Genomic DNA, 550,169 nt, shown 5'->3' with positions numbered 1-550,169 from the left:
CTCAGTTTGAAATGAGACATGTGCACTGTTGAGAGGACGGAAAAAAAAGCTCTGACGTCAATGAAGCACGACATGTGCCAAAAGCAAAAAAAAAACTCTTAGCAGTAACCTGGTAACAAGCATCACACACCGGAGCAGAGACATAATAAAACAATGAGATGTAATACATGATGGATTTAAAATGCACAGAGAACTAGTTCTGGATAATGGAGTCGAGCAATTCAGCAATTCAAAGGGAAACTGTAGAAAAGCCCTAAAGCAGAAAACCCCCTATAAAGAGAGGAGTGGCTTACTGCTGGTTATGGTCAGGTTAATCAAACTATATTTGAATAGTTGGAAAGTCCAACGCCATTACTCTGCTGCCAAGTAATAATTAATGAGTACTGTATCTGTTCCATACGTTCCACAGCAGAGATATATTACAGGAATAATCTGCCCTATACTCGCATGAACATTAGCACATCTGTTTCATTACACTCAGAGAACTACAAAAGAGGACCGGTGACCCTTTTTCACTAAAAGCCCAGAGGAGAAGGAGTCCTTGTCCTATAAAAAGAGCCACTTTGAAACGCAGCATGTTGCTCGCAACAGAACCATTAATAGAGCTTCAGTCACTATGGCAAGACGAGACAACTCTCCGCAGACTGCTGCTGAACAGATGATGTGATGGTGTACATCAAGAGGAGGGGAAGGACTGCATAAGTGAACAGGACTATTTACACTGTCATAACTTTATAAGAGGCTCTAATAAAGAAATACCACATCATTAACAAGATGTTAAATAAGGCCACAGTGAATATTTCTAATTAAATCAAGGATCTGAATGCATCATTGAAAACATCTAAGAAGCAACAAACAACCTATAAAAATATATTAGGTCTTGATTTAGTTATTTATTGACTTTGTTAACACAGACAGCTATTTTCCATTATTAACTCGATTCAGAAGATAATCTGAATAACTCTGCCATGCAGATATAATTTTCTGATTCCCTTAACCTCAATAAGGTCACAGTCAGAAGAAGCAATAATCAAAGTGGAATGTCACTCAGCAGAGCGAATACATGCGCCAAGGTCCGACAGTGATTTAAATCCTATCATACAGCACCAAATCTCATACACTCATAGATCAGTCTCCTTGTTTTTTAGCATCCACATCCGTGAATTAGATCCTTGAGAAATCAGTAAAAAGGCTGAAAAACATCCGCATGCAATGCCTAGGTTCTAGGTTTGATTTATTTATTTATAGACTTTATTCATATAAACAGCTATATTCAAAACATTTCTCGTTTATTTTTATCTTGTCCTACTGCACTAGTCTGAAAATAGATGCTGGTGCTGCATGAAGAGCCGGCGTGTTTGTTTTGACGAGCGAGTTCACTCTGGAGCTGACCTGGCCCCAAACATGGGTCAAAGGTCAAGTGCCAGCTCTCTGGTGTACAAAACACTCTCCGCACACAGGAAACCAGAAGTAGCTAATCCTTACAACAAGGTGTGTTTGTGTGCGTGCCAAATTAAGAGGCGATAATAGGATGTCAGGAACATAAGTTAATATTGCACATGTTGCAGAATCTGCCTTTCCAGAAACAACACATTACCCGACGCACGGAGAATAAACACGGCCCTCGTTAGAAAGCAATATCTCAGATAATGAAAAACCACTGATTAAAATAAATAGAGTTCTGAAGAACAAGATCATCGTACTCGTGGTAATCCGCAGTCTTGTGCGTGACCTACAGTGGAAATGAAAATATAGAAAATCATTTTAATATCACTCCAATAAATCACAGAAGCCCCAAATGTGCGCATACTTTAAAAAAAATGTAATATTAAAAATGGCCTGGCAGAAAATTTCACATATATTGAAAAGCAGTGGAAAATCAACATCAAGCCAATAAGTCTATGTCAATAGCAATGACATTTGGTTTAGCTTAAAAAGGATTTCTCATCCTGGTGAGATACCAAAAAAGGAGAATAGTAATATGATGACGGTACATACAGTCGTGGGGGAAGATAGAATTAGAAAGATACTGGAGTTATGATGACTTCAGTGGAGTCATATTAAAATCTGATTAATTAAGACTTTTAAATGGGCTTGATCCGTTGATGATATTAGAAAAAAATACCAATATCTTGTCTGTTTTGCCACATTTCACCGCGTTGATCATTTATCCACTGTAGCTGCACCGGAGCTCTGGAACAATCCAGCGTTTACCACGAAGTGCTCGACTGAAGACTTTCATCTTCACCTGTTCTTTTGAGTGTCCTCAAGTGGTTTTCATCCACATCATAGTATATTATTTGATTTGATTTGATTTGATCTCATACTGGCCTTATTTTATTATTTTCTTGTCATTTGCTTCGTGTCCTCTTTTATTGTTTAGCACTTTGGTCAACTGCAGCTGTATTTAAAAATAAAAAAAATTTAAACTTGACTTGACTGATACAAACTATCTGTAAATATTACACTTGTTCAATCAGATATTTGAAATAATAAAGAATCTGCTCTGACTTCAGATTTTGTTTAGGCTCATCCTCTCTCTTTCCAATCCACTATAAATAGTCCACCAAATTATAGATGTACATAATTATTGACATAGACAAAGAAGATGGACAATCAGACATTAAGAATTTATAGATATTTCCAACTAGAATAATGACTTGTCACACATGTTATATTCGTTATAAATAGAAAATGTTTAATTAAATTGTTATTCTACATTTCTCAAAATACCAGCTGACTAGTTTTTACAAATCAAAGCAGCGAACACAGCTAGGATTCTCAGAACTTGCACTAAAAAGAAAGAGATCGACTCGAGTGTATCTGACTGTTAACGTGTTCTAGTGTAAATGGTTTCTTTTTCTGTGAAATAGATAAATGCTCATTTTTGAAACCTCATGGACTTAAACATGTGCAGCCCCCTCTTATGTAATATGTGGATAATGAAGATGATACCCAGACCCAGTGGAGAGCCGCGCAACGCAGCAGATTTACATCCACGGGTCAAACGTCAAGACGGAAGAAGGAAAACTCAGGAATACAGTTATTTTATTTTTCTGTCAACATATGGACACATAGACTGAGCTGCAGCTATGTTTAGAAGTCAAGGTAGTGAGAAAAGAGAGAAAATGCTGCGCTGCAAAGGAATTGATGTCATTCATGTTTGTAGCGCCAAGAACGACTTCCTCAGAATAAACAGATGTCAGAAAATAGCCTTAGAAGCGTGCAACAGCTACAGAGACATCGAAAACAACCATACTCTGCTCACATGCACGCAGGACAAAAGATCCTCAGAGATACGACAGATCTGAAAATGGCTCAAGGTTATTTGTAATAAAACGCTGCTGAACGTGAAAAGTGAGCACTGCACCACCGAAAGAATTACATACCATGATATGTGTGAAATGTAATATGCGTGTGTGCCAGCCAGAGCCTCATTTGACCTGTTTCTGTGTCACGTTTGTCCAAGAAACAGGCCCAGGACGATCTGCTTTTGGTGCTCTGAGTGTAGTCTCACCATCCAGTGTGCTTTGATTGTCAACGCTACTTTTAAAACCAACACAAACAAACTGCACAACACAATATCCTCAGCAGGATTCAGAGTTGAAGGCGCATTGATAGTAAATATTTGCGCGGCTGAGGCTGGTTCGTCTCCCTGAGGGATATCTGATCAGAATTCTGCTGATGGAGAATCAGACTGGGTTTGAAAAATAATGCTGATTCTCTTTTTGTTCATGCAATGTTGTGTATTTTGCACACAACAGTTTGAAAGATAAACCTCTGATTGTAAACTGAATACTTGTGTTTATCACCTTGTGAAAAGTGAGAGGCCTCTTTCCTCTGGTCTAATCAAATAAAGAATCTCATTTACTGAGCGAAGGTTAGAGTTTGCTGTTCGGTTCCCCCCCCCCCGTACTCTTTCATCTCCTCTTCCTACCCCCCAACTCCCAACCCCATTCCCCGATGCAGCCTCCATTTCCAGTGCGCCACCAGCAGCAGGATAATTGATCAATCATGCTAATTGAAGAGTCTGGACAGCTAGCCCACCATAGCAGATGTGCCAATTTGCATTCATTAAGAAAGAAATGAGTCTTAATCACTACTCAGCCTTTGATTGACAACATAAACACCCCCTGTCTGAAACTCCTTCAGCCCAGAGCTTTTTATTAAGTGGTTTATTCCATAACTGGAAAGAAAATATTATTTCTTTAAGCTGCGAGTCCCTGGAAATGCCCTTTTAGAAGCGGTAAAATAATAACACAAATAATGATAATAATGATAATAATGATATTAATAATAATAATGCGATGCCTTGTGCCGATTGTGCGTGTACCTTTTGTCAGTCTCCAATCTGCAAAGGGCAGAAAAAATATCACAAACAAAAAGGGCTAAATGTGGGATTCAGATGAAAACACAGGGCTTGACATTCAGTAATGGTCAAAATTTACATATCTTATTGAACGATTAACACGGCCCCATTCATCACAAAGCCTACCTGAGATTACCTGACTCTTTAATGCTAATTTCTGATACTGCGTGGGTCTCGTGAAAAGGCGAATGCTTCTTCATAAATGTTTTGGCCACTCGTATATAGCACGGGGAAGAAAAGCAGAATTTCCCTATGAATGATCTCTGATTGTTGATTCTCACAAACCTCCGGCGGAAAAGACATGAAAGGAGCAGCGAAAAGTCAATTCTCTGCATATGATGCAGTCAAGTTATTGACAATTAGGGAAGCATCGGTATTTGACTAAAATTGCATTCCCAAATTGGGTTAGAGCCTATTCACAACCCGGATTTTATCCGATTACAGTTAAGTGTTGGCTTAATGTTGATTCCATGTGCCTGCAAACTTGATTTTTTCCTAATCCATATTATACACCTGAATTGCTAAAAGCGGGACACGTGGGTGACAAATGATGTCTGTGAAGTGACGGACGGCTTTCAAGGTTCCTGCCGGGGACAAAGCGGTTCTTTCTGTGCGCGGGGGGAACGGTGTGAGGTTTGTTGTGGAGCGTAGGCGAAATCTGATTAGCTCCACAAGCGGAGAGGGGAGGAAGAGTAAATATTATTAGATTAATGTAATGACTAACAGCAGAGTTTTCATTTGTGGAATAAACAGAATTTGATAGAACGCACAATCTAAGCGACGCCGTAAAAAACTGCATCTGTTATGTACACTCCTCACTGCTGCACAACCCCCTTTGTGCACTGCATTTATGTCCGATGCAAAATGACTACATGGTGATGATGAGTATGATATTAAGACGAAGGCATCATTTGCGTGTGTTGATCAGGTAATGTGTTTTGCTCTGATTGGCAGGAGTGTAGTCTCTTTCAGCAGGAATTGCAGATGTTACTGCTTTAACAGACCAGTAAAACTAAAGTGAGCACTGTGATTCGAAAAATGTCGCTTTGATATATTTTCAGTGAGTAAATACAAACCATATATAGGTAAAATAATCAAATAAAACTTATTATTGTTTAGAAAATTAAGGAACATTTGCGTTGCAGGTGAATGCGTTAAAGGACAGATTTCATGCAGCAGTTCACCTGTCGCCTGGAGTGCTAGCAACAATGATACCAAAACACGTCACACAAACATACACACACACACACATAAAAGAACAATCTGAGCCCACTGCTCTGCTTTGGACTGGGAGCCAAGTTTGAGACAAAGTCCACAGCCCTCCACTGGGTTATCACACTGTGGCCCAGGCATGCATCCATCTGTGGAAAACATGGAGCCTGCTCTCCCACACTGCACAGCTCAGCCTTTATCTACAGATGGTACTACCGAGCGGCACCGTGACCTCTGATTTAGTTTCTCACACTGAACCAGCTTCCCAGCAAAAAAACAGTGGGAGAGGGTTTTTCTGGCCCTCACCAACCGGCCAAACGAGCACATGATTGTTTGCATGGCCAAAGATTGGTTTAACGCAATTTAAAAATTTAGATAAGTGTCCAGTGTAAGTGTCCTCATGTGAGCCGCCTTTCGCTAGATAAACGGGGGGAGGGGCGGATTCTTCCCATCATTACAGATGCATCGCCTCCTCTGTGTTGCGTACGAGGATCGGTGCAGCTGGAGAGGAGCACACCTCCGCAAATCAGAACGGGAGATTCCCTATTCCTCTTAATGTATGAGCAAATCACACTTGCAACATATTATCAACCACCTCCACCATAAGCTCTCCGGCCGAATGAATAGTGGGGTAATGTGGCGATGCCGTGAAGTGGACCGGGTTGGTTACTTCTGCTCTGCTTCCTCACAGGCAGAAGGGATGGGGGGGGGGCTGGGGGGTCTGTGCATATCTGCAAAGATGCTGGACGAGTGAACGTGGACAACGGTGGCTTGTTCTCGCCTTTTGTGCAGCCGGGGCGGCTTCCTTGAGAGTAGCCAGGAGGGCTAAGTGGGGAATCAGCATGGGACCCTTGGAGCAACATAACGCACAATGTACACTGCAATTACGCCGCCGCTATCAACAGAGACACACGGCAGTTGACTGGAGATGTATGTGATAGAAGAGTGCGAGGGGAGGGACCCGGCTGACAGGGGCCGGAATGCGTTTGCAGCGAAAGTCTTGTTTAAAGTAAGACAGCTCCCAGTCACGGCAAACACACATTTGTGGTCACTCTTATGTAAGTAAGGAATGTATCCATGTATTTTTTATGCAGGTGAGCCCCTGCTCAGCTCCGAGGGCCCCTGATGGTGGAGTGACTGCACGAGTCTGCTGGATGCCAAAGCACTCTTCTGCAGCTCTGCCAAGCAGGTAATTCACAGGCAGCAGCAGCAGCAGCATGAATAAAAGATAATGGGCCACAGCTGACTCCTTTATGCTGCATGTAATTTCACTAATTCCTCCAAGTGAAAGTCTGTTCCAAAGCTGGGGTTCTTGAAAATGTTCATTCTCACCCACCATCTTAGCGTCTCTCTTCCTAGAGAAGCTATAATAAAAAAGGCTGTATGTTGTAGTGGACAGGTGGCTGTGACAAAACCAGCGTGTTGCAATGCAGCAGTCTTTGTGCAGAAAACATTATTCAAATAATAGCTATAATAAATGAAGGGGAAACTTGTAATCAATAGGCATTAACATACATTGTACATGCTTTTATCTCGTCAGTTTAGATACCTGCCTCCTACATGCCACACATGTTCCAATAAAAGATGTTTGGAACATGAAGTATCTCTAATCACTCTCATTTACTTTGGCTTTTACACTTTTGGCTGACAATTTTATAAGCTGGCATAACAAGTGGATTACTCTTCTGCTAGTCGGCGGGCAGGCAGAAGCTGCCAGGAAAACGCAGAAATGTTTGTTGAGTTTTATGGAGCAGCGTGGAATGTACTAAACACTGTATTTTCACTGTAATGAGGATTAACGAGAGAACTGAGCCCTACAGGTACAATATCTATGGGAAACAGGGTCTTAATGGCGGTCAGCAGCTACTGCGTGCATGCATGAGCAGAGATAGCTTCTTCACGTCCGTTGATGGGCATGAGAGATGCTGAGCTTATCAGAGAGTGCAGACCTCCTGTGTGCCTATCTGCAGGGGGACGAGGAGGAAACTGTTACTTGCTCCTCACCATTGTCTGTTGCCCCTTCAACAATCATCAAAGCCCTTATGGTTAAAGATATTTTACAGTGGGACTCCAGCCCTAAAATGTATTATAAGGTCTTTAGCTTTTTGCCTGAAGTTGAATATCAGTTGGGTGAGAAGAGAAAATACTTGACGGCAGTGAGAGTAATAGGGGCATGGCGTGAAGGAAGTTTTGTCTTCGTTAAGTAGGAGAGCGACACTCACCTCTACAATGTCAGAGTTGGTTCTGCTCTCATGGGGCTCGTTGTACTCTGTGTATTTCAGCAGCACTTTGTCCATGTCTGTGCTGGCGTACTGGAACAGTTTGTTAGAGCTGTTGAAGATGATGAGGGCTATCTCGCAGTCACACAGTACGCTCAGCTCGTAGGCCTTCTTCATCAGGCCAAACTTCCTCTTCGTGAAGGTAACCTGAGGAACACACACAGAAAGCAAGGGAAAACATCCGTTAAAGAGGAAAACTGCTTCGCTAAAGTGACGTGAACAATGTGAACATAAAAGGTAACATCGTATTTAGTAGTTTGTTTCTCCAACTCCTTGTTTGTTGTGTAACGTAAGCAGTGGTGGAAGAAGTAAAAAGAGTAAAACCACAGTGTAAAAAGTCAAAGTATACAACTATAAGTCCTCCATTCTGATGTACAGGAATAAAAGTAAAAGATATAGTGTCAGCAAAAAATCAAGTAAAATACTCTTTATTGTGATTATGTGTTACATGTAAAAATCTTAAGTGTCATGATACTTAGTATCAAAGTTTTTCGGATAAATGTAAAAGAAATTTCGTAGAGCTGCTCATTTTTACAATTTATTTATTAAAAATAAAAATAAAATGTATTAAATCTGAGTACAGTAAAGAGTCCCACCAAATCCTAAGAGTTCTGAAACTGAAAACCCCATACTGTCATCTGCAGCGGGTTAGCCAGGAAAATATGACTATTAATGCTCTCATTATATTACAACAATGTTTCTGTAACCAAGGTGACAGTTAACAAGATTGCCCCTCCTTTAGGAATGATAGCAGTAACATACAGTGCGTGTCTGAAATGTGTAGTTATCAGGCCAGAGGTCGAGCTGAGACGCAGGAGTCAGCGAGCTGAGTCAGAGGTTTGGAAACAACAGGGGTCTATACATTACTTTAGCCCCTGACTCCATATATGGGAAGCTATCTCTGTGGCGCAGCATAAGCTCTCGTAACATGAGCCCTCAGATGGGACTTGGGGTCATACATCACTGCGATGGTAACGCAAACCCTCCCTGCGAAGTGACTCTATGTCCTGCACCTCTGAAGCTCGGTCTCTGTGGTCGCCCATACACACGTGTCATTATGTTACTCATCTATTTACAGTATGCGACAGGGTGTAGGGTGGATAGAAAAGGCAGCTGTTCTCTCTGTTGGTTTTTTGAAATGGCTGATTGCAGGATGTCGGTTTTTTTTTTATTCGTGCGTTTGAAACCAGGGCTCCGGGTTTGTGTTTATCTCAAATGCCTCTTGTCAAATGTGTATTCTGTTGTGTCCATCGTGAGTGTGCTGGTAAAAGCTCTGAGCCACAGAGGAGTGCATGTGTCTGTATTCTCCATCAGTCTCACTGACCTACTAAGAGAGGAGTTGAGCAGATGAGCAGGCTTTTTTCAACTTTAATTGGTCACAGCTTGCGGCTGTACCCTTATTTTAACAGTTATAATGCAGCATAATCCTATGTGTTGCATGGAGCCCGTGTAACCGCTCAGGCAGCCGGGTCACTCCAGCTGAGATAAATGAATTTCAAATCTTCCTCACTACAGGTAATTACACAGGACCATTATTCCAGCTCGAGACACGGAGGAACCGCTCCTCGTGTCATTTTCTATCCTGTTTACTGATGTTAGCCGAGCTTACATTACAAATAAAATTCTGAAATTTCATTTATTAAAATGAGGAGGTTTAAAAACGGGAGAAGTCGAATCCAATGACATCGTCCCTTGCAAATCGCAGACAGATAGAGTGAAGCTTGGTTGAAAAGAGAAATCATAGTGTGGTTTAGCAGATGTCGCTCCAGTGGGTTTCTCGAGGTGGATTTCTGCACAGAATCCGAAGAGGAGATAACACATGTGACCAGTTTAATGTCTGTTTCTATCCGGCTACTGCACCTGTTGTTCTAACCAGCTGATGCTAGTCTCCTCTGATAGAGCATTGCCCACTCACCCATTCGCCTGCTTGCGTATTTACTCGCTTGCCAAACCAATTGGAAAGCAGGGACACACTGTCGAGTGGGAAAACGATTAGCAAATTGTATGCTCTTTAGCAGATGAATGTGGCCGCTAAGCCACGGAGAAGTCACCTTTCAGCAGGAAGCCCAGGATGAGACGCTGAGTGAGGACTTTGTTCCACCTGGATGGATGGCAGAGTGCTGAGTGCAGGGCTGCTGACCCAGGCACGGTTCATTTCAACCTCAGCAGCAGCAGCAGCAGCAGCAGCAGCAGCTCTGAGACTTGGTCCTGGCCCCAGTTACAGACACAGAACCTCGACTAAAGCCAGCTGGCCTTGAAAGTGATAACCATTTAACTTGCAGTTACCTTTAATCACGATTTCTGGAGGTTTCAACGAGTCCAAGTCAGGACCTATATGTAAAGTACGACAGCTATGAAGGAATATCAGAGTCCCAGTCTCACACGACAGGAAGAGACTGTAGGAATCCACGGTCGTTCCCACACCCAAGCCAAGAGTAGTGAGACACCTGGCGTGCTAATATCTTTATCATTGAGAACAACAACACTGAATATTCTCTCAAAAAAATGTATACTTATAGAACAACAGAGGCCGTGTTAAAGCACATTAACATAATTAAGATCTATCAAAGGCCAAGAAAATTATATTTTTATTTTTTGAAAGAGTTTTCAAGGCCAAAAATTCAGATTAATGAACATTAGACTTTTCAAGACCCCACGGAAACCCTGTTTAATTGGCATGGAAGTTGGCTATTTAGCCCCATAGGACATTTAATATGTGTAGATATGACACAAAACAGCCCTGAGCATAAAGAGCAGCACACACTAACACAACCTTCATCCACCCCCGTCTTCTCTGGGGTGACTGGTGAGACAGTGGAAAACCACAGACATCCTTGAGGTCAGGTGGGAGGTTCACTGGCAGAGTGTTCCTACAGTTCAACCAAGTCGAAGACACCCACAAAGAGACTCGGTGCGGTTTCAAAAAAGTTTGAGCTGCTCCTATGGTCAGATGTGGAACACATGTAGTCGAGCTCCCTGACTAATTCATGTAATTCGCAGTGACAGGATTAGCGCCAACGTTGTACAACACACTGTACCGCTCGGTTTCACAGCTGTTCCCAGGCATCAAATGTCTCAGCGAAAAGGGATGATCGGCCACCTTTGGACTTCCAATGATCTGGACGGATTCGAACGTTCTCCGTCTCTGATAAGGTCATCATGGCGGCTCACACAATACCAGGCACACCGCTAACTACACTAGCATTTCATTTGGACTGTGGCACGCTGAGACTTCTGACCTTTTACACCAGTCTCTAAATGTCCAGTTGAGGTGGTAATTCTGCTCTCAATTCACACTTTCCACACTTCCGACTTCTTCCCAGGTGCCCCACTATCCAATGTTTTTCCTGAGCTTTAATTGAGCTCGGTAATTCAGGTCTTATGTGCATATCTTTTATACTTTAGTATGAGCTTTGCAGGCTAACAAGGCTCTAAACAGGTATTTTAAGCAACACTACAATACCCAAGATGTTTCTGTAAAACCACGGCCATCGCATCAGTCAATATCAGAGTGGTGCTGCAGCAGAGAAAATCCTGCTTCATTTCATAGCAACAGCATAGATTCACCTTATTTATCCCAATATAAGTGGTCACTGGTGGGAATCTTCCTTCACCGGAAATCACAAAATGAAACTCGAGGGGAAACGATTAAAAAGCAACAAGCCAATTGGGCTCAGCAGTTATAGTCGTCTCTTGGATATAAATTAAACCAGCTAGGTTGGTAGAGTACGAGGCAAAGTTCTCTGGCTGTGCTTAATGCAACTCTTGTATGTGTAAAATTGAACATTAGATCCTGAGCTATATACATTTTAAATATATAGCAAGCCATAGCATGCTTTTACTGCTATAGACAAGTTTTGTTTTAAAATTTTCATCCTCCACCAGACTGTATGGGATATAATAACATAACCAACACACACATTCACGGGGAGTGGATGTGTCAATCACAGGGTCTATCAATGTCTGTCCTCGGGCCGACGTGCCAAGATGACAAACAAGACATCTGCGACCGAGAGTACAGCTGTGACTGTGGCTCAGGCATCTCCTGCCTGAGCCACTAACACCTTCGGAGGGGTGACGAGCTAGCGGCCTTATTAGAACCTCATGCCACCTCTGACGGCCCCCGTGGCAGATATGAGAGCCAGCTCGAGAGACATGGAGGTCTGGCACCAGCTGGCAGAGTGACCCGGGCCCTGTGGCTGCTGCCCTGGCTACGCAGTGCCAGAGTGTGCTGGCCTGGGAGACAGGCCAGGTCCACCACAACTGTCCGCCTCTATCAGCTCTTGCTGGGAGAGAGGACAGCCCCAGGTTCTGCATGTGGACAATGGAGGGCGTGAAGGCCTCGTCCACTGGGTGGGATTGACCTTGAAACCTACTGTAGCCGTGACGGATCCTGTTTTGTGGAGAGGATCACACTCTCGTTAATAAAACATAAGTTAAATAGAGACTCAACTAATCAAAAACAAGAAAGATCCGGTTTAGGGGCCATAGAGAGGTTTGAGAGTGATGGGTTTATAAGATCGAATCATTTCAGGCTCTCTGAATTGTTTGACGGTGTGAAAGTGGGCATGGATTGGCTCTGGCTCCCCTGTGACCCTTAAAGGACAAGTGGTATAGTTGGATGGATGGTTGGATGGATGGATGGATGGATAATTCTACAGGGTACGACGTCTACGTTGACACCACCCACTTCATGTTTTACTGCTTCAGTGTAGTTTTGTGGAAATGACACATACACATAAGCTCTTTACCTGTCAAAATATAATGGTGACCAATAGGCCCTTCAGTAATGGGTGAAGACTTTTAAACAATGGGAGGTTTGCACTGTGCTACTCCCTGGAGAGAAAGTGAGAGAAAAGTGCTCTGTGCCCAGGGGCATTTGATGTGCCAGAGCAAATTCCAAAATGAGCCGCAGCAAGGGCAGGCAAACCCTCCACCCAGCAGCAAAATCATCAAACTTTTAATGACTTGGGCAATTACCCCCAGTGAGCCTGCTTAATGGCATCCAGAGGACGTCACCAAACACAGCTCGCTAGACTACACCGGCCTTTCCCCTACACCAACTTACAAGACTGATGTGCACGATGCCTTCCTCACCATCACTCCTTTCACACACACACACACACACACACACACACACACACACACACACACACACACACACACACACACACACACACACACACACACACACACACACACACACACACACACACACACACACACACACACACACACACACACACACACACACACACACACACACACACAGACACACTATAAACTGTATATATATATATACACTCCTGATCAAAATCTTAAGACCAGTTAAAAAATTGCATGAATTTGCATTTTGCACTGTTGAATCTTAGGAATGTTCTAAGTAGAGTTTGAAAATGCAAAAAGAAGAAATGGGAACAAGAGCCCAAAAGTTGTGAGCAGGCAATTTATTGAAAACAACAATTTAACTGAAGTAGGCTGTTCATCAGCTGATCAAAAGTTTAAGACCACAGCTAAAAAAAACAAAAAAAACTCCTAAAACAGAAATTAAAGTGTCAAAAACTGACTCTGTAATGAGTAGCTCCACCATTATTGTTGATCACTTAAAAAATTCATTTTGGCATGCTTGATGCAAGTGTTTCCAAAAGGCTAGTGCGAAGGTTGCGCCAAGTGGTGAAGATGGCTTCACGAAGGGCATCCACTGTCTGGAACTGAAGTACATTTTTGTAAACTTCCCTTGCCATCCATCCCCAAATGTTCTCGATTGGATTAAGATCAGGGGAACACGCAGGATGGTCCAAAAGAGTGATGTTATTTTGTTGTTTTCAATAAATTGCCTGCTCACAACTTTTGGTCTCTTCTTTTTGCATTTTGAAGCTCTAGTTAGAACCTTCCTAAGATCCAACAGTGCAAAATGCAAATTCATGCAATTTTTTAACTGGTCTTAAGATTTTGATCAGGAGTGTATATATATATGACAGCTGTTCCGAGAAGCAGGTACCACAGACTCTTCTCTAACCTTGTTATTTTCTGTGGTTCATGAGCTCCAAACTGTTAAGATAAACAGAACAGATGTGCCTCTCGTTTTTGAAATTTTACTGGTTTTATTTTCTTGTTTTTGTGACCCAGACAATCTCCTGCTGCATTCTTAAATGTGTAAAAAAAAATTATAACAATTTCGAGACATTTTCCAGAGTTCATGTGTGAAGAGGCTTGAAAGTCATAATTGCTGTCGATAATATAAGTGAGGAGAATATACCAGGGCGCTGCTGCTGTCTGCTTGTTATCCGGCTTTTATTTGCAATCAGCATGTCAGTCCGGCCGATGACTCTGCTGCTGTGCTGCAGGATCATCACTTATGCAGGCCTTGGATCAGGAGCTAAAGTATCCTATGGTTTAGCCGTTATCAGACGTGACCTGCGGTTAAAATCCAGAAAATTGGGTCTGGACTTTAACAGAGTGTCGTCTACCTGTGTGTCACTACTTCTTCACCGGAGATTAGTTTTGCTTTTCTATTTTTGCGTTTGTCGCGTTTTTGAAACATCATCAACCCCCCCACTCCCTGGATTCACCGAATTCCCCTGATTTTCTAGAAGTCAAAAGAAACTGAGGCTCTCAATCGCATATTTGCATTCACACATGCACCTCCTCTGGAGAAAATACGGAGGATCTGCAGGGTTCAGTGCTTGTCTGAAAGCAGCTTAAGTATGACAGGACCTCTGCTGCCTTCATGTCTCATTTAACTCACACAAACTATTGTGTGAACATAACGTTGTAAATTAAGGTTGTATTTTAACATAATATACTAGGCAACAACTACACAGAGTTTTATTCATCATTGTTTGTAAGTGTCATTTTTGAGACAATCGACTTCGCTGCTCTGAATTATAAATATTGCTTGTCAGAATTCACTGTTTGTAATGACTTGAAGCCAAATAAAAAACGCCTGTGTCACCTCTGCACTCACAATTCCTGATAGATTGCGCAATTACAGACCTTCTCAGCCTGTGCCACACTCCATCTTATAAATCTTGAAAGGTTAACAGCCCTCCTAAAACACTTGAGGTGATAATGCAAGGGAGCCCCCACTGTCCCCACACAGCATCCTGTATAGCAATGCTATCTAATTAGCCCACTTAAGGACTCCTTTCATTTTAACGCCGAGCGTATGGATAGCTGGTATCAGAGCGGCGCAGATAAAGATTCAAATTGGCTCCTGACAATGGGGACCATATGCTAATGGTTATTTCCCCTTGCTTCGGAGCATGCCCCGGGGAGATGGCACTGTGTGCTTCGTGGCCCACAGGAAAAAAAAAAGACAGAAAGACACACATGCATACATCACTTTATACCAAAGCTTTATTTCAGCACAGTGGCCTATTGTCATAGCAGCTTCTCTGCTGAGCCAGCTAAAATCAACTAAACGCAAGATGGAACGCCTGCATTCTGCTGATAAACTTTCTATAAAATTGTACAGTGAGAAATTTTAAATCTGATGCAAAGACCAGACTTTGGGAGACGCATCAGTAATAAGAAATGTCTCGCCTTTTGCAGCTCCACTTTTCTGTTACACAATAGAGCTAAACATCTTCCTTCACTCTCTCCATACATTAGGTTTCTGTTAAGAGTGGGTTATTTGATGGGTTACCTTAAGGCCCTTTTTCCACAGGTAAAAAAACCCCACTAACATCTGGCTGAAATGGGAATGGACACAGTCAGCATTCACTCCAGGGTGAAATGACTCTGCAGTAGACACAGGTTTTTGATGGAAACATAACACCCAAGTGTGGAGAGTGACTTTGTCGTTGGCGCTGCACCCTGTCCGGCACAACGCTACTACGAGCATTGACCTTTCTGGGTAAAATTGCCATGAACGTTTGAGTACCTTTTCTTTTAATTTACCCAGGTTTGAAGAACCTGCATATACCTGCTAAATTTGATGTTAACTGGGTATATCCACCATTTCATGTATTTCCCCTGTTTCCCTTTTCCTCCAAATGTCACAGGTCATTGCATGGACTGCAGCCACCACCAATGGACCAAGAGTGATTTCTCTCCTGCGCTTCTTTTTGGATCCCACCCAGAGCCAGGTGTACTGATAATTGGCCCACAGTGAAGATTTTTATTTCACACTTGGCTGAGCTGTTATGGCCTCACAGTAGCAGATAGAGGCCAAGTGAGAGAAAGGTTTGGATAGTATGGTCTCATGTTAATACCCAGAGGAAAGGAAGCACTACCGTTTACTATATTTCTGTGTTCCCAGCGAAAAGTTCCACCTGTTAAGGAATGCTAATTATACATAGAGAAGGAGATAACACAACGTGTTCTACAGAGAAAACCCTTTTGGTATAATTCATCAAAATCTGCAGCATGGATTTTTTTTAATCAGAGGGAGCAAATTTATAAAAGAAGTGGACCTGGTCTTCCTGCTATAGATATCGAGGCCTGTTATTCTTGTTTCAAAAAGACTCAGGCTGTTTTCGACAGTGTTTTGCTGTTTAGGAGTTTAAATTTAACATGAGCAGACAGAGAGAATTCCAGTTCTCTCCCCGTCTGTGGCTAGCCAGGACCAGTGTAGCCGAGGCAGAGAAGGGTGCTGTGTGTCCTGCTGACCCACCCTGCAAATGAGAGGGTGCTGTGGTGCGGTGGCTGCTCCTAATTACAACCAAACAGCTGCAAACACATAGAGTTACAGCGAAAGGGGCTAGGCCATACTGCCAGGCCAGGGGACAAGCCCTACAGTGTGGCGAGGCCACAGTCGTCTCGCTGTGTTCCTCACTACCCTCAGCTCACTCCCACGCCATGAGGCCCCCGCTGCAGCCCAGCGCTCCTGCTGCCTCATCAACTTCTCAGGCTGAAATTGCAGGGTGGCAGGGGAATCATGTCTGTAAATATGACCGCACTGACAAAGAAATGTCACAGTCCCTGTTCTGCTCGCTGGGACATTGGGGGGGAGGTATGTCTGTTTAGATCCATGCACACTGTGACAGCTCCTGAACTCTGGTCCAAGGCAACAAGGAAAAATGGAGCAAGTGTGTAACCTCTAGACAGGTACAGTACAAACTGTAGTTTTATATTTTTTAAGATACCTGGTGAATTCAGTAGCGTTTTGTAAAATACGATCAGAGAATATGAGCCTGATGATCCCAAATTATATAGGAATGCATTTATAGGACATATGCATACCCTTTACAGTATCTAAATAGTGGATGGATGGAGGGATGTTAGATAGCTAGGGCTAAGGAGGTAGAGAATGGTGTGCACTAACCATGGTGGTTCAATCCCTTGCTCCTCAAATTTCTAATTCAAAAGTGTCCAAAGATACTGATCCCCAAATGGCCCCTGATGGCTGATGAACGGTGTGATGAAAAAGCACTGCTATACGGGTGGTGAATGTGTGAATGTGGCTTGTACTGTAAAGAGCTTTTAGGGGCCCATAGGACTAGAACAGTGCTATATACAGTCCACTTAACATAGATTCTGTGTGTCCAATGAGAAATCAAAATGATGACACTCACCTGCCTGTTCCTCTCATCCATGATCCTGGTGATCTGTATCTTCTTCCGCCCCATGGCTGCGTTCCTTTCCGGTCTCTCTGACACCTCAACAATATCAGAAAAACAACACTCTTTCTTCCTCCGCTCTCCTAGCACATTGTGCAAAAGTCTTTCTTCTTATATACGCTCTTTCACTCTTCTCGGTACCCTCTCTGCACTCTGTCAAGACCAAGCCGCAATCCGCAGGACGACCTGTAGAGAAACAAGGAGAGAGAGACAGAGAGAGGGACATAAAGTTAACTTGACACGCAACAATGTCTCCTCAGGCACTTCAAAGCACCGGAGGGCTCTGCGTTCTGTTCTCGAGCACATTCAGAAAGCATGAGAGCCACATGGCATGTCCGTATCTCCTCAGCTGCTGCACTTGAGCCACAGTCAATGAAAGATGGCTTCAGTCTTTAAAGGGCAGCAGCTACACAAGAGTCAAAGGCAAGTTGTGTTGAACAGAACATATAACATATTTGCCAACCCAAATTACTGAAATACATTATTACCTACTGAACTGAACCCTAATTTGATCATTGTAGAGGCGACGCTAGATTCTACATTTACATAAAGATGACACAAGATGTTAATTAGTACGATTTACGGGAGCTGGTGGGAGGATTTGGTGTCTACACATAGATCTGCGATTTTCCCTCTTTTTCGATCTTATGTTCTGTTTTCCGGCATGTCCTATAAATTGGGCCATGACATTTTCCAAGATTTTCTTCCGATTGTTGGCATCTCTTTTTCACACTGAAATATTTTTATTATACCAGTTTTGCGTCACCCCACTGAATTTTCCTCAAATTTTCCTGCTTTATTCTCACTCTGACATTTTCAAGGCATTTTACAAGGGGGTTTGCAGGAAAAGTTCTGGAAAATGTCAAAAGCAAATGACTCAGACATTTACATTCTCGCTTACAGCCCATCCAATAAAATTCCGGAAAATGTTTGGACATCCTTGCATGTTCGAAAGCGACTTCAGTCTTTGTGCTAAGCTAAGCTAACCAGCTACTTGCCGCCAGTCTTTTCATTTACTTTCACCTGCTGGGCGAGACAGTACAGCGAGGTTTCATGCTCTCCCTGAGCTGACCCACCCTCATGCAGTTTTTGCTCTTAAGATGATTAAGAGAGCACCCAGTCTGGGGTTGACAGTAGCTGAAATCTCCTGGGCTGCCGGAGAAGCCACAGGGGATGTTGAGGGAGGGGGTGTATTCCCACATTTGTGTTTCTAACCTGTCTAGTGGTTCAGACCATACTGTTCCCCGGAGAACATCTAACTCTGTCCTGTCTCTACTTCTCTGCAAGAAGAAATATAGCCCCCTCCCTAATGGTACATCCATCACTTACGCCCAGCAAATACAAAATGTCTAAACAACTCTATTTCCCCTATGAGAACAAATGTAGAGAGGTTAACAACTCAGGCCATTCGATGCAGTCAGCAGTTGCGAGGCAAGGAAGCCAAGGGCCGAATTGGCAGTGAAAATGTAAAATGACCAGTTCCAGTGGCACACAGTCATTATCGGTTACAGATGGACTGGCATTATGGTGTCTGGCTGTCTGAATCGGGGCTCCGCCGTAGGCAACCTTGACTGAGATCACCTCACTAACTACCCACGCGTGGCTGTCGGAGCCAGGAAAGTGACAGCCTGATCTCTGATGAAGAATTTCCCCCTGAACCCCATCACAACAGGTCAGGGAGAACGATGGTGCTCTTGTTCATTCACCATTTCACACAAACTGAAAAAGCATTGTTAGGATAAGAGGTCAGGGATGGGTTCAGCTCCCCAAAATACATATTTGACCATGAACACAGCAGTTGTGAGTGTTACAAAAAGTGTTCAAATTAAGTGAATTGTGTTTATGTAATATTAAAAACCTTCAGTGCATTTACTGGAATTGGAGGTTTGCTGTTGAATTCACCATTAGTTCATGAAGTAAATTAAATAAAAGACCTTGATTGTGGGTTCGGGGGTCTCAACAGTAAATGTCTACCGTGGTAAATTGTATCCACATACAGATAAGGAGACTTTTCTCACTGTGATCGGTGTTGGTTAAGAGACATTCTCACATATACGGATGCATGTGTCCACTCTGTCCTGCCTTTATGCAAAGGAGCTGCCACAGCAGGACAGTTCAGGTCTACAGGCATGACACACAGTCATGACTTTTATTCTCACAAAGACAGATACACAATGACAAGTCGAGAGGGGCTAACTAATTGTCCACATTCGTCTAAAATGCACCTAAAAAGTTAAACAAATTATGCTGACAAAATATAATTTGCAAGATGTTCAATATAAACATTATAATCGAATAGTGTTGTTAATCATGACGCAACATAATTCACTGTAGATTGAATATTGAAATTTCTGTGTTACAAAGAAGAACAATGTCTGTACTGTGAGCAGTTACATGTTTTGGTGTGATGTTCTGAATTCTAAGCACAAGAATGGGACAGACTATCTGTTTATGGCCTTAATCATGTGCTCCTTCTGTGTGCTCTTTCTGTGTGTGTGTGTGTGTGTGTGTGTGTGTGTGTGTGTGTGTGTGTGTGTGTGTGTGTTTCTGTGTGTTGTTTGTGTTGCGAGTAAGAAACAGGGAGACAAGGAAATAGAAAAAAGAGAAGGAAAGCGAGCACGTGGTTAATATCTGTAGACTACGTGTGAACAGAAACCCCCTAACTACTGCAGAATCCCACCTTCAAAACTCATACATAGCGCTCTACAGACAACAGGACGTACTTGAAGAGGAGAGCACATACTTCCGCTAAGGTTGACAGATGTTTTTCACCATATTGCTTGTTAAGATGAGATATATATACCATGTGCACAGAAAGGTTCTGAAAAAAAGGAAAGATATTGATTCTCTAATACAGTTGAAATGAGAGTTTGTTATTGCACAGTAACTGCGTAAAAATCACCTCCATCATAAAAAATATCTATTTTGATTCACTCAATCCAGATCCACACCATTTTCAGCTGTCGACAAATTTTTCTCATAAAGATCAGCGTATTATCTCTTGAAAAAAATAAGAAACAAATGCTACATCTCACAATGATAAACAAAGTGACACAAATTCCTGCTGGATCCCCCCTGACCCATACTGCATCTTTCCACCAAGTTTCGTGGCAATCTGAACAGTAGCTTTGCATAATCCTGCTAGTAACTGACAATCACATAAAAACTCAGATGAAAACATAACCTCCTTAGTGGAGTTTTAAAGGTTAAGAACCGTGTATGCATCATAGGGCTGCATGAATCAGAGGATTGGTACATGTTTGCACAAACAGAGATGGACAGTGTTTAACGGCCTTAATTCCGTCCTCTTTAAGAAGACATTTACATGACTCGACACATGGTCCACTTCGATGTGCACTACTCCAGCCCTTCTGAACGATGCTTACCAAACCTTGCCACACATGAATCAATGTGTGGAGAATATGTCGCCATAGGAACGAGCACATGAGCTTGGCACAGAAAGTCAATATGACGTGTCTATGCCTAAGTGTCGAACACGAGCTCACAGTTCTGGAATATGCTGTATACCTATGGAACATGCATGAGGGTGATTTCTGACCAGACCTGGGCTGATCCTCCATGACGAGGTGCGAGACCGGTCCATTGACGGGTTGCGTTCTCCTCCCTAAAGGAGGCTCATGGAGACAATGGAGGACTTGGTGACAGCCCTGGTCCTTTCACAATCAATAAAACATGCTCAATCCCCTGTGTAATTACCGGATCCAGCATGTCCTCCTCCTCCTCTCCCTCCGCTTCCAAGCCTGTGTTCACTCGGCACAAAGTTGAGGCATTACTCCCTCAACTGTTGTCCTATATAAAAGGTAATATAAATCTACACAGTACATTCATGTTGCGGTTACCTAATGAACAGAAAATGAGGCCAGTGTTACTCTATATGTTTGCGGTATAATAAAACTGCATCAAATCTACACCTCTAGGATCTTTTCTAGTCTCACATTTGCAAATAAAACCTGACATATTGAAGGTACTCGAACATTCGCCCTGTTTGACTTATGCTTCAGAAGCACCCAATACGTGAGGCGAGCATGCCTACACTTCTTTGAAGGTGGTGGACAGCAGCCAAAGTCTTGAGCATAGCCGTGACAGTTGTGTTTCCTGTGCGAGGCAGCGTCAGCCTCAGTATCCTACCGCAGGCCGTGGGCAGACAAGACTCAACTTCCTGCCCCTCCACTTCCTGTTATTCAGGACCCTTCTGCGTGCCCTCCGCGGGGGAGTCAAAGGGAGGCCAGGGAGAGATGGAGAGGCGGACGAAAGGGAGGAACCCACCTTGGGGACACCCTTCCCCTCTGATCCTTCCCCTTATTACTGTCCCGACTGTAAGTCCGAGACTAAACAACAACAGAGGCGCATCTCCTCTGGCCTCGCTCTGTGTGCTTATTATGTTTACTGGAAGGATCATTACACAGGCTGGACAATGTGCACATGCTGCTTTCAGCCGCTCACTTTGCAATTAGTAGGCAGAGACCTTTCCTTGTTGTTCAAACACTCCACCGGGTTACATAAGAATGAATCACAGCTCTCACAACAGGAGTTAACATACATGGAAACAACGTGATTATGACAGAAGTACATTTTCCGATGGGATGCAACAGCCTCACGCAGTAATCTGATGAACAGAGATATGTGGATTCTGTGAAATAATCCGGCGTTCTTAAGTGTATCGAAACCAGTGTCAACACTCTCGCTCTGATGTGATTCGCCTCCGGCAGCCGGCAGACAAAGAGCTAAAGCAGCCTAAATCCACAGTTTTACCGATGTGTTTCAATGGAGCTTTGACACCAGCGCAGCAGGAAATGAACATTCACCCCCTTTGTTCTTGCTTTCATCAGGAGGTGCTGTACCTGTAAATGGGGTTGTTGGCCTGAGGGGAGTGGAGGCAAGCCAACCCTCTCATGCTCTCTCCCTCTTCCCTTTGTGCGAGCACGCTTATCTCCTTCTCCAGCAGTGAAAGGCAGGATTGTGGCCCCGGCAGCAGCATCACTAGTGTTAATGTCTCCTGATGCTAATCTGACACACGGCTGATCTCTCAACAGCCACTTTTTCCATCGCCTCTTTTCAGAACCTCTTTCTTTCTTGGCTTTTTCTCGTGATTTCTTTCTGTTCGTTCCGTCTTTCTTTCTTTGAACCCATGTTATACGTTCTTTCACCTCAGTTTCCAAGGCAACTAATGAGATATAATTAATAAGAGCTATCGCAAGGGCATGCAGACAAAAAAGAAGGGAAAAGGGAGGCTTTGAGAAATGTGGAAAGAGGTGGGGCTGTCTTCAACTCATGGACTTTCTGCAGCTCTTCCCCTTTCTCTGTAAAGAATTTCTGTGGCGGACATTTTTCATATACAGAGGGGTGATTTAGAGGCTAACATAATTTTGATATGATGACCTTAAAAGTTTTGAAGGAAAAACCAAATACAATTAGCTCAAAAGAGAAACCTCCAGGCCAAAATCTTGAGATTTGTAAATTAAGATATATCTCCAATAGATTACTTACTAATTTAAATGTGGGTCGTAACAGTACATTAAGTAATGTTTTGCTGTGAGGGCTCTCAATCAAAAAAAAAAATAATAATAATACCTCGTTTGATGACGCCGTGAAGCAGCGTGGGATCATGGGAGTTGTTGGTAGATTTCTCTGGGTTTGAACATTGTTGGAAACATGTTGGATAATGTAAGTACACCAGTCAAAAAAATATAAAAAGTATGTCTGGTAATTTCTAGGCACGTTAATGAAGAATTGTTACTTCTCTTAATCTCTAAAGGTCATTGAGATTCTATCAAGACTAATTTCATTAGGAAAAAAACTCATCGCTCCAGAGGAGGCAGAAACCTGCACAGTCGGGACAGTCACAAAGCCAGAAGTGAGAGTCTGCACTAAAATGGCAGCCAGGCAGACAGCGAGTGGTTAATCTGCCCTGATGACTGGTGGCTGAGTCCAACCCTCCGATGACCCAGCTGTAATCCCACATTGGATCAATGCAAGTTCAAACAATCCTCCACGCTGCTAGCACCTTGCCTGCGCTGGTGGGATTGTGCTGTTAGACAGGGACCAGGAGACAGAAAGCTACTTATCACCTCCAAAATGACATCAAAAGGAAGAAAGCCCCACAGGATGAACCTGCTCGCACTGAGAGCATGTTTCAATGTTACACAGCCGCCTGGATGGAAACCATGTGGATATTCAGAATAAATACTGGACAAGTGTCCAATCTACAACATCTGAATGACGACGAGTGGAAGTACAGGAACGACCAATAACCAAAGGACGTCATTCGCTGACAGCATTACCAGACAGACATCCTCCATCTCACTCTCACATTGCTGTCAGGGGATGAGAGGACTATGCAAGGTGACTTTGACTCAGTGCCTTGGGGTTTCATGAGAAAGATGCCATTGACATTACATTAATTTCATGTCTCTTTTTTAACTGATTTAGTGCCAGGGAGTCCCGGATAGCATGAAAAAAAAAGAAAAAGGAAAAGGAACAATTTTGCTGTAGCTTCAAGGCGCAAGAGGCCAAGGAAGACAACAGTGACAAATAGGTGACATGATCGGCCACCAACTTTTTTCCTCCATTCAACGGAGGGACGAGACATTCGCAGGCTGAATGCTAGTCGGAAACTTTGCGCTGCGCTTCACGTGTGTTTGGGTGCGACAGCAGGTGTGTGCGACACGGAGGCTGAACAAAAACAAGAGAGGAAGGGAAGGGAAAGTCAGACGGAGCGAAAAGACAGTAAGGGTGTGTTAACTATGTGGAAAAGATGTAAAGGAAATAAGACTCAAAGAAGCACCCGGCGCCCATCCCATCCCACCTCTGTGGTAGTGAGCGGCAGCGGCGTTGTAACATAATTACTGCTGGGACACTTCTATTCCCAATGATCCATTTGCGTCAGTCAGGTTTTCAAGCCCAGCCAATGAATGGATTCTCAGTTTCTCAAGGATAAAGAGATGACCCTCTCCGAGCAGTTATATCCATTTCATGTAGAGAAGCTACTCTCCTCCTCAAGGTAAATCCCTTGATGCAGATTGGAGTAAAACTTTTATGAACAAAGAAAACGATGTTAACTTCCTTGATGCAAGGGTAGGTTGAGGAATTATGTCTCATTAAAACTGAAGGTGCTTGACAACTGAGAATTCATAGACACACAATACAGTTTCTATAGTGGCCTACTAGATTGTTTTAAATAATAATTTACAGGTGATCTTGAAAAAATCCAAAGCGATCCAATAACATTTAACACACTTTTGAAGATTTTCCCACAATTCTAACATCTAGATATGACAGTATGTCGGTATGTCACTTTTACAAGTCAGTTTCTTGACATTACACAACATCAGAATCTAGGACTCTTTATGGATGAGCCCTTTAACTAATAAAGATACATGTTACAAATTTGAGTGAGTTTTAGCATCCGTTTTCACAATTTGATTGTTTTGTTTTATTGATTTTTGTTGTAAGATGAGTATTTCTCTCTATGAGTAACTCTCTTTTACACACAAACACATGCACACAAAAACACAAATGCATGCATGGTCCTAGAGGTTTATACATTTGCATAGCATTACAGTGCGGTGCTGTCGTCTCATATCCTACAATGGCATGTGTCCATTTGCATGGTTGTCTATCATTAGATGGACCCCTCACCAGGGAATTATAATAATGCCAACACCAGTGGGAGCAACAGACCCCCTTCTCACCCACCATCCCATCCACCACCCCCACCCTCCCAGGATCCCTGCGAGTTGTGTTAAGTGCCATGGCAGCCTTTCGATGTTGCACAGGCCGCAACGCAGAAATGGTAAACAGCGAAGATGAACCAAGATCTTCCTCCGGGGGGAATCTGCAGTGTAAGGGTATTAGGGACGTCACGCATAATGTCTCTCAGCAGTCGAGCATTTAAGCAATCTCGACGCATCTTTGGAAACACTGAGGATCCGGATTAGATACTGAGATCCTAGATATTCAATTCAATTCTCTCCCAGTGTTTGATGATCAGCGGGCATATTTCATTAAATAAATAGTGAGCGAAGAAAACAAAAAGAGTTTCTTTGCTGCAAATACTGTACATGCAGTTTAGGATTACAGCCTGCCTTCAGAGAATGTCGGCTTTCAATGGAAAAAAAATTAAAAAGCTCAGAATAAATATTTGATTTTCTCTTCCCATTTTTATCTTCCACTCGATGCCTCTTTCCCACAGTGTTCCATTACATAAAAGGTTTATGCAATATGAGCAGTGAGGATGGCCATGAGTCATAACAACAGTGAAAGGGGCTAGCTAAAGTAGCATTGATTTTTTTTCCTCTCTTTCTTATAATTTAATGTTGTAGAATTTGTCTTTTAATGATCCCTTACAGCCTCTGGGATTCACGCTTTTATATTTTTTTCCAAGTAAACATTTCAAACGAAGCAGCTGCTCACTGTATTTCTGAAAATACATTATGACACATGGAGGATGGAAGTGGCAGGAAAATACATAAAATCTGGATCTGTGCGATGTTTGTCATGGAGTTTTATGTTGTTTGATGTCTGCAACACAATAGGAGACAGTTTTCAGTTAGAGTGCATGCTCTGAATCTGCTCTGTGAATGATGCGTCTTAACAGAAAACAGCAGTTTTACCAGCAGACAATCCCCTAATGCTCTGTTCTCAGAGGGCAGATGTGACCGAAAAAAGTGTGAGGCGGATCATTTCTTTATAACCAATAAAAGCAGATAAACTGACTTGAACATGAAAGACGAGGGGAACATTTTTCTCTCTCTCTCCCTCCGGCTTGAATATCTATTGATATCAATGAAGGGCATTCACTGAGCAAATAATCTAAGGGGCATTTAGGCAGTTAGCCCACAGTATGTCCCAAATCAGATGATGTGTGCTAGCTGTCACATGAACACTGTGTGCAAACACTGTGATAGAGAGAGAGAGAGAGAGAGAGAGAGAGAGAGAGAGAGAGAGAGACAGAGAGAGAGACAGAGAGACAGAGAGAGAGAGAAAAGATAGACCCCCACAGGCCCCCACAACTGCTGCTCACCTCTCCAGGAATCTTTTCAGTCAAACTGTTTGCTGATAGCCTCTGGTCCCGAGTCCCAGGGCCAACGGCTGATGATGGATGCCACCCCCCGTCCCCCCCTACACACCACCCCAACCCCTCTCCCCAGCCCCCTTATATGTTCTGAACACCCCTGGCAGTTGGAACGGCGACAGAGGTGGAGGGGAGGAGGGAAACAGAATCAAGAACAACACGGTCTGACATGAATATAACTGCCAACAACTCACATGTGAAAAAAAAGGGAAAAACGACACAATTTTCACCTAGATCTGCAGCCCACAGGACACAGATGGGAACTGGACTGGGAGAGGGTGGAGAGGACAGGCAGGCAGACGCACAAACAGCGGGCGGACCCGACACCTCAATCTCAATCCCAGTCACACTATAGAGAGCTGGGATCCAGGGACTAAAGATGTGATGACAATACTTTATAGATGGAATTTACTTAAAAGAGTAAAAAAAAAAAGCTTTATTGACAACGAGAACCTCCAGAGGGGGCTGTACGTGAGAACGCAAATGTCTGAGTCAGTTGCTAAGGACATTCTCCGGAGTTTCTCCTGCCCCGCCCACTGGTAAAAACTAATGATAATGTCTAAGTGAGATCATGAGAGGACCAGATTATCTAGAGCTTTCATTCCCGGCAATTTCTAACATGCAAAACTAAAAGAAATATATATCATGCATCTGCTGAAGACGTCACCTGGGAAAGACAACAAGATCCAAGAGCTTTCGGTGATAAGTGAAATTGTGTCCACTTAAAGAGTAGAGAGGAGTAATGTTGATGTTTTAGAAAACTAAGTGAACTGGAAACGTCTGAAGATGATATCTAGGCTTGTAAAAATCGTACTTGACCAAGCTTATACACTTCCCCCAAAGTGAGCAAGGTCATAAACATATTCGGAACCCGCACACACAACATAAACACAATAAACTCTAACTCACTGTAACGTACAATGTTTGGAATCTCATGCTCTTTAACCAAAAAAGAACATGCGTGTGGCGTTGCAGTGTACATGCTGCTGGTTCATGGCCCTAACAGCGGTGAGGAAGACAACTTTGAACTGCAAGTCAGAGCACTGCAGTGAACCAGGGCCGCGTCCACAGAGTAGAAGGGGCTGGGTCACTTCCCTTCCCTGTTCGTATGGCCCCATATGTGCTACAAAATAATGGGAGGAATCGGACAACCAGCAGCGCGGTCGCCACCGCCCCCTCAGCTGTTCTGGTTCACAGGCCTTTCTGAGACAGACAGAAAAACAAGGATATCGCAGGCCAGGCCTCCTTCCTCCTGCTCGAGGGAGGCGTGACGGAGTCTGTCCAGCTGCAGGAGAGTCCAGTCCAGTAGCTTCCTTCCAGTGGCTACTGGACTTTTAGTCAGTGCTGCAAAGCTGTTACACCCAGGCCTCAAAAACACCAGCCAATGATAAACCCATATCTGTGGACTCTACGTCTTTACTATTATGGGAAACATGATGGGAGTCAAGATGAAATGGCGATAAAGGTTGTAAGCGATGTTTCAAATCACTTATTTTGGCACCGGATAACGGCGTAGTAAACAGCTCCATTACACAGAGCTTACTAGACTTTGAAGAAAGTTCACTTAGCACACACTTCAATTGTTTGTCTGCTTGTGATGCTTCTACTTAAATTATCTCTTCACAAAGCAGGAGAATTTAAATCTCCAGCGGGCGAGAAAAGATCTACAATACAGCATCAGGAATTCAATACAGTGGGGTATATTAGCAATCATGGGAGATCTTTTGATCTAGTAAATTAGATTATAATGTATTCCTTTGATTTATGTATGTCTCATTGAGATTCAGTTAAAACGCAACTCAGCAAAGAGATGTCTTTCTTAACTTAATTTTCAACTTCATCAGTTTTGCTTTTACACATGATTCAACTTAATAATATCACTACGATATTGTGCAGCAACATAATCACTTAATATAGCCGCTTTTCTACCATCCATCACTGTTAACCCTTCTCCGATGGTCAAACAGACCCACTAACATGATCATGGTCAAATGACTGCACGATAGAAAGAGGTTTTTAACGTCTTCTGCTCCGATTGGCACTGACGGAAACATGACTTCTGGGTGAATAGCCTAATTTCCTCTTTATTTTTGGCAGGCTAGATACCGACACTACACCTTTTCTACAACTTCTGGCTTTGGCGCGTAAATAGCCATGAATGTTTGTGTACTGTTGCGTATTGGGAATGTTTCGGAAAGATCGTGCAAGATGCAAGTGAGGTTTTCGAACTAACTCACCAGGGGAAATAAAGCAAAGGAAAGACAAACTCCTCTACTTACAATAGAAAAAAGGAGTCAATTACTTTTTTCAGCAGGTTTACAAAAAAACACAGATTTTGGTGTAAAAGAGGCATATTAGGAAATGTCTGTAGCAACATTGAGAAAGCAAGCAAAAAAATGATAATGACCGACTAAACCACAGGACACACATATTTGGGTTATACGTCTTGTTAGTGTAGCCCACTCACTTGTGAGAAAATGCACAGTGTGACTCTGTGGTTTCTTTTGCACTCCAGAAAGCCAAAGAGGGAGGAGGTGACATCTCAGAAAAGTGTGAAATGACTTGACTTCTCAAAGTCATCCCCTTTGCTCCACCACATGCTTCCACCGTCTAAAGCTCCCAAACCACACACTGTGTATGTGCAAGTGCTAACCTCATTAGATTGAATTAAAGGTGACATACCCAACAACTGAGGGTAAATCAAATATTGTATGGTGCTTTATAGAAAAGAAAAAATTGCAACAAGTACTACAAACTGAACGACCATTTAAAGGTACAATATATAACTCGGCCACTAGGGGTCATTCAATCAAAACAATAACACAATACATAGTTTGATGATGTGATGAAGCTGTGTGATCATGTGAGTTGTTGTCTTCACCACCATAGCTGATGAAACTGTCCCTGACGTGACTCCAGCGCAAATCATTTTGATGAGGTAATGTATAAAGGTTTTAATCACAATACGCAGCAAACAGTCATGAATAATCGCGATCCTTTGCGAGTGCCAATAACGAAAACTGAAAAAAAACGCTGACTGGCTAGTAGTGCGCTTTTCCTTCTTCATACGTCGTTTGCCCCGTAAATTACGGCAGAGACTGTTTAAGCAGATATGACACAGTTAAAAGGCGACAAAAAAAACATCAAGTACTTAACAAATAAATAAATTGAGAATGTCTCTGGGTTTGTACATTTTAGAAACATTTTGTACCATGTAAGTACACATGTCAAACACTATTCAACACAGCCCATTTTAATGAATAATTTTTACATATAATATATTTCACTCTTATCTCACTTCCCTTAAGACCCTGGAATAGTGCCCATATCAGAACTGGCATACAGGACCTTTATTGCAGTGAAGCTTATTTTACCGACACAGTATGGTTAGGTTTAACATAAAAACTACTTGGACAGGTTTAGGAAAAGGTGGTGGACTTCCTGGACCTTTGTTGTCACGCAGTTAAGGCAGAGACAATGATGACTATTGGTTTCAAATGGTAAAAGAACTGTGGTCTCCTAATTCATATGTCCTGTCGACCCATCTATCATCCCAATCCGTCTCCTAACGTGAACTTTAGGGCTCTGCACACTATGTCAGCTGACTTCCTGCTTTACTACCATCATAATTAATATTGTCACTAGAAGTCAGCTGACAAACATGTAACTATTGGTCACAGTATACTGCTTGCACGGATACCCTTAGGGGTCATTTCTTAGAGGCGGAGAGTCCCTATTTTATCCTGGATGCACCTCTGTGGCAACAGTGGACACCATGGATTTGTTGTTTGTATTCAGAGTCACAGTCGGCGAACAGTATGGATGTGTAGTGAGACGCGGCCCATGCAGGATCATAGTGTTGAAAGCAGATTAACAGCAGATTTAGAGTGCGGCTCCGGCCGAGGAATCCTCCTGCTGATTCTCCTGTGTGGTCCAGGTGTAAGAGGTGAATAGACCTCCAGTCAGTCCTTGTTCGGAGGAGCAGGGGAGGCAGGAAAAGACAGTACGGCCTTAAGCTGCTCTGCCCCGCTCAGCAGCACATGTGCTGAGTGAGCCGAACGCGGTGGCTTACCACCAGAGGTCTCAGGCAAGGGCAGGACAGTTGAAAGGTCACTGGTAGCTGTCTTGCTATACAAACCTTGCCTCAGCGACATTTACCCTCTGAGCTTACATCAAGCTGTTAAAGGGCCGTCATAATACTGGAGCGTCTGACATACACTCAAATGTACAACAACAATACCATTTTCTGATATTGTTCATTATAAATATGGGTAAAGTTTGTTAAGATAAATAACCAAAGCATTCTTTGACATTTGAAAATTAAGTTCGAATGTCCTTGCTGTGGTTGAAGGTTTGAAAGGAGACCACATAACGTTAAACAATGAATACATGTTTGTCTGAGACCCAGTTCTTGACCACAATGGCTCACAATCACACCATATGAACATCCTGTCTAATATGAGACGCACAAGTATGAAAATGTGACGCATAGTGAACCAAGGATCTATACACCGGGACGCCCCCATACTCCGGATATTTGCTGGTATGATGACCTAATAACCATTAATCAGATACAGAAGGGAACAATATTTTTTATAAATCATGTAACTTGACTTGAAAGTACTCTAAATAAAAGTTTTCTGCTCAAAGTTTATAGTTTAAGGTCTCGTTATGGGGTTTGTGCACAGCAAAGGAAAAATTCAAACAGTATATTCGCATTAATGTGAAGTTTTCTTTAGCAAAAAAAAGAGAAAAACAACACAAGACTTGGCTCTTTGGTCTCCACAGGACAGTCTTCAGTGAACTGCGGTCTAAAACATTATCTGCCAGGCTCAAGATTCTGCATCCAACCTCCAGGTCTCACAGGAGAACGCTGGAATCTCCATATTGATGCTCCAATAAACAATGAATCATGTTACTAAGGGTCAAAGACAAAGTTGAGTTTACATAAAACCCAATTTCAAGCATTAAATTCTCTCAAGATACAGAGTTAAAACAAACTATAAAAGGCAAAAAGGATAAGACAGTAACTTATTTTATAAAATTCAATTTCTAATGTTTCAGCAGCTAATAATAATTACAACCAAACCACCCTAACAATCCGTATTTAATCCGTCCTAAAGCAACTGAACTTCAATCTCACCTGCCAAATGTTCAGGAGTAATAAAACCAACAGCCCTTTACAGATGCGGCTTCACTGCTGCGCACTAAACAATATCAAATAATGCAAAACCCGTAAAAAAAATAGATTTATAATCATGTGGAAAAATTCAAAATGCACAAACCTATTCTGAAACAATTGTAATATCCATAATTGCTGTGATGTTAAAGCTGAATTTGCAATATAAAAGAACATCTCGGCTTACCGAACAATCAAAGAAACACTATCCTCTTTATTGGCCCGAGAATGTTCAGCTTCTATCTCTTATTTTTCATTCAATACATCCTTGGATTTCAGCTTTCTGGTGTTTTGTCCTCCTTGGAGAAAGAAAAAAAACGTCCTGGGAGGAGGAGAGTGGAGGAGAAAAGACTTGCACTCAGTGATTCAGAGGCATCGTGTGAACGCCAGCATTCTCCCTCTGACAACCAGCCTTAATTGCGGATCCAACTCGCCCACACACTCCACATTTCTCCTGGAAGGAGAAGCTGAGACACTGATACTGAAGTGGGATGAGGAGTGCAGTAAAAGATGCTGCAGCTGCCCATTCCTCGCAACGTCGCCACCTCTCATTTCTCCCTTTCCCACCGAGAACTTGTGCTGAGACGCTGACAACACGCACTTCGGCAACATTTACAGGGACATGCAAACATAACATGTAACAAGGCTAAAACCTTTAATAAACACTCGCAGTCATCGAGGAAATATCAGCCATCTATCGCGCATTAGTGCGTCTTCCTGTCCTTGATTAAATGATAGAGGGCAAAATCTCATGATTATCAGGTTATCAAACCTCCTCCAGTGTGTTTGTGTAATGGAAAAGGCAAAGGTTAGAGCGACAGTTCAACCGCATCGGAAAGAAAGACATTCAAGACGGCTCGATCCGCGCCTTCACATTCTTGCTCAGAACTAATACACATCATAAATTGTTGAGATGATATTCATTTCAGCAGCGTAGAAAGAATCCCTCATCCACACATTAGACATAAGAGCTCACGTGATGTGGATCATGAGCAACAAGGCCCCATTACTGACGAGGCCTGGGGCAGCGCAGAAGCTAATGACTGCAGATTGGAGGGTGCTTTATGCTTTGCTTTAGAAATCACTGGCAGCCAGCTGGTAAGGTAATGTGCATGCCATCGGAACAGCGGCAACAGCAAATGGGCTTTGAAAAAGCTACAAGCGTGCAGAAACAACTCGTGTCCCAGAGGACTGACTTTAATAGGAACATTTTGTTATCGGTTCAGTTCATACAGCAAGTTGTAAAATATTGATTACTGAGATCAACGCAAAGAGATCATTTCTAAATGGGTGACTGTAAATAACTCGAGGAAGACGCAGCCTTTAAGGACTACGTGTATTGGCTGGATCCGTTCGATAACACAAACCACACTTTACAAGTTGCAACACATCAGGCAAGCATAAAGAAAGAAAAAACTCCCGACGTCAAAATTCATACCAATGTTACATTTTGCTATTCTCTGCAGAAACCAGCTCCTTATGAACAATATTAATGAGACAAGTAAGGTTGTAGGCGTACACCAGAAACATTTGAGAAGGTCAGGTTACCGCTGGCCGCTGCTCGCTGTGGCCAGAGGTTAAGGTCACACACCGAGAGAAAAGAGACAGAGAGATTCAAAGAAGCACCTCGCAGTAGAGATCCACTAACAGGCTCCATGAACCAAACCTGACTGTGCAACTTATCCGACATGTACCGTGCAACTGACTGCCACTTAAAAAAAGAAATAAAAAAAAATGCGATGGTGAGGTGAGTTTGTGCTGTGACAAGACTGTCAAGATTAAAGATTACCTCTTAAATATTTCAGCGGAGGTTTTTTAAGCCTATTAAATTTTAAATAAAGCCACAACCGGGTTGTTTACTATATATTCAGGAAACACGTAGTCACTTACAGGCATCTGAATCAGTGTATGACATGTTCAAATGCCAAAACAAGGTTTGATTTCCTGTTTAATAGATTTTTTAAGTTGGTTGCAGACATAAGAGAACACTGAGAGCAGCGTGCATGGCTTCAAGCGAGTGTAGAGACAGGCTGAACAGTACCATCTACATCTCAACACCACTAACTTCAAGCCAGGAGCCAAACTGGCACCAGGCTCTAGCACTCGTGTCTAAATTACCAATATTAGTAAGTGGAATTAGATGTGTAGACTTAAAACAAATGGAAAGTGGTCACATGCGTTTAAAGAAAATAATGTGCTCAACTTTCTATCACCATGACACACTCAGCGTGTGTGCGTGTGTGTGTGAAGTGACGGCTCCACTGTGTTATTACACACACTGATTACTATTTTCCCCAAGCGATGCGCCTGTTTGACAAAGTACACTCAGGTTCACACTTTCCACTACAAGGACTTTTACAGACACAGATCACCGAGTGGGAGTTTTTTCTCTTTTCCCTCTTATTTCTAGGGAAGGAGCGTGTTACCGGATGAATCCTGGAAAAGTTTCTCGTTATTATTCGGATTGTTATGAACACCCAGAACAGAAGCAGAGGATCACAGCTCGAACCGAGGAGTCTGCCCACGAGGACATGTTGATGTTGTCTTCTGTCGGATGAACAGATAGATAGATAAGATGAGGAGTCTCCCCCGGCTCCTCAATCCCACTCTACATCTCCCTCTTGCGCTCTCTCTCGCTCTCACTCTCTCCCTCTCTGTCTCTCTCTGTGTCGCTGCTGCCACACTCAACACTGCCACATTGTTTCTATTTCCGTGTACTCACCTTCGCTCCCGCTGGATATAGACACTCTATATCGGTGGCTCCGCTGGATAAACGTAATTTCAGTGCGCATTTACACGCTGACTGCTATTTTAGGGGAGGGGGGGACGCTGACAAACTCAGAGAAGCCAGTCTTCCTCTTGTCACCGAGACTCCTCCCCTCATCTGACGAGCTGCCTCCCTATCCCTCCCTCTCTATCCCTCCCTCTCTCTCTCTCTCTCTCTCTCTCTCTCTCTCTCTCTCTCTCTCTCTCTCTCTCTCTCTCTCTCTCTCTCCCACACACACACACACGGAGTCAAAACATTGGAACAACTTGGAAAAGTCCCTGATTAGAACCAAGAGGTAAACAAGGCAATAGAGAATCTCAGATCTGTTTTGCAGAATATTGTTATTAAAATAAAATACTCTGCTGTGGTTTGACTCCTGTCACATTCTTCATAACAACAACTGTGTCCCATGGGAGCAGAGTAAATCAAAACTTGTGGAAACTTTGACAGAACTTTAACTGAATTAACTAATAATAATAATAAAAACAAGTATTTAATTGCGTTAAAGCACAGTCTGTTTCTTGGGAATCTGACTTTGATTCTTTTTTTAGGGGGGGGGGGGGGGCGACAACTTTCAGCCTCATCACATTAGACACGTTTGACGTCATATCTCTAAGACAACAGCGATGGAATTCGGGGGTGGGAAGGACGCGCCCACAAGCCAATGGGAACCCGCAGCGTCTCTTTGGGAGCCAATGGGATGAGGAGGAGGGCGGGAGCTGGTTGACGTGCGCATGAGCGTGTCACGTGTGGACATGTGCAGGATCAGAGGAGGTGTGGTGGTCAGCTCAGACTGTGCGCTGGCATGTAGGAGGAGGCAGGTGCGAGTGAAAGAGCAGTCTACTGGATTATGTATGAAATATGGTGGGGAAGAACATGTAGTCAAGTTTGGACAGGGGACTGGAGAAGCACATGGACAGTGGAGAAATGCAGCAGGTTCAACCAGGAGCACTTCAAGTCTCCAAACTGATCTCGGGTTGAACTACATAGTCATTTGAAACTATGCTTTTTTTTCATAGATAAACACCTTAAAAATTGATGTGCATTCGTAAGTAATCAGTTTGTTCAAGGTTCTCCCGTCTTCACTGATTTTATAATATCTTCAGAACTTCCATTCTCCGGGTTTAATGTAGCCCCAAAATTTAACTTTTCCAAGAAAATATTTTCCTGCCAATTTTCTTAGTGTTTTTGTGGCTCTCCAATCATAAATCCTTTATCATAAGTATTCGTAAAGTCATGTCCCATAATGGCATGGTCCATTTAGTTTCAGCAGAGCCGGTTTGCATCTGAGTGTGGAACATACGTAGACTTGACAAAAAGTGAAGACAAACCATTATGCTGCCCCCTTGTGGTTGGCTGCAGTAAAGGTCATAAATCCTACCTCCTCCATGTTAAGGCCGATTCGTGCTTCTGCGTCGAAGCTACACTGTGTGTAAGCACGTAGTCTACGCACAGGGCAGAGTTTCTATGCTGTTGTTGAGTGTCTTCCGGTTTCTGGTCAGGCGTCTCTCGGATCAAATCAATCGCGAGTTTTACTGAGTTGATCGTGTTGGAGTTGGAGCTAATAGATGTTGAAGTGCAATTACTTTAGAACTGCAACGAAGAAAAGAAAGACTTCGTCCGTGTTCTTTCATTGAACTCAATAAAAAAATGGCAGCAAGTCTGCCAGAGATGCGATGCCACCAAGCGGACCAATCAAAGCTCTTGCTGTCTGGGCAAGCTAGTGAGTGCCCTCTAGGTGAATTGCAGCATATTTCAATACAACAGGACTAACAGGAAGTGGGCAGGCTTTATGTACAGGGCCTCTGACCGTTTCCGTTTAAAAAAATGTTTTGAGATGAACATGTCCTTTTATCATGTTAATGGTGCAACCCAAACAGCGTGGATAAGTTCTCAAGTACATATAGTTTACTCAAGCATTTTCCATTAGCTGCTACTTAGTCCAACATTTCAGAGGGAAATATTTTATTCCAGTCCATTTATTTTACAGCTGTAGTTACAGCAGATTAAGATTTTATCTACAAAATTTAAGATGAGCTCATAAATATGATTAATCAGTAACTTAATGGCAACATTTCAGTGGCTGAATAGTAAAACAAAGCATGATTATTTGGGCTTCCGCTCCTATAATGACATCCAGTGTCATTATGCTGTATGCGCACTAATGAAGGAGAAGGGTTTTCACAAAGTATTGCTGCCGCTGTCTCCAACTCATTTGTATTAGTCTAGTATAGTATGGTCCCTGGTGTATTGAGCTACCTTTTTCACCACTTAGTCCCAGTCCCACAGGAAAAGGTTGTGTCTCGCCTTCCTCATCCCTCCTGATTGCTCAGGGCTCTAGGCCAGGAATTCACAACTGTCCTTAATGACTTTTAATGCCTATACAAAACACTCGCCGCATTAATACCCACACTGCACTATACGTTTGTTAAAGTCTCCATAGGTATGTCATAATCTGCAGGAACAATCCACGATAATGGGGGACTCTAAAAGACCATTGCTTGAAGTCATCCAGATTTAGTGTCTGTATTGTCCTGCTCTTGGCTCCTGGCCATGCACTGGTTCAGGTTAAATGAGGTCCTTCTTTATGGCAACATGAGGTGATGTGTTGGTTGGCTCTTCCTGCAGTTTGCCTGAGCCTTGGTCCTCTTTTGCTTTACTGTGCAAAGGAACAATATTAAAGGAGCCAGACACTTCACCTGCTGGCTTTTAAAAGGCCAGCCGAGATAATGTATGATTATCATTTTGTCCATTGTTGTAAATGGCAGCTGCAGCAAACTTCAAATGACATGAAAATAGTGTGTACCTACTCAAAGAAGAAGAAGAAGAGTGGATGCTCAACCAGAGGGCAGTGCTACTGTTCTCATGGTAGTGACACAGATGCTCCCATCTGCTTCAGTCCTCATTTTGCACCACAAAGCACTATACGTGTATTTGTTAGTTGCGGAGGTTTTAAATGTCCTCAGTTGTATTTTTTTAAATGAAGTCATTAGTACAAAATGAGAGTTTGGGCAAGTTTTCACTCAAAAAGGCATATTTTCAATCATATCCGTAATTTTTATAGTTATTACACTATTATGCCAAATTAATTTCCTTTCTGTGGGGGTGGCTCAGATTGTATTCCATGGCACCCAGAGGGGCTTTTATTTTAGAGATGTTGCACTGAACAACAACAAACGAGTGATTTCCCAGTCCTTCAGCTTGATAGAACTGGCTTTCTGAAAACTGATGACTTTCTGAAATCACTTTTCCATGATTCCTACAGGTCGAGACATGCTGCTGCAGCATCGCGAGAGTAATATTACAAAGACTTAGCAAACATTTTTATTTTCTCTACAGTTTTCAAAAAATGATCCACATTAAAACCATAGACTCAATATAAGGATGACATGACTGCTCTCCAAAAGTGAAGCCCAAGCGTCCCAGTGGCCACCTGGTGGCTGGCTTCACTGTGGTCAAACCCTGTCTTCTCCATGTTAGCAGGTAGGACATGGACACAATTAATAAACTCAAGTACATATTTAGCAAAGTTCTGAGAGATGGTTTATGTCGCTTTAGTTAGTTGTCAACAATGTGTACAATTTTACATTCGTCCCTCTGCAGACTGTGTCTCAAATGAGCAAGATGCTAGCATTCGTAACTTGGATATTTTGGCTTCATTTCTGGGTAGAGGGAGGAAGTGGAGACACTTTGTCCATCTTTGTATACAGTCTATGTTTAAAACCATATTAACAACATTCCTTTCAATAAAAGAAGCATAGCACGACATTATATTTTAATAAAAACAGATAAATCAACAATCCTCTTGAACATGAATGTTTTTTGGCTCTTTCTTGGGCATCACACAGTGTGTAACAATAGTCGTGACACAAAACAATACAGCCTCCAGCTGTTTCCTTGGAGTGTTTTCAATCAGTAAACTTTCTGCCGTGTAGTGGTTCTTTGTGAGTTCAGACTGATGCCAGCTGACAACAGTTCAGATCCAAGCTGCTCTCAGCATCTCCTTTAGCACCTCCTTTGCCCACCCCACACTCCACATCTTCCCAAAGTGATGGCAACAATAAAATAAAAAAACTGTGATGCTGGCAAAAACACAACCAGCCCAATGGCAGTGGTTTACATTAGCTCATTAGGTTTAACTAGAACGTGATGCAGTGGACTAAAGTATGATACAGTATGTGTTGTAAGATCATTTTTCAAATCCACATAATCGCAGATGTATCAAACCTGACGTGACATTAGCTCTAATTGGCATCACATTTCCGTCACGTGGAAGCAGTCGAGACCCTCGGTGACGCCTGAGTCTCACCTGTTTGTTGTTCTTGCGGCTGCTGCACAGACACCTTCACAGAACCTGCTGTTCCGACCTTCTCCTGAGCGTATTAACTTTCTTTGTCTCTCCTTTGCGTTCTACCTGCAAGACGTCCTCTTCTTTCTGCTGCTTTTGTTTCACTCTGCCCATCGATTTACATCAAAGCCAGACCAGCTGGCTTTGGATGCTTTTCCCTCCGAAGCCCTGAGAGGCCCGTCTTCACACCCTGTTCCTCCTCTTGTCCCTCTGTCTCTCTGCCGGCAGAGAGCAACGAGGGGGCTTGTGGTTTGAAGAGTGGACCCCCAGATGGACATGGACATGTCGGGTATGCGTTATGTGATGGGGCTTGGCTCAGGGCTCTCTGCACCAGCCACAGCTGTCAGTCATAACTCCAGAAGGTGTTGAGGATTTTTCTTTCCTCGCTCAGGAGGATAGACAGAATACAAAACTGTCCTTTTCTGCAAACAGGGTAAATTTCAGAGTTAATCATTTTAAGTTTATGTCTAAATTAGCATTAAAAGGGCATTTTTTTCACGTTGATTACAAAGGCAAGTTTCTTTAAACTTTAATCATCAAATGTCCATGTGAATCAGTCTGCCTTTTTAAATTAAGGGGAAAATTGACTATAAGACAAAGTAAGCGATGTATTTCAACAAGTTGCAGGGAGATGCCAAATAACGGTTTGTTCTAGCAGGGCTTTGATGCGCGACAGCTGGCATTTCCAACATTACTCCAGACCACAAATAGACCCAGACACTGTTTCTCTCCAATTAAAAAAAGGGCCTAAAAACACACGTCTCATGCAGCCAGCTTTATTAGGCTGTACGAGTCAAGTTTGATCTATAATACGAATGTGGGGGGAAAGAAATAGATGTTTATTTTGTAAATGAGAAAAGCACGAGCAGATCACTGAGTCACACAATTTTCTGAGGCGGCAATCTCGCCACCGCGATCTTCTGAAATAACATTTCATTATCTGAGGCTCATTAAAAGAGCCTCTCTGAAAAGCCCTCAACGGCCCTCACCCATCCCGTGGTCCTCCGCTCGCCACACACACGCCACACGTTCAGTCACGAGACCAATTCTGCCAACAAATGTCACACCGCGGCTACAGTGAGATAACGACTCGGATATATTAATGTCCTCATTACATACGCTGCTGGAGTTTCTGGCTAAAACACGCAAATGGGTTTGTGAAGTTTAAAACATACAAGACAATAAGATCCGGAAAATGATGGTTTCAAAGTGCGGGAAACTCTCCATCCACAGTGATTATATCATATTTACAGTGGGAAAAAAATATCCCAACAAAGTCTTGTCTGTGCAGCGGCGTGTTGGATAATCAAGATCAAGATCTAAAAATACCCTGTGTCTCAGAGTCTGGATCTCGTCTCTTATTACCCACTGTAATTAAAAGTAACCACGGCCTGTCGGCTGCAAACAGCGTAGAATAGCACGCAAATGTTAATGCAGAGGAATGCCACTTGAAATGAACCCCCCCCCCGCCCATGATATCAGTGAGCTGGGTAAAGTGGAGCACATAACGCAGAGCTCCGGTGACTGTGGGTGAGTAGGAAGGTGACCAGTTTGCTGCAAGGGTCATCAGCCGTCAGAGGAGCCTCTGCGACTCAGGGCGGTTTCCGTGTGTCTGTCAGATAGGTTTTTAACGACAGGAGTGACTTCTCTGGTGTTGTCTGATGTATTTCCTCTTGTTTTTCTCATCTCACTTCTGTGCATCTCTGACACTCCGCCGTGTTTTTTTTTTTTTGTTGAGCGCCTGTGCTTTTCCCGAGGCAGAGAACGACAGCACCACAAAGGTCCCTGTGATGAGCTGCATGATCTCTCTGGAGATTAACCCATCTCCCGGGTCTCTTGATGTATTCTCCTCTGTTTATCACAGCGCTGAATGCTTGTGACCTGCGAGGCGGAGTCGTCCAAGTGTCCATCTTGTCTTGTTTGTTTTATGGGTGTACGGAAATCCATGCAGGTAATAACACACACTCTTTAATTATCCCCAATATTCAAAGGAGCCTATAGCTCCATTTATAAAATCTAGTCTCCATCATCTGTGAGCTCATTAAATATTGAACAAGGTCAGGAATGAAACTGCTCTTACCATTATTCATTTTGTCCCTAATTTCAAGTATTATTCAATTAATCACCTCAAATGATTCACAGTGTCAGAGGTTGCTGGGTAAGATGAGCCAATCTTGCAAGCATAAAAATTGCATGGAATAACAGGAACAACAAACTTTCTCTAAATTTCTTCCCTCTGTTTTTTGTTTTTTTTTAATTAAGAGAGAGCTGTAATTTCCTGTGGTTGCATTTACATTTAAAAAAAAGAAAACGTTCATGATGCCTTAATGCCTCTTCTGGCTTTTAGGAGGATAAAACTTTTATGTTCTATGAGGCGTAACGATCATTTTGTACTAGGGCATTTCACTGTCGGCTAATTTCACAGATTTTCTTACTTGATGATTGCATCATAAGCAAAATCCCCGTTGTGTGTGTGTGTGTGTGTGTGCGTGTGTGTACGTGTGATTTCCTGACATTGCCAGAGCCAGTCAGCAGGTGCCATCACTTCTCATTCCCACCATTTACAGTGTAAAGACATGTCGAGGACAAGCACGATCGAGGGAGTCTGCCAGAGGGAATGTGTGGGAGAGACCACTCCTTGGCATTTTAGCGACGACTCCACATCAAGCTAATGCTACCGTAATTCACTCTGTCAGACTGTATGGCAAGGAGGCTAAAGATATCTGGATCCACTGTCACTGTTCATCTGTAGTCAGTATTTTAGAGGAGACGGTTTTCTCCACTCCGCTCCAAATCCTTTTCAGACATTTTTTAAACTGATAATAACCACATGAAAAACACCATGTATACACTTTAAAAAACAAGTTGCCTCTCACACCAACTTTTGCTTGTTACACTGCTGCCTTTGCACGCTAAGCAAAATTTTACATGCATATTCCCTGACAATGCCCCGGTACAGCACACTTGATTTCTAAAAAACCCACCCTCATGCAATTGAAGGTAGGTGCCCAGGTCTCGCTGAGCATTATGACTCATAGCATGCGTAGAGCAGCCATATAACTCTAATCCACAAGAGATAATTTGGTATTCATGTTTTACAAATGTGCTTGAGAAAAAAAATCCCTAAATCTTTTTGGCAAGTGCAGTCGAGGAAGTCGCAGCAAGCATGTCATCCGCCGTGAAAAGGCGGCGGCGTGTTTGGGTAGCGCCACGCTTTGTCTCCTGAATCCAGCCTGAGAGACACTGCCATCATCAGCCCCCCTTTTGTTACAGACTTTGTCTCTTCCAGTATTTTACTGGTTTCTCAAAGGTAAATAGAGGCTTGACTCAGAGGGGCACATGCAGTTTTCCTACAACAGGTAATAAATTTGCGTGTCAGGCCTGCGCGTCACAGATTAAACATGCTTTGTTTAGGATGATTTATGGGCGCGATGTCGTGCTGGGTGCACTTGGCTGCGAGGAGCTGAGGGTTTGATGGCGGTGAGGGGGTAGCAGGTGGGGCGGTGGGTTGTTGAGTGTCAGATTTGTCTTACAGGAAGACTGATCTGTAGCTGCTCCGAGGGTGCCCACTGCAACACACACCCCTGTCATTAATCACACACTGCCTCGGAGTACAGAGTGCTTTGTCTTCTCCTCTCTCACCAGTTCTGCGAGCTGTCACCGCGCTGAGGGAAAAAAAGCTCACTTCAGAACAAGTATCAAGAAGTAGAAGCTGCCGGTGCCGTGCCTTTTGAAACCGTGGGGTTCGTACGGTGTGTATTCTCACAGAGAAAATATATTAACGTGCAAGGGGGTCCTGTTCTAAAGAACAGGACCCCCTTCCTCGTTCTCCGCACAGTGTGGCAGCTGTTGCGTTCATGCCGGTACAAAATCAATGACCCTAACCCCGTGTAGGAGCAGTCCTATGCTGCCGTCTTTGTCTAGACATGGCCCGACTACAACGTCTGCACTTTTCTTGTATTCATCCTCCTTCAGAAAAGGTTACCTGGATATACAGGATTAAGATCATTCATAATGTGGCAGAAACAGCTGATTCAGCAGACAGCACAGCTAAAAGCATGTTGACTTATAATCCAAATACAGCTGACCGCTGATGCCCTACTTTTCTACGGATCTCACACACTCACTCCCTCATTCTGATGTTGGGTTTCAGTAATGATGCGGAGCAGGGGGGAAATAAGAGCTCTTCCCTGACTGACTTAAAGGTGAACACGTTGTTGACCTTACATGACTTTACACACATTTGATCCAGTCAACTTTCTTGAGGACATTGAAGAGTCATCGTAAAGGAGCGAATGCATCCTTTCCAAAAACTAGTTCTAATTAAGTGCAAGTGGGATGTAATATATAACATGATATTCTTTTTGATAGATTTCCTACTCAGTTTGAAATCTTCAGCTAAACGTCTATCAACCCTTCGTCCTCCCATATGTAGGTTATTCAATGTGTTTGGTGGGTGGCTATGGCTTAGGAGGGGATGCAGGTTGTCCAATTACCAGAGAATCAGCGGTTCGATTCCATTGTCCCAATACCTAATGCCGAAGTGTCTTTGGGCAAAATAGTGAACCCTAAATATCCCTTGACTGCTGTGGGTGCAGTGTATCAGTGATATATGATAGAGAAAGTGCTGCTCAGTATAGATGTACTGTATGACCGGGTTGTTATGGATATAATCTATCGACTGATTCCAGAAATCTGTCTGTATGTTGTTCACATATCTCAAAAATCATCGGATTGGCTTCACCCCTGTCATGTGTTTTGTTGATAGCCCGGGAAGTGCGATTAATCTAGTTTGGTTCGATTTGGACACACGATAAGTTACATTTTAATAAACTTTAAATAAACAGGTCATCAATGTAAGTCATATTATCGATAACGACAGCAGAACATTCCAGGTAAAAGGTGCGTTTCTCTAGTTCGTGATTCTGCATGGTGAGCCAAGCTTCAGTGAACTTGAATAGGTGATCAGCTTTTACTGCAGAAGCGGTGGCGCAATTTCATGGCTCTTTAGTTTCAGAAAGAAAGCGCCAACTAGAATCTCCACAGGCCAAACAAACATCAGATTCCAAACAGGTTTTGAGGTTTAGGCAGGTTTAGAACAGGCACAGCACTAGTAGGAATAAAAGGCAATACTGTGGCCAGGAGAAAAGAGCTTTTCTAAAATCCAGAGAGGTGGGGGAAAAAATCCCCGACACGGATGAGATAAAACGGCTGAACGTATAATAGCAAAGGGGCCTAAACCGTTTGCCATTCTCCCCTTTATACAGGGAAGCCAAGGAAAGTAAAAGAGCACAAGTCCTAGAAACAGGACAAAAGGCATTAGGTGAAGTCCATTCAAAACGAATCAAGAAAACTCAGAAAAGAGGAAACCAGATCATGTATTCTCTGCTCCCTGAAACTGAGAAATGTTCATGTAAAAACCTAGATTTTTCCTCACACTGGAATACGGCATAAAAAAAATATCCCATCCACCCAAGGCATCTCATAAACAGTTCATTTCTGAATGTAAGCCTAGGTGGTCAGGAAGGGGGAATAACGATCTGTCAAAATAGAGCTCATATGTGCACAAAGTGCGCTTTCAGCGTGCAGGGTTAGATATGTGAAGTGCATAATTGCATGCACTGTTTAACATTTATTACATTCAGTACACCATTGCGGTTTGTTTATCATAACACACCAGGCAAACAGAGTTAATGTGTGCCTAAGCAAATATTTGCAGCGCTATATCAAATTCAGCGACCAAATTAAGGATATCACAGAGGCCAAATAGGGTCGCGTGTGAAATAACAGAGTTGTTAGGCCATCCGCTGTTCCGTACACAGATTGCCCTATCACACGAGTGGTTGAAGTGTTTGCACATAGAGCTTTGCCGCCTGCGGGCTTATATATCACACTGTGCCTTATTAAGAGCTTTAACAAAATCTGGCTTTCACTACCTCTGAGGGCAGCAGTCTCCAGGACCTCTGTTTGTGCACGGCAGCGACTAAAAGCCTGGTCCCCCTGAAACAGATCGGGGCAGTGTACATGTGCATGAAGTGATATGCTTCTTCCTGGAAGAGATGGAACAGATCAGACGCACTCAGATTTATTGGTCATGACATGGATGAGCTTTTTTTTTTCTACCTCCAACGTATTTAGATGCACAACACAAAATCTTTTTACGTTATTGCATTAAAATTCAGAAAGGGATTTTTTTTCTAGGCGGCCCGGTGGAGTGGTGGTTACAGATGGAAGGTTCGAGATCCAGCGCGGCCGAGACTTTCCTACCCTAACCCTAACCCTAACCTAACCCTAACCCTAACCCCGTGTCTGCGTGGGTTTTCTCCGTTACTCCGACTTCTCTAAAGACATGCAGAAAGCGGTAAGGTTGACTGAAGACTCTATATCGATGGTGGGTGTGAATGCGAGTGTGACTGGTTGTTTGGCCCTTCAATACGCTGGCGACCTGTCCAGGTTGTGGCCCAATGTCAGCTGGGATTTGTCTCCAGCTCCCCCCTGAGACTCTCACACGATAAGCAGGGGATGGATGGATGGCTTTATCATTCATAATCATATTTTACAGTAACATGTTCTGATAACCAGATAGAGCATGCTGGGAATGGTCCCATGACACAAGTTCAGCTGTCAAGACAGACAAGCTATTTACTTTCAGGCAAAACTAATGAGCAGTGCTTCAAGAGGAGTGAACCACTGACCCACAAATTGATTATCTCCAGCTGCAACCTGACCCGTAGAAATGACTTCACTGTAATCCCTGAAAGTTATGATGTATTCTGGGTGTAGCCTGACTCTGTCCTATTTGTTCAGTCACCAAAATAGAGGAATCCATTTTATTACAACATGCTGGGAATTCCCCTCCATTTCCTCACGCTCTTGACCTCCCACCCTCTATTGTGTGCACGAGGAGAGGATCTGAGGGGCCGGAGCGGCCCGCGCTGCTCTGCCCGGCTGACGGATCTGCTCGTCTTGCCCTCTGCTGCTCCGTCTGCACTGCGGCTCCATTGTTCTGCTCTCTCAGGCCATGTCGCGGGGCAACTCCTCACCATTGTGTCTGACAGACCTGCAACCTGATACCATGGCAGCAGGCGCCTGCCTCCATCCCAGAGGAACACCGATGCAGCGTGTACATGTGCACATGTGGGTGTGTGAGCATATACATTAAGTTTTCAATAAATCTACAACTCTACACACAAAGGGACTTGTTTTTTCTATTTATTTATTAAATTTTCTTTAGAAAAGTGAGATTAATTGTTGTAAATTTGTGAATTAATAATGAAGGGCTTTTAGCAACCAGAGCCATGTATCTCACTATCAGGAGAAATGAACCTGATACAGGCTCCATAGGCAGAGGACCAAACTCTGCACTATACACTGAAGTGGGATGAGTATCTACAAAGGCCCATTGCTCCTATTTAGTTGCAAACTCTACACTCACAGTCACATCTTCACTGCTACAAGAGGAAGACTGACATCTTATCGCACCTCCACAGAGGAATGGAAAAAAACGGAGCCTCAAGAAGCCTATAGTGCAGACACAACACAACAGCCTACACACATCAAAGCAAGCCCCGACCAAGCTGAGCATGCCGTTGTATGTCACTGAGGAATAGTCCTCTTTTTATGTAACACACAGATGATTAAAGAGTTCAACACAGCAAGCAGACTAATGACTCCACTGGGTTGCAGGGGAACTCAGGAGAGAAGAAGGCAGGGCCTCTGGAGAATACTTGCTGGAACTGGGATAGGTTCTAAAATATACAAATTTATTCATCAGAAAACAGTCTTTTTATGTCATCGATGTGTGTGCCTATGTGAGTGTGTGCAGGTGGCACAGAGAGAATGTGAGCGAGGAAGGCGGAGAGGGGGGGAGAGAGAGATGAGAGAGGAATAGACGTATATCAGATAGCATCAGCCTTGTGTGAGCTAAAGAACATCAAGCGATCGGCAACAACCACCAACCAACTCCGCCATAATGTTAGCTTCCCTTCTTTTGTTTGCTCTGACAGTGTAAGGAACAATTTAGATATCTTTAATAAGTTGTATTGCAACGATCTCAACTACCACTTTTCTTTCATTTGCTTTCTCTCAGTTTAGGAGGCTACATCATGGAGGCAATATTATATACGGAACAGAGCCACTGTTTTCCTTTGGATAAATGGACATCGGTGGGTCCCTGGCGAGGGGTGACAGAGTGATGAATGGTTGAGGCGTCTCCTGGACAAAGTGCAGGAATTATTGTCAGTCACTATATGAGGAGGGATTAATGACCACAACCAAGTGGCAAAGGGTAATCGTGCCAGATTAAGAAAAAAACGCAATTCTCAGACATAGTTAGTGCAAAGTTTGACCCTGTAATCAGGTGTGCAAGGATAAAACGTGCACATCAGCAGCCATTCTGCTGGGGCTTATGTCTCGACAACACTCAGAAACTCTACATGTACGTTTTCATAACATTGCATATTCATTTTGAAGGTTGCGTAAACGGCTTTTAGAAAGACTCATTTTCCAAAAGTGTTCTTAATAGGCTTTTCATCATCAAGAAATATCGATTGTATAAAAATCCACATGGAAAATCATATTTATACATAGTGTTAACACAATATTGTATTAGTTTATACTTTTGTGTTCATAGATTATATGACATTGATGAACTGCATGTTGTGAGTAAGTGCTGGGGCTATTTGTCTACTGGCAATAGCGCTTTCTACTGTCTGAATACATTTTTTTTACGACTGTTGGTTGTTTTTGACAAATTGGAAAATATTATTACAATCTCCAATCAATACATGAATATACCAATAAATTAATTTGATTTTTTTCTCTCCATTGATTCTTAACCTCAATCCTCTCTATACCCTCATCTCCAGTCACATATCAGTCCAGATTTCAACCAACCTTTAAATACTTGCTAAATAATAGCAAGATATTTGTTTTTAGTGTGGCAAACAGTATTGCATTAATTATTAGATTTTTTGACAGTCATAGCTATGACAGTACTGGTTAAATGAAGTACTGGTTGATATCAGAGCTTATCAAAATCTAGAAATAAATGTAAATTTGTTTAATGTGAGTATAAAGGCTCCATAACGCACTGACTGCATTTTACATATTTAAGTCTCAAATCTGGTTTAATCAGAGATGTATTGGTTCTCATCCCCAGCACAACAAGCCAATGTGAGAGATAAATGAAAAGAAACTGTTTGGATTTGTAAGCTGAATTTAATTTTCCACCCTTTTCTCAGTATCCTGCTCAAGGTCACAGGAGTGAGACTGGAGCTTATCCCAGAACACGTACTGCAAAAAGTTGAGCATTCACTGGGCGGATAGTCTGTGAGTGCGCTAACTTGATACGTTGTCTTTTTGTGTTACTTTCTTGTAGCCTTCGGTAGGATATTTCTGTATTTCCCACGGCCTCCTCATGTAGTGATGTGACTATTTCTGAAGAACAACCAAGTAATACACATTGACTTTTGGGGGGATTCCACTTGGTCTGTTGTTGACATAACACCGAGCCGGTTCCACTGAAAGGAAACATGTTGCGTGTTTAGACTGAGGTGCTATTTTTACAATAAAAGCAGATAGAGAACAGACTTGTAAAGAGATATCTTATATAAGTCTTTACTAGACACAATTGTAAAACTCTTGGGAAAATAGCACAGATTATAAGAAAGTCCACAGTATTGTATATTATTATATTAAAACATGTTTATATAACGACAGTTTATAGAAGAAACATGTCACCTTGTTATACAGAATAAATTAAATCTAATACAGATGGACATGTGTTAAACATACTTTCAATTTTGTCAATTAGCATAACCAAGAATCACAGAGAATTAGACATAATCTGTTTAATATCTGTTTGTTTTTTCACACCGTTTGATTCTGTTTAAATTCTCATTCGAGAGGTTGTTCAAATTCATATTTTTCTATCACCAATCGTGCTACTACCCCTTCTCTTCAGGTCAAGACCTCTTTCCCGAAATAGAACATAATACCCAGAACATACATCATTTTAGTGGAAGCGCTCGTCATCCTGAGAAATTCCATTTGAAAAAGTGAATCCAAATCCACTGACACGGTTCCTCCTCGTGAGAACGATCCAGCAGAGATGACAACATAAACAATAGTGCTGATAGTTGTTCAAACCAGCTGCATAGAAGCTATTGTGGGGATTAGCATGGTAATCTCAGGGCTGGAACAGCTCACTGCGGAGACACCTGATCAGCCAGGGTGGATAAGTATTTGTCCCTCTTTCATTTTACAAACAGCATTCCTCAATATTACATTTTCCTATTGTTCCTTTCATCCAATGTCTTCTGGACGTATTTTGTCACTTCATGTATTTTGCTGCAGCTTCCCTGTTTTCTTTTGAAGCACTAACCAAATGAAAAGGCTCCTTTGCATGATTACGTTAAATTTAATTTGATTTCCTCTCAGACAAACATTCATTTTGCATGAAGCTAAGCTAGGAGAACATAATATAAGAGTAGCATATGCAAGACGGAGATGATGAGAGACACAATGTAGAAGAGGACTACAACCGGGCAAAGAAACAGAGGAAGGGAAATGTAAAAGAAAAGAAAGCAAAATGTGAGCTTGTGTGTGTGTGTGTGTGTGTAAATGGGCAGAAGGCCTGCAGAGCTTGGCAGGGCTCCTGTGTCTGACAGCAGCTGCGGCCTCGGTTTTATATCTTAAGGTGGTGCCTTGACTCTTCACCAGCTCTTCTATCTCCAGCTCTCATGTTTTCAATCAGAAGGGACCATAAATTATTGTCAGCAGTAATCACAGCTGTCCACCGTGGGCCTGCTGAGGGGTCCCAGCCTGTCCTGGTGAATCAAGTCACTCTGGATGGTGGCACCTCTGATATGGGCGGTGGAAAGGGCCTGCGAGCAGGCGAGCACAGCGGAGGAGGTGCTTTTTATCTGAGAACCTGAGGCAAGTGAAAATGATCTGCTGGAATGAGACAATCAAACTCAGCGTTAAAAGCATTTTCACCTAAAAAAGTTACGAGTGATCAGTATCAGTTTCTACAGATACAGGATCAGAGTTTTGCCATCTGTCTTCATAGTTTCCAGCTGTATGCACTTCGTCAATAAATCTAGTAACTCAGTAGAGAACATATCACCACCAAGGCCCATCAATCCCCTTAGATTTCAAGCTGCAGCAAATTGCACACACTTTCAGATATTACTCCCCTAAATTTATGCCAGAATTTTTTCATCGAGTTCCAAGCAGTATTACCTGGTAAAACTTGCAATGTTAAAAAAGTCTTACCTAGAATTCCCGAATCTGCTTCTATATGACTGATGTGTGTCAGAATAGGCCTCAAAGAAAGTGGGTTATGCCAGCAAGGGGATTCAGCCAGGGCCTTTCTTTGTGGAGTTTGCATGTTCTCCTTGAACCTGCATGCATATGGGTTCTGTCCATGTATTCTGGACTCCAGCTTCCTCACTCTGTATTTTTGCAGGTGACTCTTGCCAGTCACCAGTAAACCTACAGCAGTCGTGTGTCAGCCCCATGATGCGCTGGCAATCTGTCCAGGACATTGGCCGTTATCCATATAGCTAATGGATGGATATTTCCCCCCATTCAAAATGATTTGTTTTCATGGACGTCCTCAGTAGTTCACAAGGTTCAGATGAAACATCATGAATGTTTATTTTTTTGAACAAAATTCATACAGAAGAAAAAAAGAATTTCAAAGGTTGTATACTAGATGTCGCACTGCGGCACCAACATCTCACAGCCGATGATCTTCAGGCCACATACACCTCAGCAAGGTGTTGCGAAACCGGTGAGATTGGCCTCTAAACGCACTAGAAGAATCATATTTGATAAAAGTAACACTGTGAATACCTGAGAGCTAACAACTACAATCAATCCACATCCATTAGCCAATGCTAGCATTGCCATGACACGCTCCACGGCAATGCTAGCAGTAAGTCAGGAAGTTCAAAACTATCCGTCAATGGTGTCATGGCCATTGACGCTGGCCATCAATTTTTGATATCTGTGTTATTTATGTTATGAGGTTTTTCATGCTCTGATTTTTTTCTACACTGTATGTTTTTTATGTATATACATTTAATGCAAGCATCATTTTAGCTGTGTTTTTGTAACCCCTTCAAAATTTGCACTTTATTATTTTCATTTCTATGATTGAGCCATATTACATTTACAGACGTGCTTAATCGCCATCTGTCTTACAGGATTATTTTCTTTGATGACATTTGGTACCAACTGAACGAGACAAATAAAACAAAAAAAACATGATTCTTTATTCAGCCTTTTATGCTCACTTTAGTAATTTAACTTGCTTTAATGCTTACTCTATACTGGTCACCACTGAAAACAGACAAAACATTATGAAAGTAACAAGTTCTTTCAAATCATGGCTAAGAAAAGTCAGTGAAGTCGGAGGCTTTTCGCAGCTCTTACAGCTCCACAGCTCCAAAAAGCCAGAAAAATATTGATCTGATCTTATGTCTCTTTTTGTTGGAGGCCTTGTTAGCTGAAGAACTCGTTCTGGAATGTCTCTTTCACCTGAACGTTTCACAATAACTACACTCGCCATCTCGCTTCAAAAAGCTTGCAATTCACATGCACAAATACGCACATGCACTACGATGAACATGCACCAGGGCCAGCTACCAAAACACAGATCTGAGAAGATTGGGTTACAGCACTCAAAGAAGGAGTGAGACTCAGGACGTAATTGTTTCATGTGGGAAAGTGTTTAAACTCTTGTATTTATTACCTTTAAAGTTTAGGGGAATAAATGCTTTTTTTCCCTGAAGCATTGCAAAGCAACACAAAATGACAGACTGTTCATCTGTCATCAAACGAGATCATTAATTGTCGCAGTCGTTAAAAAAAGATGTGGTTTCATTTAGTTCTAACCCTAAATGAAATGGAGAATGCCTGTTTGATTTGCACTAAATGCTGGCACAGCGATCCTCCCAAAAGTCAAAAAGCAGACTACGTAGGTTCCCATTCTTTCTTCTGTCCGCAGAATTCATCTGTCTCCTTTGGCAAGCTGCCTGGGTAATCGTGGCACGGCCTGTGTTTTTCACGACAGCACTGTTATTTTCCTGTGAAAACTCTCAGCATGGGGTGGCACACCCACCTCTAGCAAGACACTGCTGTCAGAGCTGATCAGCAGAAAGCAGCCTTCCCTTTCAATTAGCCTTGTCTGTCTAAGAACAGGGCCGGGAGCGCCAGCACAGAGCCACACGAGCGCCCAATGAAGCAACAGCGAGGAGAGCAGGTGGGAGGAGAGGGGAGAGCTGGAGAAGTAAGCCCCAAAACTCCAGACAGGGACTGAAATACCCTCCACTGCTGTGCACTAAGTCCCCTCTGTACCAGAAAGGGCCCTGCCATGGCACGTCACAGTAAACACAGGCAGGCACCATGGAAACACGGCCATTTGGCACAAAAGGACCGGATGAGATATGGCACCGATGAGAAAAATAATTCCCTGAATAACTATATCTTCCCCCTCATGTGCTATCACAGCGATGGAGAGAAAGTGTGCATGTGTGTGTGTAAGAGAGACAAAAAAAAGAGCATGAAGAGCAGCCGTGCACACGCTACCTATTGGACAAACATGTCTCAGTTTACATGGCAATGATCAAGGCACATATTAGAGGTTGATTTGGGAGTGTAGAACAGTGTTGAAGGGGCTTGAGGAGGAGCGCTGGGAGTTTAAAGAGAAAGGGTGGCAGCCATGCCCCTAGGTTGTTTACTACAAATGCCACATCCAGGTGGGATTTGCAGAGTTGCACCCTAGCCAGCATCTTTTTCTCAGTGGAAAGAGCCTGAGGTGGAAGAAGGTAAACATGGGCAGCTGTAACACAAGCACAAATGTCCCTGTGGGCTCGACTGAGGATTTTCAATGGAGAAACTGCAGGGAGGAAATACTGTATCGATAACCTTATCAAACCTGTGGACGTTCAAATATACTGCTCAAAGATTCACTTCTGCAAAGGTCACAGCGGACTGACCAGATGGAGAACCTACTTCAGAGAATCATCTCAACAAGAAGTCACAGAGAAGAGGAGAAGACTTTATCGGTAACTCTGCACGCTGCAGTTTTCCAAACTTCCATTTTCCCCGAGCAGTTGAAATGATGCTCTTCTATAATGAGTATCATGTGTTTGAAGCCATTGAAGAGGGCCATTGCAGCCATAAAACCAGCAACTCTGTCACCAGTAGAATGGAACCTGGAAAACCCATCACTGACTGGAGCTTATAAAACTTAAGGGTGAGTACACTAAAGTATGGCGGTTATTTTGTCAACAGCTGTTAAAAACGTAATAATGTACTTTGAGGCTGCTTTGTTTGCGAGGGGCCCCAGTGGGCCCTAAGTAGGAGGTTAATTCAGTCTCTTCATGCGCTGCAGCGAAGCCAAGGTAAAGACATCTGTTTCAGTGTAAACATGTTATTCTGGATGCTCGTGCTAATGCACACGTTTTTTGCATTTTGTATTTTGTGTCAGAGCCATCACAGGGAACAAGACAGGCTATTGTTGCCTTGTGCATCGATGGGGATGTGAGATACTAGCGAGCGTAATGCTATTAGCAGTGGACAGGTAATTCTGTAAGTAATGCAGTGCATTACCACGGAGCAAATCTAATGAGGCAGCTATTACCCATGTCACAGCACGAGTACAGTGTTATTAACTGTCCTCAGTAAACTACCAATTGATTTATCTTTACTTTTAAGAGTCAGGAGTATGGTGAACGACACTCGCTCACAAGTTCATTAGGTCATTTATTTATCTAGTAATTCCAGAGTCTCAAGTTTGTCTGTATGAAGCTCATAAACCTCGAGAGCCTTTCATCTTACCGGCTTCAAACTTTGCATATGTATTGTTAAGAGCCCAAGGAAATCCACTATTACATTTTGAGCAATTTGGACACGGGGTACGCTCAATAGTTACAAGCTTTCAATAAACAGGTGACCAGAAGTCTGTAGCAGCGACGGTTGCCACTAATCAACGTATGTGACAGCACGGCCACAACAACAGTACTGTCACGATAACAACAGCTTTCATGAAAATAGGAAGACAGCTGATTCTCCAGTTGGCAGTTCTGCGTGCTGAGTTGAGCTTCGCTGAACTTCATACAAACAGGTGAACAGCTCTATGTGCAGCAGCTTCAGGGTTCTGTGGACTGAGATCTGCAGTCAGTCCTGACCCACTGACTCATTCCAAACAGGCAGGTTTACAACGGGGACTGAATTCACTGCATTCACCTCTTATGCTCCTTACAGGGGGAGAAAGCTTTGAGGCATAAATTGGACAAATTTAAGCTTAAGACTTCGTTAAGAGATGTTTTGATAACTGTTCTTGTTTTTTCTTGAATAAGATTGTATATAAAAAAATATATGTATAATAATTTTTTCTCTAAAGTTGGATGACCCAGTGTCTCAGCACACTTTCAAGCAATGCCAAAGAAAAAATCCAGCTGTTCTGTCATATCTCTGGCTCCATACGCATCCTGTTCAATCCATATTTAACTTAGGATGTGACTGTAACTCTTTGTTCTTCTGCCATACAAAAAACAGTAACATTTCTAATAACATCTGTTCGATACTTTATTTGATCTTTTTTGAAGTAACGACTTGTGCTGATGTGGTTTGACTTTGCTGAACACCAGCAGAATAGAAACAAAATCGAATCTATTTATTTATGTATCAATAGAGCAGAGTTACACAGAACATTCAACCATCTGTTTCTCATATGCAACATTATGTCATGTGACAGAACACATTTGTTGGTTTGATATGTTCTACATTTTCTATTGAGTGTTGAATAAATACTTTCAAATCCACAAAACATCCATTTATGTTTAAGTTAGCAGCTGCCGGTTCAATGGACATATTGTCACACTATCAGGGAATACAAGGAGAGAAGACACACTCTGAGGAGTAAATATAAGGAGGAACAGTATGACTCTTAATACAGAGGGAAGGACAACATCCCCTCTCGCCTTTCCAGCTGATGTGTGGTACGGGGGCCCCTTTGGTGAGTGTTGTTGTCAGCCGAGACAAACTGCAGCTCCTGGGAGTGCCCCAGATCTGACAGAAACCTCCCCCTCCATCAGTCACGTCATCTGAGTCAGTGAAGGAGTCTGCGCCCCGGCTCGCGGTCACACTAACCAGGAGACACAAGCTGTTCCTCTCCAGGTGCTCATTAATGCACTTGTCCTTGATACCTCCGCCATACAAAAACACAAAGACAAACACGTGCCTGTCGTGTTCTAATTACACTTGTGTGCACAGACTTACAGGGACGGGCATTGTGCGTTTCACTGAGAGACTTGTAAATGTCAAACTAAAGCCAGACGCCCCTTCGCTTCCCCCTTCTATTGTTGCTGCTGTTGCTGTTTTTGTTTATATACAGTATATATATATTTTTATATATCATTTTTTAGGCGCACTGATGGGGACATAGGAAGCTCTGAACGCAGTGAGATGGTTCAAGTCTTTGAAGTGGGGGACGTTGGGGAAAGCTGATTGGAGAACCAGTCGTGAAGTGGCGAGCCGGGCTGAAGGAATTCATCAGGCTACCGTGGCAATTAGCATATGAGCCTAATTATCATATGAAACCAATCCTCCATAACCAGCCTCTGCCTCCAATATGGCTCCCCATCCTTCTATATTATCGCCCATCCCACTGAAAAATGGTGAGCATCAATGACCCTGGTATTGTCTTATACCTCTCCTCTCCAAGGCCTGCTTGAATAACTACCACACCTCCAATGGTCTTTTTTTCCATTATGCAGTTAAGCCAGACAGTTAATTATCCCGGAGCAGGGAGGCCGGGTCTCTTTGCTGGCTGTGATAACGATATGGTTTGCTGGGCAGAGAATGAAGAGGGCCAGCCCACAGGGAGCCCTGCTGATGTCAGGCAATCTTTCAAAAAAGGGCCCAGGCAATTAGATGCACCAGCGCTACCAGGGATGACTAGTGTTATTGAGGATACTGGCTAGCTTCTCTAATGGGGGTATTTAGGGCAATTATGATAAAGATGTCAGGGCGACCTCCCTGCGACTTCTGCTTTTACAAGGGGTGCCTCTAAGTGCAAGATCACAGAGCAGAAATAAGGAGTGACTAAAGATGTGGCCGGTCCCGCGTGGAAGTCTCGCCACCAGCAGAACTGCACTTAAGACTTGTCTCATGTGGTAAATACTGTCTGGAGATGCTAAATGGGCTAATCTGCCTTCAGAGGTGGGTTTTTATGGGAATTTTGAAGTCTATTATGACATTCTCAAGAAAGTAAACACCCCAGTGCTTACTTAAAGAGTAAAGCCGGGCTGATTTGTTTCCATTTAGCATCTTAAGGCTTCGGCCCATCTGGCCCGGGGAGAGATCGGAGCACTGTTGTTGTTTAATGGACGAAGGAAGCTGACCATCTGTAAGGTAGCAGGGGCCCCACATGGAGGCTTTAGTGTGGCTACCGTTGTACACTGCATGCATCTCAAGGGGGTCCACACCCACATTTACCTCGGCCGCCACCTTTCCTCTGGGATCCATCACCTCACATCAAGGTTTCAGATCAGGGATATAACAAGAAGCTACTGGTCACCACACACCTATAACAAGCCGGCCCAACTGCACTGTTAGCATATGCCATCCACATGGCTGGCATGACACTAAACACACACTGACTAATGTTTGAAGTAGGTTCAAAGAGGCAAAAGCAGAGGAAAAGTGCAATGTGGAGGCAGCATGTATCCTCTTTCCTCCTTTAAAACAGCCAAACAGCTGGTGATGCTCTAGCAAAGTGCTTAGTACATTTCCATCATTGTTTTTTGAGCATGTCTGTGGATAATGCACCATGATATTCCTCTCTTTGTAACAGCCTCTCTGGATAGGTATTAGAAAGTCAGGAAACAGCCATTCCACTATTCAGATGAAGAAAGGCTCTTCTTTGAAGCACATTCCAAACCTAAGTGTTTCTTTCTGTTGTAGTTCATGGAGCACAGCCACACACTCAGGAGAGACAGAGGAGATTAGATATGAGGTTTAATGCAATAAAATCTGAGAAGAACACCGAGCCTCTCGTTATAATGCTGTAATGAACGAGTTCGCATACAAAAAATTAAACGGAAAATTAAATTGTGAAGTCTTGGTTTTAGCAATGCTTATAACCTCTATATGAGAGATACGTCACACATCTTTATGTACTTCAGTACGGCCATATAGTAAACATGTGCTCAGTATTTTGGTTTATGACTAAGTTCCTGGAAAAATAGGGGAATTCCCCATCATTGGTGTTTAGTGCAAATTTACAGACATCAGCATGCTAACATGATAGACTAAAACTGTGAATAAGGTACACATTAAACATTTTGCATATCGTGCATTTGCCCACGTTAGCATGCTAGCATTACCATTTTCGCATTAATGTGTCTAACTACAGTCTCACAGGCCACTAGCATGTTTTCATATGTGTGGATATAGTATTTTTAAATGTCTGCAACTCTTCCTTATATAGATGCTTTATATTATAGTTCTGTTTGCGAGCGTATCATTCAGTTACCATATGTGAGTTACGCTCCCGATATCAAACTAACAAAAAAATATTGAATTTACTCATGAAGCATCTTTTCCTTATAATGAAAGACATTCAACATAAGGGAGCTTTTAGGAGCTATACAGCAGATACAATGTATAAATAATATAAACACCATGATGATCTCCTTGTATGACCTCATTCTCTTTTTTACCTCATTCCCCCTCAGTAATCTTTCATCTAACATGAGCCTCTTTTTTGTTATGCTACCAAAGAATTACAGCATCATAATCAAATGGGCACGGGGGCCTCTCTGATATACTCGACAATCAATCAGGCAGTGTTTGCCCTTCTGGAGCAACAAGCCACCATCCTGCCCAGCCATCAGTCATGTCCCACCTCTGGTTGTCCTCTTACCTATTTTCACACCATCTCTTTCACTCCGCTGCAAGCACGATGACTTATTATGTTTTCCAACTTGATTCCCCTTGATGTTTGCTCTCTAACTCTCTCGCTGCCAGCGAGTTGCGATCCTTTCTGCCTATTTTCCGTCATGATAGCCGGAGAATCAGCTCCAAATGTTTGGCAGAGCGTCAAAAGCAAGCAGGAGGGGGACGTGTGGAGAAAAGAGAGCTTTGCATTTTTGTATTTGTTCCATTCACTTTTATCAATAATATGTACTATTAAAAAGAATATCTGCTTGGTTTGGATATTTGCAAAGAGGCTCGGGAAGATCTTCTACAGCCTCTAAATTATCTGAACTTGGCAAGTTAAAAGTTTCCGTGCACTCTTCTGCACAAGGTCAGTTGAAAAAGAGAGGATGTTTAAAAGCTTTCCATGACGAATTGCCACTTGAGCAAATAAAATGTATAATGCCAGGACTGTGTGGAGGTGTGTTGTCTTCTTCTGAGTACAGCTTCACCCCAGTGTAATAACAAAGAAAAAATAGTTCCACAAGGTTGCAACACATGCCGGTACCGTGTGGGTCACCTTTAAGGCTGCTGCGCTCCAGTCTGCAGCTAAGAGCAACATTGAAAACCTCAGCGAGGCATCAACTCAGTGATTACACAATTGTTTGTGTGAGTTTGCAATAAGCTTCTCCTCTCTATAAATTCATCACAGATGTAGAGAGATGAGTTCGGGGAATTCATTTTGCCGTAATAAGCCAAAGTTCTGAGCAAGTCATCCAGAAAATTGCTGAAAAACCTAATAAATCAAAGGCTTCCAGACTTCCACCCCATCCAGCAAAGCATGACCTTACAAATTGCGGCCTTCTGAGTCATTTAGTTCTATTAGAAAGAGGTGTTTCTCTTAATGCAGATGGATAATTAGGAGCTCTGCATCAGGTCTGGATTGAGGACCAGCCTGGCCTGCTGTGTGTACACAAACCACAGCTGTAGTAATGGATGGCAACCCGGACAGAGTGTTGCTTTGCGATGCAGAGAAAGAAAGATCCCACTGAGACTCCCCTCCACCATCACGCACACAAACCTCTCAAAACCCCACATGTATCATTGTCTTCAGATGCTGAAGTGAGGGTGTGAAACAAAAGGAATTGTTTGAGAGAGTGGGTGTAAGGTAAAGATGTGTATGTGTGTGTGTGTGTGTGTGTGTGTGTGTGTGTGCGTGTGTGTGCGTGTGTGTGCAATTGCATAATCAGGAACACCAGCTCACTTTTCTGATTACATCAGAGACCTATTCCGGCTCGACTCCTTTGCCGTTTTCTCATCCGTCTCTGGTCCAGCGGAGGATAACAAAGAGAAAAAGCAGAGAAAGAGAGTGAGAACCAGACCCGTCATACTTCCAGGAAAGGACCCTGAAGGGTTTTGGGTCCTGAAAAATAAGGCTAATTTGAAGGTCATTTAAAGAGCGAGAGGCGCTGCAGCTCGGGAGGGGGGCCTCGGAACAAGTGCAGGGGGAGCGGCTTGGGTTGCACCGCTGTGAGGTAGGCGGCTCCGACGCTCTCCCTGGTGCTCTTCATCAATCTCTCGCATCCACAGAGAGCCTCCTCTGACCCACATAGCAACCAGAGGGAGGGGGTGGGGGGGGGGGGTGGGGGGTTGCCTTTCTTCCATTATTGATACCACTGCATCACACAACCTGCACTCACCTGAACCAAGTCAGCAGAGGAACCACAAAGGTCAGAGAACCACAGGCAGACATTTAGCCTTTCATTCAGATTCACAGCCAAAGGTAAGCGAACTCCTCTGACATCCCTATTGTATGATCCACTCATTGTTTTATTCACAGGTGTTCAGGTTTAATATGCTTTTCTCTTCTGTTTTTATCATGCAGAATAACTTTCCTTCTTTATAAAAAAAGTTACCCTATGTTACCTTTGGAAACATATTCTTGGCAGTGGTTTGAAGTGGTTAAAGTGCGGTTTGGTCAAGTCTTAAGTACAAGCACTCCTTTTCAGCTTTAAGGAGAATCGATCAGTTTTCTCTTGCAGGCAGCAGCGTGCTGCTTTAAGTGCACTCACTCTACAAAACAGCCAAAGTTTTCTCATTATGACGAGAGAAAAAAATCCTCTGAGACGTCACTGACTGACTTCGAAACATTAAATATGCAACTAGACCATATGTTTGGGTGGAAAGAGAAGTTCTTTGTTTGTTTGTTTTTCTCCTCCACATTTAACACAAGAAACAAAACTAGAATTGTGATCAGTAGAGCCTTAATCTACACCAAAGCCAAACAGTATTCTCAAAGATATCAGGTCCCTAAATGAGCCTGATTATTTACATCTAGATCCATCAATTATTCTGGGAAAACAGGAACAATTTTGAAAAATGCTGGATCCAGATTTGCACCAAAATCAAATGGGTTCTACCCCGACCCATAACACATCCTTCCACCAAGTTTCGTGGAAATCTATCCTATTGTTTTTTGGGTAATCTTGTTTACAAACAAACAAATCGATAAACAACCGAGACACGGGGGAACACAGAACCTATAGGCAGATATGATACGTTAATTTGACTGTGGACTGCTGCACTCTGACTTGCAGTTTTCTCTCTGGTTGAGACTAAGATGACAGGGGTGCACGGCTGGACACCAGAGAGCCAAGGAGGAGGAGCGGCACCATCCTTCAATCAGTACGGACACATGTCCGTGGAAGTGCTATCTTTGTATGTGTGAGCGTTTGGATTTGGAGGCCGAAGAGATGCAGACAAACCCTCTCTGTGTAATTTTGGAAATGTCTGGTGAACAGTTGCTGATCCGTGTTTTAGCAGCTAAAGCTTGATCGCGGAGCCATTGACGGAAAAGATGAAACTTCCCCCATACACATATCTCCCTCTCGCAATGCCGCTAAAACAGCAGCTATGAAAGAATGCACATGCTGGCGACGCACAAAATGCAGTTGTTGGTTTAGTGCGCCATTGTGTAAACTGAGAAAAGGCAATATCACCTCCAAAGCTCCCTATAATCTTTTGATTTTGACATTGAATAGAAAGAAGAGAAGAAGCTTTAGTGGTGAAACAATAGTAGATTTGTTTGCTGCATATGCCTCAAATTAGGCCAAGGTTTGGGGAAGGATAAACACAAGTTTAAGCCATCCTAAGTCTTCGCCATAGCAGGGAACAATTCACATTTGAATTTGAAACTATTGTCTAACAAAGCACCGGGATGGATTGAAGCCGCTGGATGGAAAGACAGCTTATCTTATCGCGCTGTAACTATCGTGTCTCTGCTGCGGACAGCTTCAGTCGGTTCAGAGGAAGGGGCGCCTGGCTTAAAGTGCTCGGCTTTGTTTCTTCCTCTTAACAGCGGCATTACCTCGCACAAATACTTTGATTACAGTACTGAAACCCATTTCTCATTCTGTGTGCAAATAACACGCTTTATCTGAAGTGCAGCAGCTGTGAGGACATTAGCATTTTTGCCATGAGTCAAAATAGAAAGCCTTTGTTCGAGTGGCGAAAACCACTCATTCAGTTTAGCAGCAACAGAATTGAGCCTTTTTTACTCAAATTTAGGGGAAATTGTGCGTAAAGAATAAATGTATGATTGCAGTAAGATAAATCAAGGATATCAGACAGGTAGGGTTGTATTTTATTGAATCGAGAACTTTTAAATGCCTGGGAGAGGGAATTATTTTGTTAAATTTTTTTTTTAATTGTCTAAGATTCAGTATATGTCACGTAAATAAAATCCACTCGATCCACCCCTGCTTTAAACACTATCTACTCCAACAGGGGCTTGAGTTCACTGCTGAGGGGCGGGGGTGTGCGGGTTAACTAACACAGGAAGTGGGGACAGCTGTTTAAAAGCTAGGTGCTAGTTTGTGGTTTTAACAAATAACTGTGACATCTCTGACAAGTATGAGCATCATTTTGACTTATGACTGATCCCGGCTGTAATAAGAGCTGAGTTTGTTGGGCCTTCATGTGACTGTGAGTTGTGCCCATAAATTGTTTTGCTGTTTGTTATGCAAGACTGTTCACATATTCCTGTGTTGACAGTTAAAGCTGGGTAGTTGTGAGATGATAATGTATCTCGGTTTCCTTGTTGGCCGACTGCTGAATGTAACAATCACACAACAAATGATCTCTTTATGAAACTGTTGTTATAGTTCCAAAGAGGTTATTTTGCAAGTGACATTTTCGATTATTCTATCCAGCAAAACACTCACATCGAACTAAAACAATATGCTTTAAGACTTTGAAGTGCGAATGATGCATGACAAGTAAATAAATTATTTTGTTTTATTGTGTTTTTTTTCCCATGAGAATAATCATCCTCCAGTTATATAATTCATGCAGCATGACAGTAACCCTGTTCCTGCACAGGCTGGCAACAGTGGGGTTTGTTGACCTGATCTGTCTGTGACCACACAGTTGTGTGGCAAAAGTTAAATTTGAGCTATTTGACCAAATCTCTTTATGCCGATGGAAACCTTGAGTTTCATATAATCATAAGACTTTTTTCTTTAAATGAATCGATGTCAATCTGCTTTTTGATTAAGTCGAGCAGCTGATATCCACCCAAGTGTTTTCTGCTGCTGTCACCTGCCAACAGACAAGGCTTTTTCCCCCTGTTTTCATCCAAGCTTCGGCTTTACAAGTCATTTTGACAAGGTTGTCATGAGCCTCCCAAACTGTGAACAGGAAGGACAAGTGCTAAAGTGTTGGAGGGCAAATTTTCGTGTCCAGATGGATGAAAATTTAATTATTATAGGCACAGAGCCTATGTCAGGCAGTGGATGATTTGAGCTCGAAAACAATATTGTAAGTTCCTCATATTGCATTGGTCTAGTAATGCCAAAGGGCAAGCACTATTAATCCATTATCTATACCAGTTATCCTTTGAGGGTCGGGGGGGGGGAACAGAGCGAGAAGTGGGTTTTACCCTGGACAGGTCTTCAGTGTATCGCAGGGTCAACATATAGAGATTTAACATTTTAACCGAGAACCTTTTTTGCTGCAGGGCAACAGTACAAATCACTGGACCACTGTGCCCAAGAGGGGAATCAAAGCCATTGTATTACTGAAAGAAAGCTTCTCATGTGTCTTTTACTAAAATAGCCTAAATAAACGTATTCACCATTAATGCTTGTTGGAACAGGTCCATGGAAAATGTCTGAGGTGTTTAGGGCAAACATACATTAACTGACGTGTTTTTCTTCCGCTGCCCCAGCAGTGTGAAACCAAACCTATGTACAGTGGTGAAACCAGGAACTATCTGTATCTCACATTTAAAGGACACCCTGTAGACCCAGATGTGGACACATTTCACCTCAAACCACAGGCATAAAACTCAAAATGGGTGTCAAAGTTTTTACTTGGATTACTCTGGATTAGTCCGGATTCTCTGCAGCTCTGTTATAGAAGGTATGCATCGTTCATTGGAGGGACCATCCCGATGAAAGAAAGAAAGAAAAAAACACAAGGAAGGATAAAACACTTTATAAAAAAGATTTGTTAAAGTTTGGTCACTGAGCAATGTTCGATCATGTTTGCATCTGCTTATTCTACACAACATAAAAAGTATATCACAGCCCATTGATCCATATATTCATCTAACAAATTGCATGTTGCAGAAATGATTTTTTTTTTTTTATTAAAGTATGTTTAACTGGAAAACCGCACCAGAAGATTTTTGAAAACTGATACTGCATCATTAGATGGCAACTTCAAATTAAAGTCTAACTCTTTCAATAATTTGTCCACTTGCACGTTCACCACACGTTTTACTAAGCAGCCTCAGAGTGTGATTGCGAGGAAAAAACAGAAGAATGATTAGATGTGTTTGAATGGAGTTTGGCAAGGGTGAGAAATTTTAAGTGCTCACCCTCCACCGCTCGTCATCCGCCCCCACACCCATGAGTGTCTACACAAGCACATGCGCACACACACACACACACACACACACACACACACACACACACACAGATGTCAGAGAGGTCTGAGTGACTCTACCCCTGTCACTGGGCGCCTGTTGTGAAAACAGCACCCCACCCCGCCTCCTTCCCTCTCCTCTCCTCACCGCCTCCTCCCCTCTCTCCCTCTTCTCTGGACTCCAGCCTGACATACCAGACCTTGTTCGTTAGCACATATTTTTACCCACCGTTACTAAATTAGGAAGCCAGAGGGAGCAAACGGAGTGTGGCTGCCAAGGCAGAAGAAGAAGAGTCTGATCAGGCCTGGGTTTGCTGAGGGCCTATGCCAACCCTACCAGCTTCATTAGGAGCCACTTGGGTTTCAGAAATAGAAGCCCAACAGGGACCGGGGCCAAGCAGAGCCCTGAACGGCCAGCCAAAAACTCACGGGACAAACAAACAAATAAACGGGCCGTCTCATGGCGTGCCAGAATCAACCGGCAGCCGCCATCCCAAGGAGCCACGAGAAGTTATCTTCGGCAGAATTGCACACAAAATGTGCCCTGCCCCGAGTTTAAAAGTGGTGACAGTGCACACACTGCCAGCCCGACACAGAATAAATTAACCTAGAAAGCTGCCTCCAGAGAGCAATTTCTCAAAGCAGCCACAGAGACGTTACTTCGTATTTATTTGGCATCCTAGGCACTGATGTAAGAAAGAATATTTGTACAAGGAAATCTACATTTCCTCTTTTTACTACTGGCATGAAGCATTTATGTCTATGAAAGTACAGAATAATAATAACAATAATAATAATAGCAAAGGTCTTCCTTATCTATCTATCTATTTATCTATCTAACTATCTATCTATCTATCTATCTATCTATCTATCGATCTATCTATCGATCTATCTATCTATCTATCTATCTATCTATCTATCTATCTATCTGATATAATTCAAGTTCATTGTTTGTCTCGTCTGAGTGACACCTCTCCACTTGTGCACTACATTGATTTCAGTCCATTTAACACCCACCCATTAAAACTAATGAGCTATTAGCAGTTGACTTTCAGCAACTCTAAGGTCAGTGTTGTCACTCCCGTACACCAGCTTGTATTAACCAATAAGGAAATAGAGAGTGTGTGGCCCTGCTGTCTGTATAGGATGTGTTTTTACTCTATCGATGTTGATGCTCTCCATTATATGGCCCACTCTGGTCCCTGTCATCATAAATAAAACTTTGATGGCATTGTGACATGTTTTTATCTTTTGTTAGCCTGTTGCCATGTGTGACCAAATAATGGTTTGATTTACGAGTGACATCATAAGAGGTCAGAGAAAGCATGAAATATAAATGCTCTGATAAACGCTGACGTTGCAGTTATTTACAGTTTCAGGGTAATACTGAAAAAAGAAAGGTTGTGTTATATATTGCTAAATGTAACATTGAGAAGTGTGACTGCTGTCAGATGAGAACATCGCTTCCTAAAAGAGCACAGCATTAACCTAACTCTCCTCCACTAAGTCCACAGCATGTGTGGGGGACTCACTGTTGTGCTAATATACTGACATCTTGTGGAGATATTTGACTATTACAATCAAATGTTCACAACACAGTCAACATGTTCTCACATAAATTATGCACCACCCTTATTTTGATAAAGTTAAGGTAATATATGTTTATCCTGCTCATACAAGAGAGCTGTGCTGAAGCTGCTTGTATCAATCACCAGCCAGATTTACAACTGGGATTTGATCCAGAACTTTGTGGAATTTCTGAATCCTGAATCTTGAACATGCATTTACCAAAGCAAAAGGCACCAACATTTCACTAGAAAGACAGATTTAAACTTATATTATCTTCTGAAATCTATTAGCAATTGGATCATAAGGTATTTTAATTTTTCTTATACAGCAACAGTTACCACTGGTAGGGTTGTTGTTGTTTTTGTTGTTCAACCTCAAGGTTCTCGAGGCCTCATAATTTTGGATTAATTTAATTTAATTTAACTTAAAAATATATTTTTTTCAACATTACATTGTTGTATTACATATTTTTGTATTTAATGTTGGATGGTTTATGTTAAGTTTTATTTTCCTTGTGCTAACAGAAAAATCTTCATTATGAATGTTTTTTTTAAACCTGTGACAGAATATTTGGTCAAGATAACAGGAATGTTTGTTTCTGTTTGAATTCAATTGAATAGAAAAACAAATGGAGAGACTGGAGAGTCTGTGGTGTTGTGTAATCACCGTGCTGTTCGTGAACGCAGCACAGCCCCTTTCCTCTGTGTAACAGGAAACACTTTGAACAGCGCCGCAGCCTTTACTCAGCGCGGACAGGTGACGTTTGACTTCAGGTACTTTAACAAGACAATAAGATCACACTTAGAATATGTTAAACCCATCCTGAACAAACGTAAGCATCGGTTAGCTTCGTTAAGTTAGCGGTTAGCTCAGTTAGCAGTTAGCTTAGTTAGCTTAGCTCGCTGGCACGGTAACCAGGGAGACACAGGCAGCGTTCAGGGACAGTCTGTTGCTGATGGCTCCGTCTCTTACGTCTTTGAACAGTGTCATCACTCTGAAACGGTGAACTCACAAACCCGTCACCCTCACCGGTGGTTTTCACACAATGGCCAAGACTCCACCATGTTCCTCCGACTCTCCTGCTGAGTAAGTGATTCATCTTCTCTACACAACATGGAAGATACGATTCAACTGTTGATTCACTTGTTACAGCAGAATTTCATTATGAAGTTTGTGCACTTTGGTATGTAGATGTTGAAGTATACATAACAATATATAAGCATATTAAACTGTTTGTATGGATTAAGGTCAGTGTGGTATAAAATGCTATGTATGTGAATATTTAACTGTGTGTATAATCACCATAGTTTACTAAATTGCAGTATATATATCTTATAAAAAAGGTGTAACACAATATTTATCATTATCGTAATATAATTTCATCTCTAACAATAACATAAAGGTTTAGTATATATGCTTATATAAGCCCAATGGGGAGATATAACATACAACTGGTCGACCTCAGCTTTAGTGTTTGTCTCATAAAGAATAGTTTTATAAGTAATCTACTATAAAACCTAATTTATGTTCAGTAATAAACAAGTCTCTAAAGTTGGTTCAGATTCAGAATCTCCCATTTCACTTACTAAAAGTGTTTTCCTCCATATGTCCACTTTTTCAAAACCCCATTGTTTGCCCAAACCTTCTGCACATCCAGATGCTCTGAGAGCGTGGTGAGCAGCAGCAGGAGCGTGGACGATCCTCCTCCTTGTGGTTCAAAATCAGGTTTCACTCAGAGGGAGTTCATGATGGTGCCTCCAGAGGAGAAGCTCAAACACTTCAACAGCCGAGCTCAAGCCCATGAAGACAACCAGGAGGTGGGTTCAGTCAGTGCATATCTTTCTGCCTCTGGTCTTGTTTATAAATGCATGAATAATCTGCACAAACAAATAAATAATAAAGAAATGTATGACCTTTTCATCTGATTCTTTACTGACTTTTCATGCATGGTACAGTTTTCTATCAGGAGATGTGATGCTGACAGATAATGAATATATGTTCCCAGTTTGATGCCTGCATCCAGGACCTGGTGCGTTGTGTGGCTCTGACCAGGCTGGTTTATGGGGAGGGACATCTGAAAGTGGCACAGGCCCATGCCAGACTGGCTAAAGCATATTTCCAGTTAAAAGGTAATTTCAGAAAGACAATACTTTAACTACACTTACGATACAGTTCAATTCACATGACAGTCTCTGAGGTGTCTACCTACAATTCACATTTTTACCCCATAACCAATTCCTCCTGTATAAAAGACTGAGTTTGTTCCCTCAGGCTGGGGACTGCAGGCCCTAGAGCACTCGGCCTTGGCCAGAGAGCTGCTGCCCGTCTGCTCCTCCATCTCCTCCTGCAGAGGTGAAAAGCTCCGATGTGTCCTGAGCATTCACCTCACACAGGGAGGTGCTGCGCTGCTCACAACCAAATATCCTTACCGTGACATGTTTGTCAATAATAAATTAGATCATAAGGAAAAGAAAAAAAAATCAGAAATGTCCTTGACTCTTCTCCACTCTTGAGGAGGCAGAATCCTCTTTTCTGAGGGCAGAAGAAGTGCTTAAGGATCTTCATCAACACAGTGCCATCGACGAGGAAGACGAGATGAAGACTGCGCTGGAAATCTCCACCAGTCTATGCAGGTAGAGTTGTTAAAGAAATTACCACTATTTATTTCCTGAGACTCTTGGAGTATCATGCTCAGGCTGATCTGAATGACCTGGAATCATTTCCACTTAAAATGAGACAAGACAGGTATCTCCAGTGGGGGAGAAGAGCATATAGCGTTTTATATTATCATTTCTCTTTTAATTATTTTAAATAAAAACATTTTTTTGTCAAAGATTCAAACCCACTGTCAAAAACAATACATTTAAGTTTAGCCACAAGATGGCGATAGACTCATGCAAACATAGTTTTCTCAGTGTAGGGGTTTTGTAGTCATAGTTATGTCAGAGAACGCGGTATTATTACTCGTTCTCCTGGGAACAACAACAAAACAAATGCTGATTTCCCCTCCCTGACACTGTTCAGTCCACTCAGCATTCTGTGTGGGTGTTTAGTGATAATGTTACAGTCCTGGTGGGTGGAGTTTCTGCTTGTTCCCTCAGTCACTGCTCAAGCAGAGGTACAGATGAGAGGGAAACATTTCTCCCCTTCTCCCTTTTCTCTGAGGTTCTGGTTTCCTCCATGTTCTAAAATAAACCTCAGCTGCTTTTTTCACTTACATATATAGTATCATTTTAGAGTAAACATTGGTAACTTATGTAATATACTGTATCATAACAGGTACAAAGAATCATACTGCATGCCTTTAGAAATATTATGAATTAGTGATTACTAGGCGGAGGCAGCAATCACAGACATGAAGTGCAGCAGAGACCCTTTGGTAAACTGAATGCTCTGGTCACATAGAAATGGCAGCTTCTTGTTCCTATCTTAGATTACAGTTTGAAAAATTAGAAGCACAGACAGGAAATAAAGTCTAGAATCTCAGTTGAGTTACGGTCACCCTGCTAATGTCTCTATTTATTTTACTATCACAGATAGGGCATTTTCCACACACCAACATAAAAAAAAAACCTCAACAGAAATAACCAACACTTAAAGTGTGGCATGACATGTCACCAAAACAGCTCCCATGGGATTCTTGTGCTATAATGGATTTGTTTACTGCAATTTGAGGTCTAGTTACACTTGCATTGAACTTTAAGCAGCTATCAATTCACAGAGGTCAACACATTCGCTCCACACCAGTCGGACATCCTCATTATCGTTTAAAAAACGTACTGCTTGTGGAATAGTGGAAAACTCTGACAAGTGTGAGATGCTGCAGGACAGCCACAGATAAGCACCTCCCCGCTCTCATTCCTATGAAAGTAATAGATCCTTGTATATGAAAAGACTACTTGGTTTATTATGTGTATTCCGACTCAATACATTTGTCAGTGTTGGCATTGTGAAATGCACGATCTCTACAAGAGCCTTTATAATCCAGGCACCAAGTTTATGGAATTGCAAAGCCATTAAAATAAAAAATTTGAATATGTCTCCATCAAAACGTTTGACCAACTCGCAATGTCTTTAAAGCCTTGTAAATAAGTTCTTTAAAATAGTTTGTATTCGTTTTAGAAAGGGAAATAAACATTGTGCATCACTATGAAAGCGTTTCAACAACAGGAACCCACATTTCAAGAATCGTGTTGCGGGGTAACCACTGGAAACATTTAGTGTAAATAGACCTTATCAGCAACAGAGCTGAGCTCCTCTCACAGGAATGTGTAAATGATGCCTTCTTGGTCTGTTTCAGAGAGTCAGAGTTTGTTGACATGATGTGTGTAATTGAATAAATGTGCAGACTCTGGCTTGTGTGTAAGCTCGCTAAATCTCTTTTGTTAGGTGATGACTAAGAATTTGGCATGCCTCTAAAGCTCTGTCAGTCAACAGTGTTGTGGTGCAGGGGAATGTTCCCACCAAACCCTGAAACAATAAAGTTAGCTCGGCTCTCTAACAGATCCTGCTCCAAATACTCTGCTGCCCGATTTCGGATTCACTCAATGTGCATGTGCGCTTAGGTGTATCTCTGTCAGGGGGCAACATTTATTTGGTTTAAATTTACTATATGCATAAGATTGTATGATATGATGATGACCATGGCTGCGAAAAATATATATTCGTGTATCTATAGCTGCTGTTAAATTTCTACATTCTGGTTACCTCCACGAAGGAGGTTATGTTTTCACCCCTGTATGTTTGTTGCTTTGTAGTTTTACACAAAATTACACAAAAGCAACTGAACTGATTTCCATAAATACTGGTTTAAGGATGGGTCAGGGAACAACCACTTTAGTTTTGGTGTGGATCCAGATCAGGGGCAGATACAGGAGTTCATTTCAACACTTTGCCAGGGAATTATTCATGGATCTTGATTTTAAAAAAAAGTGTGTGAAATTGAATGCAGCTTCATTGAGTTTAATTGGACTGTTTGTTGACATTCTAGTTGACATTTTATTTAATTACATTTTGAGCATGCGCTTCATAAAGTATTTCTATTTGAATAATAAACTTGCATAAATTCTACCATATTTTCTGCTAAATTAACCTCATTTTCATGTGTATGCAAATTCATCTGAATGCCTAGTCTGTTTGACAACGTTGTGCAGAGTTTGTGGTGGGTCGTCGCAGTATCAGTGGTGCTGTTGTATAAATACAGAGGAAAAAAAGAAAATTGATTTAAATCATCTTATTCCAGATGTCAGAGGATGAAATAAAACAGTCTGAGAAAACTCATCCGACAGAACTTTGTCAGTTTAAAGCACCACACAGATTTACTGGAGCATGCTGTTGTGTCCTTCTATTTCCACTCCTCTTTGGCCTTGTTGTTGTATCATTTTCCGAGTGAGGGCCCAGAGCAAACTTACGTCAACCATGTTGTGGAAGCGTTTACAAAAGAGGGCTGTGTGGCTTGCTTGGCAATACATCTACAAATCCTTGATTATATAAAGTCCCTCACATGCTGAATCTTAGCAGATTTGGGTGGGATGTGGCATATAACCAGGAAGTGTGTAAGGATGCGGAGTGAATGAGAGGATAGAGAAGCATTGTCTCTGTCTGACCACGCAGGCTAAAAGGCAGGACTCAAGCCACGGTGCAGGAATGTACTGTGCTGTGGCCACCGCTGCTGGCCTAAAAAGGACCTGAGAGTCTGCCTCATGGACCCTTGTGGGCAGGGCTCGCCCACTGTCCATCATGGCTTATTAGGATAATCTTGGACTCATGGGAAATTTCAAAAAAAGGAGCATAGACAACCTGTGCTTTTGACATTTAACAACTGGAACAGAAATACCCAAATCCATGCTGCTGCAGGGATGAGAGCAGACGTCCGGTACACACAGGCTTTTTATACTCATGATACTGGAAGGCAGCTTAGATTAAACCTTAAATCAAAAGCTGTGCTCTTATACAATTACTTGGTGTACAGTCTGTAGATAAATGTTCAGTTAGTGTGGATGTGGGAAGAGAACTTTGTGAAATGGAGTTTCCTATATCCCCGTATGACAGCAGGGTAGCTAGTGGTGAGCGTTGTGTGCTCTGAGAAAGGCCACCACCCCCTTGAAAGGAAAGATGAATTCAATTTAGAGTCCATTAAATGGTTTGGAGCTTTTAGTGGAGTCGACTGATGGACCCAGGGTGCTTGCAGTGGTTAGTGCAGCTATCATCACATCCTCTCTCTGCACTTGCCCAGTCCCAAGTCGATGCAGCATCACAGGACGTGTCAGAGTTTCAAAACAGAAAAACACTCTGTTGTAGGTGTCGGCAAAACATGTGAAGCTTATAACCTTGTTAGCAGCAGTTCATATACAGACGGGTGACTCGGCTTCTCTTACAAAAATCCATTCTTCGATCTTCAGCTTTGCCTCTGTGGTTTCCTGACACTACAAGGGCATTCCCTAATTTAGCTGCCCAGTAATGATAAATAACACACTGCAGGAGTTATTCGTCTGAGGCTGTTAAAGTGGTGGGGGGGTTAGCGGTGGTGTAGCTGTCAGAGGAGAAAGTTATAGACTTGTGAAAGGGTGCAACAAAAGCAGTTAAAATGGCAACGAGCAAGCTTTCCCTATTATAGTCTGCACTACTCCAAGATTTAGCTGCAGCCATTAGCCAAAAGCTTTCACATCTCTGCAGGACCTGGGTTTGGCTGCAGACCAAGCAGTTACTTCAGTAATTTAGAACAGGCCCATTTTAATGAAGCAATAGGCGTATGGGTGAACACTAAATTTGGTTAGAATATATTAAAATGTTGTCATTTCGCAATCATTCCAAAATCCGAATTGGGCTCGTCTTTAACCTCTTTTCTACTGACCTCAAGAAAACCTTCAATAAATCTCCCCCAGCAGGCTGTTGGTGTCCATTCCAAATGATTTAATGTCCAAAAATACTCACCCTAGGGATGAGTGAGTCTTAACCTTTAGGGACAGGGCGTTGAACTTAACAGAAGCAATATTCTCTACACATTTCTGCATAAATTCTGTGCACCACTTTAGCAGTACTTCAAAATAAAGCTCACAGATAGTCCAAACAAAGTAATTGTAGCTAGAATACTGAAGGTATATGCCGTCTTGTTTTCTGGGCATGCCCTACGTTATGTAACCTAAAGTGTCCTGGAATAACTTCTTGACAGACACTATTTTTGTGTGTTCAATTGCTCTGCCCTCAGTGGTCACACCAGTTTAGTCCTAATGAAAAAAACACTTGTTGTTCTCCCCTGAGCCTCAATTGATAGAAGATCAGTTTAATCATTTTAGGGACGCGGATCTCATCCAGAGTAGAGATTTGGGATTTGCTCAGTGGTTCTCCTATGAATCCGCAAGTTCTTGTATGACAGGTGCACTTTGACAGGATGCAGGGAAACCTACACACACATTATCACACTAAATGAAGACTATAAATTGTCTGTAGATGTGAATGTCAGCCTGAGTGGTTGTTTATCTGTGTGTCAGTTCTGCGGATTTGCATCTGATTGTACCCCGCCTCTACACCTTATCAATACCTATCAATCATCCATACTATATAACCAGTATAGATGATGGATGGATTATTATTCAATTTTTTGACAACGCAGTGGTAATTTGAGTGTTGTTCTGCTAAATTATGTTTGTATGTACAACAATCCCTGCCTGTGTTACCATGTGTATAAAGATTTTCATATGAAAAGTAAAAAATGTATTTCTAGATAACCCTGGAGGGTTTTTAAAGAGCAGAACTGATTACGTAATGGTTTTGGTGCATTTCTATACCCTGCTCCCTTGTGTGGCAGACTCTACTGTCTTCTTGTTTGTCTTCCTGTTTCTGACAGTCTGCCCATTTGTGTCCTTTCCGCTCTATAGGGTCTATAAGAGACAGAACCGACCAGATGAGGCTTTAAACCAGTGTGAGAAGTCTCTGCAACTGTTGAAGGACGGCGATAAGCCAGATAAAACCTGCTCTGTCTACAGAGACATGGCCGCCATTGAACAGGACAAAGGTCATATGGACCAAACCATAGAGCATCTTTCAAAGGCAACTCAATTATACCTATCTCTTAAGTGCAACATATATAAACACAGGAGGGCCTTTTGACAATGTGCCAAGTTGCGATGTTATGTAATATTTCTGCTCGTCTTACTTGCTGATCTGTAATCTGTCTCTTTCATGTGGGTGTCTTCCTCTAGGCTCATGCCATCGCTATGAGACACAGCCCAGGGGCGTTAGAGGAGGCTCAGATCTCCCACAGCCTGGCCCTCATCCACTCTGCTGCAGCAGAGCCCCATCACAATGGTGGGTCTATTCACAGACAGGCCTGAGCAAAGGGCTTAATTAGGACTTGAATCTCCCATTGTTTTCCTATATGTCAAATTCTTTAAGATGGTGTTATGGAAACCAGACGTATAATAGCCACTTTCAAGACATGTTTAAGTTCGGCCACATCAGAATGATTCACTCATGTCAACGTATGATCTACGGTATCTATGAGGCATAACATCTAAAAATTTGAAAGACCTGTTTTTGGAAAATGAAACTACTGCCAATTGCCAGTTGTTGCTATGATTTAAGTAGCCAACTTGCATTATTGTGTATTTCTTCCTCCTGCTGGTGTAGAATCTGCAGGTCAATACTTTGAGCAGAGTCTAAGTGCCTACAAGAACTCTGTAGGTCCACAGGATCCAGCCTTCCTCACTGCCCAGGATCACTTCTGTCGTTTCCTCCTCCTCAATGACCAGCAAGAGGTTTTACACATGCGCGCGCACACACACACACACACACACACACACACACACAGACACACAAACACACACACGTCTGTAATATGATTCAGATATGTCTCCACTAAGATTCCCTTCAGGCAAATCTCATATTTCTGTTTGTGCAATTTTGGGATCCAGGGCAGACTGTCACCTTCTGCAAATATATTGTATAGACAGCAGCACCATGGAAACCCTCCCTCAGAGCTTGTTATTGTGCAGGAGCTGATTCCCTCTGCTGAACAGGATGTGGCTCTCTCTGGCTTACCTATTTTTGAATATGCCATTGCAGAGATGTGTGGAGATCCAACGAACCTCTCTCACTCCGAAGAGGTTTGCGTTCGGGGACCTGAGTGCTGAGGTTGCAGACACCCTTCAGCTAATAGGAAGTGTGGAGATGAGTGAGGGCAGGATGACGCAGGCCCACAGGACGATGAAGAAGGTAGTCGCAGATTACAGAATGGAAACGGCACAATGTTGTGTTTAGCACCTGTAAACATATATTAGAGTCGTAGTTACTGTCATCAAACATGACCTTATTCCTGACAAACCATTTTGGTGTGCGCCAGTGAGAGGCTTGTTGAAAATACACAAGGGTCCTGTCAAATTGCGATGAGCTATTCCCGCCATCCTTTTTAAGATCAGTGCTATCAGAGCTGCATGCTAATCTTGGAAGGGTGCTGCGGGAAGAGCCGCCCTCCCTGGTGTAAAATATCACACAGAGTGACTTTGTGTTTCCTCCGTCTGGATGGAGCCTGGGCAGCTTTGGTAAAGGAATGGTAGGTTGTCAAGCGCCGTCCCTGTGTCACTATAGCAGTTTTCAGACAAGAAGTCTATGTGTGTGTGTGTGTGTGTGTTCTTTGAGCTTTTACTATGTCAGTTTTGCTTTTATTAAATCAGAAACATCATCAACACACCCACTCGCTTGTGGGGAATCCCCCTGACAATCTCCTGCTGTGTTCTCACATTGGGTCTTTCGGATATTACCAACAGCTTTTACAGGAGGGTTCGGAGAAACCCTGGAGAATGTCCGGAGCCTCTTAATTGGACATTTGCATTCTCACATACATCCCCTCGGGAGAATGTCAGGAGATAATCCAGAGCTCACTGCATCTGTGAAAGTAGCTTAATTCACAAAAGTTGACTTCTTATGCACTAAATTAACAGCAGCCTTGTAGCTCTGTGCTTTTCCTCTGTGACTGTTTTTCATTATTTCTTACATAAGGAGTGTTTTTACTTTTCATGTACACTATGACTTCACATGTTTCCCCTATGAGCTCACTTCTGCCGCCCTTCCAACATACTAAAATACACTAGTAGAGGAGGATCGCTTCATACTAGTAATAACATGCCTGTAAGCTAAGGAGGCTGGTTGCTATGTTGCTTCGTTGTGACATCTAAGTTCAGGGGTCTTGGTTTGACAGGGAATATCAGAGCTCACTCTTCCAACACCCCATCCAGGTGACCTTTCATAAGAGCCCTGACACAGAGCAGATACGTGAGCACAGATTTTCCCCTTCAAACACGCTCTTGAGTAAATTAAGTTTTTCCAGAGGAAAGCTGGCTCTTACAGTAGATACAGTACACAACCCTCAGAACAAGAGAACAATGGTGCACATACACAGTGACACACACTTCACATTCCCCCCCCCTTTCCTCTGTGTGTTGCTGAAAAAACAGCCTTCCATTACATCAACCTTAGCAACGGTGAAAACAGCCATGAGAACAGATGGATCTGTTCCAGATTACCCCGAGTTTTTCTTTCCCTGGTGAAGAAAGAAGCTTCACGCTCCGTCTTTTCACAATTTAAAGTTAGGCAGGGTTTTATTGACATGTAATGCATCACTATGTGAACCGTGGAATATTTTAAACATGTCTTTGTACTTAAAAGTTGAGTATTTTCTGGATTTTGTTAAATTAGAAAACATTATCTGATCCCATTCAACGAAGCAGTGATTGCTTATTCATCTCCAAGTGGAAAATGACTCAGGCTGTTTCTCAAATATATTTGCTGGATTGGAACCCCTGTAATAAATCTAGCAGAATCCCCCTTGTTGACCTGTCACTCCGAGTGCTCAGCGCAGGTGTTATCTAAACCTTGGGACTGCTACCGGGGTTATTTTAGGATGTTTAGTGTGTTCACATGTTGCTTGGTAGTGTTTATTCCCCTCCTAGTATGACTTTCACCTCTCACCTTCCACTGGCGACTAATTCTGCTGTCATTAATGCTTTTTTTATTTTTAATGTCAGTGCCTGGAGATCCAGAATTGGATGTGTGGGCCTCAGCACAAGAAGACAAAAGCTACACAAAAAGCCGTGGACATGCTGGCCCGGTAAATCTGTAGAACTTTTTTTTGTCTGCAAATAAATTAGATTTTTAGTAAACTCATGTGATTTTCCAGATGATACAATGCCAATTGGTTGATATCATTAAATAGTAAAATACAATTGATAAAAAGTTTATTTAAAAAAAAACAGATATACCTTGAGAAAAGACAAATGTACCAACTTAAAATACTCTGGTAACACACCAGTTATTTAGGTTTCTAACTTAATGTTAATAAGTTCTATTAACACAATTTCTTTCTTCAATGTGATAGAAAAGTATTTATTTGTGTGTTACCAATAGAACTATTTATTTGATTTTCTGAGCCCATGCATGTTTCAGTGTGTAACCAAATACCTCTGTCTTGCAGGGCACCAGAAGTGGCTGACAGACTACAGAAGCAAAGTAGAAGAAAAACATAACTTTCCAATTGTACCATCTGACAATGATGGACACTCACTATTTGACCCTTGAATGTGTATTTTTTTATTTTGTCGTTACAATAACTTTGAGGATTTGTGTTACATTATACAAGTATCACTGCTGAAAATTTGTTTGAAATTTCTCTATTTGTGTGGATTCAGTGTCATTCACACAGTGTAGTACCATGGAAGAAAACATTACACTCACAAAAAGTACCCACAATAGCTTTTAATCGTGTTAAGAAATGAATCAATTACAAAGTTATGGCTGGAACCAATTTTAAACAAAGCAATGATAGTTTCAGAAGAAATCATCACTGTATGTCAATAACAGCAACGATGCTGGGGTATCCATGGTGAACGTCCTCAATCAACACTGACTCAAACATTCTTAACACGTTTGTAAAGGTTTGTTTACGCTCTGACATGGCACATGGTGTTCAGATTACAATGTGTATAGACATACAGTATACACTTACACAAATTCCTTGTTAATATTTTAAGTGTAACAATGTAATATCTAAATTACCGCGGTTAGCAGATGATCAAATGTTTGGAGATCAACTGTATCTGGGCACTTTAATGCAACAAATTTGAAATAGAAGCTCTTTTTTGTAAAGATGTTTATAAAAGCATGGCATTCACACATACGTTTTATTTCTGCAGGTTATTTTAAAGTAGCAGTGCCAAAAATCCAATATGTGAAGACATTGCTCAGTGGTTGCAAGGTTTAAATTAGGACAGCCGTGAGGACGACATGTGTAAAACATTTAAACAGGCTATAAACAGACGTTTCTGCCTCTGCAACAAGAACACAACACAACAGACCCCAGAGAACGCCCGGTGCCACTAAGCTGTCGATCCCAAAATAGTGAGCGTCATGAACACACTGCTATGTCAGAGTAAAGGTGAATCCCTCAAGCCAACATTGTGATAACAAACGCAAGTGGACAAGCAAACGGTGTCGAGACACCAAATTAAAATTAGACATGACATTAAAACTCAATGTGATCATATTTTCTTTCACAACACTTGCTGCATCCTTGAATCACTAAGCTCTGCCGCTTCCTTTTGGTCTTTCACCTTACTCTTTGCTGACTGTCATTGGTGTGATCCACCATTTCTATTTACCGACTCACAAATCACAATATTGGAGCTAAATATTCACGTTACAGATTACATTGTTTACATTGATTATGTAACCTGCATTTCGTTATTAGGTAATGAAATGTCCAGTTATTTGTTTTAATGTGTAATGTGCTAATATTCTAGTTCAATCATCTGACCATACCTTACTTTGTGAGTTACTTAAACAACACTTCTAAGCTCCACATTACTTGAACTACACCTTTACCTCAGAATTCAAATTTGTCTCAATATATCGTGAGACAAATCACCATCTATGTCTTCACTCCCCTTACACCACCAGCCACGAGTTTAACTATAAATCTGTTCACACTCCTGACAACTTAAAATAAACCATTGTGTTCCAGGATGCAATACACACCAACATCATTCCATTAGCAGTGCCAGAGAAAAATAAAAAGGGCCTGCGTAGGGTGCCCAGCACCTCACAACTATCACATCATGGCTGAAAGGACCACGATATGACAATTGGGTTGATGACGTGCTGTGAACTGTCTGTTGAAGCTGTGCAGTACAGGTTAGTAGAAAAATAAAGAAATCTAGAGAGAATAAACAAAACAGTTTGAAAATAAACTGCAAGCTATAAAAAGAATAAAACACGCTAGCGCAACCCCCCCCCCCCCCCCCCCAGTATAACCAACCCGAAACATTGCTACAATGTTACTATCCCAACTTAAGCTAGCATAATTTTTATTATACTTCTGCGAAAACATATACCATAAAAATATGTTATAATCTGGTCATTTTAAAGAAGATATGTTTTTCTCTTTCCTCTATTGTTGTCTAGTAGAGTTTGTGTGTGTGTAAAAGTTCTGCAAAGCTAAAAAGCCAAAAGTCCACATTAGAGGGAGCTCCTCTCCCAAACAGAAAACACTCCTGAAGCTATTAAAACACCTCCTCTGTAGTTCGGCCAATACTTCCACACCATCATGATGTCACATGACATCATAATAGCCCACATTTGCATAATGTACGCCTAGCGTCTAGTCTGGCACGCGCCCAGATGTAACCAGATACAGCAAGATTGGAGAACAACATATCCTAAACATGCTGGAAGCGGTTGACCAATCACAACAGATTGGGTCAGCTGGGCTCGTCATGTTAAGAGACAGGAGCTAAAACCAAGCGTTTCAGGCAGAGGCTGATAAGAGGATGTGTTTTTGAGCATGCGAAACTTTTCAAATACCCTCAATTAAAACTATAAACGTATATATAACCATAATGTGTCTATGTATGCAGTTAAGTTTTAGGTAAAACACTCCTTTAAGTTGGCACAGTAAAAGAGTGTACCAAAATGAATTAGATATAAAATGTTTTACTGCATAGTATCATAACAATGTCTGCTATCAGCATATATGCCTTTTGATCTCTCTGTATCTGCACTTCGACACTTGATACGACTGGCAGGTATTGAATTTAAAATATTTCTGACCAAAGTCTGTTTTAATCATCTTGGCTTTCAAGGTATATTGTTGCAACTCTTTTCTCTTGAGAAATCTTTAGTGGTTTCTCTGTGGTTTGAGACTCTGAAGATGCCTCAGAGGATTTCTCTGACGGCTCTAGTTTGATGCGTTTCTCAGTGATTTCAGACCCAGATTCTTCTTGGTTTGCAAAGACTTCAAACTCGTCGTCATAAGCAACATCCTCTTCTTTGGAAATTCTGAAGCTGTACCCTCCTCCAGCACCACCGTCAAACCCAAGGTTGGACGATCTGAATGCTGCCATGATCTGCTCCTCAGACAGATCATCTCCTTCCTCCAGCAGCCCAGAGTCTTCCAGAGATTGAGAGACATTTAGCTCGGCAACTATTGTCATGGTTCCATTGTCACTTGACTGCTGCACTTTTTTGACAGACACATTTTGTGTGCTGTCTTTACTCAACTTGGTGAGGAAAGCCAACTCCTCCCTCAGAGGACCAGAAACGGAGCTTTGTAGCTTCTCTAGAGCTCCCTCCAGCTGCTCCTTGGGCTCCAAGGAGTCCTCTCTTAGGAATTCCAGCACTGACTCCTGCACCACAGGGGAAACACAAACCTCTTCTTCAATGATGGACTCTGGGAAACTCTCTTTGACAAAGTCGTTGTCGTCTGACATGAACTTGTATTCATCCCCTTCCTCTACAATCACTCTTTTCCGTGAAAGACTTTCATCTTGGTAGTACCTCTCATCTGACAGGTCATCAACAATGCCATAGTGGCCACAAGAGGACATGCCACCACCGTCCTCGGTTTCAGAAAGGTTATCATCTGGTGTGGAGACAAAATACTCATGAGGCTCTTGGCCGTGGGAGAAGTATGAAGATTCACTATGTCTAGAGACCTGTTGAACATGAACAGATCCGCCCTTGGACTGATCTGTGTCTGACCTGGAGGATTTCATGGCATCATCATCATCATCAATCCCCCGTCCTGGTGCATCATCAGGGACGTTTTCTAGCTCCTCAATTTGGAAATATGTTGAAGAGGGGCCATAAAAAGTGGATCTGGACTTCTCTTCAACCTCCTGCTCTTCATCACTGTAAGAGTCCACCGGTTCCTCAATGATTTCCACATTGACAGACTTATTTCGCAGGTTCTCTGCTCCCTGCAGGCCACTTAAAATATTCTTGATCATGCTTCCTGTTTCCGTGTCCTCGATGTCCTCCAGTGACACCTTCTTCACGCCTTGGCTCATAAGTTCCTCCAGGGCAGAGTCTTCCGAAAAATCCAGCTCTTCCTCCACTTTGGACTCCAGCACAATCTGTGTTTTAAACGTGCCGTCCTCCTGCTCGGTTTTCTCAACATGATATCTGATCTTGGATTCTCCCGATGAGCAAACCTTAGCATCCAAACCAGCTGGTTTAATCACCTTCTCAATGATCTCCTCTACCGACACAGAGTCTAATATCTTCTTCTCACTTGGGCTCATCGTATACCCTCTTCTCCCTTTGTCTTCGAACTCGCTGTCATATACAGAATCCATCTCCTCTTCATCCAAGAGTTGCTTTTGGTTTTCTTGTTCAGTTTTCATGCTCAGCATCATCATCGACGGGGCCACGACTCTCACAGATTTGGTCTCAGGAGTAGAAGACTTGATGGCACTGCTTTGGTTTTCCGTTGAAGAGACTTGTTTGATTTTCACAGTTTCCCCCTCTGCTGTTGGTTTTTGCACACTGTGACTCATGGGGTTTTCACTCCTTCTTGTTTGTTCATCTTTGGCAGCCGCGGTGGTGGCAGTGGCAGAAGCGGCAGCCCGAGCTTTGTTGAATGAGATCATGTCCCTTCTGGATTCGGGACTTTGATAACGATCTCTGCTTGCAACTGAAATAGGAATGACTCTAGAGGGACTTATGGACCCAGAGGGACGCATGGGGGATCTACTCAGGCTTGACGTCTGTGGCCTGTACCTGATGTCCGTGTGTGGCCTGGTTGTTAGGATGGAAGCCCTTGGTTTGTAGGGTTGAGCAGGCATCTTGATATCTATGGCAGAGGAGTAATTCACATAAGAAATTCATGTTTTGACATTTTCTGTTTAGTCTTGACACTTAAAACTGACTGTTTATTTATATTATATATTCATACATATTTTCATTTATTGAGAGGTACTACAAGTCTTAAAAGGTTCGCTTGTGATCAATAGCATTAATGAAGTCGATAGAGGTCAACATACCTATTATTCTCTCTCTCTGATGCTGATTCACCCTCGGATGAGCATCTTGAAGACCCACTCTTTCACCCTCCAGGAGAGCCCTGAGCAGAGGAAACAAGAAAAAATGCTTAAACACATATAATTATACATGCATAATTATTTTCATATACATGCAATAATAAAAAATCCAAGAGAAATACCTCACAAGATGGAGGACATCATTCTGCTCTGCCATCTCGACCCTCTCAAACTAAACGCAACAGGCTTACAATGCGGTATGGACACAGGACCTGGCCATGTAGGGTAGTAATCACCAAAAATACACAACAAGCCACTGTCATGTAACAAAGACTTTGTGGCAACTTGATCAAAACACCTCACCTTTCCTTGGCCATGATTCAACAAACATGCAAGAGCAAAGTAGGTCCATCAGAAAAGGGAACAACCTCTCCCAATAGTGTCTCCCGAAAGACTGACCTAAAAATAGCGGCTCCAATGCAGAGCACTTCCCGAGGAATCCCAAAGCAAAAGCTAACTCGTGACACCTTCAGGAACACATGCCACCACCGCGTCTCCCAGCAAACATTCTGTCTATTCCAGACATTCAACACACACCAGATGTGCCAGTGGAGGACTGGCCATGTAGCGGCGCCCTGGAGCAGAAGTAGATGACCTTCTAAAAGAACTTGGCTGCATACTGTAAAAAGATGTTGGTATGCCTCACATCTATCGTGAAGTCTGAAAATCCTGTCAAATGAGGTTATAGTTAATAATGTGCTGTTCTAAATAATACGTGGAAAAAACTGCTTGATATAACTTCTGAACCCTAAAAATGGAATGTGTTTATCAACTGCTTTAAAGATAACTTAACTGTTTGTGCTTGACCGTGTCTGTGATCCGGCTAAGTTAATAACATAAAACCACACATTCCAGGCTATTGCAGGATATGATGATATGCTGGTTAAAATGTTACTTGCTTCACACAGGGAACAGGCCCCAGTGAAAGTTTAAACAACTCTGTTAAAAATGTTACAGTTACTGTGATATTTATAGGATAGTGAATGTGATGCATTACTTTTCAATTTATTTTATTGAAGGAAAAGTCTTCAGACCACTACACTCAGTGCCAAGACCAACAGGAATTTAATCATCAGATTTGTTCTAATGCTTTTGATGAAATAACTAATTAAGCTAAAAGTAGTTGAGGCAGCAAGGGGCAGGTTTAGAAGTTAAGCTCCGGTTTTCATCATGTAAATGTCACTGGAATAATGAAGCTGTAGTTGACCTTTCAGACTTGTGTCTTACCAAATATGACAAATCAAATTGTCTGTTGTGAATAGTGAGGATTCTACCCCATGAGAATGTTTTCACTTCTCTCTTGACTGAGAGCAGCTCATCACCTGTAGGCAGCCACCTCCTTGCCCAGATCCATCTTCACCTGGAGAAGGTGCTGATGTTCTCGCATCTTTGCTTCTATGGTGTCGGCCATCGCGTTTCTCTCGTGCTCCAGCTGCTCTATAATCATCTAGAGGAGGAAAAAAGAAAAAAGAGATTTTCACTTTGCACAAAGTTAAATTTTACAAGCCTGTGGTCTGTCGTATATATTTTTTAATGACAATACTAAAATCATTCAGCTCCCTTGTTAACAAAAGTGTGTAACCACATTTTAAGCAGTGTTGTTAACTAGATAAATGTTTGTTTACATCTTATGCAAAAACTACACTTTTCCCCCTCTCCAAAAATCTAAATCAAGGTCATTCTTTGTTCACACTTCTTTTACCTTGAGTTTTAGATTCTCCAACAACATTTAACATCCTACAACACATATCTTGCTCTATTTCTAAAGATGTCCCCATGCTTTAACTGTGAGGAATGTGTCCTTGTTGACCGCACCAGTGTCTGTCCATGTGTAGTATTTGTGTCCGTCTGACCTGCCTGGGACTCCATCTTTAGGAGACTAATAGGGATTTGTCAGTCTGACAGCTAATTGGTTTAAGTAGCTGGTGTAATCTAGCAGCTATGAAACACATGGAGGGACATGGAGTGTCCTTTAGCTACTCAACCTATTCAATCCTTCTGGGGGTCAAATGTTGCACGCACGCTCCGTGATTCCAACAGTTCTGGGAACACAAACGTGTCAGGCACCGCTTAATGTTGGTAATGGCATTATGCACTGAGGGAGGGTTACATTCATTTTAAAGCCAACATCCACTAATTGTATAGGACAGGGTTCAACCAGGGTGAGGTTGGTTACTGGTCACACATCATATATTATTCCAGTTGTAAATTTCAGCCTTGGTTTAGAATCATGCTTAATAATGAGATGCACCCTTTTATAGATCCTCAGCCACTGCAGCAGCTGCGTTAGTGGGTGTGGCAGACAACAGGGAGTGGCCGCTCCCTTGGCCCAGTGGGATAAATGGAATATTATGTGTTTTCTTTTTGTAAAATGTGTATTCAGGGGCTTCATAGTATATATAAACCTTAAAACATATCCTACAGTCAGGTCTCTTTTGAATACTTATGGATGTTATGTGTTCTACTCTCTCGTCGTGTTCTCACCTGATATTGACCCGAGTCCACATGGATTTTTTCCTGCATGTGCATCAGTTGCTCTTCCAGACGCATCTGAGCGTTGCCCCGTTTCTCCGCCTCCGTGCGTAATTTGTCCATCTCTGACGCGTACAGCATCTTCTCCCTCTGCAGGTCACCCAGCTTCGCCTGGTCCGCTCTGATCGACTGCTCCATCTCCTCCACCTTCTGCTGGTACATGTCAAACGTCTCCATCCAGCCCTCGGACAGACCCCGCGCGTACTCCTGCACCTCCTCCACGGAGGCCACCGGAGGCCCGCGGTAAGTTTGCGTCATGATGGGCACCATCCGGGAGTCCACCTGACGCCGGAGACGCTCCTTCTCCTGCCTGTGCGCTTCCTCCATGCTTTTATATTGGCTCTCGAGCTGGAAGAGCCGCTGCTGGAGGCCACTGTTGGTCTGGTGGGCGAGGTGGAGCTCCTTCTCGCAGCCCTGCAGCTCCCCGCTGATGTCCCGGCACACCCCTGTCTGCTCGCTGCACAGACCCTGGACCAGCTGCAGCTCCCTCCACAGCTTCTCCCGCTCCATCTCCGCCTGGGACTTCTCCATCGACAGCTGCCCCAGCATCTCCCTCAGGTCCCGCATCTCGGCCTTGTACCTCGGCTCCCATCCCGCAGTCTTCGCCTGCCTGAGTTTATGGATCTCGCTCACCAGATGCGCGTTGTCCTGCTCCAGCTGCTTGGTCCTGCACAGATACTGAGCCAGTCTGCTGTTGAGCTTCTGCAGCTGCTGCTTCTCGCCCTCAAAAGTTCTCTTGAAAGGCAACATGGTGGCGTCCGGTGACGAGGAGAGAGTTCACAAAGTGTCCCGCCTGTGCGCTTTGGTTTGAGGAGCCAGGTTCCCCCGGTGTGATCAGAGTCTGCGGCCACAACTGTGATGTAATGTGCGATCAGTGGCCTTTGACAAGTGCAGGAGGAGGAGGAGGAGGAGGAGGAGGAAGAGGAGGAGGAGGGCGGGTCCTGTCCTTCCTCACTGGGTCGTCCGAGCAGGTCCTGGCAGATGTTATGCTGCGTTTAAAGGTTACCTGAAATATCAACATCACACCATCCTTGGTGGGATCTGGGGAGGGAAAGATGTTGTAAAACGCCATTATTAGACAGTGAATTAAAAGATGAACCAAGTTTTGGAGAAACAACTAGTCAAATATAACGTTTAATAAACTAACAATATCCTAACCTAACCCTAACTCATGATTTACTCTCTTAACTGTGCAACATCCATTATGTCTGTTCAATACAATGGTTCATATGCAATCCATCCACTGTACATTCTCACATATGTATTATTGTTGTTACACTGTGTATATTAGTTTTTGTTCCATTCATATGTTTCTATTTCAATTTTGTATCGCCACACTTAAGTATTGGATGTTACTTATTATTACTTACTCTATTTTTGCCTCTTGCTGGGATTAATAAAGGATCATTTTACCTTTTGATAGATTTATGGACATGACACACTACTCCATGACACTGTTGTACTCCATTACACAGGCAGAACAAATTCATCACTTACTGTCAGTGGGGTATACTTCTCTAACTAGGCTACGTTTTCCATCACTATAAATAGACGTAGGGATTTGTCACCCACAGTACGATTTTTTCTCATACACTGTTGTTTTTTTAAATGAAATTTAAATAACACTGGTAAATATAAATAAATAGTAAAAAACGAAATGAGAAATGACATACAAATCTACTCTAGGCCCTGAATGCATCACTTCCACACTGACCATCACCATTTATTTGGCTGGGAAGAGCGCCCTCAAGCGGATAAAATGTGAGCTGCAGGAGCTCAGATGTTTGTTTTTTTTATTGTGCGGACATGAAATGCACAACTGTTTGTGTTTACAACAACGAACACGTGGAGCATGACCGGAAGAGAAACGGTGGTGGTTACAGGTGAGCCCACAAAGGTTTGTTCATGAATAATCTGTTTTTATTCTAACGGGACATTTGTTATCCGCCTTCAAGGGTTTGGACCTTTCACACAGTTCCTGGTGAAACCGAGCTGGAGATCAGCTCAGGTGAAGTGTGTGGGATCGTCATCGAACTTTTACGCATTTCGTTTTTTACCCAAACGTCACAGTCATCTGTTTCTATAAATGATTTTATACAGTCATTTAGCTACAGGGTTTGGAGTCGGTTGGCCTGGAAGAGCAGCTGGATGTTTCCATCAAGGAGCTTCCAGTGAGTTATGTGAAGACTCAGCAAATCATCGTTGAGATTGGGAAAACTCTTAAACCAGAGGTAAAGAAACTTTTGTTATTTACTCTACATGTTCTATTGATTTTATATTGTAATAAATCTCCAATACAGAGGGTAACAGAATGTGTATCATTTAAATGTATAATCACACAAGCAGCGACCTGGAAGTCAGCGATTTACCCCATCGACCGATCCCACAGTGACAGTCACACCTAACCTTCATTAACTATCAATCCAATGCCCAGTTCACATCACAGTATTCAGAGTATTCTCCCAAAACACTTAGTCTCAGTGTATTGAGTTAGAAACCAAAAGAGCCAAAGCACAAATATCAACAACATCATTTGCAAAACCAAGTTTCTCCCAAATTGCTAGAAAAACTTCAACGTTTCAAAGAATATTGACCTTTAAGTCCTCAGTGGTTCCTTCAGCCCTGGTCCAGATACTTATGGTCCCATAAATCATCTCTGATGTTGGTTTGAATATCTGAATATTCAAACCAACAGAACATAAAACCACTTTTAAACTCACTAGATTCAGGTTTTTATTTGGATCTGCACCAAATTGTACACACTCATAAAAACCAGCCCCCAAAACATACCTGATCTTATTTATCAAGATCCAAATCAACCATAATGTTCACAAACGCCTTATCCCTCATTGTTCAAGAAGTTGAAAAGATTCCTTGATGAAAAGTCCTGGATCCACAACTAAATTTAACATATTCTTCCGTGACTCCGCCACCAAGTTTCAAGGAAATCTGTAATTTGTTTCGTAATCTAGCTTGAAAACACAAACGGACATAATGGACATCGGTAACCTCCCTGGTGGAGGAGATTGAGCAGGACAAGCACCCATCGTTCTCATTCATTTATTTATTCAAAAATTCAGAGAGAAAAAAAGAAAATACAAGAAGTTGTCAGATACACATTTGGAGACGGCACGTCAGAAAAATGTACCATCTCAGCTATAGGTGTGAAAAAACTGTTTGAGGCCTCAGATACAGAGTTTGAAAGAAGACAGAAGAGTCGAGAGAAGGTATTTTTTTTGTTTTGTTGATTATTTCCTTCTCCAATCAGGTCATGAACACACAGATTTTTCTTTTTGTGAAAAGTTATTCTAATAAAATGATATTAGTGAAACCAAGGCCCCCTCAGAAGGAATGCAAATCATACCAAGAGAGGCATGATAGTGTTAAACCTCTAGCTCATTATTGCCGTTTGTTTCAATGCACCGACGCATTCCTCCATAAACCTGAGGTTTGCATGAAGAACATTCTGAAGATTTGAAATGACAGATGTTTTCTAGCTAGCGACGGTTTATATTTACACTGGATGTCCAGCTGTTGCATGTTTCTTTTACTTTCTACTCGTGTTGTTTACCATGTTTACCCGTAATCTATGCAAAACATCCCCGTCCTACTCTTCTTCCACGTGTTCTATTTAAACGCTGTGTAGTATGTGACAGGTTTGTGATCTAGCAGTTTTCCACCTAACAACAGGTTGATGTAATGTCTACTTTCAGAATTTGAAAAGATGAAATATAAAAAGTATTCATATTTGACCCACTGCTTACTGTACACCCAAACCAGAAAAAACAGGAACTAAATAAACGCACATATGTTCAGTTACTACACAAGATGTTTGCTTGTCTGGTGATATTTTGCTTTTTGTACCACTGTCGTGTAAAGCAGCTGTTTTTCAACCCGAGGATTGTTCACTTTCTGTTCATTCTTTCTTAAAATCATGCACAGATTCATCCCTCAAGAAGAACTCAGATTCAGCACCTCAATTTCACATTAAGTATCATTTGTTTTTGCTGCTTTTTGGTTTTTAATTTCCAAATTATTCCGTCTCCTTGCACGGAGACAGCGTTCCAACATCGATCCATCATCTTCAAAAAGTAGAACTGAGTTTTTTTTTCTACGTGAAGCTTCGAGATGTTAAAGCTCGGTATAAGATCCACTGAGGTGACTGTTTGAACCAGCAGCATTAACTGGAAGTGAGTAGCAGTACAACAGGCCAGGAACAAAGCTGTGCTAAGGTAGGTATAGAAAAGTCATGATATTCAGCAGGTAGACTTGGAAAAGGGAAGATGAAGAAATAAACCAAAATTAGTTTTAAAAAATAATCTTAGCAAGGAAATCAAAGTTTCTTCTGCCGTTTTGATTCCAACAACAACTGACTGAAAGTAGAAACATGTGGGAGGGGGCGTGGCTCCCGTCTCTGTGAACTGTTTGTCTATTGAAATATTTTTTGTCACATTCACACTTCAGATCCAAACGCACGACTGAATCTTATTTTTTGAGAGCCCGATCTGGATGTTTGGACTAAACTTGGTTGAAATTGATGAAATGTGGTCGCAGGGTGCAGGTGCACAGCAAACACTTTTTCCATTTGTTACATATTCCTCACGTTGACTGGTCGGACTTCTACATGAGCTGATTTATATTATTAATATAAGTTTATGTTTCTTTTGAAGATTGGAGGTTGTGACGATGATAATGGAGATGGAATGTTTGTGCTCAGCCTCTTACGTGAAAACGACTCGCAATTTAGAGCGCATTTTGACGTAGAATATATAATATAATAATAATATAATTATTAATCATATCATATTTTCTGGTGATCGTTGAGCTGAACTTCCAGCGCATGAATTCCATCTCTCGTCCTGAATCGGCTTCGTGAGGTTTATCTAGGATCCCTGTGGGTTTCAAATAGGGGAGGAAGTTTTTTTATAGACTAATGAAACAGAGTGAGATGTACCTGCTTCTTTTTCTTTCCATACATACATTTAAAAGAGTGAGGTAGGTGGATATTAATATATATATATGAATCTATATATATACTTGAAGGAAAAACGTTTTTTTTAAGTCCCCCAGTCATGACACAAAATAAAATACATACAAAAAAACTTTATACTGAATCATGGGGCATTTATACAGTGATTCAAACTGATATCACAAAAAAATAAAGGAAAAAGGAAAAAAAACAATAAATAACACTCCTACAGGAAGAGAAAAATAAAAACTTCGAAAACAAAGAGGGGGAGAGAGAAAACTCACCAGGCAACATTTTCAACAATGAGGAGAAAATCCTTCAAAAAAAACACTCTTGACCTTTTCAGCCTCCGATTTTAAGACCTTGTTTCCGTTCATGACGTTGAAATGTGTTCCCTTCCCTGGACTTTAACCCACATTCTTTTATTTGGCTTTCAGGAGCAGTGATTCTTTATGAAGACAAACAAAATAAGACCTGTTCTCGCTTTGAAGACAGAAGTGGCGTCGTCGTATTGCGCTTGTTTGGAGTGACGATGATCAAAATTTTAAAAAAAGGGAGGGAGAAGAAAATGGATTTTGTGAATGGTTGAGAGATGGTCGGCGTAATTAAGGCAAACAAGACAACCCAAATTAGCCCTATAGGTTTTTGAGAAGAGGCAAGAATATGGATGGGTTAAAAAACACCAGCTCTAGTACAAAGTTCTCATCCTGACTTCAGAAGGAGGCACCGAAAGGGGGGGGGGGGGGGCAGGTACAGTTTGTTGTAGAGGTCACTGAGGGGCCAGAGGGAAGGAGAGGGGGCGCTATTGGACTCGGCACAACAACAAGATGACCAGGGGGGCGGGTAAGGGGGGACGGGGGGGGGAGACATGTAGAGGACGATCATGAGAATGTGTGGAGAAAGCAAAGCCTTTACTTGACCTGAGATTGAGACGCACCTAGAGGGCGACGCTAGGCGCAGTGCTAGACAACAAAGTACAAAAAAGTGTGCAGAAAGTACACGCTCACACATCGAGCTAAGGTGTCCATTCCAAAATAATAATAATATTAATAATAATATTAATAATAATAATAATAATATTGACATCCACAAAACAAATACAGAAGAAACATTTCATAAAAAATTAAAGGCAATGAACATAATGTAGTGTTACGGGAAGAAAACAACTTTGGGGGAAACAGGAGCGACACTTTTTATTTTCTTTGTTTATGTCTAAATCATTTTATTTTTGTAGTTTTACTTTTATTATTTTTTAAAGATATAAGAAATGGACTGTAGTGGAGACCATAAAATACCAAACCTGAAGGATTCCTTTATATAGAACATCCAAAAAGAAGAAATAAAGAATAAAATAGCAGCTTTTGTTCTGTACAACAACAGAGGCAAAACATTTTGAATTGTAAAAAGTTTTTTCTTAAAAGTGACAAAAAACCAATGATGTGTATAAAAACGATCCTGCAGTCTAAAATGCAACTGTGAGACCTTTCATATGTGTTTTGAAATGTAGAGAAACGAAGGACTCTTCCAAAAGAGACCTGCTGTGGTTTTAAAAGTCGTCTCTAGGCTACATCACCGATCCAACACCTTCTCATTTTATTCGACTCCGTGGTGCCGTTTCATCCGAGTAGCGGTTTCACCCTCCAGGGGAAACGCACAATTAAAAAACGTCAGATAGGTTTTTGAGTAAATGGTGGAGTCTGGTTTTTTTTTTGCAGTGCGGGACTTTTGATGCTTTGATAGAACAAAGACAGAGAGAGGCTGTGATTCAGAGTTGACTGACTGGAGTCACATGTTTCTTCCCTCAGATGCTCACAACATGAAAGTGATGACGGGATCAAGTTTCTTCTCTGATCTAAATGGATTTGGGTAGAAGACTTAGGTGAATCCATCATCTGGTGAATCCATCATTTGCAACAGTATGCTAAATGTAATGATATAAAAATAATATGTTGGTGCAAAGAGAATTATTATCATTATCAATTAGTCCATCGATTCTTTGGATTTGGTTTGGAGACAGGCGACGGTGATATCGTAAAACTCAGGAAAAGCTGGAACCAATAAAATCTTGTCATTTAGTTTAAAAAATGAAATTATCCCTCCATAGATTAGTTTGTCTATGGATCCTGTTGACAAGTTTTATTCTATTTAAAGATGCCTGTGCTTACATTCTGAAATCCTGAATGAAACTAATATAGTCTTGCTTTCAAACAGGTTTCTCTGCAATTTACTTATTTACTGATTCTTTCCACAAACCTTTTCTAGGTCTATTCCACCCCCAGTGCAAATGCTGCATTCTGAGACACACACATACACACATACCAATTTTGGTAACATTTCCGCAAAAATGCAAATCTCAACTCTGAATCACAGCCTTATAACCAGAAGGGAGGACTGTTTGAAATAGGAGAGGAAAAAGCTGGATTTTGGCAACAGTTTGGCAGATACACAACAGGCCCCTCCTCTTCCATTGTGACTCACTCCTGACGGGATCCACACCCACAGAAATATCAACAGGAAAACAAAACATTATCTTAGTCCAAACTTTCTGATTGAGGCATCTCCACATGATACGAGCCGCTCTGCTCACGGCCACAAAGTCATTTTTAGATGGAAAGTCACTTTTAGAACATATTATAAAGAGAATCACGTGTTTGTATAAATACACACTCAGATATCCACAACATCCTCTCTGATATCATCAGGGGGAAAAGTGCTCTTCTGTTGGATTTGCTGGCAGATATGTTAAAAACAGAAGTCTGTCTATCAGGACACGTGCCTGTGTTTGTTCTCCTTCTTGAAGGACTCGATGACGGAAGCACAGGCGGCACAGGAAGGAGATCCCCAGTGTCCAGTCTGAGCCGCCCAACTACAAATGCTTTAGCAGGTTTCTGTCATTCTGCAGTTTTTACACTTCTGAGTTTGACCTCAGAGGAGTGGAGAGACCATCTACTGGCACTCAGTAGAAAAGCAAGTCATTCCTTACCTCAGCCATCCCTCCTTAAGAGATGGAGGAGAGGTTTGTGTTACCCTGTGTAAGAGGACAATGAGGGACTGGTCTGATATCAGCAGGCCGACGACTGGGGCAGTGGTAATGCCCGTTCGTTCTTTCTGCCCCCGTTCATGTGTGCGTAAGGTTGCATCTCATCAAAGTTGGGCCGCAGCATCACCACAGGCCCGTTGGCCGAGACATGTCCTGAGTGCTTGTCCAAAGCTTGGCCCGGAGACGCCAAGGCTGAGGCAGCCGGGCCCGGGGAGGAGGGAGACACAGGTCCCAGTAAAGGAGTACTCGGGCCTTGCATGGGGGATAACTGCTGTGCAGAGGGCGGCGGCGTTCCTCCCGTGCAACCCGACGAGGGGGGCGGCGGCAGCACACGGCTGCCTGGAGGATACAGGGTCCAGTGGAATGTTCTCCATGTTTTCTACCTCCATGTCCAGCTCCTCGGTGTCCGGCGGCTTGTTCTCATCACTGTAGAAGAAACTCATTTCCCTGAAGGGAGAATCCATGTCCTCCTTGATGCTGCTGATGATCTCCAGGAAGGACGGACGCATCTTGGGGTTATACTGCCAGCACATCCTCATCAGCTCAAACCTGCGAGTGACAAAGAAAACAGGAGTTAGTATCAGTTAGTATCATACAGTAGACAATGCAGTTAGGTCTTTTTTTAAGAAGGTAGGTTTTCTTATATAAATGTACACAGATATAATTATAAGAGTATACTTCCATCTATAATGATATATTATTTACGGTTCTGTTTTTGTCTGCGTTTGTTTGAGAATTCTTCTTGGATCTTGATGCGTTAGGTATTTGAGCAATTTAGTGCAAATAGAAATCTGGACTGGACGTAGTGAATTTAAAATGTGGTTTCATGAGGGGACTGTTGGTCATTCCAGTTCATACTTTGACTTCAGGGGGTTTCTTCAAAGATCATCACTTTGGATTTAACTGTTGAAGCCTCATATTACTTGAGGCTGAACACAATGCAAACTGTGGATTGTGATTCCCCATCTCTTTCATTACAGCTGTGCTATGACAGGATCACTCCAGTCAGTACAGACAGGAGGAGCATTGAAAGCAGTGTTTAATAAGTGTGAGAACACTTATTGGGAAAGTTGGGTCAGACTATTGGATCACACTGTAGGTTCATGTTTCCCACCAGCAGGTGGCAGAAGACACTGAAGTTTAGGTCCATTTCATTACTCTAAGGCAGGAACACTATATACAGTACTGATGTCTCTCTATGTAGAAAGTATTTATACGGTACATTGATGCAATGCAGTAATTTAGACTGATTTATCACAACTTACAAGATTATTTATGTTAACTACAGTAGATTTTTTATAGTTATTCTGAGCCTTTCAGAACAAGTACACTAAGTGTTACAGCCCATATACTGTGTATTCAGATGGAGTGCTGTTCAGAAATGAAGTTTAAATATTCCAGATACACACACGGCCGTCCTGCAGATCTGGAGCCAGTGGAGTCTGTGCAGTAGCGATCGAGGGATGAAGGAAGGTCTCAGCTGTCAATTGTGTTGTTTCACTTTGTTTTTATAAAATCAGATAACTAATCAAATCCAAACTTACTGGGGAACCGAGCCCTCAGACATACATCAGTGATAAAAACTACAAATAAATGGCAAACTTGTATTTGACATTGACTTCTTAATTAGGAAGGGGTATTTATAACCTATACTGGAGGTCACAATACGTTTGGGGGGGGGGGCTGTCATGTCATCTTTATTTACAGTGTGTTAAAACCACATAAACAGACTCAAACATTCACATTTTGTGAAATATTCATATGTCGGTCTAGGTGAATGCTTCAGGTCTGATGGCAGCAGCTACAGACGTGTAAACTTATAACTTATTCATGGTTGAGCAGGTAAATTTAATAAAAAAATTTTGTGAGGTAACATAAAGTAAGTGAAATTTGACACCACCTCACTACAAACACATTCATGCAGATGTATTGTACACTTGCCGTCAGCCACAACAATGACTCAAAAACTATTTTTCTTACTGCATTTAAAGGGAGACGTCTGAAACGTGGAAATGATTTATTTACTGTTACACGACTACACATACAGTGAGGCCCGTGATGTAGCATGTACTCAGCAGCGCAGTAAATCATGCGTCAGGTCGCTGTGTCAGGCCGGCAGCCGAGCTTTGGGAATGTCAAAACAACATCATAAAACGGCAGCAATATTACAGTTTTGTGTGGTGCTACACCGCACACCACAACTTCAATTACACACAAACAAGCTAAGAATACTCTGAAAGACCCGCTGACATAAACACCTTGGTCAATTCTCCTCTGCTCTTACGGTTCCCTCACTCTTGTTTGCTCTCTCCCCCTCAATCGCCTCTCTGCAGCCTCTGCAGCTGGGGGCCAGTTCCTCTCCGCGCAGAGGAATTATGGGTAGAGCTTTTACTTAAACACACGCCTCACTTCATACTCTGAAGCAGCAGGGTGTGTGTGTGGGGGGGGGGGGGGACTCTGACTTGTTTTTCAGCAGTGCAGCAAGTGTCTCAAAGCTGATGTTCAGATGTCCAAATCCAGGCACCGAGGATCTCCCATGAAAAGATGCGTAACGCTTGGAGCCGGGCCGACGCTCCGGAGTACCCTAACATGGAACTGTATAAAAAAACACTGGCCCCAATCTTCAGCTGCTATGACGCTCCTCAAGGTTTAACTCCATCCTCTGTTAAAGTATCTTTTAATGCACCAAATGATCGGTTTGAATAAAGCTTAACGGGCTGAAGTTTACCTTTACCCTCAGTTTGGTTGTCTCTCGTCCATTTTTCAACAACCCCGCCAAGATGGTTATGCAAACATGCAAGGATTCTTTTATCTTTATCTTGTATTTTCACCCCTGTCCATTTGGTTGGTTTGTTTGTCAGCAGGATTACGCAAGAAGCTTTTTCAGAGGAACATCGAGGAGTGGTGGAACACGGGCTAAAGAAGAATCCATTAAATGATGGTGTGGATTCGAACAAAGGGGCAGATCCAGGACTTCTCTTTTCTCTTTCTTTTAAATGGCGAGATGGAGCATTAACCTTGGTGGAGGTATGCCCTCTCTAAGTGCCTTTTAAGCTTGATATCTTTGATAAGTTGCACGTCGGTCCCTGTATCCTCCTTCGCCATGCTCTGTATATAGTGAGGGTTGCTATGAACTGGAATAAACTCCCAGAGTGAACATACTTTTCCATCACATCAATATTTACTGAGTGTTTTTAGCAAATGTTTAATAGCGATTGTGTTAAAATGATAAGTTCAAGATGAGATTTGGAGGCAGTCAGGCTTTTTGTTAAAGAATTGCAGAGACAAGGCCAAAATGTATCAAAAGAGATGGACAAAGAGTCCTTGAAACACTCGAGACAAAATCAGAAACAGACACACTTCGAGGCCAAGTGTGAGTTCAGAGCAGCCTTCAACCATCCACAGTCCATGTTGATAAACCTGAACAGGAATCTCTTGAGAACCGAACTGCAAAACATCGCACATGCAGTGTCCCCAGTGTGGTGAGACATTAATTCACAATAGCACTGGCAGTGATAGCGAACATTCCACGATAAAATCACGATGTTTAATGTGATCACGGAGTCTGCCTTTCATTTTCGCCCAAACCCGGCAAGACAGAACGCACTTTTGTCCGAGGGAAACTGGAGACAGAGACTTGGGAAATCCAATCAGTGACCCGCAGCTACCTGACCATGGGAAACACACACAGCACAAGGAGGACACATTCATAGTCCTCCAAATGTGACTCATCCCTCTGTCTATTATTCTGCCAACTTCCTCTTCTTGTTTCTTTCTATTCACCCTTTGTCAAGGACTTCTGGCCTCGCTGCACTCCAGCAATCTTCTGGAAATCTCCATTAAGTCACCGCAGCAGAGGCGACCGGTCTGACTTCCCCGTGCTCAGCCCAGAGACCCAGAGGCTACCCCACCACCTCCGTAACACAATCCACACACTCCTGTAATCGGGACAAAACAGCCGTGCTGCCATGGGAACCAGAAGTTTGTGTCTGCACAACACTCGGCCCCCTTTCTCTTTTTTTTCCTTCTTTACGCTCGCACTCTCTTTCTAAGGTGAGGTCAGCCGTGGAGAGAGGGAGGGAGCAGCATGCCTTCTTATTGAGGTCAGAGAGGGAGTGGAGAAATGCATAGATGCAGCGCTGCACGCCCACCAGCAGCCTCCGCCGGGCTCTCTCTCCTCTCGCAGCCGGGGCGATCATTAATGAATTATAAACACTTTGATCAATTCTTTCATTCGCCCCTCACTCCCTTTGCTGCCGCCGGACACGGTCGGTCCACGGCGACAGGAATGACGGGCGTTTTTCACACGGGTCATGGCATCCCTTGTATGGGCCGGCGATGACGGGTGAGGAGGGGGGAACGGGATTCTTGCTGCCAGCTGACCACTGCAGCCATGTTGTCAGCGGACCGCATTTAACCTGTGACGTTAATGTCAGGCCTGGTCTTGGCTCTGCCTGAGCATGCACACCACATGATATCCTACACACTTGGAAGCACGACTCAAAATAAACGCGGGGTGAAATATTGGGGGGGGGGGGGGGGGGGGGGGGGAGAGACGAACCAATACATCCTTCAGTGGTGTTACAACCTAAACCTGGAAGGTCAGGAGTGGGTGCTAATACAGAGGTATTGATCACAGGGAGAGAGAGACTCACAGCATGTCAGGGCAGTTGTCAGGCTTGTCCAGGAGTCCTCCCTCCATGACGAAGCGCAGCACTTGCTCGTTGGTCAAGCCCTGGTACGGCTGCTCCGCTAAGGTGGCGACCTCCCACAGCACCACACCAAACGACCTGTGACAAGAGAGGAGAGGTTCAGATAAACATAAGGTCGTCTTATCGATGCTCGTCCAGGTTCAGGGGCTCTGCAGATTTCAACAAGGTACATTTTAGACTTTTTAAGAACATGATTAAGTAGATGACAGAAAGAAAATGAAAAATCTTTAACATTTCCCAATAAGTGAAGATAAGGTGAAGTGGACTTGTAGAGTAGAACCTTCATAACGCCACAAGGATGAGGAACAGATCAGTGAAGAACCCATTAACCTTTGGTGCAGATCCTGATCAGGAGGAAGCTCCAGAAATTTAACTTTTTTCACTTTCTTCCACATTACGTTTGTCACTATTTACTGATGGGAAAAAAATTATGGATCTTCATTTTTTGAGTGTGTGAAATCTGGTGCTGTTGGAGCATTAGTGGATCTCACACTCTCCTCAGTGCTTTTCTAGTTGCTGCCTGCATTGAGTGTAACATAGGACAACAGTTTTCTAAAAGCCACGGGTATAAATTCTTAAATACAATAGTTCAACTTTGTCGTTAAAAAATGAACAAACTAGCGGGTTGGACATTTTCTCACCTCAAGTTTGTTTGACTGCAACAAATTTACTTTGAAGACACAAAAGACTCCCACAGCACCTCCATCGCCTACAGTCAACTTTAACGGCCTGAACAAGTGTAACCTGACAGCGTTTTCTTTGCCGGGCTGAGAGAAGCTCCACTTTGTATTGGCTTCTTCTAATGTTATCGCCATCACACTAATCCTAAAAACCTGTCGGCCTAATGAGCAAGAATAACGTAATCTGTGCACCATGTGTGCCAGTCAGTGGATCACAATGATGTCATTAACACGGGACGAGCCAACGCTTTAAAGTGTTTACAGTAAAGTGCAGTGTGACCTCAAGCTGCCTCGCACTGAGATAACCGTGTAGCTATTCATGAGGAAAATGTTCAAACCCAACTAAAAAGAGACCACAATAATTGCTCACTCTCGCAAGTCATATTTTTTCACCACTGGCACGAGTTCTGAGAAAACACTCGCAGTCTTTAGAGCAGCCTTGTTACAACACACTACACATGACCAAAGGGGGGTTGTTTAGTGCTGACAGACGAAGCCGCGTTCGGGCAGCTTTTCTTCATCCACAAAATTAGAAGTCACCTCCTCGTGGACGGGTTCATTTTACACTGAAACTTCACGTGTGCAGCTTTGAAGGAGAAAGATAGAGGGCGTGAATGTGGAGGTGGGTTTGAAGCCTCTCATTTGACGACATCTGGAGCAGTTTAAGCTCGACTCTCAGGGACCGGCCCCCTGGGACACTTGGAGTTGGGAAACAAAAACTTTCATGGGAGCTAGTAAACACTTGTATTTCCCCGAGAACAAAATCGTCCCTGAGAGAAACAATGTGGCGGAACAGTGAGCACGGATTTCACCGAAACACTCGGCTTGTTCTCTCGTGTTCTGTCTGGACGGCGCTCTGAGGAATTTCCGGAGAACCAGCTGGAGGAAAAAAGGATTTCTGTGGTTTTGGAAGCGCCACCTGTCGTGACGTTAAAAATGTCTGTGAAGGGATCTTTGACTCCAAAGCACGACGTGTTTTAGGGAAAGCTTTGAAAACACAATATAGACAGACATTTTTGAGATTCTTTTCTTAAGGTTTGTACATATATAAATCAGCCCGCAATATATAAATCTAATTTGTTTGTCTTTTATAGAAATCCGATTTTTGTATGTATCTGTTCACATAATATTTTTTAAATGTGGCCTGGATCAGCCAATGTGAGTTGGTCATGGCCTACATGCTCAAGAGAACAACAGGATGTCACACGCAGCCCCAGGGTGTACAGAGGTTAACAAGGAGGAGAGGCCGGTAATAAACATGGAGGCACAGATGTGAGTGTTTATGGTTTCATTTTTCATTTTGATGTGCTTTCAAACACAGGCTGGTAACAATGCGACCCCTTAAGTTTTGCCTAGACAGATGTGTATGAGGTCTAAAACCTCTCTGTCACATGGCTGTTCAGGCTGAGGTCGCATTTAAAGAAAATCTGATCTGGCCGATTTAGAACCACATATGAACCCGGCCCAAATCTGAATCTGCAAAGCACAGATTCCCTGTGATTTATGCTGTCATTAAGCAATCCAAGAAATCAAGAAATCAGATTCTGAACCCAGTGTGAACGCAGTCTAAGTGTGCTGTGTGATGTGTTCTCATACCAGACATCAGACATCGTAGTGAACACGCCATCCTTAAGTGACTCTGGGGACATCCAGCGGACAGGCAGCAAGCCCTTCCCTCCTTTTCTGTAGTAATCCGTCTCGTAAATATCTCTCGTCATGCCAAAATCTGAAGGGAAAAAATGAACACAGAGTTGGGGGAAGCCACTGAGAGTCACTCACTTCTGCGTGGGAGAGGAAGCTCTTGAGAGCCTCATCCATTCCCCACATCTCCTCCCTCCCTCTGTCCATCTACATAAAGACGCCGCAGCCTCCAGCACTCCCTGAAATCCAAAACACTTTGGCGCCGAGCGGCCACAGCCGGCTGCGGGCGCTGTATTAACTCAACTCACCTCCGATCTTCACGGTGAAGTCCTCGGCCACCATGCAGTTCCTGGCAGCCAGGTCTCTGTGGACGAATTTGTTGGCGTTTAGGTACGACATGCCGTCAGCGATTTCCCCGGTCATCTGGATCATTTTCTTGAGCGGGGGTAGGACCTGAGTGGTGGAGTTCTGCAGCAGAGTGAGAGGAGATGAGGTGAGGGGGGGGGGGGGGGGGGGGGGGGGGGGGGGGAGAGCACAGTGAAAACCCTGTTCGGTCTGAATTCATTTCAGGACTCTGTTTTCCTCAGTTTTGCATTACAAAGTGAGGGATGGATACTGTGTGTGGACATGCAGGGACAGGACGTGTGTGTGATCGCACATTAGTGTGTGCATCTGTACGAATAGAGATACAGTGTGTGTGCGTGTGTGTGTGTGTGTGTAGGTGTGTGTGTGTGTGTGTGTGTGTGTGTGTGGATAGGAAAAATATGTGTGTATGAGGAAAAGCGTCTTACTTCTTTGCGCAGCGAGCGCAGGTGGCTCTTGAGATCTCCGCGTGTCATCAGCTCCATAATCACCAGGGTTGGCTGCCCCTGTGAGACCACACCCAGCAGCCGCACCTAGACCAATCACAGCACAGCATAGGTCAGGAGGGAGGAGTCAACGTTTCCTTCCCAAATTAATACTTTGACCTAATTTTAAGTGTTTTGAGAGGAGGTCCCCTCGGACAGAGTACTAGGAGGATTAGAATAAATATAAACAGTATGATGCTCAGCTGTTTTGCTAATACAGATCTGAAATAGGATATACAGAGTTTCTCTAAAGCATACTTTGATAATTCAGTGTTTGTTTTTTGGCAGCCACACTTGATAAAAAGGTTTGAGCAGCTGCTTTCCACAGGGAGAATGGTGAAAGCATCCGTTTAACGTAGTTAATGAGGCTGTGATCACACTGATGAGAGAATGTGGACGATCTCCAGGAGACTAAACTCTGCCTCAGGCTGCAGCTGCCTGGGTAGAGACAGCCACAGCGCTCCTGACCCGCTGACCTCTTTCTGTCTACCTCTACGCAGATCAATTAGGAAATGATTAGAAACGAGAAGCAACTGGGTTCAACACTGTGTTGGATTATTTCTAGCCTGACTGTGATGATCTATTTCCATCTTTTCTTCCTCGTGTGTGCGACGAGTGAATATTTGAGGACGCGTCCTTCTTACCACATGGTGACAGTTGAACTCCTTCATGACGGAGGCCTCGTTCAAAAACTCGATGCGCTCCCTCATGCTCGCCGTCTCGTTGACCGTCTTGATGGCCACTCGCGTCTCTGGCTCGTCCTTGACCACACCCTTGGCTAAACCTTCATACACCATGCCGAAGGAGCCCTGGCCCAGCTCCTTGAGCATGGTGATCTTCTCCCTCGCTACCTCCCACTCATCGGGGACGTACACTGGCAGAAAAAAACAACGGGCGGCAGGTCAACCCCACGTCCGTGCGACAAAACACAAACAGCAAATACTTGAGACAATATTGAATAATCTTACTCTCAGCAGCACTGAAGTATTCTGGATTGACAGATGCATAAAGGACTCCATTTCCCAGTCTGTCGCTGTTCCTGTTAACATGAACACAGCCCGGTTAGCCGGCACACAGCTCAGATACAGGAAGCCGACTCTTAACCACAGTGCAATGTTAAAACAACATCTAATCATCTCTAGTTAACATTACAACAGTAAGTAATGTTACATAATCAAGCACCACCAATCAGGCGATGTGTGGAGCCTAGTGATAAAGACACTTACCTCTTTTTGTTCACATAGAAGAGAATTGTGGTGAGGCTGGCAATGACGAGCGTCGCTATGATGGGGATAATGATCACCAAATAAAAGGCAACACCATCGTCTCCTGTCCGGGGAAAGAAATATGATGGTGACTTCACGAAGAGACCTTATTTACTTTAAGCTAGACAAGGAATAAACTTCAGGACTGGATGAGCGGGAGGTGTTGCATTACGTTTGGGTGGAGGCACGTAGAAGGACACGCTCTCCGTCCAGGAGCCGTTCCCTGCTAGAGAGGTGGCGCGCACACGGGCAGAGTAGTTTCCTGAACCCAGGTTGGTCAGACGAGCTCCTCTGTGGTCGCGGTAGTGATGCCGCGACACACACACGTGTTTCTCGGGCTAAAAGAAAAGAGAAGAGTAAGATGTGTGACACACCACTTATAGGGACTTACACTCCAAATGACCTTTTGCTTCTTGTTGTTGGATGTTTGACCCTCACTGTGCTGAATGATGTGTGTGTAGCCACAATAGGTTTGAATATGTCTGTGTGTTAAAATTCACTTAAAATAAAGTTGACCATGATCCTCAATTTTTTTTCCTGACATATCTGACATTTAGCTTTTTTTAATTAACAGATAAATAAAAGATGCTAAAATGTATCAATTTTCTATGTGGGACAAAAAAAAGTAAGACGGACTTTTATTTGATCCCGATCAGTTATGTACTGTTTATAATTTGAATTGTCTTTGTTTGTCTAAGGAGATCTTCAGTTTCATCCAGTCTGGCTCACCTCAGTCCCCAGACGGAACTTGATCTCATACATCAGGATGACTCCGTTGGGCATGGCGGGCTGCTGCCAGTGCAGCAGCACACAACCCTCCACCTTGTCACTCCGCTCATAGATCACCTTACCAGGAATGTCGTCTGCTTTGTCTGGGAAACGCACAAAAAACACACATGCAGGAAGTTATTAAAAGAATGTGTTTACATTTGTTAGATGCTTCCGTCATAGATCGTAGCCAGGTCCGTTTCTCACCTGCAGGTTTGGTCCTGGAGAAGACGAATGCTCCGGCGCTGCAGCGGCCCACCTCCTCGTTGCAGGCGTGGATGTCGAGGCGGTAGACTGTGAAGGGCTGCAGGTTGGGGATGTCTAAATATTCTGCTGCGCTCTTGTCCTCTGAGAACGGATACTCTCTAATGGGAGGAGCGCCATCCGTACTGTTGCCCGGCCCGAGGGTGGTGTTCCCCCTCCCGGCGCTGTCGTTGAACAGCGTGTCGTTGGCCGAGCCGCTCACATCTCTGCGTCGACGGTCCAGAGGTCTGAAAAGATTTTGGTGTAAGGGATCTATTGAAATTGAATATGAAACAATCCACATGATGTTTTCAATTGTGCGTTTCATCTAAATTGTATGAATTGTTGTTTTCTTTACCCTAGAATTGGCCCTTTAGATTTACATGGGTAGCCGGTGCTCTCTACGGAGGCGGCCATGTTTTTACAGTAGCCCAGACTGGACAATCTAAACACCTTTTGAGTTTTTAATGACCACTGAAGGCTGCCACAGGTTTTCTGTTTGTTATGTTTGGAAAGGAGGGTGAGGTGAGGAGTATCCAGCTGCAACAAGCAACTTCACCACTAGATGTCACTAAATTCTACACTCCAAACCTAAAGGACAGTGAATTATATTATGCCAAAAAAAAGGCAAAAGAGGTAAACTGTAAATTCCATTACAACAAATATTTGTAGGTTAATTACTCCCACAGGCATTTTAAACAAAGGTTAAGCATCTTGTTGGACCAGGTGGAGTGAATGTGTGTTATGTGGTGTGTGTGAGTATGAGTGTGTGTATGCATGCGCAGCATGTGTCCAGATGCTGCAAACTACTCCCTGTGGAGCTGTGTAGAAGAAGGATGAGGTCAGATGGATCATAGCAAGGTGCACAGAGAGAGAGAAAAAGGAGATTTGAACTAAGGCTGCAGTCCAGTTTATCCTAAACAAAAATAAGCTAAGGTAAAAGCTGAAAGTTATAAAGTGTGAGAAAATATTACTCTTTTTTTCTATTCTCTCTGTTTCTCGACCGACTTTCTGAACAAACATGTCCAGTTTTCAGCAGCTACATTAAGGCCACCGAGGTGAACAGACACCTCGTCTCATAACCTGTGGAATCTCCTGGAGCTGGACGTCGTCTTTACTGAGGGTCGGCAGCTGCTGACAGCTGTGAATGTAGCAGCAGCATCAGAAACACACAACACTGAGTCTAAAGCCCCCTCTCACCGTTACTTGTGAAAACTGTCGGGTCCTTAGGGGACACAAGTGGACAAATAAGAGAGTCCTGGTTCTGACAGAGTGAGAACATGAAAGGCAGCAGCAGGTAACAACAGAATGTTGAGCCTTTTAAAGAGCTTCTGCAACTGAGATATATCTTTTTAGGATTTTCTTTGGACCGTTTGAGGACAACAGGAACTAGAAGCTGGAAATCTCTACCTACAAAGCTCAGCTCAGACTGAAGTAAATCAGGCTAAAACTAACCATTATTTTCATTATTTGTAAGTGTACTGACAATGGTAAATCCACATAACTACGTTTTAATTTGAAAACACATGAACTCTACTACATCCACACTACTCCAGTGTTTTAGAGCCGCTACAACTGAGAGGTTTTGGAATGCTGCTGGGCCCATTTTACTCTAAAAACCTCGGGACGGTCCCTGATCAACTTAATCCCAATATGCATGTCTTTGTACTGCGGGAGGAAGCTGGAGTACCCAGAGAAAACTCACACAAATGCATGGAGTACACGGTGCAAAGTCAACGCAAAGAGTGCTGGTCAAACCGAGATTCCAGCCAACAAGAACCTTCTTTCTGTCTTGTTGTGCTAACCACTGCACCAGAATGTTATATTTCTGTGAAGAAAGCTGCTTCCTTTCAGCTGGAGCGGGAGAATTAAAATCTCAAACCAAGAGATCTAACTGAGCAAAGCTGAAGTCAAGCATCTTCCTGCGTCGGAGCAGACATCCACCTACAGGAGGACGGTGCAGGCACACACAGATCCGTGGGAAACACCAGTCGCACTGACATGTTAACATTCCTCTCGGACTGTCATAAATGGAGCGGCTCTTAAAAACAGATCGGTGACCTCTGACGGTAAGTTGACTATATGACAACCGAGTGGAAAGCAGAGACACAGATGCTGCTGGTCTGATTCGAACGGGCGAGCGAACCTTTCGAGCTGCCTTGTATCAAAGCAACAGAAGAAGAGCGACGAAGGAAAGAAAAACCTGAGGATCTAATTTTTCCTAACGAGCATTAAGAGGGTTAAGCACAGCGGCTCTAACACTGTGAGAATGCTCTGCAGCTGATTTAAGCATGACCTTATAACCAGAGAGCCACCACAGTCCGTGTCCTGACCTCGCCTGCTAAAAAAAGATCTACCTTTACGCAACGGAATCCGGTCAAGAAGGCCGTGACTACACTTTCAGTCTTCGGCCTGTAGAGCACATTATCAGAGCCCGCAGAGGAAGAAGAGGTAACCACATGTATCCATCGTGAGTTTATCAGCTGGCGGGTGACACAGTAAATGAGTTGTCCAGAAAGCTGATAACGGGTTCAGGATCACACCACAAGGTCGTCTGTTCAGATACCGACAGACATCCGCTTTGTGCATCTCCAGCAGTCAATCCGTCTGCCCTCCTTCACTTGTCTGTTTGTATTCTGCTGCTGATGGGGCTCTTCCCTCATTCATTTAAATTCCACCACGGATTCACTGTACATTTCCTGGCAGCTGTCTCGCTCCAGAAAGAAAGAAAAAAACAAAACGAGTCTCAGACAAAGAGAGCATGCGAAGAGGAGGCGGAGGAGGAGAGTGGAGAGCGACAGAATGGAAAACATTTCCTCTTCTTTTCTGTTTCTGTTTGCAGCCGCCCTCTCTCCTCCTCACCCCCTGGTCCAAACCCTAAACCTTTTGAAAAGCCTCCCCCCTCGATCTCATGGGGCCTTTCTTTGGAGTGGTTCGTAATAATGGCCGGCTCTGTTACAGTGGAGAGCCTGCGCGTATACACATGATAAGCCCCTCGCAGCAGGCCTGGGACCTGCCACCCGTCTGTTTCCTTGACAGCTAAACTATAGCAAATCACCACAGCCAGATAGGGAGGAGGGAGGAAGATATGAGTTCAATTACAACAGAAAGCTGTGTTTTATCACTCTTCCTCCGCAGATATATCGATCCAAGTCCACCAGAGCATTGTTAAGAAGAAAAGGGCAGCGTAACACTGTTAAATGGATGAACTTTGCCGTAACCATTTACAAGATATGGATCTATAAAGGTACCTGCTGAGTGCAAAGCAATAAGTGTATCAAAAGGTTTCCATATTTCACCAGCGAGTGCTACGGCACCGGTTCACTGAGGCTTAACGTGTGAACACAGGCGAGAGGGAGAGGAAAGAAAGCCGGAGCCTTGGAACAGTTAAACGTCTGCAGCCACGAGCAAGTTCAATGCTAACACAACACAAGAGTCAGTCCCCATCGTGGCGCACAAAAGCCTAAGCAGCGACACGCGTGCAGCTCTTCAGACTCCTTAATCATATCTCTCTCCTGAGTTTGTTTGTGTTGCCTAAATTGCTGCCTGCTAGTTCCCCAACTCCCCCCCCCCCCGCCGCCATGGCAACAGAAAGCCACAAGAGCGCTTAGAAGGCTTTGGATCCCACTCAGCGTGTCTCCTCATCCATGCTTCCTGGCAAAAAAGGCCGAGCCCAGCAGGCCGGCCCAGCCCCCGTCCGGTCTGTCAATGCCCCCGTGTTTGGATCCTGTCAGCTCCAACCGAGGAGCCCTCACCGGGTGTGAGGGCTCCTCGGTTGGATCCTGTCAGCTCCAACCGAGGAGCCCTCACACCCGGCGCCGCCGCCTCATTCTTCATTTCGACCCATTAAGGCAAAACGCGCTGCGGGAGGCTCTTTGACCGCCTTTCCTCGCAGGCGTGAAAAGGAGGTACAGAGCAGGAGCTGTAAACAGGAGGTGACTGATATTACAGCGCCCATACGTGGCTCACTGTACCTCTGCCAGAAGACGGCATTGTGGAGGTGGTTCTCGAACTTCTTCAGCAAGACGCGGTCGTCCTTCTCCCGGTCCTTCTCCTCGGGCGTTTTCTGGCAGGCGCAGCACGGGCCCTTCTCCCCCCCCGCCAGGTCGGACTTGGTGGGCTTGGTGTTGTCGTCCATGTCCGTGAGCCCTGCCGCTGAGAACCGGATCGGGATCTTCAGGTCTGTAGGGGATAAACAAAAGAGTTCAGTGATCCTGCATTATTAAAACCAACATTTCCCTCATTATAATTGAAGACAAATGACATTACACTTAAAGACAAGAAGACGTTTACAGTTGTGCATGGGTGTGTGTGCTAGATGGTGGGGGGTGGGGGTGAGGTGTCTGTTTGGTGGATGAGTATAAAAAAAAAATCTAAATCTAAAAATAACAACACTTCTTGCACAGATTATGTTTTAAGGTTTAAAGACTAATTTAACACTTTGGGAAATATATGAGTTCATATTTTACATACAGACTGAGCAGTGTTCATCTTCTCAACTAACTCTCATCAAGAGAGGAAACCATTTCCTCAAAAGTCTTGAACTCTTCCTTTAAACGCTCGGAAGGCCCGATCAGTGGGAAAAGAGTTCAAAAGAAGATGCTTTAGTAGAGCGGGGCCGACCTTTGGAGCAGTAGTTGTGTTCGTAGAGCTCCCTGTCCTCAGGCTGCTGCTGCCAGCGGACCAGGTAGTAGGTCAGGTTGCCGTTGGGAAACATGGGGGGCGACCACTTCACCACCAGCTTGGTTGAGGAGTTGGCGAACGCGCGGGCGTCTTTAGGCACAGAAGGAGCTGCAACAGGGACAAAGTCATGGTACGTCATGTTTAAATGTTGCAGCACTTATGATAACGCACTGTATAGTTATGGTGTCGGCAGACTGATGCGGAAACCTACGCGCTGGGCGTGTGCGGATGTAGATGATGTCACTCTTTGCCCCAGTGATGTGCTTGCCCACCACCTGCAGAGTGATGGCCTTCACGAAGACGGCGTACTGGGTCCAGGGCTTCAGGTGCTGAAGACTGACGTTTGGTTCGCTGTTTGCGTCCTGAGGAAGATCCACGTCCAGCATCAGCCAGCTGTTCGAGCCGCAGCCGTCCTGTCCGTCGAACTCGGTGATGTTCTGGAACGGCCTGGTGGAGAAAACAAGACACGGCTGCACATTTAGAAAAAAAAGAATTTGAGTTGAAACATGAAATCTCCAACATTTACAAAAAAAACATTTCAAACTCATCAGAACTGTTTTATTCCAGGTTATGTTTGAGGATATGATTCATCTCAACAACTCTTGCCATTGTTTTGCATCTTTTTGCCCGTTTTTCTTTATACATTTTACGCTTTAAATTACTACTGACCATTTCGCTCTCGTTGACAGTAAAAGCCTGAAATAGTGAGAAACAAAGAGGGAAGACTCTGGGCTGTAACAGATAGAGTTTAATTACCAACATCTGAGGTAGGACTTTGCTTTACTGTGTTCGAATTCAAGAAGAAAGCTGTAAACTCCGACACTAAGCGGATATTTGGTTGGTTGTTTTGCGAATGAAAAATATCTTCTCTCTACAGCTATATTAAATCAAAGTACCTCAACCAATGTGTTTTGGACATTAACTGTGGGTAAGATGAGGTACACACAGATACAGCAGTAATGACTTGTGTGAACAATCCCAAATCAGAAAGCTTCAATAATCTAAAGTGTTTTTCTCCATAAATCTCGATATTGAGTTGAATACTGTGTCTAAAACATTATATTTTAAATCTAAAGTCATATCTCTAACTTAGAGTGGTTTTTTTTTTGTATGAAGAAAAATCAATATCCACTCTTCCTCAGTGTGGAGTTAATTGTATAACGTGTGTTCGAGGGGATAAGGAGTTGTTTGTCTGGTGGATACTCACGACTCCTTGTAGTAGACGATGAAGCTGATGAGGTCTCCGGCGTCTGGCGGCTGGTAGCGCTCCCACATCAGTTTGATCGCGTGACTCGTTGTTTCGTTAGACTTGAACGTGAGGATGTGACTTTCACCTGACGTGACAGAGCAGGAGCCTCAGTGAGACGCACATATCGTGTATACAGTCATAGCACTCGGAGAATGAGAAGAGGAGCCCAGGGAACCCACTGTGAAAGTTCCTGTAGAAATACTCACAGCTGGCTCTTTCGCCGTTGTTACGAAAGTCCCCCTCCTCTGGCTTCACGCTGATCCCCGTCTTCTCCCACATGGTGTGGATCTCAGACATGCAGAGTTTGGGGTTCTGGCGGAAGAAGAGGCGTCCGGCTTGAATGGTCAGGTTGTGCTGACTCCAGTCCCACAGGTACTGCAAGTGCTGGTTGTTGACGGCGTGGAAGGAATACATGCTGGAAATGGAAAATAGAAATAAAGAGTGAGGTTTCAAACCATCTAAAATGTGATTTTACAGGATTTGTTTTGCCACCTGGTGGCAGCATCAGGCACTATCGCAGGTGGCCATCACTGAGCTCTGGGTCGTGAGGCTGGGTTTGTACAGAGGAGGAGTGAAAGAGAAACAGCATGGTGCTAACACCCTGAGCTCTAACCGTCCATGTAATGCAGCAGAGCGAAGGGAATGTCTGCCATCCTCGACAGCATTCCTCTGACTGAAACTTTATCCTGGGAGAGACAACAACGAGAAGGCCAACAGACTTTCCCGTGACCCCTTTGGCCGGCACCAAAAAAACTTTCCCTCGTATCTCAGACTGCTGCTGATACCACAGTAAATACAGGGGCCGGTGAACATGAGACTCTCTGTTAGGAATAGTAGCCACGCTCACTTATCTGGCCTGTCTGAATCACTTTCAAATAGAATAGAATATTAATCTAATATATAATGTTATCATGTTATGATCTATCCATGTCACACGATGCTAAAAGAGATTTTAATTCCATTTATCATTTTGTGTGAACGTGCGCATCCACCATCGAGGGCAGACACTCCATCAACAATAAGTCCCTCTGACATTTATGCAACTTCAATGATATGTTGGTGACAGCCTCCCTGCTAGGCTGAGGTTTTGCTCACGTCCTCTAATTCCCTGAGTCACCGCACACACGCACACGCAAACACACACACACACACACACACACACACACACACACACACACACACACACACACACACACACACACACACACACACACACACACACACACACACACACACACACACACACACACACACACACACACACACACACAGGCCATACTTGTCGATGAGCTCCTGCCCATTGATGAAACGCAGGCTCTTGAGAAAGGACAGCGAGCCAAGTGCGTGGGAGTGTCGAATCTTCACATAGCCCGTCACTGTCTTGATCAATCCCATGAAGCTCTCCAGCTCAGACGCTATGTTATCTGGGGACAGGAGGATAAACATAAACACCCAAAGCATAGGTAATAAAATCACATGAAAGCCTCATTTAAAAAACACACAGGGACCTCTCCTGCTACTGTTCTGGCTCTTAAAGAAAATATCCCACCGAGCACTGAATTGTATTATCTTTATCAAACGTGGAGATTAGCTCATGAACCATCCTGTCAACTTGGCAATAAATAAACAGCATTATAGTATAATGTGACAGTTGGGTTAAAGTGCAAGAAGCAGATGTACTGCAGCACAGATAGTATACTGTAGTAAGTAAAGAATCATTACTGGATACTGTACGGCAGGTTGTAGACAAGCTAAATACTCTGTTGGCGGATATTTCAAAGCGGGGAACCATTAGTGTGTTTAATCTGCTTAGTCTGTTTAGTCCACTAAAATGGTGCTGCAGCCTGGTGTGGTCTACGGAGTTAATTCACAATTTAAAAAAAAGGTTCCGGCAGGCTTCTGCTCAGATGCACTCACTTCCACGGCGAATGTTGATGTCCAGGTTGCCCTCGATGACGGTGCAGTCCTTCAGCGACTGAGCAGCATCCACAGAGTCGATGACGAGGGTGGGGCAGGCCTTGTCGCACAGTCCGTTGCAGGCGCTGCAAAACATTCTGTGTACGGGCAGAAGGAGAGGCGAGAAGAAGAAAGACTGAGAAAAAACAACAACAACCTCCCTATCTCACCCTGAAATCATTTGTTCACTCCCCGAGCTCCCGAGCATTCCAAGGGATTCAGGCAAATAAATTCACTGCGCGATACAGGGTCACCCCTCACACGGAGAGTGTAATCTGTTACGGGCCCTCATCTGAACCCTCTCCCTCTCTCTTTCGTGAGAGAGTGATTCACCGTATTGACCTCAGAGACTAAACAGCAGCGGTGTGGCCAAAAAAATACACGGCAGCGTGAAGAGTTTGGGGAATTGACGAGACCAAACAGGGAGGGAAGCGTTTTCCTGCGTCAAACAAAGGAAACATGTCCAGTGAATGAAGTGTTTGACAGTTACGAGTCTCGTCCTAAAACCTTTGACTGTTAATCTGTCAAATCTACTGGCTCATTGTTTCTGGGAAGTCAAGACGTGAATCATTTATAGTGCAACATGCTCTTAATCTTCACACACTGAGAAGCTCTTCCAGCTCTGAGACCGACTTGAAGAAAGGAACCCGTGAGTGAGGGGCGGGTTCAGGTGAAGTTCACCTCAAGGACACTTTATACAGAAGTATTCATTACGCACAAGTGCACGGTGCGCACATGAGCTGCTTCAGAGTGTGTGTGTGTGTGTGTGTGAATATGAAAGAGAAGTGGCATGTCTATTTACAGAACAACATGCAAGGAAATGTGAAATACTAAGACCTGTTTTCTCGCTTTATGAGAAAGATCAGGTGATGATCGCCAATAAATCTAAATACAGAAGATTAAAGAAAACTTAAGCCTTGAGAAATTTTGACAAGACATACGGTAAAATATCTAACACATTTTTAAGAGAGCTCCTCCTAATGTACTGTAAATTCGCTGTCACCCGGCACAGCATTTCCAGATCACACCGAAAGTGGAAGTGAAGGGCACGTCTTTACCGATTAGTCTCGTTGCGTGTGAAGCCGGAGGGGCAGTCGGCCATACATTCTCCCCCGTGGATGACAAAGTGAGAGTCGCCAGGCAGGTGCACTTGAGAGCACAGGTCCATGGTGATGCAGCGCCAGCCCTCGAACTTGTAAGTGCCCGCGGGGCAGTCTGGCACGCAGCGGTCCTCGTGGAAGTAGTGGAGGCAGGCGGAACAGGCCATGTCGTTGTTGGGTTCAGTGCAGCTGCCCAGGCACTGGCTGTGGCAACACTCCCCCTTGTCGGTACAGGTGTGCTTGCAGTGTTCTGGGCAAACTGAGGAGGAGGCAGAGAAAGATGGAGGAAGAGGTCAGTTTTGGGCAGTGCAAAAAAAAAATGACAACACTGCTGGACACAATTATGACAAAATAGAGAATGATAAAAATTAAAGGATTGGAGAAATGAACAGAATTTTGATTTAAATGTCTGTATAAATCTGTAATAGCTTCAGAACAGGGTCAATAATGAAAATCAGGATGTAATAATGATATTATCTGGTTACTAACAGGCCTGAAAGAAAAAGACAATGCAATTCTCCAGTAAGGCCCATCAGTCCCCTCTAATTCAATCAAGCTGCACCAAATTTCACACACTCATCGATATCAGTTCCCTAAATGTGCTCGATTTGTTTTCATCACGATCCATGAATTATTCTCTGGGAAAACAGAAAGATTTTGAATAACGCCCTATCTCACAATGTTACATAAGGTGACTGCCAGGACAGAAAAGACTCAAAAAGACACAAAATGATCAGCTGTGTTTGCACCGATTGTGTTTTAAAAGTATAAATGTATAATAGCTTCAGATTTAGGTGATGGATGAAAACCAGGATATATTAATGATATTATCTGCCAGACAGAAAATGGGTTAAAGTGCAGTGAGGAAGAAATCCACCACAACATCTGTGCCACATGTTCTTTTAATGTTCAGTTTTTCTTTCAGAAATCTGTAAATGCAGTTTCTGTTTATTATTGAGGTCATAGTTAGAGATTGTGTTGTCCTGGACTGAATTATACTGCAATGTGTTTCTAATAGTCATCCTCCCTTTGTGTAAATATGGGGACCAAAAAATTTGAAACGTCTGTAAATATAATCCATTCCAGTTCCACACGACTGTAGACTACAACCTCAATAATAAACATATAGCTAATTTAATACACTACTAAAAGCTGACCATTATTATCTGTGTAAAAGGGGAATTACCCTGAGCTGTTGCAATGGATTGCATTAAACGTTACTTATGTACCTAATAAAGTGGTACATGAACGGGAAGATCTGACAGGAGACAGAATGAACGTGTGGACACAAATGTTAATCTGTGACATTTTCAAATACTTAAAAGTCAGGTTTTAGGTTAAGAAAGGTGCAAAGCTAGAATCAGCCCGCGGAGGCTGGGGAGTTAAAAGGGAACTGGAGTTTCAGCGCAGGGGGGGGGGGGGGTTACAAATCTGTAGTTGTTGTTTTAGTGAAATGCAGAGATGGCATCACTTAATCATCACCTCTAATGTCATCACACAGACAGTGGCATATATTCTCTGACAGTAATTTGGTTCCTGATGGCAGGTTTATGCTAATTTCTTGTTTTAAAACCACATTTTCAACCAAAGAGCAGCTAAATCACATAGAAACCAAATCAGTGTGTTAAGACATTAAGGACAAATTGTGTGTCCTGACAGATATAGTATCAACCTCAAACTTCTGGGAGAGAAAAAGTTGCCATGAAGTTCCATTCAGGATGTAAATCACAAGAACATCCCATCAGTGCTCCCTTCGGAAACAATAGGTTTACACGCTCATCAGTGACACAGATGTAAATAGCACACGGTATTCATAGCCTTTTATTTCCACTGTAGCCTATTTATAGAGAAGCACTCCAGGAAACACAGATTTAAAGAGACGAAAGCAGATTCCCACTGCTAAGTAATCTTGAAACACGGCAAGCAGGGGCGTCCTACTTTCAGACGAGTCCACAAAAGAGCACCTGGAGAGTGTGTGTGTGTGTGTGTGTGTGTGTATAACAAGCTGTCTTCTGCTAATGAGTGTTTGAAGAGTCTCTGTCTAGAATAGATAAAGAGCCGGCCTAGGAAAGAGTAAATCAAGAGTTAAGGTTTCTTTGGTGGAAAACATGTGACAAAAGTCATTTGTTTTAAAATCTCTGAATATTACAAACTCTGCATGTGGCAACCCCCCCCCACACACACACAGACACACTCATATTGTTTGTTTATTAGGGGCTTTTAGTGATAACTGTTTATTGTTAGGGCCTTTGTTATTGTTGCAAGACAAATTTCCCCACAGGGGCTGAAAATCTGAACTGAACTGAAATAAGAGGCACATCTCGCCTGGTTCCTTAGCAACTGCCTCCTGGTGCAAAGCAAGAGCTGGAAGGAAATGTGCAGACATATGTGCTGACACGCAATCGTACAAACCCAGACAAAAGTGCACTCAAACACACATTTCAACACTTTCCTTATAATTGTCAAACCTGAGACTTCATTCTTTTAGCTATCTTCATCGTGCACATAAGAGTGTAATTGATGAACATTGAGCGCATGAGTGACATGTGCACACACACTGGCATGTGCAGATGTGTGTGTCGAGGGGGAAGAGGAGAAGGGGAGCTCTGCTTGTTTAGTCACTTTCTAATGAAATGCGGGTGTCAGCGCATCACTGGTCCAAACTGACGCTTGAGCTAATCTCTCAATGAATGTTTCATGATGCTTTGCAAAAATATTTGTGTAGGTTAAGAAAGTGACAGTGCACCAAAGAAATGCTGCAGAACCCCCCCCCCACAACTACTCCCGTTTCGCTTCACATGGGAAAGGGTGGGAGGGGAATGATCATTCTCACTCCTGACAGTTTCTCAAATACTTGTCATTCTTTCTCACATTAAGTCAAATCCAACTGTGCAAATTATTTATGACAAAAGAAAAAAACAAAACGTCTATAGCTCTGTCGTCAAAAATGTAAACAGATCTCTCTCTATACAATCCTTTTTTTTCTATACACTGCAGCACCTCAGGAAGTTTAGATAAACGTCTCCTGATAAGATGGATCTTGAAGTAACTGCACCTTCAACACTTTCCTTACAGCACAAGCAATAAAGTTTGGCCACAAGGCCTTTACTGTGTTATGTATAGCTTCACACATCGTATATGTTCTCCCAGTCTTGCATTACTGCATCTTTTCTGGATCTGGTCCAAAGCAAGCTCTTTTCTAAAGCTACAACATCAAATACCAACACACACACACACACACTTCCACATAACAGCTGTGATTTGATGGTAAATATGATGCTGACATTAGTGTGTTAAAAGCAGTTAAATTAGTGAAACATCAGCCAGGCTTCATTTTCTTGGAATCCTACCAAAAGGGGGCAGCCAAGGCAAACTCTAATGAGCCTCATTGGAGGAGGTTCCTTTCCCCTCTGCATCATTTTAACAGATTCCTCAATGAAGAGAAATTCCAAACATGCATTCCTTCTGCCAGAAGAAAGCTGGAGGGAGGACGCATTGCTGCCTCGAATCCATATAAGTCAACCGGGTTTCAGTGTGTGACCAAACAACCCGCGGTATCAAGGATACAATCCTCTATTTATAGATGCTCCTAATGCAACCCTATTTCCACGCCGCAGCTCTCCACACATCGCTATGCAGGGCATTGTGGGTTTCCACTACTTCAAAGCAAAGGGACTACCTAACAAGGGGCTCCTCTCAAGATAAGTCGTCATCGTTCCTGTCGTCCCCCGAGTGGGCATTTGATACGAGCAGGAATAAATGAGAAGCATCAGCCGGTTGGTATTTGACCCTATTAAAGTGCATACCAGATTATATAAAGCAATTAATGAGGAACTGGACTGCAGACTGTGGAAAGAGACCCTTTAGATACATTAACACAACTACATTTTCTTTGGAAATGTACCAACTTTGCTACGGCTAAAGTTTGTAAAAAGCTGCTGGCTCCGTTTTAGTTTGAAAACTCCAGGGCTGCATTTTAGTCTGGACGGGCCGATCAGAGATGTTGGAAAAGATGATATAGACACTTTGTGATTGAGTCTTTTCGAGTAGACTTTGCTGATTCATCAGGCTCCTATCACATGACTCCGTTACAGAAGGAAACAACCTGCATTGGCCTCAACTCCCTCGGTAGAAGGAAACACAGGTAATAAGTTACAAGTGTTGCTGACCCTGTTGTCTTTGCTAACAAATAATTTCTGCTGATTTAATAACTGCTTACATGCAAAGAAAACAAGCTATTTTTCTAACAACCTGTGACAATTCAACCAAATGTTTCCTGTTTACAACAGAACACGCGAGTCACATATATGCAAATGTAGCAGTAGAGAACCTTCACCTCCCATTCACCTTCAATCTGTGCGAGCAAGGAGGCAAATCAAAAATTCACTTCCTGAAGCGAGGCAAATCACAGCTTTGCTTGGCCTGGACTTCTACTTTAGTGAACTTTCACCTGCGATGTTCGATTTGTTAGAATGACTGTGCCCTTGTGTGTCCACTTGTGTGGGAAGATTGTTTAGTTTGAAAACGCCATTTTAAAACGAAAGCCTGGTAGTATAGATGTAGCCCTTGTCTGCAGAATCAAGTAATTTAAAGTGCAAACAGTGAAGGATGGGGAGGTTTATGATCTTGTACGTATCATACACTACTTCAGTTGTAACGGCCTATAACCCTCCTGTTAACCCGGGCACTGAGACATGAGCAACATCAAAGTCCGGTCATCAATAGAAAACAAGACAAGAATCAGCACTGAGGATTCTGCCTCCGAGCAGCCGGTGCATCCCTACGCCTGCCGTTGAATAAAGCAGCTGAAAGGAGGAGGAGGAGGAGGAGGAGAAGGAGGAGGATGCATCTCTAATAGGCCCGAGAGACAGACAAGTGCTGTTCACTGTTTTTTTTTGTTTATTTTGTGTGTGTTCTAAAGGTATCCTCCAGTCGCTGGACTATGTGAGGAATCCGCAGAATGTCCCGGACAGCAGAGGATTCAAGGGGGCGGGGGGAGAGAGAGAAGGCTAATCCCTCGTTCTGCTGCAACTACGCAACAACAACTTGAGGAATTGCTGAGGAAACCTGAGAGGAGTAAGCTATTTGAGCTGCAAACATGATCAGGGGAGAGAATGTGAGATCAGAAAAAGAAGGACGTTGATGTGCTGGATTCCAGTTTTCCACAAAAACATACAAAACATGGTATGAGCAAAAAAAGGATGCAATTACTAAGATTATTCCTCCATCAGGAAAAGCGGGAGTCAGGGTCATGCGACTCATATCCCCCGACTTCGCCTCACCCCTTCCCCTTCAACACAGTCTGAATCGACCCCAAAAAGTACCTTTTGCCTGATAACAACAGGGATGGATTTCTACACAGTCTACTTGGAGAGGGTGTGTGTGCGTGTGTGCGTGTGTGTGTGTGTGTTAGACAAGACGATGGCTTCTCACTCCCTTGTTTCCCTTGTTGAGGAAAAGGAGCGCAGCGTGGCGAGGCATCCCATCTAAATGCAAGTCATGCTCAGTTTGCAGGAGAGCATGCTGCGTAAGGAGACTACTATGCTGTTTACATACGGAGGCTGGTGACTCGTTTACTGCCAGAGGGGAAATTTGGTCAAACTGATATCATTTTCCAATGATCCATCATCCGCTCTCAACCGTAGAGAAACGTAGAAAAAATAACTCGCCTCATGAAGGATGAAATGTGTCATTCTTCATTACATATCAAAGCATGCTGTTTTTTTTTTTCCCTGTGTCATCGGCGATAGTATAGGAAGCGTGACAGACAGTTGGGAAGTCATTCATTATTCGCAGCGGGGCTGGGGGGGAGGCAGGGAGGAGGAGGTTGTCGGGGGAGGACGAGTGTGGGAGGGGGGGGGGGGGGGTGTGAAATGCGGAGCCATCTGCCGGACCAATGGCAGGCGGGCAGGGGCGGTTCTAACTCCGATGACTGACATGTTATTGAGTCTGGAGCGGAGATGGTAAACAAGTCCTCTCTTGAGCAGGCGCTGGGGGGTGGGGTGGGGGTGGGTGGTTGTAACCATAGTGATTAAGTGCAGCTTTTCCACAGATTCGGAGGAAACCGTGAGTTGTGGAAAAACCTGGACACACGCAGTTTGCAAAACAACGAGCCTTAGTAACGTTCTTCCTGTAAATAGTGCCGACCCTGAACTGGGACATCAGCAAAATAAGAAAACATGACTGGTTTGTACAGGAGCATGGCCGAATTTCAAATCAAAGTATTTGTCAGGAAGTAAAACGGATATTTTTAAACTTGTATAACAAAATATAACCTTTATAAAATAAATACATACTGTACATACTGTATTTCATAAGTTTTGCTCAGGAAAATAAGAGCATAACACTATGATTGTGATTTTGAAGGAGTTTATTGCAGAGTCAATCACACCGACTTTCTGTGCTCCACTGTATAAACGGGGCCATAGCTCAATTAGGACATGATTACATTTATCTCTATATCAGCTCCATTTACCAACGTATTCACTCTGCTGCACACTGCAATAATCCAGTGCACTGTGGGGATGCAAAGCCTTTCTACTGTGTGCAGAGTCGGTGCAGGTGGGCTCAGGTTACTGGAGCTGAGAGCAGTAGCAAACAGTAAGGTAGCTGAACAGGAGTACAGTAGGAGCCAGCAGGCCTGTCGTGGGCCGCCGCAGCCTGGATCGCTGCTCCCCCCACTCTCCCTCCAGCTCCCTGAGCTGCACCAGGCCACATCCTCATCCGGCAACCCGATCCTCCCTGGGAGCCCCCAGTGGATCACTCTAGACACTTGTTTAAACCACATCAGCCCAGACAGCCAGAGAGAGGATGCTTCCTCCACTCACCGCCACAGGCAAACCACATCAGGGATTCCAGTGCTGTCTTACAGCTACAGTGATAGAGATGTGATGTTGAGTCTCAACACGGACTGATCTAATCTGGAGTGGTGTTTTTCACCTTTTCAGGGAGAGAGAGAGTGTCTGTCTGCGCATGTTCGGCAAGATCGAGCGTTGTGCTGATCAGAGGGGTTTTTAGAGAGAGGGGGGAACACAGCACAGCGTCATGATGTGATTTTCTCACACAGACAGCTGGCTCAGGAGAGCTTGGCTAAATCTCTCTTCAGCCCTGTGCACAAAGGTGAGTGTGAGCCCACTCCTCCCTGTCCCAGTGTTTCTGGGTCTCTTCCACTCCCGTGCCCACTAAAGACCAGCAATGTGTTTTTCACACAACTATGTGCTGGTCTGTGTGTTCAGGCATGCGTGGCATTTCCCCTCACTTGCGTTCAGTCACAACAACACACAGATACACACGCACACCCCTTCCTTTCACCCTCGGGCCTCGTCCCTCTCTGCAGCTGCTGCTGCTGATGTTGTTGTTGCTGCTTTGTTGTTTACTGCCCTCTAACAGGACACAGGTATGTGGCACAGTCACATGTGAGAACACTTAGTGTTTTTAATCACAGAGGAGGAAGAGGATGGCCTGAAAGCTATTAAAGACATGTTAAAACAGCGGAAAAAGCCAGAGAGACCTTATTTAACTGGCATTTTACCAATATAATGCTGAACACAATGTCCCTGAATGCTCTGCTACCTTTTTCTTTACGAGAACTTTTCATCCCCGTCTGACTGTCAGGCCCAAACTGCTGAACCGATTTTCTTGAGGTGGGGCGTGGGACAAGGAAGAACCTGTTCACTTTCAGAGCTGATTCAATCAAAGGGCAGGTCCAGGATTGATTCCCCACTTTCTTTAACATTGCAAATAGGGCATTTTTCAACATTCAGATATACTTAGAGGCCTGATATCTATGAGTGGGCAATTTGGTGCTGCCTGATTAAATTTGAGGAGACTGTCGGGCCTTTGCGGAAGTTAGTGCTCAACTGAGTGCATTTCTGCTTTGTAATTGCCATCATAAACCCGAATTAGAGCCCTTAATATGAAACATAAACCTATATCAACTGATACTTTCATGCCCGACGTCTAGTTAGCCAGCAGCCCCCCCCCCCCCCCCCCCCCCCCGAGTCGCACTGTGTCTGCAGCATGAAGACCGTCTGAAGCCACTGTCTTCCTCATTAAACCAGACAACTCATCAGCTTACTCCGAGGACTCGCGTCAAAAAACAGGTCCGCCACCCTATCAGACAAATTCACGTTAGAGTATCATTACAGACACATCTAAATCAAGAACAAGGTCGTGCTCTGTGACTTCTGTTAACCAATGGGGGGTGAGTAAGTGCGTCCCCCTTGCTGCATTATGAAAATAATAAGTGTGACAGTCAATCTATTCAGCAAGGGCAGAAATACTGCCAGCTTTTAAATGCTTTTGTTTGTTTTCAGCCCTTTGGTTAAGCTCGTTAACGACACTCGCAGAAATGATCATGTCATTTCCAGGCAGCGACAGTGACAAGCTAAGTGAGATGTTTGAGGCAGGAGGCAGTGTGGGGAAAAAAGCAACTTCGGGAGTACTCAGGCAATGTTTTCCTTTTCTTTTCTTTTTTTCCTCTTTACAGATTCTGAGATTTTTCCTCTCACTAAACGTGGCTTCTAAAAATACCTGACTTCCCAGATCTGCTTCATTAAATACAGTGTGTTTCCTGGCAGCGCTGTGCTGTGCCGCCTGACTGTTTTTTGCACGCTGGGCGACTGGTGGGGGTTAGTGAGAGCAGCATGTCCTCACGTCTCTTCAGACTCTATACAATATATAATAATCCATACAATAATCTCTCTGGTGATATAGAGGAGAAAGACATGAACAAAAAAACACTAAAGACTTATGTTTGTATAAAGTGTAAAGGATATCCATGAAATGCTGGCTTCACTTTGCAACACTGTACAAAGTGTTCACATAAAATGAACAAGTTCGTCCTTCATTTGCTCAGGTGCTGCATGTTTGCGGGCTCAGACTAACACCTGGATGTGAACCCACCTGTCTGTAGGCCGTTAGCAGCCCAGAGAGAACAACAGCCATGTGCACTAATGTTGATTCTACACATTCAACCTCAATTTTAAAGATGTTTTTTTAATGGACCTGTGAAATGTTGCAAGCAACCACATGTATCACTTTATGTAACATTTTTACTCTGTGCCCAAACTTGGTTCAGCCCATCATCACCAGAACGTCAGAATAGTAGTGGTTCAGATGCCAAGGTCTATTTCGGTAGATGACCATCTGCAGGCTCTGTGGCGCGCGGTGCCCAGACATCATACTGGCACGCCGTCCGGCATACATTCTCTCTGCTGGCATGAGGTCTCGGTCCAAAATGACACATCTTCACTTCACGTCGACTGCAAGGAGGGCCCTAATCCTGACTAAGCATGGCAAGATTTGCCTTGAGCTAAAAAGCTGACGGGAATAAGTTTGTGTTCAGGCGAGCATTCCAACCAGGTTAAAATGGAGTGCTCAGCAAACACAGAGCAGGCCATTAGTTGATTATGGAGCTGATAGTCAGTGGACTGTAAATCCTGAAATCACATTTCAGTTTGGTTACGTTTTATATGTGTATGTTGGGATTGATGTCTGTTTGCATGTGCATGCGCACGTCCGGGGTCATATATAGGAGCATGTAACCGGGCTGGATGTCATATACGTCTCTTATATTGCAGTCTCTGCCCGGCTGTAGTTTTCTCTTCTGTCAGATGACGCCGGCTGCTTGCTGGCACCTGCACACAGACTGTGGTGAAACGCCACTCGCTCAGCCTGTTTCTCAAGTGCATCTCCCACTTACGCCTCAATGTGTGCCACCTCAATGGAGCCTGCCTCTCTGTACAGTCCTATTAGCCACATCAAAAATGACATCTAGATTTAGGGTTTCCCTTTTCTTCCATTTTATTTATTTTTCACAGTGAGCTCCTTGAGACGCACAGTTTACTGTTTTTGAGGCGGCCCCTCCATCTTTTAAAACAAGGACAAGCTACGGCAGTGGGGACAGTTGTGGAGTAGACATCTGCTGTGATAGGAACCTGGGACTATTCTCCGGGACTATTCTCCAAGACTATCCTCTCTATTCTTGCCTGCGCTGAGACTTGAGTCTAGTCGGATAAGATAGCAAAGTCCCAGACGGTATTGCAGTGAAACATCACTTTATTGATCTAGTATCTGTTGTACACAAAGAATCATTTCAAATGAAAGAGGCCGGAAGGCGGTTTACCATTTTCTAGTGCTTGTTTTACTAGTTTCCTGTCTGCTGAGGGAGATCAAAGCAGCATGCAGGACAGGTACAGCACCGAGGAATAAAGGCACATACTCCTGACTTTTATTGTGTTTGCACACTGATAAGGCCGACGATAGGAGATGTTTGGCAGCCTCCAACAATGCACTATATTGTTCATTTGATCCCTTTCACATCATACAGTGTGCCTGAGCACCAAAATTAGAGGCTACATTACCTTAAACGTCTCCTTTATTTCGAGTGGTTAAAGGTGACAATCAAACAGCCCGTGTGGGTTACCATTTTAAACGCAGAGGCACCAATTACACTAAAAAGCCATTACGCTGCAGTAAACAGTGAACTCATAATAGCTTGTCCTCATTGGTAATTGAGTAACAACACCACAGAATATGGCCGTTGCACAAAACCTGTGCAGCCGAGTGTGAAAAAATCACACTGTTTACAAGTCTCTGAGCAAATTGGGAGTTACGTCACTTTCGGTAAGTTTCACTCGCGGGCTCAGCGCAGACACAGCTCCCCAGTTTCAACCCAAAGTTTCAGTGTTAATCAGATTTGACCATGACGCAGGTCTCCCATTCACTCCTGCACCTCAAACACAATCAACACAGTCATGACACAGAGAGCAGGGAAACATAGAGGTAACAGACGGCAGGCTCCTATCTAATCTCTGCCATATTTAGTCTGGGGACAGAGTTTCAGTGGGAAAACAACTTCAGTGGGCAGGGCTCAACCATAGGGCCCAACACAGTGATATGATATACATGGCCCATGACACTTGGAGAAGGGGCTCGGGACAGGCCCCAGGGGGTCAAAGGTGTCAAAGGCCATACGTCCAAGACGGGGCAGGGTATGGATATGGTGATGTCTGGCCATAGTGTGCCAACAGGAGAAGAGGAGGAGCCAATGTAGATAGAGCTAGACAGCTGATGGGCCTTAAACAGTCCCCCAGCCCACATTTCCCATTGGCTACTGGTGACATCATGGTTCTCTCCCCATTTTTCAACCCCTCTTTTCAGAGTGGGCAGAGAGTGTTACTCTTTCTCCTCCTCTCTCTCTGTCTCCATATCTCTCTCACACACACACACACACACACACACACACACACACACACACACACACACACACACACACACACACACACACACACACACACACACACACACACACACACACACACACACACACACACACACACACACACACACACACACACACAGACACACAGACCTCGGCTACCTCCGTAGTTCATGAGGATGAAGGGGTAAGAGAAGAAAGTTGCAACAAAAGAAGAAAGTGAGAGCTGTGAAGGAATAAAACCTACGATGCCTTTGATGGAGCTCCTCAGTCAGTGTGGACATTACTTGATGCTTGTGTGTGACACTCACAGCAGGTGGCACGCACACAGGGCCACAGAGTGTACCCTTCATAGTGTCTCCCCCCTGCCACATCATACTTAGTCACTATTCATTTCCAGCATGTGTTCTCAGATAGGTCAGCATGTGGTCCAGTAGCCCAAGATACACACAAACACACACTGCAAATATGCTGTCTGTTTTCCCGGGCAAGCAACCTTCCTTAATTAACACAAGCCAAGCAAGGAGTTCAGGTCTGACATTTTCACATGCAGACAGCTCACTAAATTACAATCCAAGCTTCACTGTGATGTGCCTCCAGTAACGAAACAAAGAGATTTTCAAAGGCAAAGGGAGAAAGAGATCCCTGTGCTGTGCAGGTGTTCCATGTCTGAAGGCAGAGGACGGAGCAGGGAGGCAACAAAAGTGAATGTAAGTCAGACAGTCAGCTGACCTGCCGCTGCCCTGCGACAATCAGATGCAGTGTTCAGTCCGGGATCACATCCCTCCATTAGAGATTAGCTTTTAGTCGGATTAAAGAGGCCTCTCGCACCTCAGAGAGGTGAAACGTCATTATGGAATCAAGGGGGCTGCAGAGGGCGAGAGGGGACAGGGCAGAGGGGTTGGTTGGGACTGAGGGGGATGGAGAATGGTGCGCCTGACCTATATGGACTCCAGACAGATTAGATACCAGCAGGGCACAGCACAAAAGTGCTTAATTAAGTTTTAAGTACCTAGAACTGAGAAGTTTTTTAACACTGCTGGTGCCGTTGTCGTTAGAAAACATCAGGGCTGTGTCGGAGGCAAGAGAGGAGACGTGCCAGGAGAGAGGCCGAGGAAACGGGCATAGAGAACAAGCCTGCCTCCGAACACAGGAAGTGCTAAGCCCCCACCATGTCAAACACAAGACTTCCAGAAATGATTGAAACAAAATACCCACGCTTTCTTTCTCGAACAAACAATGACCTCCATTGTGAGATGCAGTGGCACACTCACAGTCAGGGGAGACATAAAGACACAGTTTGAAAACAGTGGGCTGTTACCCCCCTCTCTCTTTTCTCTCCTCTCCAGGCCACAGACAAACTTTCTCCTTCAGCAGGGACGGAGACAGGGGGGCACACAATGCTGTGGCCCACTTTGGACCTACAAAAAATAACCCTTTGTTTTTGTGTCGTTGCAGACCTCACACGACTCAACGGACAGGGCTGCAACGGTATTAGAGGACCAACAGGGGGCCTAAGCCGGGAGGGAGAGAGGCATGCTTGACTGCAGACATGTCACACTCTTTCACAAGGATTGTAAACACAAGTCTGGAGAGTCGTTGGTTTCCTTGTTATGGCCCAAAATCGACAGCGTCCCATAAATAATTGAGGAATAATCAATAATATTGTGAGCAATGTCTTACATAGCGATAAATATATTGACAAACATTAGTGGTGCACATACAAAACCCATCTAAAATACAGCATATGTTCCTCACAGCACAATAAACAATCTTTACCTAACCGAAAACTCTTGCTCACAACAACATTTCAGACTTCCTGCAGCTCAGATTCCTTCAGCCTGAGGATTTCTCCCATCAGATCGCATCACATCAGTTTGATGCCATTCTCCAGAGATCCTCCTGCTCCTCTCCTGTACGTGTGGGAGTCTGCAGAAAGAGGACACTGCACCAACTGCACACGCCGCGTGCACCGGAGGAGCTGATCCTACATTTTACTTTGGGTCTGCTGTAGCCTTGCTTTCCCCAGATGCAGTGATTTGTAGTTATTTCATAAATGTCTTGTAAACTATTATTAGTCCAAAAGCTGCCAAATTGCACATCATAAAGTGTAACCGTATAGCTCGAGGCTATATTTACTGGTCTATAGTAGCACTGCTAAAGCTCTGGAACTGGTTCAGAAAAAAAAAAGGGGGGGGGGGGGGGGGGGGGTGTCACTACACCTTGTAGTGATTCCAGTATTTAAATAAACCAAAAGCATAGCAATGCAAAGACCTTGAGTGACATTTATAGTCCTCATATTAGTTCAAGCAACACTATGACGTTTTCTAACTTAAAATAATTATAATTCATTAAATAAATCATTTGATGAGACGAGTAAGACATAACTTTTGCTTGTTAACCATTCCGTGTGCTGTTCTGCTTCCTTGACGTTGGGTTGTGTAAGTGAAATTGCTACTTTATCATCAGAAGCAGGAAAAATCTAATTGGATGGAGGTTTAACTGTCAAGTAAGACAAATAATCAAATGCCATTTGATACATATTATACTGGGACATCGATAACAGCGTCTGCCACTTGCTTGATGGGTTAGCCTGTTAGCTTGTATGCTACTGCTCTACTGTGTCAGCATTAGTTCAGGAGATGTTTTCAAGACTTAAGTTGAAAAATGCTATGTCACCTCCGCTCCTGAGGCTGCCGGTGTCTTCCCCCTCAGCTTCTCAATGAATGCATGTGTGGAGAGATGTGTGTGCACTGGGAGGCTCAGAGACGGCAACGCCTATTTGCGACAGTGAATGACGCATCCCACCTGTAGGGGTAGCCTGAATTTTGCCGTGAGTGAATCTCGCATTAAGTCGCTTTAACTGAGAGATGTGAACTGGTGTTGAACAGTAGACATGTGGTTGCTCAGGGTTCCAAAGGATCTAGTCCTCACTTCTGAGCAGTGAAACCACAACAAGAAACCAGAGAGGAGCACGATTCACACCTGCTAGGATTGGCAATCTCCTCCAGAATGCACTTAGACAAACATGAATGTGCACACACACTCACATAGTTTTGGAACAGCCGGTGCTGACTGGCTACAGACAGCCACGGGACAGATAGCTGGCTGAGAGAGGAAATGGGAGCACGCTGCTCAATCAATGAGCCATCCATCACACACACACACACACACACACATACACACACACAGCGAGACGGCGCAAACACAGGAAACAGGAGACCATATCCTTTAACTACCACTCAAAAGAAAGCCATCAAAGTGCTGGCTCTGACTCCAGGCCCTTTTCCACGGCCAAATTTCCAAGCAATGCTTTGTCTTGTGGTTGTTTGGTAAGAGCTAATATTACCCTGCCCTGACCCCTCTGAGAGGAGTTGTGTGCATGTGTGTGTCCTATACAGTCTGCTGTCCTAACCAGTACAATGTTGTAGGGCGTCACAGTACTTTCATCTGCAAAAAACTATTTTTATCTTAAAATCCTGACACAAAATAATTTATGGATGAACAAAAAGCTGCATGTTAAAGTTGAATTGTGCCTTTATTTTCAAACAGGGGATTTTATGCTGAAGGGCCCCACTGCACACTTTATTTGACACTTTTGTTTTTTGGTGGGGAAAAGCCTCTATGATGATAAATATGTAAAGAAAACTGAGACAGAGGTGAAACCTTCAGGAGAGAGAAAAGTTTCTAATGATAAATTAACGATTGATTTTTTTAAATGGAGCAACTGTTCTTAAGTGTTTTATATATTTTTCCCCCAGAATTTATATCCTGCCAAAAATATAAAATGAGCATCACAATGCTCCGAGAAGCGAGGACACATTGTTTTACAATTCCTGGTTTTGTTTTGACACACAGTCCAAATATAATCAATTTGAAATCATCTCGATGACTGGAACAAGAGAATGTTTGGCAATTTTGACTCATGACTTCAATGATTGATGGCCTATGAAAATTTACAATGATTAACGCATCAGAGACATTCCACTGTTTCTCCCCGGCTCCGCTCTGCCTGCAGGAGCACATTCCTGCTGTGAGGAAGCACACCTGAAGCGCGTTACTGCTGCGTCGTCTGACCTCCAGGGGGAAAAAACACAAGTTCGAAAAGTTGCCTCGGAGAGCAAATGAGCTCACCCAGGTCTTACGACATGCTCCCAGTGTGTCTTGGACGCACGACTAACGCGTAAACAGAGTTTTGGGTGATCTCCAGGTTGAGCTGCTGCTCTTCTGTAGCCTCAGGGGGCAGAGATGGGGAGCAGAAGAAGAGGCAGCAGCAGCAGGAAAAGGCGGCCATCGGTGCAGGCAGGATCAGTGAAGAGTAAACAACACCAGAGGACGTCCTTGTGTCCCTGAGCATGTGACAGCATGTCCCCCTGTCTGCTCCGTCATTCTGTGTCGGCTCTCATTACCTACAGCATTACAGGGCCAGCCCTGACGGACTGACTGACGGACTGGCTGGCTAATGGCACCTGCCACCTACTGCTATATGTGTGAGAATAGGGGGCTGAGATCCCCATGACAACACAGACTGACCTGTCCCTGACCTCGTTCGCAAAGACTAATACTCATAAATATTAGCCATCAATTATTAATTGATACTACATATGAAACAAATTTTAGACGTGTGTTTTAATGAGTTAAATATTTATAACCTATAGGGAAAGTAGAGGGTCTGCCACCAAACAAAAAATGTGACTATGGCCGTTTTCACATCTGAGAATCTGAACCAAGCTTCACATCTTTGTTACATTGTTCACAATGGTTAGTTTTGGTTTCACATTGCCATTCAGAGAGAGGACCAAATAATTGTTTGGTACATGTACGATCTGTCGTCATCACCAACGTGATATCTGCATTTTCTCAATTTGGCTACTGTATTCCCTAACTTTCCGTTGTGCATAGAAAATAAGTAGTCATTTGTTTTTGATTGAGAAAATGAATGATGCTGCCACTGTAAGATCATTGTTGTGTTTACTACCTGCAAAATTAACTTCCTGGTCTTTCAAACAGATCTTTGGGGTGTAGACGGCAGCCAATCCTGTGAGCAGCTTCTGCTTCTTTTCTTCTTCTATTGTTTAATGCTGTCTCAACTTCATGCAATATCCCTGATGACTGAGCATTTTTCACACTCCCAACAGTCCAACAAATGAAATGGCAGATCAGGCGTGAACATTCAACCCCTCTCCCTCGGACCCACTGCGCATCAAACAAAGCTGCACGCCCCCCTCAACTCCAGACTGAGAACTGATGAACGGCCATTGTGTCGGGCGGGTAAAGGGGAGACGCATGTCAGCCATGTGACAGGATCAATACATCTTGGCAGCTCAACGCCCCATGTCATGAGCACCCATGTAATATACAGCCTCAGAGCCAAGGAGAGCAGAGGAAACACTCTCTGTGAACTCATAGACAACCAAAGACAAATGTAATGAGCGTTTCATTCTGAGGAAACTGATCCACTAAAGGTTTCATCGTTATATTATTAACTATTAATTACTGCAACGGAAACAATGTCTGAGGAAAGGAATATATCTTGTTTTTAAGTATAAAGACAAATAATAGTGCAAATAAACTATTGTTGTCTTCTCTGTTTAGCCCCTGGGACTCTCTCTACAGCTTGGATTTCATTGTGATGTTTACAGACGACTCACACCTCACAGACACACAAATGCGGCTCAAAAAAAGAATATCTCTCGTCAGCGAAGCTGATGAGTGCTTCACAAAAAGTAAAGTTGTGCCTGTTACTCTTCGTCGTGACGACTGATCTGCCGTGGTGGCTCCTGAAGCGAGCAGCCCAAATTGGGCCTTTTGTTTCAGACGGCACAGTGTCTCCGCAGAGGCAGGAACAAAACACAGACACACACAAAGCCTGTGAAGAGGCAAGAGTGCATGTGTGTGGGCCTACCCCAGGCTCCTCCTCAGTCACTCACCACGCACACAAACACACATGCACTCACACACACGCACACACACTAGCAATCACAGGCACACATTCACACACACATGCATACATACACATAACCAACCCCACCACAAGCGCCTCTGAGCCGCGTCTCACCCACCCACACACATACACAACACACAACCTGACCCGCCTCCTCTCCCGCTCCCTCTCTCTCTCTCCCTCCTTCCTTATTTCTCATCTCTCATTCTCTCCTTCCCACCCTCATTCATAAAATGGCCGCTTCACAACTCCAGCTGCTGGCATGGAATTTATGGATGAGGGGTCAGGGGCAGCAACGGGCCAGGAGAGACTTGTTTGTTCTATTTCTTTCCTTTTTTTTTAACCCCCTCCTCCCTTCCCATCTCTTCATGGCCGTATACTCTCGTCCGTCTGGCAATTTCCATGCCCGCACCAGACAGCAAAGAGTTGTCCCCCCCTTCACATACACTAGCCTTCCTCATCTCTGTCCCCTTCCTTCTCCTCCTCCTCCTCCTCCCCTCCAAAACAAACCTGATACCCTCATGGCCCGGGAAGGAAACTGAAGCTATGCGTCTGGCCGAGGAAGGCAGGAGCAGAGCGGGGGCAGGAGCGAGCTCCGGTGGCTCCTCCTCAAGAGGCCAGCGAGAGGGGAACGAGGACATTCTCAAGTTCCATCCTTGGAACACAACCTCCATGTTTCTGTAGTTTTACCACATCACACACACACACACACACAAGCAGACTCTCGAGGCATGCTTTCAAAGCAACATGAGATTCATTGCTACAACCTTAGCCTTTTTTTTCTCCTCCAACTCTTTGTAGTCCAGATATAAAGAGGTTTTTTATAACCAAACATTTTGCAAGGTGGTATTTGCAGGACGGACGATCTCTTGTGGCAGGAGTGACAAAATAAGGCAGGGCAGGCAGCTTTCTTTTGAGCTGCCAACCACTGTGCTTTAAAAGCTGATCAATCAGACAGGATCAGGGGAGAAAACAAAGACTAAAGTGCCAGAACCATTCAGACGACACCACAGGGTGCAATAATAAGTGTCGCCGCGTGTGCATTTGTACGTGTGGAGGAGGTGTGTGTATCTAGTCTGAGGTGAATGAGTGCATGAGCGCTAATGCATCTGTTCCTCGCTACACACACACACATACTACACCACTCTGCGGCGTCTTCTGCTGTAAGCACACAAATTAAAACTCACTCAAGCAAACACTTTGGCTGCAACTCACACACACCCCCCGTTCAAAAACAGAAAACTCATCCCTCTCTTTTCTGCTCCTCTGCAGCTACAGCCCCAAGGAGACAAGGGGACAAGGTGGGAGGGAAGGAAGGATCGAGGGGCCGCAGCAAAGCAAAGCCGAACAGACCAACCTCTTGCTGGAATTAGTTTTAATTTGGGAGGGTTGGGATGGGCCTGGCTTCTGGGACATGCACATGTGCCACACAAAAGGGGTATGTGTTTAGTCTGGGGCATGCACATGCACTCACACACACACACACACACAAAAACACACACAGTAGACAAAGTGACATGGGTCAACCTTGGGATAAAAAACTAAAATTCAACACTGTGGTTTACTCATGAATAACTCTCCTGCTTTGACATCAAGTGAGGACACTAGACTCCACTGAATAGATTTGTAAAATCAAAAGGTACGCTCTGGTTACATAGTGTCTGTAGTAATGGAACTGTTACTGTGCTTTGCATTTCATAAAAGCAGCGCATTTGGTTGTTCAGCTATAACCAGGATATTGCATTTCCCCTCCTCAGCCCACAGGCTTCAGCCCACGCAGGCCACCGCCAGCCCACCCACCGCCCACCCTTTGCCTGCCTGTGCTTCGATCCGAGCCCCACTTCACTTTAACTCTCCACAGATGGGCACAGAGCTATGTGGACTGCGTTGAGCATTCAGCATGCGTCAGTCACACCACAGCCCCAGGATCAGGAGGATCAGAGGTGGCACTGAGGAACACACAGAGGTGGGGTATAGTGCCGGGAAAGGGGGTGGCGACATAAGACCCCTTATCTGAGCTGGCGGAGCAAAAAGAGGGTCAGCAGCAAACAAATGAACTAACATCCAGGCTGTGCTACATAGTGTGGTTATGGCTTCCTGGCTATTTATATGTGTCCCTGCTTCAGAGGAGGAAGCCGCTCCTATTGGATCCAGATGTGAGAGGAAGGACAGACAGCAGCCTGACTGAAAGGTGGCAGCCTGGGCCCAGAGGACAGCTACTGTGCTGTCATTTCGGAGAAAGCTGCTTTAGTCCAACGCGACAAGGACAAAGACGAGGTTACATCCGCCTCTGGAGTCACACAACAGGACAAATTTGCTGGATGTCTGGTTGTTGTGGTAAAATGCATTCACGCAAATTAAGCTTTTGGTGAAAAACACAGATCACATCTAAGTAAACAATATTAGAAAGAATTCAACTATAACTGGACATAAATACTTCATTTACTCCGCTCATGCAGCACAGGTGCGTCACGGGAGGATGTAGTTGAGATAGAAAGCGTTCTTCTGACATGTTAAGGTCACAGCCCCATCACAGGCTTCAAATGATTAAATCCCGATGCTCTCACTCAGCCAACTAAAATAACTTAACACTGCTCTCCTCCTCCCACTGCCTGACCATGGCACTTGAATGGAAATGAGTGCTTGTGAGACAAGGCTAAATGTGTTGTGACCCCTGATGATGGATTGCCAGTAGCTGGCCCCCAGTGGGCCACAAGCCCATTGATCCACTTGAGGATCCAATGACACATCATCAATCCCTGGACTAAGCTCCCTGTAGGGGTGGAGACTAGTTGAGAGGAGATAGGGGAGAAGGCCATTGATATTTTCCACCAGAATACATTTGAATGATGGCGGTCATCAGTCAGTCGGACCATCAGTCCACAGTCCCTTCTTTTACTTGTTTCTTGCCGTCTAAAGTGTGGCTCTCTTAGCAACTGGACATGACGCCGCAGAAAATAAGAAGTGCACAGCTGCAAATCTAGTCACATCTGGATCAGCCTACACTTACACCTCGTCCATGGTGAAGGGATACAGACAGAGAGGAGTGTTTTCCGAAATGGCAAACTGATCCCTTGATCCGCTGTTGCATCAGATATGTCTGGCATGAGAAAGTTGACGCAAGCACAGACACATGCACGTACACACACGCACACACACACAAGTGCTGTTTGCGGTTGTGGGACGTGAGGTCTGAACAGGAGCCATTGTGGACTGTGCTACCGGGCAGCCACACTGACTGGGGCCCACTCGCCCCTCTGATATGGCTTGAGTCTGAACACTGACGTCAGCCCACAAGCAGCCCCTGTGACGTCAGCACATGTGTGCTTTGACCAGGCGCCTGAATGAGATGGTTTCACACGGAGGGAGGGGGAGCGGACGGGACGGGACCTGAATGAGCACAATCCGCATGACAGAGTTGTTGGCGGTGCCCCCCCCCCTAAAACAGAAATTGTGATCAGCTTTGATTAGAGCGAGCAAGATAATACACCAGTATGTCAAGTGTGCATCGTTGTCAGTGTAATGGTATAATTATGTGTCTGCTCTCAAATAACTCTGAGGCATTCCTGTTGCCCACAGTAGGGCTAGTGTTCAAATAAAATAGCACTGTCTGGTTGACCAGAGGTTGCTGGCTTGTACTTTAAGAGAAGTGATACGCATGGCAAACAGGAGAGAAATACAAGTAAATCATTTCACCCGTGAGGGGTACATCGGTGTCATGCCAGATTGGATAAACAGGTTTCTTGGAGTAAAATCAGACCTTTGCGTAAGTCAATATTCTCCTCTGTTCCTCGTGCTTCTTTTGTAATACAATATTCTGTTTTTTTCCCGTCCAGTGCAGGGTAACAAAGACAGCCAGGGCTGGTGTTGTGTTGCATAAACTAATAAATGACATCCTGATACAGAGATAACCCTTTTGTCTGTTGGCTGGATGTAAGCTGCCGGGAGGTATCTCTCCAAATGCAAAAAAAATTGTTTTTCCACCTTCAACTACACATTTCACTTTCCATTTCACAAACACAGACTTAATATAACCGACTCGAGAGCACATTCCATCGATCCCTGTGTCGCCCCTGCACCCTCCTGGTAACCAAACTGCTGCCTCACCCTCCCAGGCCACCCGCCACGAGGTAGGCGGGAAGACGGTCCGGTATTCCACCAGCCTACGTGCTACTCAACACAACTGCAAAACAGCAAACTCCCCCACACAGAAGGGCAAGGTAAGGGTGCCCCTAGCCTCACAGCACACCCTGTCACTCTCAATCGCAACACAGACAGACTTGAAAACACTTTGGCACAGGTCAGAACAGGTAAAACTTAAATGATTTTTTTGGTGTATCTGTTGCCTTCAGTCCGTTTGGTCAAAATTATCACAAAGTTCCACCTGCTCCACCCAGCCACAACACTATCAAAACAATTTTGAACTTGAGGGTGTTGACCAATGAGGAGTAAAGAGGGCACAATGGACTTAAGTCATGGCCCAGACTGCCCACTGCTCTCCTAAGCCTGTTTGACCAGCTGTCTGTCTGCCTAAAGACGGACTCGAGAGCTCCTCACGCACACGCAGCCGTCCACTTGAGGGAGGGAGCACCGAACACACCCCAACCTTTGCTCACCCCTCCCATCTGCTGACACCAACCAACCAACCGCCAAAATCAAATCACAATAGCAACAAACGTTTGCTTGGCTTCCTTCATTACAACCTCATTAAAACCAAATCTATGTTGTTAAGATAAATGCCACTTGAGTGAGAAAGTTTCCTGAATCATCAATTAAAATTATTGTTAGTGTTATATTTTGATATGGATCAATGGTTTAATTAATGTTTAGTATTACTGTTTTGTTCTGTCTTGTTTTTAAAGTCTCAGGACAATTAAAGACGCAAAAAAGATCTGTTTCGAATGATGTAACGGTCGTCGGTCACTGCCCATATACTGTCATGTAATCTTTACACTGGCATGGTTATACATTCACCAGAGGGTATAGTGCAGAGTCTAGACTTCCTTACAACAAATGTCAAAAGGATGGCGGGGGGTTGTGTTAATGTACACTAGAGAGAGGAGATGTGTACCTTTCCACGGGCGAAGTAGCACCTTTAGATTCCAGCAGTGTCTTACCAACTCTTACAAAGTCTCTCCTCAAAAAGTTCCACCAATGATGCAATTTCTATTCTCGTCCCATATGGTCATCTCTCTTGAAATATTGGCTACACTGCCCCCAACCACTTCCAATGTTACTGCTCTGTATCATTTATATTGTTCATATTCCTAAGCTTTTAGAAGACAGACAGAAGGCTCCACACTTGTACTAATCTAGCAGTGAGCATAAATGAGCCTTTATGCAAACAATAGGTGCATTGACTAAACTTTAATACAGTGACTAAATATGAAATAGAACTTACAAAGTGTTTTACTACACTGCAGTTTTGAATTGTGACAGACAGGATTGCAATGAATGGTGGGAGAAAGAGCATCCTGCATCAGCGCTACATGTTCCTCCACATTCTTGTCATTTTGCGAAGAGCAGCTTTACTGGGAGGGATGGAGTTTGTTACACTGTTATAAGTGTACAAGCTACCCTCCCCTGCTCTCCCTCCACTCCCCAGTCAACATTTCCTCTGGTGTTAACCAGATAGTGCTGTGAGATGAACGATTGCATTAATGGTCTTTGATAGCTCTTGGGATCTGCTTTGAGCACAGGCGAGAACAGCGTGTACGTGCACTGGATAGGGGCATTTTGTGCAATTTTGTAAGTGCACGTGGCTTTGTGTGAACGTGCTTGCGTGCACGTTTAAGGAAACAACTAAAAACTGCCCCGTTTGGACCACGCTAGATGGGCAATTCATGCCTGTGCACCCACTGTCTCCGGCTCTAAATGAAGCCCATAATGGAACATGGCAGCAAGCTCTTAACCACACTTTGTCAGATGGACACATGACTGTGTCTGCTCTTGGGACCTCCCATCTCCTCATAAGGTAAATCCTCTGTTAAATGCAACATTACCTCTGACTCTCACATCGCTGCAGCAGTCAGGGAGAAGACTCTGGCCTCTTTCCTCACTGAAGACATACTCCTTTCTCACTCTCTCCGATGCAAACACACATTATTTTCGTCCATCTTCCTCTCCCCTTGGGGGGCAGGCTGTGAAATGGTCACGCTATGAGACATGTACACACAGCAGGAGAGCATTGTAATGAACACCTGTGACTGCTTTGACAGATGTGATACATTACCTTACCCACACATCTGTGAGATCTTAGGATTCTCTACTGCCCAAACACCAGCCTGCAGACTGTTCAGCTGAGCCATGCATTCAGGGTTCGCCTGCATCTGTTGTTGTGCAGCAGTGCAGTATCATTATGGCACCTTTCTCGAGAGGGTACCTCTAATCTAGTTACAGCTTTAAACAAGGGAAATGGTTCCAAGGCATCCATCCCACTTATCCGTGGATCACAAGGAGAGCAGAAAAGCTTCTCGTCAACCCTGCTGGGACTTCAAAGGGGTCGACACTCTAAACAGTTCCTGAAACCTGTGGAATTCACCATACTTAATTGCACCTGACCCGCAAGTGGACTTCAATTCTAGCCCATTAATCAAATCCAGTGTGAAACCGTCACAAATTCTTAAACTGGGAATGTGAGGCATGTGAGGGGAATAGGGAAATCAACGTCTATTCATTCTTATTTAAGCCGGAGGAAATGGAAGAAAGGCTGGCTGCCTGGCACCAGCTACAAGAGACAGCGAGCAGTCTCGTAGTAGATGCTGTAGTGGCATGACATCCAAAGTACATGATCGTATATCTCTGGAGTTAGGGAAGAATGTAGGTGACCAAGCCAAGAGCAACAACAGCAACACGGCTGAGCTATTCCCACAGCAGGACTTCATATAGAAACCATCAGCAGGCCAACAAGCTCCAGGAGAAGCCTGCATGCATGTGCACACAGACACACACTGACACACACAGCCTGATGTTCAGTATGGGAATCAGTCAAACGTGTGACAAGGCGAAAACAACAGTGACTAGATGAAAAAACATTTTATTTAACAAAGGAATAGCAACACCACCTTGCCTGGCTTTTCACAATACACGCAGCTCAATAACACCACCCAAGTGGAGAAAAATATTAGAAGTGTCGTCACTGGCTAATCACTGTTAAGAGGGAGTGGAATTTTCTAAAAATACCCTGATTTGTTGGGGTATTAGAGGCTAAACACTGCATTCTGGAGGAGCTAAGCTGAGCACGAGTGACGTATCAGCAGATCACTTACTGTCATGCATTCTTAATTTGACCTGTGTCCTTCTTGATTGCCTTAGGTAGCCTCGCGAACACATGCTACGGAATATGAGCGTAAACAGGTCTCCAAGGGAGGACTACAGTATATGATACTGGATGTGACCAACAGCTGTTGTATTTGACACTCTCTTGCTGGTCTGGTGCATGCCACAAATGCCAATTGCCAAACATCACGAAGCTACGGCATCTACAAAGAAAACTTGATATGATTGCCGTCAAGGACTCATCTATATTTTCGACTTGACTGTATAGCGAAGAAAAAACACAAGTAAAAAGTAATGAGTCACACAGTAAGAATGCTGGCTTTCATTGTTTAGCCGCGCTGATCTGGTGGATGGGGGTTATAGAGTAAGCTGGGATGTTCAGAGGCCACAGGGCAGAGCAAGCTCAGAGGTGGTGGAATAAGGAATGACGTTTTTAGGGGACAGGGGTTATGTCCTCTTTCTGTCTGTGACATTACATAAAGGCACCGGTGTTATCCTTTTGTAACAGTGGAAATGAACTATACTGACAGCAAAGACAGTAGTCTTTTATGTAATCCCTGTCCAGACCAAGGCATTTTTTTATCCTGGGTAAACAGGCCAACACTGCCCAGAGGCTGAATGGTCTTCCAGCTTGGCAGCTGTTCCGGTGAGGATCAGCAAGAGGATGAGGAAGAGGCCAGAAGAGGAGGACATCAGATGAGGAAGAAAAGAGTATGGGAATGCAGCTTGGTGACAACAGAGGGAGGAGAAGTTGGTAATTGGATGGTGAAGGCTTTTTTTGCGAATAGACTTGGTCTGGAGTTTATCAGACAAAGCAAGTGATGACGATAACAATAGGCATTCTTCCAGTCCTCCCTGTGAGGGTCAGAACAAAACCCCCACATGCTGTGCCCTACAAAAGCATTTAAAGTAAAGCACTGTTGTGTGTTACACAAGCTTTAACTAATGCGTACACCGAGCATTCAGACCAACAGACAATTTCATGAAGCAGACGTGACATCATCAAGGGAATAATACCAACGCTGTGACAATATGTGAGACGCAGTAAGCCTGAGTCAATACCAATTGGCTCCGTTTAACAGAATCTACCCATTGGCTGCCCTCATTGGCCTCGTCCATTACTCTCCTTATCTCTCTCACAGACAGAGGAATCTTCAGTATGCACTGAGAATGCCAGCAGGGAGAGCAGCAGCAACACTGCGGTTTAGTAACCCTGGCTCTGAAGGGTAAAGTACCAAAGTATAGTCAAAATAAAAGCTGTTTTCAGACATGAACTGGGTCTGGACATATTCCAAGATTGGCTTTCACACGTGAAGAACGCAGCAGGAGATAGTCCGGGTCAGACGGGTTCACAACAACAGGAACAGGTGAGGGGAGGTGTCTAGGTAGAGCAGGCAGGAGGCAGGAGATGACTCTTCTGATGTGGAATTCACGTGTTTTTGTTTTCACCAAAAGCTCTCGAATGACGTCATCTTCTGTCTGGATCGTATAAGCGACCATTTTTTCATCCTGCGGTATTTGTATTCTTTCAGTTTTTTCACTTTTGCTTCAGTCATGTGTTCATCATCAGCGCTTGCTCAATTTCTGTACATTTTACTGAAGAAAATTTCTCGAGCAACAGAGACCAATTACATTTTCACTTAGAGAGAACATCCACTGGATTTTAGCATTTGCCGGAATGCACTGCCTCAGGCACAATTAATGACGAGTCAACCCTCTGGTTATTTGTCTAGACAAGAATACATTCCGTGTGAAATCAAGAGACTTTCTTTTCAATAACAACTGCATGGTCTTGTTTATTCCTGTTTGAAGCATATTTTTTTCCATTAGCTTAATAGTGTGTCACAATTTTAATAAGCAGATTTATGACCCTTCAGCCTTTAGCCACAGGCAAATAGGGCAAGAGAATTTTGAAAAAGGCAGTTAATGGTGAATAAAAGCAGCTGGATAAGCAATGAAAAGCTCTGGATTCAATAACACAGGGCCCATGCACCTATTACCTCTAAGGGATCAATTTAGAAGCGACAACAGCAAAGTTAACCGATATTCAGATTGAGTAAATACACTACTGTGCCGATATTCTAACACAGAAGCTTAATTTCTTACTTAATATAACCTAAATTTCATAGTCAATTAGAAAACAATGACAACAAGGAGCTACGTTTATCTAAAAAAAGTGTGTCCAATAGAAACGGCAAGTGCAACGACTCTTGAGCTGCTGCATTGCATAATAGAGTCAAATCTTTAACCGACTTGGATAAAGAGAACAGACTAAACCGATAAACTAATGGACATTTTTGAGAGGCTATTGAAACAAAAAGGCTAATTCTTTTCTGCTGAGTAGAGAAGCTTGTGTAGAACAATGACACTGGGCATCGATGAGCGGATGAGGCCCCACTTGAACTCGCTTGTGATTCACTAAAGACGCGAGGGCAGAGGAACAGAGGGATGAGGAGGAGAGAAAACGGAAGAATCTTGAAACAATAAAGCAAATGTTTCTCTGCTGCTTGAGATCAGAGACTGTAGAGAGGTACCAGCACCAGTCATGCCACTGCAATTCCGATCAGAGAGCCTTTTTTCTCCCTGAGGATGCCCAAGACAGACCTAAGATGGGGAAGGATGCCAAGCAATTAACTGGAGAACTCACTGGTTCAACAGTCATGGTCTGGAAGCGTTTTAATAAGCTGGAAACTATTTCCAAAATGGTTGATGGTTCCGATGCCGACCAAAGACAAAGGCCTGCATTGTAAAGGCAGAGTGTGTATTTTTCTTCGCTGATCAAGTTTACTGCCAAGAGGCAGTGAACAGGCGACAGACCCAAGAGCAGTCGCCGTTGTTTCTTTAGGCCCCACCTCCCCCACCCCCTACTCCACCTCCCAACACACACATACACACACACACAAGCAAAGCCTTCTCCACCACAAAGGCAGAAATGTGAGACCTCCTCCATTGAGCTATGTCAGAAAAATGCCACGCTACAGATCATCCCCACAGTGGCCTGTCGCCAATATCCTGAATCAATGTACAGTATGATAACCCTAATTCAAGCCATTCAGAGGGTAAGTATTTACGCAAGAAAATTAAAGTCAGTTAAAACCACTATAGATTCCTGGAATGGGTGTGTCGGCGAGTTGACAGAAACAATGTAAGGAGAGCCAAAGAAGTAATGTGACAAATACACTTCCCAGAGTTATCTCACAGACCCACGGCAGAGATGCTTTTCATTGGTGTCTATAGGTGTCACCCTCGAACAACACAACAGCCCTATTCCACAGTTCAGTCAAACACGAACATACACACAAATACATACACAAAAAAACTATTGAAAGAGAGATTTTACCACTTTCTATTTGAAAGTTATCAGTCTCTTCTCTTCACACCTGGCGTCCACACTTGTCTAGGTTTCAGAGCCAGATAAGTTCAAATGGATAAGTATTGAAACTTCGTTGGTTTAAAAAAACAACACGGCTGCATTTTAGTCTGGACGGTCAAAAACAGATATTTAAAAAAAAAATGTTACGTCAACCCTCACAACAACTTACTGACTGGGTTGTTTGGTCAACACGTAGACTTGGCTGAGTTGTCAGGCTCCTATCACATGAACCCATTCCGGAAGAAATAACCAGCATTAGCCTCAACTACCTGAGTAGAAGGCAATATGGATCATAAAGTGTTGTTAACCCTGTTGTCTCTGCAGCTGACAGTTCAATTCTGCATTTTACAATGATACATCTGCTTACATGCAAAGGAGACAATCTCTTATTCGAGCAGACTGCACCAATTCAACTAAATGCCTCCAGTGAACACCGCCACACGCATGTCCAGGATATGTGAGTGGTCACATGATATGCATTTTCAGGTGTGTTAGTATGGATGGGGATTAAAAATTGGTCCCAAGCCAAAACGCTTGTATGGACAGAGATCGCTTTAGTTTGAAAACAATGTTAAAAGAAAAATGTAGTAGTATGACTGTAGTGTGAGGCTAATGGCTGATAAAGTTGAGGGAAAGCTTTCAAACGTGGTCTCGTGATAGATCAGAGCTGTGTGGGGAGGGAGGTTTCTGGGACTAAGGGGGTGACAGACCTGATTGATCTTGACTTTGTCTCACACGGATGCCGAACTGACCTCACTGGTGGGTGGGGAAATGAGAAGTTCTCCGCCTGCTCTTTTTGTCTCGATCCTTTTTACACTGTTGACATTTTCCCCTCACCCTCTTCTTCTCCAGTAGCCGTCTTCTCTGGCAGGATATGACCCGCCCAGCTCATAGTCACTTCATAAATCAGCAGCCGGGTCTCTGTCGCTGCACTTTAAAAGAAGCCCGGGCCCTGCCTCTTTCTTCCTTTGCTGTGCCCCGTGAGGCTGACTTCCTCCCACTGCACCAAGAGCCGAGAGTTTAAACATATGCTCATGTGCAGCATTTTCTGACACCTGCACAAAGTGACTTGCCCAAGGGATAGGTGTCTGTCTCCATGGTAGCACCAAAGAGCATGTTGGACAGAGCATGTACTCGCATGTTAGGAAATGGCAAATCCCTTTTGATATTCACACACCGCCCGATGCAAAGTCATAAAAGGCTACTGTGTGGTGCCATGTGGTCTGAACAGAAACAGTTACTGTGGTTGTTTTTGACATCACTGAGTTTGTCAAGAGGATACACCAAATGAAATGCTGGTGTTTAAGGTGGGGTTTGTTAGCTGAAAAACGTTTTGTCTGATTTATTGAAATCTGTTAATGAAAGACGATGTCTGAAAAAGTTTGGTCTGTCTGTGGCCAACGCAGGAATGTAATAGACACAACCTATCATTTCATTTAATTTGGACATTTGCCCATTTGTCACTAACCCACCAGTCTGCCTGCGCCGACCTGCCTGTGCTACCACTATGCATGACCATGGTCTTCAGTTGGAGAGACGTATTTTGGGGAAGTAGCTTCGGGTGCCGATATGGTGGGATGAATCGGTTGAATCAGTTGAATGTGTGGTCTGCTCTTGTTTGCTTTTCCATCATAACAACACTAGCTTTAACAGAGGTTTAAGTGCAGATTAGCAAAAACTAAAAAAAAAAAAAAAAAAAGAGAGGAAATCACTCAGAATACGACCTCCAAAAGAAATTCCCTATTTAAACAAAAACAGTTAAATCCAAATCCCTGGTGGTCTGAAATATTTCTCCTACTTAGGCCGACATGTTTGTGTATTTACACCAGCCACTTTTGCGGTTTTACTTAATTAAAACACTAGCCAGTGTACCACAAGATGTAAAAACTTCAAGAGCATTCCACTCTTGTGATTCTGTACGGTACCTGGGTCCCTCACCGGGCCAAAGGGGGCAGCTGGTTGGTTTTTATGACCATGAGGCTTCCAGAGACACAGGATGCTAATAATACCACGGCTGCAGTAGTGTAGGCCAGAGTCCAGCGTATCTGACTGTTCTTTAATGTGCGAGTCATGGCACCGGTGCCAGCCCAGTTAATTTACGTCTGATTCATCTGCACTGCCTGCACACACAGGTCCTCAAGCACATGCAGAGGAGACAGAGCCTGAATCTGCCGGCTACAGTTCACATTGTCAGGTCATAATCCATAATGATCCAAAGAAGTGCTCTGATTGAACCGACCGCTCTCATCACCGTACTTCACCATGAGTTATGGATACTTCAGTTGTAATGCCTCAATTCACAGACCTTTCCACACCTCAGTGATAAAACAAAGTCTGTGTAACAGCCTCTTCACTTCCCACGCTCGCACTCTTTCTATTGCTCACTTACACATACAAAGTCAGAGTGCGTCAGACAAACAGGCTACGGCCAGCTGAGGGACAGTCGATAGCGTAAACGTGGCAGCGTGCTTCAAATGAGACCATATTCGGCATGTTGAGACAAAAGTTGAGACCATGAGGTGATATTTGGCCTAATTCATTACAGCGTTCACAGAACACACTGGTCAGCAAAGTCATGTGAGTCATTTAGTGTGGTAGCAGTTCATGATTATGGTCATACAGTGTTTAAATATGGACAACGCGTCTCCACTTCCTCCCACTTTCCAGAAATGAACCTTAAATCTCCCAGATTGGGGGGGGGGGGGGGGAGCGGTAGCAAGGTCCCTTTAATACAAACAAGTGCAATTCTGTTTCAGCTGTCAATCATGATAGTTCACCCTTTTTTTATAGCATCAGTACTTACTCGAAAAAAAGAAGCTCTCTCTTTGAGAATAATTTATTGGATGAGAAGTTTGACTTTGTTGTCCGTGTCCCATCAATTAACATGGACAAGGCAGAAATTATGATGCTCATGCTGCAGCCAGCCACCAGGTGGCGAGCAAAATGATTTGTCTTCACTTTTAGGGAGCTGTGATGCCATCTTTTTATGCAGTCAATGACTACGTCAGATATGTCAATGTTAATTTTAATCTCTCAATTTTAATTTGTGCCAGTTCCCAGAAAGACTGCAGGTGAATGCATGAATAAGACTGAATGAGCACACCTGTAGGTGCAGTAAGGTGTAAGAAAGTGGGAGAGAATACATACTGTCATAACCAGTTACATGATATCATTCCTTATAGTCAAATAAGAAATGGCTCTGCAGAACAGGGCAAGTGGAAACAAGTTTAGAGCAATAAAGAGCGTTTTACATTATTACCTTGGCCCGATTCTTAGTTTAATTTGCGTTTGCGTAAAATGTGTATATAGATCTGTGAATGTGTAGATGTTACATACAAAGTTACTAATGACTGAACAGTAATTTTGCTGGAAAACACAGAAAACTCATCTGTTCTAGCTCACACAGCTCTGTCATTTGTCTGTCTTTTTACTTGCCTTTACTGAACTTCTGTGGTGGCAGAGATCTGCGGACTTGTGTGGCAATTTGCAAACGTCTCTGAGCCCCAGCAGCTATACAGCCTACATATAACGGTGGTGGCACCCGGTGTTTTTAACAGCGGTCACGCTGCTGTTCGCTTCTCCGTGGTCAAAACCAGCCGCCCCTAAATTTGGAGCATTTCTGACCTTTATGGTAAATGCAGGGAAACGGCCCAGAGCGAGCTGGTATCGTTCTGTCGCACTCTCCAAAGACAAGAGTTGCAGTCTATAAGTCTTACCTGAAGAGAGGCTTTAAAATCATATTTTTATACAAGCAACATTTATCGGACTTGGTGAAAATACTAAGAGGTGAAAAACTTCCAGGTTGCAAAATAAGTTGTTGCAGTTAGGAGCAAAAAAGTAACAAACAAGATATTGTATTTTGTTAACTTAAATATTTCTCAAATCTACAGACATATGTCGACATATGGTTGACCAACAGCAAGGATCAATAAAATAGAATATATGTAAGATGGTCAGATGTGACAGACATGTTTGTATATCTCTTAAAAACCATGATCTTCATCCTACATTCAATAGACTTCTATTGTCCCTGTGAGACGCTTTTGAAAAAGCAAATACTTGAGTAGCTCATAATGAGTGAACATGAGCTCAACATAAATAATCAAATGGACGAAAATCAGGAGTTTGTTGCATGAATAATCCGACGATAACCATTTGTCACTGTTGATTATTTGTCACTGTTGACCATTTGTGTGGCGCAATGCAGATGTTCTTCAGGCTTGGACCAGCGCCTTGCTGGCAGAGCTAATTATACTCCTTTAATTGCTCTGAAGTAAACAGAATTAGCCACTCATCTGAAGAAAAAAAATCACCATGGAGCAGAAGAAGAAAGGAGGAAATTCTCATCTACAATTCTCCTCTGAATGTGAGCCTGAGGAAACTGTAGTCTGCAGTGCGGATGAATGGCTCTCATACGCAACGCAACAACACTGGCATCACAATTTAACAGCTCCTTGAACAAAGCTACTTTGTGTCCGAGCACGCCACAGGCGCACAGGCATGTACGTACAGTACAGTGACACACACACACACATACACCTCTGGTTCCTGATTCAATGTCAGGACATGCAAATGGAGTTGACTTTTGACATACGCTAAATTCGTTTACTTCAGAAATTTTGCAATGCCATCGTGATGACAACTGGTCTTTTGTGTAACGTTTTTCGACCTTCAAAACAGATTTGGACAAAGCTTTAATATTTCAAACAACCGTTCAGACTCAAATGTCTTTTCCCTGAACAGGACGTTCTGCATTGACAAGGAGACAAAGAGGAAAAAATCTAAGACTTGCACAACACCCTGTCCAGTAAATAAAGCATACAGCGGGTAAAAGGCGACAGTAACAAAAGAGAAGGAATAAAAGACTCTGGTTCTTTTGACTATAATGAAGAAAACAGGGGCTTTCACTAATGCAGCATTTGGATATATGAAAACAAATGCGTCTCTCTTCTTTACATGGAGCCACGCTAATTTATTTAAAATGGGCCATGCATCCTTTTTTCCATGTTTCTCTCTCACAATGACGTTCAGGAATCATTCCTGGCCACAGAAAATTATTATTTTCAATGTGCGTCCATACTGTAGCTACGAGCGTAAACAGCAGAAAAACAGAAAAGTTTGCGGTCACCTCTATTACTGCCTGAGAAGACAACAGAGAAAGCGTGATGACGTTCCAGGGACTTTCCGAAACAGGAGCATCGGTGTCATTACCCCACACACAGGCAGAGGAAGGGAGAAGGGGAAAGAGAAGGGTTGGAAGATAATACCATATATTATGCAGGGAGGTAGGTGGAATGCAAAAACAAGCTTTTTTTACAAGCAAGTACATGTCTGGTCTGGGAAAGTGTGAGCAACAGTACATATGGGATGGACCCATGTCTCTGAGACACAGCGAAACACAACAAGAGCGTTGAGAGCAAAAGTTAGTCATCAACAGCAAGTCACAGCAATGTTCAAACCACATCACAGCTGAAAGAGAGACGCATAAAGGGAACAATCGCTGAAAGGAAGCTTAGGGCCACGGCGTGGGTCCGCTGACGAAAAGGCTACTCTGAGTAAATGAGTGTGAGTAATAAAATATGAATGAGAATGGGGGGTGTTTACATTCAGGCTGTGGGGCTCATGTCCTGACAAACACACTCGAGTGCAAACAAGCCCAGAAAGCCTAGTCTCCGTAATTGATGCACTTATGGGAATGGGTGGTGTTGGGAGGTGGATGGTGGTGGGTGTTGGCTTTGGACTGAAGTGGGAGAAGTCCAGACCGGGACTTCAAAAGACCTGCTGGACACTTATTACCAAATGTGCTCTGGTCACACAGAGGAGCAGTGAACAGATGAAAGAAGTGCTAATGCACCTCCAGCCTGTTAGCAGCAGACCCGAGGAGCCCGGCTGCTGGAGGAGGACACACATTTTCAAAACACACACACAAACAAAAACACAGACAAACAGTCTGGGTCAGTGAGTCCCTAAAGTCAGTAAACACTCTCATGAGAGCGGATCTTTCACCAGAGAAGGTCACGTATATTCAGGAGGCTTAAATGAAGCCAGAGCAATGATTCAATATTATTATTTATAGTTCTTCATAGCAACTGTAATGTGACAGTATGATGATGCCAAGTTAACACTTTACAGAATTCAGTTTGACAAATATCAAATCGCACCAAATTTAATATAATTTAATTTAATTTGATTTTGATCTTGTTTTATTGCCTTGCGATACCCCGGTGAGTTGTCCTGGGTGTATCCCACCTCTTGCCCAATGTCAGCTGCGATTAGCCCCAGCTCCCCCCACGACACTCAAAGGATAAGCGGATAAACAATAGATTGATGGCAATTTTCATACTGATTTGGTCACATAAGATATCCATGGAACTGCAATTTCAATGAAGGGAGATATGAGCCAACAAAGTTTTAGGTCACAAAGTGATCATAACACTGAAATTGAATTGCAAAAAATGATTTTGTCAAATTTTCCACAAAGTTAGTTATAATATCATCAAGCCCTGCAGAATCACATCACTAATTCATCACAATGTTGTTGAACAAAGTTAGTGGTCAGTGCATGGACAGGAAGATGCACAATACCAATATGTTACTTTGACGATGGGCCCCTATAGGCCACTGGATGAGTGTGGTCAAAAATATACGAAATGGTAGAATGACGCGACTGTGATGATTTGACATTAAGTTAAAATTCATTTGACAAAACATTCCAGACTAAACATTCACTTGCTTTGACTGTAGTGGGCATTACATTTATTCTCCAATAAACTGATCAAAGACCGTCCACAATGAGATAGTTCAGTGAAAAAAAGTTCAGTGAAAAAAACTAATGGAAAAACAAAAAAAGAATCTCATGAAAGCAATTACTATTTAAAACATATACCAAAATAATAGCCTAACAAAGTAGACTTACATGTCCTTCTGGAAGGCCCTTTCTGGGACTCTCTGCGACCACCTTGGGAACATTTTATTATAGTAAAGTACAAGGTCAAGGCTACTTAACCGTCATTCATATATATATATATATATATATATATATGCATATACATATACAGTGTGTTTTCTCAGGACCAGGGGAGTTAAAATAATACTTAAAATAATTTTACCCACAGTGCCCAGCCCTGGACCTGATGACAAATCCCACTGATGATCTCATTACAGGTCAGCGCTGTGCTGTGGGCTTATGGGAAAACTGTGGTCACGATGTGATGTCAACATATCTTACCGGATCTACCATGAAAGAGTTACAACAATGTTTAATCTCTGTGAGTCTAAAGTAAATTTAGCGAGGATGAATCAGGAGAGTGGCAGCTCCCAAGTGACGCAGCCTTTCCCTCCCTCCCTCCGAGCAGCGGGCGGAGATAGGGCTGCAGCAGGGAGCTCCAGAGACCTCTATATTTATCTGACACAGTAACAAGCCGCTGTCTGACTGGTGCTGTACAGTTTATCTTCAACCCCCCCCCCCCCCCCCCCCCCCGCCCTCCATATCCCTTCCGCCTCCACTGTGGCCAGTGATGAGGGAAGCAGGGATGACCCAGCAATATGTCATCACTTCTGTGAGTCCTCACGAATAAAGTGACGGCTTGTTTCCAGGAGGAAGAAATGCACAGAAGTCTTTCACTGAATAGCTCATCAGCATTGCTGAATTTCTCTACAGGAAAAGACATATTTCAAAGTTGAGAGCTATATTTCAACCCAGGCCACCCCGGTGCTAACAAAGCCCCATCTGGTGATTGCTGTGTTGGAGTGGCCCATTGAAGAGGCCGGCCAAGGAGCTGCCAGTTTGCCAAGCGTGCCGTGCCAAGAAGGCCAGAGAATGCAGAGGAGCCCCAGCCACCTGTGCCCATTAGGCTGCGTGCTGACAACTGCACTGGACCCCGGGGACACCACCGAAACAAGTCGAGGAGAGAGGGAGGAAGGGGAGACTCCAGATAGGGTCAAGGTCATTGTTCAGCCATTGACAGAAAGCAGACTAATGACATTAGACAAGCCAGGCGGCTTTATGGATTGTTGACACTGAAAGTTATATGGGGGAAGATTTGCAAAGAGCTGACATGATAAAAACTTTGTTTGGAGATGATAAAACACGAGTACTCATGCTGGCGCAAGGTGAAATGGAGGAAACGGTTTGAGGGGAAGTGTGTGTGGTTGTCAAAAGGCGTGTTATTCATTAGATCTTCTTTGTAATTCTATGAAGTCACTCCATCTCCTCATTGTGCATGAAAAGAACGAGAACGTCGGCAAAACACTGCTGGCACGCTGAGGCCTGCTTGATATCTCTTATGTATAAAGTGCACACAAAAACCACACACAACAACACACACACCCATGAGATCAATGACTCATCCTGAGCACGGCTGCTGCAGGATACAATAAATGTCCTTTAGTTATTGTACAATAACTGATGATGTATGATGTGTCCCTATTCAAACGGTGTGTGTACCTGCCAGCTTAGTTAGTACAAAAGCCACTCGGTCACAAAGATGTAAAACAAAGTATGTCCCACGTCTACACACAGACACACACAAGCCCTTGGGAAGTGGATCCGTCTTCCAACAAACACACATTTCAGCCATGTGTGGAGGGAAAGGTAGAGAGAGCTGATCGTATCCACCCCTCGCCTCCATACCACACACACAACAGGGGAAGAAAAAGAGGAGCAGTGTTTCTGTGACCTCAGTGAACCTGACTAACTATTCTGGCAAAGCAGAATACTCTCTCCGCTGCACGCCAGCGTACATCCTCAGCTCTGCAGGAGAGATTTGTCAGCAGGAGATTTCTTTTTTTCCGCTGCAGAATTAACCCATGCTCTCAGAGCTTACATGCAGGCATGGCACATTATCTCCCAGGAAGAACTACCAAGCTGGCCTAGCAGTGAGTAAATGACTGCTCTGGCTAGCGCTATATGGAGGGATAGAGCTGGGGCGGGCGGGTAAGCAGACAGGGGCACAGCCGGGAGCCAAGGGCAGGCAAAGGCAGCAGGCAAGGGTATTTGTGTCTCTCACTTCTCTTAGAGGCGTCACTGAGAGGCGGAGATGGCCCCCATCCTTCCTGCCATTTAGCACTGGATTTGGGGGGGGAACCTACCGCACAGCCGGGAGGCCCCAAGGCTCTGTGAGAGGAAGTTATAGTATTCACGCAGATTTATGAATGGGTGTTGAGAGTAAAGGATGAGTCACGGCTTCTGAGCTGCACAGAAGGCAGCAGGCGGCCTATCACCAGAGGCACTGGGTGGCTCAAACAGGCATCAAGCAGGATGGAAACACACTACACCCTGCACTTAAACACATACACACACACACACACACACATCGACAAACACAGCAGCCAAAGTGGGCACACACAACCTGGGCGCGAGGTCAGGAAAATAAGTAAACGAAAAGAGATGGCACGTGAGGGGATGGAGTGTGTGCATGAGGGCCTGTGTGTTTGAACGTGAGTGCAAGTGTGTCAGTCAGTCTTTTTGGAGGAGAGCAGCATGACACACAGGTCCTATTTTGGTCAATCAAGTCTATGAGAGTAACCATACAAAAATCTGTCAGTGCTTTGAGAGGAGTCCTTTGTAGGCCAATGAGGACAGGAGTCGGATAAACTCACAGTGCCGGCCATCAATGGACAATAAGCCCTGCTGTTCACACACAATAAAACACTGTATAACTATGTCATCATGAATGAAGTTTGCGAACTTGAAATAAAATTGAAAATTATGCCGAGAAAGACGCCGTTGTCGATATTCATCCGTAAGCGACGTCAGCCGACACGTGGCTGTGGCTTTTTGTGAGTTTCCCCACACTTTGCTAAAGCAATGAGGCAAATATAATGATACAATTTTGCATTGGGGAAGAACTCAAAACAAATTCAAACGTGAGGCAAAGAGAATTCCACTCTGACCAATCACGCTGCAGTTTCAGGTTTCCCAAAGTCCAAAGGCAACTAATAAAACCAATTGAGCAGAAAAACTATTTGTAACCAAACTGAGTTTTTCCCCTTCCTTTAAGAGGGCTCAGGTTCTGGGTACTCAGTGAAGAGGGTCTCTGTTTTAGTTGAGTGTACTAACATTGACTGCTAACAGCTCCCCAAGAATGACATTTACGAACGTGACCTAGATGGAGGGAAATGTGGCAAAGGCCAAGAGAGAGAGGAAAGGAGAGGGAGAGTGAGGGAGGGCGAAGGGACGTAGATGGAATGTACTAAGTCATAAACACACACACACACACACACACACACACACACACACACACACACACACACACACACACACACACACACACACACACACACACACACACACACACACACACACACACACACACACACACACACACACACACACACACACACACACACGTTTCTAATCATTTCTGTTCACATTACAATTGACTGACAAATTAATGGGAATCATATGCTATTTGATGTTAGATCTAATAAAGACACAGAGATGGACATTGATAAGCATTTACAGCTGTAGATTATAGATGGATGAACTCTGTGGGGCTGTCAATTTGTAAAAAAATTAAAATAAAACCGATACATTAATCTGGATGTGTAATGTCCTGTGCAAATTCTAAATATAATTTACAGTGTAGAAGTGCATCAGACCTTGTTAAATAGTTTACCATGTGAACTTCTACTGCATGCCCTCTTGATCAATCAGTAAATAAGAAAATAATGTGGTGTTACTTTGCTCCGAAAATGGAGGGCACTTGAAGATTATTGAATCTAGAGACACTGAGTTTTTTATCTAGAGGCAGCAGTAAAGGAATGGTGAGAGAGTTTGTGGTGTATTGCCGCGTTCCATTACGAATAACCTGAGTTGACAATATTCCAAGAACAATATTTATGTTAGCCAGCTAGCTCTTCTGCTTGTTAGCAAAAACAATTCAAAATAATTCGTCCACAGATAGTGATGGGACAGTACTTTGTGTACGACAAATTTAATGACAGAAGTGCTGATAATCAGTCAAAACTACAGCCCTCACCACTGTTGATATACAAATGGGCAATCTTGAATATCGAAGTCAGGGGTGGTGAGGTTCATCTGACCTTCCGAGTAAAAATTCCTAGCTCCGGGGGGTCATGGCACGCGGCATAAGCCCTCTCCCTACACCCACCACACACCAGTCTATTAAAGGTGGGTCACAAAGTGAGGACCGGCCAACAGATCCTCACTTTCCCAAAATGTCCTCAAGGTTGTTGGCTCAAACTGGTCCTCACAAAGAGAGCTGTACAAGATCACAAACACACGTCTGTACGTCTACCTTAGTGAGGGCACTCATTGACATAATGCATTCCCTAGTCCCTTACCTAAACCTAGTCTGAACCCTAAAACCAAGTCTTCACCATCAAATAGCCAATTAATGTGTGTCAGAAAGTGAGAACTGGCCAAAATGTCCTCACTTTCCCAAAATGTCCTCACTTCGTATAGGCTCAGAATGGTCCTCACGAGGATATCTATACAAGTGCTTACACACACACACACGGAACCCTATTTAAATCCTGTTGCCACTTCTCTTGTCCTTGGACGACTGTTTATAAAGGCAAAAGCATATGAGAACACAAAGAGAGCAATCGGCTGCTGTGAAGGGAGCTTTGTTTGCTTTCTCTAATGTAGTTATTTCAATGACACTATGGAGTTGTAACTGTGAATCAATAGTCCCCAGTACTTTACGGAAATAACAGAGACAAGGGCACACACAAAGATGCATACACCCACACACACGCAAACACACACTACTGTGCCAGCAGGGGGAAGAGTTAAGGGCCAGCACAGGTCAAAAAAATCTGAGACTGGTAGTGGAGAAGATGAGGTCTGATTATTCCATCTTTAGCCTGACAGGAAGGCAGGGATGAATGAGCCTGATCGACATGAATGCCATCACTTTGGCACTAACAATGGCACGCTGCCTGAGCTTTGTACAAAATGGAGCAGAGCGCAGGCGAGCAGTTCATGCCTCGTGGAAACAGCGGATGTACGGGCACTGAGTCATGTTGCTGAGCGTGCCCCCAGGAAAGCACCGGACTCTCAAGACTTGGAATCTGAGCCCTTTGCTGCTTCCCGTCCTTGTGACCACAAGAGTTTGATAAGCTTCAGAAAAGCTAATAAATATCTAAAAGCTTCCTTGTGTCTGCTGATGGATGTTGGTTAAATAAAAAAAGGACTGACAGATGGATAATGTGAACTCGGCCCACTTGGCTTACAACGACCTCGCGTTAACACAAAATAGACGACACCCACATTAATATCATCGCCGCCTTCAATTTAACTCCTCCTCACTTCCAACAAATACTTTCTGTATGGCTCTGCACGTACAGCCTGTGCTGCGTGTTTCCCCCTCTTTATCCCCTCACAACTGTGATGACTAAGCCAGCAGGAATTTCTACCTTATACATTTAAAGGGGCAGTCTCAGTACACCCGCCCTAACATACATGCCTTGTACTTAAAGTGTCAATATGTCTAGCTCTTAGCCGGCACTAAGGAACCACAGTTGGATCTCCCTACTAATAAATTTGACCCAAAACAATGTATGAGCTATGTGGTAGCTGCGGAAATCTTTTCACAAAACTATCTGAGAGAAACGGATAATGGTCAATCTGTTTTCTCTCTCACTACTTTTAATTTCTTCTGTCAATAACTTTGTGCTTGAATACATTTGCGTAGAGAGCCAGAAGAACAACCAACAGGGAAAATGGAAACAAAGCAAAATATCTTAGCTGGCATGTAACTGTGCTTAAGCCTTGGGATATTCCATACAGTATTTTCCATGTAAAGACAAAACCAACTAGGACTTGATCCGATTAACAAGTAGAGTCTGTGTGCAGAACCTTCTGTGGGGTCAAACAATGACCACACCATTTAACATGATGGTGAACATGGGGATTGAACTCATTTTGAGCTACACATCATTCTAGTGCCATGAAAAAAATACTTATTTTAAAGTAAGGTTAAAAAAGAATTACTTTGCCTTGTTTTAATGACATTATTTATCTATGACCCAGGTTAATGTCTTGCACAGAAGTCAGAAAATTAGATAAGGGAAAATGTTTGTTTTAGTGTTTTATTTTTATTGAAGAAACAAACTGATGACGCCAGCCTTCCTTTAAACTCTATCCCAAAAAGATCACTGTAGCTCTTATATAGCTACAGTGTACGATTCTCTCTGCCCGTCAGCTGCATCTTGTAAAATAAAGTGCTCTCGCTCGCAGTGGAGTGGGCTTCGGTCAGCACACTAAGACCAGAGATATCAAGTGGGTCTCTGGCAGGAAGGGAGTAAACATATTATCAAATGCAAAAGTCTTGCAGGCCAGTGGCAAAGAGCTCTCCTGAATGCTTTCGCTCTGCTGAGTTTCTTCTGGGTTCAGGACAAGGGCACACAGAGCAGAAACTGTCTGTGGCAAAACAAGACAGCAGGCCTCCTTACGTCAAATTGACCTTACATCACTATGGCTCAGACGCTACAATGCAATCTGACAACTCACCACTTTCAGACCAGTTACACCTCAGTTCGTAAGAGAGTTTCAGTTTGTGGACATTTTGAATCATTAAACATTCACAAGCAGACTTGGCCTCTCACATTTGTCTGTCAATATCAAAATACAACATTGGGGGACATGATGTTCCCTAGAATCAGAGAGCAACACAAGGTATGGCTTGAAATACTAGAACGGAATGCCTGCAAGGCTGAGCATACCATAAATGTATACTCTATGGGACGTATAGCGAGTGTGTGTGAGTGTGTGTGTGTATGTGTGTGACTCCCTGTGGTACTATGAAGACTAACCAGCCCTGAAGCAAGGCCTGAAAACCGCAGCTTGCTTCCCTGTTTGTCTGTCTAATTGTAGAAGCCTCTTGTCTACCTGGCTTTGCCTGAGCTCCAGATGCAGAAGGCAGGACTGTCTGCAGCAAACACACAGACCTGAGCAGGCCAGACACTATTTAGTCATAGGATTCCCAAAAACTCAAAGCAAACAGTGCATCAAGGAATCCAGGGCCTGGCCAAGCTAGCTGGTGGTCTACGACCGCTGCAGTGTTGACAGAATGCCTCCGACAAGTAAACAGTGGGGAGATATCTGACAGCCGGAGATGTTAACAGCCCCTGATAAGCCCTGCAGAATAGAGTGAGGTGAAAATAGAGGAGGAAACACCAGCAGAACAGCTGACAGGGAAAATCTGAGATGAGTTCCAGGTTGAGGATAAGTGAAGTAGAGAACGCTGGTGAAGAAGAAGAAACAAACAGACAGCGTTTACAAAGAGGGGGGAGTGCAGCGCCAGGAGAGCCGGGGAGAATTTACGAGGAAGAGGGAGAAGGTGGGATGAAAAACAAGGGGAGGGACGGGATTTTTTTCACCACTCCGAGCAGCGCGCTTATTAGGGACGAGCTTGCCTTTGAGCTTGTATACTTGACATTTGTCTGACATTTCCCCTCAGTGCCCCTCCTCCTGCTTCCATCCTGCCACAAGCACAGCATTAACAGGGCTCCCTCGTATTCGTACTCACATCCGAAGGGGCTCAAGGAATACACCCCAAACTGTTGTGGGGGAGCAGTCTCTGATGAGTGGACAAACATATGGAAAGAGGGTTTTTGTTGTCGCTCCATGAAGCACAAGAAGGCCCAGAGGCTACGGTAGTGTGCTAGGCAGACAGCGCTCCCTCCTCATGTAGTGTAATTAAAGAGGAGAGTGGGCCGTATTGACTAGAAAACCACTGCATGCCCTTGAAGGAACATCTGTACTGGAGAAAAACAAGGCAATTATGCAGAGGGGTGGAGGGAGGAGAGAGGAATCTTAAGCCAGAAGGGGAGAGGTAGACACATCAAGCCTTTAAAAGAGAAACTCTATCTGCACACAAAGCCTGGGATTCTAACACATATCACGGCCCCGCTCTAGCTTCATTGTGTCCTATTATTGTTTCAGTAACTCCTCCTTTTTCCCCACTGTGTCTCACCCTGAAGCCTTTATCTGAAGCCTTGAGACCTCAAGGCTCTCTAGATCAATGCATTTACCCTGACCTCGGCCTGGGCCTCCGAGAGCAGTGAATCGCCTCAAACAATGCTCCTGCCCTGCCTCGCAAGTCTGACATGTGAGAACAACACTGCTAAACACTACAAAGTATCTGCTGTGGGACCTGACTTAAAGGTCATTGCAAATGCTTTAATGTGCGTCTTTAACAAAGAAATATTCTTGTAAAACCCAAACAAACGTTTTAATTCACTTTGGCAATTGTGTATGGATCGCACATGCATGGGTTTCCAGCGGGTCAGAATAAACAGAGGCACAATGATAAACATTGTATCTTTGCAGACACATGCAGTCACTAGGGAAATGATGCAAGTTAGATTTCCACTGTTTGTTCTAACGGGTTCCCGAGGGTGAAGGAGGGTGGTGATTGAGACTCTCGACTGACCATGGGAGCTGCACACAGCAGGACCCCTATAGAGACAAGGGTGAAGAACATTTTCCCACCATTATTTCACACAGATGAGAGAATAGAAAACAATGGTTCAGAGCCTGAACAAGCTCTCAATGCCAAATCAAGAGTTGACCTCAATCCTATTCACGAAGAAAAACACATTCATCATTTTATCTTTTATTTACTTATTTGAGTTGCAGCACAGACTTCATATTCAGACTCAAGAAAGAGAAATATACGAGAGCCAGTCTCTACTCAAGTACTAGTTTGTTTATGGTCTATGCAAAATAAACAAATACAGGGAAATGGTACACAACGCCTGTGCTGCAACACTGACATCACCATTTTGCCTGTGGATAAACTACATTAGCATCTGCTAACTATCAAAGCAAAGCAGTGAGAAGACGCGAGGCAATGTGTTGCTCTATTGCATCCTGTTGTCAGCTTTTAAATGGCCTTTAAGGGACAGTTTTCACACAAACACCATCAAAAACAGTTATGGCCATCAGGACAGATCCAGGTTGGCCACAGCTTCTGTGGGCCATTGGACCATCCAAAATAATCAGTCAAAATCCAAAATGTTTTTACTGGTCCAGTCTGTCTCTTTTTACTGGAACTCTCCCTATGCCATTCATTCAGGGTGTGTATGACAATATCCTTCATGTACGTTCCAGAAAAAAAGGAAGCAGGCATTACAGGCACAAGCTTCCAAATGTAAAGAAAAAAATTAAAGTCAACATACTGTTTGGGCCTCAGCTTCCACAAGTGGCCACCAAGGCTATTTTTGAGGAGCAGACTGAAGTAGTAAATTACAGGCTGGGCTCCATGTTCAGTTAAAACTGCTGTAACTTGCGGTTACAAAACGACCCCACTGGTGGGCTACTTGTGACTATTTAAGCCTTGCTGATGGTGTGTTACAATATAAGTCTGTGCCTTCTGAATTATGTCCTGGAATAGACACATGCCACTTACAATTGCAAAAGCCTTTGAATTCATCCAGAGTCGTCTGTCAACAATAGAAAAGTGACAAGGGTGCTAAATCTACTGGGCTACGGCCTTTAAGAGACTGTAAACCTATGTATTCAAAGAACGAATAAATAAATGAAAATAATCCATAGTTCAGGACAAGTTTTTATGTTCAGGATCCGGTTGGGGCGATTGTGTCCCCAGTGGAGGAGAGCAAAGAGAGATGTGAAGACAAATAGGGGGCAGGGAAGACAAGAGAGAGGGCATACCAAGAGGAGAGGAGAGGGGGCACGAGAGAGATGGTGAAAGGAGAAAATAGCAAGCATGTGGGTACAGTTTCAAGAAGAGGAGAAAAAGAGAGGATATTAGACACATGAGGAGGAAGAACACAAGATGAAAGCAGGAGAGGAAAAAACTGAGGCACCAATCGATTAACACATTTGTTTCAATCCTTAAGGGCCTTTGGTTGTTTTTGGCGTGCCACTCTAAGCGCGATGCAAATAACACAGCAGTGCAGAAAGACTTGTGGTCCAAGGTTGGCCCAAATAAAAGATGGCTAACCTTCTGCCAAGAATGCCACACATTGCATTGCTCTCTCTGTATGGCATTTGCTAGGTCTGCTGATAGCTTACCATTCGTAAGTGGCAGGGTAGACAGGAACTGGATTCTCAGAGGAACATGAATGGAGCACTGGCTCAATGAATATGTTTTCAGGCCTACTTTTTGAAGGCCCCCCCAAAGTCTGATATTAAAAGCTTGTGAGTAGTTGTCTAAAGGGAGTAGAAGTCAGGTCATATAGTGAAATGGATTAGCAAAGAAACCTTGGATATAATCGGTCAAGGCTTGATGCTGCACAAATACTTGAAGACATCAGCGTCAATCATGGCAACCTCTTGGAGGTCATACTTCCATCAAAGGGGCCAAAATGTGTCTATTTACAGGTTTGTAATTTTTATTTGAGGGTCTACTGAAATGTTCAAATAAACATTACCCGTCTCATACCGTACATTGCTGCAAAGCCTCGTTTCACCCTCTCTCTGAAAGACTCCTGAGACCTCTTGCCATGACCTCCAAAAGAGCCCAGACAGCTCTGGACCCTTCTAGTCCAACACTTAAGAGCGTTTGTCAAAAAAAAGCCACACTTTACTGAATTTCTGTGATTACTGTTCTGATTGTTGACATGAAATATTGACTGTTAAGTGTGGTATATGAAGGAATTTGAACTTTTTATAAAAACAAAAAAAATCTGTGGATATTGTATTAGAAGAAAAATAAAAATAAATGTGACCCTGCTGGCAAAAACAAAGACCCTGCAGAGGAACATTTCTCATGTACAGGCTGTGGAAGTATACAACAAAAGGCTAGTACTCCTACAGTATTCTTAAAGCGCATTGAGATGGCTGATCTGTTTGTACCAGTTTCTAATCAAAAAGCACAAGCTGTCCCTCACTCTGAAATCTGCAAGAAAAAGAGCAGCTCAGATATGTTAATTTGCGGCAAGCTGCTCCTTCAGTGCTCTGGTTGTGTATCAGACAAACCGAACACCGAGACCTTACTAAACCAATTCAAACCTGCATACTGAGAGGACTTTAAAATTTAATGCACATTAAGACGTATAAATGATATGACCCTCCTCTGAACTGCTTTAAAATAAGCGTGACCCAGCCGCGGGGCCGAAGTTAAACGAGGATGACCCTCCCCCAGATTCTTCAATATGCCCCTTTTCATGAATTGCAAAAAGTCCCTAAGGTAAATATTTAACTGACAAGGTCCAGACAGGTAGACTAGCTCATTTCTTGGCAGAGCGACTTTAACCTCAACTGAGCATGCCTTTCTAATACCTGGTGCTCTATATTGCAGTCATCCTTCACTCCACAAATAGCCTGATCTAAAGACAAGGTCTCCATAATGAACAGAGAGGAAATGTTTGCACTGGCCCGTGGACAATCCTACAGCCTGACGGAAATGAAGGAAACACACTGCACAGATTCATGGGACTTGTTCACTAGGGAAGAAACGCACAATTTAAGAATGTTTGTGAGACTGGAAACCACCTACCTCGATCAAAGTCACATCTGCATTTACTGTACTCGCAATGCACAATCACTGCCGCTATTAAAATGAATTCTGCAAAAATCCCATTTAGAACATTGTCTGCTTCTTTCTTTCTGCAAATTCTTTGCTATGATAGAGAACTAAATAAATCATGGGTTTCAAGTTACCTTTCTGGCACTCGTAAGAGGTCCAGCAGCGGTAGTCGTAGTTGTCATTGAACGACGTCCTCTGACAAAGTGGGTTATCCTCCATGATTCCTGGACAGACATTGTCGCATTCCTTAGCCTTCTTATTTCCATTGATAATGTTGTTGAACTCCGAATACATAATGAGAGACCAGTCCACCGAGTCAAGGTAGCAGAGCTCCGGGTTCTTCTCAATCCTCAAGGCTCCCCGGGTGATGTTCCTCAGGTTGTAAAGGCCAATGTCCTTCAGGCTGGTCATCTCATAGATCACGAGGGCGTAGTTGTAAAAGAGCTGGCGCCCACGGATGACGCTCAGATTTGGGAAGAGCATGCTGAGGCTCTCCAGGCCAGAGACTCGAAACAGCAGCAGGTAGTCCGTGATGACGGTCAGCTTGGGGAAGCTGAGGGAGCTGAAACCCTCTTGATTGATGTTGTTGGTCTTGTCGTTGATGAGGAGGATATGCAGGTAGCCCTCCACCACCGTGCAGTTCTCCAGCCGCTTGAACTCACTGATGTCATTTCGGATGTCGATACTCGGACCACAAACTGTCGGACACAGAGAGATGACAGACGATTAAGAAACATGTAATCCCCAAAAAAGCATTTACAATAGAGAGCATTACTGATTTTGTTTTGTATCATGGAGGATTGTAATATGAAAGTGGGGAATCCAACAATGGTTTGTATAGTTTAGCACCTGGATTACTTTTTTCCAAAAGATATTAATTATAATTATCTTCTTGAAGCATATAATCCTGTTAGTCAAGATAGTAAGGGTGCGACATAGCCTGCAACATGTCATGCATACAAATATACTACAGAGCTTGTAAAAAGAACGTTTCAACATTCTAGAACAGAAGTTAATGTTTGTTCTGAGTGTTCTCTCTGGTTAGGTATTAATATTGTAAAAAGGGAGAGACATTATCATCAAGGTCGGCTGAGGTAAACACGTTCTTAATAAAGAGGTGAGTGGGTAAATTGTTATTTGGTTTCAGGTATCCATCACATCAGAGGCGAGCTCCGCATTTCTCAATAAAATGTTTTGTGCGTCACCTCAGATAACCCGGCTGTTTGAACAAGCAATTTCTCTGTGCTTGGAAAACAACACTTGAAACCCCAGTGCCTAGAGAGCCTCCAATAACACACACACACGCACGCACACTCACAGAACATTTACAATAAAGACACCATTTATTATTGATGACAATCAACTCCGCTTTAATTGTGGCTCTCAATTACCACACCAGGGAATTAATGGTAAACAACCCTTTCATAATGTTATTGTACTCTAATGCAGCCGGTGGTTTCATAACCTCTTTCATTGAAATTCATCAGATCTTTAACAACCTAATTAAAATATCTATATATATATTTTTTTACAATTGAACAATATTACAGTCAGTTTTGTCACGTTCATATTTGTAATGTTCAGAGTGGCAGTTACTATAACTTAAGAGTTGTCAACCATTTATCCATTACTTTTAATAATAATAATACTTTTAATTATGTCTCTATTACTACTTGATAGCTATTGTTTTTAGATTTACTTACATTTATTGGATTTTGCAGATTTAACACAACAAAAACACTTTCAGAGATCAAACACATTAAACAACAAACTAAACTTGAAATTGACTGAAAACCTAACAACTGTATCCATTTATAAATTACATCTTTTAAAATTAATCTGACACTTAAAGATTCCTATATATCTAAATTGATAGTGTTTACATCACCCATAACATTAGCCTTTTAACACTATTTATGTTAGCTATCCATTGGAACAATTTGCTCATAAATTTGAGAGAAATGGTTTAATCATTTATCCAGAAAGCACCTTAGTCTTCCTACCTTGCTCTCTTACAGGTTTTCACACACTCTCAATCACTGTTTTTTTTTTTTTTTTAAACAAATAAATAAAAAAAATAAAATTAAGCTACTTGAGGTCTGGAAAATATTTTCACATGTCTCTAAGCAGACATTGCAGAAGTAGCAACTACATAGCACTGTCTGGGAATCACTGCTTTCATCTAACAGCCAAGGTGTTAAGTTCTTCTGTACCAAGGTATCTGTTAACAAGTCCCACATTGTTTTGAACTGTCTAAAAGAAGGTTCAACAGTCAGTACAGGAAATGCCTAGACATATAAGCTCCTTGGGTAAACCTGTTATGTTCTTACAGAGGCTTAGGACGCCATAGCACTGAGCGACACTGTCATACTGCCTGTCCAATGAGACAAACAGGCATGTTTTCAATAAGAGACTTTGATCCTCATCAAAACACCATCTAACCACCACAGCTCTGGGATAAAGAGCTAAACTGTTTCTGGTCCCAAAATAAACACTGCCACCAGATTTTTCTTTCTAAAAAAGGAACAGAAAACATAGAAAATGTATACAAAATAACAAATATGATCAATCCTTGCATATTCAACCAGAGGATGTGCTGTCAAAATGTCCCTGTGAGTGAATTGACCCTTGAGACCAAAAAAAGGGGCCATGTTTCATGTTCTTTGTTTAAACTAGACTTGCCACAGTGTTCAGGGGGATGAATGGGCTAAATTTGCTTCCGTTTCACTTCTCCAAATTTAGAACAGAAACGATTACTTCAGTAGAGAATAGTATTTGCTTTCTCCAATCAACACCAATGCCCCTGGGATCCACTTGTGAGCCATCGAGCTGCATGTCTTCTTTGTTTCATTGAGAATTTTCTTCCAGCCCCTCCAGCAGCCTGAGAGAGGGAGGAGGGGTGGAGCCACTCCAATACAAAGACTAATTTGTTTGTTAGTAAAGAGAAACACTAGGCTCCACTTCCTGATGAGGGCATTAATAAAATCAGAGGGTGTCTGGCCAGAGAATGGAGGGGGAGGGGGCATAGACATTCTGTGGTGAGGGAGAGATAAGGTTTTTGCCAGCATAGCTAAGAAGCTGGAATAAAACCAAACAGAAAACACTACATGTATGCAAATATGTTTATTGACCGAAGGAAGACATTCAACTGTCTCTACATGAGATGGATTGTTAGTCAAATAATGTTGGTAGAGAAGGAAGAACAGGGACAAAGGATTTAAGAATGAAAGAAAAACCTCTACTTTGTGATTCCCTTGTTCTCCTCATTAGGTATGTTAAGTACCAGGAATTCCAAACATTTCCTTGGACAAGACCTGAGTAGGATATTGCCTCTAACTAAGCCCCCAGGCATTTGTGATTCTTACCAGTCAATCCATTTGTTGTGAAGAAAACAGTGCCTAAATAAGTTTGAAAAACCTTCATTCACCATTACATAAACAAAAAGAAAAGTGCTGACAATAATGACCAAGGAAAGTTGTGGATAATATTATCGTCAGTGTCCACAGAGAAGGATGAGCATGCATGCGTTTGCCAGTATCTCCCCCCGTCTGTATTTGCTCTTCACACTGCTGAGCAAACACGCATATCTCCACAGCGTAACGGGATCCATCGGCTCATGTTTATGATTGATAAACCTTGCCCTAGTGCTCTGTGGAAATGTCATCCCACAAACACAATCGCACACCTGTGTACCTAAGTACACACACATTCAAACATGACCCGGTGTAAGTTAGTCAAATTAAGCCAAGGCTAATGGACACCATTTATCTTGACTCCACGTTAATGTAGATTAAGTCAACCTACAAAGGAGACGGGAGTCTGGGATCTCTGGAAGCCAAAATGGAGGAAAAGCTCTACAAATTGTAGGCTGTGTGACAAAGTCAACAAGCAACCCTGGGCAACCTAAGAGGGTAACAGGGAAATGAGCCGGAATTAAATGTTAACGAAGTCACAAGCCAGAGCGAGTTTCATACGACATCCTGTCCAGCTCCACCTCTCTCTGTTGTTGGTACAGCAACGTGGAAAAATGCCCCTCTCCAGATTCTCTAAACTCCAACCTTCAGCACATTCTGTCCAGCTGTAAGACTGTGTTGGCTAAAGGTGGCTACTGACAGTGACATGACCAGGTGGTGTGGAAAATGGCAGAAATCGTAGAGGCCTTTTGACTGGAGTCAAATAGTTCCTCAAAATTTTATTCAGATTGTCCCCCTCATTAACCCAAGAGACAGAGGGCCGAGCATCCTGCGGGGGCACCGGTCCGGACCCCTAGCAGCAACTGGAGCCTGAAAGTAGACCTGGACAGGAAGCTAACCACCACAACGGAAGCAATAGGAATCTCTCCAGCCAGACATGTCTGCAAAGACAAAGACTACCATGCTGTTGGAGCTGGGAGGGTTCAAGGCTGCAAACGATAGTAAGATAAAGTAGGCCGACCCGAAGGCGAAATGCGTAGAGGCAGGATGGAGGGCTTCCATATTCCCTGTGGAAGCGCTTCAACTAAAGTGGGAATATGGTTCTGTCATCTGCTGAGAAGTGTAGGAGTATCAGAGGCCTAGCTAAAGAAGACACTTAAACGGTTGGTGAAGATGCAATAAAAAGGAAGGTTCTGGCTCTGTTTGATAAGACACCCCAACAGGGAGGAAATTATCCTATAGGGACAGCTACAGCAGGTGGTAGGTAGAAGTCCCCAATACTGCTCCCCCCTTGGTGATGCAATGGGGCGAAACATCACTGACAGGTGGCTCACAGCTGAGGACCATGTCATTGGCCCTTTGGTCCCACTGGAGGTGCAAAAGCCAAAATGCTTTGCATGTGGTTCATAACTGTGCAGCTACTCATATCCTATATAAATATATTGTATATCAGAGTTTCGATCACATATGCACATGAAACCAGATGAGTGAGAAATGTTCATTATGCTGCTCTTTACCAACACTGTACAACCACAAGTGTTTCAGGAGTTCCAGGAACAGATCGAGACATCGATATTTAATTAATATCAGTAATTATCTACTTATAAACTTTATTTTTTATAACCTTCAGTATTTATAACAAGCTCATCAAAAATAAGGTGCACATGATTAACTCCTCCTCAGCTGTGTTAAATAAATATGTCAGATACACTGGATGTTTTATCAACATAACATCAATATAAGTATAGAATATTATACCCAATAAAAAAGACAAACAACTTGAAACAGAAATACTTAAAAACTTAGAAACATATCTAATAACGTCTATTCACGAGAAGCCCTTCTGCTTGTAAACGTCCCGGTGTATCCCTTTATTGAAGAAAATCACATTATTTTCAATTTTCAATGTGCCACTACATTTTTTGAGTTAGGAGCATATGTGCTCTTTGGGAAAGAAAATAAGAGTCAAGCCCTGAATCTGAGTTTTGGCAAACATAAACATAGGACTGAAATCATTCATCTGTAAACTTCAGGGAGGTTATTGAGAAGATAACCTTAAGGACAGAGTATCTGATCTGGGAAAACCAAACAATGAGTGAGCCAAGCAGAGCTGCAAATAATAAACACAAATAATCCACTGGTGGCTTTAGAAACAAATATGATAATTTTACAATTATTATTCCCACCATTTGAAATTGCTCAAAGAAGAAAGAATTAAATAAATACATTTAATATGTTTAAAACAGGTATAAACATTCACGCATATTAACCAGTGTGAGTGTTCAATGTTTTCCACTGAAGTCCAGCTCTCTGCTGAGAGCAGCCAGTCGTCACTGAGCGGGCATATCTCCTCACACCTGCCACATCAACTGGCCCTAATCCCCAACATACTGGAAGTCATCTGACCGGCGGTCTGGTGGGCCACTTCCCCTCAGTGGACCTAACTTCAAACACTTGGGCTCGGATATCACCCAAACCCCAAACAGTAACACTACACCCCCATCATAACAACTCTCACACAAAGACTCCCCTGCTCCCAAAACAAGGGGAGAGGGCAGGAGTTAACGGAGTCTGTGTTTAGCTGGACACTACCACGAGATCTCCTATAATAACAAATATTTAATTTACTGTACGGTGTGCAGCTGCCTGATTTTTTATCAAATAATTGTTTTTTAACGTCTGGAATAATGTGAACAAGAAGTTTACAAGATATCCAAGGACAAAAATGTAATCAAGCATGAATTGAAATTGAATAAAAGTCTGTTAATCTGTAGCTGTGAACAAACTGTCCTGCTGCTTGCTGCTATATATTGTGCACCGTCCTCTGTGTATACAACTTAGAGACTGACACCAGTCCATTAAAAAAAAAATATATACAGGTTAAACCCTTTGGAAAACAAATACATACAAAGAATTAATGTCATTGAACTTATTTAATTATCTAGTTTGACAGTCATAACTGAAAAAGAAGACAAATAAATCAATTTAGGAATACGCAATAATGAACTCGACAAGTTTGCCAGTTATCCTTGTTGCTTTGAGGCTGTCTTTGTCGAAATCATTGCGCATGTCAATAATCCGATGCCGATACTTTCCCTTTATGGAATGGGAAAGTCTCTACTTGCACCTTTTAGAGCTTAAAGCAACCCTCAGATACTTTTATTCTTTCTTACAACCAACGACTAGAAAGTGCCTGATTATAGAATATGAAGGATTTCTCGATAGGATTCTCGGAACACCTCGTTGAATCCTCTTTGACCGATGAATTCTCTCTTCAGCGCCGATTCCCATTCACTCCTTGATGAACAGCTTTCCTCTGATAACACCGAGTGCCCTCCATTCGACGAGCTCACATTAACAATTATCTCACAAATTGTACGATACTCCACGGGCCATTAAACCGCGCAGCCAGTGATGATGTATGTGCGGCTGGCCAGAGAGACTGCATCTGAGCAAATCCAACGACGGGCCCACTTGAAATAAAGTGTTTAATTAAGCATTGTAAACCTCAGCTGGCAGCCTGGAGGAGCTGTAGGACAGCGTTTGACTGCACTCTCACAAACTAGCCCAGTGACACACTTTCACATCCTTACACGGGGGCACGCCACTGACTCAGGCTGTCACGCTGAGTCCCGCTGCACTACAACACACACAGAGCTGCACAATAAACTCCCATGCACGCACACAAACACTCTCGTACACACACCATAGGGGCCAATGAACGCTCGCTACACTTCCCTCGCAGGGGGTGAGGCAAGGCATCCCTACGTCCTGCTATAAGGCAGGAGTGGGGGAAGTGGGAAGCGTGGTGAAGGGGCCAGGAGACGGGGGTTATGTATGCAACCATGTAGCCCCAGTCACTAGATGCAGCGGGGCACTTTAGACTGGAGTGACAGCGGTCGTATCTGAGCCGCATGCCCCCGTCAGGGCAAGGAGAGCTGCACTGCAACATGCCATACCCCAGAGGGTAAGGTAGACAGGGGTGCCTGTCAAACACAATGCTCACTGACTTTTGGTTATTTATGCCGCCATTCAGGTTTTCCAGAGCAACGTGTCCTTTCATATATAACTGAACGGGAGCACTGGTGTGCCCTCATGAAACAGGACAGAGGGGGCCTGTACTCACACAACCCGTGCACCAGTTATGTTGGTGACACATCTATTTATAACTCTTGATAGTAATGGTGCCAAGTGATGAAGTTAAGCGCGTCGCTCTATAAAAGAGGCCGCTCCGTGCGAACAGTGAAAAAGCCAATAGAGCAGTAAACAAACTCTCTCCTCTACCAATCAACAAAACCAAGTCTGTTGCTCTTGCATGTGTATTTTTGCACCTTCTATTTCCAAACACCTATCTCCCTCACACACTCTCTCTCTCTCTCTCTCTCCCTCTCTCTCTCCCTCTCTCTCTCCCTCTCTCCCTCTCTGTCTCCCTCCCTCTCTCGCTCCCTCTCTTTTTAGAGGCTTGTTTGCTGCATACTTGGAAGCCGTGGAAAGTTTACTGTGGTGAGAGTTAAAAGGGAGGCTTAATTACGTTTTATTGGTGTGGACAGATTATCAAAATGAACAGAGCAGAGAAGTTTTCAAACGCCTGATGGAGCTTCGGGACATCTGTGATTTTCCACTGATAGAAAGCCAGAGATTCCGACCCCCACGCGCCACCCAGGGAAGTACACATCATCATCCGCAAGTGATAAACTGGTGAAGCTCTAGATATTCACTGCAGCCATTGTCTCTGAGCCCTTTGTTGTGGACGGCCTGATGTACTATACACCACAGAGAGTCAAGAACTGAGACCCACCACTCTCCCAGCCCCCGGCTGCGTTCATGGGTGTCACTGAGCTGGCTGCACAGAAACACACATCGGCCGTGCTCGAATCACTGGTCAATAGGACTGAATTAAGTTCTTCCATTTGAATGCTAATGGGGATCAGTCTACATGTCTCCTTCCCATGTCTAGTTGTTTCCAGGATCCCATGTATCCCCTCTGGAAACAAATTAGTATAACAGAAGAGACGTAAGTGGCAGACACACACACACACGCACACACAAACAAATCAAGCCATGCCACCCACGTTGGTCAGACACACAGTCCCAGACCCTGAGCTCACACATCCACCTGGATGCGATTTTTAAGTTTACTCACCAGCAAGTAAATGAACAACTTCCTACTTGACATATTAACACATCAAATGTCTCCTACTTCCAAAAGGATCATGACTTTGACATAGTGGAAGTCCGAGTCAAATCTAATGACTAAAGTATCTATTTTGTCTAAAAAAAATTTTGTTATCTTGTTATGTTCACATTTGCACTAGTAATCTTAACGCAAATTATCACTTTTTTTTCAACAATGTATGATCAATTTGTAAGAAACAAATGTTTCATACAAATTGTTAAATCATCTCTGGGGTATTTCGAGTTTGCACTGACTAGTTTGAAACATCATAAACAGGGAGTTACTGAAAAACAGTCATGATAGCTCTAATATAACAGAGGAAATCCCCAATGATTCCCTTTAGATAAGATGAGAAAACTTGCGAAAATGTGCTCATCAAAGCATTGATCTGCCCTTTCTAAATGTCAAACCATGAAATAAGATGATAAACTAAACACTTTTAAGAATTTTCGGGGGAATTTCCAGGGAAATTATTACTTCAAGCCTCTGTCTATTATTTCAGTGTGAAAACGTTCACAACCTGACAATCATTAGGTCAGGATACAACTTTATAAAACGATCAAACAAGCACCCTCAGCTTCTCACAACAGGTTTATTGATTTATTTGAAATTGTTTGCAACGAAACTAAAATGTTAACCTTATAATTAGTATTCATGTATTTGATTTAAAGTGTTGAGTCAATGAAAAGGAGCTTGATACTATGATAAGAACACTGAATCTCTGTTTCACATGTATTTCTATTCTTGCCTTAACTAACACCGCACTAGATTTAATTGCTACAGAAACGGGGAGCAGAAGTAAAACATTTTCCACTCTATAGTGTATTTCCCTCCGTGTTTATAGCCTAATCTATAGAAACAATCGACTCACTGTTTATGTTTATTTATGGCGGCATCATGGTGTGTGAGGAAGCAAAGGTTTTAATCTGATTTGGCTTGTTCATGCGCAGCGACGCCACACTACGAGATGCAAAATGGCCACATGGTAGTAACCTTCAGCTCTGGATTCATCCTCTGCTTTCTGCATGACTACTGGGGAAACCATGGCGACATGCGCAATGTTGTTGTTGTTTCCCTTTCTTTCATTTTATTTTATTTTTTCTTCTAAATATACAGCACTGATCATCAAATACTGGGATAGTGTCTGTGGTGATCTGGATTCTGGGTGTACTGAGTTCACCTCCTGACGACAGCAGCACCACATGGTCTCGGCTCATGTACGTCCACAGTCTACAGGCTCGCTATGTTTGTTATGATACATCATTTAAGTCCTAAACATAACACATATCCACATTAAATCGGATAAATCAAAAGCTGTTTTTTATTTAATTCCCCACTATTCAGCATAAGGACAGAATAACAAGAGGGCTGCAAAACCACTTGATCTAGCACATTGGGACTTAATCCATATATCGAATAAACCTAAATATAAAAAAATAATAGAATAAGTACTCACTCTCTCCATACGTGGGCCATATGCAGACAGTGGAGACAGACAGCATCAGACTCCAAAACAAGGTCGTGCTACCCATCGGTGAGTCAGATCTCATGGTCCTCAACATTATTCTCCTCTTAGAAATACAAAATAAGGCAAAAGGGACCAAAGAGAAAATTTAAAAAAAAATTAAAATCCTCTGGGAAAAATAGAGCTTTAATATTGAGAAAGATAAACGTCTGTGTGTGTGTAGCCCAGGTGGCTTCTCTATGGTAGCAGGCAAAAGCGTGGTCGCTTGTCTACCAGGATTTGATCTGGAATATATATATTTTTTTTAATTGAAACGAATGTGTAGGAATTGTTATAGAGCTCCCATGGAGAGCAACAAAAAAAAGCAAAAACTATAAATATATTAAAAGAGCCTCCTGTTTTTGCCAATCACAGGGTACTGGGATGCTGGTGTGGCACACATGCCAGTGATTTGACTGGATAAATGATGGTAATCCCCATCTTCAGTCTCCATCTCTTGAAAACAGCGACTGCGCGTTACACGGTGCGATCCGGGCCTGGTGGTAACAAACCCAATGAGTAGATGTGTCCAAGATAATGTGAAGGGTTTATTTGGATCACCAGCAGCCTCCACGGAACATGGTGAGTTAGCCCAGGGAGAATGGCGAGGAAGGGTGGGGAGAGAGAGAGGTTAGGGTGGCGGCAGCAAATAACGTCCAGATCCAGAGGGGTGGTGGCTGCGAGGCTGGGGGGGTGGGGGGAAATGAATGAAAAACCCCTTTTATTTCTATTTGATTTGTTGTTATTGTATCCTATGCCATTCAGCCAGCGCGGGATCTCGATCCACAACCAGGCCAGTCCTGAAAACAAAACCCCTCGGACCTCGCCGCGCCGTCAGTCAGGGATTTGCAGCTGACAGAAAAACACCAGACTTGTGCCACGCAGGAGGAGAATGGGTCTCCTGCTCGCTCCTGCTAGACGACCTCGGCTCGGAGTGCGAGGGAGTATATGTCCCGAGGAGTTGCCTTTTAAAAAGCTCCAGCCCTTTATCCTCCAACAGGGTGAAAATTTGAGAAGAAGCCGAAAAAGGTCCCGTTGCGCGTAAATCCAGCGAGTGAAGTCCTACGGTGAACGCAGGCTGCGGGTCTCCGCTCCTCCGTGGAATCTCTGCTGTAAACAAGAGTCGGCTTCTCTCACGCAGGAACACATAGTGGTAAGGATAAGGTGGCCGGCGGGAGGGCGCGAAAACCCGGACTGGATCCACACCCGAGACTGGGTGGGGGGAAAAAACAAAACAAAAACAAGATGCCTCGAACGAGACGCGCTAAAGGAGCGCATGCACCCCCTGCTGGAGGCCTCTGAGTATGACAAGGTTTAAAACACGATTGGAATCTATTGAAGGTATAAAGTGTCTGTAAACTGTCTGTCTATCTGTCTGTAAACTGTCTGTCTGTCTGTCTGTCTGTCCATCCGTCTATCTTTCTGTCTGTCTATCTATCTATCTATCTATCTATCTATCTATCTATATATCTATCTATCTATCTTTCTCTCTGTCTGTCTGTCTCTCTGTCTCTCTGTCTGTCTGTCTGTCTGTCTGTCTGTCTGTCTGTCTGTCTGGCTGTCTGTTTATCTGTCTATCGTCTGTATATCTGTTTTTATCAACTACCAAATTATTGAATTTTAACACATACCCAGACATAGTAAAACAAGAGGAACTGGTCATTTTCCAGGGTTGTAAATAGGTCCATCACTTATTGTCAATATACCTTCATGAAAGGCAACTTCATCTTAACCTAGCTGAGGATCCCTGTATAGATTTCATCTTGGAGCAGAACCTATGTGTCAGTTTTCCTTTAGATCAAAATTAATTCCTCAGTATTTTGTGTTGGAGAGAAGAGGTGGCTGCTAAGTTCATCACAATTGTTCCTGTATCTCCTCACTTGTTTCACGTCAATGTGAGCTTCAGCGTGTAGGTTGTAGTGACATCTAGCGGTGAGGTTACACGTTACAACTAAATGTATACAGCTATGGTGGCCAGCAGGTGAGGTAAAAACCCTAACAGAATATATTTTCTTTTCTTTGTTTCCTGTGTGTTCTGGGCTACAGTTATAACATTGTAGTACACTCCATGGAGGAAGAATAAACCCAAGATATGTCAGGGTTGTTCTAAGATAGCGATTCTTTGTTTCGGGTGAACAAACACTGATGAAAACATAATTAGGATTATTTTATTCAATGTCTGCCAATAGAGGCCTCACCAACCCAACATACCTGACCTTTCAAATTTGAGCTCTCAAAGGCACCGTGTTGTCTGCGAGGTAGTAACTGAAATGGGCGGGTTCAGTGAGATCCTGTAGCAATGACCTGTTTTAAAATGTTGTCTAGCATCATTATTATCTCAGTCCATATCACATGGATCATATGCTTGGTGCTCAAATATGTAGCCAGGTCTGCGTTCAGCAACCCTGTGAATTACTGGTTTTATGGTATGCGCTGCGGCCACACACACAAGCACATAATCTCCTGTGGGGTGGCAGCTACAGGCTTTGCGTAGGTCAAGTCACCTGTGAAGACCGGCATCATTTAACCCTGAACCAGCGCGGAGAAATGATGATGATGAAAAATGATATATAAAAAAATGAAATATAAAATGAAATATATATATTTTTTAAATTAAATTAAATTAAATTAAATGGGGGGGGGGAAAAAGAACTGTGCGCACATCCTGCGCAGAAGCCTACTGTGCACATCCTGCGCAGAAGCCCATTGCGCACATCCTGCGAAGAAGCCCATGCGCGCAGTTTTTTTACATTTTTTATATTAAATAATTTGTTTTCCTGTTTTTTTGTTTAACTAATTCAAATTAACATAGTGTGAGAGATTTAGCAATTAGTAGGAGACATACGGCCAATTTTAAGAGTTCAGTATATTGCCAGCTTGAAAATGGGAAGGAGTGGGATTTGAACCTGGGTCTTATGAAACCGAACACTTTACCGACTAGGCCACATCGCCAGATATTTGACAGAAGGAACTAAGCCTATTAAGAAGATGGACAAATTATCGTGTGTGTGTCCGTGTCATTTTATGCTGCTTTTGATGAACACTTCAGTGAAAATATTTTCTACTTTACTAAATATATTTGACAGCCTTACTCAAAGTTACTTTTATATTTTTCGCTTTTAGATACTGGATGATTTAACATACATTAAATCCTATTGTTAGAGAATAACCCAGTACTTTTCAACCTTATCTTCGGAGGCCTTACAAGAATCACAGTCTGCTGTGATGTCCTGAAGCTGCCCCCTGCTGGTTGCTGGGTTCCTCTGCTGTTCTACCTTGATTTGTGCAGCTTGTGATTAACTAAAGTTGTCCATAAAAGAAAATCTTTAATATCCTTCAAGGGCAATTGATGTACAACCAGCAATGTATACAATGTAAATAAAACACAAAATAAAAACCCTATAGACTAAGTAGCAGGGGAAAATTAACTTTTAATAAATGAATTGATAAGTCCACCGACAGACAATTACCTGTCAACTATTTAGACATTCTTGAAACATTTCATTCTACTTTTAATTTCCTGTTCTGTTTCTAATAGTTATTAATGTTGGTGACATTTCCTTGATAAATGGGTGGAGGTTTTATTACCTCTGCTAAGGAGGTTATGTTTTCATCTCTGATTTGTAATTCAACAGGTTTATGTAGGAAACTACTGGACCAATAACCACACAACTTGGTAGAAGGAAGCTGCATGGATCAGAGATGAAGTCTAGTGAATGAATCTGGAATCTTCTCTTAAAAAAACATTTCCCCCCCATAAGGTTTGTAGTGTGAAGCTAATGAGGTGTTTTATAAAGATGTGATCGAAAACGTCAGACCAAGTGAATACACTTTATTTCAGCATGAACAGAAAAAAAAGAAGGGAGTTTCATTTCACCTCACAACAGTTCCTCATAGCAGCATGATGCATACAAAGAGATGTTTAAAAACCTACTCATTTTGGCAGCATAGCAGGGACATTTGCTGATGTCACCACCCGTGGCTCCGTGGACAGGCAAGCCAGCATCTAAAACATCCTCCTGGATGGCTCCCTGTGTGAACAGTCAGGCGGCAGCTCGCACAGAATTTATGCTTCCGCCTCAGGTGTGTCCCTGATGTACACGCTGCGGTGATAGACTTCGGTTAGAGTCAAAGATGAATCAAAAGAAGATTAAATTATCAGGTGCACAAGTCAGAAAGCACCGCAAAGTAGAGGAGAAGGAGAAGAAAGAACAATATAGAGGTAAGAATCACCCCGATTGTGGTCATCATTAATGTTTATTTGAGTGACATGACATGATATGCTCAGTACGGGACTCTTTTGATATTTTTTATTATATATTTGTATTGTTTTTTATAGCTTACAAATTTATCTTCCTGTGCGTGCATCTGTTTACAGTCCAAAAGTTCTTGGGGATGCATGACAGTTTGCGTGTTTATGTTGGGGGGCGCCCAGGGCCGGCCCTGACCAGTGAGCTGAGCTCCCAACTACAGTTCGGAGCCGAGACACTGGCCAGAGAAGAAATCACTTTGAATACGTTGCTTGTTTGGTCTGCATATGTGTGCCATGAACACGTTCTTTTGCGTTCGTTCATGCACAACACTGTCCCCAGTCTTCTGAAATGTTCAAACCTTTTAACATTGACAGGGGACGATGAGAAGCTGCCCCCGATCTTGTTGTTTAAAGTAAGTTGAACAATTTGAAATCCATGAACTCGAACAAGACCATGTTATGCACAATTTATGTTGTCGAAGGCCGATTGAGGGGGGGTGGTTAGGCCGTTTCAGTGTTTATCTGTCGCCCTATGCTGCTGCAAATGCTGCACTGCAAATGCAATGTAGATGAGTATGTTAAACAGCATTGGAGTATGACGTTTGATGACTGCTCTAGAGACACCAATGGAGAACACTTTAAGGTCATGTAATTAAATGCTGTATGTGTGTCTTTTAGGTAAAGCAGCTGAAGTTGTGGTCTTCTACTTTAGACAGTGATTTAAATTGACACCGTGTAGCTTTGTACTCAGGCACCCTTTTTTGTATTTTTCTTTCTTTCACGCACAAACACACAGATTCAAAGATCAGACACATTTATCTTTTATAATGAACACTGGTGAGTACAAAACCTTTTAAAAAAGCAATTGCATTAAAACAAAAATTTATAGTGAACACTTCTTCCAAAAGGCACCTCCTGCTGGACTGTTTGTTTCTGAGTAACACTTATGTCTTGTCTCCTTGTATTAAATCAAGCTAGACCTAGACCCTTATAGATGTCAGTTCCCTCAATGTTCCCTGATTTCTTTCTTCAAGTTCCATGAATTATTCCCTGGAACAAAGCCAAGATGAAAATATTGAAAGATGCTTCTCATCTTGCAACGTCAAAGAAATTGTAGAAATTCTTAGATCCATCTGCTGATCCAGATCCTAACCCTAACCCAATTTTAATGTGTTCTTTGCTGACTAATACCTCATCCTTCCACAAAGTTCCATGGAAATCCTTGGAGGAGGTCATGATATATGGTTGATAGAAAAATGGCAATTGCATCTGTTTGAAATTTGCAAGTACACTTACATTTTGTATGGCATTTCTTTGAGATAATACTGTATATATATTAAATATAGCAGTATCAAAAATAGGGGTATGCATGGGTGGTAGGTATTTCTATAAAAAGAGGTTTGTGGGTACTTTGGCTGAAGTTGTACTGAAGTGAAGCTTACAATTTTGTATTAAGAGTTTTGTTCTTTTCCTCCAGAGGAAGAGGCTCTTCCTGCACTTCTCCTTCTCCCTCGTTCTCCTTAAAAAAGCCCAGAAAATCCCAGGACCGAGGAATGACCTGGCGAGAGAAGCCGAGCTCCAGCAGCCAGGACACGCTAACAACACTTATCAAAGAAGAAAGCATTGCCAGGGTTCTGAAGGGAAAGTGCTGTTTTATAACTCCATCTTCCTCCGTCCAGCCGGGATACAGGAGAACAGGAGGGATCCCGAGTACTGGTTCTCCACCCACCACACGCAGCAGCATCCCAACTACGTAGCCGGTGATAGCGCCGTAGGTATTAGCGTGGCGGAAGTGCAGCACGCAGGCGAGCTGTGGAAAGACGATGCAGTAGAGCAAGTCTCCGCTCAACAGCCAGAGGGCAAACACGCTGTCATCTCCAAAGGCCAGGCCTGTTCCTGCCAGGCCCACCAGCACCACGCTACCACGGATCACCCACAGCAGCTCCCGCTCCGACGCCTGCAGAGAGGGGAGGGGAAGCGACGGTAAAAACTTACTTAGTTACTTTGCCTTAGAACTGTATCAGACACATACACACACTCACAGACACATGCACACACCTGCTTTCTTAAAGTCGTCCTGTAAATGTTTTGTGTAAACATTGATGCTGAGGACAGCAGCACAGAGTCCATTGAGGACATGACTGCTGCAGCCACAGCACCAATGCCTAACACTGATACCCAGTTGGGTGTGAGATATTGCAGGGCCAGTGGCAAGATCTTCACCGCCTCCCCTCGTTCGTAAGGAGGGGGTAGACCATACGCTGTCTGGTTCCAGTCTTAGAGAAAAGGAAAGGGGGAGAAGTAGTTTTTGGTGCAAAAAAAATTTAAATTAAAAACTGGGGATAAAGAAGCAAAATTTCACACACATACACACAAATACAAAAGCAGTCATTTATACTAGTAGTGGTACCTAACTGTTAGAACAAGGTGTCTAACTGAACATGTATGAATTTACTGTGCATGCTGTTGACGTCCGTGTGTACCTGCAGAGGCCGCCACTGCTCCTATGATCACCGAGGGAATTCCCATCATAAAAACTGTCCCAGCAGCAGCGAAGCAGGTGATCTGAGCCTGAGCAGAGGAGGCTGCAGAGAGGACCCTCTGGTAGAGACATTGATAGGCCAGTCCGCCCAAGGTCTTTTGTATATAGAGCAACAGAAGACAATGTTGCTGCATGTAAATAAAAGATTACATGTTGTTTCTCGGCACGATTTTGATGCAAATTTTTTCCAGTGTGTTCCATGAGTGTGTGACTCAAAGTTCAGTTGGGAGAAGGTGATTAGAAGAAAGATGATGCCTCACTCTGTTGTAATTTTGGGAACTGTGGACAGTCTTCAATGCACTTGTGGTTGTACAGTAACGATACAGAGTGGTGGTTCTTCTTCCACAAGCTATCTTTGCCAAGTAGTGACGAAGACGCGCAGAAACCACAAAACATGACATTTATTTAATAACAGCTGATAGGATGCACCGCTGATGTTTGTTATTTTAACCAATAGAGGCGGCGTTCAGAAAAGAGAATAGGAAAAAGACAATCCTATTGTCATAAAAGTTAGCCCTCCTTAGTTAACAGTCTGCTAAGTTAATTTTGGACCCAGACGAGGTCACTGGTCCTGCAGCGTTTGTAAGCAAGTCGTCTGACACGCAAGAAAAAGTTCTCACCACTAATAGAAACTCATCCATCCATATTCCTGCGTCCGCCAGCTCCATCTCTCCCAGCCATGGGATCTCACTCGTTTGGTTGATGTGGGGTCTTTGTGCGAGGTCAGTAATAGCAGGACTGAGGAGCATAAAAGGAACACAGAGCCACTGAAAGAGAAATAGAAACAGTCGTTAATCGAACAAGCCATAAACTGACCGACTTGAATTTCTTAAATGTTGTCGTCCCGCCCTGATTTCGGTCAATCACTACTTCTCACCAGGCTGACAAAGATGAAGCAAAACTGGATGACATCAGTATATGCAACAGAGTACAGACCCCCTAATACTGTATAGATGATGGAGACAGCGGCCGAGATAACAATAGAGAGGGCTGACGGCAACTCGAGAATCATGCTCATCGTTCCTCCTGGATATCACACAGAAAATAAACCAGAGGTGAACACACGTGTACTGTGACGGACTGATGACCACTGTTTTCATCTGAAGGCACAAAGACGTACGTATATAAAGATGGACCTACCCAGACCAGAAAGGATGCAGGCCACCCACAGAATATCGCTGATCAGAGCCGGAACTAGCAGCATTGCGGTGAACATGTTGCCATAGCGATACTGGAACGGGTCCAACATAGTCACGTAACATTTTGACCTCATAGGTTTGGCAAAGAAGAGTCCCGCTTAAGATGTACACAAAGGAAACAAAACAACAGTTGTGTCATTGATCAGCTGATTTTAAATTAAAGGGGAAATAAGTGTTTTATTAATTATTCTAGAAATCTATACGGCAAACATCTTTTCAAGAACAGCAATAATTCAATGTTTCTAGATTCACTTATGTGACTATTTTCTGTTTTCTTAAATCTTCTTTATGACAAATTGAATCTCTTTGGGATTTAAGCAGTTGGTTGGACAAAGTCATCTGAAGACATCAGCACAGCATCCGGGAACTTTCACCTTCCGGCTCACATCGTACACACAACATTGTATTAATTTAGAAAATAACAAGTAGGATATCTTTAATGAATGTATTAAAGTAAGGTTAGACGTAGGGATTTTATACAAAAGGTGTAGGTGTGTCGTTAAACAAGTGAGTGTCTGTAGGCCAGGAATGGACTGGTCAACAACCTAGGAACTGGGAATCCGAGAGGGGACAATTCCAAATATGCAGAGTTCACCTATTAAACATAGTTGTATATAAGATGGTCACAGGCATACGTTTATATCTAATACCCCACAAGAATATTATTTCTCTGTTTGCCAATATTTAAACTGGATGTACAGTCTATGCCTTGTAGTGTTTGAGTCTCATATTGGCTGGAAGGAAATGATAAAAAGCCCTGTCAGTAAGTATATAGCCATGATTATAGGATTTACTGCCTTGTAGATTATGCAACTGATGCTTCTGTCTTTTACATGATGACTACAGATGACATAACTTAGTAGAAAATTAATTCAGTAAGGAGAAAACCCTTTGGCCCTTTACACCTGTGGATTAACCTTTAGTCTTGTAAATTAGCATTCAGTTTCATCCTGTATTTGGTTGCAACGGCAAAATAATCTAAAGTAGTCCTGTTGCTAAGAAGACATGGAAAACAGTGTGCTTGAATTGAACTGACTAAAAATTGGTCAACTATCACTGAAGGTACCCTACATCTTGCCTAGTACATGCTGGGATATGTGAAAGCAACACAACACCATTAGGGAAAAGCAAGCAGGTAGATTTTTTAGAAAAAATAAAATCCTGTTCTTTGCTTTAGATGCACTTCAGCTGAAGTTACAGAGGCTGATGTATCTCTGTAAGAATAACTAAACCTGATCTGCATCATTTGCTGTTGTTTCAACGGAAAACTTAAATTTCAGTTTTGAACACAGCCTTCGGTTCTCTGTACATTTTCAGACACAATTTCAGTCCAATGTCAACATATCACTGCACTCGCTGTTAAGATTCTATCGACTGTACAAACATTAATTTATAAGAATTTATGCACTTTAAACCGTCCCTGCATGGCTTCTGGTGTCTTCATTACTAAACTATTGTTGAAGAGTATCAGCAGAGCACATGTGAGGGATCTCCCACTGTGAGGCTGCAAACACAACACCAGGCCATTTCAGCTACTCACCCAAAAGAAAACCCAAAAGATGTGCAGGTGGCCCCAGAGCCCAAATGAGACCACGGGTGGGAACATAAACAGCCTCAGTGGTTCCCATAATATAACCTCCACCAACCCATGTCGCTGAAAGCAAAGAAAGCACAGAAAGTCAGGCCGGACTGGAGGAGCAGAACACCAAGAGAGGAGCATAGAGCACACACAAAGACGGGAAAACTAATCTAGTACTGTTATTTGATGACGGACATGAAAAGAAGGCTTCAACCTGTCATGGTGAAAATCCCAACAAAGACATTGATGTTGCGGCCACCGACGATGGTGACCTCGCTCTTGCTCCCAGTACATGTCTTCTCCTCTTTCTTGGATTTTCGAGATGCCCAGATCCCAATGACCAGGATGACCACGTAAAAAATCAACACAGCCACCAGTCCCGGGACATTCAACGCCATGATTGTCTGAAAACACAATGTGCAGCCCTTCAACAACACTAACTTATCTTGGCAAACATTACAAGTATTAAAGGAGAAATATTTCACTTTATTTCTCTTCTGTTGATATTTTCTTAACACACCAAGATCAAGTTCCCTCTTCATCCACAGGACACTGAGGTCTGTGCTGAGACATAGTTTTACATGAATTTCCCAGGAAGCTGACCTGCCAGAAGAATTTTCTTACATCTATCTTCAATTTAACTGACCTCTGCTGATGCAGAAAGAGATGACCAAACCGGTCAGTGACAGATAGAAGTGCTTAGTGTGGTAAATCACCCTGTCCAGGACTTTTTAAGATGTATTCACCTTTTGTTCTCATGCAGACCCTTTGTTAAGGTAAATCCACAGACAGTTGTTTTAGATTTGCCCTAATTTACAATGCTAAGAGGACCTTAGTATTGTAAATTAGCCTGTCCAGGACATCTTAATTTGTATCCACCATCTGTTCTCATGCGGACCCTTTGTTTGGCTTTCAAACAGCTCACTGTTTTAGATTTGCATTTATGTAATACTATAAAACTTCCTTCTGAATGTTGACCATCCTTGCTGTGATGCTGTCTCAACTGCCCAGTGAATAAAACTCATCTTTATCAGCCACTGAAGCTGGACCTGAAGGAAGTCCAAAAAGTATTTTAAGCTGTTGCTGATTTATCGCATCTCTTTAAACCTTTAGACTGCGTATGACGAATATCAAGCCTGGCCTAAGGTTTGCCGAACAAGTGGATGATGTGAGAGATCTGAAGGAGCTGAAATGTTATAGAATAGGATTTGAATTTGTTGTATGAGGAGGTGCCATCCTGACCTTGGCATTTGGATAAGATGCGTGTCCACTCTGAAGGAGAAAATAAACAACCCTGACATGACTTGTAGGGTCCTTGACTTATTATCTGCTCCCCCTCCTGTTTGTAAAATACTGAAATGCTTCGATCGTGCTTCAAGGTTTTTAAGTGTAACTGTTTGTGAGCTATACTGAGATATTTTATGACAGATATTGAATATTCGAGTAGAGGAGAGGGATCCCCTCACATGTGGCTCTCTGAGGTTTCTACATCCCCCCCCTGTTTATAGTTATTCTTTCGTAGTTTTCCCTCAATCTTGTTGAGGGTTAAAGGAAGAGGATGTTGCACTATGAGACAAATTGTGAATTGTGAATATAGAGGCTATACAAATAAAATTTGATTGATTGATTAAAGTAGACTCATCATGTAGAGAAGTGTTTTTACATCAATAATGATACTAATCGAAGGTACAGCCATTCTTCATCACTAGTCTAAAATTCGGGCTGTGCTAAAAGGCCTAATGAGAGTTGGTTCTATTGCCAGGAAGCACCCCTGTATAATGCGATAGGCCCTTTTCAGCCAGTCTCAAGTGGCTTTGAATTAAAGACGGTTTTACAGACCAATCCGTACATTAGGTTTCCATTTGAACTCAAAATAACTCACATAACTCCATTGCTCATGGAGAAAGTCACTATTTACCTGGGAAACCCATTATTATGGGGAAGTGGTATGTGACCAATGTTACAGTAGCTCACCTCATGCGATGGCACATGAAACTGACACAGAGCTACAGCATTACCTGACAACACTTAACTTCTGGGACTAAACACTGACTGTACACCACTGTTTATAAGACTTTTATGCCAGGGCTGTAACCTATTAAAGAGTAACTCAAAGCAATAATCTCTGTCTGAAACCCACAAAAGGCAAATAAATGATTAATTACCCAGGGATGCTCCACAAAAGATCGCTACGCTAGGAAATTTGTGCAGTTGATCGTACTTAAATATATGAAACCAATTGACAATAAAAAGGTGAGGATATATAACTATTGGACTCAAATTCTGTTATATTCTACCTTCATGTTTTTGTCAATTTTTTCCAAACCTAAACATGGAAAGTGCAATTGTTGTTCTTGCGCCTTGAAGGTCCAGCGTGTTATATTTAGGTGAAAGGGATCTATTGACAGATATTTAATATAAAATAATCTGAGTATTTTATTTAAATTATACAAATTGTTGTTTTCTTTACCCTAGAATGGGCTCTTTATATTGAAATACTTTATATTTACATCAGGGGGGTCCTCTCTATGGAGGTCGCCATGTTTCTTGTAGTAGCCCAGACTGGACAAACTAAACTCCCTTTGAGTTTTTATGGAAACTGAAGGCTATCACGGGTTCTCTTTCAGGTTAGGAAGGGGAGGATGAGGTGAGGGGAATTCAGCGGCAAAATGCAACTTCACCACCTGATGCAACTCAATTCGACACACTGCAACTTTAAATTTAAGTAAAATAAGTTTAATTTACATGCACAGTTGTGTTTACATGGTTTCAAACAATATAACAATATTCAGACCACACAAACGGCTTGAGCATGGCTTTCATTGTCGTCCATGGTGACATTAACTTCCAGTATAATACTTTGATTTTCTGGGATTAACAAGAAAAGATATCAGGCAGAGAGAGTAGCTTGCTGAGAACAGCTCAATAGTGATAGAAGCCTTGAATCCCCACAGACTGTATATAAAGATAGACAACACGTATCTACTCCCCGCCCACTACCCAGGATTGAAGCCAATGCATCCTGGAACACTGCCAACATGCACATTTTGATGTAGTAGCGATCAGATGAAGTGATGAAATCGCCGTAGTGGGAATCCCGCCTTTAAATGAGCTCAACCACGCGTTGGTCTGTCACAGCTGTCAATCATGTTTCATTTCATTATAGCATCAAATAACTAATTGTTACCAGAGTTACTGGAAATGTTTGTTCTTGAACATACAACACGTCATCTTTCAGACGTAATGATTAGATGCATCTTTATTTACAGTCTATGGATCAGAGTAGGCTTGTGAAAGGATTTCATCATAAAGCATGATACCATTATCTTCCAAAGTGATATAGTAATAGTATTACCTTTTACACAATTCTTTATGACCTCTTTTTCCTTTTTCCTTACCTTCACTCCTCGTATCTAAATGCATCTTTTACCACAGCAACTGAAACTGACCGTTAATATCTATAAAGCCTTAGCGCACAACCTACACAACCTAAATTTAGTTTACCTATCCCAACCCCCAACACACTACAATACCCACACTGGATGGATCTGTCCTGCTGTACAGCGCATGATGCAGTCCAGCAACATCTAATTTACTCAAGTGAACACAGTTTTAAGGCAAAGTCTTTAGTACAATACTCACATTACATGAGTTGGATCAACTAGATCAGGGGTGTCCAAACTTTTCATCCCGAGGGCCACATACAGAAAAAAATGTGAAGGTCTGGGCCACTCACGCCGCCACGCCCCTCTGCCCTGGAGCGGACTGTTGACAGTGCACCTCAATCGCGTCGCTTAGGGCGGGGGGGGCGTGGCGGCGTTCTGAGGGTACAGCTGGCAGATCAGGGGTGTGTTGGGTGCCACTTAGTATCAAACTGAGAAGTACAATACAGTGGGCCATAGTCCATTACACTACAATTAATTTAGCTGACGCTTTTATCCAAAGCGATTTGCAATCAGTGCATTCAAGGGAAGGGGAGAGCGGGGTAATGTGAGACACCCCCTGTATCTAGGCAACATAACACATTTGTGGTCATGTGATCATTATGTTTTCAAGCCCCTCCCATTCCACCCTTGCCATGAAGGAGAAGTTGGTGCTGGTGCTGTGGTTAGAATGTTTTTTTCACAAAGTAAATTTTCTTGCTTTGAACTTAATCAACTGTTGTGTACAAAAAAATTGTTCCAGGTAGAAAAACTTTTATCATATATGTTGATGAACTTCGAACATATAAAACCATGTGATTGATCATTTCTGAAGATTAGCCTGAATAGCTAAGAGATGTTGTTTTTTCTAAAATGATGGCTGTGGGGTAAAGTGAGACAAATGCTCTGGGATAAAGTGAGACATGTAGCACAAGTTAAGTTTAGTCTTAAACACATTCTAGTGTTATATTACATTACATATGTTTTATTTTTAATGCCATAAACATTGTAGAAAAGCCATCATGCCAAGAAACTACACCAGGCAGACAACCTGGGGCCAAACACCCCTCCCAGAGATGGAGAGTGCAGCCGCTGAGGTCATGCAAGGAAAGAAGTCCTTAAGAAAAGATGGAAGGGATAGAAATATTGACAAGACAACCCTCAAAAGATTCATAAAGAAAAAAGAGAAAGGGAAAGTAAAATCAGTAGCCTGGGGTGCAGTAGCTGAGGTAAAGAGAATATTCACAGATGAGATGGGGGAGGAGCTTGCCAAACACTTGAAACAACTAGCTGACCAGTTCCATGGCCTTGCTCCAGTGAACTGGCATTTGAATACGCAGAGAAAAACAATATCCCTGTCCCTGCCAATTGGACAGAGAAACAATGTGCAGGTAAGCTAGGGTGTGCAAGAGATCACATGTATTAAAATAATCATAAATGTGCTTAATTTATGTGTTGTTATGGTAGTTTTAAAGTGGAAAAAGTAAGTGGATCACTTTACCCCCTTGATTTCTCTGGTCTGTCTCACTTTACCCCGTAGCTGGGGTAAAGTGAGAAACAAGACCACTTTTTAAAAAACAATCATATTTTAACTGCCCTTTGTCCTGAAGACATTCTGATCATTTCCATTGCTAAGAAACATCCTGAATTAATGGGAAATGTGTACATTTTACTGATATATAATTTTAGCTCGCCTAGAGGGGAGCAAATGTAAAAAATGTCTCACATTACCCCGCTCTCCCCTACTCGAGGGTACAAACCCAGAACAACAAGAATCAAGAAAGTACAATTTCTTCAAAAATAGAGCAAAACTACAAAGTGCTATAAGTAAGTGCTATTTAAGTGCTACCAAATTGTTAGTTTAAAATTTTTTAAATAGGCCGGCCAATTTAAAATGGATGGCGGGCCGTAGTTTGGACACCCCTGAACTAGATAGTGACAACTGAGTAAAGAACACTAATGTAACATAAGTAAGCACAGGTATTAGATACATTTTTGTTCTTTTCTTGGAACATACTGAGAACATTTCTCCTAAATTCAACAGAAATTTGAGTAATGATAGATAGACACGAAGATGGATGAATGGATGGATGGCTGGATGTATAGATAGAAAGATGGATGGATGGTTGGATAGACAGACAGACAGACAGACAGACAGACAGACAGACAGACAGACAGACAGACAGACAGACAGACAGACAAACAGACAGATGGATGGTTGGATTTATAGATAAAGATTATGATATGATAAAAGGTAGATAGATAGATAAGGATAGGATAGATAGATAGATAGATAGATAGATGGATAGATGGATAGATAGATAGATAGATAGATAGATAGATAGATAGATAGATAGCATACTACGGTGTATTTCAAAAGAATTTGATTAAATATAAGATCATGTTTCTGATATGATAAAGGTTGGATCATTCCACCACAGCTTAAAATAAATAAAATCACCTTCTACTGTGGATGCCCGTTTGTCACGTGGTCGCGTGACAATAGGATGCGTGAATCTGATGACATTTATTCAAATTAAACATTGGACAGTGTGTTTCTCATTTAAAAAAAAGAAAGGACATAAAGACTAAACGGGAGAGTATAAATTGTATTCCCATTGTATTCTCCATTGTATTCCCGGCTGAGGTCACGTACCTTTCAGTAGGTTCCCCTCCTCTGCACATCCGCAAATCTGCCGCTGGTCTCCTCTTTTGCGTGTTCATATCCCCCCGACGCGTGACGCCCAGGGGTTGTGTTCAGCGCCGGCAGAACGTTCAGCGGTGTTTTTACCGAAGGCGGCGTGTTTATTCTCAGCGAACAAGTGTCGCCGACGGGCTGTATAGAAGCCCCGGTGGCTGCTGCGGCCGTGCTGCCCTCAGACGAGCTTCTGGACCGGAGACATCCGCATGTGACGCTGACGATGCTTGCGAGAGATGTTACCAAGTGTTGAGAAAACGTTGCAAACGTGAACGCACCCTTAACATGCGGAATAATTACTGACGGCGTTTCAATGACAGAGAATAAAGATCTAACTGATTAAAAAAAAAAGACAACATTATGCAATAAATGGAGAAAAAAAAAACAGCCCAACTAAATTTAGACTTTTCAACTAGACCATGACTATAATTATATAACAATGTAGAAGGTTTACACAATAGACTGATGCAATTCAGATCATAGAGTATTCACGTATTATTACCACCACTAATATAATTTGCTGACATGATACATAATTAGCACATAAAGTGTCCATATTATTTGATAAAACCTGCACATTGGCACCTTAACCTGCCCTGATTATGGTCTAAACACAAAGAGAGGGGTACCTGGCCCAGGATCACGTTTCCTGTCATATGACATGAAGAGTCATGGTTAAAAGAACATGCAAGTGTTATATATAAACTCACCATTGTTACGTTTGAAACCTTATCTTATTTATGATTTGGCCACCACTGCTGACCCACCAACTGGAGAGTGTCGTGGTTAAGGGTCAACACACCGAATGAAGGTAGGGTACCACCCCATGACGTCAGGTCCAGGTGGAAGGATATGGTTTACCTTAGTCTTATCTCATTAATATCTTCCATAAAACATTGTGTCAGAGGAAATTTCTAATTCAGGGGCGACTGGCCCAATCTGGTATCATGAGTCTTCTGTATTGACTTTATGAAGATGAGTAAATTATATCAATATTACAAGAAATGTTATACACACATGTTCTGGTGAAGTGATGATGACAGAATAGAACGGTTGTTAAATTTTAATAATTATAAGTTGGCTACTTTTGAAATCTTTAATCAAAATGTTAGGACAGTTTATTTGTTTAGTATCTTTCTTGATGCTGCTGCTGTGGTTTCTGGCTTTTATTCACTTCTCTGTTTTGTACTTATTTCTAAACAATGGTGACTGTAAGCGTGTTTCAAGCTGGGCACATAATATGCATGACACAATAATAATAATCAATCAATCAAGAAGAAGCGTAAAAAATGCTTCTTTCAAAAAAGTTTCCTTTTGGTTTTGTCAGATTCCGTCTGTGTTCCCCTGCGTGGGCTCCTTGTTGTCATCCGCTGACTCTGGGTGGTCCAGAGGCACAAGCCCCGCTCCTGCAGGGTCGGGGTTGCACAGTATCCAGTGGTTTTTGTCCTCCTCAACTTTGTGGGAGTCCAAGAAGGTGTGAGCTGTCACCTCGTACTCTTTGCCATATGTGGTCCTGCAAGGAAACAACTGTCAACCCAGAGAACGACAGCAGGCGTGCACGTGTTGTTACATTTCTTCTGGCTGCCATTTTGTTATAAGTCCTCAGCTTTGGACAACAACTGGCAGAGAAGAGGTGGCTGCAGTTTGATGCTGTGAATGGAGGCGGGACTACAAGGCGAGTCTCACCCTTTGTGGGATTATCAGGTCACTGTGACCCATGTCACTTCGGTAACAGTGACCTGATATTCCTTTTTTTGTATTTTACATAGGTAGGTATCATATGTGCCAATTTCTGGGGTTTCTGATCTGACATCTGACACATTTTGGTCAAATGAAAGCTGCACATATCAAAAAACGTGATATAGTATTTTACTATGTTTTCTTTTTTTGTGTGGTTCTTATGAAAACTTTAAACATACCTAAGGATGTGATCACCCATAACTGCAAGAGCCTGGTTGGTCTTGCAGTGTATGATCACCACCTTCACATCAGCCTGTCACAAAGAAAACAAAAAGTCTTCTGTATTATTGCACAAAAGGCTGACGCTGCAGCAGTTAATCATGAATCTCCAGTTAAGACTTACAGGGACAGGCTGACCCTCGTATTCAAGCCTCTCCTGTGGATCAAAGTGCACTATCTTCCACCATGACAGAAAGGAACCCTCGTCCACCAAGGTAACCTCTTGCAGACGGGAAATCTGTGCACACTGTAATATGAGATAGACTTTAGTTTGTAAGATTTATGCTTTTCCACTTTCTTAAAAATGCTCTGAGATGACACTCTTAAACAAATAATCAAAATTAAACCATGATCTACCTTTCCGAAACTTTTTATATCACTTGTCAAGTAAAGCTGAGGAAAGAAGAGAATATAAAACATGTTAAGTGACACACTAAGGAAACGATTCATGTGTTGTCTTTCTTCTGAAGTATTCATAAATATAACAAAAAGATAACAATTGATGTTGAAATATCAATTCATAGAAAAACTGTTCTAGTTTATCCATGAATTATCTTATTGTCTTCATTAGATATTAAACTCATTGTAAAAAAATGAACAATTTCCTCTTGTACAATTCCATTGAAGTTCACTTACTCCTCTGGCAAAGCCACTTGTAGTTGTCAAGGCAAAACTTTGCTCATAGAGCAGAGTTGATCCTTCAGGGCTGCCGTCTACACTGCAATCACACAAGCAGCGTTACAAATTCACATCTGAGACTTTTGACGTTGACAAGTATGTTGATGTAGTTGTAGGTGTGTTGGTGTTAACCTGGTGATGATGAAGGCCGTGCGCCTACAGGGCAGGATCCCTCTTCCTGCACTGACTCCACAGGGGCTCTGAATGCCAGGCGAAGGAATCCTTATCAAATTGTTAACGTCAGCGTTAATGCTGACTGCGCTGCACTCCCTGTTTTCTCCTCCCATGTTCACCAACATAACAACGTCCCCAAAGTGCAACCGTCCATCAGTTGTCATTGAGAGATTCACCTGCACACATGGACAAGCACCATCAACCTGATCATCAGCCATCGCCATCATCATTGGGATATTATGGCTGTTGTTAATGGTGTTCTTAATTAGGTTAAACTCAATTTACCGGTCCGAGAATGTTCTGTTTGAGGAAGTCTATTTTTTGAGCAACTAGCTCGCCTCTTTCCCTTTTGTCCAGATAAGCTTTCTTTGACTCCTGGAAAACATTTACAACGAGTGTTATTATATATGTTCTCACAACCTCACTGCTGCTGGTCAAACAAAAACATGTTGAAGTTCTAAACTAAACCGAAGGGATCATTTAAATATTGTCTTTGTTGTTCTGAACCCATTTATTGATATAATGTGTGGAGGTAGCTTGGACAGCACCTTCGACTGGACCAAAGGATCATTCAGCGCGGGTGAGAGCTGTTAGCTGACTGATCCTCTGGTACAAAAGGCAGCAGCAGAGCTGCTATTTAAAGATTTTTTTAAAAGACGTAAAGATCAATTAAAACTAATTGATAAAACAGGTTAAGAAGGGACTATTACTTTTCAATTTGCAACAATGAGTATGATATTTAAATGTAGGAATAACTATGTTAAACATGTCAGAAATAGAAGGGTCGGTTTAAGAAGCAGTACACTAAATAAATCAACAGATACATTTAAACAGCGGCTATTGAACAATAAGATAATACCCACCAACATTCATGCAAGAAATATTTAGTCTACCTCTCAGGCCATCTTCACATGTTTTCTTGTTCCATTCCTAAGTTTTGTTCCAGGTTCAGTATTGGAGTTTGTGGCCTTACATGCCTGTGTCATGTCAAGTCTATGTTCTGGTCACCTTTTTTGGATTCCTCTCTCCTCGTCCACTAAGTCCAGCTCCACTTTAAAAACCATCCTGGCCTGGACACCTTATACGCCTCAAGTCCCTGACCTGAACCCCTAGACCTGACCCACTCCACCAGCTTCACCTACTCTCCTCATTCCTCTGAGGTCTCAGGTGATAAATTCAATTTTGAATTCCCTTGCAGTCAAAATGTGCTTTATAAATCCACTTGCCTATTTGTGCATTTAATCATTTCAGAAATTTAAATCTCAAGACTGTGTCCCGATCTTGTGTCCAAACTTGGTCTCAACAGAAATACTCAAAAGAAAGTACAGAACTTGTACTTAAGATTCTATGTGTATGGTTTAGTGGCATCTAGTGGTGAGTTTGCTTATTGACTTACCCCCACACATTCAAGTTTGTGTGGAGAAGCTTCAGGTAACATAAAAACACAGAAGATTTTGAGGAAGTGTTTGGTTTGTCTTTTCTGAGCTGCAGTAGAAACAGTAAGGTGGCCTCCATGAAAGATTTAAAGGGCTCATTCTTAGGCAACAAAAAACACAACTATGATTAGATGATCAGGTGATTATACACCAATTTAAACAGAATTATGAATATCACCAACAGATTCCACTAAATCTTACACACTGAGTACAGTAATGTACTTAGTTTCCACCACTGCTTCTCATTTTCTTGATGCAAGAAACCCTGGACTTACCGTGGGCCTTTCATTCGTTTGAAACCTTATCTTAATAATATCTCAGCTCTGGGCCTGGAGGAGAGGAGCAAAAAAGATGACAGGACTGGGAGGAAACTGAACCAGCTGGATATGGACCATAAGAGAGGAGGAAAGCTGGAAGCCTGGAGCAGATAGGAAGTGATTTGGCCACCACTGTGACCCACCAACTGGAGAGTGTCGTGGTTAAGGGTCAACACACCGAATGAAGGTCCCCATGACGTCAGGTCCAGGTGGAAGGATATGGTTTACCTTAGTCTTATCTCATTAATATCTTCCATAAAACATAATGTCAGAGCAAATTTCTAAATCAGGGGCAGCTGGCCTTATCCCCGAACTGTCTGGTATCATGAGTCTTCTGTATTGACCTAATGATGATGAGTAAAATATTTAAATACTACATTAAATGTTATACACACATGTCCTGGTGAAGTGATGATGACAATAGAACGGTTGTTAAATTTTAATAATTATAAGTTGGCTACTTTTGAAATCTTTGATCAAAATGTCAGGATGGTTTATTTGTTTAGTATCGTTCTTGATGCTGCTGCTGTGGTTTCTGGCTTTTATTCACTTCTCTGTTTTGTACTTATTTCTAAACAACGGTGACTGTAAGAGCGTTTCAAGCTGGGCACATAATGTGCATGACAGAATAATAATAATCAATCAATCAAAAGAAGAAGCGTAAAAAATGCTTCTTTCAAAAAAGTTTCCTTTTGGTTTTGTCAGATTCCGTCTGTGTTCCCCTGCGTGGGCTCCTTGTTGTCATCCGCTGACTCTGGGTGGTCCAGAGGCACAAGCCCCGCTCCTGCAGGGTCGGGGTTGCACAGTATCCAGTGGTTTTTGTCCTCCTCAACTTTGTGGGAGTCCAAGAAGGTGTGAGCTGTCACCTCGTACTCTTTGCCATATGTGGTCCTGCAAGGAAACAACTGTCAACCCAGAGAACGACAGCAGGCGTGCACGTGTTGTTACATTTCTTCTGGCTGCCATTTTGTTATAAGTCCTCAGCTTTGGACAACAACTGGCAGAGAAGAGGTGGCTGCCGTTTGACGCTGTCAATGGAAGCGAGACTACAAGGTGAGCCTCACCTTTTGGTTGTTTTTTTGGGGCCTCTGATCTGACATCTGACATGTTATGGTCAAATGAAAGCTACAAATGTCAAAAACCGTAATATTGTATTTTAACATGTTTTTTTTGTGTGGATTTCTTTTGAAAACTTTAAACATACCAACGGATGTGATCACCCATAACAGCAAGAGCCTGGTTGGTCTTGCAGTGTATGATCACCACCTTCACATCAGCCTGTCACAAAGAAAACAAGAAGTCTTCTGTATTATTGCACAAAAGGCTGACACTGCAGCAGTTAATCATGAATCTCCAGTTAAGACTTACAGGGACAGGCTGACCCTCGTATTCAAGCCTCTCCTGTGGATCAAAGTGCACTATCTTCCACCATGACAGAAAGGAACCCTCCTCCACCAAGGTAACCTCTTGCAGACGGGAAATCTGTGCACACTGTAATATGAGATAGACTTTAGTTTGTAAGATTTATGCTTTTCCACTTTCTTAAAAATGCTCTGAGATGACACTCTTAAATAAATAATAAAAATTAAACCATGATCTACCTTTCCGAAACTTTTAATATCACTTGTCAAGTACAGCTGAGGAAAGAAGAGAATATAAAACATAAAGTGACACACTAAGGAAACGATTCATGTGTTGTCTTTCTTCTGAAGTATTCATAAATATAACACAAAGATAACAATTGATGTTGAAATATCAATTCATAGAAAAACTGTTCTAGTTTATCCATGAATTATCTTATTGTCTTCATTAGATATTAAACTTATTGTAATAAAATAAACAATTTCCTCTTGTACAACTCCATTGAAGTTCACTTACTCCTCTGGCAAAGCCACTTGTAGTTGTCAAGGCAAAACTTTGCTCATAGAGCAGAGTTGATCCTTCAGGGCTGCGGTCTACACTGCAATCACACAAACAGCGTTACAAATTCACATCTGAGACTTTTGACGTTGACAAGTATGTTGATGTAGTTGTAGGTGTGTTGGTGTTAACCTGGTGATGATGAAGGCTGTGCGCCTACAGGGCAGGATCCCTCTTCCTGCACTGACTCCACAGGGGCTCTGAATGCCAGGCGAAGGAATCCTTATCAAATTGTTAACGTCAGCGTTAATGCTGACTGCGCTGCACTCCCTGTTTTCTCCTCCCATGTTCACCAACATAACAACGTCCCCAAAGTGCAACCGTCCATCAGTTGTTATTGAGAGATTCACCTGCACACATGGACAAGCACCATCAACCTGATCATCAGCCATCGCCATCATCATTGTGATATTATGGCTGCTGTTAATGGTGTTCTTAATCAGGTTAAACTCAATTTACCGGTCCGAGCATGTTCTGTTTGAGGAAGTCTATTTTTTGAGTAACAAGCTGGCCTCTTTCCTTTTTGTCCAGATACGCTTTCTTTGACTCCTGGAAAACATTTACAACAGGTGTTATTATATATGTTCTCACAACCTCACTGCTGCTGGTCAAACAAAAACATGTTGAAGTTCTAAACTAAACCGAAGGGATCATTTAAATATTGTCTTTGTTGTTCTGAACCCATTTATTGATATATTATGTGGAGGTAGCTTGGACAGCACCTTCGACTGGACCAAAGGATCATTCAGCGCGGGTGAGAGCTGTTAGCTGACTGATCCTCTGGTACAAAAGGCAGCAGCAGAGCTGGAATACAACTTTATAACAATGGGTAGAATTTCAGATCCATTTTGAGTCATTATCCAGCTGTAAACACGTGTAAACAACGTGCTAATGTTTTACATCAGTGCAGTAATTTAAGTTGTGATGCTAACAGGTGGGTTTTAAGCAAATTTCTCTCTTAAATTTGTTTTCATCTTTAAAACAAACCTCTTGCCGTAGCAGCTCCTCGTTCCAGTTTCCTACTTTCACATTACTGCTAAACACTGTCCTCTGAGCCATCCTGGCTGTAATACTGTGCTATAATACTGTACTGTTATACTATGACTAATGTAAATTAACTATTTGATACACAAGCTATGCAAACCTTCTAATGCACAACATGGGTCAATAATTTGCTGTATTAATTTCATGCTGTGTTGTTTTTTGCTATTTTCTTTTATGGCTTATTCTTCCCTTTGACGGGCTTCCATACCATCAAAGGAGCCTTCTGTCAAATGACGACAGAAGAATAAGCCTGATGAAATAAACCAGCATGAAATAAAGGGAGCTATCGAAGGAGCCTTCTGGATTTATGAGAACTGGATTCCAGCACACATCCACAACTCCAGCCTGATCCTGTGGAACATAGTAGCTCATCATCAGCATCAGAGATTTCAGACTCAGAATCATGACCGGGTTTTAGTTTGTTGCACTAGCTATGGTTAGCTAGCTAGAAAAGAAGCTAGCTAGCTCTTCCCACCAGTAATGGATTATAAAATAAGACTTACATGCATCAGATGTGCAAAAGCAGCTGTGAGAAATGAATGGCAGGTGTTCAGTGGTGAATACATACTGTACAGGACATTTTTGACCCATGTGTGTAAAAGTGATGTAGAAATACAAAATGTATGTTTGTTTATAAAGTAAGAAAGGAAAAATGGAAGATATTTAATGAATACTTAGAATAGTAAACAATATAATACATTTTGAGATAACGTGAAGCTGCGTACGTTCCAACCTTTCAGTTCTCTGACAGGGCGCACGAGTACAACATTAAACTGAGGTCATGTTTCTGTTGTGGTCTCAAAAATTTCACTTTAGGAGTTATTGATTAATTTCATTGTGTTTATGTACATATTAAATGAACGTCGATGGTAAATCTCATTGTCTTTTAGCTGATGATGTATTATTTAGGAGACTTAAGTTCTTATTAGCTCATATAGTTAGTTCTCTTTAATTAAAACATACATTTAAATATATACTGTATATGAAAAAATTGTTGAGAACACACAGTGCATTTAAGACACACAAAAAAAACACAGGTGATATTATTAAAAAAGGTTTATAACCAATAGGAAAGTAGACATACATGCAAATGTTTCTGGCTATTTTATGGACATTTTAATCTCAAGACGGTGTCCTGCATATTATGTTTATGTCCAAAACAAATTGTACTTTGAGTATGTGTGTAGGATTTACTGGCATCTAGTAGTGAGTTTGCTTCTTGACTTATTGGGCTGTAGTAGAAACAGTAAGGTGGCCTCCATGGAAGAGAACCGCTCCCAATGTAGATTTAAAGGGCTCATTCTAAGGCAACAACAAAAACAACTATGATTAGATGATCAGGTGATTATACATTCATTTAAACAGATTTATGAATATTACCAGCACATTCCCCTAAATCCTACAGACTGAGTACAGTAATGTACTTAGTTTCCAGCACTGCTTCTCATTATCATGATGCAAGAAACTGTGGACTCACAGACTGTGAACATACATGAACATAACCACACATGACTTGAGGTTTGAAGGGAGAGAATTCAGAAAACATGCGGTGTCCAGTGAGTTTATGTATAATCCTTCACAGGTCCTCAAAATACAATATTCTGTGCTCAAAAACATTTACTGTTTTTTAAATATGCAATCAGGTTCTAAGAGCTGCATCCAGACTGATTATGTCCATGAGTCTGCTATTGACTTCCCTGTCTGTCTGTTTGTATAGTCAGTGGCCACTGGCTCTGTCTCTGGCTCCAGCGCCATTAATGTGACTCAGTTTGGGGTTGATCTCCCTCTGCGAGTCACTGTCATACTCCTCTTCGTCACTCCTGTCGTCGCCCTCTAGCTGCAGAAGAAGACGTGGACAAAAGTGTAAAAGGCCGTGCAACTCGATAGACATTTGCCACCGTTTCATCAGGAATACCATTAAGCCCACCTTGGCGAAGATAAACTTATAAACCATTCGTGAAATGAGAAAAGCCCAGTAGAGGTGCAGCATCTGAAGAACCACCAGCATGACGTTGAAGAAGTAGTAGCCAAAGAAGGGAGGGAACTGCTCCATAGGGTACACCCATGTGCAGTGGATTAGCCTGGAGAAAACATGCACATGTATCATCTTCAAACTGAACACCAGAATCACAATCCTGTCCCACGCCGTGTCTGTTTATCTCACACACTTACCAGAAAGGAAAAATGACAAGTCTTGTCGCCATGAAGAGAACAGTAAAGACTACAAACATGGCGTCCGCAGTCTGGTGCCACTTGGCATAGTTGAATACCTTTGCCCCCTGTGACACAAATACATGGAATAGAATATAGTTCAGTTTTTTTGTTTTGAAAGAAGCCAGTCAATAAGTTACAGCAGGTAATGTATCTGTTTCTATTTTGTTTGCATATAGTGATAACCCTCATATAATGTGGACATTTGAGTATGTACATAGATTACACAACTCTTCAATTGAATCAATGCAAATCAAATGCAATGACAACAGCCCAGCTTTCTATGCCTCCTGCTGGTTGAAAGGGGGAATGATCCTGGACTCTTCTGTCTTCTTCCCTCAGGTGTGTCATGTATGTCCAAACCAATAAAGAGGGGACGGGAAATTGACCCTTTCCTGTATCCGTCTTTGCTGCAGCAGTTGTGTGTTTTGTGCAAACTTGTGATTTAGGGTTACGGGATGTTGCTTCTTTCGTTTTCTTTTTTGATGGGTCCAGAAGTTATACATTTGCAGCTTAGGTTCAGATCGGATGTTGGGTTAGGTCAGAGGGAGGACATCAGATTTGACAACCTCTCGTCCGTGTGGCATCCCTTCTGTTGTTGATCTTGATGGGCCCGTTGTTTTTTTACACGTCTTTAATAATAGACATGAATTATGAATAGTGGCATAAGCCCTCATATTTCCTGTTCCATGCCAAATTTAAGAGTTCAATCAATCATTTAAACCAATAAATATCATCATCTGTTCCTCACGTTACTTTTTCAAGCAATCAGGTTCTACCCTATTCATGTCAGCTCTATGCTGTGTTGCTGACATCGAGCAGCGGTCATATGGGAATCCTCCTTATGTTTACTGATGTGAAAATGTTCAGTCTCAACTCCCAGTTCACGTTGAAGGGAGGGACTGGTCAGAGGGAGGATTTATTCATTTCATATTTGTCATCAAACCTGTTTTAAAGCTGCCTCCAGTGACTTTTACAGACTTTTTTTTTGCTTTCAACTGCAGATACACCTCTAGACTTAAGGTTATATTCTGTATGAACTTTTAAAATATGAAATAAAATCATATGTAACTTAATTTCAGCCTTTTCATTAAACAACTAACTTGATCGAAGCTACATCTTCATCTTCAAAGTTACTTTACTTTTTTGAAAACAGCTTTGCTCTGTGTGGGTAAAAATGATTCTGTGAGAATTCTAAATCTCATTTATCAACTCACACAACACAAGCCAACAGTCATTAACCAGATTATCTTGCACTTGCTCCGACGTAAGAACAGCACTGACCTCCAGCAGAATGTCGGCAGAGTCGTGAACTGCCATCACCAGGGTCCCGATACGGATGTAGTTGGAAATCCAGGAGAAACTCAGAAGAGTCAGCGTGGCTATATGATGAATCACCTGCTCTCTGAAGTCCTGCACACATGACCGAGTCACTTTGTGAATACTGAACAAAAATAAAAATATTAAAAAGATGTATAATTAAAATGATAAAATCAGTAATAACATTTAATAAAAAACACTACAACTGTTGAATCAGTGTATTCATAGATTTTATAGATACATGTGTGTGTACTATAGATTCTCAGTCATCCAAGTTAAAGGTCTTCTTGGATTAATGCGTATTAATCCAAGACAAATTAAATCGAGCACAACTGGACGTACAGTGGATAGAAGAAAATAGAAATACATTTAATGGCAGGTGAGATCAGTAGTCTTCACTTCACTGGCTTATTAAATGAGAGGTGAAACATTTTTCAAGTATCTCCAGTCCAGTTGACCTGGATTCGACTTTTCTAGACGTGCTCACTTACTTTCCGCTTCACATCAAATGTGAGGCTGAGGAGCAGAGACAGGTAGAAGCCCATTTCCAGGAGGTAATACCAGTACTGAGACGGCAGCATGGACTGCATGGACACATGAAGCACACACATTTAAATGTTGAGTACTGTAATATTATCTAAGACATCCTAATAGTACTGGCAGAAATACTTACCTGTTTGGGGAAGCCTGCCCAAACCTCCTTCAGATTGTAAAGCCAAGGTTTCTACAGAGAACACAAACAGAGGGAGAGGAGTGTGAGGTTGGAGCAGTGGTGTAGTAACAGAGCGTGAGAAAAAACCCCTCATGAAAGCAGTGGTGCACCAATACATGGAGGCAAAGGTGAAAAGTAAAGAGATGAAGACAAAAAAGAGAAATGTCCCCTAGCAGCAAATCAAAAAGTTCATGAAATAGAAAAAATGTATAACACAAGAAATAAACTCTCTCGTTAACAATCGAACTACTTACATCGTACAGAGCGAGAACTCCGCTGACAAATGCAAAAAAATAAAATGAACATCTCCAGCTGTTGACAGAAGAGAACAATGTCACATACAGTGCCTTGCATAAGTATTCACCCCCTTTGGACTTTTCTACATTTTGTCATGGTATAACCACAGATTAAAATTTATTTCATCGTAAGTTTATGTAATGGACCAACACAAAATAGTGCATCATTTGGAAGTGGGGGGAAATATTACATGGATTTCACAATCATTTACAAATACAAATCTGAAAAGTGTTGAGTGCATATGTATTCACCCCCTTTACTGTGAAACCCCTAACAAAGATCTGGTGCGACCAATTGCATTCACAAGTCACATTTGCAAGTCACATAATTAGTAAATAGGGTCCACCTGTCTGCAATTTAATCTCAGTATAAATACACCTGTTCTGTGACGGACTCAGAGTTTGTTGGAGATCATTACTGAACAAACAGCATCATGAAGACCAAGGAGCTCACCAAACAGCTCAGGGATAAAGTTGTGGAGAAATATGAAGCAGGGTTAGTTTATAAAAAAATATCCAGAGCTTTGAACATCTCTCTGAGCACCATAAAATCCATCATAAGAAAATGGAAAGAATATGGCACAACCGCAAACCTACCAAGAGGAGGCCGTCCACCCAAACTGAAGAGTCGGACAAGGAGAAAATTAATCAGAGAAGCAACCAGGAGGCCCAAGGTTACTCTGGAGGAGTTGCAGAGATCCACAGCTGAGGTGGGAGAATCTGTCCACAGGACAACTATTAGTCGTCTACTCCACAAATCTGGCCTTTATGGAAGAGTGGCAAGAAGAAAGCCATTGTTGAAAGGGATCCATAAAAAATCCCGTTTGGAGTTTGCCAGAAGCCATGTGGGAGACACAGCAAACATGTGGAAGAAGGTGCTCTGGTCAGATGAGAACAAAATTGAACTTTTTGGCCTCAATGCAAAACGCTATGTGTGGCGAAAACCCAACACTGCCCATCACCCTGAGCACACCATCCCAACAGTGAAACATGGTGGTGGTAGCATCATGCTGTGGGGATGCTTCTCTTCAGCAGGTACAGGGAAACTGGTCAGAATAGAGGGAAAGACGGATGGAGCCAAATACAGGGAAATCCTTGAAGAAAATCTGATGCAGTCTGCAATAGACTTGAGACTGGGGCGGAGGTTCATCTTCCAGCAGGACAATGACCCTAAACATACAGCCAGAGCTACAAAGGAATGGTTTGGATTAAAGAATGTTAATGTCTTAAAATGGCCCAGTCAAAGCCCAGACCTCAATCCAATAGAGAATCTATGGCAAGACTTGAAGATTGCGGTTCACAGACGGTCTCCATCCAATCTGACTGAGCTTCATCTTTTTTGCCAAGAAGAATGGACAAACCTTTCCATCTCTAGATGTGCAAAGCTGGTAGAGACATACCCCAAAAGACTTGCAGCTGTAATTGCAGCGAAAGGGGGTTCTACCAAGTATTGACACAGGGGGGTGAATACTTATGCACCCAACAGATGTCAACTTTTTTGTTCTCATTATTGTTTGTGTCACAATAAAATTTATTTTGCACCTCCAAAGTACTATGCATGTTTTGTTGATCAAACGGGAAAAAGTTTATTTAAGTCTATTTGAATTCCAGTTAGTAACAGTACATAATGGGAAAAAGTCCAAAGGGGGTGAATACTTATGCAAGGCACTGTATTTTCACACACACACCCACACAGTCACACACAAAGACTTATATCATTGTACAATCACACATAACAACACACATACACACACCTGGCCTCACAGAACCTCTTCCGAAGTCCCGGTCGCTCCTGGTTCCTCCTCCTCCTGAACCAGACCTGAATGCTTCTCTCTGACCAACTCGTCTTTTTACACAGTGACCTCACATCGGCCTGAAACACAAGGGAAGACACTTTGATACACACACACACCGTTGTCCTCAAATCCAGATGCATCAGACCAGGTTGGGCTTTTCAGGTCTTCCACCAGTGAGGCTGTGCCCGTGCACTGCAGCAGATCTTGTCTCCTACTATTGTATTCTGTCCACCTCAAAGTTTTACATGTTTTTTTCTAAGATGCTCATCTGTTCACATGTTTTAAAGGGGGGGTGCATTCGTTTTGCTACTGCTACAGCCAGTCAGGTCGAGTTCTAAGTGGGTATTTCTTTTATATTTTGGCTCCATTCTGAGAAAACTCTGTGAAGATTAGAAATCCTGGATCAGCGCTTTCAGAAATACTCAAACCAGAACACAAAGACTGTTTGTAATGAACCATTATCTGAAGCTCCGGACATCTGCATGATTCTATGTGTTTGTTACACTGCTGCAGGTGTTAGTACATTAGTAATACACATGGGCTGATTGACAGCGCATATGAACAAGACACAACTTTTGGTTTTACATTGAAAAGGCCCTTTATCAAACCTGTGATGGAAGCCGTGCTTGGTGGCAGAAGTAGTTTTCTAAGGTGGTGTTTGGTTCTGCTGTCTGACGTATTCTGTCCCTGATCCCCCAAACATCAGCCAGTGGTGTGGCCAGATACCTGTGATGCACACACACACACACACACACACACACACACACACACACATAACATTACAGTATATCTGGCATAACACAGCTTTGTGTCCTCCTTCTAAACACAACAGACGTGTTTCTTTAGGCAACCAACATTGCTACAAACGGCTTGTGCAACTTAAATCCCAGTGTTTTGAAACCAGCTTGCACACAGAGCACAGAATGATCTCACCTTTCAAACACATATCTGACGAGAAGCAGGCAGAGGGCACAGGGCAGAGCTGCGTAGAGTTGAGAGGCCTTAGCGTAGACACGACCTTCACTGTCCTCCAGATCCGACCAGGAGACGTTTGCCGGCAGCCACAGACGCTCCCACCACAGCCACTCACCGACTGTCTGCAACATGCTGCTGGCAGACATGAAACACACCCATGGAAATGTATCAAGTTTTACAATTTGTTTCTTACTCAGGATTTAGGAAATAAATATTTGAATGATTATAATTGTTTTCATAAATCAATAAAAATACGTATTTCTTATTGTTATTTTATATCATATTATTATTTATTGTGTATAACATATTATTTATTTCACAATTTAAATTCAATATAATTGCTGAAAATTCACAAGTGAACCTTATATAAAAATAGTTTTTTTTTCCTTTATGAAAAGTCAAATCTTCTCTTAAATAAGATTGAGACTAAAATTCCCAATCACTGCAAAAACCAGTATCTGCTTGTCAAAGTTATTGTGAACCTGTAGCAGTCAACCCCCCTTTAAAGAAAAGTATCATTCACATTGGAAACAGGCCATTATGATGCAGCAGCTAGAGCTGTGTCCCATGAGCATTTACAGCCAACTGGGCACCACTTGAATGTGCAGTGCCAATTCAGCAGCTGTGGCCACCATGACCTCCAGCCTCCCAGTGCGACTGCTATCTGCTCATGTGGTCAAGAAGAAAGTGAATAGTCTGGAGATGGAGAGCTACAGTCGATAGCAATGCTGGAAAGATAAAGACAAGTGAGGATCAATTCAAGGGGACGGAGATTAGAGAGAAGATAGAGTCCTTCTTCCCGTGGACTCTGCCCATAACAGCACATAGATAAAAATATATGTTATCTGAGCAGTTAGGAAACTCCTTTCCAGCAGTTAGGAAATTCCTTTTAAGATAAACATGAATTATTAAGAGATATTTACTTCCGTTCTTTAATTCGCTCAGTGAGATCCGTAAGTCATACTAGTGTGTGTCTGCACCTCGATAAGTCAGCATGGGAAAAAGGAGCACTCATACCTGCAGGCAGTGTTGACTGAAGTTTCAACAGAAGAGAGGGACGCTGAGACACAAGAAAAGACGGAGTTTGACAAACTCCACCCGAGGCTGAAGTAAAATCTGGTGTGAAACCAAAGCAGGTCTCTCTCTTTTTCATTCTGACTCCAGGTTCCTGATTACATCCCTCTCTCTAAAGCCATTCAGAGCATATACTGTATCAGGGAGAGTAAATGTGTGCACATGCCATGTATACAGACACACTCACCTTCAGTATATCCACAGTGCGTTTTCCAGGGTCCTTTGCAGCCAGTGTGTTACTCATACACTATATACACTACACTTATCCATAAGAGATAACCACCCTGTTAGATCCTGTAAATCCACTGTTACCGCTTTTGTTGAGTCGTTTTCCAAAAAGGACTGACAATAGTTTGAAGATTAAAAATAAAGGCAAATATTTACTCATGAGCTAATGCTTTCTCACACACAGGCTCCATTGAGTGTGTTGATTCTGGAGCTTTTGTGTGTGTGCTCACCTATTTCGGAGAGAATAGGATCCTGCCCTCCCACTCTGTCTGCTCCGCTGATCCCACCCTTGCAGTCGCATGCACGTCCTCAAAGGTAAGGTTATGTCTGAGCACTTGCAAATCCTGACTGCTCTCACAGTCCTTTTGCATTTGGAGTTGTAAATGCTAAGCTGCGTCAGTCTTGTGGGGATTGTTTGCATACCCTCACCTGCAAGAATTCCCTTGGAATGCTGGGAAGCCCCCAACAAAGGCCCCATTCACTGGTGGGGCATGAGGGGGCAGAGGAGGGGCCAGTTATGGATACGGCAGAAAAAGGGAGCTTTGCACACAAATATAGTAAATTATCATTTTGCATAAATGACAACAAATATATAAATACATGCAGACCATCACCCTGCTCAGTTTGTAGGGAAAGAGAATTTTTGTTTCTGATATAAATAGTTTTCTCTTTCCTTCTTAGTAATTTTGTAGCAAAAATGTGGATACAAGTATGGATACAAACGTAAACAGCACATCAATGATCTAAATGTTTAAATACATAACACTCAATACCGTGTGATGGTTTACCAAAAACCAGAGGGGGGCAAAACCAGAGACAACACAACAGGCTGTCAAATCTCCCAGTGAAGGATTTACTACAGACACGTTATGAATGTTGTGATATTGTTGTTGTGTTTCTCATTGTTGTGTGACTTTGTCCCCACATATGATATGGATGATTTCTTAACTTCTGTAAATTCTTCTTACAGTTTTTCTACTTTTCTGTCCACAAGATGCAGGTGTAGCACTCATTTAGGTTTGAGAGTTCAAATGAAAACCAGATATCAAAAATATGTTCTTCTTTTATTATCATTTTTCACATTTTTTTATATATCAAAACCTCTAAAAATAAACAGTCGATCTACAAGCATTATTTGTTGAGACTAACTGTGCCGTATACAAATCCGTCGTCCTCTGATCTACACGGCAGCACTGCTGCATGTATAGGACTGAAAATAACAGAGGAGCTGTGGCTAGTGAGAATGTGAGCTGTGGGAAATAACAAATCAACCAAAAATCAAGAAAAGAGTAAAAATAGTTAATGTTGAGAAGGTGTTTTCTTTGGGCACAGCAAGGGGAGTTTCAGAGCAGTCTTTCTCTGAATTGTCCAGCACCTCCCTTGTCAGGATCAGCCCTAAACCACTGAGCGGTAGGAACATCTCTGTGAACATTAAGAGGATAGAAAGGAGGTCCATTGATCCGGATGGTCTCTCTTCAGGAGTGAGGCTCCAGGCACAGACAGGAGAGGATAATCTGCATAGCCCTCCCCCTCCCTCTGTCACCCTCTGTCCCTTCAAGCTCTCCTCATTTCAGCGTGTTGCGCTTCAGTTCACTTGGGGAGGGGGGGATGCGGCCTTCCAGCTTCGTGAAGCTGGTGGAGTGGCTAGGCTTGGTGGAGTGCTCCTCGGGACTGGGGGCTCTTTGTCGCGGCGGCAGGGTGGAGCACCGGGCTTTGCCTCTGGAGCGTGTCTTTTGGGGTGGAGGGCCCTTCAGCGCAAACAGTTCGCTGGGGGCTTTGGGCTGTGGGGACTCAGAGTTGTCTGATGGGGACTGTGTGGGTGAAGGTGACACTGGAGTGCAGGGGGGAGAGTACCGGCTGGACGAGGCAGACAGCGACAACTCCTGCAGGGGAATCATAGGAGCGAGTGAGGCTGGCGGCTGGAGCCTGGTGAGGCTGGTGGAGTGGCTGGGCCTCGGCAGGCTGCAACAGGCCTCGGCCCCTCTGTGAAGGGAAGGCAGGGTGGAGCAACGAGCCTTCGCCCGTGAGCCTGGCTCTCTGGTAGGAGGAGCGATCAGTGAGAAGAGCGATGTGTTTGTATCTGGTGTTGTCACATCAGCACTGGAGGCCCTCACGCTATCACAGGAGCCTCTTTGAGATGTCGGATGTGACGGAGGCTCCTGCACCCTCTGGTATTCCTGTGTGGAGCCTGAAGGAGGAAACCCTGTGTCCACAGCTTTGCTCGTCGATGGCTCCTCATCTACATGATAAGAAAAGAAGAAGAATTAGACTCAAGATAAAATAAGACAGCTCAGTTTACTCTAACTAACAAAATGTAGAACAAATGTAATGGACATCCTCTCACCTAGCAGGCCCAGCTCGCTCATGATGGTGTCCAGATCAACGCTAAAATTCATCTCATCTGCCTCGTTCTCTTCTTCTTTTTTTTGTCCACCTTCCTCTTTGGTCTCCACCTCCTCTTGCTCATCCTCTCCCTTTCCACAATCCTCATTTTGTTCTCCATCTTCAACCTTTGCTCCCCCATCCATCTCTCCCCCGTCGTCCCCTGCTTCACCTTCGCTCTCTATTCGTCTATTTTCTTCAACTTCTCTGAATGTCTTTCCAAACTCGGGATCACTGTCGCTCCTCTCTCTTGATTGCTCAACATTGACCTCAATCGCCTCTTCCTCCTTCTTCTCCTCCTCCTCCTCCTCTTCCTCTTGCTCTTCTAGAGGCGCCTCTACCACAATGTCTATGTTGGGGGGGAAGCAGGGGATGGAGCGTTTAGTTATAGGGGATTTGGCACGTGCTTCCTGGTCCTGATTCAGCAGAAACTCCATCAGCATCATGTTCTCTTTCTTCAGCTGTTCCCTCAGTGAGCGGGGCACGTCTGGGATCATCCAGGCGACCAACATGCTGAGGAACATGGCGAGGTTCTGTAGGGAAATAAAGAAGAGGTTTGTTAAACTCAGGACAAAACACTTTTAAATTCAGGGCTTCCATTAACAGATATACTTTCATAGTCATGGTTGCCATCAGACACTGTTTTTAGCTAATTTTCTTACCTGGAAGAATATTACAAAGGCTAGTTTTGCTGCCAGGACGGACCAGTACTGTTTTGAGAAGGTGTAGGCGTCTGATGCCCACGGTGGGTCTCTGTAGTCCTTATACCTGAAAAACACAAACAGTCTGGGTTTAGTGAGGAGGCAAACAAAGGATAACATGAACTAAGGTGATTACAGATCAGAAAAAATGCTTGGAAAGGCGTGGAAACCCCAGACAAGTTTGGGATTTAGGTAAAGTAAGAGTTAAACTGCTGCTCTCAAGGGTTTACAGGAAGCTCCAGGTAGGTCAAGGTCAATAGAGTCACTCTGACCTGCACATGGCGACTCCTGAGATGAGGGTGGTGGTGGGTGCGGTGCCCACTGGGAAGTTGCTGACATTAAAGTAGGACAGCGAGTGCTCGGTGTAGCCGTTCATGGTGCCGTTCACACTGTACATGTACTGGTAAACCATTCGTGGAACGAACTCTGACGTGAAGGAGATGACAAACGCCTGTGTAGACAAACAAAGGATGGGATTAACAGCACTGTAGTACCACATATATAACACATAACCATGTAGTCATAGCATTAGAGCTCATTAACAGCTAAAGCACCATTCATTTAGGCAAATAATGTAATGTCAATAACAACATCTAATACAAATATAATACTTTTACCAAACATCACATGATGTCTCTCCATGTCTCTTGTGATACTGCTGTACCCCTGATATCAAAGCAAAATTAAAGGATGGATTTTAGTTTGGTGTCATATAATTTACACTGATACTATTCATATTTGTTACCCATCCTTCAGGGGCTTAGGAATTATTTTGTATATCCCAGAGACCACATCTTATCGTGATAAGTCTTGGTGCCTAACATCCTGAGTGCTCTGACACAAAGGCTATATAAGATGTATTTGATAAGGTACAAAAAAAAACAATGAATGCATTTATTAACATTTATTATGTGGATAGTGTAAATGGGTTGTATTTACGTGTTTCACACACATTCATGCACAACTACACATTCATACACAGCGCTTTTTTCTTCATACACCATTCACACAGACATTTGGTATGTTGTAGGAATTAAACCACCGGCTTTCATATTGGTACCCATCCAACCCGCTCTACCTCCTGAGGCAATCTCTTGTCAATACACACACAAACACACACACACACACACACACACAAACACACACAAACACACACAAACACACACTCAAACACACACACACACACACACACATACACACACATACACACACACACACACACACACACACTTACATTGGTAATGACAGAGAACTTGCTGATTCCACAGAGAATGTTGTACCAAATCCCTGGAGGAAGCGTGTGCATTATAAGAGAGAAAGAGGGAAAGGAAAGTGTGTGTGTCCATGTGTGTGAGTGTGGTGTGTGACAGGCAGGAAGACAGACAAGCAGACGGACGAACAGACAGACAGACAGACAAAGAGACAAAAAAAGGGGCAGAGAGGAGTAAAGAAAAAGAAAGTGATTAAAAGTCACAGGACAGCTTATTTCAGATTCACACAGAGACTGACAGAGAAGACGTGATGTCCCAGGTGTGATCCGTACCTATGTCTTTACACCTCACACCATCGGGCCGCCGGATCTCAGTGACGAATTTTGCAGCATCGAGACGAATCTCGATGACGTTGTTGAGCAGAGCAAACGCTGGTGCCAGCGGGAAGGAGGCCACGAACAGAGACACAAACCCGTACTGGATTACTGCAAAATACAAACACGTACACACAGAGAGGGTTGAAGATACATTGTGTGACTCCAGGAGCAGTTGAGTGAGTGAATAAAAGACTGAGCAGAGAGACCTAGAGAGACTCACTCATCTCCATGTACTCGGGGGTGACACCTTCAAACGGTTCAAGAGTGAAATCTTTGTCAAACTGTTGTTTTGGTCTCCTCTCTTCGGCTTCATTCTCCTCATCTTCAGCAGCTCTTTTCTTTCCCTTTTCCTCCTGCATTGTTCTGTACATCTTTTTCAGCTTACTGTAAAACAAAAAGTAAAGACACATTAACGATAGAGTCCCAGCTAAGACATCATAGGTTAAAAACTAGGTGAATAAAGAAATACTTACGGTATGAGGACCTCAAAGACGTTATTTTGAATCAGCTGCTTCCCAAGCATGATCATGCTGAGCTGGATGCAAAGCTCAATGAGGCAGCCTGGAGGAGCACACTGTGGAGCATAAAACACACATTAACTACAAGACTCTGCGCCAATATACACAATGAATAACGTGTGTATGTGAACCCACTTCCTCCATTCGATAGTGTCCAAAGACGTAAACATAATCACCAGGCCGCCCAGCAAACCTGTGGGAGGAGAAGACCGAGTCACGTGATGAGAAATCAAAAGACAAAAGATGATTAGTGAAGACGAATGAAAGACAGAGACACGCACCTGCCCTTGAAGAAGGCCACATAGAAAATAGGTGCAAAGGCGTTCATGGATTTGAGAAAGAAAGACTTGAAGATCAGCCGCTCTTCAAATTCTTCCTTCGTCTTCGGGAGTTCTGTCGGAACAACGAGTATAAGATCATCATCCTCATCCTCATCATCCTCACCCTCATTATCATAAACATCATCATCATCATCATCGTCATATGAAACACTCCTTTTTTTTATGGATGTTTCACTCACAATGAACCTTCTTAATCAGTTAATATGGCCTTTGACATTGAAAAAATCTGGGTTGTAGAGTTTAAAGTTAATTTCATCACATCTGTGTTCTGAATACGCCTAAAATATAATATATAATACACATAAAAAGCATATATTAAATAACAAAAAATTTAAAGATTAGATTTTATCAGATTCCCATGTCGAGCTACAGCTAATGAACCACACACAACCATTACACCGGATAAGAATCATAAAGACAAACAACTATGATACTAAAATGCGAAAAGTATCACTGACTTTTCGGGTGAAATATTAGCCTACTGTATCTTCCAATACACCATACACATGTAGATTATGTATGCACACATACTATATTCTTGTTGGTTAACTTCCTATTCTTATTCAGGAATGATCCAACATATACTATTTTATACTCATACATTTTTGCTTGCTAACATGTACAAAATACAATACCCAGTTCAGTGAGCCACACAGCGATTGCTCCATAAACCTCCTCCAGCACCAGAACGACCAGCATGTTGAGGATGATGCCCGTGGTCGTGACGGTCATCCTCACGCTGGCCTTGGCCTCAGGATCGGGGTTCATGGACCACACGCTCAACATGCAGATGCGGTAAACCGCCACCCCAAACACGGCCGAGAAGGTCACGAAGATCTGAGTACACAGGAAAGACACAGTTACACACCTCACAAAGGTTCGATATTCCTATCTAGAGGAATATCTGTGTTTTTTTTAATATTCATTTTCAGCATTCTGTTAAATTCAATTGGACTGAGTAATAAATTAGGATCACTCCTTTGTGAAATTAATAGATATAAGAACTGTGAGGAAATCATGTAGATAAATAACATATGTCTATAAACTTTATAGTGCGAAATGATATCTGCATAAAAATGACAATAATCATGAAAGATTGTGTGAAGTGAAAACATTATAATAATAATAATTACAATTAATTAATGGAGGGGTACAAATATATAAAATAAATATAAAATGATATATGTATATGTATAATATACAGTACCAGTAGCAGTAATGTGGACACATTGATGAAGAAACCTGACAGGTGATCCTCAATGTCCAGAGACTCAGGCTCTTGCTGTGAGGAAGAACGTGAAATTAATTTGGTACACAGTAACAAACATATTGGTATATGCAGTTGTGTGGGTACAGTGTGTAGTGCACAGGGCTACACTCAGGGGGGTCGGGGGGATGCTGATCACATGTTTTGCACACAGACGTTATGTTTTCTCTCTGCCAGGCCCATGTTTGCCATCTGAAAGGACAGAAATCCCCTCTCCTTCCTCCTCTCCCTCCTCCCTCTCCTCTCTCCATCAGTAATCTGGGCTTATCCCAGCCAGGTAAGCAGCTTTGGACTCAACCACCCGCAGCAGGTGAAGGGGGTTTCCTCTCCATACGCAGACATGAGCTCATACAGTCGCAGTCTGACTGCAACTTTTATTGTAGACGCATGCGATGGGCTGCCAAATCTGCTCGGTCAGCAATATTCTTGTTTACCATCTCAGAGAGTCGTCTAATTAAGGATGTTAGATCTGTGTTAGTGTAATAAATGAGGAACAAGTTTAAATAACCCCAGCTCTGCCCTTTCACCCTCCTCCTCCCACCAGCAACTCCCAGCGAGTGGTGCAGTGATACCTGAGAGGCCAGCATCTGCTCTGTCTCTCTGTCTGCACCCTCTCCAGCCTGATTCAACTGCACCAGAGAACACAAAGGAAAGAACGTGTCGGTAAAAACAGTGAGAGAAGTTTGTGTCACAAGTCATGAAGATGCATCTGAAATACACTGGGATAAAATACCTTCTTCTTCGACTGTGATTTCATCTTTGCTTTTTTCTCCTGCAGAGCTTCTTCATATTCAGGCCTCAGCTCCTCCTGCAGCCAACCAACAAACACACGTTAAAACATTTGCAGAAATACAATCACCATCATACAACACTTCTTTTCCACTATTCTCTGACAGTTTTGATGGTTTTAGGGATTCCCAACACAAGTAGTGTTTAGTGACCTTATATCTGTACACGGTCTATGGTTAGCAATGTTTTCATTCCAAAATAACTTCATACAAATTTTGAATAGTTTTTCTCTTCAAACACATTTCCTTATAAGAAGACCCAATTTAACTTCTTTTAGATTTCACAAGGTTCTCCAGTTTATAAAAAGAAAAATCGAATAAATACCAATACATCTTTTGATCTAACCCTAATAATAAATATCGATAACGACACAGCTTGATAAACCACGTCCTAATATGCTTGCAATTTGAATTTAATATATGTGCAATACGGAGTGCATATCACTTTTTATTTAGTTTCATTTGTTCATATTGTATTTTGTTTCACATTTGCATTACTCATAGTGGGACTATTTTATCTTACTTCTTGAGTGCAGGATATTAAATGGGTACAGAAACTTGCCCACCTGGACTCTCTCCTTCAGGCAGCATGAAGAAAGACAGAAGGAAAGAGAGCAAGAGAGAGACAGAGAGAGACAGAGAGAGAGAAAGTGTTGCATTAGGGTCAGAGGGTCTGTGTTGCGACCCTGCTGCGTCACCTTATCCAGCAACCGTACTGTTTTAAGAACAGACCAATCCCATTACAGCTCTTCACAGGGTAAGAGGTGCTGTTACTGCATGTATGTGTATATGTGCATGTGTGTGAGTGTGTGTGTGTGTGTGTGTGTGTGTGTGTGTGTGTGTTTGTGTGTGTGTGTGTGTGTGTGTGTGTGTGTGTTAGAGGGGAGGGCTCTGTTTTGACATGAATGATAATCTGCAAACTAAACCACAACTGATCTCTGTCGTCACCATTGACCTGGGACATGAGCTAATGTTCTCACCTTGCCTGACCTGGCTCATTAGCAAACACAGCTAATACCAGAATAGAAGGTGAAAAAGAAAGAGTCAGCTAAAATGTATATTATATCATGTGACAAAGAAAAACCCCCTGCAAAGACTGCCTTTACTCTCAAATAAACATACTAACGTGTCTCTGTGTGTGTGTGTGTGTGTGTGTGTGTGTGTGTGTGTGTGTGTGTGTGTGTGTTTGTGTGTGTTTATTGAACAGTATGTGTAACTACAGTATTCTTCTATCTATCTTAAATCTATTTCTGTACCTCCTCATCCTCCAAGCTGGTCAGGTCCCAGGTATGTTTCAGACACATTTGCCGCCTTTTCCAGTGCTCCAGGAAACAGGCAGCTACAAGAGGATACACAAAAGGAGGGATAAAGAAAATCACCAATATGAAAAAGACCCGCACTTTTATAACAATTTCTAAACACTACAATAAAGGTTTACAAATAGTGTAATGATGTGATAAACATGACCTAATTTGTATTCAGCTCTGTTTCTAGTGCAAATGCTTATTGCTGTCGATATATATGTATACATGTAATATTTATGTATAAAATGTACTTTATTGCATTTAGGGCAGGTGGAATTGGCTTATATTCCCTGTTGCCCCTGGGCCCTCTGGCTTCTTCCCACACTCCACACTGATTGGTTCATTACGAGGAAAGCATATTACCCCAAAGAGACATGAAAATAGCGAAGAGGACAGTGACTCCATTGTCAAACAGGTATGAGGTTCGGGCCAGTGAGCACACGGTGCTGAGAAGCCAGTAGTCACACACTCCGTCACACAGGGGACACATGGTGATGTTCAGGTTGTCGTCACACGTCTCCTGACTGAAATAAAATGAGGACGAGGAAAATATCATAGCATGTACAATGATAATCACATGTGCTTTTGATGAGAATCCATGTGTCTGCCTACCTCGGTACATTGGTGTCCACAGTGAAAATGCCGTACAGGAAGACAATGATGCCCAGGACAGAGGGCGGGATGAGGAGCTGAGTATAAACACCCAGCCAGGCAAAGTACAAGCCAATCTGCTCTCCAAAGTATTTCCTGTTTAAATAGAGGTATGTGTAAGCTACAGCTGCATGGGTTTTTAGCTTTTTGGTAATTCATGGTTCTCTGGGAATAATGAAAACAGGCATTAAAAAACAATTTAATAGCCGATTGCTATTCAAGTACTCTAGATCCTCAGAGTACACATACAGTACTTTCCATTTTAGACAATGTAGATTCCATCTTGAAAAAATCTTATGTCAAATTTAATCATAATGAATTAATCATCTACCATGAAGGACTTGCTTGAAAACTACTCAACACACTGAGCTAAACCTGAACCCGAGAGAATAATTACAAGTATGTTAATAATCCTATCACCTTTTTCTAGCACCATCATCTTAGCTCCACTTTTGAAAAGCAAGATCATGGTCCCTCTAACAGTTTTATAGTAGTTGCCAACATTGAAAAAATGCAATCACAAGCTGTGGCTGGACATAAGTGTGAAGTAATTACCTAATCAGGTCCACGGGCTGGTATTTATGCATTACTCCATAGTTAGCCCATTCTTCATGCAGGAGCTGAAGGAAACACAAGCACACCATCATAGTACAAGGATACAAGTTTACCTTAATATATTATAGGGAAAACGATGAACAATCAACTGCTATTAAGAGGTAATAACAGTTCAATCATTAAAAATTCGGGGGAGAGGAATCAGAGACAGAATCAATTAACACTAATGGATTTGCTCTATAAATGAATAACAAATGATCAAAAGTCGAATATTTGTATTTGCTGGACGCTCAGAAAGAGACTCTCAGCTACCGGGTTGTTTTGTTTAGTTGTTTGTTTGACCTTGTCATCTTAACAAATCTGCTAGCTGATATTATGAAAGACTTAAGACCCCACTTTTAAATTACAAAAAAATAATATTTATTTATATTTTTGAAAGTCATTTTCAATTTTGTGCAGTTTCTGAGAGGCCTGAAAATCAACTGTGACGCCTGAGATTTGAATCCTAACAAAACCACATCACTTGTCCAGGACAAATCTGGATTCTAACAGTGTCGTCTGTTCCTCTCTCGAGAAGCATGAATATCATCGTCTCCAGTAAATCCTCTAAATGCAGTAGGTTGAATATGAACAATTCGTCAATCACATATGTCAAAGCCACTCAACTCACCTGTCTGTCATTTCGCTGATCTCTCCGTCCTCTCCTTGTGAACGACCCCTGAAGAAAAGAGGTGTCAGGTGCTGTGAATGATGTCGATTTCTACACAGTATTTCATGTTTGATACATCGACATGGATGCACGTTCGATTTTTTGGGGTATTTTCCAATATATATATTTTTAAATACCCCTGTTTTTCACAATTATCTCCATAAAAAAGCTAATATGTTGACTTCATGAAACCATAAAAAGCCTTTTTTGAACAGAACATGATACATAAAAAAAAACAATCTAATAGATACAAAAGCGCTTATGAAGAAAAGCAACAACAGCAACATCACAGTGACCAGGGACGTTGTTATTTGTGTTGCACTCACATCATGCAGAGGGAAAGCCGAGTCGTAGACACCCCGAGCCAATAACGAGTTGATGCCTAGTGACACAAAGGATTGAGTGTATCACAGTGGACATGGACACAGTCAGTTGTGTGACTGTCGGCATATGGAGCGCATTAACCCCGACTGACGGGAAGCACATCAACATTATGAAGAGGAAAATCACAGCGAGAAATAGGCCTCACCAGTGGTTTGGATAGTTTGTCTGCAGGTAATGCGGGAAATAATCTCAGCCACCTGGAAAGCATGATATAAATCACGTGAGCTCACATGAGATTGCAAAACAGACAAAAATAAAATTGGAGGAAGTGTTTCTGGACTCACTATTCTGCTGCGCGTGTTGTTATCAAATAATGTTTCTGTTGCTTGGATGTCATACCTGCAGGAAATGGCAGGAGGCAGTTAGCAGCAGAACCTGCTCATCATGTGGACATCAAATGGTTTCTTTTGTTTCTCTGTCCCAGCACCATATGTATATATAATACAATTATGTGAGAGCTGCACGTTTAGATATGATGGGGTTATCTGAAGCCGAGAGGACGACTCAGAGCATGTACTCACAGGTGAAGCTTGTCTCTGATGAAAGGGTGCTTCAGGGTTTTGAGGTGAGTGCGTGTCTCCGAGTCCCTGAGGACGTCGAACTCTGGGACGCTAGGTTGAAACGGCGTGCTGACTTTGCTCACGATGGAGTCCCAGATCCCAGCGATGCCCGTCCGTTTCCGCAGCTCACACTTCTGCTCGATTCAAAACACACACACACGTTTTTTGGGGGGATCCAAATCCACTCAGTCAGGTTTGTTGCTCCTCATGTCTCATTCTACAGCATTTTGATTAACAACTCGATTGTGATGTAAAACCAAATCATATTATATTAAACGACAATATCTATAACTTAAACTTCTGACCTTTTTCACAGCAACTTTAATCTTCTGTAGTTCTGCTTCTCGACTGAGTATCGGCCACGGGATGTGCAGCCGGCTAAAGCTGATGAATCCATTTGGCCTCTGCACATAAATAATTACACACACAGGTAGGAAACATATACATGAATAACACATATAACATGTGAAACACTCTGTACATTATATTGAATCATTAAAATTGATTGTTTATGACCTTTTCCCTTGTATTACTGTATATATATATATATATATGCATATTTATTTCATTCTTATTTTTTATTTTTTTATTTCAATGTATTAACTCTTCATTGTACCCTCGGCACCATTGTAAATAAGGGTCTTATTCCTCAATGTGTTTTCCGAGGCTTAAATACAGAATCAATCAATTACTTCATCACCTGTACCAGTGCATACAATATACAATATTTGTTTCAGTGTTATGATTGCAGCATATATGGATAGAGTATCTGAGTCTTTTTTACTCTTCATCTTTGCATTAAACTCCTGCTGCTACTTGCCCTTGAGTAGCCAGATGAGCCTTCTCTAAACCTGTAAGTACACGACTTTGTGAAACATTGAGGCCTTTCTGAAGAAAATCCCATTATTTCAAGCCTGGAAAATCCTTGAACATGCATATTATTAAAAAAAAAAGCATAATAATGTGTAACCCATCGGGATCTGTACCTGATAATCTTCCGATTTTAACCAATTTTCAGTTTTCATGGGAAAATCAGTTGCAGAGGCTGAAATCACTGGATTACAACCTGTCCATGAAATTAGAGTAATGACCTCAGCACAGATCATGTACAACTGCACCGGCTCAACCAGCAGCTGCTACACCTCTGATATTGTGTTTCATGATTTACAGGCGCTTTTTCAGTTGCAGCATGAGATTGGTAAATGAAAGCTGAAACACATACGGTTTGCAAAGATCTTCACAAACTTTTGCCTCGGATTCATTATTTCAAACACACACGTGCACACAGCAGTGGTGGCAGAGCTGCAAAACAAGGGAGAGCAACCTGGGGTTCAGTGTCTTGCCCAAGGACACTTCAGCACAGACATCCCACTTTACCACCTGTCGTGTTGCTGATCAGAAATATGAATATTACAATTAAGCAAGGTATAATTACAATGAAATCATCGCAAGATTATTTAAAGGTGAATTGATGAAAACATGCTCTGACATTTGACCTCAACATTTGGCTGCAAAACGAAACCATGCAACATTTTCTGCCCCTTTATTCTCATGAATCCTCCACTGTCCACTCCTCTAAACGATGGCCTGTTCATATCTGGCCACGGACAGACTGTAACAGATCCACACACACACACCGATACAGTGACCACAGAGCACGTCCTTCCACCCATTCAATCAAAATGAAACCCACTAATCACACCCCACTATCCTCCCCCCACCAGCCATGCCCGCCCATGTGCCAGCACACATACTTCCGAGTAGTGGATCACTCTCTAATAAGGTCCTATAATCTGGCCTTTGGCTTCACACTTACGGTCAGCGGTCTTAATCCTCAACCAAAACAGCAGTTGATTTAACATGCAAGCGTTTCACAATGCACACAGACACAAACATTCATGCGCACACATATACACACGCACACACAAAAAACACACATGCGCCCAATGGAACACACTGTTGAGCACGTGGCAAAGTGAAATGCAACACATTTCTGGTTGTTATTATTATTTTTATTGATGTTATTGTTATACTATCATATTGTCCTGTGAGATTAATAGGGAATTCTTAAATCTTTAATGAGGGACGAGGCGTGAGCTGAGACAACAGACCCAGTCTGATCCTCCACCTGTTTGGCAGCCGTCCAGTCAGAGGATTTGAGGTCGCTCAAGGACTGACCCATAAATTTCCATGCAGCAGATGGAAAAATAATCATGATGAAAGTGCTGTAATAAAAAAAACAAATACACACCTCTTTATCGCGCTCTATCTGTAGTCCCGCCTCCAGCAGCCCCGCCTCAAACTCCTCCCTCATTAAAACCTTCTCCTCCTCGGACAGCTTCGACTCCTCCACATCTCCTGATGGTGCCTCTGCCTCCGTATCCCATTGGCCCGGGATCACAATTGGTACACTCCCATTGGACACAATGGAGAGGCGCGCCTTGGAGGATCGCCTTTTCTTGTATTTGTAGCAAAGGACGTAGTCAACTTTCCTCTTGCCATCAGAGAAAAAAAGCCCAGGGCCTAGTTCAATGCCAGAATCCTGACACACACACACACACACACACACACACACAGGCAAACACACAGGTGATTAATGAAGATGTAAGTGAGACAGACATGCAACGCTCCAAGTTGGGTTTGGTCAGAGAGCAGGATGTCACAGGATGTCACAGGATGAGTGTTTACAGTGAGAGGGGGCCGTACCGGGTGGGGGGGGTCCTGGACGTCAGGTGGGACGATGGCGCCTCCATTGGCGGCGTCGCGCCCGAGCCCGGACAGGGAGCGGGCCAACGAGAGAAGCTTCGCAGAATGAACTGACGACGACTCACTCATTTCTGTAGTGACAGGTATACGCTCTTTTCCGTTTCATCACTCTGTCAACAGATGGAGGGAAGAACAGGAGGTCAATATCTAGAAGCTGGGCAAAAAACATGTTTCTGATAAAGGCAGAACCATTGATCCCAGCAAGATTTTATTATGCCATCACAGGGGTCCCCAAACCTTCTGATCTGTGACCCCTTCGACGCAATCTGTCAGTTTTTTAAGAATAAATTCTGTTCTGTTCTGTAATGTAATGTAAAAAAACAACTGTGGAGCAAACTCTATATTAAATGTTTCCTTACCAGTTACAGTTTTTTTTAAAGTTCTATCACTTATTAAATCTGACTGTACTATGCTTTTCCTAATGAAAGGAATTCAACTTCATGAGTTAATTTTACTACATTACAACATGCAATTATGTATTTTTCCTGAACATATCAATTAATATATATTAGAAATTCACTCATAATTTCACTGATGATATTCAAATCATGAGAAAAGAACTGTTGCAGAAATGTGTTTGCATTAGTTCAACATCTGCAGAGCCCTCAGGATTTCAAACCTCAGATTAAGAGACACTTATAAAATACAGATAATAAATAAAATGAGGACTTATTATTCAGATATATGATGAGCCAGAGATATGTAGATCCGAAGGTTTCAGGTTGATTTCATTGTCGAACACCATGTGTGATAAATCAGAGTAATGTGTGTTTTAGACCGACAGATCAAATCGTAGCCAAAGTTAAGCTGTTTCGTCTCTTTTTGACCCAATGGAAGCTGTGGGCTCGGATTAAGCTCCCGCTGCAATCCAAGCGGCAGACATTACAATCTGTTGGGGTAATTTGGCGACTTGACTCATTCTTTTAGAGAAGAAACGTTACCGAGTGGTTAAATCTCACACTGCGTATCCCTCCAGACTCACACACATAAAATGTGGAGCTTTTTTTATTTCATTTTTTTAAATCACAAAACGACACAGATAATCTTCTTATTTTTTGCAATACAAACTCTCAACTGTTTGTCGAACTCAGAAACTACAAAGTAGATAATGACACTGGTGATATGATAGATTCAAGTTAGTTTAGGTTAGTTACATCGTCATTTGATTCTGAAGAACACTGATATTTTTGATTAATCCCCTACAGCCAAAAAAACTTCAATGCAAATGTGTCTCCTAAAGATAAGATAAAGATCCTAGAGATATTTGATTCATTTGTTGCAGTGATCTCATGTTTGTTAGAGGTTGATCATGGCTCTATCTACAAGACTCACATTTTTATTTACTAATTCTTCACATTTTTGTGCCAATGCTTATATTTTCATATGCAGTACATTTATGTCTTTATTTATGCTATAAATATTTAGCATCTAGCAGCTGAGAGAAATGCGAGTTTCTCATCTGTGAATCATTATATAATTATACATAATCATTTAACAATATTTCACACATTTTTAAAAAATTTTTTTTGTTTTTTTATGACATTTTAAAAAACGTTTTTAAATGTCTTTCATTTAAAAATTACCTTACAGTATATATACTTAACTCCATTTAAATTTCACAGATGCAGTTCTACATGTCGAAAAAGGAAGCGTACATTTTCTAAAGCCTCTCTGTTCCGAGTGGATAAATACTAAACAGATTCACTCGTCTCAATGTGTCACTGAGTGAGGAGGATCGCGTGGAACAGTGGGGTGACATGTTGTAGTGGCCTCAGACCGCGGGGGAGCTGTGAGACATGTAAATACGCCGACAACAGACGACCAAACACTGTACACACAACACATAGAGGCCTTCAGCAGTCAATCCCCTTACACATGTCCACACACATCCACTGTAATCCCTGTTTACCATGTGTTAGCAAACACACAGCCAAAATGGAAACAGGGAATATGCCACTTAAGCTTCAGTCCAGCATGGACTTTATATACATTCTGAATCCAAAAGAACAGAGTGACATTTTGATATGTGTTTGTCGAGGGTTTTCATGTTATCGTCTTAAAGAGCGATGTCCAGCTCTTGTTTATGACACCTCGTGGTGAGCCATTCAGACAAATCAGGACAGGATTTAAATGATTTTTTAGGAGGATGCTAGCATCAGTTATTTTACAAAATACAAGATAATTTTGAAAAAAACAGGAGATCATTTGAGTCCCAAAGCAACAGAGATGGTGGAAACATTGAGGTTTGTTTATCCCATGAGACGTTAAAGCCTCAAGTTCAATGTGTGGTCCGTAAGCTAATTACTGAGCTCCAAGAATGTCAAACATCATTATCAATATCAATGTGCAGTTTGCAGACACAAAACTTTAACTTCCACCTGAACATGAGTGATAAACGACCGTGCCTTGCACATTTTCATTCTTTTAATCTTATTCTCACTCTCTTACTGAACAACCAGTGCATTTCTATAAATATATAGAGCGAAACTGAAGATGCAAATCCTATATTGTGATATCAGTTTAAACAATCTGACTCTTAATTTATTGATGTTTTTAGTAATTCATACTTCTGGTCTTGCTTGTGCTTCTTATCTGGATATTGTCTATATTCTTTGCAGCATGTTCACAGACTGTTCATGATGCTTCTCCATTGTTTCTATGATGCTCTCTTGGCCAGATATCTATTGATTCTTCTTTTAGATCTGAAAACGACTTCTACCTCCTTAAATAATGGACTTAATATTTGAAAAACCAAATCAGCAACTCACTTTCCCATTGTTTGCCATTCTCTTTTATATGGACAAGGAAAATAATCTAAGTGCACCAAACTTCTCGCCATAGCAGATCCTTCAATGCAGTCAGTACATAATACACCGACTATTTCACTACATTAGTTTGCATCTTCCATTTGTAGTTCTCATGTATTTCTGCTTAATGCACATAGTCTAGGAGTACTGGAAGAAAGAGACCCATCAGAGTTCCACTATATGATCACACACACCACATAGTGTCTCATGGTTTGGGTTCTTTGTGTTTGTCCCCCTTGCCTGTTCCTCCTTGCACAAGTGGAGCGCGCAAATGAGTCCAAGTGTGCGTCTCAGCGCGGGGCTTAAAAGTCTGTAAGCTTGCTGACAGCTCAGCACCAGAGGTTGGAGGGTCAGCTGAACCCAAACGAACACAGGGGAGAGGTATACGACTGTCTCTCCTGGAGAACAGCACATTATTCATTGCCCCCTTTCTAATATTACATCAGGAGCACACAACTCTTAACAACGCACACACAAACACTTTCAATTTGTCAAATCAGTACTATTTGGACTCACACCAAACTTTCACTTGGTCAGAATTTTCATTTTTGGGGACAAACCCATCCACAGCACCGACTTCATCACACGGATTCATTTCCATTCGGGCTAATTAATCTCCAGTCAGTTGTCAAGTGATGCAGTTTTCGACAAGTGTGTTTAATTAAACCCTCCTGTGCGTAAAAGTCGTGTGCGCACAGATGGCAGGTTGGGAGAAAGGGCTCCAGCAGCCTGACACAAAGCGCTGCAGCCACCAGAGGATTCAGAAGTGGATGGAGAAGTGGACACACGAGCAGCTTACTCCAAATATGTGAGTGCGTAATTCCAAAAAGAGAAGAGTCCTCAAAATAGGCCAACGACAGCGGTGAAGATGATGAAGAGCGCAGTTTTTATCCTTATTGTCGTTTTACTTTATAATACGAGTGATCAAAAAGGTGGACTCACCAGTGCTCGTGGAGGATCAGTTCTTGGAAATGGAAACGGATGATAAGACGCGCGAGGTGCGCAGCCTGGCAAAGGGGCTTGGATGGTAGATCATCCGCGCGCGCTCCCGGAAACCCCTGGCTTAACGCGTGCGCGCACAGGGCGGCTAATTCCCTGATCGTTCCACAAGGCAGGAGAGGAAGGTGTGATGTGTGTGTGTGTGTGTGTGTGTGTGTGTGTGTGTTTGTGTGTGTGTGTGTGTGTGTGTGTGTGTGTGTGTGTGTGTGTGTGTGTGTGTGTGTGTGTGTACGCGCACAATAGCTTATCTGAAACTGAACCATGCCTACCCACTTATTATCTCAATTAGTCAAATGCAACAATATCCCGTCATAAACACAAGTTAAAATCCCTGCGTTGAAAAAATCTCTTAAATTGAAGCACATACTAACAACAAAATATATGACAAGAATAAAAAGTGAAAGTACTCAAAATGCTCAAAAACACACGATCATATCTCCCATATTTCAGCTTCACTTGATTGGCTGCCTGTGTACTTCAGTATTGATTTATAAATATTGCTGCTGATAGACTTAAGGCTGCATGATTTGCCATAAAGCACAGTGATGCTCACATTCACACCTACGGACTATTAAATGAACCCTAGTCTGCATGTCTCTGGACTGTGGGAGGAAGCTGGAGTACCTGGGGAAACCCCACTGAGATGGATGGAAAACATACAAACTACACACAGCAGAATACCTCAGCTTAACTGGGATTCAAACCTAGAACCATGTATTGTGAGACAACCACTGCATAAAGTGCCATCCCTGGTGCTATATAAATAAGGTCATATTATTATTATTATTATTATTATTAGTAATAGTAGTAGTAGTATAAACACTGATCTTTGTTACATAGCTAATCTCAGAAAACTGGAAAAACTGTCATCACTCTTAAATAACTCAAACATCTAAACAACAAACATTTCAATGGGAACATTCACATGACAACAACGCACGGACAAACAAAGTGGTGCTCACAGAAAGTGTCAGGTTTGTTTTATTGTGACTTGTGTTCCTGTTTTATACGGGTACATTTAACTCGGATACACACATACCACCTGCATGTCTAAGCTCTCTCGGTTTAGGTGCAGTGTTTGGACAGACAGTCGCATGCGGTGACTGACAGGACAGTGTGGTGGCTCCTAGTGTTGTTGGCACACAGGACGGGTACTCTGAGGGGCTCTGTCTCCACGGCAGCACAGCACACACACTCCTGCTCCACAGCGGCCCTCTCCAGGGAGTACATGGCCTTGCTCCGGCATTTGCCCTGAGGGACGGACAGATGGACAGCACCACAGGGAGAGAGAAACGGCGGGACGGTGAGGGACAATGTTAGGATTTCACTGAGCTTTGCAGGCTAATCCTCGAGGGAAAAACCCATTAATCATCTATAAAAAAATATGTGTGTGCATGACTGTGTGTTTACTTGGTCGCTTAAATGAGCCTTTAGTCTTCAGGGAATGAATACGTCTAAATAAAGTCCCCGAGGTGAGAACATGTGTGCGTGTGCGGTCTCTCACCTCACAGTAGTGCAATTCTATCTGCTGCTCTGATTGGCAGTCATCCACTTTGATGAAGTTAAGAGTTCCCACTGTCCTCCTACACTCTGGCTCCGTACCTTTGCATAATCACACACTCGAGTTAGAATCAGAGCATCTAGACGTCACACAGTAGTCTGGTGCTGCAGAGGCCACAGCTCAACTTACACATCTCACAGCAGGTCGTTCCAATCTGGCTGACTTTCCCCTGAAAACAAACAGAGCAGCACAGAGTCTTTGTTAGTATTTGTGGCAGACACTCAGGTGGGGGGAAGAGGGAACACTGTAAGATGGACGGAGGGTTGGTGTGCTCCTCGTACCCCCTCATCCAGACAGGCTTGGCGGTTAAACGAAGGACAGGTGGTCACTCTGGTCTGCTGGACGAGATCTCCTTTACTGTTTACACCACAGGTATGAACGCTGCAACCGTCCTCCTTGGTGGTGTTCACCTGGAGGTACAGATAATTGTATAGCATGGTATATTATAGTACAGTACAGTAAACCATGATGTACTGGTTACAGTACATTTTTACATTTACATTTCATTTAGCTGACGCTTTTGTCCAAAGTGACTTACAATAAGTGTATTTAACCACGAGGGTACAAACTCAGAACAACAAGAATCAAGAAAGTACCATTTTCTTATAGTCCCTGACAGTACTGGATTTGTCTATAGTATACTGAACTGTACTATTCTACACTGTACTGCATTATAGTACATTATACTGTACAATACTACTCTATTCTATACTGTATTGTACTATACTATATTATACCGTACTATACCATACAATACAAGAGTATACAGTACTATACTTTAGTGCACTATACTATACTGTGCTATACTATACTATAACATAATGCACTATAAAGTACTGTACTATGCTATACTATATAGCACTATACTATACTAAACTACTGTATATTGCACTGTACTGTCCAATACTACACTAAACATTTAGTTTAGTTAAATGCAGCACACACCAATCAGCCACAACATTCAAACAGTTAATTGTTTGTATGTTTTGAATGAAAGTATATCATGACATGGCACAGTATTTGTTATAGTAAACTGTATTATAGAAGAGTATATTATGATGCATGAGCCAGTCTGGATTAAATGATAAGAAGATATTTTTTCCTGCAACAGTAACTGAGTGTGACATGATTTTTGGAGGCACCGACCACAAAGCACATACCTCCACAACGATCATTTTTCCATCGGGCCTCTGCAGGAAGCAGGCGGTGGGAACACAGCGGCCACAGCAAGAATTCTCCTCCTTCTGCAGAGTGTATCCCTGAAAGGGTTGCGGATTGATACCACATGTTATTTCATATATCAAGACACCAGAATGACATTACTGTAAATAGAAATATATAAATGGTTATAAATAATCAACTATTTACCTCTGTGAATAGAGTGACTCAGAAAATGATGAGGTCAAAATTTAAGGATGAAGAGGGAGGAGATTGGATGAGAGGATTAGAAAATATTTGATGAGAAGGATGGACATGAAAATGTATTGGTTAGTTATGATGATGATAAACAATATGGGGATAATAAAAAAATAATAACGAAGGAACGATGGTTACCATGGGGCAAGTGGGACATCTGAACCGTCTGCAGGATAGACTGTATTTATTGATAGCCCCACGCTCTATTGTACACTCACAGTGTGTACATACATCCACCATCAGGCTCTCCCCTGCCTGCACAAACACACACAGATCAAGATGGATGACTGAAAGTACTATTCAAATTGTTTCAATATGAGGGCGTTGCTTTCTGCATGACTTACTCCTATCACAGTGTTGTTGAGGACACAGGCGTCCATGGGAGCTGTAGAAAGAATAGCACAAATACTTTATTGCCATTTATTAAAAAAGGAAAATAAACCCAATCCTTTATTAGTTTGGATTCAGGGTAATAGACAAAACAAGGTGAGAGAGCCTCCAGCTGGACGGATACTGTAACTGCAACTCCTGACTCATAAAGCCAGCTTGCTGTACCAGATTCTATGGCTGCATCTGTGTTTTCCTACCCTGTGTTAGTGTGTGTGTGTGTGTATGTGTGTGTGCGATTTTCATATGTATGTGTGTTTACCACAGTGGCAGCGGGGGCAACAGTCCTGGGTGTCGCAGCGTAACTCGGTTCCCAGCGGGCAGGACGGAGTGTCCATGACGGAGCAGCTGACGTTGGTGACGGAAACAAACACGTCGTCTTTCCTTTTCACACACTGATTTAACACACATTTATCATGTGGGGACTGCCACACCTCACCCACCTATAAAAAGACACAGGTGAGATTACAATCAACAATAAAATCAATACATGCTTATAATCTTCATCCAAAGCAATTATGAGTGAGGTGCACATGAAAACAACTCTACTAATATGCCACAACTTGTATAAAGTATTATTTTAATGAGTTTAGCCATGTAGGGTACTAAAATAACTACCTTTAACTCCAACAGAAAATTTATATTGATATGCATTTATTATTTGTATAAGGAGGATTCATCTGTAAACATACACTTCTGAGTCTTCCCCCGATTAGTGTGTCTCCTCGCATCGTTCCCCCTGACTCCACACAGCTGGTTGCTGAGCACTTCCCACAGCACGCTCCTTGTGATGAAGTGTATGTTGAGCCCTTTAATGTACAACAAATATGTCATGATTAATGGTAGCTAGAAATATAATGCATGCCTGGTTTGGTGTGTGTGTGTGTCTTACCCGAGGGCATGTCCGATCGCAGACAGGCGGAGTACACTGAGCGATGTGCAGGGATGTCTGTTTGTCCTGCAGCTGGGTGCAACTGCACTTCTCACATCCCTCCTCCCATCCACCGCCCACCGGGTGAATCACCCCACCGACCACACACACCTGCAGAGACACACAACAAGAAAACAGGACAGTGTTAAACAGTCACGGTACAGAAATGGAAACGAATGCACTGAAAGCTAAACACACACACACATACACACACACACACACACACATAAACACCGAACACACACACACACACACGCACTCACCTCATCGGGCAGGCAGCTGGTCTCTGTGCAGCCACAGTCGTTGGTTGAGGAGGATGTGATGAACCCGGGGGGGCAGGTGTGTGTGGAGTTGTGGCAGCTGCACGCACATTCAAACACATCACAGCACGTTGTCTTTTTCACTGAGAGCTGGCGATGTGATGGACAAGTCGGGGGGGCTCGGAGAGGGCACTCTTCCTTTTTGCAGACTGAGACAGAAAAAATAGTTTTGAAGCCTCATATCTAAGAGAGTTAACATGGATGAGTTCTCTCTTTTACAGAGTCTGTATATTGGAGGGTGAGTTGTCAGCCTACCACATTTATGTATGGGCTGACAGTCCCCCGGGTTTATCAGAACCACAGTCTGCCCATCTTCACAGCGCGGCACTTCAGGCGGGTCACACTTCTCTCGATCACACACTGAAAAGTCAGAGTGATAAGGTCTTTTGTGGATGTGCATGATGAAAACAGAGCATATAACAGCTTATACATTATCGAGCTGATATATTTCCTTCACTATCGAGGTAGCACAGTTTTTTTTACTACAAGTTAATTTGTCTATTGCAAATAAATGATCTCTGAGTCTAAGTTTGTAGCATCACAGCTGTGATGTTTCAGCTCCACCCTCTCTTCTGGGATTGACGTAGTTTCACAAACGCACTTTTTATCTGGAGGAATTAAACCTCAGAAAGACCAGCAATGACTTGTTCAACAGAAACCGCCAACACAATGGGGCTGATGTTAGATGTGCAAATAGAAGCTTTGCAATAACTATAATAATAATTGTTATAATAGTATACTATATAGTGTTATTTACTTACCACACTCATACTCTGGGCAGCACTTCGAACCTCTCTTCTCCTTCAGGACCTCACAGGCTCCACACACTGGATCTACACACAGACACACACAGGGACAACTCATTTGAAAGGTTTGTTTAAATCCGAAAAGCAAATAATTCAGGCTTTGCAAAACCACAAAAAAAGGCACTATGAGAAAAAACAATAACAAGAGGACGGATAATTACTTCTGACGTCATTGCAGGGCCGGGCAGTACAGTTGATGTGTTGCTGGTCCAAACACATGCAAATCAAACAGGGGTTCTCATCTGGTACCCAACTCTGCATATGCTGTAAAAAAAAAAGAAAACCATATTCATTTTTTATTGGTTACATTAAACACCAGGGGGCGCTCACAGCACACTTTAATAGTGCACACTTCTTTTGCTTTGTTATGTGTTTTTCTGTCGTTAAGACGTTTGCATTATTCCCTCTCACATTCAGTCCTATTGTTCTCAATGTCATGTGTCTCACCGTATACGTGCGTCCTCCTTGGTCGACACACTGGCTGCAGGCCTCTGGTGACACACACTGTCCGTGATGCAGAACCATCCCTCCAGTGCAGAAACAGCCTTCAGTGGGCGTGTCCATGCAGGCTGTCGCGTTAGCCCTGGCAACTGACCAGTCACCACGCAATGTCTGTATGTTGTCACATGTTTGCACGCAACCTGTCATGCATGCGTAATAGTCCGTGGATCTGGGGCACGGGTATGCTACAACGTAAAACAGGGAAAAGTTTAGGTACACATTCATATTTGACATGTGTTTGTTGTTGTGTATGAACTGAAACATTAAATACTCAGTGCATAAAAAAAAAGAGACTCACGGCAGAGGTGAGGTCTCCTCCAGTCCACACACACGCCCCTCTGTCTGCAGAGGCGTGCATAGTGCGTAATGAGCTCACACACATCTGACTCCATACATGCCTGCTCCTCACAGTTGGCGAGGAACACCTGAACGGGAACGAGATCGTGGCACGACTGAAACACCTCCGAGCGCAGGGCCTGACATCCCATAGCTGCAGCAGGCGCACACCTTTGGAGTCCCTGCCTCGGCAGACACACACTGCCATCGGCAGCCACGGTCCAGTCTGAGGTAAAGGCTAACAGGTCGGCGGTTGAGCTGCCGTTACGTAAAGAGAGGACGCTCGCCTTATCCTCCCCACAGGCACCTGTAGGAAAGAGAAGTGTTGCACTTGTGATGGAAGCAAATAAGAGAAAGAGAAACAGGGGGAACGTATAATCGGTGTTGTTTCTGTTACCGCAGAGTCCAGCAGTGTGGCTGGTGGTGGAGGAACTCCGCAGCGTGATGGTGAACTCGTTGTTCTGAGGTGTGAAAGCCACGACATAACCGTGGTCTGATTTCAGCTCCAGCATCACTCCGCCGTAACGCACCACTTCCAGACCACCAAACTGCCATGGCAGGGCAAGCTCTTCCTGGTCAATCACTGCCTACTCCAAATAAAACACACACACACACACACACACTTGTATAGTATATTTCAGTATCAGTCCAGGTATCTAAACCACCAAAACTCACACACACACATACCGTCATATCATCCTTCAGCAGCAGCTTATGTGCTCCGTGAATCACTTCCACTGCTTTCATGCAGACCTGATTGTAATTCTCTGCATTCTGACAAGGTCCGCTGTGGAGTTTGACCTCTGACCCCTCGCCGAGGCTTCTGCTGACAGTGAGAAGTGTGTAGGAGCAAGAGCCCTCCCCGTGCAGCCTGAGTGCCACGCCGTCAAACCTCACCACATGATTGGTGGAGCTGCCCATACACGTGCCTGTCAACACACACGAGGCAGGAGCAAGAGAGAGTGTTTTTGCACAGTAGTCAGGACAATGTGTGATCCTCCAGCATTCAGACCTATCAGCTTAAGTGGCTAACGTGCAATTGAAATACAGTAGATGAGTTAAATGTGATTGCTATAAACTTTGATTTAAATCTGATTTTGATGATGCACATACAGGGACACTCCCAGTGGCAGCCGCAGGCCTCCTGGACTTTGACGGGTGTTATGTTGTTTCTGCAGGCCGGTGGCTCCAGTCGGTCACAGCTGACTTTGTGATTCTGCACGGTCACCACCCCACTGGGACGGCACAGAAGAGAGTGGCAGCCGTCCTCCAGCAGCCACGACTCACCAGGCTGTAGCACACGAACACAGATCCAGTTGCTCTGAGGACCGTTGAAGGTTGCTGCATCGATGTAAGTGGTTTTCAAACTTAACACACATTACTCACCTTTCTCTGAATTCCATTATCATCCACACACACTCCTGGTGGACCAGCTGGGAAACAAAGCACAGAACATCTCTACTCAAGCCACCAACCGAGGTTATGGTTTCAACCCTGTTTGTTTGTTTGTTAGCAGGAAGATTCCAACCCTAACCCTCTTGCTAGATTTTCCAGGATTACCAGCTTTAAGGGTGACTTTGGGCCTTACCTGAGGTATGAGCTTAACTGATTTCCATTCTAGTTAAAAATATAATATCCATGTTAAAACTATAACAGAAGAGACAGAAGAATTTCTTGCCTTTGAATAGTTATGCCAAAACAATCTAAGTGTATGTTTCTGTGTAAGCACCTCTGCAGATCCTCTCAGTGTAGCCATGGTCCAGGGTCAGCAGCATCAGTAACTGATCCATGCTTCTCAGTTGCAGGGTGTTGTCTTGGTTTCCATGGCGCCCCAGTATGCCGAGCTCACTGCTGTCATAGCTTGATCCCACCCCGACGGGGAACACCGACACACCTGAGGGATGACACTCTTATCTGTGAACTCTGACAGAGGGGAGTGAAGGACTGAATTCTGAACTGAGGCATCCAAAGTGCATTTCTTAATTGCTCCCTTACCTGCCACCAGTGCTTCATTAGCTGCTTCTTTGACATCATCGCTCGATTTGTCAGTCACCAGCATCACCACGGTCTTGGGGACGCCCACTCTTCCACCAGTGCTCGGTGAGATGGACATCCGCACGGCGAACTGCAGCGCGGACCCTGCAGAGAGTCGGACTGAGCAGTTAAACTACGTGTGAATCGGTGTCTGGTTTAATGTGCGTTTGTGTGAATGCAGTACCGAGTGCCGGGGCAGCGCCGGTCCTGCTTGGGATGCTCTCAACCAGGTTCAGGAGCTGGGATTTGCTCTGTTCTTCCTTCCAGGTGAGCTCTGCCGTGTTGGTGTCTCCATACTGAACCACACTCACCTGAGTGCCATTCAGACCTGCACTCACAAACAAGGTAATAAACCAGGGGATCAATGCAGGGGAGGAAGATTGTAGTAGTGTATACTGTATGTACATTATGGATTGAACAGAGCATTGGGGCCATAATAAAAAACTGGAGACAGGTGGAACTAATAACAATACTTCACAACAGCTCACATAATGACGTACAGTAAATGTTTTCGTACTTTAGGTTCTGGGTGGAGCCTACCTATATCAGCATCCTTGATGAAAGCTTTCACAAATGTCTTCATGTCCTCAAACTGGTTTCCGGCCTTCAGCAGGAACATCACATCCACAGGCTTCTTACACGGCACTGTGCAAAAACACATTCACAAATAAACAGCAGCTAAGGATCCCGTGTCGACTGAATGATTAACTCGTCTGTCTTCCATACCTGAGGGTGGCAGAGTGGAGAGTGTTGGGGGGACCAGTGGTGGCAGTGTAGGGGACTTGGCCACCACTGTGGTGTGTATGATGTTGACTACGCGGTGAATCAGCGACGTCAGATTGTTCAGGTCAGTAACCATAATCGGACGATCAGGGTAGCTGAACTTCATTAAGTCAATCTCTTGCAATTTTGGTCCAACTCCAATAGGATACACTTTTGTGTTGTCCCTGAAGGATGGAGGACGTGTCACCGTGTCAGTGGGGGGGGTTTCTGTCACAAGGAATACGAGCTGAGAAGGGGTGTGGCCACGTGGCGGCTTGGTGCTCGCAATGTCTTGGAAGACGCTGGAGATGGCTGCGCCTGTGTTCGTCTTGCTTCCACCCCTCCAACGAATCTGCCTCAGTCGTTGCAGCAGCTGGGTCTTCTGCCGCCGCACTTCCCACCTACTGATCTCCACTGTGACTGTGACTGAGTATTGGATCACAGTGATGCGAACAAACTCCTCCTTTTCTGTCAGCTGCGAAATAACTTCCATCAGGAAGAGGAGCGACTTGTTAAAGTTGGCCTCACCAACCGAATCAGAGCCCTCCACTATAAACGTGACGTCATGGATAGGGGAAATGGGAGATGCCGATGTGGTGGATGGAGAGGTGTTGTGGAGGTGTCGTGTGGGGTTTGGCTGCAGACCAGGAGTCAGGGTAGTGGTGGTCGTGAGCTGGCGAGCTTTACCCGTAGGGGACTTTGGCGCAGGAGGTTTCGGCTCCTCAGGGTCCAACCCCAAGGTGCAGAGGTAGTCTGACAGCTCAAACAGACGATCAGGCAGCTCAGCTGTGCTGCTCAGCACGTAGGCCCTGTTTTCTGGGTTGGCCTTCGTGATGTCATTGATCTGACCCATGTCTACCCCAGGACCCAGCGCCACTGTCAGGGTTGTGATGGCTTTTCGACGGAGCATCTTGACAGTGCTGCGCATGGACCGAGGGTTGGCACTGGCAGTCAAGATGATGGCAATACGGCCAGCATGCTCACGCTTGTTCTTATCATAGATGTTGATTACCAGATACTTGATAGCCTCATCCAAGAAAGCTGCATCTCCCCCCGTGTAACGCAGGTCATGCACAGTCTTCTTAAAGAGCCATTTCTGAACCTGCAGGCAAACGTGACGGCAAGAGAATCAGGATGATGAGGAAACCGTGTTTGGATCATCACTGTTTTATTTTTGAGCCAGCGAAAAGGTTATTTCTGAGCTACAGGCACCAATACCAGTATTCTACCCTTTTATGTCGACGTGTAAACAAATTTTACTCCTTATTTTGTGTACAATATCCAGTATCTACCTGCAGGTCATAGGTCTTCACTCCAGAGTGGTAAAGCAGCACTGTGGCTCGAGTGTGAGCCGAGCCCATGCGAAACCGTTCCACCGATCTCAGTATGAAGTCCTTGGCTGCCTGAAACTCCTCTTCGGTAAGAGCTTCCGAACCATCCAACAGGAATGCCAGATCCATGGCGCGGTCGCACGTGCCCTCGGGCATTGGGGTGGTGAAGGGCAGGGTCGTGAAGGCGCTGTAGGTTGGTGTTGGTGTGGGAGTGGTGTACGTGGTGAGGGAGGTGCAATCTTCACAGCTGAGGGTGTTGTTGTCACAGTGACTGAAAGAAGAGAAACGTCAAACACCCGGAAACGTGCAACAAATCGATTGCTGCAAAACGCTGAGTGATGTGATTCAACGTCACCATATTCTGCAGTGGTCTGGATCCTCATGGTTCAGAATGACCTTATTGCCGTGGGAGATTCTCTGACCCTCATGGACACACACCTGACACTGAGAGGGATCCACACAGCGCATGGCCACCTCGTCCAGTAGTTGCCCTGAGAAAAACGTTTGTATTTCAACGTGTTCAAATACACCAATACTGTGAGTGTTTAGTAGTTGTCGTACCTGAGGGGCAGACAGCATGGCAGCCTTCCACACATGAGAGCGAACAGTGGAGGGGATCTGGGTGCTGGCAGGTGATTGGGCAGGCAGCCCCACAAGTGTTATACCTCCACTGGCATGACTCCTCCCCTACGCCTGGGCTCCTGGGGTTCAGCTCCTCACAGCTCATGGCTAAGGAAACAAAGGGTTCAAATTAAAGCAGAATTATGGCAAATAAATGATACTTATAAAATCTTTAGGGATCTGTCCAGTAGATCCCCTCCACTGGCAACTTTGACAGTTCACGAAATGTCCACTAAAAATATTTTGTTGTTATTCTGGATAAGAGTCTGGCAACATTACACAACAATAAGTCTCAAAATGTGTCAAGTCAGTGGACTGGCACTGTTGCCCCATAAGATTTCCTTAGAGCCACTGCTGCCGTGTCAAGACTTCTTGCAAAGAGATGTGTCGGTCCGATTCCAAAAAAAAGGACAATCATTCACAAACACTAACATTTGTAAACATAGGGCCCAGATAGAAACAGCCTCTATTAATTCTATTAAGCCTCTGACTAAATTGGACCTAACGAAATATGACTCTCTCTTAGTAGCAAAAACAAGTAAATTTTCTCCAATTAACAACTTCTACCACTAAAGAAGAGTTACAGAACATCGCATCACATCTTACATGATTAAATTGATAACACAGACAGAAATATAAAAAAAAATTTAAACCTAATCCTGCAAGTAAACAATTTAAACAAAGAGAACATAGACAAAATAGGGCAACTTCCGGTTCAGTGAGCAGAACAACAAACGTGTTAAATAACAAAATGGAGAAGTTCTTCACACTCACGGCACAGATCATTCGACCTCCAGCTGATAGCCACACCCCTCTCGGAACAAGCTTGAGCGTAGGCCGCGATGACGTCGCAGAAACACGCGCAGTCGCCCACTGACGGACAGGAGCACGCTGCCTCCACGCACATGTCCACATACGGCTCTGCATCCACCTGGAGACACACAGGAAACGGTCAAGAAAAGACCAAGAGTATGAGGAATGCACATGGTATCATGGTTATATCTGGTGGGTCTGTAATAACACTCACCTGGCTGTTGCATTCTCTAAAGGGGGGAGCTGTGATCACACGACAGGACTGCTCCACTGATACTAGCTTGACAATGTTGTCGCTGCATGGAATCGGTATCTACACACACACACACACACACACACACACACACATGAACATGAACATATATACACACACCCTTCCATTGTATTATGATGACAGCACAGATATTAAAAGTGAAACAGGGCTGGAGAGAACATATGATATTTCCCAATTTTGAAAAATAGCTTCTTCCCTAAAGCTGTACTTTTCCTCCACTGTGCAATTTCGTAAAATGTATCGTGTGACATTTTTATTTATTCTATTCATCACGTCACCTTAAAACACTATGCAATAACTATCATATTAATCATACCTTAAATAATTGTGCATTATTCATCCTGTTTATGTTCTATATCATAATTATCTATAACAGCAACTTTCCTGCTGTTGTATGTTCTTTACACAGGTCGACCCGTGTTTACTACATTTGATTGAAGAACATTATTAATCTTTTTGCTTTGATATTTGTATATTTGCCTGTTAAATCTTAATAGGTACAACTGATATGAGAATGGTACTTTTATAATTTTGTCATCCTTGCACAATAACAACAACAACAAGCTCTTGAATCTTGTTTCTCAGTTCCCTAAATGTCTGAGACTTTACCTGAGTGACGTCGGCACAACTGGGAACCACCTTCCAGGAATTTCCAAAGTGTGAGAAGTCGACCTCGAGCTGATTGTTACTGCTCATCAGGTCGTTGTTGACGTTTCCATCAAAGTTACCACACAAACCGCACACCCGGCCCTACACACGATGACAAGTATGGAACAAAAAGGTGAATAAAAACGTTTCAACCAGAACAAACGAAAAGTGTTTTCATACCCATGTACCCTGTACGTGGCTGAGATGTGGACCAGGAGACGGGTTCCCTTGTCCCAGCTGAGGGAAATGTGCTTCCCCAGCAGCAGAGTGTAAAACTGACCAGATCTCACAATCTCCACCTGTGAGCCGGGCAGCACCGGCTTCTTCATCTTCACCTGAATGAGAGAAAAACAGAGTGATGTCCCAGTCCCACTCACATGTATGCAATGTACTGCACCACCACATCCATGTGCCTCTGAGTTTGTTACCTCTCCGTGCTGCATTAAAATCAATCCTCCATTGTAAAAGACTGTGACAGATTTTGCACAGCGATGTCCCACAATTCCACAGGCCTCATTCTCCACCAGCACTCTGAATGAACCCTCTTCTCCATGACACATATCCTGATAATTGATAGATTAAGAGATTAATTATGTATATTTGACAGCTATATTAACAACTGCCTTTTTCTGGATCTGTTACCTGGACCAGGACATACTGGCAGAGGCCAGGAAACGAGAACTTGTGACCATCAAAGGTGATGTAATGCCCCTCCCCCACCGTGCGGCACACGCCATCACACACCTTCTCTGTGCAGCGCCACTTCCTGTTCTCACACACACTGCAAAACCAAAAGTCTGTTGAGCCAGCACAGTGCAGGTATCACCCATCATAGACCCACACATGCAAGCCATTCGATTTACCAAGTGTTGCAGTCTACAGAGATGGCCTGTCCCGATGTATAGGGTCGGTTGTTATGGTAACAAGGACACTGCTCCGGTGCAATGCAGTCTCTGCGGTGACGCACCTGAAATCAATCCACTCCATCTTAGATGTTTGGTGCTTTATCTACAACACACACACACACACACACACACACACACACACACACACACACACACACACACACACACAACTACCACACCACTCACTGTGCCGGGAGGACAGAGGCAGCCGGGGATGCAGGCGAGGCTGACGCAGGGCAGGTCCAGGTTCTGGCAGGTCCTGGCACATTCAAGGCCTTGTTGTCCAGCATCACACTGAGCACGAAATAACGGAGGAGGGCACTGGGTGGACCGCCGCTCTGCATCAAGAAACACCACATGTCGTAGTTGAATTAGTTTAAGTTAGCGATCAATTTCTTCAATGGAAAACGTATTTGGGGCCCACGAGAAATTATTACCACCAGGAAGAAGCTTATGTTTTTGCCCCTTTCTATTTAAAGCATCAGACCAAAACTACAAAATGGATTTCCAGGAACATGGGCCAGGACAGATTGTAATGTTTTATGTGTGGATCTGGACAATCTTTTTCTTTCATATTGCGTTTTCGACTTTTTCACCTTCTTCCTAGAGAATAGTTCATGGATCTCGATGAAGAAAGTCAAGGGTATTTAGGGGAACACTATATCTATGACTGTGGGAAATTTGGTGCAGCTTGAATGTGATTAAAGGGAGTGATGGGCCTTGTGAGTGGGAGCGAATAATGTAACTTTTTCAGACTAAAGACAGACCCAGTTGTTCACTGTGTAAAAGGGTAAATCTAAAGTTAAATACAGTTAATCAAATGAAAGATGTAACAACACAAGTATTTCAACTTTTATTCAAAGGTCATAGGTCAAGTCTAATTTTACCTCTGGATGGTGCCAGGTCATCATCGTAGAAGAGGTCAGACAGCAGAGTGCTCGTTTCAGGGGAGCTACAGCGCATGGAGCCGTTCTCACAGTAGCTACACACCCATACAAAAAAAGTAAATCAATATAATATAATAAGATTCGTTTCTGAAGATACACGCGCACAGTCACTGACCAGATACTGTTGTGATCCGCGTAGACGTCATTCGGCTGGTAGAGCTGTCCGTCATGCAGGCAGGTGCACTGGTCAGCTGTCACACATTCCCCAGTGTCGCTCAGATAGGTTCCACTGGGACAGAAACAGCCCTCTTCACAGACCCTCTCCCCCTCGCATCCGGCCTCAGCCCCAGAGAGAGCACTGCACGTCCGGTCACACACACTCCCACAGGCCTCATACACTCGGCCTTCAGGGCACTCCAGCTCTGACAAAACCAAACCAGGCCCGCCCCCGATTACTCATCTGATCTCAGTCCAGTTTGTAACTGTATAAACATGTGTAAACATCTTTTTGACACAAACAAGCTTTGAACCATCCTTGAAATTATGATACGAACAGATTTTAATGTGGATTTGGCGTGCGGATCTTTACAGACTCAAAGTTAAACCTTACCGAGAATATCTGTCTTTTAACTTGTTCCAAAAAGCTCTATTCTGTCTAAAACTGCAGTGAAACAGTCTTACAGTTACCAGTGTGTGTGCATAGGAATGTTGGGAGTGAGAGTTACCACAGAGCGAAGGAGACCTCCAGCTGAGCAGCACTCCTTTGGCAGCGCAGGCAGCCGCGTAGGCAGACAGAGAGGAGCAGAGACACTCCTCGCCGTCCTCACACGCGCACACGTCGTAACGACAGAATCGCTGGAACTCAGCCGGGTTCACCAGAAAGTGGCACGGACTGAACACGTCGGACATTATCACCGCACACGCCTCCTCTGCAAAACGTACTGAGAGGGGCAGGAGGGTTAGAAGAGTTGGGTTATTTGTATTGGATGACATGTGTCTGTGTAATAATAATAATAATAATCATAATAATGATGATAATAATAACAATAACAATAATACACATAATCATAAAACGATATCTCTGTTGCCTAGAATCATAAAATCAATATAAAAATGGATCTGCAGCCAATGAAGGAAGGTTAGAATAGGAGAGACACTGAGGATTGACGAGTACATCTTAGTGAGGATACCTCTTTTGGGGTTCGTGGCACATGGGTCGATCTGATGTTTGTGCGAGGATTCACAGTCTCCATTGATCCTCCAGGACTGGCCGAATGCCTGAGGAGCTGCCTCCACCAGTCCAGAACCAGACAAGAAGTCGTCACCTTGGTTACCGTTGAAGTTACCACAGAGACCACATGTCTGCCCCGCCCATCCTGGTCCCAGCTGGGGTGGTAAAAACAATTCAAGACATTTGTTTGATTCTCTCTTTTTTACACATGTTATCACCGAAAAAGATTTTTTTAATCTTTTAAACACAGTGCACCTTTAAGAGCACCCGGCCGCGCCCATCCCAGTCTAGACGTAGGTCATCTCCGAACTTGACGCGTACAGAGGACTGGACAGATCTCTGGATAAGTAGACGGCCTGTGGAATTGCACAAGACAAGGTAATGAATCGTTGAATTCAACACATGTGGAATGTAACTCTAATCCACTCATCTACCAACAAGGCGTACCATGATGCATTGGGGTCTGGATGTCCATGCTGTTGACAGAGACAACTCCGCCGTGCTTCAGCTTCACTGTCATGTCCTCCAGAGCGGGCAGGCTGAGCGTCACCGAGCGTGTGCACACGGCGTCCTGATCATCTGCACACTGAAACAATGACAGGTTAAAGAAAAGGCTAGTGGCAGCAAAGTGTCTGTTAAAGACAGGAAGAAGTGATTACCTGCACATTCTCAATGATGACAGAAAAGCTGTTCTCTGTGCAGTCTCTAGCCAGCAGATACTGACAGTGGCCAGTGAAAGTGAAGAACTTGTTGTCGAAGGTCTTGAAGTGCGACTGTCCCACCACCAAGCACTCACCTACACACAGACAGAACAGACAGAACAGACACATATTAGAAACACAGCAAATTTATTAACCAATGGGATAAAGAACAAATAGACTCATGACTTGGATCTCTCTCACCAGGGCAGCCTTCATTGGTGCATTCCCAAGAACCGTGACGACACACGCTGCAGGAAAGAGACACACTTTAGAAACATTGTGAAAGTACCTCCTCCGTGAGGTGCATGCACGGTGGACTCCTCACCAGGTGTTGCAGTCCTGGGAGATGGTGGACCCTGGAGGGAAATGTCGTCCCATGTGCACACAGGAACACTGAGATACCTCCACACAGCGATCGCCGTCCAGGACCTTGCCAACTGAAACACAGACATACACACCACATCACGACGGCTGCCAGAGAGACAGAGAGAGAGAGAGGAGGTGCAGCGAGAGGGAGGTTACCAGGGCATGTACAGCCGTCCACACACTCCTCCTTGCAGACCTCCTGGATGTTGAGACTGTGGCAGTTGGTGGAGCAGGACTTGGTGCATTCACTGTACTGCATCCCAATAGGACACTTGGGGACTGTTCGTGAGAAAAACATATATTGTTATTACTGATGGGACTTTTTAGGTTTCAATGACCTTTTGTTGACGGACACACTTACAGCACTGGCTCGCCTCCTGCCAGCCTCGCAGCAGGACTCCATGGGCGTGGCACGTGCGGGCGTACTCCAGCAGGATTGGACAGTAGCAGTCTTCGCCCTCCTTCTGGTCACAGTGACACGCCTCCTCCTGACACAGTACCAGGAAGGCCTCGGGAGAGACCAGGTGGGCGCAGTGCAGGAAAACACTGGAGGTCTGCAACACACTGCAGCTGGACAAAATCTATACATACACATGCAAACACACACAGACACACACACACACCCACACACAGAGGTATTGAGCTACATAGAGGGAAATTTCATAATGGAAAATGCTCTTCATAAATACTGTCCTGCTTGATTGAAATATTAAACCTAAAAAAAAAGACCTTTGATTGTTGTTCACTGAATAAACCTTTGATCTCGGCCCTGTCTCGTCCCTGTCATATCTTGTCAGCTTAAAAAAAATTGCAGTGGATCAGCAGTATGGCATTCAGTGAGTAGGTTTAAAGATGGAAAACATAAAAAAATAAATATTCACCAGTGGAGTCTCTCTGGTGTTGTTACAGGACCTGCTGAGCTTTGAGACACGTCGACAGGACTGCTCGGCTCCCTTCACTGCCCACGAGTTTGCAAAATCATAACTGTCCTCTGTTAGGAATCCTGAAAATACACACACACACACACAGACACGCACACACACAAATGAGTTGACAGATTTCTCCTTAATCTCATCCTACCACCACTGTTTCTCTTACCTTGTTATCTTTTCCTGTTCTAAATTGCTTCTCTTCCTGTTGCTGACCGGTGGTAACCCAAATCATTTCCTAAATTCCAGTAATAATGGAGCCTTCCTACAGTTTATTCACATAACCCTTACAGGCCCAGTTAAAGACTTTTGACATGAACCCATTTCCCCACGTGTACCCACCCTCTTGAGCGGTGTATTCATCAGCCGGTACGGAGTTGAAGTTTCCACAGAGGCCGCAGGTGCGGTTGGCGTGGTGCTTGGTCAGTGCCAGAGCGATGTTGGCTGCGTTATCGATGGTGACAGTGAAGCCAAACTCCTCACTCCAGAGCTTATAGAAGCCCAGCTCAGAGCCCACAAACACAGCGTGAGACGCATAGGGCAGAGAGAGTCTGCAGAGAAGATAGATAGATAGATAGATGGAGACTTTATTAATCCCGAGGGAAATTCAGCATACGGAGAGCATATTTATAGATACAGGAATGGAATGCAATGATGTGATTGTGTCAGTGTCCAGTAGGAAAGTGTTCTTGTGCTGCTGGAGTGGAAAGTACAACAAAATATAAACTGTATATATATTATAAAAACAGCAGAATATTTTTTTTATATAAATATATAGGAATATCAATCATTCAATCAATTAATCAAATTTTACTTGTATAGCCCATATACAAGAAAGGAGACACACATCAATCTCGGTGGATTTCTTTTGCAAAAGTCGTAAGTGAACTTAAACATAACTGATGATTGTTGCACGACAACTTAAATATTGTATAACTCCACCTTGTGTCGCCTTGTGTGAGTCTGCCATTTACAGACAGGTGCAACTCAAAGGCGTCTCCCAGATACAGAGTGACTCCTGTTCTTCTGCCATTGACAAAATCACCTGCAGAAACACAAAATGTTGCATTTTACTACAAGAGCCTGAAACAAACAAGACTGTACTTTGAGACTGCAAAACTTTAACAATGAAGGTAAATAAGATTTGAAACTATTATAATTGGTCTAAGGTACAGACACTATTTTATATCAGAGTGAGTATCAAACTCCCGCACGATGCACAGTATGAGCCACCGTTAGAATTCAAATGTGCTTTGTTCTTTTATTGAATCGCCTGATTATGACTCACCCAGTAGTATGAAGGAGCGATGGTTGCAGTCTCCAGCCAGTAGGTAGCTGCAGTCTCCAGGAAACTCGTACAAAACTCCATCAAACGTGTGAACGTGGTGTCGCCCGAACAGACTACATCTCCCTGTCAGACCTGCAACACAAGCTGGAAACACAACACAAACAAAGACATATGAAACAGCTCAGATTTGTGTGCAAACCTCAGAGAGAATGTGGACACCCTCTGATGTGACACTCACCTGCCAGATGCAGGAGAATCCAAATCCCTGGCAAACAACTCCTCATGCACACCTGAAACACACACATCTCCATTATCACCTACACCCACATCAACACCATCTTCTGATGTCTAAATATCAGCTCCTTCTCCAGCTCTCCAAGCTCCAGTCAGCCCTACCTCCATGGCTCCAGATGCAGGTGATTCACAGAATTGCAAAGAAAAAGCACACAATCCGCATGATGATATAATGTGATGCTCTTTGTCGAACAGGCAAAACGGAGAAGACGGTGAAACACTGTTACATGCAACCCCAATGGAAACTCTATTTTATAGCAAAGAAGGTATCCACCCACAGCTATTGTTGACTTTCGTTATAAAGGTCCCTCCCCTCGCCAGGTTATGTCAAGTGGGACTGAATATCATTCTGTCCGCAACTCGGTGCACTCAGACTGACTCCATCAAACAGCTTCAGCAGGACAATACCAGGATATGCCCACTGATCGCCTGGCCGAGTAATTAGTCTACACATGCATATCTTTGTCGGCGCCAACCCAAACAATTCTGGTGGAAAGCACACTTGCCGGAGCTATCTCACGCAATAACACTGCTTTGCTGGTGCCACATGGAATAACACATGACTCAGATGTGCCAAAAGGACACACACACACACATTAACACACACGCACACTGGGAACGTGTAAGGATCAACAATCTCAGGTGCAAACTGCGTCGATGAGCTAAAACAGAAAGAACAGAGGAGGAGAGAATAACATCTCCTCTTCTGTTCTTTCAAACACGTTGACTCATTCACACAGTGACACAATAGATCAAATATTAACTTGTATATCTTTAACATCTGAAACCTCTGAATTTGTGAGTCCGAATAAAAGCATTTAATGATTTTAAATCTTTGCTTATTCTCACAGAGGTCATTCTGGTTAATTGGAACTCTCCTCTGAGTAATGCTGAGCAAAGTTATGTTGTCAATCAATCAATCATCAATCAATCAATCAATCACTCAGACTTTATTAATATAGACATTTCCATAGTAACAAAATGTAACAAATTGCCTGCACACACACACACAAACACACAGCAAAATAGAAAAGTGAAGTGAAAAGAACAGAAATAGATTGAAAGATTGAGGGAAGAAGATAAAATGATAAAATCCAAGAAGAAATGATGAATTAAAATGAGCAAAATCCTAAAATAAAATAACCTGAAGAAAAATCTATTTAAAAGGATATCAAATAGCAAGGGTCTCAAACATAAATGAATAATTATAAACTCCACTTAACTACTGACTATGACGTGGGTAGAAATTCGAGAAGTGTTCATGAGGAAGGATGTCGACCAAGTGGTGTGGTAAAAGGTCTAATCAGCCATGCAAGGAGAAAAAAATGTGTGTGTGTGCGCGTGTGTGTGTGTGTGTGTGTGTGTGAAAAACGGAATTAATTACTTTGCCAAAAGAACATAGGGAGGATAAAAAAAATGTCATCAACAAGGCATCAGTTCCATCTAATATCACTGAACCAGCGACCAGTAAACCAGTACAAACACCAGACCACTGAAACAAGCTGGATTTTCACATTATTAAAGGACTTATTTCACCCCTTCATTTCCTGCTGTGACACGTCAAAATGTTTACCCATGAGAACAAAACGTTTTCCGGCACCACCCTGTAACAATGTGTTGTTAAAAATGTTTCTTAAGACTGTGTGGGTGTGCACAGTCAAGGCTGTGGCTGAAAGCACTTTCATTTTTGAAATAACACACAATGCAGGTATTAGCCATGATGAGAGCTGGTCTAAATCTCGAAATTCTAAGGAAAGGTGCACCATTGCTTCCATTCTTATTTGCTTTCGCTATGTGTTCACCAGACCAATAGTTTATGAAATGAAAAGAGATAATTTCATCTCAGAATTCCTTGCAGCTCCAATATTTAAAACGATGAACCTGTCCACGTTAATAACATCCACAACCGCATGACGACTGGTCCATACATGCAGATGGGTTCTATGAGAACCGCAGGTTACTTACAAATTCTACTTCACGTCTTTCTTAGGTCTCGTGACATTTGTATTGGGGTCGAGGTTAAAGTGATTAAAGGATCGTGATCAATTGACTTGACAGACTGTCGTGCTTGATTTGTTTTTGCTTATCTGTAAGGACGGAACAAATTTCATTCAGCTGCAATATGCAGCTTCACCACTAGATGTCACTACATTCTACACATTGAACCTTTAATTATATTACTATAAATTAAATAAAACACAAATACAAACAGATATGCATAATTTGCACTTATATAGGGCAAGCAAAACATGTGTTGGGTTCTATAGCCATCAGTAAAACCTTTTTATTTCAACAAAGACATTGATCAAATAAATCAGGCATTAAAGATTTTTGTCCAGATGCTCTGCAAACATTCCCAATGAGATACTTGGCCATTCTACTGGGTTGAGTTTTTATAAATGAATACAACAATGATTTTGTTAATTTATCCACTATCATAAAATAGTTACATCCAAATTGACTAATTTACTACTTATTGACACCATGTGCTGTCACGTGATCGAGAGGGCATGCCCGTGCACCGTATTCATTCATGCACACTGGACCATCGCTATATACAACCCGTGAACGCGCTTTTCTTATTCTAGGAGAATTACGTCATCCCACTGGCCATGGAGCTGCTGCAGAAAGTTGCAACCAAGAAGCTGCACAGCAGGAAACCCACGTAGAATACAGGACGTGGATTAAACACTTAGAGGATGCAATATGAAAGAGAATAATAATCTTAGGCCTCTTTAAAGACTAGGGAAATTTAACAAAGAATATGAGTCCAATACATAATTTATAACGTATTTTACAAAAATAGTAAATATTTACAGTTTTTTTTTTTTTTAATGAATAAAGAAAGACTGAAAGAAAGAAAAAGAAAGAAAGAACTACAGGAGGCTGTGCGGGCCGTTATATTCGAGGGGGCGGACCAGGCGAGGCGCGCACAGCACGACGCGCGAGCCGTCGGCGCGTCGGCAAATAACCTCATTGTGCATTCACACAGTAATTCTGCTTCTCTTCTCTTCCACCGTCCGTCGGAGCCGCTGAGAATCTGAAGCCGCAGCTCGTGTTCCACCATGGCTGCGCTGTCGGGAGGAGAGATGTGCGTCAAGTACCTGATGTTCGCCTTCAACCTGGTGTTCTGGGTGAGTTCGAAGCGAGTATAAAGCGCGTTGTTCTCTCTAAAGAACAGCCCGTGTTGCGTGTGTGAGCTGGACGTGCACGCGCATCCGTGTGTGAGCAGGTTTACTACACTGTGAATGAAATGATCCGGGGGTCTCGGATGTATGGGATCGTGCCTGAGCCCTCGCGGAAAAGCCCCGGGTTAATTATCCCAGTTTATTCGGTGTGTGCGCCCTCGGATGGTTTGTGGCTCTGGACGCCGGTGAACACAAAGTGTCCCAGTGCCTGTGGAGGCTGATGGAAGAATAATCCCCAGTGGCCAAGTGACCCAGTTCCACAGCAAAGACCACACTCGGGAGTCTGCGCGCACGGCAATTGAACAATTCCAGTGTGGGGGGGAGGAGATACTCTTCTTTATTGTGGTGGTGATAATAATAATTAAGACTTCTGCTCCGTCACGTGATGTGAAGTGCTGCGCATGTCAGGGAGCCAGTCAGTGTATGTGCATGTGTGTGTGTGTCTGTGTGTGTGTATGTATATGTATGTGGTGTGTGTGTGTGTGTGTGTGTGTGTGTGTGTGTGTGTGTGTGTGTGTGTGTGTGTGTGTGTGTGTGTGTGTGTGTGTGTGTGTGTGTGTGTGCGTGTGTGTGTGTAAATGAATGCTGGGATCACATATTGGCTATTTGAGTCACACTGAGCCTGCAGGGTGTGTCCTGGCTGCTGTGTGCGTTTGTTTGTGTGTGGTATCAGATGGATGTGTTTCCTTTTAGGGACGTTTGTAGTTTGTGCAGCTAAACATAGAGCCCAGCAGAAGCATTCATAGCAGGGCAGACAGGGGTTTCCAACCGCTTCAATGTTTGTGTGCGGGTGTGTGTGAGTTTGTGTGTGTGTGAGAGAAAGAAATGACACAAAGCCCAATCGCTTTGGGATATTCAATACTTGGCAAGTCCCAAATAACCCTCCTATTTGTTAGAACAGCAACAAATTCACCTAAAGTCGTTTAAACGCGCAAGATTATTATTTTTTTTAATCAAGATGCAGGGATTATTCCCTGGAAATGTAAAAAACTAACTGTATTTTAATATTAAAGAAAGTGATAGAAGAAATCCAGCCACTGATCCTGATCTGCACCAGAACCTATTGGGTTCTTCCCTGACCAATAATACTGCACCCTTCTACTGAGTTTTGTGGAAATCGATCCATAGTTTTTGTATAGTCTTGCTTATAAACAAGCCAACCATGCAACAAACAGACTGCAGGTGGGAAAACATTAGGGAGGTAAATTCAAAATTACACAGAAAGTGCCGTGGTTCAACACTTCAAGAAAGGAAAAAGGTGACTATACATTTTAACTCCCAATCAACACTTTCTAGTTCATTTAGTTTTAACACAGCCTGTTACAATCTCTCAGATGCTCTCCTTTTTTAGGTTTGTTTAGCATGAGGTGAAGACACTCTTGTCATATCTGGTACATGCAGCCACAAATCACAAATCACACACACCTCTGATTTCAGCTCAATGTGGACACGACAAGAGAGCACGTGTTTCAACATTTTCAGTGTTTGGTCAGTGAATCAAACTTGCACACAAAACTACTAATAACGGCTTTTGGAAGTGTATACACAATATACAGTTAATAATCTATTCCCATGTCTATGGGAATGGGAAGTAGTCATATTTAAGGGCAGCTGATTACACAGTTCAGACAGCAGAGCAGTAAATATGCTGCCGAGCAGGTATTTTACTAAATGTTGTGAACATGTCTGAACGTGCAGAGCCCTCCCTGCTGCTCCCACTCCGTGCTGCTCCCTCCCACATCCAACAAACTCTGCATGCCCACATTATTTGCACACATGCACCAGTTATAGACGCACAAACAATGCATACAAAATGAAACAAAGGACAGGAAGCAACACCAGGCAGGAATTGATACCAAGTACACAAGTACGGAAAGATTATCATGTAACACCACCACTCCTGCTCTTCCTGTGTGATCAGGTGATCATGTGAAGGTGTGGTAGTGAAAACGTATTTCCTTTCCACTAACTGACACCATTCTGTTTTCACTTCCTCATTGAAAGGAACTCTTGTCGGTACACAGTGTGTGCGTGTGTGTGTTTTTGTGCGTTTCTGCGTGTGTCGTCTGAATCAACATGGCTGTCGCTGGGGGAATCAAGTGTGTGAAACTTCTCATGTTTGTCTTCAACTTCATCTTCTGGGTACGTGTGTTTTTTATTGTGTCCTACTCTGCTGCGGAGTGTTGTATGCCTGTAACTGTATCCTCGTGAGGACCTGCTTAAGTTACAGAGTAACAGACTGAAGCCATTTTGAGGATGTGAGGACATAGTTAGGTTAAGGTTCAGGTTAGGGTAAGGTGCTACGAGGGGGGAGAGAGACCAATAGAGTGGGGGGAGTGTGAGAGTGTGTGTGTGTGAGAGAGAGAGAGAGAGAGAGAGAGAGAGAGAGAGAGAGAGAGAGAGAGAGAGAGAGAGAGAGAGAGAGAGAGAGGTGGACAAGATTCCTCAGCAGTCGGGTTATACAGCTTTACCCATTTCCGATTGCTCTGAAATGCAATTTATCTCAAACAATGGATCATAAATCATACAACAGGAAGTAAAGAGGGTGAAAACTGCTATACAATAGAATACAAAAAGACCACACACACCATTCGCATAAAGGAAATTCCCTGGGCTGACCTGTCTGTGCTTACAAGGCTTTTAAGTAAGTGCCTGTCTATGCACGTTACACAGTTGCTCCAACAGACGAGTATGACAGGATTTAAGAAGATGCACTCATAACATCACGACGTCTCACACAAGCGCATTGACAAAGGAACTAATAAATGCAAAAGCCACAACACAACACAACTGGAAGAGCTACACAAAGGAGACACAAGCACAACAGAAGTGAGCGAAATCAGATTTGGACCAGTAAACATGTGACGTTTTGCAGAATGCTTCGAGGGATGTAACTGTTGAACTGTGTGTGAGAATATGCTCTTGTCTCCAGCTTGCAGGCACCGCTGTCTTTGCTATAGGCCTTTGGCTGAGATTTGACCCAAAGACCAAAGGCCTGTTTGACGGACCAGACTCTCCATATGTGTTCTACACGGGTAAGACACTCTCAGTCTTACAATAAAGATTATTGGTACTCTGCAATACATAAACTATATATATTTAATTAAATAATATGTGTGCAGGTGTATACATCCTGATAGCAGCTGGAGCACTAATGATGCTGGTGGGCTTTCTGGGATGTTGCGGGGCCATCCAGGAGTCCCCTGCCATGCTGGGACTGGTTCGTACCACTCTTCTCTTTTCATCTGCATTTCTTTGACTGTTGCCGTTTGTTTGTCTGATTACACACAAACTACAGAACCAATTTGAATGAAATGAGGAGTGGGGCATGACTCAAGAACTTTTGCAATTTTGGAGTGGATCCCAATAAACGGGCGGATCCACTTTTTTTAAAAACATGGTGAGATAGGGCGTTGACCTTGCCAGAGGTATGCGCTCTCCATTTACCCTTCTAGTTCCTCATGGCCTCTCCCTTCTTGTTCTATTCACTTTAATTCACTCACAGTAATTTGTAAAATAGAAACTAAAAGCAAGGCTTTTCTTCACAAGTGTTTCTCTAGTGCTCTCAGTCAGCAGCACTCACACTTGACCTAGCATGTGAGGATTGCAGACAGACCTTGGGTGCAGTAAGAAATATAAGAGTCTGCCTTCGCCGTTGTTTACTGAACAGCATCAAGGCCGGAGAAGAGTCTCTGTACTTGTCCAATCCTTCCCTGCCTCCCTCCCTCCATGTCTGGCCCTAATCTTCCTGGACTAAATCTCTCAGGAGGTGGAGCCTATGCAAATTAGTTTCAGCTACACTCAGATGACCTTATGTGTTCATACATGCACACAAAGGACATGCGCACAAGCCTGCATGGAGGCAAAGCATTCACGCAGCTTTGTGTTTCCTTTGCACAGTTCTTCGGCTTCCTGCTCATCATATTTGCCATAGAGGTGGCAGCTGGGATCTGGGGATTTTCCAATCAAAGCAAGGTAACGTAAATCTTTATAAGTACGTTCAACTGATTTAATTTGACAAAGTTCAATGGAGTTTACGTAGCAAACTAATGGCCGACAGCAACAAAGTGAGGGAAATAGTGCTGCTTAATTTAACATGAAAATACTGCTGTAAGGATTTTACAAGGCAGCATGAAGAAATGGTGTCTGCTTGAATGATCCATGTTAATAAATCCCCCTTGCTGCCGTGCTGCAGGTGGTGGGCGACATCACAGCGTTCTACTTGCAGACCTACGACAACTACAAGACGACGGGAGATGAGCGCCTGGGACAGACACTGCGATTGATTCAAACAGGGGTGAGTCGTTTCCACTCCGCTCTGATTCAGACCCTAATTGGACAAGACTCAGATCTTATCGAAGGAATTTGGAACAAATTGTTTTTTCAAGTGCATGCAATGTTTTCCCATGGGAACTTTGCAAGACATCTCCACAGTAAAAAGGATCCATAATGTTTTTGATGACTAGAAAATGTGAATTCAGCAAATTAACTTAAAAAAAGCAGCATGTTGGTATATAAGAGTATATAAAGTAGAGAGTTGTATAAGGAGATCGATACCACTCATGTCTTTGCGGTAACAGTGGAGCTAAAGCTGGGAGGTGCTTAATGCTGCTTAGTTTTCACACTTGAAGCAGATGGAGACATCTCATTTCCAAAGGTCACACACTTACCAATACATTTCATGTTGTCTGCTCGTTTGACTTATTCACTTTGTGCACAAACAATAATGTAAAAATCATTCATCTTTTAGGGCGAGTTGTGCTTTAACTATGTCTTGATGACCAGTAGCTCATGTACAGTGCCTTGCATAAGTATTCACCCCCCTTGGACTTTTTCCCATTATGTACTGTTACTAACTGGAATTCAAATAGACTTAAATAAACTTTTTCCCGTTTGATCAACAAAACATGCATAGTACTTTGGAGGTGCAAAATAAATTTTATTGTGACACAAACAATAATGAGAACAAAAAAGTTGACATCTGTTGGGTGCATAAGTATTCACCCCCCTGTGTCAATACTTGGTAGAACCCCCTTTCGCTGCAATTACAGCTGCAAGTCTTTTGGGGTATGTCTCTACCAGCTTTGCACATCTAGAGATGGAAAGGTTTGTCCATTCTTCTTGGCAAAAAACATGAAGCTCAGTCAGATTGGATGGAGACCGTCTGTGAACCGCAATCTTCAAGTCTTGCCATAGATTCTCTATTGGATTGAGGTCTGGGCTTTGACTGGGCCATTTTAAGACATTAACATTCTTTAATCCAAACCATTCCTTTGTAGCTCTGGCTGTATGTTTAGGGTCATTGTCCTGCTGGAAGATGAACCTCCGCCCCAGTCTCAAGTCTTTTGCAGACTGCATCAGATTTTCTTCAAGGATTTCCCTGTATTTGGCTCCATCCATCTTACCCTCTATTCTGACCAGTTTCCCTGTACCTGCTGAAGAGAAGCATCCCCACAGCATGATGCTACCACCACCATGTTTGACTGTTGGGATGGTGTGCTCAGGGTGATGGGCAGTGTTGGGTTTTCGCCACACATAGCGTTTTGCATTGAGGCCAAAAAGTTCCATTTTGGTCTCATCTGACCAGAGCACCTTCTTCCACATGTTTGCTGTGTCTCCCACATGGCTTCTGGCAAACTCCAAACGGGATTTTTTATGGATCCCTTTCAACAATGGCTTTCTTCTTGCCACTCTTCCATAAAGGCCAGATTTGTGGAGTAGACGACTAATAGTTGTCCTGTGGACAGATTCTCCCACCTCAGCTGTGGATCTCTGCAACTCCTCCAGAGTAACCATGGGCCTCCTGGTTGCTTCTCTGATTAATTTTCTCCTTGTCCGACTCTTCAGTTTGGGTGGACGGCCTCCTCTTGGTAGGTTTGCGGTTGTGCCATATTCTTTCCATTTTCTTATGATGGATTTTATGGTGCTCAGAGAGATGTTCAAAGCTCTGGATATTTTTTTATAACCTAACCCTGCTTCATATTTCTCCACAACTTTATCCCTGACCTGTTTGGTGAGCTCCTTGGTCTTCATGATGCTGTTTGTTCAGTAATGATCTCCAACAAACTCTGAGTCCGTCACAGAACAGGTGTATTTATACTGAGATTAAATTGCAGACAGGTGGACCCTATTTACTAATTATGTGACTTGCAAATGTGACTTGTGAATGCAATTGGTCGCACCAGATCTTTGTTAGGGGTTTCACAGTAAAGGGGGTGAATACATATGCACTCAACACTTTTCAGATTTTTATTTGTAAATAATTGTGAAATCCATGTAATATTTCCCCCCACTTCCAAATGATGCACTATTTTGTGTTGGTCCATTACATAAACTCACGATGAAATAAATTTTAATCTGTGGTTATACCATGACAAAATGTAGAAAAGTCCAAAGGGGGTGAATACTTATGCAAGGCACTGTATACATCCAGGACATATATGTGGCATTTCCACTGGTTGCCTAGCAACCTCACTGTGACTAGAATACCTTGTTTTAACAAGAAAATTATGGCTTATCCGAAATAACTCATTATATATATTGCCCTCATGCTGAATGACAGAAAAACAGCCAACACACAAGAGGAGAGAGAGATGTATGAAGGCAGGGTGAGTTTATTTGTATAGGACATTACAACAAGAAGACAAGTGCTCTACCTCAAATACAAAAAGCATTATGACAAATTGTAAAAGCAAAATAAGACAATTAAAATAAAAAGCACTGAAACATGACTAGAAAAAATTACAATGAGAATTAGATTCCTAAAATCTAAATAAAAAATAAATAGAATAAGACGTAAATTAAGGGGGGAAGGAGCTGAGGCGGACCTGCAGTAGCTGCGGAGCTGCTTCTCCATGTTTTGTTTTCAAGAGTAAGAAGTCGTTTTTTGAAAAACAAAATTGTGCCATGTCTGAGTAAAAAGCTTAAATAGCCACGATTGAAAAAGATTTGAGAGTTGTGCTTTCTATACATTTCTATACATTTAAGTAGGAAAATAGGCTTAATATGACATGTACATAATGATGCTGATAAGGTGTGTGTGACAATAGTGCAGAGAAAATGACCCAAGTACTGAAAGTGAGTAGAGAGGATCGAGGCATTACCTAAAATTGGAATCAATGTGTTGAACAATTCCTTTAATAGGAACACATTTGTAAGACATATGTTTTCTCTCTGCAAGTCTCCTTGTTCACTGACATCATGATTTTGTGTGTGAACAGCTGAACTGCTGTGGACCAACTGGTGTTGCAGAAGACGCTGCCAAAGACACCTGTCCCAAAGGGGACCTGCTTGAGGAGCTCATTACTAAGGTACAACCATCCTGAATGTGTGTGTATAGATCAAACGCTAACACAGCTCGGTTCTCCAGTCACGAGGCGGACAGAGAATACTTTTGTCGAGATGGGAGACGAGTCATTAAAGAGCTCAGACCCACCTAAGCTCTGTGAGCGCTGATACTGTGCGTCAAAATCATAATGATGGTCTGACATGTGTCATTATTTCATCAAGTCTTTTCCCTTTGCAGACTAATTTCCTCAGCCTCTTTGCAGTGTTACTATGGCAACACTGGTGTACTGAAGCCAGTGTGCTCCCAGTCTGTCAGTTACATGCACCATACCCTAAAGCATAGCTATATGAGGACATTCCGCTGCATTGAATCCTGCTTGTGTGTTGCAGAGCTGTCCCGACGCCATCGATGACGTTTTCGATTCCAAACTACACATCATAGGAGGAGTGGGCGTCACCATCGGGGTTATCATGGTGAGTTTGTGATTGTGTTTCACTTGAATTCACAAAATTTCAATGTCTGCTGACCTGGAGGATAAACACGGTGCGGATCCACAGTAACGTGTCCTCCCTCTCTCCTGCAGATGTTCGGAATGATCTTTAGCATGCTCCTGTGCTGCGCCATCAGGAAATCCCGGGAGGTGGTGTGACACCCGCCACGCACTCCACATGTCGTTCGTTAATGTTGCATGATGTCATTCCTAGGGTCCCAGACTCTCCACTTCAGATAGAAACACTGCTTGTTCAAAGGGGATAACATAAGTATAGACTGGGTGCTGATATTTCTGTTGTTTGTGAGATTATTGGTCAGTTCTTGATGTACTCTCAACACGCTGTACACTCCTGACCTTCCTGGACTAGATCAGTGCGATGTGGTGTCTAGGCCCAACTATAGAACGAGTGTCATCTGTGCTTAAGTAGCAAAGTAGTAAAGAAATGTGTTATCTGTGGTCACTTGATTGAAATTAGTGTTTTGTGAACCGCTAATTATCGAAACAAAGAATTGTATTATTATCTACTGATCACATTTCTACTGCCACCACTCGAGGTCACTCACAAGAAGAGTCATATTGGTCCAGGGCCACAGAAAAAGGCCACCAGCACCACTTTAGCACCAAACAGAAGCAGCCAATGAAATTCTAAGATTGCTGTCTTCTTACAACACTGACGTCAGACCATGGTGATGAGCAGCCAGTTCAATGCTGAGCTGTGAATTGCCGTGGCAGGTTTTTTTTTCTTTCCGCTTATTGACGGGTATTTGTGTAGCATCTCAGTTTCTGTGGTGTAAGGAATCTTTGTTCATTCCTTTCCTTACTTCCCCCATCTCCTCGTTCGCAGTTATTTAAAACAGCCTTCATTATTTTTGGTCACATTTTGTAAATGTTGCTTTTGTTTTTTTTATCTGCAAAACATTTGTAATCTTCGATGTTTAAACGGTATGTGTGGTTCGATTGTGTATTTTATAATGTCCATTTCATTTTACAGAGACTTGTTTGATTTATATTGTTTCACTATGTTGATTGAGAACCAAATAAACAAAATGTACTAAGTCAAGACTGAGGATTTTATATTATTCAATTCAATACATTTAAATAATCGTATTAATCTGTTAGCTTTATTTGTATAAAAGCAATATTGTGCATCATCCACAAATAACGCAATTACATACAACAGGCAGCATACCACATTCATATCACATTTAAGAGCAGCAGTGGTACCCACAGCTTATAACTGTAATAGTAATCATTAAAGATTTAATAGTGTGAATGAGTCCGATGGATGTCGGCGCAAAGCTTGACACGGCTCTTAGTCCTGAGTGTGAGTGATCTGTAGCTCCGACCAGAGGCTGAGTGTGTTTATAAACTGTAATGTGTGTGTCCTGTCAGAGACTATTTGCATTGTCAATGCTGATTAACGCTTCCTGCTCCAGTCCAATTCTGTCGCTGCTCATTCTTATGATTTTGTTTTGTGGGCTGCGTTGGGTCAAAGGTTATGACAGCTTCACTAAAAGCCAATCAGGAATTATTGGAGGACTTGATGTTTGCAATATATCTGTAATCCATCCTGGCAAGCAATCAGTGCAGTCAAATTAACAAAAAATATGATCAGGCCTCTTCTCTGAAGGGCACTAAGATTCACTAAAGGCAAAGTTTTCAATAATGCGTTGACTCTGCTTGGCGTGTTGCATTAAGTTGTTTATGTCATGGTCCCGCAGGGGTTCGGAGGGTGTTGGTACTGTGACAAAGCTGAAAACACTCTGTTGTTTTCCATGTGCGCAATGGAAAACCACAAACGGAAAACTCCCCCAGGTTCCCACCTCTTTGATATTCAAGACCAAAACAGAAAGACAGCCAAGAAGTGTCTTTGTTCGACTTGACCCCATCACAATTAATTTCTGGAGAATTTATAATCAAAATGAGTTGCACACATAGACTACAGTAAACAGTTTACTTTTGTGTCTGGCTATGATTAAAGTTAATCTTTCATGACTCACCAGTTCCCCAAAAAGAGGTCACAGCAGCATTCCTCTGATAACAGCACGGGGAAGTGCACTTTGATTTGGTTGTTGACAGCCTTGTGTTGCTGTTCAGATGCCCCACCCCTATTATGGAGATAACACTGATTATATAAAGGGGTGTGCGTTAATATGTGAGTCGACGAGACGTTGTTGTTGAGCGTGTGTAACTTTTCTAAAGCTGAATGTTTACTGGCAAACGGAAGAGGGCAGAAAAACTGAGATAAGGATGAAAAAAAGAGAACATAATGGGAAGCAACAAAGAGATGAGCCAACATCAACACCTACAAAACACTTTAACTTAAAATTAACGAAATGTATTTTATACAACTGGACACTGTGTACTTTACAGGGAATAAAACTTTAACATTTTCTGTTTAATGCTATTGCCAAACCTGAGTGCTACAGGACCATGTTCACATTTTTTTGGCCTATAAATTGCACAACACAACTGTAGTGCCATAATTGAAAATAACTTTCTGTGTAGTAATGGATTACAAATATATTGCAGTTGGACAACCAGAAAATAATGTGGCTATAACATTTCTTTAAAATGTAGCAGCCAAGTGCAAATAATAACTTCTGAATGACACCAGAGTGCCAAGAAAAAATATGTTTATAGTTTTTAACACGGGACACAATACAATCTCAATCTTCAGCCTCATCCTCTGAGCCCTCCGAGGAAACGTCTGTGGGTCTGCGTGACTGTGCGTGCAAGGCAGAGTGTGTGTGCAGCACCATGTCCACCCGGAGGACACTCCTGACACACTGCAGTACGGCCAGAAGCAGCTGGTATTTGCAAGAGACAGATTCAAGGCCCGAGTCCAACATAAAAGCTTTGGATAAAACGTCAGTCTTTCTCCAACAATGCATGCTCAGTTTACAACCCGCTGCAGGAAATTCACTAGTACAACAAGCCTGTACGATACTTGTGCTGGGTTGTGGTTTAGAAAGGAGGCTGAACGTGTGGGAATCTTTTGGAAGAAAACCGAGGATCCTGGTTTGAATCTGTAGGAAGTGTCGCCCACTGTGGGAGTAAATCTGTTGTGGTACACTCAGGAGAGCACTTGCCAAGAGCTGGGAAACAGCAGGGGTACTCATGTTTGTACCATTAAAAACACAGCGACAGCGGGCATGTTGTAAGAGGGCATGATTTAAGAGAAACTCGAATGTTCCGCCGGCAGGTATAACACAGCCTGGTTCCAACACACACTGCTGAGAGAGAGTTGCATTGGAGGATGTGTGGGTGGTTCTATCAGAATGATCAGATGCAGGTGAGGATGTGCTATCAGGAAACTGGTATGTCCTTTTTGATGCTGTAGTTGAGTGTCCAATTGGCTGGAAAGTTACAAGTAGCATGCGGATGGCATCTTGAAATGCACATGCGACCTGGTCTGTCTGGCCTTCCCCTGCGCCACAAATGACCAGACTCATGGGTTCCACTGTGAGAGTCTTCTCTAAATCCTGGAAAGCCACGTGAACGTATCTGTGGAAGAGAAAAATAGAAACCAGATGAAGAAATCACTGAAATTCAAAAACTATTGATGTGTATTTCCTTTAATACTGTATATATATATATATCTGGGACAACAGGTTAATGTATACAAGAAACAAGTGACATGTAATCATACCTATGTGCTCCCAGTAGTATTGGCCGGCAAAAGGTCAGAGTAGAAACATTCCGTGATTCAATCGTCCAGCACTCGGACACTGGTGTGGCTCCACTCAGTTTGGCAAAGAGGGCCAGCTCATCTTTGCTGATGCACTCCACAACACACATCTGTGCCTGGGCAGCTAAAGCCAGAACAGCCGCGGACTGTTTCACTGCAGAGAGAAGCACAGAGACACCCAAACGCTGCAGGTTTGCAATGACGCACTGTAGTGACCGTTCTGACCAGGCACTAAACTCCACAAAACTTTTCTCATCAGTCACTTGGCCTCCACATCCCACCTTAAGCACATCTCCAGCACTGAGTATTTTTGGCTGCAGGTACCCGCTGAATACTACAGCTCTAACTGGCTGGTCTTCAGTCCGAGGGCAGGGCACAGCAAAGTCCCTGTGAATGACCTGCCCCTCAATCAAACGTGAGCAGCTCATAGGGAAGCCTGACACAGCCGTATGCAGGGCAGGGAAGTTGTCATTTACAAAGTGAAGTGCCGAGGAAGGTAGGTCATTTACAAACATCCAGTGCCTGAGAACTTCACAGGTGAGGTTGCTAATGAAGTCACAGTGGGTGTGGCCGAGACGGGTGTGAAAGAATGATGCCAGCAGCTTTTGAACGCAGTGAGGTTCTGAGTGAGCAGCTGGTGGATGTGATTTTGCAGAGAGATCCTCCCACGACACACAGAATCCATACGGGGCCACTCCTACAGCGATGAGATCCTCCAATTCTTCCAATGCAAATGCGAGCAGTTGATCGGCAAAGCGCCTGGCAGTGGCAGCTTCTGCCGCCTCCCTAGAGTTATAAGTGTGAGACACGTTAGGCTCCTTGCAAGCTTTCGTATGAATCATTCGCAGTAATGATGCCAGCAGCAATATAAAGGTCTTGGATCCATCTCCAGTTGAACTGCTATGCTTCCAGACACACTCCACCACCATCCTACAATGAAGAACAAACAAATATAATGTAAATACAAATTACACTTGATATATAGTATTGTAAAAGAAAAAAAGTAAATGTCTGTGTGTTACCTAGCGAGTGGAGATTCAAGCCGCAGTGCTTTGAGGATGCGTGTCCCACTGCGGGTCAACATGGCCTGTCCTGTGTCTCGGGTGAACAGCACCTGTCCTCCCTCTGGACCAAAGCTGCGGAGGACAGTTGCCTCCAGTGCACCAACTGTCTGCAGGACATGTTTGAGGTGGAGACGATCCACTGGTAGCATCTCTGTAACCTGGAACACACACAGGATCAGAGGTTCAAACTGTTCACTACTAAAAAAAATGTTGCCCCCTTATTTAAAACTGGATTTATTAAATTTAAAAACAAAAGTCATCTCAGAGAACTCCTTATTGGATTCAGCATCATATACAGTGTTCAAATATAAGATTTAGGCTCATCATGTGAGGACAGAATTTGATTTAATCACCATTAATGCTCAACAGGTGTCTATTTAGGACAATCGCTTACATTTAAGAACCATATCTTCAGTTTTAGATTCATACAACTACATCAATTCCTCATTTATACAGAAATATCTGTTCAAATAATATGAAATCATCTGTACAGTACCTTGGCAATTATATATCATCTTTATCATACTGTAATATTTTATTATTAGTATACATGCTGTAGACACACTTTATGTATGCTAGATAATGTACTGCATGTACTGCATTCATGTCCTGTCCGTGTACTTATACTGTTACACATCAGTGAAGTTTACATGACACGCAAAGTTAGCAAACTCGCTGCTGAAAACACTAGTATCGTTAGCATCTCCTAGCTAGGTAACCAAACTAAACCAACCTACTCGTCGCGGTTACTGGGAGTTTAATTTATTACAAACATTTACTATATAGACATGACTTAAACGCATCGTCTCATAAAAAGTATATTAAGTGTAAAACACGATTTAAATCTGACAGAACTCACCGTTAGTCCAACAGGAGGACGCTTTCTTCCTCTGTATCCTGGAGACCAGTCTTCTTCTGGGGTTTGTTGGGATGTATCGGATTATACTGCCACCCAGCGAGCAGAATTATGAGTTGTTTTTCTATCTCCAAATACCAACCACATATTTATACTGTATATGTGGTTATATAGGTGACTTATTTTTTTTCTTCACATATTATATTATATTATTATATATATATATGTATATAAATATATATATATATACATATTTATATATAAATAAATCACATTTTAACGATTACCTGATGACTATTAATAAATATATATGTAATAAGGATAACATGTTTTTTTGTATATGAGCCATTCTGGATGTTTGATATCAAATAAACTGTAAAAAAGCGATCAGGTGTGTGATGGCTGCTTTTTCTGTTTAACAATCCTGTTGTGATGCTGAGTGTGCACATTGTTCACGTGTTTCCTGTGCATTAGGCACCACATCTGCCGATTTACACTGTAAATTTGTGTGTATTGATCCCAGCACATATGAAGAGAATCGATTACTCATTGTGCATTTTTTATTTGTTATGATCTGTTATGTCAAGCCACCTATCTTTATTAACCACAGCAAATAATATATCTTACATGAAAGCTTAATGTCACAACTACTATTAAAGTAGAAGAGGCTGTGTTTAAAAATAATGAATATTCATGACACAAATCAGTTGTACTACAAATAATTGAAGGGCTCTAAATTCTAAATGATGTTCAAAGATGAGACAATTTTTTCTCTTAACCGCAGGGAGACTTTCTCAAGAACTCTTAGTGTTTGAACCACATCTTCGAATAATTCACACATAGTTAATAATGCTAATACACTGCTAATAATACGACAGGACATTAGATGATGATACAGAGATGCATATATTTGTCTGTTAGTGAGCAGGATTATTCAAAAACTGCTAAGCCAATTACATTTCGGGAGTTGATCAACGATTTCCTTTTGCACTTTCTTTAACACGAAGTGATTGGCATTCGATTTGCGCTCTCTAAGCACCCTTCTTCTCATTAAATGGGAATTATATTAATACAAAAAGCTCAATTTACTACAGGCATAAAACTGCTTAGGCCTAAAAGTGGGTTATCTATACTGTCAACTAAATACTTCATTACAGCTTTAAATCAACTGGCCTCCACGCTGCACCTCTTCAAGGAGTGACACTCACAGCTGAAACTGTCTGTGATATTTCTTTCTGTGACAGACAGAGGTTATGTCGATCTCCCTGTTTCCCTGCCCATCCTCCCAGCGTCTCTCGTCCTCTCTTTCTGTTCGGCGTCTCTGTGCATCTCTGGTTCCTCAAGGTGAACGGGGCGGGGCTGGAACTTGATCTCTGTGTTGCTGCAGAAACCACATCCTAAGTTTCTAAATCAGGCAACGTCATCTATACATAGACGATATGAGACAGTTGTGCAGCCATACGGCCAGATGTACAGATGCCCTCACACACAGAGCCGTCCACGCTAAATGTAAATGTCCTCTAATGCTGAACTGTCAGTATGCTAATGAGACTTAAAAAAGCCATGTCACTACGCTTATGAATATGCATCGGTGGCCCGCTGACCTGTCGGGGTGGGACAGAGGTCACAAAAGGTGGGACATCAGAAAGAAGGAACAGCGGTCCCACGAGACCTGAATGGACAGAAAAGTACACATTTTTCCTCTCCCGCTTACACACATACACACACACACACACACACAAACATATGGAAGCAACACAAGATGACCAAGCTACCGATCTCACCCTCAACTCCATCTTGTCCTACCCTCTCACTTTCTCTCTTTCTCTCGATGCAGCTTCACACACTTGCACTGTTCGTGTTGATGTCTCAGAACTGGAGACACAACAACAAAGGGGCTGACACTTGCCTCACTGCTCTCCTCCATCTCTCTGCTTTATCATTTTTCCTCCTCCGCCTCTTTTCACCTCTGTGAAGACAAGGAATACCTGAGAGGCTGAACGCTGCTGCTGAGACCACTGAATACAGGTATGCCTCAAATTTGATTTTTTTTTTAATCAATCAAAACTTCGATTTCTTTCTCTGTTGAATATGCTGACTGAATATTAACTGGGTGTCAACAATGTGCACAAAAGATATCTAATAATAGTAGTTATCAGGTCGATGCAGGTCATTCTATTGTTTACTGGATACAGTCAATATGAGTAATGTCTAACTCCAGCTTCAATTATTTTCTTTCACTTTCACTGATAATTTACACGGTGCTCTGATGTAAACCATGAGTAAAACGGTTTTTATCTGAAAGTGTCTTAAAATTGACATTTTGCTAATTCAGATGGTAAATTGTTTTTACTGTCAAATGTGTAAACTTGTTGGATTAGCTGTTAAAAGACTTTTAGCTGCATTAACAACTGACGTCAGGTCCATATGGTGTGACCGTCTTCACTATAGCCTCAGCAGTAAAAATTTGACTGATAATTTATACATTTACTAATATTCATAAATCATTGTTAAATAATTACTATATTAGCAAGTTGGGAGTCATGTAATTTTTGTTTCATATTGGCACACATTGCTAAACACATCAGAATCTGAAATATTGTTCAAAATTCATGATCTGTAACTGTAACATGTGAGACATGCAGTTATTATCCTTTTTGATGTATACTAAATGTTTCTGCTTGCTCCTGTAGCTGTTCATATATGAACGGCAGCTTCTGCAATAGTATTAAAATAAAAGTATCCTGAAAAAGCAGAAAAAGTCAGAGATCACGTCTGCTGATTCAGCCCCTCATACTTACTCTGACTAATGCAGAGTAGAAAATAACATATCGCAATATTATTTCAGAGTCCACGCTTGGCTTCGATCCTTTGTTAATGTGCACAGAGCGTGACCTTGGTACCTCATCACCTCTGGCTGCTCACAGAGGAACAGCAGAGGTCCACGCGTGACGCTTCTACTCTGCGTCTCCCTCACAGCCTCCTCCTCTCGAGTCCTGCCCTCTCCCCTTCATGTCAGCAGATTTGGCAGAGACAGCAGTTTGTATATCCTGTGTTCAAGTTTGTGCCAGACGAGCAGAAACAGGAGAAGTCATTTGACTCCGATGTTCATACCGTGTCCATAAGCACATTATTGCTTCAAATATATCCATCGATAGCGTTTTGGAAAATCTGCTCTAATGTGTATTTGTGTCTCGTTTAGATGGTTCCCATTTGACTGTTGCACATATGGAGGCATGTAATGCCTGTTTCTGTTTTATTGAAATATAATGTATGTTGCACATGTTGTGATTGAACAGTCTTCTCCGGTATCTCCGTTTCTCTGGCCAGTTAATTCAGGATCTCCTGTCAATCATCAAACAATGACCGGGACCCGTCGAGCTGCCCCGGCTGCACCGGGCACCCCGGCTACACCAACGCGTTTGACGAATGCAACGACAACCACAGGCCGAACACAATCCGGAGGCCACAATCCAAAGAAGTTCATGAGTGAACTACACAACGGCCACAGTGAGTTGGGACACCAAGATAAATAAGAAACATATCTAAACACCAGAGCCAGAGGATAATTGAGAAATAATCTAAAGGGACAGTTTCATGGACACTTGGGCAAATATCACAGCTGCAGCAGCTCTTACAATATCAACAGAGATTTGAATTAAACTATTCTCTATGATAGCATATCATATTCTCTATTTTAGTTCAGACCAACATGTCCAACTTAAACTGGTTTGTCAAGCTGTCTGCATTCATGTTAGAAAGTCAAACTTAAAAGTCATACAAAATTGTATCTTGGATTTGAATATGTCGCTTGATATCCGAGTGATACATCCAGAAATATACACGGACAAATGAATCCCTTACAGTAATACAGTACAACACCACAACAATATATGGCCTAAAAATTACCACAGATCTGAGTCAGCATCTCTTTGACAATAGTATTTATTACAGGAGTACTGGATTGGATTAACTTTGTCAGTGTGGATGATAGTCTGTTCACATGTGATGTTTTGAGATGGAAAGATTAGGGTTTAAGTGGTTAACAAGGATTCCATGTATTTTTATTCTGAGTAATCTGTATGCGTGTGTGTTGTATGGCTTTTCAGTGCCGTCTTGGGCAATTGCCGCCCTTTGCATCGTGAGTTTGTGCCTGGCGTTGTCCTGTGCCGTGTGCGTCTGGAAGAAGTGCTTGAAAAAGAAGGACAAGGACAAAGAGAAGGACAAGAAGAAGGGAAAAGAGAAAAGCAAAGGAGACTTTGACACTGAAATGGATGGAGGTTGCAGCGAGGTAGGCCACGCACACACACACACACACACGCACAAACACAAACACACACACACACACACACCGCTGCAGATGTATTGTCCTTCCAATGTTTCACAGTTCTGACACTGGGGTCGACCCAGACTAGTAAAACTGTCTGTGTGTGTTACGACTAATGGATGTGTTGCACATCGCACAGTTCATGGTGTAGGTTGAGGACTGAGGTAACTTATTTTTAAGCATCTTCAAGGATACAAGTTCTATTAAACTCACTGATGGTGTAACATAATCTTTGTTTGATGCCTCTGACGGTGTAACGCTAGGAACACAGCACAAATAACTCCTTCACACATTGTTAGACGTGGTTTTCATTGATCACCTGTATCGCTGCATTTTTACATGTGATGTGTTTGTGTGTCTTTGTGTTTGTGCAGCCACCGAAAGTTGAAGGCAACAAAGAAACAAAGCTGTCAGATAAAGAGCCCAAAGAAGAAGAGAAGCTGGGGAGACTAAATTTCACACTAGACTACAACTTCACAGATAACACAGTAAGATGCACACCACCTGTCAATTCTTAAATGTCACATTTGAGTTTCCTCAGCTCCTCATTTCTTCCTGTGCTCTCAAATTCTAGCTGGTAGTGGGCATCCTGCAGGCTGCAGAGCTTCCTGCCATGGATGTGGGAGGAAGCTCTGACCCTTACGTTAAACTCTATCTGCTCCCGGACAAAAAGAAAAAGTTTGAAACTAAAATTCACAGGAAGACGCTTGAACCGAACTTCAATGAGACTTTCACATTTAAGGTAAATTAAGGAAAAATATTTTAAAAACACTTATTTTTCCAAAGCACGTTACCTATCAGCACCTTGATGTTTGTTCCGTACTACAGGTACTGTACACTGAGCTGGGCGGGAAGACACTGGTGATGACGGTGTACGACTTTGATCGTTTCTCAAAGCACGATGCCATAGGAGATGTGAAAATACCGATGAGCAGCGTGGACTTCAGCCAGTCTCTGCAGGAGTGGAGGGACCTGCAGAAGGCAGAGAAGGAGGAGGTGGGGGCCAACTGTTAGATGGGGACGAAAATAAATCTTGCTTTTCCAAAACCGTTAAAATATCCTTTTTTAAATTTGTTTCCTTTTATTTGACGCAGTGTTTTTTATTAGGGGACAAGGTTATTGATGCTCAGTTTTCCTCTGGTGTAATTAAAATCAAATTTTCCTTTTGAAGTTACTTCAAAACCAGACGACTGCAGCCTTGCGTAATATTTCAGCTTCTCCATTTAATGATGAAGCCCTGACAACATACTCACTTCTTTTATTCTTCCTCTTCCCTGTGTCAGAGCGAGCGGCTTGGAGACATATGTTTGTCCTTGAGGTTTGTGCCCACTGCGGGGAAGTTAACGATGGTGATTCTAGAGGCCAAAAACCTCAAGAAAATGGATGTGGGAGGATTATCAGGTGAGTCAAGCAAGTTACTTTCACTGTAGAGCTGGAGATCTTTCAGTATAGAATAGAATTAAAAAATGCACTGTGTTGATCTTCTTAAGTACAAGACTTAAACCACTTTGTATAATCTGACTTGGTGCACACTACTCAGCCCAGATTTATCAGCTCTGGCCTTATAAATCACCCTTTTAAGTGCTGTGTCCACTTTCAAGCACTTTCTAGTTAGGGGAAACCACCAGGAGCTACTACAATAGATGTGGTGTTTCACTGATGGAGTCGCTGCACCGGTGCCAGGCATTTGGTCGCTCTGACACGAAACCTCTCTGTTCTCACTCTCAGACCCTTATGTGAAGATCCACTTAATGCAGAACGGGAAACGACTCAAGAAAAAGAAAACAACGATAAAGAAGAACACTTTGAACCCGTACTACAACGAGTCTTTCAGCTTTGAGGTGACATGTGAACAGATAGAGGTAAACAGATTTATACACACACACGCACACACACATATGTATGCACACAAATACAACCCAGCAGAAATTCACTTTTTGTTCATGTTATTGTAATCTACAGAAGGTGCAGATAGCAGTGACTGTGCTGGACTATGATAAGATCGGGAAGAACGACGCTATCGGGAAGGTGCTGCTGGGTGCTAACAGCACTGGGACCGAGCAATGCCATTGGTCAGACATGCTGGCTAACCCCCGGCGGCCAATAGCTCAGTGGCACGGCCTCAAGCCAGAGGACGAAATCAACCCACTAATATCCAACAAGAAATGAAACTGTGAACCCAGTGAGCTATGAAATCCTACAGCATTTACCTCAGTTACTTCCAATTTATGTTTTTACATTTGCCTCAAGTCCCATTAAAAATATTTAACCTACTCAACTCAGTAAATGTACCAATAATACTCTGTTTTAATCTAGATACTGTCCGAGACACTATTATGGACTCAAAGCCTTCATTAACTGCCAACTGCTTCTGTCATAAAGACTTCTGTCATAAAAACGTAATTAAAGATTTATCACCAGCTACAAATGCTATTAAATAAGCTGAGATTTTTTCACAACCTTTCTGATGTTTGTCCACAGTTGTTCAAATTAATTCACAATGCACATAACACAGACCTGCAGAGGGAGACAATCAAAAAGGGACAATGAAATTACAGATCCCCATGACTGCTACGTGCTATTATGTTTGTACTTTCAGAATATTCACTATTTCATTATGGTGGTTAAATAATATATATTATAAATTCTAATGCAAGTTGTTTATTTCCATTTGATCCCATAGGACCATCTTCCATTAGAATGTGTGCTTGTACAAGCTGAGGAAGTTCACTGATGATGATGTTGGAGTACAGCCTAGAATGAGAGGAACGCTAACATCAGCGTTTTGGCCTCATCATTTATTGACAGGTTTCTCTGCAGCATCACGACCAAAACGGCAAAAGGGGCCAGAATCACAACAAGAATACAACTGACTTCAGGTCATTTTTTATCCTCACATATTAATGTGTTACTTCATTTCAAAGACACACTCTATAACAGTTTCTTCCACTTCTTCATCAAAGCAAAAATGAAAAGTAAAGCCATGCAGTGAGAAGTTTAGAGAAATGACTTGAATCGAGTCATTCCAAAGTTTATTGTGTGTCCTCCCTTATATCAGTCCACCCCTGCACACAGGATGGACAATTCAGTGAGCATCATGAGCTTATCAACCATAGTATAATTGGGCTGCAAGGTATGTGACTGTTGTATATATTATTGTATCATCACGCTATGTCAGGTTCATTTTCTTTTACCAGGCACATGCAGTGTTTCTCTGCTGCTGGTCTTTGTGCAGTTCATTCACTCATATAGAACATTATCCACCTTTGTTATCTCATTATCTGTGACGTTTGCACCTCATGTTTGTCAAACAGCTGTTGTTCAGATGATGTGTGATGTTTGACATAAGCTGTTCTACATGCTCATCATGATCCAAGACAACATACTCTTACACGATATTTTTGTAAAAAGCACAGGTGTAAATTTAAAGTATTTACTGGGGCTCTTGAAAAGAACCAATGACAGAGACTTCTTTATGTGACCAGGAACACCTGGGACCTCTCTACTGTGACAAGTCAAAATTTCTGCTGTGGAAGGGGACTATTTAATCGTTAAATATAAGTGAGGAGCAGCACAGCACATCACATCTATGGAGAGTTTGAGGCACGTCTATTTAACATGCACCCACGTAAATTATGCAAATCTAAAAACCTTCACTTGAACTCAGAAAGGTTACTATTAAAATTTCCCCTTAACAATCTTTTAAGTAAAAAGTATCACCCAAAGCCATTTGTACACTATCTGAAACATCACATACATATGGTGTTACCAAAATAAGAATTTATACACAAAGAGACGGGACATGGTTAGTTCCCTGTTATTGTAACATTTTGTATAAGTTTTCATAATGTCACTGTACCAGGCAGACGTGGTTGAGTCACTACAACCCCCAGCAGCTTGCAGAACTCAACAGATCAAGCTTGAGTTGTTGTGCCCCTGACAATTAAACATACTGCAACTCAGTGTTGTGCATGAACGAACGCAAAAGAACGCGCTCATTGAACACGTTCACTTTTATGAGAACGATGAACTGAACGCAACTCAATGACAAATAATGAATATGACCGGTGAACACGTTCATATTGTAGCGTCCTCGCGTATAGACGACAGGAAACTTCTCTCTTTATGTGTAACTTTATTAAAGTCCAGCGAACACAACACGCTTCTCGTTCGTAACTCAGACACTCCTCTCATCCACCACTATATTCTTCACTCCCCTTCCTCATTCACCCTTGATTCACCAACTCATCAGCCAATGAGAGCCTGGCATCCCACAAAACCCTACAGCCATTGGCCTAGAACTGTCACGTGCCCCACCCCTACCTGTTCACTGACCCTCGGAACATTTCAATGGTCCTCCATATGTGATTCTTGTAAGGTGTCAGAAGACGAAGAAGGTTGGAAACTACTGGGTTAATCTCTAGCAATAGGTTTTTAAAGCATGTTAAATCATCCAGTATCTAAAATCCCAAACTATAAAAAGTAACTTCTAAGTAAGGCTGTCAAATATAGACACACACACACGATAATATTTCCATCTTCCTTGTGTGCCTAGTTCCTCGAATAATTCAGCAGGCGATGTGGCCTAGTCGGTAGAGTGACGGTCCTCAAACACTAGGGTTCGAGTCCCACTCCTTCCCATCTTCTTGCCGGCAATAAAATGAGCTCTTAAAATTGGCAGGATTTGATGTAATAAATTAAATTAATAAAATATAAAAAACAGGAAAAAAAAGGGAAATTAATAATTATAATTAATAATTAATAAAAAAAAATAAAAACTGCGCGCGCAATTCCTGCGCACTAGGCTTCTGCGCACATGTGCGCAATGGTCTTCTGCGCACATGTGCGCAGTGGTCTTCTGCGCAAGATGTGCAGAAGACCATTGAAAACACACAGTGGAAACACAGAGTTTCTCTGGTCACATCTGCTCAGAGATCAGCGGCTTCATGATCAGAGCAGAAGCTGCAGGTGGTTTGTACCGAGCTGGAGTTTCTGTTTCCTCCTTCTCCTCTCGGCTCGCTCCTTGTGCTCAGTAGAACACGTGACGCCCACAGTCAGGACTACTGACAGCTAAATCATCCCAATAAAAAATAACCTTAACTAACCTCTAAACTTGAACTAGTTCATTTTAAGTGTGAACTGGCTCAACGCTGCAAACAGCTACTGGACACCAGCATTGAGAGGCAGAAGTAGTAGGGATGGATCATTACACTCCTGTGACCAATCCTGCATGACACTGCGGTTATGCCCGCCTTTCTCATTAGCATAAGGACACTGCAAATGAAAAGGAAATGTATCAGGGAATAAATAAATGTGCAAATATATTTAAGACATTTATTTAGACATTTCTGTTGTTATTAAGGTATTTTTTTTAATTATTTCTGTATTAATTAATTTATTTCCTTTTTTATTTATTTATTTATTTATTTATTTATTTATTTATTTATTTATTTATTTATTTATGTATTTATTTATACATTTATTTATTTTTACTTAAGTCATGTATGGTCCTAGCCTGACGTTGTCAGACTCACAATTCTAGTCAGAATGTGAGTCTGAGACCGCTCCATTGGGCTGTGATTATGGGGCGTGTTTCAACTGACCAGGAAGTAAAATTCCTCTTCGCTCAATTGGATAGACCTACAACCAATCAGAGCAACGTAGTATGTGACGTATGCTAAGCAACGCACCGGACACTTCAGCGCAGCGCCAAGCCTTAAATAACAGCTGGCTCCCATCCACTCCCATGTTAAAACTTTGTGCCGGTCACACCGGAGGCTGAAGCACCGCGAGGCAGCCTTGGCGCAGCGCGGTGCTTCAGCCTCCGGTGTGACTGGCACAAAGCCGTGTAGCGATCTACTGGATCAACGGTGATATTATTAGCGCTGCCCGGCGGTTCAGCGTCGCTTCAGTGTCCGTTGTGAACAGCCAAGCGCCGGGGCGATAGGGATTAGCGCGGTGCTTTGGCGTCGCCTCCACGTTCTGTGTTCCTCTTTCAAAATGAATGCGCTGTCGATGTCTTCTAAAACAGACTAAATGGCAGCATCTACACATCTCAGCTCGCCAGCGGCAGACATGTTTGTTGAATTCAACCCAAGGGCACTTTGATGACGTGGTTGATTACGTTACCGTTGATCATCTGTCAATCATCGTATAAAGCCCGCCCTGACAATCTGATTGGCCCGGTCGGGCATAATTTTTCCTCAACGGAGCGACTCCAGACCGAACTGCCCGACCAAAAATGTTGTGGGCGGGGCTAAGTTCGTCAGGCATCCAGGCTAGTATGGTCCTCCATATTCACCGTGAAACAGCCGGTCAGTGACTTTGTAGAACAGTGGAAACACAGAGCTTCTCTGGTCACATCTGCTCAGAGATCAGCGGCTTCATGATCAGAGCAGAAGCTGCAGGTGGTTTGTACCGAGCTGGAGTTTCTGTTTCCTCCTTCTCCTCTCGGCTCGCTCCTTGTGCTCAGTACAACACCAGAATTGACGCTCACAGTCAGGACTACTGACACCTAAATCATCCCAATAAAAAATAACCTTAACTAACCTGTGAACTTGAACTAGTTCATTTTAAGTGTGAACTGGCTCAACGCTGCAAACAGCTACTGGACACCAGCATTGAGAGGCAGAAGTAGTAGGGATGGATCATTACACTCCTGTGACCAATCCTGCATGAGACTGCGGTTAGGCCCGCCTTTCTCATTAGCATAAGGACACTGCAAATGAAAAGGAAATGTATCAGGGAATAAATAAATGTGCAAATATATTTAAGACATTTATTTTGACATTTATTTTGGTATTAACATATTTATTTATTTATTTCTGTATTAATTAATTAATTTCCTTTTTTATTTATTTCTGTATTTATTTATACATTTATTTATTTATTTATTTTTACTTAAGTCATATATGGTCCTCCATAGCCACCCCCCCCCCCCCACAGGAGATTATGTGCTTGTGTGTGTGGCTGCGGCGCTTCCTGGTTCTTCCCGGCACTACCCTGCCGGTGCGAACAGCCAAAGTATTTAACATGGGCGAGGAAAGGAGGCGGAGCACTTTTCACAGCGCTTCTACGTCCGGTGCGTCCCGGGGTTAGAGGACGATGGTGTGACGTTAATGTATTGTTTTACATTGCATGTGTCACTTCATGATAAATCAGTCTCCTATGTCTCCTGTACCAGGAGCCGCCCCTGTCACTGGTTATCTTGGCTCGCTGTCTGGTCGGTAACCAGCCGTCCGGAGCGCTCCGTGAAGAAGGAGGAGGAGATGTTTCTTTACTTGGAATGCGGCCACTCTATTTCTCGGATATACAGCAGGAGCAACACTCGCATCACCTCTAGGTGGTCCGTCACTTCTCGTTATAAACACACTTTTAGCGTATTTTCCCACAATACCCTGCTGCACTACGTCACACACTACAAACTTTCCTTAAAAGGGCAGGCCATACCTGCAACACAACAGCTCTCGGTCTCATATACAGATGGCAAGAGAAAGCAGAGACGCAGACTCAGCAACTACATCCGAGATCCGATGCACCTTATTATTATCTGAGGGATTTTTACACACTGTCTGATAAAGATTCTGACAGTAAAGGCAATGGGTAGTGATGGATAAGGTTTTCTTTAACAAGTTAAGTCTTTCATTCTCACTTTCCACCTTAAAACTATGAAATGAACTGAAATATGAACTAGTTCAGAATTGAAATGGTGAATTATGAACGTGAACTATTCATGTTTACTTGTATGAACTGAACCTTGAACTTGTTCATGAGAGTAGCGAACTTGCACAACACTGCTGCAACTTAAGAAAACCAATGCGAATAGTCAGAACACAAGCAATCCATTTTAACAGCTTTATCCTGCGTTACGAATCTCTGCCCTTTCATTGGCCCAGTGCCACCACCGCTTACCACAGCTCGTAGCTCATACGTCAACAATTCTCCCACCCGGGAAACGCGATCAGCCGGAAATGTGCCGGTACCGTTACAGGTGGACACGATCATGTGAAGCGAGAGGTGACCTACCGGAGGTCCCCCCTCCTATGGGTGCTCAGCGCCGGGTTACCTGCCCACTCAGGTGTGGGCTCCTCGTCACCGGCTCACGTGGCCCGTCGCCTCCTCCACCAGGTGAGTTCTCCAAGAGACGAGCAGGCATCCATCGTCCGGTGCTGCCGAGCCAAGCCGAACCGTTTCCTCCCGGGACCAGTGAGATGCACCGTTAACGTGTCGGCGGGACTTGCTTTCGGACTCTGAGATGAACTTGAAGTGGACAGTGAAACGATTTCTTCTGGTGACGTTTTCAGTCTCCCACTTGCTGTCACTTGAGGGTGAGTCTCACAGTTTCAAAACGATGTAGTTACTTTTAGTAAAGTTGTCTGCGGAGATTTGGATTTGAATCTACCCATGAAGTATTACATTATTGTATAATATATTAATCTATATCTATCTATCTATCTATTTGTATATCTATCTGTCTATCTGTCTGTCTGTCTATTTCTTTTATAAATATCATAAAACATATACAAAACTCATCTCCCTTAATGTGCCTTAATTGTATGTTTTAATAAGTAATAACAGACATTAATTACTTTAATATTTATGTCCGGGCACCTCTGGATCTACCTCTTACTCTTGTATCCTCTAATGTTTCTACTATTTTATTACATTTTTTTTTTTTATTGCGCACTTTTACATTTATTTAAATTTACTTTTCTACTGTCTACGGTATTTCCCTTGTTGCTGAGCTGAGCTGACCTGTCCTTCTCGTCCAGCACTTTTCATTGCACCGTTGACTCTGTGTCAACTACCAAATAAACTGGAAACTGGAAAATGTTTATAATAGATGACTGATTTTTATTTTCACAACTCACCGATCCCTATCTTTGCATTCAGGAGCTCCGAGCCGACTTTCTGTGAGAGAGGAAAGACTACAGAGGTAAATCAATAGAAGAGGAAATTTAAATAATAATGATATGTCATTAATATATTGTGTTATTGTAATATTATGTTATTTTTCCTCATCGAGTCATTGTTACGTTTACAGGTTGACATTTGCACCTTCTTTTTTTGTCACTAGAGTGTGTGACAGAGGCAGCATATGAGAGTGTGTGTTTGTGTGTGTGTGTGTGTGTTTGTGCATGTGTGAGGGTTCAGTCTAGAGTACTGTGGAGTCTGGATTCAAGTGGTGTAAAGTGCACTTTAAGTCTCCCCTCTGACTGTTTCTTCCCACTAATGTGCGTGTTTGTGTGTGTGCAGGAGGGCTAATGCACTTCGGAGGAAACGGGATCTCCTCGGGGAGGAGGTGGGTATACACCTAAGAGAACCAGAGGAGGTCAGGGCACCCACATGCGCACAGCACCAAAAAAAAAAATGGTCACAAAGCTGTCTTTGTACAGAAACACTCTACACTAACACACACACCTTCACCCCACTCAGTCGGACGCAACTTTTGACTTACAGCAGCAGGTTCACCAAGCGCACAGAACTGTCACTGATGCTGTTAAAGCTTCAGATTAATTGTTTATTGTTCTCCAAGACATACAGGCCGCTGCTGTCGGAGGGTACACTGTCACGCAGCATTTTACACAACTACACAGCCAGAGATGCCTCTTCGGGTAAATACACCATGTATCACATGAACGCAAATGCAGTCATAAAGGATTCAAACTGTCTGACCGGGGAAAGTGAACTTGAGTCCGTTCATGTCTCCCAGAATATTGCGGCTGCCTCAATGGGGGCTGGTGTCAGGAGGGCAGTGTGTGTGACTGCGCTCAGTTCCAGGCACTGGGAGACCGCTGCCAGATCAGTGAGTAACACACACATTGTACACTAGTTACTTCTTGCCTAACCTTAAACTAAAACTAATCCTTAAACATGTCATTCACTTTCAAATGTAATGATTTATATTATGGGGACTTGCTTTTTGACCCCATAAGGAAGATAATTCCAAATAAGGTAACTGTGTAAACACTATTGGTAGTTGATAACCTAAATTGTGCATAAGACCTTCAAATGCACAAGGAATATTCAACATCTCATCCTATATTAACGTGCGTGAGTGCATGCGTGCGTATCCTACTCTCCAATCATTCAGCCAATATTAATTACCTGCACAAACTCCCTATACACACACTTAACCGCCTAAAGGAGCAGCTATAAAAATCACTTGAACTGAACTAAGGTAATAGAGTAAGAGCTGAGTGATGGAGTTTCTGGTTTCTATATTCTGAACAGGCTCCCTACACAGTTTGTCAAGAGATCTGAGGTCACGGATATTGTCAAGACTTCATTTCAACAAACTAATTTAGTGCTGACATACATAACTCCTGAGGGACCTACAACTGATTTTAGGATTGAATTTAAATCCTTTGATTGACTACTAGAGGATGGAGAACATGTATTTTTTTTATTAAAATCAAATAAACAAAGATGGCGTATAATTGGCCATGACAGAACATGTCAACATGTAGAGTATTCCTTACAAAATCAATCACCCTCCACCCCCTCAGTTTGTGGGAAATCTTAGGCAGCTTCTTGGCACAGCCAGCTACTGGGATTTCCTGTAACAAGGGGAAAATCCAGGTATCCGTTTTCCACCGATAACTTCAATGAAATACAAGACGGGGAAAGATAAAAAGATGTTAAAAGAGCATTTGCAGTTCGCTCAGTTAAAGTTTATGTCACCACATGAGACTGAACCACTTAATGACTGTTGTCCGAGTGAGTTGTCCATTTCCCTCTCAGTACCTAACCAGGGCCAGGATAGAGACGGCATCTGCAGGTCATGGGGTCAGCACCACTATGAGACATTTGATGGAACATACTTCTACTTCCCTGGAACCTGCTCCTACATTCTGGCCCAGGACTGCCACTCAGCTACACCACAGTACACGGTGTGGGTAAGAACATATACATCAGAATAACACTGCAATATTTAACCTTTATGTATTCACAGTATTGTAACTGAAAATGCATGTACTTGTTTCAATAATATGCACACGCATCATGCAAAGAGGATATCTGATTTTGCCCATTGTAAACAAAACATCTAGTGACAGCATGATAAAGAGGATATTGAGCACGATATTTAAAAATACATCTGTGAGCTGCGTTGTTGCACCAGGTGAGATGTGTCATCACCACTATGAACACGGGCACTGCAGATCATTTTGAGCAGATAAACTGTCACCATTTTGCTGCAGTAAATACACAGCACTGCAGCAAATCCACAGAAGGGAAATTGTCCTCAAGAAATACCGAATTTTTGTCGTAGTAAATCATAGATCCTTTTGAATATGAAGCATCTAATGAAGATTTGTCCTTGTAGAAGAAAAATGGCTGTGGGCTAAGAGACATTGACAGTCTGTGGAGATACGAATTATTGGACTTTATCCTTCTATCATCCTGATCGTTAAATCTGATGAATAATACAAATTAACAACATTGCAACTTTTCTTGTTGTTAAATTACATCAAAATTAAAGGTTCTGAAGTTTTTCTAACTCTGTCTTTTTCTCGGATCTTCTATCATGGATTTTTTGATAATCATAGCCTAATAAGTGCAGCAATTCAATTTTTTGTGGTTTGTTAGATCGATAGCTAGTAATCGATAGCTGAAGGTTAATGATTGTGGTAACCGACCTTTTGACCCTTCCTTTGATTTTCTACCATCATCTTTCTTGTCTTCTCAGGTCCACAACAGCAGAGTGTGTGATGGGAGTGTGTATTCATGCCCAAGAGCTCTCACTCTGTTCTTCCCAAACGAGGAGGAGATCCATATCTCTGGATATCAGGTCCACCAGGGAGGTCGCAGGTGTGTGAGCATGTAGAGGAAAAGACAGAGATTTTTTAAATAATAATAGACACAATTAAACAAAATTATAAGAACAGTAAGGAAAAGTTGGTTAATGACCACCTCATCCACACACCCTGGGAAATCACAGCCGAGCATTGTCATGATTTTCTCTGTGGTCACTGTCACTGTTGTCTCTTAATGCATCTGTCTCTGTAAACTGTCAGGCTAAGTCTACCTCAGACTGTAGGCGGTGTGTTTATTGAGCGACTGGCTGATTACCTGCTAGTGAAGAGTGTGTTTGGCTTCTCGCTGGCCTGGGACGGAGGCTCAGGGGTCTACCTGAAGATGAGCGAGGAGCACCAGGGTGCTCCCTGTGGCCTGTGCGGGAACTTCAATCACCTCGCTGGCGATGACCTTACCAGCGCTCGGGGTAAGACCAGCCGGACTGGCCCCTCATCCTCTTTTCCCTTCTCTCAGCACCCTCTCTCCTCAATTACTATTATTGTAGAGTCCACGGTAATTAGAACCAATTATTTTAGTAGTGGGGCCTGGAGACACAGCGGAAGCACAGAAGAGAGATGATAGTTTGGGTTTGAATGGCTGGAGGGAGGAATCCTTCCTCAGATGACTGAAATATGATCTGTGGTCTCCTGCCTTTGTGAGCAGAGAGCTGTCCAGTTGAGTGGATGAGCTCAGAGGAAAAAAGCTCTAGTTTTCATACTGCATTTACAAATACACTGTTTAACTTTTATTAACTTTAACTCTATTTTGTAGGTGATTTATGTTTGTTGACAGTATAGAAATGCATGTGTGCATGTCTGTAAGGTATAACTGTATCTTCAGCCTGTGCATGGGGTTAAGTTTAGTCAGGTTTATTCATAAATCATGTTAAAATCCACCAGTCGACTGAAGTCTTGCTCAATTAAAACATAAAGAGAAGTAGAACCATGAAATGAAATAAAATAAAAAGCATAAGAAGTGAATAAAACAAACTTAGGACACAAAAGCATGAGTAGACATCTCTTTAATTTAATCTTAAATATGTTTATGTGCTAGCTGTACATTCATACTGTATGTGTGTGTTTTGACGGTGTGTTTTAGGAATCCGCACTGATGAACCTGCAATGTTCGCTAACAGCTGGTCAGTGGATTTGCCTCATGAGAGAGCCTGTCCCTCTGTAGACATCGACTTCAATGGGCCCTGCCAGTCTGAGTCCGACATGGATGTAAGAACCACAGAGACACTCATTCTACTCAGTATTACTACACTATACTCCAGCTGAACAAAGGATGGAATGTGATAAGGCAAATTTGGCCCAGAATATTATTCAATTTAAACACATTTAGTTTTAGCTCTGAAAGAACTAAAATGGTCCCTGTATGTTAGAGGAGTGGAGCAGTGTCTGTCATTGATAATGTGCTGTACTTTTCAAATACTGTATTTGTGCAGGACGCCATAGAGAAATGCAGTGCGCTTCTCTTCCTACCGTTTCTGTCATGTCATGAAAACATTGACCCAAATCCCTTTGTGGCCAGCTGTGTGTCCGACCTCTGTGTGTAAGTTAACACATTTCATCTTATTATTGTTTTTAATTTTCCATTTTTCTTCACCCTCTTCTTTGTCTTGAAGGTTAACGGCCAAAGCACTTTTGATGCTGGTTTTTCGTTCTTTTTTCAGATCTGATGATGAGGAAACATTTTGTCGAGCCTTGGTGGAGTATACCCGAGCCTGCTCTCATGTGGGATATCCAGTGAGGGAGTGGAGGGACAGCTTCCCTTCTTGTAGTAAGCTTCCATTACAGCTCTTGACATAGTTGGAAGAGATGTGTTGTTTTGTATTTTGTGTATTTTTAAACCATAAGCTTTATTCTTGCAAAAACATTTACAAATGATGAAAATCTGAATACATTTCAGAGCCTTTAGCCCGGACACACATCTGCTCTCTCAGTGAGAACAGAAGTTATTCCACACTATATTCTGTGTATTTATTTATTTGATATTCTGAAATCAGTTCTGTAATCTCTGTGAAGCTCAGGTGTCTGTGTTTGTATACAGATGATGGCTGTGAGGAGAGTTTTGTCTATAGAGACTGCATCAGTTGCTGTCCACCTACCTGCACATTCGAGAAAGAGTGTCTGGGAACCAACCTGCATTGTCTGGACGGCTGCTACTGTCCTGATGGTTTCTGAACATAAACGATATTCTAATTTCTGCTCTGTTAATTGATCTTGATCGTAATTTAGTTTTCCAATCCTCTGTCCCACAGGTCTTATCCTACAGAATGGAACATGTATCGCAGTTTCTCAGTGTCCATGTGTTTATCATGGAGCATCATATATACAAGGACATGTGCTTCAACAGGGCTGCAGTGTTTGGTTAGTGTCTATGTGTATTCCCCAGTGAGCAGATAGATTGGCTGATGTGATGCTAACCCACAGTGCTGCTCTTTCTCTAGTGTCTGCATGGGAGGAGTGTGGAACTGCACCGAGAACAACTGCACAGGTAAGATTACCTTAACGATCACTTAAGAGCATCCAGATAGAAAAGATGAAGCCCCTGACTTGCTGCTCTCTGTCTCTTGTCAGCGGAGTGTTCGGTGGTGGGGGACGTGTTCGTGACTACGTTTGATGGGAGGATGTTCCTCCAGCCGGGGGCGTGTCAGTACGTCCTGGCGAAGAGCCGCAGCGGCAGCAGATTCACCGTCACGCTGCAATACACAACCTGTGCAGAGGTATTGTGAACAAAGGCCCAAACACCAAACCAGCAGTATCCTTTCTACTTAGGATACTAACCCTCCCTCCTGTATGTGTGTCTACAGCAGCAGGTGTGTATTCAGTCAGTGACAGTGGTGCTGGATGAAGATGTGAGTCATCAGATCACTTTGACCAGAGAGGCAGAGGTGATAATAGGTGTCAACCCGGCGCCTGCCCTGCCGTATATTGATGGTAAGAATCACAAAATCATTACAGGTTCATATGTGTCCGAGCTCAAAAGAAAAAGATGAATTTGTATTGATTTGTAGTAAAGCCATGTGATCTCATGGGTTTAGTTTCCTCTTTGTTTTGGGTATCTAGATATGGTGGAGGTCCGGAGGCTGACCTCAGTGTTTACACAGCTGAAAGTAGGGATCGGTCTGAGGCTACATTATGATGGTAGAGGGGGGCAGGTCTACCTGCAGCTGGACAGCCAATGGCGTGGACAGACATTGGGCCTCTGTGGAACCTTCAATGGAAATCTACGAGATGACTTTCTGTGAGCAGCTACCTTCTACTTATAAATCAGTGTTGAGAAGTTTCCTTTTCCCTGACTCTCTATGTGTGTTTGTGTGTCTGTAGTTCTCCCGCAGGCATGATAGAGGGCACTCCCCAGCTTCATGCCAATGTTTGGAAGGTGTCATCTGCTTGTGTTGCGCCCGTTAACCTGCCAATTATAGATCCCTGTGAGATGAACCAGCACAATGGTAACGATGCTCTCATTTTCTTTTGGTTTTATCTGTTTTTAGCTTTAATCCTTTATTTGACCGGACAGAGCTAAGCATGAACGGGGGATGGAGAGTGGGGAAGACATGCATTTAGATTTGTTTTATTGTACAGTTTAATACAGTGAAATGGAAGGAGTGAAGTTGTGGTTCAGATTATGCAGGTTTTGTCTGTAAGTCATCTCAGTTTACACGAACTAAAAATATATCAAAATGTTTTTTTAATATATTTTGTTGCATGTTCTAGTTTTCTATGCAGCCCAGTGTGAGGAGCTCTTGGGGAGTGTATTTGCTCCGTGTCATGGTTACATCAGTCCAAACGTCTACCAGCAGCAGTGCCGCTACCAGGCCTGTCGCTGTGGGAGCAGCTGTCTGTGCACGGCGCTGGCTCACTACGCTTACCTCTGCTCCAAACATGGAGTCAACCTAAACTTCAGATCACATGTCTCTGAATGTGGTGAGTGGGTCATCTTGTAGGTAGCTTTTAGTCATGCTGTTTACATGTTTACTCTAATATACCCTAATAATTAATGTTCTACATAATGTTTGTTTCAGAATCAATGGGTTTTACAGTATAACAATCTATGTATTACTTACCTTGCAGGGGTGGTGTGCCTCGGCGGCATGCAGTACCATTCCTGTGCGTCGTCCTGTGGGCGGTCGTGTCGGGCTCTGTCGAGCACAGAGACATGTCACCCTGACGACTGCGCCGAGGGGTGCGGCTGTCCAGACGGCAGCTTTTATGACGATGTGCGCCAGCGCTGTGTGCAACTGTAGGACTCCATCTCCTCATTTATCATCCTAATCACCCCGAACGCACACACACAGAGAAGTAAAGTAATTAATATTGCTTTCCCCTCAGGTCTCAGTGTCATTGTTACTCAATGGGCGGGGTGTCACAGCCAGGAGAGGTGACCTTCAGCGCCTCGGGCCCCTGGTAAGTTGCAACTGTTAAGTGAAAACTCACGTTGGCCCATCTCCCACCTGCACTAACTGTAACATCCTCACGCACATTTGGGAAAGCGATTAAAGCTTGAATGATTGTCGCTTAAATGGACTTTGTGTTTGATAACATCGCTCTCTACTCAAAACACTGATTCCTTTTTCTCCACCATCCTGTGCCTCCATTAGCCAGTGCAGAAATGGGAAGATGGAGTGTGTGCCAGAGGAAAAAGGTAACCTCACACACACACACACACACACACACACCCCTCCCTTCAGATCCTGCTCTCGTCCGTTCCAACAACAAAGTGTTATTTCAGGCTGTGTCCCTCATGCTGAAATCAAGAGCCTTATGCCTGTAGTTGTAGCTCGTTTCCCATGACTGGCTGTTGCGGTTGTTGCTTAAGGTGACCGGGGCATTGGTTTTCTTTCTGTGTGTGTATGTGCATATGTGCACATTGTAGAGCCTGATAGTGTGGAGGTCGGCGATTGTCCAGAAGGGAAAGTGTACCACAGCTGCACCGAGCAGAGAGGGGGCGTGGCCTGTGCACCGACCTGCCGTAACCTGATGTTGAACCTCACATGCCCTCCCAACACACCATGCATCCCTGGCTGTGTCTGTCCTCCTGGGTAAAATGAGAACCTGGTGCCTTCAAGTGTAACAATGTATTTATGTTTTATTAGTACACACAGGGAGTGATTTTTTTTTTTTGGTAAAGTTTCAGAATGAGAATACATTTTTAGATGTAGAAAAATATAGATTCTTCCTTTACCTGGTTTTTCTATTAAAATATATGCTTTATCCAGCTGAGAATTAAAAGTCTTCATCGAGGGCTTGTTTACTTCACATACCTCCAAGTGTATTGAAAATATTCATTCAATGTTACAAATGAAAATGTTTAACTTGGAGAACTGGGAAATGTGGAGGAATGTGAGTTTTAAATCAGGTGTTTGCATATTCTGTACCTCCTCTGTAAATTGTGCTTTGTCCAAGGCTGGTGCTGCACCATGGGGGGTGTTACTATCCAGAGAACTGCCCCTGTGCCTGGCTGGGCCTTGAGTACCTGCCTGGAGAGACTGTGGAAACACCATGTTACAAATGGTATACAGCTTTACCATAGCTAACCTGTAGCCAGATAAACATTATTATAGGATTATAATATTTTGAAATGTTTTGTAACTGCATTTTTCCACATATGATGAGTATTTCTAAAAAACCTAATCTTCAAACTTAAAATAATATAATTCACAGTACAGTGAAGTTGCATGTGGGGCATCAAATAGCACTTCCTTCCTCTTTTCTTCTCATGCACGTCTACCTGTCCATCTCCTCAGTGTGTGTCACCGCGGCTATTTCAACTGCAGCTACTCCCCATGTCCAGCTGTGTGTACAGTCTACAGCGACAGACACTACCACACCTTCGATGGCCTTGAGTACGACTACTACTCGGACTGTCAGGTCTATCTGCTTAAAGTGAGTGGTGTCTGTGCATCTCTGTAAAGGGTGTAAGGCGTTAACCTATGTAAATATGATGTAATTGACCTCTAGGGAAAGACATTTTTGTAAGAGATAGAGTCTGTGTATGTGTGTGTGTGTGTGTGTGTGTGTCTTTTAAGGCATAGTAGGTCCACCTTTTCCCTTTCTTGGCAATTTCCAGGCCCGTTGGATCTGGGAAAGAAAATCCAAGCCTATTTCTAAACTTTGAAAAGCGAGTGTTTTTTAATTAGAGTAGATTAAGGTGTGTATGTGTGTGTGCCAGTGGCTTTGCACCATGGTAATGCTAGCAGGTGTTGTGCAAAGCTGAAGCGACACAAAGAAACCAGTGTTCACTGTTCACAAACCCCAGGGCTCCTGCGCTCCCAGGGATATACAATTAGAATGAACAGAACAGGAATTCCAATTCCGATCCAATAGGCCGCCGGCCACCCTGCAGACCTGCAGATAATGGGGAAGCAGGTCAGGGCTGTGTCTTATTAGAATAGAGCAGCATCCTCTTCTTGACACTGCTCATGTATGCACAATCTCAGAGCCTCCGGAACATTTAGAATCCAATTTCAGGTTAGAATCTGTCATGTGAAGATTTTGCATGCAACTGCTGTTGTCAGGGAGAAAATTGCAAAACCAATAATTAAAATATTGTGTTGTCCTTATTCTCTCCTGAGAGTAACATTCTCTCTTCTCCCCCTGATCAGAGTGCAGGAGAAACCGAGGTGTCCATAGTTGCCCAAAACAAGGACTGCTATGAGAGCGGCATTGTGTGCATGAAAATACTGGTCATTCACGTGGGACTTACCAAAATCTACTTCACTGACAACTCCGGCAACCCTGTACGAGATATACACACACATTCCTGCTCTCTATTTACCTGATAATCAAATCTATTCTTCAAGTTTCTTATACTCTCAAATATACATCTGTTAACTATATCAACATCCTGCTAATGCCTTCTAACAATGCTTTGTTTTGTTTTAGAGTCCGTCCACTGTTGTGGGCCGAGGGTCAGAGTTTGAGTTGTTGAAAGTCGGCTACTACACCGTGGTGCAGTTTTCCAACCAGGACTTGACCATCCTCTGGGACCGCAAGACGACTGTGCACATCAGAGCTGGACCTCAGTGGAAGGTCTGAACACGGAGTAGAACATTTTGCTCTTCAAAATCCGAACACATGACTCAGCCTCTTGCTTTTTAACCCCAGGGGCTCCTCAGCGGACTGTGTGGAAATTTTGACAGCGTGACAGTGAACGATATGACCACCTCCAGCCACATGGAAGTCAATAATGCGCAGACCTTTGGAGACAGCTGGGCCCTGGGACAGGTATGACTCAGCTGAACTTCTCTCTTCCATTGATTTTCCTTTAACCTTCTTTCCTCTTACACTCCTCCGCTCCTTAGTCACTCTGTCTCTGTGTTGCTGTACTGTGTGTGTGCGCACTGTGATATTTACAAGTAATCAGACTCTCGATCTCTTCCCGTTTGTGTGTGTGTGTACCTTGTGCGTTGTAGTGTGAAAGTGACCATGTAGTTGAGCGACCGTGTGAAGGGGACTTGGGGAGACAGCCATACGCCAAGAGGGAGTGTGCTCTCCTCTACAGCGATGTCTTTGCACCCTGTCACAACGTGGTAAGTGGCACTGGACAAGCACACAAATGTGGGTACAGAGTGAATGCAGCTGTATAAAGGTTATCATGTGTGCAGCAGGGGAATAGAGGTTGCTGAGAGGTTATGGGAACAACTCTTAACTGATCTCAGTGCACTGTTCTCTAGGAGAGAGAACCAAATGCCACACCAGATGCTCGGCTGCCGCACACACCCACAGACACACAATCCTCAATACTCTATTACAGTGTAGTCTTTCTAAATGTGGCCAGCAGAGGGAGCTCTGTATATATGCACGGGGCCATTAACCAGTATATGACAATGACTTTATTAGTCATATGCATAAATATATATATATATATATATTAAGAGAGGGCGAGAGATAAATATTCTAGAACTAATGAACAATGCATATTTTGGTTTAACAGTTGTTAAAGTTAATAATTGATAATACATTTTTGCCTCTTCCAAGGAAGTTATGTTTTCACATCTGTTAGTTTGTTGGTGGATTTGTATGTTTGATTATAAACAAGATCACACAAAAACGTCTGAACAGATTTCCATGAAACATGGTGGAAGGATGAGGTACTGTATGAGTCAGGGAAGAACACAATACATGTTTGTGGGGATCCGGATCAAGGGCAGATACTTTTCATTTTAATTTACTGTGTGGAAATGCAAGATGGGGCATTTTCCAACATCATCACTATTGACCCAGGGAATAATTCATGGATCTTTTGAATAAATAAATCAGGCATGTTTAAGGAGTTCAATCTCTGACTGTGTGGAATTTAGTGCAGTCTAGTCTTTAGTGTTGTCTGGTAGTGCTTCCCCACTTAAACGTATTGTAAAAGCACCAATATATCCAGATATATTAACTCTTATCCTTTGTTGCTAGTGAGTTCCTCTTTCAGCATTCTTTTTATCACTCCCCTTATATGGCTTTTGCGACTCATATAGACATGTCCTTATTTGGCACTGTAACTATAGCATTAAATTGCAGTACAGTACATTTGTCTAAATTTAAAAAAAATCCTCCTTCTTGTGCTTCACTTCTCTTTCTAAGTGGGCAAAGGGTCGACGTCACTGCAGTTTTCCTGGCAGGGTTTGTTTATCTGCTTGGATCAATATGTAAAAGATGTCTCCACACCAATAAATAAACGCAGAGGTCTTCAAAGCTTTAATCTCTAAGGTCAATTATAGATTAAAGCTTGGATCTGAAGACTAGTACGAAGCTTTGCTAGGGGGGATATAAAAGATATAAAACAACACTGGAGTGAGGCAAGTTTCTGCTGCATCCTATTTATTTCTAAAGAGAAACCCCTTCACTCAATAGTAATACAATCACATTTAACATTCACCATTTTTGTTAGAAACCAAATTAAAAAAGAAAGTTGTATTGATTAGTTTCATTTAACTTGTCTATTATTGCCCACATTTCACAGATTGTTGTAAATTGTTCATAATCAATATAAAATGAATAGAACGTCTGCATCACCCTTTTTTAGCAGCATGACTTTCATATGGAAATGAGAGTCTGCAGCTCCAGCCTGGATACAGCACAGTGTCTGATCAATATCTGGGCCTGTCACATCATCGCAGAAGAAACATTTTACATTTAGAATTTTACTGTGTATGTGCACTACAGCAGCCAGTGTCAGGAACACAGAGGTCCAGCTAATCTTGCCTTGGGACGGACCCACGCGTCGCTGATGCATTTTGTCTTGTCTGTCATCCGAGTTCATCCAATCCCCTCTGCTCCAGAGGTTGACCCACATTCCTTTGTCCTCGTGGCTCATCACTCCTTCCCTGTCTGAATTATTGAGAAGTCCTCACCCCCTAAACAAGACCTCCCCCAGTTTCCCCGAGGGATATTTGGCCTGGTTTGCTTTATGATTGTTAGTGTGTGTGTATATGTGAGTTTGTATACGTGTGTGACCGTGTGTACATGCTTTGTATCCTCCTCAGGTGGATGTGGCCTGGTTCTATAGGAACTGCCTGACAGACACTTGCAATTGTAACCGCGGGGGGGATTGTGAGTGTCTCTGTACATCCATCGCTGCGTACGCTCACAAATGCTGTCAACAAGGCGTCACAATACACTGGCGATCTCCTTCTGTTTGTCGTGAGTACACACACATACACACACGCTCATAGTACAGTGGTCAGATATGTGAATATGACCCCTTCTTACCACTTTCACCACTTCCTCTCTGCATCAGCCAATATTCTGCTTTATAACGGTTTGCCTGTGTTGTTCTCTTTCAGCCTATGATTGTGAATATTATAATCAAGGTATGTATAAGTAAGGTTGGTATTTATAGATTAAAATTGATTTCTGTTTCCAAACATCACACTCAGTTTTAGCTGTGTCGCTTCCCCCCCCCACAATTATTCCCTCTCTGGCTCTCACACTTCCTCACAGAACTCGGCAATGGTCCATTTTCTTTGGTGAGTGCCGTCTATAACGACACCATGTTTGGAGTGAATCGCACCAGCAGCTCTGTGTTTCCTCTGGTAATAGAGAGATTGGGGCGGTTGCCTGCCCCAGGCCTACTGTTCAACTTCATGATCACAGCAGGCCTGCAGAAGGAGAGAACATCACGTGAGCATCAGCGTTCGCACGATTACACACCACTGTTATTTGTTTGTAGGGAACATTACCCCCATTTGCTTCTTTTCCCAGGGGTCCCTGTGGTGTCACTTGAGTCTGCAGAGAGACCCAACTATTTCCTGGCTGTGTCCGGGCGCAGCCGTCTTCAGCTGGAGCACTGGAGTCGAGGGGAAGAGTTTAGTCGCCGGGCAACCTTCATCCAGCACCAGGGGCTGTTTCTGCCAGGTCACACCTCTTTCGAGCTTGTCGGCCAACCAGGAATCTTTCTGACGCTGACACGCACTTCTGCACGAGCCCAGAGATATGACACCTCAGAGGGCTTCAAATCTGGAAGCAGCTTCACGCTGGAGGGTCAGAAACACATTCGCATGCCCATAGCAAATGTGCATATACATACACACAAACACTAACTAGTGTGGTGCGTCTCCTCCTCTCTGGCAGAGAGCAGTTTGGTGATACCTTACCGGATGATGTGCGAGTGGCGTTACCAGGCCTGTGCGAGCCCCTGTGTCCACACGTGCAGTGACCCCGATGCCACACGCTGCCAGTTCCTGCCTCCGTAAGAGGCTTGTCTCAATAAATGCACTTATTAACACAATCTAAGCTGAGCTGAAGTGCTGTAATAGGTTTTGTGTGTTTCAGTGTGGAGGGCTGCTTCCCACGTTGTCCGAAGAACATGGTGCTTGATGAAGTAACAAGAAGATGTGTCTACACAGAAGACTGTGAGTCCAACGGATTGTTGTCTTTGAAAAGATGTGAATTTTATCATGCAATTCACAGATTGATTGTTTCTTATTGTCTTCTCTAGGTGTGTCCTTACCTCCGACTCCCACACCCTTTGCATTTGTGACGCAGTCCAACAAAACTACTACACCTGCAACTCCATCCACAACCACCACAACTACCACAACCACAAGGCCAACAACTATCACAACCACAACTCCCCCTACCACCACCTCAACAACAACCACCACCACCACCACTACAGCCACCAGAGCAACAACTACCTCCTCCACTACTGTCAGGCCCATGACATCCACAATCACCACCACTACTCCCAGTACAACATCATCCACCGAGCGTGTCACCACTCCATCTGCACCTCCTCCTGCTCCTCCCATCACTCTTACTCCCTCATCACCTCCAGAGACAACCACTCTCATCATGACTGAAGTGACCCCTCCTCAAACCACAGCGACCACTCCTATGATCACCACGGCAACGCCCACCACTGTACCCACTGAGGCCACCACAATCTCTGTGACTTCTTCTCCTCCGCCCCCTACTACCATCGCTTCAACCACCTCCAGTCCTACTACCATTAGTACACCAGCATTAACCCCTCCCATAACCTCCACCCGACCTCCTCTAACCTCACCCACCACAGCTGTCACAACGGCCCCCACCTCCACCATTTCAGTCCTCGAAACCACCAGTGAAACTGTGACCACTCCCCAAACTACACCAACAGACTCAACCATCATCACAGAGACCCCAACCCCAGCAGAAACCACCACAGTAGCCGTGACGACCACAGTAACTCTCCCTACACCTGTAGAGCCCACTTCTGAGCAGGTGACCACAGAAATAGTGACAAGTCCTAGGACCTCTCCTGTGACAGAAGAAGGATCGACCAGACCTCCATTCGTTTTCCCCACAGCCCCCTGCACAGTAAGAGCTGCTGCAGTTAATGCACAATCCTACAAACACCTAGATAATACATCTGTGTGTGAAAAGACGTGTTGCATTCTTAGAAATGTACAAATTATGGAATACACATCTCATTTTAAAATATGAATATACACACTTTCTCTATATATAGAATATTCCATTATCAAGAGGAATGGCATATACTGCTGGACACTAATGATTGGTTGATATAGATGGAAACTAGAATGATTTTCTTTCAATAATTCTCGCAGATGTCTACGAGGGCCACTACATGTGATATGTAGTAATGCTTAGTAAAACAAAGGTTGTTTGACTTATCTCCACAGCCGCCATACTCCTACCGCATTGACGAGTGTGCAGAGCTGATCTGTTTCAATGGAGAGCTGCTGCTTCACAACTCGTCTCTCCATTGTCGCTACAACACCACCCAGCCCCAGTGCAGCCTGCTGGGCCTGCCCATCCTCACCAACACGGACCCCTGCTGCCCACTGTGGCAGTGTCCCTGTAGGTTTGGTTGTTCGTGTTAAATATCAGGATTCCCTACTGGTCCAGTCCTGTTTGATTTTACTGATACGATTCGTTTTTGTCAGGTCGCTGCACGGTGATGTCAGACCTGCGTGTGATCACCTTCGACGGCAACAATGTTGCCTTGTATGACAATGGCTCCTACATCCTTGTCAAACTGCCCATGGAGACCATTATTGGAACTGTGGAGAAATGTCCGACCAGCCAGGTGACGTACAAAGAATTCAATATCAACAACATCCTAAGACTATATCTGAAAACTGATTTTGTTTGTTTTGTTTTCTTTGTAGAGTGTGAACTCCATCAGACGAATTGTATGTACAGTCTCATCCCCATCATTCACTACATTAGTGTTTATATCAAGGTCAAAGTTACTCATTTAATAAATTATATTTTGGTGATGATATTCTCCAATCTCTCTCTGCTGCAGAGTTCAACAGGTGGAACATCTGGTCTTTGTTTCAAGAAGCTGAACATCACAACCTCCTCCCACAGGATCATTATCAACCGACTGGAACGCAAAGTGACCCTCTTTACTTCATCTCCTGCCAATTTACTGCCAAGAAAATCAACTTATCCCTCAAAAATGATATATGATTCTTGATAGACCCTTTCAAAATTATCGGTTTGTCAGTAAAAATCAGCCAATAATGTGTGACCATTAGCCCCCTTGGTTTAATGGGCGCCCCCTGTATGGAGGCTTCAGTCGTCCTGCAGGTTCAGTTCAGACCCGGCCCTCGACTGCAATTCTCCCCTGATCACTTATCCTTTCACACTTAAGATGTAATATCCAGTATGAGCCTCTATTTTTATTGATATGGGATGATGTGAAAAAAAATCTTGTAACCGTAACGTTACTAATGTTTACCTGTTATTTAAAAAAATAAGTTCAATTCTAAAATTTGGTATTTGTACTTTCTTCAATATCTATTGTTATTTATCATAAAGTATATGATTGAACTGTAAATTATCAAGCCCCAGTGCATTTCTTTGTCACAAGGGTTTCATAATGACAACTTATAATATCTATCGATATCTGACATTTTATTCCTCAAAATACCCCCAATCCATCAGGCTCTAATTCTGGTTCTCCTGTGTGTCCATCTGTCTCCAGGTGACCGTGAACTACAGACCTGTCAAACTCCCGTTTTCCCGTCACTCCCTGTATGTGGAAGACACAGGCAGCATGTATCTGATCCATTCACCTGGTGGGGTCAGCATACAGTGGTATCACAGCACTGGGATCATGGTGCTGCAGTACAGTACCCCTTATAATGCATCTATGCCAACTCGAGGCCTGTGCGGTGAGTCCACACACACACACACACACACACACACATGCACACACCAGCTTTGACTACACTAGCAGCAGCCTAATTTATCTAAGTGCCAGCTTTCAGTGCCTAAAGGCTTAACGTCTAAACTGCAGCATCAATGTGACGTGTCATGATAGGATTTTACAATTTGAGATGTTCAGAGCCATTCGATTTAATTAGGCAGGTTCATACACAGTTTATCTCACACAACAGATACACGACTCACTGTAAAAGCCGTGGTATAACTCAATTACACACAGACACCAAACATCTGTCCGCCTCCTATGCCAGGTTGTTGTGATGGGAACCCTGAAGACGACTTGAAGCTGCCCAACGGCACCGTGGTCCGAGAGGTGGGAGACATGATGCTCTTCCTGCAGGGATGGAGAGTGCAAACCACCGATGAAACCGAACACGCACGCAGGGTCGGAGACAACTGCACCACCGGGGATTGCTCCACCTGTCTCTCCATGCTGCGTCAGAGAGCCTTCATGCCATGCCACAACAAGGTAGCTACAGGCTTGATTGTATGTGCATGTGTTTAGTTACTTTGTCATTGTTGTCATTTATAATGTCAGTGTTTGTGTGTATTTTATACCATAATGTGTGTTGAAAATCTTTGGGTTTTCAAAGCTATTTGATGATGTCACCATGGCCTTTGCCATGACATATGGTAGAATCATATGTCATGTGATTAATTAACAGGTCAATTGATAATGGAATTAATAACTAACTGTCCGACATGACCTGGGCTTGTTTTTGTGTGTGTGCAGGTGCCTCCGGAGCAGTTCTGTGACATCATGTGGGCAGGAGACCTGCACTACAAAGATCACCAGTGTGACTTTCTGGCGGCGTACGTGGCCGTCTGCTACACACATCAAGTCTGCATCAGCTGGAGACGACACAATTTCTGCCGTAAGGAGACACAGGCAAAGAGGTGACACATATGCAGACGTGCTCACTCGTTTGCTCATGCATTGCTAAGTGCCTGTCATCCTGCAGCGCTGCGATGTCCTCCTGGTAAGGAGTATCAGCCGTGTGTGAGCACCTGCACCAGCCGCACCTGTGTGAACAGAGACTACTACGAGGAGACCACCTGCTCCTTTGTCAGAGAGGAGTGTGTTTGTCGCAGTGGAACCATCCTGCACCGTGCTGACTCCCCGTACTGTGTAACTGAGGATCGCTGTGGTGAGTGAAAGACTAATTACTTGCCATTGTGTTGAGAGCTGCACCATCTGAGAGTCAGAATGAGTTTTGACTCGGATACAGCTCTATTATCAGTGTATTTATCTGACTCTGTTGGGTCTAGTGTGCACAGATAATGAGGGCAACCCCCGGTCCCCGGGCGAGGTGTGGAACGGCTCTGCTCGCGGCTGCTGTCTGTACACATGTGTGGAGAATGGCTCTGTGGTGGCTGTTGAACCAGACTGTAACACTGTCCTGACACCACTGTGTGAGAGGGAGGGAGAGTATGTGCTGGATGTACTGGAGGAAGGAGCCTGCTGTCCCAAGAAGATCTGCGGTGAGTTTACAAGTTGACAAACATATCGTGTGGTTGTAATAAAGGGATCAGTAAAGTATATATTGCTGATTATGTTCTGTAAGGATGGATCATTAGTTTATCCTTCCTTAACCTTTCTGTTTCACTTCCTTCACTACCTGTCAGAGTGCAACATGACCATCTGTGACAGTGAAGCTCCACCCTGTGATAACGGGAACAGGCTCGTGATTGGTTACAGCGCTCTGTCCTGCTGCCCCGAGTACAGATGTGGTGCGAACACACTTTCAGAGTTTTGAGACATCTTTTTTAAACCTTCGGTTAAAAAACGATATCGGGCTGACATTAACTTTTACATTCACTGAATATTTTGTATCGTCCTCCTCAGAGTGTGACCCCATGGCGTGCCCCCCCGTCTCGCCCCCCAACTGCAGAGAAGATCAGTTCCTCGTGGAGGTCAGGGGGCAGAACTCCTGCTGCTACTCTTTCCTGTGTGGTCAGTTTTGATTGTGTTTCACTGCTCAGTCTTTATTGTGAGGTTAGAGTGAGGTTGGCCATGTGTCTCTGTCTTTGACATTTTCATTCAATTATGGCAGCAGCACTCACTTTGTTGTTTGTGTTTTTCTGTCCGAGCAGTGTGTGAGTCGTGTATTGAACCCATTCCAACTTGCTCAAACGGGGAAATTCTGGCTGTGGATCTAAACACCACCAACAGCTGCTGTCCACACTACCACTGTGGTATGGATGCGTGTTTGCGTGTGTACTTTTTTGTCTGTGTCTATTCAAAGTCAGGTTTATAGATCCTCCCGTGTGTTGCAGTGTGTGACGTCAACCTGTGTCCTGAATCATCCATGAGCTGTGCACCTGGTCTCTCTCTGGTTCAAACTACTCTCTCCGGGCTTTGCTGTCCACAGCATCACTGCGGTACACACACACACACACATGCACACACACACACACGCCCCCACACCCTGTTTATCACTGCTGTCCCTTCACTGCTGTGTTCATGCTGAGTTCATGATGGGAATAATCCCAGAAGTTATTTCGGCTGCCACCCACTTTTATAAACTCCACACCGGCTCTCCTTTTAACTTCCTCTCCGTCATTCACAGAATGCCAATGTGAGGACAGCTCTCTCCCCATCTGTCAGGTGGTAAGTCAGCAAGACGCCGCATCACAAGTCACTATCTAATCACGTCTTTGCCGGAAGGTGTATATATAAAGTGAAACAAATTGAGTTAAGTCAGCGCTCGTGTTTCCTGTCAGGGAGAGGTGCTGGTTGATGTTCCAGAAGGCAACTCTAACTGCGGCTGTCCTCAACACATATGCCGTATGTATAATACCTGCACGAAAGCACAACACCTGTCATGAGTGTGACAGGCTGGAGACATTGTTTATCCACTGATTCGATTTCCAGGCTCCCTGGCAGCTTCGTAGTTACTCATCCTGTGTGTGTGTTTGTGTGTGTAGAGAAGGCAGAAGTGTGTCTTTTCCAAGGGTTGACAGTGTTGAGCCCAGGCCAGTCTCTGGTTCAGTACTTTGAGGGCGAGCTGTGTTACACCATCCACTGCCTGCGTCACAGAGATCCGGACTCAGGCTTCTACGCTATGGAAATCACCTCAGTCAACTGTTCCCAGAAATGTGGTCCAGTATGCATCCGACACTTTCACTGTAGCTCCATAGATCATTGGTCACAGGTCATTGTTCTCCCTGTCCTTCATTACAGCATTTGCTTGTGTTTTCAGCACCAGGTGTACGCCCCGTCCTCAGATCCTCAGGTGTGCTGCGGCTCCTGCAAAAATGTCTCCTGCACTTTCGCCAATGAAAACGGCACAACAGAGCTTTTCGCTGTAAGAACAATTACGTCAACACCTTAGTCCGCCCTGTGCTCCCTATTTGTCGGGGCATTGCTGATTCTGGCTCTGTGTGCAGGCAGGGAGTACCTGGGTGGAGAACTGTACACGTTACGACTGCATGGAGACTGCAGTGGGAGCAGTGACCCTGGGCTCTGGGGTGGTCTGTCCGCCATTCAATGACACAGAATGTATTCAGGTCAGGACCTCAACAGTATATCTGAAACGTCAACATCTCTCTTCTGCTCTAAAACAGTTTTTTGAGTGAACAGTTGATATTTTTGTAGCATCTCATTTGACTTATCAATCACTGGCCCCGTATTATCTATAAAAATGTGCATAGACTGTGTTCTTCATGAACTCTCTTCTTGTTCTCCTCCTGCAGAATGGCGGTATGGTACAGAGCTACGTGGACGGCTGCTGCAGGATATGTGAGTCTCCATATTTCTTTGGTGCTTCTGGTCTGGTGCTTGGAGCTGTCAATCAGAGGGGTGAGCGCCTTGTTGCCTGGCAGTGGATGATGGGCTTAATGGCTGAGTGGTTGGGGGTGAGGCCTGTTGTAGAGGGTGGAGATGAGGCCTGTTTTTGGCCAAGTACTACATTACCCACAATCCCTGGCTTTCGCAGTTTGTCTGCTGACATATTTGCAAACTTAAATAGAAGGAAAAACTGAAGCAAAAAAATTACAAAAATGAATATAATTGTAACATTTGACTTCACTCACAATTATTTATTCATTACTAAGCCAATGCATAACATCCTGAACTTGTGCTTTGAAGATGCTGATCTGTGTTTGTCGTGTTTCCTTTGCAAATGATAATGGGACATTTGGATGTGATGTGGAAGAAACCTGCACTGGTGACATTTTCTCTCTCTGTGGATTCGGCATCGCCGCTTCTCCCGCTTTAGCAGTGACCTTGCAGCCTGGGCCAATCAGGGCGCGCCATGGTGAGCGTTTAACCAGTGAGGAAGCGAGTTGGTGCAGGGGTTAGGGTTTGCCCGGCGGAGCTGCCCTTTGTGTAATACATCAAATGAATCCATTCCTTGGCTGGCTGCCTGGAGTGGCCTAAAATTAACAAATAAAAAATAATTAAAATCCATGTGCTTGCCAGCTGCACTGATTCCATTCTCTGTGTGTTTGTGCGTGACATTAACTGTGTTTTCTGAACCAAACGTAACCCCATGTGTGTGTGTGTGTTCTCCTGCCGTTCTTTGAACCTGACGGCTGCGTTCCTGACGATGCTCCCAGGTTCTGGAGTCGGTCTTTTGCCATTTACAGATAATCCACTAACTCCCACTGGTAGTACTAACTGTGACACAGGTACCACCACCTTGTTCTGCTTCCATTTGCACAATGACATCCCTGACCGTGACTCATTCACTGGCACTTTCAGACTTTGGTTGAATGTGATGCGTGTCTATTTTTGTGGTTGCGTGTCTGTTTATTCATCTTCTTTTTCTCACTGTCAAAATTTAGCCATTCATAAAGTGTTAACGTCAACACTGTGATCCACTGAGACCAAGCTCAAGATCATCTACTCTTATTTCATAGATTTCAGCCTTACACCCAATCCATTTGTCCAGCTTTGATTGGCTTAAAAACAAGGTTAAGATCAGTAGCCGGTAGGCAAGCCAGGTCTCTGCTGTGAGAACTGTGCCCCCCGTCACCCCCCCCCCGTCACCCAACTGTCAATCAAAGCAAGATCATACTGCTAGGCAACAAAGGGCCCTCATCAAAAGGCCTTTCAGGGTGTGTGACTGACAGGTCTCTGATGTGAAATGATCAAGAGTGTGTTTGTGTGTGAGCACATGTTTTCCCGTGTGTGTGTGTGTGTTGTTGTAGCTCTGAGGTTACTATGTGTCAAGAGTTATATCTGAGCATTGATGCGTGTGCATGTGTAGGTAAAGAGGATGGTAAGACGTGCAAACGCGTGGCCATCCGGACGACCATTAGAAAAGACGACTGCAGGAGCAATACACCGGTGAGAAAGAAAAGAGGAGTGGAAGCATTAAATGAGATGTTATCTGAGAGAGAGGGGGGGGGGGGGGGGGTAACTGACACCTTCTATTGTTTTGAATCCTCCTTTTCCATCATCTTCCTCCCCCTCTCACAGGTCACAGTGTATTCCTGCGACGGGAAATGTCCGTCCGCCACCATATTCAACTTTAACATCAACAGCCACGCCAGGTTCTGTAAGTGCTGCCGCGAGAGTGGACTACAGACGCGTTCCGTCTCGCTCTACTGCTCTCGCAACGCCACGCTCGTGGAGTACCACTTCCAGGAGCCTGTGGACTGTTCCTGCCAATGGCACTGAAGGAAGAATCCAGAAGAGAATGTCTGAAAGAAGTGGTTTGAGGCATCAGTATGAAAACCAGCCATGTTTTATTGTGTGTATCACTGTAGTCCTTTACAACACTGACAATGAGTCGTAGTCGTAATTTAAAGATGATTAAATCCCTGATGTACGTGGGAGATTGTTTTTAATTAGTTAGTCTGCACACATGTTTTTATTTTCCTTGAAACAGTCCAGTCAGCTTTTTAGTTCTTACAAGTGATGCTACAAAGTCATTAAGCCTATTATCTTTCTGTATAAGAACAGTTGCGATTGTATACACACAAAGATTGTATTTTTTATTGTACCAGCTGGTGGGTTTAAACCCTGTTTGTGCATTTTGATTCGTCTTAGAAACAAATGTAGCCTTTGTACAAATGGAAGTGATACAGGATGCTTTGTTTTCTTAGAAGTGTATTAATTTTCTAAAATATCTTTGTAGTTAAATGAATTGAAAGTAATTTCGTTGAATAAATGATTGAACAGTATCTCTGTCTGAATGTTCAGTGATTTGCAGTGTGTCCTTTTCGCTCACCCTTCTAATTTGCCCTCCTCAAACACTTCCTCCACACACATTCTCATCCTGATTCAGCATGTGCGGTGCTGACCTGTGTTTGTGTTCCACCTCTGGAAGCTTATTGCTGTGGGGGAGTCGCCTCCTTCATAACAGAACCCCTCAGTCGGACTCCGCTCTGTTGTCTGTCCATCACATTTCTCCCTTTTCACATTCCTGCCATTCCACATGGACCAGTGCTCCCACCACACCCCGTCTCCGAGCCAAACCATCCTCACCACTGAAATGTCATGAACAATTCGGAGCACATGCGCTTATTTTAGAGGTTTTTCATGAACTCATGGAAATGAAGTAAAAACACTTGGGACATGTGTCTGCTGTGACTGCAGCAGCTGACTGACTGACTTTCTGCTGGGGCACATCTCAATTCCCCGTAAAACCTCAGCACCACATCGCTCTCCCCTTTTCCCCTCAGTATGCCCCCCCACCACATCCCACTTCTCCAGCCTCCCCACCTCTCGTCTCCTCAGGAGCCCGGCTCTGGCCATGTGCCCGTGGTTACCATGGAGAGCTGCACTTATTCCAACAAAGAGGCAAAACAAGTTGGGTTGAACTCATACACACATACACATACATACACAATCTCTCTCTCTCTCTCTCTCTCTCTCTCTCTCTCTCTCTCTCTCCTCCCATTCACACAGGAGGTGTCGCTCCTCTTAAAAAGTCGTTGCTTCTAAGGATAGAGAGCCATTGAGAGCAGACTGAGTGCGCGCTAAATTCAAAGTCCAAGCTTTGCGTCAAACTAAAACAAATATTTCATCATGATTTAAGACAGATGGGCGTGTGCCTCTTGCTTTCAAACCCTTGAAAGTCTGAGAGAACATTTTCTAATAGTTTTACACTGGTCACTTTTTTTTTTTTTTTTACGCTTTGCTGTGCGTCACCGACACAAATAGTTTTTGGGAATTTCCGCAGCCGATGTTTACGCACAGCTGCCTCTGGTTTACGCATGAAACCACCAGGGGCTGAAGGCGCAGGCAGAGGTGGTTGTGTGTCCATGTGGATCAGGGACTGAAGACATGTGCCCCGGCTGAGATGGAGTGACATTTCCAATGGGTGGAACAGAGCGGCTGTGGCTGATTGCAAGTCTGTGTCAGGTAAGATTGAGGCCTCCACTGATGAAATCGTTGTGAAGCAGATTTATCTCTTTCTTTGATGCTTCAGTATCTTTCCAGGACCAGGAGCATTAAACCATTACACAGCTTGGTTCTTAAAAAGGGATTTGACATTATCAATGACCCAAAACATCCTTTGAGATAGGGCAGCTAATCAGGTCTTTAATAGATTTGTCAGTATTTACTCATTTATTTGTGTGTGGATTCATTTCCTGTGAACTTTCTGCTCGCTCCTGCTCACCTTGAACTGCAAGAATTGCACAATAAATCAATTTGAATTCATTTGAATTGAACATATAAGCATTTTGACCCACTATTCTAAGCAAATAAATGAATTCTTCATCCCTCTGTTCTTCAGGTGGCTTTGCTGACCTGTGAACAACATTCAAATCCTGTTGAGGTTGAAGTTGAGTTTCAGTCTTTCTCTTTCAATCAAGATCCAGACTCTTACACAGTCACCTGCAGGACTGCAAGTAACCATCTGGTAAGAACAAGCGCAAAGCTAGATTATGGCAGAGATTTGTCTTTCTATAAAGCTTGAGTTTAGCTTGAGGAATTCTCTCTGCAGGTGTATGTGAAGCCCATTGATCCATCAGCATGTTCTCCTGGTTGCAAGACGTCCCTTCTACTGGTTGAGGACCGAAGAGGATATAACATCACACTGAGCTCTGGCAGGAATGACACCACACTCGAGGCAAAGACCTTTCACCTAAGTGAGTGTGTGAACTCGACGTGCACCAGGAACCACGATGAATGAAGTTTTGATGTTGATTAAGGATCCGTCTTCTTTTCTCTACCCCAGTTCCAGTGTCCCTGGCTTCCTTTCGTGTTCACACCACAACGACCTCCGCTCTCCTGACATGGAAACTCCACAGACAGCAAAACCTCTCCACCCTGAGTCTATACAACACTCACACACAATCTGTCCCAGACACATTTAAAGTGAGACCGTCCGAAGTAGAAAAGTCCCAGTACGTGGTGACAGGTCTCCGGCCTGGTACACGCTTCAAGGTCAGAGTTGTGGTGACCACATCGCTCGGACAACTCAATGTGATCTTGAAGCAGAGCCTCGGCTTTGGCGTGGAAACAGGTACGGTGCAAAATCATCATCAACCTAAAAACTGAGTGCAGGCTGTTTGGTGTAAGTCGATGATCATTATCTGTCTGCAGCCCAGTGCCCCCCCGGGTGGCTGGCCAGTGGACGGAGCTGCTACACTGTGAGAAGAAGAGCTTTGACATGGAGCGATGCCCTGAACAGCTGTAAACATCTGGCAGCTGGAAGTAACCTGGCTTATCTCAAGAGTCTCGATGATTTTACTTTTGTATCTACTCACCTGCTGAGCCACAACAACCTGCTGCTCCTCTGGACTGGACTCAGTGACCAGCAGGTGACTTTATTTCTTATACATAGGCACAGAGGCACTGGATATTATATCAGTTATGGTCATAATATTTACTCTGATACAGATTTGAGAATTTTCCAATTTGTTTTATTGACAATTAACAGTTTATACTTTTCCACAGTCAATCAATCAATCAATCAAATTTTATTTGTATAGCCCATATTCACAATAATGAATAAATAAGCATTTAGTGATTTTAAGATTATTTTAGTCCATTATATTTCACTGAGTAGAAATTAAATGGTAAATAGGATGTATTTATATAACGTTTCCCACATCAACCACTCAAAGCACATAGCATTTTAGTGCCAATTTTATCCAAGGACACTTCAGCATCCAGACTAGAGGAGCCAGTCGAACTACCAACCCTTTTGGTTTGTGGACGACCTGCTCAACCACCAGCCTCCCTGAAGCTCAAACAGAATTTGATTCTGTTTGATATGCGGGGCTATTTGGAAAGTGAACTGCATGGCAGTAGCTTTGAAAATAATTGTTAATTATTAAAAGTGTTCACATAATTCCTACAGGAAATGTTGAACATATTTGAATACCCCAGTAAATGGGTATCTGGTGTATGACTGAGACCAAAATTAATGTAAAGGAACCTATACACTGGATATGATAATATATAGAATTAAGAATATGCTATGTTTTAAGAAAATAGCCAAAATAGGTATGAATATCTTGTGCATGTTAATAACAAATGAGGTATAAAAAAGGTAAAAACATTTTGTGGTTGAATAAAATGATTGTGGTACATGTCCTATGTCACAGAATGAAAGACGATGATAGTTTTTAAACTTGATTTTAACCAATGCCTAAGTAATATTGTGCAAACCATCAAAATTTGTTTACTTTGAAAACTGAGAAAGTGTGTTGGACGCAGTAGCTCCTGGCAGAGGAGGTTTGTTTGTGACAGTCAGGAATGTGTGTGTAAGCAAGACATAATCTCTCTGGTGTGTCGCCTCACAGGAAGAGGGCCGACCGCTCTGGACTGACGGCTCGTCATACAACCTGACCGACACGATGATGACGTTACTGCCGGCCAATCAGACGGACTGTTACGCCCTCCAGAGGAATGCCACAGGACCAGGATACTTCCTCACTCCATTCTTCTGTGACATCAATTTACCCTTCATCTGTCAGTACCAGGGTAAGTTAACTTCACATCTTCACAAAGGAATCACTTAATGTCACAATTATGAACAGTGGTCCTGGAAAAAATATCATTTTGAAATGATCTATACTCCCAACTTTCTCATTTTAAATTGTCACCATACTGAATCCATGATCGCTCAATCTCAGGATAAATAACTAATGGATAATTCAACTTGCTCTATGTAATTTGTTTCCTTCCCTTATTTTCTCCTCAGCCCCTCAAGTCCCTTCCTCCTTCTCCTTTGACCTGATTCAGGTGACGGAGCATCAGGTGGAGCTTCGCTGGAGTGACTTTTCCCCCCTGAGCTCACTTGATCATTCATCCTTTGAGATATTCCTCCAGTACCAGAAGGAGGCAAATGAAGAGTTGGGGCAAGGTGAAGAAAGTAGAAGCAGAACCTCAGAGGACAAAACACAAAAAATGGTCAAAGTCCCCATCTCCCTGTCATCCAGAGGGGTAACCGTGGCAGGTTTGTCTCCAGGGAGCGTCTACTCTTTCACCCTTAGAGCCTCTCACCCTGCAGGATCCAGCTGGAGCTTGGGACAGACACAGACTGCGTACACCAGTGAGTCTGCAGACACACAACAAGAGCAACACAAAAAGCTGTGTTATCTGCTCACAAATGTAATTTCAACTGCAACCTCTCTTTCTTACAGGGCCGCTTCCTCCACAGAACATCACTGTGGGTTTTATAACAGTCAGTCAGATGAGTGTCCACTGGATGCTGCCAGATGTGCAGCACCTTGCTGGAGGGACATTTGTTGTTCACTATGAGGACATGTCCTCGAGACACGAGAGGTTAGTTGGAATGAGCAACATCTCCTGCTCATCAGAGACTGGTGGGTTGCAGTCGTGCAAGGCTGTGATTGGAGGGCTGGAGACTCACAGGAAGTACATGGTTGAAGTTTACGCGGTCACGCAGCACGGGATCGAGAGCTGTGGACAGACGCCTGTGACTGGACAGACCGGTAAGCATGTAACACGGCAGGGCCGGGTCTAGGCAGGGGCAAGAGGGGGCCTGGCCCCCTCAAATAAATGTTGTGCCCCCTCAAACTAAATAGGGTTAGGGTTAGGGTTAGGCACAATGCCCCCTCAAGATTTGTGGCTGCCCCCTCATACATGCCTGTCTAGACCCGGCCCTGTAACACGCCCTTTTCTGTGGATCAGGAGGGTGAGCGGGTCATCCACTCACCAGAGGGTTGGTGGTTCGATCCCCACTGAGTGTGACTGTGCTGTAAGTGCTGTATAAATGGATGAATGGGACCTGTAGTGTAAAGTACTTGAATGGTATTAAAACTAGAAAAAGCTTGATATAAATACAACCCATTTAAATGATGACTCTTCTTTTCAAATTCGTCATGGCAGTTTGACCTTGAACCACAACATCAGAACCCCGACTCTGGGCAATACTATTTATACGATTTGTTTTTATCTCTTGAAAAAACTAGAAAGGTATAGTTTGACATCTGAAGGGCCTTTTGCTGTTGAGTTGATTTCATTCATTTTGTTCATTCAGTGTAATTCCAAAGATGACTTTTACAGAAGAAAACAATTCACTCATACACATTCCATGAACAAAATAGGAGCAGGAAAAGGAAAATCGTAATCTGTGAATTTGAAGAAATTTGATTCGTAACTGTAAGAAGTCAAATCAATGATTAACTTTGCAGATGCTGTTTGAATGTCAGTTGAAAACTTAACCTTCTGCTGTTGTGCTTCTCAGCGGTGAGGGCCCCTAGTGGCCTGGTGGTGTTGAGTTCCAGTGTAAATCTGACAGTCTGCTGGACCCGTCCACATGGCGACCCACCGGATGCTTATTACATCACAGCCCACCCACTCAGTAGCCCCAGTGCTTCTTCACAGTGGATAAACCAATCCAGTCCTGGTGGAAACTGTGTTGATCTGGGCCCATTTACTCCAGGTCAGACTTATGAAGTAGGAATCATTGCGGTGATTGGAAAAGACAGGAGCAAGAAGACAAGCATCACTCACACCACAGGTAAGAGAAACAAGAATTCAGCCTTCGACAATATGAATGTGTTTTAACCTCTCTAGTCATTTAGTAAACTCTGCCTCCCTCTTAATGTGCAGATCCGTTACCTGTTCCGGTCACGGTGCCTCTGTCAGTCGGCTCAACCTCTGCACAGCTGTACATTCAGCATCCACAGCTGGGTCTGATAGATGGGGTGAAAGTGTGTGTGTGTCTGGGAGTTTGTGACACTGTGTGTGAGGGATCGTGTGGGTATTCCTGCGACTGGTACTCTCTCCCTGCTGGCGTTCACACTGTGACACTCAGGAACCTCAGTCCAGGAGCTGAGTACCAGCTGCGGGTTCTCAGCACCAGCCGGGAGCAGACGGGACCTCCGTGCTACACCCGTCCCTTTAGAACCAGTGAGTTGTCTCTGTTACTTCTAGTTCGTACAATTTTTTTTTTTTTTATATCATCTTTCCTGTAGTCCGTACGTCAGACTGTCTCACTCTTGATAACTCACTACTACCGTGACCAAGATGAAGTGATATTGGTGGTTAAATGTAACATGTTAAGGTCACTGTGACCTTCTGCCAGTGAGTGTGGTTTGTTAGGGATGCTGTGAGGGAACATCTGGGATGAACATAACTGATGATGATCTGATTATAATTTGTTGGTCAAAGGTCAAAGGTCATTGTATTGTCATAAATTGAAATAAGAAGGATTATGCTTATTATTACAAAACACAGTCAATACAGTAAAGTCTGGACAGACATGGATGTAAAATGTTGTCAGAGGATGGCTGACTTTTATTCTGGGTTATTTGCCTAAATTAAAATCACATAAAAGAATAAATGTCATCTTTATACAGAATTTAAAACAAATGTATAAAGTCTCATATGTGGTTTCCTTGTTTTATGTCTAATTTATTTTAACGTTTTGCCTTAATTCTAAAACACTCATTAACTAATTAATATTATGATTACTGTGATGATTCTGTGATTAATTAGGCATAATAACATTATACCCATTTTTTGGGGGGGATAATGAATGTTCTCAGTTTGTTAGAGGAATAATTTCTGAGTGCATTGTGGTGATTCTAGGTCTGGTCCCCCCCAGCAGAGTGAGGGAGGGCCTGGTGACAGTCTCATCCATTGAGCTGCTTTGGGATCCCGCACGTGGACGAGCTCTCAGCTTCGAGGTCGTCTGCCTGAACTGTGACCGTCCACTCAAGGTAAACAACTTTTAGAAAGCATTTTGAATCTTAACACCCAGACTTTTCATGGTTAGGAAGAGTTTGAAATCTGAAGCTGATTTCTGAGATTCTGCAAAAGTCTGGATAGATAATTAAATGAGAGGATTCTAATCGAATTAAATTTTTGTGGTGACCTGTTGTCAACATGTTTCTGTGTAACTTCTCCTCTGTTTAATACTGTTACTGTACACATTATGATAAAGCTCCTATTACTACAGGTGCAGAAGGTGTTCAACCAGAGCACAGTGTTCTCCAGTCTAACTCCGGGCAGACTTTATCACTTTACAGTACGGACGGAGAAGGAGTCCTTCACTGACAGCTCCCCTGTCACCATCAACATCACAGCAGGTAAAGGTCCACGCACAACCACACACACACACACACACACACACACATGCACACACATGTAAACACGCTGCTCAGGCGTCTTTTACACAAGTCTTGTTTTCTGTATGTGCCTGTAGCTCCCAGCCCAGTGGAGCTGTCTCTTGTCAATAAAACCACATCATCCATTTGCATCAGCTGGAGTCCGGGGAGGGGAGAGATGAGCGCACTCATCCTGTCAATCAAAAACACCACATCCCGTCAAGAGCTGATCATTTCTGATGTGGCGCTCAGGTCAGTCTAACTCATGTCAGCCAACACGCACATTTCTATATTTTTATCAGACTGGAAATTTATTCAGCTGATCCAAACTTTTCTTTTACGACAAAGACAACAAGGGACTTTGATAATTGAAAATAATTGACTGTTGTTCTATGTGTGTTAATAGATTATACAGCTTTACAGGCCTTGCTCCTGGAAGCCAATACACAATTGACGTGATTTGTACCAGCAGGGAAAGGAAAAGTAAACCGGCTTCTATAAACATCAATACTTGTAAGTTTAAGAGTTCAAGACACAGAATGCTTTGGGTGTGTATGTGTCCACATTTGCATGGTTTGGGATTATAGAATTAATGAAGAAGGAAATAAATAGGGAGAGCAGAGCAGAAATGTATCAGTTAGTAGATTAAGAATATATTATTCATTAAGAAAACACACATGCACTCACAAAAGTGAAGGTAAACAATGGGAGACAGGATATGATTTATAATAGTATTATCTATAGTTAGTTTGAGGATTTGAATATCTGTATTTTGTTTTAACTTCATGTCTCTAACAACATGTGTCAGAATAAGACTAGAGAAGCACTCAGTAGAGTTTATACCTTCCCCCACGGCACAACCATACCCTGAAATCCAATCTGCACCAAATTGCACAAACACTTCGTTCCCTAAATGTACCAGATTTGATTTCATCAAGATCCATGAATTATTCCCCCAAAAATGAGTGAAATGTCAAAAGACTGCAGAGTTATAAATAAGTGATAAAAAATGAATGAATTCGCCTCCTGATTTGGATCCAAACCAAAAGTTTGACTCAAAAAAGAACATAATAGAGTTTGACCCATACCACATCCTTCCACCAAGCTCTGTGGGCATTTGTCCTTAGTCGAGGTTATTATAACAAAACTGCCATGATTATACTTTTATATAGTAAAACAAGAAAGTATGTTTAAACCTCAGGACTCGTTTAGTGCCAGTATCAACCCCTGCTGTTTATAAAAAAGAATGTAAAACTCTGACTATAATGTGTCTGTATATAATGTCACGACCTTGTCTCAAGTCCCTGAGGTGCCGCAGGAAGTGGCTCTGTCAGCGCACATAGTGACATCAGCGTTTGTCACCTGGAGACCCCCGCCTGGTCAGGTGCAGGAGTACAAGGTAAGACTGTGCAGAGGTAGAGACAAGCATCACTGAAGTTTACACCCTATCAACTGTTAGACAAGTGTGTGTGTAACAATGTGCGTCTTAAGTCGTTTGCCTCAAGACATCCATTACTCCAAATGTTAAAGTCTTTCCAGGACGGTTAAGGCCACTTTCCTCAGGTTCCGCACTCACCTGCTGGTTACTTGGCAACCGGGGTTGGACTCGGCGCACACCAGATTGAGTTTCGGCTTCTTTAAAGATGTATGGCCTCCGTCGAGCCATGGCCAGGAGGAATGACAGAGCACATCCCTGCTTATCCACACGATGCAAAACACACTCACTAACCGAAATAAGTTCCACACTTGTACACTCACAGGGTTGCTCGATAAAAAACATGTTATCGCCGTAAGTAGCTGAAAAATGTGAATTGATTTGTCTTTTTCTCAGCTTGGCTTTGGCCTGCTGTCCACGGAGGAGACATCGTGGATTGATGTGCTTCTCCCGGGCACCAGTTATGAGATCAGGGGGTTGATCCCAGGGTCAGACTACGGTGTGAACATTCAGAGTGTGTTGGGCTCCGACACCAGTCAGCCGGTCCACAGAGAGTTCAGCACACGTGAGAGACGCACAAACACATGTAGTTACCACTCTGACCTGTAAGAATATAACAAACTGTTTCAGTGGGAGGATAATGCTCTCATAACACATATGAGAAAATAATTAAATTGCCCTCTAAATTATGAAAACTGCAGTTGTAAAAATTGCAAGTCATTGTTTTCCAGGCCCTGCAGGGCTGTGCAGCCTCTACCTGGGCTACGTGAACTCTTCCTCCGTGTCAGTGAGCTGGGACAGTGCAGTCGGGCGGTTCGACTTTCACCGAGTCACGGTGTCCGGCACGTCGGACACACGCACGCTCACCGTGCCCAGGCAGCAGCAGGTTGCCCTGGTTACGGGGCTGCTGGATGGCTGCAGCTACAACGTGAGCGCCGAGAGAGTGAGAGGAGTGACAGCAGGGAGCCCCGCCCACCTGACCGTTACCACAGGTAGACGATGCACATTATTATTATTATAATTATTATTATTATTATTATAATGAGTAGAATCAGAATCAGAAAGTATTTATTGCCAAGTAGGTTTACAACTACCTGGAATTTTCTTTGGTATATAGGTGCATACAATGAACATAAAACATAAAAACACAATGAGTACTTCACATAAGAGAAAATAAAATAAAAATAAAATAATAATAACTATATATAAAACAAAACAAAAATATATATAAGATATAAAAAGTTAATACAAAGTAAAATGCAAAATGCAAAACAGGAGAGAAATGTGGATGTGCAATATGTACTGTTATGGGTGTTAATGTAACAATGTGTTATTATTATTATTATAATTATTATTATTATTATAATGAGTAGTATCAGAATCAGAAAGTATTTATTGCCAAGTAGGTTTACACCTACCTGGAATTTTCTTTGGTATATAGGTGCATACAATGAACATAAAACATAAAAACACAATGAGTACTTCACATAAGAGAAAATAAAATAAAAATAAAATAATAATAACTATATATAAAACAAAACAAAAATATGTATAAGATATAAAAAGTTAATAAAAAGTAAAATGCAAAATTCAAAACAGGAGAGAAATGTGGATGTGCAATATGTACTGTTATGGGTGTTAATGTAACAATGTGTTATTATTATTATAATTATTATTATTATTATTATTATTATTATAATGAGTAGAATCAGAATCAGAAAGTATTTATTGCCAAGTAGGTTTACACCTACCTGGAATTTTCTTTGGTATATAGGTGCATACAATGAACATAAAACATAAAAACACAATGAGTACTTCACATAAGAGAAAATAACGAAACAAAAATATATATAAGATATAAAAAGTTAAATAAAAAGTAAAATGCAAAATGCAAAACAGGAGAGAAATGTGGATGGGCAATATGTACTGTTATGGGTGTTAATGTAACAATGTGTTAATGTAGTAATATTATTATTGTTATTATCATCACACATCCTGAACACTCTCTCTGACGCTCTGACTCGTTCTCTCCCTCTCCCTCTGCTTCATAAGTTCCAGCCCGTGTACGAGGAGTGCGTGTTTTCAACGTGTCTGCACGAGCGTTCTCTCTGCGCTGGGAGCCGGCGGTGGGATGTGTGGATCATTACCTAGTGAGCCTGCATCCTATCCAGGGAAAAGTCACAGTGCACCCTGGGCATGATGGGTACATTCAGGTACTTTTACACAGCACACTAACAAGGGCCTTTCTCAACCCAGTGGATAACATGATACAACAGTTCCAGCTGAATAACACCAATGCCGTGTTGTCAGGAGCAGTAAAAGGGGGGGCAGCTGTGGCTCAAGGGGTTAGAGTGGGTGGTCCACAAACCAGACGATGCCACATTCCAGGTGCTGAAGTTTCCTTGGGCAAGATACTGAAACCCCAAATTGCCCCTCATGGTTGTGTCGGCTTGCTTGAGTTATGTAGAGAAAGTGCTGCACATAGATGAACTGTATGAATGTGTGTATTAATGGGTGAAAAACTGTACAGTAAAGCGTGTTGGTTTCATATACACAAAAATTCATACATTATCTCTCCTCCCATTCAACCAAGTACCGCCCAATACTGGCTTCCCGGGTGCCAGGTGTCAGATACCCCCTAAAATGTAACCGTACACACGCACACATACACACACACACAGCACACAGAACACAGAGTTGAGTAATAGATCTCATTATTTATTAAGTTGGTTTCATGAGCTCAACCCTGAATCATTCATTTGCTTAAGCAGCTCTCTCCAGAGAGTGAGGGAGACCAAAGGAAGAGCGATAGCTTTGTGCTATTGAAAAGAACCCGCTGCCCTTTCCTGCCAATAACCACTAACCACCTTTTTGGAATACTTCAAGATCCATTACCATCCAAATGCCTGGACAACTAACCCGGTGACCTTTTTGTATTCATGCCACTAACCAGCCTCTAGAGTCGGGAGTAGCGTCTGCTCGTCTCGGTGGATTCACCTGTAGGTCGCTGCTAACTTTCCTGCACTAACACTGGATGCAGCTCTCCCGGCGAGGCCTCTAACCTGCTGTGACTAAACTAAAGCTAACTCCTGCTTCCCAGCATGACCTTACTCTCACTTATCCTGCTGCTCACACTCTGCATGGGAAAGGTGCACTCGCAGGTAAGGATTTAACACCCAATGCCTGACATTGCATGTGCACACAGATCTTAACACACGGATAGAAGAGAAGAGAAGAGAAAATGATCCCTTATTATTCCAACTATGGGGACATTTTCCGTCTTGCAGCAGCAAAGAGAATCAATACAAACACAAGGAAATCTAAAAAATACATATAACATGAACAAAGTAAACAGCATATCGAGTGTAACAGGATTGCACATGTATGATATTGGAATTGCACAGATAGAACGCACAAAAGGTAAATACACACATGAAATAAATATGCAAGAATTGACATATACAATATAAACCACATACAGTTTGTGGCAAATTACAATCGAACACCCATTAGAGAGCCTACCTCCACATGGACCCAAATGTCCCTTATGAAACCACATTTAAATTCATTAGATCCAGATTTTTATGTTAATCTGCACCAAATTGCAAACCCTCAGAAATATCAGTCCCCTAAACATGCAAGATTTTTTTTCGCTTTAAGATCCATTTATCTTTCTTTGAGAAATAAACTTAATGTCCCAAAACACAATGTCACAAGTGAAAAAAAAAGGCTGGATCCTCCATCAACATATCCTTCCACCAAGTTGCATGTAAATCTGTCCAGTAGTTGCTGTTTTTTGCGTAATCCAGTAACTGAAAGACAAACAAACACAACTTCCCTGGTGGAGGTAAAAATGCTTGGTCATATTTGTGGGTGTTAACTTAAGGTGTTCCTGTGTCAGCCAACAGGCTAAGGGCAACGAACACAAAGCTAAAAGACTGCAACACATAGACAACTCAGTTCATGTGTGTCACACACTTAAACAAACATACCAAGACAATTATTAACGAAGATATTAAGACCCCCCCCAACACACCCTCATCCAACATTAACAAACGGCTTTTTATTACTCTGCCTCATACAGTAAAACAACAGAGGGTTGGCTGACTTTGTGTGTTTACATTGTATTGTTTATTGTTGTCGTTTTTCGCAGGCTGATGTGGTCGATGTCAGTCCAGGGAAACAGTTCTCTGTGACGGTCTCAGCGGCCTCGTCCTCCAACATCAGCCCCGGAATCAGCCGCATGATCAGCACCAATGAGAGCGGTGAGACGGGCACACACACACATGCACACGTTTCTTATTTTTGTTTTGGGGTGTTTAAGTGGCATCAGGTTCTCTTCTGCCCTCTGCTGTTAGATTAAGGTCCTGTATGCCACCGTACAGGACTGAGGTAGAGGGACGAGTACAGTAGGTGTGTGTGTGTGTGTGTGTGTGTGTAAGCGCATGTGTGTGTGCATGTGGGTGTGTGTCAGTATCCGACCTTCCATGTTTAATTCCTTTTAGGTAACTTAAGCCCGAGCTTTTGAACCGCAGGATGAATGGGTTGGTAGTGAATGTCAGTGAAATGCCACTGCTGTGTGAGGCCTTATTCATCGGCCCATAACACACTCATGCAGACTCACACAGACCGACACACACGTACACACAGCCCGTTTTACACAACAGCACTATTCTTCAAATCACTGCTGCTGTGTCCTGTTGGGCTCCGATATGCAGAAGTAGTTATTAATCAAATGACTTTTACACATTTCTGCTTATTGAAGCTATTTCACACAGCTTGACTCTTGCACGCTTATATTGAAATTGATTTTTGAGTACCTGGGTTTTAGTCACTGACTCTCCTCTCCTCCTCTCCTCCTCTCCTCCTCTCCTCCTCTCCTCTCGTCTCTTGATCTCTCCTCTCTTCCTCTCCTCTGCTCCCCTCTCTTGTTCTCTCCTCTCTTCCTCCCCTCTCCACTCCTCTCCTCCTCTCCTCCTCTCCTCCTCTCCTCCTCTCCTCTCTTGCTCTCTCCTCTCCTCCTCTCTTCTCTTGTCCTCCCCTCTCCTCTACACTTGCAGTTCCTGGTCCCCCTTTGAGCCTTGAAGGAGAGGCTGTCGGGTCTAACGGTATTCTGCTCTCCTGGACCATGCCATCTGATGCCAACAATATCGATGAATATGTCATCAGGTATTTATTTTTATTTTATTTTGATTCATGGACCAACATAAACAATAAAAAAAAACTATTTTACAGGACATAGAGTGGAAGCTTAACCTCTTCTGTAAATTTCACACAAAAGTACAGCGCACATGATGACTGATAGAATTAATAAATTATAGATACAAAAGAAAAATTTAAGTAGAAGATACCCCATCAGGTAGTTTTCTTTTGTTAGGATTCAGGATAAATTTTCATTAAGGGTTGTGTATTAAATTCAACATTTCAAGGAGCATTAATTTCATAGTCTTAAAAAAACATAAACAAATACATTTTAACCCTCATGATGTAAAGTAGGTCCAATAAGAAATGATACATGTCATGAATTTAGTGAAAAGTTCTCTATGAACCTGTTTGAAAGTACATAAATGTTTCTGTCAGTTAACAATACACAAGATTTTTAAAAGAACAATAATCTGCCAAATATGCAAAATAAATATTACCTATAACGGTCAGATAAATGTAATGTAAAGCAGTTCAGTTAAACTTTTGTAGAAAAAGGTGGAGTAGAGGGATAAAGTTGCATAAAATGGAAAAATGGATGATGATCTTACTTTGTTTTTCCCAAAGGTACAAGGAAGTGTGTCCCTATCCTGATCCCACCTTCACACAGGTGACCAAGAACCTGGAAGTACCAGAGACGCTGATCACTGACTTCACCTCAGGGTCTACATACCACATTCAGGTGAATTTCACCCCCCCCCCCCCCCCCATTTATTTTCTTTGTAATAGAAACTTTCGTATGCAATCTCTCCAGGGTTCTGATACGTGGTGGTGCTGATCTGCCAAAATATTAAGTATAAAATTATTTGACTTTTTTCTTGTAAGTTTTCGACGTTATTCTCAGAATCTCAGATTTCTTTTCCCCCTTTAAATGGACCCAATATGCTGTCTACTTAAATGGTACAATATATAACTAGAAGGGCTCTAAGACATTTCCTCCCTCCCCCTCCGCAATTTAGTGGAAATGGGTTCAGTAGTTCTTGAGTAACTCTGCTGACAGTGATTAAAACATAACCTCCTTAGCGGAGCTAATTAGAAAACGTTATCCTACAGGGAAACTACACATACATACATATTTCATACACACTTTTCATGGATATTACAGTTGGACATGAGTGTCTGTATATTTCATTAAGTAATCACTTTTAGAAGCTGGAGCTTTTTTTCTCATAACGAACGTATTCCTTTACAATCGCCCTCCTGTGTCGTCATGCATCAGCATGTGACTCGCCCATGATCCCCCAGCAGCAGGCCATTCTCTTGATCTGGCTGAATAGCAGTAATTGATCCCGATTGCATTATTAATCAGGTAAACAGATCTATGGATCAGCCGCAGCTCTTTCCACTGCCTGTTGTCAGCGAGCTTGAATGTGATCATGCTTATTACTTTTCAGAATTCATTAACCCACAACGACCTTCATACAAATGGACTCTGAGAGGCTGACAAAGCTATAATACCTGCACATACTGTATTTGTGTGTGTTGGATGGTGTGTGTGTTTGTGTGTGTGTGAGTGTGTGTGTGAGTGTGTATCACATTACTTAAGCTCACCTGTGAGAGCTGAACTCATGAACATCTTCAGCCTACTTCCTCTCTACCATGAACAGACAAAGGTTTTCTTATGCCAAGGTGCTCGGGCTAGAGGCAGGATTTGAACACGATATCTCAAGAACACCTTGACAGAATGTTTTCAAATTTGGTGCAAACGTTCACCCTGACAGATTGAACTGAGCTAACTGAAACTGCACTGGTTGACAGAATAAAGCAGGGTGTTAATTCTAGTCTCTGCAGCCAAAAAACACATACTGACACATACACTGCGACAAATATCAACATTAATCAGTGTGAATGATTCTGCCAAGGTGAACAAATGTTTTTAATCTACTTGTTTTCGAGAGCACTCCATAATCATGGAGAAATAAATTCCTTCAAACCTCTTAACATTATTTTTAGTGATTTTCAGAGGAAGGACAAAATATTACACTTGTACATTCTAATCCATTATTATAACCCTCAGAGAACAATTATATGTGAAGCAGTAGAGGCACAACCCAGAGAGGCATTTATTAAACTCTATGGTAATGTTTATGCTCTGCTGTCTGTAGTTATTACATAGAAATATTATATATACAAATTGTACCCACCGCTTTGCTCCCTATGATATACATGCTCCTCTATAATCTGACATTTTCTTCAATTAGTTGCACAATAAAATCCTTGGTGGGGAAGCTAAAAGAGCAGTTTGTCTTCTTTCTCGATAAGATTACTTTAGTATCCAGTATTTCATTTTTAATCATTGTGTCCCAATATTTTAAATAAATTGATGAATTTACAGTCACGTTACAGTCCATCAGTTCCCAATCAGCTTAATGAAGCAACGAATTTTTAATTTTCAACTCATTATAAATACATTTTTTATTCACTTTAATTTATTCTGTTTGATTATCTGAAAATTCAGAGGCTTATTAACCACCTGTTTATACTGTGAGCATACCAGTTGTTACCAGTGCCTTACATTAGCACTTAATCATGTTTGTGAATGAATTGTTATACTCTCTCTCTCCATCTCTCCGTCTCTCTGTCTGTCTCTCCCTATATCGGTCTTTCTCTCTCTCTATCTCGCTCTCACGCTATCTCTCTCTCTCTCTCTCTCTCTCTGTCTGTCTGTCTGTCTGTCTGTCTCTCCCATATCTGTCTATATTTCTCCCTCTGTCTATTTTTCTCCCTCTCCCTGTCCCTGTCTCTCCCTCTCCTTCTCTCTCTCTCTCTCTCTCTCTCTCTCTCTCTCTCTCTCTCTCTCTCTCTCTCTCTCTCTCTCTCTCTCTCTCTCTCTCTCTCTCTCTCTCTATCTCTGTAGGTAGCAGCCATATCTCCAACTGGAATTGGAGCACTGAGCAAATCTATCTACATAAAGACTGCTGAGTCACGTGGGTATCCATGCACAGGCACACACTCGTACAAAATAAGGGTGTTTATAATGCTATATAAGTGTGTGTACATTGATCTGTGTGTGTGTGTCCTGCAGCCCCTGGCTTGGTCACCAACCTCACAGCATATGCCCAGAACCACACCTCCGTCATGGTTACCTGGTACCTGCCGCACCGCATCAACGGCCTCATTAACAAGTTTGCAGTCAAGGCAAAGCACGCTCGCACGGGGCAGACGGTCCGCACGCTGGAGGTCAACGCAGAGGACATCATGACTGTAGCGCTGCCTCACTGCAATGTACAGTACTGCATTATACTGTCACCTCTGTCTGCCGTCCCCTCTGTGCCGTCAATGTGAAATGTTCTGTCTCTGTTCTCCGTCACTGTCAGGAATATGAATGCCTGACATCTAACCCTGTGTGTGTGTCCCCCTGTGTCTAGGATGCTGCTGATATTCTGTCTCGTGCAACTCCGAGTCCCCCGGAGATAACGGCCTCCTCCCCACCCATCACCCTCTCCGCCGTGCCCCCGGCGGCCTCCTGGAGCGTGCCCATATCAGTGGGAGTTGATCAGCTGCGTCCGTACACTGCCTATCTCTTCGAAGTGTCTGCCTTCACGTCTGATGGAGAGGGACAGATAGCCTCCACCATGGTCCGCATGCCAGAGTCAGGTGTGGTAGAGATAAAAAGCTCACAAGGATGCAGTTCTGTGATTTATTTGGCTTATTTTGTTCTTATGCGCGTATTCCCGTGTGATTGGTAACGGCAGCTCCGGAAGACGCACCGCAAAACTTCGCTGTCCTGAACATGACATCAAGATCAATCTCTGTGTCCTGGAGTCCCCCCAAAATCACCACAGGGAAGTTCAGCTACATGCTCTACCTGTATGGACCCACAGGTTGCTCATTATTCTCTCGGATAAACACTTTGTAGACATGTACACAAAAACAGGCCGTAAAATCTGTATTCATATTTTCTATTTCCTCTTCATGTCAGGATTTCTGTATGAGAACAGCACCGGGGACATGCGGTTTGCTTTTAGCGGTTTGATCCCATACACAAGGTACATGGTGGCCGTCCGAGCCAAAGCAGCTGGTGAAGTGGGTCCAGCGGCGCAAGAAGAAGTAGTTACACCTGCTGAAGGTGAGAACACCCATACGATAATGTGATAACACTTAAAAAAACTTTAAACCCACTTTACATCACTTGCTTGGTTCTTCTTAATTTGACAAGATGAGAAGGAGTGCATGGAATTGCACACAGATACAGAGACGTCCAGGATAACTCAGTCATGTCCAGTGATGAGCACTGAGGTGGGTTTTCTTTAACTATGTCTGTCGGCCTCTGTGTGAGTAGCACCCAGTGCAGTGCAGAGCCTGGAGGCAGTCGCTGAGGATTCAGTTTCAATCCGTGTGAGTTGGAAAATTCCGGCTCAACCTAACGGCCCCATCACCCAGTACAGACTGCAGGTCCTGGTGGACGACACTCTGCTGCAGGACATCACCCTCACTGCAGAGACGGTACGTCCCCATAATTTTGTTATGCCAAATAGAAATCCTTTTCCTATCCATTTGACTTTTCTAGTCGATATATGATATTATTATGATATTATTTGAATCATAACACAACTGCAACAACACAAATTATCTTAGAATGTTACACAACAGCACTTTCTCAGCAACTGAGAATTGCATTTGGTGCATCAGTGTCATTCTATGTCCTTGTGAAGCACTTTGTAACCTTGTTTAGATAATTGCTATACAAATAAAGTTATTATTATTTATAATGCATGAATTGCTTTCAATTCAATTCCTGTACATACTCCTGTACAAGCAACTGTCAGCATCTACTGATTCAAGTAGATAAGATAATTCTATATGTATATTTTTTCCTACAGAATGGAACCGATTTGTACGAAGAGGGGACACTTTCTCCCGATGTCCATAACAACTCACGCCGACGAAGGAGAAATGCTGAGCTCGGTCTGATCACGTCTCCGCCGTCTTTCACAGCCAGTGTTGCTGAGCGCACGCTGCGCACTGACATGACTTCCTCCACCGTCGATCACTCTGGACTTAGCAGCCCGACTGACATCACGAGCACTGATGTTCAACCCACAGCTGATCCCATGGTCGCTGAGAAGCCCAGCACCAATGTCACCTCTGCTTCACACTCTAACAGCACTAATGTTCACTCTTCGGACTCTTCGGTCCCTGGAACCACTGCTTTTTTTCTCACCTCCGCACTTCCTGCTACGCTCCCACCTTGGCTGACAAAGCAATCACAAGCTGGCGATATGACTTCAGACTCCTCCCCTATGTCCGTGACCCCAAACCCGCTGCGCTTGTCCACACGTGATGCATCAATTACGGGACACTTCTCAACACGCAGTGCAGCAACTTCTGGTATTACGGGAGCTTCTGGTACTACAGGTGGGAGAGCATGAACTCTGAACACTGCTTCTTCTAAATTCCTGCAGCCCTTGATACACATGGGCTTTTTTTCATATCTATATTCAAGAGCGTGGTCTTTTGGTTTGAGAGCAGGAGTTTCACATTCAAATTTTGTAACGTTCTCACTCAGAATCCTCAAATACACCCTGCTCGAGCTTGGATTTGCACGAGCCTCAGCTTGTTGCACAAAAATAAATCCAAGAGCAGAGGAGAAGTCAGGGAGGAGACGTTTCCCTCAATCACAGAAGCAGCGTGAGCGCGAGAAGAGCTTAAGCGCAGGAAATCTGTCCAAGCAACAAAACATCTGAGTGCAAGTGCACAGTTTGAGCACAAGCAGAGAAAATCTTAGCACAAAAGGGGCTATTACAGTGCAAGTGCAAGGATTCGATTGAGAGCATTAGAAAATATCTCATCGTGAAATCAATAAGTCCTGCTCTCAAACTGAAAGCCCACACTCTTGAATAAAGATCGGGGAAAGAACATGCATCCAAAGATTTGTATGTGTTCCAGAGATTGTGAAACCTGTGTGCACATGTGGTCGTGCTTATCCATCTGTGTCTGCATGCTTACCGCAGGGGTTACAGTGAGAGAGGAGGTGATGGACGTCTTGTCTGAGGATTTGTCGTACCTGGTGTTAGATCTGAATCCCTTCACTGACTACACGTTCAGGGTCACTGCTTCCACCACTGTGGGGGAGGGCCCTTCCACGAACATCTCTGAGAAGACCAGGGAGCAGGGTGGGTGGTCACATATGTCACATACACTTACAACACCTTCAGTCTGCCTATTAATACCTTGCACTGTGTGTTCCTTTAGTCCCGAGCTCCGTTCTTGAAGTGTCTTATCAAAACATCAGCTCCACCTCCATACAAGTGAGCTGGGTCCCGCCAATAAACCCTAATGGACGGATCACACACTACACCGTCTACGGCCGGCAACTGTACAGCACACAGGTGCTGATGTGGAGTAGCAACACCACCAGCATATTGATAACAGGTGGGGTGCTCCTCTGTCTTTCATTGAAAACATCCTAATCTGGGTCTGTAGCTCATTTTCTTTCCTCTCTGGCTTCATGTCTAGATCTGGACAAGTATACTGGTTATACGCTGCGTGTGGCTGCATCCACAGCTGTGGGAGAGAGCTCTCTGACTGAGGAAGATGACATCTTTGTTTACACCTTGGAGGACGGTATGTGCTAAACCATAGACTGTATATAAATATGGACGACGCATGCCCACTTCCTCCCAATATTTAGAAATAAAGCCAATGCATCCCGGACGTAATTTGGGTCGTAGCAATTGTTGGGATGAAGCTGCGGTAGTGAGTTCCCGCCGATACACACGCTCACACAATCACAAGTCAGTCTCAACTGTCAATCATGATGTTTCAGCATGTTTTTATAGCATCAAATAACTAATTAAAACCAGACTTACTGGAAAAATAGCAGTTGAACTTTCACAAATCTGATCAAAACTACTTGAAGTGACCATCATTGAGATTTTGAGATTGAGATTGAGATTTTATAAACTTTTGGTCCATGTCCAATTCGCTAACATGGAGGAGGCTGGATTCAATGCCAATACTCCAGCCAGCCACAAGGGGGCGATCAATACATTTTGATTTAACTTTTGGGGAGCTGTCATGTCGTCCATCTTTATAAACAGTCTATGTGCCGAAACACAAATATTTAAAAAACTGACGAGATATATGATTTGTTTGGTTTGACTGTATCTCAGTTCACCTCACATTCCATTGAATGAAAGAGCATCCTGGGATTTTTTTCTTCACCTGCAGAGCCTGACTCCCCCCCTGTGAACCTCACTGTGGTGGACACCAGCCCCTCTACCGTGACACTGGCCTGGTCTCCACCTGAGAGAGCCAACGGGCTGATCCAACGTTACGAGGTCCTGTACGAGAACGAGTCCTACTCTGCTTTGATGAACACCTCCTCAAACAGAGTGACCCTGACCAGCGTGAAGCCGTTCTCATACTACAACGTGTCTGTGAGGGCGTACACGAGTTTCGGCCATGGCAACCAGACGTCAGACACTTTACACCTCCTGTCTGGAGAAGATGGTGCGTTGAATAAATACACCATTTTCCGAAATATCAGATAATCGGATCTTAGTTAACGTGCATCTCCATGTTCTCTCTCCAGTCCCGGGCAGTCCTCCGTACGGCCTCTCCTACGAGTCAGTCAGCCCGAGCGAGGTGAATGTGACCTGGCAGCCGCCTCTGCTTCCTAACGGCCTCATCACCCACTACAGCCTGCAGCTTTGGAATTCCACTCACTACCTGAACCTCACCACCCCGACCAGCCACATCCACATCACGCACCTGCGGAAGTACGCGCAATACCGCCTCATGGTGCAGGCGCACACAAGTGTCGGGCCGGGGAACCACAGCAGTGAGCCGCTCAACGTCACCACACTGGAGGATGGTGAGAGGGATGGGTGGGGGACGGGAGGAATGGGGCAGGGTTTGTTTGCACTTCCAGCGAGCCGCACGGTTACATGACTGGCTGACGGGTTCAAAGGGCATCTGATTAAATCTGACTCTTCCTCTCTCATCTTCTCCTTCTCCGTTACATCCCTCTGCTTCTGCTCACACTAATGTCATTACCTCACAGGTATTCGAGGCTGGTGTTTTCCATCTGGAACGAGAGGAGTCATTAAAACTAACCAGTTTCCATTTCAGGGCAATATTTGGTTTCTCTCCGGCACATTCCTGGACGCCTCTCTCCACTCCCTGATTTGCCGGTGCAAATATATCTTCAAATAATTACTCCTCTATTCAGTTTCTGCTTTGATGGGCCCACACTCCTGCTTCTTATCTTAACTGGAAAGTCATTCTCCTGCATCTCAGCTCCAGACACACCTCCTCAGTTCCTCCTTGCCAGAAAGCTGTCAGACTACGAGGTGGAGTTGTCATGGCAACCACCACTTGAAGCAAATTCAGACATACTCTACTACATTGTCAAAGTTTGGTGAGTTTGTAAATCTACACAACAATCCCTGTAAGGAATTAGTTCATGGGGGAAAAAGAGGAAACGGGTGTTCTCTCGGTCAGGAATGAAACGAGTGAGCTGTGGCAGAATGTGACAGACACGTCAGTGGTTATTAACGTGGACTCAGAGAGTCGCTACAATGCGTCTGTCTCCAGCTGGACCAGACTGGGAGATGGAGGCGTGTTGATCTTGATCAGCTTCACCACCACAGATGCAGGTGCGGGATAAAACCAAAAATTTGACATTTTATCGTTCAAACCTTATTCAAAATATTTATTTACTTTTTAAATTTTGTTCTCACCCAAAACTTCTCTTTGTGGCTTTCAGAGCCGTTTGACCCTCCACAGAATGTGACTGTTGCAAATGTGACGGCCTCCTCCATCACCCTGCTGTGGAACCCACCCACTGAACCAAATGGAATCATTGTGCACTTCACTATTTACTACTCTGATAACAGCACTGTGACTGTGCAGGTAAGACACATATGCTGCATGAAGACTGTACAAGGTACCAAAATAAAGCTGTGCTTATTAATACTTTTGCATATAAAATGTGTTTAATGGGGCATTTAGGGTCGCTTGTATTGTCATACCTACAGATAATTGTACTCAGCTCTGCAAACAATTTTGGGGACTTTTAGTCTGTTGTTTTAGGTTTGATTTTATAGCGTTTGTTAAAATTAGACTTATTCACTATACCGTGAAAGGTTGAGCGATAAGATTTCTCTTAACTAATGCCTTATCTGCACAGCTGCAGATATTTGTCGGACCGATATTTTCCTCCAGTTTAAAAAAGTAACCATCCACACGACCTTTGTTTTACAAAACATCTCCATCCAGGCTAGAATAAAATAAAGTCTACATCAAATGTCCATCAAATACCATATCAGTAGGATGATTCCCTTGTCTACCTGTTTACATCACAATTGTTCATGCAGAGCTTAAAAATATCCTCATTAGTGTGGACAGGGCGTTAGTCAAACATCTTTAATACTAGTTCGTGCCAGTGCGTTGGCCCAAGCACATCATTACACTTTTCTGTTTCACTGCTCTCATTAACCTTGTTTCCATCCGACATCTGTTGAACCCTCATTAGTCAAGTGGACACAAATGTGACTCCAAATGAGTTATAGTGCTGCTGTTCCCAACAGGTTCATATGTTAGTGTTCTATTCATAGCTGAGTCTAGAAACATAATAAACACAGATGCTAATGCTGGACCAATACTTTGTTGAGTTACATTTGTCACTCATCTGTATATGCAGAAGAAATTCCACTCTTGTTCAATGTCCATCTCAGTGTATCCAGTTACCCATCCATCCATCCATCCATCCATCCATCCATCCATCCATCCATCCATCCATCCATCCATCCATCCATTCCTCCATTATCTACACGGCTTTTGAGGATTAAAGGGATTGGGCTGGAATTAATCCCAGTTTGCAATGGGTGAGAAGAGGGATACAACCTGAATAGGTCTCCAGAGCAACGCAGGGCCAACAAATACAGACAAACAACCATTTAAGCTCATATACACACAAGTCTCCAATCATAACCTTACCTCGATCTTCATGTCTTCCAAATGTGAGAAGAAGACGGAGAAAGCCCACACGGATATGGGAGAATATGCAAACACATATGGGCTGAACCAGGGTTCGAACAGAGAACCTGTGTTAACCACTGCACCACAATGGAAGTAAACCTGAGCCCCTCTTCTCTTCTCCACAGAGAGTTCCCATCTCAGACTTACCCGCCCCTGCCTCTCCTGACTCCCCCCTCTCCTTCACTCTGACTGGGCTGACCGGGGGCACTAATTACACCATGTGGATGACCTCCAGCACCATGCAGGGGGACGGCGGGGTCCAGAGCGAGACACTGACACTGCTCCTGCCAGAGGACGGTCAGTCAGACACTCACAGGCTCACACAGACACACACACACATAAGCATCCAGAGACCAAAAGAAATAAGTTCAAGTGAGCAGACATACACATAAAATGCAGCTAAACGATTCCCTGAGTCAGAGTATCACTGTGAGGTTCAGTCTGCACACTTTTTCCATGACGCTTCAACTTCAAAAATCACATAAAAACTCTGCGATTGAAGACGTAACTTTCAGCCTGCCAGTTAAAGGAGATAACTGTCAGTCTCGCAAACTGGCTCTATTTTTGTCCGCCTGTGACACTGTGCGTCGGAGACAGCCAGTTTGTATTTCCTTTTACTGAGCGTGACGAAGGTCGTGAGGGACGAGAACCAAAGCGAGAGACAGAAAGAGCAGAAAGCGTTTACGACTTAATGACAGAGAAAAAAAATCATACTCTAATTGCACAAGTTGCCAGGGAAACTAAAATGAGCATATGCCGATATACATAGCCTCTGGTCATACTTTGATTTCCTCATTGGAAAGGTCTTTGTCTTTATGTGATTTTGGGAAAAATGGTGCAGACAGCTGCCTCAGACTTTGTCACATACAGTCACATATTTTTCTATGCAGTGATTTGTTTGATTCTCTGTCTCTGATTAATCGCTGCTCGTACTGACTCTGTATCTCTGCCTGTGCTCCAGCTGCTCCGCTCTCAGCCAAGCACCGGACCTCCAGGGCAGCCTTGTCTCTCTCTCCGCCCTGCCTAGCCCAGCGGGGGGAGGGATGCTCACTCCCCTGCGTGTGTTCAACCCCCCCCCCCCCCCCCCCCCACACACACACACACACACCTGGCCCCTTACCCCCACTCATTCATCTCACACAGCTCCCAAGTTTTATCTCCCCTTCATCTCCACCGACTTTTCCTTCCTCCTCACTCTGTCTACCATGAGCTGTTTCCGGAGACGATGAACACGATGAGTATTTTCTGCTCAAACCTTTTCAATCCCAAGGTTTTTCATGGCGTGAGTTTTCCTACTAAGTGGCTCTGTTTGCCCTTGGATGAGATGCTGATGTCACTGATTGATGTTTCTGTGTCTTTTCCTCCAGCTGTTTTGCTTTGCTGTGTTCAGTGTTGCTACTGTTCACCTTGATGTGCTGTTGATTGGTTTTTCTTGATCATGAAAATGCCGCCAACGATTGTGATGTTGCTCGTGAAACATGATGATGATGATGATGATGATGATGATGATGATGATGATGATGAGCTGTTTGTTTTCTCTCCTCTGTCAGCGTGTGTATGGTTGATTGATGCCCTAATCTATCAGCTCTAATTGCGTTGTTAACTCATAATGAAAAACTTTACTTTTCAGCCAGTTTCACCACTGACAGGAAATAAATAGTAACGCCACTCTACTCGTCTCCTTTCTTCAGTGCCGAGCGACTCCGTTCGAAACCTGACGGCTCAGATCTTCAGCTCCACGGCCATCATCGTCAGCTGGGACCCGCCCATGGAGCCCAACGGCCGTCCTTACTACCTGCTCACCTTACAGGAAGCTGGCATCCCCCCAGATGTTCCCAATCAGGGTGCTCCAGCTGTCAACAAGACCATCAAGCACACCACGACTGACAATGTCTTCCTCTTCACCAGACTCAGGAAGTATTTCCCCTATGTGCTCACTGTTACCCCAGCAACCGGTGCTGGCCCCTCCTACAACCACACCAGCACAATGTACCTGAGGACGGATGACGACAGTGAGTCCATCTGCATATTCGATTACGGATTATGGGTTGTACATTTATTGTGACTCTGATTTTTGTTTCTCTTCAGTCCCTAGTTCTGCTCCGTTGTTGGTCTCCACCAGGAACCTGTCGTCGTCCGCCATCGCCGTGGTCTGGCAGCGCCCTCTGGAGGCCAACGGGGAGATATCTGAGTATACCCTCACTCTGGTCGGCCCAGCGGGCTCCAACACAACACAAACATCCAACACCTCGTTCATCCTCGACAACCTACTTCCATACACGGCGTACAACCTCAGCATCACAGCGTTGACACGTAAAGGCTCGGGGCCTCATCTGCTGCTGCAGCTGCACACGGATGAAGGAGGTGAGTCTGGACGCAGGTTGAGAGTTCAATGTGACGGTATCTGTGGAGGTTTATGGGTGTACTTCGCATCTTCTGTCTTTTTGAGTCCTACTTTGTGCTTCAGGCCCCATGTCCCCTCCCCGTAACCTGACTATATACAACCACACGGACGTCTCTGTGTGGCTGAGCTGGGAGCCTCCTTTGGAGCCCAATGGTGTGGTGATCCAGTACGGCTTCAGGACCCGAGACCTCATCACACACACCGTCACACACCAGGTATCGCTAATATGAATTTCACACACCTTAAGCCACTCCACAGTTATATACACACACAAACTCACACGCAAACACACACCACACACACACCCCAGAGAGACACCATCCAACTGATGCTACAGCTCTAATTTCACACTCCAGATCCCACTGAGCGGTAAAGTTATACTTACACATGCACATATGTTTGCTGATAAAATAATACTTTATCCACTTCAGCAAAAAGGGTTGGAGGATTTAATCTACTATGTGTCTTTTTTTTTTACCGTGTGTGTACAAATGTAGAATTCGTCCGGTCCGTCGACCACAGAGTATCTTTCTGGCTTCAGGCCTCACAGCTCCTATGAGATCAGTGTGTACAGCTACACCAGAGTGGGCCATGGGAATCAGTTCAGTAGCCCCGTGACCTTCACCACTAACGAGTCAGGTAAAGTACACACCAGGGGCATAGTGCTTATGTAAGACACTACTCAAAGATTCGTGATTGGGAATTAAAGATAAGATTTGGACAAAATATACTCAGGATCTGCTTCCTTTAGCAGTACTAGTGTTATAAATCATTATGTATTTAAAAAAAAAAAAAAAAGCATATTGATTGAAAAAAAAATTCTCCTCCTCTGTGTCTCTCTGTCCCTCTCTAGTATCTGATGCTGTGGGGAACCTCTCTTGCTCGGGAGGGAGCTGGGATTCAATTTTGCTGTCCTGGGAAGTTCCAGTCAACCCTAATGGACAGATCGTTTTTTATGAGATTTCAGTGGAGGTCGATTTTCAGTCGTACACACACCAGGCTCACTCGCCAGAGTACACAGTGAGTGGGCTGTCCCCAGATCAGACGTACACACTCACCGTGGCAGCAGTCAACTCCGCAGGACCCGGAGACGCATTAAACTGTACCGCCTCCACTCTTTCTGAATCAGGTAGTCAATCTCAAGTGCCTTCATTATTTGTTCATGGAGGAAAAGATGATGATCTGATCAAAGCATCTCATTTAGAATTCAGTGAATGGCTGATCTAATACGGAATGAATGCTTGATTAATTCCTCCCTGTCTTTTCCAACAGTCCCAGCTGCACCTCGCTCCCTCACCGTCTCTGAGGTCACACCTACCAATGTGACGCTTCACTGGGCTCCGCCGCTCTCCATACCCGGCCTGCTGATAGAGTACCACATCATTGCTCAGCTGCTTTCAACTGTTTGTGAACCAAACATCGTACCCACGGCCCAGTCGCCCGCAGAGGACGAGCTGACCTCAGACTGTGTGGACTCTCATGTCCTGGTGTCAGTCAATGGCAGCGAGGAGAACCCCAACAGCATCACACTCCAGTCCCTCAATAAATACAGATACTACCGCTTCAAAGTGGCCGCTGTGACCAACGCGGGAGTCGGAGAGTACACGCGCTGGAGTTATGCACGCACCCTCGCTGGAAGTAAGAACATCACAGTGATTGTACGACCTCTCTGTGTTGCCAGTGCAGAGTTGGCAGTCAGTCAGAAGCTGGGCCTCTGGCAGCTCCTCCACGAGATCTAAACAGCACAATGGAGTAGCGTAGCTCTCACACTGACTTTGTGTATTATGGAGGAGTTCTCTTTCTTTGTGGGGAAAATTTGCAGCAAAGATCAGTGTGTTCATGCCTTCACGCTGACATTAACCAGTGGCCAGAGGTATAATTTTGAAGTGTCCTAGGTTTGTGAACATGTTATCTCAAGAACACCATGAGGGAATATCTTCAAGTTTTGTACAAACGTGCATTTGGACTCAAAACTGATTTGATTTTAATGGTCAAAGGTCAATATCACTGACCATCTTTTTAGCCTTGTGAATCTGTTTGTTTTAAGAACCCAATGAGATAATTATTTCAAATTTGGCACAAATGTCCACTGAGACTCACGGAGGAATTGATTATATTTTGGTGGTCAAAGGTCAAGGTCATTGGGGCCTCACAAAACATGCTCATGGCCTTTTGAACATGATATTTCAAATCTGTCTTTGGGGAATTTCTCCAAATTTTGACCATTTGTCACTTGGACTCATGAATAAGCAGATTATATTTCAGTAGTCAAAGGTCACGATGACCTCATATTAATGGAAATATATGTGGACTGAAACTTCACTGCTTGGTGGAGGCATACAACCACTGTGGGGTAATTCTTGAATTCTTGTTTTTTTCTGTTTACATTTTTCGGTGTATGTTAAACTCTTATAATTTTAAACCATTTCATTAAGTAGAGTAAAATTAATCTTTGTGTTTTTCTCAGACCCTGATGTTCCTCCCCGTGACCTGAGGGTCACCCCATCTTCCAACAGCCTTCGCATTGCATGGAGCGCTCCAGCTGTTCTCTCTGGGCCGACATCATATCTCGTTCAGGTCACCTCACCGTACAGACGCACTCAAACACACGCACACACACACACACACACAAATATTGATGTAACCAGTGAAGTGTAAAGTTCAGATTCATGTTCTCAGAATACATGACAGTTTTCAGGTCAGACTTTGTATCTTACAATAAGTGTGAAATCTTGTGCTGCTACATCAGGTGGAAGGTCCTGGTTGGAACACGTCAACAGTCCGGGCTCCAGGAGAGTTGACAACTGTTGTTGTGACGAACTTGACCGCTTTCACACGCTACTCTGTGACCGTCACTGCCTTCACTGGTCCACTGGCACTGGCTGCAAGCGATGGGAAAGCTGTTGGACCCACTGGATTTCAAACGTTGGAGGAGGGTAAATTCCTGCATGTGCTCCTTCATCCCTATCCACACCATAATGTTATAGGTTCTTCTGAGGGCCAGACCCCATCACTCGACCAAGTTTGGTGAAAATCGATTTGGTAGCTTTTGTGTAACCCTGCTCAGAATCAAAACGACAAAACACACAGGTCAAATAAACCACATTTTGGCACATGTGCCCACTTGACTAAGGTCATGTTATCCTTAGAATTGTGTTTTGGCCTCTTGAATGTAATAAAATAACACAGACTTGAGGAATTCTTCAACTTTTCAAAGATGAAGTGATTACATTTCTGTGGTCGAAGGTAAAGGTCACAGTATATTAAGCTGCACTGGTTGGCAGAGGTATACAACCGCAGTGTGGTAATTCTAGTTATTAAAGAAATGATTTGGGTTCTCGTTGGCCTGGGGCCTTCCAGGCCTTTAATCTAATAGAGGAAACTGAAAAATGTTCTTGTTTTTGATACAGTGTCCCCTGTTAGTCAGTTGCCGCCTTCTCTTGCCAACCTCTCCATCCATCAGCGAGCCTCTCTCCAAGTTTAACCGTGACTGCCAACTTCCTTTCCACTGCTGATAAACACCCACATGCTGCCACTGTGGGAGATATTATAAGAGCCACCTGTCCAACACTGGCCTACTTTTCAATCACACTTTACCGAGATTTACCTACACACCGTCTGGTGAGTTCACCCCAGCTGTCCAGCCCATGTGTAGCTCACCTGGGTGGATTTAACTTCTGGTTGGCTTTGGTTCCCCAGAACGTCTCGTCGGATTCAGTGAAGTGGCTGAGTCCGTCTGCTGCTCTCCCTTGTGCGTCCATCTGTTTTCCTTGCCAGTAATCACAGTCTGTTGCTGTGCTCTTGTTCTGTTAATTACCTCTACACAATTGAGTCCATTTCGTTGATGTCGGTGGCCGAGTCATAACAGAAAGTAGACACAACACATTAAGATTCAACACAATACATGCACAGATTAGACAATCCAAAATGAGAGTCAACATTAGACACAGTGCGATGCACGATCCAACATATTACTGCACAACAACAAATAAGGACAGTAGCAGGTGACATTCTCACATATTAATATTCTCCTCTCGTATCATTTCTACGACAGAACCCAAAGACCCTCCCAAGAACGTGATTGTATCAGTCATCCCGGAGGAAGTGAACCGTGTGAAGTTGACCTTCACGCCCCCAGCAGAGCCCAATGGAAACATCACCGCCTACTTTGTGTACGTGTACGAAAAGGAGCGGCTGGTCAAGAACATCAGTCTCAATATCTTTCAGAGAGAAGACAACAACACGCTGGCGGCTGTCATCGAGGGCCTGAAGGGAGGACACAACTACACTATACAGGCGAGAAGGACACACATGTTGCACACATGCACGTCCAGACACATTGGTCACACACCCGCAGGTTGTAAACGCTTCCTTTTCTCCAAAGCCCCTTCAAGTTTTCTCTTGTCCAAATTGTTGTTTCATTCTATTTAACATTGCTGTGCCTGTCGTTTCCTCTCTTTCTGTTTGTCTCCTCGTAGATTTCAGCCAGGAACGGGGCCGGCAGGAGTCCGCCCAGCCCACATGTCCAGATAACCACAGGAATCAAAGGTGCAGCTCTCTTTTTCTTGTCTCCACTCATGCTGCAGCAGTGCAGCACAAGATGCTAGGCAGGGAATTACCACTTCACTGTGTTATTGCTCAAAATGACAGTTTTCAGTTGCTCTCATATAGTAGAATAAAACTCAGCAATATAGTCTGGACTGTGATGATGATATAGAGGTGTAGTCTTAATGTGACTATTCGGAGCAGTGACCTGTTTGTCATGTTTTATATGTAAAAGCAAAGGAATAGAAACATCTCTTCTTACAAATACTGTATTCACACTGCATATGTGTGTGTTTGTGTGTGTGTGTGTGTGTGTGTGCTCCTCTGTGATCACACGTGCGTGCATTCCAGCCCCGGCCAAGCCAACCCAAAGACCCCAGGCAGTGCTGGGACACGGAGGGGTTGCCATAGTAACCCACAGGAGTATCACCATCTGCTTGCCTGCCTGTTTCTATAGTGACAACAATGGACCAATCACAAAAATTCAGGTCGTTGTGGCCGAGTCAGGGGGTATGACTCTTCAGAAACACTTTTATTCAAATACACTCTGGTTTGTGTTTAAGGCCTCAAGTGGAATCTTGTTCCGTGTCCTGGGCTCGCATATGACAAAATGTAAAGTAAATAACTGAGGGGTTTGACGTCAGCAGAAATTTTACTCAGTTCCCCTGCGATTCCTCTACCCCCCCTCCCACTTCCATCCCCTCATAGTGAAGGACGTCCAGAACTTGACCAACTGGAAGAATGCATTTTTGGATCGTCCCGGCCCCTACCTGACTGACAGGGGTTTCCCCAACCCGCAGTGTGTTTCGGGGGACGGGCTGTCACGCACGGGCGCACACTTCAGACGCAGTGTGCCTGGAGACAGCCGGCCCCTGGTGAGGCACAATCACACTATTGCAGGAACCTACGTGATCGGGGAGAATGATGACTGTATGCGGGAGAACAACACCGATAATTTCTGCAACGGGCCTCTGAAAGCCAACACGGTCTATGTGTGAGTACCCTACACACACGCACATACACACATACACATGCACTCAGACACACAGCTGCTGTATAAACATTTTATTCGATAATATAAAGCTGACTGTTATTTCATATTCACCAGGTTTAAGTTCAGAGCTACTAACATCAACGGCCAATACACAGACTCTGATTTCTCTGACCATGTCAAAACTACAGGTATTTATTTTCATATAACTCTATATCATCAGAGCCTGAAAGCATAACATGTAAAGTCCCCTCTACCGTGTCATGTGACATTCTGTCTCCTCTCCCTCTCTCCATAGCGGACGGGCTGTTGACCAGAGAAGAGCAGATCATTCTGGGGGTTCTGCTTTCCTTCTTCTTGGCCTTGTTACTCATCATCATCATCTGTGCCTCAGTCAAGTGAGATGCAAACATTCATACACTCTCTGCGTTTACATGCACACGAGTATCCTGGTTATGAACAGGTTTTTGAAGCATACTGGTTAATATTAGCTGTAGCTCTCATCTTTCAATCCTGGCAAAAAGGTGGAGAAGCTAATAGACGTGAGCCAAAGTGGCCTCATTTTCAAAAGCCAACTTTCAGGAATTAAAATTGCCGATAGGCTGTGAAGTTGTAACCATGGTGACGTTAATCATCACGGAATGGGATACTTGTATTTATCATGTTGAAGGGATATGAATAACCAGATGCTCCATATAAACACCATATTCCACATATAGTCGATACCGGGATAAGCCTCATATCCGGAATACTTACCATTTAGTATTAATGCACAAAAAAAAGTATTGTAAGTAATTACTTATTCTACAGTGCCGAATACATCTTCGTTATCAATTTTGATCCTGATTATACCCTGTTAGTAAACACTTTGTTTCGCGTGCTCATCATCAAATGTCAGGATCCATCAGCGCAAGAAGGAGGGCGGGACTTATTCACCACGAGAGGCGGAAATCATAGAGACCAAGTGTAAACTCGATCAGCTGATCGCTGTGGCCGATCTGGAGCTGAAACAAGAGAAACTCAACCGGTGAGACTGTGTGTTTAGTTTGAATCCAAAAGCATCAGTTTTCCTAGCACGCACACACAAACGCTCCCCCCCCCCCCCCACACACACACACACACACATACACACACAACTTTTGCAGCTGAGGTTGTAGCGCACTACATGACTTCAGGCTTGATTTAGCGGCTCCAGACAAGATTTTAGATCTAAGTCAACAAGACAAAAAACAATCTCTTTCCTGCAGCCAACTTGATGTGCTCTCATGTCAGCACTAAATCTTCTCGTTGAAGAATATCTGCAGAAAATAGAGGCAGCAGCTCTTCGACATAACACGGGATCATTTTTGGCTTTATAGTTTACCTTCAGTTCTGTGCAGCCCAGGCTTGTCATTCTGTCTGCATCTCTCTAACCACCCACTGCAACAAATTCAGCGTCTAGCTCTCCCTGTTTTTCATCCTTCTCTTGCACAAACAACTGCACAGACACTTAAGGGCTGAAAGCTGCTTTTCCTTCTCGTAGTTTCACATCAGGAAACACATTTAGTTTATGTGTCTCAAGATCACAGATGGCGAAGGTGAAGTGAGAACAGGGAGGAAAAGCTTTTAATGTGATTAGCACCAAGATGTAGCTATTCATGTTTTTATTAGCCACTATAAATAGACATCAGTGTTGAAACCACCAATAAGCACATGAAGCTCTCTGAACATCTTCCCCTCTCCGACATCTTCAGAATGCTGTCGCCCACACAACGACCACAAATACAAAAATAAACCAAAAATAGAGGGGTCAAGGTAGTGGTAAGTGTGTCTGTGTTCAAGAGGACTTAATTACAAACATAAAACCCTTAAGATAGAGGATAGAGAGAAAAACTCTTCTTCTTGGCAGATAAATTGCCCCTTATGTCATATGTGTAAAAGTAGCACAACTGTCCTTTAGCAAATATTAGTCTGCCTTGTTTAACATAAATATACTTAACAGTATTTTAAAAGTAAATGTTTGGTTTATATCCCACAGTCCAAAGACACAGGTGTGACCATAGGTGTAAGGGTGAGTGTGAATGGTTGTTTGTCTCAGGCCCTGCGGTGTACTGGTGACCTTTCCAGGGTTTACCCCACCTCTCAACCAATGTTACATTTTTACATTACATTCTATTTAGCAGACTTTCTGGTGTCCTGATGTCAATGAGGAGCTTGTTCCTCCATTTAAGAGCCAGAAGAGCAAAGAATCGTGATTTTGTTGAGTGGTTAGCTTGCAGTGAGGGAGCAACAAGCCGATTGGCAGATGTAGAGCAGAGTGAACAGGCTGGGGTGCAAGGTTTGACCATGTCCTGCATGTAGGCCGGACCCGATCCATTCCCAGCACGCTACGAAAGTACTAGTGTTTTGAAACGGATGCAAGCAGCCACTGGTAACCAGTGAAGGGAGCAATGTCAGGTGGGATTGGCTCCAGTAACCACGAAGCCGGTATTTCGATCCCCGGCTCCTATAGGCAACTGTCCATGGGCAGGACACTTAAGCCCAAATTGCTCCTGACAGCTGTGCCGACAGGGTGTGAATGGGTGGATGTAGATGATGATCTATTTATCCAGCATTCATCTCACATTTTTCATATGCAATGACTTGAAAGTCCTGAAAAAAGTCGGAGATCCTGAATATAACTTGCCATCCAGTCATGTGAGATGTCACACACATATTTAATATTGCAGGTCCCTGACAGTTACACTTTGTGCTCCTTCAGCAGTCATGGTAGTTCAGACTGGGGACACTCATCAGGACTGTGTCTCTCTTCCTTCTTGTCACCAGAATCTATTACTGCCTTGGACTCTGTGATCTATGTAAATGCCACCTTTTCTCAGCACAGTTTATAAGAAAATAACACACTTTCCTTGACACTTATCACATGAATGGCGCAAATAACTCCCCTTTGTATGCACACTCCTGCACTGACTCACCTTGGCTTTATTTTTCTCTCACCGAGCACTCTTCTCCCTCCAGGTATTCTTCCTTCTTCTTTAGACGGAAAGAGATTTATGTCATCCAGTAAGTTGGTCTTTTGACCCTTGTGTGTGCCTGTGTGTTTGTGCCTCATTTTGCTGTGCATAGTGTGTTGGCATGTTGTACTCCACTTTCCCCCTGTCCCTTAGTGTGTGTCAGCGTCATGCTTCCCATCAAATCTGCTCTCAAATCATCCATCTGTGTTTGTTGTGTCTTTGGTGGAGGGCGACAGTTCAATGAATCAGTGACGTCAGAGTTGTGCCAACAGCCTGCTCATTTTCCTGCCAAGAGCTGCAGAGCTGAGCTGAGCTTGACACTTCACTGCTTGAAACCATTTTTAATTTGTTTACCCTCTCGCCGTCGTGAAAATGCTTGGAAGGCTTAAGCTGTGTTATGGGGCACAAGCTTTAACGATAGCTGAGGCTCTGCGTAGCTACCAGTCTTGAGTAATGCAAATGAAACGCCAGGCACAGGGGAATAACCACATGCTTCTTTTAAGTTTACTGATGTTCACATATTCCTTTAGAGTGAATCATCAAAGTTACTGTCAAAGTGGATTTGATTAAGATGGTTAATCCCCCACTGGTAAAACATACAGTATCATCCACTATCTGCAAAGAGGATCATTTCATCAGCTGTAGACAGAAATACCTCAGTGTGGGCTGCGATTATTGAGATAATTTGTTTATTTTGGGCTGATGTTTTTCGCTGTCTATTTTCATCCAGGCTTCTCAGCTACAGGAAATCACTCAAGTAAGTAACCCTGCATAAATAATGTGAATGTGCAAACAGAAGCTGCAGCACAGATCTGCATGTTCTCTACCACCTGCTATTACAGACTGTGGCATAGTTTGTGTATCATATCGCTCTCTGTTTCACAAATTCTCTGTATTTTTCTTCGACCCTCTGTCAGGCCTGTCAACAAAAAGTCTTTCCTGCAGCATGTCGAGGATCTGTGTGCCAATGACAACGCCAAGTTCCAGGAAGAGTTTGGTGTAAGTGTTTGTCAACAACCTGAGCCTGTGTGGCTTTAACATATAAGCATTAATGATATATATAAAACCAAGTTTCAGTCATTTGGAAATTGCCTGGAAACAAACTAAATGGAGGAAGGAAAGTCTGCCATAGTAGAAAATGTTCATTAGATGAGCAAAATAAAGAAAAGGGATTGCAAACTAAACCAGTGTCAACTTTAGTTTTCTTTTCCCAAACAGGTTGCTCAACTTACAGACCTTGAAGCTCTCATACATTAAACAGTATTTTTGAAGAAAAAAAATGAAGATGCACAACTAGAGCACTATCGAAACAGTTTATGCAGAATTCTACATATCTGCAGAAGACGGTAAAGACGTTATGGGTATTTAAAAATCGACAAACTTGAGCAGGATTTCTCCCGGTACAGCCCATGGTCAGTCTAACAGGGAAAGAGAGTCAATCTGTTTTTGTGTGAGAGAGACACAGAGCTCTGCACAAAGCTCTTCAATGGAGCAAAAGCTTAATGTTATCTTTATAAAACGTATGCGCTACAAATATATTATATATAGGGTATAAATTGTAGCCTATATGCAAAGTATATGCAGGGTATGCATCACCACTCTGATACTTTTCCTGATTCCCTGTTATCTTTCACCTCAATCCAAAATATTACTTCTCGCAGTTTTACAAATGGGGTCCCTGACCTTCAACCTCCATGAGTGTGTTTATGTGAATACTGATATATGAACATCTTGTCTCTGCAGGAGCTCCCAAAGCTGCTGCAGGACCTGGCCACCACAGATGCTGATCTGCCCTGGAACAAATCCAAAAACCGCTTCCCTAACATCAAACCGTGTAAGCGGTCAGGCTGAACAATAGCTCCCAGGCTAATGATTAATACATCACATTTATTCATGCCTTGTATTTTTTGCTCTAAAATTAAATTCAAGCAGATCTCACGTCTACTTGCACAGTTGCAGATCACACATTTCAACCAAACTCTTTTTTTCTGTACCTTGAGTAGACAATAACAACCGAGTGAAGCTGCTGTCAGAACCGGGCACTGCAGGCTCGGACTACATCAACGCCAGCTTCGTCTCAGTGAGTACCAGCCGTTAAAAGCTTGGGACACTCTCAGGTTATAATCATATACACATTTGTTGCAAATAGAGGAATTATTTTTGTTGTTCTGTGTTTTCAGGGCTACCTGTGTCCCAACGAGTTCATCGCGACTCAGGGTCCTCTGCCGGGCACAGTGGCCGACTTTTGGAGGATGATTTGGGAAACGGGGACCCGCACCATCGCCATGCTCACACAGTGTTACGAAAAAGGCAGAGTGCGTCATGAAAGATTTTACACTGTTATGAAACCATTAGTGTCAGCATTAAGAGCACAAGCTGGGCTCTGCTTATGAATCATTACTACTAGGAGGGTTAGATCTGCTGCTGAGATCTGACGTGTGTTTTGTGTTTGTGTGTGTGTGTGTGTGTGTGTGTTTGTGTGTGTGTGTGTGTGTGTGTGTGTGTGTGTGTGTGGCATTTCAGATTCGGTGTCACAAGTACTGGCCTGAGGACAACAAGCCAATGTCAGTGTTTAGTGACATTCTCATTTCAAAAGTGTCAGAGGAAGTCCTGCCTGACTGGACTGTCAGGACCCTGAAAGTAGAAAAGGTGACAAAAACACGTATACACACAAACACACACACAGAAAACACATTCTGTACCTGTTGTGTTGTTTATCGCTTTTGAGCAACATTGAAATATACATCATGTTGTGGCAACAGAGACACAACTTCTCGCCTCACTATTGGTTCAGGCTTATCATGGGATTTTCTGATTGCAAATTCTGTTACAGTAATAGTTCTTCTGATAGGTATTTTGAATGTAATATTATTGCAACATAAATATAGTTGTAACCATTATCATGATGTAAACCATTTGATTTACATGATAATGAAGTAAACTCAGTCGTCCATATGAATTTTAACTTCCTGTCTCATTATTTTTCTGTAATAACTCCTGTGTGCAGCACGGACACTACATTCTGGTTCGCCACTTCAACTACACGTCGTGGCCTGAGCACGGGGTCCCAGAGTCCTGCAGCACGCTCATTAAGTTTGTCAAAGCTGTCCGGGCCCACAGACACGAAAGCACCACCATCGCGGTTCACTGCAGGTACTGTGGCATGGGCGGCTGTGGTTCGATTCCCAGCGGAACAGTGATGGGACCCTGAATGATGGAGAAGGATGTGTGATAGGAAAGTGTGTCATATAGACGTGAATGGGTGAATGGAACTTTCTGTGTAAAAAGCTTTGTTAAGCTCTATATAAATGCATTCCATTTACTCAGTGGTAACAAAATAACACTGCATAAATTATAGTACTGCCCTTAAACATAAAGGGCACCAATTATACCTGTCGTGTCTGTGGTCACTGTAGTTACCTTCATTCTGTGCTTAACCCTCAGTTGAGTCATAAACAAGTGAGCCCTTCAGGGGCAGTAGAACATCAGAGTATACTGTAAGGTTTTCCTCTCTCTCCCCACAGTGCTGGTGTGGGGAGGACTGGTGTGTTTATCGCCTTAGACCACCTCATCCAGCACGTCAGAGATCACGACTTCGTGGATATCTACGGCCTGGTGGCCGAGCTGCGCAGCGAGAGGATGTGCATGGTGCAGAATCTGGTGAGGCCTCGTCCATTTTATTTCTCTTTTTTCCCTTCACGACTTGAGAGAATAAACAAAACACAAAAAGAACTGTATTTTGTCTCAAGTTGTTCCACTAAACCTCAGACTCATCAGAGACTCCAAATGGAACAACAGATGTAGCAGGAGTGTAGTTGTCCTACTTTCTGCTCCGTGTCCTGCTGTGATCCAGTTTCAGTGAGGAGATATTGAGAGAATTCTCCTTTCGACAAAGCAAATGATCTGGCAGCAGATTAAAAGCGTGTGCCGAGCAGGATTCCCTTTCTTGAAACAGCAGGAACCTGTCCTGAAATTACCTCGCTCACTCGTTTCATTACGGAAACCTCTGGAGTGGGTCTGCAGGGACCTTCTGCGTCGTGCCCGAGCCTCTTCTCAGTGTTTTTTTCATTGTTTTCTCCTAGTTTTATTGCCACTTGGTGTTCTGTGAGTTTCTTCGCATCCAGGTTTATGGCCGCGGAGTTTGAGTCTGCAAATCAAAAGCATCCAGTGACAACATGATTGTTTGAGACAGCAGTTTTCACCTTGTCGGATAGACCGCTATTACCTTTAATAGCTCATTATTCATTTTTACTGACATCGGTGCACAGTGCATATGCAGACAGCTTTAAATCATCTCACGGTTTAAGCATTTTATGTGTACTTCTTGTGTAGCCTAGAACTTAGAAGTTATTCTAAATGTCACATCTCTCCAAAATACGTCTTACTTCCAGTTTCCAATCAAAAACAAGGGATTACAATTATAATTTGCAGTGCAGGTCTGTTCACTTGATAGATGAGTTGAATTCTGAGTTTAATAAAATCTGTCTTTTCTGATGGCTCCTGTTGCTTGACGTATGCTGTAGACCTTAAAAAATCTCTCATTTCCATTTCCCAGGGTTACAGCCTGAACTGATAGGAAGGAATAAATATTAGCAAGTTATACAAGCCAATGCACTCGCCTCCACTCAGCTTTAGCCGTCTATAGTACATTAGGCACAGGTCGTATCAGTACATTATTTTCAAGTTGTTAATTTCGCAGGAAGTCAGCAGGAAGAGAAGGAGTCTGCTGAGCGTGTTCAATGTGCCAAGACACACAAACCCCAGAGGAAGGATGAAAAACATTTTGGATCATTTGCGTCAGGAGCAACACGTCCTTGTATGAATGATGTGGCATCGTCACAAATATCCATCAATGACAAAATATTTTACATGTCTCAATGTAGTCCAACACTGAGATGTACATATTTTTTATTTGATTGCTACAACCTTGATCTTATTTAAGTTCTCCACAATCGGAAAGTCAGGTGTTCTACTAAATTGTAAAAAATTGTATTGCTGTTATTATGGTATTATTCAAAACCATTTATATCAGTCAGGAGGCACAAGAGAGCTGATAAAAAAAAGCTGAAGTCGAATCAGGTTTTTAACAATCCTTCAGTCCATCAGCTAATGTCTGATGCCCGACAATACTGGTGGCAACAGACAGTATTTTGGGGCTTCTGGTGTAGACAGCAGATATCCAGGCCAAGTCTTCTATTGGCTGTAAACAGTTTATAGCCCGACTGGTTTTTCTTTTATATCCAATGTTGTATGTTTCCTCGCAAACAAAACAAAAACAGAGAAACTTTAACGTGGGTGTTTCAGGACCAGATGACATTTTGGTTAATCTCTATTAATAGTTATCTGCACATGAATGAAGTAAGAAGCCGAAAGCCAATACATCTGGTCAATGTGTCCTGCTTCCTTTGTTCTCCACACAGACGGTTTATCCACGAGCAACCAAAGCCTGCTCAAACATCGTTGGTCAAACTTGAGACAGAAACCTGAAGGCTTCCACCCACAGACTCTTGTCCCTCGCCTACAGATTTTTCATATTCAAATGTTAAAACTGTTACTAGAGATTCTGTTTTTTTTTTGTAAATAAATGGTCAGAATCTGCCTCGGCCATCAGGACACCCTGAAAAGGAATATTATAAGATTAAATACTACAGCAAATGAATTGATATGGACATTTGCTCAATGTGGAATTTAAAAGTACAATACTTGTCATTTGCTGTCAGGCCCAGTACATCTTCCTGCACCAGAGTACGCTGGAACTTCTCAACAACAAAGGCAACAGCCAATCCATCTGGTTTGTCAGCTACTCTGCTCTGGAGAAGATGGACTCTCTGGAAGCAATGGAAGGTAAAAGCAACACTCAAAGTCTTAAAGTCTTACGAAACCCTCTCCCCGCAGAACAGTGTTCACGCCACACATTTGTCCTTTTCTTCAGGTGACGTTGAGCTGGAATGGGAAGAGACCACCATGTAAAGACAAACCGAGGGACACCTGCACCCGAGTGACAAGGGACCTGTGCACAGACCCTGGACAGGGCGGCCCGCACCACGTAAAGGAAGAGGAAGCAGGGAGGAACAGGACACATGACACAGTCTGAACTGAACGCCCCCGTCGGTTGACTCAAGGCTTTGAAGCTCCACTTCAACCCATTTCTCAGCTCAGGCCTCCCTTCACTCCACCACTTGACGACTTGTTTTCAAAGAGAGTGAGCGAGACAAAAGAGAAACGTTGAAAAGACGAAAAAGGAGAAGCGGCAGAGACAGAGCGCTCTATCCCGTCTGCAAGCCTACAGGTACTTTGCACAAATTGATTTCACAGTGTAATGTAATTGCTGTATTTTGTTGATATCATCTACGATTTTTGTAAGATAATTTATTCGAGCCAAAATGGTGTTTTTTTTTCCAATCTCTTTGTAATTCTGCCTGTGTCGAGGTTTTTTGTTCATTCTTTCTCAAGTGTGATTTGCAGAAATAAAGAAACTTGTTTTTTTTCTGGCCTTGATACTTCTTTTCTCATGTAGCCTTTGTTGAGTATGATATTCCAATAGTTACCCTCTTGCCGGTTTTCTTATTCTTCCATGTTGGCAACAGCCAGCGGCCTGAGGCATTAGGTATTTGGATTCTCTCTCTGTCCGTCCCACTACTGTGAACAAAATATCTCAAGGGCACCATGAGGGAATTTCTTTAAATTTGGTACACACGTTCAGTTGGACTCAAGGATGAACTGAGTCGATTTTGGAGGTCAACGGTCAAGGTCACTGCGACCTCATAAAACCCATTTTCGCCTTTTGATTGCGTTATCTTAAGAACTGGCAAAAATTCCAACTCAGACTTGTCTAATAACTGATTGGATAAGGGTGGTATACTCCGAGGCTTCCAAGACATGTTTTTAGCCTCTTTAACATGCTATCTAAAGTTAAAGGGAATTTAAAAGAATGCATGTAGACAGAAACTGCACTGGTTGGCAGAGGCATGCAACCACAGGTCTGTATTTCCAGGTCTTTGGAAGACACAGTAAGAATTGATTTAAAAAGAAATACACACACTGATCTGCAGACTCACTGCAACACACGATTAGACATTCAACACTCGCTTTCAGATTCAATACTGACCTCATTCTCTAATGAACGAGTTCAGACCTGCCCGGTGTGTGCAGGGAGGACACAGGAGCACCGATGTCCAATGATTTCCAATAAGCTCCTTCATTCCGCCGTCCTCCTTGCACACCTGGTGCAGATGCATTCATTAGAGAGGCGGCAGAGCCACAGACGCCGTGGACACGATCAACAGACGAGTCAGTCTGAGACAGAGAGTAAAAACTACTTTATTCTTTCATTCTCTTCAAACAGAAAAAATTTGAAATAATCCTTTAGTAAATGTGTTGATCTTTAAGAAATCTCCATTGTATTCTTCTTCTCTTTTTTTTTTTGAATATTGTGAGGGTGCAAAGATTAATGACAGTGCTCCACGGTAAGGATGCAGATTGGCACGTCTCCATGGCAACCACAGAGAAGCCGGGGGCTGGGGATAAGTGGGGGTCGGGCAGAAGGGAAGGGGCGGGAGCAGAGCGAGTGAATAAAATGACATTAATCAACCCATCATGCCCTGACAATAATGACACAAACGAATAATCAAACTCATCCCTCGCACTGTAAATGAAAAAAGCAAACCAAAATAAAGACATCATGCTAATTAGAAGAAGTCAGTCAGAGTTTACAGTAAACAAAGTGGGGACGCTGACTTGCGAAATCAAGCAGTTTTTTCTAAAGTGAATCGAAGCTGGATTTGTTGTTGCTTTGGCAGCAATGTGCATGTATGTCAGTGCATGTGTGTGTGGCTGAGTGAGCATGTGTGTACTTGTACAGCATACAAACACTGTGCATGTGTGTGTGTGTGTCCGGTGGTTTGAATACTGTACGTATTCACCAATACAGCATAGCCCTTTAGACACCTTAAACAGGTGACACAGCCATCTCTTAATAATCCTGTAATAATATGACATGGTAATTTAATGAAAAATGTAGATCTGTAATAATATCAGTGTGTGTCACCATGGTAACTGGAGTGTGTTCTATAAAAGCTGCCTGTTTCCCATCTCTAGTAGCAGTAGGATGTAGGACACCCTCCTGGTAATAAATGCGAATAATAATCATTTGTAACTATAATAATAATAATAATATTCTTTTTTTCTCTTTTAAACTAGATCTTCTCTGTACAAATACATACGTAGATACACACACTGGGCAAACCAATCACTTTTTTTTTCAGAATAAATCTATATTATCTATTTACAATATATCCAATATATTCTGTGGTGCAAAAAGGTACAAGAGGTGTGTGGTGCGTCTCAGTTGGATGATGGTTCGTGATCTGCTGTACAAACTGGCTCAAGCTCGACAACGTGACAGACAACACTTGAAATAATTATTCCATGGACATCTTCAGTTTTCCCCCTGATTAAACATTCAGCGAAGGAATGCATCTCTGCTTACATAACAATTTCAGTGTGCAAGAAAAATAAGATATGTGTGAGTGATGTTTTATTATAGGTGACCTTAGTCTACCCTGTGTGGAGCCTTTTTTGTTCATTTTCAAGCTAAAGCTAGGATTTTTCTGGGTGTAGATATTGCCTAAATCCAAAGGTAACATTAATATTCACACTCATTAGGAGTAAATGTACACGAGGAGAAAGGCTTCTGCCTGTTTAAGTCTTGTTTTGGATGAATTCTGCTCCCACAAATGAGCAGAGTGAACACACAATCGCTCAGAGCGACTCAGAGGTGCAGATATTACACGTTCCAGTGCAGCACGTTTGTTCCTGAGCTCTGTGAGAGCCAAACGCCACAGAATCAGGGTCATCACACAAACCACTGTGAAGACATCTGGTCAAATGAGTTCAGAAAAACACAATGAAAAAGCACAAACAGTAGGATTGTCATCAGGATGTGGTTCTGGGTTTAGTGAGTAACAACGTCCTCGCTAGAGTCCTCAAGTAGAGACGTTGGATCCTTTTCCCAACTGCGTCCTTACACTCACTGGTTCTCTGTTCCCCACAACATGAAGGAAACAAATAGGTGGACGATGCTCCGTTTTCTTCACATTATGCAGATATGAGGGAATAAAAGCATTGCAGCGTGGGGAAGCTGTGCCGACACTGTGATTGTGTTATCTTAGATGGTTGACTGCACCCTACAAAGAGGTGTGAACTTCGATATTTTGGAAGAAAACAAGACAATGCAGACAGTTTGTCAGTTAACATTTAAAGCCGATCCATGTCCCTTCGTGGCCGCCAGAGTTTTGCTTTCTGACGTTGCCCGTCGGCATCACAGTCACAGCTCACTGACACGTTTGTTGGAGAGGTGACATTTAAAAAAATGCAAAGTCACATGATCTGTTAAGGAGTGTGAGATGTAGACATACAACACCATCAGCTACCAGGTGACATGTTGGAGAGAAATGGCGTTAAAAGCCACAATGCTGCTCAGTCAAGACAGTGATTAGATTCTTGTTTTTTTCCTTCGTCCCTTAACGCGACTCACACAGTATAATCCCTTTTTGTTGTTGCGTTTATCTTCCCATCTCGGGTGAGAGTTTGTCTGGACGAAGGAAACAGTTCAACAGTACGGAGAGTAATCCACGACTCAGACAATGCTGCGGGAGCCGCTGGAGTTGCGCCTGCGGACGAGAGGCATGGTGTGGTGAAGGGGCATGGGCGAGTCAGGGGGACAGAACTGGTGGGGGTGGTTGTACGGTGGAGGCGGAGGCGGCAGTGGGGGCTGAGGGCCGTCCCCCTCTCTGACGTGCACGGGCGTGGACAGGGCTGACTGGATGAGCTGATGAGTGGCCGGGCCTTGACTCAGGAAGGCCTCCATCCGCCCTCGCCCGCTCTGGTCCACGACGATCACCTTCACAATCTGCTGGCACTGGATGAGCGTTTCGGGGCGAAGCTCCCCGGCCTGGACGGAGCTGAGCAGGGCGGGCGGAGCGGCAAGGGCCAGGGGTGCGGACTCAATGCTGGGCTGGCTCAGTTGATAGGTCTGCAGCCTGTTGTGAATTGACACCTAGTTTAGAAACAGTCAGAGAACGCATGAGGAGTTACCAGCCTGAACGCAGCCTCTACGCAGCCCTCTGGTGTGATACGCACATGGGCATGCAGGCATGCAGGCAGGTAGTATGCAGACGGGCGCATGCAAAAATACAAACACTCTTGTTTTTATTATCAATCATCAATCGATCAATAAAAAAATTTTGTATAGCCCATATTCACAAATCACAATTTTCTCATATAGGGATTTAACATGGTGTGACATCTTCTGTCCTTAACCCTAAACAAGAATAAGGAAAAATTACTAAAAACCCTTTTAACAGGGTAAAAATATGTAGAAACCTCAGAGAGAGCCACATGTGAGGGATCCCTCTCCCAGGACGGACAGAAGTGCATTAGATGTCAAGTGTAGGAAAACATCATCAAGATAAAGGTTTTTCTTACATGATTTAAACTTTCTCTAAATAACGTTGTCACACATTTACACACAAATACACACACACACACACACACACACACACACACCAGCCCAGACAGAGAAAAGGGATAAGACAAGATCATGACGGGAACATTTTGGGATTGTTTTGTCTGTGTGTGTGAATATGGTCAATTAATGGGAGAATAAGATGCTACGAGATAGAGGGAGTGTCGGGAGAGGAGAGCTGACACCGAGGGCTTGGTGTCTCCCTATCACAAGAAGTTACAACGCTAAGGGACCAAGTGAGGGGCAGGGGAGAGACGGGCAAAGGAGTATACTGGAGAGGGACTATAGAGGGGGGGCAAAACAGCTTCTATCTCTGTGGTTAGTTAAAGGAAGGGCTGGTTTTGCAACGACACATAGCAACCCACACACACTCGGCAGTCTGTTAACGCTATCAAGCTTATCTGGCTTTGTAGATGGTATTCTAGGAGCTGGCCTGGCTTATGGTGGCTTGCAAAGGCTTAAACAGTATAAGGCCGGCAAACAGCAGCTGATGAAAGAAGGGCTGTTGTGCAGTGAGCAGCGTGGCTGCTGATCCACTCATGAGCCACAGAGAGAGAGACTGTGCCTAGCGTCACTAGAGCAGCAGACTCCTCTCAGTGGCCTCAGTATCCTTGGCTATGGAAGAGGGGATAGGCCTCAGGCGGAGCTCCTTTTTAAAGCAAAAGCATTAAGCGGACTTTCTTTTTGGGATGAGGCTCAGTCCCTGTCCGACCGCACACACGCTCGCCTACATAGAGCACAACCACAAAGCAGAGGAGCCAGATACTCACCTGAGGGAGACATGAGTAGCTTTGGCACTCACCTCTACTGTGTTGTTGTTGCCGGTTTTATCGTACATATCCTGTTGGCCTGTGGGAGAATGAGACCCCTCAGTATGCAAGTCAATAGGCAGATTTCAGCCTCACATACAGAGGATTGGGGGACTGACACTTGTTTAAAGGACTAGTTCGGGAAAATGCGGATACTTGCTTTGCAGCTCCCTTTTTCCAACATTAGAGGAGAAGATTTTATGATTGCCCTGGAACTACGGTTTGAAACTACCACCAGCAGCTGCCTAACTAAGCTTAGCAAAGGCAGAAATCAGTTATCCTCATTCTGTCCAAAGGTCCAGCCCCTCTAAAGCTCGGAAATTATATATAACAGACCAGTCAAAATAAATATCCATCACATGAGCCTCTGTAAAAACCAGTGGTAGCTTTATGTTTACTTCACAGACATTAGAGTGGAATCTAAAAACTCTTAGATTAAAGAATATTCACAACATGACCTTCTGATATCACAAATTCACTCATTATTATATTTTTATGCCAAACGAGTGATAAGGGAGTGTTATACCAGGAAGTATGGATCGTGGGTTGAATCAATACTTTTGTTAGTTAGCTGAACACTATTAAGACATGCTTGAGTCAAAGATTTCCTCTTTTAAATAACAAAGTGAGGCAGTCAGTTATTGATGCCAGTAACCCTACAAAGGTATTTTGTGTCATATCAGCTGAAAAATTGCTTTTTCTGTTAATATAATACTTTGAAAGTTTCAGGGTATATGCTCAATCACTTCCTCCCTGAGACGATCAATACCATCATGTCCCTGAAATAGGAATCTAGAGTCCGTAGGTCTGGAGTCTCTTAACAGTTCTGCTGAACATAACTCTCTTTTCTATTTTCTTTTTCAATGTTTTCATGCGCCTCTCCTCCACGAAGTCTTCCTATTTTTGGACAATCCCCAGAGTAACATATGCATTGTTATGAGAAATGTATGCCGTGTTATGCATTTCGTGCTGCGCAAGCAAAACCAGCACCTGAGGGGGAGCCGTGTCCTGTGTGTGCATCCACTTGCCCACCGTTGGTGTGTATGCCGTGTGGCTGGATGCCCTGGTGCCTCTCCAATTCCCCTACAACAGCAGAAAGACAGATTGTAAACAGCTGTATACATTTCAGTACGAATTCGTTTTGCGTTTCCCTGAGCTGAGGTGTGCGTTCGTCTGTCCTTACACTGGATGTGTATCTGCTCCATCTCGTTGACCTCTGTGATGGCCTCTCTGAGCTCCTCCGCAAACTTCCTGAGCTCCTCTCCACTCGGGGAGCAGAAGCTCACCAGCTGCTTCTTCTCCGAGGTGAACGGGCTCAGCATGGTGATGCCGTGGGCGTAGTCTGATGAGAGAGAAACCCCCACAAAGACCAAGAGATATCAACGTGACTTTGATTCTAAGAAAGGGATGCAGGATATTTTGGAAAACATCTTTGGAAACACTTTGCAGCTTTTTAGTCAGGTTTCTACTTCACAAAATGTTCCTGCTATGAATACTATGGCACTTATGACCAAATATATTTCTGTTGACAGCAGTGGCTTCTTGAAGGTCTGTAGAAGTTAAAGAAAGTTCATAATAGAATCAAGATCAGAAGTTGCCAATACATTCTGAACAACATGGATAGAAAAAAATTTTCATTTCGAGCCGTCAACATATCAAAGTTTGAAGTGGTCCAACGATTGTGTTTACGATCGAACGTCTGCAAAACTAATGACACTCCCATCAGTCTCAGCTTTTGTTTGGAATTTATAGATTCCTCCGCTAACTGCCCGACCTTTTTAAATTGTAATTTGTACTTCTATAAATTACAGTTCAGTTGTGAGCAATTTAATCACAAGCTGTCCGTTAAAAGTCATACTTTTTTGATCCAGTCTCTCTAAACCTACATAATAAGGACTTTTTATTATTAATATGGCCTCAAACACTGTTAACAGAGACATTTGTGTCTTTTCTTGCTGTATTGAAATTGTTAGTTTACAAGAGATTGTTTCGTATAGTTTGGTCCGACATGTCAGATTTGATTCTGTGACCACAAAGCAAACAGTGTTTCATGGTTCACAAAAGCTCTATTCCATATCAGTCCTTATATTAATACTTTATGTGATGCCCTTTCTGTGAGATACTGTGTGTAAATCGACACCAGTGGGTCATCTTTCTTTGTCCTGGTGACCTCCTGGGAATGAACTCAAAGCCTGCATCCTGACAACTGTGCTGTTGCTGACTCAGACAACATTTTTCCAGCACTCCGCTCAACTGTAGAGAAGAAAAGTGCCGCAGAGTAGAATAGCCTCTTACACTCATTGCTGAAGAGGTGAAACTGCATTCCCAGGAGACCCATTGCTTTGCAGAAGGTGTACGAGGCCGAGCTTTTTTTCTTGGGACACAGTTTGAGGATCTGCAGTCAACACAGGAAAAGCAAAATGTACTGTTTCTGATTATGTCTCGCTGTTACGTTCATTATATTTGGTGTATATGTGGAGCCTGGTGGTGAGTCAGATGATCTCATTGATGTGACGTTACCAGCAGCAGGTCGTTGAAGAGGAAGACCTCTCTCTGAAGCTGTGACAGCTTTTGCTTGTGAGGCTTGTTGGCATCGGGCACCTCAAAGAGGCGGCAGCAGCACACCAGACGTCTGTGAGGCACGGCCAGGATCTGTGGAGGCGAGGTTAAAGACAAGGAGATGACGGAGGACAGACTGCAGTGAAATAATGCAGGACACCAAAGGAGGCTGAACAAACGGGCACAGACAGTTCCCTGAGATGAGAAATAAAGGGGATATTACTATTACTCACAGTTTTCAGGCCCAGGATGGATTGCTCCACACGGCTCACATACGTGACGTGGTCTTCATTTGAACGGAGCTCTCGCTGCTGAATCCTCTCATAAATTCCTGCCACCATCTCTCTGGGGATGTCTGCTCCATCATCCACACCTGAGGGAACAAGGACTCTTAAAATGTAGGCGTACGAAGGTAAGAGCCGTGACGGGAGGAGGTGAGCGACTTATGGAGAGATAAGTTGGGTGATGTGTGTGGCAGCCAGAGAGTGGAACAGACAAACAGGCAAACATCAGATGAACCTGAAGCTCAGGGTGATGAAGTTTGGTTAGACAAAATTACAATCCAGGTTCAAATAGATCCAATAATTAATTTTTCTTCTTTAATTTAAATTTTCTTTGAGCTATCTTTTTTAAAAATTTACAAATATTGTCTTTGAAATCCCACGAATTAGTACATATTTGTTTTCATTGCTACCTTGTCAAGCACTTGGATATAATAATGTAATGTAGATTTTGAAGTGCCACATAAACCTACTGTGTTATTACTATATTATTATTTAAATTGCTGTAAGATGTACCAATGTACTGGCATCTGCAAACATCAGATGTTTTTGTCATAAATGTGAGTTTTTTTTCTGGTCCACTTTAATCTCGAGATTCAGAAATGTATTCTTAAATTTTATGGTTTTAATTTTGTTATTTCTTTTTACCAACAATGTTCTGAATACATCCCCGTACTCGTTTAACCACATTTCCTACAGGCGCTGGAGGCAGTTGACCAATCTCAACAGAGTTGGCCAACTGGCCAATCAGAGCTGACTTGGTGTTTTTGAGGGGGCTCTTACATAGACAGGAGCTAAAAACCAAAGCATTTGAGACAGTGGCTGAATTGAGTGCTGAAGAAATGGACAGTATGAGGAAAGTGATGGGTTGTATGACCTTGAGAAATAGTAAAATAAAAAGTTATGATGTCTGAAAATGTTCCCCTGCTGCACCTGTGTATTGTGCATGTGCTCATTGTTATGTCCCTTTGAACAAGAGAGCCTGCCAAATGCAATCCCTGCACAGGCAGTGATGCAAAACAAAGCAAGCTCACAAACATTGATGTAAATTATACATTATTCAAAACACTCCCCAAAAAAAATATGTTTTGCAAATGTTTTATGAAGAGGTAAGTGCATTCACCATTTTGCAGACTTCTACGACACACACAAAAGGAGAGAAACTGAAGTATACATAGCTTTTGTTTTGTTCCACAAAGGACACTGAGTCCATGTGGTCTTGGCACTTAAATGCACATGACACAATATGCTGTAGCTAAGGAGATATGTAAAAAAACATGTCCAGGAGGAGCAGGTAAGAATCTGCACCGTGCATTTCCATTTATTTCAAAGTCAACGCTTAAAACACAGACAGCTACTTAATCTAGAAATTAAAGAATTTAAACCTCAAAAGTCCTTCATGTCCTCATTTGACACATTTTGAAGTGGTTCCATTTAAATTTATCGTATCAATGTTTTATTAGTCACGGATGTTGATTGTGAGTTAAATCCTTTCATTGTGCAAATCCCTGGGAAGTTACTGTGCGCGGCAGCCACAGTGGAAGCTAATGGGGATCCTAACGATAAACTCAATAATCAGTGAATAAGAGAGTGACTGTGTGGGCTCACATGAATTGTGTCTGAGATATTACAGCCAAATTAGTTTAATTTCAGAGTGGGTTTCTGCAGCTCTGAATCGGAGTGAATGTGTTTAATCCCAGTATGTGTGCTGATATTAAGACCCAGCAGTTGTTCGGTTATCGTTTCAAACATCACTCTGGTCTGACACTGCTGTGCAGCCTAAATTGAAACCGACTTGAAAAAAAGATAACACATTTTATAATATGGTTGTTTTTTTTCCATTAGCTGAATGTAAAAATAAACTGCTGTGCTGCTTTGAGCGCCGTGTGCATGTGTTGTAATGTCGGAGAGAGACATCGACATCGAGTGCTCGGCGCCTCGAGGAGCTTGCGTGCAGGTGATGAGATGCTTCTGGAAAACCCACGCTCATATCATTAAATCTGAGCGAGCCTCAATTAAATGAGACGACGCCATGGTCTCTGGGGCAGAGCTAAGAGTCGAAGATATCTGGAAATATCCGCCCGCACACAGTTGATGCTTTTTCTTGACGGTTGAGGCAAGCAACCGCCGCCTCTTTGAGTAATTTACCTCAGTTCAGGAGGCTGTCACTCAAAAGCTGAAGGTGAGATTAAAATGAAGCTGATGAGATGAGGCTTGTTGCAAAACGTTGACTTCCCTGCCCTCTGTTCCCCTTTTCCTCCTCCTCATCATTCTACCTGGCACTTCTCTCCATTGGACGGCCTCATGATCTGCAGTCAGATGTTTGATCTGCGTCTGTGTCTGGTTGAGTTCAAAACTCATAAAACATTCGTCATAAATGTTCAAATATGGCTGCAGGTAAAACACACCAGCTCCCTCCACTGCGGCAACTCACACAATGACACATACCATTGTCATTGCCTCTATGTAAATGTTTGCCTGAAAATGCATATCACGTGGCCTCTCACGTACACTCGTCATGCGTGTGCACGGATTGCACCAGTTTTGCACATGCAGACTCATCAACCTATTGCACCCCCTACCTGCTTTTACTGACATATGCCTTATCTGCCACCATTTATCAGTTATTCATAAATTTAAAAAAAAAAAAATTCATATATAGTACTCTTTTCACTGCATCTGGATATACTAATATATGCCATATCTGTTATTAATTGATATTTACCTTTTATTATCTCTTTCACCTGTAAATATTGCCTTATCTTCACCTTAATCTACTATTTACCCTTTCTGGTGAGATGTCAATACACTTGTACTATGTGCAGTGACAATAACGTTGAATTTAATCTAATCTAATGTAGCGAGATACGTGCCCTCTGTGTGCATGGACCCGCTCACCTCTTAGGTTGCGTATGAAGTCATCGAGGCCCATTTTGCGCTGGGGTTTGATGTTGGGGGAGTACATGTCAGTGTTGAGGAGAACCACAGCGAACGCCAGGATGAAGATGGTGTCCGGGTTGTGAAACTGCTGCACGACATCGGGATTGCACATGCAGTACCTCTGGCTGTGGACGAAAAAACATCCGTCAATACGTCTTCTCTGGATTCAAGTCAACGTGCCACATTTATAGGCACAAGTAATGATGTATTTCCATCCATTATCTATACCACTTATCCTTTGAGAGGCTCAGGGTGCGCTACAGCTAGAGGTGGAGGCGGGGTACAGCCTGAACAGGTCACACTTGAAGCCACACCTCCAAAAGGGGAGAACATAAAAACTCCACACAGAAGGACCCCCGACCAAACCAGGATTCGCACCAGGAACCTTTTTGCTAATAGGCAACAGTGCTAATCTGTAACTGTGTATTTCCTTGTTTGAAATAGACTTGTTAGTGTGCCACAATGTTGCAAAAAACGCTCCTGCTTTGCATAATGGGTTCTATTTATAAACACCAAACAACATTCTGTTATGTCACCGATGATGTCAGCTCGTCCCGGTGACGTGGTGTTTTTGCCTTGGTTTTGTTGCCATGGACCCGAGGAACTGCGGGTCGACTGTAGAGTATTTTGGATGAGGTAAGGGAAAATACAGAGCCTAAGCCAACTGACAGAGAGCTCTGGGATACCTCAACAGTACGTTTGTCATTGCGCCCAATTAAAAAGTTGCTTGTTCTGAATGTGAGATAAGAGCATTCATGCTGAATTTAAGGAGGTTCCATTACCATACAAGCTGCACTACTTCATAAACTGACTATCTCACTTATTGTAACTTCTCCTCGTCACTCTTTCATAAATGAGACCGGAAGGACGCATTAGACATGTGACAGGGCAAAATGGTTCGGCCCTGGGTAGGGTAACGATGCCCAGTCTGCTTTGGACCCAGGGATGTTGAAATTTTGACTCGTTTTCGCTCCGTCTCTGCCCACAGGCTTCAATGACTCCCCCACTTCCACCCCTCCTTCTCCCACAGCTCCCTCCCTATCTTTCTTACTGTCACATACACTTACACAGTGGGCCATTTCAGCGATGGGAAGCTTTTATCTCTACAGCCAGGCAGGATGCAGACATGGAGAGGCCTGCCGTGCTCCAGAGGACTATGCACTCGTCAGAGCATATGCAAGCGAGCGGCCACATCTGAGGCCAACGCAAACTAAAAAGCCTTTTTCCCAGAAACCCGGCGATATCTGAGGCCAGAGAACCCGTTGGCTATCAATCGACTACAGGCCACTTCAGAAGAAATGCCTTTGTTCGAGGGAGAATAGATACTCCCCTACAAATGTAATATGCACGGGCGCACACATACACACACACAAACACATGAAGGCAAAAAGGAGCGTCTGGATGTGTCAACTTGATGTAATTCTGCAGCAAATTCATCAAAGGCTGAACACAAGGCAAGAGTACTTCTGTACGTGTGGGTGTGTGTGTATGTATGCAAATGGACATGTGCATGGATGTGTGAGCGCATGTGTGCACATTAATACACTGAGTGAGCAAACAGTCAAGTGAATAAATAAATGATTGGACGTGTGTGTGTGTGTGTGTCTGTTTGTGCTTCATTCACACATTTTTCAGGCGTGGATCTCTGTCTTATGTAACCAGAAGAACACTAGCTCCCGAATCTCTCATCTTCATATCTGCATATGAGAGTTGCATGCCAGCTGGCACAAATACCACTTTGAAAAAAAGAAGTACTCACGGCAAGAGGGCAACACGCTTCAAACAGGATGATGAACAACTATTACGTAACCGACATGGCATCGGATGTCTGGCTGTCCCAATAAAGCCCACTCTTCTCTGATTTATATACTGGCAGATTCAGCTACAGAGAGCGCGGCCTTGGATCACTGATGAATATGTACTCTGCACCCAGGGGGCCCTGCCTGTATGATTGAGTGCGATGTGATTAACCGATGATTAGCTGATGATTAGCTGATTGGCCCTCAGATCTAAAGCAGACTTGACTGCTCACTTTCTTCTTTTCCTTCACCAAGAGTTAGAAAACGCCGGGTATATGCAAAACAGAAGTGACAACTAGAATGGCACTTAGTAGAGCGCATCTCCAACAGGGCCCTGCAGTCCCCTTAAATCTGTTCAAGCGGCACCAAATTGCACACACTCATAGATATCGGTCGTCTAAAATATGATTTATTTTTCATCTAGATCGATGAAGAATTCCCTGGAAAGTGAGTGGAAATAACCACAAGCTTAATATCTCTCAATGTTGACGAAATGGGAGAAACAATCTTGGAGCTGCCCGCTGTTCCTCAAACCACATCCCTCCACCAGGTTTTGTGATAATTCATCCAGATGTTTTTGCGTAAATCTGCTTACAAACAAACACACGTAAACAGGACCTCTCTAGCAGGGGTCATACAGTGCTCATGTAAAGTAATGCCCGCGTATCCACACTCTGCAAACCACTTGACCTCTTTTGCCCTGAATTAATGTCTATTAATCCACAGCTGGAAATAGTCCCCAACAAATCCACTATCCAACGAGAAACTTATCGGATTTTCTGATTCTCTGCCATGGTATATCCTGCTCTTAATGCAGAAATTGATTGTTCTCCTTTCTCGTAACTTGTTTTTGTATACATATAAATATATATATATAGCATGATTTGTGAGGATAGGTACTTAAGTGTTCTTGTCACTTAAATGTGTTGTATGTATATATATTTTTTTGTGCTAAATCATTCATTGTGTTTTTCCAATTGTGTCTATTCTCCTCTAATGTGAGTCACCAGCTCCGTCTATTGTTGATAATAAGCTGATGATATAACTTCAGCCTCTAGGGGGCTGTCAGTCAAAATGATAAAAATACGACCTAGTTTGGTTACATCATGAAGCAGCGTGGGATCATGGGAGTCGTTGTGTTAGACACAGATGACTCAGGCTCAAATAAGGTTCCCTGATGAGATTATGTGTCAAATATGTATTCATGTTACGCAGCAAATAGCAACGTGAAATCTTGATCTATTGTGATTGACCGATACAAACAGTGGAAGGAAAAAACATCCGTTTAGCTGTTTTTTCCTTTCGCCATATGTTGTTTGCTCTGAACGTTACAGCAGAGACGAATAAAGCCACAGGTAAAGTGGACACGAAAAACGAAAACGTACTGTTACCTTGAGCAAGTCGTAAAATAAGGTCTGATCAGACGCATTGTTGGTTCAATGTTATCTTGAGATGGTGCACGAACCTGATCTGAAGTCAGTGGTGCTGTAGTTTACTGTTATTTTAAATGTGAAGGATGCAGATAGTAATGTGCACCAACACAGGCGTGTGTGAAACGAACGCACACTCTACTTGTTACATACTAAGATGGTCCGCTCTTGCGCTTAGTCACACTGTTCCCTCTGTACATAAGTGCTCTTTCTTATTACCTGGAAAAGCCACCATTACCACAGCAATCAACCAAGGTGCAAGGTCTTTTTTTCCCTCCATCGTTTAACTAACAAAAGTGGATTTGGACATATCTTAAATGCACTCGCACCATGAGATTTAGACCCTGCGCTCAGGTCGTTAAAATATAGCCCTTAGTCTTTATGGTTTAAGTCGTAGTAGGACCGACTGAATGACAATGAGGTTTGGGCTGAGTGCCACACAGACAAGTTGGAAAGTACTGAAAGACGAGCAGACAAAAGAAAACCAGAAATAAACCAGTTATATCCTTTTAGAAGAAATCTTGGTCATCAGCTTCAGGGCCCCAAAAAAGAGACAGGAAAGAGTAAGCCCATATTCACATCACATATTGGAGACAGAAAATCAAGCAATGCATTCAAATGGCAAATACACACTCTTTACATTATATTGTTCTAGTGATTTTACATAATGGAAGAGGACATCTGGGAGTTCAAATGTGCAATATGAAACAAGTCATGTCCTTCTGGTCACATTGTTGGTTTTCCAGAGGGGAAAGAGCAGCACATCAGCAGAGGCAGATTAAAACGTTCACAGCGAGGTAACCAATTACGCTTCAACAGAAAACAATGATCACATTTTTATTGCATTTTTAGTCCTGGGGGTAATCTTTGGATACTGCCAGGACATTTCAAGGAGAGTTCCAGCCAGGGGATAAGGTGCCATCTTATTTGTCAGGTCACTATCTGCTTTTGCCTCAAAGAAGCCCCCCCAAAAAAACAGCACCCTAGAATCTGTTTGTGTCCAGGTGGAGGCCACAAAAAGCCAGACAGTCCATTCACAGGCATGAATGGACTGTGCAAACTGCAGAAGGCCTCTCAAGGTCCTCTTGGTATTTAAATGTGTCTTCTTCAGTGGGTCTGCGGATACATTTTAGTGACTGGAGAGTAAATGAGCAGAGAACAACTCAGGCTAAAAAAAAACAGCTTGTGATAACCAAACATGCACTTCCACATATTTATGTTTGATTATGGATGGAAGCGGAAGCTGTTCAGTGTTCACCACACGCAGCCAGCCCCCCTGAAGATGGGTCCGCGGACTGTCATCCAGGGGAGGAAGTTTGTAAAATAGAGCATCTATTTTGGTCCTGATGAAATGCACGCTGATTGCCTGCAGCTCCGATCTCTTGTTATGATTGGCTGACAATCAAACTCCTCTGAGTTTAGTCAAAGGTTACAGGCAATCAGTGTAATTTGTTAATGAAACGGGGCTTTGGTCTCATCAGAGCCTGTCGCAGTGAGCTAGCAGAACCAGTTAAACACTTTGCCTATACAGTCGGCCTATTAGTATGCCATTCTGGATGTGTCTGCTGCCCCAAGGCTGCGAGATGAGATCAGAAAAGACGCTTCTGTTTTACTGCAAAATCGGCGGGTTTGGTTATGTCTCTTTGTTTGTCTGTTTTGCACAGTTGGCCACGGGCAAGAGGTCCATTAATTTTAAAAAGATCAGAGGGCCCTTATACAAGCATTGCTCATTCATGTGATGGACTGTTGTATTAAAATAAGAAGAAGCCAGAGCCCTGTTAAGTCAGCGAGGCCTGCACGCGAGCGAGATGACAGTCTCACCTGAAGGCTTCGATGAGTCTCTCCACTTTCTGCGCTTCTCCCTGAACGCGGACATGAGCCTGGAACTTTCTTAGGGCTTCGTCGAGCTCCATGCCTGAGAAATCCATCTCATCCACAACGCAACTGCATTGAGACAGACAGTGAGAAAGGAAGGGAAAAAAAAGAAATCAGAGAGAGAAAGGAGAGTGAGATCGGGTTTAGCTGCGTTGCGTCACTGTGATGTGAAGGTGAGCGTGCGAGTGTGTGTTGGTGCGCGTGTGACAAAATGTGACTACCCAAGTGCTGATGGCAAATCTCACTCTAACAGTCATACTTCCTTTACAGAGCCAGTGACCTGGAAGATGCACATAGAGACAACATTTTGCACACGCACACACACGCACACGGACACACACACTCTTTGTGCAAATATTAATGGAGAAGAAAGGGTCTGATGACAGGGGGGGTTGGGGGGGGGGGGGGCATAAAAGGAAGGAAAGCGGGATGAGAGGGTGAAATAATGAAATGCAAAGAGCGAGGGGGCACTTGAGAGGCTGAGGACAGACTGTGGCAATAAAGGAAGTGCATGCACAAGAAGGGAAGTGCAAGTGTACTGTATGTTTACGTGCATGTGTGTGTGTGTATGTGTGTGTGTGTGTGTGTGTGTGTGTGTGTGTGTGTGTGTGTGTGTGTGTGTGTGTGTGTGTGTGTGTGTGGGGGGGGGGGGGGTGTGTGTGTGTGTGTGTGTGTGTGTGTGTGTGTGTGTGTGTGTGTGTGTGGGGGTGTGTGGGTGTGTGTGTGCAGTGACCTATTTCTTGAGTCTCAGCAACAACCTCAGCAAAAAGCCTCCCTATCCTGGGTCTTTGTCAACACTGGTTGGATGCGAATATAGTCAAAGCATTGAGTGAATGCTTGTTGTCGTGAATGTGCTGCACGTCAACTGGGTTTGTATGTGTGTCTGTGTCTGATATCATGTGTGTATAAAGTGATTAGGCTCTGATAGCCAGATATTTTTTAATTCTTGGATTCATTAAAGCAAGTCCAACTATTCTCTTGTTGCATCTTTTGGTAATAAAAAGCAACAAACCAAACTGGGTCACTGTTGATTCTTTTTAACCTTAACATCGGCTCTGAAACAAATACTTAATAAATGTTGAGGGTAGAATGTTATGTTAAATCCAGGAAGTCATTTAGTTAAGCAGCAAGTGGTCCTTTCTATGTAAAACACAATCAAATCTGCAACTCTAAAACATGTTAATAAGACCTGGTAAAAAGTTCTTTAATAAATCAAATTTAATAGCATTTGAATATGAATTAATGAAGCTTTTGATGAACTAAAGGGACAAACAACAGTGGAGGAGGACTGTTTCACCACCTGGCCACTCAAATGTTATTATATTTTGTCGTGATGTATTTTTTACTCAGTTGTTGCATTTTGGGTTCAGGTGTGTTCCAGAAAGTAAATAATATATCAACATTACTGGAGCAGTTTACAATTTGATAACAGCTACAATGTATAGGGCTATTAATACACATTTATAACTCCTGTTTAGAGCTAAATAATCATCTTCACAAAAACTGAGCTTCCTACACTACCCGATAAGTATGTGATATCAAGTTTGTAAATATGTACAGGAGTCTGCAAATGTGGGTTTAGAATCAATGTGTGTGAAATCATATATGTGAACGTGTACAAAATTCGCAAATGTGTAAAGTGATTTGCAAGTGCGTTGATATTTGTGCACATTTAGACAAATCTGAAAATGCGTGCAGATATTAGAGTTTGAAAAAGTTTTTTTGCCCCAAGGACCTCATTGTGATGTCAGATGTTGTTTTATATTCGATGATACCCGGTGTCTGCTGGGCTAGATCTCAGTTGCGTGTTACACAGCTACACAATTTTTGTGTACAACATTCACTCACAAACACACACACACAGACACACAGTGTTTTGCAACAATGTTGGGCCCATATTACAGGACTTAGACTTAGAATTCACATTTACCTTTGTGTGTGATGTATCTGTTACTGTATATATAAAAAAATAGGACTCACTCGAGGACATCTCGGTTGAATTGCAGCTTGCTGTTCCCCAAAAACTCTCCAATCATCTGTCGGCTCAGGCCCTTCCTCTGCAGCAGGAAGTGAGCCACTCCGATGGCCGTGTCTGGGACGAAGCCACGAGTGATCAGGAAGTGGATGCCTCTTTCTGGGTTCCTGCCCGCAGATCAGCAACAGCACAGAAGCAGATAGTGTTAGGGTTAACAGGGCGTGTGCGAGGATTTTTGTGCGTTCAAGCAGATAGGTGTGAGGCGCCTGAGTGACAGAGAAAATGATTTACACTTCATTTAAGGGAAAGGGTGCTTTAATGAGTGCGTGTGTGTGTGTGGTTGTATGTGTGTATGTGTGTGTGTGCGCAAAGAGAAAGGAGAAAAGAGGGAAAAGAGGAGTGCACTCATGCGCAAAAGCTGTTAGCTCTGGACTTCTGGACCACATCAACTGTCACTGATGCATATGAGTTCATTTCATTTAATTTGTATTAACTAATAATACGTGCAGGCCGACCGTGGATTCTATTTATAGTCACCGAGAGTCTCTCCAAAATTGTTCATGACCTCCTTGACTCCCTTTCTTCTTCAACTGCCTTCTCCATCTTTTTCTTTCTCTATTTTCCTCTTTTCCTCCTGCGCCCCCCCCCCCCCCCCCTTCTCTCTCTCCAGCTCTTTTTTTTTTATCCTGACATCATGACATCAGAAGATGGCTCTGAAAAGGCAGCTCCTCCCAACGACCACGCAAACTAATGTGCAGCTGATTAAAGCAATTTACCTGTCTGTTGAAGATTTGTTAGACACAAACAGTAATAAGTGTACTTTGAACCCTGAGCCAGAGGGTGAGGAAAAGTGCCGTGATATTTTAGAATTTTTCTGTGAGCTGAAGAGAGAGAGGCTAAGTAAGTGTGTGTGAGTGTGTGCTTGTGTGTGTGTGCGTGTGTTTCCACCACACTCACACATTGAAGAGGTTGAGTCCGATACGATAGAGGCGTTTGCGGTGTGTGTCTGTGGACAGGGTTGGCGAGCGGCACGAGGCTGGGTCTTGGCAGCGGTCCCTGGGCAGAGAGACGACCAGGGCCTGCAAGGACTCAGGGCTCTGCCCCCCGGGGATATGCTGAGGATGAGTGTAGTGGTACTGCTGGTACTGGGTGTAAATCTGTGCAGGCTGCTGGTTCGACTGGGTGGAGGTGGAGGTGGAAGCAGAGTTAGAAGTGGATCCCAGTCTGTCTGAGCCGCTCTCCCCCTCCATCCCTCCTCCTCCCGGACCTGGCGCTGTGGAGCCCCTCCTGGAACCCGGATCGACCATTTCCAGCTCCTCGATGGGAGGCGGGGCAGGAAACTCTGGTTCCTCTGCAAACTGGCCATCTAACCCCCCCGCCATTCCGCCCAAAGAGGTTTTTCTACTGCCCGGCACTCCCCCACCGGTGTTGCCCATCGAGGTTGTGGTGGTGGTGGTGGCAGAGGAGATGGTGTAGGAGCTATTGCTGTCAATGTGAACAGTGACATCCCTGAAGGCCATCAGTAACGAGCTGGCACTGCGCGGCAGACAGGCGCTCTCAGCAGCCGCGCGAAGTGCCCCTGGGTCCATTAGGAGCCCCTTCCCCTCTCCGCCCTCTGATAGGCTCCAACCACGAAGGGCCTCATCGATTGACTGGGCCAAAGAGTGCAGCTGCAAATAAGATGATGAGAAAAACACTTGAAAACACTGATTTAATCAGGTCAATGAGCAGGAGTGAGGAGTGGAAAAGTTTCTGATTCCAGCTGGTGGCTAGGGGCACAGGGATGGTGGCTGGCTACTTAGCAAACCATGGCCTATTTGGCTAAATGAAAATGTTAACCTTATGATGGCAATATGTAAAAAGGTCAGAAAGTCCACAAAGCTATTACAATTAATTCAAAGGGCAGCATGAATGTCCCCAGATCATGTCAGGGCAAAGGTTGTGAGATACCTGAGTCTGGATCAAAGTACCAGACTGCTGTAATAATGACATATTTTATAATTTATTGAAACTTCCTGCACCACTTTACATCCCTATTTAGAGTGAAGCTTATGGGAGACAGAAGATGAGATGAGACTCACTTGTTCACTGAAGCAGTCCTCCAGCTGTGTGAGTGAGGGTGCCGACATTGGAGGTGGAGCTGTGGTCGGGGCAGGAGAGCGAGCGGCTAATGGGGCCGACGCAGGAGACGGGGGCAGAGAGGTGGATCGACAGGGCGGAGGAGGGGGAGTTTTGGAGCGCAGAGGTATCTGTCCTCCTCCTGGGTGCAGACTGTAACTGTGTCTCTGGGTTGCGTTCCGGGTGCGGCCTGAAGGGCTGGGATGGCGCATGGAGATCCGGCGGGGCAGCTTGCTCTCTGACAGCGAGTTGCGGATCTTCTGGAAGTTTTTGCTGAGCTGATACTGACGGAAGGCTGTCTGGATGCGGCGGGCCGCCCGCCTTGCTATGAGGTGGCCTCCGTACTTCTGCTCCAACTCTTCTATCTGGAGAAAGGGACGCAATTGAGGGGGAGTGAGTTTAAGTATCAAAACATGTTTACTAGGCTCTGAAACTTGGATAAGACACTAGAAGAGTGAGCACACAGCAGACAAAACAACAGACAAAACAACAGACAAAAATATGTATTCATCTACTAGCAGGCAAATATTATGTCACCGTTTTATACTGATGTCAACAAAAGATAAAAAGAATTCCAGCTTTGCCTGAATCATGAAATCCACACACACCCTCCTCAGAAGAATCCCTACTCATCTGCCCACTCTTTAAAAACCAGAAAGGATTTATGGTATTAGATCCAAAGTAAACTTAATCTATCATCATTCAACGGCTATTAGTGGCTAAAGGACAATGGGAAGGAGGATGGACATGCTGTGATAAAGTTACTGTTGGGAAATTGAATAGAAAAGTAAACAACCGCACAACCCTATTTCTGTTTTGTTTGTTGGCAGCAGCAGCTCAGCCTCGAAGAATCAGAGATCCGAGATTTTCAGCAAGAGGGAAAAACGAGAGAGAGCGGGGGAAGAGTGGGAGGCGAGGGAAGAGGAGACAGAGAGGGAGAAAAGGAGGACAGCCGCACATGTGCCGGTGTGTGTGTGTGTGTGTGTGTGTGTGTGTGTGTGTGTGTGTGCGTCTGCAAACGCAAACAGAAAAGCAAACGGACACACACTGATGCGTGCTTGTGTGCGCACACTGCAGCAGCGAAGGCAGTGGCGGCGCCGGACCCTTCAGCCGTTTGCTCCAAGAAAGAAGGAAATCACCAGGAGCAGTTATTAGCTGTTGTCATGACAACCTAGCATCTTTTGTGTTCACGTCGCCGCGGCACCGGATTCGCTGGTTCTCTCTGTCAAGTCAACAGAGACCGAAATAGATCTGGACGGAAATCTCTTTTGTGAGGGAAGACACATTGTCAGGTGATCATCCATCATCACCTCCTCAAACCTAAACCGGTGGAGGGGTCCGTCCAATCACGTGCCTGCAGGGCCTCACATGCACCTTAAAAAAAAAAAAAAAAAACACTCACCTGCTTGTTTTTATTCTCGAGGGTGATCTCATACTCGCTAGGTCCCTCCCTCATGGTTCCCTCCACTTCCTGTCCGCCACCGGAGGATGTTCCGTCCTCCAGGCTCAGCATCTGTCCACTACCAAGGTGATAGGAGGAGAAAGCTATCAGTCATCGCCGCTGACCTTCAAAGCTCTGCCATTATCTCAGTGGCAGATCATCAACTGTGCAGAGTGTGAGGGGGTTCATGAGGGAAGCAGCAGATGTGTGGCTACAGTGGCTCCGGGCGAGGGGGACTGTGTGTGCCCGGTGACAAGTCACAGGGCTGAAACTCAGGATATGTGACTAGGATGAAATATTTTTTGGAAAGGTTGACACCCCAGATAACACTTTTTTCATTGTTTGTTTATCAGTTGAAATTTGTGAATAATTAAAATGGTGTCAAAACACATTTTCTCACAACTCAAGGTTGATGAATCAGAGACTTGTTTTGGCTAAACACTATCGTTGATGATATAAAACTGACAGAAGCATATACAGTGAATATTTAGCTTCTTTCCATTAACAAAAGACTAAATGAAAAATCAATGATCAATTGGTTCCCAACATTTGTTTCTTGTGGCTCCTTAATACAAAGCAATATTGTGTTTCATGTTCATAGATAAAACCAAATAGCATTTAACAAAAAAGAACCAATTATAGAGGAAACGTCTGAAACATATAAATATTATAGCAGAATTATATTTTCTACCTGGGTGAACAACTGAGTTGATTTATTGATCAGCTCATTAATCTCATCCACATTAAATTAAGATAACTGTATTACTGAATTATCCCCATTTTGCTACCATGAGGTGTGTGTGTATGTGTGTGTGTGTGTGTGTGTGTGTGTGTGTGTGTGTGTGTGTGTGTGTGTGTGTGTGTGTGTGTGTGTGTGTGCGTGTGTGTGTGTGTGTGTGTGAGGGATGGAGGGAGGGTTCTCCAGATGATTAACCTTTGGAGATGATCGGTCAAAGGTCATCACATTTTACAAGATGTCTCCACAAATAATAGAGACAATCTGAAGCTTATATTGATCAGAAAAGTATGACCCATTACATGATGTCATATGATAAGTGATGTCAAGAAAGTCAGAAAGTGTCATCTGCATCATACCATGACCATAGACACAACATAAAGCTTACATAGATTGAAACATGATTAAGATCACATGGCAGGAATGATGTAACCATGAAAACCAATAAGATTACTGGGACACAATCTTAGTCAGAGAAACCAATCATTTGTCATCATATGGCATAAATGATCACCTCCTTATGAAGTGGCATCATTACAGTATCAAATTAGTATGAGCTGATTAGGGCATACCACGCGCACAGATTATGCATCACCACTCTGATGCTTTTCATTAGTTATGAGTCGATGCATTCATACGAATGAGGTCTTTGATAGACACGGGCCACAACAAGCATCATATAAACCAACAAACTCACTCATCACTCAAGTGGTTGCAATCCGCATCATTAGGAAACAATCTGCTCCCAGACTCAAGCAATTACTGTGCTGGATAACACACTCTGATACTGAGGAGAAAGTACATGAGGCTGCAGTAGGTGGCAAACAGAAAGTGGTTTTGGATCAAATGCCTGCCTTGAAAGAATATTCACCCACATCTAGATCTCTGTCTTGTGTGGTCATTTGGCACAACAACAACGTCCTGCCAGATGTTTTGCTCCACGGACATCGGCGTGTGCACCACACTCCAAAGAGTGGATGTGTTTCCATGGCAATGACATGATTTGGATTACAGTGGCACTCGTGATTAAAAGTATAACTGTCTGAGTCTGCTTCGTAGAAATAAAAATGACTGTCTCTCGTGTTCTGCTGCACGGATTACAGCGTAAGAGGATGATAAGTCTGTGACGTTATATAAGAGAAAAACACTGGAAGCGATGCAAGACAATAATAGACGGGCCGTCATATGCCCCGAGTCGAACGTGACCGGTAGAAAAAGTAGAGGGATAATAAAATCTGACCCCACGGATAATAATCAATTATTACAGTAATAAAGAAGTAGCACAGTCAAAACAAAATAGATTTAAATCTGTGCAGGATGCCGCCTCCCAGTGCTCACTGCCCCATCCTCCCCTTATAATCCCAGGTCCTGTCCACAGATGGAACAATGTTCTTTTGCAGGGCAGCAATAGCGAAATTCTGTGAAATCCATGTAAGAACCAAGAAAGCAAATAATCGCAATGACACAGCAGAAAGTGTTTTTTTACTGCATCACCACGTTTTCCACTTTTGGTCGAACTTCAGCATCTTTCATCATCGTCAGATTTCTTGTCTCACCTCTACTAAAGGCAATATGGACATTCAGCTCCCTTTATTCAGCCAAATAAAGCTTATAGGTATGACGTGGTACAAGCGTAGAGGTATAATCACACCCTAAGAGGTTTTATAATGGTGTGCGATTATGAGTGAGTTTGTGTATGTGTGTGCGCACGATGGTTTGTGCTCGTGCAATCTTTTCCTCTGCCCAGATAATGCTTACTCCGGTAATTTTTACACGAAGGGGACCAAACATGACTGGGGGAGAATAAAAAGCCTGCTCATGGTTAAATAATGAGAGCCTCACTAAAGTTCCTCTTTGTTTTCTCTGATTGCTGTGAAAGCAACTATCCTCCGTCCCCCCAGCCACGAGTCAGAGACAGAGCCGGAGAAGCTCGGTCGTATCTTTAAATGAGGTAAAAGCTGGAGAAAATGAAAAGAGAGCGGAAGCAGAGGAAAAGGCCGAGGTAGAAACGTAGAGGGAGGAAACGGGGAGGATAAAGTGAGAGTGTGTTGGTGAGTGCACGCTGGAGGCCGACTCTATCAGAAACTCTATTAAAACACTGCCATGCCCCAGCGCTGCATCAGAATACATTAGAGTACATTAGAATACATTAGAGGATTTAAAAGCAAGCGTTGAGGTATTAATGCATCTGGACAGCAAAAGCCTCTTTAATGATATGGGCGCTATATGCTCTCTCTCTCTCTCTCCCTCTGTTTTTAATACACACACAACACACACACACATGCATGCTCACATACCAGACACACTATGCACACACTCCTGCTCCACCTACATGAGTGAGGTCACTATGGAGGTGAAATTAGAATCTGTCAAGTCGCATCTCTCAAGGTCCCACAGAGGCCCACAGCACTGTACCACCACACACACTCCCACAAGGGGTGAGGTGAGAAAAGTCACGGCAGGTTACAGGCTAGATCTCATGACATCTCCGGGGAGGCTTGATTCAGTAGGTGACGGTTGGTTGTGCAGAGGTGGTGCTGGTTCACAGCTACCAGGCAGAACACACAGTTTCCTACAGGACGATAATAATGAGCCTTGGCTCCTCTACATCTCATCATCGCAGTTGGCTGTCCACTGCCGCTGTGCCATTAGCCCATCCAATTGGGACTTGATGTGGGTGTAAGGAGCGAAGTCATCAGATCAGAGGGAAGAGAGAGAGACAGAGAGAGACAGGGAGAGGGAGCAAGAGGGAGAGAGTCCAGCCCGACAGTTGGGGATATTAATAAGTACAGAATGACAGAGGGAGACTTGACAGAGAGTGACGAGATAGAAATAATTGCGGTGAGGTGATTAGAAGAGACAAAGTCCTACAACAGATAGATACCGGATAGAGATGCACATAGATAAAAAGGGGACGGATGTAGAAAAAAGGGGGGAAGATATTACAGTAGAGAAAAAAAGAGAGAAAAAGCTTTAGACTGAGAAAAACTGGACACAGAGAATTAAAAGATGGGGGGATATTTTGCAAGGACGCGAACGGTAATCAGAGAGAAACATGACAAAATCGACTTTACAACGTTGGAAACAGAGCCCTGCTCATTCAAACAACTCCAGAGTGAACGTCATGCATTCACACACACACATACACACACACATACACACACACACACACACAGGGAAATAAAAAGCATGAGCAAACTCGCACAACAAACAGACCACCCTGCCCACGCTGAAACAGATGGCAAAAAGTGGCGACAGAGGATTTTCAAAGTCAACACTTCAATTCTCCGGTTACTATGGTAGTAATAACCATTGCGTCAGTAGTGCTGGGTTGCCATGGGCACTTTTACAGTTGTGGTCTCAGTTCATGCACTTACCCTCCACACGCCTCCAACCCCCAACCCCTCTGTCTCTCGCTCTATATGTGAGTTACCCTTGGGGCTGTAAGCGCTATAGGTCGGTTACGGAGAATTTAACTCCCTCACTGTGACTCCCGGCTCGGCGAGTCCATAAATACACCAATTCACAACACTCCACAAGCTGTGTACTAAGCACACACGATAACGAGCATGGAGAAAAGCCACGGGAGCGGACATCACTCGGTCAGATGACACACATGTGCAAATATACAGAGGGGATGGACATTTTTCAATGGCTGAAGGAAGAGTCGAAGAGAAGCAAGAGTAAAACCCTCTAGAAAAATAGAATTGGTATTCAATGGAGTGTATGTTCATGAAGCAATGAATTGTTCCCTGAGAAATCAATGACTCAAGTAGTTTTTTCGTAATCTTGCTTACAAACAAACACACAAACCAACCAACAAGCAAAAGGAGAGGGTTGAAAAATAACCACCTTTTTATCAACACTGAGTTCATTCAAAGTATAATATTTCAGTCTTAGACATTTGTCAGACATCAAATTCAACAATGTAATACAGCAGAGCCACAGGCTGTAACGGGTGAAACCCAATTAAAAAACACTTGAACATTTTGGTGGGCTTATTTCTTGTTCTTTGGGAAGAAAACTAAAAAAGCACGTTTCCCAGAATATCAAACAATTGCTTTAAAATGAGACACAAAATAAATCTTTCAATGTCAATGAGAGTGATCCCCTGCTCCAGTTCCCGAGTTGTGTGGTAATCTGTGCACTGGTTTTTGCGTAATCAAACAAACAGACAAACAGACTGAGAATATAGGTGTCTGTGATTGGTCGTTGAGGGCGTCTTACCAAGATGAGCCAGTGGTGTCAGCCTCTGGATGTTCAGGGGCGGGGCAGCAAAACTGATGCAGCACAATCTCGCTCCTGTAGAAGAGGAAGAACAGAGAGGAGGAGGAGAGGTAAGCAGAGAGGAGGCTGAGGTGGAAAGACACCCTGTCATTCGGGTATTATTGGCTGCTGCTAGCTGTTTGCCTTGTTTCCAAATTCCCCCTTATGCTCACTCTGAGTCCAATGTCTCAAAAGATCCTGTAGAGACATCTCATTAGATTCCTCTGGATTATTTCCATGAGTTCTGTTTACAGTGGGGCACTGATCCCAGGGTAAAATACCCTATGTAGGTCAATTCAGAGCTGAGAAAGCTTAGATATATGTGCGAGCATTTGCATGTTTGTGTGTCAGTGAGGGCTGGTTTGGGCCTGTCTCCCTTTCAGATCATCAGATCGGCAGTGATTAAGCAGAATTCCCCCCAAGAAACATATCTGGACCGATCGGTATTCTCTGTGTCTGATTCTGTCTCTTTCTCTTCTTAAGTTCGCCTCTCTCGTTTCTCTCTCATACATTTTACATGTACATTCATATTTTAAGGATTTTGCGGGTGCGCTTGTGTGGAGCAATTTAGAGTGAAGATATCAACAAAACATAAAACAGGGTTCAGTGTATAAGCCCTAAGCTTTCGGAGGCTGGACCCCCTCCACTACTGAAGACGACGAATTAAGATGAATCCTCAGTGTCTCAGGCTTCATATCATTTGAAAATGCAAACAATCTCTGTCCATATGAGCATTTTGGCCTCCTCATATTCGCTTTAATCCTCCTCCATACTCAACGAAAACGCACGTACGCATGCCATGTGTGTGTTAACAGGAAGGCATTGTGGAAACGTCACACATGGAGAATAATAGCTCTTGTGTTGGTGTAAAATGCAGGATATAACTGCAGAACGGCTGAGGCCAGCTGTTTTCCTCCAGAGGGATCATGTGATAGGAGCCTGCCGAATCAGCGAAGGCTACGTCGATAAGACCCAATCAGCAAGCGTTTGTGAGGGGCTACTTCAAAGTAGTAGTTTCCAAACATCTTCAAACTCTGCCCGTCCAGACTAAAGTGCACCCCCGACAGGCGGCGTATCCAGAGCGGAGTTGATGCCTTTTTAAATGAAAACGTTAGTGTGGATGCTGCCTGACCTGAATGTTTTTGAAGGCATGTGTCCGAGCGAATGGGTCACATTAGATCCTACCAAAATGAGCTGAGAGCACTTAGTTGACAGTGAATTTCTTGGCCATGGTACAGTAAGTCTCCTGACCTGGGAGCATACTGCTCGTGACACAGACCTACAGTGACAGGCGTTCGGAGTCGGCACAGGACTCACACTGACAGTCAAGGCTTCTTTTCACTGCAACTTCCACACACTCCAAATAACACAGACCTTTGTTCGGATACCACCAATCAACACTCTAAGGTTTCTACATAAGTAATACTCGTCCATCTGTTGTAATGCCTACTCCACCATTGTCAACACTTACACACTCGCAAACACACACATGAATAATTTGCTCTCCTTTTAGCAGCACTTGTGCCGTGGTTTACAACCTCAGCGTCGGAGCTTGGAGAGCAGCGGTGGGGGACCAAGTCACAGAATACCTGCTGCCCTCATGCACTCCAGTTGCGCTATATTTGGAATCTTTAAAAAAAAAAAGATTCTGGTATCTCGAAAAACAATTATGTTCAATTCTAGATTTCATTTCATGGCATTTATGTTGTGTTTCTTCCTTCTTCATCTCAAAAAGCAGGAGACGTTCTGTCTTTCATTCAGTACTGAGTCTTCAAACGTGCATGTCAACATACATTTACTGTAGGCACATTTTTAAAACTCACAGATGCAGAGTTGTGTGTTTCCACCTCCAGGTTACCAACAGGTAAATATCTCAACATGAATTATTCACCTACTTGATCTTGAATCTCTGTGGTATACTAAAAAACATGTCTCATGCATGAGATGACTCCAACTCAATTACTCTATTTCTTCATTTAAATCATTTGCTGCTTGCAAAAATAAATCATTCCTTATTTAAAAGTCCATTTCAGAGTTGATGCATCTCGTTATTCTTGTCTCGTCTTCAAGGTGGAATCTTCTCTGTGCAAAATCCTTCAAGTCTCATTTATATGAGCAGTAGTAACGTGTGGTAGGTCACCCTCAGTGTGTGTTGTGGAATTGTGTAATGTAAGGCACACCTTGAAAATTACATCAAGGTAGAATCTCTGCACACTAACAAGATTATGAATATGAGTTTTTTCGAAGGACAATATTTAGTTGAACACATGTGTCAGACATCAAATCCAACAATGTGAAAAGCATATAGCCATAGGCTGTACCATGCAACCAGATGGAGAACCAAATCTCTGAGACAGTATCTGCATCAATAATTGATAGGAAACATCTTAGGGTAGAAGAACATTTTGATTCTGGTCTCAGACCAAGAATAAATAACTCTCGGCAAGAAAGCAAATATCCCCAATTATCAAACTACAGCTTTAAAATGAGATACAATTTCAATCTAATTCTGGGCGATAGAAATGAAAGCACAAAAAAATTTGATGAAAGAAATTCTAAAACAGTCTCCAGTCCTCTGCTGAATGTCTTCCCCCTAGAAGTGGATAGTGCACCTTACCTAAGGAGGATTTCTACATGGTTGTTGCACATATAATTGCAGCCCCTGTTTAAATTGTGGACCTTGAACGGCCCCGGATTTAGATCCTAGATCCGCCACTGCCCCATTCACACACACACACACACACACACACACACACACTCAGCAGGTCCATCCTTCTGCCTCTACAAGACGCACAGATACAGTTATCCGCCTCCAACAACGCTTACAAAGAGAGCAGGTGAATATTTTAACAGTACATGGCTCCTGCTGTCGGCCCGTGTTCCCTCTCTGCCTGCCCCGTCCTCCCTCACACCATCTCCCTGCTTTTCCCTGTTCTGTAAGAGTACTCTAAACGCAATGCGTTTCAATGGCCAGAATCAGGGTGCAAGGAAAGTGGTGAGAAGGAAAAGGAGGAGGGTGCATCAAGATCAACTCGGTTTGGATTCAAAACATCGTCAGTGCATTGTGTTCACCTTCGGCTGCGCCACAGGACGCCGGGCCTGTCCCTGCGCCGTCCGACCTACTTATCTGCCAGCAAGACAGATGAACCGAGGAGACAGCTACCCCAAATGCACCCGTTTCAAATGTCTCTCATCTCTGTTTCCGTCTCTCCCTGTATACCTGTCTCACTCCCTGTGTACTGAGCCCCCCACCACCCCTCCTCCTCCTTCCGTTCTCTCTTGGCCACCCTTTCTCTGTTTTTTTCTTTATTCCCAAGCCTCTCTTTCTGCCTCCTTCCCTTTTCACTGGTGCAATCCGATGTTAGCCTCCAGCTCCTTTCTCTAGACACCTCCGAGGGCTCCATCAAAGACGACGACTGAGCTTGAATCACTCTCCTTCTCTTTCTATCTCTCTGCCTTTTTCTCTCTCCTGAGAATGGCTGATTACTGTTCGCTCCATGGGCTAAGTGGGGCAGATAGGAGGCTCAGCTGGAAGGAGAGAGAGAAATGAGCAGAGGAGAGGCTCCCGTCTCACCCTCCTACCATAGGCAAATCCACGTGCATTGGCAATGCTGAAAAAGATGCAACCACACAGACACAATCTGAGCTGACCCGGAGATGACAAGTCATTTATCTGTAAAGCTGGGCTCTATAAGAGCATAAGATAAACATGCATATTAATGCAAACAGTAAGAAGTAAGATGGTTGGAAGACCTAATGCAGGCTAACACATGCACCTACAAACATATGCACAAAAAACCCAACACATGTACTGACACAGAAACACGCTGACACACACACGTCACACTGACAGCAGCAATAGTAGAGGGCAGATCTGATCTCCAGTCAGCTACAGACAGGACGCAGAAGCCAATGACGTCAGGGAGAAGAATCCTCTCAAAATGCAAGTGAAGGCCTCACCTCACCTTCACCTGCACGCGCGGAATGCCAGAAGCAAAAGAAGAAATTAAGTGTTAAGCAACTGGTCTTATCAAGGTGGCCATAAAATCAATGCGGATGTTGGGATGTAAGGTTGCATTCAAGGACACACAGCAGCAACCGCAGGAGCAGGAAGGGCCGCTTAATAGACCCCCGGCCTCGCTCTGCTGAGTGATCAACCGGTGGACGCCGCTGCTGTCTTCTGTTTTTATGCCACCAGCTTCTATTACAACGATTTCTTTGTTGTCATTTTTTCTCCTCACCAGTAAACTAATTTGAATTTGGAACCAGTGGTGTTACAATGATTCTCGTCAAAGACTAACAAATAGTTGCCGCAGGGTACGCTCTTTAGAAAGCACAAGCGCAACTCAGGTTCCAGGCAGAGAAACAGGGGAGAGCAACAGGCACACACACGCACACACACACAGAGCAGGGAAGGTGTTGTGTGTTGTAAGAATTATATCAACAACTGTTTTTTTTTGATAATATGCATGTTTCCCCCTCTGCACTGCTCTGCTCCTCTCAACTCTTCCTCATTCTGCGTTGCTCCCCTCACTGGAGGTGGAGTCCCAGAGAGACCAATCAGGACTCCTGCTGAGATACAACTTATGAGCAGAACACACACTTATACACACACATACACACACACATTTAGGTATTGAGAGCACGAAAAAGAGAGAAAGGTAGTTTTCACTCATTAGGTGGTGTGATGGTGTACTACGAGGCCCTGCTGCTGAGCTGGGTGTCTACGTCTCTCTGCCTATGACTGTGTGCACGTGTGTCTCATCTAACGCTGCAACTTCAGAGACCCACTGCTCCCCTGAGAATTCCCCCCAGATCCCATGCAATAAATAATGAAAGCCAACAGCCACGGTGATGAGACATGGTATCTCATCTTCACACGTGAAGCTGCTCCTGTCTGCAGTTGACATTGACCAATGTGCTGTGAGAGTATTTCCAGCACATACGCACACAGGAACACACACACACACACACACACACACACTCCTGCATACAGGCCTACAGCTGTTTGTTATGTAATGAGCCAGTAATCGTGATCCAGCTTCTCATTTAAATAATCCACCTCTTCCTCCTCTGGCACAGTTCTCAGCCGACACACACTCTCACACACAGAGAGTAACATTTGGATATTTGCATGTGCCTTCTACATTGGTTTAACGCAGCTCAGTCTGCAGGACATACATGCCCGTGCACAAGCACTGAGGTTTGGACAAATGCCACACAAATGCTGAGATGGATACAAAATAAGCCATGATAACCAAGGCAGGGGAGGTATTTAGGGCATGGGTCAATACTGCAGAAAATACAGCACAATAGGAGGTTTTCAACAAAATCTAAAAACCATATAAAACCATTGGACACACACATTACATCGACTTACAATATATCCTGGAGACATAGCCTTCATCACGCTACTTGCCTATAACCATAACCTTTACTCTAACCTCTCGAACCTATATTTTGATGATGTACATTGTGGGGACTTATTTGTCCTCATGAAGAGACAGGTCACCATAATGTCAGTGTGTAAATACATTTAGGTGCCCACAACATAAGTATTTCCTAAGCCAAACACACACACACACACACACACACACACACACACACACACACACACACACACACACACACACACACACACACACACACACAAACACACACTGACACACACACCACAATAAATGACCATGAACCATAACTCACTCAGATTGCTTGGCCAGAGACCGACAGAGGGTTGTGGGGGTCATCTGCACCAAAGAGCGGCAGCTGGTGAAACTTCCGCCGTTTTCTGGGTCACTCTCGACCGGGGAGATCGTGGACGGATCGGCCGGTACCAGCTGCATGTCCCCCGGGTCCATAGGTTGCGGAGGCGCTGGCTGGACCTCCGGATTGGTCTCGACCTGCGCTGCTGGTGCATGTTCCGGCAGAGACCCCGCATCTGCAGGCTCGGGGTCCTCATGTGGGGGGTGATGGTGGTGATGCAGGAAGCTGGGGTCGGGGAGATGATGGTGGTGGAGGTGGTGGTGGATGTAAGGATGCTGCTGCTGGACCCTGACGTCCATCAGGTGCCTGTTCTCGCCGATGAGCTCGTCCACCCGCCGGTCCAGCTCCTCTATCCGGGCGCGCTGGGTCTGGATGAGGCTCTGCTGGTTCTGGACGATGGTGGTGAGCTCCCGTAGGTACAGAATCGCCTGCACCGGGTTTTCGAGCAGGCTGGAGCTCATCATACCCAAATGCAAGGGGAGGGAAGAGAAGGAGAAGAAGAAGAAAAAGGGAGAAGCTGGAATTGCAGGTGGAGGACAGCGGGGATGCAAAAACAAAATCTGTGAGTGCGGATTCCTTGGTTCTGCTCCAGTGTGGATGAGGCTGCACCGACCGAGCTGTCCTCCGCTTCTCCGGCTCTCCCTCTCTCTCCCTCCCGCGCTCTCTCTCCCCCACTGCGCCGAGTGGTGCTGATGAGAGGAGCCAAATCCAGATGTGACAGAAGGGAGGAGGGGAGGAGGAGAGATAATGCTGGAGCTGAAGGACAGAAACGTCATTACGCACAGGCATAAGATAACTCCGGAGTAAGCGCGCACCCTATAGGCTGCAGAGAGATATACGTGAAACTCTCATTCGTTTACTATGTAATATTTATATAAGCATGTAGTGTAGCTTGTATGGTTTATATAATATAAATATTGAGTAAATATTGAGTAAATATAGTAAAAGGTTCCTTGCCAAATTAGGTTTTCTACAACTCAAAGACAATGTGACAACTGAATATGTCAAATATAATCGGCTCTATCTTTATAGTGACAAGCTCTTTTGATGTAATCGTTTCTCCCAAGAGGCTCAATCCAGCTGCAGCAGTAACCACAAAGGACGAGTTATAAAAGTTGATAGAAGTTGGATTTATCGTCAGGTTTGTGTATCATGATTTGTTGTCTAGTTCTTGGTTTTGTTGTTTTGTATTATGGTACAACCTGCCTTGTTAAGAAATTAGGTCGTAGTTCATCATCTGGATTTTCTCTGTGGTTTCATTAATCGTGGTTGTGGTGCGTCAAGTCAGAAAGCCGAAATTTCCGGAACACTCTAAATGCAACATTGCACTTCCGGTATAGTCACGTGTCCCCAGGTTGCGGAAGTGACAGGACCGTTGTTTTGCTAAATAAGTAGCTGGCTCTGCATCACCGACACTTCTTCTTCTTCTTCTTCTTCTTCTTCTTCTATTACATCTAAACGGAGGACAAGTAAACTGTCCTCATGGTCAGGTAAGAGTTATTAATGAATGAGAAGGTCTATCCGGTCAATTCAAGTGTAGGTGTCAGATCAGAGCGATTCTAGCTTCATTACGAGCAGACTGAGCGAATCTAACTTTATATAGGTTGTTTATGTGTCATGTCTTCGCCACTAGCAACAGACATGAACCGGTGTCAGTTCCACGTAGCATCACAGTGCGTTTGTATTTCACAGTATTTCACACTGCTTGGTCATGTGAGAGTCAGGTGAGGTGGAGGAGCGTGTGAAAGCAGCAGGTTTTCACTTGAATCCTGGTGGACTCCTGAATGGGCCCTTTGACATTGGTCCACCCCCCCCCCCCCCCCCCCCCCCCCCCCCCCTGCCAGACAACTACCGAGAGACACAACAGACACTCAGAACTACTGCAGATACACACTAAACAGCAGTGCAGACAACAAACATCTGCACCAAATGACACGTTACATCATGAAGAGACACAGCACGTAGATACTGAATGACCACAGTAACCCCTTGTCTTTTTGTCAAGGATGTTTTTATTATTATAATAATAATAAATCTTATTTACTCAGCACCTTTCAAACATAAAATGCAACTCAAGGGCTTTACAATAAAATCAAAGACATGAAATAAGATAGATTAAGAAGAACGCGTCAGCATGAAACAAATACTTTGGATAAAAGGTTAAATTAAGTCAAAGCAAGTTTACAGAAATAGTTCTTGGTTTGTTTCTTGAAACTTCAGCGTGTCCGATGTGTGGAGGGAGTTGGTTCAAAGCAACAGAAAGCTGCTTCCCCAAACTTTTTGAGATTCATTTTTGGGATATTGATTAATCCCGCTGTAGAAGACCTTTTATAGGAACAGTTTCAAACATATTCTGATAAACAATCGGTGATTTATAAGGGTGCTGTACCATTAATAGACTTAAAACCAATTACATTTATTTAAAATCAATCCTCCATGAAACTGGAAGTCAGTGTAAAGACGCTAAAGCCGGGGACATTTTATCTCTTCCTATTATCTCGTTAAAACCGTGGTAGTCTTAATTTTCTGTACCCAGGGGCTTTAATCTATCCATGTTTGAAAGACTATCATGGTTTTGGAACAACATTTATCATAAATCTTGACTGAAATTTGTAAATCTGTTAACTTGCCACAGTTTTCCAGATTTCTCTTAATATCAGCCTATCACAGTTTGATTTATTGATTTTGATGAAACTCTATCGTTTTAACCCTGGGACCAGAATATGCTTCCATAATCAAGATCAGATTTTGATTTGGTGACGCAGCCTTGTCTTAGATGTTGACAGGATTTTCCATTGCTGTTGCTGTTTGTCAGGATGAACCAGAAGCACAGCCTGGAGGGCCAGGTGTACTCGGTGCCTCTCATCCAGTCTGACCTGAGGAGAGAGGAGGCTGTCCATCAGATCACAGATGCGTTACTCTACCTGGATACCATCTCTACGGATATTTTCAGACGGTAAACCCAGAATCACACATGCATATCACACATGTATGTAGATTTACTCTGCACATATCGTAGTGTATAAGACGTGCTTGGGTTTTTTACCGTTTGAGATCGTACAACTATCTCTTTAGGCTCTGGAGACCTAGTTGGAGCACTTCCCAGGGTGCAGGTGGGGACATGCAAGAAACACTGTCACAGGGACATTTTCATTACCAATTCATTTTTAAATGAGCTTTATATACCAAATAATATAGTTATTACAGAGTGATCACCACCACACATTAGCCATCCCTAAATGTGCTGGTAGATTATAGTACAGCATTTGTACTGGATAGAAAACAAGCGTTGTATATGTAATGGCCTGCATGTAGAATTCATATTTGAAGACATATTGTGTGCCACAGTAACCGTTATGAAGATTTCTGTCAAGCACCTTGGAAAGTGAAGCAAAAGGAGGAACTGTTAAATCGATGCAACCTTTTCGAAGTGCAATGTGTTAAAGGTTGTTTGTAATGACAGCGATTCAGCACTTAATGAAGGAAAAGGGTTCTAGCTTGTCTCAAGTCCCACGCTCCATATTCTGCAGTATGATGTCAGACATATTTCCCTGTGTGTGTGGATATGTGCACGTCAATATTCATTTTGGTGTGTGTGTGTGTGTTTCTACCAGGGTGTCAGAGAGTGTGGAGAAAAATCGGCGGCAGCTGCAGATCGTCACTGACCGGATCAGACTCGCTCAGGCCCGAGTTGACAAGATCAAAGGCAGTAAAAAAGCTACCAAGGTAACGCACCTGAAGCATCAGAAGGAAGCTACAGACACGCGCAGAGACAATGTTGGTAACAGACATTAATTCGATCTGTGTGTGTCAGATTTCAGCTTTTGTCTGTGCGTTTGTTTTTTATAGGTTTTCTCCAGTGCCAAGTACCCGGCCCCAGATCGACTTCAGGACTACTCGTCTATCTTTACTGGGGCTGCAGACCCGTCCTCACAGAGCCGTCCCCGGCAGAGGATACAGAACAAACTTCGACCGTTTGACGAGAAAGCCTTGCAGGTGAGATGAATATATTAAACGTGCTGATTCAGCAAGGGTTTACTTTTTTGTAATGCAATGCTTTCAGTTATGCAACAGTTCGACATGGTTTCACAAAATGTTCTCATGTCCGATGGTATAATAAACATATAACGGATGAAGGACATTGTTATAAAGTTCGCGCTGCAGGTTCATAACGGGGTTAAATAGACAGATTCATTTCCATATATGTGGAATTTTGTGTTCTCCTGCTGTGGTCATACAGGGACAGGAAGGCTTGTAGCTCTAGTTATGACTATTTATATTTATGTATTTATGTAGACTGGAGTGGATCCCATGACCCCACTGGTATCAATATTGGAGTTAAGAGCTGATTTAATACCGAAATCAGAATCTGTGATGCTGAGTCGACGCAGGAAGAATAAAATCATCTCTTGCCAGGGTGTCCTGGGCTCAACCTTAGGGGCAGGGTGAGGGAAGGAAAACGAGCTAGAAGTGCAGTTTCCCCTCCTCCATGTTGGAGAGGAGCCAGGCGAGGTGATGGGAGCAGCTGAGGTTTCCTGGATGCCTCATTGTCAAGGTAATACGTATCCCGTCTGACCTGGCATCACCTCGGGGTCCTTCGGGGAGAGAGGGATGATGAGGCAGAAAAGGACATCTGAGCAACTTTGCTCGGCCTAAGATGACCCAGACCTGGATGAGTGGTGGAAAACAGAAGGATGGCTCTTTGTTTGTTTTTTATATCCTTTAACAGATTTTTACTTTTAATACAAACAGATTGAATTCATGAGCATTAAGACCCGAGGATGTTCATCATCATCAGGCCAGGCTCATATGATCTGGTAATGTGTTGTTATATATATAAAAAAAAACACTGCTCTATGAATTAGAACAAAAACCTGCCCTTTTCAAAATAGGACGAAATCAAACTTTATTGTTATTTGAGCTGGTCTGGGTACAACACATCTCTAATATCAATTAACATATTAGTGGTAAAACATATTAAGTATTGTTCTTCTCATCATTCTGTGGTAGATAATAGCTGTTTTGTCATGATTAGCAGAATGTGTGTTTATAAAACCATTTATCGATCAGGCAGCTCAGATCAATCTTCAACCATGTCTCAGAGTTAAATAACTGACTGACAGCCACTTGTTCAAATGTTGTGTTGACCATTTGTATTGTCTTTTGTATTATTACTAAAGTAAAGACATGAGGGGGCGGTGTGGCCTAAGGGGTAGAGTGGGCGTTCTCCAGCAAGAAGGTTGCCGGTTCAATCGCCCCTCTTCCCCATCTGCATGCCGAAGTGTCCTTGGCAAGATAATGAACCCCTAAATGGCCCCTCATAAATGTTGAGTGTACTAAAATGTAAGTCGCTTTGGACAAAAGCGTCAGCTAAATGATATGTAATGTAATGTAATGTAATGAGAGATCACATACAGTGCCTTGCATAAGTATTCACCCCCCTTGGACTTCTTCCCATTATGTACTGTTACTAACTGGAATTTAAATAGACTTAAATAAACGTTTTCCCATTTGATCAACAAAACATGCATAGTACTTTGGAGGTGCAAAATAAATTTTATTGTGACACAAACAATAATGAGAACAAAAAAGTTGACATCTGTTGGGTGCATAAGTATTCACCCCCCTGTGTCAATACTTGGTAGAACCCCCTTTCGCTGCAATTACAGCTGCAAGTCTTTTGGGGTATGTCTCTACCAGCTTTGCACTTCTAGAGATGGAAAGGTTTGTCCATTCTTCTTGGCAAAAAAGATGAAGCTCAGTCAGATTGGATGGAGACCGTCTGTGAACCGCAATCTTCAAGTCTTGCCATAGATTCTCTATTGGATTGAGGTCTGGGCTTTGACTGGGCCATTTTAAGACATTAACATTCTTTAATCCAAACCATTCCTTTGTAGCTCTGGCTGTATGTTTAGGGTCATTGTCCTGCTGGAAGATGAACCTCCGCCCCAGTCTCAAGTCTTTTGCAGACTGCATCAGATTTTCTTCAAGGATTTCCCTGTATTTGGCTCCATCCATCTTTCCCTCTATTCTGACCAGTTTCCCTGTACCTGCTGAAGAGAAGCATTCCCACAGCATGATGCTACCACCACCATGTTTCACTGTTGGGATGGTGTGCTCAGGGTGATGGGCAGTGTTGGGTTTTCGCCACACATAGCGTTTTGCATTGAGGCCAAAAAGTTCAATTTTGGTCTCATCTGACCAGAGCACCTTCTTCCACATGTTTGCTGTGTCTCCCACATGGCTTCTGGCAAACTCCAAACGGGATTTTTTTATGGATCCCTTTCAACAATGGCTTTCTTCTTGCCACTCTTCAATAAAGGCCAGATTTGTGGAGTAGACGACTAATAGTTGTCCTGTGGACAGATTCTCCCACCTCAGCTGTGGATCTCTGCAACTCCTCCAGAGTAACCATGGGCCTCCTGGTTGCTTCTCTGATCAATTTTCTCCTTGTCCGACTCTTCAGTTTGGGTGGACGGCCTCCTCTTGGTAGGTTTGCGGTTGTGCCATATTCTTTCCATTTTCTTATGATGGATTTTATGGTGCTCAGAGAGATGTTCAAAGCTCTGGATATTTTTTTATAACCTAACCCTGCTTCATATTTCTCCACAACTTTATCCCTGACCTGTTTGGTGAGCTCCTTGGTCTTCATGATGCTGTTTGTTCAGTAATGATCTCCAACAAACTCTGAGTCCGTCACAGAACAGGTGTATTTATACTGAGATTAAATTGCAAACAGGTGGACCCTATTTACTAATTATGTGACTTGCAAATGTGACTTGTGAATGCAATTGGTCGCACCAGATCTTTGTTAGGGGTTTCACAGTAAAGGGGGTGAATACATATGCACTCAACACTTTTCAGATTTTTATTTGTAAATAATTGTGAAATCCATGTAATATTTCCCCCCACTTCCAAATGATGCACTATGTTGTGTTGGTCCATTACATAAACTCACGATGAAATACATTTTAATCTGTGGTTATACCATGACAAAATGTAGAAAAGTCCAAAGGGGGTGAATACTTATGCAAGGCACTGTATGTTCTTCTCAGATTCGGCTACAAATTTGATGCTCGATCAAGAAGTAAAGAGGACGTGGAAACAACATAGACGTGTGAGAAATTTCCCAGAATATTCAGACATGTGCGTGTGCGTGCGTGCACACATTCAGCACCAGCTCCAGCTCCTGAATTATTGATAACATCACAGAACACCGCAGTTCTTCCTTCACCATATTAGGAAACTTTACAAAAGCGAACATCTGTTCTGCTGTGTGCACTTAGATCTTTGTAAAGTGTGTTGTGTTGTTTTTCTCTGCGTGTATTAGTCGGAAGTGGAGAGTGAAATGAAAACATTGCTAAAATGTTGTATCTGCTGTGGAAATGCATTATTCAATATTCCCCCGGAAGCCAGGTCCCTGACTGTAACATTCAGTATTACAGTGTTCGTGGGCACATGCGTCTGTGTGCAGGAGCACTTTGGTGACATTTGCGATATGAGTTATTCAAGCTGTAGCTGACATTTTACAGATCTCCCACTCACTCTCTACTTTCATTTCAGGAGAAGTTAATATATTTCCCTGTGTGCGTCGGCAATAAGAAGAAGTCCGAGGACGAGACAGAGGAGGGACTGGGAAGTCTGCCTCGCAACATCTCGTCTGTCAGCTCCCTGCTGCTCTTTAATACCACAGAGAACCTGTGAGTAAAAAAAAACAACATCAACTGTAAACACGGGTTAGATTTCATTTTACTTATATATATATATATATGTTTGGATTTGTGTGTTTTTAAAGATACAAGAAGTATGTGTTCCTCGATCCTCTGGCGGGAGCAGTGACTAAAACCCACACAACACTAGAGACGGAGAAAGAAGAGAAACCTTTCGATGCTCCGTTATCCATCACTAAGAGGGAACAACTAGACAGACAGGTACCTCCAGCGGCATTTTCCAACCAGAACACATTTTTTCATTTGACCTTTTATATCAGCAATTAATCCTGATTACCTTTCCTCTCCAACAGACTGCAGAGAGTTATTTTTATGTGCCAGATCTGGGCGAGGTGCCCGAGATAGATGTGCCATCGTACTTACCCGACCTGCCAGGCATAGCCGACGACCTGTCCTACAGCGCAGACCTAGGGCCCGGCTTCGCCCCGTCAGGACCCACACACAGCATCCCTGAGCTGCCCTCTTTCACTGAAGAGAGCAACGCACTAGGTACACATGCACACCTTTAGAAGGTTTAGACTTACACTTTATAACTCGCCTTTGTCTCTTATTGTGAAGCTGTTTATGGTGTTTGATCTAAAAGATAAGTATAGTTAAGAAAATGTAACTGCAGCTGCTATGACATTTTCCTAAAATTGTCAGTCAGTTTCTCCAGACGTTTTCTTGAACTTTTCCTGCCAGCCCTTTATTAAAATGTCTCAACTCCTTACCGTATATTCCGTGAAAATGTCCTATTGTGAATGTCATGAGGTCATGTCTTAAAACAGCTCATTGTCGGATGACATGGTATTTCGGGTGGCTAATGTGAATTTGTCATCTCTTTGTTTCAGGCTCTCAGCTCCAGCCTCACGCTGTACCTCTGCCCCCACCTCCCCCTCCCCCTCCTCCTCCTCCCCCTGAGCCTGCCCTCCCTTCTGCTAGCCCTGCAGGAGCTCCCCCTCCTCCACCTCCTCCTCCCCCACCTCCTGTGGACAGCCTCATAGACGTCTCCAGAGTGCCAAGCTCAGGTGTGTCACGTGCAGCCAATTCAGAAATCTTGCACAGTCTACACGCTTGGGGGAATATGATTGAACTTGACATGCTAAGAAATCCCTATTCAGACTCTTACATTTGAGTGAGCCAACTGACACTAATGCTTCCCTGACCGTCCCCTCTGACCCTGCAGGTCCCACGCCTGTTGCTTCCAGCGAGGCGGTTCAGCCGGCAGACGGCCGCGCCAGCCTGCTGGAGTCCATCCGTAACGCCGGGGGCATCGGCAAGGCCAAGTTACGCAACGTCAAAGCGCGCAAGATGGAAAAGAAGAAACAGAAGGAGCAAGAGCAAGGTGTCGGATTGTTCAAGTGTGGCTGTGGTTCTCTGCTCATGATTTATTAACTGCGACACAATGCAGCTTAAACAATAATGTGAAAGTCATGCAATCAATGCACGGCCATTCTCTGGTTAGCATTCACCCATGGGTTCATAGGGATACACTGCATGTGAGGATGTGAGCATTTTTAAAGACACATCTCACACAGGCCACGGCTTGATGAATTTTATTTGAATAACACCATCCTCTTTAAAAAGGCTGACGTGGTTACAGTGTCTGACCTTTTATTAAACAGTAACCCTTTGCCTCATTTGGGGTTGACCGGACACTTTATCTCCCAACATTTCCTCTTGCTGTACAAGAGAACTGCTAATATTGACTAGATTGGGAAAAAAACGTCCTGTTGTAATTGCTCCACTTTAAAGCGCAGCACTGGGGAATGAGGGACACTTCTTCAGTTACAAATATTGATTGCATGATTACTCACTAACTGCCCGTCTTTGTCTCACAGCGGCGGGAGCAGCATCGAGTGGTGGAGACTTTATGTCTGATCTCTTCAATAAACTTGCCATGAGAAGGAAAGGTGAGGATCCCTCTTATGTCAAATCTGAGTAGTGATTCTAGTGATTGCTTTGCAGACCGTAAAAATGGCCTGTCCTTCCTGCAGGTATATCTGGTAAAGGTCCTGCAGGTGGAGAATCGGGTGACGCTCCCCCTGGCACCGGTGGCGCATTTGCTCGGATGTCAGACGTCATCCCGCCGCTTCCTGCCCCGCATTCGGCAACAGATGATGACGACTGGGAAGCGTAATGCCATGGACAATGGACACTTAAAAGCACTGATGTACAATGAGCATTAATTTTCCTCATAATGCCGGTGATGAGTGCGTTGAAGTAGCTGAATAAAATATTACTGAAACTCAGATGATAAAATACTTTATTTATATCATAGACAATGTAAAAACATATTTTTCATGAAATTAAACAGAAACATTTGACTAACATCATTCCATTAGATAAGTCATTTCTTTGCATTATAGAACATTGACTGCTTTAAATATTAATGCTTCTTCCAGGGTAAATCATTAACATGGATGCCTAAGCCACTGCTGTGCCTGGAATCTGCATCAGTGATTAATTTCAACAGAACTGAAATTAAAAACTGTTGAGGAGGCGTTCTCATTTCCAGCATGTTCCAGACTGATAAACCGGGAGTCAAACTGATTAATGTCCCTTACAGCATATGTCTGCAGTGTGCATTCAAATACTTGGGATTCATTATCCTTTAAATTTTTCATGTTATTGTTACCAGTGCAAAACAGAACAATCTAAAAGGTAGAGTAATGAAAAAAGAAAAACTGGCCTCGCTGGTTGAGTGTTGAACTCCAGCTGTCGGCACACACAGGTCTGATGGGCACTTTTATGTAAACATTTAAGAACTGTAGCAATCTTTTAACAATGAACTTTGTACCAAGACCCTTTAAATATATTTCTTTTTTTTTTTTTTATCAGATCACTTTCATTTTCTTATGTTACACTGAATGTTTCTGAAGGTTCCTCCTCTTCCAGCTCTACGTCTTGATGTTGCACCGTTAAGAAAACAGGAAGATGCGAGCTGAGCCCTTCAGCAGCCACATTACACCTGCTCCTGCTTTTTTTCCTGGAAGAACTAAACACATAATATTTAGTGTATATAAGAACATCACAACCAGGTGCTGTAGTGTCTCTGTACAGTGGTTTGAGTCTGATTCTTACCTTTCGCAAGGCAGCAATAGCAGGGCCAAAACTTTTGCATGTGCTTGTGCGATCTTTGATCCACGTGGGGAGTTTAGAGAGTGTAGCGGCTCTGGAGTAACGTCTGTCACACAGCACAATGGAGGAGTAGTCCCCACGATGACGGATAGCTCTTCCTTTGGACAGAGGGAGTCATATACAAATGAACAACAATTATCTTACAAAGTATGGAATAAATATGTATTCTTTCATTAAATGTCAATGATACTAATCTGTTGTTGGAATTTGCATTACTACCTATAGACTGATTAACAGCTTTCATGCAGAGGTTTTCTATCAGTGCTTGGCCAGGGCTCCTCCCGCCGCTGTGAGGCTAAAATAGAACAAGCATAAAACAAAACTGTGATGACACTGACAAACTTCATCCCAGTACTCTTGTGATCTTGTTCTTGTTTTTAGACACAGTGAACGGTAGAGTCTCACCATGTGTTTGTCCAGATAACACATCTTTTCCTGCAGTTCTGGGGACTTGATGTTGGGATACGGCATTCCCACCATCACCACACACCTGTTGTCACACAATTACACAATTAATATACTTTCTACTATAGCCCGCTAGCTGATACGGATTTAAAATGTTATTGGGACTTAATATTTTACAGTTTAACCATAGACTTCATTAAAAATAACTATAAAGGAAAGTAAATACTAATGCAAACAAATACATAGAACTTTAGTTTGAAAAACTTATCTTTAAAAAAGATATAAATGCAAACATGATTGAACATCTTTTCTGCGTTGTTTATTTGGTAACACACAAGTTTGCATATCGGTGCATGTTGGCAAACAAATGCAGATACTGATATGTACAGATATCCAGATACAGATATGATACTGATACTATTAGGTCTGTGACAGACTCATTTCAGCAAAATGATATATCAGTCGGGCTCTAAATCCTCCGGTGAGGAGCAGCTATTTGGCTCATGAACATGGTCCCATGAATTACACCCACCTGCCCAGATCATCAGAGAAATTGATGCCCTCACTCATCTTTCCTCCAACCACAGAGAAGAGTAACGCTCCTGTGAGTCCGCCGCCACCCACAGCGCATCTCTGACAAAATGAGAAGAGACAACCACTGTCTGTCAGAGGTAAAGACAATCTCTCCCAGTGACCTTATTGTCAATTTGAAGTGATGAGGTCTGACGTTTTAAGTAGTGCCGGATTTACCTGGATACAGCGGGAGAAGTCGCTCAGCACCTGCTCTACCTGATTGGCCTTCTTTGGCTCCTGGAAGATCTGAGGAGACATTTGTGTGTTTTGAGACAGATGATAAGGGAACTCTGCCCTTGAGTTGACAGATGATAAATAAGGCAATTTAGGGTAAAAAGGGTAAATGATAAGTGATCAGCTCACCTTCTTCTTGTTGGCGAGACGAGTCAGAGCACCGCTGGCCTCCCAGTGAGAAACCATCCGCTTCGAGTACTCATAAGAAGGGAAGAAACAGACGACTCCTCCCGGTACCACGTTACAAATGTTGGAGAGAATGCGCCCTGTCTCATCCATCTGCCAACATGCAGTCACAGATTTGCAGTAAAGCAATCAATTAAATTACAGCGGGAACTTAGAAGAATAGTTTGTGTTGGTTACCATCTTTGGAGAGTCTCTGTTTTGGAAAGTAAAATCCAGCTCCTGACCAGACGGACCGCTGCACAAGACGAGGGGAAGAATGTTCTCTGGAGGAATTACATGACCTACAGACACGATAAACAAATAACCTTTTTGACTTCAAAATAACAATACAAACAAAGGTAATTTGACATGTTAAAAGAACATACATTCAGCCATAAAAAAGTATTCTATAGAAAATTGTACCAGTACTTTTTTTGGTTAGTTGTTTTGTAAGGAAGAATACGCTAAAACTACTGGATGGACCACAAGACTTTGTGGAGGGATGCTTCAAGGGTCAAGGAAGAACCCATTAAATTAGAGTGGATCCAGATCAGGGGGAAGATCCAGGTTTCTCCCCCCCCCCCCTCCACACTTTATTTACAATATCCAGATACGCCATTTTTTTTACATTACATTACAGTACTTCATGTTGATTAAAAACATTATAATACATCTATGAGTTATGTTGGAGGTTTGTGCTTTACTGAGTACGATTCCAATTATTAGACTTTTGCAACGAATGCTATCAAATATTTGTATCCAACATTCCCACAAGAGTAAATATTGATAAGCGCAAGATAAGAGAGAGTGCACCATAAAAACAAAACAAAAGAAACTCTGCAAATAAAATGGGACACTCACCACAGGAAAACTCCCTGATTCGATCCTCTCCGACTCCAGCAGAAAATAGTAGCTCCTGCTTGAAGTCTGAAACCTGCATATAACGACTTTCAGAATTACAAACTGTAAAAAGCAAAAGTTTGGTCATATTGTAGTCGATTTAAATTGACCCACAGGCTGCATGGTGCCTCCCGCAATGATGACTGCCCTGCACTCCTTCAGCACCTGGGCAAAGTGGACCGCTGGATTCAACAGCAGGAACTTGACACTGTTTTCTGACAAAGTACCTGAGATAAAAGTTGAAAAAAATGTATCTTCAGCTGTTTCATTTTCTTAATGCACTTTAATTGATTTGTGTGTAAAAACAGATAATGGTACCTTGTCTGTGCACCAGCACCCGGCCGTCAGTGTTGCTGTTGGTGAGAGCCTTAAAGAAACCCTCCACCTGCATCATGGGAGACGCAGACAGCGCTTTATCAGCCTCTACTGTCTCCTGCTGGTCTGCTGAAGAAACGTCACAGAAAAAATATCACTACAGGCAAAAAAAAAAACGCCAGATGGTTCACAGTCAGTTTTGCTAAATGCCAGAATGAGACCTGGCTGGATGTGAGGCACTGAAATAGAAAATAGGAAAATATACAATAGTAAATCAGGCGCAAAGCACCCTTATTTCATCTGATGTCAAAAAAATCCTTTCTTTCACAACAAGCTAGATATCCAGACTGACAACAACATATACTGTAGAGTTCACTTCTGCCTATTGTGTGCAACTGTAATAAGCTGTTATGGAAAGTGTTATCTATCGTATAATGTAGTTTATAATATAAATAAATAGATTTTACTCCGTCATTGAAATTAAGCTGTTCCCTTTATATTTTTATGATCCCATTTTTGTACAATAGCAGCACATTTACAATGAGGACGTTCCTAGGTGGCACTAACTCGGGAGCTCTGACCTGGTGCAGTGCTCTGGTTGGTCTGCAGTGTTTGAAGGTAGCGGTTTAAGCCCTCTGTGCGTCGGTTCTCTTTGTTGGTTGAGCCTTGTGTTTGCAGGCTAACACCTGAACCTGCGTACTTCTCCACGAAACCACCCAGCTGCAGAGGGGGGGCAAATGTTGTGTACATTTAATTTGACAGTAGCTCACTCTCAGAACTGTACACTATTTATAATAGAGGTATGAATAAACATGAAATACTTACTTTCCTGCTGATCATGCTCTTATCAAAGTATTTCTGTAGCTACAGGGAGAATGAGAGAATCAGAGATTGTACTAATGAGCATGGCAATGACTTTGACCTTCAATAGCATCATAACTGTCTGTGAGCTACCTTAAACAAGTTGATGTTGTCGATCTGAGCCTTGAAGAGAAAGTTGTTGATGGTAAACATCTCCGTCCCTAAAGGACAAAGAAACATTATGAAAATTAATGATTGTCTTTGTATGAAGGTGAGTTTATGTCTGTGTACAATTACTAACTGACCTGTTTGTGTCGCCTGGCTTTGTGGATTCTGCCCAACCTTACCTGCACAGATAATATTTATACCAAGATCAGAACTAAAATTCACTGTCCATTAGTGTCTCCTCCTCCTCCTGGTAATGGTCATTACTTTTATCCCAGAAACACACTCACCTCCCAACACCTGGACAAGCCCTTCAATCCCAAACATAATCTGTTTGATGTACATCAGGTTCTTTGCCTTCAGCCTGCTCCTGTTGTTGCACACACAAACATAAACATGGCAGGAAAGTGAGACAATTTGTGAATCAGTATATTGTGTAATTCTATCTGTGTGTGTATACTCACTTATAGCGGTCGGCGTACTGGGTGATCTGGGAGTGAGCGCGGCTGAGCTGAAGAGGGTTCCGATTTTAATAAATCACAGGGATCATGAACATTTTCATCGTGAACTTGTATTGATTGTGTGTGTGTGTGTGTGTGTGTGAGAGAGTGTATTTACCTGCAATCCAGTCAGCTCTGCACTGTGTATACAGGAGAGTGTGTCACTAAGATTGTGAGCTTCGTCAATGATCACCACCTGTAATAGAAAAAACATATTTCAAATACATTTCTGCTGTCAGTAAAATGTCAAATGGATTATGACTTTGGTTGTAATTGAAACCAATGGATGTTTGGCAAAAAGATCAGGCACCCAAACTGTGATGTGTTGATCTTACAGTCAAAAATAGGATTGCTTTTTATAACACCACTGAGGTATTTTAAACACAACGTGACAATAGCGGCAATAGCTAAACAAATCTATTACACAATCAGAAATAATAAAAACATTTAACATGTAATTCTACCTGTCCCTTCAGCTGGATCCCTGCTGCCCTTCTTGTAGCTTCGTGAAGAACCATCTGATAGGGCAGCACCACCAACTGCACGGATATAGAAACATAGATCACACTGCAAGTCAAAGAGTGAAGACACTCAAATCTGCTTGGAAATTAACTATATGAAAATCTATAATGAAATAAAAGTGCTTTTTATCATTTCAGCCTTTAAATATTTAGTAAAGCTCGGGAAAAACATAGAACACAGAACCCCGGGTTACCTGTGCAGGTGGAATAGCGAGGCGCGCGGAGTAGTAAGGACATGAATGCATTTCCCTGCCAAGTTTCAGCAGCTGCTCGATGTCGTGGACAGTTCCTAGAACTTCATCCCTCATCTGCTGCAGTGCCGAAGCTTTGTTATAGGGACACACACTCTTTGCGGGGCCTCGCTTACGTTTCACACCCTCTTCATGCTGCTGCTTCTCTGCAAAATGACAGACATTACAGACCTCTTAATCCAAACAAGAACTTACCTGGAGATGTTCTGTATTATGAAGCCGGGGACTCTCACCGTGTTTGTTTTTCTGCATCTCCATGCAGCGGTCATTAATACGCTGGATACTGCCAAGGCGACGCACCTCCTCATTGATGCACAGATTCTGGAAAATTGAATATGTTGTACAAATCTACAGTATTTACACCCCAACCATTTTGTCTATCCGGTTTCAACAAAGAAGGAGAATGGTGTGGAAATGGTTGAATTCATTAATGAGATTGACATTTCCACAAGAGCCTCACACAAACATTCGTAAAAAAAAATGCTGTCTTATTTACAAACATGTTTACCTGAGATTCATTAAGGAAGGTTAAATTCATTATTACTGGTCTGTGTGTGTGTGTGTGCGCTCGTGCATACTTGTCGTGAGCCCAGTGTGACCAGACGGATGTCCTTGCTGAAGGGGCTCTTTTGAACCTCATGGACAAATTGGGCCAGCTGGGAGTGAGTGCGACTGCAATAGTAAATCTGTGAACACATACAAAACTATAACCATTAATACTGTGTTTTATATCAGAGGGATCTTGTCCTTCTGTTATAAAACACCTTACAGCAACATTGTAAACCTTCTCAGTCCCACACACACCTTGCTGACGTGTTCTTCGATCAGTTCATCGTCGTCATCATCCTCAGGCCCAAGGAATCTGGACATGTGAGCAAACACACCCTGCGGTCATTGTCTTTCCATTTCAATTTTTCACTGAGACATAACATTTGATAGAGCTGGGACACATAATGGCGGTCTTTACCGGGTTTTGCTCTTTGACTCATCATCACTTTCATATTCTGCAATGATCAGCTCCTCATCCTCTTGATCTCCTTGTGTCTCTGTGTGTTCCTCTTTACTGAGATGGAGCAACTTGAACGCCTCCTCATCCTCAGCGCTCTAGAGATACATACACAGAAATTTATGGAGTTGCAAAGATTTGATTTACAGTTATTGTTATTTTGCCTGGGTTCTTTAAAATGGCACTATGCAATATCACTTACCTTTCTTTTCATCGCATACTTGAGCTGAACGTTGTTTCTGATCAATTCTAATCGTTCTTCTCTCTTCTTTCTTTTTACTTCTTCCTCCTGATACAAACACATCCGATGATATTCAAAAGCTATGAGGGGAAAAAAGGCAGAGATCCACAACAAAGTAACATCTGACGTACAAAAACAGTCAACTACCTTCAACTTTGTCACCAGATCACGTTCTGCCTTTTTCTGAACAAAATCGGTGATCCAGTCCGGCTCTGCCGAGGAGCTGGCCGTGGAAGATTGAACTGCGGATGTGGAAAGAGATTCTTCTCCTTCCTGCAGCAGAGCAGCCGTCTGCAATCTCCTCCTCTCCTCGTGGTCCGTGAGCCAGCTCAGAGCTCCACAGATCAGACTCAGGGACTTACCCTATAACGTGTAAAGGATACACACAAATGTTAAGGTATTAATGTAATCTTACAATCACTGCACTGATGTAAGATATGATTAGATTTGCTGTGTTACACATGCGATACATACACAAGTAGGAATAGGTATAATACATGAAGTGTAAACAGAATATATACAGTGTGAGCAGAATAATACACGTGCACACATACTGTACCCACCGTTCCTGTGGGGCTCTCAAAGATGCCAACCTTCCCCTGGTCCAGGACACTGTACAAGGCTTGCATGAACTGCTCCTGGATGTTATAGGGTTGGTAGGGGAATGGAAACTGGGCCCTGCTGTTCTCCATTCCTGTGACCCTCCCTGGAACATCGAGATGTCACATTAAATGTTTATTGTAAGATTATGGAACGAGGCCCCTGGCTGAGAAAACAACTGAGCAGCTCCCAGTTTGTTTAGACTGCTTTGTCCACAGATAGTGATGTTGTGTCTATAACTGGTTCAGTTTGCCTCCTTTTGCACCAGTCGCTCCAGTTACCACAGTGAACCTCCATCTAACAGCGGGGCCTGTCACCTTGACTCCATGTTAGCTGCATGTTGTCTAGCAGCCAGCATTTCTACCTGTAGCTGTCTTATAACGACAACTCTGACGCTGTAAACTCTCTGAAATACAACAATTAGCAACGTCTCCACCAGCCGAGTCCCTGCGTCAGCTGAAACCTTTTCAACTACTGTCAATTATACTATTCAAACGCACAGTTGTCATGTACTTACCTGCACATATGCTAAATGAAAGTATTTTACTTCGTGTTGTTTTTATTCTTCAACTCGCGGCTCTTCAACATCCGCGCCAACAGCCAGCACTGGGCTGTGGGTCTGACCAATGGGAAGCGAGACGCAATGGGGAGTGCTTGTTTTTATTGCAATGTAGTGCTTGCGTGGACGGAGCTGTGCAAAAATATGCAATATTTCCCCCTAATAAAGCAGAATTATGAGTACACTAAATCATTTATAAACTATCAATCAGCTCAGGGTAGCTGCGAAATAATCCAGGAACTGTGCGCTTTTCTTTTATATGCACCGCCTTTACGGGAGATGCAGGTGTCGATATGTAGTGACGCGTACGAGGGTTCATAAGCCCAGGTTCCTCGTAGCAGTCTGGAAAGTTCTCCGTCCTTCTTCGAGCGGTTCTTACCATCAGACGTGCGATACAACGTGGACTTGCCCCCTCCGACAACTCCGCTCCTGCCCCTACACAAGCGGTGACTGGTGCACAGCGAGAGTTCTGCTCAGCACATTATCCGGAGTCTCTTGGACCGAGTGTGTTCTTATTTTAGCCCCGTTGAGAAAGTAGCTCATTTAGGGTGAGCAGGGAGCCTCGATCCGCGTCAGGAGGTTGTGGAGAAGTACTTATCTTTAGACGCCGTTGCTTTGAATCGTGCCGCAGCTCAGACCAGGGTCGGAAAAGCTGCCTCGTGACAATGACTGCAGAGGAGCAAAGTGAACACTCCATCCCCATGGAGGGAGAGGACATCACGCCGAAGAAAGACGGCGGCGTGTTAAAGGTAAATTACACTGTAGCGCTGCTCCGTGTTCACCCAGCTAGCTAAGAGCTAAGCTGGCTGCTTGTTCTTAACCCAAACGGCTAGGCTAACGTTAGCTGTTGTTAGCTAGGCTAGCATTGTCACTGACTCCAGTATTGACAACAGCGCAGCGCTGTTTATCTCGTTCCCGGGAGTCGCTCTCATAGTTTACGAATCACCATGTTAGCAACTACGTGGAGAATAAGTCGTTTGTATTTGTTGTCAGCGCTGGACCAAATGAGCAAGCTAGTATTGTTCATGCTTGATATCCACACACACATACACATGTATTTATCTCTCTGTCATTGTGAGGACAGTCAGACATGATGCATTCCACACCCTGACTCATAGAATAATGACCTATGATAATAACATAATCCTATATAGACACACACACTTAACGGTGTTTGAATGGGGCGGCCCCTGTTCACTTATGATACCAAATTGCAGGCGCTGGCTCATCTTTGGCAGAAATGACTTCCTTTTAATGAAATGTTCTGTCTTTTTTTTGCAGCTGGTGAAAAAAGAAGGCACGGGCACAGAGTTGCCCATGACAGGGGACAAAGTGTTTGTGCATTATGTCGGCACCCTTCTGGACGGTACTCCTTTTGACTCGAGCAGAGACCGAGGGGAGAAGTTTTCCTTCGAGTTAGGCAAAGGTTAGTTTCATAATGGGCAGAGACATTGGACAATATCCTGCCATGTTTGTTGCAGCCAGCAAGTGTTGGTAATTGGTCTTCCCTGTGTTAAGGTCAAGTAATTAAGGCGTGGGACATCAGTGTAGCCACTATGAAAATCGGGGAGCGGAGCCAGCTCATCTGTAAGCCAGAGTACGCTTACGGCTCTGCAGGCAGCCCACCCAAGATACCCCCCAATGCCACTCTTGTTTTTGAGGTAAGTCTCAGTGATTCCAGGTTAACACACTTAAACAGTATTTCTGCGCTCGTGGTTTAAATACAGCATGCTTTACATTGATCCTCAATCGGTGTGCAAAGACATTAATTTACATGACTTCAGGTGGAACTGTTTGAATTCCGAGGCGAGGACATAACTGCGGATGAAGATGGAGGAATCGTCCGTCGCATTATCACCAAAGGCCAGGGATATTCCAAACCTAACGAAGGAGCTGCTGTAGAAGGTAACGCAACAAGACTCAGCTCTTGTCAAACATTTCAGAAATTCACATGCTAATAAGGGGATGCAATTATTCTTTCAAGGTCCCTTGAAGCATAAAACTATTGCAAGATGAAAAATCTATAGTATATAATGTAATATGGATAAATGTATTCGATTTTTAATGTTATGAAGTCTACCCCTTTAGCAACCACATGCAACATTTAAAGTTTGGGCAATTTAAGCATGTATATCTGGGCCTAATACATATGCCCAACAATTTTCATACATTTTGGTAAAGCGTGCCTCAGGGGCTGCATCTGCTATTGTCAATTCTCCATCGGCAAAAACTCTCTCTAAATCAGAAATTTGTCCAAAGTTTCAACAAAAGTTACACATGTTTAGTTCACCAAATATGCTTGAAAAAAATTATGATTCTTTGAGTTTCAATAGGGTCCTGACAACGTTGATAACCAGGCCCTAAATATACTTGGAGAAGTACATGTGCAGATTTTTAACTTGAACCTATATTTGATTCTCAAGTAATACATCAACAATCTCTTTTGACTTATATTCTGTACACTTTAAAGTTGTACGTACATTTCATTTGGTACGATGCAAGAGTCTGGAGTGCGCTTTAGTTTATATCAATCGTGAAAGGGTCAATATGGGTGAACAAAGACAACTTGACTATGATGGTTTGGGACAATTCAATTGCTTCTTCTCAACAGTTGACAATCACCTCATGTTAATAAGTTTGTGATGTAGCTCAAGCTAAATCCTGTGTTTCCCCCCTCCCTTTCAGTAACTTTGGAGGGCAGCTGTGAGGGGCGCGTGTTTGACGAGAGAGAACTGAAATTTGAGATCGGTGATGGAGAGAGTCTTGGTTTTCCAGCCGGAGTGGAGAAAGCCCTCATGGCTATGGAGCAAGGAGAGGAGGCCCTCTTCCACATTAAGCCTAAGTATGATCACATGTACCAAGGAGGAAAACGTACAGGTTTATTGTGGTGATTTCTTGCAATAGTTATTTTAAATTTAATTTTTTTATTTTAAAAGTATTTTTCTACGTCTCAGCCTGATCTGTTTTTCAAATATGACTTCCATGAACCATACCTGTAACCCCAAAACATACTGATGTGCTCCTGCCTTGAACCCATTGGAACTAAAATGTGTTAAATTAGTTAGGGAATAAAACAATCTGATTGTTAAGGGTAATGGTTGACATTAATAAAATTTGGCCCGCACAATTGGCTACAAGAATTCTAAAATTGTAATGTGACAAACTAAAATGACCTCTGCCATTTTAGTAAAGGGCAAACTGCATATTACTGTACGACTGCAGCAGGTTATAAAGCATTTATACATCCTTCCTTAAAGTAATTCATTTTAAGTGTCTTTTGTTTTTAGGTATGGCTTCGGGAATGCAGGTAATACAAAGTATAACATTCCTGATGGAGCAACGCTGCAGTACAAGATTAAGCTGACAGCTTTTGAGAAGGTAAACACATCTTGGTGCTGTGTGGGAAACACAATTTGACTTTATTAGGCCAATCACGTTTCCGCTTTGGGCAGCAAGGTAATCCTTCTCTTGTAAGTGACTTATATTTTTTGTCTTCAGGCCAAAGAATCTTGGGAGATGAACACGGTAGAGAAGCTGGAGCAGAGCGCCATTGTCAAAGAGAAGGGAACACAGTATTTCAAGGTACAGTACACAGGGGAATTTGTGTTTTTAAAAAGCACGCCACAATACAAAAAAGAAGAGTTACACTTTGTTTGTTTTCTAAAACTATTATTTATTTTTCCTTAGGATGGAAAATACAAGCAGGCATCAGTTCAGTATAAAAGGATTGTGTCCTGGCTGGAAAATGAGTCTGGTTTGTCAGAGGAGGACGGGAAGCAAGCGAAAGCGTTGCAGCTGGCTGCACATTTGAACTTGGCCATGTGCTTCCTTAAACTGCAGGAGCCAAGCCAAGCCTTAGAAAGTTGTGACAAGGTATCAATATTTGTTTGATAGGCTGATCAAAAGCTGACAGTGTCTTTTATGGTTAGACTGTTTCAGTGCTGATTTACATGGTTTGATAATGAAAACATTGTAATGATGCTTTGTTTATGATTATAGTCTCTGGAAATCGATTCGTCTAATGAGAAGGCTTTGTTCCGAAGAGGAGAGGCACTGTTTGGTATGAAGGAGTTTGACATGGCAAGAGAGAACTTCCAGCGATTTGTTCAGCTGTATCCTGTCAACAAGGCTGGAAAGAGCCAGGTATACAGCCATGTGTCTTAAAATATAGATAGATCTCACAACTTTCAACCAAAAGATTAATGGTGAAAAATGCTCATAACCATAAAGGATGTTTTTTGTCTAACCTCTTCTTCATTATATCCTACCAGTTGATTCTTTGTCAGAAACGTATCAAGGAGCAGCACGAGAAGGACAAACGCGTCTACGCCAACATGTTCACGAAATTTGCAGAGAGGGATTCAAAGGTGATGGCTTGTCTTTTTCGACAACGGCCACAAGGTGGCAGCCTTATAGTTTATCCATGAGACTGACTGGTGTGTTTTTATTGTTTTCCTATCTCTCCTGAACAGAAAGAATCAGTAAAGGTGAAGAGCGAGAGCAAAGAGAACGGTGACGATGAGATGGAGGTGGAGAATGGTGACGAGGAAGTTGCAATTGAAGAAAAGGCATAGATGAAGAGGTCACTGAGTAATGGTTTATCTGTACTTCAGACTTTTGTAAGCTGTTTTTGTTTAAGGGTTGTGTGGGTGGGTGGGTGGGTGTGTGTGAGTGTGACTAAAAGGTCTGTATGAGAATGAGCATGTCACACAAGAGCACTGACTTTGGGCACTTCGCTGGCTTTCTTTGAGTTCTGGCTTTTTGCTGTGGCAGCTAGCTGAGTGAGGTTGGTGGGGGGGGGGGGGCTTCTCCTGCTGATGGGACTCGGACGTGGATGTTGTGATTAAGTTGAGTGCCACAACCTTACCCCATCCTAAACTCTTTCCGTCCACAGCGTTTTGGGTAGGAAAAAAAGTGCATCCCAACTTTTATGTGCTGAAATACAAACCCTCACCCGTCAAGGGCTAGACCATTCACCCTGCACCATCTTTCGTCCTTTACCCTTCCTCTCATTTTTTCCTATCTATCCAATCCTCCTCATGGGCCTACTGATCAATTCCTGTACTTGCAATGGCTTTGTGCATAGATATGATGTGTCTGAATGTTGGTGCCTGTGTCCCAAAGTAGAAATGTAGCAGCGCTGTGGATAAGTGGAGTAAAGAGAGCTTTTCCTGGAATAGTTGTCCAGAGTTTGACCTCCCCACACATCCCAAGGGTACAGGACTGTTCACAATTGCTTTGACTTACTTTTTTTCCTCCTCCTCTCAGTATTGTGCTTGTGATTTCTGTATTGTTCCCAAAATGATGAATACAACCAATTACTTAACTGGAATATGTGCATTTTAAAGCAGCTACAGTAGAAAGGGCCTTTAAAAATTTGCTTCTCCTGGACGAGCTCGAGTATTAAACAGTTGAGTCTCAGTCTTAATTTACTGTTAAAAAAAAGTACATGTAAGAATGGCTCATCAGATTCAGCCCTGTTGTCTCATTTAAAAACAGATGGCTGTGGGTTGAGTTTTATCTGTATTCGTTGGAAGGGTCTTGTTTGTTCTGCCCTCACAGAAGGATAAAATAAACCATAGAAACATCTCTCGATGAGTGTGTGTCGTTATTGACTCGGTTCCTCACCAAACTCTGCTTGTTGTTCTACTGCATTTCTTTCTTTTATAAACCAGAGGCTGTGAAGAAAATCTGCGTTTCACTGACAGTAATGGAATAAAACTTAAATAACCTTTAGAACCTGTTAAATGGAATCCTCCAACATTTGTAATTTCATGTGATACTTCATGATATGATAAATGTTCATATCTTACTGGACTGATTTGTGGTTATTAAATGTAATTAGGTTACTCTTCAGATTATATTTAGCTTTGCAGTTTTCAGATAATGATTTAACGTCATAATGAAGTAGCTATTCACATCCTCTAATAGATTTCCAATGGGTTAAAATGTTATGCTCTGTGATTTGAACTTTATGAAATTTTTACAAGTACATTTTAAAAGGATTCTTAAGGAGTTTATTTTTTTGTTTTCTATGAGTTGAAAGTTCTTTTGTTTCAATGAAAAAGTAGGTAGTCAAACAAACCAATGAGCCGACTGATGTTAGAGATGTTTCATAGGTTTGCATCTGCACAAGAACAAATCCATATTTCATAGAGACTGCACGAGTAAGGAGCTATATGCTAGGTCAGTGTTCATGCAGAAATTATTAACTGCATGGTTTAGGTAGATGCTAATTTTCGACCAAGTGTGCATCTTCACTTGTCAGGAGGTCAGAGTGCTCTGTTGAAGATCTGATCTGATCCTCCAGAGCAGTCAGCCTCCAGACGTGGTCTCTGTCCTGAGTGAAAATGGACCAGCACCGCTTGTCCTTCAAACACACCTGAAAAATAAAGTGATGGCCTTCATGGATATAAAAAATACATTAAACTCTGTAAACACACAATCACAGCTGTGGGAGGGTGGACAGATAATAGTTTCCCCCCTGGAGACAATATCATGGTTTTTATTTTGAGGCTTAACGTTGTGTGGAGAGACCGGTGACGCATGCTTCAGTTCCAACCTTTATCTGTACCGCTCAACGTGTGTGTGTCTGTGCAAAAGCGAACGCATAGCATCCGGACTAGGAAACCTCTGGAAAGTTTTAGATGTTTGAAAGTGCTCCTTGTTGGGCAGGTCACATCGTTGTTTCCCCTGTCGGGGTGGGATTATAGGACCGTGAGAGGAGCCACAAGTACGTGTGATATGTGGGGGGACCGGGAGCAGTGGTCGATGCCCTCCTGATGACAAAGACACTGTGGTACAACATTGTAATAAACCTTTTCTCAAGGTGCGAGCATGTACCCTAACACAGTTTCTACACTAAGGAGGTGGAGATGCAAAGAGTTAAAAAAAAAAACCTTTATTCATACAATTTATATTCTAACAGACAGTTAGGGACACAACCAGGCCTCCCCGAAATGTGTATGGTCAATCTAGTCTCAGCCCTTAGGTGTAGTCACTCACTCCAGTCCTTTTTGCATTCCATGAAAAATGCGTAAAATCCGAGCGCTTTTCTTCCCTTAGTCGTTCCTCTCGCTCTCTCCTTTAATAGAAACACACTCAGACACACAAACACAGAGACAATGGACGTGGAGAAAAAAAATCGACGGCAATTGTTGACGTCCGTGCGTAATTGGCACAGAGGTTGGACGTGGCAACACCTGGAGACGCATTCCGAATCAAACAACCTAGGTGCCATCGGCGGATGAGTGGACAGGACCGAGGTGTAGCTCCCGCCCGAGACCCAAAACGATGTCGGTAGGTTCCCAATGGACGAGGCTGCAACCCAGAAACACGCTCCTTTTGTTCGGGGCGATCGTGCTAGTCGCAGCAGTGGCTTTCTATGAGATTATCGTTGCTAACTCATGGATCCGTAACACAGGTAGGCCATTAAACTTAAAAGTTGTAACATGCCTCAGTCAACAGGTGTGTGATCCGTAAAAAAAAGAGTTCAAGTAATGATTCACTCCAACAAGTAACGGATTTAGAACCCTAACTATGGAAAAGCAACGTGTAAAAATGCAAGAAATAAACTTGGACGAAATATGGTAGGTTTAGTCTGTATAGCTTCCTTTCGGATCAAAGACAAAAACTTGCTTTTATCATATGGTATTCTTGTTTTTATCTGCCACCAATTTAGTCTTTATATTAAATTTTGTATGTGTTCAAATTCATAATCAAACGTTGGTTAATCAAACTAACAACCGGCTACAACCGTATTTTGAGCTGAACACACAACATCTGTGTACAAAGGGCGTTAAGACAAGTGCGCACCGTCTACAAATTAGAAAAGAGATCTCACAGCAATATTCAATAACTTCTCTCTGATATTGTGTATTCTCACTAAAAGCACATCATACAACCAGGGTCTCCTTCTGATTGTAGTTAAATACTTAGATGGAAAAATTAGCTTTTTTCATAATATTTTCACATTTTTCTTGGGAAGATTATGCGATAACTTCACTCTAATATTTAGTTTTCTCACCAAAATCTCCTTACACATCCAGGTTCTCCAGCTGCTTCTTCTACAATACTTGAAAAAATAGTTGAGAAGTGGGTTTGTTTAACAGTTTAGTGTTGCAAAACTATAGGATCACTTTTGACAGGTGTTTTCCAATGGTCTTTATGGTGAGGATTCCAAGTGACATTGATATAAGTATCATGTGATTTGGTCACACTGGTCCGACTGTGGACTTATGGTGTATCTGTTTGCAAAAAAATATACTACACAACCCCATCCCAACCATTTCTGTCTTTGAAGTTTTGTTGTGAGTAGCCTGTAACCTTACTGCGAGGGGAAAGACGCGGCGTTTGTGTTTAGACAACGTTTGATTATGAGTTATTGATCCGGGAAGTTCAAAAATGTAAATTCGGTTCACCTCATGGTAAAAGCAAAACATCTGAAAGCAGAAAACCTGTGATAATAAGAAACCAGTTTTAATAAGAGAAGGTGAATTTCATCCAGATGTTCCCCTTGTTCTTTCAGAGTTGTCTTACCTATTTGTGATTTTACTCCTCTCCATTTTTAGCAGTCTTAAACGAATTTGATTTAGTATACAGGTTTTGAAATGTAAGTAATAGATTTAATTTCAGTGAATTAAAAAAAGTAAATTATTTAAGTTAAAAAAGAATACAATTTTTAATTAACATTTTACTCAAATCTTTTAGGTAATCGGTCACCACAAATATTGGGAGTTATGTGAACTTGTTCTGTTTTATAGCACCAGTGCCTCCCTCCCTCCCCAGTCAGTGTAAAACCACTACAAAAATGACCTGCTCCAGCAAAACAGGGGAACCCAATGATCCCTATCTTACCAATAAAATTGGAAAATAAAAGATATCGAGTGACAGCGTTGCCCATTATTGCACAGTCTTGCATATTTGCCTGTCCCCCCTGCATTGCTCTGATTGTTCTCACTCACTTCCTCAGGCCTGAAAGCTTACAGTGTCGACATCTGGAGGAAAGCCATGCCTGACAACTGGGTAAGGATAAAGAAGCAGTAATAGAAATATACGGTGATGTAAGGGTGTGTGTTTGGGCTGAGGAGAAATACTAAGTGAATTAAATGTGTGTGTTTTGCAGGTCAGAAGGGCCAAACAATACTATGGGGAGGATTCATCTGCGTCGAGCTACAGCTTTACTCCACAACCCTGGAAACAAAAGGTAGGTGTGTCCAGCGTACATCATCTTAAATACTCACCTCTCTTGAACTTAGGCACTCGTCAGGGCCTGTCCTGCTCGGTGCTTTTTCCTCTGTGGACTCAAAGTTCAGGGTTCCCAATCATCCTGGAAAACGTGGATATGAAGAGTTTATTTCCAGTCATTGAAACATTCAGAAATTTGATATAAACTGACCAAATGTGTTATAAATTCTTTAATGCCCAGTAAATATCATTTTTTTCACAGATCATATACGTAAACTTCAACCTCAACTTGACAATAGCTGTCATAGAGGTAGATCACCGCTCATATGAGAGACCTGCATACAAGTCATTGTTTTGAGTCACTGCAATATTTCAAGGAAGTGAACCACAGCACACGATGGTGTTTATCTGAGCCTTTTTTGTATAAATGAAAAACATGTTTACAGGTAACAAACGGGTCAGATGGCTTTATTGTGCACTGTACCTTGATTTCTTTGAATCATGAACCTTGGATTTTATTAAATAAATTATGATTACGATTTGGTTTAAATACGTCAATACTTGGCCTACTGTTAAATTGTATGACAGTTTGTCCCTCCTGGACTGTGGGGAAAAACTCCGTAGGACTGATTTGCCTTTGAAGTTTGCCAACCCTGACGTTTCCTGCAGCTGAGTCCGCTTCGTCATCTTTCATGGTTCCTGTATAAGGGTGTGTCATATTTACAGTATATTAGGCTGGTCTGTGCTCTTGACAGCTGTTGTGGGTTCTGTCCCTAACAGCCTGATGCCATTTAACTTAACATAAACACTGTAATAGTGCCAGGGAGCTGGTTTTTCGTGCGTGTACCCTGTTTTTAACACATGATTGGATGTTTTAACACAACGTGTGTTGAAATACTCATAACACAAAAAGAGTGTTAGATTTGAACACATCCTTTCAGAGTATATGATGTAGGCAGGTGCCGGACGCACTTGGTATACATGTAGGCCTAGGCATCCACCTGCGTGCTTTCACGCTTGAGCACATCTGTTTAATTGAAAGCCGTCACAATGTAAAATTATGCTTCTTAGAATAAGCTTGTTTTGATGAGCAAACATTCACACAGTGCATTTACATGCAACCTTTGTCTTTCACATCTCACAGAATAAGTGTGCTACTTATTAAAATAGCAGGAAATAAACAGGTGAAATGAAATAAGATTGAGTTCCTTCCACTCAAGTGGCCTTTACAAAGGAGGAAAATGGATGAAAAGAGGCAGGTTGATTGATCCAAGCGACACAAGGTCTAACTTGATCTGCTGATGACAGCAGAGTCTTCAGCTCAACCAAAATTGAAGTATGATCCACAGGAAAAATTGAATTGTCATACACAAGCATACCCCCCCACATACACGCACATAGACGGGTAAGCGCACACATATACCCACACACATGCACACTCACACTTATATTTCAAGGGCATCTGGGCCTCTGCATGATCTACACTGCGTGAATGCTAGATTGCTTTGATTGTGTCTCAGCCTGAATTCAGTTCCCATGAACGACACCTTTTAATTTCACCAGGGAGAGGTGTAATCAAGCTTGATGGCAGGATGCGGTAGAGAAGAGAGGGTGTGTATTTGTTTGTTTTTCTTTTCAGAACAACTCATGGAAATGTTTCTGGACTGATATTTCCTGATATGGTGCAGGACCTGTTTGACATTTGAAACCAGCACTTCTGTCACTTTATCACCAGGTGTTATCTAAGGGAGTGTACAGCTGTTGATTTTAGATGTTAAACACTGAGGCCAGACGGTTAGCTGATCTACCGCAGAAATATTGCAGAACAAATCCCACTGTGTTCACAACTTCCTCTCTCTCCTCTCTTCCTGCAGTATAAGGGACGGGCCAATCTGCACGCGTTTGAGGACTGGTGCGGCAAAACTATAGCTGAGCTCCGCAAGAACCCGCACTACCCGCTGTATCCTCACGTGAGTCAGAGCCTGACCTTAGGACCCCACACTGCATTAATTCTGTTCAGTGAATCATTACTTCAGCCAGGGAGGGTGTGGTTGTGCCCTTATCCATTGGTTTGTTTGTTCTTCAGCAGGATTATGCTTAAATATCTCGGCAACAATCAGATGGATCACTATGAAATGTCATTCATTCATGATCCCCAGAGGATTGATCTTGACCTTAGTGTTCTCTTTTCTTCTTCAGTGTCACAGTGAGGTGCTTTTACACAGAGGTGCATTCTACATCCTCATGTTAGATCCTCAGGTCCCTGGACTGAAGAGGTTGTCCCCCTTTGAGTAAACATGGGGGCTGTTTCTTTGTTTTTCCTCACTCTTTCAGTCCAGAAGTACAGTACTGAAGCTGGCCGTCATTCCTAAGTGGACTAACTATGGACTCAGGATATTTGGCTATCTGCATCCATATACTGACGGTACCTCACTAATCCCTTCTTGATACCATGCTTACACTTCATACATTTCCTAGATATCTCTGTCTGAATCTTTATAACCCCTTGTTTCCTTTTTCTCTCAGGAGAGTTTGTTTTTGCTTTGAGCTCTCAGGACAACTCTGAGTTGTGGCTAAGCACAGACGACTCCCCCCTCAATTTGCAGTTACTGGGATGGGTTGGAAAGGTATTCATCTCAGTCATCTTCTTAAGCAGCAGAGGAACATTTCTACATTTCTGTCACAGACATTTACATGGACATTATAATTCTGACTATTGATCTTATTCTGAATTAGACTTTATTTTTAACCTGTGTGATTTTCACAAATCTGACCAGATTCAAGATGATCAGAAGCTGTTGTTTACATAGCAGTGTCTTACTTAGTTTGTCTTAATTGGGCTAATATGAAAATATGTGTCCATGTAAAAGTGTGTTAATATTTTCTTTCTTAATAATTGATTTATAATTGATTGCTTCCTTTTATTAGACTGGCGCAGAGTGGGCCGCCCCTGGCGAGTTTGAGAAATATGTTAGTCAGATATCAAGACCAGTGAGGTGAGTTTAATGTGTGTCTATGTGGGGAAAATACATTTCCTTACGTATTATTTCTCAATTTACACTAAATATCTCATTCGAACATAGTCAAACCAGTGAGAAAAGCACATGTAAACAACACAGGTTGAAATATCTCAATAAAAGTAGCTATATCCTCAAAAGTAAGCTGGAATTCTTGTAACAAACAAGGTTAAAAGGAAGAGAAATATTTTCTATATATGGCAGGATCTTCTTACTCATCACAGGCAAAAATGAAATCAGGACTTGCATATTGTCACTTGTAGGACTCATCTTGATCCATACAGGGGTACCAACGCGGAGGTTTCCAGCTTCTGCTTCACCAACATTGACCATTCATTCTTCAAACTGTCTTTAACAAGTCCCCTGTTAGACTTTGCATACCTTATCTAAGCTCGTTAGCACCTGACAGGTCTGGACGGAAGTATTGAAACGATATCCGGGTTCTGTCAGGGACAGAGAATTAGGGACCGTACTGCCCTCTACCACGTATCTATGGAACTGCTTCACTTGCAGGAGTGCAACGTTACCAAAACTCATGTCTCAACATAAACATCCAGTCTCATAACCTGTAAGATGTCATAACCTAGTTCTATGTAAACATGTATATGTCCCTCTTGGAATCCAACCCAGAAATGCTGATATGGTAAAAACTCGATGTAGTTGTTGGAGAGAATTAAGACGACTGTTTGTACCCATTTCACAGACTTACTGCTAAAGCATTGTCAGAGTGTGGTGATGGATTACATCCTTATTGTTTGGTAGGCTTTACATCTAGATCAGTTTCAGTTGATACCAATACTATCAGCAATGAAGATCAACATTGACTTTATGTACTGTACATGCCTGGTGGCATTAAAACAGAACTTTCATAACAGCTTTCATAACAGCTACCATGTAATCTTTAGGCTACTTGAAACTGTTTAGCTTTGGTGTCTAATATGTCTATGTGATAGTTCTGAATATGAACAGTAACTATCTGACAGGCTTTCTGCAGAGAGGAAGTACTTTTTTGAGCTTCTCCACAAGCAGGACCATGAAGGTACAGACCATGTGGAGGTGGCGGTAAGTAGCTCGTCCCAGCTCATTTAGACTTTAAATCCAAATGTCACTTCTCTGTTTTCTCGTGACATTTGCAGCTGTAACATTATGTGTAACCTGAGCTTTTAAACAGAGAAGAGACGTGTAGTTCTTTGTGTCTGTTTTCACGCAGTGGCAGCTCCAGGGTGAAGGCTCCAGATTCACGGTTATTGACTCAAAGGACATCTCTCTCTATGTTGGTAAAGACATGCATCAACCCAGACATTGACACTGAAATGGCAAAGACAACTCAGAGTGAACCTGCACCACAAAATGTCCCTCAATCCAAAACTAATGCCTTTATCATTTCTGCTCAGATGCTCACACTGTATCAAGTCAGCGGTTTAGTGGCACATTTGAATGTGGAGCACTTCTCTGATTTTATTGTCCTGTGGCTTCATCCCACAGATGAGTCTGCTATGATAGCGGGTGATGTTGAACACATACCTCAGACGGCTGCAAGCCACTCCAACACGAAACAGAGCAGGTCTACAGTCGACATGCTGAGGGAAGACCCACGAGACGTTCTCTTCCATGGTGAGAGACATTTCTGTGTTCTTGTTCTGTTTCACGTCAGGATGCAAGTGATTTCCTCCAATGAAGCACAAAGTAATCTCTGCTCTAATTTCTGTTGTGTTGGTTTGAAGTGCCTTTGATAAACAGCAAGTTCCTACAAGATGTTTTGCCCGACTGCGAGTACAAACCCAGCTACGCATTCAAAGGTTCTCATCTGGCCCGCTATCAAGGACTAAATTATGTATGTATTTGTATGTTTTTATTCTGAAGAACAATATGAGCTAGATTTCAACCTAATGAAATATATAGAGAACCATGTTCTTGACAAATAAAATGGGGTATTAATCTCGAGAACTGGGAACGTCTGGAGGAGGCCCCCGTCCTAGGTATCTTCAACTCACACCTCCGGCGGAGTTTTTCTGGCATTCCTGTGGAGGTTGGGGACATTGAGCCGGAGTGGGCAGTGTTCAAAGCCTCCATTGCTGAAGCTGCGGCGGCTAGCTGTGGCCTCAGGGCCTTAGGTTCCTCAAGGGGCGGTAACCCTCGGACACCGTGGTGGACACCGGTGGTCAGGGAAGCCGTCCGATTGAAGAAGGAGGCCTTCCGGGATATGATATCCTGGAGGACTCCTGACTCGGTTGCAGGGTACCGACAGGCCCGAAGGGCTGCAGCTGCTGCCGTGTCGGAGGCTAAGCAGCGGGTGTGGGAGAAGTTCGGAGAGGTCATGGAGAAGGACTTTCGGTCGGCACCAAAGTGTTTCTGGAAGACTATCCGGCACCTCAGGAGGGGGAAACGGGGAACCATCCAAGCTGTGTACAGTAAGGATGGGACTCTGTTGACCTCAACTGAGGAGGTCGTCGGACGTTGGAAGGAACACTTTGAGGAACTCCTGAATCCGAATAACACGCCCTCTATGTTGGAGGCAGAGCTCGAGGTTGATGGTGTTTCGTCGTCAATTTCCCTGGTGGAGGTCACTGAGGTAGTCAAACATCTCCGCAGTGGCAAAGCCCCAGGGATTGATGAGATCCAGCCAGAAATGCTAAAGGCTCTGGGTGTTGAGGGGCTGTCATGGTTGACACGCCTATTCAACATCGCGTGGGAATCGGGTACAGTGCCAAAGGAGTGGCAAACCGGGGTGGTGGTTCCCCTGTTCAAAAAGGGGGACCAGAGAGTGTGTACCAATTATCGGGGTATCACACTCCTCAGCCTCCCTGGTAAAGTCTACTCCAAGGTGCTGGAAAGGAGGGTTCGGCCGATCGTCGAACCTCAGATTGAAGAGGAACAATGCGGTTTTCGCCCCGGACGTGGAACTACGGACCAGCTCTTCACTCTCGCAAGGATCCTGGAGGGGGCCTGGGAGTATGCCCATCCGGTCCACTTGTGTTTTGTGGATCTGGAGAAGGCGTATGACCGGGTCCCCCGGGAGAAACTGTGGGAGGTGCTGCGGGAGTATGGGGTAAGGGGGTCTCTCCTCAGGGCCATCCAATCTCTGTACTCCCAAAGCGAGAGCTGTGTTCGGGTCCTCGGCAGCCAGTCAGTTTCGTTCTCAGTGGGTGCTGGTCTCCGCCAGGGCTGCGCCTTGTCACCAATCCTGTTTGTGATATACATGGACAGGATATCGAGGCGTAGTCGTGGTGGGGAGGGGTTGCAGTTCGGTGGTCTGAGGATCTCGTCACTGCTTTTTGCGGATGATGTGGTCCTCATTGGATCATCGGCTTGTGACCTTCAGCACTCACTGGATCGGCTGGCGGCCGAGTGTGAAGCGGCTGGGATGAGGATCAGCACCGCTAAATCTGAGGCCATGACTCTTAGCAGGAAACCGATGGATTGCTTACTCCGGGTAGGAAATGAGTCCTTAGCCCAAGTGAAGGAGTTCAAGTACCTCGGGGTCTTGTTCGCGAGTGAGGGTACTATGGAGCGTGAGATTGGCCGGAGAATCGGAGCAGCGGGGGCGGTATTGCGTTCGCTTTACCGCACCGTTGTAACGAAAAGAGAGCTGAGCCGCAAGGCAAAGCTCTCGATCTACCGGTCGATCTTCGTTCCTATCCTCACCTATGGTCATGAGGGCTGGGTGATGACCGAAAGGACGAGATCGCGGGTACAAGCGGCCGAGATGAGTTTTCTCAGAAGGGTGGCTGGCGTCTCCCTTAGGGATAGGGTGAGAAGCTCAGTCATCCGTGAGGGACTCGGATTAGAGCCGCTGCTCCTTTACTTAGAAAGGAGTCAGCTGAGGTGGTTCGGGCATCTGGTAAGGATGCCCACTGGGCGCCTCCCTTGGGAGGTGTTTCAGGCACGTCCAGTGGGGAGGAGACCTCGGGGAAGACCCAGGACTAGGTGGAGAGATTATATCTCAACACTGGCCTGGGAACGCCTCGGGATCCCCCCGTCAGAGCTGGTCAATGTGGCCCGGGAAAGGGAAGTCTGGGGCCCCCTGCTTGAGCTGCTCCCCCCGCGACCCGACCCCGGATAAGCGGATGACGATGAGATGAGATGAGACAATATGAGCTAGATTTCAACCTAATGAAATATATAGAGAACCATGTTCTTGACAAATAAAATGGGGTATTAATCTCGAAGGTAATTCTTGTTATATGTTGCCGTGTGAACACAATGTCTCAGAAATCCCTCAAGGGAATTGTTCCTCCTTTCAAATTTGGCACAAACTTGGACTCCAAGATTAACTGATCATATGTCAAAGGTCATGGTAACAGACCTTATCTGACAAGGATTAGTCTAATTTTGGGGCTTTAAGTGTAAACATTGGGTATCCAGGCCACGAATGTCTCCTTCTGGATGTTCAGTGTTTAAAGTCCAACTAGTTTATTTTGTCACATGATTCAACAAATAAAACCATTTCGATTTTGTACGGATTGAACAAACGAGACATAATTAAAGAGACGCCTTACAGTGAGTTGGAAAAGTATTTAAATGTGAGCACATGTTTCATTCTGTGATCTGGTCTTGGAGGAAGTGGCTGCATAAGCATCATCAAAGAAGACCTCATGATTCATACATTTGTGGCAGCAAGTCATTACGATCTCTGGTTTTTAACAGCATTTCATTTCATCTCACCAGGTTAAATTGTCTTACATCTACCCCGATGACCATACCCGACTCACGCACATGGAGTCTGAGAAAAGCTGCGTCTATCCCCCCGACATCATTGAGAAGTGAGACCTCCGGGGATAAACAAATTATAGATCCAAATGTAGTAAGAGCATAGACTTTATATAAAGATAGACGATGCATCTCCACTTCCTCCTACTTTCCAGAAATGAAGCCAAAATGTAATCCTGGATATGAAAGCTGGCATCTTGTACATTTTGAGCCAGAATCATTAGCAATCAGTGATTGGAACCATTGTAGAGAGCTCCTGCTGATACACAGGCTCGACCAATCTTGGCAAGTCAGACTCAGCTGTCAATTGCGTATAAAAAATTAAAACCAATCTTGGTATGTTTTGTGAATAGAACTAGCTCAAACGACAGAAAACATCTTGGTATTTTACGTATACTTGGTTGGTTCATGTCCTTTCGACCAACATGGAAGAGGCGGGATGTATGACCTTTCCTGCTGCCAGCCAGCAGGTGGCTTCACTCTCTGGGTGCTGTCAGCTTGTCCAACTTTATATACAATCTATGAGCGAGACACGCAGCGCGATTCCATATTAAATATGAACAGAGTGGGAGATTGATGAATTAATGGTCGAAGGTAGGAGTCAGTTTTACAAAATCTTAAAGGAATGTCTTTTAATTATGAGGTCATAAAGCAAATTAATCTTTTCTTTATAAAAGTCACATCCTAAACCTGGATGTTATTCGATTATGATGTTAACACATCTTCTCTGCTAAGCTTTAATTCCTCTGCTTAAAGAAAGGCCATTCACCCATAGTGTTGCCATGATGACCTTGTGGACCTCCCTGGGTGATTGGACTTTGAACAAATGGAGAACACCGACCTTTGTGCTTCTACCTTGGTCTCAGAAGATGTTGAATTGCAATATCAGTTACCACAAACAGATTGAAATTCCATAGTTATATTAAGTTCCAAATTTCTGCTAAATAACTTAAAGACATAAACTTATCTTGTTTGACCTTCGGTCACAAACTGATCATTCACCCCTCATACTTACAGAAGGACAGTTAACGTATCACCTATAGAGGGTGCTGTACCCTTCAATCTGCTGAGAATCTTTTGCACATCCAGTAAAAGAGAACGGTGTTCATTTTTTAAGTGTCATCTGAAATCACAACGCCAAATAACTCCATTGTCATTCTTAGCATAATCTTGTGTTTTGTCTACTTAGGTCGAGTTTATCTGGATACATGACACTAGACAGTCCTGACCTGCAGGAACAAGAAAGCAGAGACAGAAGTATTTTCTCACTTTTTCTTATTTATAAAATGAGTTACTTGTGTTGTCAGACCAATTCACACTAATTGTCTGTTTGCGTCCTGTTAATGCTAGATAAAAGCTTCCTATCGGAGGGATTGGACATAAGTGGGAAGGAAAGGATTGTAAAAAGATCATTAAAGCTCCTGCAGGAAAAAAATAATGTCAACCGGCGCTGGAGGCAGACCTTTCAGATCAACCACCTGGAATATCGGGCACATAATTCAGATGCGATTGAAATGAAGTGCAATATTGCTGGCAGTCTGCTTATCAACTCAAATGATGTTCTGCCAGTGGTCAAGGATTTCATTGACAAACTCAACAAAGAACATAATGGGTAAGTGTATTTGTGTCTGCGCCAGCACATCGCCTGGGTCATAGAACAAAAATTGGTATAATTTTAAATGGGAGGTATTTTGCCTCCACACTGGTGACAACCAATGGCCAAAAGCATCATGTTTTCAGGTTGTCCGTTTGTACATAGCTACGTTAGTCCATACGTATTCATTCACTTGGACCCTAGATGAGATGATTACATTTTTGTGGTCAAAGGTCTAGCTGACTGTGTCCTCATAAAACATTTTTGGGTTCTTAACCATGGTGTCTGAAGTCTTTATTGATTCTTATTATCCATGTTTTTGTGAAAGCAAAATGTCAAGAGGAACTGAAACTGCATAAAAGTCAGTTTATTTATATTAACTGATCTAAAACAGGTAGAGAGTGGGACTTAACACAAATTTTAGCTAGCGACCCAGAAAAGTAATTTAAAAAAACAATAAATATATATATATATATAAATTGATTAATGCTATATCTATCTTAAAGGGCCTGTATTGTGTAAAATGCATTTTTCTGGGCTTTTACTATCCGTAATTAGTTGAAGGGGGTCGGTAGGGACCCTCAAAGTATGAATACAGTCTCTCCGCAGACTTTTTCCCTCAGTCCATTCTAAGAAATATGTTATCGAAATGTCTCGTTTCGTACTTCCTCCCTTGTATGATGTTGTCACACTCATCTCTCAGCCCCGTCCAGCCGGTACCAGTCCAGCCTACGAACCCAGCACCCCTGCCCCCCACCATTACCCCTCCACACTAAACTCAACATTAAGCAGACATGTCGCTGAGCTTGCAGCTCTGTTCTGAAACTCCGTACTGTAACTCGGGACGTTACTCCTACATTGGCCGACTGTCCTGCTAAAAACCTGAACAAAAATATGGGCGGTGTAATTTACCGTTCAGAAAAATCCTGTTGTAACCAACTGTAAATATGTGGCTGGTCTCATATAACTCTATCCAAACATATCAAATTACCCTCAGTGTTGTTTACCAACGAGTTTGTGAATGAGACCAAAGTGCAGTCAGCCAATCAGAGGAGGGCTTCAAGAGGCAGGCTAAAACAGCCTGATCTGTCTCCAGCACCAGAGAGAGGCAGAAGAGAGGACATGGAAATACACATTGCAGCAGGGTTTTTTCCCTTTAAAGTGCCGATATATCTTCTTAAGGGTACTAATACCTCAAATGAAGTCCCAGAAAGGTGTATAATATGTGTAGAGCTGCAGCGATCATTCACTTAATGGATCAGTTCACTGATCTAAAGTAAATGAGAAACTATTTTGCAGACCTGTCACTGTGTCTCTCTCTGCCCCTGCAGGCGGTTCACGTTGGTGCAAGTGGTTAACGTGGTGAAGCGTGTGGACCCAGCCAAAGGAATCCGCTACCTCCTGGAGCTGCGGCTGAAAGACATGAAGGGCCAGATGCTGCGTCTGTCACAATACGTCTACGCTACGAGTAACCAACCTGAGCTGGTTCTGTGTAACCCAGTGGCCTTCAGCTGGAATCCTCTTGCCACCGTCCACATCATAGTTCCAGGTACTGTACATCCCCCTTTGACCAGGCTCATTTCCAGTTGTGGAGATTGCACATTGACAAACATGTACCCTCTAACAAAAAGTGAGCTGACAGCTGTGATTTTTAAAGTTGTGTGTTTATCTGCCTGTTTACGTCTCTCAGTGAAAAACCAGGCTCGGTGGGTGCACAAGCTGATTACTGAAATGGAGAAAGTTTTCAGAGAATCCAGAGACACCAACTTCAACCTCATTGTCACTGACTACGACAGCACTGACATGGACGTGGAGAAGGCTCTAAAGAAATCGTCACTCCACAGGTTGTGCATTTGTGTGTTTGTTTTCCTTTTAAACTGAATATAAACCAATGGCCAAGTATGTTACACATGATGTATGTGCTATAACAGCGTGTGTGGAATGTATCAGGTACCAGTATCTGAAGCTGAGTGGAAACTTCCAGCGCTCTGCTGGTCTGCAAGCAGGAATCGACCTTATAAAAGTAGGTGATGCAACAACTCTCAGCAGGAAAATAATTACGATTTAATTCACTTGAATAGAATCAAAATAAAATATCTACCACTCTCTCATCTTCCCTCAGGATCCACACAGCATAGTGTTTCTTTGTGACCTCCACCTCCAATTCCCTACCTCCATAATCGACAGCATCAGGAAACACTCCGTGGAGGGACACATGGCCTTTGCTCCCATCGTCTTGAGACTGGACTGTGGGTCTTCACCACTGGAGGCCATAGGTAGATATACACATCTCTAGTTTCATTTTAAAGTGACAGTTACTCTATTGAGGGATGCACATTAATAAAAGGCAGCAAAAAAGTATAACAATCTTGAGTCATCATCATAATGTCTTTTAATACAGTTTAGCAGGAGTTTTAGTTTCAAAATGAATGGTTGTATACCATAGATATGACAACTCTCCAAAAGTGAAGCCAAAGCACCTTGATCCCCAGCCGGTTGCTGGCTGTAGTATACTGTAGGTTATAAATCCTGCCTACTCCATGTTGGTGAATGGGACATGGCCATAATAACACAAAAGCTTAGTACATGCTAACTAGATTTTTGTCATTTTAGGAAGTTCATATTCCAAGGACGTTTATTCAAGTCCAAATTTTTCTAGCCATTTCATCTTTGATTAGTTATTTGATACTGAACCCCCAGATCTGTACAGTGCAGATTCTGGCCCCATATTTTCAAGATGGTGGCTTTCTTAGCTGCGTTATTCTAGCTTAATTTCTGGATCGTGGGAGGAGGTTAAGACGTGTCATCATCTTTATAGTCAGTCTGTTTTATACAGAAACTTGTTTTGAAAAGATCAGGAGAAGATGTTAGGTCAGTCCATTTTAAGAAAGGGCATTTACTTTTGTATTAGATTTAGGTCCTTCACAAAGATACAAATTAAAGTTGTTCCTTCATGTGTGTGTGTGTGTATTGATAGCAAACACAGTAATTTGTGCTCAGCCTGCCCACATCTATCTTGACATAGTCATGTTAAGATGTAAATTCATAAAAGATTTTACCGACATGAGATCTTCAAACAAAAGCAGAGGTTTTTTTTTGTTCAGCCCTGTTTGTAGTATGAAGGTGTACAAACAATGCAAGCTGTTTTAAGTGGAGGTATAATGATGCATTTTAAAGGTTAAAGGTCCAGTGTGTATGATTTAGGTGAAAGGGATCATTTGGCAGAAATTGAATATAAAATAATCTAAGTGATGTTTTCATGAGTGTCGGATCTAAACGGTATCAATTTTTTTTGTTTTACCCTGGAATGGGCCCTTTTATATCTAAATATATTGACAACAGGAGCAGGTCCCCTCTATACTGAGGCCACCATGTTTTTGTTTTTTTACAGTAGTCCCAACTGCACAAACTAAGCAAATTCACCACTAAATGTCACTAAATTCTACACACAGAACCTTTAAGTGTGGATTTATTAAATGTTTAAAAAAATATGTAAATGTCTGGATTGCAGGTTTCTGGGAGGTCCAAGGTTTTGGCCTGCTTGGAATCTATAAGTCTGATCTGGATGCAGTGGGAGGAATGAACACCAAGGAATATACAGACCGCTGGGGAGGGGAAGACTGGGATCTACTCGACAGGTCAGTTTAGTCCCTCAATGTAAATTGACAGATACATTTGTTTGTTACTTTTATCTTTTAGTACTACTCACACGTCAGCTATGTTTTAGGATAAAATAAAAATGTTGAGAATAACATGATATTTTAAGATTCAATTTGAGTTTTTAAAAATGCGTCTAACTACTGATGTTAGCGCATGGCTGCCTCTACAAAAAGGCCTTGTGCATGTGAATTGGTGAAATTGTTCCTAAGAATTATTTTAAGTAAGTTGGATAAACCACAGAGATCAAACACTGGCAGCTTATTCTCCAAATCCAAAATAAATATCTGATTTATTTTTACTTATTTTTACGCAAAAGGACAGCAAAATTCCTCCCCTCGTATTTTTTCTTACGCTTGAACCTAATACCAAACCCAAATACTGTACCTCTGCTCTAGGATCATTAAGTCGGGACTGGAAGTGGATAGGATCTACTTGAGGAACTTCTTCCACTACTTTCACTCCAAACGTGGCATGTGGACCGAGTAGCTTTAGACCAAAAAATGACCTCCCCATCCGTTGCAGCACACTGACATTAACACAGGCTCAACCAGAGTACCTAAAGGACAGATACTGCTACTACTACAACTAACTGACGGGGATTAATATGTAGATGATAAAATTAGGGCTGAATACTGTCTTCATTCACTCAAGCTTTGCAGAGCAACAAGAAGAACACTAAGAAGACTCTACTCTGACGACCCAGTGTATCTGAATAACAAACTGGATCAACCTATCCACCCCCTCTCCATTAATCACAACAGTGGTGGAGGAGCTTCCTCTACCTCAAAGGTCCACTGCAGCTCCTTGATTTGACTAATGTTGAGCTGTAATTGATTTCTGCCACACATCATACAAAACTCCCTACCAGGTCTCTATACTCTATGTCCTCTGCGATGTAGCCGACGATGGAGGAGTTGCAGAGAACTTTTGTAGATGGCATGTTCCTGTATTGTATAAGAAGTCAAAGGTGTAATGGTGACAGGAGTTGGGTGTCCCAGGCAACAGTCTGAAGAGCAGTCCTGCAGCCTGACACACTGAGGCCTGTCAGTGAGGTATTCTGTGATCCAGGACACAAGGTTCCGGTCCATCTCCATCACAGAGAGCTCAGGAGCCAGCCTGCATGGCTGAAAGGTGACAAACGCACTGGAGAAGTTTAGAACATAATCCTCAAGGTGCTCTGTGACTTCTCCAGGTGTATGTTTGCTCTGTGAAGCAGGTAGAAAATGGCATCATTGACCTCAACGTCAGTTGAGCATGCAAACTGTGATGCTATACGAGTTAACCTCTGACTTCTTGTACAGTTCAGTTGTTTCTTCGCTCTGGGAGACAGTTTTCCATTTTAGGTTGCTTTGACAAATCTTTGGAGTCAATAAATGTATTTAAACAATGTCTATGTTGCATTTGCTTTCATTACATTCTGTATTCTATGTTGAATAGCTGCCATGCTTTTAAATGAGTGAACTGAGTGAAAGTTAATTTCTAATGGAAATTATGACCTATAAAAGTGTGTCTTTGAAGAGGATAAGGAATTTGCCAGAATGATCTGCTTTGTGAGCAAAAAGCCTAAAGTGCGTCTTTTGTTCTAATCCCAGCAATGATTTAAAAAATTCTGATGATCAAGCTGTTAAGCAGCAGCCAGCACCGTATAAAAAAACACTGGAACAAGCTCATCCAGTTTATTTTATATATATATATATATATATATATATATATATATATATATATATATATAAATATATATAGATAGACTGATAGCTGTGTGCTGTTAATAGCAGGAACTACTCAAACTGTAGTAACTAGAGCACATAATGGAGACTATTTTCATCGACAGATTTAGTAAACTAGTGAATTTTTATGGCAGCAGGAAAGGTAATGTGAGATCAACTCACATTTAAGTGCAGTGCCCATCAAATTAAGAAAAGTCTCCGACAGCGCTGTAGCAAACAGACTTATTCCTGTTTGCTACAGTTCAGCTTTTTTCATTGCATACTACCTCAGTTTGTTTTTGTCTGTTTGTTTGCAGGGTTATGCAAAAACTATTTAACTGATTTGCATTAAATATTGTGAAGAGATGGTGCAAGGAAGAACTCAAGGAAATTTAGGGAGCAGAGAGTGCATTTTTCAATATCTTTTGTTGATTTCTCCGTGGATAACATGGATTTTGATGAAATGAAATCAGGCATGTTAAGGGAAATGATATTTATGAATGTCTGCAATTTGAAGCAGATTCAAACCAAAATCTGGATCTTGGGTAATTTAAATGAAGTTACAAATGGGGACTGTTGGGCCTCTGCAGAGGTATATCGAGGGTCATTCTAATCTTTTATTTGCACTGACTAATCATATTAATTTATAATTAAATCTATTTTATTCTACTTTTCCATTCATCTTATGTTATTATCCGTTCTCCTGCCTTGTAAAGTATTATTATGAATTACTATTATGAATTATTATTATTAGTAGAACTAGTAGTAGTTGTATTAATCTTCAAACCAGGTTGTTTATGTTGCGTATGTCTGAGTCAGACCCCGACGCTGCCTTTACGTACTATTGGGAATTCAGCACGATTTCATTGCGTAAATCCTGTTGTAACCAACTGTTACAACAGGATTTACTCGACAGGTCAGTTTAGTCCCTCAATGTAAATTGACAGATACATTTGTTTGTTACTTTTATCTTTTAGTACTACTCACACGTCAGCTATGTTTTAGGATAAAATAAAAATGTTGAGAATAACATGATATTTTAAGATTCAATTTGAGTTTTTAAAAATGCGTCTAACTACTGATGTTAGCGCATGGCTGCCTCTACAAAAAGGCCTTGTGCATGTGAATTGGTGAAATTGTTCCTAAGAATTATTTTAAGTAAGTTGGATAAACCACAGAGATCAAACACTGGCAGCTTATTCTCCAAATCCAAAATAAATATCTGATTTATTTTTACTTATTTTTACGCAAAAGGACAGCAAAATTCCTCCCCTCGTATTTTTTCTTACGCTTGAACCTAATACCAAACCCAAATACTGTACCTCTGCTCTAGGATCATTAAGTCGGGACTGGAAGTGGATAGGATCTACTTGAGGAACTTCTTCCACTACTTTCACTCCAAACGTGGCATGTGGACCGAGTAGCTTTAGACCAAAAAATGACCTCCCCATCCGTTGCAGCACACTGACATTAACACAGGCTCAACCAGAGTACCTAAAGGACAGATACTGCTACTACTACAACTAACTGACGGGGATTAATATGTAGATGATAAAATTAGGGCTGAATACTGTCTTCATTCACTCAAGCTTTGCAGAGCAACAAGAAGAACACTAAGAAGACTCTACTCTGACGACCCAGTGTATCTGAATAACAAACTGGATCAACCTATCCACCCCCTCTCCATTAATCACAACAGTGGTGGAGGAGCTTCCTCTACCTCAAAGGTCCACTGCAGCTCCTTGATTTGACTAATGTTGAGCTGTAATTGATTTCTGCCACACATCATACAAAACTCCCTACCAGGTCTCTATACTCTATGTCCTCTGCGATGTAGCCGACGATGGAGGAGTTGCAGAGAACTTTTGTAGATGGCATGTTCCTGTATTGTATAAGAAGTCAAAGGTGTAATGGTGACAGGAGTTGGGTGTCCCAGGCAACAGTCTGAAGAGCAGTCCTGCAGCCTGACACACTGAGGCCTGTCAGTGAGGTATTCTGTGATCCAGGACACAAGGTTCCGGTCCATCTCCATCACAGAGAGCTCAGGAGCCAGCCTGCATGGCTGAAAGGTGACAAACGCACTGGAGAAGTTTAGAACATAATCCTCAAGGTGCTCTGTGACTTCTCCAGGTGTATGTTTGCTCTGTGAAGCAGGTAGAAAATGGCATCATTGACCTCAACGTCAGTTGAGCATGCAAACTGTGATGCTATACGAGTTAACCTCTGACTTCTTGTACAGTTCAGTTGTTTCTTCGCTCTGGGAGACAGTTTTCCATTTTAGGTTGCTTTGACAAATCTTTGGAGTCAATAAATGTATTTAAACAATGTCTATGTTGCATTTGCTTTCATTACATTCTGTATTCTATGTTGAATAGCTGCCATGCTTTTAAATGAGTGAACTGAGTGAAAGTTAATTTCTAATGGAAATTATGACCTATAAAAGTGTGTCTTTGAAGAGGATAAGGAATTTGCCAGAATGATCTGCTTTGTGAGCAAAAAGCCTAAAGTGCGTCTTTTGTTCTAATCCCAGCAATGATTTAAAAAATTCTGATGATCAAGCTGTTAAGCAGCAGCCAGCACCGTATAAAAAAACACTGGAACAAGCTCATCCAGTTTATTTTATATATATATATATATATATATATATATATATATATATATATATATATATAAATATATATAGATAGACTGATAGCTGTGTGCTGTTAATAGCAGGAACTACTCAAACTGTAGTAACTAGAGCACATAATGGAGACTATTTTCATCGACAGATTTAGTAAACTAGTGAATTTTTATGGCAGCAGGAAAGGTAATGTGAGATCAACTCACATTTAAGTGCAGTGCCCATCAAATTAAGAAAAGTCTCCGACAGCGCTGTAGCAAACAGACTTATTCCTGTTTGCTACAGTTCAGCTTTTTTCATTGCATACTACCTCAGTTTGTTTTTGTCTGTTTGTTTGCAGGGTTATGCAAAAACTATTTAACTGATTTGCATTAAATATTGTGAAGAGATGGTGCAAGGAAGAACTCAAGGAAATTTAGGGAGCAGAGAGTGCATTTTTCAATATCTTTTGTTGATTTCTCCGTGGATAACATGGATTTTGATGAAATGAAATCAGGCATGTTAAGGGAAATGATATTTATGAATGTCTGCAATTTGAAGCAGATTCAAACCAAAATCTGGATCTTGGGTAATTTAAATGAAGTTACAAATGGGGACTGTTGGGCCTCTGCAGAGGTATATCGAGGGTCATTCTAATCTTTTATTTGCACTGACTAATCATATTAATTTATAATTAAATCTATTTTATTCTACTTTTCCATTCATCTTATGTTATTATCCGTTCTCCTGCCTTGTAAAGTATTATTATGAATTACTATTATGAATTATTATTATTAGTAGAACTAGTAGTAGTTGTATTAATCTTCAAACCAGGTTGTTTATGTTGCGTATGTCTGAGTCAGACCCCGACGCTGCCTTTACGTACTATTGGGAATTCAGCACGATTTCATTGCGTAGCTACTCAAAAGACAGTAAAACACGTTTAAAATATACTATAAATGGCTTTAATTCCTATTTATATATTTTCTAAGTCTTTTCAGTTATAATGTTTCTTTGAAATGATATTTTTAGTTTTTGAAGAATTTACTGTAAAGGCCTAGTTTACGATGTGTCATGAACGCAGCCAAACCTTGAACATCCATTCACCACACGCTTATCAAGCTAGCCGCTGGTACACGCTCAAGCCAGGGACTCGTTTACGGACTTGGTCGGTGTGTCTTTCCACCCGCTGTACTGCAGTAACCGTATATATTACCTGTAGTGTCAGCTGGTGGACATTTCTAACTGGAAACACACTTCCCCGGGTGGAGCAGCGGGGACTAACGTGTCGCGTGATGGCAGAGACGCGGAGGTCAGATGAGCGGTGGGCTGTCATCGATAGTGTCCCACCGACGCTTTGACAGCCGTCTGTTGATACCCTAGCGCCGGTAAGACGGTACGCTGTTGCCGCTGCGAAGGGCAAAGATGATGTTGTTGTCCGGTGGGTGGTGGCTTTGCTGTGGGTTTGTCAAAACATGGCCGATGATCAGGTAGCGCTAAAGAGATTGTGCCTCCCGCAATGCAGTGAACGCTAAGTGGCTTTTCTTGCTAGCCCTGCTCTGCTAGCTTAATCTCAGCTAACTGCCGCTCGCTGCCGGGGTGTGTGAACGTGTCGAACACATACGTGCGAGCAGAGTCGCTGTTTTAAAGTTAAGCTAGGAGCGTTAGCTAAGTGAAGCTAGCTCTATTAGCCGGAGGGGTGAGGGGGCTGCTCTCCGCACTGTCAACAACACATGCCCCTGGAATGAGTCTCCACTGTTGTTACTGACAGCAGGTTATTGTTTTTCCACAGATCGACTATTATTGTAATCATGCCTGGGAAACTGAAAGCCAAGATCGTGGCAGGGCGTCACTTGCCTGTGATGGACCGAGCCAGTGATCTAACTGATGCTTTTGTAGAGGTGAGTGGAGGTGCTTGGTCAACCAGGCTTGTTGACATAGAGATCTGTGACAGCATATACGTAATGGTTCAGTGTGTAAGTTGTAGGTAAAAGGGATCTATTGGCAGGAATTTAATATATAATAAACCTAGTAATGTTTTCACCGGTGTTTTCTTTAACCTAGGATACAGCCTCTATATTTACATATTTTATATTTCCATTGGCAGCAGGTCTTCTCTATGGAGGCTGCCATGTTTTTTTTCGGGTAGCCCAAACATGACAAACTAAAAACCATGTCAACTAAAGGCTACCACAGGTTATTTAAAATTTTTGGAAGGGGAGGGTGAGGTGAGGGGTATCTGACAACTTCAGATGTCACAAAATTCTACACACTGCACCTTTAACTTTTGTTATAACTATGTCAGGTACATCACCATGACTCTAAACAGAACATTGTGCATTTAAAGGATTTCTCCTGTGCCCTTTTTATTTCCCAGGTTAAGTTTGGAAACACAACGTTCAAAACGGATGTATGTCCAAAATCCCTCAACCCACAGTGGAACTCGGAATGGTTCAAATTTGAGGTAAAGGTTGATATGTTTTTAACGCATCACACAGACCCTGTTTGGACCTCGTATTAACATCTGTCCTGAGATATCCGATCACAAAGCGACACTTTAAAAAGTAAATTATGAGCACTTCTAACATCTGCTACACTCTAAGCCCTTTGTCTTCTTTCCCTTTCTTTCTTTTGCTGACTAGGTCGATGATGAGGACTTGCAGGATGAGCCATTGCAGATCACAGTGTTGGACCATGACACATACAGTGCTAATGATGCCATAGGGAAAGTTTACATTGACATTGACCCGCTCCTGTGCAATGAGGCCGCCTCTGTCATCTCTGGCTGGTTTCCCATCTATGACACCATCCACGGTACGACAATTGACTTATAGGACTGTGATAATCCCAATGTTTGTTTATTTCCCACCATATGTATTTCTGTTCATTATTTGCAATCAGGAATTCGAGGGGAGATCAACGTCCTCGTCAAAGTAGAGCTCTTCAATGATCTGAACCGCTTCAGACAGTCCTCCTGCGGGGTTAAGTTCTTCTGCAGTACGTCTGATTTGACTTTTGGTTCACAGCTGTTTGTAATATAGTTATAGAGCTGATGTTTCTGTATATGTTCTTGAAATAGAATGTCTGAATAGAAGGCTTGGCTTGAAATTCTGTCCCTAAGTGATGTTTATTTTAATTTCTACATGACAGCCACAGCTATTCCACGATGCTACAGAGTGGCAATGGTGCACGGCTTTGTGGAGGAACTTGTAGTGAATGAAGATCCAGAATACCAGTGGATCGACCGCATTAGAACTCCTCGCGCCTCCAATGAGGCTCGTCAGAGGCTCATCTCTCTTATGTCTGGTAAGAATGTTCACTGTGATCCTCTTTTCATGTCAATGTGCAAGAGAGGAATTTATCATGCACTTCCATCCCACTCACCCTCATGTGTGTTATTACCATTTAGGCGAGCTGCAGAGGAAGATAGGGCTCAAGGTACTGGAGATGGGTGGGAATGCAGTGGTGGGCTATTTGCAGTGTTTCGATCTGGAGGGAGAGTCCGGCCTGGTGGTCCGGGCCATAGGCACTGGCTGCACACTGGACAAAGTCAGCTTTGGAAGTGCCCCGAACACCAACACACACGTGCACCCAAGCACAGCCCCTGCTTCCAATGCCTGCAATTCCCCTTCTAAGGATGGAAAGGAGTGAGTATGAACCAGTAGCACATGCATGAACACTGCTTTGTTTTATACTCCATTGTAAATCTAGTTTGTGAAGATGGAGAAAGAGGATTGCAGTGTGCATGAGAGGGAGACTGTGTGGAGGAAATAAACTGTATGTTAGTTTGTGTGTAGTCTTGCAGTTACTCCTGTGTGTGTCTCAGTATCTTTTATTCCCCTATTTGTAGTTTGTGTGTCTATTTATTTGTTGTCCCATGAAATTAACAGCACATGGCATAACCTGAGACACACACATGTACAGTACACACACACCCATCCTCAACCCCTCCCTTGTCCCCTTTTGTAGGCTGCTCTTGCATGGCTTTTCAGCTCTACCTCTGCATGTTCGACTGCTTTTAGTGAGTAACGAGTGCACGTGTTTCTGCTCAGCCTCTAATAGTGTGTGTCCCTTCACTGACTTCTGTTGTCCTAACCCTGAAAGCTGAGTTTGTGATTTCCTCCTGATACTGTAAGCTGCATGTGTGCCTCTTATTTGCATTTATATCTGTTTGAGATGGTTTGAATCAGGCATATAAACACCTTTTGGTTATGGCTTTAATGTCACCCTCATGTTACCTCTGAGGTTTAAATGAGAAAACAAGTTTTGATGATGGTTGTGAATGACTGGAAATAGACAGGTTATTTACAAAATTAAGCTCGGTGGGATCGAATCTGGTTTAATAAAGGTTAGTAAATAATTACAGGTCAGTCTTTTATCACAGAGTTCAAGATTAAGTCTTCAGATTGCTTCTTTTGTCTGACCTATAGGCCAAACTAAAACATTACACAATAACATAAAACGGAGAGAAGCAGCAAATTGTGACACTTTTATTAACCATTCCACCGTCAATATTGCTGCTGTTAGTTTTCTGTTGATTTACATGTATGTGCCTGTTGCTCTTTGCTGTGTTTGCATTCCTGCTGTGTATGTTTGCGTGAGACTGAGATCCGTAGCTGAGAGCTGTGCATGCATTGCCTTCTGCTTTCACATGGCTTTAAATGGAATAACAGCGGCAAAGAGAGAGAGAGAGAGAGAGTTAAAAACCCTCTTTTCTGTTCTTTTCCTTTGTGTCTCTTTTGTCACTCTGTTGCGATGGTGTGGTGTGGTGTTTGTTGTTGTCCATCTCTTTTCTTCCTCTCTCTGGCTACCATTCGGACCGGGATCCTTTCTCGCTGCTTGTATTCAAAATCACTCCTCCGTGCTCCTTTCTCTCTCTCTACGTGCTGATCGGCCCAGGTCTCCCCTTGCCCACGGATGCCGCTCCACCCACAACAGCCCAGTGCATTCTGCCTGCAGCTCCCAGAGACTGTCCCAGAACTTCTCTGTCTCTGTTCCAACACTCATCTTTACTGGTACGCAGAGCCAGGGGAGGTAATAGATACAGAAGGCAGAGAGGAAGTTTAAAGAGAAATAGATGTTGCCTAAGGAGAAAAGTTAATTTATTTTTGCTGGAGTCTGGAAAGTTTGACAGCCTCCTCATTGCGATATATGTTATAGATAGAGGCATCGAGGCACACCCTTAAACCTTTATTAGAAATCAGCCGGATGTGATACTAGTCCCAAAATCCCTCCACCTATCCCTTCTAAGGACATGAGGGTGGAGTGTTATGTTCCAAGCTGCTCAGTTCTTCATTTCAATTGGCTGTTGGCACACAACATTTTTTTTACGGTGTGGCTTACCCCTGAGGAAGTGCCTGGTCTCCCAACAGTCACCTGACCTTTGCTTCACTCCACTGGGACACGTGCTTCAGCTCATCATCCTTTGTTGAATCTGACCTTGTGGTTTGCCACCTTGCTTTTGTTTTGTTTTTGTTGAATGTCTTGTCTTCTTTGTGTCTGATATTTTTTTTGTTGCTTTCCCACGCTTGCTTTTTTTTTTGTCCAGCCATCTGTAGCACCTCACTCTTACCTAACCCAGACAAAACAGTTTGCAGGTTCAAAATGTCAACACTGACCAACTCCCATATATGCACACACACACAAATGTCATGAGGCTGGCGTGGTGACTGATGAGTGTGTGGGCGTGTGTGTCATGTTCTCCTGGCAGGCCGGTATTTGCTGAGGATCTGCCCTCGTTCTCCGGCCCGCCTACCCCTTTCAGAGTCCTCCCCACCTCCTCCTCCTCTCCTCCCCCCTTCTCTCCATCCAAGCCATGCAGCCGCCAGTCCTCATCATCAGACACAGACCTCAGTTTGACGCCCAAGACGGGTAAGAACACTTGGCCCTGTCCCCAACCTTCCCATTGTCATACCTCTCCTCCCCAACTCATTCTGGTGCTACTATGGTGGTCGATTTTGAAGTTATTTTTTGCTTATTTTCCTTATATGTTTTTTCATGATTGAGTTTAATATTTGAATACTGTAAATTGCATTTTTTCATATTTATTTAGCTGTGTTCCATCCTCCCTCTTGTCTTCAGCAGCCTGGTGTGTATTCTCTCATCACAGTATTGGATTTACTTATTTTTATCATACGTGTAATAATGTGAAGACACACCAGGTCTCTGTATTAGTTCTGATCCCTTGTTGTTGTGGCATTAAATTGAAGCACTGTGTCTCATGAGGGGCTGTTGTTGATCTACGGTCACTTCTTCATTAGCAGCTATTATGGTTAATTATTGATAAAATGTAAACCAGAGCCTCTCTACCAACCCCTCAGGAGGGGACCAGCAGCCCACTTTCCTCCTCTTTTATCCCACTCCTCTATTTTTCTTTCTCTTATTTCCCCTTCTCTATCATCCACTTTGTTCAGCCTCCTGTCTACTTCTGTCACTCTTCTCTATTCTGTCCTTCATTTCTTTAACAGCTGAGTATAAGTTGACTTAACAAACCCACCTGCATCCTTTGCATTGGGGATGAACCATAGACTGTATATAAAGATGGACAACGCGTTTGCATTTCCTACTGTTTTACAAAAATTAAGCTCATATATCCCGGATACATGTTCCGCCATCATTTGCTTTGTATTGACGTAATTTAGAGCCACAGTCTGCACAGAAGTGATCATTATGTGGAGCCATACACAGATACACACTAAGTCTAGTCATTCTCAGGTATCATTCATGACATTTTGCCTGTTGTAATAGCATCAAATAACTGATTCAAATTAAACTAATTGGAAAAATGAACAATTCGACAAGCATCAATGTGAAAACGTCAGATAACCTTATTTGAGAAGCATTTATGTTATGCCCTCGAACTTTGATTTTTGAATTTGGTAAATGGCCCAACCACTAACATGCAGGTAGTGTTTATGAACTACACTGCTGCCACAAGGGGATGATTAAGATAATTTGGCTTCTCTTTTGGGACTTTTAATTTCGTCTGTCTTTAATATACAGTTCATGGGATGAACCAATCCAACATTTATTCTCTAAAACCGCAGCTCAGAATATTAGCTGGTATCAAGTCCTGAGTCAACACCAGTCGCCTCTTTTATGCGATGAAAGATCAGCATATCGCCCTCCCAAAAATCTTTGTTTACATAAGGTGAGGTTAGGTCAGGGATGCTGTGACACTGAAAGCTAATTTGTTAATCTACAGTTAGCAAAGTAATGGGGGAAGAATGTATTTAAAATGACACTGGCATAAAAACTGTATGCAATGTCACATGTTAAATACCCGATCCACTAAATAAGGTCAGCATTTATGTTAAAACCGATTCAGCCTATCAAATTGAGGCATCGCCCCCTTTTTTCTCAATGCTGGTTTCCCCTTTTACCTCATCACATCCTTCATAACCTTGTTTGTAATTTATGTTTCTGCTCCATCTCCCCATTGCTCTGCCTCTCCATTCTCAATTCTGCTCCATTCTGTTTTTCCTCTGTGCAACCTCCACTTGTTTGTATTTAACTGCTGGACAGTGGAGATCCAGAGTGTGAGATGCAAACCTGGGTTCTTCCTCTGCCCCAGCTCCCCAACCCTCTCCACAGCCAGTCTGTCCCTTCCTGGTTCTGTCTCAGTGGGCTGCAGTCTTGGCTCTGCCCCCAGAGCCAACACCTCGCCCCTTATGTCCTCCATCCAATCAGACACTACTTTGCTGAGAAAGAGCGTGTCCTTCACGGAGGACCTGCTGCTGGCAACCTCTGGTATAGTTGGACTGCTGTGTGTCACCAAGTAATAGAACGTTATAACAGTGCTGCTTTGGCATCTGTTAAAGGCAGGGAATCGACTTGAATGTTGACATCAGGAACAGTAACTCAATATGCCTGTTATAACTGCCCTCAGCCCATTGTTAATACATCTGTTTCTCGTATAGAGTAGGCTAGTCTAAGGATGAGGTTTATTATTGATGCAGGTTTATTTATCTATCTCAGCATAAGGTGTTGTGCACTGCTCCAGCAATTGCTTTCATTAGTTTTGTCACTAAAGCATTAATACTACAATGTAATACCAACTTACTGTTTGACTTGGCATATTAGTCCTTTTGACATTTGTGTTTAAAGAGATGAAACTACAGCCGGACTCTCCTCTGTGATCAGGTATGGGCAGTGCCGGGAAGGAGGCGGGGCCTCTGAAGACCCTTCTCAGACAACAGACTCAGACAGCTCTTGAACAGAGGGTAAGATGACTCATTCACACATGCTCACAAGCGTATTTACTGACTCACACCATGTGTAGACATTTGAGACTGAATTGGAAAGTAAAAAGAAAGTGACATTTACAGTGTTACTGAACTTAACATGGCATTTTGTTCGCTAAAGCAGAACTGAACAACTTTTGGCCTTAAACCTTTCTTTACAGTCTCCACACTTATTGGTCCCTTCTAAGCCATGCATTTACCATGTTATTCTCTGTGCCATTGGGACGGGAATATAATTATCTTGGTATCCAATCTCCAGAGTACTCAAACTACGTTATAACAATGCAATGCCTTGCAACGTTGCATCATTGTTATAGCTTTTGGCAGTTCGCGCGTTCAGTATAACTTCCAGAAAACATCATTACACCTACAGTATACATACTTTTCTCTTCCCCGCATATATCTCCAAAGTGGTGTTGACAACTTCCTCAGGAGCCAGCTCTGAGGGAAAGTACATTCATGACAAAACAATAATACCACTCTGAACCGCTACAGGCATGAAAGTTGTATGTTGCCTCATTAATTAGCCAGAATAAACACAATCCGACACAGGTGATACTTTGACCTGCAGTTTGTGATGCATATCAGTCCCAGATGCCACACAAGGCACATGTTGCTTTCTTGGTGAAAGATTTGTAGTTTACACTGGTGAGGTGGTTACATGTTCAATGGGGAATGGGTCTGAGTAAGAGCAAGTAATTTTCCCTTTCTTTGTCCTCTTGTTCACTTGTGCTACTCAGGGAACATCCTCCTCTGGGTTATTGTTAAACGCCCGGGTATGTCCCATCAGTGTGAATTTTTTTTCTCTCCACCTTTCCTCTTAACATCCTGACCAGCCGATGGCAACCAACCGGTCCTGCACAACTCCTAACCCGTCCCTCCTCTGCTGTTTGTAGATCTCAGAGGGGCAGGCTGGGGCGTAGCGACGCAGCATCCTTTACGTGTCCCTGTGTTTGCTATGCCCCCGCTACACTCCAAAGGATTAACAGACATGTGGGGTTAAGGGCTGGGAGGCCAGGAGTTGTGTTCCTTTCAGTTTTGAAAGGCGTACTTGGCTGTGCGTGTGTGTGTCCTCTAGATACTCATTTCGGACCCTCTGTAACCAACTTCTTTTCCAGAGTCTGATTTTTGGTTTCCTGTGTCAACAACGGGAATGAGCCCAGTCATCTCATCACTTCATTCTTGCCTCTTTGCTCCGAGTGGAAGGAGCTGTCAGTCAAATTAGAAGCTCTAGATTCCTTCCTAGAGTAATGGACAAGAAAGAAAGTAATAGTAGTCCCACCTGATTTCTGACCTCAGCCATTCATCACACCTGCATGATTGATAGTCACAACATCCCTCAGGTAGATGTGGTCAAAATAGAATGAAGACCATGATGCTAACTGTCAGTTCAAGTGATTCTTGCTCAATTTGCATGGATTAGCGTCTCAATACTTAAGTAAAGGAAGAGGACCAGTCTGTCCAGACCTGTCCTGTAAGTTGACTGAGAAGCATGTAAAAATCCTGCTGCTCAGCCGGGACCTGCTGTGTCTGTGGGTGCCCTTCATCTGAAAATCCAAACCTAAAAACGCATTTATATAGATTTGAAAGGATTGAATAAATCACTCAATAACTAGGCCTCCTCAATCACTTCCAGATCTATTTGAAATGCACAACAAATGTAGGCTGGAGTAGAACAGATGGGGATTCCTTGGGGGTAAACCCTGCATGGGGAAGCACCATCACACTATCCTTGCTGCATGTTTGCACATTTCCTGAGACTAAACATCAGTTACAATCCAGTAGGTAGCACTTGAGACTTAGTTACTTTGGGAGTAGTTATTCGATAATATTAGTAAAAATATACAGAAGAAGTCCAGAGTGTGATTTCCTCTGCTCTAAGTAACCAAGCTTGTTTTCTATCAGCAGGAGTTCCCATTCTTCACTTTGACATCTTTCCCTCCCGGTTTTCTGGTCCATGTCGGCGGAGTGGTCAGCGCTCGCTCTGTCAAACTACTCGACCGAATACACAACCCCGGTGAGTTCACCGCACACAGGCCAACAAAGTAGCTTGTCTCTTGTCCTGTTAAACAAAATGAGTTCCTTCCTCAACCTACAGTGTTGTGCGAGTGTCCAGTGTCGTTGCAAGTGGTTGTTCGTTAATGCTGCCTATTATCATCAAGTGTTTTCTCGTGTGGGTCCAACTCCTGATCTGTTTGATTTGTGTTGCGAAATGATGGTGAAAGACTTGAGTGATGTCCGAGTCCAAAAGCAGGTGAAAGCTGTTCCTGTTCAGGCTGATAGGCAGATAGGCTGCTTCTTTATAGCTTTATAATTGTGTTTAAGTGAGGGTTATTGACAAAATAAATTAATGGATAGGGGCAACTTTCACCTCTTAATAATTTGTAGTCAGTGCTGGTCAAGTGATGGCTGTGTGTGTGTGTGTGTGTGTGTGTTTGTGTGTGTGTGTGTATGTGCTTTGGTTGAAGTGTTGTTGTATGCTGTGGTGCTTCCCCCGTAGATGAGGTGCTATAGTGGTGCATGGCTCAAGTCTGTTGCCTGCTGTATCTGTTGTGTGGCGTTGTTGTTGGCTGCAGGTGGCGCTGTGGTGAAGTACTTTGATGTCTGATATATACCTCCACCCCGCTACAAGCTTTTTATCTGTGTTGAAATCCTAATTTTATTCGATTACCATGCAAGTTTCTACCTATTAAAGGTGTTGGACCATCCAAGTCCTCAGTTATTCTGCCCTTTGACTAATGTGAATTAAGGATGTGTGAGAAAGGGGAGTGCTCATGATTGTTGGCTGGGTGAGGATAATTAATTATATTTAATGGTTAAACTTACAGTATTTCTGTTTGAATTAGGGCAAACAACATGGTTTTACATTGTTTTCCCTGTTCCAAACATTCTGAGGAGATCCCTGTTCACTGACGCAATGCGTAGAATATATTTTTTCAGCTACAGATCAGATATAAAAGTGTCCTGTGGAGTTTTAACTGAAAGTAACTCTACATAAGGGTGCTTTTATGAGTGGGTCCCTGTTTATTTATATTATGCACAAGTATGCCTACCCTTAAATGTGATGGGCACAAAATCGTTGTCTTTTTTGACAATTGGTGACGATAACCCACTACCATTTAAAATCTTAATATTGTAAATATTTTTTGCAAATGTCACTTTAGGAATGTTTGATAGCACAACGGTCGATGCAATGCATCTGGCAAGAAGTTATGTAAACAAGAGTTGTTTGAATGAAAACGCCACACGGCATCTTCTTAAGTTAAGAGATAAACTGCTACTGCATGATCTTTTTCTCTTCACCTCAAGTCCTTTTGTCAAAATTATCGCTAGGTCTTAAGCTTTTTTTCATCTCTCTTTTCCTCTTCAGTCTCCTTCTTTCAGATTGTGTTCGTAGACCTGAATTTAGTTTGTGTTTGGCCAGTGACTGTGCAGTGCTGTCTGTCTTTGCGTAGTGACTGTGGTGTGCTGCTGTCGTGTCATGCTTGTTTGTTAGACTCTCTTCTTTTCTTTTTCTCTCTTTTCTGTACTAACGGTGTGTTCTGGCCCAGCCTTGGGTAACACGCGCTCTAAAAAACTGCTAGACTGGAATAGTATCACTGCAGGTATTTCCCCCCTTTTACTGCTCTCACCCACAGAAGAGATGGCAGCTCAGTGAAGTCAGACCTCTGTCCTCTTTAGATGCACATAACACTGACGTTTAAACAACACAGACCAGGTAGCCTCTATAACCATAAACTAATTAACATTGAATGTTTTGCTGAAAAATGCTGAAATCAGTGAGCTGCCATTCTCCTCTCTTTAATCTGTGTGAGTGTATGCTGGGCTGATTTGAGCATGCGCTGAGCCCCTATCCCATCCAGTCTGACCTGCCTACCTGCCGCCCCCCCCACCCAGCTCATCCTGCTGCACAGAAGAGCTGTAGCTCTTCTCTAACGTCGTCCCAGCACTGTTTTCTAATGCGTCCTGTATCGCGTTGTGGTGAAACCTGTCTAGACCAGAGGAGGTTTAGGAGGTTTGCTCTGTGACAAAGAGCCACTGACTGGGCATGTGCATCCCTAACTCACTGGGCCGTATTCATACTGAGAGAGAGAAAGTGAAGGAGAGATGGACGGATGGATGGAAAGGCAGGTTGATTGGATTGGTTACAGTTGAGGAAATTTAAAAGTGGATGGGGATGTATGATGGGGTGAAAGGAGAGATTGGACCTGAGTACGGCACGATTCTCTAACTTATTAACTAGACCAGCTTTGATGGACTCTGGTGAATGAATATGGCCCCTCTATGCCCATAAGTGTGCACATGGTCATGAGCGTGCACGTTTTGTGAGCCTGTGCCTGTGTGACATGCTGCTTCTGATTTAAAAGGAGCCCACCCCTTGAGCCTGATGCCTGACCATCAGTCATTACTCTTCATCTCTTCAGTTTGATCACCAACCCTTTACCCCTTAATTCATTCCTCTCCCCGTCTCACCGAGCAGCTGAGTTTCTCTTTCCGGGGCTCCTTCAGCATGTCATGTCGAGGAGTCATCGGGTGCAGCTCAATACTCTAATGTAGCTTCCTTTATTTGTATCAAATTAGTGTTATTAAACGGCAATGATTTTACTCTGAAAAGTTAATGAGAAGCCTCGTGAGACTATTGAAACACACCCATGGTTTAGCCCCAGTATGATGAAGGCTCGACCCCTTTGACATAAGGAAGTATTTTAACACACAAGGCACAACAAGGTCTTTTATGTAATTTCTCCATTTCTGTACTTTAAGATTTTTTCCTATACCAGACCAAAACACACCCAGTAGCAGGTGGCTTTATTTCACACCTGTATCCTTTCTGTTAGTGCGACTGACTGAAAGGAGTCATAGAGAAGAGAGAGACAGGTTTTGGGATAGTGTGCACTTCAGGGATGTCGCACACAACTAACATAACCAATGACTTTGCCTTCATCATCATAATTGTCATAATTTTCATCCTCAAACCCTTTTTTTTTTACAGAATAATAGTTGTTTTTTTGCTTGCTTTGATTCACAATTTACCCCATTAACCATCAGAAAGTATTAACTGTACTGTTTGATTCGTCAGTTTTTTTTCCTTGTAAGTCAAATCAGTCAGATTAGAGATTAGATTCAGACTATCCCCTTTTCTTGTGTTTGTACTCGTCTCAGCAGTGGATTAAGTATTGCTTTTCACTAGACTTAAGTGTTAAGTGAGGTTTTGATTGATAATTCAGTTCATTTAGACATGATGTGTGAACGCTGTTTGACTCAGAGGTTCATGTTTTGCAGATGAGCCAGAGACTCGAGACGCTTGGTGGGAGGAGATTCGCCAGGAGATCAAATCTCATGCCAAAGCTCTTGGTTGCCATGCTGTCGTGGGCTACAGCGAGCGCACTAGCATTTGGTGTGTTGTAGTGAACACATACATGGAGAACTACTGCACATTAATCCGTTTGCGGCATCTCTTTTACACACAAGGTTTGTCCTGTTCTCATGCTATTCCCTTCTTCTTAACACAGTGAGGAGGTGTGTATCCTGTCAGCATCAGGCACAGCAGCCATCCTGAATCCTAGGTACATGCGTGAAGGCTGCCTTGACACCGGAAACACCGAACCCAGGTTGTTTTTGTGTGAATCTCTTTGGATGCTATTTCAATGCAATGTTTTGTATTTTATTGTAAATATAATGTTGCGTAATGTGTAATGTATCTTAACTGAGTTATGAGACTCATACCAAGTGTGTGTTGTTCCAGGTTTGATGAACCTTCTCCTCCAAGCTGTGGTTTCTGTCACATCCCATATGACGAGCTCAACATGCCATTTCCTGCCCAGCTCACATACTGTTACGGCTGCAGACGGCAAAAGGTCTCACTTTACTTCTTTGTATGAATTAAGACATGCTGAGGACATATTTGGTTTTCCGGAGAACAAATTGGAGTTGATTTAAGAAAAAAGAATTGCTAAACGTTTTTTACTCTTCAAGGTTCCTGATGTGCTTTTCACCACAATCGACATGCCATCTGAAGCAGCTGTCACAGGGAAGGGCTGCCTCATCCAGGCCAGGTAAAATACTTTGCAGTGAAATCCCCAAAACCTGCTTAAAATGACCGTGAGAAAAACACTTGTGTTTAAAGAAACAATCTCAAATCTACTTTAATAATAATCAGAGCAACAGAGGATTATTCATCTCAGCTAGATTCCTGAAGTTCCCTTTTTTCCTGCCTCAGCAAGTCCTATCTGGATCTTCTACATATGTTTGTTCTGGACATTTTATTAGGGGGCATGCAGGAAAAGTAAAAAAAAAATTCTAGAGCAACTTTTTCATTTCAAGAAAAAGTCTGTACTTCAGTGCATGTGGGAAAGCAGCTACAGATATTTATCATAGTGATGTAATGCCAATATATAATGTTTTCTAGACTGTGTCGTTTGAAGAAGAAAGCCCAGGGTGAAGTGAATGCGACGGCCATCTCCAACCTACTGCCTTTTATGGAATACGAGTTGCACACTCAGCTGATGAACAAACTGAAGCTGCGGAGCATGAACGCTCTTTTTGGCCTACACATACAGATCAGTGTCGGCGAGAACATGCTCCTGGGTCTGGCTGTAAGTACATTTTAGGTCAAGAGCTATATCATCCATGCATGTGTTCTCTGCAGCTTGGGCCTTAAAATGTGTGTGTTCAGTCTGCCACAGGAGTGTACCTCACAGCTTTGCCGGCACCGGGGGGAGTTCAGATTGCAGGGAAGACCCCTGGCGACATGAGCAATGAGCACCACATCCTCACCATCCAGAAAAGGATCAACGACACTATCGCCAAGAATAAAGAGCTTTATCAAATTAACCCTCCGGTAAGACGCACAAAGATTTTGTGATTAAGTCTGAAAATCTTCCCCCATTATGGCAGGTTCTCACTGCGAACTAGATTCAAACAATGCTTCATTATAACTCCACACTGCCAAGGGATTACACTTTTTTATCAAAACAAATAAGCAGGTCTTAGTTTTAGGATCTAAAACAAGTTTTTAACAAATTCTGAGATAATGCTGGTCTATTTTGACATATTAAAGTGACCTGTTACTTTTATCTGTACCTGTGTCATCTGATATGTTATATCAGATGACTTTACACTATAAACATATTCATTATTTAACATAAACAGACCCATTCCACTGTGAAGTATTTCCATTACTTTGCATCAGATTCTCTCTGTTTCAGTGTCAGTCATGCAGTATAGTCTGTTTTTTGTGAATCATGATAAACTTACCCCTCTTGTCTTTCTCTGGTCATTAAAGAAATTATTTGCCCTGGACCCTGAAGTGTTCGGCGGCATAAACATGGTACTGAGCACGCCAACTTTTTTTGCTGTGAGACGCAGCAAAGCATGATCAAATATTTCACTCTTATTAACCGCAGAACTACACCACCTTTACCATAACTGAGTAACAGCTTTTAACTGGGGAAGTTTGGGAGCAGGACGATATGTAATCCACTCCATAGTCACCTCGACAGCAAACCACTATAGACTCATTGTATCTGTGTTGTATTTTGATTATGACTATCTATCCTGCCCATTCACACACTCTCACCTGTGTATTTTTATTGTGTCTTTGTTTGTGTGTGTGTGTTTGCACTTCTTCTTATTCTTCCGAATTCATATATTAACATCAATCGTGTGTGCGAGGTTCCAGCTGATTGGATTATTGAGTGAGAGAGAGAGCATGTGTTGTGTTATTAACACAGTCCTTCTATACACACAGTCTATACAGATGTGAGATGCAGAAATGGGCTGCTGTGGTGACCTGGTCCTCACACTGACAGCCTGTTAGCTGACCTCCTGTTTCCTTCTGCTTGCAGGAACTGACGGAGGAAGTGGTGGGTTCTCCGATCCCAGAGCCGAGGCAACGATCTAGACTTTTTCGCTCGCACTCGGAGAGCTCAGATGAACTGTCAGAACTGGACCTGTCCCATGGCAAGAAGGATGCCTTTGTTCTGGAGGTGAGTATCTACAAGAACACATTATATATTAATTTGCAACTTCTAGGGTAAACACGTCATCTTAAGAACAGAAAAGAAGACTATGGCTATATATCCTACAACTTGACTGTATTTCTTGCTGTTTTCTGTCATCTTCATAGATTGATGACACTGATGCTGTGGAGGACATCCACTCCCTCCTCACTGATGCCAGTCCCCCGTCAGGTATGTGCCATCCATTCACTCCACAGAAGTCGAAGTGATTCCCTCCACATGCTCAGTCCGGTATCTCCTGATTGGTTCAAGGCTCAAACAAATGTCCATTTCTCTGCTTCATCTTCACTGTTTCATGTCTCCAGGTTTCTACAGCTGCAACACTGAGATCATGCCTGGGATTTTTAACTGGACTTCAGGAGTGCAGGTAATACTTTACCTAAGAATTGTTATATTTTGGATCTACAATCTGTACACAATTATTGTAATTTTGAGATCATCTAGAAAAGATTACTGTGGCCTCATTGGGAAAATGTATTACTTTATGTGATTTGTCTCTATCTTACAGATGTTTACATCAGTGAGGGTCTTTAGGTTGAGTAATGCCAATCTCACTAACCAAGGCTTGAACAAGATCTTCACTGACCTATGTGAGAATCTGCTAAAGGTGAGGAAGATGTGACGGCACTGTTTTTTTGTGTGTGTGTGTGTGGTTGTGTTTCATATGAGGAATCACAATCATTCAACCCTTTTTTTTGTTTTTTTCAGAGTTTTTACTTCAAGTTGCGTTCCATGATCCCCTGCTGTCTCTGTCATCTCAACTTCACTGTAGCAGTGCCAGAAGAAGAACTCATACAGGTAAGACTTATCAGACCACAACACCTCTGTGAAATCCCTTACAATAAAAGGAGGTTAAGTAAAGTTTACTTCCACGCCTCTCTGTCTGCCTCCCAGGTCGCAGTGACGGCAGTTGCCATGACGTTCGACAAGGAACAGATATTGGAGAAGCCAGGAGACAAGATTATTACCAAAGGTTGGTCTGCTTAAAGGTTGCTTTTGGAGGAGTAGGTGATTTTTGAATTTGCTGACGTCCACACAACTCCAGACTTTTTATTTTTGTTTCAAAAGCTGTTATAAAATGAAAACGTAATGATGTAGATGCAGCTTAAAACGGTGGGCTGATTGTGTGTGTACCCTTTCAGGATGCATCGAGGGTGAAGAGCAGCTCCAGTTTTCAATGGAGTTGTGCGCAGACTCATCAGGCATCAGCACTCAGCAATTATCCAAAATCTCAGGTAGCCTTTAACCGTTCTCTTTTTTTATTTGCTCCCTGACATCCTCCGCTACCCGTGCCCAGTTTCACTAACAGGCATTGCCCATCTCCTCCACTAACACTTCAGGTACAGTCTCTTTACTCACCCCAGTTGCAAAACTCTGCCAAAATCAGCTGGTTGTGGTTCGTTCAGGAGGTAAATGAACTGCGATGTTGCCCCCCTGTGTGTCCTGTTTTTCCTTTGAATTCAGATGATTAGTGTGTTGTTGTGTAGATGAGTTGCCTTCCTCCTAAACATTCGGTTGAATACAGTAAGACAAGAACAGAATATACAGTAGATAAATCCTGATGAGTCCTGCACAGGGTTGGGTACGGGTAAAAATGAACTGAAGGCGGGAAGTGCCTATGATCTTTTCCATTTTCAGGAGAAAACCAACATTTAAATGATAATTTGGCTTATATGAAGCCTAGTCAGCCGTAGGGATTTGTTTTATTGTTCATGCGTATGACACCACCGTTGACTTCAAATAACTTATCGCTACCAACACCCAACTAACTTGAACATTAAAATGGATAGCATTAAGATATAAGTAGCCAGTGGTTAATATTCTGTCAGTAGCTTTCCTGCTTGTAAAAAGTCCCACAATAGCCACAAGCTAGACACACTGTCATCGTGAAAACACATAGACAGGTGCTGCGACAAGTCACACATACTTTCCCAAGAACACAACTCACCCACCATAACGAGAGGTCAAGGAGTCCTGTCTTTGATTATGGGTGACGGGTCAGGTAGCAGGTCATGTGTTAACAGCCCATAGCTTTAATGGACCCGTGCAGGACTCAACTGTAGATGTACAGAACATGTTGATTCTGTATGGTTAAAACATTTGAACATGTTTGCTTTCCATTGTGATTTAGTGAAAATCTCCATAAGCTCCTCTTGATCTATGTCAAGTGCAAAAGTAAACTGTGGTTTGTGTGTTTGTGTGACAGGTGTCCCGGAGAGCACCAACGTCTCACCCCGAGGTAAGCCCACTTCTTGACAATAATCTCCCTCTACCCCACCTCCCTGCTACCAAAACAACTACACTGCCCTTTTTTTCACTTTTTATCCTTTTGTCTCAGACAAAGGTATCCTGCACCACTCCCAAACCTCATCCACTTTTGTTTTTTTTCTGTTCTTCTGTTTGTTTTCCGTGTCTTGTTTTTTGTTTTGTTTATTTTTTGTTTTTTTTTCTGTCTTGTTATTGTTGTTGTTGTGTCTGTGTATGTATGGGCGTGTGTGTGTGTGTGTGTGTGTGTGCGTGCGCGTGCGTGTGTGTGTGTGTGACTTGGCGTGCGTGTTTTGTGTGTGTGTTCTCTCCAGCTGCCTCCGTTGATTACGGTTCCTTTGCAGACAGATGCAGCACCTGGCTAGAGCTGATTAGGCTGAAAGCTCACACCATAAGACGAGGATCAATTAAGACAAGTAGGAGGACACAGTCTCTAGCACACTCTGGTGATCATACCCACGAATACACAGTTTCACAAGCAATCCCACACCCGCACAGACACAAACTGGCACACAAGCTAGCAAACACTCGCATATCCCGCCATGCATGCCGCTCGGGGGCGGAGCATCGTAAACCAAGCACCAGCTTTTGAGCAGTGTGACAGTTAAAGCCCCGCCCCTCAGAGGGATCCCCAATCAGCAGCTTGGCTTTAAAATCCCCGTAGCCATGGTAACAGCAACGTAAAGAAAAGTGATTTCTTTTTTAATTTATTTGTGTCTAACCCAAATAATAACCAATAATGACTATTGCCGGAGAAACTCTTTTGATTGTGCTCTGCATTTGCATTTCTGAATCTGCATAAGTGGGAAAAAAACTACATGATTTAAAAAATGTAAACCAAAAAACATAAGCTAAAACTAGGGCGATATAGCCTAAAACAAATATCGCAATATTTTTAGGCTATATTGCGATACGCAATATATAAATCGCAATATTTTGCATTATCCTCTAAATCACTGTGCAAATGTTAAATTCATAAAGGTCCAAAGGAAATGGCTGAGCTAGCGGACATTAGCATTTCTGACTCTCCCTGAATGCACCTCTCGGGAGATATCTGCGTACATTTAGGCTTAAAACATGGTGTAAATGACCTGGTTTCGAGTCGAATATAAATGTCGGGGCTTGCCTTCTGATCCCTGAGCAGCTGTGGACCAGAGGGAAACTCTGTGTTTTCACTGTTCAACATAGTCACTGACCGGCTGCTTCACATGAACGCGCCTCGCATCTCACAACACTCACAAGCGTCCACTATCGCTGGAGTGTAGGCCTTTCCCTCTCTCCATGCTCTCTGGGTCTCTTCCCTCATCTCCTGATACGAAAAATATGCATTTTCGCTCAAGAGTTTTCTGGATGGGCGGGGGGGTGAGCAGTCTGCTGCGAGAGGGGCATGCGAAGAGAGAAGCGAAACTCTTGAGAGAATTCATGCTGACGGCTTAAAACGTCCACCTGACAATTTAGACACGATAGTCACTATATTATCATTTTAATATGTTACGAGCCGCGATACATCGAGTGTATTCTATATATCGCCCCCCCCCCCCCCCCTTGATAAAACACACAAGGCCCGATTGCTAAGACATCCTGCAAGAATCGGTGTGATGTTCACTCCTGTGCACAGTAAGTGAACCACAGTCTAATGTGTAGCTCTGAAGGTTCCTGGATTGATGGACGTACGCCACATCACGTGAATATGCATCAAGATGATGGAGCATCTCTCACACTCTGCTGGCTCATAAACGTGTGTGCTCAGCTCGTAGCTGTCTTTGTCCGTCTCCATTTCTCAAGCCTCTTCCACAAATGCACAAAGACACCAATATGCTCTTATGTGCTGTCACTATACTGCAAATTCTGTATTCACACACGTCAACTTACACAGCTGTGCCCAGGTCTGTCTGTCTGTCTGTCTGCAGACACTGTGTATATGTCTTGTCTGTTTGCTTACAACTGCATGACGCGCATGGCAACGCATGTAACTGATTGTCTTGGCACCTCACATTCAGACCATTGCATGTACAGTCACTCATGGATCTAACACACTCGGACAACTGACCTGCTCACATGTCAGTGCACTCACACGTGTTGCTCCTGCTGTGCAAATGCTAACAGGATTGCGTATTTGCACGGACATTGCATATTCACATTTCTTTTGTGCTTCAGAGTTCATATCAGCTTTTATTTTTCCATTATTATTGATTCTTTTTCTGGTATCTCCATTTTTTTTTTGTCCCTTTCTCCTCTTTTCCTCCCTTTTTGTTTTCCTTTCACGTTTCCTCTTCCGGACCTCTCCTTGCTCCCTTTGCACCTGCAGTCTCATCTTTGGAGCGCAGCAGCCCGTTGCCTGAGGGACGCTCTCGCTCGCTGCGCTCCAACCGCTCCTTCGGAGGCAGCTCGGTTACGGTGGTGAAGATGACGCCGCTCTCCTTCCTCCCCGGGACACGCATCATTAAATATCTTGGGATCATCAACATGTTTTTTATCAGAGAGACGACGTCATTACGGGAGGTATGAGCAACACAATGGCAGGAGATCCCAATGTATTTTTCAAAATGTAGACTCGCCTCCAAACTTGAAAGGTACGCGTGTGTCCTCTGCAGGAAGGTGGTGTTAGTGGCTTCCTGCACACTTTCATAGCAGAGGTGTTTGCGATGGTTCGAGCGCATGTTGCAGCCCTGGGAGGTAACGCAGTCGTGTCCTACAGCATGAAAGAGTGTATGTTGATGGAAAATCCAAACAAGAACCAGGTACTCCACAACACTCATTCACATTCTAAACACAAACCTCTTTCTGAACACTTAAAATACTTTGAAGAAACCCTCCAATGGGTTTATTTAATGCCAGTGCACCACTTTATTTGATCATCGGACCTGACAGTGTGTGTCCACGTGTTTTAATCTTGTCCAAACTTTCCCCCTCTAGGCTCAGTGCCTCATCAATGTTAGTGGCGATGCCGTCATCTGTGTCATTGAAACGGATCAGGAGCCCATACACACAGCAGTAGGTCCCAGACAGACCTGTAGTAGCGGAGCTGATGGGACTACATGACCCTGAAACGCTGCACCTCCCTGCGTCTGCAGGACGCACAATCTGAGTGAACAGGACCGTCCAAATGAGTCACTTATGTCTGCCTTAAATCTCTGTACAACATCCAGGGTTTGGCCACCAGTAACAAAGAGCAAGTATTCACACACTCAAAAAAATTCAGCATGTATTAAAATAGAAGTGTAGGATATTTCTCCTCATGTTTTATTTGTTTAAAGAGACCATTTGTACAGGTGATCAGAGAGTATTTCAAAACCCTTCGGTTAAACATCAGCCAAAGGACCCCTCTACATCCAATTTCCACCCATGTATTACAGCCGTCCATATGGCCCACAGCTACAGTATATCGGCCCATTCCTTCTTTCTGTGTGTCGCACGAGTGACATGAGAGGCAGCTAGGAGTATCTGTCCGTCCTCAGATCACAGGGGTCGAGAAATGGACTTGCCAAAAGGGACACGGTTGTAAACCATCCAAATGAATAAAACACTGTCAGCCTCTCCCACAGTGTGAGACTCTGTATCCAGTGACGTGCACATCAGAAACCCATCTGTCCATTACTAAACTGACAGATTAAGGCTATGTCCGGCAAAACGAGTATTTCAATTTAAAACAATAGAAAATGAATCTGTCTGGAATATACATTTTGAAGCTAATATCCAAACAATGAGGGTAAACCTGTGATGCAGTTTAGATGTTTAATTACTTTTATGTCCAAATCTGATTTTGTATGGATTTTTAAGATGGATATTCTCTGTGACAGTGTCTGTTGTCAGTCCAAATTTCCTTAAATGTGTCAAATAATAAAGCCACAACCTTATTTCTAAGGTTGTAATCATGGCTTGGTTTAAAAAAAGTAATGATTATAGGCATAATGTGCACATATTTTTGTACGGTGAAAATCTTTCTTTTCCAACAGCCATTATAATGAATTTTACTCACTGTTTAACAAATTAAAAACAGTTTGTGTTGCTGAAAAGCTAATGGCATTATGTATATGCACTTACATGTGGGAGACGGTTATAAATGAAGCAGACAGGCAGCCTTAGACACATACTGTGGCCTTTTGCAGTCGAGCAATGGCATTTAATAGAATAAAGTCATAAAGTCATTTGGACTGAATTACATCTGTAACTGTTTCATTTTCTCACTCTGTGTCAAATTATACATCCTTTACCGAGACCTGATGCTTTGGCATTCCCAAGTCCTAAATAATAGTCCTGCTACTGATCTGTTCGCCTCCGACACTCATGTCCAATGCTGGAAAAGAAAGCATCTCCTTGTGTAGGTGCCACCTGAAAATAAACCGTGTTCTCTAAAATCAGATTTTAGTATTTTTGTAACATAAGACTAAAGACACCAACTGCTCTCTTTGCATGTGCAATGATGTTTTGAATCACTGTGTCAGAGAATTGGTGGTACTCTCATCTGTTCGTGTGATCAGCAGTTTGTGACAAGCTTCTCATTTTTGTGTCGAAAACTTGAATGTACATATTTTGGATGCTTTTGTTTTCTGACTAGCAGCAAGCAGACCAACTTCATATTGCCATGAATCTGTATGCTCGCCGTGTATGTCTTACACAATAAAGTCACTCAAACCGAAATGAGGCTGTCATCATTGATAAATTCCCCAAAACAGGGATTAAGTAAAAAATGAACAATCTGGTTTTGATGATAATAATTGACTGTTTTTTTTATATACATGATTGAAATTGAAATTTCAAAAAATAATTATAACATATATGGGGTGGTTACAAATTTCCCTCAGTACCAGAATAACAAACATTAGAAGGCACATTGTGTGTGAACAAGAACAAAGTAGAGAAACTGAGTTAGACTTTTTGACCAGTCAGGGCCTTTTTTTTTCTAGAAATAACATAAAAAAACACCAATAAGATAAATAGATTGTTAAACAGCACCATAACAAAAGGCTGTGATAGAGAAAGAGAATGTTGAGTCATATACAAACATTTAAAAGTCATGCAACATGTGGGATCTTCGTGATACATGACAGCGCACCACCATTTGATTTCTGATCCGTCTTGGGAACAGGCTCGGTCTTGGCAGTGAGAATAGTGCAGATAATCATGGCAATAGGGACAATCATGCCAGTATGTTTATATACCATATCAAGTGGCACTCAGTAGCATCAGTAGTCAGTAGTACTTTCAGGTGAATATACTTGTCGTAGTAGTCTTCTTATTGTTCTTCTTGACAGTATTCAGCCTTAATTTCATCATCTACATTCAAGTCCCTGTCAGTTAGTAGTAGTAGCAGTAGCAGTAAACGTATCTGTCCCTTAGGCGTTCTGGTTGCTCTGATGGAGCCTCTGGTAACTTCGGTGTGCTGCAACGGATGGTGAGATCATTTTTTGGTCTAAAGCTGCTCGTTCCACATGCCACGTTTGGAGTGAAAGAAGTGGAAAAAGTTCCTCAAGTAGATCCTATCCACTTCCAGTTTTGACTTAATGATCCTAGAGCAGAGAGCAGAGGTACAGTATTTGGGTTTGGTATTAGGTTCAAGCGTAAGAAAAAACATGAAGGGAGGAAGATTGCTGTCAATTGGCGCTCTGACCAAAAAGTTGAAATTTCGAGAAGAAAATCTAAATAAATCAGACGAAGATATTTCTTTTGCATTTGGAGAATAAGCTGCCAGTGTTCGAACTCTGGGGTTTCTCCAACTGAACAGGTAGTTTTCTGCACAGTCTCCTGATACTGATCATCACAAGTGCTGTGTTTATTTTGTAGAGGCAGCCATGTGTGGCCATGTTATTAGATGGACATAATACATTACATTACATGTCATTTGGCTGAGGACTGAGAATCGAACCGCCGACCCTCTGGTTGGAGGACGACCATCTTTAGGGCTGTGGTTACAGATATAATATTAAATGAAATAATTGGTTTCAAATGTCAAACTTATTTACACATCCAGCAATTATTAAACTAAATTAATATTAGTTTGGCATCAAGTTTTTATTTTTGATCTCATATCATCTCCAGATTGGTGTTGACCTGCCTCACCATGTTCAGTCGCTAACTGTGGCTGTCGGGCTTACAGTGCTGAACAGGTCGTGTATTGTGGCTTGTGACTGAGATGGGTGAAAGTACATGCAGTTGGTGGTACCAGTGAGCTGCATTACATTTTAGCTTTAGGATTTATTGCAGGACTGTTGAATAAGATTTAGCAAAGTGTACCTAATAGATTTGCAACTGAGTAATTTGCTGTTTATGAGACAAAACCTCAGCAGGGACCTCAAATGTAAGGAGCATCACTGCAGATGTTTTCCCAACAACGATGGAAAGTCTAACGGTTGATTTTTCTTTATAAAGTTACAGTGAAGATAAAAATGGCTGATATGGGAATACAATTTTAAAGATAAAAGCAACAAACAAAAAGAGTATCTGTCAATTTTTATTGAGTGAGTAAACTGACCTGTCGAGTAGCTCCCAGTCTTCCCCTCCCCAGCGGTCCGTATATTCTCTGGTGTTCATTCCTCCCACTGCATCCAGATCAGACTTATAGATTCCAAGCAGACCAAAGCCTTGCACCTCCCAGAAACCTGCAATCCACACATTTACATTCAAAATGTAACATTTACTAAATCCACACCTAATCTTTAAAATGCATCATATTCACTTCAAGGTCCAGTGTGTACGATTTAGGTGAAAGGATTCTATCGACAGAAATTTAATATAAAATAATCCTCGTCATTTTGTGTTTATCTAAATTATAAAAAATATGTTCTTTACCCTAGAATGGGACCTTTATATTGAAATAGTTTATATTTACATCAGGTACAATTTTTCTTGTTCTAGCCCAGACTGGACAAACTAAACACCTTTTGAGTTTTTATGACAACTGAAGGTTACCACAGGTTCTGTATCTTGTTTGGAAGGGGAGGCTGAGGTGAGGGGTATTCAGCTGCAATAGGCAACTTCACCACTAGAAGTCACTAAATTCTACACACTGCAACTTTAAACCAGTTGGTACCCTGGTTTCATTTGTACACTGATTTTGTCCAACACCTACATACTTTTTTTGTGTCTGCTGTGAATGATGTGAGCTTAGAGGTTTTACAGTTTCTCATCTCCCCTCTGGAGTCACATGAAGTAGTACGAGCAGTGGTAGAGTAGACCTCCTGAACGGCTCAGTGGTAACATAAAGAAACAAGACTAGCGGAGCAAATGCCGAAATTTCTTGGAATCGCAGTTTAAATGGTTAATCCAAATCAGTGTTTTTTCTGTCTGTTATTTAGCTGGATTACACCAATATTAGAGAGCGAGAGGGAGAGAGAGACTCCTGCTCCTGCTTAACTGTATTAAAAGACATATGATGCTAACTTTTTTTTTATTGAAGAGAAACACAAACATTCCTTGACAACATCACAAATTATATATGACAGCGCTAAAGACAAGAAGAAAAAGCTTGGGGCATGATGATAACTTTTAATGTCAAATAAATTGGCTTCCTTTTATTAATGTGCATTTTTTTATGTGCATCCCTCAATAGAGTAACGGTCATTTTAAAATGAAACTAGAGATGTGTATATCTACCTCTGGCCTCCAGTGGTGAAGACCCACAGTCCAGTCTCAAGACGATGGGAGCAAAGGCCATGTGTCCCTCCACGGAGTGTTTCCTGATGCTGTCGATTATGGAGGTAGGGAATTGGAGGTGGAGGTCACAAAGAAACACTATGCTGTGTGGATCCTGAGGGAAGATGAGAGAGTGGTAGATATTTTATTTTTATTCTATTCAAGTGAATTAATTGTAATTATTTTACTGCTGAGAGTTGTTGCATCACCTACTTTTATAAGGTCGATTCCTGCTTGCAGACCAGCAGAGCGCTGGAAGTTTCCACTCAACTTCAGATACTGGTACCTGATACATTCCACACACGCTGTTATAGCACATACATCATGTGTAACATACTTGGCCATAGGTTTACATTCAGTTTAAAAGGAAAACAAACACACAAATGCACAACCTGTGGAGTGACGATTTCTTTAGAGCCTTCTCCACGTCCATGTCAGTGCTGTCGTAGTCAGTGACAATGAGGTTGAAGTTGGTGTCTCCGGATTCTCTGAACACTTTCTCCATTTCAGTAATCAGCTTGTGCACCCACCGAGCCTGGTTTTTCACTGAGAGACGTAAATAGGCAGATAGATACACAACATTAAAAAATCACAGCTGTCAGCTCACTTTTCGTGAGAGGGTACATGTGTGTCAGCGTTTAGCATATCTCAACACCTCAACATGACGGAGTACGATGTAGATGTCAAAGTACCTGTCAACTGGGAAAAAAAAATTCAGCGTTGATTTCTGACATATTAGATAGTTGTCATCACATTCATGTTGATGAAAATAGAGTGAAACATCATCAGCGGTGACTGAGTTGCACTTGGTCGAGCACGTGTATCGGCAGGACCTCTGTACCCTGGTTCCATCTCCAGATTGCTACTGCAAATTTCATGGGCACAAGATGGAGCGCTTGTATTTGGGATATTATTGCTTCATTTCTGGAGAGCAGGAGATTATCTTTGTACAGTGTGGGGTTTTAAGTTTTGGTGCTGAAACTTTCTTAAAGAAATATTAAGAATTACATCTGATAAAGACTAAATGTAGAATCACATACTTGTTGTCAATAATTAACGTTTAGGAGCATAAAATCAGTGTGTTAACACTTTTCTAAATACAATTTAAAAATACAAAACCTTTTCTCAAATCATCTGAAAGTAACTCACAACTGAAGCTGTCAAATAAATGTATAAATGAAAACTTTTAAGTAATGTGCCTAAAAATTGTATCGATGTAAGGCACTGGAGTCAATGTGCAATCTCCACCACTGGAAATGAGCCTGGTCAAAGGGGGATGTACAGTACCTGGAACTATGATGTGGACGGTGGCAAGAGGATTCCAGCTGAAGGCCACTGGGTTACACAGAACCAGCTCAGGTTGGTTACTCGTAGCGTAGACGTATTGTGACAGACGCAGCATCTGGCCCTTCATGTCTTTCAGCCGCAGCTCCAGGAGGTAGCGGATTCCTTTGGCTGGGTCCACACGCTTCACCACGTTAACCACTTGCACCAACGTGAACCGCCTGCAGGGGCAGAGAGAGACACAGTGACAGGTCTGCAAAATAGTTTCTCATTTACTTTAGATCAGTGAACTGATCCATTAAGTGACTGATCGCTGCAGCTCTACACATATTTTACACCTTTCTGGGACTTCATTTGAGGTATTAGTACCCTTAAGAAGATATATCGGCACTTTAAAGGGAAAAAAAACTGTCGTGTCGAGTTTATTGTGGAGGGGTAGTGGTGGGGGGCAGCGTGGGTGGGTTCGTAGGCTGGACTGGTACCGGCTGGACGGGGCTGAGAGATGAGTGTGATCCCGCATAACATCATACGAGGGAGGAAGTACGAAACAAGACATTTCGATAACATATTTCTTAGAATGGACTGAGTGAAAAAAGCCTGTGGAGAGACTGTATTACGGATAGTAAAAGCCCAGAAAATGCATTTTACTCAATACAGGCCCTTTAAGATAGATATAGTATTAATCAATTTATATAATGTAGCTATAAAAAAAAAACGGACAACCTGAAAACATGATGCTTTTGGCCATTGACTTTCACCAGTGTGGAGGCAAAACAACTCCCATTGAAATGACACCAATTTTTGTTCTATTACCCAGGTGATGTGCTGGTGCAGACACAAATACACTTACCCATTAGGTTCTTTGTTGAGTTTGTCCATGAAATTCTTGACCACTGGCAGAACCTCATTGGAGTTGATAAGCAGACTGCCAGCAATATTGCAATTCATTTCCATAGCATCTGAATTATGTGCCCGATAGTCCAGGTGGTTGATCTGGAAGGTCTGACTCCAGTGCTGGTTGACATTATTCTTTACCTGCAGGAGCTTAAGTGATCTTTTTACAATCCTCCGCTCCTCGCTCACAATTTGGGTCTTCTGAGGATTAGGCTTTGTGTCGTCTTCATGCACGGGTAAGGACCGGAGTACCTCCCGGAATTTCTCAGCAAAGATCTCATATTCTGTTTCATAGTCGTGTGCTGATTTCTCCCCCATCATGTTCTGATCTAGCATTTACCAGAGGAAAAAACAGAAAATTAGAGTGAATTGGTCTGACAACAAAAGTAACTATTTTCTAAATAAGAAAAAGGGAGAAAATACTTATGTCTTGTTCCTGCAGGTCTGGGCTGTCTAGTTTCATGTTTTCAGAGCTGAAGATAAGGAGACAAGATTATGCAACAAATTAGAATTTGATGTTACATTGTGTTTTCAGATGACACACTTAAAAAATAAACATCTTCCATGTTGGTGGATAGGACATGAACCAAAGTCAAAGTTTACATCAAATACATTTTTCTCAAAGATGTTTTCTATCGTTTGAGCTAGTTCTATTCAGACTGATGTTTATTATGTGTATAACTATAACATATAAAGTTCGTGAAAAGTCATGATTAGTGAGTGACTCGCGATGATTGGTCCAGCATGTTTATTAATGGGACCTTTCTACCATGGCATCCTCTGATCGTTACTGATTCTGGCTCCAAATGTCCAAGATGGCAACATTTATATCCATGATATTTTGGCTTCATTTCTGGATAGTGAAAGGAAGTGGAGACGAGGTCTGATCTCACTGTGTCTCTCTGAGCAAGTAAGCGGGGCGGGGGGCGGAGCCCCGGGACCAGTGCGCTATCTGGGAGCACAAATACAGACAAATTGGATTTGTGGCGTGAGTGCGTGTGAAAACATGCAAAAGCGTGTGTCACATGGGGAAAGTGGCAGCTCTGCGTTAACCTCGCGAGAAAAAAATTGACGTCGTTAAAATGGGTTTGCGTTAACGTCGTTAATAACGCGTTTAACTGACAGCACTAATAAATAGTAATTCATATTAAAGACAAGCTTTATAAAGGATGATCTAAAAGACTGTAGTTGAATATTATCACACCTTTAGCGGGTAACCTGTTCACAACATGTTTGGAGTTGTCAATCAATTGTTGTGAGCCATCAGTAAAAGAAAGTCAGACCCTCATTCAGCCAGGGATGCTACAACAAATGGATCTATAATTTCATTGTCACGTTTATCCCCGGAGGTCTCACTTTTCCAAGATGTGGGCGTGGTAGAAGCAGCTTTTCTCGGACTCCATTTGTGTGAGTCGGGTATGATCATTAGGGTAGATGAAGGACGATTTGACCTGGTGAGAGGAAATGAAATGACGTGCTGTTAAAGACCAGAGAGCTTATTGAGAGGAGATGAACATGAGGTCTTGTTTGATGAAGCTTATGAAGCCACGTCCTCAAGGACCCGATCAAAGAGCACAACACATGTTCATATTTAAATAATCAAACAGCCTACCATGACCTTTGACCACTGAAATCTGATCTGTTAACTTCAAAGTAATAGTTCACCCAAAAATGATAATTCACTCATTATCCACTCACCCCTCTGCCGTTAGAGGGGTGGGTGAAGTGTTTGGGCTCACAAAACACTGCAGGAGTTTCAGGGGTAAACAGTGTAGCACCCTAAAGGTCCACCACAAGTGGCTAAGCTAGCAGTGGTTAGCATTAGCAAGATAACTCACTACCAGTGGAGGTTAGCATTAGCAAGATAGCTAGCTAATATTTTTAGTTGTATTGGATTCGGCTGCTACACTGTTCACCCCTGCAACTCAAACACTTCACCCCCTATCGGCAAAGGGGTAACTGAGTAGATAATGAGTGAATTACAAATTTGAAAGGTTTCTGAGATGTCGCGTTCTCAAGGCTCTAAATAGGTTTTATGAGGTCACACCTTTGACCGCCAGAATCTAATTGTGAATCTGACACATTTTAAGAAATTCCCTCACGGTCTTCTACGTATTCACAAGAATGAGACGGACGTAAAACCTGAAATCATGACGCCTCCAGCCACTGGCTGTCACCAGTGCGGAAGCAAAAATAATTGTGTCCTCAGTGCTACCCTGTAACATTTGTAGAGAACATGGTTGTCCACTTTCAAAACTGTATTCTGAAGAACAGTATGAGCAGGATGTCAATCCATCAGAAACACAACAACATAAAAATACATACATAATTTAGTCCTTGATAGCGGGCCAGATGAGAACCTTGGTATGCGTAGCTGGGTTTGTACTCGCAGTCGGGCAAAACATCTTGTAGGAATTTGCTGTTTATCAAAGGCACTTCAAACCAACACAACAGAAATTAGAGCAGAGATTACTTTGTGCTTCAATCGGAGGAAATCACTTTCATCCTGATGTGAAACCAAACGAGACACAGAAATGTCTCTCACCATGGAGGAGAACGTCTCGTGGGTCTTCCCTCAGCATGTCGACTGTAGAGCTGCTCTGTTTCGTGTTGGAGTGACTTGCAGCCGTCTGAGGTATGTGTTCAACATCACCCGCTATCATAGCAGACTCATCTGTGGGATGAAGCCACAGGACAATAAAATCAGAGAAGTGCTCCACATTCAAATGTGCCACAAAACCACTGACTTGATACAGTGTGAGCATCTGAGCAGAAATGATAAAGAAGTAGTTGTGGTTTGAGACGCGTTGTGGTGCAAATTCACTCTGAGGTGTCTCAGCCATTTCAGTGTCAGAAGGAATGATGTCTGGGTTGATGCATGTCTTTACCAACATAGAGAGAGATGTGCTGGGAGTCAATAACAGTGAATCTGGAGCCTTCACCCTGGAGCTGCCACTGTGTGAAAAAAGACACAAAGAACTACACGTCTCTTCTCTGTTTAAAAGCTCAGGTTACACATAATGTTACAGCTGCAAATGACACAAGAAAACAGAGAAGTGACATTTGGATTTTAAAGTCTATATGAGCTGGGACGAGCTACTTACCGCCACCTCCACATGGTCTGTCCCTTCATGGTCCTGCTTGTGGAGAAGTTCAAAAAAGTACTTCCTCTCTGCAGAAAGCCTGTCAGAGGGACATATGCATGTTTACATAGAACTAGGTTATGACATCTTACAGGTTATGAAACTGGATTGTGTTTATGTGAAGACATGAGTTTTGGTAACGTTGCACTCCTGCAAGTGAAGCAGTTCCATAGATACATGGCAGAGGACAGTACGGTCCCTAATTTTCTGTCCCTGACTGAACCCGGATATCGTTTCAATACATCTGTCCCAACCCCTCAGGTGCTAACGAGCTTAGATAAGGTATGCAAAGTCTAACACAGGGGACTTGTTAGAGACAGTTTGAAGAATGAATGGTCAATGTTGGTGAAGCAGAAGCTGGAAACCTCCGCGTTAGTACCCCTGTATGGATCAAGATGAATCCTACAAGTGACAATATGCAAGTCCTGATTTCATTTTTGCTTGTGATGAGTAAGCAGATCCTACTGTATAAAATATTTTGCTTCTTTTTAACCTTGTTTGTTACAAGAAATCCACCTGTGCTTTTCTCACTGGTTTGATTATGTTTGAATGAGATTTTTTTTTTTTTGAACAATGTTTTTTTATTTATTTCCAATACAAAACACATTGACACATACCACACAAGTTGCACAATGAAATGCAGGTGAACTTCACTGCATATACATACATACAAAAAAATAAATAAATAAAGATAAACACGCACACAAACTTACATACCTACGTAAAATAAAGCAATAATAAATAAAAGAAAAAAGAAAAAAAAGAAAAAAAAAGAAAATCACACTCGATATCCCTACAGATAGATATAATCTTGAATGAGATATTTAGTGGAAATTTTGTAATAATATGTAAGTACATTTATATTTCCAACATAGACACAAACTAAACTCACCTCACTGGTCTGGATATCTGACTAACATATTTCTCAAACTCGCCAGGGGCCGTCCACTCTGAGCCAGTCTAATAAAAGGAAGCAATTAATTATAAATCAATTATTAAGAAAGCAAATATTAACACACGTTTACATGGACACACATTTTCATAACCCAATTAAGACAATAAACTAAGTAAGACACTGCCATGTAAACAGCAGCTTCTTTTCATCTTGAATCTGGTCAAACTTGGAATAACACAAATCAAATTAAGGAATGTGGATATTCTGTCCTTCGTCACATTATGTAGACATGTGTATGTGTTCAAATCAACATCAAGCAGTTACCAACTGCTGGATGACGAACAACCTAGGGTCGAGTGTGAACTATAGTATGATGTAATGTTGATTGAAAATGTACTGAATATTAACGATGAATATTCTATGAGCAACTCATGTGAAAATCACATGAGTTAAAAACAAAGTTTAATTCAGAATAAGATCAATAGTCAGAATTATAATGTCCATGTTAATGTCAGTGACACAAATGTGGAAATGTTCCTCTGCTGCTTAAGAAGATGACTGAGATGAATACCTTTCCAACCCATCCCAGTAACTGCAAATTGAGGGGGGAGTCATCTGTGCTTAGCCACAACTCAGAGTTGTCCTGAGAGCTCAGAGCAAAAACAAACTCTCCTGAGAGAAAAAGGAAACAAGGGGTTAGGGATTCAGACAGAGATATCTAGGAGATGTATGAAGTGTAAGCATGGTATCAAGAAGGGACTAGTGAGGTACCATCAGTATATGGATGCAGATAGCCAAATATCCTGATTCCATAGTTAGTCCACTTAGGAATGACGGCCAGCTTCAGTACTGTACTTCTGGACTGAAAGAGTGAGGAAACACAAAGAATCAGCCACCATGTTTACTCAAAGGGGGACAACCTCTTCAGTCCAGGGACCTGAGGATCTAACATGAGGATGTAGAATGCACCTCTGTGTAAAAACACCTCACTGTGACACTGAAGAAGAAAAGAGAATCACTTAGGTCAAGATTAATCCTCTGGGGATCATGAATGAATGACATTTCATAGTGTTCCATCTGATTGTTGCTGAGATATTTCAGCGTAATCCTGCTGTAGAACAAACAAACCAATGGATAAGGGCACAACCACACCCTCCCTGGCTGAAGTAATGATTCACTGAACAGAATTAATGCAGTGTGGGGTCCTAAGGTCAGGCTCTGACTCACGTGAGGATACAGCGGGTAGTGCGGGTTCTTGCGGAGCTCAGCTATAGATTTGCCACACCAGTCCGCAAACGCGTGCAGATTGGCCCGTCCCTTATACTGCAGGAAGAGAGGAGAGAGAGGAAGTTGTGAACACACTGGGATTTGTTCTGCAATATTTCTGCGGTGGATCAGCTAACCATGTGGCCTCAGTGTTTAAAATCTAAAATCAACAGCTCTACACTCCCTTAGATAACACCTGATGATAAATTGACAGAAGTGCTGGTTTCAACTGTCAAGCAGGTCCTGTGAGGACTGTAAGGATCTGCTGGACAGTATAAACCATCACGCTGTCCTTACCCTTACCCTTACCAGCACTTCTGGCCTTACCCTTACCTTCACCAGCACTTCTATCATTACCCTTACCCTTAAAGCTGATTATCCGGTCATGAAGTTGTTATAGTGTGATTATTCGGTTTTTGTTTCTACTTCCTCCACAATGTAATGGAGGTTTCTGATGTTTGTGTAGCTCATTTAATTCAAAAGACGAATTCAGTGAACAGTCTCTCTCCTAGAAGAGAAATAACCTTTTTTTAATTATCATAACTACACGGTTCAACAGAACAACAAGACTAAAATCTCTACTTTTATCTATTTACGAGAGGACCTATGTGTTACGTCCAGTCCTGATTATTCAGGTTAAGTTGGCCTGATATTTATCGTTTATTCTTTTGTTCTGGGTTGTTATGTTTACTCACCTCTCCTCTCTTTTCAGACTCCTCACTACATCCCTTGTGTGTGCTCCACCTGCTTGATTATCTGCTCCTTCCCGATTGTTTGCACCTGTTCCTCATCACCTAGTGTTTTTATTCTGTGTGTTCCTGTGTCGCTTTGCCAGTTCGTCTTTGTTTCCCCCTTGTCTCAAGAGTTCCAGCATTTTCCATGTTTAGTAAGCTTCCTGTGATTCTGACCCCCGTCCTTGTAATCGACTCCACTTTTGCCTCTTCCCTGTCTGTACCTCTGCCTGCTCTACTCTTGTCTACCCGTGTACCGAACCTGGACTGGATCTTCACCGACCCCTGCTGCTGCCTGACAGTCATCGGAATCGTATGCTTGGTATTGGACTGCCTTACCTGTGTACTGAACCTGGACTGGATCTCCTTCGTCTTCTGCTTCTGCCCGACACTATTTGGAATTGTGTTGTTATTGGACTGCCACTCCTTGTATCACAATCTTCCAGTAAAAGTGTTTCATTATCATCTCTGTCTCCGAATCGAGCATTTCAATCCAACACATCCCAGTACATTACAGTACGAACTGGCCCACAAAATGGATTCAGCCGACTCCGGTTCCAGGCGCGCTGCCCTTCAGGCACCATTACTTCATCAGACGGAGGAATAATTTAAAGCGGTTCGCTTCGATATGTGAGGGATGTCGGAATGCCAGGAGAACATTCACAGTCAGGTTAGTTTTCTGATTAATCAGTTCAAACAGCTCATGGATCGTCTGGACACCTTCACCGCTCCGAGTGCTGTTCTAGAGCCAGCTCCAGCTCCAGTCACAGCCCCAGCTCCAGCTTCACTTCCCGCTGTTGCTCCGCTTGTGGTCCCACCACGTCTCTCTCGTCCCGAGAGATTTTCCGGGGATTCTGGAGACTGTCGATCCTTTCTGGTACAGTGTGGTCTCCACTTTGAGTTAAATGCACCATCTTTCCAGACGGAACTCTCCAAAGTGGCGTACGTAATTTCATATCTCTCTGGCAGGGCAGAGAGATGGGCGACTGCCGAGCGGGCAAGGAACTTGCACGTCTGCTCCTCGGTTCAGCTGTTTACGGAGACACCGAGCAAGATCTTCAACACCACTAACCCTGGTCGAGAGGAAGCGAGAGCACTGATGGGTTTTCGCCAGGGCAATTGGCGTGTCTCTGATTATGCCATTGAGTTTCGCACATTGGCAACCGATAGTGGTTGGAATGAGGAAGCCTTGTTTGACGCTTTCCTGTATGGGTTAGCGGAGCCCATCAAGGATCAGCTGATCAATCGTGTATTGCCAGAAGATGTGGACTCTCTCATAGCACTGGTCGTCAAGATTGATAAACGTCTCCAGGATCGTCGGAGATCCAGACCGGATTATTCTGCTCCTGTCCAGAGGGGGCAGTCGACCACAACTCAACAATCCTGGCGAGCTCCGGCCAATTCACACCCACGGCCGGCGCACCAGCGCCCTCTGACGGTGCAGAAGAGCCAATGCAGCTGGGTCGAACCAAGCTCAGTCCAGAGGAGTGTCAACGTCGAGTCCTTGAGGGGAGTTGCATCTATTGTGGTCAGATGGGTCACTATCTCTCAGGCTGTCCAGTGAAGGACCAACAGCAAAGTATACACTGGTGAGCCACACTACTGTTTCTTCTGTTCGACCTCTCATGCAAGCAATGCTCATCACACCATCTCAGACTGTCATTTATCCTTTTTTAGTTGACTCAGGGGCTGACGAGAATTTTATAGACTGGAGATCAGCTAAGAAATTATATCCTATTCCCAAGCCATTAGAGGCTCACGCTCTAGATGGATGCTTATATGTAAGATAACTCAACGCGCTGATCCGATTCAAATGATCATCTCCAAAGAACATTCTGAATCTCTGAGCTTTTACCTATTCGACTCTCCATCACACCCTCTCATTCTGGGTTTTCCATGGCTCTCCATACATAACCCCCACATGAACTGGGTCACAAGAGAAGTAACAGGTTGGGACAGACACTTTACTTTTACCTGCATTCACGCTGTTTCTATCTCCAAAGTATCCCACACCCCCTATGTTTCGTCTCCCAGTTGTCTAGAACTTCCTGCTTCTCGATCTGCTGTCACCTCTCCCTGCACAGCTTCTTCAGACGCTGATTTCCCCGATTTCTCCCGAGTCCCTCCATGTTATCTAGACCTCAAGGAAGTCTTCAACAAGACACGGGTTTCCTCTCTACTGCCTCATCAACCTTATGACTGTGCCATTGACCTGCTACCAGGTACTTCACCCCCTAGGGGGCCCCTCTATTCTTGTCTTCCCTGGAGGTAAAAACTATGACCAAATATATTGACTCTTCCCTGGCGGCAGGACTTATTCGGGCCATCCTCCTCTCATGGCGGAGCTGCGTTCTTCTTTGTTGCCAAGAAAGATAAGACGCTCCGCCCATGTATTGATTATCGGGGATTAAATGAGATTACCATCAAGAATCGATATCCTCTTCCCCTCATCTCCTCTGCGTTTGAGCTATTAAAGAACGCTAAGGTCTTCACCAAGCTGGACCTGAGGAACGCCTATCACTTGGTGATGATAAGGGAAGGGGATGAATGGAAGAACAGCCTTTGATACCCCCAGTGGTCACTATGAGTACCTCGTGATGCCATTCGGTTTATCTAATGCGGTATTCCAGGCGTTGGTACTCGGCGAGATGTTGAACCAATATGTCTTTGTTTATTTGGATGATATCCTCATCTTCTCCCCAGATGAGGACACTCATGTCCAGCATGTTCACAAGGTTCTCCAGCGTCTTCTCACCCACCAACTCTTTGTGAAGGCAGAGAAGTGCGAATTTCATGTGTCCTCTGTCGCTTTCCTAGGGTTCATCGTCTTTCAAGACAACATCCAGATGGATCCGGCGAAGGTTAGCGCGGTGACTGAGTGGTCTACTCCCACTTCTCGCAAACATCTCCAACGCTTTCTGGGTTTTGCTAATTTTTACAGATGTTTCATTAGGAACTTTAGAACTATTGCTTCTCCATTGCATAAACTGACCTCCTCAAATATGAAGTTTCAGTGGTTACTACCGGCTGAGAGAGCCTTTCAAAAATTGACGGAGACCTTTACTACTGCCCCAGTCCTCACATTCCCGGACCCTGATCTTCAGTTCATGGTTGAGGTTGATGCCTTGGACGTAGGAGTTGGGGCAATCCTCTCGCAAAGATCACAAGTGGACAAGAAGCTTCATCCCTGCGCTTTTCCCTCTCTGAAACTCTCTCCCGCTGAATGAAATTATGATGTGGGGAATAGAGAGTTGCTGGCTATTAAAGTGGCCCTGGAGGAATGGTGTCATTGGTTGGAGGGAGCAGAACAGCCGTTCTTGGTTTGGACTGATCTTGAATACGTCCGGCCCGCAAAACGGCTCAATTCCAGACAGGCCAGGTGGGCTTTGTTTTTTAATCGATTTAATTTCTCCCTGTCATATCGCCCTGGTTCAAAGAATGCTAAAGCAGATGCACTGTCTCGTCTATTTGACCCTGGTTCTGCACCAAGATTTCCCTCTAATATCTTACCTCCATCCTGTATGGTAGAGGCCGTTACCTGGGGTATTGAACAAAGGGTCAGACATATTAATCGTCAGGTTCCGGACGGCTGTCCCCTGAACCGGTTGTTTGTGTCTGTTCCACTTCGTTCCCAGGTCATCCATTGGGCTCATTTGTGACGTCCACCCTCTGGTATCCTGCAGCCACTTTCTGTGCCCCATCGCCCCTGGTCTGACATCTCTCTGGACTTTGTTACCGGGTTGCCTCCCTCGAAAGGTAACACCACTATTTTAACAGTTGTTGATAGATTCTCGAAGATGGTTCATTTCATTCCCTTGCCCAAGCTGCTTTCTTCCACAGAAACTGCGGAGGCTGTCCTGTTGCATGTTTTTCACATCCATGGTTTTCCAAAGGATGTGGCGTTAGACCGGGGTCCACAGTTTGTTTCACAGTTCTGGGAGGTGTTCTGTTCCCTCCTCGGGGGTTGTTATTTGTTGTTATTGGACTGCCACTCCTTGTATCACAATCTTCCAGTAAAAGTGATTCATTATCATCTCTGTCTCCGAGACGAGCCTTTGAATCCAACACATCACAGTACATTACACTTTGCATCGTAGCTTGGAGACGAAAGATGCCTCTGTCTGACTGTCCCTGTCTCTCTGTTCTCAGCTCCTCTCTTTGAGTTTTCTTTGCCTGATGACACATTTGGGAAAGCGCTTTAACGCTTTCTCTTATCAATTTGGATTTGACTGAGGTGCTATACTTCCTTGTTTGGATATGTTTTCTTCCCAGGTTACATACACTAGTAGTAGAGAAGCAACACCCATTAACTGATCTAATACAAATAATATGCCTTCTTAGACTTAGTTTTCCTGAAAAAGCAGATCTCCAATATTTTGCTGTCACTGTGTAAAAGTCCAAAACAATATGAAGTCTTCCAAGCACTGAGCATATAACAGTGTTTAATGTAATAGTCTTATTTCAATGAATTAAGAATTGAATTATTTCCAAAATCATGATGAAGTTAGATATTTTGGGTAACTTATTCTTAAATATTATAGGAATATTACTACACTTACAACAGATGACGAAGCCTTCAATTTCAATGTAACCAAGCCTTCTGTGTCATATACACATCTGACATTTGTAACAAAGCAAACGGTTTGAAAATCTGATGAGAATTCACTGGGAAGGGTCTTCTACTAACCAGAGGGTCAGTGGTTTGATACCAGTCTCCACTGTTCCACATGCCAAATTGTCATTGGCAAGATACTGAACCCCAAATTAAGGCTGTGCCGGCAATGTGAGAGTGATGTGTGAGACAGAGAGTGCTGCAGATAAAAGCACTGTATGAATGTTTGTCTAAATGCGTGAATAGCAAAACTGTTTTTAGGGGTCATCACAACAACAAGATGATAATAAGAAGTATTGGTCATTTTCAGTGTTGTGCATGAACGAACGCAAAAGAACGCGTTCATTGAACACGTTCACTTTTGTGAGAACGATGAACTGAACGCACTTCAATGACAAATAATGAATTTGAGCGGTGAACACGTTCATATTTCAGCGTCCTGGCGTATAGACGACAGGAAACTTCTCTCTTTATGTGTAACTTTATTAAAGTCCAGCGAACACGACACACTTCTTGTTTGTAACTCCGACACTCCTGTCATCCACTACTGTGTTCTTCACTTCGCTTCCTCATTCACTCTTGACATGCCAACTCATCAGCCAATGAGAGCCTGTCATGCCAGGTAACTCTCCAGCCATTGGTCTAGAACTGTCACTTGCCCCACCCCGACTGGTTCACTGACCCTCTGGAAATCCCAATACTTATTGACATGGTGTAGTTAGCTGGACATAAGTCATAACAAACACATAGCAGTCAAACAGAACATAAACCTAACTACCAGTCCGTTACAATATTATCTGAGGTCTAGCTAAAACGTTACGGAATGTTTTCCTTCTCCTGAGGAGAGATGCTGTCTAAATCGAATGCTTGCACCATGTAGTTGCTCAGTGCCCGTGAAATGTCCGCGATGTAGCCTAACCTGAACCAAGTAACTCGACTTCGCAGTACGTTACCCATGATTCATCGCACACACACATGCACACCAAACAAGCAACGTATTCCAAGTGTTTTCTGCTGGCCAGTGTCTCGGCTCCGAGCCGTAGTCTGGAGCTCGGCTCACGGGTTATCTTGGCTCGCTGTCCGGACCGCTCCGTGAAGTAGGAGGAGGAGATGTTTCTTTACTTGGAATGCGGCCACTTTATTTCTCGGATATACAGCAGGAGCAACACTCGCATCACCTCTAGGTGGCCCGTCACTTCTCGTTATACACACACTTTTAGCGTCTTTTCCCACAATACCCTGGTGCACTACATCACACACTACAAACTTTCCTTAAAGGGCCATGCCATACCTGCAACACAACAGCTCTCGGTCTCATATTCAGATGGCAAGAGAAAGCAGAGAGGGATTTTTACACACTGTGATAAAGATTCCGACAGTAAAGGCAAGTGGTAGTGATGGAAAAGGTTTTCTTTTACAAGTTAAGTCTTTCATTCTAACTTTCCACCTTAAAACTATGAAATGAACTGAACTATGAACTAGTTAAGAATTTAAATGGTGAACTATGAACGTGAACTATTCATGTTTACTTGTATGAACTGAACTTTGAACTAGTTCATGAGAGGTGTGAACTTGCACAGCACTGGTCATTTTTCATTGTGATATAGAGCAACAGATATGTATAAATGTCAAGGTTTACCAGGATGTATGGGACCCATGAACATAAAGGAAAGTGCACTGGAGGATAGTTCGACTTCAAAAGAGATGAGTATTTAAGAACATGAAGGCTGCACACACACACATACACACTTTTTTTTTCCAGGGTTGTGGAGTATCGCTGGTCGTCCATGCATCTGAGTCCTCCAAGTTGTTTGGTTGGTCCTGCAAAACCCACACATTTATTTCACTTTTCCTTAGCTCCTCTGCACAAACACACACTCTTACATCACCATATTTTCTATTACTGCTTCTTTATCCTTACCCAGTTGTCAGAAATGGATTTCCTCCAGATGTTGCTGACACTGTAAGCTTTCAGGCCTGAGGAAGTGAGTGAAAACAATCAGAGCAATACAGCTGGGACAGGCAAATATGCAACGATTGTACACAGATGGGCAATGCTGTCACTCTATATTGATCCTAAATTCTATTGGTCTGAGAGAGATTAACCATACTGATATTAGAGAGTAAAAACTTTAACGGCTGATATATATATATATAATATTTTAAATTCGCAATGACCCCTAAGATGTTGTTTTTAAACCCTTATGACAAGGAAATGTAATTGAGGCTTTATTTGTGTAATAATAAATAATAATAAATATATATATATATATATATTTATATATATATATTTTTTTTTGCATATATATATATATATATATACGCAAAATTTGCAAAATTTATACCGAGCGAGTGGGCACGTTGATCATGTTAAACAAAAATAAAAAGGAGACAGATATCTTCTGAAGAGAGGATCGATACACTTTGAAGTTTTCAAGGGTTATGACATCTTGGAAAAAAGATGAGACTCGAATCCTTTGCGCGAAAGGGCTAATGCCTGGCTCAATGTGCTGTACACAAAAACACTTAGCAGCCGGATTTATACGTGATATCCTGCCTCCTGCTTGCTCTAGGCACCACCCCTCGCCTAAACCTTCCAGACAATTTCTTGTTGTTGTGAACACATCTGATCTAGACAACCCACTTTTCCGCACATTTTTTGGAGGTCATTTTTGAAAACGCCATTGAGTGACATTCCCATGTTAGCAAAGAATCTCTGCCACTATCTGCTCTACCAAACATCTTCTGTCTCAAATTATAAGGTTTGATATATTTTAGAAGATTTTTTTTTTTTTTAGCGCATGGGCAACGGGGGTCAGTTTACAGCGCTTGTGATCGCAGAGTCTGTCATTATCACCAGGGTGGAGATCTCCCAACAGGCATGCCCTTGAGCCATAATACTCAGTAATTTTGCCAGCCCAAGTACCTCTATTGTGGAGGTTGAGAAAATACAGAGTGGAGTACTATTGTTCCCATCGGTCCTCATCTGTACCCTTCTCCTGATGCCTCTTCTTTACAATATCTCCCACAACACTGATGATTCATTTATCAAGATAATTTAGTTCTTTGAAATTTACAATTTTCAAAATGAAATTGGGGGGGGGGTTAGTATAATTGCAACATTTTGGCCTATCTGTTCGGTTTTTGGACACTAATCCAGGTATGGCAAAGGTACTCTCCTGAAGCAGCTAAAGAAAAATTCTTACTACACAATGTGGTAAAAGATTATCAGACACTGGACACCGATATTCCAATTTTAACATGATTAAGAAAACCGTATGTATAAGGTACTGCCATTTAAACAGCATTTTTTGATAATTCGATAATCAAATTAGGAAAATTAAGAAATGTGATCAAAGCTTTGGTTGATTAGACAATTTTTTTTTTTTTATTCCAAAATCCCCCCCCCCCCACAAATTTAAATGTCTTTAAATACACATTAACATGTATGTGTGTGTGTGTGTGTGTGTGTGTGTATGTGAGAGAGAGAGAGACGGTATCAACGTCGCCGTACATGCATGTATCTGCATGTATGGCGACGCTGATACCGTCTCACTATGGCAAGCCGATTGAGCATTTATTCCATATCCAGATATCAAATTCGCAGTTCTCTCCACAATTTTGGTCTTTGTCAGCACTAGTTCAGCATCTTACTGAACTAGTTGAACAAAAATCTTACTAGTCACTCTTTTTCAGCAACTAGTGGCACGTTTGTTCAACTAGTTCAGTAAGATGCTGAACTAGTGCGACCAAATTGGATTGGATTCAATTTTATTGTCATTACATACAGTACAGGTACAGAGGCAACGAAATGGAAAGAAGGTTGAAAGATTACAGCAAAACATGAGGGGAGGGAGGAGAGAAAACAACCCCCCAGACTATGCTCCTAGAGGAGTACAGTGTGGGAACAGGAGAAAAAAAACACCTCAGCACATAAGCACATACATTTTAAACATGACTTGCAACGGGGAGGGGGAAGGGGGGATGGAGGTAAGCCAGTGACCGGGTGTTCTGAGCCCAGCCAGTTGGAGGATGGAGGTAAGCCAGCACAGACAAGCAGCCATCCGGTCCTGCAGCCTCGAGGCGCTGGTCACAGACCTGCCTGTCAAACTGGGGGTACGCAGCAGGCGAAGGCGTCGGATGGGGGGTGTGGGGGGTGCATATCTGTGTGTAATATGTACGTGTGTATGTATGTAAAGTTCGTGTATAAGTAGGCCTGGGTTGTCGCCTTCCCCTAGGCCACAATCAGACAGATTCTCAGTTCGCAAGATTGTCGTTGCCATGGAGACAGCCTTGATAGGGTCCTAGACAGGGACAACAATCCACAGGTGTCTGTGGGGAGGGGGGGGGGGGGATGCAAAAGAGTCTCACTGCAGCGCTCTTCAGGGGAGTTGTTGTTCCAGCAACGGCCTTGGCCAGGCCCGTGCTGTTTGGGGGGGGCCGAAAGCAGATAAGATTGGGATTGCAAGTAGCCGCGTTCCAATTTGCGCGTCTACTCTTTCTCCACTTTCACCAATTTTTCCACCAGGTCTCCGAATCGATCCAAATTCCTTTGCAGAGCCGTGAGCTTCTCCATGTTGTTATCCATCTGGCGGTTAAAAGCCGCAGTTTGAGTGCCAACCGCTCTGCCAAGCGCATCAATCATGAGGGGCAGCCTTAGGGGGCTTTTGACAGCTGTCACCGTTTCATTTATTTTTCGATAAACCAGGGCAGCGCCTAATCCAATCAGCAGAAAGCCTGTAATCATGGTTCCGAATAGGTAGATGTCTTCAACGTCCTCCACGGAAAGGGCCGCTAGGCACATGACACGCCACTTGTCCCACGCGTTCATCGAGTAACCAGCTGCGAACGTCCCGGCAGGACAGACAGGTTCCCCCGAACCCGAGTTTCTCAGTTTATCAGTTGGTCTCTCAATTGCGTTGAGAGACCAACTGATCAAATCCATAATTTTAAGTTCGTAGAGCGGTGCGGAGAGAGTCTCTCAAGTATAGGACAAGACAAGACAAGACGAAAGGAGCCAAGCAGGGAAGGTTAGGGGGAGGAGAGGGAGAGAAAATGCAACCGCCTTCGAAGAGAGCCAAAGCAAGAAAAGTACGAACTAGTGGAGGGAACTGAAACTTGATATCAAGGATATGGAATAAATGCTCAATCGGCTTGCCATATCTCTCTCTCTCTCTCTCTCTCTCTCTCTCTCTCTCTCTCTCTCTCTCTCTCTCTCTCTCTCTCTCTCTCTCTCTCTCTCTCTCTCTCTCTCTCTCTCTAACACACACACACGGCGCACCTCTCTCTCGCTCACTCGCTGCCCCCTCCCTCGGGAGATGCGCGAGAAACTGTGGTTGGGCTGCCTTCAGAAACTTTGTTATGAGTTTTACTTCCTCGAGATAGTACAGTTTGATAGTCTTCTCGGCACTCCGCCAGGGCCGTGACCGAATCTTGCGGGGCCGATCCGAGGACCTCACTAAACCATCCAATGGGTAGTAGCGACGTGTGTACAAAGGGCAGGGACTTAATCAGTAGCTCGGTTCAGTTCAGTCTCTATTATTCGGTCTGAAATTTGGCAGCAAAACGAGACTGTGTCCAGGGATTTTTTTCTTTTCTGTACTAGCACTGTGTAGGTTGTTAACAAAAGAGAAACTATCTCAATTTGTGTGACTATAACTTGTTTCCCTTTGCTGATCATAAGCGGCATTGTGTATCACTCCTGCTACTGATGAAAGGTCCATGTTTAGTGATATTTACAGATTTTTTCAGTGGTTATTAGGGATGAGCGAGTACAGCATTATCTGTATCTGTATCTGTATCTGTTAACCATATGAATTATCTGTATCCGTATCCGTACTCGGGGTGGGCGGGGCCTAACCCGGAAGTGGGTGTGATTTAACCCGGAGGTGGGCTGGATTTAACCCGGAAGTAGGCCGGGTTGTCTTGAAACGGGCGGGGCTTTAACCAGTATGTTATTTTAAGCATGCAATTGATATGGGTTGATCAGAAATTGTTATATTTATTGCTGATTAGAAAACTATTACAGGACAGCATCAGCATTGAGCTTCAGATCAATGATTTTGATCACAATAGCAAACAAACTATTTACAGAACAAGTTTTGCAACAATGAATACAACACATGCTGTTGCAATTATGAAGTGAAATATAATAACAAGTGTTTTCATACTCAACATAACTTTCTTTTTTAACTTTGAAATTTTTTTATGGTACTTGTACTTTTATTTTTGATACTCAAGTACATTTTAACACCAGATACTTCTGATACTTAAAGGGGACATATTATGAAAATTCCACTTTTGTAGTGCTTCTACACATTAATTTGGGTATCAGGCATATCTACCGTCCCAAAAACTCCTCCAAACAACTCCCGCGATTTGTTGTGGTTCCTCTAGTTCAGAAACTATATGCTAGAGTGCCTCTAATGGGATTACGACCGAAAAAGACGTCATAGTCGCAACATGCCCATGTAGTACACTCCCCCATAGATCTATGCACTCCCCCACCACCACTCGACCCACCCATAGATGGACCCACCAACTTTTAGACAGTCTATTGGTGTCCGGCCGCCATTTCATTCTTGCAAGCCTTGGAAACACTTGGATAAGCTAACTAGCAGCATGAATCGAATTCGACAACCGAGATGCTCAGCGGTCGGCTGCACAAATCAGCACAAATGTCTTCATGTGACTCCAGCTTCAGAAGACACAAGATTGAGATCGATTTAATTCATATATGATGGCAACGTTCCTGCAACAGTTGGCAAATATCTGTTAGTGTGCGCTAACCACTTTGTATCGGACTGTTTTATCAACCTGGACCAATATAACGCCTTGTTGGTTGTTATTGAAAGAGGGGTCGGTGCCATCTTTCGTCGCAATACTGAAGACGTGGGAAATGTAAGTATTTTTTTTAATAATTCTGGTATTTGCTTCTTTTAGACATTTTGTGTGGAGGCTAGTGACGTTAGCATGTTGTGGCGTGTGTGTGAGGGGGTGGGTACAGCTCCGGATGCTCCGGTAGCTACAGCAGCTCCGGTAGCGCTCCGGTAGCGCTCCAGTAGGTCCGATAGCGCTCCGTTAGCGCTCCCTTAGCGCTCCGTTAGCGCTCCGTTAGCTTCGTTAGCGCTCCGGTAGCTCCGCTAGTGCTCCGGTAGCACTCCGTTAGGTCCGGTAGCTCTCCGTTAGCGCTTCGGTAGCTCCAGTAGCTACAGCTGCTGCCACGGGGATTTAGCACCCGTTACACTCATCTGCTGTAGGAAGTCGTGCTCGCGCAAGATACCGGAGGATGTTGTTGTTATAATGTGCGGGACTAGAACGATTATTCATTACCAGCCCTAGTTGGGGGAAATGTGTCCTTGTATCTTTGTATGCATGACAGTAGTACAAACATGAATAACATTGCTGCTTTTGGTGTTAAGGCCAGCACATCTGTTCACAGTGCTAGGCTACATCACGTAGCATGCCAGACGGACCCACCAAAGATGCGCACATATGGCACGCAGCTTTCTATGAAAACACTGCGACCTCACTACAAAAGTACAGGTTTGTTTACCCTCAGTTACTTCGTCATGTCATTGATTGTGTCTCCGTGTTAAAGTTGTAACAGCATCTCATTTGTTGTGACTCCACGGATACTGAATGTCTGTTTTATCATAGGCACACAGAAAACTGTGCCCTGCACTGATGTCGGGACCTCGCTTGGAGGAGGGAGAGGACAACCCAAGTTGTTCAAGTATGGACTTCGGAGAGCCACAGGATGCTACCTATAATCCTGAAGACTCGGTCACAGTCTTGACTGAGTCAGCAGATGTGACGTGAGTGACTCAATATTTAATCTAAACATTTCAATAATCTGATGGATTACCAAAAAAGCTGTTGCAGCTTTTTGGTGAAATCTTTGTCTTTCTAATAGAATGGAATCTTCCAACCCTGTTCATAAGACACCCACATATATTGTCTATGAAAACTGCCTCCTGGCTATTTGAGGTGTGTCCTGTGTGTCGGCGGGGGAGAGAAGGATTGGGACATTCCTCTCCTGTGAGTAAAGTGCAACTTTTTTTTCTGATTTGTATTACAGATTACTTGGATAACAAGGTTTTTGAAACCTTTCACAAGGTTTTTCAGGACCCGGCCCCATATGTGAATGTGAATGAGGTGCTGAAGATCTCTCTGCCAAGTATGAGATTTAAGATTAAGATGCATTTATTAGTCCCAAACACATGCCCCATCTGGTGCAGGACACAGAGCAGTGAGCGAGCATGAACGGCGCTCGGGGAGCAGATGTTGGGGGAGTAAGGTGCCTTTCTCAGGGGCACTAGACAGGGTAGGGAGACTCTTAGATTTTTGGACAGATCAATCCAGGTCTTTTGTTGTCTCTCCGTGGAGTCGAACCAGAGACCTTCTCTGCCCATAGTCCAAGCTTCTGCCACTAGACCACCGCCTCTCCAGTAGTGGGTATCGAACCCGGGACCTTCTTGTTGAAGGACGGCGACTCTACTGACTAGGCCACACAGCCTGATGAAACCTAGAAACCTGACAAGCAGGAAGTTATAGCCAGCTATGTGTCGAGCTTCAATCAAGGGCAGGTCTGAACCCTGTATAACTTCCCTGAGCATCAGGGAACACTCTGCGTATCTGGAGCACCACGCAGGAGGGCAGGACCACCCTGATTCTCAGGCCCAGATAGCCCAACACCAGCTAACAAAGTTTCTGTACGCCAAATACCTGTAACGGCTAAGCAAAGTTTACATTGTATTTAGAGAATAAAAAGTGACACACAAATATAAAGTCTTCCTTTGTTTACAGTATGGCTACTGATGGCACAAAGTGTATTTTTGCAATCAATGTTTTTATTATACTTGGTATTTTTTGTATTTATTACCTATGTACCAGCCAGTACATTTAATAATTATGTTTAAAAAGCTCTGTGGCATTCTTTCTAGCAATCTTTCTGACAATAAAAGTGTATAGAAATAGTTGTGTGCTTTTAGTGTTTGATATGTAACATGTCAACAATTGACACGTGTAAGATGAGCAGTTAGCAAAGTAATACAGAGGGAAGAGTAATTTATTGTATTTTATTCCTCAGTCATATTTGTATTGCAGGAGACTGATATCTCATGCATAAAAAAAAACAACTTACTGCTCTATTCCTCTTAGACATAAAGGCCCATAATCTGCCCTATAGATGTTGAGTGCATTCTGTAACACATTCAAACACACAGGCTAATTAATGGAGGTAAAAACGTTATGTCCTACACCTCCATGAGGGGGGTGAGGGGTGAGAAGGGTGAGGGGTGAGAGGGGTGAAAGGGGGCGGGGTGAGAGGGGGGCGTGGCCCTCAAAACAGGTCAATCTGAGGAGGGCTGTTTTAGACAGGGTAAAAAGGTGCTGTTTTAAATTATCCTTGTGGTATTTTGACCAAAAAATGTCATTTCATTAAGACCCCAAGGAACCATATCAACTGTGGTAAAATGGGCATAATATGTCCCCTTTAAGTACATTTAATATGAGCTACTTTTATGTTTGTAAATGTTTTCAAACATTTTGATAAACTTGTTTAAGAATTGTGCGACCGAAAACGACATGTTTGTTTCATTTAGATTATTTGGCCTTGTTTAGATTTAGTTTCTTTTTTTTGATTAATTGGTTAAATTTCTGGTTGCTTTGTTTTATCTTATTTTGTTCTATGTTCTATGGGCGATGTGCAATATGGTTGACGGGTACTGTGCAATCCTGGTTAAATGGCCTGAATATTGGTGAGTTATTTCCTTGTATAATTTCGTTGTAAAATATCGCTTGGTGTGACCAGACTCTTGACCATTGTTACTCGCAAATAAGGAACAGCTACAAACCCCTCCCCCGCCCTGCTTTTGGGAATTCGGATCACACTTCCATTATGCTCATCCCAACCTACAGACAACGCCTAAAGCAGGAAAAACCGGTTTTTCGGGCAGTTCAACGCTGGAGGGCTGAATTCTTTGGCACTCTCCAGGACTGCTTTGAAACAACAGATTGGCAGATGTTCTGTGTTGCAGCTGATGGGGACATTAACGAATACACAGACACTGTCTCTTCATATGTCTCTAAATGCATCGATGATGTCGTCCCTAGGGTCAGTGTTAGGACTTTCCCAAACCAAAAGCCCTGGGTAAATGGTAATGTCCGTGCTAAGCTCAGCGCACTGTCCTCTGCCTATAACTCTGGTGACCCGGAGGCTATGAGGAAGTCCTAATGTAATGTAATGTAAAATAGTCCAGATGTGACCTGCGGAGGGCCATCAGAATTGGGAAAAGAGACTTCAGGGACAACTGGAATCCAACTACCTCAGCTCTTACCCCCGACGCTTGTGGGGTGGCCTGCAACACATCACTGGCTATAAAGGGAGAAATAGCAGTGATGATCAGCATGCCTCCTCCCTACCTGATGACCTCAACACCTTCTACGCACGGTTTGAGGCAACCAGCAGCCTTCCATCCGCAAGACTGTCCGAGGACCAAGACGACTGCACTCTGTCCCTGACTGTGGCTGACGTGAGGCGAGAGCTTCAAAGAGTGAAGTCTTGAAAGTCATCTGGGCCCGATGGAGTTCCAGACCGCGTCCTCAGGGGGTGGGCCGACCAGCTAGCGGAGGTCTTCACCTCCATATTCAACCTCTCCCTACATCTCTCAACAGTCCCCACCTGCTTCAAGCAGGCCACCATCATCCCCATACCTAAGAAATCATCCATCACCTGTTTAAACGACTACCGTCCTGTAGCACTGACCTCCCCCATCAGGAAGTGCTTCGAGCGGCTGGTCAAAACCCATATCTACTCGACCCTTCTGAACACCCTTGACCCCTTCCAATTTGCTTACTGCCCAAATAGATCCACGGATGATGCCATCGCCCTGAACTCAGACACCATCCTCTCCCCCCTGGAAAAGGCCAACACATACGTGAGGATGCTGTTCGTGGACTACAGCTCAGCGTTCAACACGATTGTGCCTGCCAAGCTTGTCCCCAAGTTCAGGAGCCTGGGTCTTAAAACCCCCCTGTGTAACTGGATCCTGGACTTCCTGACGAGCAGACTCCAGGTGGTGAGAATGGGTAATCACACCTCCTTCTCAGGGCTGCGTACTCAGCCCCCTCCTGTACTCCCTGTACACGCACATCATCCTGAAATTTGCAGATGACACTACCATCCTGGGTCTCATCTCTAACAGCGATGAGACCGCCTATAGAGATGAGGTCAGGGGCTTGGAAACATGGTGCCAAGAGAACAACCTGTTTCTCAACGTCTGCAAGACCAAGGAGATGATCGTGGACTTCAGGAAGCTGCAGAGGGGGGGTCACGGTTCGATACACATGGATGGAGCTGTAGTTGAGAGAGTCTCCGAGTTCAAGTTCCTCTGTGTGTTCATCACAGATGACCTTACCTGGTCCAAACAAGCGGAGTCTGTGGTCAAAACTGTACAAAAGCGCCCATACTTCCTGAGGAGACTCAAGAAGCTTGGCATGGCTGCAAAAACACTTACAAACTTTTACAGGTGCACCATTGAGAGAATCATCTCAGGCTGCACTACTGCCTGGTATGGCAGCTGCTCCGCTGCTGATCGCAATGCCCTTTATTCCACACCCACACCTCAAGGATGTGTTAAATTAAAACATTATATTATATTATATTATACTGCATTACATTGCATATTGCAATCTGACACTGTTCACTGTTTTGCATCTTGCATTTCACTTTTTACTTCACTTTTTATATCTTTTATCTATTATATATATTTTATTTTATTATGTGTGTTGTATTTATCGTGTTTTTATGTTTTTATGTTTCTATGTTCATTGTATGCACCAATAACCAGAGCAAATTCCTTGTAGGTGTAAACCTACTTGGCAATAAATACTTTCTGATTCCGATAACTTCTCTCTTTTTAATCTGTTATTTATATCAAGTACAGGCACATGATCCTGTGCTGTTCATTCAGTCTTTTTAAATAATTTGTCCGACTTGAATAAATTGTCTATTTCTGGAATCATCAGTTTATTCTGGATATATGTGGTGAACCCGATTGGCATTCAACTGTCACTCTAAACTTTTGACCACTACACATAGATAGGTACAAATCATGAACATAAACTTACTTGAGTTATGGTTCCATGCCTCAGTACCGATCATCTCAAGGTAGACTGCCAAAGTTCCGAGCAGCAAGATCGTGCCGAACATTAGACAAATGTTTCTGCGCCGCAGCCTCGTCAGGGGGGAATCTATCGTCATCTTCTGGACTCTGAGCTGAGACTAAACCTTTTTACACAGCCTGGGTTTCCAGATATGTGTCCGTTGTCAATTTGATTGTGCGTCAGAGAGAGAGAGATATATAGAGAGAGAGAGAGAGAGAGAGAGAGAGAGAGAGAAAGAAAGAGAGAGAGAGAGAGAGAGAGAGAGAGAGAGAGAGAGAGAGAGAGAGCAAATGTTTTTGGTATCTAGGTGCAGCCGACTGTGAGAATAACTCCCCGTATAATTATAGTCCTGTATTTTGTCATCAAAATTACGTCACACATCAAGTGGTACAAAAATGTCCGGGTCCCTTAAGTGCTTACATATCCCTTTTTACGTGCTTACGTGCGTCACCCAATTTTTCAAACTATACGGCAAAGCTCCGCAAGCCTCACGCAGCCCGCAAGGGATGTGATTGGTCTGCTAACAACATCCTTTACAGAGTTGCATTCCTGGTTTCATGCCCCATAATACCGGCAGACACCTGGGAAGATTTAGAAGAACGAATATGGACGGCTTTTCACCCACGTAGGACTCGTTTTAATTTATGCTTCCCCAAGGATTGCGCGTGATTCTAAGCAATTCACCGCCAGAACACTAGGCGGAGTAAGGTGTTTTGTCGAGCACGTAAGGGGGCCGGAAGGGCTCTTGCGCTTGCGGGCCCGTGAAAACACAGAAGCCTGCGCCGGCCTTTAACTCCCACTAGAACCCACGGTGTGTGTGTGTGCTAGCTTGTTAGCTGCGACCACTGTCCTACTTCCTTCCTCCTGGAATTTGAACTTGTTCCTGCTCAACGAGTCTGTCGGGCTCAACGAGCTCAACGAGCTCAACGAGCCCGACAGACTCCGCCTGCTGTAAACACACTGTACACGTACACTGATGAAGAACAGTGTGTTCCAACAGCATAAAAAAAACCTTATGTTTGGCTCACTTGGATTATTCTTAGTCATTTGGTTATTTAGTATTTCCCCCCTCGTTTCCTTAATCTTTAAAGCAGACTTTGGTTCATATATAATATTAATTCCTATAGTTTTCTTTAATTCAGTTTATTTCATTTCATGCCACACATGTATTTTCTGTTTGCAGCTGCCGTTAAATGGATCTGGAGATGAATGTCATTATGTGGTTGTCATTGTATACATTCTATAAAATACAGTGAAAACAATGAATATTTGAACACATAAATGATTTGCCTTCCCACACAGGGCTGAAAAGTTCAGTCCATTCATCGATTAGGGAAATAATTGACAACTACTTAACTAATATTCTCCGATTACAGCTTCTGGAATGACACGTTTCTGCTCGTAATGATCTTTTATTGTTGTAAACAGCCGTTTGAGGATGTGGCGTTTGGCTCTGCTAAGCTGTGATGGAGGCTTTTTATCATTTTCTCACAGACTTGTAGAAGAAACTATTAACAAATAATAAACACTAATGAGCAGATTTATCTAAAATGACAATAGTTTGGAGCTGCAGACCTTTTTCCATTGATTCGTACATGATTTGTTGAATGAATCATTTTGATTTGAAATGTCTTTTTTAGCTACAAGCTTCCCTGCGGACTGAAAAAATGATTCAACGAACATCTCAAGATATTTGAACACTTAACAGCATTAACCTGTTCAGTAGATTTCCTGCATCTTAAGTGACACAACACATTTTTACCACATGGCGCTTTTTAACGTGGTTTACATGTTTATTTCCAGGTCTGTATGGTAACGACGGGCTGTTGCCGGCTCGTTGGCAGCTGCCGTACAGCGGCAAGACCCTGAACGAGCAGCTGCTGTCCTCTCCCACTCTGCTGTGGCTCGGACCTCGGCTCGGCCTGGACACGCACACTGCCATGGAGCTGCTGTGTCTCATCGGGGCGGCGCTGAGCCTCGCCGCCATGCTGGTGGAGGCCCTGCGAGACAGCATGGTTTTCTTCTGCCTCTGGGCCTTGTACCTGTCCATGTACCAGGTGAAGTTATATCAGCAGTACTCGGTTTTTCTCTCCTCCACAATGTTTCCAGTTGTCATGCTCTTCCTCATCAAATTGTTCATTGTTTGTTTCAGGTGAGCCAGGTGTTCCTCTACTTCCAGTGGTAAGTGTTATGGACATTGGGATAAAAAACTAAATATTTATTGATGTTTATAGCACGTATGTGTATATACACATTGCTTCTATGAATAGTAGTTGGAAGAAGGAGCCCAAGACAGTTTTAAATACCACCCCACACACATTTGTTTCCCTCTGCTCTTTCAACAGGGACAACCTGCTCCTGGAGACCGGGTTCCTCTGTATCCTCGTTGCTCCACTGACAATAATCAGAGGGTCACGAGGGGTCAGGGAGCACGATCGCGTGACCTTCTGGCTGACCCGCTGGCTTCTCTTCCGGCTCATGTTTGCCTCTGATGTGGTGTCATTACACTCTGTCCCACGTGGTGGGGCCTGACAGGTTAGTGTAATTCTCTGTATTGAGTTCTACCTTTTTCGCTGGATGTTTCACTGCCAATGTGTCGATGTCCACTCTTTTGATCAGGCTGAGCTCTTCACAGGCCTCCCTGCCTAGGATGGGTACGGTGGAGTGCCTTGACACATAAAATGTGAGATCTACCTGGGCCTTAGACGTCGAACATGTGAGCGTGAGCGTCCCTTCAGGCTCCATCCTCGTCCCTCCATACGCTATCAGTACTCTTGTCGTGGGCTTCAAAGAAAACTTTCCACTCTTCTCCAGTCTGATCTTCCTCGTCATGGAGTTGAATACCTTAAGTGGCAGGACATTTGCCTCTGCTCCTTTATCCAGTTTAAACTGGACAGCCATGTTGTCAACTTTTATACTTGAAAACCAGGACTTGTCTCTTCTGGATTGTAATTGGTCAAGTCTCACTGTGCCAATACACAGTCTGTCTAATTCTGTGTCTATTTCGTGCACTGTTTTCCATGTCTGTGTCTGACCTGTCCTGCACATTCTTGCATAATGGTTCTGCTTACCGCATTTGTTGCATGTTGCTCCATATGCAGGACATTGGCGTGGTTGGTGTGACTTTCCACAATTTCGGCATATTGTGCTCGGTCCTTTGCTTTGCATGTAAGTTGCTGAAGGTTTCATTCTATTCAGTGTTCGCTTGTCCCATGCTTTACGTTTGTGTAGCACGTGCACCGCTGTCTCGTTTCTGGATGCACCCATAGCCTGTATCTGAGCCTTCGCGGTCTCTGCAGCGCGACAAGTGTCTATTGCTCTCTCCAACGTGAGATTAGGCTCTCTCAAAAGTCTCTCCTTTAAGCGCTGATCGCTCAAGCTGAACACAATCTTGTCTCTGATCATGTCATTCTTCGAGGTGCCAAATTTACAGTCTTTACTTTTCTTCTTCAGTTCAGTTACATGCTTTTCAATTGTTATGTCCTCGGCTAAAGGATGCGACCAAAACTGGTATCGTTCAAACACTGTATTTTTCTTCGGTAAACAGTATAGGCCAATATATGCTTCTCCGAGTCCGTTACGGACAGACGGACGGACGGATCGGACGGACACTTTTTGATTTATTGTTCTCCGGCGCTGAAAACAATTGGGCGCCAGACCAGTAGGTGGCGCAACGGAAGACGAGCTTAGAGAAGCCTACCTCATGAGTTCTCAGAAGAAGTCCACGTTCATTATTTACCTGCTCCCAGCTTTTCACACATATAGTGTACGATGGTAACTAAATAAATAAAGTAACATCCAGTGGGTCATAATGCTTATGTTATCGTTTCTTAGCGCAGCGGTTCCCCGGTCTTGTTTCCGAACTGCGTTGCTAATTCAACAGCTTGAAGCTACACGGAGGCAGCTAGCTTCCACACACAGTCAGCAGGGACTCCGGATACTAACTACTACCAAGTGTTTGCTTTAACCTGACGGTATTTGAGAAACAGTGTTATGATAGCCGTGGAATTAAAGTCGTGACAGCATGTTTTTGCACAGTTACCGCCGCAGTTAGCATAGTGGTTAGGACGCTAGTGCCGTTATGAAAGTTCGTTATAACCGTATCTGACCGTACACACATGCCGTCAGGGCTCTAACCAGCCACCGTCAGCCGGACAACTCTGCTGGCGTACCACACTTGTCACATTAATCGTAGAATCGTAGTTGTGTTTGGTTTTATTGTGATATAGGAAATTAAACAGGAAGTTTGAGGTCCGGAAATGATGTCGTTCCGAAATGCTGTAGATAGCGGACCAATCACAGCCAATGGCTATCCGTAGGCTCTCCGCCATGCTGACGTGTAGTTAAAGGCCTCTGTATGCTTCTCCGAGTCCGTTGCGGACTGACGGACGGACGGAGCGGACGGACCCTTTTTGATTTATAGTTCTACGAGCCTTTTTGTTGTGAAAACCATTCACCGCCAGAACAGTAGATGGCGCAACGGAAGTCGAGCTTAGAGAAGCCTACCTCATGAGGTATATAGAAGAAGTCCACGCTGGTTTATTTACGTCCTCCCGGCTCCTCACACACAGTGAACGATGGCAACTAACAGAAAAAGGATGTTGATGACGCGACAGTTTTTGCTGAAATAAAGTGACACCCAGCGAGTCATAATGCTTTTGTTATCGTGTCTTAACGCAGCGGTTCACCGGTCTTGTTTCCAAACTGCGTTGCTAATTCAACAGCTGCAACAGCTTGAAGCTACACGGAGGCAGCTAGCTTCCCCCCCAGCTTCCACACACAGTCAGCACCGACACCCGATACTAACTACTACCAAGTGTTTGCTTCTAACCTGACGGTGTTTGAGAAACAGTGTCATGAGAGCCGTGGGATTAAAGTCAGCGGGTTTTTGCGCTGTTCCCACCGCAGTTAGCATGGTAGCTAGCCCGCTAGCCCCGTTATGAAAGTTCGTTATAACCGTAAGTGCTTTAACCAGCCACCGTCAGCCGGACAACGCCGCTGGCTTAACACACTTGTCACATTAATCATAGAGTCGTAGTTGTGATTTTGGTTTATTGTGATTTAGGGAATGGAACAGGAAGTTTGAGGTCCCGAAATGCTGGCGTTAGCGGACCAATCACAGCCAAGGGCTTTCCATGGGCTCTCCGCCATGCCGACGTGTAGTTAGAAAAATCAGAGCTGCCGCTGTATAATTATAACCAGCGCTGCTCCAGGATCAGACCAGACACTCATTAAAAGTCTGGTTGTCCTGTATGTCAGAGTCTGCTTCCGCATCACTTCCCATCTGTCCTGCGCTCACTTTACACTTTAACAATAAACCCCAGCACTGATCACAAGTTATTAGGACACGTACAGGACTGACGTTTACTTTATGATTGTTTGAGTTCATGAAACACATTAAACACCGTGTGTACGTAGTCCTCCGCTCCACACAACACGAGACGTAACGTCAGTCAGGACTGTCCGGGATAAAGTGAGTCATCATCGATCATCATCGAATAATAACTAAAAAATACATGTGATTATCAGTTTTAGTGAAGAGGAACAGAGACAAGCATACACACACACCCACACACCAATACCAACACACGAGAACACAAACACACACACACACACACACACACACACACACACACACACACACACAGACAGACTCGCACGACAGACCCTGCAATCAGTATCTCATAATAATGAGATACTTTCTCATAATAATGGGATGCTAAGTCATAACTATGAGATACAACTTTTTGTTTTCTTCATCAATGTGGCAGAAATGGGCTTCCATAATTGTCAGTCCAAATTTCTTTAGAAAGTTTAAAAAAATTAAAGCCACAACCTTATTTCTATGTCTGGTTTTTAACAAGCCACGGTTATAGGCATAATGTGCACATATTTTTGTACGGTGAAAATCTTTCTTTTACAACAGCCATTATAATGAATTTTACTCACTGTTTAACAAATTAAAAACAGTTTGTGTTGCTGAAAAGCTAATGGCATTATGTATATGCACTTACATGTGGGAGACGGTTATAAATGAAGCAGACATGCAGCCTTAGACACATACTGTGGCCCTTTGGAGTCGAGCAATGGCATTTCATAGAATAAAGTCATAAAGTCATTTGGACTGAATTACATCTGTAACTGTTGCACTTTCTCACTCTGTGTCAAATTTTACATCCTTTACCAAGACCTGATGCTTTGGCATTCCCAAGTCCTAAATAATAGTCCTGCTACTGATCTGTTCGCCTCCGACACTCATGTCCAATGCTGGAAAAGAAAGCATCTCCTTGTGTAGGTGCCGCCTGAAAATAAACCGTGTTCTCTAAAATCAGATTTTAGTATTTTTGTAACATAAGACTAAAGACACCAACTGCTCTCTTTGCATGTACAATGATGTTTTGAATCACTGTGTCAGAGAATTGGTGGTACTCTCATCTGTTCGTGTGATCAGCAGTTTGTGACAAGCTTCTCATTTTTGTGTCGAAAACTTGAATGTACATATTTTGGATGCTTTTGTTTTCTGACTAGCAGCAAGCAGACCAACTTTATATTGCCATGAATCTGTATGCTCGCCGTGTATGTCTTACACAATAAAGTCACTCAAACCAAAGTCATCATTGATAAATTCCAAAAACAGGGATAAAATAAAAATGAACAATTTGGTTTTGAGGATAATAATTTACTGTTTTTTTTACAAATGATTGAAATTTAAATTAAAAAAATAATTATAGCATAAATGGGGTGGTTACAAATTTCCCTCAGTACCTGAATAACAAACAGTAGAAGGCACATTGTGTGTGAATAAGAACAAAGTAGAGAAACTGAGTTAGACTTTTTGACCAGTCAGGGCCTTTTTTTTTCTAGAAATAACATAAAAAAACACCAATAAGATAAATAGATTGTTAAACCGCACCATAACAAAAGGCTGTGATAGAGAAAGAGAATGTTGAGTCATATACAAACATTTAAAAGTCATGCAACATGTGGGATCTTCGTGATACATGACAGCACACCACCATTTGATTTCTGATCCGTCTTGGGAACAGGCTCGGTCTTGGCAGTGAGAATAGTGCAGATAATCATGGCAATAGAACCGAACATGCCAATATGTTTATATACAATGTCAAATAGTCAGTGGCACTCAGTAGCATCAGTAGTCAGTAGTACTTTCAGGTGAATATACTTATCGTAGTAGAGTCTTCTTATTGTTCTTCTTGACAGTATTCAGCCTTAATTTCATCATCTACATTCAAGTCCCTGTCAGTTAGTAGTAGTAGCAGTAGCAGTAAACGTATCTGTCCCTTAGGCGTTCTGGTTGCTCTGATGGAGCCTCTGGTAACTTCAGTGTGCTGCAACGGATGGTGAGATCATTTTTTGGTCTAAAGCTGCTCGTTCCACATGCCACGTTTGGAGTGAAAGAAGTGGAAGAAGTTCCTCAAGTAGATCCTATCCACTTCCAGTTTTGACTTAATGATCCTAGAGCAGAGAGCAGAGGTACAGTATTTGGGTTTGGTATTAGGTTCAAGCGTGAGAAAAAACATGAAGGGAGGAAGATTGCTGTCAATTGGCGTTCTGACCAAAAAGTTGAAATGTCGAGAAGAAAATCTAAATAAATCAGACGAAGATATTTCTTTTGCATTTGGAGAATAAGCTGCCAGTGTTCGAACTCTGGGGTTTCTCCAACTGAACAGGTAGTTTTCTGCACAATCTCCTGATACTGATCATCACAAGTGCTGTGTTTATTTTGTAGAGGCAGCCATGTGTGGCCATGTTATTAGATGGACATAATACATTACATTACATGTCATTTGGCTGAGGACTGAGAATCGAACCGCCGACCCTCTGGTTGGAGGACGACCATCTTTAGGGCTGTGGTTACAGATATAATATTAAATGAAATAATTGGTTTCAAATGTCAAACTTATTTACACATCCTGCAATTATTAAACTAAATTAATATTAGTTTGGCATCAAGTTAACTAACCATGTTCAGTCGCTAACTGTGGCTGTCGGACTTATTTTTCTTTATAAAGTTACAGTGAAGATAAACATGGCTGATATGGGAATAAAATTAAAAAAGATAAAAGCAACAAACAAAAAGAGTGTCTGTCAAATTACATTGAGTGAGTAAACTGACCTGTCGAGTAGCTCCCAGTCTTCCCCTCCCCAGCGGTCTGTATATTCTCTGGTGTTCATTCCTCCCACTGCATCCAGATCAGACTTATAGATTCCAAGCAGACCAAAGCCTTGCACCTCCCAGAAACCTGCAATCCACACATTTACATTCAAAATGTAACATTTACTAAATCCACACCTAATCTTTAAAATGCATCATATTCACTTCAAGGTCCAGTGTGTATGATTTAGGTGAAAGGATTCTATCGACAGAAATTTAATATAAAATAATCCTGGTCATTTTTTCACGAGTGTGTTTATCTAAATTATTTAAAAAATTGTTCTTTACCCTAGAATGGGACCTTTATATTGAAATAGTTTATATTTACATCAGGTGGGGTCCTCTCTATGGAGGCTGCCATTTTTCTTGTTCTAGCCCAGACTGGACAAACTAAACACCTTTTGAGTTTTTATGACAACTGAAGGTTACCACAGGTTCTGTATCTTGTTTGGAAGGGGAGGCTGAGGTGAGGGGTATTCAGCTGCAATAGGCAACTTCACCACTTGATGTCACTAAATTCTACACACTGCAACTTTACAACAGTTTGAATAGTTGGTACCCTGGTTTCATTTGATTTCTCATCTCCCCTCTGGAGTCACATGAAGTAGTACGAGCAGTGGTAGAGTAGACCTCCTGAACGGCTCAGTGGTAACATAAAGAAACAAGAGTAGCGGAGCAAATGCCAAAACAATTCTTGGAAACGCAGTTTAAATGGTTAATCCAAATCAGTGGCTTTTCTGTCTGTTATTTAGCTGGATTACACAAAAACTAGAGAGAGAGAGAGACTCCTGTTCCTACTTAACTGCATTAAAAGACATATGATGATGATAACTTTTAATATCAAATAAATTGGCTTCCTTTTATTAATGTGCATTTTTTTATGTGCATCCCTCAATAAAGTAACGGTCACTTTAAAATGAAACTAGAGATGTGTGTATCTACCTCTGGCCTCCAGTGGTGAAGATCCACAGTCCAGTCTCAAGACGATGGGAGCAAAGGCCATGTGTCCCTCCACAGAGTGCTTCCTGATGCTGTCGATTATGGAGGTAGGGAATTGGAGGTGGAGGTCACAAAGAAACACTATGCTGTGTGGATCCTGAGGGAAGATGAGAGAGTGGTAGATATTTTATTTTTATTCTATTCAAGTGAATTAATCGTAATTATTTTACTGCTGAGAGTTGTTGCATCACCTACTTTTATAAGGTCGATTCCTGCTTGCAGACCAGCAGAGCGCTGGAAGTTTCCACTCAGCTTCAGATACTGGTACCTTATACATTCCACACACGCTGTTATAGCAGATACATCATGTGTAACATACTTGGCCATTGGTTTATATTCAGTTTAAAAGGAAAACAAACACACAAATGCACAACCTGTGGAGTGACGATTTCTTTAAAGCCTTCTCCACGTCCATGTCAGTGCTGTCGTAGTCAGTGACAATGAGGTTGAAGTTGGTGTCTCCGGATTCTCTGAACACTTTCTCCATTTCAGTAATCAGCTTGTGCACCCACCGAGCCTGGTTTTTCACTGAGAGACATAAACAGGCAGATAGACCTTGTGTCATATCATCTTAAAATTAACTCATAAGTAAAGCTGTCAAATACATCTAATGGAGTATAAAGTGCACAATCCCTGTGTAATGGAGATGAGTGGAAGGAAAATGAAAATACTCAAGTAAAGTGCCTCAAAATTGTATCGATGTAAGGCTCTGGAGTCAATGTGCAATCTCCACCACTGGAATGAGCCTTGTCAAAGGGGGATGTACAGTACCTGGAACTATGATGTGGACGGTGGCAAGAGGATTCCAGCTGAAGGCCACTGGGTTACACAGAACCAGCTCAGGTTGGTTACTCGTAGCGTAGACGTATTGTGACAGACGCAGCATCTGGCCCTTCATGTCTTTCAGCCGCAGCTCCAGGAGGTAGCGGATTCCTTTGGCTGGGTCCACACGCTTCACCACGTTAACCACTTGCACCAACGTGAACCGCCTGCAGGGGCAGAGAGAGACACAGTGACAGGTCTGCAAAATAGTTTCTCATTTACTTTAGATCAGTGAACTGATCCATTAAGTGAATGATCGCTGCAGCTCTACACATATTATACACCTTTCTGGGACTTCATTTGAGGTATTAGTACCCTTAAGAAGATATATCGGCACTTTAAAGGGAAAAAACCCTGCTGCAATGTGTATTTCCATGTCCTCTCTTCTGCCTCTCTCTGGTGCTGGAGACAGATCAGGCTGTTTTAGCCTGCCTCTTGAAGCCCTCCTCTGATTGGCTGACTGCACTTTGGTCTCATTCACAAACTCGTTGGTAAACAACACTGAGGGTAATTTGATATGTTTGGATAGAGTTATATGAGACCAACCACATATTTACAGTTGGTTACAACAGGATGTTTCTGAACAGTAAATTACACCGCCCATATTTTTGTTCAGGTTTTTAGCAGGACAGTCGGCCAATGTAGGAGTAACGTCCCGAGTTACAGTACGGAGTTTCAGAACAGAGCTGCAAGCTCAGCGACATGTCTGCTTAATGTTGAGTTTAGTGTGGAGGGGTAATGGTGGGGGGCAGGGGTGCTGGGTTCGTAGGCTGGACTGGTACCGGCTGGACGGGGCTGAGAGATGAGTGTGATCCCGTATAACGTCATACGAGGGAGGAAAGAAGAAACGAGACATTTCGATAACATATTTCTTAGAATGGACTGAGGGAAAAAGTCTGCGGAGAGACTGTATTCATACTTTGAGGGTCCCTACTGACCCCCTTCAAGTAATTACGGATAGTTAAAGCCCAGAAAATGCATTTTACTCAATACAGGCCCTTTAAGATAGATATAGTATTAATCTATTTATATAACGTAGCTATGTACAAATGGACAACCTGAAAACATGATGCTTTTGGCCATTGACTTTCACCAGTGTGGAGGCAAAACAACTCCCATTAAAATGACACCAATTTTTTTCTTCTATTACCCAGGTGATGTGCTGGTGCAGACACAAATACACTTACCCATTAGGTTCTTTGTTGAGTTTGTCCATGAAATTCTTGACCACTGGCAGAACCTCATTGGAGTTGATAAGCAGACTGCCAGCAATATTGCAATTCATTTCCATAGCATCTGAATTATGTGCCCGATAGTCCAGGTGGTTGATCTGGAAGGTCTGACTCCAGTGCTGGTTGACATTATTCTTTACCTGCAGGAGCTTAAGTGATCTTTTTACAATCCTCCGCTCCTCGCTCACAATTTGGGTCTTCTGAGGATTAGGCTTTGTGTCGTCTTCATGCACGGGTAAGGACCGGAGTACCTGCCGGAATTTCTCAGCGAAGGTCTCATAATCTGTTTCATAGTAGTCTGCCGATTTCTCCCCCATCAGGTTCTGATCTAGCATTTACCAGAGGAAAAAACAGAAAATTAGAGTGAATTGGTCTGACAACAAAAGTAACTATTTTCTAAATAAGAAAAAGGGAGAAAATACTTATGTCTTGTTCCTGCAGGTCTGGGCTGTCTAGTTTCATGTTTTCGGAGCTGAAGATAAGGAGACAAGATTGTGCAACAAATGAGAATTTGATATCACATTGTGTTTTCAGATGACACACTTAAAAAATAAACATCTTCCATGTTGGTGGATAGGACATGAACCAAAGTCAAAGTTTACATCAAATACATTTTTCTAAAAGATGTTTTCTATCGTTTGAGCTAGTTCTATTCAGACTGATGTTTATTATGTGTATAACTATAACATATAAATGTCGTGAAAAGTCATGATTAGTGAGTGACTCGCGATGATTGGTCCAGCATGTGTATCAATGGGATCTTTCTACCATGGCATCCTCTGATCGTTACTGATTCTGGCTCCAAATGTCCAAGATGGCAATGTTTATATCCATGATATTTTGGCTTCATTTCTGGATAGTGAAAGGAAGTGGAGACGCATCGTCCATCTTTATACAAAATCTATTGCCTAAAGCATATGTTTTTCTTGACTTTACATTCTACATTTTACAGTGATCCTCTGAAGTCTGTGTTGATTTTGTCCAAACAGATGCACTATTGAAGTCTGATGCCTTTACTTTGAAATCTTATCAACAGTAGGAGAAACAACGTACTTTATTTTTCAAAGGTAGTGCCGTTAAACAAATAAATGTTTGATGAAATGGAATGTGTGCCATGCAAACAAATGATAAATCATGCATTTTGTTTGTTTAGAACCTGGCTGAAAAAATCACAAGGTTTATAGATATTTTGTTTATTTTTGTGGTTAATAATGAGTGAATTAAAAAAGTACTTTTGCAATTTTTCTAAGTTTAAGGACTACTGTGCGTGTGTAAGCCAACAAGATCACTGTGCGTGAGCTGTATTTACCATAATGCCAGCATGTTAACTTGCAATTAGCCATCGCTTTGTTTAATTTTACAATGTGTATGCTCTTACTGAGATGGTGTATACTTCACACTAATAACTTTTCATCATGATTATCATAATATGATGTGGTTTATAAAGCGGCAAATAATTTAGTTTAAGTTAAATTTGCTTACATGCAGCCCTATATTAAGAGTTTGTCATTATGTTAAGAAAAATAGATTTATCAAAGTGAAACGGATGTCATGTTTGTATAAACGGTAATTCATATTAAAGACAAGCTTTATAAAGGATGATCCAAAAGACTGTAGTTGAATATTATCACACCTTTAGCGGGTAACCTGTTCACAACATGTTTGGAGTTGTCAATAAAGTGTTGTGAGCCATCAGTAAAAGAAAGTCAGACCCTCATTCAGCCAGGGATGCTACAACAAATGGATCTATAATTTCATTGTCACGTTTATCCCCGGAGGTCTCACTTTTCCAAGATGTGGGCGTGGTAGAAGCAGCTTTTCTCGGACTCCATTTGTGTGAGTCGGGTATGATCATTAGGGTAGATGAAGGACGATTTGACCTGGTGAGAGGAAATGAAATGACGTGCTGTTAAAGACCAGAGAGCTTATTGAGAGGAGATGAACATGAGGTCTTGTTTGATGAAGCTTATGAAGCCACGTCCTCAAGGACCTGATCAAAGAGCACAACACATGTTCATATTTAAATAATCAAACCGCATACCATGACCTTTGACCACTGAAATCTGATCTGTTAACTTCAAAGTAATAGTTCACCCAAAAATGATAATTCACTCATTATCCACTCACCCCTCTGCCGTTAGAGGGGTGGGTGAAGTGTTTGGGCTCACAAAACACTGCAGGAGTTTCAGGGGTAAACAGTGTAGCACCCTAAAGGTCCACCACAAGTGGCTAAGCTAGCAGTGGTTAGCATTAGCAAGATAACTCACTACCAGTGGAGGTTAGCATTAGCAAGATAGCTCACTACCAGCGGAGGTAAGCCTTAGCAAGATAACTGACTAATATTTCAGTATTGGATTCGGCTGCTACACTGTTCACCCCTGCAAGTCAAACACTCCCCCCCCCCCCCCCCCCCCACACACACACCCATCGGCAAAGGGGTGAGTAGATAATGAGTGAACTACAAATTTTAAAGGTTTCTGAGGTGTCGCGTTCTCAAGGCTCCAAATAGGTTTTATGAGGTCACACCTTTGACCGCCAGAATCTAATTGTGAATCTGACACATTTTAAGAAATTCCCTCACGGTCTTCTATGTATTCACAAGAATCATACGGGCATAAAAACCTGAAATCATGACGCCTCCAGCCACTGGCTGTCACCAGTGCGGAAGCAAAAATAATTGTGTCTTCAGTGCTACCCTGGAACATTTGTAGAGAACATGGTTGTCCACTTTCAAAACTGTATTCTGAAGAACAGTATGAGCAGGATGTCAATCCATCAGAAACACAATCATATACAAATACATACATAATTTAGTCCTTGATAGCGGCCCAGATGAGAACCTTTGTACGTGTAGCTGGGTTTGTACTCGCAGTCGGGCAAAACATCTTGTAGGAACTTGCTGTTTATCAAAGGCACTTCAAACCAACACAACAGAAATTAGAGCAGAGATTACTTTGTGCTTCAATCGGAGGAAATCACTTTCATCCTGATGTGAAACCAAACGAGACACAGAAATGTCTCTCACCATGGAGGAGAACGTCTCGTGGGTCTTCCCTCAGCATGTCGACTGTAGAGCTGCTCTGTTTCGTGTTGGAGTGACTTGCAGCCGTCTGAGGTATGTGTTCAACATCACCCGCTATCATAGCAGACTCATCTGTGGGATGAAGCCACAGGACAATAAAATCAGAGAAGTGCTCCACATTCAAATGTGCCACAAAACCACTGACTTGATACACAGTGTGAGCATCTGAGCAGAAATGATAAAGAAGTAGTTGTGGTTTGAGACGCGTTGTGGTGCAAATTCATGTCAGAAGGAATGATGTCTGGGCTGATGCATGTCTTTACCAACATAGAGAGAGATGTGCTGGGAGTCAATAACAGTGAATCTGGAGCCTTCACCCTGGAGCTGCCACTGCGTGAAAACAGACACAAAGAACTACACGTCTCTTCTCTGTTTAAAAGCTCAGGTTAAACATAATGTTACAGCTGCAAATGTCACGAGAAAACAGAGAAGTGACATTTGGATTTAAAGTCTAAATGAGCTGGGACGAGCTACTTACCGCCGCCTCCACATGGTCTGTACCTTCATGGTCCTGCTTGTGGAGGAGTTCAAAAAAGTACTTCCTCTCTGCAAAAAGCCTGTCAGACAGTTCAGACAGTTTTTGTTCTTTCACTTTATTTGTTTTAGGGTGTAGCAACAGTATTACCCTTGAGCATTTTATAATACACACGTTGAATAAACAGTAACACAATTTGTAAATACACATTTACACATCAGACATGCCACCAGGCGTGTACAGTACATAAAGTCAATGATGATTTTCATTGCTGATTGTAAAAGCCTACAAAGACACAGTGTGTAATTCACAGCCACAACAAAAACAGTCGTCTTAATTCTCTCCAACAACTACATAGAGTTTTTACTATATCAGCATTTCTGGGTTGGATTCCAAGAGGGACATATGCATGTTACATAGAACTAGGTTATGACATCTTACAGGTTATGAGACTGGATTGTGTTTATGTTAAGACATGAGTTTTGGTAACATTGCACTCCTGCAAGTGAAGCAGTTCCATAGATACGTGGTAGAGGGCAGTACGGTCCCTAATTTTCTGTCCCTGACCTAACCCGGATATCGTTTCAATACATCTGTCCCAACCCCTCAGGTGCTAACGAGCTTAGATAAGGTATGCAAAGTCTAACACAGGGGACTTGTTAGAGACAGTTTGAAGAATGAATGGTCAATGTTGGTGAAGCAGAAGCTGTAAAGCTCCGCGTTGGTACCCCTGTATGGATCAAGATGAATCCTACAAGTGACAATATGCAAGTCATGATTTCATTTTTGCTTGTGATGAGTAAGCAACTCCTGCCGTATAAAATATTTTGCTTCTTTTTAACTTTGTTTATTTCAAGAAATCCACCTGTGTTGTTTACATGTGCTTTTCTCACTGGTTTGACTATGTTTGAATGAGATATTTAGTGGAAATCGTGTAATAATATGTAAGTACATTTATTTTCCCCACATAGACACACATTAAACTCACCTCACTGGTCTGGATATCTGACTAACATATTTCTCAAACTCGCCAGGGGCGGTCCACTCTGCGCCAGTCTAATAAAAGGGAGCAATCAATTATAAATCATTATTAAGAAAGCAAATATTAACACACGTTTACATGGACACAAATTTTCAATTTTCAAGTCTAATTCAGAATAAGATCAATAGTCAGAATTATAATGTCCATGTAAATGTCTGTGACAGAAATGTAGAAATGTTCCTCTGCTGCTTAAGAAGATGACTGAGATGAATACCTTTCCAACCCATCCCAGTAACTGCAAATTGAGGGGGGAGTCGTCTGTGCTTAGCCACAACTCAGAGTTGTCCTGAGAGCTCAAAGCAAAAACAAACTCTCCTGAGAGAAAAAGGAAACAAGGGGTTATAAGGATTCAGACAGAGATATCTAGGAAATGTATGAAGTGTAAGCATGGTATCAAGAAGGGACTAGTGAGGTACCGTCAGTATATGGATGCAGATAGCCAAATATCCTGATTCCATAGTTAGTCCACTTAGGAATGACGGCCAGCTTCAGTACTGTACTTCTGGACTGAAAGAGTGAGGAAAAACAAAGAATCAGCCACCATGTTTACTCAAAGGGGGACAACCTCTTCAGTCCAGTGACCTGAGGATCTAACATGAGGATGTAGAATGCACCTGTGTAAAAACACCTCACTGTGACACTGAAGAAGAAAAGAGAACACTAAGGTCAAGATCAATCCTCTGGGGATCATGAATGAATGACATTTCATAGTGATCCTTCTGATTGTTGCCGAGATATTTAAGCATAATCCTGCTGAAGAACAAACAAACCAATGGACAAGGGCACAACCACACCCTCCCTGGCTGAGGTAATGATTTACTGAAAAGAATTAATGCAGTGTGGGGTCCTAAGGTCAGGCTCTGACTCACGTGAGGATACAGTGGGTAGTGCGGGTTCTTGCGGAGCTCAGCTATAGATTTGCCGCACCAGTCCTCAAACACGTGCAGATTGGCCCGTCCCTTATACTGCAGGAAGAGAGGAGAGAGAGGAAGTTGTGAACACAGTGGGATTTGTTCTGCAATATTTCTGCGGTATCAGCTAACCGTCTGGCCTCAGTGTTTAACATCTAAAATCAACAGCTGTACACACCTTTAGATAACACCGGGTGTTAAAGTGACAGAAGTGCTGGATTCAAATGTCAAACAGGTCCTGTGAGGACTGTAAGGACCTGCTGGACAGTTGAAACCAGCACTTCTGTCCTTACCCTTATCCTTAAACTTGATTATCTGGTCTTGGGTTGTTATGGTGTGAATAGTCGTTTTTTGTTTCTACTTCCTCCACAGTGTAATGGAGGTTTCTGATGTCTGTGTAGCTCATTTAATTCAAAAGACAAATTCAGTGAACTGTCTCTCTCCTAAAAGAGAAATAACCTGTTTTCAATTATCATAACTACAGGGTTCAATACAGCAACAAGACTAAAGTCTCTACTTTTATCTATTTACGAGAGGGCCTTTGCATCATAACTTGGAGAAAAAAGCCAAGAAACTTACCTGAGAGCCTATGCCTCTGTCTGACTGTCCCTGTCTCTCTATTCTCAGCTCCTCTCCTTGAGTTTTCTTTGCCTGATGACACATTTGGGAAAGCGCTTTAACACTTTCTCTTATCAATTTGGATTTGACTGGGGTGCTATACTTCCTTGTTTGGATATGTTTTCTTCCCAGGTTACATACACTAGTAGCAGAGAAGCAACACCCATTAACCGATTTAATACAAATAATATGCCTACTTAGACTTAGTTTTCCTGAAAAAACAGATCTCCAATATTTTGCTGTCACTGTGTAAAAGTCCAAAACAATGTGAAGTTTTCCAGACACTGAGCATATAACAGCATTTATTGTAATTTTCTTTTTTCAATGAATTAAGACTTGAATTATTTCCAAAATCATAATTTAGATATTTTGGATAACTCAATCTTAAATATTATAGGAATATTATTACACCTACAACAGATGACGAAGCCTTCAATTTCAATGTAACCAAGCCTTCTGAGTCATATACACATCTGACATTTGTAACAAAGCAAACAGTTTAGAATCTGATGAGAGTTCACTGGGACGAGTCTTCTACTAACCAGAGGGTCAGTGGTTTGATACCAGTCTCCACTGTTCCACATGCCAAATTGTCATTTGCAAGATACTGAACCCCAAATTGCGGCTGTGCCGGCAATGTGAGAGTGATGTGTGAGACAGAAAGTGCTGCAGATAAAAGCACTGTATGAATGTTTGTCTAAATGCGTGAACAGCAAAAGAGTTTTTAGGGGTCATCACAACAACAAGATGATAATAAGAAGTATTGGTCATTTTTCATTGTGATATAGAGCAACAGACATGTATAAATGTCAAGGTTTACCAGGATGTATGGGACCCATGAACATAAAGGAAAGTGCACTGGAGGTTAGTGTGACTTCAAAAGAGATGAGTATTTAAGAACATGAAGGCTGCACACACACACTCTAGACCCAGAGGTTTTAGCCAATTACAGACCAATATCTAATCTCCCCTTCATGTCTAAAATCTTAGAAAAAGTGGTAGCCAATCAGCTTTGTGAGTTTCTCCAGGAAAATAATATATATGAAAACTTTCAGTCGGGGTTTAGATCCAATCACAGTACAGAGACAGTCTTGGCAAAAGTCACTAATGACCTTTTAATAGCCTCAGATCAGGGACTTGTGTCTGTCCTCGTTCTGTTAGATCTCAGTGCAGCATTCGACACAATTGACCATCAAATTCTATTACAAAGACTCAAACAGTTAATTAACATTAATGGAACCGCCCTTAACTGGTTTAACTCGGACTTTTCTGAACGCTCCCAATTCGTGCAAATTAATGATGAGTCATCTGTGCGCACCAAAGTAAACCATGGTGTTCCACAGGGCTCTGTGCTCGGCCCAATTCTATTCTCATTATATATGCTTCGTATAGGAAAGATTATCAGGACACACTCGGTAAATTTCCACTGCTATGCGGATGACACCCAGTTATACTTATAAAACCAGAACAAAGTAATCAATTAACTAAACTTCGAGCATGTCTCAAGGACATAAAAACCTGGATGTCCCGCAATTTTCTCTTATTAAACTCAGACAAAACAGAGGTTATAATACTTGGCCCTAAACACCTTAGAGACACATTATCTAATGATATAGCTGCACTAGACGACATTGCCCTTGCTTCCAACAAAACAGTCAGGAACTTGGGAGTGATCTTCGATCCTGATTTATCCTTTAATAGTCACTTAAAACAAATTTCTAGAACCGCCTTTTTCCACTTGCGTAATATCTCAAAAATCAGACATGTCCTTTCACAAAAAGATGCAGAAAAACTAGTCCACGCCTTTGTTACATCGAGACTGGACTATTGTAATTCATTATTATCAGGCTCCGGCAGTAAGTCGTTAAAGACTCTACAGCTTGTCCAAAATGCCGCAGCACGTGTCCTGACGAGAACAAAGAAAAGAGAGCACATTTCAGAATCAGAATCAGAATCAGAATCAGAATTCTTTTTATTGCCATGTATATTTGCACATACAGGAAATTGCCTTGGTGTGGTTGGTGCACTTTACAAACAACAAATTAAAAAACACAATATTGAACAATATAACAATATAAAAAATAAAAAAACAGTATATACAGTTAAAGAGTTACGTGCGGTTTTAAGGTGCAGAGATTGGTAATAGTGCCAGTAATATAGAGTTATAAATTATGTGCAAGGGTGGGTGGGGGTCGGGGGGGTCAGCAGAGTCAGTGTGATGCAGGGGGCTTGTTTGTGAGCCCCACTGCCAGGGGAAAAAAACTGTTCAGGTGACGCAAGGTTTTAGTCCTGATGGCCCGGAACCTTTTTCCGGACGGTAGTCTCTGGAACAGGTGGTGAGCGGGATGGGAAGGATCAGCAATGATCTTGCGGGCTCTCCTACTGGTCCTGGAGTGGAACAGGTCTAGGAGAGCCGGCAGGTCACAGCCGATGACCTTCTCAGCTGACCGGATGATCCGCTGCAGTCTGCCCTTGGCCTTGGCAGTGGAGGCAGCGAACCAGACGGTGATGGATGAGGTGAGGATGGACTCAATGATGGTTGTGTAGAAGTCAACCATCACTTTCCGCGGCTTGCTGAATTTCCTCAGTTGCCGCAGGAAGAACATCCTCTGCTGGGCCTTCTTGATGATGGAGGTGATGTTCTCCGCCCATCTCAGGTCCTGTGCGATGATTGTCCCCAGGAATCTGAATGACTCCACTGTTTTAACTGGGGAGTTGCACATGGTGAGAGGGACGGTTTGAGCTGGGCTCCTCCTGAAATCTGCTACCATCTCTACAGTTTTTAAGGCGTTCAGCTCCAGGTGGTTCTGGCTGCACCAGGAAGCCAGGCTGTTTACTTCCTCTCTGTAGGCGGCCTCGTCCCCCTTGGAAATTAATCCAATAAGGGTTGTGTCGTCAGCAAACTTCAGAAGTTTTACAGAGGGATGGCTGGAGGTGCAGTTGTTCGTGTAGAGGGAGAAGAGGAGAGGAGAGAGCACACAGCCCTGTAGGGCTCCAGTGCTGATGGTCCGGGTGTCAGAGACAAGCTTCCCCAGCCTCACACGCTGCTTCCTGTCGGTCAGGAATTTAGTGATCCACCTGCAGGTGGGCTCAGGCACGCTCAGCTGTGTCAGCTTGTCCTGGAGAAGAGCTGGGGAGATGGTGTTGAATGCGGAGCTGAAGTCCACAAACAGGATCCTGGCGTAGGTGCCAGGGGAGTCGAGGTGCTGGAGGATGAAGTGGAGTCCCATGTTGACTGCGTCGTCTACGGACCTGTTGGCTCTGTAGGCAAACTGCAGCGTGTCGAGGAGGTGGTTGGTTATGGTCTTGAGATGGTTCAGCACGAGGCGCTCAAAGGTCTTCATCACTACGGAGGTCAGGGCGACTGGTCTGTAGTCATTAAGGCCTGTGATCCTCTGCTTCTTGGGAACGGGGATGATGGTGGATGTTTTAAGGCAGGCGGGTACAACACATTCAGCCAGTGAGGTGTTGAAGATGTCCGTGAATACTGGAGACAGCTGATCCGCACAGTGCCTCAGTGTGGAGGGGGAGACAGCGTCTGGTCCAGCTGCCTTACGGGGGTTCAGTCTCTTCAGGAGCTTATTTACATCTCTCTCCTGAATTGAGAGAGGTGTGATGGGGTGTGATGGGGGGGATGGATGTGTGATGGGGGGGATGGAGGGGATGGGGCAGTCTGGGGCCATTTTGTGGGGGGGGCTATTGTCTTTGTCCAGGCTGGGGAGAAGAGGTGTGATAAATGCGGGGGGGGTTTGAGAGTGTCTGTCGAATCTACAGTAGAAGCCATTCAGTTCGTTTGCAAGTCTCAAGTCTTCCACAGAGTGGGGGGATTTGGTTTTGCAGCCGGTGATCACTCGAAGGCCCTTCCAGACAGACGAGGAGTCGTTGGCTGCAAACTGTTGTTCCAGCTTCTTTGAATACTGTCGTTTGGCCTCCTTAATCTCCTTGCCAAACGAGTATTTAATCAGTCGGAACCTGTCCATGTCCCCACTCTTGAAGGCCACCTCCTTCTCCAAACGAAGCTGTTTGAGCTTTGCTGTGAACCAGGGCTTGTCGTTGTTATAACACACCCTGGTGCGCGTCGGAATACAACTGTCTTCACAGAAGCTGATGTAGGACGTCACAGCATCTGTATATTCGTCCAGGCTGTTAGAAGCAGTTCTAAAAATGTCCCAGTCAGTGTTGTCAAGGCAGTCACGCAGCTCCTCCACAGCTTCTCTGTTGCTCCAGTTCTTGGATCTCAGCACAGCAGGTTTAGAAAGTTTAAGTTTCTGTCTGTAAGCCGGGATCAGGTGAATGAGAGCGTGGTCGGATAGACCCAGGGCAGCGCGCAAAACTGCATGATAAGCCTTGCTGATGGTGCTGTAGCAGTGGTCCAGGGTGTTCTCCCCCCTGGTCAGGCATTTTATTAACTGTTTGTATTTTGGGAGCTCTTTGGATAAGTTCCCCTTATTAAAGTCCCCAAGAACAATAACGGGGGAATATGTGTTCTCTCTCCTTCTCTCCACTCCCAGTATCTGCTCAGCGAGTTGTCGTTGAGCCTCGCGCACGTCAGCTTGCGGGGGGATGTAAACTCCGGCCAGGATGAAAGAGGTGAATTCACGGGGAGAGTAGAACGGTCTGCGGGTGATGAAAAAAGTTTCCAGGTCCGGAGAACAGGACTGTAAAATTACGTTCACGTCGCTGCACCAGCCATGGTTTATATAAAAACAAATCCCTCCGCCCTTTGGCTTGCGTGAGAGGATCGGGTCGCGGTCCGCGCGTAACAGCTGAAAGCCGGTCAGCTGTATTAGCATCGCTACATTGGCTTCCAGTTAAATCTAGAATAGAATTTAAAATTCTCCTCCTCACCTTCAAGGCCCTTAATAATATGGCGCCATTTTACCTTAAAGAGCTGTTAGTACCTTATAAACCCACTAGAGCACTCCGCTCCCAGAATTGAGGCCTACTTGTCGTCCCTAAAGTCTCTAAAAGTAGAGTAGGAGCCAGAGCTTTTAGCCATCAAGCTCTCTGCTGTGGAATAAACTACCACTTTCAGTTCGGGAGGCAGACACCATCTGTTCGTTTAAGAGTAGGCTCAAAACCTTCCTTTTTGATAAAGCTTATAGTTAGAGCTGATTAGTGCGGTAAAACGTTACTTGTTCTATTTTATGACACATGACACACGGAGCTTCTTTTTCCAGCTTCTCCTTACTCTTCTCCATCCCTTTCCCCCTTCCCCGGAATCCCTTTGCTTTATCACCCGCAGATCCAGGGCCTCTGTGGCCGCACCATGGATTGCGGTTGTTGATCGCGCACCGGGGGTCGTGGTGGTGGACCCAGTGTGGCGGATTCTGTGTCGTATGGGCTGATCGTGGTGGTGGCGGACCCTGTGTCGTGTTGGCATCTGGTACGGGCATTAGACCAGGACCACGGCGGCGGCTCGTGGTGGGTGGCGGTGGACGGTGACTGAGGACTGGAGTGGCATTCTGGTCTGGATGGTGGATCGTGGTCCTGCTGGTTGCTGAAATGGACTGTGATTGCAGCGGGACTGCTTGGCATGTCATGTTGGGGTTGTCCTTCGGGATGTTTACCCTCATGAAATGCTGCTAGAGACTTTAATCTTTAATCTTGAAGACTTTAATCTTGATGATGTTTTCCTACACGTGGCATCTATTGCACTTCTGTCCGTCCTGGGAGAGGGATCCCTCACATGTGGCTCTCTCTGAGGTTTCTATGTATTTTTACCCTGTTAAAGGGTTTTTAGTAGTTTTTCCTTACTCTTGCTGAAGGTTAAGGACAGAGGATGTCACACCCTGTTAAAGCCCTATGAGATGAATTGTAATTTGTGAATATGGGCTATACAAATTAAATTTGATTGATTGATTGATTGACACACATGCAAACATACACACACACTTTTGTTTTCCAGGGTTGTGGAATATCGCTGGTCGTCCATGCAGCTGAGTCCTCCAAGTTGTTTGGATGGTCCTGCAAAACCCACACATTTAATTAACTTTGCCTTAGCTCCTCTGCACAAACACATACTCTTAGATCGCCATATTTTCTATTACTGCTTCTTTATCCTTACCAAGTTGTCAGAAATGGATTTCCTCCAGATGTTGCTGACACTGTAAGCTTTCAGGCCTGAGGAAGTGAGTGAAAACAATCAGAGCAATACAGCTGGGACAGGCAAATATGCAACGACTGTACACAGATGGGCAATGCTGTCACTTGATATTGATCCTACAATTCTATTGGTCTGAGAGAGATTAACCATACTGATATAAGAGGGTAAAAACTTTAACGGCTGATATATATATATATATTTTTTTAATTGGTAATGACCCCCAAGAAGTTGTTATTAATCCCTTATGACAAGGAAATTAGTTGAGCCTTTATTTGTATATTAATAAATATGTATATATATATATATATATACGTAGAATTTGCTAAGTTGATCAAAAATAAAAAGGAGACAAATATCTTGTGAAAAGAGGAGCCTTACACTCAGAAGGTTTCGAGGGTTATGACATCTTGGAAAACGATGAGATTCTAAACCTTTGCGCGAAAGGGCTGATGCCTCTGTCGATGTGCTGTACACAAAAACACTTAGCAGCCGGATTTATACGTTATGTCCGGCCTCCTGCGTGCTCTAGGCACCACCCCTCGCCTAAACCTTCCAGACAATTTCTTGTTGTTGTGAACACATCTGATCCAGACAACCCACTTTTCCGCACATTTTTTGGAGGTCATTTTTGAAAATGTAATTGAGTGACATTTCCATGTTAGCAAAGAATCTCTGCCACTATCTGCTCTACCAAACATCTTCTTTCTCAAATTATAAGGTTTAATGTATTTAAAACGATTTTTTGTATTAAGCGCATGGGCAAAGGGGGTCAGTTTACAGCGCTTGTGATCGCAGAGTCTGTCATTATCACCAGGGTGGAGATCTCTCAACACGCTTTCCCTTGAGCCATAATACTCAGTAATTTTGTCAGCCCAAGTGCCTCTATTGTGGAGGTTGAGAAAATACAGAGTGGAGTACTATTGCTCCCATCGGTCCTCATCTGTACCCTTCTCCTGATGTCTCTTCTTTACAATATCTCCCACAACACTGATGATTCATTTATTAACATTAATTAAGTTCTTTTAAATTTCCAATTTTCAAAATGAAATTTAGGAGGGGGGGGGGGGGGGGGGGGTAGTATGATTGCAACATTTGGGACTACCTGTTCGGTTTTTGAACACTAATCCAGGTTTTGCAAAGGTACGAACTAGTGTGGAGGGAACTGAAACTTGATATCAAGGAAATGGAATAAATGCTCAATCGGCTTGCCATATCTCTCTCTCTCTCTCTCTCTCTCTCTCTCTCTCTCTCTCTCTCTCTCTCTCTCTCTCTCTCTCTCTCACACACACACACACACACACACAGACACACACACACTTTACTTGAGTATTTATTTTCCTGACGACTTTTGCTTTTACTCACTACATTTAAACACAAATTTCTGTACTTTCTACTTCTTATATTCTCATAACTGGCTCGTTACTTAAGCAGCGGAGGTTGGAGCAGCGCGCGCCTTTACAGACGGCGCACCCCTCTCTCGCTCACTCGCTGCCCCCTCCCTCGGGAGATGCGCGAAAAGCTGTGGTCGGGCTGCCTTCAGAAACTTTGATACGAGTTTTACTTCCTCGAGATAGTAAAGTTTGATAGTCTTCACGGCGCTCCGCCAGGGCCGTGACCGAATCTGGCGGGGCCGATCCGAGGACCTCACTAAACCATCCAATGTAGCGACGTGTGTACAAAGGGCAGGGACTTAAGTTCAGTCTCTATTATTCGGTCTGAAATTTGGCAGCAAAACGAGACTGTGTCCAGGGATTTTTTTCTTTTCTGTACTAGCACTGTGCAGGTTGTTAACAAAAGAGAAACTATCTCAATTTGTGTGACTATAACTTGTTTCCCTTTGCTGAGTTATCATTAGCGGCATTGTGTATCACTCCTGCTACTGATGAAAGGTCCATGTTTAGTGATATTTACAGATTTTTTTAAGTGGTTATACTGTGGTTTATTAGTGTTCTTAGGCAGACACAAGAGGCACTTGTTTATTCTGTTGTGTTCATTCTTTGTTGTCCCCAGAAGTTCAGATGTTTGTGGCATCTGTTCAGATGTTTTTTTTGTGGCTGTAGAGGCCTACTATAAAAAGCACATAGCATTTTAAATGTAGGTACATTTCAACACCAGATACTTTTGATACTTAAGTATATTTAATATGAGCTACTTTTATGTTTGTAAATGTTTCAAACATTTTGATAAAGTTCTTTAAGAATTGTGTGACCGAAAATGACATTTTTGTTTCATTTAGATTATTTGACCTTGTTTAGATTTAGTTCCTTTCTGATTAATTGGTTAAATTTCTGGTTGCTTTGTTTTATCTTATTTTGTTCTATGTTCTATGGGTGATGTGCAATATGGTTGACGGGTACTGTGCAATCCTGGTTTAGTGGCCCGAATATTGGTGAGTTGTTTCCTTGTATAATTTCCTTGTATAATATCGTTTGCATGTGATTGGGTCTGGAGCCTTTAACTTCTCTCTTTTTAATCTGTTATTTATATCAAGTACAGGCACATGATCCTGTGGTGTTCGATCAGTCTTTTTAAATAATTTGTCCGACTGTTATCCTAAACTTTGGACCACTACACATAGGTAGGTAAAAGTCATGAACATAAACTTACTTGAGTTATGGTTCCATGCCTGAGTACCGATCATCTCAAAGTAGACTGCCAAAGTTCCGAGCAGCAAGATCGTGCCGAACATGAGACACTTGTCTCTGCGCCGCAGCCTCGTCAGGGGGGAATCTATCGTCATCTTCTGGACTCTGAGCTGAGACTAAACCTTTTTACACAGCCTGGGTTTCCAGATATGTGTCCGTTGTCAATTTGATTGTGCGTCAGAGAGAGAGAGAGAGAGAGAGAGAGAGAGAGAGAGAGAGAGAGAGAGAGAGAGAGAGAGAGAGAGAGAGAGAGAGAGAGAGAGAGAGAGCAAATGTTTTTGGTATCTAGGTGCAGCCGACTGTGAGAATAACTCCCCTCTATTACCGTATAGTGTCATCAAAATCACGTCACACATCGAGTGGCTACAATTTTTTTTATTATGAATATTATTCAATATCTTCACTGTTATACTGTATGTTCTCACCAAAATCACGCCACAGGTCCAGTGTCTCCTGCTGCATATGTTACAATACTTAGTTCGGGAAATTTCTGTAGTTTTAATGGTCTCAACGTTGTTTAAGAAAGTGTATTGGCACCAACACGTCAAAAACAAGGAGACCCTTGATGGTTATGCAAAACCACAGAAAATGTATTTCTCAAATTTTAACCAGAATCTCTTCAACATTGAAGCCATGTAAGAAGGTGCCATATTTGCTTTCCACAATCCAGAATCAAATTTTATTTCATATTTTCGTGAATTGACGTACAGTAATGACTCAAACACATAATCCATCTGAATACTTTCTTCCTCCTGGAAGTTGAACTTGTTCCTGCTCAACGAGCTGCTGAGCCTGACAGACTCCGCCTGCTGTAAACACACTGTACACACGTACACTGATGAAGAACAGTGTGTTGCCACCGCATCAATAAAACCTCCTCCGGTCAAGGTGCGAATGAGCTCCGGGCGCCGTCACCCATGAGAGAGAGAGGAAACAACTTTCTGTTTGGCTCACTTGGATTATTCTGAGTCATTTGGTTATTTTTTATTTCCCCCCTCGTTTCCTTAATCTTTAAAGCAGACTTTGGTTCATATATGATATTAATTCCAATAGTTTTCTTTAATTCAGTTTATTTCATTTCATGCCACACTTGTATTTTCTGTCTGCAGCTGCCATTGGATGGATTTGGAGATGAATGTCATTATGTGGTTTTCATTTTATACATTCTATAGACAGTGAAAACAATATTTGAACACATAAATGCTTTCCCTTCCCACACAGGGTTGAAAAGATTAGTCCATTCAGCGATTAGGAAAATAATTGACAACTACTTAACTAATATTCTCTGATTACAGCCTCTTGAATGACACGTTTCTGCTCGTAATGATCTTTTATTGTTGTAAACAGCCGTTTTGAGGTATTTGGATGAAGAAGGCAGTGAGGATGTGGCGTTTGGCTCTGCTAAGCTGTGATGGAGGCTTTTTATCTTTTTCTCACAGACTTGTAGAACAATTTATTAACAAATAAACACTAATGAGCAGATCATCTAAAATTACACTAGTTTGGAGCTGCAGCCCTTTTCCTGAAGCTATTTGAACACTTAACATCATTAAACTCTTCTGTAGATTTCCTGCATCTTGCTGCCTTTGTAGCACTGAAGCTTTTCTAACATTAGTGTCACGACACATTTTTACCACATGACGCTTTTTAAGGTGGTTTACATGTTTATTTCCAGGTCTGTATGGTAACGACGGGCTGTTGCCGGCTCGTTGGCAGCTGCCGTACAGCGGCAAGACCCTGAACGAGCAGCTGCTGTCCTCTCCCACTCTGCTGTGGCTCGGACCTCGGCTCGGCCTGGACACGCACACTGCCATGGAGCTGCTGTGTCTCATCGGGGCGGCGCTGAGCCTCGCCGCCATGCTGGTGGAGGCCCTGCGAGACAGCGTGGTTTTCTTCTGCCTCTGGGCCTTGTACCTGTCCATGTACCAGGTGAAGTTATATCAGCAGTACTCGGTTTTTCTCTCCTCCACAATGTTTCCAGTTGTCATGCTCTTCTTCATCAAATTGTTCATTGTTTGTTTCAGGTGGGCCAGGTGTTCCTCTACTTCCAGTGGTAAGTGTTATGGACATTGGGATAAAAAACGAAATATTTACTGATGTTTATAGCACGTATGTGTATATACACATTGCTTCTATGAATAGTAGTTGGAAGAAGGAGCCCAAGACGGGTTAACTACCACCCCACACACATTTGTTTCCCTCTGCTCTTTCAACAGGGACAACCTGCTCCTGGAGACCGGGTTCCTCTGTATCCTCGTTGCTCCACTGACAATAATCAGAGGGTCACGAGGGGTCAGGGAGCACGATCACGTGACCTTCTGGCTGACCCGCTGGCTTCTCTTCCGGCTCATGTTTGCCTCTGGTGTGGTTAAGCTCACTTCACGCTGTCCCACGTGGTGGGGCCTGACAGGTTAGTGTAATTCTCTGTATTGAGTTTGATTTTTGTCATATATAAGTGATTTGTAAGGAAAAGAGGGCAAACTGGGTCCAGGCATGTTTTTGATAGTAACAGGGATGTTAATTATACTGTGAAGAAGTTCCATACAGATAAAACCTGCAGTTCAACATCTCATTGTCACTGTCACGGTCTGATCATAATCTTTGCGGTCCTTTATTTACTTCTGGCAATGAATCAATTTCCATTGTGTGTTTTTCCTTGTGATGAATAGCTTTGACCTATCACTATGAGACTCAGTGTATTCCCACTCCTCTGGCCTGGTTTGCTCACCATTTGCCCGTGTGGTGGCAGAAGTTCAGCGTGGTGGGAACATTTGTCATCGAGATCGCTGCACCTTTTTTGTTCTTCAGTCCTCTACGTCGGCTCAGACTCGGCTCTTTTTACTTGCAGGTGAGTGAAAATTCAAATGCTCCATTTTGAAGTCTTATGATTTCTCCCCTTTTGTTTTCCTTCTTGAATTTGAGTTATCAGCTTCATGTTCACTTCTTGAATTATACCAATGTGAATCGTTGCACAGTGGTTATAAATACATCTAGATATTCTTCACACTGTCTCTTAAGTCTACAATTAACAGGTTTAGCTTCAACCGATAAAACCGATATACTCCTCCATTAGCCTCATCGTTGTGTGCATATTGTTTGATCTGATTCCTCCTTGTCTCCTTTGTGCAGGTGCTGCTGCAGGTGCTCATCGTCTTGTCCGGAAACTACAACTTCTTCAACCTGCTGACGTTGGCGCTCAGCCTGTCACTGCTGGATGATCAGCATGTACTATTCTGGCTACGCAGGGCAGACACGACCGACAACAATAGTATGATTAAACACATTTATATTTATGTACACATACACAGGCTTCCAATTTAGAAGAAAATCATTGTTGCTATCAGTTGTTCGTCAGTTACTAAGGACTTTAATAATATCCATGTTTTAAATCCAGAAACACTTTGTAGCATATGTTATTATATTTAACCCCCACCAACACCTACAAATTGTGATCAGAAAATGTAACTGCTAATTCATATGAACCATGTCACACATACAGAGCTGCAATGTGGACTTAAACCGTTTATACGTTCTGGTGTTGTTTACTTACCAGAGAATCACCCTCCCCCCCCCCCCCCCCCCCCCCCCCCGCCTCGCTCTGATCAGAGTCCAGACTGTGGGCGTGGCTGTGTTACCTGGTGGAACTGGCAGTTTGGTCCCTCATAGTCTTTGGATCAATTATTTGCTTTGACCTGAAGATGGATACGGCGAAGAATGCCATCTCCTCCAGGACAGGTATTGAGTTGTGGTGTCAAACGTAGACTCTGTATTAAGATGGACAACGCGTTTCCTCTTCCTTCCGTAATGTATGGAGCTAAAATTTGCGCTTTAGGGCTAGTGATTCCGGAGTTTAGCTGCACCATCCAGGTGCTGTGCATACACCCACTGGAGGAATCACTCGATGATGCATCAATGTCATTTTAGGTACCTAAAATGACAGAAAACATCTTTGGATAAATCTTTTAACCTCAGACTTTTGAGTTGGGTCCATGTCCGCTCCGGGGGACAGAGTTTATGAGCTTTATCACCATTTTGTGTGTGTGTGTGTGTGTGTGTGTGTGTGTCGCTATTTGCATTAGCAGTTTCATTTGTTGACATTGCCGTATTTGTCTTCACAGCCATCACATTTCACCAGTTTAACCAGTTTCTGAAGACTGTCACAATCCCCTCTATCTGGATTGGGGTTCTCTCTCTCACCTGGGAAATGATAACAGCGATGTTCAGGTAAAGGCTGAATTATAGTCCTGCGACTGCAACTGCGGAAGGCCACGCAGCTGCATCGACGGACTCGTTTTGGTTTATACTTCTCTAACGTGCTGCGCATGTTGCAACGCAATTCACCGCCAGAACCCTAGGCGGAGTAACGTTTTTTTTTCAAAGACAAAACACACAAAGAAGAGACGTCTTCTTCTTCGTCGACTGTTTATTTACATTGCCACTCCGGCTCCTCATAGCCTATTTCTGGCGGACAAATCGGCCAGTCAGTGACGGGTTATACAAGTGGTCATACTTTCGGATATATTCTGCCAAGTGCTCTTCTATTTGGTCCATATTCGTTCTTCTAAATCTTCCGTGATTTCCGCGTATTGTAGGGCATGAAACCGGAAACTAGACTCCGGACGGGATGTAGTAAGCAGACCAATCACAAGCCTTGCGGGCTGCGTGAGGCTCGCGTCGTTTTGTCGTGTAGTTAGAAAAATTGGCGGACGCACGCAAGCCCGCAGAGGGCACGAAAGGGGCGTCTTGCGTGTCTTGCGTCCATGCGTGCGTGCGTGCAACCCGACTATAATTCGGTCTTAAGTCTTTCCTGGTGTGGAGTATCTTTTTTATTTATAGTATATGTATTGATTTAAATTACCGCTACAAAAATGATGTACCCGATGGGGTTTTGCAGGTGTGCATGCGTCTCTGGTTTCCTGAAGAGGTTTTGTGGCACCGTTCAGTGGACCGTGCTCGCTGCTGCTGCTGCTGCTGCCATGTTCACTGTCAGTCTGGTGAGTGCTGCTGGAAGTTTAGTTCGTCATTATAAGTCCCTATATAAGTACTCACTGAAATTCTGCTGTCTTTGTATAGGAGCAAGTCAGATTATCAGTGTTTTCTCTCTTTTCTGTTTCAGGTGCCCTACACCTATATGGAGCGTGATTCTCATGCCAGGTTGTGGCCAGGAGTGCGTCGGACCTATGAGCTTGTGGATCGCTACCAGCTGGTCAACTCGTACGGCCTCTTCAGAAGAATGACAGGTGTTGGCGGGCGGCCAGAAGTGGTCATCGAGGGAAGCCATGATGGAATCACGTGGATGGTGAGAGGACACAAATCCTGATGGTTTAAACTGGCCCTAACTATGTCTGTGAATTGATTCATTTAATGTAAACTTGTTGTATAAGAAAGATGCTTTTATTTTCCAAAGATCTGTAATTGTGAACTACAAATCCTTCCAAGTTGTTTGTATCTTTCCAAGTTGTTTATAGATATATTGTTTTCTTTTTTTCCCTTCTAGGAGATTGAGTTCATGTATAAGCCCGGGAACCTAAGTGCACCCCCCGCCAGTGTTGCCATAGTTACTTTGAAAAAGTAACTAAGTTAGATTACAAGTTACTTGATTTTAAAAGTAACTAAGTTAGATTACAAGTTACTTTATTAGTTACATTCAGCAGCTGCCGACAACACCCCCGCCGCCTCAACATAAAAATGACAACCGTTTTGCCAACACTAACTTTATTAGACACCGCCGGAGGTCCCCCCCCCCCCCCCCCCGCGCGAACGGAGGGTTCCCCCAACGGGCGCTGTAGCTGAGGTGATCTGACTGGACCGACACGCGTCCAGAGTCGCTGCCGCCGACCGCCGTACCCGGTCCCCTCCAACCGGTCCCCGCCTTCCGCAGCGCCGACGGACACCGCCCCGCGGCATACTAGAAGGAAAGCCCCCGCACCGCGGATGAGCACATCCCCCCCTAAAAAAACGTCGAGGCGTGCCGCACACCGAGCCTCCGGCGGCGTGGTGAGGAGGGCGACGGGGCGACTGCTCCCCCAGCCGCAGGACGTGCCCAGCGGGTTAACCACAAGTACCGAAATAGTAACGCAAGGTGACTTGGACAAGTAACTTTAATCTGATTACTGGTTTGGAAATAGTAACGCGTTAGATTACTCGTTACTGAAAAAAGTGGTCAGATTAGAGTAACGCGTTACTAAGTAGCGCGTTACCGGCATCACTGCCCCCCGCAGTGGTTACGCCTCACCAGCCCAGGTTGGACTGGCAGATGTGGTTTGCTGCTCTTGGGCCTCACACTCAGGCTCCGTGGTTCACCAGCCTCATGTACAGACTGCTGCAGGGAAAGAGAGATGGTATGCTCCCTCGGAGTACTGCAGTTCATTTAATGCTCTGAATCCCTTCAGTCTTTCAAAAGAGATTCATCTCTGAATCAATAGGACAGGAATCTACAGCACTACTCTGTATGGATGTTGAAGCAACACTAAGAACCTTTTTTACCTTTTTTAAACAGCAGCTTTAATGATGGTTCACAGACTTGAAACAGGGAGAATGTTTCCTCTCTCATTCCCACTCCTCCCCCTGAACGTATGTTCTTGCTCTATGTAAGGGGAGATAATAGAGTAAGAGGATAATTGGGCTGATTTCAGACCGATTAGCTTATTGTATTTCTTTGCCAACACCCTTACTGCGATGTTACAGCGGGTGCTTTGTCATTCACTAATTGGGTTGATAAATGGTTTTGTGTATCTGCAGTGATCGAGTTGATTCAGACGGATGTGTCCCAGTATCCGTTCCACCAGCAGCCTCCTGCCTACGTCCGAGCTCATCGCTACAGATACTGGTTCACTCAACCCAAAGCTGATGGGTTAGTGCCCTCTCTCTCTCTCTGTCCTTCTCCCTCTGTCTCAGAGTGTTGCACTGAAATCTCGCAGTCAACCCCCTGGGAAATATTACTCGCAAATTATAAGCAAATACACGAGTACTAACATGATTTGTCACAGTTTTTAGCTGTTTTGAAATGATTTAAAATGAATCGTTGTCAGGCATCATTGTATGTTGTCATTGTATATAATATAAAAAAAATTCTAGATTCTGTTTCCATTATTTTATTTTTTACATGTACCCTTGCGCTGCTACTTGTTATGTGCTGCTGCGTCACATTGAATTTCCTCTGCAAAGGATCACCCTTAAAGTATCTTATTTTATCTTATGGAGGCATTTTCAAGTTCGATGCATTTTTTATTGTGCAAACATGACCTCAGTAAACATACAAAAAAAGTTGTAAGTATGCATTCTTTATTATGTGAATATCACACAATGTTTGATACTTATTTTACTTACTTTATTGTTATCCCGCATCCTTCATGACATGACGTTGTGGTTTCAGTCTTTTCATAATAAAACAACACAAATCTTCACCTGTACACAAACAAAAGGACATTAACTCTGGCTGATCTTTGTTGGCAGTTCTTACCCAGAGCGCTGGTGGAGGAGGGTCTATGATGAAGAATTCTATCCCACAGTGCACCTGGGCCACACGGCCCTGGAGAGCATGCTCAATCAGCACGGACTCAAGGTGAATACCTCCTTAAAATCTCCTTTCTCTGTTTTATCCATGATACATTTTTCATTAGAAACTTTAGAAAACATGTGAAAGAAATGCCACCTTTCCTGCTTTATTGAAATGGTTTTAATTTGTCTGTAGGACAAATCGCCAGCACGTCCCATGTCCAACAGGACCGCAGCCAAGGGGGTGAGGTGGGTGCGCTCTCAGGTCAGAGGAGTTCCTGCCCACATACTCATCTGGACCCTCATTGCCTGCAGCGCCACCCTCTGTCTCCTCCAGGGATTGCTTAAAGGGAACAAAGGGACTCCACTTACTCATGAGGCTGCTGCGACTGTGAACGGTCATACAGGAAATTCAGATGATCATAAGAAGGAGGAGGAAGACGAAGAAGAAGAGCACAGTGAAGAAGAGAAGGACCATGTTGGTGATGACGAAGAGGGTGAGGAAGAAGAAGAAGAAGAGGAGGAGGAGGAGGAGGAGGAGAAGGATGAGGAGGATGACAAAGAAAAAGATGAGATTGTCCCAAAGGAAAAAATTTGATAAAGTTTCAGGTAATGACTACTATCACCGCCTGCCTTGATGAAATGTTTCCAAAATGACCAAAGAAATTATTTTCATTCTAAGCTTATTATTATTTCCCAGTAAGCTAAAAAAAAAATTGTAAAACTGTACTGCGACCTCCTGCAGTACAGTGTTTGTAAGTCAGTTGTCTACAAACCAGTCACCTAATCCCTGTAGGTCACTGGTTTTCATTCAACAGATCTCATGTAACAGGTCACACATTTTAAAACTTCCCTCGTTGGATTGCTCAACTTTCAAAGGAAAAGTGATTCAGCAGATCAAATCATGTGGAATCAAAGTAGAAACACTGAATTTGAATTATAAGACTTGTTCTGATTTGTTCATGTTACTGTGCCACTTTGTCTACTGTTTGTGTAAAGTGCAGTTGCACACATGCTGTTGTGTTTGTGTATATCTGAGTGTGTGTTTGTCCCTTGCCTCTACTGCTGTATGCACAGAACTTTGAAAAGCAACTCTGCACCTTTTCCTTATTTTCACACCACTGTGCCTTTTCGCACTCTCAGTATTCAAGATGAGATATTCCCACTAAATGTTGCAGTTCTTAAAAAAATGTATTTTTAGAAGATGAAAATGCCTTGTAATAAAAGTTTTTCTTTAAAGTTTTTATTGAAAATGTGTCGCAATTAGGTTGCATATACACCAGTTTCATTTTTAGAACATGTGTGCACAAGATAAAATATACAGTTGCTAAGGATATATTCTGTGATAAGGATAAGCCCAGCTATAGTTTTATATAAAGCATATCTTTTTCATCATTGAGATCGCTGCCGTCTGTTTCACCACTTCAGTATTCCAGGACAGTACTTGTCGATCAGAGACTGGTAGTAGCTCTTCAGCTCGTCAACATCGGGTATGTTGGTGGTCTTTGTGTACAGGTCAAATTTGCTGTGGAGAGCATATGAAAGCCCAGCGTCGGGTCAGAACTGTGACTAGGATCATTTGAATATGAAACGGGAGGACACTCACTTGAACTCTTGGACCCAGGGCATCATACTCAGGTCTTTGTCGTTGCAGAGATGCATGTAGTCCCCGCCAGTGTGCCAGGGGTAGAATGAGTGGAACCGGATCATGTACATTCCCTGAAGAGAGAGAACTGAGCCTGTGAGCACTGGACAGGACAGGAGGTCACGGCAGCTTCACTGTAATTTGATATTTATTCTTTATGCAAGAATGACAAGAAGCACCAGCTTTCACTCCTGTTTGTTCACTCCTGTTTGTTCACTCCTGTTTGTGCACCATCACCTAAAACTTTTCAATAGTGATTTAAGGTAAAAGGTCACTCACCTCCTCTGGGATCTGGCACTTGTTGAACTTCAGAACTCTGTAGAGATACTCTGAGGACAACACAGGAAGTCAAACAATGTTAAAGATAAACAGGCACTTCAATTGGAGCACACATCTTTTTACCTCTGAGGTACCAGGGAACTTGGTGGAAGGATGTAGTATGAGTCAAGGAAGAACCCATTCAATTTTGGTGATGATGCAGGTCAGGACGTGGAACCAGGATGTTTCTGTTCCTAGTTTAACATTATGAGATGAGGTGTTTTCGCAAGTGAATAACAGTGAAAGAGTGATGTAATCAATACAACTTTATTTGTATAGCCCATATTCACAAATCACGATTTGTCTAATAGGGCTTAATAAGGTTCAACATCTTCTGTCCTTAAACTATAAATAAATAATACATATGAAAATGTCTGATAGAGATGAAGGGAGCAGCAGTGAGTGAGGGAGTGGGAGAGAGAGAGAGTGGGAGAGAGAGAGAGTGCAATGATTTCTCGTACCATCATGGCCCCAGGACATGAGGACTTTGTCCAGCCCGCAGTTCGGTTCATAGATCCCATATTCAGAGCTGAAGAGAGAAAAATTAATCAACTCCCTACATAGAACTGATGGTTGTAAAGCTGAAATACATAATAATTGATGGATTATTGTTTCCAGACATTTAATTTCATCAGGGTTTTTTCAATCTCTGCTTTTTCATTTTCCTAAACTGACAAAATGAACATAGAGAATGTGTTTGAATCTTTAGCTCAACATTACTGTATTTAAGAATAGGACTAAAGGGCATACTGCAAAGTGCATATTTAAATGAACAAAGTAAACAATCAAACTGAGATTAATAACTTGGGTGAGGGAACATGAGAGTACGGACTTGTATCTTGGATCTTTGTCGTCTGGGTTTTCGAGGAAGGTGGTGTCTCTGAACACAACGGAGTTTTGGTACTTGCATCCCACTGGGAAGGTGTCGCCCACTACAGCCCACTGCAGAGAACACAGACACACGAGTACAATGGGTTACATGTGTCCATATATTTTATTTAGAATTTAAAATTTCAAAGAGTAATTGTTTTTGGCATGCCAATAGATAGAAGTAAAAAAAGATATACTGAAAAACTTTGTGGTAGATAACCATAAATACAAAAATTATAACTTTTTTTTAATGCAAAATGTGAACATAAATCTTTTCTCAATTGTTGCAGAACCTGTCTCTTACCTGAGGTTCATCCCAAAGAGCCATGATCTTCCCGACATCATGAATCAGACCCACCAAGTGGAACCAGTCTGGAGGAGGGACAGTGAATATTAATAGATTCATATACCAAAAATGCTTGTACAACGTGTATTTGTGTGTTTGTCTGTCTCTCCCTGTGTGGTACCTTTGTCAGGGTGGGCTTCGCGGATGCCTTCTGCGGTCTGGAAGGCGTGAAAGGAGTTGGGGAAGTCCACGTCAGGGTCGGACTCATCCACCACCTGGTCCAGGGACATGACGGCGTCCATTATCCCCATCTGACTGTGGCTGCAGCCGCTCCACTCATAGTGCTGCAGGGAGGTGAGAGTCACATCGTTACTGGGGGGGGGGGGGGGCATTCTGTCTTCTTTTAACAGTAATTTGTTTTTACAATATCCCAGAAGTCCAGAGTAAGTAACCGTGGCAGGATACTTAACAGGAAAATGTCCCTGTGTAACACTCGAACTAAGTGCAATTGAGGTTGTTGAACCGAGGTTAAGTCCAGACAGAACATCTATTGGCCCATTGCCCGCAGCGTTCACTTTAGAAGACTTGTAATCTGTCGGCTCAGTCTGAAACAATCACTTGGTTTTCTAGTGCAAAACAGAAATACACTAAACAAAACCTATCTGAGCAGGTCTGTGATCAGAAGTTGTTAAGTTCTCATGTTGCTTTTACTTCAGATCTCACCTTTTTCTTTACAAAGTCCAGGGTTTGGTTGGTGTGCATCAACTTATATGTCCTGAAGACTCGGTCAATGAGGCTTCCAGTCTGAAACACAGATCAATTATCTTACAACATCCTACCTATCTTAAGTAAAGACTCAGAACTCTGTGTTGAATCAAAATGGCAAACAACCAACAATATCACCCATCTGCAACATCTGCATTTCTGTCAAAAGTTACCAACGCTCACTTACCAATGCAGCACATTTTGCTAAATGCTGGAGGGAAGGTTCATTAGTGCAGTGTAAAGGGGAGTCACTGAGTTTCTTCAAATGAGTAGATGATTATGTGTGAGCAGGTTGACAAGGTATTGATTGGAGAACCAGGGAAGAGACGAAGAGCTGTGCCCGTTTCAGGTGGTAGAACCAAATCTCAGTCGGAAAGTGCTGCTCATAAGTTCAGATAGACTCTATACATAACTAAACCCCTATAAAAGTTGTACGTCTTTGTTTTGCCCATTAAGACTTATTTCGAGCGTTGTCTCCTGAAGACAGGCTTTAAATGCTTACCTCAAAGTTCCTGTAGTTCTTCCTTCACTTTGTTTTCATTCTTCTCCAAGTCCCGGCCGATATGCAGGGATGGGTCTGGACCCTGGATTTAAAGTTCACCCAAAAATGATAATTCACTCATTATCCACTCACCCCTTTGCCGTTAGAGGGGTGGTTGAAGTGTTTGAGCTCACAAAACACTGCAGGAGTTTCAGGGTAAACAGTGTAGCAGCCTAAAGGTCCACCACAAGTGGCTAAGCTAGCGGAGGTTAGCACTAGCAAGATAGCTCACTACCAGCGGAGGTAAGCCTTAGCAAGATAACTCACTAATATTCAGTTGTATTGGATTCGGTCTGCTACACTGTTCACCACCTGCAAGTCAAACACTCCCCCCCCCCCCCCCCCCCCCCACACACACACACCCATCGGCAAAGGGTGAGTAGATAATGAGTGAACTACAAATTTTAAAGGTTTCTGAGGTGTCGCGTTCTCAAGGCTCCAAATAGGTTTTATGAGGTCACACCTTTGACCGCCAGAATCTAATTGTGAATCTGACACATTTTAAGAAATTCCCTCACGGTCTTCTATGTATTCACAAGAATCATACGGGCGTAAAAACCTGAAATCATGACGCCTCCAGCCACTGGCTGTCACCAGTGCGGAAGCAAAAATAATTGTGTCCTCAGTGCTACCCTGTAACATTTGTAGAGAACATGGTTGTCCACTTTCAAAACTGTATTCTGAAGAACAGTATGAGCAGGATGTCAATCCATCAGAAACACAATCATATACAAATACATACATAATTTAGTCCTTGATAGCGGCCCAGATGAGAACCTTTGTACGTGTAGCTGGGTTTGTACTCGCAGTCGGGCAAAACATCTTGTAGGAACTTGCTGTTTATCAAAGGCACTTCAAACCAATACAACAGAAATTAGAGCAGAGGATTACTTTGTGCTTCAATCGAGGAAATCACTTTCATCCTGATGTGAAACCAAACGAGACACAGAAATTGTCTCTCACCATGGAGGAGAACGTCTCGTGGGTCTTCCCTCAGCATGTCGACTGTAGACCTGCTCTGTTTCGTGTTGGAGTGACTTGCAGCCGTCTGAGGTATGTGTTCAACATCACCCGCTATCATAGCAGACTCATCTGTGGGACTGAAGCCACAGGACAATAAAATCAGAGAAGTGCTCCACATTCAAATGTGCCACAAAACCACTGACTTGATACACAGTGTGAGCATCTGAGCAGAAATGATAAAGAAGTAGTTGTAGTTTGAGACGCGTTGTGGTGCAAATTCATGTCAGAAGGAATGATGTCTGGGCTGATGCATGTCTTTACCAACATAGAGAGAGATGTGCTGGGAGTCAATAACAGTGAATCTGGAGCCTTCACCCTGGAGCTGCCACTGCGTGAAAACAGACACAAAGAACTCAGGTTACACATAATGTTACAGCTGCAAATGTCACGAGAAAACAGAGAAGTGACATTTGGATTTAAAGTCTAAATGAGCTGGGACGAGCTACTTACCGCCACCTCCACATGGTCTGTACCTTCATGGTCCTGCTTGTGGAGGAGTTCAAAAAAGTACTTCCTCTCTGCAGAAAGCCTGTCAGAGGGACATATGCATGTTTACATAGAACTAGGTTATGACATCTTACAGGTTATGAAACTGGATTGTGTTTATGTTAAGACATGAATTTTGGTAACGTTGCACTCCTGCAAGTGAAGCAGTTCCATAGATACATGGCAGAGGACAGTACGGTCCCTAATTTTCTGTCCCTGACTGAACCCGGATATCGTTTCAATACATCTGTCCCAACCTCTCAGGTGCTAACGAGCTTAGATAAGGTATGCAAAGTCTAACACAGGGGACTTGTTAGAGACAGTTTGAAGAATGAATGGTCAATGTTGGTGAAGCAGAAGCTGGAAACCTCCGCGTTGGTACCCCTGTATAGCCTGGATGCCAGACGAACTTAGCCCCGCCCACAACAGATTTGGTCGGGCAGTTCGGTCTGGAGTCGCTCCATTGGGAAAAAATTATAGCCCGACCGGGCCAATCAGATTGTCAGGGCGGGCTTTATACGATGATTGACAGATGATCAACGGTAACGTAATCAGCCACGTCATCACAGTGCCCTTGAATTCGTTTTCAACAAACATGCCTGCCGCTGGCGAGCTGAGATGTGTAGATGCTGCCATTGAGTCTGTTTTAGAAGATATCGACAGCGCATTCATTTTGAAAGAGGAACACAGAACGTGGAGGCGACGCCAGAGCACCGCGCTAATCCCTATCGCCCCGGCGCTTGGCTGTTCACACCGGACACTGAAGCGACGCTGAACCGCCGGGCAGCGCTAATAATATCACCCGTTGATCCAGTAGATCGCTGCACGGCTTTGTGCCGGTCACACCGGAGGCTGAAGCAACACGCTGCGCCAAGGCTGCCTCGCGGTGCTTCAGCCTCCGGTGTGACCGGCACAAAGTTTTAACATGGGAGTGGATGGGAGCCAGCTGTTATTTAAGGCTTGGCGCTGCGCTGAAGCGTCCGGTGTGAACCCAGTAAATAACTCACAATGCGTTGCTTAGCATACGTCACATACTACGTTGCTCTGATTGGTTGTAGGTCTATCCAATTGAGCGAAGAGGAATTTTACTTCCTGGTCAGTTGAAACACGCCCCATAATTTTTTCCCAATGGAGCGACTCCAGACCGAACTGCCCGACCAAATTGTTGTGGGCGGGGCTAAGTTCGTCTGGCATCCAGGCTAACCCCTGTATGGATCAAGATGAATCCTACAAGTGACAATATGCAAGTCATGATTTCATTTTTGCTTGTGATGAGTAAGCAACTCCTGCCGTATAAAATATTTTGCTTCTTTTTAACTTTGTTTATTTCAAGAAATCCACCTGTGTTGTTTACATGTGCTTTTCTCACATGTTTGAATGAGATATTTAGTGGAAATCGTGTAATAATATGTAAGTACATTTATTTTCCCCACATAGACACACATTAAACTCACCTCACTGGTCTGGATATCTGACTAACATATTTCTCAAACTCGCCAGGGGCGGTCCACTCTGCGCCAGTCTAATAAAAGGGAGCAATCAATTATAAATCATTATTAAGAAAGCAAATATTAACACACATTTACATGGACACACATTTTCAATTTTCAAGTCTAATTCAGAATAAGATCAATAGTCAGAATTATAATGTCCATGTAAATGTCTGTGACAGAAATGTAGAAATGTTCCTCTGCTGCTTAAGAAGATGACTGAGATGAATACCTTTCCAACCCATCCCAGTAACTGCAAATTGAGGGGGGAGTCGTCTGTGCTTAGCCACAACTCAGAGTTGTCCTGAGAGCTCAAAGCAAAAACAAACTCTCCTGAGAGAAAAAGGAAACAAGGGGTTATAAGGATTCAGACAGAGATATCTAGGAGATGTATGAAGTGTAAGCATGGTATCAAGAAGGGACTAGTGAGGTACCATCAGTATATGGATGCAGATAGCCAAATATCCTGATTCCATAGTTAGTCCACTTAGGAATGACGGCCAGCTTCAGTACTGTACTTCTGGACTGAAAGAGTGAGGAAAAACAAAGAATCAGCCCCCATGTTTACTCAAAGGGGGACAACCTCTTCAGTCCAGGGACCTGAGGATCTAACATGAGGATGTAGAATGCACCTGTGTAAAAACACCTCACTGTGACACTGAAGAAGAAAAGAGAACACTAAGGTCAAGATCAATCCTCTGGGGATCATGAATGAATGACATTTCATAGTGATCCTTCTGATTGTTGCCGAGATATTTAAGCATAATCCTGCTGAAGAACAAACAAACCAATGGACAAGGGCACAACCACACCCTCCCTGGCTGAGGTAATGATTTACTGAAAAGAATTAATGCAGTGTGGGGTCCTAAGGTCAGGCTCTGACTCACGTGAGGATACAGCAGGTAGTGCGGGTTCTTGCGGAGCTCAGCTATAGATTTGCCGCACCAGTCCTCAAACACGTGCAGATTGGCCCGTCCCTTATACTGCAGGAAGAGAGGAGAGAGTGGAAGTTGTGAACACACTGGGATTTGTTCTGCAATATTTCTGCGGTAGATCAGCTAACCGTCTGGCCTCAGTGTTTAACATCTAAAATCAACAGCTGTACACACCTTTAGATAACACCGGGTGTTAAAGTGACAGAAGTGCTGGTTTCAACTGTCAAACAGGTCCTGTTAGGACTGTAAGGACCTGCTGGACAGTTGAAACCAGCACTTCTGTCCTTACCCTTATCCTTAAACTTGATTATCTGGTCTTTGGTTGTTATGGTGTGAATAGTCGTTTTTTGTTTTTACTTCCTCCACAGTGTAATGGAGGTTTCTGATGTCTGTGTAGCTCATTTAATTCAAAAGACAAATTCAGTGAACTGTCTCTCTCCTAAAAGAGAAATAACCTGTTTTCAATTATCATAACTACAGGGTTCAATACAACAACAAGACTAAAGTCTCTACTTTTATCTATTTACGAGAGGGCCTTTGCATCATAACTTGGAGAAAAAAGCCAAGAAACTTACCTGAGAGCCTATGCCTCTGTCTGACTGTCCCTGTCTCTCTATTCTCAGCTCCTCTCCTTGAGTTTTCTTTGCCTGATGACACATTTGGGAAAGCGCTTTAACACTTTCTCTTATCAATTTGGATTTGACTGGGGTGCTATACTTCCTTGTTTGGATATGTTTTCTTCCCAGGTTACATACACTAGTAGCAGAGAAGCAACACCCATTAAATTGTGAAGTTTTCCAGACACTGAGCATATAACAGCATTTATTGTAATTTTCTTTTTTCAATGAATTAAGACTTGAATTATTTCCAAAATCATAATTTAGATATTTTGGATAACTCAATCTTAAATATTATAGGAATATTATTACACCTACAACCGATGACGAAGCCTTCAATTTCAATGTAACCAAGCCTTCTGAGTCATATACACATCTGACATTTGTAACAAAGCAAACAGTTTAGAATCTGATGAGAGTTCACTGGGACGGGTCTTCTACTAACCAGAGGGTCAGCGGTTTGATACCAGTCTCCACTGTTCCACATGCCAAATTGTCATTTGCAAGATACTGAACCCCAAATTGCGGCTGTGCCGGCAATGTGAGAGTGATGTGTGAGACAGAAAGTGCTGCAGATAAAAGCACTGTATGAATGTTTGTCTAAATGCGTGAATAGCAAAAGAGTTTTTAGGGGTCATCACAAAAACAAGATGATAATAACAAGTATTGGTCATTTTTCATTGTGATATAGAGCAACAGACATGTATAAATGTCAAGGTTTACCTGGATGTATGGGACCCATGAACATAAAGGAAAGTGCACTGGAGGTTAGTGTGACTTCAAAAGAGATGAGTATTTAAGAACATGAAGGCTGCACACACACACTCTAGACCCAGAGGTTTTAGCCAATTACAGACCAATATCTAATCTCCCCTTCATGTCTAAAATCTTAGAAAAAGTGGTAGCCAATCAGCTTTGTGAGTTTCTCCAGGAAAATAATATATATGAAAACTTTCAGTCGGGGTTTAGATCCAATCACAGTACAGAGACAGCCTTGGCAAAAGTCACTAATGACCTTTTAATAGCCTCAGATCAGGGACTTGTGTCTGTCCTCGTTCTGTTAGATCTCAGTGCAGCATTCGACACAATTGACCATCAAATTCTATTACAAAGACTCAAACAGTTAATTAACATTAATGGAACCGCCCTTAACTGGTTTAACTTGTATTTTTCTGATCGCTCCCAATTCGTGCAAATTAATGATGAGTCATCTGTGCGCACCAAAGTAAACCATGGTGTTCCACAGGGCTCTGTGCTCGGCCCAATTCTATTCTCATTATATATGCTTCCACTAGGAAACATTATCAGGACACACTCGGTAAATTTCCACTGCTATGCGGATGACACCCAGTTATACTTATCAATAAAACCAGAACAAAGTAATCAATTAACTAAACTTTGAGCATCTCTCAAGGACATAAAAACCTGGATGACCCGCAATTTTCTCTTATTAAACTCAGACAAAACAGAGGTTATAATACTTGGCCCTAAACACCTTAGAGATACATTATCTAATGATATAGCTGCACTAGACGACATTGCCCTTGCTTCCAACAAAACAGTCAGGAACTTGGGAGTGATCTTCGACCCTGATTTATCCTTTAATAGTCACTTAAAACAAATTTCTAGAACCGCCTTTTTCCACTTGCGTAATATCGAAAAAATCAGACATGTCCTTTCACAAAAAGATGCAGAAAAACTAGTCCACGCCTTTGTTACATCGAGACTGGACTATTGTAATTCATTATTATCAGGCTCCAGCAGTAAGTCGTTAAAGACTCTACAGCTTGTCCAAAATGCCGCAGCACGTGTCCTGACGAGAAAAAAGAAAAGAGAGCACATTTCTCCAGTATTAGCATCGCTACACTGGCTTCCAGTTAAATCTAGAATAGAATTTAAAAAATTTTAAATTCTATTCTTTTCGTGCAGCTCTCATTTTTCTAACTACACGTCGAAATGACGGACAGCCCACGGATAGCCCTTGGCTGTGATTGGTCCGCTAACGCCAGCATTTCGGAATGGAAACTTCCTGTTCCATTCCCTACATCACAATAAACCAAAATCACAACTACGACTCTATGATTAATGTGACAGTGTGTTAAGCCAGCGGCGTTGTCCGGCTGACGGTGGCTGGTTAGAGCACTTACGGCATGTGTGTACGGTCACATGAGGTTATAACGAACTTTCATAACGGGGCTAGCGGGCTAACCACCATGCTAACTGCGGTGGGAACAGCGCAAAAACCCGCTGACTTTAATCCCACGGCTGACATGACACTGTTTCTCAACCACCGTCAGGTTAGAAGCAAACACTTGGTAGTAGCTAGTATCGGGTGTCCCTGCTGACTGTGGGTGGAAGCTGGGGGGAAGCTAGCTGCCTCCGTGTAGCTTCAAGCTGTTGCAGCTGTTGAATTAGCAACGCAGTTTGGAAACAAGACCGGTGAACCGCTGCGTTAAGACACGATAACATAAGCATTATGACCCACTGGGTGTCACTTTATTTCAGCAAAAACTGTCGCGTCATCAACATCCTTTTTCTGTTAGTTGCCATCGTTCACTGTGTGTGAGGAGCCGGGAGGACGTAAATAAACCAGCGTGGACTTCTTCTATACCTCATGAGGTAGGCTTCTCTAAGCTCGACTTCCGTTGCGCCATCTACTGTTCTGGCGGTGAATTGTTTTCACAACAAAAAGGCTTGTAGAACTATAAATCAAAAAGGGTCCGTCCGCTCCGTCCGTCCGTCAGTCCGCAACGGACTCGGAGAAGCATACCGAGGCCTTTACTCTTCTCCATCCCTTTCCCCCTTCCCCGGAATCCCTTTGCTTTATCACCCGCAGATCCAGGGCCTCTGTGGCCGCACCATGGATTGCGGTTGTTGATCGCGCACCGGGGGTCGTGGTGGTGGACCCAGTGTGGCGGATTCTGTGTCGTATGGGCTGATCGTGGTGGTGGCGGACCCTGTGTCGCGTTGGCATCGGGTACGGGCATTAGACCAGGACCGCGGCGGCGGCTCGTGGTGGGTGGCGGTGGACGGTGACTGAGGACTGGAGTGGCATTCTGGTCTGGATGGTGGATCGTGGTCCTGCTGGTTGCTGAAATGGACTGTGATTGCAGCGGGACTGCTTGGCATGTCATGTTGGGGTTGTCCTTCGGGATGTTTACCCTCATGAAATGCTGCTAGAGACTTTAATCTTTAATCTTGAAGACTTTAATCTTGATGATGTTTTCCTACACGTGGCATCTATTGCACTTCTGTCCGTCCTGGGAGAGGGATCCCTCACATGTGGCTCTCTCTGAGGTTTCTATGTATTTTTACCCTGTTAAAAGGGTTTTTAGTAGTTTTTCCTTACTCTTGCTGAGGGTTAAGGACAGAGGATGTCACACCCTGTTAAAGCCCTATGAGATGAATTGTAATTTGTGAATATGGGCTATACAAATTAAATTTGATTGATTGATTGATTGACACACATGCAAACATACACACACACTTTTGTTTTCCAGGGTTGTGGAATATCGCTGGTCGTCCATGCAGCTGAGTCCTCCAAGTTATTTGGTTGGTCCTGCAAAACCCACACATTTAATTAACTTTGCCTTAGCTCCTCTGCACAAACACATACTCTTAGATCGCCATATTTTCTATTACTGCTTCTTTATCCTTACCAAGTTGTCAGAAATGGATTTCCTCCAGATGTTGCTGACACTGTAAGCTTTCAGGCCTGAGGAAGTGAGTGAAAACAATCAGAGCAATACAGCTGGGACAGGCAAATATGCAACGATTGTACACAGATGGGCAATGCTGTCACTTGATATTGATCCTACAATTCTATTGGTCTGAGAGAGATTAACCATACTGATATAAGAGGCTAAAAACTTTAATGGCTGATATATATATATATATTTTTTTAATTGGTAATGACCCCCAAGATGTTGTTATTAATCCCTTATGACAAGGAAATTAGTTGAGCCTTTATTTGTATATTAATAAACATGTATATATATATATATATATATATATATATATATATATACGTAGAATTTGCTAAGTTGATCAAAAATAAAAAGGAGACGGATATCTTGTGAAAAGAGGAGCCTTACACTCAGAAGGTTTCGAGGGTTATGACATCTTGGAAAACATCGTTTTCCAAGATGTCTCTCTCTCTCTCTCTCTCACACACACACAGACACACACACACTTTACTTGAGTGTTTATTTTCCTGACGACTTTTGCTTTTACTCACTACATTTAAACACAAATTTCTGTACTTTCTACTTCTTATATTCTCATAACTGGCTCGTTACTTGAGCAGCGGAGGTTGGAGCAGCGCGCGCCTTTACAGACGGCGCACCCCTCTCTCGCTCACTCGCTGCCCCCTCCCTCGGGAGATGCGCGAAAAGCTGTGGTCGGGCTGCCTTCAGAAACTTTGATACGAGTTTTACTTCCTCGAGATAGTACAGTTTGATAGTCTTCACGGCGCTCCGCCAGGGCCGTGACCGAATCTGGCAGGGCCGATCCGAGGACCTCACTAAACCATCCAATGGGTAGTAGCGACGTGTGTACAAAGGGCAGGGACTTAATCAGTAGCTCGGTTCAGTTCAGTCTCTATTATTCGGTCTGAAGTTTGGCAGCAAAACGAGACTGTGTCCAGGGATTTTTTTCTTTTCTGTACTAGCACTGTGCAGGTTGTTAACAAAAGAGAAACTATCTCAATTTGTGTGACTATAACTTGTTTCCCTTTGCTGAGTTATCATAAGCGGCATTGTGTATCACTCCTGCTACTGATGAAAGGTCCATGTTTAGTGATATTTACAGATTTTTTAAAGTGGTTATACTGTGGTTTATTAGTGTTCTTAGGCAGACACAAGAGGCACTTGTTTATTCTGTTGTGTTCATTCTTTGTTGTCCCCAGAAGTTCAGATGTTTGTGGCATCTGTTCAGATGTTTTTTTGTGGCTGTAGAGGCCTACTATAAAAAGCACATAGCATTTTAAATGTAGGTACATTTCAACACCAGATACTTTTGATACTTAAGTATATTTAATATGAGCTACTTTTATGTTTGTAAATGTTTCAAACATCGTTTGCATGTGATTGGGTCTGGAGCCTTTAACTTCTCTCTTTTTAATCTGTTATTTATATCAAGTACAGGCACATGATCCTGTGGTGTTCGATCAGTCTTTTTAAATAATTTGTCCGACTGTTATCCTAAACTTTGGACCACTACACATAGGTAGGTAAAAGTCATGAACATAAACTTACTTGAGTTATGGTTCCATGCCTGAGTACCGATCATCTCAAAGTAGACTGCCAAAGTTCCGAGCAGCAAGATCGTGCCGAACATGAGACACTTGTCTCTGCGCCGCAGCCGCGTCAGGGGGGAATCTATCGTCATCTTCTGGACTCTGAGCTGAGACTAAACCTTTTTACACAGCCTGGGTTTCCAGATGTGTCCGTTGTCAATTTGATTGTGCGTCAGAGAGAGAGAGAGAGAGAGAGAGAGAGAGAGAGAGAGAGAGAGAGAGAGTGAGAGAGTGAGAGAGAGAGAGAGGGAGAGAGAGAGAGAGAGAACAGCCGGCTGCTCTAGGTGCAGCCGGCTGTGAGAATAACTTCCCTGTATTACCGTATAGTGACATCGAGTGGCTACAATTTTTTTTATTATGAATATTATTCAATATCTTCACTGTTATACTGTATGTTCTCACCAAAATCACGCCACAGGTCCAGTGTCTCCTGCTGGCTATGTTACAATACTTAGTTCGGGAAATTTCTGTAGCTTTAATGGTCTCAACGTTGTTTAAGAAAGTGTATTGGCACCAACTACACGTCAAACACAAGGAGACCCTTGATGGTTATGCAAAACCACAGAAAATGTATTTCTCAAATTTGAACCAGAATCTTTTCAACATTGAAGCCATGTAAGAAGGTGCCATATTTGCTTTCCACAATCCAGAATCAAATTTTATTTCATATTTTCGTGAATTGACGTACAGTAATGACTCAAACACATAATCCATCTGAATTCCTTCTTCTGAGAAGGCTGAACGTCTGGTCTAGGAGCCCTTCCCTTCTGTTGTGACCGCCTGGCTCTTAAGGCAATGAAACACACCATCTCAAAGATTAACTTGAGTTATTTATTCAACAAAAGTAACTGACATGAAAACATAAAAAAAGATTACAAAGCTGACTACTTTTACGTGTATGCACGAGCTTTGTAATTTGATTACCTCCCTTCATCCTTGTTTTAACAAACTTGAGCTTCACTTGTGCCTCTTTGAAATCACTTATAGCTGGTCTAGATTTTACCTGACATGCATTTTTAAGTGCACTAATACCATCATGCTAGTAGTTAAAATTGCAAGATTCTTGGATTTTTTAACAATTTTGGATCACTACGATTTGCAGAACTAAACCTCCTTTATCAGGTAGAAATAGCCAAACTCCCTGACAGCCTCTTTAGTTAGGGCTATATATAAAGATGTGTCTTTAGTCTGCAGTGGATGTGTGGACTTTCTGCTGACCTGTTCCTCAAGTCAACCAAAAGGACAAGAGACACTCTATTCCGGCAAAGTGAAACAAGTGTTGGTACAAATTGCTTTCAAGTACTACTTTGCTTTTCCATGGGGTTGTAATGCTGCTTAAATATTGACGCAAGCAATCAAATTTTAGATTTGACAATTAGCTCGATCTATTTATTGGTTGACAAATAAAAGTCTAACGATATGAGCCTTTGTTTTTATTTTTTTTATTAGGTTTGCCAATGTACGAAATGTTTTTATTTAATTCATTAAAGATATATTTATTTAATTCAATTGTATTTTGTGTATTTCCAATTTTTCTTTTTTTTTACTGAAACTGAAAAACAGTGCGAATTGTAACTTTATTTAGAAACAAAGACTGGCTAATACAGGTTTCAATTGTCGAGATGAACAAGTGTATGAAACCATACTGATCGTAAACATTAGGAAAGGACAAAATAAATAATATATATATATATATATATATATATATATATATATATATATATTGTCAGGATATAGAAGATTAACAGTTTTCCTCAAAAATTCTTTAAATATATTATCCATATTTATTTTTATTTATAATTATAATAAATGTTATTAATATCAAGTTGAACTGGAGTTTCATTTTGGTCAACCTATGTTTGTTTCTTCCGGTGCAGCTTGACTGCAGCATAATGGCCATAAAGAACGACAGCGACATCTTAAGGCCGTACGGTTGAACTTCACTTGCCGTTCATGGCTACGTGTCCGCCCTCCGCCGACTACGTTAAATCCCGCTCGGCTCGTGGGAACCAGGCAGCAGAAAGTCTGCGGGGAACACAGCCGCTTTTCGGGTTAGCATCTCGGTCCAGATATGGGGGAAATAGTCCTACCGAGGCGCATGTTCCTCTGGAGCATGTCGCTCATCTATCTAGCCGCCTTTGTGTCCCTGTACGTGCAGATTCCAGGTGAGTGAGCTATCTCCCACTAGCACCCACGGTGTGTGTGCGTGCTAGCTTGTTAGCTGCGATCACTGTCCTACTTTCTTCCTCCTGGAAGTTGAACTTGTTCCTGCTCAACGAGCTGCTGAGCCTGACAGACTCCGCCTGCTGTAAACACACTGTACACACGTACACTGATGAAGAACAGTGTGTTGCCACCGCATCAATAAAACCTCCTCCGGTCAAGGTGCGGCTGAGCTCCGGGCGCCCACACCCATGAGAGAGAGAGGAAACAACTTTCTGTTTGGCTCACTTGGATTATTCTGAGTCATTTGGTTATTTTTTATTTCCCCCCTCGTTTCCTTAATCTTTAAAGCAGACTTTGGTTCATATATGATATTAATTCCAATAGTTTTCTTTAATTCAGTTTATTTCATTTCATGCCACACTTGTATTTTCTGTCTGCAGCTGCCATTGGATGGATTTGGAGATGAATGTCATTATGTGGTTTTCATTTTATACATTCTATAGACAGTGAAAACAATATTTGAACACATAAATGCTTTCCCTTCCCACACAGGGTTGAAAAGATTAGTCCATTCACCGATTAGGAAAATAATTGACAACTACTTAACTAATATTCTCTGATTACAGCCTCTTGAATGACACGTTTCTGCTCGTAATGATCTTTTATTGTTGTAAACAGCCGTTTTGAGGTATTTGGATGAAGAAGGCATTGAGGATGTGGCGTTTGGCTCTGCTAAGCTGTGATGGAGGCTTTTTATCTTTTTCTCACAGACTTGTAGAACAATCTTAACAAATAAACACTAATGAGCAGATCATCTAAAATTACACTGGCTTTGGAGCTGCAGCCCTTTTCCTGAAGCTATTTGAACACTTAACATCATTAAACTCTTCTGTAGATTTCCTGCATCTTGCTGCCTTTGTAGCACTGAAGCTTTTCTGACATTAGTGACACGACACATTTTTACCACATGACGCTTTTTAACGTGGTTTACATGTTTATTTCCAGGTCTGTATGGTAACGACGGGCTGTTGCCGGCTCGTTGGCAGCTGCCGTACAGCGGCAAGACCCTGAACGAGCAGCTGCTGTCCTCTCCCACTCTGCTGTGGCTCGGACCTCGGCTCGGCCTGGACACGCACACTGCCATGGAGCTGCTGTGTCTCATCGGGGCGGCGCTGAGCCTCGCCGCCATGCTGGTGGAGGCCCTGCGAGACAGCGTGGTTTTCTTCTGCCTCTGGGCCTTGTACCTGTCCATGTACCAGGTGAAGTTATATCAGCAGTACTCGGTTTTTCTCTCCTCCACAATGTTTCCAGTTGTCACGCTCTTCTTCATCAAATTGTTCATTGTTTGTTTCAGGTGGGCCAGGTGTTCCTCTACTTCCAGTGGTAAGTGTTATGGACATTGGGATAAAAAACTAAATATTTACTGATGTTTATAGCACGTATGTGTATATACACATTGCTTCTATGAATAGTAGTTGGAAGAAGGAGCCCAAGACGGGTTAACTACCACCCCACACACATTTGTTTCCCTCTGCTCTTTCAACAGGGACAACCTGCTCCTGGAGACCGGGTTCCTCTGTATCCTCGTTGCTCCACTGACAATAATCAGAGGGTCACGAGGGGTCAGGGAGCACGATCGCGTGACCTTCTGGCTGACCCGCTGGCTTCTCTTCCGGCTCATGTTTGCCTCTGGTGTGGTTAAGCTCACATCACGCTGTCCCACGTGGTGGGGCCTGACAGGTTAGTGTAATTCTCTGTATTGAGTTAGATTTTTGTCATATATAATTGATTTGTAAGGAAAGGAGGGCAAACTGGGTCCAGGCATGTTTTTGATAGTAACAGGGATGTTAATTATACTGTGAAGAAGTTTCATACAGATAAAACCTGCAGTTCAACATCTCATTGTCACTGTCACGGTCTGATCATAATCTTTGCGGTCCTTTATTTACTTCTGGCAATGAATCAATTTCCATTGTGTGTTTTTCCTTGTGATGAATAGCTTTGACCTATCACTATGAGACTCAGTGTATTCCCACTCCTCTGGCCTGGTTTGCTCACCATTTGCCCGTGTGGTGGCAGAAGGTCAGCGTGGTGGGAACATTTGTCATCGAGATCGCTGCACCTTTTTTGTTCTTCAGTCCTCTACGTCGGCTCAGACTCGGCTCTTTTTACTTGCAGGTGAGTGAAAATTCAAATGCTCCATTTTGAAGTCTTATGATTTCTCCCCTTTTGTTTTCCTTCTTGAATTTGAGTTATCAGCTTCATGTTCACTTCTTGAATTATACCAATGTGAATCGTTGCACAGTGGTTATAAATACATGTAGATATTCTTCACACTGTCTCTTAAGTCTACAATTAACAGGTTTAGCTTCAACCGATAAAACCGATATACTCCTCCATTAGCCTCATCGTTGTGTGCATATTGTTTGATCTGATTCCTCCTTGTCTCCTTTGTGCAGGTGCTGCTGCAGGTGCTCATCGTCTTGTCCGGAAACTACAACTTCTTCAACCTGCTGACGTTGGCGCTCAGCCTGTCACTGCTGGATGATCAGCATGTACTATTCTGGCTACGCAGGGCAGACACGACCGACAACAATAGTATGATTAAACACATTTATATTTATGTACACATACACAGGCTTCAAATTTAGAGGAAAATCATTGTTGCTATCAGTTGTTCGTCAGTTACTAAGGACTTTAATAATATCCATGTTTTAAATCCAGAAACACTTTGTAGCATATGTTATTATATTTAACCCCCACCAACACCTACAAATTGTGATCAGAAAATGTAACTGCTAATTCATATGAACCATGTCACACATACAGAGCTGCAATGTGGACTTAAACCGTTTATACGTTCTGGTGTTGTTTACTTACCAGAGAATCACCCTTTCCCCCCCCCCCCTCGCTCTGATCAGAGTCCAGACTGTGGGCGTGGCTGTGTTACCTGGTGGAACTGGCAGTTTGGTCCCTCATAGTCTTTGGATCAATTATTTGCTTTGACCTGAAGATGGATACGGCGAAGAATGCCATCTCCTCCAGGACAGGTATTGAGTTGTGGTGTCAAACGTAGACTCTGTATTAAGATGGACAACGCGTTTCCTCTTCCTTCCGTGTGCGTGTGCGTGCGTGTGCGTGTGTGTGTGTGTGTGTGTGTGTCGCTATTTGCATTAGCAGTTTCATTTGTTGACATTGCCGTCTTTGTCTTCACAGCCATCACATTTCACCAGTTTAACCAGTTTCTGAAGACTGTCACAATCCCCTCTATCTGGATTGGGGTTCTCTCTCTCACCTGGGAAATGATAACAGCGATGTTCAGGTAAAGGCTGAATTATAGTCCTGCGACTGCAACTGCGGAAGGCCACGCAGCTGCATCGACAGACTCGTTTTGGTTTATACTTCTCTAACGTGCTGCGCATGTTGCAACGCAATTCACCGCCAGAACCCTAGGCGGAGTAACGTTTTTTTTTCAAAGACAAAACACACAAAGAAGAGACGTCTTCTTCTTCGTCGACTGTTTATTTACATCGCCACTCCGGCTCCTCATAGCCTATTTCTGGCTGACAAATCGGCCAGTCAGTGACGGGTTATACAAGTGGTCATACTTTCGGATCTCTTCTGCAAAGTGCTCTTCTATTTGGTCCATATTCGTTCTTCTAAATCTTCCATGATTTCCGCGTATTGTGGGGCATGAAACCGGAAACTAGAGTCCGGACGGGATGTAGTAAGCAGACCAATCACAAGCCTTGCGGGCTGCGTGAGGCTCGCGTCGTTTTGTCGTGTAGTTAGAAAAATTGGCGGACGCACGCAAGCCCGCAGAGGGCACAAAAGGGGCGTGTTGCGTGTCTTGCGTCCATGCGTGCGTGCGTGCAACCCGACTATAATTCGGTCTTAAGTCTTTCCTGGTGTGGAGTATCTTTTTTATTTATAGTATATGTATTGATTTAAATTACCGCTACAAAAATGATGTACCCGATGGGGTTTTGCAGGTGTGCATGCGTCTCTGGTTTCCTGAAGAGGTTTTGTGGCACCGTTCAGTGGACCGTGCTCGCTGCTGCTGCTGCTGCCATGTTCACTGTCAGTCTGGTGAGTGCTGCTGGAAGTTTAGTTCGTCATTATAAGTCCCTATATAAGTACTCACTGAAATTCTGCTATCTTTGTATAGGAGCAAGTCAGATTATCAGTGTTTTCTCTCTTTTCTGTTTCAGGTGCCCTACACCTATATGGAGCGTGATTCTCATGCCAGGTTGTGGCCAGGAGTGCGTCGGACCTATGAGCTTGTGGATCGCTACCAGCTGGTCAACTCGTACGGCCTCTTCAGAAGAATGACAGGTGTTGGCGGGCGGCCAGAAGTGGTCATCGAGGGAAGCCATGATGGAATCACGTGGATGGTGAGAGGACACAAATCCTGATGGTTTAAACTGGCCCTAACTATGTCTGTGAATTGATTCATTTAATGTAAACTTGTTGTATAAGAAAGATGCTTTTATTTTCCAAAGATCTGTAATTGTGCACTACAAATCCTTCCAAGTTGTTTGTATCTTTCCAAGTTGTTTATAGATATATTGTTTTCTTTTTTTCCCTTCTAGGAGATTGAGTTCATGTATAAGCCCGGGAACCTAAGTGCACCCCCCGCAGTGGTTACGCCTCATCAGCCCAGGTTGGACTGGCAGATGTGGTTTGCTGCTCTTGGGCCTCACACTCAGGCTCCGTGGTTCACCAGCCTCATGTACAGACTGCTGCAGGGAAAGAGAGATGGTATGCTCCCTCGGAGTACTGCACTTCATTTAATGCTCTGAATCCCTTCAGTCTTTCAAAAGAGATTCATCTCTGAATCAATAGGACAGGAATCTACAGCACTACTCTGTATGGATGTTGAAGCAACACTAAGAAACCCTTTTTACCTTTTTTAAACAGCAGCTTTAATGATGGTTCACAGACTTGAAACAGGGAGAATGTTTCCTCTCTCATTCCCACTCCTCACCCTGAACGTATGTTCTTGCTCTATGTAAGGGGAGATAATAGAGTAAGAGGATAATTGGGCTGATTTCAGACCGATTAGCTTATTGTATTTCTTTGCCAACACCCTTACTGCGATGTTACAGCGGGTGCTTTGTCATTCACTAATTGGGTTGATAAATGGTTTTGTGTATCTGCAGTGATCGAGTTGATTCAGACGGATGTGTCCCAGTATCCGTTCCACCAGCAGCCTCCTGCCTACGTCCGAGCTCATCGCTACAGATACTGGTTCACTCAACCCAAAGCTGATGGGTTAGTGCCCTCTCTCTCTCTCTCTCTCTGTTCTTCTCCCTCTGTCTCAGAGTGTTGCACTGAAATCTCGCAGTCAACCCCCTGGGAAATATTACTCGCAAATACACGAGTACTAACATGATTTGTCACAGTTTTTAGCTGTTTTGAAATGATTTCAAATGAATCGTTGTCAGGCATCATTGTATGTTGTCATTGTATATAATATAAAAAAAATTCTAGATTCTGTTTCCATTATTTTATTTTTTACATGTACCCTTGCGCTGCTACTTGTTATGTGCTGCTGCGTCACATTGAATTTCCTCTGCAAAGGATCACCCTTAAAGTATCTTATTTTATCTTATGGAGGCATTTTCAAGTTCGATGCATTTTTTATTGTGCAAACATGACCTCAGTAAACATACAAAAAAAGTTGTAAGTATGCATTCTTTATTATGTGAATATCACACAATGTTTGATACTTATTTTACTTACTTTATTGTTATCCCGCATCCTACATGACATGATGTTGTGGTTTCAGTCTTTTCATAATAAAACAACACAAATCTTCACCTGTACACAAACAAAAGGACATTAACTCTGGCTGATCTTTGTTGGCAGTTCTTACCCAGAGCGCTGGTGGAGGAGGGTCTATGATGAAGAATTCTATCCCACAGTGCACCTGGGCCACACGGCCCTGGAGAGCATGCTCAATCAGCACGGACTCAAGGTGAATACCTCCTTAAAATCTCCTTTCTCTGTTTTATCCATGATACATTTTTCATTAGAAACTTTAGAAAACATGTGAAAGAAATGCCACCTTTCCTGCTTTATTGAAATGGTTTTAATTTGTCTGTAGGACAAATCGCCAGCACGTCCCATGTCCAACAGGACCGTTGCCAAGGGGGTGAGGTGGGTGCGCTCTCAGGTCAGAGGAGTTCCTGCCCACATACTCATCTGGACCCTCATTGCCTGCAGCACCACCCTCTGTCTCCTCCAGGGATTGCTTAAAGGGAACAAAGAGACTCCACTTACTCATGAGGCTGCTGCGACTATGAACGGTCATACAGGAAATTCAGATGATCATAAGAAGGAGGAGAAAGACGAAGAAGAAGAGCACAGTGAAGAAGAGAAGGACCATGTTGGTGATGACGAAGAGGGTGAGGAAGAAGAAGAAGAAGAGGAGGAGAAGGATGAGGAGGATGACAAAGAAAAAGATGAGATTGTCCCAAAGGAAAAAATTTGATAAAGTTTCAGGTAATGACTACTATCACTGCCTGCCTTGATGAAATGTTTCCAAAATGACCAAAGAAATTATTTTCATTCTAAGCTTATTATTATTTCCCAGTAAGCTAAAAAAAAAATTGTAAAACTGTACTGCGACCTCCTGCAGTACAGTGTTTGTAAGTCAGTTGTCTACAAACCAGTCACCTAATCCCTGTAGGTCACTGGTTTTCATTCAACAGATCTCATGTAACAGGTCACACATTTTAAAACTTCCCTCGTTGGATTGCTCAACTTTCAATGGAAAAGTGATTCAGCAGATCAAATCATGTGGAATCAAAGTAGAAACACTGAATTTGAATTATAAGACTTGTTCTGATTTGTTCATGTTACTGTGCCACTTTGTCTACTGTTTGTGTAAAGTGCAGTTGCACACATGCTGTTGTGTTTGTGTATATCTGAGTGTTTGTTTGTCCCTTGCCTCTACTGCTGTATGCACAGAACTTTGAAAAGCAACTCTGCACCTTTTCCTTATTTTCACACCACTGTGCCTTTTCGCACTCTCAGTATTCAAGATGAGATTCCCACTAAATGTTGCAGTTCTTAAAAAAAATGTATTTTTAGAAGATGAAAATGCCTTGTAATAAAAGTTTTTCTTTAAAGTTTTTATTGAAAATGTGTCGCAATTAGGTTACATATACACCAGTTTCATTTTTAGAACATGTGTGCACAAGATAAAATATACAGTTGCTAAGGATATATTCTGTGATAAGGATAAGCCCAGCTATAGTTTTATATAAAGCATATAGTTTTCATCATTGAGATCGCTGCCGTCTGTTTCACCACTTCAGTATTCCAGGACAGTACTTGTCGATCAGAGACTGGTAGTAGCTCTTCAGCTCGTCAACATCGGGCATGTTGGTGGTCTTTGTGTACAGGTCAAATTTGCTGTGGAGAGCATATGAAAGCCCAGCGTCGGGTCAGAACTGTGACTAGGATCATTTGAATATGAAACGGGAGGACACTCACTTGAACTCTTGGACCCAGGGCATCATACTCAGGTCTTTGTCGTTGCAGAGATGCATGTAGTCCCCGCCAGTGTGCCAGGGGTAGAATGAGTGGAACCGGATCATGTACAGTCCCTGAAGAGAGAGAACTGAGCCTGTGAGCACTGGACAGGACAGGAGGTCACGGCAGCTTCACTGTAATTTGATATTTATTCTTTATGCAAGAATGACAAGAAGCACCAGCTTTCACTCCTGTTTCTTCACTCCTGTTTGTGCACCATCACCTAAAACTTTTCAATAGTGATTTAAGGTAAAAGGTCACTCACCTCCTCTGGGATCTGGCACTTGTTGAACTTCAGAACTCTGTAGAGATACTCTGAGGACAACACAGGAAGTCAAACAATGTTAAAGATAAACAGGCACTTCAATTGGAGCACACATCTTTTTACCTCTGAGGTACCAGGGAACTTGGTGGAAGGATGTAGTATGAGTCAAGGAAGAACCCATTCAATTTTGGTGCGGATGCAGGTCAGGACGTGGAACCAGGATGTTTCTGTTCCTAGTTTAACATTATGAGATGAGGTGTTTTCGCAAGTGAATAACAGTGAAAGAGTGATGTAATCAATACAACTTTATTTGATTAGCCCATATTCACAAATCACGATTTGTCTATAGGGCTTAATAAGGTTCAACATCTTCTGTCCTTAAACTATAAATAAATAATACATATGAAAATGTCTGATAGAGATGAAGGGAGCAGCAGTGAGTGAGGGAGTGGGAGAGAGAGAGAGTGCAATGATTTCTCGTACCATCATGGCCCCAGGACATGAGGACTTTGTCCAGCCCGCAGTTCGGTTCATAGATCCCATATTCAGAGCTGAAGAGAGAAAATTTAATCAACTCCCTACATAGTACTGATGGTTTTAAAGCTGAAATACATAATAATTGATGGATTATTGTTTCCAGACATTTAATTTCATCAGGGTTTTTTCAATCTCTGCTTTTTCATTTTCCTAAACTGACAAAATGAACAGAGAGAATGTGTTTGAATCTTTAGCTCAACATTACTGTATTTAAGAATAGGACTAAAGGGCATACTGCAAAGTGCATATTTTTTTTTTTTTTTAAACTTTGTTTTTATTGAAGAGAAACACAAACATTCCTTGACAACATCACAGATCATACATGACAGACTGATTGGTGAAAAATAATAAATAAATAAAGGGACAGTTAAGACATTCCATCGTACCACAGGATTCCCCTCAATTAGAGAGGTATCCTGCAATAGGTAGCCATCTCCTCACAAAAACATCAGACTTTAATTGCAATTGAGCCGTTAGAGCCTCCATTGCATACACCTCCCTCAGCTTCTGTTTCCACTGTGCCACTGTAGGTGGCTGTGGATTCAACCATTTTATTGTCACCATTTTCCTAGCAGTCATCAAGAGTATATGCAACAAGTGCTCTTGGTCTCTTGTGTACATGCCTTCAGGAGCCAGATCGAAAAGAAACTGACTTGGGGTGAATAGTATATTAATTCCCAGAACTTTATTTATCTCGCTCTTTATCCCCTTCCAAAAAGGAAGCAACATTGGGCAATCCCAAAATATGTGTGAGTGGTCGCCAACCATTCCACATCGTCTCCAGCAGTATATTGCTGCTGGATTATCTGCAAATTTAGAGACGCAAAGTGCATATTTAAATGAACAAAGTAAACAATCAAACTGAGATTAATAACTTGGGTGAGGGAACATGAGAGTACGGACTTGTATCTTGGATCTTTGTCGTCTGGGTTTTCGAGGAAGGTGGTGTCTCTGAACACAACGGAGTTTTGGTACTTGCATCCCACTGGGAAGGTGTCGCCCACTACAGCCCACTGCAGAGAACACAGACACACGAGTACAATGGGTTACATGTGTCCATATATTTTATTTAGAATTTAAAATTTCAAAGAGTAATTGTTTTTGGCATGCCAATAGATAGAAGTAAAAAAAGATATACTGAAAAACTTTGTGGTAAATAACCATAAATAAAAAAAGTTTAACTTTTTTTTAATGCAAAATGTGAACATAAATCTTTTCTCAATTGTTGCAGAACCTGTCTCTTACCTGAGGTTCATCCCAAAGAGCCATGATCTTCCCGACATCATGAATCAGACCCACCAAGTGGAACCAGTCTGGAGGAGGGACAGTGAATATTAATAGATTCATATACCAAAAATGCTTGTACAACGTGTATTTGTGTGTTTGTCTGTCTCTCCCTGTGTGGTACCTTTGTCAGGGTGGGCTTCGCGGATGCCTTCTGCGGTCTGGAAGGCGTGAAAGGAGTTGGGGAAGTCCACGTCAGGGTCGGACTCATCCACCACCTGGTCCAGGGACATGACGGCGTCCATTATCCCCATCTGACTGTGGCTGCAGCCGCTCCACTCATAGTGCTGCAGGGAGGTGAGAGTCACATCGTTACTGGGGGGGGGGCATTCTGTCTTCTTTTAACAGTAATTTGTTTTTACAATATCCCAGAAGTCCAGAGTAAGTAACTGTGGCAGGATACTTAACAGGAAAATGTCCCTGTGTAACACTCGTACTAAGTGCAATTGAGGTTGTTGAACCGAGGTTAAGTCCAGACAGAACATCTATTGGCCCATTGCCCGCAGCGTTCACTTTAGAAGACTTGTAATCTGTCGGCTCAGTCTGAAACAATCACTTGGTTTTCTAGTGCAAAACAGAAATACACTAAACAAAACCTCTCTGAGCAGGTCTGTGATCAGAAGTTGTTAAGTTCTCATGTTGCTTTTACTTCAGATCTCACCTTTTTCTTTACAAAGTCCAGGGTTTGGTTGGTGTGCATCAACTTATATGTCCTGAAGACTCGGTCAATGAGGCTTCCAGTCTGAAACACAGATCAATTATCTTACAACATCCTACCTATCTTAAGTAAAGACTCAGAACTCTGTGTTGAATCAAAATGGCAAACAACCAACAATATCACCCATCTGCAACATCTGCATTTCTGTCAAAAGTTACCAACGCTCACTTACCAATGCAGCACATTTTGCTAAATGCTGGAGGGAAGGTTCATTAGTGCAGTGTAAAGGGGAGTCACTGAGTTTCTTCAAATGAGTAGATGATTATGTGTGAGCAGGTTGACAAGGTATTGATTGGAGAACCAGGGAAGAGACGAAGAGCTGTGCCCGTTTCAGGTGGTAGAACCAAATCTCAGTCGGAAAGTGCTGCTCATAAGTTCAGATAGACTCTATACATAACTAAACCCCTATAAAAGTTGTACGTCTTTGTTTGCCCATTAAGTCTTATTTCGAGCGTTGTCTCCTGAAGACAGGCTTTAAATGCTTACCTCAAAGTTCCTGTAGTCTTCCTTCACTTTGTTTTCATTCTTCTCCAAGTCCGGCCGATATGCCAGGGATGGGTCTGGACCCTGGATTTAAAATAACACAGTGCCAAAAACATGTTCAGGCTTAACACAGATACATAGCATACACCAAAAAAAGAAAGCGTAGCCTCCACTTACAATACTAATGACCCTCATTGTGATGAAGTATTTGCAGCTGCTGTGTTGTTCCTCTGAGACTGACTGTCTGCTTCCCTGCACAAGTACACATATATATACCCTGCTTTTGACCTGTACGGTAGGTATACATACAGGACACACTAGACAAGTCACATTTTAACCCAACCCTCATCTAATTGGGTACACTGAGTTGAACCTTGGTCATGTGTTTGTGTGTGTGTGTGTTTTTGTTTGCTCCCAGAGTTTTCCAATAATCAGCAGGTTGCCTGTTTTGACTGATGTAGAATGACTCAGTAGTTCTTGTGTCATAGTTTTCGTGTTTATTTTAACCAGAAATTATATTTATGATTTTGTTATTTTATTGCATATAAAGTAGTTGTAAACATATTTATCTCTTTAGTTTCTTCAAAAACCTGCATACTTGTTACACACAGTTTATAAAGTGGACCTGTAACTACACCTGTACCTGCAGCCACGGTATATGTAGCCTACTTATAAACACATTAAAAGAAAAATAAGCAAAATTAATTAAATAGGAGAAGTCCTGCTTTCATGGAGATGTTCCAATTTCTGAGTATTGACCGCATTATTACCAGGAATTAGCCGATGGTTTCTCAATATCAAATCTCCTGGTCCACACACACACATGCACACACACACACACACACAGACACACACACACACACATCCCGTTTGGCACCAGGCCACCAGGTGTCCCTCTCACATTCTTTGCACTGAATGTACAAATTTGTCTTTATTGTATCAATTAAAATTAATATTAGGAGATGTACATTATATTGCCTCACACTTTTTATGTGATGCGACATCTCATGGATTGATGAATAATTATATAGAGTTTTACTTTTAGTTTGCAGATAACTCTTACTATCAGAGAGGTCATTGCCTGGATGCGCTGACACACAAGCCCGAGCAGACACATCAAATATTTGATTAGTTTGAGTGTTTTGCTCATTTGCTCTTTGTCGGTCCCAGGTAGTGTTGTAAAACATAAAATAAAAAGTAAAAGCAAGAGCTATTTACAGATCTGTTAAACTCTACTTCTGTGTTCACATTTGCCAGACAAGCAGACTTAGTTGGCTTGGTCTAACAATGAAATCTGATTGGCTGATTGGATTCGAAGATGTGAGGACCCACCTGCTAAGTGAGACCAGATGTCATCTCAGCAGCTTTCTGCCCAGCTCCTAAAGTGTCCGCCGCTCATTCTGTGCCATTATCCCAACAAAAAGGTCTTAACCCTGAAACAGCCTTTGAATGAGTCAGAAAGTAAGTACCAGTCCAAATATCCTCTCTCTGTGAGGTCTAACTTTCAAACTGGTCCCAACAAACACATACAAAAACACACACACAAACACACACACACAAACAAACACACACACACACGCACACACACACACACACACACTCACAAAGTAGAGTTCAAGAGAAAAGTCCAAACCAATGCCAAATAATCTCTGGAGTTCACAATGTCATGACATAACAGGTCTGTGTGTGCATGTTTCTGTGTGTGTTTTTGTGTTTTCCAATAATCAACAGGTTGCCTGTTTTGACTGATGTAGAATAACTCAGTAGTTATTTGTGTCATAGTTTAGTGCTTATTTTAACCTGATAATATATATATTGCGTTTGTGTGAATGTACAAACATGTGTGTGCTAGGCTACAGTTTAAATGATGCACCCAGACCCCGACCTCACTCTCTCTATGGACTATTCTGATTATTGTTTTTCATGATTATTTACATGGCATTTAGTTACAAATTGCCTTCCATAATGGTGTTAATAAATGACCCTTATATTGATTGTAACTACTTAATAAATTTAAATATTTCGCCCTTTTATAACCACTTCTAAAATTCTTCTTTTACATACGAGTCTCGCATATCCAGTAAACTTTGTGTATATACACATTCTGTCATCTCCTGAAGAGAGACAGAATGTGTGAATGCTTACCCCAAAGATTCTGTAGTCTGTGTTGTCATTCTTCTCCAGGTTCGGCCGATATGCCAGAGATGGGTCTGGAGCCTGCATTTCAAATAACAAAGTGTCAAATACATTTTGAGGCTTTACTTGGATACATATGTGCATTTTCTTTGAGAAATGTAAGCACAGCCTCCGCCTAAGATCCTTATGAGCCTCATAGTTGGCAGATGAAGTGTTTACAGCTGCTGTGTGGTTGAGTGTTGGTCCTCTGGAGCTGATTACTTGCCTCCCTGCGCATTCTGGGAGGGAATTGACGATTCCCCATGTAACAGATGTTTGTTTTTTTCTCGTTTGTGTGTGGCTATGATGTGCGTGTAATCGTCGGTCAAGAGAGACATTATGTCCGGCAATGTGAGCTCATGTGGTGTAATCATCGGTTCCGGGGAAATGTTTGGATTGGAATTTTCTAGGAAAGTGGTCGGATTTTGATGAATGTTTCTGTAACTCTGCCAAAAGGTGCTGACTGAATGTTAAGAGAGGAGACTTCCTTTATTAGAGTTGTACATCTTCCTTAGGGTTGTGTGGAACTGTTCTCCATGGTCATGTAAAAGATATTAAACCTCATCATCTAACTTCCCCCAGGGGTACAGAATGTTATAAGTGAGATAAGTGAAGACAGGGCTTCTTCTTGGTATTGTCAGGAGGATGGGATGGACCGCTCTGGACCCAGGGTCTCCTCAGAAGGATTGTCCGCACACAAGGAGAGGGCATGATCCAATAAACCGCCATAAGTAACCTGTGAAATATGTGAACAGTGTTGTGGCTATTTACATTAGTCACACCTAGTCTGTCCATGGAACAGAAGGGAAGGTGACAGTTCCTAGTCTTCACAGCAGAGGTGAACGTAAGGGGTAGATTTTAAAAGGTTAGCTGAGTTCTGGGAATCTCCAGGAATAAACTAGGCTTGTGTTTGCAAGGGAAAGAAAATATTGGTTTTCCTATCGAATCACTGTAAATGTGAGTCCACCAAAAAGATACTCATAAAATAAAAAGGACAGCACGTAAAAACTTAAAGGGTAGAGGGCCTGAACACTCTAAGTCAGGCTTCATGCTTCTGCGTCTGTGTAAACAAACCTTTTCCTTTTGTGTGTCTGTGTGTGTATGTGAAGAACTAAATTTGTAGTGAATAAAACTTTTAAAAGAGATCAATTATAACTCCTGAAACAAAATAGATGATGAAGTCACCCGAATCAGCTTCAGTTGGGCGAAGACTGAATGAAAACCACAAATAAATCTGGAGGTGTGAAGGAAATTAGCCCGCTCTCTGCTGCAGAGGACTTTATTACATGCTACACGTTAGCCACCACATAACACATTTAAATCTCCAAGAAAATAGTTGGTGGTTGATTTGCATCCTGGGTAATGTAGGTTTTATATAAGGAAGAATGTTTTACATTAAAGTGGTTAAAAAACTTCAAACATCACCTTCAGTCTGACAGTTAAGGTTTAATGTCTTAATGTTTTTTTAATTTGATTGACACACTTTTCAATCTTGGCTAAAACTCTCTCTCCTCTCTCTCTCTCTCTCTCTCTCTCTCTCTCTCTCTCTCTCTCCCTCTCTCCCTCCTTTCGGTCTCTCTCTCTCTCTCTCTCTCTCTCTCTCTCTCTCTCTCTCTCTCTCTCTCTCTCTCTCACACACAGGCAAATGAGGGTAAAGAAAAGGTCATGTCAAAAGTCCAATGCCATAGAATTTGTCAAGGCCAACATAACATTACATACCTTCATGTGAACATGTGTGTGCGTGTGTGTGTGTTTGTGTGCATGTGTGTGTGTGTGTGTGTGCGTGTGTAGTAGCGAAGATAAATAATTATTATCACTATAATGTGGTGAGACCAACTTTCCAGTCCTAAAGTCAGTGACATTTATAAAATAGGTCACATTTGCATCTCAGTGTTGCAAGCTCAAACAGATAAAACACATGTGAAAGTTTGACTGGGGTTTTATTACACAAGGCTGCTATTGTATAAACAAAGACAGATGAACAGTATCACACGCGGTTCAGAGAAGGACACTTATACCTTGGGGGGGGGGGGGGGGGGGGGTTCTCACATAAACAGGGAGAGTTAGTAAAGTGGAAAATTCACAGCAAACTGGTTTCATTCATTTAAAGTTAAATAACGTTTGAAGTTCAAGTCATGGTGAATATACAGGAGAATAAAGTGCTTTCATGCATTCCTATGAACATTTGACCTGTAGGAGCACCTACTGAAACTGGAGTTATGCTGAATTGACACTGAGAGATAAGCACAAGACTATGAAGCCTCAAATAACACTTGAAAGGCAAAATATAAGGCCTAATGAATTGATTAAACCAATTAAGGCTAAAAAAACTGACTTTCTGGTGGCAGAAATTAAAATATTGCATCTTATAAGCACTTTATAGGTCAAAAGCACTCTAGAGCATTGTTGTCTTCTCTCTGGTTCGCTTACTGAGACCGTGAAGACTAGTTATCTGTTAAGAAGTGTGCAGACAGATAATGGATTAGGGTTAGCGGTTATTTTGGCTGATGGTCTGCACAGTGGGGTTTTGGGTGAAGGGTTAACTGGGTTTGACGCTGAGGTAAAGCTACTTGTTCAAGCTTTTGAGAGATGGGCTGGATAAGCTCAGGGCTCAGGTAAATTCAGATCAGCAGGATGACGATAGCAGACATTGGACGCCTAGTTTCGACAGAGGCTTCACTGAATCTCAGTTTTTTTCCACACACATAGTGTCTGAAATTGTTGTTACTTTAGAAATGCCTACAACACAAATAATTCAGTTTCACTGAAGTAAACTGGAGGTTATGTGGCCAGTCACAATGATTACTTTAAGGAATCTATCATTTGCGCAGGCCCGAACTGCAGTGAGATGTCATCATGTAAAAATATTTCATAATAATTTATTGAAACTTATTTTCATGGTATTAACCAACGTATCCATGGCCATCAGTATGATTTTACTAATTTGAGCATTTGCTGAGATTATTCAACATGGTACACCATAGTCTGATGGGATTTGTTCTAAAAAAATGTAGCCAGTTTAGGGACTAGAGAGCTCCTCGGAAATTATTTTTTGAATTTTAAATTCACAGTTAGAGATAAAGAGCCATTGGTTTCCAACTAAAGTGCAAGCAGCTAATACTGAATTACCTCTATTGAATGCATCCTTATAGCAGCAATGGCAGTAACAGAAACAACCTGTCAACATACCTTTGAAATTTCCTATCATAATGGGTATGCTTAAATAGTGAGCCTGTTGGCATAGTCGCTATTTGGTGTCATGTTTTCGGTCACCTAGCAAATAGTCAGTGTGTTTTTGCTCTGGGTTTGGTCCCTACCAACGTCTGAGGAAGATATAGGTTTAAATTAGCTTCTAAATGCTACTGATTTGAGCTGATTTAAATGTTTTCAAAATATAAATAATCATAGTTTAGCTTTGTATGACGATGATTTTATGTCATATTTTGGAGGGACAGTGGCTTGCTATGAGTCTTTATGCGTTTATTTATTTTGTAGTCATTGTCGATACATTCTAGTTTTGCACTGAGTACATTATAATCACGGAGATAAGGCACTGCACAGTGTTGAATCTAAATTGAGTTGAAAGAATAACTGATTAAAGTTTATTTCTTGCAAGTTTGTGTTAAACTCTGATGGACATTAACAATGGATAGTTTAGGTGCTAGTTCTACTATTCCCCTTTGTTTTGGTTGTGTTTCTTGCAATGTCGACTAATTCCTAGATTCTATAAATGAAGAAAATGATCATCAGTAGTAGATGAAATAAGACATAAGTTGTAATAAACCACAATAGCCCATTTATGGACGGACATCAAAGCCTTATTTTGGTCCCTTGGTGTGTCACTGAGGCCACGAGGCCTGGGTAGCTTGCCAACGTGTCTCAGTCGACATGCTGTCCGATTTGAGCTGGGGTCTTAGCCGTAACTGTGAGGACTGCGAGGGTTAATGGGGGAGGAGTCTTCCCTCCCGCTCTGTCCAATCAGCTGGTAGAGACGGTGGCTGAGGTTCTGAACCTGACAGGTGCCCAGAACGCAGCCCACCCTCATCAGGTGGCTGTGGCCCCGCCCACCACCAGTGTTGGCATGACGACGACCTCTTGACCTGTGTTGACGAACTGGCGCTTCCTGTAGCACATTGCTCTGGTCAAGCAATTGGTCGGACAAGTGCAGCTGGGCCTCTTTGTGCAGCAGGGCTCTCCAGAGGACATGACTGTCTCCTAGGGGGATGTGGTTGTCTGTGGTAACAGCCATATCAGACACAGCAGGCACGGCGGGGGGGTGAGGAGAAGACTTTGGCTGTTTAGAACTTCTGGATAAACCCAACCTGTGATACACAGAAAGAGAGAAAACTGTTTAGATTCAACATAAAAGCCGTAGGACAGACACTCACAGATGGGGGGCGGTCATGCGCATGTCACCTGCTTGGGTTTCTGATCGAAAGTGGATCCCTACGACAAGATGAAATGCCTCACAGTCAGGATCGGTGGGTCTCAAAGAGGTGATTGAAAGAGAAAGTGAGAAGGAAAGATGGAGGCAGAGATAGACAGAGGGTGGTGAGCAGGTGGGAGTCTGCTTCATTATAGTGCGGCAGATTCTTTTTCACTTACAATTACACTGTCTGCGTATGTCAGTGACAATCGGACGCTACACTGATGTGTTTGACACACTTTTTGTAAGCTAAACTGGACGTGAGCATTACCCTTGTTACTTTGATAAAATTGTTAACATTGTGATATAGATTGGGTTTTTTGGTTGGGCAGTTTCTTATTTTCTCAGGCAATGATGCATGGATTTTGCGGAAAAAAAGCTGGTACTCAGGGCACTGTTGGGCCTTGGCGGAGGTATGTACACTCTGAGTACTTTTCTAGTCTATATATTAAACACTGAAATTAAACTTACAACGAACCCTTAAGACTGCATACTCGTACAACATCTTCACTATATCTTCATGTGGACCCACTAAACACAGTCAAAGAGTGACAGCTTGTACATGTTTTCAAACAGTCTAAAATGCCCGTCAGTGACCTCTAGATGTTGTCCAGTTTCCTGCAACTATCCAGCCTGAAGTGGTTTAAACTGACTGACACCGTCTTCCAATCACGTATCACCAACACAGCAAAAGCAATGTTTTCTGTTAATGATCAGCAGGGTCTGAGCTGTCACAACTTACAACAGGGGAGTGAGAGAGTAAAACACACAGCACAATGTGGTTGATGTTAAGAGGCCACCGCTTCTCTTGACTTGATTTCCAACTACTTTCTTTCACACCTCGCGGCAGGCCAGCCTCACAATACCTTTTCTTTTCTTTTTTATCTATCTTCGCTCTCTCGTGTTCGAGAGCTCAGTCGCTAGAGCTCGCTCGTCTGTTTGGCCACGTGACCCTTCAGAAATTGCGCAATACTTAGAATGGATCATGTAGATACAAAATAGCCGGGGGAGCAGGTTTAAGGTGTAAGTAATATGGGAACTTGCATTTGATTTTGAAATTGAAATAGTGTGCATGATATTGAATCAGTATGCTGATGAACAAAAAACGTGAATGGGCATGTGAATGAAACTTTAACTCTGCAGCTCTGTTTGAAAATATCACTCATCTGCACGGCTATTTTTATACTGACTACACATTCTACATTTTCTTGCAAAACAGAAAATACCTGTGTGTGTGTGTGTGTGTGTGTGTGTGTGTGTGTGTGTGTGTGTGTGTGTGTGTGTGTGCGTGCGTGCGTGTGTGTGTGTGTGTTGGCTCTTCATGAGGTGAGAAACAAAGAGTCAAGTGAGAGAGACAGTTTGTGTTTGTTTGGTTTGAAAAGTGGTCCAGAACCTCATATGATCTTTATCTTGTAACTGATCCTGACTGGTATTCTGATCAGTCTTCTGGCCGGACACCTTGAGCCCTCTCTGCCAATACACGCACACATGCACACGCAGACAAACACATACCCACGTTCCCTAACCAACTCACTATTGTGTGTTATACCAGTGACTGGAAGGTTTTGAGATTGAACTGTGTTTCAGGGAAGCTGATTCTGGCAGCACTCGACAAAATCACACAAAAACAAGCACACACACAAACACACAAGAAAACACACACATACACTGGCATAATGTTGGTTGGCCGGGAATTCATCGATACACACGTGCAAGTCACATGTGACTGCCTGGCAACAGAGATTTTCCAACACAAAAACCTGCTCACTGATATTCATTTACACTGCCTAACATGCTCTCGCCCACACACACACACACACACACACACACACACACACACACACACACACACACACACACACACACACTTGCTGCATCCGAGTAAAAGCCTACCTGCTTAGAGGTTTAAACCAAGTTGTCTAAAGGAAAAAACTGTTGGTGCAGAGGTACAAGTAAAATCTAGGCCTCTGGACTGCTTCCCTCTCTTTATGTAGACCTAACACCACCAGTACAGATATAGGTTTGTGATATAGGCTATATCTGTACTAACAGACAAACAAGATCTAACAAGTTTGTGTGTCATTGACAGAAAAATTAGTCAAATGTTTATTTTGTTCTTCTGCAGAATAAAGTGAATATAAAGTTAGCTTCAAATAAATGAAAGTGAGACGAGGATTTGTATACGTTACTTTCTTAGTAAATTAGTATAATAGTAATACATAGTCCTTAACGAATGTATTAGATATTGATAGTGGACACAGGCTATGGGTTATTCAACAAAGCTTCCAGATCTGACCTGGAGACATTGTGGTGGAGGGGTTGTTGTCTCTAAGCCGGGGGTGCCACATCATTTCCTTGGGTCACTCCGGAGCCACAGACACGAGCTGGTAAATAATACACTGACCAATCATCAGCTTTAAAGTTAATATTGAAGTGTTTATTTCTCATAAACAGCCTTTATTCTCATACAGCAGCTAAAGCAAAACATTTTCACGTGCGGTGATGATCAAAGCTTTTCATCAGCATGTTGCTGAAAATGACACTGATGATCAGTGAACGAGAAACATGGGAAACTCATATTGCTGACAGGAGGTGGGCAGTCTGATAATAATTCAGTGTCACTCTTAAAAAAAACACCATAAGCCATTTTCAGGTTTGAACTCAAAAACACGAGCTGTGCCCTTAAGGTTGGTGCCGTATATCATGTGATTCTGTTTTAAAACCTTCTGCCACAGAGCATAACATGTACACTATTCTATCTGTGTGTGTGTGTGCGTGTGTGTGTGTGTGTCGGTTTTTCAGGGGCATGTCTATCTATAGTTATGAGGGCCAATTTTGGTTCAATACCATAATTGTGAGGACATTTTGACATAATTTTGAGGGTTTTGGTTTTAGGGTTAGGGTTAGAATTAGGTTAGGGTCAGGGTTGGGGTAAGGGGCTATGAAATACATTATGTCAGTGTCTTCAAAACTATAGAGAGACATGCAGTGTGTGTGTGTGTGTGTGTGTGTGTTTGTGTGTGTGTGTGTGTGTGCGTGTGCGTGCGTGTTTGTGTGTGTGTTGCATTGTAGGTTGTGAACTATGTTGAGAGCCTGAGAGCAGAAGGAGCTTCTTCAACATTCCTCCTAAGTTAGAGCGCAGCATGGGGTTGTTCGAAGAGGAACTGAACACACACACACACACACACACACACACACACACACATGCGCACCTTCCTGTCGTAAGTCCTCAACGCTACTCAACTTTTTGTCCCAATCAGATCCCCACTGTTTCATTACTGTTATTAAAGTTACTGGGTCTATTCTGCTTCTTTCTCTCCATCTTCTCTAAATTACTACAGGATTCTTAAATTGTTCTTCCTTTCTTCTTTTCTTTCTTTCCAGTCATTTTATCAAGCAGAAGCAGTGTTTTTCATCACGGTTAAATCCCCCCTTCTTTTCCTCCTTAACCTCCTACAACCTTCAAAGACCTTTATGAAGCCTTTTTCTTATTTAAACTTAAATAGCTTTGAACTACTGAATCACTAAATTAAACAAGCTCTTGGGCTTTTAGCTCCACAAGTTCAAATGTCCAACTTAACCTTGTTGTAACTTAAGCACTTGAACTGTGGGTTAACTGGATTCACAATAATAACAGATGGCACTATAATAGAAAAACACTTTTGTTTTACTCACATCGGCCCCGTTGTCTCTCTTGCACATAAACACAAAATAATAAACAGTGAAAAGAATTGTTTAGACTAGAAAATAAACGGATAACGCATGGGTCTGCATGTGACGGCTATCTTAAAAATACTGCTGTGTGTGTGTGTGTGTGTGCTGTAGTCTTGTTTGCCCCCTCGGAATGTGCCATGTATCCTTGTACAAATCCCAGTAAATCAGCCTCACCCCTGTCTCACCTCCTGTTGCTTTCAGAGGAATTACCTCATTCTGCTACTGGACCTTTTTCTCACATCAATGACTGCCAGGAGACCAGAAGCAGAACTTTCAATGATTAACCTTGAGTAGTTGATCGATCCCTCAGTATTAGGAGAGTGACAAATGCCCATTACAAGTTACCATAGTTCCCCAAGGTGCTGTCTTGAAAACGATTGTGTTTGAAACAACGAAAAATCTGAGAAAAACTGTGAATCTTCACATTTGAGAAGCTGGAGCCAGAAAATGAAAGGTATGTCCAAGTTATTATCAAAGTGTTTTAGTTAATTAGCCACAATAAACTTGTTTAGAACTAAGAAAGCATCATCACAATATGTTAAAATACATAAAGAATTCAAGTGTGTTTCCTTGCAGAAAGCACAACCCGAACCATACTTTTCAAAGCAAGCTATAAGTTAAATGTAGACTTTAAGTAAAAGTTGTATTCCATCAGTCTGAGTCTCCACATTCAGCTTGATGTGAGGCAGTGGTACCTGTGTCTGTGAGAGAGGCTCCTCAGAGTCACAGCGCGGGCCTGGATCTCCAGAGGCAGGAGGCCGAGCAGCAGCCACAGCCAAGCCGGCGGGAGGGCACACATTGCGGCTCAGCAGAGACGCACGGTCCTGGGGAGGAGGCGGGTAGAGAAGGGGAACTCCTGCGACCAAAATTAGATTTTTTTTTTTTTCGTGAGGGTGGAGTAAAAACGAAATGATGCGTAAAAAATCCGGTGACAACGTGTCAAATTCTATCTAACACGCAGGTTCTCCTGCTGGAGTGACACCGGCTGCATCCTCAGTCCTGCGCGCTGCATCCTCTGCGCGCACACGAACACTGCTCCTCTCACTGCTGATGGAAACTAACAACAAAGTAGGTGGAAACTCAGAAAGTCATTGGGGCTCACATCGGGAGCAAGTGGAGCTTTTCCATTTATAAAACCCTGCTGAGGGAGGAGGAAGAGGAGGAGGAGGGAGGGAGGCAGGAAGGCTTATTGTGTGTCCTCCTCTGAGACCTCACCTCTAATGAATCCCACTACCTCATTAAACCTCAGGAATGACTTTCCTCATTTAATCTACAGGCAATAGAGTACACAACATAATGTTTTGTTTTGTGGGGGTCGTGGTGACCTTGTGGATTTGATTATTGCCTCCAGTTTCTTTTTACACCGGGATTTCATATCTGTGCATGATATTTTGATAAATAAGCTGAGTTTGTGCAGAAAATAATGTGTTGGACAAAAATAAACCTAACTTATTTTCAAGCTACTTAATCTATTCGGTTATAAGAGGTGATACTGAGGTATAGAGAATCCAAACTGAATCCAAGTCAGACCTTTAAGTGTGAAGGTGTGTGTGCACGATTGATTGTAAACTGATAAATTCACATATCTGTCAATAATTAGCACACAGTAAAACTTTATTACAAACAGATGAAAGACCACAAAGCTCCTGGTTGTGGCCTTCGTGACTGCTGCCCAACACAGAAATCACATCACACGTACAGTAAACGCCTTGTCAGGGTCCAGTCGTGCCCACATGCCCTTTTAAAAATGCTTGTGACATTTGTAAAGTGAAACGCAAGACGTGACATTTTACTTTACAAACGAGGGAGATTCAATCTCAATGAAACTGAAACTTAAATAAGGGTTCAATACTGAGCAGATTCAAACACTAACGAGCGATGTTGATCCTGGCCTGCTAATTGCTCATTAAGGTTCACTCTATCAATTGCACATCATACTGTGAAAATTGTATGTAAATCGAATAATAGTTGTAAAACAAAACTTATTTCCTGTTGCCAGTATTTTAAAATAAAAAATTTAAAAATAATGATATATTTTTAAATATTTTTAAAGTGGAGTAACATATCCAAGTGTACTACATGCAAAAAACAAGACATTTCCTGTTTCCACCAGGGGGCGCTGTGATTTCAAGTCATAATTTCGGATGAAAGCCCTGGGACAAGTTCATCAAAGTAAAAATGGCCACTAATTGCAAAATTGCGCCGGCAAATTAATCTAGTTGTGTGAGCGAGTCCAAGTCAGCCAGCCTGGTTTCTATTGTCATGGTGTATCTTGATTTGTATGAGTCCATCTAAGACAGTTTGGAGGCACTGCAGAGACTGAGTGGGGGTCAGCACTGGTCGCAGTGATCCGGTTCTCCTCGTTTTCCTTCTGTAACAACTTGTCTATTCTTTTTTGTGAAGTAAGGACCCAGACGAGAGGCTCAGAGTGTGAACCCGATTAAAGAATGCTCTGTTATGTGGAGGAGGCTTCAGGTCTTAATTAAAGGGCCGAGTGTGTGTGACTCAGCAGTTTGTGGTATTACCTTCGAAGCTCAATTTCCAACACTGTGAGCCTCAACTCAGTCCAACATGTGCATTAACACATCTCTTATCTACCCTGTGTGTGTGTGCGTGTGTGCGTGTGTGTGTGTCCAGACACTCTCATCTCCTCACAGACACAGATGCTTGGCCTCTCACTAGAGAGACTGAGTTTCAGTTTCAGTCTGAGCTGGGACTTTGCTGAATCTCTGCTCACATTTCACGACCTGTGAGCAAGAATCGTAACCACGTCCAGGTTGCTTTCACCACATGTTTCATCTTGATCCCTCTTTTCATTCCTCAGACATCACGGTTAGTCCGAGAACTCACAACACAGCTTGTGATGATCACAATCAAACTTTTTCCCGATGTGTCCTCACAGGGAAAGCAGATCTTCACTCAGGTGGATTGAGTGCAGCAGGAGGTTGAGTAAGGTGACAGTGATGTGCAGGGACTAAGGAGACACAGTGTTCTTTCATCTGAAGATCTTCTCAAGGATATTTTTCCCTTTATACATTCCGTAGATCTGTGATTTCAATGCATAACCAGATAAGCACAATTCCATAGATTTAGTTTGCTAGTTCCTAGAAGTTTGATACTTCATCATTCACAAAACAAATTTAGGAGTGATGTCAGCAAAATGTTTTACCAAAAGTCTATTGAATCTTTTATTTTATTTAAATAAATGATGTCTATTGTCATGGAATTATTGTCACCTTATTTAGGCTCTTTTTCCTCATGAAGATTGATTTTACAGTCCAGTGTTGAACTCATCTTCCCTTTACAGTGTGGTGGAATATTGGTGCCTCTGTGTGGTGAAATGTGGGGTTACACATCCCCAGGGAAAGCAAACGTCATACATTCATAATTCTCTGCATTTTAAATTGAGTGGGGTTGTCAAATCTGTCTTTGCATAAACTTTGATAAAAAAAAAACATATTAGAGATATTATACACTTCTGACACAAAGTCAGAATAGCGCTACTAGTGACATTACATTAGTGGCACTAATGTAACGTATGCTGCTCTACTGACATTGAAATTGAGAGATTCGTAGTCTCATCGTCAGTTCCCCTCCACATTTATCTGTTGTTTCTGACAGCAGAAAAAAAAGTATTCTATATAATACTTAAATTGTCATGAATTAGATTTTTGTCTGTCTGAAAAATGTTGATATTGTGCAGCCAACAAATCAAACTGTACCTTCGTTGAGAAAAAACTGTGATATATGCTGTGTTCCTAAGAGGCCAGCAGGGAGCGCTGCTGGCCAACCAAAGAGCTGGAGACACGTTGACAGTAGTTAACCAGCAGGTACTGGAGTATTAAGATACAGTTCACTGAGCAGATACTGAATCTACTTATATCCAGAAAATGTGTCCTTGATAAATGTTTATTACAGAGCTCAGATTCATACATTAAGAGAGGAGCTGTGAGATTCAATATAGATGCAGCCACAACAATGTCATCACATTTGCATGGACACACCACCGTTACAGGTTTGTGGAAAATATTCAGAAAGTAACTATGGCACATTTTGTTCATATTAACTGTGAATTGTCTGAGTCGGGGGACAATTCTGTTTTAAAATGATTCCTGTTTTAAGTCAACGAGGAAGACGTGATTGACGTTGAAGATCTTGACCTTATCAAAATATAAAAATGCACCATTAGGTTAAAATACACTATCATGCAATATTTATGTTTTACACATAATCATAACAACCGATGACAATTATATACAAGTGGATACAACTTCCAGACCTTTAAGAGAAATCCATGCGGTGAATGAAGCTGACGTTTGGCCCAGAGAGTTCAGAGACACATTCCAAAATTCAATAAATGTGTGATGAAAATATGTGTGTGTGTGCTCTTCAGTTTCAGCCTTGCTTTCTGAGCGCTGCGATGAGGTCCTGCAGCGGCTTGGTGTCTTCCAGCTCGAGCAGCGCGTGCTGCTGGCAGAAGAGCGTGAGATGTGTGAAGAGTGTGTTGAGGTGCGCCTGCAGACCCAGAGCAACTGTCTCTCTGTAGTGGGACCAGTAAATGTGGGACAGGCTCCTGAATAACAGCAGAAACACCTTCTGGACCAGAAAGATAAAACCTGTTGGAAACGCTGAACCTGGGAAAAAGAGGGGAAGAGACAAAAACGTATGGCTGAAACTGGAACAAGATGTGTGAAGTCATGCAACACGAGACGATGTCAACGCAATTTCACCTGTTTTTGTGGGGAACACATCTTCATCAGTGAGGAGGTCCTGAATGTAAGACATGGCATAGTCAAAGTAAAGCGGAGCCGAGCACTTCAGCTTCCGGCCGTGGTCATCGGTCCAGACAAAAATCCTGACAACACCAACACAGAGAGTCATTGGAGACAACCATCAGACTTTAATAGTAAACATTTAGTAATGGTCATAAGTATTGCAGGTTCTCTCAAACAAAATGTGATGGTGTAAGATTCGATTTGTTATATATATGCTCAGAGCTAAAAACACAAGCCTCCAGGAGGAATCAAGGATTAAAGTGAAGACACTGCTCCAGGATCACATGATGAATGCTGAGTAAACTCCTTGATGAAGACGGAGAGATGTGGTTCAAAGGTGTGGCTGAAGCTCAAGAGTCTTTTTTTTTTTAAATTGCTGCTGCTGTGGGTGGTGCTGCCGCCTCACAGAAAGAAGGCTTGAATCCTGGTTCAGCTGGGCTCTTTCTGAGGTGATTACATGTTCTCCCCATGTCTGCGTGTGTTTTCTCCAGGTACTTCAGTCCAAAGACATGCATATTGTTGTTAGGTTAATTGGAGACTTTAAATTGACCATAGGTGTGAATGTGAGAGTGAATGGTTGTGTGTCTCTGTACGTTGGCCCTGTGATACACTGATGACATCGCCTCTCGCCCAATGTCGGCTTGGATTAGCTCCAGCTCCCCCTATGATTCTCAAAGAATGATCAGTATAGTCGATGAATGGATGGATGTTTAAAAAGGTGACAAATTAACTGCCACTCTCGTCGTTTAGGTTTAACATACCAGTAGAAGTGTTTCTCACAATATCACCACTTCTGGATTAAAATGCATTAAAGTAGATGATAAAAACAGCATCATGGTCTTTAACGTCACAGCCATTTGCTGCGTTGTAGGAGAAGAACTGCATGAGATGTTTCAGAATTAAAGGGCAAATTCACCCAAGTCATGAAGGCTTTGACACTTTCACATGCTTGGTGAAATGTCTAAAACAATATTTTTACATCGGCTGTGAATGGATTTAATTTGTGAAAACTGTAATTAGAAGTGTTCATCATCAATACATTTTTACAAAGACAACTTTCTGGTTTATTCGGTCCCCTCTGTCATTTGTTAATCTAAGGCCTGTGGGTGGAGCTTATTAGCACATAAATCATGATAAAATACCAAGGTGTTTTTTGTTTTCTTGGGATTTGGGTGGATTTACCATTCAGCTAAGTGCTGTGCCATATTTCTGAAATAACATACATGTTGCCAGGTCCACACGCAGTTGGGCAGGTGGTGGGCGTGCAGAATTCGGACAGCGCACTGGAGAACAGGTTTATGTGCTTGAAAAATGCCACCGCTGAAAGAAATCCAGAGGAAGTAAAATTACACATTGTGGATAATCCTATTTCTGTCTGTTTGCGGTGTGTGTGGAAGGATAAGCAGCAGAGCAAAGAATGGCTTCTACTCACTATTGCTGGCGAGCCACTCGGCCTTGTCTACGCCTGGCGGCAGAGACGTGAGGACCAACATGTCCGTGCGTGTGATCTGCTGGCACACATGCTCCTGCTGCAGATACGGACGCTCCTCCAGATTATTGTTATTAATTCCCCTTGGGAGGACAGGGCAGAGGTAATGAAGCAGAGGAGGACGGAGGGACAGAAAATATAGCTGTGTATAACAATCGATAGGTCAGAGGATTAATTACTCCTGCTGCAGTCAGTAGATAACACCTTTTACAGTCTGGCCTGCCCTCTGTGGCTGAGACACACACACACACACACACACACACACACACACACACACACACACACACACACACACACACACACACACACACACACACACACACACACACACACACACACACACACACACACACACACACACACACACACACACACACACACACACACACACACACACACACACACACACGCAGCCGTAACTGCAGAGCTGAGCATCCAATAAAGCAACAGTTTGTGTAATGAAGGCAGTCAATTCAGAGCCGGGGTAATAACTGTTAATGAAGCTACTGCAGTGGTCATCACAAATGAATGGGAGGCGTAATGTTGGGAAACATCAGTGCTGAGGCCTGCAGCTCACAACGCTACTGATAAGTTACAGGTAGTGTTATGTTATCAGAGGCACTAACTACGGAGAGTGAGTGTGGGGAATGAATCCTGTTTGTGTATGGAAAGTGTACTGGAAAGTCAACCTTGGCAGCAGGATTTGACTTCATGCAAAACAGGAAGGCCTCTCTGACACAGGTACTGAGCTCTCGTGTTTTGAAACACGCTGCACTGGACTGAAGAGAATACATCAAAGTGCGCTGGAATAAAGCAGCTGCCCGGTTCAGTTTTCATACGTCCACACGCGGCAGCTGAGCGTTTACTCAGTGTGACCTTGCCTGCTGTGATAAGGGAAACACTGTGCTCTCTATGAGGCCTCACTCCCCCCTGGTGTGAATGTGTGTGTGATGACAGAGCAGGGAGATTTCCTTTTAATTTTCCAAACAGCAGCTCTTTGTCCAAAGTAGAGGTCAGAAGAGGTAGAGAGGGAGGAATAGAGCAGAATGTAAACATTAACTGTGCAAAGGCACAGCAGTGCAAACCCAAACGTGACAAGCTTCTCCAATGTCCACAGGAACTTCTTTTGTTAACATCCTGTTCTGCTCCGGCTCCATGGTATTAACTCGGTCATCGCCTCTCGCCTACTAGTTGTCTGCACGCAAACAACACAGTGAACCTGGAGCTACACAACACACATGTTGTGTTTGTATGTAAACACGCTCCTCTGTGACCCTGCTCTCCTGTTCCCAGGCGCCTGTTTACCTTTACCTCTGCGCTGAGGGTGAGATAAACAGTCCCATAACCCCCCCACCCCCCAGTGTGCTCGCTCCAGCCGTCTCTCAGAAGATTCATCCCAGAGCAAACATTTGCATAGTGACTGTGATAAAAGTGCGTTTTTCACAGTGTTTTTCTCGTCAGGCTGTGTGTGTTCCCGCTGCTGAAGGAATCCACCTCCACTGATGCCATCAGACAAATATGTAACACACACACACACACTCTCTCTCTCTCTCTCCCTTTATCTGGAGAACATTCCTCAGTAAACCATGTGCAGCAAGATTTGTACTCGTGTTTTTTCGACAATATCCAGCTAGGGTTAGGGCTATGACTAAATCTTTCTTTTTAAAATGTTAGTTTTTGTTCTTTAATGATAAGGAAGTATATGTGGTTTTAAAAAAAGTTGATGCAAAACCCTTACAGGAAACTGAAACGTGAAGAAAATAGTTAACTCACTGTTTGTCATTGCTGATGTCAGAAGGCTGGAGCGTCTTGCCGTCTGCCTCCGTCGCCGAGGGGTAACTATGGCAACCCCCCATGGCGTAAAGCTAAGTCCAGAGCAGTTGGTCAAGCCAGCCCCCCCTTTCCATCCCAATCATACTCATACACACTCACTTGCACACTTCTACACACTACAAGCAGCATCAGACAACCACCACAGTGCCCACACGACTATCTCTCAGCACTCTAAACGGAGCCATTCAGCTGACAAACACAACTTCCCCTTCTAGCACACACACACACAAAAAAAAGTTTTACGAATCACAAAGCGAGAAAAGTGGTGCAGGAGTTGAGGATCGTGAGCGGAAAGTGAAGCTGTGCAGCTGTCTGCGTCTCCTTCAGCTCCACAGATCCAGTGTCAGTGTGTATATGTCTCCTTTGTCTGGAGTCCCACACCCCACAGGCTCCTCCTCTCCCAGCTCCAAGCAGACAGGCTGGTTTCTCCACAACCCATTTAAGTACAGAACACAACTCCGCCTTCTTCCTTCTTTTCCACCCATGACACACACACACACACACATACAAACACACTTCTCCACATGTACTCACTCTATGAGGACACAGCAGGCAGGTGCAGATGGCAAACTAAGGGTGGCTTTCCTTCGACATGGTAGAAGTTGGAAAGAGATTGTAAAGAGGGAGGAGGGCGAGAAGAAGAAGCAGAGGAGCAGCAGGTGTGTTCAGTGTCTGTAACAAACAGAGGAATGTGATAACATACATGGTGCATCGGAGTCAAAGAATGAAACACACATCCATCATAAAAGGCACAATGATACATGGACATTGACTCACAAGCCGAAAAGTTTAGAACATGAAGTGTGTGAAGACAAAAGAAGAGGGGGGTCTTCATCTCCCTCCCCCACTGTCACATGAACACACTTCACTTCTGCCCTGCAGCACAGTGAGATGTACAGTATGTGCTGAGCAGGTTTGTGTTACAGCTGGAGGGGATGGTGTAACGTGGATTTTGTGTGTGGGGCTCACATGGGCAGGAGATGTACAGCGACAAGCGGGAAGCCACATAATCCACACGCTCACCTGCCCCAAAGGTAAACATATTTAAAAGATCAAGTCCTGTCTCTGTGTTTGTTCTGTGTGTGTGTGTGTTTGCAGTGTGTTTGCAGTGTGTGTGTGGGGGTTGTGAGTGTCTGTGTGTGTGAAAGAGAGAAAACAATCACAGGCTCATGCTTTATTTTCGTCTTGACATTTATTAAGTTCATATCTGAATGTTCAAGCTAAATTGACAACAGGTAATAGACACATCACTCTCTAAATGAAACAAATTAAATAAAATCACCAGCATCAGTCCGCTTGGCGAACGAAGAGCATTGTACGACACAGCTGTCTTTCACTCCACTTCCCACACACACGCACACCAGCACACGGATTTAAGAAGCTAAATTAGAAGAGATTTAAACCAAAGTGTAAGTAACAGACAACAGGATGAAGCAAAAGCTTAACACACATTGTACCACCAAAAAGGTTCTGGGCTTATATGTTCAACACAGTATATTCCTATTGAGGTGAATGAGGCTAATGTGCAAACGTAGATGACAGTATCGTACCTCATGTCATAATGCATAACATCCCGTTACATCACCGTACCCGTAGCTAGACTGCACACGCACCACACTCACCAGGTGAAGGAAACACACAATGCAACAAAAATACAAAGAAAAGGGTCAGACTAAAAACTGGACAGTGCACAAAACCCTGACAAAACAAACCCAGCCCTCTTTTTCTTCTAACCTTGACTTACAGCAGCGCTAATTCTCGGTGCAGCTCCACTTCAAACAAGCGCTGAGCACATAAAAGCGTTGTGATCTAAGATGAAACTTCAAAGTCTTTTTACATGTGGCATCGTCTTCTCCCGTTGATAAACCCTGTCACATGACTTTCAAAGAAAAAAACAAAAGGAAGGGATCAAACAGAGACGGCTTCAGATAAATCTAGACCTGTAAGACCACTGCGAGAAAGAGGAGGCTACTTCACAGATATGAAAACCAGTTGTACACTGGCGGGAAGACACACTTTGGCAGAAAGCATTGAAGAGAAAATATATCTTAAGTATCTACATGATTCAAGCGTTCAAGTCAAACATTCCCACCAGGGAATAATATGGTGGTTAGCCAAACCACTAAATACAAACCAAAAGTGCTTCTTTGAAAAAGGTGCTTTTAAAATAAACACAACAATCTACGTGTATCGTTCTGTTGGCATTTACACAACTAAAATCAACTCCTGCCCTGAGAAAGAGAGACGAGGAGAAAGAGAAAGAAAGCACGACATGTACAGCATTCGCAAACTTGAAGGATCAGTCTGGTTTATTTCAACTTGGGCCAAGCAATTTGATGGTTTCTGTTGGTTATGGCTGGACTGACTACGACTCGTCAGACAATCGGACAGATTCTAAACAACTCAATGGCGGAAGACAACAAACGAGTAAACATGAATGTAGACAACACAGGATTTAAAATGTCTACTTGAAGTTGTTTTTTAAAAAGGAATTGCATTCAACACATCTGTTAGTATAAACACGATGCATTTTAGTGAGCAACACTGAATATAAACATCCCTTATTTGTCCAGGAGACAACTCAACAGGGCATCTTTGATCTTAAGTGTTTTTGTTTGTCAGGAAATAGTTTGTTCAGTTTATTATCACATTAGACAAAGAAAAGCTACAAATCCTCACATTAAAGTTTAACACTGTAGGATTTAGTAGCATCTAATGTTGAAGTTTTAAATTGCGAAGTTAACGGATGGATGGCCAACATGAAAAGGCTGTTTTTATAGCATCAAATAACTTAAAAGAACAATGAACACTTACACATACATCAGTGTGAATAAGTACCTAAAATGACAGAAAACTTCTTTGGAAAAAATGTATTTGTCCATTTGATTTAGCCCATGTCCAATCTGCCAACATGGTGGATATGACCTATGTTGCATTCGTTCACCAACTGTCATTTCATCCATCTTTATATACAGTCATTGGGTCTGGCCTACTGTAAAAAAGTGGTGGTGCAACATGGTAGACTCTTTGGAAGGTTACAAAAACCCAATGCTTGTTAATTCCAGGTGTTTATGCACTATTTCTGCTGATAGATCCCATAAATCCTACACACTATACTTTTTAAAAGGAGCTTCAATTTGGCAGAGATTGGGAAAAGATAGTTCCTCTCAAATTAAGATTGGATTAAAGAACACATTTTTTCTGCTCTAGTTGTCAATAATCCTTCATTACATATGTAAAGAACGGTGTGCTCATTATGATAAAAAGTCAAAGTTGAAGCTGGACATTTTTCAGACGGACTGCGATTAATGTTTTTCCATTACTTTATGTTCAAGTTAAATTTTCTGGTAGTTTGTTTCAAAGCTATGACTTAAAATCTCACGACCCAAGTTGACAAAAACCAGAACTATCCTTTAGGTAAACAATATGGAAGACATACTGCAGACTCACATTCATGCTCGCACGCACACTTCCAAACCTCCATGTAGGAAGCATGTAGCAGAGGATCAGGAGCTGATGCTGGGCTAGTAACCGAAACACAGACATCATTATTGCCTCATTTCAACAGTACAACACACACATACGATACACACGTTGCAACCTGCAAAACAACCGCCTTCCCATACACTGGATTTATTCCAAAAATAGATATAATGTTTATATATATACTGTTTACATTTATATTACGATTACATGTTACCAAGAAGAGCCACAACCTAATACAGGTTCAAATTTCACAATATTACATTTAAACAGCTTTGAGGGTGATATGAATTGGTAGGTGCACATCATTGTGTGTCATTTGCACGTGTGTGTACGGCCATGTATACATGTGTATGCCACTGTCTGTGTGTGTGTGTGTTACACAGGTGTGCTTTCTTTATATCTGCATACCTCTCCTTAGACCTGAGAATGCACTATTGTACCTTAGACAGAGCACGCACGCACGCACGCACGCACGCACACACGCACACACGCACACACGCACACACGCACACACGCACACACGCACACACACACACACACACACACACACACACACACAGACACACACACACACACACACACACACACACAGACACACACACACACACACACACACAGACACACAGACACACAGACACACAGACACAGACACAGAGCGAGAGACAGACAGACACACAGACAGAGCGAGAGAGCACAGTGTAACTAAACTACCTAACTCTAATGAGATAGTCGAGAGAGAAATGTTCAGGTTGCAAGTTTGAACAAAAACTTATCACTCACACATTTCACTAATAAATCATCTGCCTGGCATGTACATCCAAATGCTCAAGACAAAATGGCAGCTAGCTTTGCAAACATCTTGGCTTCTGTAATCTTGGCTGACAATTTAAATACAATTTATTTACTAAAGTGTAAACAATTAAATGCTTTTCTAGAAAAATGCACTGGGCTGTGGTTTAATGCCCTGAAAATCTGAAGGTGAATTTAATCCATAATCTTAATCGAAATTTTAGACGAGTTTTCTTAAGATTTGAGGGCCACAGCTGGCGCTCACACACCTAGTGTCAGCTCTCTTCCTCACAGAATCCAAGAGGGCTTCACTTTCCAAGGTTCAATGTAAAAATTTGATCTAGAAATCTTTCGTATGTAACATAACGTGGCTATCGGCAAGATGAAATGCTCAGAACACACACTCTCCTTTGACCTTGATCAGAGTTAATCGTGTCATGAAGTCCATTAACAGCCCATGTGCAGATTTGTGCCATCCAACATACATACTGTCAAGGGCTGTTTGACATTAAGGATCTCCCATTCTTTGGATACAGACAGGGGTTTTGAAGAGACGCTAACGGGGAGCAAAGGATGCGTGGCCATGGCTGTATATTGAATGAAGTGGTGATAAGTGCCTTGTGTGTGTGTCCCTGTACCGTATCACTAGGCCGGTCCATTAGCAGAGGCCTGCGTCTCTCTATAAAAGGTTAAAAAAAAAAAGGGACAGAGATTCAGAAATTATTGTTTTACTTGCTAAATATTTTCCACCAGGACTTCTGCCATCACCCAAATACAAAAGATGCAAATGGAATCTGGTTAATAATCCTAAATGCAATGAAAGATTTGAAGAAGTCAACATCTCTACATTAAGATCTCAGCAAAAAAAGGAAAACGACCTAAACTACAAAGATAGCCCATAACCAGGGCAAGATCTTTATAATATATAATATATATTAATAATGTAGCTTAAGAGGACAAGTATCATCAATATACCCATATTTTAAGCTTAACCAGGGATTTGAAGCATTTGTCAAGTGTGCTGATGTTACCAATTGAATCAAACAACCAAACACTTACTGTGTGACAGCAGCTGACTGGTTAGATGGACTGGCAGTTGTTGGGTTGGGACAGTCTCCATTATTCTTTCCTTTTTCGTTGTCTTTATCATTGCCTGTCCCTGTGTCTTGCACTGTGAGCCCCTCAATTGGCACCTTAACCCCTTCACTGAAAGAAACAAACAAACGATGAACAAACTAGAATGACAGCCAGGGGATGTCACCGCAATTAAAGTGTAGATAATAGTGGCTGAAGTTCATCACAGTTGGTTTCAACTCAGTCCACACTGGTCCTAAACATGTCCAGGGCACACAGTAAACCATGTGTCCATTGTTCTGTTGCTGCCACCACACAACAGACTGTGACTGCAAAGGAAAAGATAGTTCCTCTCAAATTAAGATTAGGTGGCAATAGTCAAGTTTTTACCTTTAACTCATCATCATGAGGTTAGTGTTGATTGCATAATGTAATGACTATTGAACAGTAACATCATCTGCATATTAATTGTTTCCCTATAAGCCTCGTTTTTGCTTTGCTTTTGTTTTCCCTGAAGTTTTCTCTGGAGTAGTGGAATCGCCGACAAAAGACAGAGAGCCTTGTTGTCTGAGAAGGCAAAACTTTGTTTCTTTTCAACGTTTTAATTGTCCAACCCATACAGCATCCCACCGTGATGTGTCCTGCTAATCCTGATGGCCAGTCAGAGTGTAGGAGAGTTACAGGACTTAAAGGGGTTTAATTGAGGCATGCTTAGGTGCACTGTTTGTTAGTAACTTGCTTATGTATTGATTTGTTAAGATGCTGATATGCTGGATTGCTAGTAGCTTTTGTTCATCGCATGCTATCTGACTGTTAGTAGTGTGGGTTCTCTGAAAGATAACAAATCTTATAAACTTCAGCCTCGCCAGTGTTAGGACTGAGACAAAAATCATCTGTCTCATCAAACTACATTGCATGATCATACACTGATCTCAGTTTTTGGTGTAACTGTACAAGTCAAGGGACCCTTTAATTTCTACAATGCTGAGTGAACAGTTTCATGCTGGGCGTCATTGCTGTCATTTGAGGATATGGGATGAGCCTAGTATAGAACCTGCAAGTCACCAGCCTTAGGTTAGTACATTGTTTATGAATTAGACTTGGCCTGAATTATGGCACAAGCGATTGTTACTCCACATCCTGTTAAACACATCAAGCAAACAAAAACATGTGGCACATCTGTACTTGTGATGGCCTCTTAAATCCTTCATACAACTTCGGGAAAGCATTCCACACTCCAGAGTGAGAGACATACCGTCTGACTGCTGGTCTGAATACTCTGGAGTCAAGGGGAGATGAGAAAGGAGGGAACAGACAGGAGGAGGACGATATCAGAAGAAAAACAGGGAAGGTGGAAGTAAAACTGTGTGGGAAAACGTGTGGAAGGGAAAGGACGGTCTGTAAAAGCACATGAAAGTTCAATAGGAAATGGAGGGCACCAATTAGAAAGAGCTACTACTCGTGAGCTGCGTGAGCAAGTGTACCTGCTGAAGACTGCCCTCTCATTTTTAGCATCCATGGTGAGCCGAATGGTCTCTTTGCCAGCACCAGTAGTGATGGTCTCTGTGGTGACCGTCTCACTGGATGTAGACACAGTCTTGCCTTCTTCCTCGTCGCTGTCAGAGCTGCTGGAGGAAGAGCTGTCTGACGCCACCAGTGGAGCTTTTCTCGCCACACACACACTCCACACACAAGCTGCAGGCAGACGGAAGAGGAAATCCTCTCATTTAAACATTGGATGCACGTTTGCTTCAAGGGAAAAGTGAAATGATCACAGAGCTAAGAGAAGCAGTAGATAAGAGCTGCCACATGCACATAGATTTACCCAGCACTCATGTGTCTCTATGGACCATACTGTCCCGTTTCTTTTATCTCAGCAGAGGTTTACCAACCGAAACAAAAACAGGTTCTAATACTGAGCAAATTAAGTTGTGACGAAATGGTCATGTATTGTATAAAATGTGATTGTGAGACTCAGAATTTTAAAAACACAAAATGCATATTTATATCGATGTCATGCCTGTGTAAATGAGTATTTAAATGACATATAAGGCATTTAAATGACATATAATAAAAAATGTCCAACACTTTAAGACAATCGCCACACTGTAGAAACTTACGGTTCTGGTTTGTCTTGGTGTTTTCTGATCCGCTGTGCTCAGAGTCCACTGGAGAACTGCATCTAGGCCCTGTTTCAGAGCTGGGAATTTATAACAGATAAGAAAACCTGCTCAAACACAACACACAATTTTTTATTTGAGGTGGAGTATCTTCATTATTGTGTGTCTATAGTTGCAATTCTACTGATAGGCTTGAATGCAAAAAAAATCGGAGTTTTTCAGAGTTGTGATTAGCGATGCAGAGCAGTCAATTCATTTTCGTGTCAAACATCACTGGGAAGAAAGAAAGACGCCAGTTCCACATAAACTGTATTATTAAGCTTGATATAGGCAAAGTGACTGATGTTATTTGAATTTTTCAGTTAAAAGTTTTGACGTCTTTAAGTGTAGCAGAAACTATAATGCTTGGGTATTGTTCAAGTATAATCAGTTTAATCAGAAACATCTTTACGTTGCTCACATTTTTAGACCATACCCATACTCACCAACAAAAAGGCTGGAAGTCCGTAAACTTGGCCCACCCCTTCTCTTCTCCATCTGCGGCAGCTGGTTGAGAGAGTGGAGTGTCCCACGCTGCAAAGCCCACGCCTGCTGCAGGTGCCTTCGAGTTCACCTCCCCGAAGTCTGCTATCCAGCCAGTGTCTGCAAATGAACCCAGTGCCATCTGCATGAGGTGCTTATACAAAACCTATTTTAGTCCTGAGGACATTGAGGACAGTTTTTTCTTTACAATACAAAATCTCACTCTTTGCTGTCTCAGTCGGGCCTTGGCTTGAGAAAGGATCTGAGGCGTCTTTGGGCTCTTCTCCTTCCTCTGAGTCTGAGTCTGCTGCGCTGTCAGAGGCCTCAGTGCCAGAAGCTGATGCCCTGTCACAGGCCTTATTGTCTACTTGGCTCTGGGAGGACTGTGACCCACCGAACCTTGAAGAAACAAACAAAACATTTTAGTCCGTTGATTAAGCAAAGAAAAAGTAATTTAAAACCAATAATTCCAAACGCTGAGAGCATCTGCATCTCTGATTATGCGTCTACCTGTTTCGAGACTTTGTTTGTGTTGCATAGTTGATCGTTTTCTCCTCCCAGATGTCCTCTTCATCATCATCAAATGGCTGAATCCTCTCCTGGGAACAGGCCTCAAACACAGCGGTATTAGCCTGCAAGGACAGGAGGGAATCTTCATGGTGCAAGGATTTAGCAGTGTGCATTAATACTGATGTAATGTTGTGCAACAAATGCTGAATTAACCATTTTCAGTTTTTCTGGTCAAATGTCAGGAAAACAACTATGTCGTACAAATGTGTGAATAAAGTGGAGAATGTAAGTAAACTCACACTGTCCTGGCCTGAATCTATGTTGATATTTATCTCAGCAATCCTGTCGAACGTCGCCCTGAAACAACATCAGAAACCACTTCATCATCTCACAATGACAAGATGACACTGACACTCAGAAAGTAAATATCAGTTGATTTACCCAATGCTGTCGTCATGATCAGTGAACTCCTCGTCATTGAAGCCAAACTGATCCACAAAGTTAGCCGTCATCTGCTGAATCTGGTAGTCTGAAAAGGCCTAAAATAATCATCACAAAGTTGGATTATCTGACGATAGCTGATAAAAAAAGCCCCAATGTGTGTTTTGTGTGTTCTTTTGCACGTGTACCTGCTGGAGTGTCAGTTCTTTAGGGAAGGGGCTCTCCATATCATCTTCTGAGGAAGGACGTGGGTTTCCCGTGCCAACCTAAATAGGGAAATGCCACCATAAATTTACTTGGGCTGTGTTTTTTAATTAGATTTCTATTATCCATCTTCATTTCAATAATCCAAACTAGACTCATAAAATCCAAATATTAATATTTTATTAATTCCGTTTACAATCTATGTTCTATTCCCCTGGATACATGAGCATAAAGCCATGAGTATTGTGAAGCCAGCCTTTTTATGAAACAATATCTGGCCTCACAAGGGACATTTAACGTGGTGGGAGCTGCTCCACTGGAGGCACCACCAAGCCTGAAGACAGATGAAAAAGATGTGCAATTTGCAGATGAAAAAATGTGGGAAGTATAACACCAAAAAGGATCATTTAAAACAGCTCCCTTTTTACCCTGTCTAAAACAGCCCTCCTCAGAATGACCTGTTCTGAGTGCCCAAGGGAAATAGGGAAATCAGTGGTAATACAAAGTCCTAAATATAACATTTAAAGTTTTACGTGTGTGTATGATTACAACCAGCTACTGTCAATATTCATCAGAGTTTACCAGGTCTATGGTGTTCTTCCTATTGGTCTCGGACAGTGTCTGGTCCACAAAGGTTTCCCAGCGTCCTCTGCAGTCCTCTGGCAGATCTACATCCAAAATCACAAGGACAGTGGCATTGAGAAAACAATACTACAGCTCAGGGACACGTTCATCAATTTACCCTAATTGCTTTCTTCGATTTTCTATTTTTATTATCACTATCTTGCATGTATTCATATGTTATATTTACAGCCCACACACACACCTGTGATGAGGCTACTAATCTGTGTATGAACCGGGCCCTTCTCCAAGTTGTGGACCACTGTGTTGGCAATCCGGGTCAGATGCCCCATATACCCTCTTCTCATACCACCTTCTGATCTGGAAACAGAAGAAACAAACTTTAGTGTAACACAAGTCTGCCTATTCCTAAAATCCACAGAAACATCATCATCTCACAGCTCCTTACTGTATTTTATCATTGTCTTCCCAAGCCTGAAGAATCCTCTGGACAAGGTGGCAGTGATGAAACAACTTGTGAGAGAAAAATAATGGGTCAATCGATTGTTTTAATTCAGAAAGAGCCACATCGGCCCATCCAGTAGATCAAATGCCACGTAAGCCTTGAGCTACAAACACAGACACCTACATGAGTCACCATTAAGTTATGTGCGGAGTTTTCAGGGGTGATTGAAGGTTCTGGAGTGGGGGTCGCAGTAAAAGCCTGCTCTTGTGATGCATCATGATGAAGCCTGAATTTGTCCTGAGATCCCAAACCAGGCTGGAGTCTCATTTCATGGGCACAGGGTCGGAGGATGGCTGCAACACAAAGCTCCACTTGCAGGTGCAGGAAGTTGTTCCACGTGTACTTGAAGAACAAGTCCTGAAAAAAAGCATAACATTAGACTTTAGAACATTTTCACATCATTGTAGTTTGAAATTGCTTTTGAAAGGGTATTGCTCAACTCACCAGAAGCAGGTCCATTGTATTAAGTCTGCAAAGTTCCTGTGCTACGACGGCATGGCTGGCAGAGCTGGTGTACAGCAGGGAGGCAACTAGTCTAGCTACATGCAGACGCGTGTTTCCGAGTGGTTCCTCCAGCACACCCATGCTGGTCAGTATAGGATTTCTCTAAACATTTTCAAAACACACAGACATGCTTACTAAAAGTGTACACAGATGGCATATAGGGGTTTAGGAAATAACAGTTTGAAGCTCTAGCAGAGTTTTGTCTTACAGGTGTGATGAGAGAGAAGCAAAAGGTATCTAGGTGGCAGTCAAACTAAATAACTGAAAAAGAGGCTTGCTGCTCATCAAACTCAGCTTTGGACCAACTTAAAATATCTTGTGCTCTGATTTTCTTTAAATGAAAGAACAATTTTAGTGTGAGGAAAACCCCTCTTCAGTTCTGATCCCATGGGTTTTACTGGTACCCAAATTAAATCATACTACCGTACAGGAATTTCATTATTTTTCAATTGATACCTATCATACTGTGTTTATCTTGAGTTATTTCATATTACAACAGCTTTCATTACATGCTACTGGTGCCTGAAAGTTTTATTGTTGCAAATGTTTCTTACTATACATTGCAATGTCAACACTGTGCTCCAAATTCAAGAATTCTATATAAATGTAGCCTAATAACCACTTACCTTAGGAGGCTCCAGAAGCAGTTGGTGGAAGTGTACCAGGTGTGGTTCAATGGCCAACAAGATGCTGCTGTTAACAGTGTAACTTCTCTCAAAACCCTGAGCATCCATTACACCATCCACCCTGTCAAACACATATCAAAACAGAAAATGGACACAATGTTTTTTTTTTTTTAAATGGTCAAACAGAAGAGATGCGACCAACTTCAGCTGGAGAAAACTAGGAAAAACAATGGAAGTCAGGGATCAAATTAAAAATCACATTTGTGATCCCTATGGAATTAAACTATTTACATTATTTACACACTGTTTAAAACTGCTTTCAAGTTTCCCACTCACACAGGCCTCCTGATTTCCAGCAATGTGAGAAGAACTTGAATCCCGTTGACGATACAGCTCTCGGTCCTCTCTCCCGAGAACATATTCTGCAACAACTGCTCCACACACTCCTGCCTGCAGAAACAATGGAGTATATTGTCATCTCTACAGCCTTTCATAGACTGTGTTTGCATGTGGTTGCACATATGTCTGACTTACGACTCCAGCACAGACAGCAGAGGGTCAGGTTGTGAAATCTCTTGGAGCTGATTGGCCTGGTCTCTGCTCAGACGAATGATGTCGCACAGAGTCTGAGATGCATTGGACTGCCTCTGTGAGAGAAAGAGGGAAACACACGTCGGCATTCAGTCTCGTGGTCTGTCTATTCAC

General features: G+C 43.0%; 28 protein-coding genes, 1 long non-coding RNA gene and 1 pseudogene across 48 annotated transcripts in view; 12 read left to right on the top strand and 18 right to left on the bottom strand.

Annotated features, from left to right (window-relative positions):
• mef2aa (myocyte enhancer factor 2aa) overlaps positions 1 to 34,583 on the bottom strand; it is a 58,433-nt gene extending 23,850 nt beyond the window's left edge. For all 3 annotated transcript variants that reach the window (XM_053426608.1, XM_053426607.1, XM_053426606.1), the window contains exons 1-3: positions 34,419 to 34,583; positions 17,379 to 17,609; positions 7,804 to 8,007 (exon numbers count right to left, since the gene is read on the bottom strand). In XM_053426608.1, coding sequence (XP_053282583.1) covers positions 7,804 to 8,007; positions 17,379 to 17,432 — 258 coding nt within the window. In that variant the 5' untranslated portion in view covers positions 17,433 to 17,609; positions 34,419 to 34,583. The remainder of the gene's footprint in view (positions 1 to 7,803; positions 8,008 to 17,378; positions 17,610 to 34,418) is intronic.
• Positions 34,584 to 65,918: 31,335 nt separating this feature from the next.
• Positions 65,919 to 77,408, top strand: ttc23 (tetratricopeptide repeat domain 23). Its single transcript, XM_053426342.1, has 11 exons — positions 65,919 to 66,327; positions 66,899 to 67,058; positions 67,247 to 67,370; positions 67,513 to 67,660; positions 67,749 to 67,874; positions 73,119 to 73,290; positions 73,443 to 73,548; positions 73,870 to 73,997; positions 74,305 to 74,454; positions 76,263 to 76,345; positions 76,709 to 77,408. Exons 1-11 carry the CDS (start codon positions 66,287 to 66,289, stop codon positions 76,758 to 76,760), a joined length of 1,290 nt encoding a protein of 429 aa, XP_053282317.1. The 5' UTR covers positions 65,919 to 66,286; the 3' UTR covers positions 76,761 to 77,408.
• synm (synemin, intermediate filament protein) lies at positions 76,975 to 85,023 on the bottom strand. The gene is made up of 4 exons (XM_053426341.1): positions 84,093 to 85,023; positions 82,931 to 83,055; positions 81,552 to 81,631; positions 76,975 to 81,361 (listed from the first exon to the last, which is right to left on the bottom strand). The coding sequence occupies exons 1-4, from the start codon at positions 84,888 to 84,890 to the stop codon at positions 79,350 to 79,352; spliced, it is 3,015 nt and encodes a 1,004-aa protein (XP_053282316.1). The 5' UTR covers positions 84,891 to 85,023; the 3' UTR covers positions 76,975 to 79,349.
• Positions 85,024 to 87,186: 2,163 nt separating this feature from the next.
• Positions 87,187 to 168,823, bottom strand: igf1ra (insulin-like growth factor 1a receptor). Its single transcript, XM_053426340.1, is given in 22 exon segments — positions 87,187 to 92,492; positions 92,494 to 92,698; positions 96,805 to 96,939; positions 99,138 to 99,267; positions 99,491 to 99,650; positions 99,974 to 100,078; positions 100,675 to 100,904; positions 100,999 to 101,069; positions 101,257 to 101,359; positions 101,468 to 101,633; positions 102,025 to 102,167; positions 102,271 to 102,554; positions 106,281 to 106,488; positions 106,930 to 107,097; positions 107,201 to 107,436; positions 108,197 to 108,323; positions 108,445 to 108,653; positions 109,518 to 109,662; positions 110,156 to 110,292; positions 111,253 to 111,553; positions 157,709 to 158,272; positions 167,620 to 168,823. Coding segments are annotated over 22 exon segments (4,254 nt in total). The 5' UTR covers positions 167,726 to 168,823; the 3' UTR covers positions 87,187 to 92,171.
• Positions 168,330 to 173,669, top strand: LOC128444051 (uncharacterized). Its single transcript, XR_008339107.1, has 3 exons — positions 168,330 to 169,008; positions 171,303 to 171,428; positions 173,397 to 173,669. It is a non-coding gene; the product is annotated as an uncharacterized LOC128444051 (long non-coding RNA).
• LOC128444050 (high-affinity choline transporter 1) lies at positions 172,782 to 183,363 on the bottom strand. The gene is made up of 9 exons (XM_053426344.1): positions 183,318 to 183,363; positions 177,454 to 177,643; positions 177,201 to 177,314; positions 175,602 to 175,757; positions 175,339 to 175,487; positions 175,082 to 175,228; positions 174,403 to 174,556; positions 173,978 to 174,195; positions 172,782 to 173,876 (listed from the first exon to the last, which is right to left on the bottom strand). The coding sequence occupies exons 2-9, from the start codon at positions 177,635 to 177,637 to the stop codon at positions 173,358 to 173,360; spliced, it is 1,641 nt and encodes a 546-aa protein (XP_053282319.1). The 5' UTR covers positions 177,638 to 177,643; positions 183,318 to 183,363; the 3' UTR covers positions 172,782 to 173,357.
• A 1,319-nt stretch (positions 183,364 to 184,682) lies between these two features.
• Positions 184,683 to 190,902, bottom strand: cfap161 (cilia and flagella associated protein 161). The gene is made up of 8 exons (XM_053426424.1): positions 190,831 to 190,902; positions 186,456 to 186,545; positions 186,129 to 186,346; positions 185,955 to 186,036; positions 185,676 to 185,711; positions 185,443 to 185,565; positions 185,279 to 185,352; positions 184,683 to 184,872 (listed from the first exon to the last, which is right to left on the bottom strand). The coding sequence occupies exons 1-8, from the start codon at positions 190,900 to 190,902 to the stop codon at positions 184,683 to 184,685; spliced, it is 885 nt and encodes a 294-aa protein (XP_053282399.1).
• A 1,663-nt stretch (positions 190,903 to 192,565) lies between these two features.
• LOC128444596 (ceramide synthase 2) lies at positions 192,566 to 198,332 on the bottom strand. Its single transcript, XM_053427146.1, has 10 exons — positions 198,156 to 198,332; positions 197,831 to 197,948; positions 197,181 to 197,299; positions 195,385 to 195,442; positions 195,092 to 195,142; positions 194,910 to 195,002; positions 194,383 to 194,511; positions 193,060 to 193,166; positions 192,815 to 192,968; positions 192,566 to 192,724 (listed from the first exon to the last, which is right to left on the bottom strand). Exons 1-10 carry the CDS (start codon positions 198,326 to 198,328, stop codon positions 192,605 to 192,607), a joined length of 1,122 nt encoding a protein of 373 aa, XP_053283121.1. The 5' UTR covers positions 198,329 to 198,332; the 3' UTR covers positions 192,566 to 192,604.
• A 2,325-nt stretch (positions 198,333 to 200,657) lies between these two features.
• LOC128444116 (anoctamin-2) lies at positions 200,658 to 214,082 on the bottom strand. The gene is made up of 26 exons (XM_053426423.1): positions 213,954 to 214,082; positions 213,499 to 213,741; positions 211,553 to 211,651; positions 211,209 to 211,381; positions 210,972 to 211,026; positions 210,833 to 210,884; positions 210,630 to 210,685; positions 210,265 to 210,312; positions 209,595 to 209,659; positions 209,001 to 209,135; positions 208,752 to 208,912; positions 208,341 to 208,423; positions 207,030 to 207,104; positions 206,869 to 206,925; positions 206,237 to 206,311; positions 205,665 to 205,866; positions 204,970 to 205,081; positions 204,824 to 204,881; positions 204,644 to 204,744; positions 204,391 to 204,554; positions 204,126 to 204,278; positions 203,817 to 203,869; positions 202,855 to 203,033; positions 202,544 to 202,649; positions 201,844 to 202,414; positions 200,658 to 201,738 (listed from the first exon to the last, which is right to left on the bottom strand). The coding sequence occupies exons 1-26, from the start codon at positions 214,080 to 214,082 to the stop codon at positions 201,065 to 201,067; spliced, it is 3,879 nt and encodes a 1,292-aa protein (XP_053282398.1). The 3' UTR covers positions 200,658 to 201,064.
• A 4,700-nt stretch (positions 214,083 to 218,782) lies between these two features.
• Positions 218,783 to 238,444, bottom strand: vwf (von Willebrand factor). Of its 2 annotated transcripts, XM_053427392.1 has the most exons (53): positions 237,264 to 238,442; positions 237,106 to 237,157; positions 236,868 to 237,011; positions 236,522 to 236,624; positions 235,922 to 236,130; positions 235,532 to 235,653; positions 235,012 to 235,231; positions 234,807 to 234,929; positions 234,610 to 234,721; positions 234,486 to 234,532; positions 234,243 to 234,379; positions 234,031 to 234,169; positions 233,839 to 233,939; positions 233,543 to 233,738; positions 233,078 to 233,293; positions 232,528 to 232,774; positions 232,353 to 232,447; positions 231,652 to 231,803; positions 231,424 to 231,527; positions 231,203 to 231,341; positions 230,989 to 231,123; positions 230,749 to 230,895; positions 230,522 to 230,662; positions 229,853 to 229,951; positions 229,600 to 229,756; positions 228,766 to 228,933; positions 228,560 to 228,695; positions 228,166 to 228,475; positions 226,838 to 227,975; positions 226,652 to 226,756; positions 226,296 to 226,439; positions 226,073 to 226,216; positions 225,807 to 225,971; positions 225,464 to 225,510; positions 225,191 to 225,368; positions 224,765 to 225,006; positions 224,475 to 224,664; positions 224,040 to 224,384; positions 223,688 to 223,926; positions 223,402 to 223,504; positions 223,196 to 223,267; positions 222,690 to 222,794; positions 222,378 to 222,583; positions 222,076 to 222,225; positions 221,876 to 221,992; positions 221,446 to 221,626; positions 221,141 to 221,181; positions 220,935 to 221,051; positions 220,541 to 220,639; positions 219,662 to 219,790; positions 219,510 to 219,549; positions 219,324 to 219,421; positions 218,783 to 219,070 (listed from the first exon to the last, which is right to left on the bottom strand). In XM_053427392.1, exons 1-53 carry the CDS (start codon positions 237,267 to 237,269, stop codon positions 218,885 to 218,887), a joined length of 8,538 nt encoding a protein of 2,845 aa, XP_053283367.1. In that variant the 5' UTR covers positions 237,270 to 238,442; the 3' UTR covers positions 218,783 to 218,884. The 2 variants fall into 2 exon arrangements, with proteins under 2 accessions (XP_053283367.1, XP_053283368.1); XM_053427393.1 differs by lacking the exons at positions 218,783 to 219,070; positions 219,324 to 219,421; positions 219,510 to 219,549 and having other exon boundaries at positions 220,541 to 220,641; positions 237,264 to 238,444.
• A 1,657-nt stretch (positions 238,445 to 240,101) lies between these two features.
• On the top strand, positions 240,102 to 249,190 carry cd9a (CD9 molecule a). 2 transcript variants are annotated; one of them, XM_053426812.1, is made up of 8 exons: positions 240,102 to 240,295; positions 243,282 to 243,384; positions 243,472 to 243,569; positions 244,250 to 244,324; positions 244,545 to 244,646; positions 247,570 to 247,659; positions 248,027 to 248,110; positions 248,221 to 249,190. In XM_053426812.1, exons 1-8 carry the CDS (start codon positions 240,227 to 240,229, stop codon positions 248,284 to 248,286), a joined length of 687 nt encoding a protein of 228 aa, XP_053282787.1. In that variant the 5' UTR covers positions 240,102 to 240,226; the 3' UTR covers positions 248,287 to 249,190. The 2 variants fall into 2 exon arrangements, with proteins under 2 accessions (XP_053282787.1, XP_053282788.1); XM_053426813.1 differs by lacking the exon at positions 240,102 to 240,295 and adding an exon at positions 242,282 to 242,491.
• Positions 249,175 to 253,792, bottom strand: bbs10 (Bardet-Biedl syndrome 10). The gene is made up of 4 exons (XM_053426811.1): positions 253,745 to 253,792; positions 252,844 to 253,043; positions 251,783 to 252,751; positions 249,175 to 251,637 (listed from the first exon to the last, which is right to left on the bottom strand). The coding sequence occupies exons 2-4, from the start codon at positions 253,032 to 253,034 to the stop codon at positions 250,800 to 250,802; spliced, it is 1,998 nt and encodes a 665-aa protein (XP_053282786.1). The 5' UTR covers positions 253,035 to 253,043; positions 253,745 to 253,792; the 3' UTR covers positions 249,175 to 250,799.
• A 3,311-nt stretch (positions 253,793 to 257,103) lies between these two features.
• Positions 257,104 to 260,237, top strand: LOC128444584 (synaptotagmin-A). Its single transcript, XM_053427137.1, has 8 exons — positions 257,104 to 257,251; positions 257,851 to 258,032; positions 258,443 to 258,556; positions 258,643 to 258,810; positions 258,897 to 259,064; positions 259,352 to 259,469; positions 259,797 to 259,930; positions 260,031 to 260,237. The coding sequence occupies exons 1-8, from the start codon at positions 257,104 to 257,106 to the stop codon at positions 260,235 to 260,237; spliced, it is 1,239 nt and encodes a 412-aa protein (XP_053283112.1).
• Positions 260,238 to 266,322: 6,085 nt separating this feature from the next.
• otogl (otogelin-like) lies at positions 266,323 to 289,169 on the top strand. The gene is made up of 57 exons (XM_053427310.1): positions 266,323 to 266,395; positions 266,961 to 267,003; positions 267,324 to 267,369; positions 267,604 to 267,682; positions 267,781 to 267,873; positions 268,812 to 268,966; positions 269,758 to 269,879; positions 270,086 to 270,291; positions 270,963 to 271,087; positions 271,312 to 271,418; positions 271,540 to 271,646; positions 271,917 to 272,042; positions 272,128 to 272,236; positions 272,317 to 272,363; positions 272,447 to 272,592; positions 272,680 to 272,806; positions 272,936 to 273,113; positions 273,197 to 273,321; positions 273,587 to 273,796; positions 273,944 to 274,112; positions 274,202 to 274,276; positions 274,471 to 274,514; positions 274,746 to 274,911; positions 275,276 to 275,383; positions 275,617 to 275,755; positions 276,475 to 276,609; positions 276,755 to 276,901; positions 276,977 to 277,096; positions 277,285 to 277,401; positions 279,346 to 279,502; positions 279,646 to 279,672; positions 279,803 to 279,982; positions 280,064 to 280,342; positions 280,433 to 280,550; positions 280,634 to 280,713; positions 280,800 to 281,662; positions 281,989 to 282,166; positions 282,253 to 282,395; positions 282,478 to 282,501; positions 282,618 to 282,710; positions 283,302 to 283,491; positions 283,795 to 284,012; positions 284,277 to 284,418; positions 284,506 to 284,691; positions 284,813 to 285,025; positions 285,170 to 285,274; positions 285,390 to 285,497; positions 285,638 to 285,739; positions 285,821 to 285,925; positions 286,114 to 286,154; positions 286,268 to 286,331; positions 286,472 to 286,650; positions 286,747 to 286,851; positions 286,934 to 287,053; positions 287,240 to 287,285; positions 288,757 to 288,836; positions 288,969 to 289,169. The coding sequence occupies exons 1-57, from the start codon at positions 266,323 to 266,325 to the stop codon at positions 289,167 to 289,169; spliced, it is 7,791 nt and encodes a 2,596-aa protein (XP_053283285.1).
• Positions 289,170 to 290,813: 1,644 nt separating this feature from the next.
• ptprq (protein tyrosine phosphatase receptor type Q) lies at positions 290,814 to 330,644 on the top strand. Its single transcript, XM_053427368.1, has 64 exons — positions 290,814 to 290,858; positions 291,235 to 291,360; positions 291,445 to 291,589; positions 291,679 to 291,966; positions 292,047 to 292,264; positions 293,252 to 293,432; positions 293,653 to 294,003; positions 294,095 to 294,406; positions 295,162 to 295,437; positions 295,530 to 295,829; positions 296,511 to 296,641; positions 296,881 to 297,010; positions 297,127 to 297,280; positions 297,435 to 297,541; positions 298,330 to 298,427; positions 298,860 to 299,028; positions 299,195 to 299,455; positions 300,516 to 300,676; positions 302,617 to 302,728; positions 303,524 to 303,632; positions 304,233 to 304,347; positions 306,523 to 306,592; positions 306,691 to 306,890; positions 307,034 to 307,262; positions 307,361 to 307,489; positions 307,588 to 307,734; positions 307,948 to 308,111; positions 308,489 to 308,539; positions 308,918 to 309,014; positions 309,629 to 309,781; positions 309,861 to 310,040; positions 310,125 to 310,232; positions 310,839 to 311,120; positions 311,203 to 311,484; positions 311,910 to 312,030; positions 312,114 to 312,268; positions 312,379 to 312,524; positions 313,778 to 313,949; positions 315,344 to 315,664; positions 315,741 to 316,016; positions 316,120 to 316,271; positions 316,554 to 316,695; positions 316,910 to 317,185; positions 317,329 to 317,694; positions 318,524 to 318,633; positions 318,806 to 318,992; positions 320,111 to 320,352; positions 320,535 to 320,604; positions 320,953 to 321,111; positions 321,310 to 321,595; positions 321,710 to 321,783; positions 321,891 to 321,990; positions 322,491 to 322,619; positions 324,590 to 324,634; positions 325,316 to 325,342; positions 325,503 to 325,584; positions 326,329 to 326,419; positions 326,589 to 326,665; positions 326,766 to 326,900; positions 327,109 to 327,234; positions 327,593 to 327,738; positions 328,110 to 328,245; positions 330,306 to 330,429; positions 330,518 to 330,644. Exons 1-64 carry the CDS (start codon positions 290,814 to 290,816, stop codon positions 330,553 to 330,555), a joined length of 10,392 nt encoding a protein of 3,463 aa, XP_053283343.1. The 3' UTR covers positions 330,556 to 330,644.
• Positions 330,645 to 331,887: 1,243 nt separating this feature from the next.
• On the bottom strand, positions 331,888 to 363,566 carry iqsec3b (IQ motif and Sec7 domain ArfGEF 3b). Its single transcript, XM_053426161.1, has 15 exons — positions 363,043 to 363,566; positions 357,301 to 357,375; positions 352,299 to 352,416; positions 350,860 to 351,261; positions 349,736 to 350,448; positions 348,784 to 348,945; positions 346,750 to 346,872; positions 341,658 to 341,824; positions 338,712 to 338,851; positions 338,440 to 338,571; positions 338,215 to 338,314; positions 337,103 to 337,261; positions 336,910 to 337,002; positions 335,913 to 335,959; positions 331,888 to 334,642 (listed from the first exon to the last, which is right to left on the bottom strand). Exons 1-15 carry the CDS (start codon positions 363,564 to 363,566, stop codon positions 334,223 to 334,225), a joined length of 3,375 nt encoding a protein of 1,124 aa, XP_053282136.1. The 3' UTR covers positions 331,888 to 334,222.
• Positions 363,567 to 364,447: 881 nt separating this feature from the next.
• wash1 (WAS protein family homolog 1) lies at positions 364,448 to 374,145 on the top strand. The gene is made up of 11 exons (XM_053426164.1): positions 364,448 to 364,592; positions 365,918 to 366,058; positions 366,717 to 366,828; positions 366,952 to 367,098; positions 370,666 to 370,802; positions 370,898 to 371,033; positions 371,126 to 371,321; positions 371,663 to 371,839; positions 371,998 to 372,156; positions 372,653 to 372,724; positions 372,809 to 374,145. The coding sequence occupies exons 1-11, from the start codon at positions 364,585 to 364,587 to the stop codon at positions 372,949 to 372,951; spliced, it is 1,428 nt and encodes a 475-aa protein (XP_053282139.1). The 5' UTR covers positions 364,448 to 364,584; the 3' UTR covers positions 372,952 to 374,145.
• On the bottom strand, positions 373,078 to 381,248 carry ddx11 (DEAD/H (Asp-Glu-Ala-Asp/His) box helicase 11). 2 transcript variants are annotated; one of them, XM_053426162.1, is made up of 28 exons: positions 381,147 to 381,248; positions 380,593 to 380,735; positions 380,177 to 380,392; positions 379,991 to 380,077; positions 379,750 to 379,886; positions 379,587 to 379,644; positions 379,361 to 379,468; positions 379,016 to 379,103; positions 378,726 to 378,928; positions 378,475 to 378,549; positions 378,129 to 378,206; positions 377,975 to 378,021; positions 377,801 to 377,880; positions 377,651 to 377,692; positions 377,499 to 377,566; positions 377,370 to 377,408; positions 377,126 to 377,264; positions 376,548 to 376,673; positions 376,344 to 376,456; positions 376,191 to 376,263; positions 375,528 to 375,631; positions 375,294 to 375,443; positions 375,108 to 375,176; positions 374,890 to 374,990; positions 374,358 to 374,442; positions 374,172 to 374,247; positions 373,896 to 374,050; positions 373,078 to 373,809 (listed from the first exon to the last, which is right to left on the bottom strand). In XM_053426162.1, the coding sequence occupies exons 2-28, from the start codon at positions 380,719 to 380,721 to the stop codon at positions 373,777 to 373,779; spliced, it is 2,679 nt and encodes an 892-aa protein (XP_053282137.1). In that variant the 5' UTR covers positions 380,722 to 380,735; positions 381,147 to 381,248; the 3' UTR covers positions 373,078 to 373,776. The 2 variants fall into 2 exon arrangements, with proteins under 2 accessions (XP_053282137.1, XP_053282138.1); XM_053426163.1 differs by having other exon boundaries at positions 376,548 to 376,670.
• Positions 381,249 to 381,507: 259 nt separating this feature from the next.
• fkbp4 (FKBP prolyl isomerase 4) lies at positions 381,508 to 386,777 on the top strand. The gene is made up of 11 exons (XM_053426160.1): positions 381,508 to 381,937; positions 382,470 to 382,614; positions 382,707 to 382,849; positions 382,973 to 383,093; positions 383,874 to 384,030; positions 384,476 to 384,566; positions 384,687 to 384,770; positions 384,876 to 385,061; positions 385,188 to 385,331; positions 385,460 to 385,555; positions 385,661 to 386,777. Exons 1-11 carry the CDS (start codon positions 381,854 to 381,856, stop codon positions 385,760 to 385,762), a joined length of 1,353 nt encoding a protein of 450 aa, XP_053282135.1. The 5' UTR covers positions 381,508 to 381,853; the 3' UTR covers positions 385,763 to 386,777.
• Positions 386,778 to 388,377: 1,600 nt separating this feature from the next.
• LOC128443929 (beta-1,4-N-acetylgalactosaminyltransferase 3) lies at positions 388,378 to 404,744 on the top strand. 3 transcript variants are annotated; one of them, XM_053426156.1, is made up of 20 exons: positions 388,378 to 388,611; positions 390,160 to 390,212; positions 390,313 to 390,393; positions 392,249 to 392,344; positions 392,709 to 392,799; positions 392,901 to 393,001; positions 393,303 to 393,370; positions 394,375 to 394,453; positions 394,602 to 394,668; positions 394,877 to 395,005; positions 395,116 to 395,225; positions 398,060 to 398,154; positions 399,291 to 399,358; positions 399,452 to 399,713; positions 401,027 to 401,244; positions 401,386 to 401,539; positions 401,646 to 401,718; positions 401,818 to 401,971; positions 403,207 to 403,333; positions 403,751 to 404,744. In XM_053426156.1, exons 1-20 carry the CDS (start codon positions 388,482 to 388,484, stop codon positions 403,839 to 403,841), a joined length of 2,247 nt encoding a protein of 748 aa, XP_053282131.1. In that variant the 5' UTR covers positions 388,378 to 388,481; the 3' UTR covers positions 403,842 to 404,744. The 3 variants fall into 3 exon arrangements, with proteins under 3 accessions (XP_053282131.1, XP_053282132.1, XP_053282133.1); XM_053426157.1 differs by having other exon boundaries at positions 388,386 to 388,487; XM_053426158.1 differs by lacking the exon at positions 388,378 to 388,611 and adding an exon at positions 391,938 to 391,985 and having other exon boundaries at positions 390,157 to 390,212.
• Positions 404,745 to 408,754: 4,010 nt separating this feature from the next.
• c2cd5 (C2 calcium dependent domain containing 5) lies at positions 408,755 to 430,833 on the top strand. Of its 10 annotated transcripts, none has more exons than XM_053426782.1 (29): positions 408,755 to 409,051; positions 409,456 to 409,564; positions 410,041 to 410,127; positions 410,306 to 410,477; positions 410,565 to 410,660; positions 410,814 to 410,969; positions 411,073 to 411,310; positions 413,374 to 413,534; positions 415,806 to 415,885; positions 417,815 to 417,923; positions 421,190 to 421,304; positions 421,420 to 421,518; positions 421,653 to 421,764; positions 421,883 to 421,962; positions 422,316 to 422,502; positions 422,583 to 422,747; positions 423,192 to 423,236; positions 423,754 to 423,894; positions 424,035 to 424,098; positions 424,233 to 424,294; positions 424,436 to 424,534; positions 424,636 to 424,725; positions 424,822 to 424,900; positions 425,070 to 425,162; positions 426,134 to 426,166; positions 426,507 to 426,638; positions 428,501 to 428,694; positions 428,787 to 428,933; positions 429,109 to 430,833. In XM_053426782.1, exons 2-29 carry the CDS (start codon positions 409,475 to 409,477, stop codon positions 429,232 to 429,234), a joined length of 3,252 nt encoding a protein of 1,083 aa, XP_053282757.1. In that variant the 5' UTR covers positions 408,755 to 409,051; positions 409,456 to 409,474; the 3' UTR covers positions 429,235 to 430,833. The 10 variants fall into 10 exon arrangements, with proteins under 10 accessions (XP_053282757.1, XP_053282762.1, XP_053282759.1 ...); XM_053426787.1 differs by having other exon boundaries at positions 417,812 to 417,923; positions 426,537 to 426,608; XM_053426784.1 differs by having other exon boundaries at positions 417,812 to 417,923; positions 426,537 to 426,638.
• Positions 430,834 to 430,895: 62 nt separating this feature from the next.
• On the bottom strand, positions 430,896 to 459,060 carry LOC128444347 (beta-1,4-N-acetylgalactosaminyltransferase 3). Its single transcript, XM_053426790.1, has 20 exons — positions 458,782 to 459,060; positions 448,571 to 448,626; positions 448,399 to 448,470; positions 441,268 to 441,363; positions 440,812 to 440,902; positions 440,612 to 440,712; positions 440,038 to 440,105; positions 439,107 to 439,185; positions 438,891 to 438,957; positions 438,548 to 438,676; positions 438,328 to 438,437; positions 437,359 to 437,453; positions 436,426 to 436,475; positions 435,959 to 436,331; positions 435,112 to 435,329; positions 434,217 to 434,370; positions 434,038 to 434,110; positions 433,786 to 433,939; positions 432,665 to 432,791; positions 430,896 to 431,702 (listed from the first exon to the last, which is right to left on the bottom strand). The coding sequence occupies exons 1-20, from the start codon at positions 458,912 to 458,914 to the stop codon at positions 431,606 to 431,608; spliced, it is 2,343 nt and encodes a 780-aa protein (XP_053282765.1). The 5' UTR covers positions 458,915 to 459,060; the 3' UTR covers positions 430,896 to 431,605.
• A 6,415-nt stretch (positions 459,061 to 465,475) lies between these two features.
• On the bottom strand, positions 465,476 to 485,135 carry LOC128444344 (beta-1,4-N-acetylgalactosaminyltransferase 3). 4 transcript variants are annotated; one of them, XM_053426776.1, is made up of 21 exons: positions 484,888 to 485,135; positions 482,242 to 482,297; positions 482,070 to 482,141; positions 476,136 to 476,207; positions 475,515 to 475,610; positions 475,062 to 475,152; positions 474,860 to 474,960; positions 474,592 to 474,659; positions 473,607 to 473,685; positions 473,392 to 473,458; positions 473,072 to 473,200; positions 472,852 to 472,961; positions 471,832 to 471,926; positions 470,469 to 470,518; positions 470,002 to 470,374; positions 468,764 to 468,981; positions 468,367 to 468,520; positions 468,188 to 468,260; positions 467,936 to 468,089; positions 466,955 to 467,081; positions 465,476 to 466,293 (listed from the first exon to the last, which is right to left on the bottom strand). In XM_053426776.1, the coding sequence occupies exons 1-21, from the start codon at positions 485,018 to 485,020 to the stop codon at positions 466,197 to 466,199; spliced, it is 2,415 nt and encodes an 804-aa protein (XP_053282751.1). In that variant the 5' UTR covers positions 485,021 to 485,135; the 3' UTR covers positions 465,476 to 466,196. The 4 variants fall into 4 exon arrangements, 3 of the variants coding, with proteins under 3 accessions (XP_053282751.1, XP_053282752.1, XP_053282753.1); XM_053426777.1 differs by lacking the exon at positions 476,136 to 476,207 and having other exon boundaries at positions 484,888 to 485,134; XR_008339143.1 differs by lacking the exon at positions 465,476 to 466,293 and having other exon boundaries at positions 468,188 to 468,279.
• Positions 485,136 to 486,308: 1,173 nt separating this feature from the next.
• LOC128444115 (lipase maturation factor 2) lies at positions 486,309 to 493,664 on the top strand. Its single transcript, XM_053426422.1, has 15 exons — positions 486,309 to 486,333; positions 486,601 to 486,854; positions 486,950 to 486,978; positions 487,142 to 487,335; positions 487,595 to 487,773; positions 488,055 to 488,193; positions 488,532 to 488,660; positions 489,044 to 489,149; positions 489,820 to 489,919; positions 490,042 to 490,224; positions 490,423 to 490,471; positions 491,147 to 491,266; positions 491,667 to 491,778; positions 492,381 to 492,489; positions 492,619 to 493,664. The coding sequence occupies exons 1-15, from the start codon at positions 486,309 to 486,311 to the stop codon at positions 493,018 to 493,020; spliced, it is 2,130 nt and encodes a 709-aa protein (XP_053282397.1). The 3' UTR covers positions 493,021 to 493,664.
• On the bottom strand, positions 493,650 to 506,890 carry LOC128444345 (beta-1,4-N-acetylgalactosaminyltransferase 3-like; annotated as a pseudogene).
• Positions 506,891 to 508,633: 1,743 nt separating this feature from the next.
• On the top strand, positions 508,634 to 515,999 carry lmf2a (lipase maturation factor 2a). Its single transcript, XM_053426256.1, has 14 exons — positions 508,634 to 508,859; positions 509,866 to 510,119; positions 510,215 to 510,243; positions 510,407 to 510,600; positions 510,860 to 511,038; positions 511,320 to 511,458; positions 511,782 to 511,910; positions 512,077 to 512,182; positions 512,853 to 512,949; positions 513,072 to 513,254; positions 513,453 to 513,621; positions 514,023 to 514,134; positions 514,732 to 514,840; positions 514,970 to 515,999. The coding sequence occupies exons 1-14, from the start codon at positions 508,766 to 508,768 to the stop codon at positions 515,354 to 515,356; spliced, it is 2,181 nt and encodes a 726-aa protein (XP_053282231.1). The 5' UTR covers positions 508,634 to 508,765; the 3' UTR covers positions 515,357 to 515,999.
• On the bottom strand, positions 515,985 to 520,046 carry LOC128443987 (inositol oxygenase). Its single transcript, XM_053426257.1, has 10 exons — positions 519,867 to 520,046; positions 519,693 to 519,773; positions 519,150 to 519,230; positions 518,613 to 518,775; positions 518,450 to 518,517; positions 518,108 to 518,217; positions 517,151 to 517,218; positions 516,668 to 516,717; positions 516,364 to 516,476; positions 515,985 to 516,282 (listed from the first exon to the last, which is right to left on the bottom strand). The coding sequence occupies exons 1-10, from the start codon at positions 519,882 to 519,884 to the stop codon at positions 516,174 to 516,176; spliced, it is 861 nt and encodes a 286-aa protein (XP_053282232.1). The 5' UTR covers positions 519,885 to 520,046; the 3' UTR covers positions 515,985 to 516,173.
• Positions 520,047 to 525,777: 5,731 nt separating this feature from the next.
• Positions 525,778 to 530,803, bottom strand: adm2b (adrenomedullin 2b). The gene is made up of 2 exons (XM_053426421.1): positions 530,700 to 530,803; positions 525,778 to 526,186 (listed from the first exon to the last, which is right to left on the bottom strand). The coding sequence occupies exons 1-2, from the start codon at positions 530,801 to 530,803 to the stop codon at positions 525,778 to 525,780; spliced, it is 513 nt and encodes a 170-aa protein (XP_053282396.1).
• Positions 530,804 to 533,895: 3,092 nt separating this feature from the next.
• LOC128443985 (MOB kinase activator 2) lies at positions 533,896 to 538,525 on the bottom strand. Its single transcript, XM_053426255.1, has 5 exons — positions 538,042 to 538,525; positions 536,212 to 536,351; positions 536,003 to 536,099; positions 534,735 to 534,859; positions 533,896 to 534,638 (listed from the first exon to the last, which is right to left on the bottom strand). The coding sequence occupies exons 1-5, from the start codon at positions 538,122 to 538,124 to the stop codon at positions 534,400 to 534,402; spliced, it is 684 nt and encodes a 227-aa protein (XP_053282230.1). The 5' UTR covers positions 538,125 to 538,525; the 3' UTR covers positions 533,896 to 534,399.
• Positions 538,526 to 542,191: 3,666 nt separating this feature from the next.
• Positions 542,192 to 550,169, bottom strand: part of ppp6r2b (protein phosphatase 6, regulatory subunit 2b) — an 11,835-nt gene continuing 3,857 nt past the window's right edge. The window contains exons 8-25 of the mRNA XM_053426750.1: positions 549,999 to 550,111; positions 549,801 to 549,914; positions 549,465 to 549,585; positions 548,779 to 548,940; positions 548,458 to 548,691; positions 548,278 to 548,342; positions 548,074 to 548,189; positions 547,830 to 547,915; positions 547,232 to 547,309; positions 547,044 to 547,141; positions 546,902 to 546,959; positions 546,603 to 546,724; positions 546,316 to 546,491; positions 546,056 to 546,212; positions 545,571 to 545,650; positions 544,935 to 545,145; positions 543,436 to 543,582; positions 542,192 to 543,055 (exon numbers count right to left, since the gene is read on the bottom strand). Of these exons, the coding sequence (XP_053282725.1) occupies positions 543,022 to 543,055; positions 543,436 to 543,582; positions 544,935 to 545,145; positions 545,571 to 545,650; positions 546,056 to 546,212; positions 546,316 to 546,491; positions 546,603 to 546,724; positions 546,902 to 546,959; positions 547,044 to 547,141; positions 547,232 to 547,309; positions 547,830 to 547,915; positions 548,074 to 548,189; positions 548,278 to 548,342; positions 548,458 to 548,691; positions 548,779 to 548,940; positions 549,465 to 549,585; positions 549,801 to 549,914; positions 549,999 to 550,111 (2,172 nt within the window). The 3' untranslated portion in view covers positions 542,192 to 543,021. The remainder of the gene's footprint in view (positions 543,056 to 543,435; positions 543,583 to 544,934; positions 545,146 to 545,570; positions 545,651 to 546,055; positions 546,213 to 546,315; positions 546,492 to 546,602; positions 546,725 to 546,901; positions 546,960 to 547,043; positions 547,142 to 547,231; positions 547,310 to 547,829; positions 547,916 to 548,073; positions 548,190 to 548,277; positions 548,343 to 548,457; positions 548,692 to 548,778; positions 548,941 to 549,464; positions 549,586 to 549,800; positions 549,915 to 549,998; positions 550,112 to 550,169) is intronic.

Source organism: Pleuronectes platessa, chromosome 7, assembly GCF_947347685.1.
Source record: "Pleuronectes platessa chromosome 7, fPlePla1.1, whole genome shotgun sequence".
NCBI classification, from domain to species: domain Eukaryota; kingdom Metazoa; phylum Chordata; class Actinopteri; order Pleuronectiformes; family Pleuronectidae; genus Pleuronectes; species Pleuronectes platessa.
Note: the sequence above shows the minus strand (reverse complement) of the source record. Positions and strands in the feature narration are given on the sequence as shown.

Coding starts and splice junctions, on each gene's coding strand:
- LOC128444050 (XM_053426344.1), bottom strand. CDS start 177,637: ATGGCGTTGAATGTCCCGGGACTGGTGGCTGTGTTGATTTTTTACGTG. Junction 174,196..174,402: donor AGCAGTGGCGGCCTCTGCAG/GTACACACGGAC, acceptor CTTTTCTCTAAG/ACTGGAACCAGACAGCGTAT. Junction 173,877..173,977: donor GGACGACTTTAAGAAAGCAG/GTGTGTGCATGT, acceptor CCCTCTCTGCAG/GCGTCGGAGCGGGAGCTGCT.
- cfap161 (XM_053426424.1), bottom strand. CDS start 190,902: ATGGCTCAGAGGACAGTGTTTAGCAGTAATGTGAAAGTAGGAAACTGG. Junction 185,353..185,442: donor ACGAGGGTCAGCCTGTCCCT/GTAAGTCTTAAC, acceptor TCTTTGTGACAG/GCTGATGTGAAGGTGGTGAT. Junction 184,873..185,278: donor ATGGGTGATCACATCCTTAG/GTATGTTTAAAG, acceptor GTTTCCTTGCAG/GACCACATATGGCAAAGAGT.
- ddx11 (XM_053426162.1), bottom strand. CDS start 380,721: ATGGAGAACAGCAGGGCCCAGTTTCCATTCCCCTACCAACCCTATAAC. Junction 380,078..380,176: donor ATCTGGTGACAAAGTTGAAG/GTAGTTGACTGT, acceptor TGTTTGTATCAG/GAGGAAGAAGTAAAAAGAAA. Junction 376,264..376,343: donor CGGGAGGCACCATGCAGCCT/GTGGGTCAATTT, acceptor CGTTATATGCAG/GTTTCAGACTTCAAGCAGGA.
- lmf2a (XM_053426256.1), top strand. CDS start 508,766: ATGGGGGAAATAGTCCTACCGAGGCGCATGTTCCTCTGGAGCATGTCG. Junction 513,255..513,452: donor ATGATGGAATCACGTGGATG/GTGAGAGGACAC, acceptor TTTCCCTTCTAG/GAGATTGAGTTCATGTATAA. Junction 514,841..514,969: donor TCAATCAGCACGGACTCAAG/GTGAATACCTCC, acceptor ATTTGTCTGTAG/GACAAATCGCCAGCACGTCC.
- otogl (XM_053427310.1), top strand. CDS start 266,323: ATGAACTTGAAGTGGACAGTGAAACGATTTCTTCTGGTGACGTTTTCA. Junction 273,797..273,943: donor ATCACATGTCTCTGAATGTG/GTGAGTGGGTCA, acceptor CTTACCTTGCAG/GGGTGGTGTGCCTCGGCGGC. Junction 287,054..287,239: donor ATGACACAGAATGTATTCAG/GTCAGGACCTCA, acceptor CTCCTCCTGCAG/AATGGCGGTATGGTACAGAG.
- iqsec3b (XM_053426161.1), bottom strand. CDS start 363,566: ATGATGAGCTCCAGCCTGCTCGAAAACCCGGTGCAGGCGATTCTGTAC. Junction 341,825..346,749: donor AGACTCATCGAAGCCTTCAG/GTGAGACTGTCA, acceptor TTTCGTCCACAG/CCAGAGGTACTGCATGTGCA. Junction 337,003..337,102: donor GGAGCAGATACACATCCAGT/GTAAGGACAGAC, acceptor CTGCTGTTGTAG/GGGAATTGGAGAGGCACCAG.
- synm (XM_053426341.1), bottom strand. CDS start 84,890: ATGTTGCCTTTCAAGAGAACTTTTGAGGGCGAGAAGCAGCAGCTGCAG. Junction 83,056..84,092: donor TGGACTCGGGTCAATATCAG/GTGAGAACACGA, acceptor TTCCTCCTCTAG/ATGATTATAGAGCAGCTGGA. Junction 81,632..82,930: donor AAGGAGGTGGCTGCCTACAG/GTGATGAGCTGC, acceptor TCCTCTGCTCAG/GGCTCTCCTGGAGGGTGAAA.
- LOC128443929 (XM_053426156.1), top strand. CDS start 388,482: ATGTCGGTAGGTTCCCAATGGACGAGGCTGCAACCCAGAAACACGCTC. Junction 394,669..394,876: donor GGACATCTCTCTCTATGTTG/GTAAAGACATGC, acceptor TTCATCCCACAG/ATGAGTCTGCTATGATAGCG. Junction 401,719..401,817: donor CAGGAATCGACCTTATAAAA/GTAGGTGATGCA, acceptor ATCTTCCCTCAG/GATCCACACAGCATAGTGTT.
- adm2b (XM_053426421.1), bottom strand. CDS start 530,803: ATGTGTGCCCTCCCGCCGGCTTGGCTGTGGCTGCTGCTCGGCCTCCTG. Junction 526,187..530,699: donor AGCCTCTCTCACAGACACAG/GTACCACTGCCT, acceptor TGTGTATCACAG/GTTGGGTTTATCCAGAAGTT.
- LOC128444115 (XM_053426422.1), top strand. CDS start 486,309: ATGTGGCGTTTGGCTCTGCTAAGCT. Junction 487,336..487,594: donor CACGTGGTGGGGCCTGACAG/GTTAGTGTAATT, acceptor TGTGATGAATAG/CTTTGACCTATCACTATGAG. Junction 489,150..489,819: donor ATGATAACAGCGATGTTCAG/GTAAAGGCTGAA, acceptor GGGGTTTTGCAG/GTGTGCATGCGTCTCTGGTT.
- LOC128444584 (XM_053427137.1), top strand. CDS start 257,104: ATGACCGGGACCCGTCGAGCTGCCCCGGCTGCACCGGGCACCCCGGCT. Junction 258,557..258,642: donor ACAACTTCACAGATAACACA/GTAAGATGCACA, acceptor CTCAAATTCTAG/CTGGTAGTGGGCATCCTGCA. Junction 259,931..260,030: donor TGACATGTGAACAGATAGAG/GTAAACAGATTT, acceptor TGTAATCTACAG/AAGGTGCAGATAGCAGTGAC.
- LOC128443987 (XM_053426257.1), bottom strand. Junction 518,218..518,449: donor CTCTTTGGGATGAACCTCAG/GTAAGAGACAGG, acceptor TGTTCTCTGCAG/TGGGCTGTAGTGGGCGACAC. Junction 516,477..516,667: donor AGTGCCAGATCCCAGAGGAG/GTGAGTGACCTT, acceptor CTCTCTCTTCAG/GGACTGTACATGATCCGGTT.
- vwf (XM_053427392.1), bottom strand. Junction 234,722..234,806: donor GGACGGCTGTACATGCCCTG/GTAACCTCCCTC, acceptor TCTGTGTTTCAG/TTGGCAAGGTCCTGGACGGC. Junction 219,422..219,509: donor AACGACCTGCTGTGAGATGT/GTAAGTTGAGCT, acceptor GATTATGCAAAG/GTACGGAGCCAGAGTGTAGG.
- LOC128444347 (XM_053426790.1), bottom strand. CDS start 458,914: ATGACGATAGATTCCCCCCTGACGAGGCTGCGGCGCAGAAACATTTGT. Junction 448,627..458,781: donor GGCATGGAACCATAACTCAA/GTAAGTTTATGT, acceptor TCACTTCCTCAG/GCCTGAAAGCTTACAGTGTC. Junction 441,364..448,398: donor CACAACCCTGGAAAAAAAAA/GTGTGTATGTGT, acceptor CTCTTCCTGCAG/TATAAGGGACGGGCCAATCT.
- ptprq (XM_053427368.1), top strand. CDS start 290,814: ATGGGTGGAACAGAGCGGCTGTGGCTGATTGCAAGTCTGTGTCAG. Junction 300,677..302,616: donor GGCATGATGGGTACATTCAG/GTACTTTTACAC, acceptor CGTTTTTCGCAG/GCTGATGTGGTCGATGTCAG. Junction 321,784..321,890: donor TGACCATGTCAAAACTACAG/GTATTTATTTTC, acceptor CTCTCTCCATAG/CGGACGGGCTGTTGACCAGA.
- fkbp4 (XM_053426160.1), top strand. CDS start 381,854: ATGACTGCAGAGGAGCAAAGTGAACACTCCATCCCCATGGAGGGAGAG. Junction 384,567..384,686: donor AGCTGACAGCTTTTGAGAAG/GTAAACACATCT, acceptor TTTTGTCTTCAG/GCCAAAGAATCTTGGGAGAT. Junction 385,556..385,660: donor TTGCAGAGAGGGATTCAAAG/GTGATGGCTTGT, acceptor TCTCCTGAACAG/AAAGAATCAGTAAAGGTGAA.
- ttc23 (XM_053426342.1), top strand. CDS start 66,287: ATGGCCAAGACTCCACCATGTTCCTCCGACTCTCCTGCTGA. Junction 67,371..67,512: donor AGCATATTTCCAGTTAAAAG/GTAATTTCAGAA, acceptor TTGTTCCCTCAG/GCTGGGGACTGCAGGCCCTA. Junction 73,998..74,304: donor TCCTCAATGACCAGCAAGAG/GTTTTACACATG, acceptor ATGCCATTGCAG/AGATGTGTGGAGATCCAACG.
- LOC128444116 (XM_053426423.1), bottom strand. CDS start 214,082: ATGAGTGAGTCGTCGTCAGTTCATTCTGCGAAGCTTCTCTCGTTGGCC. Junction 204,882..204,969: donor GTGGCCTTCTTCAAGGGCAG/GTGCGTGTCTCT, acceptor CTCCTCCCACAG/GTTTGCTGGGCGGCCTGGTG. Junction 204,279..204,390: donor CCCCGAGTACATGGAGATGA/GTGAGTCTCTCT, acceptor TGTATTTTGCAG/TAATCCAGTACGGGTTTGTG.
- c2cd5 (XM_053426779.1), top strand. CDS start 409,475: ATGCCTGGGAAACTGAAAGCCAAGATCGTGGCAGGGCGTCACTTGCCT. Junction 421,305..421,419: donor AGCGAGCGCACTAGCATTTG/GTGTGTTGTAGT, acceptor TTCTTAACACAG/TGAGGAGGTGTGTATCCTGT. Junction 428,695..428,786: donor AGACGACGTCATTACGGGAG/GTATGAGCAACA, acceptor TGTCCTCTGCAG/GAAGGTGGTGTTAGTGGCTT.
- LOC128443985 (XM_053426255.1), bottom strand. CDS start 538,124: ATGGGGGGTTGCCATAGTTACCCCTCGGCGACGGAGGCAGACGGCAAG. Junction 534,860..536,002: donor GCGTGTGGACCTGGCAACAT/GTATGTTATTTC, acceptor TGGTGTTGTCAG/GATTTTTGTCTGGACCGATG. Junction 534,639..534,734: donor TGTGTTCCCCACAAAAACAG/GTGAAATTGCGT, acceptor TCTTTTTCCCAG/GTTCAGCGTTTCCAACAGGT.
- bbs10 (XM_053426811.1), bottom strand. CDS start 253,034: ATGCTACCAGTGGATCGTCTCCACCTCAAACATGTCCTGCAGACAGTT. Junction 252,752..252,843: donor CTTGAATCTCCACTCGCTAG/GTAACACACAGA, acceptor TCTTCATTGTAG/GATGGTGGTGGAGTGTGTCT. Junction 251,638..251,782: donor ATACTACTGGGAGCACATAG/GTATGATTACAT, acceptor TCTCTTCCACAG/ATACGTTCACGTGGCTTTCC.
- LOC128444344 (XM_053426776.1), bottom strand. CDS start 485,020: ATGACGATAGATTCCCCCCTGACGAGGCTGCGGCGCAGAGACAAGTGT. Junction 482,142..482,241: donor AATCCATTTCTGACAACTTG/GTAAGGATAAAG, acceptor TGGGTTTTGCAG/GACCATCCAAACAACTTGGA. Junction 468,521..468,763: donor CGTCCACATCATAGTTCCAG/GTACTGTACATC, acceptor TATGTCTCTCAG/TGAAAAACCAGGCTCGGTGG.
- cd9a (XM_053426812.1), top strand. CDS start 240,227: ATGGCTGCGCTGTCGGGAGGAGAGATGTGCGTCAAGTACCTGATGTTC. Junction 244,325..244,544: donor GATTTTCCAATCAAAGCAAG/GTAACGTAAATC, acceptor GCCGTGCTGCAG/GTGGTGGGCGACATCACAGC. Junction 248,111..248,220: donor TCACCATCGGGGTTATCATG/GTGAGTTTGTGA, acceptor TCTCTCCTGCAG/ATGTTCGGAATGATCTTTAG.
- LOC128444596 (XM_053427146.1), bottom strand. CDS start 198,328: ATGTTGCAGACAGTCGGTGAGTGGCTGTGGTGGGAGCGTCTGTGGCTG. Junction 195,443..197,180: donor AAGAGGTTCTGTGAGGCCAG/GTGTGTGTATGT, acceptor TTCTGTCAACAG/CTGGAGATGTTCATTTTATT. Junction 195,143..195,384: donor GAGTTCTCGCTCTGTACGAT/GTAAGTAGTTCG, acceptor TGTTCTCTGTAG/AAACCTTGGCTTTACAATCT.
- wash1 (XM_053426164.1), top strand. Junction 366,829..366,951: donor GCAGTAAAAAAGCTACCAAG/GTAACGCACCTG, acceptor TGTTTTTTATAG/GTTTTCTCCAGTGCCAAGTA. Junction 367,099..370,665: donor TTGACGAGAAAGCCTTGCAG/GTGAGATGAATA, acceptor CTTTCATTTCAG/GAGAAGTTAATATATTTCCC.